Raw genomic sequence first — 479219 nt, 5'->3', positions numbered from 1 at the left:
ACTGATCTCATCAGATCAAGCTGATAAGAGCTAAGGGGTCCTGAACATCTCTAAATATGGAGGTTCTGCAACATCTTTGAGCAACCCAGTCCAGTGTTTGACCATCCTCATGGTGTATTTCTTCCCTTTTACCTAGAACATGTAATTTACTGCGCTGCAATTTGTGTCTGTTGGCTCTTGTGCCACCATGGTGCACCTATGAGAAGAGGCTGGTTCCATTTTCCAGTCCTGCCCTGCAGTCAGCTGGTTGTAAGCAGCAACAAGGTCTCCTTTTCTCCAAGGTGAAAATACCCAGCTCTATCAGCCTCTTCATGTGCATCATGTTCTCCAGTCCCTGACTGTTTTGGAGGCTTTTTGACTGACTCTGTTCCATGTGTCAGTATTGTTCTCCTACTGGAGGGAGACCCAAACCAGTGACAGTACTGAGATGAGGTGTTATGAAAGATTGTTCCCCTGGCCCTCTCGTTAATACAGCTCAAGACGCTGTTGGCCACCTTGGCTGCAAGGGCACAGTGCTGACACACCTTCAAACTGTCCTCTAGGACACCGAGGTCCTTTTCTGCTTCCAAACAGCTCCCTACTGTTGCATGGGGTTATTCCTTCCCAGATGCAAGACCTTGGAATTGCTCTGGTGAAGCTCTCTCTGAATAACAGCCCTGCCCTCCAGCTGAATTCAGCTTTTGAAATGCAACAAAAGAATGTAAAATCTAGAGAGCTATGGTGGGAAAGAAGCCCAGCACTCAGAAGCTTCTCAAGGGAAATGAAAGAACCAGATGGAGATAATAGTTTCAGTTACCTCTAGAAGTTACTCACAATGGGAAGGAAACATTACAGAAATGCTTAGATGGCTAAACATTCTGCTATCAACACTAAGGAGTTGGTTTGGTCTTCTGTCTTACCATATTGAAAAAAACAGTGTGCTGATTTCATAAGAGGTATTGGCAATTTGCTTTATGAGATTGGTATCATATGTTATTATGTTTGTGTTTGCTTCCCACAACATTTTAATTTTGTATCTGTTTAGATTTGATGACAGTTACAGTTCTAACTCACAAACTAAAATCAAGTCTTTCTTATAAATTTTTGCCCCAGAGGAGCTGCCTGGGAGCTCTCACAGACCAAAATATGCAGTACTCTGCAGCTGGTGTACGTAAATTCATTTTGTGCTGGAATCTTCTCAGAAGGAAGATTCTGAAAGCTGTAGTTACCATCTGGATTTATCTAATTCTTCAGATTGGTCTATTGCATGAAAACCATGTATTAAGACAAGTCTTCCAAACAGTTGCATTGGTAATCCTTGGGCTCTGTAGATTCTATAAACCTTTGAGTCTTTTAAAATGTATAACCTTTAATAGTTTATCATTGCTTCTGTCAGGATGGTGATGCTCCCTTTGCAAAATATATAAGCTAGGGTCCACAAAAACAATTTGTGGTCAGGGAATGTAGCTTTGGGATAAACTTCCAAGATAGATTAGGCAAATTTGGCCTCTGGCTGCTCTTAGGAATTCTGCTAGTTTTCACAGCCCATTTAGAAATCAACCCTTTCACAGATTCAGATACTCCTTTTTTTTTACATGCCGTTCAGAATAGTTAAATCAACTTCACAAAATACCTTGACAACAGAACATAACAGAGGAAGAAACCTCTGTCAGGTCTGTTATTGAATTACGTGTAGGATGTTCAGATGCTCCTCTTAATGCACGGCACCACTAAGCCATAAATTATTCAAGGAGTGATTTTTCCAGTGCACAACAAATACCACCAATGATTGGTGATCTTAGGAATGTGGTCTCTGTAGTACAGAAAGGATGTTATTGTAGTGATATAACTGCTTCACGTGACCTATGGCATGAACTTCTGTGTCTGGTGAATGGAAGACAAAGCAATGTATGTAAATTATTTTTTATTCACCTTCCATTATGTGTTGCAGGACATCTTGGTGGCTATTACATCTTACAAGACGACTTTTAAAAGATTCATCTGTGATACACTTCCTTGATTTTGCTTTCATTTGGGTCTCTTCCCATGTCATTAAAAGATTTCAAAAGGGGAAAAATATGAAATGTTCTAAAATTCTCATGTTTATCATTCCCTAATTATATGAAAAGCCACCTTCTAGTAGCTGTGGTACAAGTATGGGCCAAAAAATTAAAAATGTGCAACAAAATTTTGCTGTCTTTAGTCTGAGCATCCAAATCTATTCTGGAATCTTCTGTGATTTGGCAGAAGGGGTATGGATGGTGTGGGGTACGTGGTACTCAAGGAAGGAAAAGTAATGCTCTCCATGTTTCTTTGTCAACAGGCTATAATAGCCCTTGTACAAAGCTGTAAGCATAGATGTGGACATAGTTCAGTTTTCAGCATCTTAATAAGGAATAGTAATGTTAAATCAATTACTAAACATAATCTAAATACTTCTTCAAGCAACTCTGCAGATTGGGTAAGACTGGCTTCTGAAATGATTTTCCTGCCACTTTGGTGGGGCCAGCACTGGACATTCCTGGCTAGGAACCAGTATCTGTTTCATAGAGGTGTTTGGGAGAAGCGAAGAACAATTTCTTCCTAAGGTTTTACAGTGCAACCACTGGAAATCTCTCCCATCACACACAGTGCGTGTTCAAAAAGCTGGGGGAAGAGGGCTAAAGATGCAATGGCTTGGGACCTCATAGCCAAGCTTTCCCACATCTAGAGCTGAATTCACATTCGCGTCTGGAGCGCTATGACACCAGCTTATCCTTTGACACCAGATTATCCGTTCTGTTAACAACTGCAATAAAAAAAAAAAACAAAAACACCAAGGACTTTTGTTTGGGTTTTTCCCAGAAATTCTGCCTTAATGTCTACTTTGCGAGGGAAAAAAAGCTCAAAAAAGTGAAATATTCGTAGCCAGCTCGCAGAGAAGGGCGGAGGTGGAACAGAGAGGGAATTCAGGGGCTGGCTCCCGGGGACTCGGTCTGGGGCCGTGAGCCCCACGCAATCCGGCCGGGAGGGCGCGGCTCGGGGCGGGAGCGGAGGGGCCCCGCCGCCGCCGCCGCCGCCGCCGCCGCCGCCGCCGCCGCCGCCGCCGCCGCCGCCGCCGCCGCCGCCGCCGCCGCCGCCGCCGCCGCCGCCGCCGCCGCCGCCGCCGCCGCCGCCGCCGCCGCCGCCGCCGCCGCCGCCGCCGCCGCCGCCGCCGCCCGGGGCTCCGCGGCGCCTGGGGCCGGCCGCGCGGGGCGGAGGGGGCGGCAGGAAGCGCGGCGGCCCCGCCGCGCCCCCGGAAGCGGTTGGGCGGCCGCGGGGGACGGCGGGCTGGCGGGCGCGCAGCGCTCAGATGTGGCCCAGCGCGGCCGCCCTGCAGCCCGCGATGCCCTGGGACCGCCGGGCGCGCCGGCCACGCCGCGGGGCATGGTGAGCCCGGGGCGGCTGCTCCCCGCGGGGACCCGGCGGGCGGCCTCGCTGCTCCGCCCCAGCCTCCTCCTCTTGCTGCTGCTGCGGGGCACCGAGGCGCAGAAAGGTGGGTGCGAGAGCGGTGGCAGGCGAACCCCGCAGCCCCGGCGGCCGGGGGTGGGAACTAACCCTCCGGGGCTCTGCTGCTGGGACGGGGCGCCCCTCGACATGTGCCCCTTGACGCCGAACCTGTCCCTTGCCTGGCCCACAAAGAGCGAGAGAAGCGCCCCTTTTGAAAAAAACAAAAAACAAAAAACAAAAAACAAAAAAAACAAAAAAAAAAAACAAAAACAAAAACAAAAAAAAAACCAAAAACAAAACAAAAAAAAAAACCAAAAGAAACAAACAAACAAAAAAAAACTAAACAAGAAACATTTTTTTCCTGCCCGCTGCCGCACTCCCACGGAGAGCTGGCGGCGGGAGGCTTCACCCGGGCGGGGCGGGACCGCGGCTCGGCAGGAGCCGGGGCTGTGGAGGGGCACGGGGCAGGGCAGGGGCTGTGTGAGTTTGAGTGCCCGGCCCGCGGGTGACCCCCGGCTGCAGGCTGTGAAGTGTTCGGTGTGAGCCAGGAGGCGGATAAAGGGGAGCTGCTGCTGCTTGCTGTGAAAATAAACTTACACTCGTCCGAGAGTATGCAGAAGTGAATATAGGGGTGAGAGTCCGGAACGTGTGACAGACAGGGTGGTAGGTTGTTTTGTTTTGGTGGTTTGTTTGTTTTGTTTTGTTTTGTTTTTGTTTTGTTTGTTTGGTTTTTTTTTTGTTTTGTTTTGTTTTTTTTTTTTTTTTTCTGGTTTGGGTTTTTTGGTGGGTTTTTTGTTTTTTTTTTTGTTTGTTTGTTTGTTTTTTTTTTTGTGTAGAGAGATCGACGAGAATTAATGAGCAGGCTTTAGCACTGTGAAAATTACGAGGCACAATTTGGTCACTTCATGGCAGAAGATCAGAGGATGCCACTGTGACTGTCGCTTTGATCATGTGCTTGGGACAAAGTGGTGGGAGTGAGTGTTTTGACAGCATCTTGAAACTCACTTCTGGGTTTGGGAAGATTAATTTTGTAGTTTTCAATTCCACTTGCTTCTTGCACTGGTCTTGCATCGTTTCAGAAACTGATCTCCTCAGAAATTGTTTTAAGTTGTCACATAACTTTCTCTTTCCATCTCAGAGATGGAAATATGGTTGAATTTCAGAAATGCTGTATTTAAATGCACAAAAGGAATAGGAACTATATGCACTCTACTGGTTTTGTATCTAAATTAAACATTTAATTAATTAAAGTTAATTAATTGAATGGGAGGAGCTCAGTGTTGCATCCGTAGAGCAAGGTAGCTGTGTGGACCTTTTCCTCTTATTTCCAGCTAATTGCATTTATGTTCCTGTACACGTACAAAACTAATGCTAATAAGCATTTGACACAGCTGGGCTTGTTTTCTTGTAATTTATTATGGAGCTGGAAAAGACCCATTTGCTTTCAATCTAAGAGGAAATAGGGCTATTTTAACATTTAGTCTTTTGAAGGCTGATGCTAGATGAGGCAGGCAGCAGCAAGGTGTTAGTTCATGCTGTAGGAGCTTCATGCTTCTGCTGACCTGACACTTGTCTGACCTTTTGGTGAGCAGACTGAGTTTGTTATTCTAGGAGAAGACTGAAATAACTGTGGGGGTAGGGAAGAGTCATAATTTACCTGCAGATGATTGAGTTGAACTGGCTCACTGAGTAGTCAGGGGTATGTTAAAGGGGGTGGGACCATGCAGCAAGAAGTGACGCTTGCGAGGACAGCAGGCTTTTAGGTATGTGTGAAACTTCATCTTTCTGTACTTTGGGAAACTGCTAAAGAACTTCTACCCAGATTTCAATTTGCAGTATTTCTCTAGTTAATGATTAAAGTTAGCTCAGAAGTTTCACTTTTGAGCAGGAGGGGAACCTTTTTATTGGCAAGCTTCATTTTATTTGCTAACAAAAAGCAGAGCTTGTTTTAAGGTGGGGGGCTCTGGTATTGTCAAACACAATGCTTCAATATGAGAAACTGCTGGAGATTCTAAGAAGAGTTCTGCTAGTGAATGATTGTTTCCTTGCCAAAATATTTTCATTTATCTTATTCCAGAGAAGGTTGGGGAGCCCATGTCCTGTATCTCTAAATGCTGGCATAATTCTAATTTGTCTAAGGAATCCCATATAGAAATGAAGCTGCTATCTAGGTCTTGAAGGTCTGCACAAAGTTACTACTCAATTAGGGCATTAAATATGTGCTCAGGCTTTTAAGAGAATATCTTGATTGACAATGGAATTAACCAAGACTTGGGGAATTTCACAATTAAAGTTGCTTTTAAGCTCTTTTATAAAAGTAGAGTGAGTGATACTATGTAGGAACTGAGCCTCATTCATTACGTTAGAGAGGCTGATCCTCTGTTACTAAGTAATTGTTCATTTTCTTTTCTACTGTTCAGCAGCTCTAAGGATCACATACAACATGGTATTTAAATCTTTTTCTGAAGATAGTGTTTTCATTTCTCACATGCTTTCCTGTACAACACCTTACTGGTATGAACTGATTTAAAAAATAATGTTATTTTGGTCAATGTGAAGTTCGTTTTTAGTATTGGCTCAAATTGCCTCTTCTTCCAGACAGCAGCAAACTGAGAAATGAAAAAGTGCAGCTATTGCTGTGGTGAATGTTTTTCATAGTAGCCCACTGTATTGTCTTGTAGGATTCAAGTGGAATTTTTTTTTCAGTCTATCATATTTAAAATCATTCAGTGTATGTAAATCAGACTTCCTTGGTCAGGGACTTGAACTTGAGTGTGTTGCTGTCTTCAAAAACTGAGCATTTTCTATTAGCTCTAACACCTTCAGAAGTGCCTTGTGCTGCATTTCATAATATCGTGCCTTGGGGACTGTCTAGTTAATGGCTGTGCAAGTTAGCTCTTCTGATTTTTGAAACAGTCCTGTAGTGATTCTAGATCCTGGTTGCAAGGAAATTGATATTTGAAAAATACTTAGAGTATTTTTTTGGTTTTTCATGTAATTAGGCAGGTGTGAATGAAAGCAAGCCAGCAGCTAAGCTTGCTGCTCTTTGTGAATTGAATTTGGAGAAACAGCGTTCTTAGCAGATATTTAGGTATTGACATAAATTTGGTATGGTCTGTTCATTAGCTAAATTTAACCTATTTTTTTTTTTAATTTAAGAAAACACAGCTAGAGGAGGAATGGTCGCTTAGCTTTCATCAAAGTAGAAGTTGAATAATGTGTCAGTAATTCTGAAGGTGTGAAGCTTGTAAGGTCTGTAGAGTAAGAACTTTGTTACCACACAGACTGGTTTGGTAGCCATCTGTTGGGATTCCTAGTGGATACCAATGTACCCGTAAAACTGAGGAAAAGTGCCTAAAGTTAAAAAGAACCTTTTATTCTGAAGCTGATTCCCCAATGGCTTGAAGCAGATTTATTAGCAGTTTTTTTAAAAAAAAAATAATGTTGGATTCTTGTTTTTGAATGAGATTCCCACATTTTGTTCTAATCAGATAGCAGCCCATCAGGATGTTGTTGAAGAAAGTGCAAAGAAGTGATTCATCACAGTGGTTTAAAAATGTTTGCTGCGGTGTAGCAGAGAAAAATAATTTCTGAATGTCTGGTGCTGAGTTACCGTCATCTGAAAAATGAAGTGAAAGAACTCATGTCCCTGTGCACACTGAGCCTCATGAAATGTTTTCCATGCCTTGTGTTCGGGATCTCAACCACAGTATTTGTGGATCATTTGTGTTTTCCTTGTTCCTCATCAGTTCCTCGGTGCGCTCTCCTCTCCGCAGCGCTCCTGGTCTCACCTCTGCTTGTCCCTCCTGCAGGGAGTAGGCAGTGGTGGCTCTGGCTGCGGCCAGTCCAGAACTGGGCAGGTGCTGATCTGTCAGCTGTAGTTTGGGGAGAAGGAATAAGGCAAAGAGAAGATGGCTCTAGCTGCATATCCAGCGGCTGAGCAAGATGGAGGGAGACTGCAGCTTCTCCCTCAGGCTCCTGGAAGGGATGATCTCCTGCTATGCCAGGGGCTGACAAGGGTTCCAGCTGCCGGGGTAGCCCATTGCAGGTGTGTCTTTTTCTGCTGCAGAGAGTTCCGGGCATGTGAGTACAAAGCACTGCCACAAAGCAGTCTGTCACATGAGCGATTGCCATGTGCTGCCTTGCGCACAAGTGCCAGTTCCTATTCTTGCTAAATTAGATTGGGTGGGCAGTGTCTCACTGCCCTTTGTATCCGTTGTCCTTGGCTGGGCTGATCTGGAAGAAAGGGAGTCACAGCCAAATCCAAAAGGAATTATTTTGATTAAAAAGACCCTCAGATCTTTTTAATCTTAATAAATGAGAGATTTATTGTCCCTCAAATTAACATCAGATTAAGTGTTTTATGAGGAGGAGGGCAGTGTTCTAATGAACTGTTCTGCTTTTTTAATGGGACAGTTTTACTTAAGAGTGCAGAGTGTTTTGAAGATACAGTTGTGCAGTTTGAGGATTCAGGGATTGGTACCATTTAGGCAGGACTGCTGAGGCAAATCCGTATCATCTGTGTTGAGAAGTATGGAAGAATTTTTCAAGGGCAGGGCTGAAAGTTAGGGTAGGCTTTTTCAGGTTTTCTAATGCTCTTTTCAACTTCTCAGCATTGCACCTTGAAGATAGATTTAGAGAGGAGGAACAGTGCTGTTAAGAATTTTGTGGAGGAATGCAGTTCCTGAAGGGAAGTGAGCTGCTATTGGAAGTATAGACCTAACAAGAGTGGATATGCTTTGCTTTTGAAAACAAGAATCTCAGTAAGGTTATTTTTCCTCCTCTAGTTAATGAGCATTATTTGAAGTGGGTGTCTGAATCTGGTGGCAAAAGGTACATCCGTGTGTTCTGCTTTGGGAAAAGCTGGAATTTGTTTTGTAGTCAAAGTATTTCCTTTCCCTCCTGCATTTCCTGATTGAGTTGCTTTTAGATTAACTTCACTAAATCAAATATTATGGAAAATTCAGCATCCTTTTATTTAAAACAGTGTAGTTGAAACCACTGTCCAAGCATAGAGTGTGGATTTATTACTACACTGAAGTTCGGGGAGGCGGAGAGGGAGAGTGGGAGTAATACTGATGTAGAAGGCCCTGTGGTAACTTGTATTAAGATAGAATTTTCAGTCCTGGAGTATTTTTAATACAGAATGGTGGGTTGTTATCTGTGAAGCTTGTTCATTAATGCAGTAATGAAATATCAAATTTTGCTAAACTGCATTCTTTGCCATCCATTACTGGAGACAAACCGTTTGAGCTGTGCTATTTATAGTCTATTTGAGCTTGTTTCTTTATAACCAAACACTTTGTTATTTGAAACAAAAATTATACTTGAAAATTTGATAGTAACTTGACCTTTGGACCTCAGAATAACAGTGATTTTTGGAAATGTCTTCTGGTTTGTGCATTTTTGTTTAGTGCCTGAAAAAAAAACCCAAAAACCCAAACACCAGCTCTTGAATAGGTAAGAAGCATTTAACCTGTGCTTTCTTTGCAAGTGTGTAACTTCTTTGTTTCCCTGCATGACCACTTAGTTTCCCTTGGTGAAGAGTTTTAAAAGGATAACATTTCTCTGTGTTTGCTAAACTCTTAAAAAATGAAATTAAAGCAGATAGTTCATGCTTGTTTAGCTATCTCACTATTTCAATCAATTGGATCATGGACTTGTAGCACATCACTTGGTACTGCTTATGGTATTTGCTTGCTTCCTGTTGGCATTTCTTCAAAATCTCTGTGTTTGGAGTTGTCACTTCTGTTTGGATTGTATTCTTTTTTCTCTGCAAATATCAAAATAAAAATAATTTTCAATGAGTTAGCAGTCTGTAAGGTTTGAACCAGCACAGCTGGTGGATACTGAAACTCAGTGATTAGTTGTCTCTTTGATTTTGGTCAGTTTAGTTGCATCCTGAAAATCAAGCATATATGTGTTCGTCTTTGCAGTAAGTGACAATCATACCTCTATGTATTTTGTTGCAAGTTTGCAGTGAGACTGTGATTTGATGTGACCTCCCTATCTATAAAACAACTGGAATATATTTGCAGTAGCAATGTGAAATGCAAGTCCACGAACCATTAGAAATGCAAGGATTCTTAGCAGCTATTGGCAGTTGCTTCTAAAAAAGTACATTCTTTAGAAGAAAAAGGATTGCTGGAAGCAGAATATGTGTAAATGGGGGCTGAGTCTGTACGTGTCGGGCATGCTTGTTTTTAGTGTTTGCTGACGTGAGGAGGCTGTGTTAGCCTGGTCACTGATCTCTGTACAAGAGGTGTTGTGCATTGTGACTCAGGGAATCATTATTTCCTGACAGTTATTTGACTGCTTATCTTAAGAACCTCTGTTCTGAGTATCTTACTGAAAATGCTAACTTCTGTCCTGTGAGTAGAAATCCCACACCTCTTGTTGTTGAGTGGTGTCACTGTTAGGAGGTCCCAGTTCTGCACCATGGCTGTGATGGTTGCTTTAGTAAATGTCATGGAAGCTGAACCAAGTTTGTGAACTCAGTTGTGTCATTCCTGGCAATACCAGGAATGTAGGTGTGTTTTTAAGAATGTCTTAGAAACAGATGGGATGGGGGGGTTGTTTTTTTATTTTGTTTTCTTCTCCAGGTGTTTAAAGCATGCTAGCTTTAGAAATAGTTTAAAAGTCTCTTTTTCAAGATGCCTTTGCTCAAGTCTGAAAACTTTCTGGAAAGAAATTTAATGCAACTTCTTGAATTCCCCTTAGTTAGAATAGTGACTAGCCAACTCTAAGTAGTCAAGGTGTACAGGAAATCATACTTTAAAGGGCCTTTTTGCTCTTCAGTACACTATGAAACCATCATTGTGTAAAATGACTCATAAATTAGGATCACACAGGTTCAAACGTGGTGCTTTTTTCCTTTTTGAGAGTGTCTAGAGGTTTTTTATTTGTGTAGATTTTCAATATTTCTTTTCTTTTTTTTTTTTTTTTGGAAATATTTCTCTGGCATTTTCTTTATGCCAGAGTTTGTCTTTCACTGGCAAAACTGTATTAGAGTGGTTTTGTTAATTGTAGTATTAAAGAAAAAAAAACAAAGATTTTTTTTTCTATGTGGGAATCTTTGATTTTGTTAGCATTTTTCATTTTTTAGTAAAAGTTTTAAATTAATGTATAATGTTTTAACATTTTTCATGATGTGACAACTCAATTCAGCTAATCACAGGAGACTGCCTTATTAACCATATTCCATAGATCATGCATCATTTATGAACTGAAAAGTGGAAATAAAATCAATGGTCAGATCATCTATTTGCTTTAATAAACACTCCCCTTCCCACTTCATATCTTCACTAGTTAATCCCTCCTCTAAATCCTCCTCCCAGATTTTCAAGTTTTCCAAATATACTTTTAGCTCAAGGAAGAGGTTTTGTTATCGAGGATTGGAATATTACCCATTAGAATGACAATCCTTGCCAGCTACTCATCTCTGGATTGTCAGTCTTGCTGGAATTTGATGGATTGTGCATGAGGTCACATGGATTCTCTTTTAAAGTTTTTTCCCCCAAAATGGTTTTTCTGATAGAACCACTTCTTAAAAGCAACCCCTCTGATTTTCTTGTTTCTTTACTTTAATTGCTGTCAGAGGTAGTAATTTGATTTGTGTGAATACTGTTAATGGTGGAAAAGGGAACTTGAAAAGCTTGACATGCTTCTGAAAATGGTTGTGAACAGATAATTCTTCTGTCCTGGTTTCTAAACAGGTGTAAATTTTTCCCAGAGTGATGCTGTCAGTCATCACACTAATACTGTTTATTGTGACCTGGCATTTAATCAAGATTTGTGTATAAATGTTCTATAAATTTGCAAATTCCAGATTTGCAAAAGGATAGTTATTTTTAATCCCTAAGTACCTTTCTCTCCTCCTATTCAGTGATCCATTTGTGATTTTCCTAAACTTAGATCAGGCCATCATAAGACCTCAAATGTTGCTTAACTGTGAAGAGGAAATCTTTTCAGGTCTCTTAATTGCAAATTCTTGGAGTAGGAGTAGCTGTTTCAGTGCCCAGTTGCAGCTTTCAATGTTGAAGGATAACACTGAACTGTTTCAGCAGTTGTGCCACATTTCTCTTTAGTTTTGCCCCAATATAAAATTAAAAATGCAAAAATAGGATGAATAAAGTGTTTTAATTAGACTTGGCAAGACAAGCCACTTGTATATCTACTTGCATGTAAACATGGAGGTTTTTCTGGAGAGAAATCTCACAGGAATGAGGCAGGTGGAAGATCCTGTGTCTTGAGTGGAAAGACGAATTACAGTGGTGCAATTTTGTGTGGTTACTGCTCAAAGTTCAGAGCTTTAGGGTCTGAAAGGATAGTGCACCACAGAGATACAGCACGTGTGCTGAGTCTGTTGTGCATGTATGATTGCCTGCAGGACCACACAGGGTTTCACAGCTGGCAGCTCCTGCATCTTCAGCAGGACTGTAGCCAGCTAAAGCCCATATCTGGTTATTTTAACTTGGCTCCGGAATGGTTAAGATGCAAAGAAAAACATCTTGCATTGCTCAGTGTGGTGGAAAGAAGCCACTAGTGCTTAATTTTTCTTCTGCAAATCTGTGAGTTTTGTGATAAACCAAGAAGCCCTAAACCACATTATCTGTTAAATTCTATTTTTATGCAGTTGTGTACAGGTATCAAAGTACATCTCAGTATCACAAGGGTGGAAAAAGGAATGCATTAAATTAAATGCTTTTGAACACTAGTGTATTAAGTCTAGTGATGATCATTTTTTGTCTTTCTCCTAAGTATATTTGAAAATTTCAAATAAAGGATTTCTATTACTTTATATTTTCATTTTTAAAGATATTATTTCAAGTTCTCCACAAGGCATCATTTGCTACACAAAGCATCATTTCCTTCTTGCTATGAAGAAGGTACAGCAAATCTTATTGACTAGCTTAAAGTCACAGGTAGTTTTTACTGAAGCTTCACACACTGAATTCCTACATGCTCTTGCTATACTTCTTATGATAAATTTGGCACTTAAAAAAATGAAGACTCAAACATTTAAATTTACTCTCATCTTCCTAGTTCATCATCTTATTATTCAGGAATACATAAGGCTTGTTTTATTGGTTGTATCATAGAGGGTCAAAAGTGTGGCAACATCTTTGTTTTAAGGGAATATCTACAGGGTAAAATTAGGAATGAAGTGCCTTTTATAACAGATAGTATATTAAATTTTATGATGCTAGAATGAAGCCAAGTCATTCAAAATGGGGAACGTCCAAATAGTCCCTGTTGTAATTTTGAAAATATATTAGAAAATTAATGTTAGAAATCAAGATGATACTGTATGCCACCTACACCAGGAGAAGGAACTGCTGGTGCACAGATATGGAGTAGGACTGTTTCATCAGTTGGATGACAACCTTTAAAGAGGGTTAGAAATAAATGTAAAGTCTCTGTTCTTGGTACAGCTGTGGGGTGCAAATAATGACAACTGTGTTCTGAGGTTTTCAGTGACAGCTGGTTTTTTTTTGGTTTTTTTTTTTTTTTGGTTTTTTTTTTTGTTTTTTGTTTTTTTGTTTTTTTTTTTTTTGTTTTGTTTTGTTTTGTTTGGTTTGGTTTTTTTTTTTTTTTGGTCAGGAGCTGCCAGCTTCTGTTGGTTCCATGGTACCAAAAACTATTTTTACCTGTGGCTGCTGCTGTCTCCTCCCTGTCCCTGCATTGCATCCTCTGCGTTGCTCAGGCTCCAGTGGCTGGTGAGCCATGCCCATCCCTCGCCCAGCAAAGGGCAGCTGGGATGGGAGCCTGGGCTGGGAACTGGGCTGCAGTCCAACAGGGGTAGTACAGTGAGCACTGGCAGTGGGTGGGGCAAGGAAGGGGCAGCTGCTCCTGAGAGGCAAGATGGTGCTGCCACCATGGATCTGCAGGTTAGGCTGTGCAGTCTCATTTATGAACTGGAAAAGGAAGGGGGAACTGTTGAGTGTAGTGTTAATTTAGCATGTGGATTATTGGTATGATTGGAGAACGTTTTTGCCTCTTAGTTGACTTATGTGAGGCTTGTGAAATTTCACAGGGTCCTAGTGTGGTGAGGAGTTTGAAGAACTTCCTGTAGGTTTGAAGCCTATTCTGACCATGACCATTGCTTAATTTCATAGTGCTTTGCATGACCGTCTGTGTGTTATTTTTCCTTTATTCATCATCTGTGTTTCTGTTGTGTAGCACTTAAAGCACTGAAGCACAATAGTGTTTATTTTTAAGAACATGTTGGTGCCGATTGCAAAGTAAATGCTGTGTCTTGGGAAGTGGGCAAGCTGCATGTGCCAGCCAAACAAAGACACAGAGCATGAGCTGTCACTGTGAGTCAGCTGGGCAGCAGATCAGAGGGGCTTCTGCATTATGTACCACTGAGCACACAATCCTCTCACAGACTCCTCATGTGAATCACTTTTCACCATGCCTAGCCTGTCCTTGTAGCCTCCTTTTGCCAGCATACTATTTAAGCAAGTCATAGCTGTCCCTGGGGACTTACTCACATTGTTTCCCTGGCATCGGTGAGTGAAAGCCTTGCGGCACAGTCTTACACAGCTGATGTCTCTTCTGTTCTTTTAGTAGTAGTCAGTTCAGTTAGTACATCACAGCACAGGAAGCACATGTCTTACCTGCTCTGACAACTTAATAATTTTAGATAATTTATTTTAAAATGTTACCATATTTGGATGCTAAATTTAGAATTCCTAAGTGGTACTCTTTTGTGTAAAATTCAGTGGCTAAAAGCTGAGACTAGAGTTCCAGAGAGGATGATTGTAAAGCTGTGTGTATAGATTAAAATAATGAAGTGCTAATTATCACTAGCTCAGCACGTGGCCCGTATTGTAAATGAAAGCAGTAAAATTTTGTTGTAATGGCATATTAAATTTTGTACTTTTGCTGTAAGAACAAGAATCAGCCTCTGTCTCCTGTCACCCTCTCCTGTCACCCCACTGAGCTGCTAACATTTTGAAAAGCAAAATGCTTATTGTGCTTCTGTCCTGTACCTGTCTTTGTTAAACTTCATCCCATAATTTCATTAACTGTCTAAGAGTGCCCCACAGCAGGTAAATAAATCCATGCTGAGGGAGCCATAATCCCACGTGCCCTCCACTCTTTGCCCTGCCACTGGCAGTGGCACCAAGAGCTGCCGCAGAGAGTTGGGTTGATGACACCCAGTACTGTGTGGTGGCAGTGGGTTGGCTGCAGCCAGCTTGTTCCTCGAGCCAGTGCACCACTCTTGTGTGACTGCTCTTCTCAGGGTTGGGATGGTTTCTGCCTCTCTGCTTGGCATTAAAGGTTGTTTAAAATGCAAACATGGGTTGGCAGTGCTGGTGAAAGAAGCAGTTGATGGTGTTCCCCTACTCTCACACTGTCTTATCCCTCTGTCAAGGAAGGCACTGCTGCATATGCATACTCAAATAAAGTAGGAGGTTGCTCTAGTTTAAAACTAACAGCTGTTTTTATGCTAAGTCCCTGCTCTGGTTGGCCATGTGGCTGCATAAATGTTTGCCTCCAGTACCAGGAAGGGTGTGAGAACATGTGGCCAAAAGTGAGAGGCAGACAAGGCTTGCTTTTGTCCGTGGCTGTGCTAATTTAAAGTGCCTTCAAGTGTTTATTGAGCTGTGGCCTTGTTTGTGGCAGTGTGGGGTATTTTATGTTGTGAAACATCTGTAGTGGGATGAAATGCCCAAACCAGTGTCTTACTGAGGCAAGTAAATGGCATTAAGATCAAAGTGGACTGTGTGCTTGCTGGCTTGTTAAGAAAATTAATTCTGACAGTGGAACAGATTCCTTCCTGAAGAACATCACTCTATGGAATTTGGTGAAAACAGCAGTGAGTTTGGAGGACACAAATAAGGGCATTTGAAAATACTTGAAAAAGCTATTTAGAATTTGATGTCTCTGTGATTTAATTCCTCAGTGTTTCTTATTTGTGGAACTCTTTTGGTCTTTGTGTAAATTTTGTTGCCCACGCTGAGAAAAGCAAAAAGCAGATGCAGCATCTTTTAGTGGTATGCTGAGAAAAAGTAGGGAAATGCATAGCACAGAAGCTAAACAGAAGAGGAGAAATTATAGTAATGCATTGAATCAGAAAGAGTTGTGTATTTGAAGTTAAAATGAATGTTTTAAAACATCTTTTTTGTGCTTACATGACTCTTATAGTTTTGGTTCTATCTGTGCTTAGTTAAAAAAGTTTCACTTACATCCAACATTTAGTCACAAACATACATAAAATAATAGCTTATATATGTAAAATCTTCTCAGGAAACCCACTGGTTAAATTGAGTCTGTTCGAAAGGTGGTGCCACATGTTGAAATTGAGATTGGTGTTTTGATATGTATCAGCTATGCTTTATAGGTTATAATATTGAACTGTCTAATGTCTTTATCATTCACTCTTCTCCAAGTAAGGAATGGGAAAGTATTCACTGATCTAAAAAATTATTTTAAACATGTTTTGATAGTGAGAACAAATTTAGCAGTCACTAACAGCAGCTGTTCTCCTGGGGGAAAAGTTCTGATTAATTGACTTCCACAATTATAAAGCATAGTTGTTTTTTTTTTTTTTGTGGGTATTAATAACTTAGCACCCACTCCTGCGTGTTCAGTATTTTTTCATTTTGTTAAATTCCACATTTTCTTCATGTATCAAAATCCTGTGGATTTGGTATGTTTATGTTGGTCCGAGACCTGTATTTTGTTGATGTAAAGAACTTGGCTCTGAGAAATTGTTTTTAACCATCTGCATGATTGCATCAGACATCAGTATGCCATGGCCCAGGGGTCATATGAACTCTCTCAGGAGGGTGCATCCAGGCTGCATTCAGAGCTGCCTGCAGAGGAGGTGGATCCTCCTCCTGATGGCAGCAGTCTGCCTTTCCCTGGCAACTGCTTAAGAGGTGCCCCTGTTTCTAACAGCTTTTGGTGAAGAGCTGAACTTTTCCTCTTTGCTGTGAACTTGGTCCCCAGCACATGTGAGATAGGATGGACATCTGCAGCCCCTCCTCATGTCAGGTGTGATATGTGCCCACCAGTGATATGGTGCCTTCTACAAAGGGCCTTATCTATCCTGCAAGTGTAGGAGGCCTGTGGTGTGAGAAGGAAGTCTGAAAGAAAGCAGACTTGTTCATCTGTGTACTGACAAGAGAGGAATAATTGGTTAGGGAATTGATGTCTGTCTTCTATGTGTTCTTAGATATTCCACTCTCAGAGGTTAACAGAAGCAAAAGGTTCTCTGCCACTTAATGGCTTGAGGATGAACAAAGTGACTGCTGTCCTATATATGCTGCTGTAGTGAAAAGAATTGTACTTTTTCTTGGAGAAATTACTGAGTATTGCAGATTGCTCCCTTGATGCTGGATGTGTGTATGTGTCTCTGGAGTTCATCAGTGATGTTTAAAAAAGTGTGACAGAAATAATGAAGCACCATGTTACATGGAGAGGTTCAAGAACTGCCCTTTTATAGTACCAATACAGCAACATGTGGGTTCCTAGTTGTGCAAGTTTCACTGGAAGTGTGATTTTTAAAATTTTCCAAATAGCTCACGAGTGATGCTGCTGCCCTTGGCAGTCTGTATATGCCATGTAATCTTCAGATTCTTCAGGCATGAAGTGTCTGGCATTTCTGTTATCACTAAGTGAAATACAATAAAAAGATCTAAAATGTCCATTCAGAATAAGCTACTTTTAAAAATCAACTTCATACTAAGATGCTGCAGTTCAGCACAATTGTTTTTCCTTTCCTTTCTAGTATGATTTGATGGCAGGTTCTTTAATATGGATAGAGGAATATTTTTCCTCTCATGTTTTTAAGAAAGCCTACAACAAAAAGGGAGGTTTGAGATTGACGTTTCCATTAAATTGTGTGAACCAAATTAGAAAGTTTTTCTCTCTAGCCATGGGAAACAAGACATTGTTCCAAACTACAAGAGGTAATATTGTCATTTTTTAGTGATGTGTCTTTAGAAGAAAAGTCCCAATTTTTAAAACTTAAAATATTTTATTTGCATTTTCTCACCTAAATGTGTTTAGTTGTTTTGGAGTTCTTTTGCTTTTCTCATCAGAAAGCTGTGCGCTGTTCATCATGCACAGTGCAGGTATTGTTTCATGCTTGAGACAGCTGAACAGGAAGCTAGCAGAGAGAAGTGTTTAAATGAATGATAGGCATGATCTTTTCTAGTTTTAACTGGAGAAGTTTACAGCTTAAATACATTTTGGGTCAAAGAGGAGACACAGGCTTTCCTTTGTCTTTGATTTCCAGCAGCACAGGCTTAAGATGCAAGAAGGTGGGGAAGAATCAAAGATACAGGCTCATGTGCATTATTGGTATTCCTGGTTTTAAGAAATAGTATTTGTGTGGTGACTGCATTGCAATAACAGGCCGATTGAAATGAGAACTAATTAACTTCTGAGCATTATAGTTCATGCAAGGATTTTTATTTTCCTTAAAATGCACTCAGAACAGTGTATCTGCCCATACAAGAGAATGCTACTATGATTTCATAGTCAAAAGGCCACTGTGTCAGTGTATTTGCAGAGTATTTTCAATCTGTGAATGAATAAGCAGTTGCTTACCCCATCACGGGACAGGAAAAACACAGAACTGGTTAATGGCTCATTGCTTTTGTTTAGGACATAACCTAGAACTGACTGCTGCTTGTGTTGATAATTATTTTTATATCTGCAATATAAAGAGTTTTGAAATGCTAACCCCATGTATCACCATGAATATATTTGTTGTTTTTGTTGTTGTTAATCTAATAAATTCCATGCATTTTGTAATGTGTGTGAGTATTTGCTTGTGAAAAGCAATTTTACTAGAAAAAGAATCCTTTATTGTTAAGTGTGTTAGCATATTAAGACTGATCAAAAATCTGACATTTGAATGCTTAGTAGCTAATAAACCAAGACCATACAGGCTCTGCATAATAAAGCTTTCACTTTTCTTAGGTTTATAACATGCCTTTTGAAAGAAACCAGGATTATAGTGATATATAGAACATGCAGTTTAGGTTACCTTTTTGTGATGTTGAACAATGGTGTCTTGTGTTAGAAAAACTCTAACTTAGAATAATTGATCAGCTGTCATCCAAATGGAAATATTTACCATGGGATAGAACAAAGTGTTTTAAAGCAAATTGCATTAATGAAAACATGGCTGAAGAACAGCTTCACAAATACAAGTTTTGATTTTACTAAGCAGATATTCCAGTTATTTTTTCCAAGGATGTATCATTTTCATTCCAGACTGCTAGCAAGATAAACAGCTCCACTTTGCATCTGCATCCATTTATGATTCTGTTTATACTAGCAGTACTTTAGCTTTTATAACATGCAGCTATCTTTCAATGTGCTCAGATTATAAGGACAGTAGTTTTTGTTAGCAAAAATTAGTTGTGTTTGCAAACAAATTAATCAGACCTAGTTAACTTAATCACAGGGGTTTGTTTTTTCCACATCACTTCAGTGCATTGGACTTACTTTTCCACTCAGTCTCACATGTAATGCATTTAAGAATTTTGAAATTTAGTTAAATTTCTTAAATATGTGTACAGTTTTTGTATCTAAAGCTCAGCTTACCTTTTTGTATTTAGTAGAGGAACTGCACATATTATTGTGTAATATGAAACACTCTTAGCTGCCAAAACAAATTTTTGTCAATAAGAATCATGGTGATCATTGTGAATGTTACTCTAAGAACATTCACATTTCTAAACCACAGAAATTTCTAAAGCACAGAAATTCTTACACTTTTTGTGCTACATACTGGGTGAAATGCATGTCTAGCTGTTGAATAATTGAATTTATTAGTTTGCTCTTTATAATTTAATATTGACAATACACAATTTCTGCTATTGTTTTCCATTTGTTAAATGAATTAGTTTTAGTACTGTTATTACTGTTTAAAATTAATACTCAAAAGTTAGGTAGAAGGCTTCAGGTTGGAGTCATGGCAAATTCCGAAAAATTAAATATGTTCTCTAAATAAGAGTGAATTGAAGGATTACAATAGTGGTACAGTAGAAAACAAAGTATTTGCAGTTTGGTAGTGGTCAGAGCTGTATTTAATATGCTGTATTTTATTTGCTGTCCAATGGCTTTGTACTTGTTTTTCATTGTGTTGTGAGTACAGTAGCTCAGTAAAGCAATGTGCTTTGGTTTTATTATCAGGTTTCTCTGTCCTTTTCAGCACCTGTTTCCTTCTGTACTGAAGTGTTCAGGAAATATGAAATAGCAGGGACACTTCCTGTACTGTCCATGCTGGTTTTTAAGTGATTATGGATCACTTTCCATCTCACTGAGGAAGTTGTAGCAGCTTTCTGGTCACCTGTGATGCTAAGCTAAGCAAAAGCAGTTTGGTAGTTGAGTGGTATTTGTCACTGTTGCTGTTATCTGCATGTGAGTTACCTTGGAGTTTTCTTGAGGTGTGGTTGGTTGTGATGTGGGGGGTGTGATGTGAGGCTTTGGGGATGAATGTGGGAGCTGATTTCTCTCTGTTCTTTCCTAGGTGATGGGTGTGGACACACTGTGCTGGGCCCTGAGAGTGGGACCCTGACCTCCATAAACTACCCCCAGACCTCTCCCAACAGCACCGTGTGTGAGTGGGAGATCCGTGTGAAGCCTGGGCAGCGAGTTCAGCTCAAGTTTGGTGATTTTGATATTGATGACTCTGATTCCTGTCATTCCAGTTACCTGAGAGTTCATAATGGCATTGGCCCCAACAGGACAGAGATAGGTAGGAGCTTTAATTGTCACTATTTGACAACTGCTGTCTTGTGTAGAACTCAGGTTTACTGTTCGTACTTTTTAACGGCAGCTGCATCATAAATGCAACACAGATCCTGTAATAATATTTGATTCTTGAGATTCTCAAAGGAAGCTCCACTGCAATGTGGTTTTTTTGCCTCTGACATTTCCTAGTAGCTTGCAAAGTTCTTGTAAGCCGTGAAGAGGGAACTGTAAAACTAGAAGCATCTTCATTAAAAAAAAAGGTGCAAATAAATACATATATATATATATATATATATGTATTGCTGTTCATCTTGGTGGTGTTAAAGGATGACAGGTTTCAAAATATATCTTCCATCCTCTGACAATGTTCTTAGTTTTTGTTCTCTTCAGGAGAATTTCACGACCAGAAGTCAGTGAGTTTTTTTCAAATAGCAGTGTGATGTTGTCATCTACATCAAGGTATATGTAGGGTATTTAGACTCTTATGGTTACTTTGCATAAAATTCAAAATGAATTGTCATTCTTCTTTTTCTAAAATTAGCTCTTATTATGCAGATGAACTTTATTTTCTTTCCTAAAGCTTTAATTTGGAGAGGGAGAAAAAGATTTACTTCACTGAGACTGTTTTTGTGCAATTCAAATGCTGATCCCACTACATTGACTCTTTTTCTAAAGAGGCTAGTGGAGTGTTAGGTTTATTAACTCTCTTTTCCAACTGTTACCTAGGTAAGTGTGTGTGAAAATAAGTATGTGCTTGGAACTGTTGAGCCAGACTTGGTCTAAAATAGGAAACATTGAATACCTTAAATGGCAAGGAACGTCAAGTTCTGATAAGTCTATTACTCACTTTTACAAGGGACTTAATGGGTTCGAGTAAATTCCTGCTTCATTTGTTTCCCTGGCTTTTCAGCTGTGGCCTGCTGGTGTAGCAGCACAGTATGTTGGGGAAATGTGTGTGTTGTTCTGCTCTTAATAAATTAAATCACAGGACAAACAGAGATGTTAACAGTGGCAAATACAGATGAGGCAGGGTTTGGGTTTTTTTTTTGTGTTTGAAGCAACAGACACTGGAGAGATTAAACAGTGACTTGAATTTTTGGGGGAGAAATCTGGACTTGTCATGATTTTCCATTCAAGACTACTGACATGGTTTAACATTAAAATACTTGTTTTACATAAAATGTGAAATTCAGTCATACCTTTTTTAACCCAAAATGACTTAAAAGCTGGCTGATTAGATTAAAAAATAAATTGTTAGTGGGTTCATTGATAAACAGAGGGTTTCTAATGAAGTGTTTAAGGGCTAGTGTTTATTCCAAACCTGTTGAGTATGAAGAAATCAAAAGAAGATTCAAATGCTCAGTGTTAGGTTTGTCTCTAGTGTAAGTAAGATCTAGAGGAGTTTATAAGATTTCAATACAGTCAAATCACTGTGCATCTGCAGTTAGATGTACTTATTTAAGACATGGGAGTTCCCTCTCCTGGTGTATTGTAGCTGTACAAAAGCACTTGAGATCCTTCAATGCAAAAGTACGACAAAATAGCAATATTACATCTTCTGCACACACAGCTGACAGAGGTCTTACTGCAGTCATGCTTTTTCACTTCCTAGTGCTTGCTCTTTAAAAGATTGACAAAAATCAGGGAAGAGTTAGAAAAATTATTTATAATTATTTAGTCTCAAAAGTATGCCTTGCCGTGAACCATAAAGTGCAGCACTGGAGAGTTTATCCAAGCTGGATTTAAATGGCTTGCACTGTGTATTTGCCTAAAGAAGGGGATAAATGCTGTTTTGAGAGGAGTCTCATGGTGGTCACTCACATAACAAGATCCAATGGCTGAAAAAAACCTTAAAAAATAAAAGCTGTTCTGGTTTTTTATTACAAGATACCCTTGCTTTGTTAAAAAAAAAAACTGAATAAGCAACATCTAGAAAGGTCTGAATAATTATAGGAATTTGTATTTTAACTTCTATAATTTTTTAAATTATTTTGATAGTGTTTGGGAGTGAAGTTCACTTTTTAAAGGAAATAGACATACATATTATATTTATTTTGTATTATATTTGTTAAGAACTATTCCTGCAGGACCATGTTACTCCACTTCCTCTACATTAGTATGGTAATTTGCCTTTATTTGAGAAAGGAGTCTTGCCTCTTTTTCTGCTATATGATAACATACTCATTATGAGGAAAGCAAGTGGAATGATGAGCTGAAACAGAGGCAGTGTCATTTCCTGCTGATGATTAGTCACTTTGATTATCCACTGCAGAATCTTAAATAGGGTTATAGATGGTTTCTACAAGATTGAATGATCATGGTAGCCTGTAGAACAGATTATTTTTTTCTAAACAAGTTAATTAACTGGTCAGTATCTTTACTAAAGCTTCTAGTTAGTAGGACTGGAGAATTCCATATTGACTGGGGCCTGTTTAACAGCCATTTATCCATTAATGTGACTTGGTATCAATTCTAGAACTTCATAGGGCAAATACTTTCAATATCTGTGGACTCTAGCAGTTGATATTGTGTTATTTTTGTTCATTTTGTATAGCAAGAGAAGCACCCAGCTACAGAAACTTCGTTGTATTTTTTAGGTGTGACAAAACAGGAAGTGAACTAACTGGTAATGTATCTTAGTAGTGCTTACCTATGGCATGACATGATGTGATATGATATATGTATGATACTGCTGAAATGCAGTGAGCTGTGCCTGTTGATGTCCAGAATTAGGGAAAGTATGTGACAGAAACCATAGAAGAGTCTATGAGGAAGAAGTGCTCCAGCAACTTTGGGAAAAGGAGGGCTTTTTTCTCATTTGCTTCTGTAGATGCTTCTCATTGTCCTAACTTGATCCTTTTCCTTGTGAGATTCCTCACATTCTTTGAACCTCTGAAGGAGGTTATGCATGGCTAGAGGTGAATGGGATAAGGTCACATTTATCTGCAGGTATTGGGGTATGCAAGACCTTTGACAGTGACAAAACAAATGTGGAACTCACAGTCTGCCATTTGCTTTAAATGGTCACTAAGCACATTATTTAGTGTCATTCTCATGTATTTGCTTTTGAGTATGCACCAGAACTAATGTGAGCCTACACTGCAGATGAAATAAGAGGCTGGAAATTGAATAAGATGCTTATTGTTGGGTCAATATTTGTTCTCCTCCTTCTCTCCACAGGAAAATACTGTGGGTTTGGCTTTCAAATGGGTGGTTTAATTACTTCAAAAAGTAATGAAGCCACAGTACAGTTCATGAGTGGAATTCACACTTCTGGACGTGGATTTCTTGCAGCTTATTCGACCACAGACAAATCAGGTATTTATAATTATTTGGTAATTTTTCTCTGCTGGCAGAATTAGAGCTGTCGAGTAAAAAACACTGAACCAATTCATTTACTCCCACATTCTTACAAATTAACTTCTAAAAATTTAGTACATTTTTCATGATACTTCCATGTAGGAAATTTGACTGCCTACCTGAAAGTTGCTGTACTTCTAAAGAAATGGTATCAATGCTTACCTTGAACAGCAGAGTAAAAATGTCAGTTGTCTGTTATAAATGAAAGAATTGCTTCAGATTCAGGACAAAATGCATTTTTTCAGGCAGTAGTTAAGGTGGCAGATAGCTAACGAGTTTTCTTATCAAACTGTATATATTTTACACAGACTAACCTTGTGGAACTTTTTATTTCAGTAGCAGCCTCCTGTACTCCCTGTACTCCTGTACTTAGCTCTTTAATGACATATTCTGCTGACTAGTTTTTTGTCTTTTTCTTGTTTTTTTCACCCAGTTTTGGTTCTTTTAAGCCTCTGAAAGAGGTTGCTGTATTTGTTTTGCATCTCCTCCCACTCATTGTAAAGGTGAGTGGTATATGTGGTCTTCAAGGAAATGAAGGAGCAGCAGCAACTGCCTCAGAAGGCAAAAGCCCTATCTGGAAGTTATTCTAAAAAGAGCAGATAAAGAGTTTCAGTTCTTAATTTTGTAGGATTTTCCATGCTTTCCTCTCTGTATTTTGGATGTATGTGTTGATGCACAGCAAACACAAGCACGAAATTTGTGATATCAGTCATGGATGATAACACATGCTGAACACAGCATTCAATACATTTGTTCTCTGTGGTGCTTGTGTTCAGCACTGCAGAACCATTAAATGATGAAAACACAGGCCTCTTTAGCTTATTAATTTAATTTTGTGAAAAGAGCATATGTTTCTGTCTCTGATTTATCTCTGAAATATAGCTATAAATTAAAATTAAGCTGCACAGAAAATGAAATTTTGTAGTATTGTGTCATATTCTCAGTAGATTTCCCAGTTACTTAAACAAATTAGCAAGGTTCTACTGTAATACAAAATCTGCTGCAAGAAAATGTAGTAGGAATGTGGTTTTTTCATTCTGAGACTTTTTGTTAAGTCTCAGAGGCTCAAATGTGTGTATTTGTACACTTTAAAAAGCATATTCAAGCTTGTTGTCTTGATCATCCTTTTGACTTACATTTTTTCTTTCCAGACTTAATTACCTGTTTAGACAATGCAAGTCACTTTTCGGAACCAGAATTCAAGTAAGACTGATTTTTACCTGTTTCCCTCCCAGTCTCTTTAATGAAGTAATTTTAATGTTTCTACTTTGCTTTGTTACATATTCTGATGCAGCTTGAAAATTGGCCACCCAGAGAACTTAAGACACAAACTAATTAGGGTTAGAGCTGAAGAATTTTGACATTTGCACTCCTCCTTCCTCCTCCTGTCTCTCCCATTTGTGTTATTTATATGCAGTATACAGTAGAACCTCGTTAATTTGCACTAACATATAGGAGTTAATATCGCATTTTCATAGAATATTGCTTTTATAAATATATTATAGCAGGCACACAACTTAATTACTGAAATTTGTATTACAGTTACCTAAGGAGCACTAAATGATGACATGTGTTAGAAATTGCAAACCCATTTCACAGTTTGGTGCTCATTAATGAGGTTCTGTGGAGACACAGAATGCTGTACATTCTGAAGGGGAAAATGTGTCATTTCCCTGTTGTCTCCTTCCCCATTTCCATCTAAAGCAAGGCCAATGTTTAAAGCTGCAGAGTATTGTGAAGTATCTAAGCTTGCTTTTTGGAGAACTTAAGCCGTGGCAACCTGAAACATTTCAAAGCACAACCTTTGCATTTCTCCTTCATTTTCCCAGGTTCCAAAATATGGCTCTAGTTGTAGGTTCTGGCCTTAGTCAACATGTGACAAAGTCTCTGAATCCCCGTTTTCGTGGAACCTACATCATTGCTTCAGCTGTTGCTGAGCTGTGGTGAAAATGTTGATGAGTTTACTCCACTTTACTTTTAGCTCTTGAAGATATAATAATTTTCATGTGTGCAGTATGAAATGGCCCTAGAACATGAACACAGGCTTGCTTCGGTGGTGCTGGTGTCTTGCCTCTTGCTTTTTATGAGCTAGTGGTAATTTGGCCAGTTTTTTATGATCATAGCATTGCCAAAAGCTGTTAAAAATAGCAATACTTTTCAGATGCTTTATTTAAGGGTGCAAAACAAATAGATATGCAGGTCTCTAGTTCATAAATAAAATTCATTAATATTGTTACTTATCTGACTTTGGATTTACAGGAGCCACGTAGTATTCATATTATAAAATGCTGGCATTATTAGCTCATCATATTGAGACTGAAAGTGTACTTTCAGTTGAGATATATTTTAAAACATTTTCAAATGTCTGTTCTCCTGTTGTGCACTTTTGTATTTTTGGTCTGGTTTGATAGGTCTTCAGTTAGGAGATATCATTACATAGTGATACCTAAAGAGCAGAGTGTTGTAAATCAAAACCATAACTTTTTTATAACAGTTAAGAGTTGTAGGTGCATGCAAATCCTGACTTGATATTTTGTTCTCTTTCAGTAAGTATTGTCCAGCTGGATGTGTGATTCCTTTTGCTGATATTTCAGGCACTATTCCTCATGGATACAGAGATGTAAGTAAAAATACCACGTACCTCTTAAAAGTGAATAACAGGGTACTCATTTTTTAGCACTGGTGCTGAATGACAGGTGCTTCAGATGTTGCCATCTCCAAGTGGAGTAGTGTAGTGGAGTCTCAAATACTTCCATAAGTCCTGTAGAGAAGGGTGGATCAATCAAAAGAGTAAGGTTTTTTCCTACCTCCTGTTTTCTTTCAGTTGGTTTTCTCAGGCTGGGAATTTGAGATAAATAAAGAAAGAACCAGTTTATTTTAATGATGTCCTCTTGTTTTTGACAACATAATGCCTCTTTCAGCAGTGTCTTAGTGGCTATCTTAATTTTTGTTACAATTGAGAGATGAAATACTGTTTATGCTCAGCAGCTATAAAATAATTTGCAGAACAAATTTAATACTGTAACAGTAGTTCTATAAATTGGTAGTGAGCATCTTTAATAATGTACTTTACTTAAGGCACTGCAAAATCCTATACAGTATTTTTCCAGTGTAAGCCTTTGCAGGCCAACTAATGAATTGCCATAGGATGGGAGGATGTTCACTTTGTTTATTTTTAGGTGATTATAATTTTGCTAGCAGTCTACTAAAAATTACATTAAGTCCCTGGTTTTTATCTAAAAATACTCATTTAATAAGCCCTTAGATCTAGCACAGAGGTAAGACAATGTAAAAATGTTAGTAACCAAAGATTTTAGTATTAAATACTAAAATACTTAAAATGTCCCTGTCTGGGTTTTTTTTCCGCAAATATTTGTAAATCCCAGGCTACTTGCTTAAATAATCACACCCATGTAAAAATGTCACCACAGAGTAATTGTGTTACATGTTGTGGTCCCCAGTAAGTCCTCACTAAGTGGCTGCAAGGTAATATTTTTAGCTAGTAACAAGATGAAATTGATTCTCTGCCTCACAAATTCGTAGCATCTGTAGGAGTTCTGCTTTGTTGGCAGTTTTTTTGCCAAAATCTGGAATAATTGTTTTCTATGGAGAAAAATGAAACTTTTTCCTAAGGAAACTTAAGGAAATAAATGCCCTGTGACTTTCTTTTTGTATACTTTATCACTCAAAAAAGGGAGAGAATTTCCCAGAAGTGGAAAAAAATGAAATTGTCCAGCACTTTAAACCAAATTTAAGGTTGAGGTTTCTCATGCATCTCTTTCAGATGTACAGGAACTGTTTGCTTCTTTAAAAAATACCCAAAATCTTGATTCTTTTCTGTGTGACCCTAATGTTCAAAGTCTTTGAGGGCTTGGAGCTCTTACTGCTGACATCTGGTGAGCAGGGAGCTGCATCTCCTACAGAATCCCATGCTCTTACTTTAATGGAGAGGGGAGCTGTGTTGATCCCAGACCTGTTGGATGTGAGCTTACTCTGTGCAAGCCTGATGGAATTGGTGCAGTGAGTGCTGCTCACTGTGGCACCTGTAGCCTGCAAGCCAGGGAAGTGTCACTGTGACATTTGTTAGTAGATTCTGTCATCCAAGGAGAAAAGGCAAGAACGTGATCCCCTGCAAAATCAGTTTTTATTACTGATCTCCACTGACTTGTACAACATAGGTAATTGACTTATTTAGGATAAGTTGTATGCATGTATTACTGTGGCTTTACGTGGATCAGAGTGCTGGATGGTTAAACCATGTTTAACCACAAGTTATGATAAAAAATACAACCCCTTGGCTAAAAGCTACAAAATCTGCGGTGCCTCACCCCTTTCTATTAAAAGGTTTTCTATGTATTTACGTATTTTGTTGTCTAATATAATTTATTATAGGCTGAGCCTGGTTGGCTTTTTCAGACTGATTCACCTTGGTGTTGGTTTGAGGTTATTTAATTACAACAGTTACATTCTTAATACATCTGGGTGAGGACACAGTGAAATGTAGGGCCCTCTTCTTGTGTTTTTATAAATTCAATAATAAATAAAAATGAATGGTTTCTAAATAACCAAGATAACAGTTAACTAAGAATAGTATTTTAATGTAATAATAACAAAGACAGTGTAGCATTTACAATATATGATGTGGTGTTTAATTTATTCACTTAGTAGTATGAAATTTTTTTCTTTCCCTCCCTTCTTCAAGTCATCATCACTTTGTATGGCTGGTGTTCACGCAGGCGTCGTGTCGAATACTCTGGGTGGTCAAATTAATGTTGTAATCAGCAAGGGCATTCCATACTATGAAGGGTCCCTGGCTAACAATGTCACCTCAAAAGTGTAAGTGTATGTCCGATAATTTCCTTATCTTTAGCACCTTAGGTCTTGGTAGTCTCTCATTCTGGAATTAATTGCAGCTCATGTTCCCTGGACAGGTTCTCTTCTCTAAGTTTCTCACACTTTTGTTGCACTGTAATTGTTTTACCAAATATCTTTCATCTCTAGACCAGAAATTTTCATTTTCCAAATTCTGCAAGGAGTTTTTACCTTCTTGGCTATAAATTCCTACTGGTCTGTGGAAAAACAGTAATTTAATGGCAGCTTTTCAGTTTCAGGGAAAGAGTGTAGCTTGTCATTGTATCTCAAGTCCCACAAATGAAAGCAATCACAGGAGATTGGTTTGTGTGACTATAATTAGCTTAATTTGAAAAGAAAGCATTTCAATGAAGACTTGTATTTTGCTGGGTAAATGTTTGTTTGAAAGTCTAACCCAGTATCTCTGGACTTGATTTCATTTGAGAAGGTGTTTCTACTGCAAGCACTGCAACTTGCTGGCAGGATGTGTTAATCATTAAGTGCTTGTTCAGGCGCATATGCACAGGTTTCAGTGGCAGACAAGAATAATAAATCGAAGACAGTTTGTTTCAATTTTTCTTGCTGGGTACTGCAAAACATCATCTTTTGTTCTCTGCAGGGGACCCTTGTCTACAAGTCTCTTCACCTTTAAGACAAGTGGTAAGTGTTACCACATGTATTACATGTTACTACTTTCATATAAACTTTGTGAATAGAAGTAGGTGTGCAGGTATTTGATTTTTTAATTTTGGTTCTTATTTGTGAGACCTTTTTTTGCTGCATTCTTCAATAATGTATATTTTTGAATGGTTTTACTATCTCAACTTGATGATTAATCATCACTAATTTATAGGTACAGTGATGTTTCAAGTAAGCTTTGCTTATCTGCAGAAAGAGATTCTTCCTGGCTAATTAAGTAAATTAGCTGTAGTTTTCTAAGTGGAAGCTAGTGTTTCTGTAAGTCACTTTAAATGCCATCTTTGAGTGGAAATAATGTGAAGACAGTGGCCTTTCCTTAGTTTCTTTAACTGTTTTAATAACAATGTAAAAACCATAAAACCATCATGTCTGTTTTTCATAAAGATAAAGTTAAAAAAAAGAAAGGGGGGGAAATCATGCACATACTTCTCAAAAGTAAATAAATGCTTTTCCTAATACATAAATAAAAGGCACAGTGAATGGGGATATAAAGACAAAAATCTCATGGGCAGGAGTGTTTGGTGATGGAAATGTATAAATAAGCAAAAATTAGAAAATGTAGTGCACATAGTATTAAAATTATTTCTCAGGCATCTGCAAGAGCTGAGAGAAGAAATTACATATCTAGTGTCCTTATGGATAAAGAATATTAAACACAGTGATCCAGGCAGGGTTTGCTGGGCTTTTTTGTCATTCACAATGTGATCTGATAGTGTGTATGAAAGTAATTAAATGGCCTGGAAATTGGAAGAGATAGAACAAAATGCTGATCTAGACTTCGTGGACTTCAGTGACATGTGAGAAATTACTGAATAAGCTAGAGATAAGATGCAAGTCTAGATTAAAATGTCTGTAGTTGGGTTGCCTAGGAGTTAGGTGAGGGGAAAAAAAAACTGTGGTATGGTCAAATGAGGTTTATCAGACTGTGGTGAAGCTCCTAGTGTATTCCTGCTGTTGCAGTTGATTTTATGACTTGGTATGAAGTAGAAGAGTGAGTTATTGATGCTAGAAGCATGGTCAGTGCAGAGGAAAATGAGACCACTTATACAGGAAGAATTGCCTGACTTTGAGACTTGGTAGAAATTGCCTGAAGCATCACAGATCAAAGAGTGGAATGTAGCAGGTACTTAGAGACCAAGGCATTTCTGCTTCCAAGTGGCAGCATGTTAGCTGGAAAATGGCAGATGAGGGAAAGGATTCCCTTAGTGAAGTGATCCTGTGCTGTGGCAAGTGACATACATCCGGCAGAGACAGTAAACTACTAATGCCATCTCACAGGACATGGGCAAGACTTTCTCTGGGATCCAGTCACACGTGAGCTTTGCCACCTGTGCCTTCCTTGAGGGATGAGTGCTCACCTTGGTGCAGAGGGGGGCTGCAGGGAGAGGGGGAGTTCACAGGAGAAGGGAAACTAGGCTATGTTCAGCCTGCCTGACTGAAGGCAAAGATTGCTCTCTGCTGATACTTCTGGGGACTGTGCATGTGAGAGGGGAAAACCATTGGTATTACAGAACAAGAAATTTAGCCCTGAATTTAGGAGATGTTTTTCAGCCACCAGCAGAAGACAGCATGGGAAGAAACATTTAATAAGAATGGTGACCAGAAATATGTAACTGATTTCAAGGATGTGTTTGAGCTCAAGGCCAGGATTATGACATGACTTCCTACATGCTTTGGTTTTGTTCAAATTAACATTGTGATGCTGGGGTTGGTTTAAAAACCCAAGAAGTTATACAGAAACAAGAAAGGAACTAATGAACCAGTAGCCTGTTTCCCATTCCTGCATCAACCAGAGATACTCTTTAGACCATGAAGGTTCCCCAGTGCTTCTCATTGAGTGCTCTGTGTGAGTGGTGACTGAGAGAATATCCACATTACTCTTGGAACAGGCACAAATCATGGCATTCTTGTGACTAGTTTGGTTCTAGCATCCCTGTTAGAAAGCAAAAGACAGTGTGTTTTGTCGGTATTGTTATTAAGAAATAAATTTAGATGGCAATTTAATATTTGCACGTAAAGGCTTAAAATTCAAGCAGCATAATTTCAGTTCTCATTTGCAATCCTCGCCTTTTCTGGTTTTCAGGTTGCTATGGGACACTGGGGATGGAGTCTGGGGTAATTCCTGATTCCCACATCACATCATCATCTGTTCTTGAGTGGCCTAACCAAACAGGACAAGTAAACATTTGGAAGCCTGAAAATGCCAGACTAAAAAGGATTGGACCTCCTTGGGCTGCTTTTATCAGTGATGAACATCAGTGGTTGCAGATTGACTTGAATAAAGAAAAGAAAATAACAGGTAAGTGAATCTGATGTGGCTTCTCAGCAGCATTCAAAATTTTTGGTTTCTGATATCCTTTTTTCCAGTGCTGGGCCTTAGATAAAGCTCAGGTGGCACTTAATTATCATTACACTTAATTTGCTTCCATGTCCTCATAATACACTGAGGAGCCTGGAGCTGAAGAGGTGTAGTTTCATAGTAGAAGACATCTCTTCCATCAGAATTTGTTGAACTGTTTCCTGTGGTTTTATTGGATCCTTGATTCTTCCTTTTTCCTGCTCATTGTCTCCTTGGAGATGCAGATCAAAATCCAGTCAGCTTAGCCCACTGGTACCTCTGGTGCAGGTGTACTGACTTGTGTTCCTGGATTTTCCCTAGTGCCTGTCAAGGCCGCAGCGAATCCAACAGCAGGGGAAGGAGCATTTCCAGTGCAGTGTGAGGAAGCAGCAGACACAGGAGAACAGCTGGCAGCCTCCTCTTCACCTCCTCACCTCAAGTGCGGGTGGGGCCCACAGCTGGGGACTGCAGCCCCCCACCCAGCAGTCTCTGCTGGGCTTACTTCAGCAAACAGGCCAGGCTCTGGGTTTGGCCCTGCTCCTTCACACAGGTGGTGATTTTAGCAGCTGTGTTGATTTGGAGACACAGCTGGAGGTGCTGTTTCCCAGGCTGCTCTGGATGGTTTGTTTTCAGTTCTGAGATGAGCAGCGAGCTCATGCTCACCAATTCCCGTTGACCGCAGCATTGCCCGTTCCAAGTAGGGAAACACTGAGGTGTTGTCATTTTGGGTTTAATCCTCGTGAGGCATCAACATTTTGGGTTTAATCTCCAGGGTAGCTGTGCAGCTGTTGTACCTTCAGTGCCAGTGTTTTCTGGTTTAATCCTTCAGAGGTGATTGGCTGTTGTTAATGGCATGTTTGTCATCCGATGTAAATCAAAATTAAATTGGGTTTAGGTGGAGTGCTTCATAGAGCCCGGGGCTTTAAGGCTATTGTGAAACATGTTCCACTGATCAGTTTGCATTTGTCTCTTTCCAAAATGCCTGAGCTGGTCTCTGTAACCTCAGCTGCACACCCTGCTATCAACAACATGGCTTGCTGTCATTAAGCAACTTGGATTTACCAGCCTTTGTTGTTACCTCCCTGGGGACTCCTTGGATTTTGCATTACTCCTCTAATTCCTGTGCTAACCAGCTTTTCCAAAACAGCTTTGCTGTGTGAGTTTGCTGCAGCATCAGCTGTAGGAAGCTGCAGTTCATTCAATGGTGCCTTGAGGTTGGCAGTACAAGAGCAGGGAAGAGCTGTGTCAGCAGCTGAAGACAGGAGTGAGCTGTGGTCAAATGAAGGGGCTGTTTCCATCAAGAAATGGGATGGAGAGGAAGGGCTTAGCAAGGTTATACCATGAAAATTAAAATACAAAGTAAGTAAAATGAGTTTACTAAGTTTCAGTCACTGTTGAAGCTTCAGACCCTGGCACTCTGGATAAACTTAAGTTAAGACTCTCCACTATACAACTCTGGATTCAAAAACTGATCTGTTAATTTTTACAAAGTGGTACCAGTTTTTTGTCCTAACTGGGTGCCTCAATTTTCACAGGTATTATAACTACTGGATCAACTTTAGCAGAACACTACTATTATGTCTCAGCCTACAGAATTTTATACAGTGATGATGCACAGAAGTGGACAGTGTACAGAGAACCTGGCATGGGTAAAGATAAGGTAAAAATACCACATGCTTTCTGGGTATGTTCTAAGGAGATTGCACAGTTGTAAATACAAGTCATTTTGGTATGGTGAGAAATCATTAAATAACTTTCATTTTCAATGTTATTTTGAATTGTAAACAGCAGATAAGCAGAATAAAATATGAAAATATGCAAATATGTAAGGATTTGAACAGTTCTAAAATTCAGATGTTATTTTTGTTATTTATTATTTATCTGGGAGAGAATATTCTGTACAAGAAACATCTGTTGACAGTGGTAGGTTTTCTGGTACTACGTCTCTTCAAGAATGATTCTACTTCTTTTAAACTAAGTTATATGTTTTAAAATTAAGCTTTGCTTTCTTATCCTCTTGAGGTTACAGAATAAATAAATGTTATGGGTTGTATAATTTTTTATGTTTTCTAATGTTTCTGTCAATCTTAGTTTTTAACCAAATACTGTTAATTTTCTTATATAAGAGAACCCTCCTTGCAGAGGGAGGGGTATGTTCAGATTGCAAATGTTTTGCTATACAGAAAAACTCCCTAATGTTAGCAGCAAGATAATCTTATTTTCCCATGTTTACAGCTCTGCAATATTTAATAGACAGTAAAAATAAGAAAATTCATGTCTTTCCAGTGGTTCAGATCAGATTTTATTAAAGAAATGACAAGATTTTTAGTAATGTGACTAGAACTAGATTTTCCTTCTTTTTCTTAAAATCCTTGGATGTAATTTATCTTAGGCCTGTGGTATTAAGCACATGTAACTGTAACTACTAGTCTGGTAGTTTTTTAGAAACAGGTTTTAAGGATGGTGACTTTGGCTGTCCTTGGTCTTGTCTTTACTCTGGGTTAAGAATATTTCAAGGTAGGATATATCATCCTCTTGAAGTAAAAGGCTGAAATTTGTTAAATTAAGAGATTTTTGAACACTGAACATAATTGCAGTAGGAAACTCTTGGAAGAGAGGAGGAGAATTTAGTGTTGGGTCTGAGCCTACATGTGAACTAAAGTGACTGTTGGTGTGAAGTATTCAAGAAAAAAATGGAAAAACCAGCATATTTTGCTCGATTTGAGTGCCCTCTTCTGGCCATAAAATAAGATCTCAGCAAGCTGCCTCGATTTAGGCTTCAGTGTTGGTTTGACAATTTTCTTTAAAAACTTTGGAGTTATTGCCTTGAATTTGAGCGCATTGTTCCTCTTGCATGCTCATGAAATGAAACAAATTGTTGAGCCTGAAATTACAGGCAACAGATCTTTCTTTGTGTTCTCTGTGTCATTAAGGGACAGGGCATGAAGAATCATATGTACCCAGGAGCTGGCAGCTGTAGTTAAATGACAGAAAAAAAATGGTTCCCTTTTTCTACATCAAAATAGCAGATTTTCTCTCTGTCTGCCGTCGCCTCACTTGATAGAGATTTGCTTTTGGATGCATCTGCTTGCAGGCTTTTCCCTTTTAACATACCAGACCAGCTGGGAGGTGCTAGTCCCTGTTTTTTTGAAACATGTTTAGAATTCCTAATTTTTTTCAGGAGACTAGAGGCTTTTCCAAGATTTTCCTGTAGTGTTTTTGCAAATACCTTTTAGAGATTTGGTAGTACTCAAGAAAAACTTTTCTTAGCTTATAATGGATTAAAAAAAGAGTAAATGCTTGAATTGGGGAAAAAGGACAAATGGGGGTTGCAGTGTTGGAAAAGCTTTGTTTAACAGCACAGAGGGAAATGGATAGAGTTTGATAATAAAAAGAATGAGAGTGATTTCTTATTAAAAAGTTAGTGCTGTATTGAGCTCAGAAGCAAATTATTTTTTAATGCAAAATTTATGGTAACAAAAAATACAGAGTTGCAGGTAAAGTTAAGTTACTTCTGTAACACTGGACATCAAAAGCTTGACTGATAAAAGCCTGGAGTAAAAATCTTTACTGTTAATATTTCTTGAAGGTAGGAGTTGGTGTTGATTCTTTTTGTCCTTGCTGTTACAAAAACCTGACATGAGATTCAATTTTCAGAGTTGGCATCTGTGTCCCTGCTCTGTAACATCTGCATGTGTTGCTTGGGCAGCCAGATGTGCCTTCTTTTGGTGCTGGGCTCTGGCAGGCACAGCATGAGCAAGTATACAGTACAGCAATTCAGGCTGGGTGCATCCTCTCAGGAAGTCACCTCTCTATTTTGCTTCGCACTTGCATCCTTACCAAAACAAAAAATTCATTGATGAGATCTGTAGCTACAAGCCTGTCATTAAAAAAAAAAAAAGTAGTAAGGGAAAAGTGGTTGTAAATTGGAACCCAGTCTGCTGTGGGCACATGAACTTCAACTACTTGGTGTTATTAATTTATTTCCAAAATAACATCATAGGCTTGCCCCCACATTTACTGTGTCTTCATTTGTTGCTGCTGAATATATTTAAGAACAACAAGCTTAAATTCAGAGCAAAACAACTATCCATTGTTTTGAATGGATAGTTCCTAGAATAATTATTTCAGGCCTCTAGGGATATTCTAGACATTTTGTTCAAAAACTCAGCAGTGCAATACAGAAATCTCTTCTCTTGTGTATCAGAATTGAAACAGCAGCCATTTGTATTGATCAGAGATGTGCTAAAAGCTCTTAACTGCTCCATGTTATGCAGACACGTTCAGCTGTTGCACAATGCAGTGCTTGTCTTTAAGAATGTGCTTTATTGCTTATTAAGTGGTGTGAGTGAGGAGAAAACTCCTTGTAATACTGACTTTTTCAGGCAAGTGCCATAATTCTGTTTTGCATTGTGTCCACCATGATTTGCAGTGCCTGTATCAGTGCTTCAAAAGAAAGAACTCATTTGCTGTCATCCCAGTAGTGACCTGTGTTGCAGCAGCACCACAGAGTTGCATGTATAGGCCCAAAGCCCCACTGCTGTGCACTTAACATGGAGAGGCAGCTCACTTCCTACCAAAAGACATGGTGCCAAACCAGTCTTCCTGAAGGAGGGGGAAGATGGGAGTACTGTGCCAAGCTGCTGTATTGTTTTAAGCAGCTTGGGGGTGAAAAACCCATGTTTGGCTGTAAATCTGTCAGTGTGCTTACATTGAATCTCACAGGGACTCTGCTCACTGTTTTTAAACTTGAGCCAGACTTCTTGTGTGTTGTGAAATTTTGATGAGTTCTTTGTGTGCAAGGATGGCAGTGAAGGACCAGCTTGAGCTCATCCCTCACACAAAGTCTGCACCCTTCTCTTGCAGAACCTCATGGCTCAGTGTGAGACTGAGGAGAGCTTTCACACTCTGAACCCAAATTCTTCTGTTTGTGTCTCAGCACTTGTAGGCAGCAGCCACGAGAGGACAGTGTGGTTACACACTTGAGGGTGCCTCCCAGTGCTTTCTAATGAATACCATCCTCAGACAGGCTGTGCTGAACTGCTGGGCTGTGTGAAAGCACCACTTAATTCCAGCTTGCACAGTGTCACAGCTCCTTGCTATCCATGTCTATTTGAAGAGTAAGTGTAAAATACCAAGAAGGAGTGGGAATGACTCAGTGCCATAAACATGTGAGATGTGTGTAACAGCAGGCTGTGCCTGGGGAGCATCAGTAGGATATTCCATAGTACCTTTACTCTGAACTGTGTAGCTGTGCGCATACCTGTGCATACACCTTTTTTTGTTTTATTTAGTTGTAAATGTAATGGGGCCAAGGGAGTGGACAAGTCCAGGCAGCAGCACTGTTCTGAATTGAATTCCTCACTGTTTATTCTTCCTAAGTAAAACATCAAAATTGGTAGTACTTACTCAATTGCTGTTGTATTTGTAGAACATAATGTTTCTCTCTTTTTTTTTCCTCTTCTTTTCTAGATATTTCAAGGGAATACTGAATTGTACCAGGAAGTTCGCAATAATTTCATTCCACCTATTATTGCACGTTTTTTTAGGATTAACCCCTTAAAATGGCACCAGAAAATTGCAATGAAAGTAGAATTGCTAGGATGTCAGTTTAGTATAGGTAAGACAACTGAAAACTTTCAACTGTGCAAGACAAGAAGTGAAACTATTAAGGTTGTAAGTGAAATTACTAATGTTAAAAGTTATATCATGGGTATATTGCAGTGAGTCTGAAGTACTTCTTGGCTGCATAACCCTTCTTTAGCTGGTATTTCTGAGTTTATCCAGAAGTTATTACACTTAACCAGGAAAATACTGAATTTACAAAATAAGTGTGTCAAAAGATGCCAATCACTTCTTTCCATGTCATTGATTCCTGGGGGAGGGTCCTCATTATATAACATGAACAAAAGCTTTATTGCAAACTGTTCCAGCTGTCTTCTCCTGAAAAGGAGATACAGAAAACTAGCACTTCAAAGAACTTACCTTATAAATTCTTTTATTCTTAAGGTCGTGCTCCTAAAATCACCTTGCCAGCACCCCCTCAGAACAAGAATGATGAGAAGAATGCTGACTTTGTGGATGACTTCATTCATTCAGTGAAGACTTCTCTGCAGACAGATAAAACAACTTTCACACCTGAAATAAAAAACACTACAGTGACTCCAAGTGTAACCAAAGGTATCCACCATTAAAGAGTAGAAATGTTTGGAACTCCTTATAGTGCTTTGTCATATATTAAATATGCTTTCTGCGTTGAAATTTTCTCAAAACTTAACAAATTACAGCAGATGATCAGTATTTTATTTCTAATATTTACCAGTTATTAAATACATATATGACAAAAGATGTGCAGTTGCATGCTGCATGAAGAAACAAAACCAATCTGCCAAGTAATGTATGTAATACAATGGTATATACAGTATATATTTTATAGATAGATAATAGTTCCATCTTCCAGAACTTGTTCAAACAGCGTTCAGCTTTTAATCACTGAATAAACTTTGTCAGAAGGAGAAATTGTAACTTGGATTTCCCTTCTGAATTAATCAGGTGTAACTGCTTTATTTAATACTTTCTTAGAACAAAACACCTTTGATACAGCAAATCTTTTCTGGAGCAGTTTTTTTTGACATGAAATTTGAAAAATGTCACCTGGTATAATAATTTTGTTTATCAAAGAAAATGGTCAGAAAAGGGAGCAAAGTCACTGCAGATGTGGGCACTGCTGAAGTGTCCTTTGGATGGCAGGGGACGGGATCACACAGACCCAGGACAGACTGATTGGGATTAACTGTTAAGGTACTGTGGAATTTACTTCTTAAAGGAGGTTTGAACTTACATGGTGGCACTAAGGGATTTTTTGCAGAAATAATAGAATACATTGTATTGTATTGTATTGTAACAGAAAAACCATATATTAAAACAAACTGGTCAATTTTGGTGAAAACCCCTGCAAAAACCACCAGCTCTGCATGCATGTAGAAGAGCCAGATGTTAATTGAAGTTCGTGCTGTGGGAGCATCCAGCAATGTAGCTTAGCTGGGGGATCTGGTGTGATAGACACTAAATGTGAAAACTGTGTGCTCTACCCAAGTAATTTTCAAATCAAAAACTGATTTATGAGAAACTCTTTCTGTCTGACACCACTTAATTTAATGGCTTTCAGATGTGGCATTGGCAGCAGTTCTGGTTCCAGTGCTGGTGATGGTCTTCACTACTCTGATTCTTACCTTAGTTTGTGTGTGGCATTGGAGAAACCGGTAAATGAATAGATGGATGAAAGTGCTTTAAATGAATGTTAGCCTGGTGTGTGGGAATGAAATGCTGCATGTATTGCTGTGGGAACTCTGTGGTCTGCACTTGTGGGAAGAATTGCATTCTTTCTGAGAAAAAATTCACTTGACTTGCGAGGACAAAACAGCATTTTGTAACTTTTCATTGGAAGTGCTTTGATGGAAAACTGGCTTCTCTGGTAGCAGTAGACTGGTGATAGCAAGCCAGGTTACTGGTGCTTATACGTTAAATTTGATCACCAGTTACAGCCAAGGTGATAGTTGCTGAGCATTAATTAATGCATCTTTTGATAAGCAGACTAGTTAAAATAACCCTTCTTTTCTCTTTTTTTTTTTTTTTTTACAGCAAGAAAAAAACTGAGGGCACATACGATCTACCTTACTGGGATCGTGCAGGTAACAAAATGGTTCTATGAAACCATTTGCACAGTGTTTTTTTGTTCAATGTGTATTTCAGATTGCAGGTACAGTTTCCACTAGCAGAAGCTTCTCCAGTGCTAACTGAGGGAGGCGTAGCAAACTGAATTTCTTTTTTGGACCAACTTATATTAAGTACTGCTTCTTTCTCTGATTTCTTTTTTTCAGAAATAGTAAATGTCATGTCTCCTAATAGATCTGACCACTTCAGGGCTTTTTGTGAACAAAATAGAAAACCTTTTAATTATATTATGAGGGGGAAAATTAATTTGTAAAGAATGTCTCTATACGTTTGATAGCCATTTATTTGGTACTTTTTTGTCCTGGAAGAAAATCTTTCATCTTAGTATATAAGTTGGCTCAAAAATGTTGTTTTCATTGCACTAGTAAGCATGTGGGATTTAGGTATATCTTCTATCCAACTGTCTTGTGCCTCATAAACTTAAGATCAGACAATTGCACCATGCAACTCTTTGCAATGGTCCTGAAACCAACCACCTGTGCCCCAGATGCAAAGGGCAGCTGTAGCAGTTGGGTTGGTACTGCTGTGTGACTGTGCTTCGCTTCTCTGGCCTCTGTTGAAAACTTGCACACCCAGTGTCTGCTCACTGGTAGTCTTAAATATGTCTTACCCTTTAGAAAAGGAACCTTTTAATCACTTTCATTTGCTACATGTCTGTGATAGCTCACAGCTCTGACGTTTTAGGGTATTACTCAAAATAGTGATAATTGAGTTCTTTTACCTGCTTCAACAAAATACAAGCTGTGCTGAAAAATATTTTAGTAGCTTAAAACACAGTATATATGCAATCTTGGGTGGTTTTTTTTTGCTTTTTTTTTAATCCATGTGAAGGATGGTGGAAAGGGATGAAGCAGTTTTTCCCAACCAAATCAGCAGAACATGAAGAAACTCCTGTACGCTACAGCAGCAGTGAAATCAGTCACCTAAGACCAAGAGAAGTCCCAACAATGTTGCAAACAGAGTCTGCAGGTACTTTGTGGGCCATGTTTTATATATATGTATATGAATGACATGCCAAAAAATGTAAGGAATCTGGCTACATTTAGTTATTTCCTGGTTTTGGAGGGGAACAGAATAGAAATGCGTAGTTCTGTGGATAGGAATATCTCTTAAAATGCAGGCTTTTTTGTGTATGTTCTCTCATTTCATGTGCTATAGATAGACACTTGCCCAAGTTAATGCAGTTACTGAAAGGTTCTTTACTTGTTTTTAAACCTCATAAAGGGTGAAAATTCTTCTGGTTATATTTTCATGCACTTGAAATAATTTCATCACAATATTTTTATGCACAAATCAGAAATGTGGCACTTGATTCCCTACCCTCACTTATATGGATTAAATCATACTTGGGATCTGGAAAAGGAGGGTTTATGGATAGTGGCACATGCCCTTTCCCTGGTGAGCCAGGCATGGGAGGATGATAACTGACTGTGCCTTTGGTTCTGCACTTACCTGGTGATGGGAGAGTTGGGCAGATGTGCAGGAATTACGGCTTCTCTGCAGGCAGAATTAGATTTCTTGTTTGGCTGCTTGTCTGTTTTTACCCAGCTAGGCAGACTTTTCACCTCCAGCTTTTGTAACTCAGATTATCTGTTGAGCTAAAACATCTCAGACTACATGCAGGCTTCCCCCGTCAAAGGACAAACCCTCTACCCCAAGGACCACTTTTCATTCAGATCCAGGCAGAATAATTTTATATAAATCTAATGTAAAGAGAAGAACATTTCAATCAGCTTCGTTTTCGGGCAGATTTGCAGCATGGGAAGTTGCAGCCCATCTGGGAAGAAGTATAAAGCTGAGAAATGGGATGTTTTGGTTTTGGCTATCTCAATGGCTTCACCACCTATTGGGTGGAAAGGAATCCTTTCCCAAAGCAATTGGCAGTGGTGGACAGCAACGGATCACTGGTTTGATGTAGGATAGTGATCTGTGGGAGACTATTGACAGGCTGTATTTAATGTGATGCCTCTGTAAAACAACCCAGTAAGTGTGTTTATGTTTTGTTGGTGCTTGTAACAGAATATGCTCAGCCCCTGGTAGGGGGAATAGTGGGCATGCTTCACCAGAGATCAACCTTCAAACCAGAGGAAGGAAAAGAAGCCAGTTATGCTGACTTGGACCCTTACAATTCCCCCATCCAAGGAGTTTGCCACGCCTATGCTGAGCCACTGCCCATAACCAGACCCGAGTACGCGACTCCGATAATCATGGACATGTCCAGCCATCCCAGCACACCTCTTGGTGCTCCTTACATTTCCACCTTCAAAGCTGCAGGAAATCAAGCTCCTCCACTGGTTGGAACGTGCAATAAACTGTTAGCCAGGACAGACAGTGCATCCTCAGCACAGGCACTGTACGATATACCAAAGGGGCAGCCGGGGCCGGGCAGTGCTGACCAACTTGTGTACCAGGTGCCACAGAGCGTGGCCCATCCCACTGTGAGTAAGGATGAACAAAGTTAGCTCTTGAGTAAGGTAGAATGATGGCTTGTTTCTAAAAGCCAGTTCCATAAAGCTTGCAGTTTCACTTTTTTAATTCCATTGTTTTGGTATTGTTAGTCTTAAATAATACAACATTGAACCAAAAGATGTGGTATGGGAGATCTGGGAAAACAGTAATTCTACTTTTCCTTAATCTGTATGACAATTAACAGCTTGTCTCCTGCAAAACCGTGGACTTCTTTATTACTACTGTACAATTGTCTGTCAGACATGAGAGAAGAACTCTTCATGATTAGCTCCAGTAATTCATAGATGTGAGTGATAAATTGGGAGAAACAGTTTAAGTAGAAGAGCCAGTTATTTCTTCCTAATGGTACTATTTTTGGGGGGGGAAAACCCATCTCAATACCTAAAGCTCTTAATTTCTGTGCAAGCACTACAGCTTCTAAAATTCTTCTTTTATTGTAAAATGTCTGCACAACTTTGGACTTAACAAGCTGCTATCAGGACTGATGGCAAAAATCCCTTTAGCTTCATGGCATAAAATAGTTTTGATTCTGAATTACATTATTTCAGCTTTTGTTAACAGAATTGGCAATTTTCAGCTGTGTGTTCCTCAGAAGGTTTCTGCCTTTTTGGTTAGGTTAGCCTTCCAAAACTAGAAGCTGCTGTCTTGTATAATCTTTTTTCTGCCTCCTTTCCTTAAGCCACTCAGTCATATTCCTTGCTAGGGATCCAGGAGGCACAGACTGACACAAGTAAACTACCTGGCCACTGCTTTCACATTATTCCCTATGCCTCTGAGGGCCACTTGAATATCATCTGCCTCCAGGTCAGACTTCCCTGATGCTCAGTGCAAGAAGCATTCAGGTCTTGGAGGTGACTTGAATTGAGAAAGGCCCTGCCCTGCCCTCCCCCAGAGTGTCCATTATTCTGTGTTCAGGTGTGAGCTTACAAAAACAGATTTGTACATACTTTTGTGAGTGCTTAAGGAAGCACACAGATATTCTAATGGTGCACAGTTTGTGTTAGACATGCATTTAGCACCTATGGTACATTTTAGCACAACTGCCAAATTTAGCCTTAGGGCTTTTTTATGATTGTTCTTATTAGAAGCGTGAAAGATTCCAAAACCTTTGCAAAAGAACCAGTACTATTCCAAAGAGTGTCCATTTCAGACTTATTTATTGAAATTTCCATCCTTTGAATGTTCCAGTGTTCTATACTATGAAAACATTGCAGCCAGTCATTTACTGGGGTAATGTTGACTCATTTTTGCTAGGTAATCACAAAATGAAAACAGTCTGAATGGCATAATTGCCATTTTTTATCTTGTTAGAAAAAAAAGCACAGCTTTCTTACCTAAGTAGGAGAAAACCCCTCTACAAAAATGCTGTATTTTTATTCTAACAGCACTATTGGAATTTGTACATGTGGACTCCCTCCCTACACAGTAGCCCATTTTATGGGCTTCAGGGGTTACTGTTTGTGATGCAATTCAAAGCCTCGTTTACTGCCCAGGTCCTTAAATGCCATGGACAACATCTGAATGGAAGCTGCAGTGCTGTTCAAGGGGCTGCCACCATGCCTTAACACCAGTACATCATCCTCACTTACCCCTGAAAATCTGTTTGCACAGGGGCTGTATATAAATTTGAGTCAAAAATCACTTGTGGCCTGTTCAGCATCTAAAATATGGTATTACATAGAATCATAGAATGGCTGGAGTTGGAAGGGACCTTAAAGATCATCTCCTGCCATGGGCAGGGACATCTTCTATTAGAGCTCCATTGAACCTGGCCTTGAATACTTCCAGGGATGGGGTATCTATAATTTCTTTGAGCAACCAGTGTCTCACCATCCTCACAGTAAAGAATTTCTTCCTTTTATCTAACCTATACTTCCCCTCTTTCACTCTCTACTCATTTCCCCATGTTGCGTCAGTGCAGTTCCTGACAAGGAGTCCCTCTCCAGCTTCCCTATGGGTCCCTTCAGACACTGGAAGGTTGTAATGAGGTTTCCACACAACCTCTTCTTCTCCAGGCTGAACATCCCCAGCCTTCCCAGCCTGTCTCCACAGGGGAGGTGCTCCCACCCTCTTACCAGCCTCGTGGCCTTCTCTGCACTTGCTCCAGCAGTTCCATGTCCTTCTTATACTGGGGGCACCAGAGCTGGATGCAGCACTGCAGGTACGGTTTCACCTGAGCAGAGGAGAATCCCTCACCCTTCTGGCCATGCTCCTTTTGATGCAGCCCAGGATCCCATTGGCTTTCTGGGCTGTGAGAGCACATTGCTGGCTCATGTTGAATTTTTCATCAACCATCACCCCTCAGTCCTTCTCTGCAGGGCTCCTCTCAGTCACTTCTCTGCCCAACCTGTCTGTGAGCCTGGGATTGCCCTGATCCAGGTGACAATGCCTTGTTCAACTCCAGGAGGTGCCAGCTCTCAGGGCTGTCCAGTCCCTCTGGATGGCATCCCTTCCCTCCAGCATGTTGACTGCACCTCACAGCTTGGTGCTGTGGGCAAACTCACTGAGGATGTGCTCATTCCCACTGTCCCTGTCACCAAGAAAGATGCTGAATATTCTCTGTGCTACCTTAAAGCCCAGTTATGTAATTTCTGATCATTCATTCTCATTCATTGAGAATGACATTTTTTAATTATTTGTTTAAGAGTTTGGTGTCTTAAGCCTAAATGTGAATGTAAGGATGGTAAATAAGACGCATTTGTGAACAGCAAATTCCTGCCTATGATTGTACTTTTATGTTACTGCAACTTTTTCTGACTGACAGAACTGTCTGCAATCTTCATAGTTTTGCTTAAACAGGTAAGTGACTGTTCCTAGCTATCAGCAACTGTGACTGAAATTATCTGTATCTGAGCTGGTTTTATTGCAAGGGGTAGGAAGTTGTTAGTTTCCACTAAGATGTGACAATACAGCTATAGCCAAGTTAAGAATCCTCTCCATTCTCAACCTGTACCAGTTTAGGCTTAAAAAAAATAATCTACCATAAAAATTAAGTGATGTCAGTATAAATAACATACCAGGAATTAATTTTTACTGCAGACCCCAGGAATGGTAGAACTGTGGATAGCTGAAGGCTAAGGTGGTGTAAGAATTAAGCTATTTCCCACTGTAATACCCACTGTATTTCTCTACAGTGGGTTCTTTTTTAGCAAACTTCATTTGGGCAACTTCATAGGGCAACTTCATTATTTGAGGAGCATGTTAAAGAAATTGGTGTTTTTTAAATTTAAGCCCCTTTTTGGAAGGAATTTGGTCCCAGGCTTTGCTCTTGCTTCAGACTTTGGACATGTTTTCTGCTAGGGCTAAGATACATTTGAACATGTAACAGTTGGGTTTAAATTGCATGACACTAAGACTAGAATTTCCCTGTACAATAAAGCAAAGGTACATTTCATGGGTCTCTCTTATATGTGAAGACATGTATATAAAATGTATTTCAATCTTGTTTGGCTTGAGTATTCTCCCAGAATGTATGTTCTTACCTCAGCATGTATTGTAGTTGCTCAGTATTTGTATATGTTGCTAGGACTTAGACTGTATAAATAGTGAGGTGGGTTTATATGTTAAAAAGTATTTTAAATAAATTGTACATACCTATTACTCAGTATGTTTGCAGTTAACACCTACCTTGTATCTAATTCATCTGCAGTATGGAAATTCCAGGGTTATTTGTGAGTTACACGGGGTCATGCCCAGTCTCCAAGAGTTTCCTGGCAGCAGGTAGGCTGGTTCTGTCCCCAGTTAGCACAAGCCCTCTGCACTGCTGGAGCGGCTGCTAGTTCAGTCTTCAACCAGACCATGGCTATTGCCAGTTACTGAGTAAAGCTGATGCTGCTTATGCTTTTTCCTCCTCTTCATATGAATTCCAGCACTGCAGTGCCTCATACAAAGAACTCAGTCATAATTAATTACTCTTTTATGAGTCAGTGTAGTGGGAGTTGAACAATGTCTCGTTGCAAGCTGGAAGAAACTCCTGTTGCTCTACCAGGCACTTCAAATGTCTCTTAAAACATCAAAGAAATGCACACAATTAAAACAGGTGGGAAGATAAGCACTGAGGAATTCTACTGCACGTGCTAGTCCAGTGTCAGTCGGCTTTATGAGTTGTCTGTTCCTTAGGTAAGAATTAAAACAATTGTTGATAATGTAATCAAATGTAGTGTGGCTCAACTTGGAGAGATGCACAGCTGTCACTTTTATGAAACCACATGATCAGTAACAAAATTCTGGTCTAAAAAGGGATATAAAACTTGAGACTAGTGTTAGAAACTTCTGCATAGCCAGAAGTTCATACCGAGGCTGTCTCTGGTGCCTTGGAAAAGGAAAGGAAACAATTTTTTTGCACATGTAATGACAGTATTGCACATGAACTGGATGAAGGACTCCTACTTATATTCATGTTTAAATATCAGAAGATTAGAACAGCTTTTAAGTGTCCTGTCTGCAAGCTGACCTGAGCTAGAGCAACCACACCCACAACTGTATTATCAAATTACAGCACAATCAGAGTCTCCCTAAAACCAAAATCAAATAATGTTATGATTTTTTAGCTTTTTTACCTTTGTATGTGCTTGATTCAAGACAGAGTCCAAGCTGGTCAGGATGCAGCTGAAGGACAAGGTGGATGGCTGCAGGCCACAATACATAAAAATTATTTATAGACTGTGAAATCTTAAATAATTTTCTAAGTGCCTGCAGATCACTTGCCTTGCTCCTGAACATGCTGCAACTTCATGAGATTTTAGCTCTCCAAAAACAGCTTTTGGCAACAACAGACTGAGTGCCAAAATCTGCTCAGGAAGGCTCCTTCATTCTGGACTATGCTAGTACATGAGGCTTTATGAAACAAGGCAAAAATACTGAGTTTTATTAGTTCAAAAAAAAAAAAAGCTGTATGTATATGGATCCCTATCTAAACCAGATGATGGAAAAGCATGGATTAAAATACTCTTTCAGAAGTCACAGACATAGGTCTGTCTCAAGCCCTTTTACGTCTTCCCTTTATAACCTCTCAAAAATAGATTCAAAGATAGGGTCTGTACTGCTGTACCTTCAGTAATAGTGATTTTTTCTTTTTCCCTCCATCAAAAACCACACAATCACCCAGCTGTGAATGTGGGATGAGAAGGCACTGGATCATCCAGTAAAGTCACCTGCAGTTGAGGTGAGCAGCTATCTCTCTGCTGAAAGAATATCCAAGATTAGAATCTTGTTTCTCATAAGGAGGCACTTCCAAGTATGATAAGTTCCTCATGTCTTGCTCATCTTCTGGGTGGGGCAAGATTTGTGGTATTCCTCATCCTTCAGCATAATGAATACACTTGCCTAAAATACCTAAGCTGATTCTGGGAGTGATTTTTCATGTGTTGAAGAAATTCTGAATCCTCTCTTGTGCATGTAAAACCTCTTTGTACTCTTCCTATACTTGCTTCACTTAAGCCTGCTCACAAAGAAATACATGCCTTTTTTTTCCAACTTTCTGATGACCAAGATATTAAATGCTTGCAGAGGCGAGGAAAAATAATTAACTGAAACACATCCCCCTCTGAGAAGAGCTCAGCTGGCTCCACTGCAGCCAGTTAATCTACAGGAAGAGAAATATAAGCTTTTGTCTTTCACATTTTTCCAAAATACCTGACCAGCTAGAGCAGAATGGAAGGTTCCTAGAGGAATCCTCTCTGCTGCTCTGCAGTGGGAAGCACTCTGCTGGGTTTCCTTCACCTGGCCATCTGCTTTTGGGCTTTTTTGATAAAAAAACCACCTGAAGACTGTGCTTTTTTAGTTTTGGCTCATAGACAATACAGAAAGCATCAATTCCTTCATGATAGGATAATAAAAAGGATTTATCAAAACTTAATTGCCATCAGTGTCATCAAAGCACTGAAGTGCAGCCTCTGCCAAGGCTTCTCGTGAATCTGCTAAGGGAAGGAAGGCAGGTGGAGGCAGGTAGGAGAGAAGTGCAGTGGAACAACTGTCCCAACACATATGTCCCTGTTAATGGTTTTAGAAGCTGGTTGCACTCCCTGACCTGCCAAGTGACTACAAAATTTTGCAGTCCTGTTTTCAGTGGAGGCTAGTATCTTGGAGGGAACAGTTTAAAAGGTAAACCTTGTGCCAATAATTAAGTAACATTTCTTAGCTGCCAAAGTCATTAAAAGCTATCTGCTTTGCATTTTGTGAACTAAAGAGACAAGAAGAAATTTCCATAGCAATTATTAGGAGCAAGTGAGGAATGGCTACAAAGAAGACAGAGCAGAGGGTATGTTAAATTTGTGTTTTGTAGTGTAGGATCAAAACGCAGACAAATTCTGCACATTACCTCTAAGAGGCAATAAAGAAAGTAATTAAGAACTTGATGCAAATAAAAATAAGCAAAAATATTTTGTACTCCTTCATAATTCAAAGGGACTGAAACCAACCTTACTTTAAAAGTCAGCTCCACTCTATTGCAGTAAACTCAATTTAATGGAAAGATGAAAAATGGACAGACATCACTGGAAAACTTGGTACCTGTAAAAGAGTTTGAAACCAGTGTGGAGTGTTACTCAAAATACACTAAAAGGAAACTGACCAGAAAAAAAATAAGAACAGAGGGCTTTTACAATTACCTACAGGTCAAATTCTACCATTTGGTCTAGGACAGAGCTGACACCAACACCACAGGAACATGTGGGGTTTAGCATGTCTTTCTTTGTTTTGCCTTAACTGCGATTCTCTCCTCTTTATGTTGTTCCCGTTTCTTTTGGAAATTGAAAAATCTTTCTCTTTAGGGGCTCACTGTAAGTTGAGGTCCAGGGAAATCCATCTCAAAGCTTCACCCCACAGAAGTTCCCCTGACAAAGCTAAGAGTTTGCATGGGAACTGAATCAGGAATGTATATTTTACATTCACTGTAGTCTAGTAGGTAGCAGTACCTTGAACAGGAGCTTATCCAGACGTGGAAACAGCACCTGTCCTGAGCTGGTTTGTGATGTTCAGTCTTCTGACACAGCAGTGAAAACTGATTCCCAGGAATCTTGTCGAGATCCAGAATTTGTTTTTAGCTCCTTTTGTGAACGCAAAACAATATTCGGTATCAGAAATAACATCACTGTAAAATACAGACAAATGTGTGAACTCACTTGTGTATGTAAAACACCCATGATGGAATATATTTGGAATTTATTCAGGATTGCATTTGCAGAACAAAAATTAGAATATTCTCCAGACACTGAGACAAAATACTTCAAAGAAGCCTCTGCTTTTGTCTTCAGGTTTTACCATCACAATTTTAGAACAAAATATCCAAACATAGAAAAAAAAATCCCAAAATTTCTAAGCCATCTCTATTAAAGGCAACTTTGTGCAATGTTACTTCAACAGTTATCCTTGTTTCTCAAAATTAAATGGGATCAAAATTTAACTCCAACTTTAATTTCAACTTCGATGTGAAGGAAAAAGACCCAACAAAATTCCAGTTCCTAACAGCATTTTTCCCAACACAGGACAGGAAGATGAAACCGTAATCACAAAGTACTGGTCTCTGCATAAAGCAAACAAACAGAAATGAATGCTGTTTATTAAACCAAATGTCTCTCATGAAACCAGGACCTTCACTGGCAGCATTCTCACTCCAAACAGTGGCAGATGCTACATTTGTCAGCATCAAAAGACTAAAATCATTACTGAGTATTTCAAAAGTTTTCATTTCTTTGCATCTGTATCAGATTTTAAACTCACATGATAATGAGACAGTCACATGATATCCAGAACTAATACAGCTGCCTGCAAGAATGAGTCCCAAGATGATCCTCTGCATCCCAGCTGACAACTCCTTCATAAATGGGACAGTTTAAAAATTCTCTGTAGTGATGAAGTGCTTTGTTGGTACAAGCAGAGAGAGGTACACAGAAGCTGTTTTCCCACAAAAACACTGTTATACTTCAGGGTTTGATGGTTTTTTACATAACTAGCTATAAAACTTCACGTTTTTTCAGGATCTTGGATGCAGAACATCTCAGAGCCAGCAGACTGACACTGAACTGTTCTGAGGAGCTGTATATACAATTTTACACTGTTTCAACAAGTTTTTTTCCCCTTTCATTTTGCATGGTAAGATATATCTGACAAAGTCACTATTTTCAAGTTCTTCAGTTCAAACACAAATATTGTCATATCTTCATTCATACAGTTAAAAAAAATATTTACCTGGAATTCTTTTTGGTGTGTCTTCAGACTTAACCTCAGATGCCTTCCATGTCTCCTAATCATGAAGCTGCATCTAGAGCCAAACAGAAATTTAAAATTAAAAAAACTGAGCCCTTATCTGCAGAAACATGCACAAATAATGTATATTCAGTACTTGTTTAGAAGTACACGGTAAATATGATTACATACAATTAGTTACATGTAGTTAGATGACATATGTAGATCCAATTCAAGGTAGTATTACTAAGTTTTGCAAAACGAAACCAAACTCTTATTCTCACATAATTTGAGGAAAAACAGCATGTGAAGTCCTATTTTTCTATACAACCAATTATATAAAATTAGCACTGTTTTAATCAGCTTTTCTCTAGTACACCTGCACTGAAGTTTATTTCCTCACAGCATTTACAGTTCCATGAAGCAAGTGGATTTTTTTACCAGCTACTTGGAGGTTAATTAGTAAAGTAAAAGTGTGACTGTATAAACTGTAAAAGTATCCAATGGCAAATACTTAAAAAAACCCCACTGAGTCAAAAATTGCCTGAATTCTGAATGTGGGTTATTGCCGCTTAAAAATAAAAATAGAATTTTTGCTTTTCATATTGAATAGGTTCAGCTCAGAACATAATTATTTATACAAAAAAGCACTTTATACTATGTATTATGATGAGAAATTATTGTACATTTGTTCAGTAATATAACTATATTCAAATAAAAACTGTCTTCAAAAGGCCTCAAAAATAAGCACAGCACAGAGTTCGTATTCTTCCTACTACAGAAGGAAAGTGCTAATGCCTGGAAAATGTCAGATCAATCCAGTGTTTTCTTCACAGGCCCTTAACTCATCAGTGAGGATCACACATGTTACATAGGGACAACTCACCTCTGGTATGAGCCTGAAACTTTAAAATTATACCACTCCCCCAGAGGAAAAGAATATATTTTGCCCAAGAGCTCAGCATTATCCAATTAATTATGGAAAATAATCTTTCAACAGCTGAGAACACTTAAAATTACACCTGACACATTCACACTTCATTTACTTCTATGACAGGATCACTGTCACCTGTTAGGTTGGTGTGGAAATGCTGACAGAAAAAGTAAGTTTCAGGGCAAGTCCCAAATTACAAAATTTACTCTATTTACTTACATCGTGTGAGACACTCCATTCCAATCAAACCCCCAAAAAGCAAAGAAATATGAAAATGCCCAATAGGCTTGTGCTCTGCCTTCTCATTTTCTTACCACCTTTTGAAAAGAAACGCTTGACCTTGTTAGTTAAGACTTGGCTTTCCACAGGTTGCCTGAGGTGAAGTTACAAACTTAGAAATCTGAAGGATAAATGCCTCAAGCTACAGCTTAAAACCCATTGGCACAATTTATACACGTTAAGCAGTTCTTGTATTGAATTCATTTTATCAGTAACAAGAATATGCAGAGATAAAATCTTATCCATAGCTTTTCTTCTTAGCTCATCAGCTTCATTCAGGATCAATTTTTATTAACTGCACAGCCAGAAATGGCAGTGCATGAGGAAAGCCTGCTCAAAGGCTTTCCATGATCAAAGGCCTCATGTCAACAAGCTTAAAGGACAGAAATCTGACTGGTACACCTCACTGGTGTGAGGTGTAGATGGTGTCTCACTGATTACTCTTTTATTAGTTTTAGTGATTCTAATTTCAATTTCTGGATGCCCCACACTGGGATGGCACCACACAGGCCAGCAAAAGCCAGCCCATGCATTTGACTGTCATTGAATTACACAACTTGGAAGCACACTCTGCCACCCAGCAGGATGAAGCGTGTGGCAGTGCATTTCCTTGGAGAGTGTCCTTGGCACCCAGCACTGAATCCCTCCTTCCGCCCCGCGCTGGAGACACAGCCCCGCTGTCCCCTGCCTCTGTGACAGATGCCCCAGCACAGCCTCTGTGGGGAGGAGGGTTATTAACTGCAGATGTTACAATTGTCCTGAGCTGGTGTGAAGCCTCTCTCTGAACTGTTAAATAAGTGCCACATTTCACCTCAGAGGCAGCACAGTGGCTCCACACTCTCCCCACTAATTAACTGGTAATGACAACCAGCACTGTGGGCAGGTACTACTTCCTCATTTTTTCTCTTAACTATTCTGGTTTCTTGGACACATTTTATTTTCCAGTGTTTTCAGGTTCATTGTCACTAATTATAGTGACATAAAGCCCAGAGACAGCCCAGGGATTCATATAAATTATCTGAGAAATCTCAAGACCTTTTGGCCTAATCTTAAACCCTGAATCTTCCAGTATTATAACTGGTAACACCAGAGTCTTCATTACTGACAGGAACTGCCATAGGGAAAAAAGCAAAGAACTTTGGGTAGCTAGCTTTGACACAGTAGAAAACTTCATTTTCTTCACAGGCCTTGTTTTGGTTTGAGAGAGATCATTTTAGGCACTTTACTGCAAAGTGACAATAGCTGCAATTGCATAGGAGTATAACCAAAGGGCCTCTTTTCATCTTGTTTCATGCTGTGTGTTTTTGTTCACAGAGTACATAGTATATACTAGATATTTTGGTTAGAGCTCTCTGAAATACAAGCTTTCCAGGATATGAGCTATTTTCACAGAATGACAGAATGATCTAGGTTGGAAAAGACCTTTGAGATCATCAAGTACAACCTATGACCTAACGCCTCCTCATCAACTAAACCATAGCACTGAGTGCCACATCCAGTCTTTTTTAAAAAACACCTCCAGGACAGTGACTCCACCACCTCCCTGGGCAGAATATTCCAGTGCCCACTCTTTCAGTCAAGAATTTTTTCCTGATGTCTAACCTAAACTTCCCTTAACGCAGCTTAAGACTGTGTTCTCTCCCTCTGTCTGTTGTTGCCTGGAGAAAGAGACCAACCCCCACCTGACTACAACCACCTTTCAGGAAGTTGCAGAGAGTGATAAGGTCCCCCATGAGTCTCCTTTTCTCCAGGCTAAACAACCCCAGCTCCCTCAGTCATTCCTCACAGGGCTTGTGTTCCAAGTCCCTCACCAGCCTTGTTGCCCTCCTCTGGATGTGCTCCAGCATCTCAACGTCCTTCCCAAACTGAGGGGCCCAGAACTGGACACAGCACTCAAGGCGTGGCCTCACCAGTGCCAAGTACAGGGGGAGAATGACCTCCCTGCTCCTGCTGGCCACACTATTCCTGATACAGGCCAGGATGCCGTTGGCCTTCTTGGCCACCAGGGCACACTGCTGGCTCATGTTCAGTCAGCTGTACCCCCAGGTCCCTTTCTGCTTGGGCACTGTCCAACCACACTGTCTCCAGCATGTAACATTGCAGGGGGTTATTGTGGCCAAAATGCAGGACTCGGCACTTGGACTTATTGAACTTCATCCTATTGGACTCTGCCCATCCATCCAGCCTGTCCAGGTCCCTTTGCAGAGCCCTCCTATCTTCCATCAGATCAACACATGCTCCCAGCTTAGTGTCATCTGCAAATTTACTGATGGAGGACTCAATCCCCTCAACCAGATCATCAGTCAAGACACTGAACAGAACTGGCCCCAGTATGGACCCCTGGGGGACACTACCACCACTCTCTGGGCCCAGCCATCCAGCCAGTTCCTAACCCAGCAAAGAGTGCTCCCATCCAAGCCAAGGGCTGCCAGCTTTTCCAGGAGAGTGCTGTGGGAGACAGTGTCAAATGTCTTGCTGAAGTCCAGGTACACAATGTCCACAGCCTTCTCCACATCTACCAGGCAGGTGACATGGTCATAAGGGGAGACCAGGTTGGTCAGGTAGGACCTCCCCCTCCTAAACCCATGCTGACTGGGTCTGATACGCTGGCCATCCAGTAAGTGCTGTGTGATGACACTCAGTATAAATTGTTCCATAACCTTACCAGGTACTGAGGTCAGGCTGACTGGTCTAAAATGACCAGGATCCTCCTTCCCACCCTTTTTGTGAATGGACATCAGACGGGCCAGCTTCCAGTCCTCTGGAACCTCACCAGTGAGCCAGGACTGTTGGTAATTAATGGAGAGCAGCTTCACAAGCTCATCTGCCAGCTCCCTCATCATCCTGGGATGGATCCCATCTGGTCCCAAGTGTCTCAGCAGGTCTCTGACTGCCTCCTCCTGGATAACAGGGGGACCATTCTGCTCCCTGACACCATCTACCAACCCAAGAGGACAGCTGTCCTGAGGATAACTCGACTTAATGTTGAAAACTGAGGGAAAGAAGGTGCTAAGTACCTCTGCCTTTTCCTCATTTTTAGTTACTAAATTCCCTTCCACATCTTATAGAGATTGGAGGTTGTCTGTGCCTTCCTTTTCCCATTAATGTATTTATAAAAATAATTTTATTGTCCTTCACAGAAGTGGTCAGACTGAGTTCTAATTGGAGTTTTGCCTAATTTTTTTCCTACATGACCTAGCAACTCCCTTAAGCATTTCCTGAGACACACAACCCTCCTTCCAATGGTGGTACACCCTCTTTTTCTTGCCCAGCCAGGCCAGAAGTTTTTTTTGTTTGTTTTTTTGGGTTTTTTTTTTTGGTTTTTTTTTTTTTGGTTTTTTTTTTTTTTTTTTTTTTGTTTTTTTTTTTTTGTTTGTTTTTTTTGGTTTTTTTTGTTGGTTTTCGTGGATGGTTTTGGTGTGGTTTTGGTTTATTTGGGGTTTTTTTGTTTTTGGTTTTTTTTTTGTTTTTGTTTTTTTTTTTTTTCCCTCATTGGCTCATCTTTTGATATACAGGGACAGTCTGTTCCTGTGCCTTCAAAATTTCTGTTTTCAAGCACATCCATCCTCCCTGGACTCCTTTCTTTTTAAGGGCTGCTTTCCAAGGAACTCTCCAAATAAGTTTCTTGAATAGGCCAAAGTCTGCCCTTCAGAAGTCCAATGTGGAAATTTTGTTGATGCCCCTCCTTGTTTTACCAAATAACAAGAACTCAATAATTTCATGATCCCTGTGCCCCAGAAGGCCTCTAACCACCACATCTCCCACCAGCCCATCTCTGTTTGCAAAGAGCACGTCTAGCATAGTCCCTCCCCTGGCAGGCTCGCTCACCAGCTGTCACACGAAATTGTCCTCCACACACTCTAAAAACCTCCTGGACTGCCTCTTCTCTGCTGTGTTGTGTTCCCAGGAGATATCTGGCAGGTTAAAGTCACCTACAAGAACAAGGCTGGTGATCCTAAAACACTCTCCAGCTGCTTACGGAACAAGTTGTCCACCTCTTCTTCCTGGTTGTGTGGATGATAACAGACTCCCAGTAGGATGTCAGCCTTGTTGGCCTTCCCCCTGATTCTTACCTATTCAACTTTATCATCATTAATCTCAATTTCCACAGTATTGAGAGCCTCCCTGACACAAAGAGCCACTCCTGCACCTCTTATCCCTTTCCTGTCTCTCCTGAAGAACTTGTAGCCATCCAGTGCAGTGCTCCAGCCACGTGAGTCATCCCACTACATTTCTGTGATGGCAAGTACATCACATCTCGGCTGTTGCACCACGGCCTCCAGCTCCTCTTGTTACTTACCCACACTGCATGCATCAGTGTACGTGCACCTCAGCTGGGCTGTTCATTTCTCCCCTATCTCAGGCTTACCACCCTTGGGCCTGCTTCCAGACAGCCCAGCTGCATCCCCTTCCCCCTTCAAACCTACTTCAAAGCCCTCTCAATCAGCCCCACTTATTCATGGGCTAGAATCCTTTTGCCCATGACAGACAGATGGAGCCAATCTGGCTCTATCAGGCCAGGTGCTGTGAAAGTTGCCCCATGATCAAAGAACCCAAACTTCTGCTGATGACACCAACCCTTGAGCCACTTGTTGATAAGGTGAGTTCTCTTCCTTTCATCATTTATCCCTGCCACTGAAGGAACTGAAGCAGAACTTTGCTCCTGCCCTATCAACCACTTGATCCAGTGCCCTAAAGTTCCTTTTAATTGCCCTGACACTTGACACTCCTCTTTTCAATCTCATCACTGCCAGACTGGAGTATCAGCAGTGGGTAATACTCAGAGGTCTGAATCAGCCCAGGGAGTCTCCTGGTGATATCCCATACCCAGGCCCCAGGGAGGCAGCAGACCTCTCTGGGATGGGTCTGGTCCACATGTGGGGCCCTCTGTTCCCTCAGAAGGGAGTCACCACTATGACTGCCCTGCTTTCCTGTTTAGTGTCAGAGGTGCTGATCCTTCTGCAAGATGAAGCGTGATTGGGAGGCTCACTGGGCAGATCATTTTCTTCTGCATCATCTGGCTGACTCTCTGGATCCAGGGCCTCACACCTATCCTGAAGTGGCACCTGCGTAGGTGATGGGGGTTGGGAAGAATTTTTACTACCTCCCCGAGTAGGGACCCATTTCCACTCCCCTTCATCTACCAGGTCTCCTCCTTCTGCCTGATGGTAAGCGACAGGGGAGTCCTGACTCCTGGTGGGCTTCTCTCAGGGATGGAAGGGTGAAACTCCACCAGCTTAATTCCCTTTCACTATCCCTAATATGCCTTGGTCTTTCTACTTCCTCCTTAAGCTTTTTCATTCATTCATGAACATGAGCAAAAACCCTGCCTGGTTTCCATAATCCGAGGAAAAATCAGGACCCAGAGAGAACAAAAAATGCTCCACAATCCCTCTTTTGGAAACAAGAGACCACCAAATTGAAGGCAGCTGCCCAAGCCACTCCCAACTCATAACCAAATTATTCTTGGAATTGTAGGGAATAATGCAATTACAGAGAACCCAGTCAAAACACCTTAGCTCAAAAACTATGCCCTGTAGTTCAGACTGCACTGAAAACCAAGAGACTTTTACTTAACTTGGCTGCTGCTCAAAATCATATGGGCTTTCCAGATCATGTGTCTGGATATCCCATCATCTTGAGCAGCTCAGCCAAATTTCTTTGCCTCCACACCCAAGAGCAGCAACAGAACTTCTTCCCCTTCCACTGTTCCCCTCATTTTGTGGTTAGAGGTTTTTCTCAAATCAGCTGTTTCAAGCTACTGCTCCCAGTGAGGATTGACAGCACCTTCTTATGTGACAAAAGCAAATGCTCTCTCCTCTTTTAGATCTAACTCAACTCCAAATTGCTCTGCAACCTCTCTTTGTATTATCAAAGCTTACAAAGCCCTCCCTTCCCTGAGCTGCCGTCTTTAGCGTTACTCTTAGAGTTTCATTTCTCAGAGAAAGGAGAGGAAATTTTTACATTGCAGTGCATCACTACAACAACACCATCCAAACACTAATATTAATAATCTTCATGTAACACAGCTGTTAATATAAAAATAGATGCAGCATGTAACTAACTTTTCCAGATTCTAGAGGTCTGTGATCAAGCCAATCTGTTTCACATGAAGGACTCATCCCTTTATTATTAGATGAAAGCTAATGTCTGTGATAAGAAACAAAAAAAAAAACATCTTAGGCAGACAAATACTGGACACGAAGGCTTGGAAAGGTGTGGAAAAGGCTTGGAAAAATTCTCTAACTGAAGTGCTACTGAAATATTCTGTAACACCTGATTAATTTTTATGTCTCTCTTTCTAGATACAGAGTTACATCCATTAATGAAGTTCAATCCTAAAAGGAGATGGCAACCAAAACCACCACAACAGTTTTGACATTAAAATATAAATGTCCCTATAATTTAGAAATGAGATTTAAATTGCAGGTAAGTTTTTCATAATTATGGGATCTTGTCCCCTCCAGATATTTTTGCCATTGTTAAAAACTGAACTAAAGAACCCCAGAAGATGCTTCCACATGTCATCTTCTAAATCATAAACAAACTCCAGAAATCTATACCCCATTTGACTTATCTATTTTAGACTATTTTTACCATATAAATTTAGATTACATCTGTTAACAGAAATCCTTTGTCCAGTTTTCCATTTACTAAATATCCACTTATCCACTTAGCCCCCCCCTTGAAAAAAAGAAAAAAAAAAAAAAAAATCCTCCTTTATTTATCTGTTTTAGGTTAAGAAAATGGGGAAAACAACAAAAAAATGCACTTTCTAGTACTGTCAGCATCTATGACATTAATTTCAGTTCACTAAACCTTAACCTCATCTCTAACATGCATCTTTCTTTTGTTGAGAGTGGAGGAAGTTTCAAAATCTCACTTAGATGAAAGGGACTGAAAATACAGCAATGATGCAAGATGAGGCTTTAGGTAGCTGTAACAAAGGAACCAACAATTTAATAATTTTGCTATGTGAAGATATTACAAATAATGACAGTTAATCTTTTATGACTTAGTGTTGTAGCCCCCATGGTGGTGCTATTGGCTTAAGACTTTTCAGGTACAGCTCAGTGTAATTCAGCAATTGTAAACCCAGACACCTTTGCACTGAGATGTCAAATCTATATAAGTCAGTCTCTCTGAGAAAAGAGCCCACTTACTATTGGTGAAAGTATGTTTAATAGATAAGCTAATTAAAATTCTATTTTGGAAAGCTTTACCAAGGCTTTTTTTTTTTTTTCCTCTTTACTCAAGACACATAATCTTAATTCATAAAATCAAATGCCCAAGGCCAGAGCAGCACTGTACCAAAGACACACTACTGATCATAACACTCCAGGTATTCTGAAAGCAATTTGTACCTCAGGAAAAGTGCAAAATCTCTGGTTTCTTCAAAACTCTGCCCTCCAAACCTTAGTGTTGCTTTCTCTTATCCAACTGACCTAATGATCTCCTAATAGCCAGGAAAAATTAATTCAAAATCCCACTGGATATTTGCCTGGACTGGTGCTTCCTGCTGCTATGAGCAGTTGAGAAAAGGGGACAATCCCCTGGGACCTGGCACAATGAGGAGCAGTTAATGGTGGCTTTTACCATCTTACTGTTAGCTTAGGCCCAGCCTAACCTTCAGCCCAGCCTCTCACTTCTGTTCCAGCCCCTGCACAAAGGGGAATAAGGCATCAGCAGCATAAACAAATTCAACAAACATTTCATGGAGATAGAGAAGTATTCCCAGTGTGGGCACTGAGGAGCATACCTGCAAAGCTTTCTTGAGAAGGTAAAATTGTGCCAGCTCTGGCATGGGGCAGACCCATAGCGTGCCTGCAGTGCTAGCACAACAGGCAGTGTAAGGAGGTGTCTAGCACTTATTTTCCACCCTTTGAGCAAGGCAGATTCTGTCTGCTGGGAGGAATTAATCAGACTTGCCATTCCCATTGCTCTGGTCTGGGCAGCACCATCCTGAACCAGACAGTCACTGCAGAGCTTCTCAGAGCTAACAACAGAAACAGTCGGAGCTGAAGCAGCAGCTTCCAAGGACACTGTTCAGAGGGTACCAGAAAGATGTAAGGCATGTTTAAAGCTGTGGTAAGATGAAAAATGGGATTTTGGGTTTATAAACAAAGACAACTTCTGGAAAAACAGAAAGTCTTGTTTGAAGATAGGACTTCCCTGTGGAGGGGTTTGAAGACAGGTCTTCCCTGTGGAGGGGTTTGAAGACAATCTACATTTCAAGAGAAGAGGTATCCTGCAAAAAACCTCTGGGATGTAATGGGCAAACACTACTTGCTGGGCTGTGTTTTCTAGGTGTTTTTTCCTGGTAGACACTGACTCATTGAAATACATTATTCAGTCTCCTTTTACTAACTTTTTTACCAGATACTTCATAAAAAAATTAAATCAGTGACAATTGCATCATGATTCAACCACCCCTATCATTTCTTGAAAGTCAGTTTCTCAGAAAATGAAAAAGAAAACCCATAAAAAATAAAGAGAAAAGTAAAGGAGTTCCCATAGTCTGTTAGGAGCCAGAAAATATAAGTTCCTCTTTGTCAGGAAATCCCATCAGGGCTTTCCAGAGAGCTGCATGGGATTACATTTTCAAAAGGACTGGAAAGATTTAGGAGCATGTCCCTCTGTTAAAAGTGATTTAGACGAACGACTTCAAGCATTGTTGTGTGCCCTGCTTCATGCTCTGCCTTGTCCAGCCCATTGAGGGGTGGGGCTCTTCCACAGCTCCTGACAGATCCAGGTGCAAGGGCTGAAATCCAGGAAACCTGTTTCTACAGCTTCAGGATGAAGGTGACTGGCCCTGGGCAGGAAGAGCAGAGGGGACAGGCACCTTTCCTGATCAGCAAAAAGCACTGGTGGGGCAGGACTGTCCTCCCAGCCTGGGCTGGGAACTAGAGCAGCTCCCCTTCTGCTGCTCATGGCTTAGCTACAAAGCAGAACTCCGAGGAAACTGCACCTTCTGTGCTGCAAACCCCTTCTGCAGGGGCCATCTGTCACAGGTCACCAGATGGCCAGCCACAGACACCCCCAAAAGCAGGTGCCTTGACAGTGGCTTGCAGCCTCCCTGTGCCACATCCCCTTCTCCTGCTCCAGTCTGTGATTTTTTTCTTGTTCTAGTGAGAAGGCTTTTTAGGAGAGAGGCAAGGCACACAAAATACTTATGAAAGTAATTGAAAGTGTTTTATTCCACTTGCACTTTTACAACAGAAAAACAATTTTAAAAAATTCCCACCTACCATGGTATGCTTGACCTAAATTCTACAGTGCTGTTCCTTCTTTTTGTGAGACTAGAAATAAGTCCTAAATATGTAAAATTCTGGACATGAAACATAAAAATTGATGACCCTATTCATGAGCTGCAGTGTTCACTTTAAATTGATGGATTTTCTGGTGCTTTGTTTTTTATTGACAATAAATTACCATTCTGTGTCATGTAAGACCTTGTGAACTTTCACATGGGGTAGGTAGGAGTATAATTTTGGCTTGATAGTTAAATTAGGTAGATGGTTCTACTAAAATATTTTTCATTAAAGGAGCTTTTTCATTTAATTCTATTGAACCATAATTTTAAACAATGCAAATAAGTGATTGGATGCCCTCCAGCTCTCAGCTGCCAGATAAATCCAATAAATTTGGTCTAAACAAACTCTGAACTCCTAATAAATGCCCTGTATTCAACCACAAACCAGGTGTCACACTGGAGTGAATGCACTGGCTGCTTTTTCAGCATAGCTGAAAAAGGCATATAGAACCCAAGCCAAGCCATTAAGCTCATGTACATGGCCCACAAGCAGATTTTACCAATAAGTTCTATCTACTCAAGCTTTTTGTTGGATCAAGATCTCACTTTTTTACCCATCCAAAGCTTCGTTCCAGTTAAGAGAAATGTTGTCTGAATTATGGGCTGAGTAAGAAATGAATATGGACCCTGACTTCTGGCCAGACTTTGGTACCACATAATTTCTTTGCCATTTCAATTCTAATCTGCTGTGCTATCTGCTGTTTGAAGCTCATCTCACTACAACTTTCTGTTTTGGTTTGAAAGCAAAACCAGTGAGAGACTCTAAGTCAGAAATACAATTTAATGGGAAAAGAAAAAAAAAGAAGACAAAAATACATGCAATGATAAAAAAGGAAGACCACTGACAAAGTCAGAATACAACCTGACACCCCTTTGGCCAGCGTGCTGGCAGCAGTCCAAACTGGAGTGGCAGATGTGGTTGCTGTGTCTTCTCGGAAACCTGTGGAAAGGCTGCTTTTCAGTCTAGAAATCCCTGGATTTATCCAGGTGGGAATGCCTAGCTTCTCTCCCTGGGCGGAGCATCTCACAATGGGCTGATGTTATTTTGAGTCACAAGGTGTGTTCTTAATCACCTGTTAAACAGAACTGGCTCCTGAAGAGTGTTATGTCTGAGTCATGTGGCAAGACATTGATGGGCCCATTAACAGGAGATAAGGAAAACTGTCTAGATGCAACTGCTACTTGGATGGTAATAGGAAACATCTTGGTGCTCAGTCTTGGACATTATCCACCCCTTTTCTTATTTCTATCTGCATCATGATGAAACCTTACACATAGTCCTCACTTAAGACTAAGTTTCCTTGTGGTACACAAGAGGTTTCCCCATTTTTCTGCATTACCTACTAAGTATAACTGGGTCCTTGAGCAAAAGCAATCCCACGGATGGGTTTGTCTTTGCCTGGGGTGGGATTAATCCAAATAGTCTTTCCTAAAATACCTTTCATATGTACCACAGGGACTTTATCTCCATCTACTGTGTGCAAGGGTTCAGATTGGGCAGGACCAGCTCGATTGATGGACCCTCGGGTGTTGACTATCCAGGTAGCTTTTGCTAAGTTTAATTCTCAATTCTTGAAGTTTCCCCCACCGAGTGCCTTTAGGGTGATCTTAAGCAGTTTATTGCATCGTTCAACTTTCCTGGCAGCTGGTGCATGATAGGGATATGATATATCCACTCAATGCCATGTTCTTTGGCCCAGGTGTTGATAAGGCTGTTCTTGAAATGGGTCCCATTGTCCGACTCAATTCTCTCAGGGGTGCTGTGTCTCCACAAGACCTGCTTTTCTAGGCTTAAGATGGTGTTCCGGGCAGTGGCATGAGGCACAGGGTAGGTTTCTAACCATCTTGTGGTTGCTTCCACCATGGTCAGTACATAGCGCTTGCCTTGGTGGGTTTGGGGAAGCATGATATAGTTAATTTGCTAGGCTTCCCCATACCTGTATTTTAGCCTTCGCCCACCGTACCACAGAGGCTTCATCCGCTTGGCCTGTTTGATTGCAGCACAGGTCTCGCAGTCGTGTATGACCTGTGAGATGTTGTTTATAGTAAGGTCCACCCCTCGCTCTCAAGCCTATTGGTATGTTGCGTCTCTCCCCTGATGACCAGAAGCATCATGGGCCCAACGAGCTAGGAATAATTCTCCCTTATGCTGCCAATCTAGGTCTACTTGTGATATTTTCACCTTGGCAGCTCGGTCTACCTGTTCGTTGTTGTGATGCTCTTCAGTAGCCTGACTCTTGGGTATGTGTGCATCCATGTGTCGAATCTTCACGGTCAGCTTCTCTACTCGGGTGGCAATGTCCTGCCAGATCTCGGCGGCCCAGATGGGTTTCCCTCTGCGCTGCCAGTTGGCCTTTTTCCAGCGACTCAGCCATCCCCACAGAGCATTAGCTACCATCCATGAGTCGGTGTAGAGATAGAGCCTCGGCCACTTCTCTCGCTCAGCAATATCCAAAGCCAGCTGGACAGCTTTAAGCTCTGCAAGCTGACTTGATCCACCTTGTCCCTCAGTAGTTTGTGCTACTTGTCGGGTGGGGCTCTACACTGCAGCTTTCTATTTCTGACTAGTGCCTATGATTCGGCAGGAACCATGTGTAGAAAGGGCATATTGTCTTTCAGTTTCTGATAGCTCATTATATGGTGGGGCCTCCTCGGCACGTGCCACTTGCTCTTCTTCTTCAGAAGACAATCCAAAAGTCTCCCCCTCAGGCCAGTTTGTTATAATTTCTAGAATCCCAGGGCGATTCGGATTTCTAATACGGGCGTGCTGAGTGATGAGGGCAATCCATTTACTCTATGTGGTGTCTGTGGCATGATGTGTGGAAGGAACCTTTCCTTTAAACATCCACCCCAGTACTGGTAGCCAGGGTGCTAGAAGCAGCTGCGTTTCGGTGCCAGTTACTTCTGAGGCAGCTTGAACTCTTTCATAAGCAGCCAAGATTTCTCTTTTTGTGGGAGTGTAGTTTGCTTCAGAGCCTTTGTAGCTCTGGCTCCAGAATCCTAGTGGTCGACCCCGAGTCTCCCTAGGCACTTTCTGCCAAAGGCTCTAGGACAAACTATTGTTCCCGGCTGCAGAGTAGAGCACGTTCTTTACTTCTGGTCCTGTCCTGACTGGGCCAAGGGCTACTGCATGAGCGATTTCCTTCTTGATCTGGGTGAAAGCTTGTTGCTGCTCAGGGCCCCAGTGGAAATCATTCTTCTTACGGGTGACCAGGTAGAGAGGGCTTACAATCTGGCTATACTCGGGAATGTGCATCCTCCAAAAGCCTATGGCACCTAGGAAAGCTTGTGTCTCCTTCTTGTTGGTAGGTGGAGACATAGTGGTGATCTTGTCGATTACTTCTGTCGGGATCTGACGACGCCCATCTTGCCACTTGACTCCTAGAAACTGAATTTCTTGAGCTGGTCCCTTAACCTTGCTTCGCTTAATGGCAAAGCCAGCTTTCAGCAGAATCTGGATAGTTTTTTCTCTTTTTTCGAAGACTTCCCCTGCTGTGCTCCCCTACACAATGATGTCATTAATATCTTGTAGATGTTCGGGAACCTCATTCTTTTCTAGTGCAGCCTGGATCAGTCCATGGCAGATGGTGGGACTGTGCTTCCACCCCTGGGGCAGTCGGTTCCAGGTGTACTTCACTGCCTTCCAGGTGAAGGCAAACTGAGGTCTGCATTCTGCTGCCAAAGGAATGGAGAAGAAGGCGTTCGCAATATCGATGGTCGCATACCACTTTGTTGCCTTGGACTCCAGCTCGTACTGAAGCTCCAACATGTCTGGCACGGCAGCGCTCAGTGGTGGTGTGACCTCATTCAGGCCACGGTAATCCACCGTCAGTCTCCATTCCCCACTGGACTTGCGCACTGGCCATATAGGGCTGTTGAAAGGTGAATGGGCCTTGCTGACCACCCCTTGGTTCTCGAGTTTATGAATCATCTCATGGATGGGGATCACAGAGTCTCTGCTGGTACGATATTGCCGACGGTGTACTGTTGCTGTGGCAATTGGCACATGTTGTTCTTCAACTTTCAGCAGTCCCACAGCAGAGGGGTTGTCTGAGAGACCGGGTAAAGTATTCAGCTTCCTGATGTCTTCTGCCTCTACAGCAGCTATTCTGAAAGCCCAGCGATGTCCTTTTGGGTCTTTGAAATATCCATTTCTGAGATAGCCTATGCCAAGGATGCATGGGGCCTCTGGGCCAGTCACAATGGGGTGTTTCTGCCACCCATTCCCAGTTAAACTCACTTCAGCCTCCAATACAGTAAGCTGCTGGGATCCTCCTGTTACCCCAGAAATAGAAATGGATTTTGCTCCTACATATCTTGATGGCATCAGGGTACATTGGGCACTGGTGTCAACTAAAGCTGTATATTTTTGTGGTTCAGACGTGCCAGGCCATCGAATCCACACAGTCCAATAGATCCGATTGTCCCTGTCCTCTACCTGGCTAGAGGCAGGGCCCCTCTATTCCTGGTTATGGTATACGTTGCTCTCTTCCTGTAAATAGGTTCTTGAGGTTCTTTCTTGATATTCTTTCAGTTATATCATCATTCCTATATTGTCTGGAATTCTGTGTGTGAGAGACTGGAGCAGCATTGACTCTAGATGAGCTTTTTGTGTTAGGTGTTCTTTTTAGTTCACGTACTCAGGCTGCTAAAGAAGAGGTGGGTTTTCTATCCCACTTCTTCATGTCTTCTCCATGCTCCTGAAGAAAAAACTAGAGGTTTCCTCGTGGAGTGTATCCTTTCTCCTTGGTTTGGGAACGCCAGCTCCTAATGGCAGAGACTCTTGTTGGTTCTGGTGAAATACGGTAGACTTCTTCCTTAAGTTCCTTTTTTAGTTTTTGATGACTCTCTTCAATCAAGTCCCGGACTTGCTCAGCCAACCTTGTTTCCACAGACGAGACATGGGTACGAAATGGGGCGGTGACAGTATCCTCGTAAATTCTTAATTTATTAGCTAAGATACCCACCCTGTCTTCGCCTTCCCTCCACTGCTGTGTTGCCAGGTAACGGGAGTACATCTCTGGTCCGAGCCGTGCAAATCTCAACCACATTTGCGATGTGCACTGGACACAGTCTGGACTCTTAGGAAATCTCTCGTCTTCTGAGAAAATTATTTTCCAACACAGCCAATTCCCTCAGGCATCGGATACCTTTTTCCATGGTGTTCCATTTTCCTTGGTGCACCTGGAGGTCTTCTTTACAAAGGTATCTGTCCCTCACACTTGCAAGCAGTCGCCGCTAGAGGCTGAGAGTTTCTTGGGTTCTCCCGATCCCCTGGTCAATGACCACATCCCGGGACAGTGATCCCAGTTGCCTGGACTCACTTCCATCCAGAATGGTGTCATTGGCTGCAGCATCCCAGATGCGGAGCAGCCAGGTCAGGATGGACTAGTTTGTCTGGCGGGTGAATTCCCTCCGCAGGTCACGCAGCTCACCCAGGGATAGAGAGCGAGTGATGATCTCTGGTTCTGTCTCTTCCGCTGGGTGCGAAGGTCCTGCAGCGTCCTCATCAGTCACTATGCGGATTGATTTGCTCTTTGATTTCTTCTTCTGAACAGGGGCAACTACTATTGGTTCAGGCTGCTCTGGTTTGGTGATGGTTTGTGTGGAGATGCTGATGGCGCTTTCGGTCCCTTCCTCCTCTGTGTCGGTCTCTGTAGACATAGACACCCTTGCTTTGCTTTTGGTTTCCTCCTCCGTGACAGTCTGCGTAGACACGGACACTGTTGTTTTGCTTTTGCTTCCTTCCTCCTCTGTGACAGTCTGCGTCGACATGGATGCTGTTGTGGCATTTTGTACGGACACGGACACTGCTGCTTTGCTCCTTGTTTCTTCTTCCTCAAGAAGACGCTGCATCATGTTTTGCTGCACCATACTATGTAGTGTTTTGTTTCTAAGCATGTTGCAGACTGTGCAGAGGAGACAAAGCAGAACTAACAACAACATTATGCTGTCCTTGGCATCCAGAGGGAACTTAACATTTTCAAAAACTGCTGTGTCAAGCCTGAAAGGTTGGAAAAAATCAATCTTTACCCCTCCCCTCAGGGGCTGGGTGTGGTTGCCGAGGCCCCAGACGTAGCAGCCTAGATTAGGACAAGCAAACAGAATTGAGTACATATTCCAAATCATGTTCATTGCCTCGGAGGTTATAATGCAATAGACATAATAGATCAATAAAGCAATTCTCATACCATACCCTGGTTTACACATGAGCATTACAACTGCCAGATAATTCCCCACATTCGGGAAAATATAGAGAGCTAGGTATAAGACCCAAAAAAGCATGTTAAGCATCATAATGAATAGGTCCCTCTACAATACAAAATTGTAATTCTGACTTCTCTCAGTACCTTCTTGCTCCACGTTGGGTGCCAAAAATATGTTCTGGTTTGAAAGCAAAACCAGTGAGAGACTCTAAGTCAGAAATACAATTTATTGGGAAAAGAAAAAAAAGAAGACAAAAATACATGCAATTATACAAAAGAAAGACCACTGACAAAGTCAGAATACAACCTGACACCCCTTTGGCCAGCGTGCTGGCAGCAGTCCAAACTGGAGTGGCTGCAGTCCTCTTGGAGTGGCAGATGTGGTTGCTGTGTCTTCTCGGAAACCTGTGGAAAGGCTGCTTTTCAGTCTAGAAATCCCTGGATTTATCCAGGTGGGAATGCTTAGCTTCTCTCCCTGGGCGGAGCATCTCACAATGGGCTGATGTTATTTTGAGTCACAAGGTGTGTCCTTAATCACCTGTTAAACAGAACTGGCTCCTGGAGAGTGTTATGTCTGAGTCATGTGGCAAGACATTGATGGGCCCATTAACAGGAGATAAGGAAAACTGTCTAGATGCAACTGCTACTTGGATGGTAATAGGAAACATCTTGGTGCTCAGTCTTGGACACTTTCCTAGGAAACAAATTTAGGCTCACACATACATTAATGAGAATGGCTCCTTAGATAAGTTTGGTTTCAGATGATGGAATAGCCCTGCCCCTCAGTTTGCTTACATTCACCAAACCTGACACTGAAAATGGTTCAGAGCTCAGGGGAAAGAGTGAAAGGTCTGTGCTGCACCTTCTTTGTTGACTGCACACTTCCAGCTTTGTTCAGAAAGTCAGGTGAACCTTATTGCTTCTGAAAGCATGTTTTCTTTTATCTGAGCTTTAGGTGGATGCCAATTATGACAAAACTTGTCAGGGTTGCTGCTGTGCCACAAACCAGGTAGGCAATTCCCAGGAATGGGTTACTTCCACCGCTCCACACCACAGTTGAAAGAATCACATGCTTCCTCCCCTTGAATCTGGTAACAGGGAAATCTGAGAGAAGGATGTTAAGACTTCACTAACAAAGTGTACATTATTTCCAGGAGAAGAGAAAGTAGTGGTTAAATGCTCAAAAAGCTTTCCAAGGCATAAAGAGTTTTGAGGTCTGCATTTGCTGCCAAAACTCCTTTAACTGGTGATGTTTCTGCTATTCTGGATCGAAAAACCCAGCTGGTTTTTGGAAGGTAGTAGGGAGCTGGTGGTAAGAAACCCAGTTATTTTAGATACAGGCTTCCTGTGCATGTGGAAATACTTCCTTTTTAAAAAAAAATGTAAATTTCAGATTCATAATTTATAGGACTGCTACTGCATTAATTTTCTATGAAAGCTCAGTTGAAAATGAGCCTTTTTGGGAAGCTTATCATGATACTCCACATAGTCTCCGTGAGGGTAAGTGCTCAGCTCTACCTAATATATTGTAGCCAGAATGTTATATGAGTTTACCTTTCATCTCTCCCATGGAAGCTTTCAGAATAGAACCATGACAGAACATTTGTAACCACATTTCTATCAGCTGAGAAAGAAAAGAATTTTATGGTCATGTTGACATAACTCCTGCTGACAAAAGGAGTGCTTTAGTCAGCAGAGTTCCCACTGTTGGCTGTGAGGGGGCAGTTGCACCAGCACAAAAGCTCTTGTCAGTCAGGACGTGGCCCAAATCTCTCGAGGGCTCTGATGACACAGGGGTGCTCTGCGCAGCTTCTTTGCCAGTTGACCACACAAATCCTATTCACTTCCATGTCACTGTAACTCGCTAGGAGCCTTAGGGAATCGGAAAGGATACTGTAGGAAATATGGAAGGTGTAATTCCCTGCTGGCAGGCCCTCTGTGAAGTGCCGAACCCGTCTGACACGCCGGTAGAGGTTCCTGAAGGTCGCAAAGGCCGACACTTGCATCCAGATAATGAAGTCATTGTTCAAGTAACCATTGTTCCTCTCATCTTCCTTGTCTAACAGATACACTGGTTTCTGCCAGTAAGGAGGTCTGGCTGTCCCTGGTCACAAAGAGACAAAGCAGGAAAGACACTGGCAGTAAAAGCAGTGGTTGCTGAGATTCTGGGCCTCACACAACCAACACGGAATATGAGCTGTGGAAGAGACATAAGACACTGTCCAAAATTATATATATGCCAGATAACAGCATCTCCAAGCATGGCCACTCACCTCAAACATGAATTAACAGTTTAACAGTACTTAGGGGCTGCTACACATTAGAACCTTCAAGCACAGGAAAAACAAAGTGACTTGCACAAGTGAAAATACTGTTTATTCTGGATTCTTGTCTCTTTAGCAAGCAATATGTTCTCTATAATGAGGAGCTTGCTGTCATTTTTACACAAAGGCACCGTTTTGCAGTCTAATGGCACAGCCTATTTAGAATCTGTCCCATGAAAACAACTTAGATGATTAACTCTTGCATATTGCACCCAACTCAGCACTGCCCTGATCCACAACAGGCAGCTTTTAGCCCCAGTTCAATAGAGATCAAGCATAACAAGGAAATAGCCCTAGGAAACAAGTCTGAAAGAACTAGTGACAAAGACAACCTCTCATGTCTCACAACTGCCCAAGAATCTGCAAAGGCATGACGGAAAGATGGGACATGCAATTGTCTTTCACAGAGGTTTTCAACAGGGAAAAAAAAAAAAAAGCAACTGCTTCCTTGCTTTCTCTGGACAGATTAAGCATTACAAGAAACTATAAAGAAGGGTGTTGATGTGGACTAACTTCAGTTTTCCAAAACCATTTTCTCTCAATTTCTGTGGTCACTGATTAGAAAAGTAAAAAGGTGATATTTTGGCTAAATGTGCCTTCTGCTCTCAGTCACCCTCTAAACCCTGCTTCTTCAACATGCTTTGGGAGATATTTCTCTCAAAGCTGATTTTTCTCAGAATGGGAGACACATGAAGGGGGAGACAGGGAAGCCATTGAAAAATAAGGACCACCAGCAGAACCATTCTTACCTGCAAATGCAGAAGAGCGATTGTATGACTCAGGATTGCGAAATTTCACATTTTTATCTGTCCACCAACTGTTTCCAGTCTTCAGCAGTGGCACTTGAATCACAGATGAGTTATGATTGTAAAAGAGATCAATAGTATCTGCAGGGAATACAATAAGCAACATTTGTGAGTCAAAGACAGTCATTCTAATTGCCAGCATGGCTAACAAAAAAATGGCACGTTGAAGCATCTTTCAAGTGGATAGAAAACCTGAACATCCTGGATGTGTATGGAGCACTGCACATTTCATAAGAAGAACTAAGGTACCGGAGTTTTAGAACTTCTGAAGTTTTAAAGACTGAACATTTCCTACCAATCTCTGTGTCTGTTGTGCATGTTTCTCATGTCCATCAACTCCTGTGGGACTACCTTATTTGCAAATCACTTTCTGAGCTCTCTAGCTAGTTACAGAAGTTACTGTCCTAGCTAGTTTCCCCTAGAATTTCTTTGACAGTTGTCCCAAAACTTTGCTATACATGATGTGTTTTCAGGGACTAGGGTAGAGGTAAAAGCACACTCAAGGGAATCCAGTCCTTTGGAAAAAAATTTCCTTTAGTTCTATGCCAATTAGAGCTTGCTTACCAACTTTTACACAAACACTTTCGTCAATCAAAAACCATTTAGTTAAAACTGTGCCTAACCATGCCACCCAGTTTCAGTGGGTGAACAACACTTGTTTTTATCCATTACTATTTTCCTACATAGGTTAGCTTAAAATAAGACAAAAACATGATAGGTCTCATTAACAGCTGTGTAAACCCCTAGGCAGCCAATGGGATGATGGGCAGGGACAACCAGATGATACAGATGGGGAGGGGTTGCCTTTTAGGAGACATGAAAAGCACAACTCAGCTGCATAAGCTGTGTTCACACAGCTCCTTAAAGCTCAGACACACTCTTCTGGGAAATGATCATTCTGTGGCCCACCACACCCTCAGATGTTTGTCACCACTTCATTAACAGGAGCTGCAATGCTCTGAGCTCTGTTGCTTGTCTTGACTCTCCCTCACATGCTCTAGAATAGCGTGGGCTCCCCACAGCTCGGCTATGCTGGCCTAGTCTGAGCCCAGCTCAGTAAACCCCACTTCCAGGGCAGCAGGTGGGTAAGCAGGCAGACAAAAATCAAGTGGATCTAGAAGTTACTGAATGAACTGGCTTCACAAGTCCCCTGGTGTGGATGGCACAGCTGCTTGGAAAGAGCTGCTGCCTTCTCAAAACCTGCTGTGTGGAGCAGGTTAAAAAAAGGGTGAGAGTAGGGAGTGGTAGAAATTGGAAGACAAAAAATATTGGGTAGTGGAGAAAAGTCTGTACAGTTTTTTGGTTCCTTTTCCTTCCAAAGATACAAAGATACAAAGATACTCCCAAGTGTATTCATAAGCATATTATGCTCACTAGATTACTACAAAAATCAAATCCAGGTTCAAATTAAGACTATGTATGCTTCCAGCATTCTAAGAACAAAAATTAAACCATGTAGATCCAAAGATCCAAAGTAATGTGGAGAATGTGCAGAGTCCCTCCTAAGCACATGATTGTGGGAAGGCAGAATCTGGGCTCTCCCATCACTGCACAAGAACGTGCTTTTTAGCAGGGAAGTACATGAAATCTATTGTATCCTTGTTACTTATTTCAAGAGGGCCTAAATTCCTCACTCCTGCTGTCCACTCACATGGAAGAGGGCCTTAGAAAATGGGAAATAAGGCAGGGCCGGGTGGACTGGGCCAAGATTCTACCACCCCTGAGATTCACTCACAACCACAGGGCAGGGGAGAGGAGAAGCCATCAGCCCCACCCTGTTCCCACCGCCGGGGTCAGGTGACCATCTGCAGGCCTCGGGTGAGATATTAACTCTGTCAGTGATTCAATCCTCCCTCCAGTGAGATAAGGAACAAAAATGCAGGCAATGTAGAAGAGCAACACGAAGACACCGAGGTCAGTGAAGAAGAAGTCAAGTCTCAGATGGGAGGGATGAGGAGATGCCTTTCATTTTAGGCTGAAATCCTCTTGTAAAGCTATGGAGAAATAACCTCTTTTTCCCTATAACACATGAAAGTATGGGGAGATTAAAGTGTTCAAATTGTAGATCTCAAGCAAAGGCCTCCATGCTAAAGTAAGCAGATGTTAAAGTAGCTGAGATCCCATGAGAAGTTTGAACAGAGAAGGAGAAGAGAATTATGAAGATCCTGTGCTCCTAGGAAGATTATTTCAGATATAGATAATGAGAATCTTTGCCTTTAAACAGCTCATCTTTAAAACAGTACCCCATAAGTGGACATGGCCCATAAACACAGCTGTGGGGAAAGCTTGGAAAAATGGGAGGGATTTCACGATTGCAGATTTCCTCAGGCGGCTGCTATTTGTGAGAGAGCCACAAGAGAACTGTTTTCTTCTAGACAAGTCTCCATAACATTAACAAGAGAGACTTCTCTCCCTAAGTGAACTGAAGAAAGATTATTCTAGCTGAGAAATCTCAAATTAGCAAACCAAAACCACGACACCCTTCTTCTAAGCACATTATTGTGGGAAGGCAGAATCTAGGCTCTCCCATCACTGTACAAGGACGTGCTTTTTAGCAAGGAAGTACATGAAATCTGTTGTATCCTTGTTCCTTATTTCAAGAGGGCCTAAATTCCTCACTCCTGCTGTATGCTCACATGGAAGAGGGCCTTAGAAAATGAGATATCTCCCTCAGTTTCTAAACAAGGGCCAAGTTACTAAATAGTAGGAAGCAGAGTCTGACATTCACCAGAGCAACACCACCAAACAAAGCCTTTTGTGGGAGAAAGTAGAGGTCTTGCAATACCAGGTCTGTCCTGGCCTGGGTAAGGGAATAGTTTCAAGAGGGAAAGGGGCAGAGAAGGTCCCACGTACCATTGAACATGCTGTTGGCAATGGCCCCGCACGGCGCCATCAGGGTCCCGTTCCTGTAGGTGCTGAAGGGCACACAGTTGCTCCTCTGGATCTGCATTCAAGGTCACACAACAATCAGGCACAGACACAGGGTTTGGTTTTAATTGGTGTCCTCCCATGCCTTCTTCTGAAAAGTCACTGAACAATTAAGTCTCCAGTACCTTTTGGTCACATTAGAGAGACATCAAATGAATGGGTCTGTAGTTCAGGAACACCTTCCATATCTAGCCACAGAAACTTAAGGTCTTCACCAAATTCTGCTGCTGACTTGCAAGCTCCAGACTACAAAAAACAGGTTTAGGGATATGCCATGGTAAAATGGCTACAACTGAAAATGTTCCAGTGAAGCCTTGGCTTGCCCTAGAACATCTTATTTTACCGTCTTTTTAATTCTGACCATCTTTTTTAATTCTGGGCTGAATTAGTGCTGGAGAACAGCAGATGTAGTTGGTCACATTACTGCAGGTCAAAAAGGTCAAATCTTATTGTGTGAAGATACAGAATGAAAAACAGAAGTCCACCCTCAGCTTTATCACATCTTTCCTACCCCATTTTATAAGAAACTATAAATCTTCAGGTTTCAACACAGAAACATTTTCAAGTAACTCTAATGCGTTGTGTATCTGATCAACACAAAAGCCAAAAGCAGCTGCATCTGGATGCAAACAAACAAGCTGACAGGACACCTGGAGAGTTTTAAGAAGCATTTTATAGAAATGAGGAACATGTCTTGAGAATTGTAAGGAGCATTTTATAGAAACAACAGATTACCATGGTACAACCATCATATATACTGAAAGGACATGTGGACTATGTGTATATTAAGAAATGCTACTTTTATGCCAAAGAAAATATGCTTTAGATTTGTAAGTAAAAGAACCTGAATGCCATGTTTGCCTTCTCCAGTTTCCTTATGCAGGTCTGCTGCAGGTGATGCTCTCTACTCCCTCTTTAGACCTCTAAATTGCATACTTAGAATGCTACATGACCACTTATTTCAGAACTAACCTTTTCCTGCTCCTTGCCCACTTCCAAAGCCAGATGGCAAAACTAAAGACTTAGAATAACTTAATTCCCTATACCTATAACAGAAGCACAGCTTAAAACACTTCTGGCGAAGAAGACTGACAACACAAGAAGGAAAAGCTTTCTGTATATTTATTTGAAAAAAACAATGTATTTTTAATCAGCACTACAAGGTGCAGGTTTGAGAACCGCAACACAGGACTGACATCCTTTATTTACCACCCTTGCCCCCTTCAACCTTCCTCTCTTACTTATTAGGCATTGTGGCCCCAACAAGCATAAAAGCCGGGACCAAACACTGAAAATCTGTACTTTATTATTCCATAGAGCCACCTAAACACACTTATGGCTCTGCCTAGTTGGCTCTCCATATGGTCAAAGGCACACCTGCTGGAAGTGCTGCTGATCTCACAACAGAAAAAGAAAATTTACATTTACATTTCAGCCCAACAGCTGTGCGTCACTTCTTGATATCATGTATCGATGGTGGTTCTGATAGAAGTTTTGCAGACCATAGTACATAAAAACATCACCCTAGAATCCAAGGATAAATCCCTTCAATAAGGAGAGTTCATGAAGGCAATGAGAAATCCTATTACTTGCTAAAAAAGAGGGGAAGAGAGTACTCATTAAAATGTCTGTAACTACACCCTAAGCAATATAGCAGTCACGGGCTAGAATCTAATCTTTACCCGAACTGCAAGTTTTTATGTTTTGGCACAAAATTAAACATAATTTAAATCACCAAACAAAACCTGAAATAAAAATTATTGATTTTTATGTAAAATACTATACATACATACATATATACATACATACATACATACACACACACACATACATATATATATATATTTATATAAAAAATAATGATAATTATTTTACACAAGATGGCAGAGCTGGCCATGAACTTGCAATGACTATGAATCACACTGTATATTGTCATTTTCCATAAAAGAAGGTGCACAAAAATCTTCACATTAAAAGGAAAATGCTAGGCAGGCCAATCATGCATGAAAGGTAATTATGCAACTACAAAAAACCCATTACTCAGTTAAATTAACATCTCGTCTCAAACATCACTGTAATCTGAAGAATTACAAAGTATTTTAACAGCCTCCTCATTACTGAAGAATCCTAAAGTGACTTTAAATTGCACTATCATTTCAAGGGATCATTTATTCAGAGTATAAGATCTCTTTGGCAGAACATGAAGCATTTTAACAGTCTTAGTAACAGGACCTAGTAGTTTAAGGAAGGAAATGAAGGATACTTTTTCCAAATGAAACTTCAGAATCACATTGCTAGACTTGAATTGTTTCAAGGACCTTGGGGATTAGCAGCACAACCCTTGTCAAAATGACTACAGGGGTCTACTTATGTAAAGTGGTCAGAGCTTTAGATTTCCTTCTCACTTGAGAGCTTAGCTGGGCAGCACCAACCAATCCCAGGCCAAGGGCAAGGCTTTGCCTCTGACTCAGAGAGAGACAGAGAGTGGTCATCTCCAAAATCAAACACCATTTCCTCCATCCCTTCTTCTCCTTGGACATCTCCCAACCAAGGAGCCTGGTCTTGGTTATAAATACCAAAATGAACAACAAAGTCAAAAGTGTAAAATTTTGAGCATTACATGTTCTGAAAAAGTACAAAGCAAATTTAGTCGGGAGCTCTACAGGACAGCATTACTGTCTTTTATCACTTAGGGATATAAGTAAGAGGTGGTACACAGTGACCTGAGTTGGTTTTTTGCACCCACTTACCAATATATCTTCCTTTAGCATGAAATTGACAGAACAGTGGCATTCCTTATTCCAGTTAGAGGAATTTTCACGGAGCTTTGAACAATCTGAGCATTTATCTGAATAATCTATATGTCAGAGAAGTGAACAAGCAAATACATTGTCATAAAGGACATGCTCATAGGAAAAGGTTAGTGTTTTAGGTCCAAGGCTTCTCAGAGCTGTTCTCTTCTAAGTGACCCTGGACTGCCAAAAACATTGTTGAAAATGAAGAGGCAGAGTGAGGACTTGGCCTCAATGAACAACCACAAAATTTATCCCTAGTTTAAAGCTGGTTTAAAGTCTTTTGAAGACTGTTGCAGAACTTTCACAACTGCTCCTTGGCAAAGGAATGCTGAGTGCAGAACACTCCTGCACCTTGGGCTGGCTGACCAAGTAATGCTTGACAAATCCCCACATGCATCACAGCCCACCCCCACTGAACAGCCTGGGTGTAGTGCTGAGTGCTGGCTCCATACAGGAGTCTATTCACAACACCACAGGTCTGAATAACATTTTCTGCAGGAGGGATTTAAATATTAGGGCATTTCAAGATTTTGCCCCAGCAAACATGTATGTTCTTATAGTACTAAACACTCTCTGAGGGATTTGCTTATTTCCCTTCAAAATCCCAGAAGATAATGACAACATTTTGGTATTAGCAGCCAGTGGCAGTAATTATCACCCATATTTCAGATATTACCACCCAGTTAATCACCGAGTGCTCTGATTTTAGTGATGACTGACTGCCTCTGAAGATTTTCACAGGAATACCAGCTGCTGGACACATGTCCAAGGCATGAAGCCATTGCTATAATCTTTATTCAGAAGCAAAAACTCAAAGCCTTTTCTCTCCAAACCTGGCCTGGTTTCTACTTTACAGAATATCAAAGAACACCACTCCCAAACCAACCTGTATTTCTCTGACGCTGTTTGACTCCCAGAGTGAGGAAGAATGCCCCTGTCAGAAAGAAGCTGGGGAGCACAGATGTAATGGTGAGCTGGGGCTTCCAAGCTGGCAGCCTCTGCTGTTTGAATGCACTGTTATCTGGACACCTGGAAGGCTGGGCTTCTCCTTCTCTGGGAAGAACACTTGTCTTGTTTTTCATTTTCTTCTCAGTGAGAGAAAGGAGTAATATCCTTGTGCTGGAGAGTGTTTCAGTTGAGATGCTGTCTTTATTGTTGGGAGACTGTATTCATTGTTCAAACTTGCATTATGGTGAGGAATTACTTATTAACTAGATCTCTCTCTTCCTTGTTTTCTGTATTTGTGCCTGGATCCCCATGATCAGCTTGTACCAATCAAGTGATTGTGTACTTTGATCAGGGTGTCCAGTTCATTCCTCCTGGAAAAGCTTAGGTATATTTTTCCTGCCTCACAGCTCATTAGGATTCATTATGACTTACTAATTTGCAGGGATACTGTCAACTATACTGGAATTTCTGTGTAATTTCAGATGCATTATTTCATCTCCATTCACTTCCATAGCTGCCCAGCTAACAGGCATGGCATACAAGGAAAGGAGTTCTACTCCAGTTGCACTGGATTCCACTGGGGAGGACTGCAGGTGCTGAGACAGCACTGGACAGAGAACATGGCTTTGGAAGACCAAACCAATTTTCTTAACCTATTACATTCATTGCTATGGACTGAGATGCAATTAAAGGTTTTAAAAAGGTTGTGTGTTCTTTATCATAGAAGGACAACTCATTTTTAAAATATCCAATTTGGATCAATGGCTTTCCAAGATACTGATGATTTCCTCATCTCTATTCATCTTGTTCTCTGAAAAAAAAAATCCATCCATTCCCTGCTATCCACAATGACAAAAGAATCACCCAGAGATCACCTAATTTTAATTTAAATGGACAAACATAAGAATACTTTTTGCACAGTTCAACAGTTTAACCAAAATAAAATCTCAGTATAATATACAGATAATTTATCATATAAGAGCAAAAAGCAGCATTTGGCCAGCTCTAGAACAGATAGGTGAAAAATACTTCTTTAACATGTTACTGAAATTCATACTTTTTCAAAGACCCCCAAGGGCAAGTAGATTACCACTCATGAGAGAAATATATGTCTAATTTGAGACAGCACAAGGAGGGAACAGAAAACTGAGCTGTGCAAAGACTTTCACACCCATATTTGCTCATCTTCAAGGTCTTACTAGTGACACGTAGTAGTACATCTAGCAGGTGAAAGCGGTGTAACTCTGATTTCAGTATGACATTGTTCCTGCAATAAAAATAATACTAGAACTACAAACACAACTTCTGGGTTTTTATTAAAAGAAAGCTGAGAAAATGTTCCAATGTGCCTGCTGTATTGAGACCTCTGAAAAGTCAAAATTCAGTTGCAGGCAGGATAATAGCAAAAGGCAGCTGCAAATTACTTCCTTGTTGGTAAACTCATTAAAAGAGTCCCAGCTTCACAGATCCATCTCTGCACAGCTTTATAATACTCTTCTCAAGTAGGTCAATTGTTTCTTTCTTTATCTGAAGAAAAAAATCAAAGAAAGCATAAGAAGTTACTGATAATGATATCATTATTTATTTACTCAGGCACCTTACTATAGGACTAGAAATTAAAGAAGAGATTCCTATACAAGCTCCTCTAAAACATTTCCAGTTTTTAAAACATCCATCCTTTGCCCTGCAGCCCTGAAGTCCCATTTCACATGGCTACAGAAAGGTTGTTATTGGCAGAGTTGATAAAGTACACCACAGCAAAAGGCCCATCCTGGGCTGCAGAATCCCTACAGGACTTTCCAGAGTAAGAACTGGTATAAAGCAGATCAAGGGCAGTGCAACAGGCACAGCCCTGTCTGTGACTGGGACACCTGAATGAAAGTGAGCAGGAAGGTCAGGTTTGCCTGTGCTGTGTACAAAGTTCTTTGGTTTATGACACTGATATTGTTGTAGCTTATGGCTTATCTAAAGATAAAACAAATATATTACAGAGTAAATACTGACTACATATTTCAGAGGGAACACAAGATCTTTATCATCATGGTTAGTCCAGAGTTTCCTTACAGCTCCCTCTTACCACTTACAAATCACTTGTTTGCAGGTTTTCTCTCAGGATTATATTCTTTCGTGCCTCCACTTTGCAGAGAAATAAATGATGCAAGAAAGCCCAGTCAGCCTCAATTTCAGACTGGATGTGCTACACAAAGGTGAACACAGTTATCTTTCTATCACTAGTCCATTTCTCACAAATCTTCTATTTTCATGATGTCTGAAACTTAAACTTAGCGTATTTTCAAATTTACTGAAGGCTTAGTGTGTGTATTGTTTGCAGACAATACAATATTGGGTTTTGTTGAAAAAAACTTCACTTGAATCTTAGGAACAAGTAACTTGAGTTGAGACACCTCTGTATTGCCATCAACCTCTGTACAAAAAGCTTTCAAAGCAGGAAGCTTGTCCTTTGGTCAGACCAAAAATTATAGAATCCATTTTTATTTACACCTTTATGATTTACTTCAATTCCAGTGTGCCAAGATAAAGTCTGATAAACTCATTTACTCCTCCTGTGGTTTCTTTGGGAGCTTTCTATTCATTGTTTGGGATGAATGAAGTGGGAGACACAGAAACAGAGAATGAAAATTCCAGCAGCATTAACTAATGAGATGCTGAGGGAGCTGACAGAGCAGTGGATCAGGGCAGCATCCCTTGTGTGGATATGATGGCATGCAGAACTGCCATGTGGAAAGATCCACGTGTTTTAAAATTAATATATTTATTATAATAAAAATATATTATTATAATAATTATATTCTAATATATTATTAGAATATAAATATAATTCTGTGTATAGAATTCTTCACTGAACATCAGGTGACTACAAAAACAGCAAGTACAATGGACATGTGCTTCCAACTGTTCTTGCTTTCTGGTTTAAACACAAGGAAATTTAGCAATGTTGCACCTTAAATATGCAAAGAAATTATTAATAATTGAGGTTTGCACTGAAAATAGGCCAGCATGCTGAGTTATTCATTTTAAGTGTACAATTTTGCCTCCATAACTAACACAGGTGAAAGAAATGTACATCGAACAGACAATTCTCTGTCTTTGGTACTGTATTTCCTCTCTCTGAGAAAACTTATAACAATTTATAGCATGTATTTTACATTTTCTAGACAATTAGAAAAGCTGACTAAGACTGTATTCAATATTTGAAGTCCACCAGTTGCTAGAACATCCCATTGGTTTATATGTGGTGTTAAGATGCCTTATCACCAAAACATTATTTGGGTGTCTTTTGCTGTGGACATTCCTTATACATAACTTTAAGGAATCTGCCTGATGTCTGCAGTGGGATAAATACCTGCAAAATACTCCACTTATAAAGCCCAAGATGTCAAAAACCTTCCTTTATGATGTGTTACCTGAGTCAAGAGCAGTTTGAAGACTTTTCTGTAATTACATATTCACTATTATGTAATCACACATAAATATCTATTGCTTATCCTAACACAATATATGATGGTCCAGTGCTCTTACTTACCTGGATTTAACTTGAACTAAGCTTTAACTTTTTATGCTAAAATAGTTTAGGATTTTGCCTTAATAAAATAGACTTGGAGTCACAACTTTTGCCCTGTATTTCTAGAGAGATACACAGAACTGCCATGATCCTAACTACAGTGAGCTGAAAGGTATACTTGAGGTTTGCAATAGCCCAAAATGAAATAGTGGCAACATAATCTTCATTTTTTGGACGTGGAGCACCTGTGGTCTACTTTATTGATATGGACTTCAGATGACTTAAAAAATCCATCCCACTGCCATCTGCCCACTACATCCCACAGTACACCTTTTGTACTGCCTGTGATTTTGTATTGGACTGTCTGTGATCTCATGTCTTCTGTTCTTTAAAACCATACAAAAAAGCCTTATGTATTAACCACAAGAGGGAGCCTCCTTGCCACCAAAAAAGCAAAGGCAGGGTTTTTTTTTTGCTACTTCATTTCTTAAGCGTATTTTTTGTTTGTTTGTTTTGTGTGTGGGGGACTGTAAAATGTAGCACATTCAAATACTTGGACAAGTACATAGATGGATTAATGACTGATAATTTGTTTCACTTGTGAAACAGCTTAATGTCTATATGCAAAAGAAGTCCTTTTCCCTGGAGATTCCTTCCATGTATGGGCCTGCTCTAAATGCACAAAACCTCAAGACACTGTGCAGGAAATTGGGAGCTTTCTAACAAGCACGAATGGAGGAAACTGCCTCTTCATCTGGCTAGAAATAGGTGATGCTCCACAACATACTGTAAACACAGCTTGTAACAGCAAGAAATAAAAGCTGGATTACAGAACTGGAAAGAACTGGGAATTATCTTAGAAGGAGTGTAGAAATGATGGATGGGTTTAAGTTATTTGCACCCTACCTCTTGTCAAAAGAAACAGAAAAAAAAAAGACAATAAAGAAAAGAAAAAACCAAGACAACTGTCTGCAGATTTACTCATATGATGTTATCTTGCTCTCAGATGGAGAAACATGTATGTTTGGCCATAGTTTTGTTTAGTTTTTGAGGAAAGTTTTCACTGAATTACAGAATATGCTGAGTTGGAAGGGACCCTCAAGGATCAAGTCCAAATCCTGGCCCTGCACAGGGCACCCCAAGAGTCACACCCTGTGCCTAAGAGCATTGTCCAAACACTTCTTGAACTCTGTCAAGCTTGGTGCTGTGACCACTTCCCTGGGGAGCCTGTCCCAGTGTCCAATCACCCTCTGGGGAAGATGGTATTCCTGATATCCAACTTAAACCTCCCCTGACCCAGCTTCAGGCCATTCCCTCAGGTCCTGTCACTGGTCTGCACAGAGAAGAGTTCAGTGCCTGCCCCACCTCTCACCCTCACAAGGAAGCTGTAGCTGCAGTGAGGTCTGTCCTCAGTCTCCTCCAGGCTGAACAGCCCAAGTGACTTCAGCCATTCCTCATACGGCTTCCCCCCAAGGCCCTTCTCCACCCTCATTGCCCTACTTTGGATGCTCTCTAACAGCTTTATACCCTTCTTATGTTGTGACCAGAACTATACACAGTATTCCAGGTGAGGCCGCCCCAGCTCAGAGCAGAGTGGGACAATCCCCTCCCCTGCCCGGCTGTGATGCTGGGCCTGATGGCCCGAGGACAGGGTTGGCCCTCCTGGCTCAGATTCAACTTTCCATTGACCAGGACCCCCAGGTCCCTTTCCAATGTCTCATTCCCCAGTCTGTCTGTACACCCAGGGTTGCCCCATTCCAGGTGCAGAATCTGGCACTTCCCTTTGTTAAATTTCACACAGTCGGTGATGCCCATCTCTCTCATTTGTCGAGGTCTAGGACTCTGTACAAAGTCCTCCTACTGAGGGAACTTCCTGGGGACGGGTAGAATATCTGGGACAGGTAGAATATCCATCGAGCATAAACAGGGGAAACTCACAGCACAAACACAGAAGTCACAGCTGTGACTTGCAACAATAAAGGAAAAATTCTTTTTCAGGAGATAATTTTGAGACCCGAGAGTACAGACTTCTCAGTCAATGAGAACTTCTTTGTGTTCCTTTACCACTGAAGACAGCTTTACAGAAAGAAAACTTTACTGACTCAGACCTGAGAACTACCAACAAAAGTACTTTTAATACACAGAATATAACATATAGAGGTGCTTATGCAATACCTCAGGGATGTCCATCATTCTCCTTAGTTTCTGATCTCTCCAGTTCCAATCCAGAATTACATATTTTGTGGAGTTTAAGTACAGGGCATCTAAAAAGGCAACATAAATTTCACTACCAAGATAATATGACATGTGCTTATCAAAATGATTTTTGGCTGTTAACATCTTTTGTTGTCTGTTTCCAAGGAAACTAATCTTTGAACACTTAAGTACTACATTTGCTGGCTGGAAAATGCACTGACACTACAAACTCCCTTAGCCACATAATCTCATGCCTTTTTGGAAGATAAACACAAAAGAAGAGGAACTCCTGTTGCCGGATTTGTCAAGAGCTTAACATCCTGCCAGAAAGTAATTCCTCAAGCTTCCTCTTGATGAAACCAGAGGAGTTGAATTTCCACAGCTAATGTCACTGGTAAGTTACAAGGACCCTAACCTGAAAATTGATGTTGACAGGAACAGACAGTGTTCAGCAATTTACAGGACAGGGTGCTATGTGAACATGAGTCAGGTCAGTGGTGCTGCTGAAAAATTCCTTTATCCTTCAAATAAATGGTGGTGAAAAAAAAGGTCCTTTCTGAACTTGCTTTTCAGCCATTCTCCTATATTTTTTCCCTGGTCTTCTACATGATGCTCACCATTTTTTCCCATCAGTTTTGATTCCTCTCCCTTCTCTAAGTGACCTTGCACTGCAACATTAAACTGTCAAAAAAGAACTAGAGTTTGGGATAAAATGTAACACTTCCAGGGATGGGGCATCCACAGCTTCTCTGGGCAACCTGTTCCAGTGCCTCACTACACTCATGGCAATGTGCTGATGTGCTGAGCACTAACATTTAATGCTGGTGGAAGCAACAAAATGATGTTAACTCCTGCACTCTTTTGGAAGTATCAGTAGAGTCCCAAACCACTGCCAGTCCCTGACCAAGAGACCACAGTCAGAGCAAGACAGTGTCTTGCATAAGAGGAATGGAAAGAATTGTCTTATCATCTTGTCATTTTGTTGTTTCGTTTTCTTTGTGTACATACTGTATATTGAGTAAGTAAAAATACTCAAAATTTGGGAAATAATTAATTTTATTATAGGCAAATGAGAAATAAGATCAAATCAGCAAGCAGATAGTTCATCCACCCCTCAAAAAAGTTTACACTAAGCTCACAGTAACATATGATACAGTGACTTCTATCACTATTTCCTTTTGATCCACTTGCAGTGTTTGGTTTCCTGGAGTTTTAAATCTCACATTATGGTTCTGCAATCACTTTCAAGTCAGCATAAATCAGTATTCCTGCCAAAAGAGGAAGTCCCCCACCTCTGCCTGCTCATTACATGATTTTGTGTGCACACTGATTTTGGTTTAATTGGGGTCATTTCACTGAGCTGCCAAACAGACTCTTGGGCTTGCACAGGGAGCAGGAAGAGGGAATAAGCAATGACTGGCAGGTGAGAGGAAGCATTACTCTGCTTTTCTCTGTTAATACTGGCTTATGCCAGCTTAAAGTGATCATAAAACAAGGTACCAGAACCTTGACCTTGTTTTGATTGACACAGAACAAGTGAAGAAACAGAATCATACAGTTTAGTACCCAAATCTACACGTTCATGTCAACCTAAAAAAAAAAAAAATAAAAAATTCAAATTTCACTTCTCATGAGACCAAATATAAAATACCTAGGGAGGAAACCCTCCTTGTTCTCCTACCTTGCTCCACTAGTGCCTTTACTCTTGCAGGAGTTCCAATCCCAATGTGGAACATACCTTTCTCTAACATATTCATCTGTTCCTTTATCTAATTTGGAGAGAAATAAAAATCAACAGTAAAGCCATAATTGTTCTAAAATTTCTTCTCAAGGAGTTGGAAATAAATTCAAGATCTCATTGTATTTCTTTCTAGAAGACCATCAAGTAACAAATGATATTTGACTTTCAAACTGTCAGACGATTACATGTGGAAGAATGTTTAGGAACTATAACAAGCCAGCTGGGCATCACACTTCTCTAGAAATTCAATCTTTTTTAACTTTAAAAATCTGCTATTGCACCAACTATTTTTGGAGGTGAGAACAGCAAGATTCTTTCAGCATTTAAACAAATGCTCTGGAATATTGAAAAACTTGAATTAACTCTGAAGTCCTTCAAGATGAAGATACTGGAAAAAGGTGAAATAAAGCAAATGACATTTGCGTGTTTGACAGCATTTATATCAACAGCCAAGTGTCTACTCATTATTCCCAATGCCCCCATAATTTGTTCTTTTTAACAGGTATGGATACTGGGGACCCAGGCATTCAATTTTCAGAATCCAAATGTGGGTGCTGGTACAGTTTGCTTCCACAGACCTGCAAGGATGAGCCTTCTGGCACTGAACGAGCACTTGATGGGAATGTGGAACAGTGAAACTCAGCAGATGCACAAGCATCTCCATTCTGCACAGGGCTGCACCAGAGCTACTGGAGATGGTGCTTACTGAAATTCTTCACACTGCAGCAATGGGTTACCAAAGGAAGCACTACCTAAAGGAAGCAACTTCATATGAACACTGTATGAAAGGCACTACTGCCAAAGGATTTAAAAAGAAAATCGTATCACACTACTTAGCTGTTTACTTGCTCTATTAAAATTCCCTACCTTTATGTGCTTTGCAAACAACTTGATGACTCTGCAATCTCCTTTAAAGGCTGTCATTGACCTAATAATAAAAAAAAAAAAAATTAGCAATGAAAGAAGCAGGGTTGGGCTTAAGACCACACATGAGGAAAGAAAAACCAACTGGCATTTCTCAATATGTTTGAGACGCACACAGTCCCCCAGTGAACTCTGTTTGTACTCTGAACACTGTGTACATTCTTGTTTGCTACTCATCAACAGAGACCAACAACTGGACAGACACAGTGGAAGGTATCAGTAGGGGGCAATATTGTTTAGATAGCTTTTCAGATAACATTTAATATTATGGCCTGTGCTTTCACAGCTAGCTTAGTTCAAAACTGGTTAATCACCAAATCCTAATTTAAAAATAATTCAGTTATGAGATAACTAAGGCATTTTGTACTGACAGATAATCACAGGAAGCAGGGTCAATACACAGAAGACAACCATGAAATTTGTGAGGTATCCATCAATTCATCAGAGTCATCAAAACTTCTGGCATGAGAAGTAGGAAGATAGAGAAGGGGAAAATACGGGGACAGGGCACACTGAAAATTGTCATCTCTGCCCAGCAGTTTTACCAGCCTGAGCCAGCTGAGAACACTGACACAGACCTGGAGGCACTCAGGCCAGACACACCTTAGCACCTGAGGCCCTGAAATGCCATGTCCTCCCTGCCTTTGGCGCAAAGCCATGACTTCTAGTGGTGGATTACGATGCTTTATGGGCTTACTCTGTTCCCAAGTAAAACAAGTTTCCCCTAAAAGTTACACTTCATTTTTGGTTTTTAACAAAAGTAACCCTTCCCAGGCAACTGAAGTACTGAGCATTACTTCAGTCCAAAACTGAACACCACGTTCCCAGAGTTTAAAGAAGAAAGGGATAGTGCATCAGTTTGAGTCACTGAATTTGCTGGCTAGCAGAGGAGGACAATGTCCCAGTTTTGCCTTTTGCCTGTGGTTCCAAGACAAAACTCCTGACCAACTGCCAACCTCAACAGAGTCTTTGCTGTTGACATACTTGATGAGTTCCAAGGAGCGAAGGGCAGAGCTGCACAGAACCAGCATTACCACCGACTTCTTCTCCTTGTGGTTCCTCCGGAGTTTCGCCCACTTAGGACAGACTGCAATGGAAAAGCCCTTGTACACACACCAAGTACTACATACCACAATTTTAAATTACTGGAGTACATGATGAATGGTAGCCAGCAGCAAGAACACACATGCTGACTCTTTTGAGGTCTGGAACTTTGGCATCACTTTTGCATTTAGTCATGGCTGAGAAGCCGGAATATGGAATGCCCAAAATAAATAAAATACAAAAATATTACAAAACTGAACAAACTAGATAAGCATTAACAATCAACAGTTTTTAAGGTGATGAGCCTATTGTCTTCATTTGCCACATATGGCAATTTGTATCAGAGAAAATCATCCGCAAAGAAACATTTACCAGACTATAACTTCTATATAAATATACAAGAGAATAAAAATTTACTTGGTTCATGTCAGCAGACAGCTGCAGAACTTTCATTCTAAGATAATACATATACCTACTCATGAAGCCACAATAAATTACTGACACAAAATCCCTCGCAATCATAAGAAAGCCTAGAACATTTTTAATTAAAAAAAAAAAGTTATAAATAAGAGCCAGAAAAACAAGACCTGTCATTAAAAAAAATTAAAAGCCTTAAAGTGATTAATATTTCATAATAAATAATATTTGGAGCTACATATAAAAATGCAGTAATACTGTCTTAATAATATTTTTCATACAACTTTCATCTCACCCAGACCAACATTTAAACTCACTTTCCTTCAGGTATGAAGAAAAACTGTGGGTAAGATCATTGGCTGGCAAAAAGCAGGAATCTGAAAACATAAAGGAAAAAGTATTTTTGTTGATGTATTTTAACAGCAAAGGGAGAACATATGTTTGCAGCATAACCACTAGTTATGTTGATGAAATCCCAACTTCATAAATCCATCATCAATAAATTACCATTTCTGAAACAAAAACTTAACGTAGAAGAAACTTTGTATGGGTTAAATCAATGAAGGTAACATCTCTGAATTTTTTTTCTCCCAGACTGAAACCTTGAATACTGGGCTGCTGTACAGGTGTGATCACATGCTTTAAAGAAAGTCTTTGTCACAATGAATCAAAGCCTCAGCCAAAAGCCTTACACTCCTAGACTGTTCCTCCAATGTACCTATGATGAAATATGTTTGTACATCCCCCAAATAATTCCTAATGTGTAAATGCAAGAATCTACTAATAAGTTACTTGTCGGTAAGTTTGTTCACCTTCTGGTCTTTCATATTGTGGTAACCTACCTAAATATATCAACCCTAACACCAACACCTCCACTGCATGAATTTCAGTGCCTTTCTCTTCCTCCATTTCCTGCTGACTTCCTTTTCTCTGGTCACTATGTTAACTGGGAAGTCTTTTACTAGCACTCTGTGGCAGACATGCCACTTAACTTCTTATAATGGCAATGAAGATGCCAACAGGTTCTTTGGAAGGTCCTTTCTCATGCCTATAGAGAAAATCAAAGTTCTTTAAAAGGTGATTAAAATTCCATGGTCGGAAAACTTGCCACTGCATTAAGGGCTCTTTGCATGATGAAACAATATGCTTCTGCAGAGCATTAACAATACTTCTGTCTTTAAAGATTTACATATTTGTCATCATCTTGCATGAAGCACGGCCCCTCAGGGTGTCCATGGATGTTTGCTGATACATTTTCTAAACTAAGCAGGTTTCTTCAAAGACATTATTCATGTTCACATGGATGGTGCACTGTGCTAATGCTGAGAGCACCAATGCAAGATCTTCATCAGAACAGATAGTGTGACAAACTTGGTTTGTAGCCAATGCCTGGCTGACGTCGTATCTTGCTAAAAACTTTTATTTTGCACTGATTCCTATTAAATCCTAAGACTGAGCTTCAAAGGAAATGAATATGTACAACTGAAGGATCAGCAGCTGATTTACTTTAAAAATCATGTTTAAAAGATGCACTTGATGCTGGTGTGGGCAGGCAGGGGCTGATTTTCTGAATACATGGTCTCATTAATGACTGACAGTTTAAGAGGTCCTTTCTGAAGCACACAGCTTCAGTCCCTGACTCCTCACCAACAGTCCAGTAACACTGCAGTATTTCCAACAGTTTTAAATAGAAATTTGAGAAAGGGAGGAAGAAACACACAGCTCCAGACTGCAGCAAGAGACCATGCTGACTGTCTGACCAACCCTGACCTTCTGCACTTTGTCAGTGAACAGGAACACACAACTCCGAAGTAGCTGCTTGCTATTTACTCAGTGCTTTGACGTGAACAACTTGACAGCTGGACAAGTTCTTAAACTCCTTGGCACTCTAAGCCTTCAACTACCAGCAAAAAAATTAAGGAAAAAATATCTCCATCCAACACATATGAAAATGGGTCACTTCAGTAGCCCAAAGGGCTCTTTTAGTAAGAAAGAAACCAAAACAATTTATTATTTCCTAAAAACCTTATATACAAAAAAATACTTAACACAAGGTTTTCAAAGAAATCTATATGGGACTTCTCCAGGTTTTCTTGATCCAGTAACAAAGCTGAGACTGCCCCACAGAAATAAAGAAGGGTCCACCTAGAATCATGGGGATTAAGGAAGAGCACATTTACCTAGAGAGACAGGCTTATTCATTAATAAAGAAAAAGCACTGCTGGACTAGAAGGCTTCTGCACTGGGCATAGGTCACTGACAGTCCAAGAAGTCCCAAAGGTGAGTGCAGGTTGGGTACCAGGCTGCTGCTCTTCATGAGCCCTACCAACAAATAATGGACAGTGTCTGTCTGCACAGGAGAGGCAGAGAGGTTCAACGTTGCCATCATCTCCAGTGCAACCTCCAATTGACAGAAGCCAGGCCTGCTCTGTCCTGCTTTTTGCCTTTTCTATCTGGCTTTTGACTGGAGGCAGGATACAGGGAACAAAAAGGGTCCCCATGGCTAAAACTTGGTCATTTCACACATGGATCAAAATTCTCACATCAATTCATGCCCCTCCCTGAAAAACCACTACATTCAAAATCTCATACCCATATGAGAATGAGGCCTCATTATTTCTTTGTCTATTTCTGTCACCCCCTTATTATGCATTGACTCAGATAATCCCAGGAACAAAATACATCTCTCATAGCAACTTGGGAGCTACTATTAGGAATCATAAAATTATTATCAGAAAAGTGAACTCCAGAAATTATTACTTTATAATAAAAAGAGATATTTAAACAATGTTTCATTTCCATTCCTCTAAGAAACCTCACATTTATTCCAAAGAAACTAACATTTCAACTTAAACAGCAAATTAATATACAGTAAAAAAGAAATATGAGAAGATATTTTCATTAAAAAGTACAACTCAATTATGTCCCAAAAATCTTCTTTTCTCTGCAGAAAAAGAAGTCAATAGTATCATGAAAAAAACATTATTTATATATTAAATACAGGATAAGTTACCTGACAGCTTTAATTCCTCTATTTCAATCACGGAACGGTTTTCACCAAAATGTTGAGTAAGCAGATTTTGTAGATCCGCAGGGACACCAGGTTTTGGAGCAGATTTTTGCAGAACATCAGAAATGTTCTTCTAAAAAATCCAAGTAAAATGGGTTAATATGGTATTTCTATATAGCTCTTTGGCTAGCTAACAACACTGTACATAAATGTTCCTCCATATCTTTATACAGTTATATCAGTTTAATTATGGCTTAACTCGGAAAACACCTTACAATGGGACAAGATTCCCTTTGTCTTTAGAGGGAATGCAGACTTCACATGCAAGCTGAGATACTTGGACAAGATGGTCTGTGAGCCTGAACATGAAAAATCTTGTGCACTCACCTGAACGGCTGCTGTAACAAAAACATAACTGAAAGCTGGTTTTTGAGTTCTGCTATTGCTACACTTTAGTATCAGTTTGAAAATTCAGGCTTTTTTTTTTTTTTTTTTCAAAATTTGTTTCAGCTTATTATTCTTAAGTCATAACAACAGGAACCAAGTGATATGTGATGTGGTTATATTTTGATTTAAACAGGGTAACTATCTATGTACATTTGGAAGGGAAGATGGTTAGCTATATTCACAGAATACCATGCCAGGGTGATGAAAATAAGTTAAAACAACAGAACCACAGGTCAAGCAGCAAGAATTCACAGCTGCTTTGTTCTCCCACACTGTAATTTTTCTTTAAAAACTACTAATTTTGAGAGACTGAATGTGAGTTCATAATGACTGTGTTTTACACCTTAGGAATGTTACTGAGTAACAGGTCTGAATTCCCACCGAAGTGAAGGGATTGCTGTATTTTTTGCCATAATTAAATGGAACATGCGGGTAGCATAGCCCAAAGTTCCCATTGACTGATCTGCCAGCATTTAAGAAAAACAAATGTTAAGTATTTAAGAAAACAGAACATTTGCAAGGATAGAGGCAATCTGGAGAGAATGACAAGAATGTTACGCCTCTCTAGTTTTTGCTGAGATGTGTTTAGTTTTTGAAAGGACAGCTCAAGGTTTCTCAGCTGTGTAAGCTAAACTGAACTCATCATCAAGGGGACACATGGTAGCATAAATCTAGAAGTGAAAAGGAGCAGAAGGGTGTGGTCAGGATGGAGCAAAAGGGTCCAAATTTTTGAGGGAAAGTGGGATTTCACAGAGATTAGGTGGATCTGGAAGAATTTTTGGCAGCTTTGGAGGGACAGTGGGTACCTTCAGTTTGGTAGGCTGAAGTTCAGGACAGCAAAGATCAATGGAAATTTTGAAGAGAGTTATGGCAGGAATTTTAATGTTGGGGACAGACCTTCTTCCATCCATTCTTTCCCTCATTCCATCTCAGTACCCATTCCCTCCTTTCTTCCATTCCCCACCACTCTGCCTGTCCCTCTTGTGCAATAAAGCCCAAATACTCCAATAACAATAACTCCAATAATGAGGGGCAGAATGGTGAACAGGGAAGAGCCATCTGGGAACTGCCAAAACAGCAAAGACAAGGCAAGTGCTGCCTCTCCCAGCCATTGCCACTTTGGCACTGCCTGTTTCACCCCTGCTAAAAGCCACCTGTGGATTTGCAAAACCCCAGCTGAACCCTTGACAGTGGGAGACATAGAGATGAAGTGTTTTTGCTTTCCTCTCAGTCTAGCTTTGGCCTGGTGCAAAGCCCGCTGCAGTCCCTGGAAGACTTTGTAGAGGACATCTGGCTGTTCCGCAGCTTTCTGTTTGAATCTGTACCATTCCTTCCCAACATTCCCTTTCACTTACCACTGCTGTATTTTCCTGCCATGGAACAAGTGTCTCCCCAGAGCATGACCAGGCATGTGGGAGCACAGCCAGCCTCTCTGTGAGACCCACAAGCAAACCTCTCCATTGTTCTTCCCAATAACCCCAGATGCTTTTCCCCAGCCCTCCCTCACAAGCTGCCTCTGAAATGACCCACATTTGGGAACCTCTGATTTAGCAGACAGCAACAGAACTATCAGGCTCATTTTACTTGGTAATTCAGCATAATTCACAGGACTGTTACATCATTGATTGTGCCACTTGGTTCCTTCAGAAAAATTATTGCCCTCTGGAGGGGAGAAGCCTGATACAACAAGAAATTCTTTAAGAGCAAGAGCAAGAACACCTGAGCAAACTCTCCTCCTGGAAGGAGAGCTGTGGGGAAATGTTCCTCATGCAGGAAGTTTTATTATTTTTCTTCAAATTCATTCCAGATGCTTAAAAACAAAAGGGCTTTACCCCCTTTTCCTTACATTTGGAGACAGCATTTTGTTTGGAAGCCACAGTTCAACATAATAAATGTTTCCTAATGGGATTTTTTGACAGGCTGTGTATGTCAGCTTAGTGGCCCATTGAAAGCAAAGGTGTAAGTAAGCAGCTGCTGTTGGCCTGAGAATAGGGTTTCTTGCTAGGTGGGTTCACCAGCCTTGCCATGGCATGCCTTCACTCTGGCTCCAGTGGATTGAGGACTGCACTTACTCTGCCAGAGCCACACGGAAAGCAAAATCCCACTCTTCCCATTCTCTGGATGATTAAGAGGGCTAACAAAACATAAAAAGGCCACCCCTCAGCCTTGTGATGGAGCCAACTATTTACAGTCTGTCCCCCTACAGAAAGACAATTAACTTGCCTGGTGCCAGATAATCTCCATTTAGACTGCAGGGTGTGTTTGTTGTTGTGGGTGAGGATGGAGCATGGCCAGAGGGACAATACAGAGTATTTATTTATATACTTATGCTATGAGGAGAAGAGTGAACAAGGACAGTCCTTGGCTCAAAAGATGTAACAGCAGCTGGTGCCTGACCACACTGTGCGAATGGGTCAGATTCTGCAGCAACTGAAGTTCCACCCTTCTTCCATACAGTCACCCTTTCCTGGTGGGCAACACTTGCACGTGGGTTGTAGAAATACACAACCCTTGAGTGGAACACAGACATAATGCCACAGGTCAGGTTGGGAATAGGCACCTTGAGTAAGGTTTAAAAATTAGGAATTTATCTTCTTCTCTAAAAGAGGCTGCAGTATTATGAGAATTTTACTTCTCACCATCATGACGTTGTCCCCATACTGCAGTAGCCTATAAACCCACTGCCCAGACCCCAAACACACTCTAGGACACTCATACCTTCTTCTTCCTCTTCTTTGCCTTTACAGTGCTCTCTTGCTTTTCTTCAGGCTGACTTAAAAAACACTCTGTAGGCTGCAAAACACATTACAAAAAAGAGGTAAGAAAAAAAAAGTCACCAAAGGAAGGCAAAGCAGATAAGAGGAGATACAGAAACTATAATGCTGGGCTAGGAAAAAACAATTAAAACTGAACTTCCCCACCTGTGGATGAAATCAAATCCTTACAGTTATATGTATATAAAGTAATTTTGGAATTGAGATTGCTGTTGCAACCAGGAGAGGGAATAAAAGAAGAGAAAATTGAAGCATTCAGGGTGTAGTCATAATTCCATAAAATGGTGAAAAGCAGGTTTTGACACATTAAAAAAAATCAGGAGGAAAATATGAACAAAATCTACCACTAAATTTATATATTTAATCTCTACTATTGTGAATGATAATTTTTCCAAACTTTGCCAGTAGTGCTTTAAAATAACTGGGTCTAAGGTGAGTATCCAGACAGTTAAAATAACATGGAACTGGGCAAGATTAATTAGAAACAATCATGTTCTGGAGTTCCTTCTACACTTGTAATGCAGAGTTTAGGAAAACATGTTTCAAATTTGTCCTACACCATTCTTGCTTTGACTTTTCATAGCAGGCAGGGTCAAATACACACAAGAAAAATACATGGTGCATTTCAGAATAATTCAACATGTGCTGCTATCATTAACCCTCTTTTGTGCCTGAGTGAACAGGCTGAATTGGTCCATTCGTACCAGAGTCCCTGTTCACATAATCCAGTAGGATTTGACTGTAGTCACCTAAAATTGTCCAAAACAGAGGAAGCAAGGCCCAGACTTCTCTTGTTTTGAGTGTAGCAATTCTCTTTTCTTTTGCCTTCTTAGGGCCTTCTACCTAATGGAAGCACATTTATCTGCATAGACAGGCTTTGGAACTTAATAAGTGACTTGATGAAGAGCAATGGGAAAATAGACTGAGCTGCAGGAAAATGCTCCACACCACTATGATGCATTTGGCTGCAAAAGTCTGCTCTTGTGAGAAAATGTGAAGAAGACTCGTCACACGGAGCATTAAAAAGCTCAGGAACAGCAAATCCAGCACTCCTCCCTGGGGAAAGCCTGAAAGAAAAGTATCAGCAGGAAAGGGAGCCTAGCTGAAAGTCAGAGAAGCTGCTCCTTTGTTGCCTTGGGAAGGCAGCTTCAGTCAGGCCAAGAGGGACAAAGGAAGGCTAACAGGAGTTCAGAGTATCTGGGCCTTTCTGAGCCCTCCTTGCATTGCCCCACCTTAGCAGGAGGACATTTCATGGCAACTGGTGTTAAATGACCCAACCCAGCACACTCCTACCTTTCCAAGCCCACTCTCACAGCCTTATCAGAAGCATTTTTTGAGGTTTAATTGTTCATATTATGTCTAAATTTCTCTCTTCCTCCCCACTCCCCTTGCTAAATTAGCTATTGAAGCAGGTAACCACCATGCTCAACACAAATAAATAACCTCTTACTTTCTGTGCTGTGATGTAGCCTCAGCCACTGCCCTTGCAAAGGCAGTAGTATTGTACAGCAGTGGCTCTGAAACTGGTTGAGGATTGAAATGAAACTTAGGAATTACCAGACAAGGTTGGGCTGGGGACTTGCTACAGCTAGCAAAACACTCTACAGCTACTGGAATGTAATGCAGCCTGCATAAAAACCCATGAGAAGTTGTGGGATTATATCTTGCCTCAACAACAGAAATCTGTCCCTGTGATTTTCTCAGGTATAAACAGAGATTATCTTCATTAGAAATGAAGGGAACGACTGCAAATGGAAACTCACTTTAATTAACAAAATTGTTCCAGAGTTAGTATAAGTTTTTTGCTTTATTTTTGGTTTGTTGCTATTTTAAAAATCTCTGTACTGACTCTGATTCAAGTGTTTTTAAAACACCACCATACGTTTCTTCATTCCTATCCTTACCATTAGCATTCCCAGACATTGAGACTGAAACAGAGCTACCCTCTGCTCTACTCTTACACATCCCAGCTGTCCATAGATACTTAAACGCCATTAGCCAGGTGTTTTAATCAGAAATTTTATGTTTAACATCATATTTTATGCAGAGAACAAGCCTTTGCATTGCTTCAGTGAAGGACTACCTACAAGCAATCAAAAAGCCAGACAAGGGCCAACCTGAAACTCTGTCCTCCAGTAGAGTATGATGGTTCCCTATCCCAGTGGTGCTTCCAGCATACTGAAAAATGTCACTTATTCACTTTGGGCCCATTTCTCCCTTGTTATACATCATGAACTGCTTTACATAACTCTGCAAACACTCCCAACTGGTATCTGCATGAAAAAAGAATGAAATATGCTACACAGCTGAAAAAAATGCTCTGATAGAAAAAAACTTCTCGCTGCTAAGCCTTCATTCAAATGTTTGAAAGCACCACCAAATGCCATGGCTTCTTTTTTGAAGGTAGTATGTATCCCTTTCTTTCAACAGCCACAGAAACATACAACAGGCAACACAAGCATACAGCAGGCTTGTAGTCAAAGTGTTGCTTCCTTAGAGAAGCATGTTAAAACTCAAAATTGCTTCCTTTACACTGCATATATATATTTAGGCATAGTATATTATTAGCCCAGCAATAGTAAATCCATGTTATTCAGACATTAAAAATAGTGACATAAAAAGAGAAATTTTCTGGTGGTGAATGGCTGTAAGCTTACACGTCTTTGATGATCTGCAGTCTAAAATATTTCAGCATCTGATCTATCCTGAACTTCTGACCCTTATCCAAGCATTAATTGCCTACCTACTCATGCAATAGCTCTTTGCATGCCACCCTTAAGAAAAGGTCATTTGCATGCTTTTCTTATGCAAGACACAAAACAGACAAACACTGTTTTTTTGACATGGCTCCCTCGTGCTCTGTGTTTTTATGCTATTTTTACATGGAAATTCTTAAAATGCAGAAAACAGGAAATTTGTGCTGAGACCAGTGATTTATGAACTAAAATGTCATAAATTCCTTGTTTGTTAATCATCCACAGAGCATAAAATATTTCCTGCATTATGCTTCTAACATGGTTTTTTCTTTACACGTTGCCAAAGTGACAGGAAATTCAAATATAGAGTGAAAACAGTCTTGCATGTGTGTGAAAGTTTACATTCCAGGTCAGCCACATACTCTGGCTTTTGGAGTTTGTGACAAAGTAAACACATCACTGCGTCACTCAGACTGGAGACAGATCACTCATTTCACGGTAAGCCCGAGGACAGCCTGCAGACCAGGAGCATGGATGCTCATAACTCTCTTGGTTGTCTCGTGACAGACTTTGAGGTACCAAGTCCATTGCAGAACAACTTCTGGCCTCTGAATAAGGCAGGCATGAGTAAAATGGGTTTTGTTACTTGCACCAGAACTACAAAACCACCAGCTTTCCATAAATAACTCTGATTTGGTTTGTCTAAAAGATAGGCAATAACCCATCCATGATTTTGAGCTCCCATAAAGCATTTCCCTATTGCAGTTTCACATCTAAACATCAAATTACGTGATTCCAACATGCAGGCTGATATTCTTTATATGACAGAAAGACCAGTGGCAGGTGTTCTACATGAGCTGAGCACTTCCAGGCTATCTTGGTAAGTAACTTGTGGAGGCTATCCTTTCTAATGTTCTCATAAAAAGGGTTAAGCAATCCTCCCAAACAAAGTGCCTTAACCTACTTCTAAATGCCTAAGTGAAAATGGTGATAAAAAGTGTCTCCATAAGAATTCTCACTCATCAGCATCTGACCCCCTGGCAGAACAAAGGCAATACAGCTTTCTCCTGTATTGTTTGGTTCTCTTTCCTAATCAAAACATTGATCTCATTCAGATATTTGGATCACTTCACCTTTGGTCTCTTTGGAAAGAGATCCAAAAACAGAGTAATTGCTACCATGCTGTTTACACTTCTCTGTCACAAAAAAAGAACATCCCTGCAAATGGCTTTCACTTGGGCAGTTGCCTAGGCATTACAGAGTGAATTTACTATTGACCTAGGGGTCAAAATTAATATCCATAACCTCAAGGAGAGATAGCTTCCAATGTAATTTTAGCTCTCTGACAGCCATTCAGTCAATCCTCCTGGGTGGTATGACGAAGGCAGAATAAATTTACCTTCAAACAAGAAACTTCATAAAATCAGCCAACCTCTAGATGACTTTTTCCCTCACACTGGGGTGATGCTGATGTTCCTTGGCATACTCCACATAATGCTGAACAACACAATTCCTCTTGGCATTAAATGAAGGTTTTAGCAGTGCAAGGGTAAGAAAACATCAATCCATGAAGACCTAAATTCTTTTTCATTTGGACCTTGAACTGGGGACATGCTTGGGTAGATAATCTGTATAACAAGTAAATATATCTTTCCAGACTTTGTGTGTGCAGGGAAAGGGGAAAAAATTGCAGGGGAGGATACTCAGTGACACCATCCAGGCTTGTACCACTGGACAGTCACTTTGTTGGACAGGCCTGGCAATCTCAACTCACACAAAACAAGTGTGAAGATATTGCTGAAATGTACTAGAACGTGATCACTTCCAAATAAGGCAACATAATTAAAAAAAAAAAAAACAAACAAAACAAAACAACCAAACCTGAACAGATCAGAGAGAGTGAAGAAAACTATCCCTTTACTGAAAAAAAGGACATTATGTTTCCCTATGCATAATCATTGTTGTGCTAAACAATTGTTTAATTTACAAACCTGTTTTCTCTTCTTTTTCACAGCAGGTTTGAAATCTGAATCTTGACATGTTGCTGTCCTGTTTTCATTTGCTTTTTCAATAGCTTCATCATCTGAGGGGTCTAATCAAAAACAAAGAAGAGCTCTTGTTACTGTTTTTCGAATCGATCTACCCATCTTTGCACTCAAAAACAGGCATAAAACCTCTAGCTGAAAATTGTCACTATAATACAATCTCATGATTGGCAATAAATACAGCTGGAAAAAAATACATTCTTCTTGCTAAGTTTGCTGATACTTCTTTCAAAATAAAGTTATTTCCTCCTACTAAAACAAGTCTTGCAGATGAAAGGAAAAAAATCCAAGCAAACACATACAAAAATGCATGAAATACATGCTCCTAAATGCCTTACTGACACACTAAAGAGGAAAATTTACAAGACAGGTATAATGTTCTATTGTATAAAAAATATGCACACTTCCTGCAAGTACATTAATTGTGTCTCTTACTTCAGCAATAATTAGACAAAGGCACCACTCCCAAAGCTTGATGAAAATGTCCACAAGACTAAAACACATTTATGTTTAAAAAGACAACTAATTAAATTCGGGTGTCTTTACCCATTCTCTTCTTCATCTCTTTTATCAACAGAGAGACTTTGGGGAAAAAATAAATGCACAGAAACAGCTCCCTCCAACAGTGTTATAATAGTGCTTTAGATGTATTCAAACACAGACATTTCTACTGGGGACTGAGTTACTTCCCTGATTATTGCCAGAAGCATTGTCAAACTGAATTAATTTAACTTCTGTAAGTGGAATATATCTGCCCAACAGGTATCCAGTCATTATTGCAATCTCTTCTATTCCAAAGTTGCACATTTACAGCTTCAAGACTAAGTTATTTATTTTGAAAAGAGAGGAATTTAAGGATTTCTTAACCATCACCGCAAGTATAGATGATATAACTGTATCTATGTAATCACTAGTTGTGAACAGAGTAAACTGGTAGCCAGAGAACACGAAAGAGAGAAAATCAGTTATAGCTGGTATTTACAAATTCCATGTTGAAATAGGTAAAGGGATAAAAGAGGGAAGGGAAGAATCTCTATTAATCCACAAATGCAGCATTATATACTATGTGGCAATAAGGCAGTGGCTTTAAAAATCCTAACGTGACAGAATGGGTAACAAAATGAGTATATCTTTATTCCTGGAAAGGTACAATCTCATAATCTTCACTCCTTTTTTCCACCTTGAAAAGCCTGTGTAACAGTTAACACTCTAAAGTTGGGGTCTGACACTGTTAGGAGGTCAAGAAAGTTTAGGAAGTTGAAAGATAACAAAGAAAATCAGCGAATGTTTTAGCAGGTTGGATGCTATTTATCATGAAATCTTACTTGATATAGACTAGATTCTTGGCAAACCACAAGAGCTTTAGAAAGAGAGCAGCAACTGAGAAGAGAATTTGTTTTCTGTTCAGTAAGAGACTAATAGACTCCCAAGTGAAGAGGGTAGATAAATATGTTAATGAACTTAATTAAGACCAAAATAAATGCCATGGAAGAAATGACAGCACTTGTTTGCATCTCAACATAGGATGAACACATTCTGAAATCTTAAAATAGGAATTCACCAAGAAAAGCCCTCGCTTTCCAGCTCTAGAGCAAATGCAGGAACATGTGCAGCAAGTGAATATCACAGCTCAGCTGACCTATCTGTTTCATTCTTCTTGCAGGCACAGCCTCAAATCAGAGCTGAATGGACTGTGGCCACACGAGTGCCAGAGCCCAGGCAGAAACGATGTGCCTAGTCCTGTACAGCCCAACATGTGGCAGCAGGTGAACAGGGCAAAAAGAAAGCTCAAAGTTCGTGGGACAAAGCTTTTCCTTACATTACAGAGCAAATATATTTCTCTTGAGGGTGTCCAAGTGCTCCTGTCCCTGCACAGCAGCAGATCTTTCCTGCCTATTCCTCTCTAAAGTCACTGAGCACTTATGTCCCCCAGCCACTTTGGAATCTCAGATACAACACTTCCTTAGAAGAAGCTGAAAAATCACATCATTCAGCATACTCCAGGAAGTTCAAAAGGTGTCTTGGTAATTCAGTGTTACCACTGGCCATTACCATGGCCTTGTTGCCCTGTGGATCACCCTTCCTCTGGCAAATTTATTGCGCTGTATTTTGGTAGGGCAACTTCTGTATTTAAGGACCCATCACTGACCTCTGTCTCATTTGCCCTGACTCCAGAGATACTGGAAGTGACCAACTTTAAAACACACCAGCTCCACAACCCTAGGGTCTTGGACACACTGCATTGAAGCAAGCTGTGGAGAGATTATATAAATGAAGTACATCAAAAAAATCAGAATTGCCTCTTCATCCCTCTTGCTCACTGTGCTTGAGCCCCAAACACCCACTCCAAAATGAATTTGTGCATGTTTCACTGAACTGAAGTGCTGTGTGAGCTCTTTCCAATGTTTCATATTGAAAATAAATGAGAATTGCATCAAATAGATTCAGGGGAAGCTGCCTGTGATCTGCAAGCATTTCTTCTGAAATCCCACTTGGCATGCTCTGAAAGGCAAACAGGAGTCGTGTAAGTCTTAAATAACCTCTTCTCTTTCTCACAACTGAAAGACATGCTGCTAGCAATAGCCATCTAAAACTGGACAAATGGTTTCCATGATCTGAAATAACCTGACAATGCACCACCTGTTCACTGCTCATTTGAGTTTTGGACAGCACTTCATGGTGCAACGTCCTCTGCTCTCAGCAAGAAGTGAGAGAAGAGGGCACAGACTCAGTCTCAACAAACCTAAGTTCGAATTTGAGCATCCTTCTGCAGTATCTGAGTACCTTTATTTCATACAACTGGAGAACTTTCTATCTATTCCAGAAACAATCACCCACGTCCCAGTCAGGACAGCAGCTCATCTCAAGCTGTAATTGTTTGTGACACTTTGTCAACTCCTGTGATGACAGGAGCATTTTGTTGCAGGCATCGAAGTACGAGAGGCCAGACTCTGCCAACCATGCTCACATTAAACTGTGTACCTTTCTCTGCAAATAGTTACCTTGATGTCAGTGGGGTTACTCACAAAATAAATCATAACTTGATGCAAATCAATGCAGAAGCTCAGAGATCACAAGCATGCCTGTAACAGACCAGCACTGCTTGCCCCACTTTGAGGTGTTGAGCTTCCCAGGAGACCTCTCTCTGCCAGAACAGGAGAATTCACAAATCCTTCCTTAATAATAAGCTGATGAAAATGCAGAACCTAATTGATTAATACAAAGTTGACTTTCATCTGGCTTGAGGTGCAAAGGAGCAGGCAAGCAGGCGCTGAGAGGACACACTGCTTGCAGGGTGATGCTGTTGAGCACAGCAATTCTCTGCCTCTGTTTTCCTGAGACTTATGGCATTGACGCAACCACAAGGTTGTCCAAGGCATCAGAACAGTCACAAAATGCTCTCAATATAGAAAAATAAATGGGAATTCCACAACTCTCCACGTGTTTTTGCTTTGGTATTACATTATTACATCAGCAGCATGGCATATACTAACAGGCTCCCCAGTCATGAAGTATTTATATTTGATCTTATTTTGAACCGTGCAAAAATGGAAAAAGCCATTTCTGCCTCACACATGCACACACACACACACACACACACACAAAGACTTTTTCATTTATATCAATCACTGTTTAAAGTCATCCAGTGCACTGGTTTCTAACTTCTTTCAAATTTAGTACCAACATATGCATGTAGTCTGAGTACATCAATATGTGTACTAATTATATACATGTAAACACTCGTATTAATACATACACATCTGCATGTTTATACACATTCACATAAAAAAGTACAGAGATATTTAAATAATTTAACAGGCTTCCTTTAATAATCACCTTTATTAACTAATATATTCACAACAAATTCATATTTTTTCATTATTTACTATGGTATTTTTAAAGGCAAACAAGATTTTAATTATATAGGATGTAATGTAAATGTGCTTTGATGTGAATGCAATTTTGTTCATACAAAATAGCTGGTACATAAAAATTTGCATTTGCTATGCTGATTCACCATTACTGAGACTTCTGACCTTCACATGCCACTTTTCTCCTCTGAAATTATTAACATAGGAGTTATAGTGACAACAGCATAAATAATTAATTCCTGTAAGAACCAAGGCTGACTGAAAAAGTGAAACTTTTCTAGGCCAGACACTTCCAAAGGCCCCAAAATAAATAAAAATTACAATTGAAAATAATCTTAAAATTATTTGGGAAATGCAGCTTGTGGTTCAAGCCAGGCTATAACTGAAATAAACATAAATGCAGCTCACAGAAATTTTGCCAGCCATGGGAAGCCTGTTACAAGATGGGAATATGAAGAAAAAAAAAGGAGAAAGGAGCTTTTTGAGAGAGGAAGGAGGCAAGGTTCTTAGAACTCGTCACAATGTAGGAACAACCAACGTGTAATTAAAAAGAAAACTTGGAAGAGAAATATGTTGTTTTGCATACATACCCAAAGATAAGTGAGAGAATAGTTTCTGTTAGGTGGTTTTTTTGTTTTGGTTTGGGTTTTTTTTTTTGTTCTGGGGCTAAGCAAGATCAGACTTGATCAGAGTCCAAAAGGCTCCCAGTGACAGAGGCCAGTACAGGACAAGTTCAACTCTTACCACTAAATTAATCTCTGTGACAAAATTTGGAGGGAACCTGTTTTACATGCCCACAAAGGAGAATCCCTCAACTTTTATTTGATGTATCTGCCTGCAATCAGACATACTCTGGGTCAGAAATCCCTCATTTTTTCCCTTATACTTTCATCAGGGCTATGTATCAGTACTAAATTAGAATTACATGAGAACAAAGTTTGTACAAAATTTATTATGCCCACCCAGCCCTTTACCCCTTTCTGATTTCCATTCTTCTCTGCCTGTTCTAAAACTGTCTCATATCTGAAATCAGATTTAAAATAAAGCCTCTGTTTCCTATTTTTTAACAAGAAGTTCAGTACACTGTGGAAACAGGTCTTGTATCTGTTATCTCTCTTTCTAGTTTCAGATATGTTACAGGAAATTATGTGCTTGTCATTATTCTGTAGGTGGGCATAGTTCAGTTTGGGTGTGCTATGATGGATTAATTTCAGGCTGATTTGTAACCGGTATTTTTATTTACTGGTTGATTAAATTGCACTGATCTGTGTTCATTAATCTAGGGCAAAATATTTAGAGTGCTCCCACCTTTAAATTCAGTAGATTGAAACATATTTGATGCCAATTAAAATGCCAAGTGTGTTGGGCACATCTTGAGACCTTTCTTAATTGCCATTTTTCTTTGGGACGAAGGGAGAAGAGGGGCAGAGAAAAAAAAAAAAATCTGAGACCTCCTTATTATTCTCAGTTTTGCTATTAAAAACTGGCCTCAATCTTCAGTGAATGAGATTAAGTAATCTCCAGGTCAATGCACTACTTGGAACTTTTCTCACTGCATCCCTCCTGCATGTCCCATCAGGTACACACAGTGCAAGGTCAATTAAATTTCTGCAAAATGTAACAGCTGTCAGCAAAATTGGCTACCAAGTCCCTGTTCATCCTTGCTCAGCTGAGAGGGCTCCTGTTGCCAGCAGAGTTGTGCTGACCACAGTAGCTGGGCTAAAAGTGGCAATGACAGTATTTTACACCTCACCCCTACAGTATCACTCCTCGAGGCAGCAGAGAACAAGGAGCTCAGGCAGGTCCTGCCCCGCTGCCCACCAGCACTAAACAACACGTGAGCTCTTTTCAATGCAGCAGGCCTGGCTGGTGGGCTGGTTTACTAAGAAAAAAGGATTAACATGCTTCCCTCACAAAAGGGAAAGGTTCTACATAGCAGTAGGAGAAGGAGGTACAGAATTCAGCATTTCTCACAGTTCCCAACCATCTCCTGGACAAATCCCAAATTACTCAGCTGTGTGTCACCAGCATAGATAACTCCAAAAGGAGGGTCTCTTTCATGTTCACCAGGTCAAACCTCCCTAAATTCCCTCTCAGTAGGCAGTGGACAGCTTTGATTTTTCCTGTTGAGAAGCCTAATAATAGCTCAGATACCCTGGAGCCCATGGTGTAAAGCCAACTGGCCAAGCAATAGCTATTCTGGGGGAAAATAACTCTTCTGGGGACTTCCAGACCACAGAATGGCTAAAAATGGAGATTTTATTATTAATATGGTTCTTCAGATCAATTGCTGGCTATTTATCATGGCAATACTTTAGAAATTTCTAGTAAATGAGATAAAAAATGTTAGACACAAAAGCAATCTGTCCTTGGGAAGATCACCATATAACCATTGCATTGAAACGACAGTGTCAGCACCCTTTTCTTTTCTCAGATTGCTCTGGCTAAATTAGAAAGGGTCCCCTGGCAACTCAAGAAAAATAAGTAATTCTCATCACAAGAATGCATCAAGTGCAGTGAGTGGCACAACTCAGAAATCTAGGCGACACATTACAGAAAAAAATCCCCGAACAACAAAACATCTCCTTACCTCTTTGACTAAGGATTAGCTAAATCATTTAAACCAGTAGAGTAAGACAAGATCTAGTCTTAGAAATCTATACAGGAACATATATTCACAGGAAATGAAAATATAGTATTTAATCGTAGCAAAAGACATAATATTACAGCTTAATGGAAAAACTTAGGCAATTTTTGCAGTTTAGCTTTTGCAAAATGGGCACATGAATCAAATGAAATGCCTTCATTCATAAGGCCTTAAAATATTTGGGTATTTTGACCATTTAGAACTAAAGAGGGAACACAGTATGCACTGGTACCTGTTATTGCCACTAGGATGCACAAAGCTGCACAGAAAGCTCTGCTGCAGGTTATTACCAGTTAGCAACCATTCCTCTGACTTTATCAGCCTGCTGCAACAGAGGACAGAGCTGCCTCTCTGCTCAGGCTGAGACACCCTCCATAGGAATGACACATGCTGCCAGTGCTCCAACATTCCAAACCACCCACAGTCCCCCTGGGCAGTTTTGCCTTCCAGTCCCTACAAACTAAGGAGCCCTTTCCCAAAACAGGCGCATTCCAGCACAGCAGTAAGTTTTGATGTCTGTCAGGATGCCTCAAACTGCAGACTTTACCTGCCAAGATATTTGAAAGAAGGTATTTCCAAGTGCGCTTGTGAGGCACACCTGAGGGGCAGACAGTGTGGGACTCAGCACAAACAGACACAGTCCTATCAAAGATACAAAAGAGCTGCAGTTTGTCCCCACAGGTAACATTCAGATAGCACAAACGTCTTCACACTCCAGCCAGGCTAAGCCTGTGCCAAGCCACTCTGCAGGAATTCCCTGTAATAGCTCCTAAGGACTGGCAAAAGCTTGTACTACAAAGTCAAAGACAGTATTCTTCTGGAAATGCAAACCCTTTCCTGGAGCAGTTCAAAAGGCTTATCTGGCACAAACAATTATTTTTGCCTGAGAAATCCTGTGACAGGATATTCAGTTTAGGTTACTCTTCTTTACTCTGATGCATAATTTAAATTAAAATCACTGTCCATTCAAGCAAAAAGGAATAGGTCTTAATGGAATAATATCAAGTTAATTTTCACTATACTCTGATATGATAAAAAATGGTTTTTTTTATCACAGACATAACTATCTGCAGTGCAAAGGATTTCCCACAATACATTTCTAACAATTACATCTCCCCTTTTTTAAACACTTTTCCTTTAATATTCAAAACAGGTACTTCCAAACTAATTTCTGACATGACTTGCTGACTGGGAGTGAATTAAGAGACAAAATACAGCGCAGATCAGAGAATAAGACCAGAGGAAATCCTCTGTTGTATATATGCAAGCACAGGAGAATAAATTTCATATGATTGAGGCTAGGTCCAGCTTGTAGCATAGCCACAACCTTGCCCTCATACTCATAATTTGACTTTTTCATTGCTATATTTTGCCTGTACGACAGAAAGATGGTAGGAAAGCCACAGAATATGACTGATCAGAGGTAAAAAGTAGTAGGCCACTCCCCTTCTAATAAGAATAACTTTTTCACCTGCTAGGTAAAGGTTGAATATCCCACTTATGCCTTGGACAATGGAAAACAGCATCACCAAGGTAAGCAGAGAGAACTCACTATTCATTTAGTCACTGGAGTTTTAAAACCCATGGTAAGCAAAGGACAAACATGAAGATTTGACATGACAGGAACATGACAGGTCCTTTTACTCTTTGCCATCCAATTTAATTTCTTCATTATGAGCTTGCCAAAAAAGAGCAACCAGAGACTTCAGCACAGGGTACAAATCACTTCTGTTCTTTGTACCCTTCACCAATGCTATCATAAGTGAAGGCTGAGATAATATCCACAAATCACTTCAGTCTACTCTTTTTCTTTTGTTCTCTTAAAAACTATCCTTCATGCTGAAACTTCCAATCATCTCCTTATAACTCCAAATTTAATTCAAAAACATATTTCTAGAGAGATGGGAAGTGGGAGACTGTTTTGTTTAAGTAGCATGGGGTTTTGGCTATTTTCAAATCTTACTGGATCAACATTATGAATATTAACCTTGTAAAAAGAGCTTCTCTTCCTGGTAGATGCCGCACACTGCACACCATACAGTCAGTTTAAAACCACTCAAAAGGGTGCCAGCAATCCTGTGCAAAAGTTTATGCTCATAAGACAATGCTATCCAACTCTGAAAAGCAGAGGAACAGGGCAAGCCAGGATACAGCTGACCACACTGGAAACTGTCTGAGCCATTATGGTTCACAATCTCACCTTGTTAATGGAATATTTAAACATGGGATACTTAAACAACTACAAATGTCTAGGAATTTGGGGTTAATCAAAAGAAAAATCAGCTCACACATAATAGTGACAGAATGTTTTACTGTGATGAGGGAGAATCCCACAAGCCTGGCTTGAAATAAGTCTTAACCCCAACACAGGAATCTGGGTGAGGAAACTGCCTGGGCTCTGGATAAGTCAGACCCAACTCATTCCATTGGAAATGCTACCAAAGAAAGCTGGGCAGTTAAAAACTGTCAACAAATATGCAGAAAACCCATTCAGAATCATAAGGAAAACACCGGTTAAGAGCTCAGGAAAAGCTAGGCACAAACTACGGCCAGACTCTCTATTGCATTTTCCTCTTCATGGTGCAGGCAGAAAAATTAAAGTCATCCTAAAGAAAACTTGAGTGTATACAGCTGTAAAACCAAACACTTTTCCATCCATCTTGATGAACACATACAACCACTTTTAAAGCCTTTTCCACCTTCTTCCAGGAAGTTTGCATCACTGGGGTTGGTCACGCAACATTTAAAGCCCTGTACACATGAACAACAGCACTCTATAAAATCCTCCCCAAAGATTAACTCCCTGCCCAAAGCCAACCAGTGTATTATTTGTATGAGCAAGAAATCACTCCTTCTCCACAATATTCCTATGGGAGAAGTGTATGGCCCAGTTCCTGCCAAAGTATGACTATGTCTGTGCTTTAACACCCACCAAGCACTGTGATTCCTTCTTTTTCTAAGACCCATCTATCATGTATGGAAGCTGCTGTTTGCCGCAGAGGGTGAAAAGCTGGTGAAAAGTATACTCCTCAGGCTGGGGAGGAGTATATACTCCCTCCTTTATCCTCATCACCTTCCTGGTCTGAAGGAAGGGATCTGTGGTGAATTCAATATCCTGGCAAATTACCCCATAGAGAGAGGGGTAGAATTGGCAGTGGCACTGTGGAGCTGGAACTGGTAGGATTGGGGTGGCTCTCATGAGGGTACCACCCTGGAGCACAGGCAGCACAATGCTATCCATGTTTAGTGATGTTGGTGACCTGTACATTCAGAGTTTCACTACTTACACAGTGCTATTCAATATACACCTATCTGTTCCTTTTTGAGGTCCTCTTCAAAATCAAACCCCAGCATTCTTCATTTGTTATAATATTAACTTCTGACAAACTTCTATTCGCATTAATGGGGAAGAAATAGGTAAACTGGGAGGAAAGATGAACGTGGATAAATCCATAAAACTAATTAATGGGTGGGGTCTAGCCTAGGTCTCACTATGAGCAAGTTTTAGCCAGGAATGTAGTGTGGCCCCAGATGTGATGTCTGCCTTAATACTGCCAGTAATTTATGCTGTTTTACTGTTCTCTGTATCGGGAAGCAGCTGTGGCTCACAGTTGCAGTTCTTGCTGTGAGGGTAACACAGAGAGTCTGGCTGATACTGTGCACTTCAAGTCTATAGATCATGATAAAATTACACAGTGGAACTTGCCAGAAATAGTAGGCTGCAATTAAAAGGATATATAGCACACTTCACAAAAACTTAACAGCATAAATTATTGTTCACAGAGACATATTGCTACTTTACTGACTACTGATACCATTCCCACCTTTTTGGCTCATGGATATTTTGCAGATGCACACATCTGTAGTATGCAGTTATCACAGTCCTGATTTTTCTCAGGTTTTCTCTGTACATGGAAAACTGCATGCATGCATACCATGTAGCATACACTCAGAAAGATGTCACCACCAAATAATATATGCCACTGAAGAACAGCACTACAGTCTTTTATCCCAGTTCTTCTACCCATCTTTACACACAAAATGAAAGTTGACATTTTGAGCTGCTCTGATTTCTGCAGCTTTTTTTTATTTAGAAGCCTTCATACGACATAGAAGTATCAGATCTCCATTTGACAGAGTATCACGTTGACTCATATCAAGTTAAAATCTCCTTCAGGCTAAGAACAAAATACCCTGACATGTTGCCACACAGAGTTAGAGTGGCAAATTCCCCAGATTATAAAACATCTGTTGAAAACCAGTTCCCTTGCACAAGGGTTATGTCTCTATTCCTCTTATTCTTTGCTCCTTCCTCCTCTGCATATACTTCACATTACTCTGAGTTTGACCTCTGATATTGCAGGTTCTCGTCCCCTTTTAAGCTATCCTAGCATCCCAAATGTATACGGTACTAGAATACACATTTGTGGATTTAACTCACTTTTCCAAATGGTCTTACTTATTATAAGAGCAAGTAAAAGGAGGGGTAATTTTTTATAGTGAGAAGCATTTATGGCAATACTGCACACTCTGATACATTAAGGTTTTTGAGAGAAGGAAAGGCATCAGGCTTGTCAGTGCTCTCTATTTAAGACTAACAATCACAATGCAATCTCTCATCTGCACAGGCCTTTTCTGAACAGACATGCAGCTCATTTGTTTAAATGATCAACTAAAGCACATTATAGTCAATCAGTTCTAACTACCAGGAAAATATGAGCCAATACCTAAATTCATTCGCTGCAAGCAGATGGTGGATTGCTTTTCTGTCCCTTTATGCTGCAGTCCTGTTCCCTCAGATCTTCTCTACTAAGAGGGGGACATACCAGGAGGTCAGTTTTCCGACAAGGTCATCTGCTTTCAGAGTGTGAAGAGAATTGCACAGAAAGTGGGTTGGGCTATATTTAGAGTTTGGTCCATATCCGTGCCAAGGTCCCCCCCGCTGTCTCTCTTGCAGCACCGTCTCAGGTTTATTCTTGCAGATTCTCAGCCCACAGAACACACAAGAATACGAAAGTTGCTCTGAGCTACTGCTGGATCGAGGTTTTTTGCAATTTGCTAAAAACAAGTGGATCAGCAGTTCAGATGACAACTCCTTAAATCACTCACTCTTCTAGTCCTTATCTTTCTTTATTTAAGTGGATTTTCCCTTTTCAATTTAATAAGGGGAGGAAACTGCCTGGGATAGAGCAAAAAGACTCTCCTGAGCTAAGGTAAGGTTGCTTCATTTTGTATTGTCATTGTAATTACAGCTCAATTAATGATTTGGATCAGATATGCTTCTTCTACTACACCAGTTTTGCATGTCAGCATTAAGGGTATTTTTGTATAATGAAATTCTCCATGTAAAATATAAATTCTCATTATCACTGTCTATAAGAAATGGGAAAATAAAAGAGTATAAGCATGTGTAATAGAATATAAACTATCTGATTTTTACCTGCTTAAATTACTGTAAAAAGCACACAGCCATGCCAGCAGACTGTATCATTCTAAAAATGAGAGAATCCTAAATGTGTGGCTATATGCACACAATTACATACACAGGCATGCATTTAGATATGCTGAGTGATGTTTCAGTCACATTATTTGCACAATATGAGCAAGCATGACAGCAAGTTTGCGATATAGGGCTTGCTGCAAGTGGCACAGATATAAGTTAAAAAAAAATTAATAAATTAACATGTGGATCCAACAATAGGAGAATGTTGTCATGTAAAGACTCTCTGGAGCCATGGATTTAGCACTGGCTAAATGCACTTCTAATGCAACATGACCACAGCAAGACCACAGGAATGGTGCCATGAAAAAATTGGGTAGGAAGGTCCACTTGATTCAAAGGTCCAAACACTAATGGGACAGCACCAAAACATTCTTCACAACATAATCACTACGTAAAAGCCTTAGCAGAAGCAGCTGAAGAAAGGCAGATGGATTCTGGATTAAAATTCAGCAAAGAGCAAGAGAAGTCACTGTGAGTTCAGCTAAGGTGACTGGGTGAATTCCTGTACTTATTTCAGGTTGTTTTTTTTTTTTTTAATCTAGCTGCTGGTTAAATGATGACATGCATCAGGCTGTACAACATTCTAAGCTGTCAAAAGTCTTATCTGCTGAAAAAAACTTCTCATTTTGCTTACTCTCAACTATGTATAAGATCTTCTCATACTTTGCGTCTGACTTTGCTTAGTAATTTATGCTTTGAGTCTTGAGTGTTATTTGACAGAAGTAATAAACAACATCCATTTCACACAAAATACCTTCCTAGGAGTTCTAAGACTCTTTAACAAATGAAAATTACGGTAGCATGCCATGGAACCAACTTGGGCTGTGTTGCATGTGGTAACTCAGATTCATCCAGAAGGTTTATATTGCAAGAATTTGAAGAAGAGGCTGTTAAAGGAGGGTTACTGAAGTACTGCAAATGCATTTATCTAATTTATCAGCAAGTAAAAGGCGTCATAGTATAAAATAATCTAGTGCAGACTAAGATTCGAACAGTCTTTTATAAACAGTAGTTATACACTGAAAGAAAAGGGGAAAAATACATCTTTATAAATTTTAAATGTTCAGGTTTTGCCTAAAGTTATTGCTTAATGAATCAACTTAGTTTTTGTGACACTTTGTGGTACTATTCTCCATTTGCATGTGGGAAAATAGTACTTACTCCCCCAACAATATTAAAGACATCAGGGATGTAGAGTTGGCTTAAAAAAAAGCAGTAGTGCTGTGACTGAGCTCAGTAATGCAGTGCTCCCAAACACCTCCCGGCAGATGGACAGGCTCTGCTGTGTCACAGTGGCAGACAGGCACTGCCTTGTTTTGAAGGAAGGGTCATCACACCCTCCCCACAGGAGCTGAGCCTAAAATGTGTCTGTCACCCAAACTGGTGGGAGGTTGTTGACACAGGGATGACAGGATGACAGCTTTGGAAAATGGCAGTATGGTGACAAATATGGGCATGGCATTACCAGAAGAAGCTAGAAAGAAGCACATCTGAGTGAAAAGGCCTCATATCTAAGGTAGACAAACCTCAATCTGCTTCTAACCTCTTTCTGGAGCCAATCCTACTTGGTGGGTTCTTCCTCTTCCTATTCTCTCCTCATAAAACTCCATTAAAAAATTCTAGTACTGTGAGCTAGCTTTGTCTTGCTAAGGTGTGGTCTCCAATGGGCACAATATGTCCATTCTAGAGGAGACCACCATACAAGTAAAAAAAAAAGTTAAAAGTAGTAAATTAAAAGGAGGAAATTTTTTTTTTTCTCCTCTTCTGTAAGAAAGAAAGAAAGAAAGAAAGAAAGACTGAAACCCTTCATTTCTATTAGAGGGGCTGATGGGGATGAAACCCACCTTCATCCCTTGTGGTGGGAGGGCATGGTCATACATATTGGATGACATGTCCAAGGCTGTGGAGGAGGAGGAGGTAGGAAAAGCTTGGCTAATGATGTAGGCTGCCAGCTGGCCAGGCAAAGCTCCAAGAGGACATTCACTCACGCCTTTCTTTGGAACTGTCCCTCTCAGCTGACAGGTGTAAGCAGGACTAGAGCCAGATGGGTAGATCCAAACAGTACCAGGGGAACAAGTCCCACCAGCAGTCAGATGCCCTGCTCCCCTCACCGTATGTACCTTCTGCCTTGGGGGCTTTCTTCTGGTGCAACCAAACAACAAACAACCCTGGGATTTTCTCCCTCCCTGCCAAGCTGAACACACAGAAACAAGCTGGGATTTTGGGGAGAGTCAAAGCATACCTCACACTGGCCACAGCACCAATGCTACACGGCTCTGCAGTCAACCTGCAGGACCCAAGACTCATCTCCATCCACCACCATCAATGCATAGCTGGTGCTGCAGCTGGCATCAAGGCAGGGACACCCAAAAGGGGCTTGGAAGAGCATGAGTAGGGTAAAGGGAGCACTTGGAGTCAGTCTGTGAGTACTTGGGTGCAGCTCTGTGTGTATACCTGCACAAGGGAGGAGCACAGAACTTGATATGAAGATAGGTGGCTACAACTGCTGAAGGAGCTTTGCCTTAAATCCTGCAGTGAAATTTTCTTTCAAAACCTTTAGTGACTATTGCCACAACTTCTGGATATACTTTCCAGGAAAGGATGGATGATGATATGCCAATATAGGCTGTATAGGAAAGAGAGATACTTACAGACACAGAAAAACCTCAAAGCTATAATTAAGCAAACAATTAAATAATTATAGTCATTCAGCTAAACAGTACTTTCCCCTGAGACTTACTTGTAATAAGGACAGGGAAAGAAATCAAAGTTCACACTCACAACCAGGCACATAACCCCAACCATTGTCTGACATGCTTTCACAAATCCATCTTTCAAAAATAGGAAGGAAAAAACCCCAACAACACAACTTTTCCATAGGGTGTCCTGCTGGTAGAGTGGTATCTCTTTGCAAAAAACAGTCTGCACTGAGGAGAGGAACAGACTCATCATCTACATTTTCTATCAGTCCAGTACAAGTGTTGGGACTGACAGAAAGATCTCCAGCACTGGTTTTCATGTTTTGCATTACAGAATATCAGTTTTAACTGTGGCAAATTGAGTGTTGTCTACTCAAAGCACAATAAATCTTCATGTTTACAACTAAGCACAGTAAGGCACAGGACAAGAAATGCACTGGAACAGTGAGGTACTCTTCAGGCCTACAGTACCACACTGCTTGGCAGCTGCAAATGCCAGCTCTAGACTAAGGAAAACTGCAGGCAGACCACAATTTGCTACACCCAGTGCCCTACTTCTTGCCCTGACAACTTTGTGGTCCTACTCAGTACAATTTTCTGGCTCTCAGTCCTTACTTTGGTTATTATTCAGGATGGGTATACAACCCATTAATGTGAGAAGATGAAGGTTGTCAACTTTAAAACAATTCCCAATGACAATCCCACTTATACAGTGTGGCATTAAGCTATGCAGGAAGAAACAGTTAAAATTTGGATTATATAAAACTGACACAAATTTCTTATCTTCCATTACATAAGCCTAAGTTCTTTCAATTGCAGCAAATTCACAGTGACCACTCCTAATGCCAAAATGAGAAGAAAATAATTCAACAACACTTGAGTTCTTCTGTGTCAAACACCAGAGAGTCAAAGTACATACAGACAGCTGCAAAACAGTAAATTACAATTTTACATAAAATGAAACATAGTCCTGTTAGAAGAAATCCTTGGACTGAACTTTCTCACTTTTCACTCATAACTATCTTTTTAGTATACCAATCTGATCTGCAGGCATTCACTTCAACAGGAGAACAGAGTCCAATCCCTAGCACAAATAACATTGCAAAAAAATAAAAATCAGTATTTACAACATAGTTGCATTTTAGCAGAGTCCTCATGCGCTTTTCTTAATCACAAATAATATTGTGGATGAATATAAGAATGAAGGCGGAAAAAAACCTCTAAATGGATGTCAAATAATTGAGACACTCTCCCTAAAGAAACAATTTAAAAATCATGTACAAAGTACAGTAAAAATAGGCATTTTACACCACCTTGTCTGTCTTTAAGAACACTCAATTTAAATAGTAAATGAGCAGCAGCCACTCTTCCTGTCACTGCGCTTTTCTCTAATAACACAACGCTTAGAGATGTCATCCAGTACAATTGATGTATGTCCGCTCTCACAACACCTGCCTGAAAGAGGGGGACAGCAAGGAAAGCCCACTTGGGAAGAAAGTGAGACTGTACAGGATGAGCTTGTCAGTATATGAGAAAAATGAAGGCTTGAGATGATGTGTCAGGGCTCGTGTGCTCGAGCACCTGCTGCTGCTGTGCAGTTCCTCTCACTCAGCCAAGCCAAGGAGCTGCACATTCCTTGCTGTACATTCACCCACTCACCAGCACCAACCCACTTAGAAGGAGAGACAACCAGGCTGAGATGAAGTTTCTCAACACAGACAAGTAGATACCAAGAGGTTGAAATTATATGAACTTCTTTGCAACTTGGGGCTCTTGAAGGGGGAAAAACAGAGCCTTTGTTCCCCCTTACACTAACTTGCATCTGACTTCCAGCTGTCTGAGGTGCAGACCATGAAGTCTAATTATAGGTTTATTGAGTCTTCCCAGAGATTGGCTCCTTACGTGGGCAAAGAATTTCACAAATCTCTGTGGGAACCTGGATATTCCTCCCTTTTAGATTTCCCTGTCATAAATGTACAAGGTGGGTTTCTCATCAAATTTGCTCCTTGACACTGAAACAAAAGGAAGAAATGCCAGGCTTTATCAAACAGTGCAGGGCATGGAGTGATCACTGCAGCAGGCACTGCTAGACTCTTCCCTACTGTCCTCTCCTGTGACATGTCACTTAAATAGAGCTGCTAACACTGAAGACATCTTTATCATTAAAAGTGCAAAGCTATGGTATGTACTAAGTGGTCAATATTCTATTTTACAATTGTTGATGAAGTACTACATAGACGAGCTGTGTTTCCTGTGTGTAAATGCCCAGTGCATGTGGTCAGAGGAGGGAGTTCCAGAGGATTTATTTGGATGGAAGTCAGGTGCATGTCTGTGCTTTGTTATACTAAAGAGATTGGGAATATGCATTGATGCACTGAGAGGGACTGCTTAGCCTTTAGCAAACCACTAGCACTTCTTCCACCTCAGTTTGTGTTACTGTAGTAAAAAAAAAAAAAAAAAAAGAAAGAAAAATATCCCTTAATGGGATTTGTTGGAGCCTAAATAACATATGTAAAGTTTTGTGGGATTCTGTAAGTGCTATAGGAGAATATAATAGTTGTTTGTTATATTCTGGCAGAAAAGACATGAAATCCCTTTCTTTGACACTTGAAAAAGCATGACTGTTTTTAAAAGTGATTTTGAGGATCCAAACTAGTTGCATTCAGATCATCAATATGAAGAACAAACTTGGAGCTCACTCTTTCAGAGCCACAACTCAGTCAGATGCATTTTGATTCTGAATTACAATCTCCAGGTTCCAGTACTGACAGCCACAATATCAAAAGCTTCTTTGTCATGTCTTTGCTATTCAGCAGCTTCTGGGAGAGTGCCCCTGACATGACACAAGAGAAAGATAAGGGTTAGCCTTAACCAGAGAGTTTCACTACAGCATCTAGCTCGAGGACAAACTGCTGACAGACTCTGCAAAGCTGGGGCCAGAATATACATGGGGTGGGAGAGACAGAAGCAGTGCTTTAGCTAGGGTCTGAAGCCTGAGCTCCAGATACAGCCTTGAAAGGCAGATGTCCTCTTTTATCCTGTACGAATTCACATGATGAGAGCTCTTCCTTTGAGACCCTGCTGGGAAATGCAGTCTCCACCTTGTTGATTTACTACAGGACTGCTGATAAGGAAACCCCTGTGTGGCAGAACACTACCCACAGCACAACAGGGAAGAGATAGGCAGCACATCTGCAGAGGGAGATCAGTGCCTTAGCCAAAGTTACAGAATACAGCAACTGTAAAATATTCCATGTCTTACAATATGGGAAACAGCATAACCCTCACATCAGAGATACTTTGTCTGTCACTGTTTGTCTTTAGGAGCAGAAAGAATGGCTATATACAATTAATGATAGCAAACAGAGCCCAAGTATAGCAATAAAAAAACCCAAACAATACATTAAGTACTGTCATGGGCATTTTATCCTTTTGTTTTTGTTTTAAACTGAACTAATTACTTAGCTCAGCAATGGTCAGGACTGGAAGGCTACACCAGGATTGTATTGAAGGTATAACCCTGGGGAACAATTTTGATTATAGTGAAGGTTTCAGCTGACTACATTTTAATTAATCTGAGTAGTACAGCACTCTGAATCCCCAGATATCCCAGATCAATTTGGGGACTAACATGACTCATTTTACAGCATACTTTAACATTGTGCTAATAAATTCTTCAACCATTCTTTTAAGTCTCAGAGGTAATCTAATTTCTCTTCTATTCTTATTATAGAGGCTTTCAAAAGACATTTCAACTATATATCACTAAAATCATGTGGCTGTGCAATGCCAAATATAACAGCAGAAACCAAATAACTCTTCAATACTTGCATTCATTAAAAAGCACAAAGACATTCCTAATTGAAGGGTTTTATTTGTATTGATAAAGCATTTTAAATTCAAAATAAGTCTCTATTATAATAAAGATGAGTGACAGCAGCATTTGGTTAAAAAGCTCAGCAGTGAACTAGCATAATAATATGAGATAACATGACAAGATAAAAGCAGGATGTTCAGGGTTCAACACATGATGCATTGTCATATACACCTTCTGTATAATCTAGGCTTAAGGGAGTCATGCTCAAAGTCTGACTAAACATGCATAGAAATACATGGCAAACAAAGAATCAGCTCTCAAATTAAGCAAGTTTGAGCTAATGCATCATAAGACCCATAAGATTATGTCATTTATATATTTAAATTCAGAAAATACATACATTTTCCTGTGCATTCTCCTCTGCATCATTAATTCACCAGTGTTTTGCTACTGTATGGAAATGAAAATGTTAAACTGCCCAGTACTCTCCCAGCTTCTAGTGAGACACTGCAGTCCCCAGTATCAGTTAAATGTCACCTGCAGAGGTGGCTGCACACTGTCCCCATCCAGCAGCAGTAGTAGATACCATATCTTCCTCCAAGAGGCATGTAAAAACCACAAAAAGATCCAGGCAGTGTGAAAGGAGCAGGAAAACTCCTGAAGACAGTATTCAAGCAGAAAGGGCTAAACCCAAGAGAAGGGCAGCCAGCACATACCACTGAAGTCAGTGGCAGTGGTAGCAGGAAAGCAAATGATGGCAAGAGATGTTGAGCTCTAATTCTGAGGCAGAACACTTCTTGTTGTCATGTAGAAAATGCTTTGTTTTCTCCCTCTCCCCTTCTCAACAGGGTGAGCAGCTGCACCCCCTGCTCACTGTCTGAACAGTTATGGTTCCTTGGTTCCTGCTAGAGGCACTGTCACACAGGGGTCGAAACACACTTGCTCCTGGCAGCTCCTACCAAGTCCCTCCCTGCTACACCACCAGGCCAAACGCAGGCCAACTCTGCCAGCTGTTCATTGTTGTTTCCTAAATCTTTTGAAAAGACAGGCACAGAAGAGGCTGGGGGAAAGAAAGAGAAGTTAATTCACATGTCCCTTAACCCCAGTGTATCCATAAAGTTGACAAAACCCAACCCAATTAAAATAAAGTATGAATTAGATTAGCTTTCCAGGATGAAACTGTTCTGTGCAGGACAAAAAAGCACATCTCACTTCTGTGTAGGAGCAATGAAGTAAATGTGATTCAAGAGAATGATAATGGATTTCCTTTGACAACAGGCAAGATACAGACCTATGCTCACATCTATAGCAAGTCACCTAGTTCATTATTTTCTGTTTGCTTCTGCTAACCCAACAGTACCACAGATATTCTATATTACAGTTGTCATTACCCCAACAGTTACAGTAATATTTTTTTACAGTAAGTAATCACAGAATTGGGTATAGGTAATGGCATTCCCTGGAGCATGTAAAGTCATTCCAAGTTGGAAACCAGCCATTCATGCATAGCAGTAATTGTGAAACCAATGCTTGAAGAGCTCAGACAGCAAACCTAAAAAAGGAAAAAGCATCAAATTATTACTGCAGAACAGGGCACAAAATGTGACTTTTTTATGTGGAGCAGCAGTCTCTGCACAGATTTGCAAGCCTCAGTCTTTTGTTTTTTTCTTTTTTGTTTTGTTTTGGGTTTTTTTGGGGTTTTTGTTTTTGTTTCTTGTTTTTTATTTCACACTGGGCAACCAGCTAAGTATTTAGTTCAGGTTTCAGAAGAGCTTGAGTGATGTATTTGTTTTATCACTCCATGGCTCTGAACAATACTCTGGCTGACCAAAAAAGAGATAGGTCAAAAGCCTTCAACCTCCATACAAAACAGAAAATATTCAAGAGATCAAACAATTCTCAACTTCCAAATTGAAAATGGGAAGCAGAAGTGACTGCAGAGGATTTTAATTCAAAAAAACTGCTGCTGTTCTGGTTTGTTGGTCAACACTTGTGTTAGCATGTATTTCACTAAGCACACTTGTAGTCTACTATACAAGGGTGAAAAAAAGTTCCTTCTGCTGTATTCTTGTGTTCAGTTGTGGGGTCATTTTTCTAAGAGAGTTCTGAAGTGTACAGAGCCAGGAATTGGACATGATCACACATGCATAGATCTGTGCTGCATTCAACACAGTCTGCTACAAGGTGCGAGCAAGTCACCTGCAGAAGAAACAGGAGTCAATCCCAATCTGTCTTGGATGATTCCTCTTGCTCCTCTCAGGAGGCCCAAAGCAGGCAGCTGCTCCTCCTCACTAGGAGTGCTTGCTGTGGCATCCCAGCAGATTAGGCTCCATTCCCCATGAATCTATACTTTTTTAATCTTATCTGAAGCAGACAGTGCTGACACCCAGCTTCCTCGGTGTCTGGAGGAATAGCAGCTGTCTCCAGCTCAGCACAAGAAAATGGAATCTCTGCATGTATCAAGAAGAAATATTTCTAAAAGATTCAGAATCATTCCGCTCTCCTTTTCCCTATGCAGTATCAAAGCAACTGCCTGGGATTCATATGCCACTCCATGGCTCTGCATGTCCAGGAGCAACACGCTCTTTTCTTTATCCTCTGCTTTACAAAATGACTGTGCCACTTTCTCTCACACAAGGACCTGGCCCCAACAGCCCATCCATTTGAGGTTTTTTTGGATGGGTTACACAAGGACTGTCTTTATCAGACCAACAGAAGGAGATGCCCAGATTTTGCAGCCAGTGGAAGACAGGGCAGCACACCTCTCAGAGCACAGGAATGAACACTAAAGAAAACTACTGTACTCAACAATTCCTTAAAATGTACCTCTAAGAAGTCCTTCATGTTCTTTGTTCTAAGGTTCAACAATTTCTGTGGTTCTTTTAATCAGCTGTGGAGCATTACAGACAAGAGATACCTCACAGTTCCTAATGTTGTAAATAAAATAGCTCATTGCTACTGAAAGACAACCGAATTGAGAAACAACATCTAATCTTGAACTTAAGAACATGTTTATAAGGGGTAGCAGATAAGATTTATATTCATCAGCCCTTCTTAGAAGTGACCTTAAAGAAACTGATGGCAAATTACACAAAAAAAGGGAAGAAATGGATTTTTATTGACTTACAGAGCTTTTGAAACTTCTAACCATTTCAGAGATGTTCTCATGGTTGTGTAGACAAGGCACAGACTGATGCATTACAAAAACATGGTTTGACAGGTAGATTAACTCCTTAAAATCCAAAGAGCACAAACTACTGTAGCTAATTTTGCATCAGAAACTTGTTTCTTTGACCAGTTTTGCATTTCAGGCTGCAGTCCAGCAGTAAGTTGGTTTATGAACAGTCACATTAAGACACACATATCTTGCATATCTTATCCTCTCAAGGAGCTCAGGGGTCTCTACAGTGTCAACATTACATGTGAAGAAGCACTATTTTAAAATAAAAACATTTCACTCTGGGGTAAAAAGTTATTTCCAAACAGTTTTTGATCCCCTGAATTAGGAACTGAAGACTTTGCTAGCAAGTGGAAGCGTTTTCTACAATTCAAAAGGTTACAATCAAGTGATGAAAGCAACCTGAAATGGCTCACAAGCAATCATTTTTACCATAGAAAGTGACACACCATGTTCAGGTCTAATAAAAGCACATCAGTTGTTGTTATGAAAAAGACACTAATTTGAGCCACTGTTTTCCACAGGTTTACAGCACTAATAAATCCAGGTTTGTGTCATTAATCTATAAAACTAATGACCAGTAAGAGTGCAGTAAGTGGCAATTAAAGCAATAGAAATGCCCCATTATACAGACATTATTGCTGTTGTGTGTGGAGCCACTGTGTGGTAATGGAGTGTTAACTTCAAAAATTGTGCTCATTTTACACAGTTGGGCTCTCCAATGAAAGCTGGATTTGGATCATGTTAGTCTAATAACATGTTCTCAAGTGTTATTTTATTTTTTAAATTGGTAATTATAATGAAACACTCTGGCTGAATAGTATTACCTTCACCCACTTACACCATCAAAACAAGATGTCAAATTTACTTTTCCTGAAGCTTGATTTTGGCAAAGCAAGTAATCTGTACTCTCAGGTACTGTTTAGAAAGCAAGATTAGCAGATTAAGCCATTTACCTCCTCAAATATTGCACTTTTTACATTGCCATACTTGCCACATAACTTCAGCCATGGCAAATAAAATCTGTCATAAATCTGTGTTTGACAGGGCTCTTTATGCCTCTTGGAGCAGGCCGATAAGTTTTGTATGCCCTGGTATGAAGTACTTGAAAAAAATAAAGATTTCCAAGTAGAAAATTGAAATGTATTATACCTCCATATTCAAATTCCACAAAGCAAATTCCTACAATTCCTACCCACATATTTTGACCTGGCAAATATGTATGAAGGTGCTTTGATTGTTTAGCATTGCAACAAAGGAAGGCTGGATAAGCACCTATATCTCAACAAATTAGCTTTAGCCTACAGGCTTCCCCACACTCCTATCTGGGTTTGACCCTTACAGTCACCTGTGTATTTCTATTAAGATACTGTCACTAAGCCTTCATCACAAGGCAATGACAATTAGTTCCCATTAACTGATTTCCAAATAACCAGAGGTCTTAAGAATCTGATGTCTCGCATACTAATGTAGAGTTGGAGCCAAGACCTGCCTGTTTATACAGGACAAAGCAATTTAAATATACACTAGTAAGAGAGTTAGATTTTAATCATGTAAGACACAGTATTTGTCCAAGCAAAAAGCACAAGGCGAATACACAAAAAACCAAAAGAAAATCCCCCCAAAATGTGGCTGTTGAAAGAAAATTACAGTTGCATCTCATGTTAGAAATGTTGATATATGAGCTCAGAGTTGCTGCCAAGGTTATAGTCATTCTGAATACATATTGGTTGTTCAGCTTCTACCCACCAAATCTAAAGAATAAAACAACATATAGGTTTGCATAGAACTGATACTTCACCTAAAACTAAACAAGTTGTTTGCTTTTTTTGTTGTCTTGTTTTGTTAAAACCAACTACCATTCTGCATGTGTTTGGAAAATGTCACATTTTTCAGGAGTCTTTTAATCAACTGTAGCAATTTATAAAGCCATTTCAAAAACAAATATTTAGAGGTCATGTAAGCAATGAACTCAGAGAATGGCTGAGATCCAAGCATTGTGTAGACTGAATGACATGATTCTCCAGACATTTTTCTGCCCATGTGGTGCCATCAAAGAATTCTGGTGGTTTGTTGTTGTTGTTGTTTTGTTTTTGTGTTGTTTTTTTAAACATCATGACAGAAATTAGGAAGGAAATAGAAAGACATATGAGAACTGTGAAGTGAGACAGGAATAATGCAAGAGGGGTCATATCCCATCACTCAAACATGGGCCAGCAGAAGGGAAGGAATGAGATAAGAAAAATCAGAGCAGCAATGGCAGCCAGGGCTTTTCTTGGAAAGAGCTTAAGAAAAAAATTAAAACCAAAAACAATCATCACATTTCTCTTCAGACATCAGCTACTCTTTGTACTCTCCTCTTCTGTCTACCACTGTAGACATGACTTTTACCAGGAAACCATCTTCAATTGCCCATTTGGACTGTGAGGTGCTTGAAGAAAGCACTGAGGACTTGGCTGTCATGCCAACATTAAATGTCGTTGGCAAAATACTCTGCTCTACTAATTACCTTTCTTAAATTAAAAAGCTTCCTGGGGGTGACCAAGGAAAAGGGGAAGGAGAAACAACACTTCATTGTTGATAAATTATCTGCCATTTCAGACCACTGGAAAACTCTAGAAAAGTGCTGCATCTCCTTCAGTTTAAATATGAGCACAAGAGATTGAGGCACCTTGATTTTGACAGTCACACAAAAGATTCTTCTCTGGCCTGGCCACCAATCATGCCAGGTCTCTGTAGCAATTTGCAGCAATATCCTTCCTTGGATTATGCTGCTAAATTAGCTGCAGATGCTTCTGTAGTCAATCTTTCCTTAGCTGTGTGCTTCAGAAAATCTGAACTGGAAAAGTCTGCTTCATCAGCTCGGTATCAGCCACAAAAAACTGCATGAAACCATGAAGTCAAGCTCAGACACCCCTGGAGAATTCTGGAGCATCACTGTCACATCCCAATTTTACAATTTCATCCACTCAGCTGAAAGAATGTTTAAAACCAACATTTCTGGGGATAAAGAAAATCCCATTTCATTCTTCTTTCATTACTGTAGTGTGGCTGAAATCTTCTATTCTCAGAAAAGCCAAAAATAAATAAATGCTGGTATATGCAGGGAAGTTTTAGCCTCAGAAGTGGAATTTCTCACAAGAACTGTTGAGCAGCTGAAGATATAGGAAAGAACAGTATTACTTCTCTCAGCTAAAGCAATTGCTAGTATGATTATATTGTCTCTCTTTAAGGTTCATTTGCACAAAGAGAGGTGAGCCTGTCAGTACATAACAGAATAAATTATCACACGTCCATAAACCTCTCATTCTAGAACTGCTATACACCAGAGTATCATCATGAAAGCAGATTTCATACTCAAGCTGAAAGCCATCTAAGGCCTTCCAGTAAACCTGAGCTTCATTTCAGACCCTGAGATGCTGTTTCTTAACAGCATGACATTGTGCTGACAGCGAGGTTGTTTCTGAGAAACACCATTGCACTTCCACACCTGACTCTTCTCCTGCTTCCTCAGGTTTACCTCCATATCTGAAAAGCTTGTTTGGTGCCCCATCTCATCCTATACCATGAGCTAAAACCCTAAATGTTAAACCCTTAGTTTTTCATTCTGAGTTTAAGTCTGAGACTGAGAATCTAATAAAACTCAAACTATGTCCTGAAACTACAAAATCAGTCCTTTTCCCAGCACCTTCTGTATATATCCTTGAAAAAATGCTAAAATGCTTATCAGAAGAAAAAGCCAACTTCTCTACAAGTAGAGGAGAGATTTCAGAGGGCAGCCATAGTCTCTAGTGAAAACAGATATGCCAGAGCACGGGAAGATGATTTTCCCCAAATCACACGCCAAGTTAAATCACAACGCCAAGAAGAGTATGCAAATCTCACTGATGTGGTAAAACATCTGCAAGCCCATGTGTGGCTTTTCTGCTTATTTATGTGCCTCTGCATCTCATTATTTTTCACATGCTGAATAGGCAAAAGTGAACTATGTTTCTCCCACACTTGGGAAGTGTTACATGTAACTGCTCGTTATTTTAAGGGAGTGAATTACCACCAGAGTAGGAACAGCCTTCATTCATCTAAAATCCTGTGTCTTTATGCTTGCAGTTACCCTATTTCCCTTAGGGTCACTAGAAATAGCACCATATTTCTCTTATTTCTGAAAACTCTTTGTAGTTAAATAGGGCAAATCCTCCCTGTCTCTTACTACTTGTAAGGCTGTTTCTCCAAGTGCCCACTGTGCTGAACTTGGGTTACAAGTTACATCACAAAAGAAAACAAAAGCCACCAAGCATCCCCTATAGTGTTGGTGGCACAAAAAGAGGGAAGCTGAAGCAGGCAGGGAAAGAGAAGATGCTGTACTCCTCCCACCCTCTGCTTTGTATGTGCAATATCCCTGTGTATGTGTAATATCCCCATTTCTCAGGACACTCTTCTTGGTGACTCCTTGTCCCACAATATGGTTCCCACTGCTCGCCCCTTTTCTTTGCTTCTTAGGGAATCAAGATTTATATATGACAACCACAATATGTCTGTGTGTATGTCTATGTCTGTGTGTTGATTCCAGCGTTTTTGTCTTGGCCCACAGCCACTGAGCCAAGGTTTGACAAAAAGCTGGAGAAAGCAAATTCCTGCAAGTTCTTACAAGTTTTGTGAAAACAGGCAGGAAGGCATTTCTATAATTATCTTTGTAAAAGGCGAGGCTGGCAATCCCAAAGAGAGGGTAGCATCCCAGCAAATTCCTCAACCATGGGAAAAGTATCCACTGAGACTCACAGTCAACCACTGGACACAAATTTATAGGCAAGTAAGCATGTTCAACTTCAGTACTCAGAAAACTACTCATCTGGCTAGGCAGGCACTGCAGAACATAGTCATTTGAATGATTTATTCCATTCTTTCTTCTAAATCTTTCCCAGCATTGGATTAGGAGGGAGCAAACTGGTGGGTGACACACATTTGCTAGCACAGCAAGGATCTTTATAAAAGCAGATTTTGTATTTTCCAAATTAAACAGAAAAAAGCCAATGACGGGGTGTGGTAAGAGATCCTGCTTGTTTCTAAGCCTCTTTTCAAAAACTTTGCATGCATGTACCTTCAAATACAGAACAGCATCCATTCTGAAATAAGCACCAGGGTAGAGCCAATGCATGTGTCTTGGGGTAGCTAAGTTTACTTTTTCAAGGTCTGTATTTCAGAGCACAGATACCTATTATGAATGTTTTCATCACACATCCCTGGACAACACTGGCTGTGACTGCTTAAATAAGAGGGGAAAGGGGAAGACTGAGCCCATCATCACCCTTACTCAAGCGGTGCCCCTTTCGTTGCCCACACACAGTTCAGCTGCACAAACCAGCCTGGCAATGGTCCTTTATTCAGGCTGTTTACTGCTCACCCTGCTCGTGATGATCCAGGGCAGTCACAGAGCAAAAGCAAGCCACTCACCTGGTGTCGGAGAAGTGCCGCGGGAGACAAGACTCATGATATCATGATCATCAAGTCTCAGTTTATTGCAACAAATTACAAAGTTTATATATACTTGTTAATTAGTTCATGCATATTACAAAAGCCAAGCTCATGATTGGTTGCTGTGTGATTTGCGCATCTACCTTGTTCGGTTGCTCTTGCTGTTCTTGTGACTGATACTTTTTGGTTCTTCTCTATCTATTCCTACATACCAAGCAGTTTTCATCATTCTGATTCTTGCAAACTCTGATTTCTACATATCCTGATTTCTATACCCAGGGTCATGCTGACCGTTGCAGCAGTCACGTAGCCCCTCATATTTTGACTAATTTTACAGTTTCATGTCCCTTGCTGTTTAACCATTCTTCTGCCAAGCTCTCTACAACCTGGGAGATCTGCAGGCGACTGGAGGAAGCCGGCTGGGAAAAAAACAGCCAGCAAAAACTACAGCAGGAAGACGGTGCTTGTACAAACCTTATCATGCCACATAATACTTCCCCGCTGCTGTAATAATGAAGGGGAAACGATTTCCAACCGCAGCTTACTGTGTGAGGATGTAGCCTCAGTACAAAAGGACAAGTGAATTTCCAGGCTAAAACAGTTGTGCCAGGCCAGATATGCACACCCTTAAGGAGTTCAGACCTGGGCATGCACATATCACACACATTGCCCACAAGAGCAGCAGTGATAACACCACAGGCAGCACAGAATGGAGACTCAGACACAGGAGACTCAGACATGTGACTGTACTGCCCAGAGGGTCTCACCAGTGAGTGAGAACTGAGCTTTGGCACATCTTCTTTTGAACTTTCGTCATCCCAGAAACTGAACAGTGTGGCAGGAGAGCTGTGCACTCCCTACAGCTCTGTCCACCTACCCCAACTGCATCAAATCTTGCTACCTAATACCACCATCTTCTCTCCACCCCACAGATAGCTTACTTTCTTCCCCCCATGAAACTTTGAATGCTATTTTCACAAGTCAAAATTACTAACAGTGATAGAATTCTTACACCTCTGTTTTAAAAATTATTTTTAAAAAGCTTTATGATTGCACTAAATATATCTCTATCTACTCCAACCCTCTCCACCCAGTCCCTATCTATAGATCCTTTAATGGGATCTATTCCATTTATTTTCTAGTTTCCCAGGTGATGACATGACAGACCTTCAACCTGGTCTTGCACAATCAGCAAAGGAGAGGTCAGTGAATTGGCAATAACAAAGTATTTGAGAGCCAGCAACAGGGAGGGGGAGTTCAGATATTCAAACAATAATGTGCTAGCACAATTGCATCCTTCCCTCCATGAAGACTCCAGCATAAGTAAAAGCTTCAGGAGCAGATTCTTCACCATAATCTCCTAGATTGTTTTGATGTGGTTACTTAAGCAAAGTTTGATTTGCTTGCCTTCACCTGCGGCTGCAACAGAGACAAAGATCTAGTGCCTGAGGTCTAGAGAAAGGATCAGAATACAACAGGTCCTACACATCTGTGAAACTTATAATAGGCAAGCAGACAAGGATCTTAGTTTAATCTCTTGTCCCTGGTTTTCTGTTGCTTTCACATTCCCCAAGTCAATAGCCACTTCTTTTAGGAATTTGGGATGAACATGCATTTCTTGCCAGTTCTCACAGATGAGCTCAGTTGGTCAAAGCATGGTGCTAAGAATAGGCAGGTTGTGGGTTCAATCCCCATATGGGCCATTCACATTAGAGTTGGACTTGATCCTTGTGGGTCCCTTCCAACTCAGAGTATTCTGTGATGCAGGAATTCAGGCATGTCTGCCACCACCAACATGGGCACAGTGCCTCTTCCACAACATACAGTGGGAAAACCATTTCAGCAAAATTGCTCTGCCAGGGCTGGGTCATACTGTCAGTGAACATGGGCTACAGGGAACCCCTGAGCAAGTCAGATCCCTGATGCGAGAAAAAGTGGGCCAGAAAGACATGCATGGGAGGCAAGGGAATGGGAGAACACATCTCCCCAGTAATATGAGATTTTGAAAAGGCTGATGTTTGACATTAGAGAAATGCAAGGCTGAAACATCTCTTTCTAAAAAAAACCCTCCATGCATGGACTGCTGCATAGCAACATGAAACTCCTGAGTAGGAAGTTCAACAAAATACACTTTCTTAGCACAGGAGAGCCTTGATAGTTCACCAGTACATGGGAATCTATATGAAAGAGAAAAGCAGCAAAGTATTTTTAGAACATAAATTTAAATCCAGACTAGCTCTCTCTCCTCAGTAAGGCTTCAGTGCAGCTGCTTCTGTTAGTGAGGGACTGGAAGTGGTGATATTTCAGGCTTATTCTTCAGCAGTGCTCTAAAACCCCTGGCTCTGAAGCCAGCCTGACACTCAGCCACCTTGCTCTCTTTGCACATAAACCCAAGTCGAGTAACCTGAGGAGACATTAGCAACTCAACATTCACCACGGCTTCATGCTGTGGTCTGACCAAGTGGCACAGGCTTTTAACCACAGCATGCTGTGCACACTAATCCCTCCTTGATACTTCATGTCAGCTCCCACTGTGAATCAGCAAAGAGAGCAATGGATTTTGGCCTAACAAGTGGAGTCAATTGCACTTGCACTTTTTGGTCTGAGACATTATCATTCCTACCTACATTACACAATGATCCCCACTGCAGTCCATCAACATCCTCCAAATGGTGTCCTGGCAGAGCTAATGTGAAGCTAGGGTGTCCCAGCTGAGACTGCCTGAACAGCTCAGCCATTCCCTTCAGGGGAAAACACCAAAGGAGCTGACGTCATTTACACTTTACCTGACTGTGTTGAGCAAACTTGCTGGCAGCCAACTACAACACAACAGTGACACTTTAAAATAAGTGTTCAGGACATGCTTTTCATTACCACAGTCAATCCAAACATGGCATTGCCGCCTCCACCTTATCCTCCTGTGCAAGACTTTAAAAAGCAATAGCTACATGTGGATGATGAAAACATTCCATTGGGAACTGGAATATGCTGAACACTGTACAAGAACATGAAGTTGGACATTTTCTGTATCCAGAAGTGTTTTTTCATGAAATATTAGACTTCCTAATTTTTACACTTCTTCTTTGAAGTTCAGGTCCAGAGCGAGGTGAGGCCCCAGTGCAGTGTGGCACAGAAACACGTGCAGCCAATATGGTACAGGGTAACAGTTCCTTTGACTTGCCCATTGAGAAAGGCCAGATACTTTGAGAGGTACCCACGGCATTTGCAGCTGCCTGATTGGAGGAAGCTGTGGATACAAATCTGTTCCAAGCAAGGCTGCTTCTCACTCATCAAGACTGGGAGCAGCTCTTTCAAACACTCGATAAAGAGCAAAGCTTTTGGAGGCATGACTGCTCTTAATGGATGTGCCAAGAAACCAAGAGCCCTGCTGTTATGGAGGGAGTCACTTATCTGCAGACAAGATACTGTGCAGGATCACTTCTAAAACAAAGTCAGTTACTTCCTTCCAGCTGGTATCTGAAATCTGCCAACAGCCATAAGGAAAGTACTCAAGAGAAAAAATAGGGGAGCACAAACATGGGGATTAGCTGAAAATTGACAGTCTTTTTTTAATTACCATTAGTATTTTTAATTGCAAATGGAATCAGACTACATTCTCCTAGTGATAATATAATTTAAGCAGTCTGTTATTCAGCATTGTGTTGAATCAATATTCTGCAAAATGTTAACTTCCATGCCAAGTTCATCCCCCTATCCCATCCCCAATATACTTGTTCCAAAAAACCCACTATATTTAATCCCAAAGTTTATGAAGCAGATAACAAAAGCTATTGCAGTCAACCCTAGAGAATTACTTGCCCAGTTCTCTTGAAATCTCTACAGAAACTCCTGCTGGTGTAATATTTAAGACTTTAGTCCGTTTTCCATATGACCTCAGGCTTAAAGCTACCTATGTTGTGTCAAAACTGCTCAGACATGTTGATGCTGGCATCAGCTCAAGTTCTTTTAAAATATAGTTAAGATGTGCAATAAATAGAGAACAATGAAGTCACCACATGAGAAAAAATTTCAAAAGTTACCAATCAGAAAAATAGATCTTGCACAGAAACATGAGTAATCATTTCAAAAAGTGGCTGAGTGCCCTCCTCTCTCAAAGCTTGCTCAGCCATTATGCTCTTCAAAGTACTCATGTCACCCTTCAGCTCTGTCAGTATGCTATAGATCAAGGATGAAGATATGGGTTAATATAGAACCCGAGAGAGGTGAATATATTTGAAATTCCATCTGATCCTCATAAAAGGAAAAATTCTTTACCCTTACTTCAGAGCGCAAGAAGTTACCAAATGCCCCTGAGGATGATGGCTGCCCTTCTGAAATAAGGCCTTCCCCCCACAGCAACACCACCAGCTCCAGGTGGACTATATGGGTTCTCCATGGGATCTTCACCATTTAATAGTGGCTCAGAACCAAGAATGTTACTATTGAAGAACAAGGGTGGAAGTGCTGAATCCCAAGATAAGTAAGCAGCAGAGCTGACCTCATCCGCTGTTTCCTAGGGATCATCCCTAAATGATTCCATTTAGGATCGCATGAAGTTCCTGAAACAGTATATGAAAAACAGACATTGAGGTTTTACTATTCATAGGCAGGAAGTAAACAACATTTAGCAGGAATTAAAACCACTTATTCAGAGAAATTTAAAACACAAACCCCACATACAAATCATGCTGGGATTAAAGCAGTATTTTAATCCATTGAGGGAGCACAGGAGAAACAGGCCACAAGAAAATCCACAGTTGTAGTGCATGCGCACACATACACCTGTGAAGCTATAGAGAGAACTAGAGACGCAGGTAACCAATGTTCTTCAAGAAACATGGTTTCATCACTACATTAGAGTACTTAGAATTAGCTTGCTCTAGATCCATTCCCAGAGAAGTCAGTAGAAGATAAACAGCAACAAAAACCTCCAGAACAAGCAACACATTTCAGTGGGCAGAAAATCAAGCTCCTGATGAGCACTTTTGAAAATCCCCATCCTATGTGCATGCTCTGCTGAGAGAAACCCGTCTGAGCTGTCAAAACATTTCAGCTTTTGTCCACTTTGGGATCTGTCCCATGCAGGTGAGTCTCATATGAGTTTCCCCCTTAGTACGTGAAAGAAATCTACTCTATAAAGTATGCATTTAAATCTTCTCTAATACTGAAGATTATCTTTCTAACATGCTGCAGACATTCAGAGGAAACTAACCAGGAAATAAAAGGTTTGAGAAACATCAACCGTACAGAAAAAAAGCAGAAGATACATATGAGGGGCCCAGAATTTCACACCTATCACTGCAGCAAGCCACATTCTTTTATTCAAATCTTTTCACTTTTTTCCTACTGTGATGACCTTGAAGACAAGTATCTGTAGGCCTTAAATCACAGGCACCTCAGCTGCCTGAGCTGCAGAATTAGGATCCATAGATGAAGGCAGCTGGAATTGTTCTCCATTCATATAGTCTGTGACAAGCTCATGTGGACTGCACTGCAAACAATACGAGCCCTGTATTGGTCTATTGGTCCCCTGCCACCAAACTGGCTTTGAGATTAAGTTAAACTAGAACAACCATATCAGGAGAACATCACAGAGCAACTATTCCAAGGAAAAGGCTTTTGCTTGGGTTAAACAGATTTACAGTGATTGTCCATAAATATTTCTCCCCCCCACCACTCCCCAGCCCAGTATGCTGCAATTTGTTCTAAGCAGTTGAAGACTAGCGAATACTCAGTACTCTGAGATCAACATTTTTGTGTTTTCTTCCCTTAGAGGCAAATGAACAACTAAGGAAGAAAAAATTTTAAAAGTACAATACTCGGTGCTTATATAATGTCAACAACTCAAAGAGGTGCACATACTTTTAAACGTACTTATCAATCACAATTCTAGAAAACTAGACGTGCCTCTGCTCAGCCTTTCACAATAGACATCAGTTTTTGGCAAAAAAAAAAGTTTTTTCCAGTACCAAAAAAAAAAAAAAAAAATCATACCTTTTAGGACCTTAGAAAGATGAAGAAAAACAGCTTTTGGTGAATTGCATCTAATGCAGCCGAAGTCTCACACCCAGCTAATAAAAAATCTTTCTCTTGATGTAGCCAAGCTGTACTACACTGATATCTAGGTATTATCCTGGGGCTGGAAGCACCTAATTCATAAAAATCTGGAATTCTATTCAAAAGCTGATAGGACACATGAATCTCAAGTGACAGGTACACCGCAGACAGAACACAGAGAATGTCTTGGTTTTGAGTCCACATATTAAAAACCACAAATATTTACAGTAGGTTCTGCAAGAGAATAGACATACTTCAGGGCATCCCAAGGCCAACTCGCTGCTCTGGCCCCCTGGCTTTATAATTCTACATATAATTGAAACAAACCCAGCTCAAAGCACCATTGTGAAAACCCAATGTACTCAAAACCTGCTCCATTTCCATGTTCTCATGTCCTAAGAGAGGGGCAGAGAACACAACAAAACTATTACAAATTGGGTTTTAGGAACTGTGATCTCACAGATGAGAACAGAACAATTTCAACTGAAGTCATTGTACCCACAGATGTGAGATCACAACGTGACACTCAAAAAATACCTTCAATCATAAAATCCCCAGATGCAATGCCTGTGGTCAACATTTATATTAGCCACACATGCATTATCCTGAAAGAAGGTTTTAATTATTTTTATAGTGAGATAATGGTCCCCTCATGATCCTAAAGTCTAGTAGGATGTAGCAATTAAATTTCATTATTGAGAAGACATTAGCAAGCATCTGCTACTTTGAATTTATACAAGAATTAGCAATTTTTCCATTTCTTCACAATAATAGTGACTTTTCCACAATACCATAAAAGCTACATACAGAACAAGCTACATACAGAAACTTGAGGAGAAAGCAGGGGAAAGTCTTCTCTGGAGCCAAGTGCAAACGGGAAGTTTTACACTTTGCCAGTTGCAAGAAAAATGGGAAAGAAAACACTTAATTCTGTAATAAAGTATCAGCTAACACACTTAGCAGAAGGAAACACATTCTTCACCAGCCAAATCTGACTTTCATTCAGTGAGCTAAAAATATATCTAGAGAGGTTTGTTAATATGGTTGACCTCAAAATTTGGAACTTCCTTCCTTCCAGATGCAAAATAGCTCAAAATAATGCATTTTCAGGTAAGGATCCAAGGGCCCCTCTACTGTCTATTCCCCACAGAAGTTAATCACCAACTAATGAACACAGTCAGCGCTTGAAACTACAGAAACACTGTTATCCCCACGTATGGATAGAATATTGAGCACTTAGTCCCTTCTGTGTTTTCTAGGATACACTTTCCAGGGAATATGCTTTTTCCCTACCAAACATAGTTCAGAGTTGCAGTTGTTTGACTTACCAAATTAAAAAGATTAGCCAGCCTATTAGGACAAATTCCTGTCATGACCTGATTTTACATGGCCAATGATGTACTGATCTTACACTGTCAGGATTCTCCATGCACAGGGACACCAAGGGATAGAACTCCAGCAGCTTTCCTTCTTGGGTGACCCTTAACATTAATCCAACATAATGTGCTTACACCACTCCAAGTACCCATGTATAATAATCTGGCAGATTATTCTCTGTTTTGTTGTTTTCCTCCAAATAATTTACGGTTTGGATTTTTTAAAATAACTTCAGGATAGACAGTGAGTGGCTCAATAGCTCCCTTCAGTTTTTGGCTATGTTTGTACAGTCCAGTAATAGGAACTGCTCTAAAGTGGGCACACATTTTTAAATTAAAAGGAAATTAATGAGATCCTACCCTTGATTGTCTAAAGAATTCCTTCAGCTGTTTTGATATATGTGGGGTCTATATAAAACCATTTGGAAGAAACAGTTTCATCCCAAAGAAATGACACTTCTTTTATTGGTATGGTGGTGAGGAATGTGGAGTTACAAATCATGCAATCATTAGGAATAGCAGACATCTCAAAGACAAAATCTAAATAAATGGACTCAGCTTTTCTATAGCCACTGGCAAAGAAAGTGAGTATAATTATGTAGAAACAAAGCAACAGTATAGCTATTATTCAGTGCATAAGCCCTGAGCAACTCTGTTTCATTATGCAACATTTAATTCAGAGGAGTAAGACAGCACCTCCATCTGAAAAAACCAAATTAAAATCCTAGGAAATGTAGCAAGCAGTTTAAAACACATTCTAAATAAAAACACAGAAAAATGTATGCCAGTCTTAAAAGAGACAAGGATGTGTAATTCCATGCGTTTTGTTTAACTGCTTAATTTTGAGGCCAAGGTTCATTTGAATATTTACTTCATTCAAACTACAAATGGGGGAAAATATATTTACACAGTCTATAACAATCTTGTGTATAGCTAACATTTACTTGTAACAAGGTTGCTTCACTCTACTTCTAACTTGCCCTTGAACTTCATCTTAAGGAGTAAGATGCCTTAAGATGCCTTTGCAGTAAAAAACGATGGTGAAGTTTGCAGACTGACTTGACTCACGGAAAGAGAAGCCTTCACAGCTGGCTCACAGTAACACCCTCTGATCACTTCTTGGCAGCTGTAGAGATCCACCACCTCTGTAAGCCATGAAGAAACAAGAGGTGGGGGGAAAAAGCCTACAGGTTAATGTGGTGGGTTTTTCCTAATCTTTCATTCAGACGTGACAGAGAGACACAGCTCATTATGTCCAAGACAATACACAGCTGTGACCCGCTTGTCACATAAAACCAATAAATTGCCTTTCTAAGGAAGTAGCACTAACCTAAATAAATTGTAGGCTGGAAACATCTTGTATCAGCATGTCAGGACTTTTAGGTCATGCAGGCAGGCAAGTGCATTCAGAGCCAGGTAGGCACATGTCTCATTTATGTTTCTAAAACTCAAATTATGTGGTATTTCACAAATCTTTTTCTACTGAAATATCTTAGTTGGTTCACCCAGTTAAAAGGCTGGAGGATGAAACTGTGATACTGTGAAGGAAGTAAATTGCAATCCATTTTGTTAGGAAGGAAGATGAAGACATGGGAGAACCTCCACAAAAGCAGTTAAGGAAGGTCTACTATATGTAACTGTACTGCTCTGCATTGCTGTGTAATCTAGTATAAAACTGGTTCTTGTTTTCTCCTTAGTCTCTCATCCTGCATCAGGCAACTCTTCCCATCCTTTGTGAATGATCCCAATCATTCTCAACTCACTCACACCTCAACCTTATTAGCTCAGTTAGCCTACAGGGGGTCTTTACTATGCCTTTGACTTAAATAGGAATTTTTCTGTTGGTGCAAAGAAATCCTGACCAAAGTCTTCAAATAGTGCCAATACATATGCTTATGGCTAAATAGAACAATTGTGAAAAATGAGGCAATACAGCAGTTAGATCCATTACATCTTCTTGCAGTGACTAATAATTTCTTTTGTGTTTCAGAAGATTTTTAGGAGTCAATTGAAGCATGTGAAAATATTTAATGTTATTTTCCAAAGCACTGTATTTCTGAAGCTCTGACAGTCATGTAGTAAATGGAACACAGCATTACGAAGTATTCTCACACGTAACCACAGTGACTCTATGACACAGGTCATTTAAAGCCTTGTGAGATTCATTTACAATTCTAGGTAAAGCACATTTCTGAAAGTATTTCACTGGCAACTCTCTGAAGCTGTGTTTCAAAAGTCAGAGTGCAAATCTCACAGCCTCTAGCCCCGACAATTTACATCCTATAAAACATTCAGAATTTTTATCTTTTGCAGAATAGCTGGAATCCCATGCTCTTGCAAGACAATTTTTATTTTTTTTCCTTAAACAAAAATAACAAGAACTGTTAGCAGGTTGGAAGAGGGTCAACAAAACTAGTGTCATGGGCTTTTTATTTTCTTTCTTTCAAACTCCACAGGGAGTCTAATGATCAAAACTTAACAAAGTGCGTAAGTATGTTGTGTAACAGGATTGTTAGAGCTCTTGGCTTCAAACTAAAAAGGCTATAAACCAAAATTCCTATTATAGATATTTCTTGATGTTTGGTGGTCTGTTATGCATTCCCAGTATGGATAGTAATTTTCATCCTCTTGCCATTAAGATTTCTGATTAAAAAGCATTGCTGCAATATTTCCATAAAATTACTGTAATTTGGGAATTTTTCTTTTGGAAAGAATGTAACAGAATAATTAATGTGTCTATCAATTCCATTCTCTTCATTAACACCAAAAGTGGAAGGGACAAATTATAACCACTTGCTTGCTTGGCCACCACATTGACAAAATGTCATAGAATCACAGAATCACTTAGGCTGGAAACAGCCTTTATGTTGGACCCACTTGGAGCATTTCCACAACGGCAGAAGCTCCATCTACTTCTGCCCACAGAGACCTGTCTGAATGGAGAGCACAGGCTCACAATAAACATCTGAAATAAAGCTGGGTCTTCCTAGAAACATCTGAACTAACAGTTCACTGTTGATCCACAAGAAAAGGGAAAGCAGACAAATTTGAAGCATATTTTGTACTTATGCTTCCTGGTTGAAGCTTAAAATGTTGGTTTTGATCAATGAAGTTGTCTGTTTCTCTGTGCTACATTAAGGAATGCCTCACCTTTCTTCATCTGATGAGGTGGCCGGAGACTTACCCCCAGGAGAGCCAATCTTTCCAAAGCTTTCCTTATTAAATGCTTCATCTATTTGGAGGGGTTTTCTGTACAGTAACCCACTGCTGTGGATTACAACCAGTGAGCAGCAAACGGTTTTGAGCTTCACCAGTATGATTAAGAAAGGAATCCAGCCTGAGTGCCATAAACACCATAAGCCAAATCTTAGTCAAACAGAATTCAATGGCAAACTTCCTACTGATTTTGTGGAATTCAGAACTTTCTAGTCACAGAACTTATCTATTAGAAAACACAGAAGGAATCTGACATTAGACTTCCTCAATATATGTACTAATGTAAAGCTTTTTGCTACACTTTCACAAGCACCTAATGTTGAAACTTTTCTTCCAAAATTAAAATTTCACATCCTTTGGTATTTCTTACACAGTACTCTACCTTCCCACTCTCTTGGTATTTTACAAGCAGATCTTAGCATCATAAAACAACACACCACATATATAAATACACACCATATCAGATATAGGAGACTTCTCTCAAAGAAAGAGAATTCAGAAATTCTGTGATCAGTTGAGCTTTTTTTCCTCTAAATAGCTAAGTCAGTCACCAAATAAATGTAAACTAGCATTTTAGATCTTCATGTATTACTGGAACATTATTTCTTAACTCCTGAGAGAAAATATGGATACTTAACAAGCTTTTTTTAAAAAAACAGACCCAAATGCCCCTGAAATCAAAATGACCAAAACAAGAAGCTCAGTCAGGAAATTAAATAAGTTCCTAAATTTCTGCACATGGCTGGACTTGCCTCAACAGGCCTTATATGCACTTGCAAAATATAAATGAAATTTAGTTAGAAAATCTTGTAACCATAACTGTACATTTTATTACATATTTTGAATAGTTATTTGCTTCCAAAAGATGCTAATATTTAATTCAGCTGTCTCATTTAGATGTTTCTACTGCTTTTCCAGAAGAAAACAGAATTGCTTGATTTTGGTTATTGGCCCTGAAAACTGGGGTAATTTGTTTCAAAGTCAGTCAAGCTGTGTCTGTTTTGTGGAGAGACAGCTAACATCAATTGTACACCACAAAGAAACCATCTGACCACTACTGGGTTTATAATTTCTCACATTTTAACACACTGAAGGCAAAACACTTCAGGTAGAATATTAAAAAAGCAAAAGTCAACTTGCCCCAGTCAGATGTACTACATGGTTTAATTTTGGTACAAGTCAGTGGTAACTGAAGTGCAGAAGTGTTTCAAGTAAATTTTTAATTATGCAGGCAAACTGGGAAAAGATGACCAGAAAAGACTAAAACATAAATCAAGCTAACCATGTATAAAATTAAGATAAAGCACACACATGCCATATTATCCTTTGAAAAAACCCAAGTGGCAGATTTCTGTAAGAAGCAGTGCTGGTTTTAAGGAGCAGTGGGCACTGTCATTTGATGAGTCCTTACTCTGTACTTACACCTTCCACAACCATTTGATGCACCAGAAGGTGTTGGGAACAGCTGTGGTTTTGCTAATCCAAAACCCACACAATCATCAGAGTTAAATGAGAGCTGACTAACATAACAAAGAGTTAACCCTTTAAATAAGATGTTGTAGGGCTCCTCCTCAAGGGATTTCTTAATTGCAATAAAAACAATGTTCTAAATTCAGCTTCCATTGCTAGAATAAAGACAAATGCTGCTTCAGTTACCAGATTTAATGGTTTCAGTATCAATGTAAAAATAGGCTTCAAAATAACACTTTTCCAGAGGTCATGGCTCACAGATTCCAGGCAATCCATCATCAAAATCTTTCAAAAGTAGGAGCCAAATTTAACTTCAGCACCTGATAGGACAGTATTAAACAGACAGACTGGCATTAAAGGATTCTTACATAGGAGCTTACACAAAGCCATCAAAAACGTGTGTTATCATAAAACATACTCAGGCCATCTCATGTGATCTCAGCAAGCAAGCATGGGTGAGTTCACCTCATATGGCACTAAAATCTATGCTGCAGATTTACTGCTTCCTTCTTCTAAAGTAATGATGAAAGCCATTCTTCTTCCATATTACCTCCTCCATTGAGCTCTTCAGGCTGTTGTGTTCTGCTAAAGACATAAAACTTCAGCCTTGGCTCTTTATTTGCACTAAAATACAGAAACTGATCCATCTTCTGTAGCTGTTAGCTAGTTCAAACCCTAATTTAGATTGTATCTGCCTCATCAGATTTCCCCTTTGGTGATACCTGAGTAATTAGTTTTATTTTCTCCACACAAGCCTGTTTTTAACATCTTTTTCCTAATTGAACTGCCACAAGTTTTTCAAATGGAAGAAGAGTAAAGCTATAAACTTGTTTTGAGGCAAGGGAACTGCTTTTAATTCTAACATTTAAAAATGCATGATATATGGGTCATCCAAACAAGCAAAATTTTAAAATTCAAAGAAAAGTAACTGTGATTAACAGATGGTTTTACAAGAGCAGTGGTGAATAAAACCTAGCCACTAGGTAAATTCTAACAAGCCAAACTGACCAATGTAAAGGAAAGAGGTGATGGCATCCAGCTGCAAAATAAGCACTACTTTTTAAAAGTTGTTGTTTTTTTTTTTTTTTTAACAATCTTTGGAATTTATTGTCAGATTGTACTTGCATATTTTCCACTGAATTTTATGATAATGTCGATCAAGAGATAGAAGTTGTCATGTTGCGTTACCGTTCCTCTTATCTGAGTATTTTGGACACTGATTATGACACAGCATTACGAGGAACATCCAAAACTCTAAGGCACAGGGGCATGACAAGGTTATTAAAGGCCATCCTTTCATAGCAGAGTGAAAAGGCTTCAAGGAAGCACAGCTGGATGTCACTGCTTGTCAATGCTCAAAAAAGTCAGTTTGGCCATATAATTTCCTTCACTGCCTATCCATACCACCAGCTCAAGCTCCTGCTTCTCACCTGGTACCGTACAAAAACACATATGGTTACCAGTCTCTAGAAAATTTCAGTTTTCATCTTCCTCATCTGCTTGATTTTAGGTGGCTAACAGTAGGACAATAAGTGGAATAGGCCTGATCTGACAAAGCTGTCAGAAGAACTGAGGCTGCAAAACCCCATGCTCCCAGGTGCACCAGCAGCAAGGCTGAAAATGTGTTCTCAGCAGAGAACACACAGCCCTTCCTCAGCTGAACAGGAAGGGGTCTCCTAATCTCCTAGTCATATTTATACACACACATGCATATCCATGCACATAAGCAATACAGATTCCTTCAGCTGCTGGGCCCACGGAGTCTGCCCAGTAGCCACTTCCGGATCCCAGTGCTCCCAGCTGCTGGCACCTGGACAAACAAGCCCACTCCAGCTGCTACCCAGATATCTCCGAAAAGTGCTCTGGCATTGACTCATCTTGATGAGTTTCAGATCTGGACTCTGGGGCTGAGGCAACCCTGGAAAGGACTCCAGACCTGATGTCCCTTCCTTTGTGTCTTTAGTTAGTTTTCTGCCTGTCATTGTGTCCCCTGTGCTCCTCTGGGCCTGGTGAGGTAGGACTTTGGTGGGCTGATGGCTCCAGTGATGGCCTGGGAGGAGTCCAGGGCAGGGTACCAGTTGGGATCCTCTGTCTGCCTTTGCCTGTGCTCACAAAATGTAGCAGATTGTCCCATACTAGAGTGACCTGGAAATTGAAATGCCCTGCCCCACCTCCAGATTTATTTTCTTTTTCAATTAATTTATTTTTCTGTAATTGCTGAACATCTGCTCTTCCTGCTGAGCATTTGGTATAATTTAGAGGAAGAATGAAAGGCATCCATATTGGAAGAACAAACAGAGGCACTTCATTTCAGACAAAACAATCCTCACAGAGAGCATGAAAATAAATTCCAAACAAATGCAAATGTGAATTTTCCAAATGCCAGTCCCCCTTGCTCTAGGAGATGCATTGAGCAATTGTCTGTGACTTTTAAAAAACGTTTAGTTTACTATCAGGCAAAGAACTCCATAAACCTCATTCAACATTCACTCTAACTGTGGGTATCTTCAGGCTGGCCCCACCCAGAGCTCCCAAGCTGTCTTTGCCACACAGGATGCTTTCAGCTGGTCCAGCACATCCCCTTGGGAAGAGAAGAGGAGTGGTGGCCAGCAGAGCAGACAGGCCTCCCTGGCCCATGCAGGCAGAGCTGGGCTGGCTGACCACAGTCCTGCCAAAAGGTATTTTAGCTTTCTCACCAAGCACTGCAGGCAGCAGCCTGCTGCACTTGTGGGGAGTTGTTAAGCATTTTCACCAATTCTTTCCAAGCATGGGGAAAATTACTGCTGCTTATGTAATCTGTCTTTTGCCAAACGGGAATCTGGGAGCTCAGCTGAGCTGACGTTAGCATTTAAGTTAAGGAGCCAAAATATTTTTCACTCTGATGTTCTTTTGGTTTCCACCATTGACTACAGATTCTGTTAAAAAGTTACATCACAGTCCTAAATGCCACCTATAGCATTAGGATCAAGCAAGGTGTTTTGTTTGAGGTACAGCTTGGAAGGCAAGTTTTGCGAACACAGAGACATCAGGTCGTACATAGCAAAAGCAGCAGCAGCAGAACTGCATAAGCCCCAGAGGGCCCAGGTACTGTGTGCCACCTGGTTATCCTATGTGACATGGGTACCCTGCTGACCTGTTCCTGGAACAGTGGTTCCTGGAAAGACACTGCTCTAGGTGTCTTCAGACAACCTTCCCACCTTATTTCTTAAATTGAAAACTTATTTAACCTCTTAATTGCCAGCACATAATTGCATGATTTACACTCACAGTCTGTTTGTAACATATCCCTTTAAGAAGCTGAGTTCATAGTTTTTATACCACTTTATATAAATATGTGTCATGGAAAGAAGATGCATATGCCAAGAAAATAAAACAGAGACAATTAAGAAGGATCTCTCTTAACCCAGCATACTGATTAATTGAAAGCCCATTTCATAATTTGTCAGAAAAAGGCAGTGATGAGTATCAGTTTCAAAATAATAAACATAAAATAAATACAGAAAACCAACTGAAGGAAGTCTGTTATGGAAGTCTTTTACAGCAGTAATAAACTCCAAATCCTGGAAAACTTTAAATGGTACAAGACCACATGTTCTTATCAGGTACAAAAGCTGGCTTATAAACTGCATATGAATTAAGAACAAAGCAATGGTAATACATTTCAGATTACATCTGTGATGAGAAATGGCTCATCCAAAAAGAGGATGCCAACCCACCTGCTCCTCCTGTAATTTGAATTTGGGTCAATTCCTACTCTCAGTCAAGTATCTGCTAGCTTGAATGAGAATTGATCATATTGATGCTCAGAAAACCAATGCCTCAAGTCTAGAAAATTAACTCTTGTATATGTATACAGGAAAAATAGTCTCTTCTGTTCATCTCATGGAACTTTAAAGAAAACAAGCCACGAGGGCATACTGGTACAAACAGGTGTGACAGAAATCACGAGCTCCCTCTTCTGTAAATATCTTTGGTTGGCAAAGCAACTCTTTGCCCTTTTATCTACTAAGGGATGACTTCAGCAAGGTTAAAGAAACAGCTGAAAGCAGCAACACAGTTTTTAACTGTTTTTAATTCAAAAGCTCCTAAACACTATCCAACAAGAAGCAAATTCAACTAAACAGATAGGTGGATGTTTTGTGTATCCCTTTTCACTAATTAGATTTTAGATATCTTGTGGAAAGGATATACAAGTGGTGCAACCCCCAAACTGGCCTCTGGCTGTGTCACTGCTGTAATTGAAAGGGTTGAATTTTTGTTATTCTCAAACCCAGCATCCTGTAACAGCAGAAAATGCTTTTACATTTTTCTTACATGCACTGCTAATAAACGTGATGAACAGGTCTACTCTCTCATGACTCAGCATAAGTCAAGTTTGTTTTGGTAGCTATGGGCTTTTTTCCTTTCACTATTTCCTCCAAAGCTGATCCATATTTTCAGCTATTTTAAAAAACAAACAAAAAAACCTAAAGAAAACCCCTACAACAAACCAAGAAGGCAAGGCCAAAGAGATGCAAAGACAAAACAGGTTTGCTTTACTTGATCTGGATGACTACAACACAGCAACATAAAAATTCTGTCTTTCTTCAGTACTATATTCCAGCTGAATGCCACGTGTAGGGGTAAGAGGAAGAGAACTTTGTGACACTTGCAGGCACCTCACTGCAGTTTCCTGTGTGATAAACAGAGCCATGTCAGCCAGTACAGCTGATTCTCAGTGAACCAACGACAGGTGTCATCAAAGTAACAGGAACTTGCAGCAGGGAAAAACCGCGGCTCAACGCCAGTGTCAGTGTCTTGGGCTTGACTCCCCTTGTTGTTATGCCAACAACATACTTCAGATTGTCAAATTTACTTTGAAAATCTTACAGACTCCCCTAAAATTATTTCTGTAATAGCAATAAGTAAAAGCTGGAGTACTGTGAGATTTGATTCCAAACAGTGTGATGAAAATCTCACTAAAAAAAAGAGAAAACCTGAGGAAAACAGAGGAGAGATGGTGGATCTTGGCTATGGCTGCTGCTGCTGTTGTTGCTTTGCTGCACTTTATTTTAAATAAAGCTACATTTTTAAACACTGACAGAGCTCAGTAAAATTTAGTAGCTATAACTTACAGTTAATCTTGGTTAGATTCTCCATCACCTGAAGTCCTTAAATCAATACTGGATACCTCCTCAGAAGATAAGCTGTAGCTCAGCCAAGTTCATTAAGCTGTATAAAAAAACTACTAGATTAGGCTCTCTGGTTTGTGTTTATGTAAGATTGCAACCATGACATAATGTCTCTAACCTTAAGTATCCACTAGGCTATAGAATTCCCAAAATTCAGAGGCTGTATGTGGGAGCTATTGACTCTAGTGTACCAAAGATGGCCATGTAAAACATTGTATGACAAACAAGAAAAAAACAGTGCAGTAACTCCAACATGGGCAACTTGGGTGAAGTATGGAAAATCACTGCACATGCTATTATGCTGCAAATACAGTGCTGAAAATAAAATTCACATCTTATAACAAGACAAACAACTACAGAACATATCTGTCTTACCAGTGCCATGGCAACTGTAAAATAAAACACACACACTGACCTGAAATAGTAGCAACTTCTTCCTGTTAAGAATATTGCTTATAAGGGAACAAGCAAGAGCCGACTGACCACATATCCATAAAAGCTGGGAATGTTTTCTGTTTCCAGAAAGTGTTTCCATGCCTTTACTATTTTTACCAAAATAAAAAGAGACCAAAACAAAACAAAACAAACAAACAAAAAAAACCAAATCAAAAAAACCAAAAAACCCAAAAAAACAAACAAAAAAAAACAAACCCAAAAAAACCCCAAACAAAAAACCCAACCCCCCCCCAAAAAAAACCAACCAAACAAAAAAATGCAAACAAACAAAAAAACCCCACAACAAACCCAAAAAAACCCCAAACAACTGATTTTACAGTCCCCAAATACATGAGGCTAACAAGCTGAACATATGCACATTTCAGGGACTTTCCATAATCCAAATCATCCAGTTTCCACTTGCCTCAGAATGTGCTGATAAAAACAAACTCCCTCTTAACCAGACCCTGATCCCACAGGCTGACCTAACCCAAGCATCCTGCTTTTTGTCTCACCAAAGAGACAATGACCTGCTCACACATGTAGGCTGACAAAGTAAAAAAGGAACAGCTGCATCTGCCCAGCCAGGGATTAACTGGCATTTCAGCCCTGTCTGTCCACTGATCAGCTTTCACATTACTAAGATGCTCTACTTTTATGCCATTAACTCCAGTGAATTTTTAAGAAATGTTATACATAATTGGATAGACCTGTAAGAAAGGTTGTACTCCTTCCTAAAGAAAATCTTGTACAGGATGTTTTAAAATTGTGTATCAGATATTGTCCCTTATCACTGATGGCAGATTTCTAAAGAGAGAGAAGTCCTGAAAATAGCAAACTCCTAAAAATCTGGTAAAAAAATCAATGTGGAGAAAGGAGATTATAATCAAGAGTGTGTAGGGAAAGAGGCCCCAAATGTGAACTGTGCCATTATCTGTCTTATTTGGTGGTACAACACCAAAACAGCTTCTGAGAGGATTTGGCAGACAATGGCTATTGCCCAGTGTAGTAGTATTCAGTAAGGAGAACAGTGTGGAGTTAGATATATCCAAGCAGCAAAGGATACACATCTAGTCATTATCCTATTTTCAAGCCACAAACAGTTTGCATTTGCTTGTTTAACCATAATATATTTTTATATTAGCAAATGACTATGTATGTTCACAAGTTCTCCACATCTGAGCAAAAACTCAGAATCAAGTATCAAGGCCTTAGAATCAAGTATCATTTCCTACAATAAATTTAACTGTAACAGAAACAATCTTACATATTGCTCTGGACACTTAAATATTGTCTAGCAAGCAAAAATAAGAGCTAATACATATACTCACATATACCTCTTCATGTCTTTACTCTGACTAACACAAAAGACAGATTTACAAGTACTTCATAAATTTGTGAAAACTAACATGGAAACTGTTCTGCAGCTCAGGGACCTCTTGGAACCAAGTCAACACAAGTGCTGTGCACAGAGTCATTCCACACAAGCTTGTGAGCCACCAAATGGGAAGGGAAAACAGCAAAACAACAGGCATGTATTTGCATTTAATAACCAGAAACAGTTTGCACTGCTATTCTCTACCCTGTTCACTGAATTTCTAAGAGGTCCCATTTAAACATCTAGAATAACTTACGTCTCATGACTACTTAATCCAGTTCCCCAACCCGAAAGTCCTAACAGCTGCTGCTGTTTGAAGCATCCAGAACATTACTTGCATATACTTTGTAAAAATGGCATTTGCTAGTAAAAGCAAAGCTTTTAAAGCTTAGGGGAAATAGCCTTGGGGTTTTCCCCTTCTGAGAGCTTGAAGTTTTATGAGTGAACCTAAAGGACTGCCAGACTACTAAAGTGACAACACATTACAAAAAAATTTCCTATGTGTTTTGCAAATTTGAAGTCAGCCACATTTCACTACTGACATCACTGTTTTTAATATCAGCTCTAATGAAATATAATTCTCCAATGACATAACTGTGAACTACAGCATTTTCATTTCACTAGCTGGCAGAGAGGTTTTGGCCTTATTATTATTATTTCTTACATAGAGCCAAGAGCGTTCTAGGCCCTGCACAGACATGCTTGAAGACAAAACCTTTTCCTTGTATCTGCTGTAAACACAGAGACTGCAGCGTATTCAGCTTTACAGAACAGGTCATGCATTTTCACACGATTGCTATGTCCAAGTCATATGGTAGGACACAGGAATAAGACAAAAATGTAAGAAATAGTTTGCCTTCATCTCCTCTACAGCTTCACTTTCACTAAATTTCTTTGGGTAGGATTGGGAGAATGTCACTGTTAATTGGAAAAAATCTACAGTCAATGAAGAAAATGCAGCCATCATCACAAAAGCCTGAGGGGAGGGGGGCACAAGCTGAGGATTAAAGTGATAGCCTTATTTTTAAATCTGGTTCTTCCTGAGGTCACAATTCCTCTGCTGGATGAGAGAGGTGTTTATTTTAGAATTGATATGTGCACAGCTCCCAACAGTTTAACCATACACCAATAACAATTAAAAGCTCCCATTTGCAAATGACTGAACTAAGGATTTAACTGAGAAGAGCTCTGCCTTCCCTAGACCCTGAACACTCAAGAAACAGGGATGACAAAAAAAGCTACATTTCTCCCATCAGGGCCTACACCCTCTGATGAATGAGATGAAATCTAAGCACGGAACACAGCAAGTCAGAGAGAGAGACTTGTCTACTCCAAAGCCCCCGAGTAGTTGGTAGGAGCATCTGACATGACCACTTTGTTCTGAATTTGTCGTGGGAGCAAGCAGCAATAACAATGTTGTACTCACCCCTCCACCTACACATCCTGCTCAATGCACATCTCTTCAGGTCTCCAATAGTGTCACTTGGGAAAGAAATTATCTCAGTTTGGCTGTTGTCTGCATGTTGTGCTTTGGGACCGAGCAGTGACCCTGGTATCACCAAGTGCTAGAGGATACTGACACTCCAGGGACACCTCCACACACAGATCCAGCTCCAGCTTAAGAAGGAATTTGAAAGGGGTATCTCATGGCATAGTGCACAGTAACAAGTCTAGGCCTTACCTGCTAAAACATACACAAAAGGGGTAAGCCATACTGACAGGTACAAAGGGGATGGATCTGCTGTGACATCTCCTAGTGGCTATCATAAGTGGAAGGTAACAGGACACAGTCTCTTTGCCACAGCGCTGATCCACTCTCAGCTTGAAAAAGAATAAGAATTCAGTACATTAAATTGAAAGGTGGAGAGGAAAGCCTCCAAAAACATAAAGAGCAGATACCTGGTGAGAGTTAACAAAAGGGTTCATTTGTGGGGTTCATTTGCCAGCTTCTTGTATAAGCCTTGAGATAACACCTTGTTGGATTCATAAAACACAAATGCACTAGATCAGCAGCAATTTTCCCTTTAGACTGGACTCTAATCAGGGTATCTTGGTACCCTTACCTTCCTTTTGTATCTTTCTGAAATCCCAAAGCACATTTTAATGGGTGTTTGCAGATCCTGAACTGCAGCCTGAACATGGTTTGAACTCTCAGCGAACCACTGATAGCTGCACATAACTTCTGTTTGGGGCTACAGCAGAAGCTGAAAAGAAATCATGTTTGATTTTTCTACTTTGAGGGGCAGGTGAGGAGAACATAATGCATTATGGTGCAGCTTGTGGTGGTGGTGGTGGCTGTCTGTTTTGGTGCCACAGCTCATTTCTGTAAAGACAGCTATGCGGGATGAAGTAATTGTTATCCTTCAGTTTCTCTAGACTGCTGACAAACATTACACTGCTCTCCAACGCTGATGGAACACAGAAGAGAAAACACAGAGCATGACTTCCCAAAAACGGGCGAAAACTTTGGTCCTCTCTGGAGGACTCTCTGGGAAGAGGCAGAGGATAAATGGGGTCAGAACAGCCTTTCCCAGCTCCATGCAACCAAGCACAAACCAACAGGAACAGAGATGTTACCTCCAAGGGGCTGTGTGAAGTTTGCAGCAGACAACAGCACAGTAGGGGAAAAACTGCAATGCGTATCTGCTCTCCACAGCCAAGAGATCAGAGTCAGGACTAACACACTTGCTGGAAGCTTTGTCTCAGAAGGGAGAAAATCAAAACCATGGAAGGATGGCAGGGTTTGTCCCACTGTAAATGCTGGCATTTGTAATGGAGAACAAAGTGTCACCAGATGCCTGTTGCAGACACACATGGTTTGCTTTTCACAATGTCATGTAACGATGCTTTGTACTAAGATTTCATACAGTAATAGTTCTTCAATTTAAGTAATTGCATTTTCTGCTTGTAGGAAATGGTCTCCTTTGACCATACCAAAAAAGCTATTGTCACACCAATCATACTGCCATAATCAGCTACCAACATTTGCTTTAAGGCACTGACATTTCTTAAGAGCTCTCACCTCCTTATTAAAGGACAATGAAAACCTAAACCCAACAGAATACTCTTCCCCAAAGACAACATCCCTTTTATCAGGCACTGAAGCAATAAATGGCATAGGAAGGAGAAAAAAAAAATCATTAAATAGTTACAAAAACTATCTAAAGCCTCTGTCTATGAACTCAAAAAATATTATTTTTCACACAGTTCTAGAGTCCTAATATTTAAAGTTATACTAAAGCAGTATTCAATCCTCTACATCTTCCACCCACACAAATGAAGCAGTGCCCTCCTACCCCTACACAGCTTCCAGCCTCAAATATCCTGGCGTAAAATGATCAGACAAAATAGGTGACTTATGTTTTTATTGGTTCCTCCAGACTATGACGACATTTCCTAAAACACTAAGCCAGGAAACTATTAATATCTCTGAAAAAGTGGAAAGGGTCAGGCTATTTTAAAGGATGTGTTTGCTAAGAGGTCTTTGCTATAGATGTATATGCAACTTAATATTTGATTAATAATAACAAAAGTATTTTGCATTCCTGTAACATTTCTAGATCCAAGATATATTGTGAACATATTTGTTACATTGTGTTACAAATCTGCTCTTGTTTTTCTTGTGTTATAAAAGCATTACCGCTTTTTACCTTTCCGAGAATTAAAATAAGGAGGTTAATAAGCTTGCCTAAGATTTTGTAAAGTATTATATCCATTCCAAGATCAGAATTATCCACAGATCTGTATGTGCTCCTCATCTCAGGCTTTTATTGGAGAGAAAAATGAAAATGGTCTCAGCTTATCACCATAATAAAAATGAAAGACCTGGAAATTTTCTAGATTTATCTCAGCTGTGTTGGCCTGCATTTGGCAGCACAAGTCAGGTCAGGCACTTGCAGGTGGGGTCAGAGATCCCTAAAAAAGCTCTATGTGTGTTATGTACAAGCACTAAACCAGAGCAGCCAGTACTCTAACAGGAACATAGCACAATGCATGCAGGACAGAGGGATCCCACAGAGACTCCTCAAAACCTTCTAGTTTTCTAGCACATACTACATGTATATAGCTCTTAATTTTGGCTGCTTTGTCAGTAGGTCTGGGAAATATCAGGGGGGACACAAAGCACTTGCACAAAAGCCTCGGAAATAAAGGTGCTGCAAAGACATCACCACTTCTTTTGTGGCCAGAACAGTCTCACCCACAAACCCAGTTCTGATCCTGGCTGCGTAGGTGTGAAGATCAGTTTCCTAATGCAGGAGTGCAAAGCAGATAGCACCACGTGTTTCACACAGGAGAGCACTGAGGCATCCTAAAAGAAGTACAAGTCACCCTGTTTTTACTGACTAAGGAACTTCACTCTTCTGTCAGGTCTCAAACAATCACAGTCGGGTGAGATGACAAACGCTGCAGGTAAAAATCACACTATTTCGCAGTGCCACCTCCTGGGCAAGCAGGACTGGAAAAACACCCTCGCATCCCTTCTCTACTGCAGCATCCAACGTTTCAGTGTTGCCTCCCAAGCTCTGGCAGGCCAGGCATTACCTCTGTTCTCAGAAGGCAGGCCATGAATACATGAAAGAATAGCAGATTGTTTGCAGCTCTCCCCATGAAACGTGAGCTGCAGTAATCCCTCTTGAGTGAGGCTGTATCTGCATAGGCAAGCACCACACAAACCCACAGGATTAAGTTCACTCTGGGTTGCTGGCTAATCACAAATGAGCAATCAGGGCTTCCTTTCAACATCCGAAAAGGAAATGGGAGTGGAGGAAGTGAAAGCTTAATAATTTCTTGCATGTTAACAAGCTACATGAGCCACTCCAATAAAAAAGTGTTGCTAAGTGAACTTAAACCTAGCACACAGTCTGTCCCAAAATGGCAAGCATTTATCTTTAAAATCAAGCTGTGCATTTTGGAAAGACAACGGATGCAGACATTTAAATCAGCATAATTTAATTTCCAGGATAAGAGGACATCAAGCAGTGATCTGAAGTTGAGGATCCTACTTTATTGTAATGACTACTGTTGAGACTACAACCCCCAAACCAAACCCAAGGTGATAATCCCGCCATCTCTCTTCAAATTTAGTGAAAAAACAGGATTAGAAAGGCAACATTTTACTTATCACAAAACGTTAAGTCTATAGTGGCCTCTGACAAAGGAGCAAGAAAATCAGGCCTAATGTTACCTCAATTTCTTTCCACAGTCTTTTTGGGGCACTGTACTCTTTGGCTGTGCACACCCTGTAATATTTACCTGGCCACACACAGTTAAGTGTCAGGAAAGCTGGGAAATAAATTCCCTGTAAGACACTGAGAACCCTAAAATGCCTAAAGGAGCATAGGACTTTGAGGCTTCCATGTCAAGCACAGCAAGGAATATCTCTCCATCTTCAGGTTAAGAGATCACAGCCCCTGGCAACTGGGAAAAGCCTGGCCCATAACACACTCCTAATTTGGTACTATCTTCACAGCAGGAGGAGGAAAAACAATTTTGTGCAACTGTTGAGCAATTCTTAAGAGTTCAAGACATATGAAAGGCCAGTTTCTTGGTTGCCTGAAGATATTAAAATAGATTAGGGACAAAAGTGAGATGACTTAAATGGGTGGATTTGGACTGATGTTTTGAAGGAACAAAACTGCAAGGTAGAGTTCCTTGTTTTTTTATGGATGTACCCAATGAAAAAGAAAAATCTTTTGGAAGAGCTCTGCAGTATAGAAAGAGATTATTTCAGTGGGCTGCACGAAGAACAGAACAGAAGAAAAGGAATTTGGAAAAGAAACCCTGCTGTCAGTATAACCACTACACAAGCTCATTATCTCCCAGGGACGCAAGCAAGAACAGACATGTAACATAGATAGTTACCATGGCCCACAATAAACTGGCTACAATAAATAAGGAGCTAAAACTGCGTGGGTGCATGCTCTGCATTATGGAGTGTGAAAGTGAGTTTTTTCCCTACTTTCAGCAGTAGAGACATGGGCACTCCTAGTTCCAAGGCAGCATTTACCATGAAGTGTTGCCAGCCATAAGCTGCCTCAATGTATTTGCTACGCTGTGCACATAGCTGGAAATGCAGACCTTGCTGTGGACTCTCGTATTGTTCTGAGCAACAAAAAAGGGGGAAAAGTCTGTTGTACATGAACATCTGAATTTGCATCCTGGATGCTTCAGACTGTTTTCACAGTAGGCATTCCCTGTTTCCAAGGTGACAGGAGGCAGAACAGATATTTAATCAGCCTTGGTTTTAGACCACCCATTTGCAAAAACTCTCCAGAAAAGTTTTAAAAGCTGAAAAGCAAGGAGTCTGTAAAACTGCTGGGTTTGGTGTTGGGGTTTTTGTTTTGCAAGACATAATCATTGGCAGGTATTACATCTGTCACTGTCAACACCAATAACTTCTTCTACAGTACTCATATTGTGACCTTGCACTCCAATACTCGTGGTATCACCTGTGTCCAGAATTTATTTCTGTGGAGTCACTAACTAACCACTTATTTTTCAGGATGTTTGCATCCAGGGCAGCAATGCCACTTCCTACTACGTGATAAAGACCATGAGGACTTCGCAGGACTGTCACCTGCGCCACTGCCAAAATGGCATCTGCTGGAACATTCAGGTTTCCAGCCTGTGATGCTCCAGCAGGTTAGCTGATCTTCACTTAACTTTGTAGTACCAAATGGTTTTCCTTAAGCCATAGACTTCCAATTTTCCTTCCCTCCACTTCCAGTGAGAGAGGTAAGAGTTTCCAGACAAGGTTTCTTTGGAAAGGGGTGCTGATGAGCTTGTACCTGTTTAGGAGCTGTCATTCGATCAACCATCCACTGTCAAAAAATGGAGGAGGAATGTGCTTGACCATGTGAGAGACAAATTACGATCTGGGTCTTCCTTGCCCTACATTCATGTAACATCCAAGGCTCACATGTGCCACTGACTTAAGTATCTACAGAAAGGTGTAGTTGTGACCAGTTTCCCTGGATCAGACACCAGGTAGCTGTTAAATAATATTAAGAATGATTTCACCATGAGATGCTTATACTGGATCTCACCCAAAACCTTTTTATATTGCATATATTACTGGTTTGCTGCAAATGTGGTCTCAAAGCAAAGTAAGAACTTGATGAATATATGCATGAGATCATCCAGACGAGGAGACTGCATGTTTACAGAGGTGTGGAAACACTTGACAAAACAGATTATCTTTTTCAGTCTGTATTCAAAAAAAAAAAAGGTTTTCTTGGACGATGAACTCAGGAGTTTCCTGAGTTTTGTTCATGGAGGGCAACCTAATGGTTGGGACATCAGGCTAGGGGCTGCGTGACTGAAAAAAAAAAAAAAAGGAATCAGCAGGACAGTGCAGAAAAGCCACAATTCGAAAATTTTCCTGAGGGTCACATACTTCGCATCTTTCAGGTTAGTCTCTGGCAACCCCTGACTCAGATGTTAATTCTTGTAAGGAATATGATTGATCCTTGTGTGGAGTCTTCCTCCTCAAAGACATATTTCTGAAGATTTTCTTTTTTTGTGATGACTACTGGGCTCTGTTACAAAAACAAAAGAATGACAAGGCAAGAGCAGACATGCCAACATTTCAATTTATATGGTAGCTATAAATGCTTGTATAAGCTCAAAACAAGTGGTAGTCTTACTGAGGAGGCCTCCAGCTCTAGAAGCAGCTCATGTATTTAGGTGGCGGTGGAGGGGAAGGGGCTCTTAGTGCTTAAATCTTCAGCAGATTTTAAAGTTTATTTTCATAGTGTAAAGGCTTGGGAAGGTAATGATAATTTGTGATATTCTCTAGAATACCACTGTCATTGTGGTCTTTTTATTTGCATGATTTTGTTCCCCTGTACCACAAACATACAAAAATAGGAAATGCCTTGCATCCCCCTCTGCAAGTGAGAGATTGCCTACAGAGGGAAGAGGAACAGCTGTGGAGATGACAGCTATAAAGAATATCAGCCTCCATTTACACCCCTTCAAGTGCAAGTGACAACTGTAAACTGTACCTAAGATTGGAGCACACAACTGTGCCAGTTAATAATTCACTCATGGAAAAAGATAAGGAAGATTTTTGGTTCACAGGTGCTCTCCCACACTTAAACTTTCTGTGCATATTTTCAAAGGCCTCTCATTCCCAGTTGCACACAGATTTACAAAGTAAGAGATGTTAGCAACTTGTTCTCCAGTTTGCAGGGATGGCTGAAGTTTACTTAACTTCTGGCAAATTAATGCAGAACATCTACCTTACTCCTTTGGTACAAGCAGTGTAATGGAGAATTTCCTTCTGCCAAAAGAAACTGAGGAACAAACTAGGAGTCTTTCTCAGCAAACTTTCTGACTTTCAATTTAGATGTTATGAGGAGAAAAGCTACCAGTGAAATGGAGAAGGAAACAGATAAAAATCTCTGGAATGTCCTCTCCGCTCAGAGCTCAGGAAAACTCAATTATGCAGGGAGACCTGGCGTGAGCCCCAAACTCCTCCCCCAAGACGCAAGGGACTCCTTGAGGGTGTGAGAGCTGCAGTCCCAACCAAAAATCTTCTTTTGTCTCTATTAATCTGGCAGACCTGATAATGAACTTCTCAACTTCTGGGCAGGGAAAGCATGTGTTGGGTCACGCACTCCTATCACACTGGATCACGGGGTACTGCCTGTGGCTGAACAACTGTGTGACAACAAGAAAAGTGTTCTGGCATGGCTGAAGCACCCTTATTAAAAGGCCTCCTGTCAGTAGCAGGCATGAGTGACTGGCAGAGATCTGGCTTAACTAAATAAACTCCATTTTGCTCCTCATCCCACAAAACAGGCGTGGCTGGTTGAGAAATCAAGGCTCACGCTTCCCCAAGGCCCTGCCTGCCTCCTCACAGGGAGGAGGAAAGGCAGCTGCCTCTGTTGCAAACTGGGCATGGTCCAGGTTAAGCTGTGGGGTAACGTGAGGTCAAAGCCTGGTGTGATGATGGTCTGATGTTCACTGCATGCTGCACTGTGCCAGGAATGGTCAGCTCTCAGGAAGGTGCCTGGTGAATGTGAAATAGAGAGACACAAGAAACACCACTTGCTTTTAGGTGAAGATCAGACAGCAAGGACAATATGGCAAAGTCACACAGCTGCTGTGGAGACGAAGGGTATACCAGGCAGCAGGTTTTCTAGGAGACAGCCAGCCAAGGAGGCTGCATCTGACCTGTGGTCTGTTTAAGAAATACAGCCTCGCTGTCTTCGGTGTTTTATCTCATTCTGGGTTAAGTGAGGCACTCAGCCTATTGTTCTTGCCACTTGGTAAGTAACTAGCTACATGTAAACAAAGCAATTAAGCTCCATAAGGAAATGTTTGCCCTTCAAAGCTGAACTAAACATTGCATTTTGTTTTGGGAATCCAAATATGGTAAGTTACTGACAGTTAACTATGACCATGGGATTGTTCCTGCACAGACAGGGCTCCTGGAACATGCAGCACATACTGGAAAATCACCTTTCCTTCTCTTTACCCTGACATTAACCGTCTAAAGACCCTTCTGCTCTCACTGCTAGCTGCCTTTTGCTGAGTATCACCTTAGCATAACTAATTTATGATAATTTATGATAATTCTTATCACAATTTATGATAAGAATGGAGAGAGAAGCTTCTTAGGCTGGCACAGCTTGTTCTAAACCCCTGCTCTTTAGCTGTAAAACCACCAGGCTCCATCAGCACCCCTCCAGGAGAACACCTATGTTGTTAACTCCTTAATATATTTGGTAGTCAGACAATTCAGTAGGGAGCAGCACAGCACAGAAATACACACCAACTCATTGTTTTCTTATTAGCTGTACTCCTGTTGTACCTAAAACCTTAATCAGTATCAGACTGTCGACTTGCTGAACAGAACGTGCACAGAGGAAGAAAGAATCCCATCCCAAATGTCTTCAAGACCAGAAGACTGGACACTTTAAACCTAACACGCACATCCAACTCCAAAAACCCTAACTCTTCCACTGCTAATATGTGTATATGTTCAGCTTTGTAGGCTAAATTTATATATTCATCGAATTTAGTAATGTAGCATAGACAAGGTAAAAAAAGAACCACCAAAATAAAAAGAGAAAGGAAACATTACTAAATCCATTTGGGGCTATTAAAAGCAAAAGTAAAAATGCATTCTGGCATAGCACCCATTATAATGCTCACTTTTATATTTTAAATGTGCAGTTTGTTCCTTTGCAAAGATTTAACAGATATCTCCAGTTACACACCTGCACTGCAGCTCTCTGCTGTGTCTGTCACTGTGGGACAGAAGCACCTGAGCTAAAGCAGGCACACGGCTGAGGGAGGAAAACCAGGAGCTGGCTGGAAGAGGACATAGTGGGGTGTGTGCTGAGCTCTGTGTCAAGAGAGGACCCAGCACACCAAGGGGAAGGACATAGCCTGGAAGGTGATGGCAGCTTTCTGTTCACTAAGTTCCCACTGGAAATCTGGGAGTTAAAACCTCAGTCATGGTGCATCTTCTTATATCCATAGTTACACTCTCCCAACAAACTCTGCTAAGTGGTATCTCTACTTACGCTGCCTTAGAAACATCCCAGCCTCCTGATGAAGTTACTAGATAAATTGTGAGTTTTGAAATACAGATAGACAAAGGTTAAGAAAACAAACTCTCTTACTATTTACTGCAGTGCTGCAACACGCAGGTCTCCACCTCTGATGAAGGGCAAAAAACACCATTTTGTACAACAGAATGGCAAGGACAACTGTTGGGAGGCTGAAATGGCCTGTTATGGTGGTATTATCCAACTGACATATAGCATAGCTGTGGGAGACTGGGACACAGGCTGTGCTGGTGCTCTTTCCAGGACATTAACAGCAGAAGCACAACTTACATTAAAAAAACAAAAACAAAAACAAAAACAAAACCCCAACCAAAACAAAAAGCCACCAACCAAACAGAAAAAAAACAAAAACAAAAACAAAAAAACCCCAAAACAAAACAGAAACAAACAAACAAACAAAAAAAAAAACCACCAAACCCCCCCCCCCCCCAAAAAAAAAAAACCAAAAAAACCAAAACCAACCAAACAAAAAAAACCCCACCTTTAATTTGATTCATTTTATACATTCTGGGTACCAAAATGGGAGGCGAGACCAGGGTGAAAAAGATAAAAATAGCCTTAAATTTCTTCCTGATTTTCACCCACCCTCATCAGTATTACTGGCCATCAGATTTTTACAACTTACCTTCTCTATTCCTTGCTAATGCTTACAGGCACACCTTCAAAGTTGCCCATGTACAATGGAGGATCTTTGAACATCCTATGTAGGAGGCAAGAGTGCCAGGAACACCCAGAAAAACATTCAACTGTTTCTAAATCAAAAGTCCACATCAAGTGCTGTCCCTCAGGTTTCTACTTTTTTGACTACTAAAGGGAATCTTTCATTCAGCAGACGAAAAAGGCCTAAAGCTGCTTTTTGGGATATACCTTAGGGTGGGATAAGTTGGGAAGAGATGCGGGTCTAGGGTACAGCTTCTTTGGAGGCACATAGGGACCTGGAGAGTTTGGGACTTATCCCATGGGAAGATCAAGTTAACCCATAAGAGGCAGAAAAGAAGGCTGTGAAGGGCTGGACTCCAAAGCCAGGGCTGAGGGGGGCTAGACCTGGGACAGACTGTAGGACAGTAGTTGGTTCCTAGTCTCAGTGAAACCGGTGTCTAGGGAAAGGTCCAAGTCTTACAGCCAACATAGAAACAAGATACGAGGTCTGCAACTTTCTTATAACAGTGCAAGTGCAGTATAGGAATTCTGATTGTGAAGGACTTGAAACTGGGAAGAAAAAGGAAAGCTGCTTCTAGATCCCTGCACTGACCAGGCATGCCAAAGCTCAAGCCTTCATCAAATGGGCACAACTACTTTCAGCAGGTTCTACTTGTCCTTTGGACAGTTCAGCATCTATCCTTTCCAATACAACATTTCAGAGGAAAATATTGCAGGAGTGCAGGTCAAGATGCACTCTTCAAAATCTACAGAGTAGTAACAAGCATTAGGTTTACCCTTATTCCTTACTTAAACATGGTGTTTCTCTGCCTCCTCTAATCTCTGTGCCTTATTTTATTCTTGGCTCCATTAACTATATGCTTGGCTCTTTCTGTTCTGCCTTCATTCTCTCTGGTTTTCTTCCTCTTCACTATAATAGCCTTTCCTTCCTGCATGCTATTTCCCCATAACAAAAATCATAACATTAATCTGATTTCACATGTTGCTTTTACTTTTGTATTCCCCACATTTTTCCTTCTACTGATACTGTCCATAAGCCCTCTGGAACAAGGCTTGTTCAAATTTGAACTGTGTTTAGCAAAGCAGCTCCCAGAAGATCTTGACTGGCCCCTCAGTATGCCCTGGTCAAAGGCACTTAACAACACTGGTTGGTGAACTTTCTTTTTACACAGCTGCCACCCTATTCCACCTTAAGATTTGAAATTTAGGCCAACACATTAATACAGTGTCATCCCCCAGTATAGTACCTGAGGAAATTTTCTTCAAGGTCACTTTGCCAACAACTTTTAAGGTGGTTTAAGAACTCCACCTCAGAACCCAAGCAACAAAAAAATCCTACTGTATCAGGGAAAACTTCCATGGTACAGAGCAAAAGGCCTCTACCTTCTATCCCTAAGAAAAATAAGGTGCAGTGCTTACCCTGCCCTTGCCTCTGCAGGTCAGAGGGCTTGGGAAGTACTTGCATCCCATGGTGTGGAGCATGGCAGTAAAACCTAGAAAGATTGTTCAAACAAGGTAGGACCTGGGCATCCTGTTTCTCATGGCACCATCCTCAAAATATACAAGTGCTACCAAACATTACACTATAAATTTCCCACTGAGCCCAAAACGCACTTGACAAATATCCAAAAGAAAAAGAATAAAAATATTTATACCTTTAAACATGCTGACTGGGTAAACATGATTGTAGCTGGGCTGCTGTTATGTCCTGTGCAGGCTGAAGCAGACATAAATGTTTACAGCAGACACTGCTGTACTGCACTCATGGCCCATGGGCTGCCCCTCCCACCCCTCTGCCTGGCAGGAGTAGAGCAAGGCCTGAACAAAAGGATGTGCCTGCTTATGCTTAGCAGGTGATGACCCAGGAGCACTCTGCAGATGCTGAGTTTCTCAGCCAGCTGAAATAAATCATTCCCACACTACATGTGAGCACCACGCATGGCTACAGGTACAACTGTCAACTTTTCTTCAGGTCCTGAGTGCCTGATGGACCCTGTTTGTAGCTACAGAATAATGCCTTTCTCCATCCTCCATAAGTTATGATCCTTCATAATTTTTTGTGGTGTCAATTTACTCTGAGATAATTATCTACAATCTAAATAAAAAAAAAAAAAGAAAATCATGACCAAAAATGGTCCTCTCCAGCTCTCACTGCAAGCATTTCAAAGTCCATCTGTCCATTCCATTGCCACCAGTCACCTTCCCCTTTAGAATGCCTCTATGCTAGAATTCATTGTGTCATTAATGTGACAAATTTAATCATCCATTACATTAATACTTATTACGTTATGTTGCATTTGGCCAAAACTATCATTCATACAGAGAGGCATGTGCCTTTTATAACTCAACATCTTTGGAATATATTCGTTTTTCAGTGTACTTTTTATACTGAATCTTTATGACAAAAGATCTCTAAACCTACATATATCCTACCTACCTGTATGTGTTAATAATAGTCTTCAAAACTCTTCAAGATGACAACTGAAAATCTGTAACCTGTAACTCCTATGCTTTAACAGAAGCAAACACAGGAAATAACCATCCAAATAAAGATACTTGAGGGACTTTTTCTTTCTCAGCACCATTAAAAAAGACAATGTTTTAATGTAAGGAGAATTCAAATAGTTAAGAATAATTTTATGACAGAAGTTGAGTACAGGAGCTCCATATCAGGTAAGCACGTAAATTCCTGACTTACCTTAGACTGAAGGATAAACCACACCATTAATAGGAGACAACTTGTAATCTACTGAACTGTCAGTAAGAGAACCAACAATAAAAACCAGTTAAGTGCTACTGTCTACCCAGTTGTTCTAGTTAATTCTTGTGGTTTTATCATCACTGTGTTTTCTCCCCTTCCTCAGTGCCTGAGAGAACAAACACATAGAGTGTTTGCCTATTTAGCCATGCAAACACAGCAATGGCAGAGAATGTGCTTGAAAATCGTCTGAACTATTACAGAGAGGAACAAATAGGTTCTTTTTCTCTTGAGTAGTCACAGCCATTACTTGTAACAGGGATATGCAAAAACCATTAAAATGGATGTATGAACTCTTACTTGATGATATGCTGTAGTCCATTTCATCTGAGGAAGTGTTGTTACAGGGAACACTAGTGAGAGCATTTTGATATGGGCCACAGGACTGGCTAACACCAGTTTCATTGCTCGGTGTAGCATATTTTTCCTATTATGTAATGCTTATTGGAGGTATTATAATGATACATAGCTGAAAGCCATCAGTAAAAGCTTTCACAAGGGATTGTGCAAAGAAAACTGATACAATGATAAAGAGACGGCACTTGATTGTTTTTCCTTATATTCTTTTGTACCCTTTGGTGGCTGTTAAATCAGTATGTTCTGATCAGATCTCTTAACCTCACCTGCCACCTTTATGATCCCATTTGTCAGACCAAATTCAGAAAACAGCTGCTGGGAGAAGGCTGCTGTCTCATCACTTGTGGAAGGTCACTAAATAAGGAGGCAGCAGGAGGCAGGTCTCTGTCAGGTCACTTCACATCGTTACAAGCTGTACAAGCTCCATCTTTTCCTAGATGATTTTTTTCAGCACATGCAGATGCCAAAATGGTTAGAAAACAGACTAACTAGCTGGGGCAATTACAGAGAAACCTCTCAAAATATGAAACCATATTAGGTGGCCTTTTATTGACTATGCCTAATTTAAAGTTTATATGTCATCAGGGCAGACTTGCAGAAATCCTCATGAATGCAGTGTAATCAAGCTTTTATTAAAACTAGACAGATGTTTTCACCACCAAAGCCAGGATTTCATTAGGAACCTTTCTCTGGTTACTCTGCTGAACTTTCTACACTTACAGAACCCTGTCAAAATTACCTCTTAAAGATTTAAGACTGAATTAACTGATACTTTCCAGGGCGTTTTTTATCACCAAGAAAAAGTACACTAATTTGGATAGTTTAGGATATTCAGATCTTATGTCTTTTCTTTTGAGAAACTTCAACTGTGCTGGTGAGAAGCAGACAAAAAAGAAGCGCTTCCAGTCTCAACCTCAGATATTAAACAACCATTTAATTATTAAAAGGAATAAAGTGCAAAGCACATGAAAGTTCAGAAAGTAAACAGTTTCATGTCTCAAAATCCTTCTGTCACCAACAGACCACAGGGGTCCAAGAATCCACACCAAGTGGAATTTAATGCAATAAATAAGGTGGAATCCTTATTAAGAATTCATGTGAAATTAAATGACTGAGCACTACTTCAAAGCAGCTGGCTATACAGTTACTCCACCAGTTTATTCATAATCCCATTTCTTGACCAAATACTCTAAATTCAGTACAATATAATTATGAAATGTTGAATTGCATATAGAAGTCTGCCTATCAGTTCTTTAAAATACCACAGTGAAAGGATGCATATTCTAACCTCACTGTGTAAAATATAATTTTGGAACCCCCCAATAATTCCAGGATGAAATCACCACAATTGGTCTAAAAATGCAGTATTTTAAGATCTAATACCTCCTTTTTTTGGGGAAAAAATACTTGCATCTTGCAAAGGAAGAGTGAAAGGCATCTCAAGTACGTTTATCCTTGAAAACAAGATTGTAACCTAATGGAGGAAAAAAAATCCACCAGCCGCTTAAAGCAAAGAAAATATTTAGTTACAAGTCCCAGTCCATTTTGGCATCTGGTCTCTCTTGACAGTGCAGATGCAGACAGAGAGTACAAGGTGTAGGATGAAATAATGCCACGCTGTCCCATACAGTGGAACTGGGATAAGACCTAGAACTATTTGCTGATAACAAGTCAATGAACTCATTGGTTCCAGATGAATCCTCTCCTTCATTTGCTTCTTTGGTGCCTTCTGGGCCACTAGAAAGGCAAGTTCCTTCAAGCAGAGATCTCAGTATGGTCATGCCAAACATCAAAGGCACCAACAAAGATGACACACAAACAAATATGTGAAGGACATAAAAGGAGGCGAGTCTGGAGCAGCTGTCAGAATAAAGGAAGCAAGACTGAGGCTGGGCAGACAAGAGATCAGAGGAAGAAATGCTGGCAGATTAGCATCAAGCTGAGCAGTGAAAGCAAAAAAGGAAAATTGGTTATTGCTCTCCCCTGGAACAGAAAAGCAGTCAAGCTAATAGGAAGAACTTGGTGAAAGAACACAACTGTCGCTATAATATTAGCCTTGCCAAATCTTAAAGTCCTTTAAAACAGTCAAAATCAATGTCTAAGACAACAAATGAACAGGAAGCACGCACTGTTTATCTGGCAGCCAATACTGAGAAAGCATGCAGGAGGAAATGACAGAATTTTGTCCTCGTATGAATGCAACCAGAGAAGCTGGAAAAGAGGAAAAAGCTGAAGATGTTGCAAGCATAAGGGAAGAGAATGCAGAGCTCCTATTGCATGTAGTCAAGTAACACAGATCCAAAGACATGTCTAGACACACTGCAATAGCTTTGTCAGGGTCAGGTATGGAAGGAGCCCAGCTGCGACTACAGAACATAAAGCAGTTTATTAGCTCATATACCAACCTTCTTAGTAATTCACCTGGTGAGAGCGACTCTCTCAAAGTAGCAAAAATGTGGTGTAAGAGTATGGAGAACTTATGCTGTGGGGGATAAATGAGACCCTCCATTCCTATGTGAGTTTTTTGGAAAGAAAAAAACAGCTTCCAATTGGAAAGAATTTGAAAACCACATCTCTTGGATTCAGTCCTTGAAGTTTGACAACAGCAGTTTTGGCTGCAAAGGATTCTGGAGTTGCTGAAAACAAGCAACTCTGAGCTACAAAATCATTCACTAATTTTCTAATTTGTCAGTCAGTCAAATTTGTCAGAAAAAAATTAGAACCCAGGTCTCCAACCTAAAATCTTTCTCGTAGTTACTGCAACCCCTATTTTTAGTAGGGTAAAATTTATATCCACCCAGACAATACAACAGGATTGTGATTTGAAGTCAGATTAGTACCATAACAAATTCTGGATCAAAGAACTTGAGTCCTGAAATCATCTCTTCTTTCTGTTCACTCAATCCTCCAAGCAGCTAGATGATGTCTAACACTGTGGGTTTGGGCCCATGGAAAGCCACTCACTGGAGCATGTCCAGCTTCAGCTCAAGTACAAGACCAAATCTTTTCACAACAGTAACTACTTCAACAAATTCAGGATGGACATTAACTCCAGCAAAACCATGAAATAGCCATATTTATATGAAGGCCCTGATTAATGTCTTACCATGTCCAAGAACTTTAATAAAGTCAGGAATTTAGTATGTGGACCTTCACATTTGGGTGAATGATGACTGTGTATAAAATGGAGTTTGCATCCCATCTGCCTTACAAACTAAAACAATGTGGTCAGCCAGTACTGATTTTTGCTGTGCTTGTAGTTCATGTATCAAGACTGAGAAGAGATCAAATCCAACTGAGGATTTTTAAGAGTATTAGATGTAGACAGGAGAACTAAAGATCCTCACACAATGGAGATATAATTTGTGCCATGGAAGACCAGAGAGAACTGATCAGTCAGGCTGCCTAAGGCTTTTGGGCATGAGAAACATTTTAATGAACACTTCACCCATGCTCTAAGCTATTACAAAGACATTCTCAGAGCTATTGGAAGACAAAACTGATGGAAGGATGAATCATGACTCCGTATGGGCAGTGTCACAGAGCTGGTAGAAGGCTGAACCATGACCTCAATTTCACTCTCAACTCCTGTCCAACGTATGCGCCTTAACAAAAAGGCAAAAACCTATATTAGAAGTGCAAGCAATACTTCAATAGATGCTCAGACCACAGACTGAGATACATCTGTTCTGTGAGGAAAAAAGGGAGGGAATGAAATAATCAGCCTTAGGGTAAACTGCAGTATTTCTTCCATGACTTTTGTACATGAAGTCTTGAAACTTTCCATTGTCTCAGGACTCCAGGCAGTTTCCATAATCTAAAAAGGAAAAAAATCAGCAGTCCATGATGAGAATTATTTTGGCCTGTAGCTATTTGTGTTTTAACATATAATTAAAATGTTGAACCGAAGTGAATTAAAAAAACATTCTGTGAATACTGTGGTGTATAGGCAAATAATAAATATATTGGTGAGTCTTATTTCCCAATGTAAAAGCTTGGTCTGCACAGAATTCAGTCTCCAAACTTGAATATTTTAGAAATCTATTCAATTATGTAAGTCAGACATTCTATTCTTTTCTGTTATGGGGTCTAAAAAAGTGTCAGTCAACTTTTGTGCTGTTCTACCTTGTGACAACTACACACTGTGGAATGTTAGAAAAGAGGCAACTGAGGTCAGGAGCATTCCTTGTAGTTTAACTCTATAGTCATTTAGACTGAAAGAATATTAATTTTCAGCTCCTACATGGGCATTCATAGAAGTTTTCAGAGGGATCAAAATGTCCCATTAGCATTCCCCTGAGCTGCTACAATACAATTCAAGCCTAAAGTCATTAAAATTTGGTGTCAAGAAGTAGACTTTTTGTAATTTTGTTTCCTAATTAGAGAAAAGACTATAGGGCATGTGTGGTTTATAATATTACATAACAAAAATAGCATTCATTTTAATAATTTTCTAAATGCAGATTTAAACAATTAGCCAAAATACTGCCTCAAATACTATCAAAAGCTTTTAAAAGCACTCAAATGCAGTTTTAGTAGGAAAGCCATAAAATCCTATTTTAGTGATGTAACAAGTCTCATCTGAACCAGGTGCATGAAACATCAATCCTAGAATGTCTTTATTCGGTAGGGTTATATAAAAAAGAGATGAGACCAAATCTGCACCTAAATTCAACAAAATAATTTTTTTAGAGAAATACAAGAGCTGAATTCATGGAAGACCATGTGGACAGGTCAACTGATTTTGTCTCAATATATTGCTCAAATCATCAAATTCAGCTTCTCAGAAGCCTGTCCCCCAAATACACTGTTCTCTTTGTCCCTCCCAATTTTTGCCAAACACTGATGTGTGAGAGCAAGACAGGGCAAGTGAGATAAAGATCCTTGAGATGGGTGGTTCCAATCACATGCCATTCTGTTTTCTACAACTGCCTAACAGACTTCAATTTTTAAAATTTTATTTAATATATCACCTATTATTTGGTCTGTATATATATATATATATATATATATATATATATATATATATATATGTGTGTGTGTGTGTGTGTATATATATAAAATATGCATTACTAGTAAGCATTATATCCTCACATACATTTTCCCAGCTTGCCTCGAAATCTCTCAACCTACATTTCCTCATGCTTTCTGTGCTTCCATGCCAAGTTCCACTGAGTATATATTGTAAGCCAGAAATTTTCTTTCTGGTGCTGAAAGACTTCTGTGCTTCTCCCCTGTGTTCCTGCACCTTTACCAATTTTTCTTTAACAATAAAAAAATTACAATAGACTTTTCTCCTCTTATTCTACCCACATAGTAAAGAGGTTCCTTCATTTATTATGTGCCAGAGCAAATGACACAAAATTAAAGGACTAGGTATTCTGCTTCTGGCATAAACGACAGCCCAACTACTGGGACCTTTGCTTCTTCTCTAGAAGGAAATTGTATAGGCCTTAGTTATTTTTTAGGCTTTGTTTTTTTTTTTTATTTTTTTTTTTGTTTTTTTGTTTTGTTTTGTTTTGTTTTGTTTTTGTTTTTGTTTGTTTGTTTGTTGTTGTTGTTTTTTGTTTTGTTTTGTTTTGTTTTTTCAGAGTGAGACAAAGAAAAATCTATAGTTCTGTAGCCCACCAGCAGTGTCAGGGTAGTCAGCTTGCTTCTAGGGATGAGAAGAGCGATAGGAGAAGTGACAGGTAGTGACAACTCATCACCAAGCATTGAAAGTAGAAATAAAAGTAAAGACTGGCAAAGTTTAGAGCTTAGAACAGTAAAAAAAGCAAAACAGGAAACATAAATGTGGGATGGAGGACCCCAGCTGAAGGGAGACAGAGACAAGTGACAATATGAAGCTATACACCCCATGGGAGATCACCAAGTCTGGGATTAAATCCCACAAAAGCTTCCAGAACACACTCAGGATTGTTCTGAAAAACTGATGTGTATATAGGAATTATGAATATCAATAAAAATCTTATTGAAGCAGCTGCTTATTTGGTTCAAGGATCAGGAAGTATAGGAATCAAATGCTTGCCAACAGAAATGTCACACTTCTCCAGCCCAAAGAACATCGCAACTCTAAAAAACCCCACATTGGGTTGAAGTGCCTGAGTTTGTTCTAAATATCTGAAAAAGGGAAAAAAAAAAAAAAAACAAAAAAATCAGGGCCAGTGCAGCAGTTGGAGTTGGAAAGCAAAGCAGAGCAGTGATAGTTTTCTTCTAGTTTTAGATGTGCAGTACACAGAATCAGCTGAAAATAGCCAGGCAATGATGCCTGTTGCATTCTGGAGATTAGGATCAGGCAAAGGCTTTATGCTGGTTGCCAGCATTTGAATAGTTTTTAAACACTTCAGAAGACTACGTGATTCCAGAAGACCTTTTTTGTTTTTAAACTAGAGGGTGCTTTTAATAGATGTCGAGTACAGTCAGGCCTTGTTTGAGAAAAGCTCTGCTTATCTCAAAATAAGCAGGATCCAGACAAAACGCTGCATCGGGTCACTGCCTGCTAAGGAGATCTTTACTTAGGAGCTCTTCCCATTGTGTTGAATAAATGCAACTTGCAGTGAAGGCAGAACAACCTAACTGGTAGCAAAAGGTGCAAGCTGAATGGTCAGGGCAAGGGGCAGTACTGGATGGACAGTAGTATCTCCATGACAAAAGCAGTGCCTGAAAAGCTTGTTCCTGGATTTCAAGCTGTGAATATCATGTGCCCTCAGTAACTACGGCTTTGAGCAAAGGTCATGAGGGAATTCCTGTTAGCTCTCATTCATCTAAGCAGGCTCCTCACCACATATAAGAGAACAGTCACAAGCACTAAGGGAAATGTGCTCATGTTTTGGCCAACAGGGCACGAGATTAGCAAGAGATTATAATTGGTGTGATTAAAAAAAATCTGCGCAACTCCTCCATTCTTTCTGTGAGCAGTGACAACTGGATGGCTACTGAATTCCAACCTGAATCAAATCAAAGCATCTGGAAAACTAATACACAACAAAACACAACACTTACTCCACTTCTGACACGCAGTAGTCAACAGCTATAGAAATCCTTTCCCCCCTCCCCTTTTTTTTCCCCAAGAATTGGAAATAGTGACTCACTAGCTCTGCATCTTACAAATTCTACCCCCTGCAAGGAAGTTTAATCGTTCACAGCCACTCCCATCACACTGCAGTCAGTTGAAAAAACTTTAGTTTTTAAAGGAAACTTGTGATTTTCAGAGTATTTTCTCCTTATACTGAAGGAAGCAGTTTAAATCTCTCTCCTTTATTACATGCTCCAGTACACCAAGCAGTCTGAAGACAGGGAAATGGATTAGATAAATAGAAATATTTTTGTTATGACCTAATTTAAGGATCTTAAAAATACAGTAACTTCAAAAACTGAAAGGCATCAAAGGCTTAATATTGCAGAGACATGAGAGTGCAAGATATCTGGCAAGTATTGATAGAGTAACATTTAACTTGAATGAGAAACAGGAGGCATTCAGAGACACATGGTTACCATTCACATAAATTTATTACCAGGGCATTTCTGTTACTGTAATATTCTTTATACCAGAAGCCATATGCAATGGCTCAGCCTTTTATGTGCAATGTCCATTTATGTCATATTGGTGAAAATTAAAGAAAGGTTTGAATTTGGAATTTGCTGCCCGCCAGTACAATGTAAAAAATCAGGGTAGTACAGCTTCTGCTCTTTGTAAAAGAAATCAACAGCCCTAGGAGAAAGCAATCTTGCGGCTTTTACAAAATTCACAGTTAACAATAGAGATGGCTATGACACAAAATTATACTTGCCCCATAATACATGCAATTAACATCAGTCTAGTACACTTCAAATTACCTCTTTAATAAAACTGCTTAATGTTTCTATCAAACTAATGAATGCACTGCCTCCTTGATTATCTTAAAAATTCATTTGTGCATTTGCACTAGCACTGAAACTTCATTAGCATTACTGCTTATTCTACAGAATACCTTTAGTAAACCACTTGCTACCTCACCATCAATGGTTTTCAAAGCAGATGAACATTGTCATATCTATTCCAATTCCCTCATTAATTAATTTTACAGTTGATATTATTTTCCATATTGCACTCCTTTACAGAAGCACTTAAGACATGACAGCAGCCCGAGTAAAAAACTCCAAATTATAAATAGTTAGAACTTCTCCTTATCAGGCAGTAAGTATCTAGGACCCAAATAAAGTGAAGTAATTTGTAAACTGGAGAAATAATGAGTTGTAAGAAAATTTATTCCAAATCTTATCACAAACTGCTTTTCCAATGGGTGTCTGCCTCCACCTGTACACTAAATTCATATCATTAAGATATGATGGAAAGAACTCCCCAGCCACAAGCTGCTCACTACCAAGTTCTTTGATTCTCATGTATGATGCCTGACCTCCTCAAATTGCTCTTTGGTTTGTTGCATTTATGGCTTCTCTTAAAGTAGTTTACTTTAAGAGAAGAAAAATACTATGCCTAAATCCACAGGAAACACCACTGCCCCAAATCTAACCTGCATTTGTTTTACCTTTTACTGCTCCTTTAAGTTCCACTGCATGTGTCTATATCTTACTGTCATGTCCTGTACACCTTGTCATCTTTCTGAGCTTATTTGCACAGCAAATAAGCACTGTAAAGCCCTGAACTTACACTTAGTTGGCTGCTGAGAGAAATGCCTTCCCTTTTTGTATGATACAACATGCCAGTGTGGTTCTTTACAATAAAGCAGGGACAGAGGAGTTGCAACCAAGTAGAGAACCACAGGATGCCTGACACACTGGACAGAGCCAGGACCTCTGAGGACTCCAGCCTGACACAGTCACAGGAAAACTACATCTTATAATGGCTCATTCCCTTTTTTTTTTTTTACCACCATGCAGCCAGAGACAAAAGCAGCAAGGCTACAGCTGAGGTTAAATCTAAACAAATTTCTTCCCATAGGTAAAGGGAGATGGGCTTATTAAGAAATATTTTATCCTGTGAATTCATGAAACCTCAAAAGCAAAAGAACATCGTTGCTCTAAAGAAAATCAATGTGTCTACATGCAATACACTTCCTCCCCTAGTTTCCCTGACAATTGCTTCGTCAAGATGTCCGTTTTCCAGCATCTTTCTACTAAAAAGTTTTCTTTGGAGAATAATAGTGCATTGTACAGATGGAACAGCTTGTTTTGCATCTTTGTTGGCTACAAAATAAACCAAACACAAAAATAAATGCAAAAGCCACCCCAAAGCAACAAAAAAAGAAATATTTTTACTCAGAAAAAGCATTCCTAACATAAGAAAAAAAAAATTCCCCCCCACACACAGCAGAAAGATTAGTGATTGTCTCACTCTGCTGGAATGTTTTACAAAATCCCTTATATCCCCATATGGAATAAGAAGTCCCAGCTCTTCTAGACATTTCACCTGTATTTTACAAATAACTGAGTTGAGAGGTCATGTAAATTTTGCTCTCAGTTCTTCAGCATGCTTAGGTATCTCTACAGTATTTTTAAGGCAAATTTCAAAACAATGCCTCTCACAATGTGCATAAAGTGTAAGGGGACACAGCATTATCTACGTCAGTGGGTGTTACACACATCACAAATGCACATAATGGTTTATCTTACCTGTTAACTTGGAGGTTTTCACAGCTACAGTTCAATTCCTGTTCAAGGCCGCAAAACAGGAAACAAACTTTTTTGCAAGTCAAGGCAGTTGGAGAATTTTAAGGGCCTATTCTCTCAATGAATACAATCACCTGAAACTGTTAAGTGAAATATTAAAAAGAAATGTTCTGTCCAGCTTTCTACATTCATGGAGATGGCTGCTGTCTTCCTCATCAGCATCTGACAGCTGATAAGTGAGAACTTCAGGAAGCTACAAAGCTGCCATGTAAGACATTGGTACCTCAAACCTTTAACAACAGCTGAAACACAATGTAGGCTGACTGCAGCACAGTAAAATTGCACAAGATATTAAGGAAGCATCATTTGAGTAGGGTGATACAACAATTTCACACCACTTGTAACCAAAATCTTGCTGTTCCTCTTAGGCAATTAATGCCATTCACACATTAACAAAGGAAAAAAAGAAAAATCCTCAAGGCTTCACTGCTTTTCCTAAAATGAGTACCCTGTTGCTCTGTTATTATAGAGACATTTCTATTGGTATGGATGACAGACTGAGAGTTTATAAATTACTAATTCCCAAAAGCTGCTTTAAAGCTTCCATTTCACAGATTTTTAAACTCAAGTTCCATATTAGAAGAAGGGATTAGTGTCACTGTTATAGAGATTACTCCACATTAGTATAAAGGCTTACAGAATTGTGAGTCAGTGCCATCAAAGCAGAGCACTGTGCTGTATGGGAAACTGTTACTGCACTTACAATAGGTCATAATATTCAGAATGTTCATAATGTTCAGAAATGCAACAAATCTGAAAAAAAAAGTCTCAGCTCTAATTCATTATGTTCATATACTTAAAATAATGCATGCAGTGCTTTACAATCCTCTGCTCTTCCATAAACATGGTGTAATTTTGACATTTAAGCAAAAAGACTGCTCTGATTTATTTGCAGATTAAGTCATATTTTTGTGCTAAATGCTCGGCTGCTCTGCCCAACAGACCAAATCATGACATTTGTTCATATATGGTTATTCTCAGTTAAAAGCTCTCTCCATCTGCCTGGAGGTTTATTAATAACTCATCACCATGGTATCATAGCATCTTAAGGAAAATAAAACACAGAGATAGTTGCTAGGCTCTCCAGCCTCTAGGGCTAAAAGGGAATATTTTTTGAGGAAGACTGGGAGAAACTCTTTTGGTGCATTTACTTATCACCCTTGAAGGTAAGGCTAAGCCAAGAGATGGCCCCCAAACTGTGTTCTGAAAGTTGCAAGTGTTGTAGCCAACACTCAAACATGTCACCCATGATCCAATTCTCTGCAATAACGCATTAAAAACAAATATCCAGAAATCCAAACTGTGAAGGAAACCCAAGGAAAAAGAGATTGGGGTGAAGGAATGCATCCATTTCTGCAGCACTCCCATTTAACCCTCAAAAGGACTCTGCAGCCACATCATTGTTGCTCCCAGTCATATTAGGCACACTAAGCCGTTTGCTAACATGCACTGAACCCTACACTGCTGTGCTGCAAACACAGCTGACATTAGTGGGGAGAAACAGAGAACAGTCAATGACACATCCTGTACCCAGAAGAGCTTCAGCTGTTTCTCACAAATATTTTCAAATGCACTGAATGTGAGAAGTGCTACCCTTTACCTGTAACACCCTACCCATCAATACTGAGAGGAGATGTCCCTGTGGTTCTGACAGGTTTAAGTTCCAGAAGAAACAGGCAGTCTGCACTCTTGTAAATTATCTGCTTCAACAAGTGAAATCAGCTCTAAATATGCTAACATCTTAACAGTAATATAGGGAAGCAACAAAATTAAATGCAGTGAAACATATAGCAGACAGGGCTGGCTTGCAGATCACATCCCTTTTCAAAAAACATGTACTGTCAAGGTTGCCACACTATTATTCCAGGAAACAATGTGACTGCAAAGGAAAATCTGTAAAAACAACATGTATAATGCAGGGTACAAGAGTGTGCTTCCTACTTACAAATAACTACAGTATTGACTAAATGTCTTCTAAGGCCAAAAAGCAATGAAGTCAGAAGTCGCACTTTCAGTTGGTATGCTACTCTGATGAAGTGTCTCGTGAGCAGGAAAGCTTTACAGAATCATTACGTCTTCTGTTGGGGAGAAACATCCAGATATGCTAACTATCCAGTCTACCCTCTGAGAGAGGGACTGTGAGTGGTTACACCATTTCATTCCCTCTTCCCTGTTCAGACCAGAAAGCCAACATGGCTGCAGAAAGGACCATAGGTTGTGGCAGATTCATCTCCAGGGTCATCTCATTCAACTCACAGTACTCATTTGTTTCTTCACATGTAAGGTTAACCCAGCAGAAAGATCATGTGGCTTAAGGGACAGGGAAGACCAGTAACACCAGAGTCTTTTCCACTGAAGGGTTGGCATGACACAAAAAGCCACAAACAGCAAGCCTGCCACACTTCCCCAGAGATGCTGCCATAGTTCAACATATTTCCTCTCAGAAGGGTTTTCACTCTTGTGTGCTATTTATTCAAGTATTTTAGAAGAGGGAAAACTGCTTTTTTTCACATTTTTTTTTCACACTGATATTACTGCATACTGAAGCAGAAGTCTGACACTTCCATTAAGTATAAGAGGCTGTATTTTGATCTCTCAGGTGGCCTCATGTTAAGTTTCAAGAGCACAGGAGGAGACTATTCCTCTTGTCCTTTGGATGCTTAGCTAATTAGTGCAAGCAACAAGAAACCAGAAAATCTTTTTCTTTTTGCTGGATAGTTGTAGTTCTGAGAGGCAATGATTCCAGCAATGTGAAGCTATGTGCTACTTAGGGTCCTCCTTTAGGGTGAAAAAGAAACATCGAGTCAAGGTAAAACTGTCTGGAAACAAACAAATCACCCTAATCTAACCCTGCCTGTCAGGGTGCATTTTGTCCATCTCTGTACCCAAAACATATATAAATAATTCTATTTTCTAGAACAGCAATTGTTGATTGATGAGTCATCTTTCCTGTAAATTTATTTTTAAAAGTGATTTTGGCATTGTTCCTTGAAATTCCTCTCTGGCTATGTAATGGAAATTTTGACCTCACACTCTGGTTTCTTTAGCATCACAGATATAGAGATTATGAGTTTAGGAAGACCAAACAGTTGAATAAAGGATGCAATGTAGAAATCTGTAGCTTGAAAAGAAAGCAAGATGTACTAAATAAACTCGCAGGTAAATATTTAACTGTGTAGCCATTAGGTTATGTTCCTAATAATACAGCAAGTCATTTACTGAAATTAAGAATTAATGGGGGAGGGGTTTGATTCCCTCTTTACTCTCCCAAAATTTGTTATGTGATTAAAGTTGCTGGCAAGTGAAACTCACCAAAATTTATCAAAGTTTAGGTTTTTTTCCTACTAATTAGCAACTCCCCATATTACAGTTTCTAAAGCATACTGCAATTAGTAGTCAGAAAACACAAAGTAGAAAAATGAGCCAGAAGAGATTAGAAAGAAAACAAAAGCACCAAAGAGTACATTCATGAGACATAATTGTTGCAGAGGGTAGCATAACACTCTTCAGACTACAACCACCAAGAGTAAGGGCTTTTCTTCCCTACTCTCCCTCCATTTGGGGGCAATGGAGAAAGTACATGGTAGCTCAAAGTCCTCAGCTATGCTGAGTTCGAAACATATGACAAAGAACTCAGAATTTTGAATTGCCTCAGTCCCACAATAATTAGATGGCTCTTGATAGCAAGAATAAAAACAAACACATCTGACAACTACTCCGATTTATCTAAAATATCATTTAATAAATAGAAGAGAATCTCCTCCTTCCACTCAGCCTGGATTCAGCTGGCAGGAAAACTCCACAGCGCTCAGAAACAGACAGTGCTGTAAGCACCTGGAGCCAGCATTTGCAATCAGTCAATTGCAAATCATCACAGTAAACTAAATCTATGAAGTGGCACATTCATGGCTCATGAAGACCACACCTATTGAAAATAAATTTACATGCCTATCTTCCAGTTGTTAAGTGGGATGGCCAAGGGATATGATAACATGAGCTTCAAATTATGCATTCTTGGAAAAACTCTAAACAAGATTTCTCAGATGACAACATTGTTATGGTCTCTGGTAATTCTTCATGGTCATGCCAGAGGGCATCCCACTCCATCCCACCCATGTTTGCCTTGCTCCACCAACCAGTTTTCACTCAGGCTGAGCAAAAGGGATCAGATATTTGGGAATGAGCTCTACTAGCTTCTCTAACCACAGGGGAGCCCACACCAGTCTCTTCACAGGTTTCATTAGACACTGAACAACTTAAATGGCCAATTTAAGCCAGAAAGATCACAGCAAATTTGAAGCTTTGAAGACAGGCAGTGCTCTTGCCCATCAACATGGAACTCTGAATGGAAACTGTGCACCCAACAGTAAATTAGCTCTGCCTAGGTAGGCTGGGACATGTGACTGTGCTGCTGGGACTCCAGACAGCTTTGCAGTTGCTTTGAAACTCATAGGAACATCTGTTCTCAGTCTGTTGATTTGAGGGAATGAGTTAATGTGACTTGTACAAGTGTGATGGCTGACTGACAAGGTTTCAGAAAACACTTGTGATAAAACGCTACTGAAAAAAAAATCAATGTTTTGTAACATTCCTGGCTCTTATCATAACTTTAATGAGGCTGAGTTCTCAAAAGAAGACAGTAAAATTATTTAATTTTTACCTTTTCAGTCTCAGCAATCAACCTAATAATAGCTGGTAAAACTCATTGTTATTTGAAAAAAAAAAAAACCCCAAAAAAACCAACCAAACCAACCTTCAGATTTTCATGTAGAGAACATCTTTAAAAAAACAGTTCTAAGTTTCTGAGAACAGGTAACAGCAAAATTGAAACTGTTGAAACTGTTTCTACATACATTAATTGATCAGAGATGACTGTAGATTAGTAAGCCAAAGCTTCAGGTGAAATACAGTTATAATACAAGCTAGTACAGATTCCCTTACATACAGTGACCAGTGGGTGCAGGAGAGAAATGGCCAATAGCTTTCTTATTACATTGATGCAATTTTAAGTAAAGCATTTTCAAATTCTCCATATGATTCTCTTCAGCTTCATAGGCAAACTTTCAGTGATAGAAATAGAAGTCAATACTGGGGGAGATGGGCGTCCTTTCGAGTCACAACATGCAAACATCATAAGAATAGTTGGGCAGAACATGGCGAAAAAATATTTAGCATCTGTGTAATTCCTTCAGCTGCTAGGGAAAAATCCACCAGATGTTCCTAGATGTTACCTCAGCTGCCTCCCAAACCACTATCACATCTGCTCTCTTCCTTACTGAATACCAGTGGTAACTGAACTAATGTTTCACTTCATTCATCTTTGTGAAATATTCTCAACACCCTTGAGGAACTCCTTTCTAAGGAGTTACACTACCCACGAAAAGCAATATGAAAATCCCCTGTGATTACATAATTGAATTTCCTGAAATTTTCAAGTTTAATATATAGGGAATACATCATCTATACAAAAGTATTATTGGAAGTGATGATATCTTTTCATAAATACAAGTATTGAAACAGCAACAGAAATAATAGCCCACAGAAATGACCAGAACTAAAGAGGAAAAAAGGAAGGAAGAAACCCTATCAATTATTAAATGCTCCTCCTTATTAGGGACACCAAAATTCTTCTCCAAGACATTCCTTATATACCTAGAGCTGAAACTATTTCCTGTGTTCAGCTACTGAAAATTCCCTAAGCCTATCACCTTTGTGGTATGCAAGATTTGCTTACACTTAGCAGCAGCGGAAGTATTGCAATTGTATCCAGTAGGGAAGAGGAAGGAACATAAAAAAAACCCCCAAACCACCAATAAAGCCATGCACAAAAAAAATCCCCCAGACCACCAAACACAAAGACTACGCAGATCAAAATGTCTAATCTTACATTTTCTATTCTGGAATTTTAAAAACTCAAGTTTACACATAAGCAATATAGAGCATTTGTGTATGAGCTAAAATAATCCAAAAGGAAGTATCCTCCTAAGACTGTTAGTCCAGTTTATCTATTATTTTCAATGATCATAATTTTTAAAATATGTACGGAAGTAATGATTGCTTATTCCAAACTCTCTCAAGTTATTCTCCAAACTTTGTATTTTCAGCCCAAAACATTTTTTTAGTTATTTTTCTGGGTATGCTGCACTATACTACGTAATGCAGAGAAAAATACAATAAAGACATCAGAAAAGTAAAAAATGTACAAATCCATGTGACCACTATGCTCTAGCTGATAACCTGCATGACCCCGAAAAAATCACTTAGCTGAATTCCCACCAAAAATGGAGAGGGCTCCAGACTCTGAAAAATTACTGTCAGACCAAAAAATCTTTACAGAGCATCTTGCAATCATCTAACAGAGGGCTCTGCAAATGGAAAGTATTACAACATATGGGATGTTCTAGCCATGCGTTTTAAAAAAACCCAGAAGAGCAGAAAAAAGAACCTTCACAATCATGACTAGGCACATGTTCCAAACAGAAATTAAACTCCTGCTTCTCTGGTATAGCTCTTTGATTTTTCATTACTAATACTTAATAAATACTATATATATAAACAAGAAAAATAAATCCGAAGCTCATCCATACAGGATGAAATAAAAGCTGCTGAAATACTTTGCAAACTGCAGGCACAACAAGGTTCTTGGAAAGGGGCAGTATTTAGTACCAGATTTCATTCCTATAGCTAAAAGTTAAATTTCCAGGTACCAAGGTCTTTTCTGCATGTTTCAGTCACCTTTATAAATTACGGGATAAAAGGAAAATAAAAACAATGTGTGTCAGGTCAGGATTCAACAATGCACATACTAGCCATTGATCTGACAGATGGAATGAGAAGCTCTTGCTTTTTATTTGCACATGAGAAATGAAGATGACTCAATGTTTATTTGCAGATGAGAAATCAGGATCCATTTATTTGCAGGAAGAGAGGGTATCACTATTTGAAAGGAACCCAGAAAGGTTCTTTTTCTTCTCCTCCTTGGTAAAATTTGGATGAAGGAGCAACAAAACCAAATGCCACTGTTTCCTAGTGAAATACTTGTTCAAGCAAATAAAGAAATACATTCATGATTACAAAGGGATGCATAAAACCAATTCTACCTTGTTTCCAAATGCATAGCATAAGCAAAGCAAAAGCTTGCTATTTTCTCCATAGTTATTTTTTCTTACGAAAAAATCAGCTATACCGTTCATTCAACATGTAAATCTAAACAGATAACATAAATAACCATTTTCTCTCCATGTGTGAAATTAACGATTAACCTCAATAATTGAAAGGATCAGAGTGCCGAACACCCATTGGTTTCTCCAAGCATTCATCCATACTGCACATCTGACAGTGGTTTCAAAGAAAATCTGGATTGAATAATATGATTCAGATGTGAAGAGACTGACAATGAGCAGCATTTTAGTACTGCTCAGTCACAAACCAGCAAGCTTTAGTACTGCATGTCCACATTAGGAAAAATTAAACGGCTTCTTCCGAGAACAACGTGTTGGGTCTTTGACCCATGTGCCTGCATTTTTCCCCTGAAAACCAGGGGAAATTTGTTATCCTCACTTCCCTTGCTCCTTACAGCTATACAGAACCCAGTGTAACTACTAAAAAAAAAAATCAAAACTTTGTTTTTAAAATCTTAGAAAAAAATTAATTAATTACCCACTTTTGTAGCTTTTAATAAAATGATTTTATGATGATGTTGTTTTAAAAGAAAAATGTTCACACAAGAATTAAAAACAAAGCCATAAAAGACTTCTTTCAAAGATTACTAAGTGGACTGGATGGCCTATGAGAATGCAAAAGCCACTCAGTGCAAGCATGTCCTGATGCTAGCATAAATGATTGGTCTACCCATGGCAAGGAGGCAGCTACAGAGCTCTGGAAAGAAAACACAAAACACAGTGACTTCTTCCACATTTTATAAGGGCCTTCCTTATCTCCCTTCAAATTCCTTCAGGAAAGGTCTTTTGGCAGTTCCAATAACCACTAATTCTTCTATACAATGAATGAAAGAATGAACACTGTAACTAGACTCATCACATTTCTCCAGTCTTCCAGGCTATGGTGGACAGACAAATTTATCCTGCTTTAAAAGCAGCTTCGCAAATGCAAGTGTATATCACAACACACCATTAGCAGATGGTGATTACAGAACATGTTTGAGGGAGGCTCGGGTGTGCTTATTCATACAATTCACAAGAAAATACAGATGACTATGGATATGTTACCACAATGAGGCACAATTTCCAAAATTCAAAGCTGAAAATAGATTTCAGAATAGAATTTGAGCAGATTTGTCAAAACCAGCAAGACGTGACAAAAAAAAAGCATGACCGTAGACTTGTCTTGTCCCTGTAACCTTTCTCTGGCTGTTACTGATGACATACAGGACTAGATGGCCAATGGCCTGACAATCTGCTTCTCGATGCTCAGTAGAAGCCAGATATAAGGAAGTGATACCCTTTCTTAGCCAGTCTATCCATGCAACTGATGGTATAATCTTTTTATTACTCCATTTTTAATAGCAGTCCTTTTATTGCTAATGGATGTGGTTTATTAAAATCTTATCCACCACAGATACAGATTTATAAATTACTCTAAATTACAGTGCTGTAATGGGACAGTGTTAACATGAAACTCAAGTAGTGTAGGATTTTCCAGAGGCATGATGCCTAGAGCCAAAGTTTAATTTCAGCTCTGAAGCAGATTCCCTTTGCGCCTTTAGGTTACTCATCTCCATTTCCTCCTCTCTAAACTCTCTCTAAACCTGCCTCCCCGGATGGTGCTGGAAGTTTACTTAATGAATGTGAATCATCTTAGCACTGCCTCCTGAAATCCAGATATAATCAATAACAAGATAAAGCTTTACTTGGGCAAAAGCTGCATTTGAGGGAAAGCACGCCTTCCATTATGCCTGCCAGAAGTGGTCTCACAAAAAAGCAAAGCTGTGCTATTTTTATGTCTGCCAACAAGTGCAGCAGTCTGCCTTTAAGTGTACAGCCACGAAGGCTGCTTAGCTTTCCTAGAGCCACACTCTGAACCTGGGGCAACACAGCTTCTCTGCCAAGCAGCTCAAGCTTGCAATGCGTGACCCAGCAGTCAGGTGATAATCTGTGTGCACCTGCCTTCGCAGCCCCCAGATGCAGAGCAGAGACATCCCTGGCTATGAGCATGCATCCTCTGCCAGGAGCCACCTCTCCTCACAGGAGATGTCTCCCATTTCCTACACACATCCAAAGGGCAGGTCAATGCTCCTCAAACTCGCCTAGCTGCTTGCATGATCATTCTCTAGTCATATCCACCCAAGACACATTAGCACAAATGAGCTCCCTCAACTTATTTGGTTGTTCTGAGCCTGCTTGTTCTGACCAAAACAGCTGAGAAAGTGGGTATGAGAGGGCAGAATTTTGCAAGAGATGTGGGAAGTGCTTGTATGTGACCAGGACACCATTAATCAATGTCCAAGAACTTGTTCAAATTATGCAGCTGCCAGATGCACTCTTCCCTGTCATTCACAAGACTCCACAATCATGAGAGTCTTTGTGTACCAGATTTGATCACCTATTCAAGTACTTCTGTATGCTGTGATCCCAGTTGGTTTTGGCATTGGTATCAAGAAAATAATTTCAGGCACATATTCTTGAAGAGACTGTTTGTTTTTTTTTTTTTGTGTAACACTAAACAGCTTTACATTATACAGCAAAAGGAAGGAGGAGCTACTTGAAGTATTCTAACTGCTAAGTGTCATTAACTTTCCATCTGGTCAGCTCCTGGCAATTCCAGAGGTATCACAGCAGGCATGTTCATGTCCCACCTCCCTGTTCGTTTCTCATGGCAGTCATCATCATGCCCTTAACTTTTTGGCCATAAGGATCACTTCAGTATATATTGCAAGCTAAAGATCCTCACAGAGTATTTTCAGTCCTTAACTACAGAGCTGTGAGACAGCTTGTGGATGAACATCCAGTTTTAATGACAAGACAAAATGATGGAGAAGCTGTTATTACTCTCAGAGGCAAGCTGTTCCTCTAAGTTCCAAGACCAGTTTCTGCAAGTAAGTGTCAGGAGAAGAGCTGCCAAAAAAAAAAAAAATTAAACCTGCATCAGTCATTTAATACACAGAAAAAAATTAAACTGCTGTTAGTTTTAAGTTCCTCCAGGTCTGACTATTTCTGTACCAAGTATATTGCCAGATCCACTCAAGAAAGTGAGGACAAAACTAATGCATGTACCCAAACACACACACTGTATGACAGCCACCCCACCCATATCTCTGGGCAGGACTGATCTTAACTTTGCTGATTTACCACCCTGGAAAAGAGATTATCGATTTGTAACTGATAATAAAAAAACCCCAAACATATATTAACACAAGACAAAACATGACCATTGGAATTATCTGAAACCTACCACTATTTAATTTCATTTCAGCAAACAAGAGAGGTGGTCTGCTCATAAGCAAACGTTGGCTGTTTACTGATATTATGTTACAATCAAGACATTACAGGCCCCCATAACTGACACCAAACCAGAGATCTAAATGTTCAAAGAATTAATACTTTCACCTTATTCTAGATGGTTACATTTAGTTTCAGTTGGCAATTTTGCCAGATCAAAAAAAAGAGCTCATGAACTCAGACATGCAATCTTTCCACTGTACATGTAATTAATTAGCAAACTCGTGCACACTTTCCAGCCATTTACATTCACTGGCACCAAAGCAGCGACTGGGTAGGAACTTCTTTCCCCTTTTCCCCTGAAGCAACACTGTCTCCAAGCCTCATTACCTAAACTGAATATACTTACAGGACAACTACTAGCAGTCACACATCTAAAATCAATATATTAGTCAACAATGATTATATTAAAAATGTGATACTCATTTGAGAATATCCTTATAAAAAACCCTAAGAAATCCCATGACTTTTTATGAGTCTTTTAAGCTGTAATCAATTTATAGCATAAAAACTGAGTCAGCTGCTATATAATCAAGGCTCCTTATGAGAAGTACAGCTTTGCAATGACTCAACGTGCATTGTTCTCAACCTGCATGAGCCTGAAACGCTGCAATCACCACTAAGAGCAGCTCACAGAATCTTCCCACTAAAATCCACAGGAAGGTATTTTCACTTTCGCCTCCCAGTAAGAAATTGCTTTGTTAGAAAACGGAGTCTGCCTTCCTTTGCCACACTACTGCCTTCCAAACACAATTCCCACCTTTTGATATCACTAGGTAATTAAGTGCCTCCAGTATAACTGTGACACCTCCATGACTTTATTCTTGTTCCCTCCGCAGTATGCTGTCAGGCTACGGGGGCCTTGCCTGAAGCAGTCTTGACACCTCGACAGGAAGACTCCCAGGACCCTGAAATGCTGTTCTCTTCTTAACATGCTCAATGAGCTTGGCAGGAGAAGTCATAGTCAGATAGAACTTTCAGTTCTCCCTCCACATTCTGGTGTGTGTTGGCCCTTTGCCCACAAGTCCAGATCAGGAATGCTCGTAGGAAGGGATGTTGCTCATCGCTGCAGAAGACCCCCTCTGTAGGGAAATACAGAAATCCTCCTGTGCAAAGCTTCCTTTAGCATTTCAAACAGACCCTGGTTTAAGGAAAGGCAAATTTTCCTATTCAAATGGGAAACAAGCAGAAAATGCAACACATATGAGTAAAAACTCATATGCGTGAGAGCTCTCATTCCTAGTAAATAATTATTACCTGCAGTAACAGGCAGTGCAGATCCCACCTCTCTCCTTTCTTTGTGTGTATGTGTGGTTGTGTTTTTTCCCTGCTTTCCCTCCCCCCTCTTTTTCTTTTTCTTCAATTATAGCATCAAAAGAAAACAAAGAACTTTTGGAGACATAAATTAAGCATCCCTGCTCTGGAATGGCACCAGCATCTGGACACCTGGCAAAACATAGTTCAATTCCTACTGTGTCTTTTTCTCAACCCCCCTGGCAGCAAGCATGAAGAGTCTTGCCTTTCTTCTTATTTACCAACAAGAACTAAAGCCGAGAGTGTTCAGAAGTCCATTTCAATAGGTTTTATTCTGGTTACATTACAACAGATTGCTTTGATCTTGGGGGGAGGAAGGAGGAGAGGAGCAGAGCACCTCTTAAGTTCACAAAGCTAAAAGCCAAGATGCACAAAACTGAAGCATTCCAAAGTTAAAAATAATCGTCTTGAAACTGCAAGAGCAGAGCTGTAATTTTGAGCAATACAGTGTGACATCATGGTTTATGTGGGGCCAGCTCCATAAATCAAACTGTGCCTAATTAGAGATCATACTGCAAGTCTACATTATTTGGACGAATAATTAAAACAGGACAGTCCATAACACAAGCCAGATATGTTTACTAAAATATGTTTTTTCAAACTTTTATGTTCACTACTGCTCACAAAGCTTTCACATTTAGTAAATTATAGACCTCAAAGCTTTTATTTTAGGCTGACTTCACTTTCAAGGAATTCTTCAATTAACTTTACATTGCTTCAAGTTCTTCATCCAATGAGAAAACAATCTGTGGTTTCTTACTTCTCCAGTGCCAATGGCTGCCCTCCATGTTTGACTTGCAGACTTACTATCTTTTTAGAGCCAGGATCTGTCTAAAATCAGCCTAGTTGTCATAGTATTTTGACAAGTCCTCTATAAAAGGAGAACAAGCCTTTGTGGTGGGTTAACTGCGAAGAATAATGAAGGTTGTTCTCAACAGATAAGTGCCAAAATTAAGGAACATTGAGCAATAGACCCAGAGGTGAAATCTCTACCTCAGTTGCCCTTCTTTCCCATCTAGTCCAATTTTTCCAATTTCTACTTTTTTGAGTTGTTTTTCTAAAATGTGTGCTTTTTCTCAAATCTAAAAGCTATGACATACTCAAACATTTGTAGCATAAAAAAGCCCCCAGTGCTATCAACCATTATTATCTGTAGATGGTCAGGATGCCTCTGGAATTGTTGGAAATGCTGTGGAGACTTTGATTATCAGTTACTGGGTAGATAACGTCAAATCAAGAGCCAAAGAGCTTAATGAAAAGCATGAGCTGAACAAAAGGGATAGGATTCATTCCTAAACTGCACATTTTTCCTCCTAGAGCTTGTGAAATTTGTGTGAAACTTTTTAATCTCAGAAATAAAAAAAAAACCAGGGGAGAGTTGGCAGCTCTCCTTCCTTTTCCCTCCTGATATTTGGCTTGGTAAATGGACCAACATACAGATGACTAAAGGTACTCTGAAGATAATGACTGAGAAGCAATATGTTTGACAGTATCAACAAAAAAGAACTATACAAAAATAGGAGTTATGTCTATTAGTGCAGTATTATGTTATGCAAGTAATTATTTTCTGTAAAATGTTAACGAAGCACAGATATGGAGAAAGTATCATTCACTTCTTAATACACAGAGTTTTAGATTAAAAAATCCAAGAGGTTTTAAAGGCATCAAAACACATTAAACATTAAATGCACAGCACAGCAATATTTATAAAGACATGACAAATGAGTCTCCCTCAACCACAGCCACCACGATCAGCATACCCTCAAACAGGAATGTACCTTTCAGACCTCCATTTCAATTCTTTGTTACAATAAATAGGCATCAAACTTGTAATTTCTTTTTTTAAATTTAAGACTGTGGCCAGAAATATTATGATTGACCTCTATTAACTGCAAGAATTCAGAGCCATAGCCATTTCAATTCCCTAACATCCTCAGTGTGCAGCAACAGTTCTCTCAAAAAAAAAAAACCAAAAAAAACACCAACAACCCTGTAACTATTTGGACGTACTTCTGAAAGCGACAGTGAAAATTAAGAAAGCAGCCTTCCTGAAGAAGTATCTATTTTTGAAATGTGTGCTTTTAAAACACAATGCTTATGGAATGAACTACTTCAGTTCTCTTGTGTAAACTTGTACAGATTGTTTGCTATTGATCTTTTGAGTCATATTTTGGCAGCAAACTGGTATCCTTGCAGAAAATATAAGTACTGCAGAACAAGTGATGAAATCTACATCTATACTTACTTTTTTTTTTCCTTTTTTTTTTAAGTTAAATTTATATTTTAAAATATTCTGAACTTCATACTTCATTTCTTCTCCAGATTAGGAGCTTTATGAAAGGGAAGACCTTTAGAGAAGACAGTTTGACTGTAGGAATGTGGCTCCTTTAAGTCATAGGACAGAACTCAGATCAAAGAAAGCAGTGTTTTTATCTGTACTCAAATGGAGGTCTGTTAACTGTTTTCTTAACTGAATGATATCAAGTGACTCTATAAAACCAGTGCAAACCCTGATCTCAAGGAATTGAAACCCAGGGTTTTTTCACAGTGTATTGTTCTTTCCTCCCTGCGCCCAAGCTACTGTCCATTCAGAAAACAATGCACAGAAGAGAAAAAAGAAATCTGCACTGTAGCAAGGCAGTGCAGGCAGTATTCACATGGCCCAGGCTTGTGCTGTGTGTGCAGTATACATACATGCGCTGCATGCTGATGTGGCCCAAAGCAGGGACACAATGTCCAGGCTTCTGGTCCTTTGTGGAGTACGTAACACTGCATGACAGTTGGACACAAGCAGGGTGAGAGACCATATGGAGGTGAGCAGCTGACAGAGTGAAACTAATGCAATACTCCAGACAGGTAATTAAAGCTGTGCTCAGCCTCAAACTCTCAAAGATGGTAATTCTTTAACCAATAAAAGAGATGCCAGGAAAGGACAACAGTGAGTGAAAGTACGTAAGCAAGAGTGTGTGCAGGACATGGAGCACAAGTGTTTTCCCCTTTCCTCCTCTCAGGTTTCTCCCACTGAGAACCACTACCTAATGGCCTGAATTTCTTTTAAGTCTGGTCACTCTAAAAATAAGAACACAGTCAAGGCCAGCATATAGAGAACAAGTATAGGAATCCTACCTTTTAAATCCTAGATCAATGTTTTCTTACCTCTCTGAAGCAGTGATTGATGCCAGCTTTCTCACACCTTTTCCTCACTCTATTACCATCAAGTGTCACTACTTCTCTACCCTACTGTCCTTGTCATACTGCTTCCCACCTCTTCCTCAGTGCTACCTGAGATCCAGTTTCATGGGGAGCCATAAAGATAAGGACAAACACCATACACCCACCTCTGGGTAACTACAAGCTGTGTCTCTAGAAGCAGCATCTCAAACTTTTCCTTTGAGAGAATCTCTTATGGCCTTTCAGATAGCATGGCAAAGAAGAAGCACATGTTCGACTTAAGAAAAATTAAAATTAACACAGCTTGCAGTGACTTTATCAGAGGCTGAAGCCCACGTAAAATCTGTTTAAATAATAAGCAAGAGATGTTTGCGTTACATTACGCAAAGGATCAGACTAGATGACTCCAGAGGGTCCTTCTGACTAAGTTGTGACAATACATATGCTAGAGAATTTTAAAGATCAGGGTTATTTCCCAGTATGAATTACATTATTTCTTGTTTTAGTTTTGATCTTCTTAAACTAGACAAACCCCAAGGGAATATTATACACACAGCAGCCCAGAGCCTGCCTTTAGATACTGTCCAAATAACATATGTTCTGACCAAGAAGACAGAAATACCTCTGTTTTCATTAATTCTCTATTAAGAATCATAGGATTCAAATTGTTGATTTCCAGCATTACCTCATGCTGGGCCTCTCACTGATTAATTAAAACTGTATATGTATAGGAAAAAGAACAAAAAAGCAGAACTGCTTTAGTTTGAACCAAGAGCATCCCTGATAAAAGAAACGGGCTGCTGTTCTCAACTCCTTTTCCATAGGTTGATTGTGAATTGTAATCAAACAAGATCTCCTTTTTCAAGCTTCCAGAATCTGGCAAACATGTCTACTGCACAGGAAGTCATATTTATAGTTGCATTACAACTTTCCACAATAAACCAATTCTCCTATAATCAGAAGTTGTCTCTAGGCTTGCTAAATGAAAGATATTTTCCCTTGAGATTGCAGCCTCTTAACAGAAAGCTTCAAAATCTACAGTTAGTAATGGCTGGGGAGAGAAATGCACAGTTCAGTACAGCCCCCACATCATTATTACACCGTAAAGACATACCAGGCTTTTTTTATTTCAAAACAGAATAAACAACTCTGAAATCCTGGTATTGCAATGTGTGTTAATTACTCTGTTGAGTTACCATTTAATTTTCAGTGTGTGTGTGTTCAGCTGACCTACTTTTTACTATCTAGCTTTAAATTCTTCTTGGATATAGACAAAGAGCTTCTACTATATAAGCGTTACTACAAACTTGGGCAGGGCCTTTGAGCATGCAGGTAAGAAATCTGAAGCAATACATTGCCTCATTTAAGGGAAATATATTTCAAACTTCTCCAAATTACTACAGGTGACAGTTAAAAACTTGCTTGTACATATTTACTATCATCCTTCATATAGAAAATTATTAAGAAAAACCCAAACACCTATTTGAAATTTTCAAATTCTCTTCCAGCAACTGTATCAGAGTATTTAAAAAGGCACAGCACTAGCTTTGGCCAAGAATTCCCCCTCCTCCCTTAAATACAGAGAAAAAGAATACAATTTTTTAAGGAATATAGAGAGATTAATACTTTACCCAAGCAGAAATTCTTCAAAACCAAGAAGTCAATGCAAAACTCATTCTTACCTAAAATTAGAAGAAAAGAGAGAGGAAAAGTATCATCCCTTGGAACATTACATCTTCAAAATAGAAAGAATTCCTGAACATATCTAAAATAAGTTACACGAGAACAGGAAATTGCAATTTCTTTAAAACAGTAATTAACCTTGTGAGGGAAGCCACTACAAATATAAACAAATAAGTAATAAAGGAAACCATATTAGCAGAGGGAAACCTGTCTTGAAGCAGCATGACAAGGGAATATAAAAACACCTTGCCTGAATTGCCTCTGACTTCCCCTGCCACTATCTACCTGCAAGAGCTCAGACTAAGGCTCCCACAGTGAGCCAGGAGCGAGGCAGCAACAACCCTGAAAGGGTTCTGAACTACAGGCAGGCCACCAATAAACCAGGAACAAAGGCTTTGCTTCTGAGAAACACCTGACTGACAAAGAGTCTCAAACAAAATGCAAGAAATCCCATCACAGAGGCGCTGCCCAGGCCCTTCTCAAAAGCCAGAGGAGCCAAAGAAAGGCTCCAGGCACAGACCTCTGAACTGCTGATCCACTGCAGCACAAGCATGGACCACCTCTCTTTGACAAGCAATGCCTTCATGGCACAACCTTGAAGCATCATGCTTACCCCCTGAGGTCATAGTTCTCTTCAATTCCACTTGTACCACTCAAGGATGGTGTTTTTGTTTGTTTTGTTTACTTGGGCTTTTTTTTTTTTTTTTTTTTTAAAGTTTTTGTTTTGTTGTGAGTTTGTTTGTGTTTTTAAAATTTATCTTATTTTTCAACCCTGAGATTCCCCATATTCTTCGGGATCCTGTAACGTTAGATTGTTGAACTGATTAATGGATACCAGGAACACCCAAAACCTGAGAGCAGATTGGAAAATGCATTTCTATGCACTCTCCCTGGAAGATAAGATACCAACACCCAAGTGAAATAATTTGCTGCAGGCTTCCTATAATGCTGGTACTAGCAAAGGCCACCGGAAGAAAGGCATACACAACAAAAATAAAATACTAAATCTTCATTGTTTTGGAGACTTCAAAGAACTTTTTCTGAACATGTAAGACTCTGATGTTGTCCTTTTGCATCACCCTATGCATGGTGATCTTTGGCCAAACAGAAAATAATAACTACTGAAATACCTGGATGATCCTAGCAAGCTTTTGAGAAAGGTACCTAACTGCACACAGAAACACGTGGTGGGTGACCTAGGTGTTATCAGATAAGGTCTCTGAAGCTTGACAACACACCACAAATGCCAAACAAAGAGCACGTGCAAAAGGCACAGTACTCCTTAGGTAAACCTAGACTTAAGTAGCCCAGTAAAAAAGACTGAGCTACAGTTATAGCTGTTTAACCCACTTAGTTATTTTGGCTTGGTACATTTGTTATCTGGCTACCTGAGCCAGGACACTGCTGCCAACATCTGTTTCCTGCCTCTCAGGTCCTTCCTCAATCACAGCTTCCTCTGATTTGTGGGCTTGCTTGAGCCAAGGAGCCAGACAGAGCTTGCTCTCTCTCACTCTACAGGGCGGTTTGCTGCTTTGTGCAGCAAGAGGCAACCACAACCTGATGAACTGGAGGGTGGTGATGTCCTGCCTCATAAACCTGCACAAGTGAAGGCGCAAGTTTTACGGAACAGTTACTTTTTACACTCTTACTTCATTCAGCGCCTTTCAATTAAAAAAAAAAAAAAAACACAACATTTTAAACCCTTTTTTGATTATTTTTCTAGTTGCAAGCATGAAAGAAGAGGGGTTTGGACAAAAAGCAAAAAAATCAGTTCTACAGCCAAGGCACTGGCTATTTCACCAGAAGAAAACAAAAGCCAGAAATACCATTTCACTGCTCAAACTGAAAGACAGATTCTAGAAACACAGCTTACATAAAGGCACGTGTCAAACTATATGCTTATTTTTTGCCTAAACACTGACTCACTGAATAAAATCTATGTTACTCTTTTATGTAAAAAGTTCCTTTAAAAGCAGGAAAATTAAATACAGACAACATTAAGCTGAACATGAACTTTTGCCATCCCCATTTAGGTAATTATAATCGGTAACTCCATTAGCATATGCTGCAATGTAGGTAAAAAGCAGGCACATTGCATTGGAGAACTTTTAGATATTTTAATGACATGTTTACAATCAGAATTTACTCATCTGATGCATCCTTTCAGATTAACAGATCATAGGATGTTTGTTTTCCTTTAAGATGTGTTTGCAAAATGTTATCAGAGTGCACATAAAGTTTTATCTCAAGCATCATTATAGCCTTTATTAGAAGTAGTTGAGCCTTTTATAACTAAGCTTGTTAGGGTTGTTTTGGGGTTTTTTCTAGCTAATTATTCACTTTAACCATTCTTTTCTCTTCAGGCAATATTATTTCCAAGAAATGCCACTTTTCCACTTATCAAGGTTGCTTACATTCTACACAAATGTTATGCTCTCGAGCTTTCCTTTTTGAAAATTTCAAAAAGTACAAGGGATGATGCTGTGCTTGTAAAAACATTCTTTAGTAACAGAATGAGTCTCAAGGCATTTTAGTTTTCCCACAAGACATTTTTCTGTCTATCATTTTAGAATTTTTTCCCATACATTTTGTTCCTGATATAGGCTTTGGCAGGTTGCGAGATACGAGCTGGCTGGAAAATGATAGCCTGCTTTCAGCATATTCTTGTGAAGTTAAACATTAAGCTCTTTTTGCACAAGATAATTCAGACAGCAGCTCACACAGGGAAAAAGCGACAGTTTCAGCTGAGGAAAGCTGAAGTCCTGAAGGATGCCAAAGACTTTGTGACAGTTTTACAGAGAAAACAAAGGTATCTTGAAAAAATAATCAGCATTACTTGAAAATTCCACATGGACTTAATTCTGGTCTTTTAAAAGAGACTTGAGAATATGTGACAGTTAAAGGACACACATACACAAACAGCAAAACACATATTGTCTGCACATACATTGAGCCTCACTAAGGGAATGATCAAGGTTTCAAAGTCTATCAGAGAACATGCTTGTGTTTCCATATCAGTAAGATGAATTTCCCAAATGCTTCATTAAGAAATCAATAGGTGAACTAAATTTGATGGGAACTCTTGCACCTGCAGCCCAAGGAAGTTTCAAAAGCCAGAGAGAGCAGCACAAAACTTGGTGCTTGTATTTTGTAAGCTTTTATCCATACAAATACACAAGAAGAAACAGGAGACAGACGGCAGCTGACTCACGGTCCTATTGCAAAGCTCACTTATGTCAAAACACTATCACTGTTAAACCCGTGAACGTGAAAAATACTTCAGTTGATAAAAATCAGAATTCATGTAAGGACAGAGAAAGTTTCTAAAGCTGTCTGGATCACAGATATGTAATGGCACTTTTCATTTAGCCTTATGGTCAGCTATCTGCAAGAAGTGTATTGAATGTTTCATAAACAGTTTAAAACAAGAGTGCTTCTAATCAGATCTGGCAGGAAAGGGAGAAATGCATACATAGAATGAGGTAAGTGTGATCTTGCCCAGCTGAAGAACAGGGAATGGCAGAGCTTCAGGCCATGACTCACACAGACACTAAACAGTAGAGAGCTACAGATAATTCTCAGGTAAACTTTGCATGAGCCACTATGTCATCCTTCTCTACCCTTCCTGCATTAATCATGTCATTAGTAACCTGACGCAGCCCAAGAAGAATGTCTGATTTACAGGGAGCAGAGCAATGCTAACAGAACAAACCCTTTGGCAGGTCAAAAAAAGGAAAGACCAACCTAAATTTCATTTTAATTTGAACCACACCCTAAAAGAACATGGAAACTAGGAAAAAGGAAAAACAAAAAAAGGTATCTTCCCACCATGAGATTACATACTTCATTAAAAGTTCCTGATGAACCAGTTTACAGTATGAACATGAAGGATTTGCAAGAGTGCACGGATAAAAATACAGTCCAAACATGTACCTAAACAAAGCAAAGGGGGCAGGGGGGAAACCCCCAAGCTTTCTTTTGAAGTTTTCACCACAGTTACATAATTTCCATATTAGTCTAGATGTTTTAAACATCTTTTATAGTGTACAGTTGAGAACTAATTGTACGATGAGTACAAAGTGTACTGTTAGACAAGATTCATGTCTCAGCCAGGTATCTTGGTTACTCCACAAAATATAAAAAGGATAAGGGGAATAACCAGGGCAAGTGATAAATAGAAAAATTCAGAATTTCTTTTAAAAATTATTGCTCAGTCTGAATTGATAACAGTCATTTTGATAAATGTAGCTATAATCTACATTACTGTATATGGCTATTTCACCTTAAATATCCGGTAAAAGTAATGGTCTCTTGAAGGAAGGGCAGATCACTACCATTCACTCTGAAGCAAATACAAAACCCTGCAGATTACCTTAAAAGCAGAATGGAATTATCCTTAGTTTCTTGAAACAAACAAAACTGTTACCCAAAGCAAGGTGTGCAGATAGTAGCAGCCGCTGTGTTGAAACTCAAGTCCACAAAAGCCATTTAATAGTAGCAATTTCCAGAAGAGCCCCACAGAAAATGTGTGCTTAACTCTAAGTGTATAGCAAACCCACTTCTTACAACAGTATTTTGTTCAGTTTCTCATGGCTTCATCTGTTTCTATGTCTTCCTAAGCAGACTGTCTATTTTCCTGATGCTTCCTTCCCATTGAACACTCCTTTTTCCCTCACTTTCCTCTCATTTTATCATAGCAACAATTCTGTGAACTGCCAAATTAATTTCTTACCTTTGTGACTTTGAAGCACAGGGCTGCAGGTCTACTTTCCATCTTAAAGCAAAGCTCTAGAAATTGAAATCTCCTTTTTCTTTGACCCTCTACAAGAGCTGAACTGAAATAGCTGAAATGTGTCACCTCAGTTAAAACCAGCTAACCATTTTGTTCCTGCTCATTATTAATGGCATCCTTTTTGCAATATTAAAAGTAGTGTACAAAATATGACCAACTGTACAGCTAAAATGTTAGCACAATAATCACAATATTAGTGGAATGCAAAATAACAAAGAAAATCCAGTTTAGAAAGCTTCTCCATCATGCCATGACACTAGCCCTAAATCTCTTAATGAAAATTTTAAAAGAGATGTTTTGAAAGTTTTCTAAACTTATGTAAATAGTATGTCCCTTTCCTGGCTTCTTACTTTAAAGCTAACAGTAACTTGAGAGAAGCAAAAAATTATTCTGTCCCTGGTAGTTGTTCAATGTCATGTGCTGCAAAACACAGATAACGTCAAATCTTAAATAGGTAGAAATCTGCCTTACAACTGTTTCCTTTGTCATCACTCTTTCTGAAGGTCAGGTAAAGACTATGTGGACACTGTGAAACAACTCTCAGAAAAGTGTCTACATTGATAAACAGAGATTGCCAGAAAACAGTAGGTGTTTGTGCTTCATTCAGCAGAAGTGCTAAGGACAGTTTCACAACTTAGGTTTACTTTGGGAGGAGTGGGGATATCTGGCTTGTCTTTTTTTAATTTAAGACTTGAAATCAAAGAAAAGAATTAGAGATACAATGCCAACAGCTTAATGAATATTCTGTAGTGTATATAAGCACCCTGGGGAAAACCTGCACTCAGATGAACAAGAGATTCCATCTTCCCCTGCCCTGAGGAATATAAACCAGGCTCACAGTTTACACCTAATTAATAATGGCTTTCAAAACAAACATATTTCAGACATATCTAGCAAATACTCCTCTTCTCACTCTGCATCCAAAACTTTCTCTTGGAAACAAAAGGCCTCTTCCTTGACAAAGATTTCACGGGTCTCTTCCAAATCTGCCAACAGCTTGCATTACATAGTGCACCTAAAAATTTTAAACTGACCTTTGTCCCCTCTGAGAAAGCTGTCTGTTCTAAATGGCCCACACACACTCAGCAGAAAGCCAAAGTTCACAGAGACTCTTTCAAACACGTTAGGTATCTGTTCCATGGAGAGAGCCTGTGCATGCCTCCACACACACACAAAAGGGTGAGAAGAGCTTTCTGCAGTGCTGAATATCCCACAGCACATATCTGTGTCCTTAGAGGCTTCTCCTTCTATACCTTCCTCTGTGGCACTGCTTCCTTTGCCAGTTCAGGCTGCAGAATGGCAAGGAGGAGGAGCACTTACAGCCCACTAAGGCTGCACACCTACTGACGTGAGACTGAAAGCTGCACTTTGCCAAAGGGAACTTGCAGTGGAGCTTACATGGCTATTATATACCCCTTGCAAACACACAGATTTTTCTGGTGGTGGGAAATGAATTTTACACCTTCTTCCAACTTAAAAATCTATTCCTAGTGAAAAAAAAAAAACAAAACCAAAGTAACAAAGCAGACAATGGCTACAGAGACTCCAGAGGAATGTAATGACTGCAACAAAAGGCAACAGCAGTAGTGTGACAAAGGTTTATTAATGGTCAAAAAAAAAGCTCAAATGACTCAGACACAGAATCAAATCCAAGCAGGATTTCCTTAAATCTCCTTCAGACACTGCAAGCCTTCATGCAGTTCGTATTCAAGCTCTCTTGGGATCGGTAAAAAGAAGGCTCTATCGGGTCTTTCACCTCTTGATCAGAAGGATGCCATACCAAAACAGGGCAGCATCACTACCCCCTTTACCAGAGCAGAAACAGGCTCAGAAGAATCAAATGGTACCCCTCTGAAAGCAGGGCAGAGAGTAAAAGCAGAGTAGACACAACTACCAGAGGTGCAATGCAAATAGTTTTCTTGAAGCGATTGTAAGAATTCTGTAAGAAAATGCTCAAGAGGGTTTGTGCAACTACTACTCAAAAAGCACATTAATGGGCTGTAAGTGTGGAGAGGCGACAACACTGGAGAGATTTAGGTATTTTATCCCATTCATTAAGGAAGGCATGTCTAACCACCCTAAACTACAACCTTGCTCTTAGGAAACACTACCTACCCTTGCCACTATCAGGAGTTTCATGCACCCTATGAATTATTTAATATTTCCTTTTGGTTATTAATTCACACGTAGGTGTCATTCTAAGTACGCAAGAGAGAGCAGGGTGTTATGATTTTGATAATTTCTACGTTTCACAGGTAACTACTCACAAAATTGACACCTTTAACTCATCTATGCCAGGCCTTATCTCAATCATCCAATTTAAAAAGCTCAAGAAGGTGAGCATGAAGGTAAAAACATTAATATAACAAAAAATCTCAAGTGCTTGGATTTTTAAAAAACCCCACCAAATCAATTCAGAAATCCTACCCTTTTCATCAACAAATTTGCAGATTTTTAAACAAAGCTTTCTAAGCAGTAAGCCAATATATTACTTGATGTTCTGTGTGCACGATGAAGAGCCTTTTATGAGGACAATCACAACAGCCTGGTTTTAATTTCTTTCAGAATACCAAGACAAGTGCCAAATTCTTCTATACATTTGATGAGGAGGTAAATGCTTCAGATGCATGTCAAAAGATGCAGGAGAAAGATTAGAATATACTGAGATCAAAAAGGGAGAGTCACAGAACTGGCTTGAATTATGGACTGAACAGAAACAAAATCCACTTTTATTGGTCAAAACCAACCCGGTACACTTTGAAGAAAAAAAAAAAAAAAACAAAACTTAAATAACATATTTTTTACATCACCGTTACAAGAAAACACATTATTTAAGTCGCTTGTGGTAGATCTCCTTGAAAAGCCAAGGAGACAGACTGATGGATTGACATAATTTATCATACCTTGCACTGCTACATAATTTTGTAAGGTGAATATTTACAATGCATCTCAAAAAGTTTTTTGTTTTAACCAACAATTAGTAAAACAGGATTATAGTTTTATCTCCCTCCTGTGTCTGAATCAGAAACTCTTTGGTAATTACAAAAACTTTCTCCCTTTTGACTTTGAGAATGAATTCCCTGCTTCACTGTCAAAAATTCAGAATTTAAACAAGAAAGCCACTACAGATCCAAAATTTTGTGCCTCTAGCATTTAAAAGCAAAGATAAATAAAATGTAAGTGACAACACAGGTTCATCTGTAATTTTAAAAACTCAAACAATGTTTCTTTTGTTAAAAGGTGTTATTGCAGACTTTCTGGTATTTGTTATCTTATTAAAATAGCCAATAAAAAGTGATCAAAACGTATATTACCTGAAAAAGTTTGAGGCAGACAATCATGGGAATACTTGAGATTACCTGACATTGACATGGAGACAATTCATCACATCCAGAAAGCAGTGGGAAATCAGCATAACCTGGTAGAACTTTAGAAATCTAAGTGTTCAAGAAAGAGTTATCCAGAGCACATGAGCTAACCCAGACTAACTGGTGCCTTCTCCCTCTGCTCTGTCATTACCCATCAGTAATAGATGGTTCAATACCAGAAATGTATTATGCGGTTTTCCACTCTTGGCAATAACTTCCAGGAACAGCAGACAAATATAAACTATAATTCAGTTTGAAACAACTGTGTGTGTATATCAAATGAGTTGATACCAGCAAACAACAAAAAATATACAGGTCTTCCTGTATCTAAATAATCCCATTTTCCTTCCCTTTCTTTTCTGTTATATCCTTGGATCATCTTCTAAAAACACAGATCATACTTATTTTATTCCTCAGCATGTAGCAGGGCTGAGTTCAGTTGTACTCAGGTCATCCATCCAGCCCGCCTTTATCTCCTCATGCGCCTCACCTGAGGTCCTATGTCACATCTCTATAAAAAAGCCCAACCTCTGCTAAAAGGCCGAGCCATTCAGCATCTCCATGATCCCTGGCCATGAGCTGCACTTGTCAAAAGGCCCTTCAAGGTCAGTGATCCAGCTTCACAAACAGGCATATTTCCAAGGAGGAAATTACTACATGAGTTCCAGCAGCTAGAATTTGTTCACTCCCTACCAACATAAATTAATATTTTTTTAAACTATAGAAGAATATGGGGGAAAAAGTACAGAATAATCAAATTTTTAAATGAAACAAAGAGCAGAGGCTAAATAGCAGTGTTTTATTTTAATATTTCTACAGGCTAGACTTCATTTCAGTTAATCATATTATTCATGTGCAACATTTTAAATGGTAGAATCTTTACTGGATCGAGTCTAACTCTTAATAAATTATTTCATAAAAATTTATCAAGCTAATGCTGAAATAAGAACCTCTGCAATCTAAAGAAAAAATCTCTCAAGCAATATTTATTTATGCTTATTTAAAAAATAATCATTTATGTTTGATTTTTACTGCAGATTTATACTGTAAGAGGCACAATTCTGGAGACAACTAAGAGGAAATTTAGGGGAAATATCCCTAATCATCAGTAGAAGAGCTCTGAACTGGTAGGAATTATTTTTATTTGCATGCTTTTAGTGGGTACTTCTGAAAAATATAAATAAAATATAAGCTTTCTAATGTTTGACCTTTTCAGTACAATAAAAATAATAAGAACCTGTATATACAGGACACTGCAGATAACTTGGTAGATTGACTAGTGAAAAATGTTAAATCTTTCAAAAGCAAATTCTTTTGAACTGTAAGTCAGAGAACGCATTAGGGGAAAAATGAGATTTTGTTCTGCTTACTAAGGAACTCAATTGATTAAATTAGTGAAAAGCACATTAGATATCAAATCAGTCTTTGAGCATAAAGTAAATGGGAAAATATATGTAGATTTGTATTCCTCCTTTACCACTTTTTCAAGTCAAAGATACCCCTTAAAATAGTAAACAAAACTATCAAAAATTATGTGAAGCCCCCACATGTTTAGCAAGTAGGTTCATACAGCCAGCAATATCATTATATTAAATACATACAGGGGTTACCAGAACTGCTTTTGCCATTTGTACATTAGAGCAACAAGCAATATTTCTTCTGGACTGAAATTATGTTTCTGTAAACACATCTTGTGTCCTGGTTTAGGACAAATTAGGGGAAAACATCTCCAAAGGAGCCCCTTATAGGAAACAAAATCCTCCGCAACTTCCCCCCACCGCCGGGTTCGGGAGGAATTTCTTCAGAGGGGAAGTGGAAAAAACTTGTTTATTAAGGAACAACAAAAAACACTCCCCAGCACAAGAGAAATAGCCCGAGATGACCACAGATGTTTTCACCAGTCCAAGGGGGTTGAGCTGTATCTCTCTTCGCCGCAGAGGGTACGAAGCTTCTTTCGCAGACCCTGGGGGAGCTCCTGCCCGGAGTAGGTCCGATATCTTCGGAGGGGGGGGGGGAAGGGAACAACGGAAACCGGGAAAAAGGAAAAAAAATGGCGAAAAAAACAAGCAAGCGAAAAGCAAAGAAAAAAGAAAGGAAAACAGAGCTAGCAAAGCAGGCAGCCAGCAGCGAGCAAAAGCAGCAAGCAAAAGCCAAGCAGCAAGCCAGCAGCGAGCTGGGGTGGGGGGGAAGACAAAACAAACTGAGAACAGGGAACAGAAACCACGATTGGGATAATAAGCATGAAAATGTCCTGTCCCCACGACATCTTGGAATTTCACTGTTTCGTTTAAATTAATATGGATCTTATGGTAAGTGGCCCTGGGAGAAAGCACATTTCTGATGTCTTTTCATGGAACACACACCTTCCTGAAACACTTCCTGTCTTGCACCCATTTTTGGATATTATCACTGTTGTCTGACAAGAATGAGGTCAGCTAGGATTTGTAGCAATACTTTATAGCAGCTGTCCGGCATTTCTTTGAAACTCCACAAGCCCTTAACTCCTTCACTGCCTCACCAATATAGGCATTGAAGTCTTGCAGGAACTCTGGAAGAATAATGACTTTTCAAGGTGCTGAATAGTCTCAAAGGGTTTAACAGAGGAAAGTAAAAGATTGAGCTTTTCAGGTGAGCAAAAATGAGCAAGATCATGAAGAGGGATGAGAACTTAAGAAGTGTTACCACCTCTGTGGCAGCCAGGGATGGGGAGCCAAGACAACATGATATATACAGAATGAAGAGACATACTGTGTTTGAAAAACAGCAGAGAGACACCCAGGTTTAAAATAGTCAGGTTTATCAGCATTCTCCCACAGAGAGCCACTTGGCTGACTCTCCACAAATAAAACAGTCCATTTGCTCAGTAGCACCAATAAAGCTGCACTAAAATTGTATAATCAGCAAAGAATACTCTGAATTTGCACAGAACTTAGTTATAGAGTTACACAACAAACTTCCATGCCCAATACTCTATCAAAACTTCCTGATGTTTTAAAACTAGCTGTCTCAGGTCAGGCTGACTGTCAGAAACCTTTTAAATTCATATAGGAAGCAGCATTCACACAATCACTAGCATGAGCTCAATGCGTGAATGAATCCCTCAGTAGTAAAAATTGATTTGATCTGTACCAATCATGCCCATATTTCCACTAAACAAGCCAAAATCTGCACCCATGTTACACTGGCTGTGGGAGGGCAGACAGAGCCACAAATATACAGTATGGTATCTGGCATACAAACTTTACTTCTATAAAAGTGAATTATTTTTAAGTTTCACTCCTCCTCCACTCAAGTAAATTTATTCGCTATCAGTTTCCTGAACTGCACTGGCCAGGGCTTCCCTTGGAGCAGCTTTAAGATGATACAAACTTACCATGTCACCAAACCCAAGTTTCTCTGTTGGTTTTCCACACCTTGTGTATGAGCTGTGGAGGAGATGAGAACAGTTCTATGCTACCCCACAATCTCTCCAATTCAGGCCTTAGAAAAGGTTCTGAGAGAACAGCAACTAGGAGTGCAGAGTACATGTTAAAAATGCTCAGCTATAAGACTGGTGAGAGACTGTTACCATGCAGCACAAATATCCTGATAAAAGAGATAGCCACAGCTTCTTACTTTCCTTTTTCTCTGTGTTTACAGGTGTTGCACACATCTGCCCCCTTTATGTACAGTGACCCTAGTTTGCAGCTTCTTCCAAGAATACTGTGATGACTTCATGATTTAAATCATAATTTAATTACAATATTAAGGTTGGCATAGTTTTAAAAGACCAGCATTCCTCCCTAGGCTCCATACAGCTCACACTTTGCAGGGTTTTGGCAGCAAGTGACTTAGCTCATCTGTTATCAGACTGTGAAACACTTCAGAATGTACAACAGACCTAAGAAAGCGTTTACAAACTCGACTTCGGGGGAGAAAAAGATTTAGAAACAAATCTTTCACAAAACTGAATCAGTGTTACAAAAGTCTCTGTATGCCTCTGGCAGCTTCTGTTCCCACCTGAGGCAGGGCGTACCCACATGTAATGTGTGTTACATGTGTGCGTGCAGGTCTGCAGGAAAGCCTCCATGCTGCCTTCCAAATGGCAACTTTTCAAGAAGCAGCTGCCACTGTGCACCTTCTTGTGTACAGCAGCTCAAGTTAAAAGCTGAGAAGCAAGTCAACACATAAGAAATTAGCTCAGCAAAATCAAGAAAAACACAAAGAATGAAAAAGTAAGCGATTTCCAATCGCTTCTACTGGCCCATGAATTAAATGAACAAATGCTTAGGAAGCAAATAACATTCAAATGAATGTTCCTTGTCCTATCATGACAGTTTCTGATGAATTCAGTTACAATAATTAGACTAAATATGTATTTAATTTTATTATACATAATTGAAAGACAAAATAGAGGGAACCAATTAAATTATAATAGACCAGAAATATTTTGGGGCTTGAAACAATTGCAAAAGCTCACATGTTCCTGAAGACTCATACAACAATTCAAATTAGTTTGTCTTGGGTATCTAACAGTCCAAATATAAGCAAATATATTATTTGGGGACAAATTATCTTTGATGATATGGGGAAAAACTTACAGGCAATCTTACAAGCAGGTTACATGATTAATTTTAGCTTTTGCTTACTGATGAATCATTGACTTCATCTTAGTCTAGCTTTAAGTGCCTATAATTGGCCATTTCATAAGCCTATTGTGAGGCTTATGCACAAGTACCCTAGTGTTAAAGGGGAGAGGGGTGGGAGACAGGACAACATGGGAAACCAGTTAGGAAGGCTTTGTGTGAAAACCCAGTCTGAGAGACACAAAAGAAAATGCAATAAAAGAAACTCTAAGATCTCCAGCTGCTTTACCTGATACATGCAGGTTGATTTAAAACGTTCACAGCAGCCCCCAGCAAAGTATCACCTATCCTAAAAGACTTGTAGTTTGAGGCATGTGAATGTTCACTGGTTCATTCAGTTGAACAAAAGCAGACAGAAGCAAGAAGGAAGCTTGAATGATTTTGCCAAAACTAACAGGAAAGCAACCCCTGACAGTTTTGGTGTGGATTCTGCTCTGGAAATATAAGAACCAGGAAATATAAATAAGGGGAAAAAATTCACAAAGTCTTATGAGGACTGCAAAATAATTTCCACAGGAATGCAGAGGAAGTCTCATCCCTTGTAATACCTTAAACTAGATGGAACAAAATAGTGGAAACTAACCCAAGGAAAAAGCTAGTACTGGCAAGTAAACAGGCTGTATGGAATACTTTTTTTTATTCTTGCATCTCTGACTTCTGCTAACATTTTTGTGGCTCTTGAAGTAGCAAGGTAGGAGCTCTGGTTTTTACTCATTAAACACAAGCCAAAAGCCTCCCACAGTTCCATTTGGTAACTTCAGCTTAACATGCTCAAATATACACAGACTTCTGACAATGATTCAGTTTCCCACTCAAACATAAACTATGCCAAAAAACACCCAAGATTATTTCAACTAATAAACACTTGGTTAAAAAACATGGCAAATCAACTTGGTCTTTATATCAATTTAAAAGCCTCTTACCACAATCATTGCCTGAACCATAGTGTGCTGCAGGAAGCACCAGAAGAAAACAGTGATTGATAACATTCTCACAGTGTTCCTGTGACAGTCATCACTTCTGTGGTTGCACAAAACTTAGGACCCTGCACTTGGAAGAGTGATTCTCTTGCACTTGACTTGCACAGTAAAATCATTTAAGGATGTCAATGTCTTGACTCCTAAACACTAGGATTTGGGACAAATACTGTGCTAAAATTCAGTTCTTAAAACCAAATAGATCAAAGTCCTGTATCCTGTCATGGTGCATAGTTTCAAAGCCCTCTCAAAAAGCTGACCTCTGATTTAACCTTCTTAGGCATCTCTTCACAAGAAATACAATACTTGAAAATATGTGCACTGTTACTCCAACTTAATACAGTTGCTGTTCAGTAGCATATTTTTTTTCTTTGTAAAAAAGTGGCATTTGAATTTCAGATTTTTCCAAATTCCATCCAACTCCCCTACTAAGTTTGTATGTTGAGTATTAAAAAGACAGCCAAAGCAAAAAATAAAAACAAAAATTTCAATACAGGGACACAAATGAAGTGCAAGGTAACTTGTAATACGCTGGATTTATAGATCCTGAAATTGTTTTCTCCAGATGGTTATTCTTTCCAAATTTTCACAGTAGTGCAGAAGGCATATCTAGTATGATTAGCTCTTACCCAAGAGGATTTTCCAATGTAAGTAACATCTCTAATAGACCATTCTGATGAGCAATAAAAGAAAAATAAGGCAAATTTCCAACAGACAGATGAAAGGAATACAGCAGAAATGTATGTCAGGTAAAACACTGATTGGAAAACCATCCACAGTAGCTGTTAGAGCAGCTAAAAGCTGTTTTTTTCTAATCAGGACTGAGGCAAATTTGAGAGGCTATACTGCCCATGAGAGTAAGTCTTCTCCTCCACAACTACCATTCTGAAGCTAATAATGGACAAATAAATACTAAATTTGCTCAAAACACTTGAGACAAAAGTTCTTAGACAACCCAGTTCAACAGAAAACACATGTATCCAAACACAATGTCCTGTTCCCACATGTATTTTCTCCTACAGAATGGTGACATGACCTAAAATTTCATTCCCACTGAGAGAACGGTTGAGTACTCATGGAAAGATGAATCACTCTTCTCAATGGAAATAACGACTCGTGACAGCAGTTAACTCCTAATGTATAAAGTATTGCATGGGCAAAGTTAGCCTAGACTCCCTACTGCAAATAATTAGTGGATTGCTACAAAATATATTTCACTACCTAGCTTTAAAAGGTACTGGAGAACTATTTAGTCTGGAGTCTCACCTGTGCTATAGGAAAAATGCATCAGGAAAGCCAGAGGCTGATCTAGTTCAAAAACTTTCTGACATTGGCCAAAAGCAGATGTTTGCAGAAAGATAGCAATGGGAGTGATCCCTCTCCTAGCATGCTCTCAGCTGTCACTTCAAAATTTCAGCTGCCTTCAGAACATCCTTCTGAACTACCACAACTAAACTGTTCCTCTGTGAATCTCCTCACTGAAAGCACTGATACCTCTGGCCTCAGCTGTATCCTGTGGCACTCACCTCAGGGTTTTAGCTACATGCTGTATGTCAAAATACTTCACTTTGTTTCAATTCTGGGGCAAATTGATCCACTGAGTGTCCCCCACCATCATGCTATGAGCAAATAACCATTTCCTTTTACTTAATGTATACTGCTCAGCATATCTGAGTCCTAAATCACATGTCTCTTACACATTTTCTTTCCTATTTGAGCAGTCATGGTCTGCTTGTCCCAGGAGACAAGAGCATAGGTAGTCTGGTGCTACTTTACATTTTATGAAGATAGGGAATCAACTGCATCCTATACCCAAAATATGTTTGCACAAAGGCATAATGATGCCTTCTGGTTTAGCTTATCTGCTGGGCTAAAGCTCTCTGGTTTCTGAGCATTGCTAGAGACTAAGTTGAAGTACTCCCAGAACAATGACAAGCAATCCCCCACAAGCCCTCTTTGCTGAGTATTAGTTGCTAATAACTGCCTCAGGACTTTTTCTTAGAGACAGAAGTACCTAATGAAATAAGCTGATAAGCCATCTATTTTTCACAATTTTGCTGCTACCATTCTGACAATTAATCCTTAAGCAAGGAAAAACTCTGGTATGTTGCACTGAACAAGAAGCAACACTGATTCCTTTGAGAAGAAAGAGTGCACAACAGGGAAAGAAAGGCTTTCATACTTCAGAGTTTAGGAACTTAACCAACCAATCTGCTGCTACACCTCATGGAGAAATCAAGGCTTCTCCCAAGTGGGAATCGACCTTTGGAATTGTGGAAGCGCCCTCTGAACACCTACTCCATCCCTCTTCACTGCCTATAGCCACATAGGCTAGGTACATATACAAAGCTAGTGTGAAAACCTTCCTGCACAAGCATTTATATTAAGAGATCCGATTGTGGACACAGAGTCATCCTTTTTTTACAACCTATCACGGTCTCAGCCCTTACAATTCTTCCTCACAGTGGAGTGAGTTTGCATATGTGTATGCCTAGATAGTTTTAGAGACAGGTAATTTTACATATGTAAATACTTACGAGCTTTATTTGTGTCCCACAACAGGACACAGAGTTATTCACAGCCTTCCAGATGCTCTGTCCAGTTCACCCTGCATGCACGGCTTCCCTGAGACAATGACGACACTCCAACATTGGTGACATGGCCGCTCCCCCAAACTGTCACATGTGTTTTGTCAAGAGCTTCTTTCCTCCCTCTCTTCTGTCCCTTCATCCTCCGAGGCCACCCTGCTGTCCCTAGTGCCAAGGTCAGCAGGTGCAGAGGAGCTCTGTGGGCACAGCAGCAAACCTGGAGGCAGCTGGGGCGGGGAACACAGCAGGGACCCGTGGGACCCCTTGGAGCAGCACTGGCAAACACTGCTGCTCCCACAGCTGTACAGTGGCCAAACCCTGCCTTTGCTGGACCTGCCAGGCTGGAGAGCAGATGACCAGGGTCTGTGACTAACCATGCAGCTGCAAATTTAACAAAGCTACGCCTTACAAGTGTTGTACAGGTCTTTTGGGAAGGCAGCCTTAAATATTTTTTTCAAAGCTTGCTCACTACATTTATTACTGTAGTAGCAACTAAGCTTCCAACCTATTTTTACAGGCCCTGAGCAATAGTAATCATTTAGGATCAAGTTCTGCTTGCTAAACTGAATTTTATCTTAAAGCCCCACATCTCTGACAAACTCTGTCGATCACAGAACATAAAGGATATCAGTTAGGATAACACTGGCTTAACAGACATTTGAAGAAAACCACAAGAACAAGAATTTGCAATAAGGCTTCTTCACTGCTCAGATCCCAAAGAAATGCAGTGCATTACAATATCTCCTTAGCAACAACTTCATTTTGAAAGGCACAATGAAGATGCAGTAAGGTAAAGATGATCAGGTTTCTGAGTGATCACTCTTGCCAATTTTTTCAGTGGCATTTAGGAACCCTATCTAGGACCTAGCAGGACATTAAGAAGCTGTATATATCATGTTCAAACAACGCACAACTAAATCTAGAATGTACATTTGCAAAAAGCTACTTTCATTTTATCCCAAAAAGACTGGATTTTACTTTACTCATAGGAGAGGAATTTATTCCAATTTAATTCTATTCCCAGAAACAAGAAGCACTAATATTTACTGTTGAAGCCTTTGTCTGTCACCACATACATTTTAAACAAATCACTAATGTTTAAGAGACAGGTCAGTTTCAGCAGCTCTAATTTGCACAAAGCTGAAACTATGACCTAAACAATCTCACTATGTCAGTGCTCTGAGGATAAACCTATGTAATTTGTCTTAAGCTCATGCAAAAACAGAAAATGATGATGAACATTATTCCTGACATTATTAAGGCTGGTGTTAAAAGCCACAATCTATGCCATATTTATCATACATAGGCATTCCTTCTGCATTTTTTTCTTCAATTCTATCCCTAAAAACCAAACCAGACAGTTTTACTTCTCAATGATGAATATACCTTCCCCTCTCTTATTCTAGTAAATTCTATGTTTTGCTGGTTGTTAAGGGTTTGGTTTTTTTGGGTTGTTTTTTTGTGGTGCTGGTGGTGGTTCTTTGGTAGGTTTTTTCTTTCGTTCATGTAGGGTGTGTATGTGTGTGTGTGTGTTTTGGGTTTTGGTTTTTTTTTTTTTTCTAGTTTTCTTCTTTTTTTAAGGCTCTATGACAAGAAAGTGACCAAAACTTAAATCAAACATCTTACTGTTTCTCCACTTGTTTCTTTAATTAATAAATATGTGTTAACAAGAGACCTTTAAAATGCTACATTTTGAGACTGTCCAGACTATACTTAAAGGAAAATATATTCACTAAGAGTTATACAAGCAGTAAGAGTCACAAAATACATTCCCTAACCCTGTAATCCAATCTTGCACATGCAACCCCACAGACTTTATTGGGCCTATCAGCACAAAAAAAGCTTGCAGAATCCCACCATGTGCACTCTGATGTTTACTGGGTATTTGGTATTAAATGATACAGGACAGATTCTCTGGCCTTTCATTTAAAAGCCTTACCTTTATTCTTCCTCTGGAAAATTTAACTTAAATTTTGATGTCAGAGAAGTATAAGGATCTGTGATTGTTCCTCAAATGGAACCGCTTGCACATACAGGAACATCTAGCTATTCAGGTCTGTGTGTCATCTTAATTAAGGTAAATCCACTCTACTGTTAACACTTTCTAAATACTTATTCACTCAAACAGAACTGATTTGAGCAGAGCACTAAGAAAAATTATCGTCTTAGAGAAAGAACATAAATACTATTAATGCATAGGAACATACAATCACAAATACACACACGTCCTGTGCATTAAAATGACTCCTTTACAACCACCCAGTAATCAAAAGGGGGAAGAGGTGTCCACTTCAGAACTGATCTTTTTTCATGCTAAGCAAATGTTGACAAAAAAAAACTTACAAGTCAGAAGTTTTTTAAAAGTCAATATCTTTTCCATATATGTATATGTACTATATCTATAGGAGAGACATCTGTATGTTCAGATGGTGAGGTGCACAGGCACTGTCAGAAGTGGCATTATCCCACTGGTTTAATGCACAACAAATTAGCATTATTTATGTGCAGAAGAGGCACAGTGCTCTCAGGAGCTAAATATTAGCTTCTGATAAAATAATTTTGGTGAAGTTTTACTAAGCAGCAAGTTAAGGATCTGTGCCTACAGGATATGACTCATTGCTTCATTAGGAAGGACTTGCATGTTAAATGCAAACATTTGGAGTCACTTGTTCATGCCCTCCTCAACACACCTAAAAAAACTGTAGCTGCCAGGAAAACACCCACAGAAATGTACTATAATTGCCACCAAGACCAAAAAAGCAATTTCAACAGGGCTCTCCTGGCAGATCACCCCACTCATGATAACTGCTGCTCAGGGAGCAGTTCCTTCCCCAGATTTCCCATTATAATTGCAGGGTTGAACACAGGCAGCATGAGGGTCCCTACTGTGTCCCCCAGGTTCCACCTTGCTCCTGCCTAGTTCCACTGTTTGTCACTGGGCATCAGGGGCTGGTGGACAAGCTTTCTGCACATCTCCAGCACCAACACACACGTAACAAACCCACACTAAAATGTAGGATAACAGGTGCCAAGCAGTTAAGCTGAGCTATACAAAGATTCTGCTTTCACTTTAAGTACCATTCTTCCACAAGGATAAACAGGTGTTTGAAGTGGGCTTTCCAGAGAGGCCTTTAGAGGGGTGGGGATGAGGAAGAAGGCATCCAGACCCTGGTGTTCCTTTCAGACCTCTCTGAACATCAGACTTTTGCAAAACAGTCTTAGATGCTCTCATTTAGATCTGCAAGATCTGTTTCCTCCACTCTCACTAACCACTGGGCTAGCAGGTGACCAGAGACACATTTTATTTGAGCAAGTGGAAAAACAAAGAGAGGAACAAACAACAGTAGGTGCTCTATACCCTATGCCTTGCCCTTCCCCAAGGACTCACCTACAGTATCATCAAAACCAGAATAAAGTCACAGCTGCAGCTACAATTCAACAACTTTTCCCTTTTCATGTGAAACTCATGTGGCAAAAGTGTGGGGTCCTTATGCAGCAGTGAAAGGAGGAAAAGGGTTTTCTCCACCTGCCCTACGTTAAAACATAGGTGATGGCCTAAAGACAAATTTTCCAATATGGGGGAAAAAGAAGAAAGCACAGCTAGTGATAGAGAAGTGTTCTGGTTTGAAAGCAAAACCAGTGAAAGACTCCAAGTCAGAAATACAATTTATTGGGAAAAGGGAAAAAAAGACAAAAATACATGCAATGATACAAAAGGAAGACCACTGACAAAGTCAGAATACAACCTGACACCCGCTTTGGCCAGCGTGCTGGCAGCAGTCCAAATTGGAGTGGCTGCAGTCCTCTTGGAGTGGCAGATGTGGTTGCTGTGTCTTCTCGGAAACCTGTGGAAAGGCTGCCTTTCTGTCTAGAAATTCCTGGATTTATCCAGGTGGGAATGCCTAGCTTCTCCCCCTGGGCAGAGCATCTCACAATGGGCTGATGTTATTTTGAGTCACAAGGTGTGTCCTTAATCACCTGTTAAACAGAACTGGCTCCTGGAGAGTGTTATCTCTGAGTCATGTGGCAAGACATTGATGGGCCCATTAACAGGAGATAAGGAAAACTGTCCAGATGCCACTGCTACTCTGATGGTAATAGGAAACATCTTGGTGCTCAGTCTTGGACATTATCCACCCCTTTTCCTATTTCCATGTGCATCATGATAAAACCTTACACATAGTCCTCACTTAAGACTAAGTTTCCTTGTGGTACACAACGGGTTTCCCCATCCTTCTGCATTACCCACCAAGTATAACCGGGTCCTTGAGCAAAAACAATCCCACGGATGGGTTTGTCTTTGCCTGGGGTGGGATTAATCCAAACAGTCTTTCCTAAAATACCTTTCATATGTACCACAGGGACTTTATCTCCATCCACTGTGTGCAAGGGTTCAGATTGGGCAGGACCAGCTCGATTGATGGACCCTCAGGTGTTGACCATCCAGGTAGCTTTTGCCAAGTTCACTTCCCAATTCCTGAAATTTCCCCCACTGAATGCCTTCAGGGTGGTCTTAAGCAGTCCATTGCATCGTTCAACTTTCCTGGCAGCTGGTGCATGATAGGGGATATGATATATCCACTCAATGCCATGTTCTCTGGCCCAGGTGTTGATAAGGCTGTTCTTGAAATGGGTCCCATTGTCCGACTCAATTCTCTCAGGGGTGCCGTGTCTCCACAAGACCTGCTTTTCTAGGCCTAAGATGGTGTTCCGGGCAGTGGCATGAGGCACAGGGTAGGTTTCCAACCATCCTGTGGTTGCTTCCACCACGGTCAGTACATAGCGCTTGCCTTGGCGGGTTTGGGGAAGCATGATATAGTCAATTTGCCAGGCTTCCCCATACCTGTATTTTAGCCATCGCCCACCGTACCACAGAGGCTTCATCCGCTTGGCCTGTTTGATTGCAGCACAGGTCTCGCACTTGTGTATGACCTGTGAAATGTTGTTTATAGTAAGGTCCACCCCTCGCTCACGAGCCTATTGGTATGTTGCGTCTCTCCCTTGATGATCAGAAGCATCATGGGCCCAACAAGCTAGGAATAATTCTCCCTTATGCTGCCAATCTAGGTCTACTTGTGATATTTTCACCTTGGCAGCTCGGTCTACCTGTTCGTTGTTGTGATGCTCTTCAGTAGCCCAACTCTTGGGTATGTGTGCATCCACGTGTCGAATCTTCACGGTCAGCTTCTCTACTCGGGTGGCAATGTCCTGCCAGATCTCGGCGGCCCAGATGGGTTTCCCTCTGCGCTGCCAGTTGGCCTTTTTCCAGCGACTCAGCCATCCCCACAGAGCATTAGCTACCATCCATGAGTTGGTGTAGAGATAGAGCCTCGGCCACTTCTCTCGCTCAGCAATATCCAAAGCCAGCTGGACAGCTTTAAGCTCTGCAAGCTGACTCGATCCACCTTGTCCCTCAGTAGTTTGTGCTACTTGTCGTGTGGGGCTCCACACTGCAGCTTCCACTTCTGACTAGTGCCTATGATTCGGCAGGAACCATGTGTAGAAAGGGCATATTGTCTTTCAGTTTCTGGTAGCTCATTACATGGTGGGGACTCCTCAGCACATACCACTTGCTCTTCTTCTTCTTCAGAAGACAATCCAAAAGTCTCCCCCTCAGGCCAGTTTGTTATAATTTCCAGAATCCCAGGGCGATTCGGATTCCTAATACGGGCGTGCTGAGTGATGAGGGCAATCCATTTACTCCATGTGGTGTCTGTGGCATGATGTGTGGAAGGAACCTTTCCTTTAAACATCCACCCCAGCACTGCTAGCCAGGGTGCCAGAAGCAGCTGCATTTAAGTGCCAATTACTTCTGAGGCAGCTTGAATTCCTTCATAGGCAGCCAAGATTTCCTTCTCTGTGGGACTGTAGTTTGCTTCAGAGCCTTTGTAGCTCCGGCTCCAGAATCCCAGTGGTCGACCCTGAGTCTCCCCAGGCACCTGCTGCCAAAGGCTCTAGGACAGACCATGGTTCCCGGCTACAGAGTAGAGCACGTTCTTTACTTCTGGTCCTGTCCTGACTGGGCCAAGGGCTACTGCATGAGCGATTTCCTGCTTGATCTGGGTGAAAGCTTGTTGCTGCTCAGGGCCCCAGTAGAAATCATTCTTCTTGCGGGTGACCAGGTAGAGAGGGCTCACAATCTGGCTATACTCGGGAATGTGCATCCTCCAAAAGCCTATGGCACCTAGGAAAGCTTGTGTCTCCTTCTTGTTGGTAGGTGGAGACATAGCGGTGATCTTATAGATTACTTCTGTTGGGATCTGACGACGCCCATCTTGCCACTTGACTCCTAGAAACTGAATTTCTTGAGCTGGTCCCTTAACCTTGCTTCGCTTAATGGCAAAACCAGCTTTCAGCAGAATCTGGATAATTTTTTCTCCTTTTTCGAAGACTTCCCCTGCTGTGCTCCCCTACACAATGATGTCATCAATATACTGTAGATGTTCGGGAGCCTCATTCTTTCCCAGTGCAGCCTGGATCAGTCCATGGCAGATGGTGGGACTGTGCTTCCACCTCTGGGGCAGTCGGTTCCAGGTGTACTTCACTGCCTTCCAGGTGAAGGCAAACTGAGGTCTGCATTCTGCTGCCAAAGGAATGGAGAAGAAGGCGTTCGCAATATCGATGGTCGCATACCACTTTGCTGCCTTGGACTCCAGCTCGTACTGAAGCTCCAACATGTCTGGCACGGCAGCGCTCAGTGGTGGTGTGACCTCATTCAGGCCACGGTAATCCACCGTCAGTCTCCATTCCCCACTGGACTTGCGCACTGGCCATATAGGGCTGTTGAAAGGTGAATGGGCCTTGCTGACCACCCCTTGGTTCTCGAGTTTACGAATCATCTCATGGATGGGGATCACAGAGTCTCTGCTGGTACGATATTGCCAATGGTGTACTGTTGCTGTGGCAATTGGTACATGTTGTTCTTCAACTTTCAGCAGTCCCACAGCAGAGGGGTCATCTGAGAGACCGGGTAAAGTATTCAGCTTCCTGATGTCTTCTGCCTCTACAGCAGCTATTCTGAAAGCCCAGCGATGTCCTTTTGGGTCTTTGAAATATCCATTTCTGAGATAGCCTATGCCAAGGATGCATGGGGCCTCTGGGCCAGTTCACGATGGGGTGTTTCTGCCACCCATTCCCAGTTAAACTCACTTCAGCCTCCAATACAGTAAGCTGCTGGGATCCTCCTGTTACCCCAGAAATAGAAATGGATTCTGCTCCTACATATCTTGATGGCATCAGGGTACATTGGGCACCGGTGTCAACCAAAGCTGTATATTTTTGTGGTTCAGACGTGCCAGGCCATCGAATCCACATAGTCCAATAGATCCGATTGTCCCTGTCCTCTACTTGGCTAGAGGCAGGGCCCCTCTATTCCTGGTCATGGTACACGTTGCTCTCTTCCTGTAAATAGGTTCTTGAGGTTCTTTCAAGAGGATCAGTTATATCATCATTCCTATATTGTCTGGAATTCTGTGTGTGAGAGACTGAAGCAGCATTGACTGTAGATGAACTTTTTGTGTTAGGTGTTCTTTTTAGTTGACGTAATTGGGCTGCTAAGGAAGAGGTGGGTTTTCCATCCCACTTCCTCATGTCTTCTCCATGCTCCTGAAGAAAAAAACAGAGGTTTCCTCGTGGAGTGTATCCTTTCACTTGGCTTGGGAACGCCGGCTCCTAATGGCAGAGACTCTTGTTGGTTCTGGTGAAATATGGTAGACTTCTTCCTTAAGGTCCTTTTTTAGTTTCTGATGACTCTCTTCAATGAAGTCCCAGACTTGCTCAGCCAACCTTGTTTCCACAGACGAGACATGGGTACGAAATGGGGCAGTGACAGTATCCTCGTAAATTCTTAATTTATTAGCTAAGACGCCCACCCTGTCCTCGCCTTCCCTCCACTGCTGTGTTGCCAGGTAACGGGAGTACATCTCTGGTCCAAGCCGTGCAAATCTCAACCACATTTGAGATGTGCACTGGACACAGTCTGGACTCTTAGGAAATCTCTCGTCTTCTGAGAAAATTATCTCCAACACAGCCAATTCCCTCAGGCATCGGATACCTTGTTCCATGGTGTTCCATTTTCCTTGGTGCACCTGGAGGTCTTCTTTACAAAGGTATCTGTCCCTCACACTTGCAAGCAGTCGCTGCCAGAGGCGGAGAGTTTCTTGGGTTCTCCCGATCCCCTGGTCAATGACCACATCCCGGGACAGTGATCCCAGTTGCCTGGCCTCACTTCCATCCAGAATGGTGTCATTGGCTGCAGCATCCCAGATGCGGAGCAGCCAGGTCAGGATGGACTAGTTTGTCTGGCGGGTGAATTCCCTCCGCAGGTCACGCAGCTCACCCAGGGATAGAGAGCGAGTGATGATCTCTGGTTCTGTCTCTTCCGCTGGGTGCGAAGGTCCTGCAGCGTCCTCATCAGTCACTATGCGGATTGATTTGCTCTTTGATTTCTTCTTCTGAACAGGGGCAACTACTATTGGTTCAGGCTGCTCTGGTTTGGTGATGGTTTGTGTGGAGATGCTGATGGCGCTTTCGGTCCCTTCCTCCTCTGTGTCGGTCTCTGTAGACATAGACACCCTTGCTTTGCTTTTGGTTTCCTCCTCCGTGACAGTCTGCGTAGACACGGACACTGTTGTTTTGCTTTTGCTTCCTTCCTCCTCTGTGACAGTCTGCGTCGACATGGATGCTGTTGTGGCATTTTGTACAGACACGGACACTGCTGCTTTGCTCCTTGTTTCTTCTTCCTCAAGAAGACGCTGCATCACACTATGTATGTTTTGCTGCACCATACTATGTAGTGTTTTGTTTCTAAGCATGTTGCAGACTGTGCAGAGAAGACAAAGCAGAACTAACAACAACATTATGCTGTCCTTGGCATCCAGAGGGAACTTAACATTTTCAAAAACTGCTGTGTCAAGCCTGAAAGGTTGGAAAAAATCAATCTTTACCCCTCTCCCCAGGGGCTGGATGTGGTTGCCGAGGCCCCAGACGTAGCAGCCTAGATTAGGACAAGCAAACAGAATTGAGTACATATTCCAAATCATGTTCATTGCCTCGGAGGTTATAATGCAATAGACATAATAGATCAATAAAGCAATTCTCATACCATACCCTGGTTTACACATGAGCATTACAACTGCCAGATAATTCCCCACGTTCGGGAAAATAGAGAGCTAGGTATAAGACCCAAAAAAGCATGTTAAGCATCATAATGAATAGGTACCCTCTACAATACAAAATTGTAATTCTGACTTCTCTCAGTACCTTCTTGCTCCACATTGGGCGCCAAAAATATGTTCTGGTTTGAAAGCAAAACCAGTGAGAGACTCCAAGTCAGAAATACAATTTATTGGGAAAAGAAAAAAAAAGAAGACAAAAATACATGCAATTATACAAAAGAAAGACCACTGACAGTCAGAATACAACCTTACACCCCTTTGGCCAGTGTGCTGGCAGCAGTCCAAATTGGAGTGGCTGCAGTCCTCTTGGAGTGGCAGATGTGGTTGCTGTGTCTTCTCGGAAACCTGTGGAAAGGCTGCCTTTCTGTCTAGAAATTCCTGGATTTATCCAGGTGGGAATGCCTAGCTTCTCCCCCTGGGCAGAGCATCTCACAATGGGCTGATGTTATTTTGAGTCACAAGGTGTGTCCTTAATCACCTGTTAAACAGAACTGGCTCCTGGAGAGTGTTATCTCTGAGTCATGTGGCAAGACATTGATGGGCCCATTAACAGGAGATAAGGAAAACTGTCCAGATGCAACTGCTACTCTGATGGTAATAGGAAACATCTTGGTGCTCAGTCTTGGACAAGAAGAGGGACATTTACCTGGCTCACTGACCTCTGTCCTACTTCCTTTTTATTGGGAGGGGGCATTTTAACTTCACTGCTTACAAGAAACTTCCTATTAGAAAGCTGAGGTTTCCAGTGTATTTTTATTGCATTTTTCAAAGTTGCGTCATCAGAGCAGGGCATATTCCTATGGAATACTGTAATGCATTATAATAAATAATGAGTGTCACGGCTAGTAAAACATGTAATGTGAACACGTACAAAAATTAATTTCACTGTGTACAGTTTCTTTTCAAATTCTGTGCTTTTCACATTTTCCTGGCAGACACATATAGGCACAGTCACTAATCAATATCAACAGTATAGAAAAATATAAGCCATCACTGTAATTTTACTTTCACTTACTTAAGGCAATAATCAATTTTAATGAAAAAAAAATCTTTAAAAACTAACTAGAAAGCTGACCTGAGAATCTACAAGAAAGTTCACATTTCCTACATGTTCATTTATGTGGAGGTGAACATGCAGTAGAAAATTTGAAATATCCTGCTACCGTAAGATAACAGGCAGAACTAGAGGTTAATATGAACAAAAAGAAATAATAAAATAAGACAGAAAAATACTCCAAAACAATAAAAAGCAGAAATACACATTCCTGTCACAAAAAGGAGTTTTGATTCGAAAGACCAACACAAGACTTCCTTCCACGACCACCAAAGCCTAGGCATTAATGTTTTCAAAATTTCTTAGGATCACCTTATGACCCCAGGGTACTCTTACCAAAATCATGCAATTTGTCCACAGGCATCATCACAAGAGTCCTATGGCAGCGTATGTGGAGCTGCATAAGCAGGATACAAGCAGTGCCAGTCAGCACTCCCAGCTCAGAGGTGAGGAGGGAACTCCTGCCATTCATCCCTTCCCCTCACCAAAGCCCCAAACCTAAACCCACTATGTTCCATAGACAATAAGGTGTAATCTGCATAGAAAAGTGAGATGACTGGAGATCTGAGAGATAATACTTTCATTAGACTCCTGGGAAAAATATTTTGGATATTTATCCAAATTTTCCTCTTGAATATTAAACATGGAGGATGTGAGCATGCGGAAGGAGTTAGGAATCTTCCATGGCCATGCATGTGTTGTTATTTTGTAGCTGCAGCCCAAAGAGGAAAATGCCAGAGCCAATTTTTTGCACAGCTAAGGATTATCCCTGTCAGACAAGATGATGTTAGCCTGCTGTTACATACTGAGGTATTGTCATGAATGAGAAAAGCAAACAAGGAGAAAATAAAACAATATCACACTGGTTTTGTGGTACAGACTACAAAGAAAACCTTGGTATTGTTTCAAAGTACCAAATCACAGAATGTAATGAAGATCAAAACTTTAGGATATACAAGAAAAATCCACTCCACAGCTAAAAGAAAATCCTAACATCTACAAAAACGAAAATTAAATTATTTCATTTATGATCAGACAAACCAACAAAATATTATTATCCAATTCCTAGGCAGCAGTAGAACACAGTCACTGGTGGAGAGGGTATTAAAAATGTTTGGCTTAAACCAACAACTAACAAAAAAAACCCTTATCCACCAGCTTTGAAACCCTAGGTCTAGATACAAGCCTGAAGTCCTACCTAGCACCCACAGATGCTTTGTGGCAGCATGACAAAACCAGTAAAATGCCTCAAAAGAGAAACACTATTCTCAACAGCTTCTAAGAGTCAAGAGCTCTCTACTGTCAGAGAGCCTATAAAAAGATAGGTTTGAAAGATAAAAATGCAGTTCACAAAGCAAACAGACATAAGAAATAGATAAGAAAGAAAATTCATGCCTTAAAGGATAAAAATTAATTTATTTTCCTGAATGCTATCTAAAGGTGAGGAATTCCAGCTTAGGGAGAAGTTCACAAACTTTTAAAGCTTAGCTCATATGTGTTCTGTGTTGTTTTGATGTAAAGGAAGATAGAAAGAGATTTTTGGACAAATCAAACCAAAACCAAGAAGCAAAAAACCAAACCCCAAAACAAACAAACAGCAAACATAAATAAAACAAAAACAAAGAAACAAGCAAACAAAGATATAAAGTTTCTGTGATGTGAAAGTCATACTTGGACATTCCACTGAACGCAACAGCCACAAAAGCAGATAAACTTGATTAAAAAATGTCAATTGACTCATTCTTACACAAAACTCTTGTACATGCACTGTTTAAGGCAACTGTTTGAAGCAGAGCAACCCACAGAGCGTAGTGGGGGAAAACCCAACAGAGTTGGTTTTAAAAAGTTATTTTATTCATTACTTTCTTGGTAAAATTAGGAGCATCTGTGGATTCCCCCACCTCCTCCCTTCTCCAAACATGACATCTCCTCTCAGAGCAGGCTGCAAATGATCAAATCAATGGAATCATGATCTTGAGTGTCTTAACCAGCTCTCCATAGACATGAGTTCACAAGAGAGGCAGCTTCCTCAGACATTAGTAAAGACCTTTGATCTGTCTTTGAAGAAATTTTTCTCAGGATATTTAAAAGTCTGTGGTTTATTTTCACGTGTGGAGAAAAGCAACACTGAGGTGAACACTCCCACACAAATGTCTCAACAAATCTATGCTTGTCAAAAATACCCTTGAGGAAATGAACATATATGCACTTTGAAGGTGTACAGTTTTATTCTGCAGTTCTCACTGTAGCCTCTGCTGCTTATTTCACAACTCATGGATGTAGGGCACGCCATACAAACACCAAGCAGACAAAAAAACCCCATGAGTAAATTGGAAATGGAGATGGCTGCAAGGGTTAAGAAGTTTCGGTCTCAGAGACCCGGACCAATTAGCATGGGGAAACAAATTAACTTACATTAGATAACATATCCTAGATAATCCTTGCTTACTAACCATACATTTTCACTGGAAACAAAAGCAAGATACTTCAAAACTTTGTGGACTTTTACTGCGCTTTTGACAAAAGTATCTTATAAAAGCTACTTATTTTGTACTTGCTGTGAGCACCAAGCACAAGAACATGACACAGATACACACTCGGTACATGATTTAAAATGTCATATGTATGTATATGAAGACACACACATGCACACTGAAATGCAAGAATTACCACTGGTTTCTTCCTTTTCTTTTGCTCATAGCTGTTACAGCTAATAACATCGGAATGTTGTATTTCTTGAGTTAGATTACTTTGAAGAATTGTGATTGTAGGCTGCTTTTCAAAGTGGCCTTGTACCACATTACCAGCATGTTGAAGGGCACAGAAAATGACTATCACAAGCACTTTGACAGAGAAGATTTACCTTCCATCAGAAAGGCAGTACCTTATTACAGTAAACACCACTGAAATGGTGCTGGTATGTGCAACTGTGTATGTGTAGGGAAAATTAATCACTGAAGTCAGAGGTGTAAAAATGGCACTGGGCTGAGTAAACTTCCTTTGCCTTTTTTTTTACAAGCTTCTCTTAGTTATATTCAGGTTTTGCATTGGAATTATTTTGATAAATATTTATAAAATGAGGAGATCATGTCATGCTGCTAAAAACATGGGAAGAAAAATATTCCATTTATAGTGATTAAATCCTGCTTCGATGATTAAAATAGAACATTAAATATTCCCATTTTGGCAGTGATAGGATGTTTTGGGAAGTGAGAGAGAATACTATGAAAATGGGATTTTTAGGTTTTTTTAAACCTGCCATCACAAAACTCACCTTGAAATATTTATAGATTTACCACACAACTATGGTATTTTGGCTGCATCAAGCCTGCTGAGGGCAGCAAAAGAAGTATGGGCTATAACCTAACCTATATTGTCAGGAAGACAAAAATAGTTGCTTTCGTAGGTTCCCATTTACCAAAATTATGTTGAACCCAGGGAAGAAAGGGCCCATCTGTGCCTAAGCAAACACATGGAAATATTAGGAGTTCTATTTAGGAGAGACTTGTGCAGTAAGAAGCTTTCCCTGGTTTTTATATTCTGCCAAAACATGTCCTTACACAAAATTAATGCCATTGCTGAGACAATACCTTCACATAGGTTCACACCATGAACCTCTGAATTCATTTACTAAGTTTCAGTAGAGAGAGGGAAAGCAAAAGCCAGAAGCTTTTGTATTAGGTATTCTAATATATAGGTATATGGGTATTATACTATATATAGGTATTATAGTATATAGGTATTGACCCGGGAGGCACACAGATCTCACGTGAAAGAGTGAGAAACAAGATATGAATGTATGAACTAGATCAGATTGATAACCTGTGAAACATAAAAGCCAGGAAAAACCCTCAATAATTTTGAAAAAAAACCACCCTCAAACAAAGTACCTCAAAACAGAACAAAAAGCCTTCATCATTCATTAGACAGAAGGTGTGTGACTTTCCACACAGAAAATTCTAGCTTATCCTGAAACCCTGAACTTAGAAAATTTTGGTTTGGGTTTTTTCCTTGTGTAAAATAACAAGATGCAAGACTGAAACCAAACATATGGAGACCCCTTCTTGCATCCTAAAATACCTCACTTGAGCTATTGCCTGTGGGATTTACAGCAACATGTCACACTTGCAAAAACCTATTTATTTCACAAGTCTGAATATCCTACCCTTAAGTTTCATTAATGTCTCCCTGACAGATGAATCTGGGAAGGGCTCCCAGTGTGTTCTTCCTAAGGATAGCCTGAGCTTCTTTATTTGCAGGAAGGAGGCTGCACACTTCGTCCAATGTCTAACCAGGGGTCCCAGCCTGAATCAAGGCCAGTTCCAAACAAGGCAGAGAGAGAGGAAAAAGTACTGACAATCTCTACAAATTTCAGGGAAACTGATGCCTGCAGAGAGTTCAGCGATAGCCACAGTGAGGAAAAACTGAAATTATCAACTGAAACACTGAGTCATCCAGCTACGTAAATGTCTATAGTCCAGGTAGTTTCCAGATATTCAGGGAAAAGGACAACTTTAGACACACAGTTTCTAAGATAGGAACATTTTTGTTTCATGTAGCACTATATCATGGTTTTGCTTCAGGGAATGATGTAATTACCGAGTAATTATACATTGGAGCCAAAATTACAGCAGCTGAATAATAAATATTAAACCATGTTTATAATAGTAATAAATATTAAATTCAATAGTAAATTGAATATTAATAAACATTAAACTACAAACATTATATTAAATAATGTTAACTATTTATGCTCATAAAAAGAAAAAAATCTATACTTGGAAAGTAAATTTATATAATTGCAATTGGAGCAGCTGAATCTTCTTTCTGTTTACTAATAAAAATCTGTCATACAGATAGTGCAAGAGTCACATTTTTTTGTTTAGCAAGAGAAGCAGATTGAATGGCATTGCAGAGTTTACTTTTTCTAACACTTAGATCTACCTGATGTTATAGCGACATTTCTTCACGAAAAATCTCTTGCACTAATCCTTATAAATAATCCACTATTAGTTTCTAATTACAAAATAAGTATGAAACATTTTACTTCAAGACGAAAGACAGAACAAACCTAAAAACCCAAGTGAGCATACAGAACACCCAAACCCTATTAATCTCAGAGGCAATTCAGCTAATTGTGTAAAATTCCCCTCAACCCTCTATTACCAGCAGTAGAAAGCTAAAGACGTTCTACATATTTTACGTTGGATTCCTCCTCAACCTTCTGAACCCATGAAAATACGGGTTGAGGAGGAACCAAATATATTTGGTTTGTGCATCTGCAACTTCAGAGTCCTCCCACTGCAATGAAACTCTTGGCTTCACACTGTGGCCTCCTGGCAGAAGACACTGTGAAGACACCTCAAGGAGAAGACAAATCACCTCAAGCATGTCCACTGTGTCTCAACTACTTGCTACAGGAACTGTACACTTGTAATGTGATAAATATACTGTCATCTTTCAAGACTACCATCAACTTGGCAAAATGCTGGACCACAAACTAGGAGAGCTGAATTCCTGTGGAAGAGAGAAAAGAAGGGTGTAGCAGAGGTTGTTTAAAATTATTACCAGAGAGAAGGAAAAAAAAATAATCAGTCCATGCCTCAAAGTACTGATTTCTGAGCTGGAAGCTTTGTGGAATCCAGGCCTTCATTTCAAATTTCAAAAGAGATACCCTGTTTTGCCAAAGAAATGTGCATCAGGGAGCTCAAACTCTTGATTTTCTCATGGATCATCTCAAAGAAGTCTATTACTCAACCATCTGAAGAATCCTATTTAAAACAAAATTTGACATCTCTGGACTGGAGTATATATTCCTAACCATATATTCCTAATGTGAAAATTTCAAATTTGTTCAAGGTGAGCATCTTATGCTTTCATGCTGTGCACCGTGAATGTGTGTGCTTTAAGCTGCTAAATATGTGGGCAAACACCACCTAAGATTTAGCAGGAGAGGGGCTGAGATCAGTTATTCTACAGAACGGGCTTAACTTCAGCTCAAGGCCACAAAACCAAGATCTAGTCACATGGCACAGGTTCTTTTCTCTACTTTTCTCCTGGCACAAAATCCAGCTGGGGGGGGGGGAATGTGCGTGTGTTTATCTATATCTACGTATCTGTAGTTTGAGACATTACAAGAATGAAGACCAGATCACAAATTCACACACCAATAATGAAATGACAGACAAATGATACAGATATATCCTTCAAAAGAACCTGGTCAAAACCTCCCACACAGACTCAGCCTTCTAAAGATTTCTGTAAGCCTGCACATATGCAAAATGGACCTGGGAAGATTTTAGCTACCACACTCACAACATATCCTGCAAATCACTACAGGATTAGAAGGAGGAGGAGGAGGCAACAGATGGTGGAAATTTCACAGTACCTTTACCACAAGCAGAGTACCATGACAACTCTAACATGGTTCAAAAGGCATCTTACTGTCTCAAAAGATGCTCCCTGTAGCCAAGGGATGAGGAATTTGGCTTGTGGTCAGATGAACATAAACCACAACCAGCATAAAAATGAAGTCCAGTTCTCACACATGCACTTGTCCTCTCTGGGAGTGTTCACATCTTTGGCTGAACCCAGACTTTCTTCCCATTTGAGTTACTGCTGCTCTTGCAGGATCCCCAAGGGCTTCAAAGACCAAAATTTGACAAGATGCTGTGAGTGAGGAAACAGGCGGCTAATTTATTTACTTGATGCTGCTTGACTTCCTGCAACTCTGCATGCCAACAAAGGCACCAGGAAACACAGATAAGCACTTTTGCATCAGTCTTCGCAGAAAAATGGCTTATCTTGCCATTTCTGTGTCAGGATCAAAACACTTCTATATCCCAGATTCCCTGAGTGAAGAATGTGTTAAAGGAGTCTCTTTTCACTAAATGACCATCCTAGGCACCAAAACAGCACAAACTCTACTGAGAATGAGAGCACAGCTCAAATGAGATATCTGGTCATGACACAGACCATTCCTCTGAACAGAACATCCCTCTGGATAGAAGCCACTTCAAACGTGTTAGTGTTTTCAGGAAAACACTAACGCAGTCTACCCAAAAGGAAGGGCCAGTTTCTTTGAAGTGGGGCAAATCTACCACAAAGCAATGAATTTCACTTCGGGGAAGAATAGAAGTCCTAAGCACATTCTGTCAGAAGGCACCAGTTCTCAGTGATGCTGTGAAATGCCCATATCCTGGGATTCTAATTATTAAAAAGCCTTTTTCACATGTTCTACCCCAGTTCAGTAGGTGCATTTGCTGGCCTAAAGGTCACACTAGTACTGCAAAAGATGAACAAGACAAACCTTCATGGGACCCCTTTTCTTCTTGCCCCAGTCCACACTTATAGTGACGGGCAGAGGATTGCAGACCTCTTTCCAAAAGACATCATATGCTTTGCACTCTCCCATTACATTGGTATGCCAAGCAATCAAATCTCAACTCCTTTTAAAAGTAAGTCTGTTGGTAGGAGTCCTATCCATTTCAGCAAATTAAAAGCACTGCCCTTTAAGGGATGCTAAAAACCAGAGCAACGTAAATCCTTGGTAAATAATGGATTTTTGCAAGAAGCAGCAAGTTCTTAACAATTCAGGGTCCTTACCCTGGGATTAATGGAATATGTAATCCTGTGAGGGATTTTGCTAGCTCCTAAATCAATCACTGACTAAAAAGGAAAACACCAAAGGTGAAAATAAATGCCAAAATATCTCTTAAAACTCTTAAGATGAAGCCATCTCTGAAGGATATTTCAGTCCTTCCCACAAAAGTGCAGGGATTTTGGAACCAATTGCTAATTCGCTGCTGCCAAAGACACATATGCAGTTTCATCTCCTTCAGAATATGACTGAGGGAGTGGAGACCAAGTTAATATCATAGAAACATTTGGTTCTCTATTCACCTGGCTCTTAAGGAATGTATATTTTGACACTTCAGATTGCTTGTTCATCACCAAGAAAAGAAAATGTCTCCTTTATATGCAGAAGGACAGCATTCAGTTCAGATATGAGCAAGATCTTTAAAAAACAGAACAGAAAATCAACTGTAAAAAGAACATGAACAACTTAGAATAGATGCAAACTTTGCTGAGTGTCTAACTTGGAATTATTTGATTTACTAGAATATTTCAGGGTAACCCAATGCCATTCCTCTTAGAATCTGGACCCAGCCTACCAAGCTGCATGAATCTGATGAGCTTGGGAACCATCACATTGTCACTTCAAGCAAGATACCAGTGCAAAATCTTTTGTAAAACAGGCACCTCATAACATGAAGGAAAGCACAACAATGCAGAACACAGGTCTTGTGCTATTCCATTAGCACAATTACAGAAAACTAATCTCTTTTAAGTACCCACAGCACAGTGGTCTGTGATTTCAGAGATGTAACTTCAGGATCTAGATGCTTCCTTTCAATCTTCTTTTAATTTTGATGCAAGCAATGGTACATAATGCTTCATATGAGAATGCTGGCAAGTATCCTTGCTGCTTCTGTTTACATAGCTACAATCCCTGTTGTTTAGTAATTGAGCGAAAACAGATGAAAGATCACAAATGCAAGGCACACACAATCTATTTTTAGCAATTGTTGTTTACTGCATCTTATATTGTCATCCGTCCTGGTGGTACAGAGAAAAAGGACTAAAATTAACTTCTATACAAAGGTTTGCCACAAGACACAAGAGTCAACTGTCCAGGAAAAATCACAGAGCCTCTGAAAATGACAAACTGTTACAAGAAGAAACACTTTTTTCTTACCTCTTTCTTGCAAGACAGCTTTCTTGCACACAGATGCCATCATTATAGAATGTAAGTGTTGGTTGAGACAGATATGCAAAAAGGCAAATTTTACACTCATTAGTCTAATCTTGAGAACCTGGACACAACTGCCATGAACAATATTTATGATACTCATAAATTTAATGGGTCAATTAACATTTTTACCTTGTGGAAAGAAAGCAAATGAAATAAAATGTTGCTCTTTATTAACCCCTCAAGAACATGGAAAGAGTTGCTCAAAAGAGAAAATAACCCAATGTACCAAAGCACATTGGTGAATAATTTCAAATGATGCTACTTCTGTTTTAATGTCTCATTACTGTCATTCCAGGGTCTAAAAGCTTTGCAGAAAACCAGAACCCTCTGGAATAGAATGGGTGTTTTTTCTGGTTTGTGCCATGGTGCAAGGGCATGAGAAGCTGATGTTCTGTCCCAAATGTCAGGTCTGTTTGAAGGTAACTCCCTTAGGTGGTGGCACATCTAGGGAGTCTGACAGTTTGAAAGTGATGAGGAGTTTCAGGGTAGGTGAATGGGATGTTTGGTTTTGTCCATTTCTGAGGTCTCACTTTGCTTGCTACATCAGCAGTTACTGTGCATTTGAAGTTCTGTTACTTCTGTTATCATACCTACTTCCTCTGACAACCACATGAGCACTAACAGCCTTCTGTAGACAGACAATGCTATAAATAATAATGCCTATCAGTGTACAAGTAGTAAGAAAGTTTAAATAAATGAACTGAGGAAGAATATGTTAATAAAGCAGGCTGCTAATACCAGAGTGCTTGTGCCTCTTGTCAGCTACATTCAAGTACCATTAAAAAAGTGCTTGAAGTATACCTTTAGTATTTCACTTCAACCTCTAATAATTCACATTAATTGCTTAATTGGACAAATATTTGCTTTAGCAGATTCAATAGTAGGCACTGGCATTCAGGAATGTCAGAACATAATACAGGTAAAGTGTACATAAGTGCTCTCAACAAGAAAAGGCAAAACTCCATCCTGGGAGACTGAAAAGATGCCATTCTCCATAGGAGCACAGCGTGTCTGGCAAGTCAGCTGGCCTCCCCAAGGACCAAGTGCCTTTTGCTAGTGCAATAAGGACTGATCTACCTTATTAGGAAGTAGGCATGGCAAAGCTAAAAGGGAGACACAGTTAACTCTGCAGCTGTGAAAACTGGGTGGCAAGTGGACTTGAAGCCAACAACATACATACACTGCAAGAATAAAGGCAGGGGAGGATGTCCTTCTTGGAGTGTTTTTCCAGGTTCAGGATTTCCAGGTGCACCCAGTTCCAAAGCTTGAAAAGATATGAGACTCTTCCTCATATGCTGGTTTCCCTTTCCTTCCACAAGAAATGTCATATTGACATTTGGTGTCAGCAAGTTTGATAGTAGCTTGCTGTCCAGTTTATACCACTGCTGCAACTTGCATGCATGAAGGGGATATCCTGGGACTATTTATGCATTTCATAGTGTCCTGTGCTTGTGGTGTCAAAGCCCACAGAAAAGCTCAGAGTACATTCAGGTTACCTGATTTAGCTCACAACTCCTGCATTTGAACTTAAAAGCATAAGCCTTTAACTGCACACAAAAGCCAAGTAGGCATCCAGCATCTTACACTCAAAGGAAACCAAAAGTCTTCTTCCTAAGTAATAATAATCTGTAAGCAATGGGCAAAAGGTGAGTATTCTAACAAACAAACCACAGTGAATAAAGAGAATCTGCATTTGACTGAAAAACCAGAATGAACACCAACTAAAACTAATCATCACCAGCTAACACCACTGCCAGCCTGCTATGAACAATTCTTGGTTTCCTCCTTGCACTATAGTAAGCTCCCATCCTAACCTGACATTGTTGATGCTTCACAAAACAGCTTCCAGTGCACACTGCCATGCAAATCTGACACGTCTTAGTTTTCTGAGACCTAGGGAAATAAGTTTTTCCTATTAATGAGTGCTTCAAATCAGACTAGAAGAGACTTCAACATTATAGAAAATGTCACGTTGGTAACATTTCTGATCAACTTACCCCAACTCTCAGATGTCATTCATTATAAACCAAGAGCTACTTCCACCTCCTCTGTTCTTGCAGAAAAACAACAAAAGGAATAATTCTTAGCATTCAGTAGAAAGTTACTACAGTTAACGAGTGCAGTCACAGAGTTTAAGATTTAGAGTCAGAATATGGTGGGAGTAGGGGAGGAGGCCCTCAAAGAATTTTATCAGCCACAGAATTGAGGCAAAAAAGCAGCCAAGAAATCATCTAGTGCCTATCATAGACCATAATGATCTTCTGGACTTTTTAGCAATTAGCTTGGCAGTTTAATAAGAAAAATTGTACTTATCTGTATTTGGAACATGCTGAATTTCACCTTTGAATCACACCATCAGGCTATTGTTACCTAGATGGTATCCATGACCACAGTTTTCCAGTAGAGGTGGACTATAATCCATTCATTCCTTAATCTGAGTGGTGATAACCAAAACATGAGTTTCTGAGGCTAATCAATATTTACACAGTGTTAGTAATTTATCTGCAAAGGCATTAGAGTATGTTTCCTTAACAGCTGCACTTCAAAGGGGCCTAGTTAGGATAAGTCTCCCTTTCACCAGGTACTAATATCTCTAGAGTGCCGGACTCAAGCACTAAAGAAGTAGCAAGGCTTTATACTGCATGGTTTTAAGAGCGGACAAGTCATAATCTGCAACGTAGTTTGGTTGTGGTGGTGGTGGTGTTGGGGAGGGAGCATTTACAGTGCTGCTCACTTCTTACAGTCTCGATATGTTTGTTAGTCTCTGCATTTTGCCAAACATGGATAATGCAGCTTGAGTAGCTCTTAGTAGTGGAGTACTGCTTTTGTGCTCTGCTTTGGGTGGACAGAGGAAAACAGAACACAGGCTGGGACACTATTAAAGTGGAACAGAAAGCTCTTCCTAGTGAAACGTTTCTGAACCTAAATCTGCCTCCATAATAAGTATCTACCTGAAAGGTGAATTAGGTCTTGTTGCAAAATAGGAAACACTGGTTTGCAGTGATGCATCCAGCTCTGCTGCTAAAGATGATACCCTTGAAGTATCAAGGAGGGAAATGTTACAATGGCATAAGACCAGTAAACACTAACTTCACTACAGACATCCAGTAAGGATCACAGCCCAGTCCTGTTGGTTTGCATAAGATTGTCAGCTTTTGTCAAATGACAAACAGCCTTGTGCAGAAGGAGAATTACCATTCCAGAGGGAATAACACCCACCATCAATTATAGTAATAGTCTCTGTTAACTAAAACAATTACTTTTCTCCCCAATTTCCTTCAGCTTCAGAGATATAAACCATGCATTCCAGAAGTAACAGCACCGAAAGCCCAACCAGACTAAAGCCAAGGCAGCCAAGGGTGAAAGACCACCACAAAGAAGAGGTTGGTTACAGTGGGAAAGGAAATGCACAAACACGGCAGAAAGAGAAGGATGATGTAGCCCAAGCCAGCACCATCCCGAGAAGTCCAAAGGCAGAGAAAAAACAAAAAAGCTCTGCCAAGAAAAGAGAGGATCTCTCTCGTGATGACTTGCTATTTCTTCTCAGTGTCCTTGAGGGTGAATTACAGGTAATGTATTGTCCTACTTTATATTCCAAATTAAAAGACACTATGCCCTCCACCCCCATTCCCTCCTCCACCACAAACATATGCTGCTTTTATGTTAAGAAAACACCTTATACAGTCTGATACAGGACAAATATGAACTGCAGCATACAAAACCACCCCAAAATTATAGCTATTATAGCTATCAGACAGGAAACATCATCTTTATATGACAAGTAACTCTCATCAGACAGGAAACATCATCTTTATATGACAAGTAACTCTCAAAGCAGACAACTCATAAAACTTTCTAGTTGTGCTGCCCCATTCTAAGTATCTTGAATACAAAGTATTTGTCATTGTATGGTTGATATGGAGAACATATTACAGACCTTTAAGATATTTTACTTAATTATGTCTTATCCTCCCACTCCTATGAAGCCATGAGCTTTACTCTCTATGAAACAGTATGTGCCACTTCACAAGAAGTAACTCATTTAACAGTATTCTAACACTTTTGGCTAGCAAAATCAAAATAGCCATTTTATTTCCCATAAAACAAAGCAAAAGTGTTACATGCCACTTAGCCCACAAGTTACTAGATTTTAAGAGTGAGCATTTTTCTACCTAGAAACGGAACCCATCTGTCAAGTAGTAAATGATGCCTAACCTGGTCAAATATAACTTCAGGAAGTGGGAACCAGATTTCCAGTGAGCAGGGAAAATATTTCTGTGGCAGGATTATTTCACAGAAGCAGTGACTCTAAAACTACTCACAGGCAGAGAAAAAAGCAAACTGGCCAAAGTGGCCTAAATGGGTGTAGCACATGGTGTCAGAGTTTATAACCTAGACAGTACTGGGGTAGTTCTATTCCTAACGTGTGTGTATGTTTATATAATAATACAGACATGCTGAATAGAACACACATGTGATATGAATATTTAATAGCTACACCAATCTTTGAGGGTAGATCCAAGGCAAACTTCTACACATTGTTTCATTATCCAAACAGAACAATTTCCATGTTTGCAAAACATTTCTCTCCTGCCCACTTGGTCTTTCTTAATTTACGTTAAAATTCAGATGTCACACATATTTATATATTTATTTATATTATACACACACTCTTCATTATATGTGCATCATATAAATAAATATATATATACACACTCTTCAATTATTAAAGTTTAAAGTTGGAATAGGGAAATGAGAAACTGGAAAACAATAAGCCTGACATGAACATTTAAAATCACATCTGAAATTTAAAAGGAAGCAGCACTATGAATGAAAAAGAGAGGAAGTCATCTTTATCCCTTATTTTCCATCTCCTGTAATGCCAAGTCAAATTGCTGAAGATCAGCTGTCAATCCAATCATAACTAAGTTTCTAATTTAGATGTCATCCCTTTCCAAATTCCAGAACATTCAAGGTATACAAAGACCACTCTTCTATTTTTTTCTGCTAAGGATTATAAATAGACTATTTTATATTTTACATTTGTTTAAACAGTCATAAATTGGGATACAGAAGTCTTCCACCCAAAAGGAGTCAGACTAAAAGTGTTACCATCCGCTGGTATATCCTTCTCTCTGATTTCCTTCCTTCCTACTTTATCCTTCTAGGATTAGCACATACTTGTTTTTAACTGAGATGATTGCAAAGCAGGAATGTTTGAGACAGTTCATGTAGTTTGTATCACTGCAATGGAGGCAGAGGGCAACCTTCATCACCAGAGGATACAGAGGCAGGAAAAAACCCAACTTGTAGTGGGTTTAAACTATAGAAGTCATCTACATCCAAAACATACAGAATGTACAACACTTTCAAGTTTCAAGAAACATCCCACCATCCTGCACCAACAAGTAAATTTCTAATACCACAAGCCAAACTTTGCCCTGAAACTTTGTCTTGTGAATGCTAAACATTCGTCCAGAAACAGCAAAACAATCTAATCATTAAAGACACAAAGGGTCTGAAGATTTTGGAGCTTATGTTAAACTAATAAAATACAAAGACCAATACTTCCCTCATGCTTTTCAACTATCTTCACATTACTTACTGTTTTGGAGTACTTTACATACACAGTGTTATTTCAGAAGTTCTTCAGTTTTCTTAAAATCAAAAGCAGAGAGCTAACCTGTAAATACATATATACAGTTTAACAAGATAAAGTCTTAATTTTTGTTTCTGCAGGCTCAAGATGAAGTTATAGGAGTACTTAAGGCTGAAAAAATTGACTTAGCTTTGCTTGAAGCACAATATGGCTTTGTTACTCCCAAGAAGGTGTTAGAGGCACTCCAGCGAGATGCTATTCAAACAAAGGCTGAGCAATGGCAAGAAGATGTCTATGAAAAGCCTATGGGAGAGGTAAGAATGAGTAATTGATATTTAACCATAGTTCCCACCAAATTCAACAGAAAATCTCACCCACTGCTGGGGAAGGAGGCAAGTGAGCTCTAAATCTGGAGTGGAACATGAGTGTAAGTGAGGGCAGAACAAAGTCCAGAGTCCAGCTGGGACCTGAATCTAATGATCCTCACTTATACTGCAGACTGGGGGGGCTTTACACATCAACAGACACGACTTTGTCTAATTCAAACCATCTTCTTTTTCTTTCCTTTTCCCTTTCTGTTATCCACATTCCAAGCCCATACAATCAGAAGCCTTGCCAGTCTCAACTCGTCTCATGGAGGCCTATTTAACCAGTGGATGCAGGGGCCCATCCAGTAGCAACGACACAGCTGTGCACCACTGCATATCCCTGCTCCCATTAATTCGGGAGCAGTCATGGGGATACCTGCTTGGTCTAAGAGTTACTACAATGAGCTGGCATTAGAAACTTCACCCAGGCAGAAATCTAATATTCTCATGTCATACCTAAGTAACATTTAGTTTAATTACATTGCAGCAGCAGCTGCCATACTTTCTGAACAATGTTATCTGATTAATTTCTGCCCTGCAATGCAAATCACTGGATATTAAAACACCTTCATATAAATCAGATTGTGGTTTTTTATCCCAGGTAGATGTCTCCAATTCAGATAAACACTTTTTAACATACTGCTCAGTATAGATAAAACATCACAAAACAAAAGCAGAAATTATAAATAAAATTCTCCTGTCAAGTGTTTTCCAACTTTTTTCAATAGAAATGTACCTAAGGACACAGAGATCATTCCAGACAAAATTATGTCAGGCAAAAGGTCAACTCTTATTTCAGAAGCTCAAAGGTTAAAATCTCTGGATATAATCCCAAACAGATAAAGTTCGTCTGCAAAGCTTAATTTATTTTAGAACATTGTGGGATTAAGTCACAGAAACTTTGAGCACAAATGGAAATGATTTGAGAAGTCCAAAACAGTTTGAAAACATAAACCCAGTCTGTTACTCCACGTAAGTTTATACACTTTCTTTCTTACATTTAATGGCAGAGAAATAATTTCTAGCACCGCTGGATTTGGCAATTTCAAAAGGCAAAGGTAAACATCCTGAGAGCAACTGAAAGGGTAGAAGGACCACTGCCACTTCTTGGTCTTGGTAAACCAAAGAGTGCTATAATAGGCAGGCATTCCACAATTTCAGTTCCAAAATCCCCTTGAATTATGTCAGAATCCATTCTGTTGTTTTTCTGAGTTTTTTTTCTTTTTTCTTTTTGTATTTTTAAAACACATATAAAGACCAGAGGAGAGGTGGAACCAGCCACCAAGTCCAGGAACCATTTAAATTTCCCCCTTTGCTACGAGGACAACGTACCTTTGTATCTGCATGTGCATCTCACCCCTAAGAGTTTTGCCTGGTAGCTCTGAACACAGAGAATCTTCCCAAAACTCAAGTGAAATTACAATTAATTTCAGAAGGCAACTGTAAGATTTCCATTCCTTTACCATTCTCTCACAATTCTCTTACCTATTCTAAACATAAAGTTTCTTGGCAAATTTGATTAAGAATGTAATGGGAAAATTTGATGACTGGACAACTTCACACATTGGGAACAAGATTCATAAGTGAAAAAATGTAGAAAGCAGCATTAATACATCTTCCTCTGCAAAACATGAGAAGTGTGACATACCAAAACCATTTCTTCTTTGGCCATGAGGAGATAGTAAAAATTTTTTGTTTTTTTTTTTTTGAAAACAGGTTTTTTCAATCAAACTTGCTCTACAGCTATTTCTTTCTGCAACATAAAAAATGTCACATAAGATGACTCTTAGCACTCACATTTGAGAGCCACAAAAGAAATTAGACTTTGATTTTGGTTTTGTTTCTGACTCAAAGGCCTGAAAAGGTTTTCCATTTCTGCATGGTTTATAAATTTAGAAGTAGTCAGTTTTTGTGAAAAAAATCTGTCTTCAGATCAATCACCACTTCTCTTGAATAGACAATGAAGAGTATTCAACATTTCAATAAATGCAGAATAACAATATAAGAATAATTTTCTCCGATTCTAAATAAACAATGGTTTTTTAAAGGAATAAAAATATCAGAGATGGTAATAAGATAAGAGAGATAAAGATGAAGACACTGCAGAATTTGTAGTGTCTTTTTCTCTTCTCTTCATGGTGTCAGAAAGCAGATTCTGGTTTCTAATTTTCCCAATAATATAGGCAAAGATAAAAAAAAATCATGTGCCTCACTGTTCGAAATAGAATGGACCTCCTACCACTTTGAGAGCTCCTCTTAAAAGAAGTAAATGAGAGGAAAGCCTGTATTTTGCATCCATCAAGGATAATTAAAAATTGAATCAATTTTTGGAATCCCTTTGCGGATCACCTTGGGGAAAAATGCACCCTCATCAGTATTTTAACCAAGTCTATCTGATTGTGTCCTCACAACATCTGGTAAGTGTTGGTCAAAACTTTCCAAGGACCACAGCTGTAGGGCACCAATAAGTCAGTCAAAGGAAGAGGCTGAAACAACAGTGCTGACAAGGTGGCATTCAGGAGAAGACCACCAACGTATCTGCATAGAAATTTGGCTCAGCTAGAGTTGAAAACGCCAAGGGAAGAAGTGCTCCTAAAATCTCTGGTAATCCTAAACTCAGTATTATACATTTATAAACAATGACTATGAGGATATTATTAACAGGAATAATGTTACATTGAATTTAGGATAAAAAATGTAACTACCCTGTATTTTCTTCTGGCACATCACCAAACACAAAACAGTCCAAAAAGAGAAAGATGAACAGTTCAGTTCTGATGTAATGGGTATGAAATATACCATCCTAGTTTGACTTCAGTCAAGAGTTAGTGGCAAAATGTAGTTAAACTATTATATTAATGTGAATTTTTAGCTTGCTCAACTATTCACAGTTACGTAAGGCTATGCCTTTGATTTTCCATTGTATTGTACAGCGTGTTCAAGTATTAATTCTAGCAAAAAGCCCATATGGTTAGCAAGAACAAAACAACAAATCACTTAATTAAAATTTTATCACTTTAATTTTCAACAGAAGACATTTATACTGCTGCTTATTAGTCCTCTGTGGTTTTTAGCTAAGAACTGTGCAGGCTGAGTAAACTTGTGTGCATGCATATAAATGGGTATTTCTACATGGGCAGATCTAGCATTTGGCCAGAGCAATCTGAGGAACCTGGGGCTGCTGGAGACACTTCTGTGCGAGGATCTCACATCAGCAGGGGTTCACATGACTTCTCTCTCTTCTCTGCTGGAGACATAGGAGTCAGCCACAAGATCGCACAGGGAAAATGCAAGAGTCAAATTTGCTCCCAAGGGAGGTGCCCTTATCTTGCAGAGGGCCACATCATTTTCTCAACAATCCACACGGAAGTGCAGCAACCCAGTCCCAGGCTCTGCTCTGTGTGGTTGGGCAGGGAGGGAAAGGTGTGCTGCACAGGGACACACAAGTGTCACAAGGCCAAATACTCATTCCCATTACATATCAACCATGCAGACCTCAAGTGTGTGCATTAATTGTGATGCAGGATTGCTGTCTCTCCAACCCCCTCCTTTATGACCCACCTGTGCCAGGAGACAGGCCCAGCACTTCTTTCCTTCCCTCCCAAGCTCACACTCTCCACCTTGTTCCCAGCCACAAATGCTCACAGCAGAAATGATTTGACAGCATGCTTAAAAGAAACAGAAATGCATCTTCTAGTCCCAGCAACAGGAGAAAACTGCAACATGCAAACTGCTTTAATACAGCAGCTTATACTTTTCTCTTACTCTTTCATGTGAGCAGGTCTCCCCAAGACACTACTCTCCTTTTTCCCATTTAAAATTCTTTGTTCCAACTCCCTGCCTTGAATACACACCTCACCCATCCCAAACACCAGTTTGTAATCCAAACTGTTGTAATCTCAACAGTGGCAAATGTACTACTGTGAAGTGTAAAGTACAGAGAGCTGCAAAACAAAACCCTGGAATTAATAACTTTTATTTTTGCATACATGCTACTTAGATTTCTGCTTGAATTAACCTCTTGTAGCCATTCAACAAGTACTCTACAGCAAACAAAATATACAGAACATATAAAACCCTCCTGGCAGATCCCACATCCTTTACACCAACCAGGAGGACTATTTTATACTTGGTTAATGTTGCTTGGCTGATGACGAGCCCTCAACTCATTCAAGCATTTACGTGTTCAGAACCAGGATCATCTCATTCATCTCATCATCTCATTAGCTTGTAGCCAGAAATGTCAGTGATTTCTTATGACAGCAATTTACATATCCCCTCCGATTTTTACATATACTTTCAAAGTGGTGGTCCAATCCACATAAATGCCTTTACTTTCTTAACCCCACCCATGCAGCCTGCCTGACCTCACACTGAGGATGAGACCAGCAGGCACTCCTGCAAAGCTGATGTCCAGTTCATATCAATTTATCAAAACAGAGCCATAGTTGCAAGCAGCACTGCATCAGAACTTAGTAAAAAATGAGGAGCCAGATTGCTTTCTGACAACAGTGTATATTCACCTGACAGCATCATCTTTAAAAAGACAAGGATTAGAAACTTAGGTGATGGCACTTCATGCATCTGTAATACCTGTTCCAAAAACCCCTCTGAAATCTTGGGTGGGGGGGAAGGTTGATAAAACATCTTTCTGGTAAGTTAGAAGCTAAACAAAGATTTCAATCTTTAAAATTTCCACTTCTGGTAAAATAAGGGAGAGTGTGAAGAAATTAAAATGGACAGTTTTCCTCAACCTGACCTTTTAAGGCAATCCAGTTTTCAACTGCTTTAAAAAATATAGAAATCACAGCCAAAAGATTCCTGTATAAGGCAACTCTTGCTTACTAAAAGAGATTGTATATGCAAGGGTTTAGGTAAGAAATGTTTTTCCAGGGAAGGTCCTGCTTCAGGATCATGATTCCAGAAAGCAGTCACCTTGCTAGGGTAAAGCATGCAAATGACCAGTGAACAAGATAAAAAATCCTTAATGATCTGCTGTAGGAGCACCACAAAATAGCACAAAAACAAATAATCACTGGTCTCTTCGTATTTCTTGATCATGCATGAAACAAGCTCAGCTATGTTACAACAGAAAATGCCATAAGTAGAAAGTGCAGGAAGTTTTAAAAAATGGTTCACATTTTTGTTGGAATATTTTGGACTCAAACCATCTTCAAAGCCTTATCAATAACTCCTTTTTCTTCATTCACAGCAGTGTCAACAAAAGGTTAACAATTATTTAAGAGGAACATAAGAGAATATATACAGCTTTAAAAGAAGCTGAGAAAAGCAGGGGAAGACTTGGAAACCTAAGCATAAATTGATAATATCCTCACTCATTCAAGAAAGTCATGTTTAGGCATTCCAGCTCTCCGTCATCATTTCTACTGGCCAAACTGTGAATAAACATGAGGAAAAGATAATTAATCATACTCCCTGGAATTAAATTGTCCAAAACAAGCAGTGGCCCTAAAAATCTGAAACCCCAGTGTTTCTTGTGGCACAGAGAATTCCTTGTGGGGGAAACATCAGAGAACCAGAACCAGATTTGTTTCCCACACTGCCCATTTGTGAATTCTTTCCTATTAACAGAGTGAAGCACTACAATCAGATTGACCTACTAGAATAGACTGTGGTTAGAAGGAGGCACTGGGCTGTGAGTTCAAAATTTCTCTTTTCCAAAAAGGACGCAAGGATTCCTGTGTTGACCTGATGAGGGAAGCAGTCTCCAAAGGGGAACAAGCAGGGAACAAAGTTGCTCACAAATACAGACTCGTCCCAGATCTTTTGACGGCCTCCAGTGATCCTCCCTGAAACTTCAGCTTGATCAGTAATGCCCAAGGAGAAAAACCACTCATGGTTACACACTTGTACAACTCAGTCACATACTGAATTCAAAACTGTAACAGAATCTTGAGAATTACAGTTTTCTCTAAGTTTGTAGAGTTATTTTAACAGCATAAGTCTAGTGAACAGTAATGCCAATATCTCTGTGGTTTAGAAAAATTAAAAATTATTGCCAAAAGCTAAAATAGATTATTTATATTCAAATATCACTATATAGTAATATCTAGAAAAATTGAAAATTTTTCACTGAAAGGGTGGTCAGGCATTGGAATGGGCTGCTCAGGGAGGTGGTGGAGTCACCATCCCTGAAAGTGTTCAAGAAATTACGGGGCATGGCACTTAGTGCTATGGTTATTTGGCATGATGGTGTTTGGTCAAAATTTTGACTTGATGCTCTTGGAGGCCTTTTCCAACCTTAATGATTTTCTGATCAGGTGTAAAGTAGAAATCCTTGAAGAAGGGAGGGGAATTTTATGCTAAAACTGTGCTATAAAGGTGCCATCGGAAAGATAAAGACCTCAACAAGACGTGCAGTCTGAGGAACATAATAGGAAATACCACCATAAAAAGAAATACTTCTAACTATTAAAAAATTACTGCAGAAACCCAGAGCCATGCTCAGAGTAAGCATAAGAAACGGGATTGTTTTACATTCTTGTCACAACCATGCACTTAAAGTAAAACCAGAAAACTGCTTTTTGATCTACTTCTACCTTACAAAAGCAATTTAATGCTCTTATTTCCTAGGCAGTTATAAGTGAGGCAGCTATTTCTACTCAACCAAAAGTCAGTCATCCACTGTGTGACCACTGGACGATGCTTCTTCTGCCAAGACATCTGGTTCTCTACTACAGAGATCAATGAGAAAAGCACAACCCAGGGAACAGTAACTGTTAATTAGTTAAGAAAAGTTGAGGATCACTCATGGTGGGAGGAGGAAAAGATGGTTACTGAGGGTCCTGAAAAACAGTACCTTATTTTTTCTAATTTTTTGGGATTAGACTGACAGAATTAAACTGATGCGAAATGACCTCGCTACCAGGCTTATTATTATATTATTAAGCTGCTCTTAAAATTCTTTTAGTAATAAAAGCCCAAGAAAGCAAAAGTTTCAAAATACTTCAGGAGAAAGCAAAAGTTTCAAAATACTTCAGGAGTTTTTCCCTTTCTTTTGCAGCTTGATAAAGTTGTAGAGAAACAGAAAGAAGTTCACAGAAGAATGCTGGAACAACTTCTAATGGTGGAAAAAGCACACAGACAGACACTGCATGTACTTGAGGAAGAGAAGACGAAGCACAGCAAATACATGGAAAAAAGTGATGAGTTTACAAACTTGCTGGAACAAGAATGTGAAAGGTAAGGTTCTTTCTTACCATAGTACTAAGAATATGTAGAATTTAACATTGCATCTAAGAATCTCCCTGCTTTATTTTGCATCCACTAAAAATCAGACATATTCGCGGAGTTGTGTTTTGAGAGTTCCACTGGGAAAACATAACTAATGACTTCCAACAAACAATTATGTCTACATATCCATCAGCCAGCAAGGTAGGTCAAACAGCTGGCAGATTCTTCAGCACTGTTGCAGGATGCTAAGGATGTTACACTGCAAAGAGTACAGGGACACATGCAGATGTATGACATTATAACCAACAGGAAGCAGGTGAACCTTTCAGTGTGTTTTAGAAGCTCAGTACACTCTACAGTATGTAAGGAACAGAAGACACCATCAGACACGCAGCCTTTCATAGCAGAAGAAAAAGACATGAGGAAAAGTAAATATTTGGACAAAACACAGAAATACATAGAGAGGAAGCAAAGGCAGAGGATAATTTCCAGAAAGCTTTGAAAGTAAGAATGACAAAGGTCTCATACCAGAGTTGGCATAAAACCCATAAGAACAGCTTTATTTCTTGAGAGTAACCTAGAAGTCCCACAGCTTGTTTAAGCACAGTGTTACAGTGTTACAGTTTCAATACCAATTCTCAGAAGAATTAAAAATTTAATGTAATTTACTGTCTTTAAAAGAAGTCACTTTATATTGTGCCTTCTTTGAATCTGCAATAAAACTGAACACATTGTAAGGAAAAAAAAATCAAAGAACATTTCCTATTCCCTGTATAGCTATCCCAGAAGATGGAAGAATATTGTCTCAGTTTCCTTTCGCTTAAGAACAGATGGAAATGTTTGGGTGTACGTCAAGCTTATTCTAAACTCACATGATGCATAGACAATTCTTCCTTTGCTTGGCCTATGTAACATCATGTCCTACGTATTCTGGCAGCGTTCACCCCATGTGCTGCACCTTTCTCCTGCACGTCGATCAAAGGCAGCACACAACAAGCTCACAGCCAGATTTACAGTTCGCAGCTCCAGAGACCAGGGAAGAAAATGCTTTGCTCCTCAGGAAAATGTGTACAGATGCAGGCAAGCACAGGCACACAGAGAAAAGCTAGGAACTGTTCTTGGGAATCATCATCAATCAGGAATCAAACTCAGATATCAAGGGAAGTTTTCATCTCTGCTAGAGATGTAGACAACTCCACTTGCTAAGAGTGGTAAAATGTTACATCAAACAATGTGCTCACACTGTGAAAAGCTGCACAGATGGAAAGACTAAGCATTGGAGTAACTAATTTTCTTTTAAACAGGACAGACACTGGATTAAAACTCTCTTCCCTGTCCCTCTCTATATCCCTCTATCACTTCCCCTCTGCCCCACCTCTGGTTCCCATTCCCAAAAAGACTGTAAAGCATTTACCACTGTTGTTTGCTACTTTTAGTCAAGCTGCCTGGAAAATGGTGGGAAGAGGGGGAATGCTGAGGTGCTTAAAGAGCCCTTAGAGGATATAATAATAGCTTTCAGATTAAGTCTTTTTTTTTTTTTTTTTTTTTTTCTGAGGATGTATTTTATGTGGAAAACCTTAAGGGGATGTGATGTCACTTACTGAGCTGATTCCAAATTGTTTGCCAAGTAATGTCACCACCAAGATCTCCACACAGTTGCCTGCCATAACAGAAAAAAAAAAAGAAAAGAAAAACCCAACAACAAAAAAACCACAACCAAAAAAACCTCACCAAGTTAAGACACAACTCGTCCTACATGAGCCGACCTGACATGGCAAAGTGACCTTTTCTTCCACTTGAAAATTCTTACTCCAATTTACATTTTCTCAAATGCAAACTTTGCATTTGGATTAAGAACAAATAGAACTCTATAAAAAGTTTCATACAAAAATCAATGACATGAATTTTTCCTTACCCCCAATACAAGTAAAAAAAAAAAAAAAAAACCAAAAACAGGAAGGATTCACAAATGAACTTCCTCTTCTTTTTTAGCCAGAAGCAATATCCTCTTCTATATGACGGATATATAGCATTCCAAACAGTATTTCAGGTTCAAAGCAAAATCCCTGACTTTCAATTAGCCAAAGACGTGCCTTGCTTTTATCAAAGAGCAAGACTACAGTTTATGCTAAAGATATCCTTGGAGGGTATACAATGTATACAAGCCAAAGAAGGTACATGAATAATATGTGACTGTGATCAAAAGGAAAAAAACTTAGATGTTATGAGACAGTGATGCTGAGATTCTGAAAACTACTTCTTATGGCAAGATTAAAGAAATCATTAGTTTAGACTTAGATCCAAGTCTACAAACTGTTCTGGATATATCTTTAAATAAGGCAGAAAGAAAGCACTTCCTCTCTCTTGCCTGTGTGCTCAGAAAAACAGAACTGAAGAATTTTTAAATTAAAATTTTAGTCATGAATTTATCAGATGATCATATTTTACATAAACCAGAGAACCCTTCATCTCTACAGCCTTTGTATTGCCTTATGCCCTTTATGGATGGTATCTCCCATGGAAAGTTAGTGTTTGGATTGTGCAAAATATAAGAGTCTTTGATGACTCAGTAAAAGCTCTTCACCTTAACCATTCAAGAATTGGACTTCACAGGAAGGCAACAAGACTGTCCTCAGCAACTGTACATTGTCAGATTTGGGAGGTTAAGCTCATGACAGGATGAGTGAAAACTTTCTGGATATGAGAACCAGATTAGCATTTAGTGTTAACCCTTTAGGCAATTTAAGTATTTTTCTTGTTGCCAGCGAAAAATTAATCCTCCTTATTGTAGTTCAGAGTCTTCTTGTAGTTCAGAGACAAAGACTGATCTTCAAAGTGAACAGTCTCATCCTTTACAACAGACATTTACCAGCAAACAAAGAATAAAACTATGCTACTGTCATTGTAGTAATTAATCTTCAGTCACACTTTTAAAGCATGGAGCCACAAACGAGCCACAAGCCTGACAAGCTCCTAGCATATGAGGAAAAGTTCTGTGGAGAAAAAGAGGCCAATGGACAATTGGATAGGTCTTTCCTGCACTTCAGCATCAATGATTCTCTGGGTGTGTGTGTGTGTGTAGACCAGACAGGAACACCAAGACAACCTGTACACAGTGGTATAGCAGACCAAGTCAACTAGAGTCCAGAAGGGAAAAATTGGTTGTGTTGATGGAGCTTAAAGAAACAGCAGCACCAAAGTTCAGAGAAACATAAAAAATAATAAATCCAAAAGCTGGATACACAGACAACTAGGTGCACCTGAAGAATCATACCATAAAATCTACTGGCCTTGTTTAGAAGCGCTTGCATTTCACAGGGTTGGAAGGTGGAGAGAAGGATTAGGGACTATGAAGAATACTTACTTCAGATTCTAATTCAGAGTCCACTGTATCTTCCCTGAGGATGTATGCCTTTGTCCAAAATCACTTATCCACATTCCATATTTTTGCAGCAGCGTTAAATAATAAAAGCTGCTGGTTTAGAAAACATTTTACAAGGGTAAAATATGAAACTAAAAGGTTTTCCAGATATGCATGTTCCCAGTTTGAAAACACATGCCATATGTATACAACTATTTATGCTTATACATAGTACTCTCCACCCCACACAAAAAAAAGAAACAAAAGAGCAAAATAGTAGAATGTTTAGCGCTCACACAGTCCTTTTCCACTGCATGTCTCAAGAAGCTTTAAATATTATTTAAGGACAGCTATTCCCCATTTTCCATTTACTGAAAGGAAAGGAAGGTATCAGGAAAATAAATCAATCACAGGTACCTGAGAGTTAAACTGTATGAAAGGAAGAAATGTCCCAATCTATAGGTGTGTTCCACCTTCAAACTTTCTATAGTCTATACAGACTCTCAACTATACAAAAGGGCAAAGCTTTATTACGAAGATACACCTGTTAAGAGGTCAATGTTATTCAAAAGGACAGGGAAAAAAAAGGAGTTCACTAACAGGCAATGTAAATACATTTTAAAGGTAGTTATAATAAATTTTGCTCACAGAATTCAAATATTAGCACAAAACTCTGCAGTTTAGTATAGAAGGAATTAATAAGATCTTAAGGATCATCTACTAATAGGAGGGTCTTTTTCCATGAAACCTAATCTGCAGAAGTCTCACACCTGTGGTCTTTCTCATCTAACAAAACTGTACAAAACACTGCTTTTTGCTCCAGCTGCTGCCACCCTCAATGCCAGTCAATTAATGGAACAAACTATCGAGTGACACAAGTTTCAAGTGGTCTCTGGAAGTCTCCAGCACAACCTGTTGAGTGCAGGGCTAACTTCACAGTCAAAGCAGGTTGCTCAGATCCTTGTCCAGCTGACTACTAAAGATTCCCAAGGTCAGTGACTGTGCTGGCTGCCTGGACTCCTGATGCAAGCTCAGGCATCAAGACCTGTTCCCTCACTTTCCTTGTAGGCATCATTCTGGTCTGGCTTCTGCATCATGTTCAACCAAAAGCTTAATAATATCTCTTTCTTCTGGCAAAGCTCTGAACTTAATCCATCTTCACTTTCTCTGATAATCTGGCTGCCTTGGGCACAAATGAGCTTTCAGCTCTTACCCACACAGTTTCTGTGACTCCACCTTGGGCTCATTTCTCTGAGTGTTCCACAGTGTACTCTGAGTTGGAAACTTACCACTGTCCACCTCTGCTCTGTTCATAGCACTCCATAGGTCTTATTCTTTATGTCTTTTCTTCATCCATTCACGCTCTGTGCTTCTCCTCACAGAAACTCAAAGTCAGGCAACATCTCTATGATGACGACTCAAGCGTACTCCAGCCATCACCAAAACAACAAATCTCACCATATGAGCAACCTGTCATCATTCCCAACTTCATGAAAACAGAAGGGAATCAGTCTTTTATCCCTCAGCACTTGGCTTCATCCTTACAATTCTCTAATACCTCCATTCTTAAAACCAGGGTAACTGCTTGCCACAGCCTGTTGTACCTAGACACATTTTTACCTGAGCCTTCCTACATTTAAAGTCTCACAAATTCTTTTTCATAGCACCTCCAAGAAAAATAAATATTGAAAAACAAAGGAACAAACAAGCCAAACACACACACCCAAATAAGCCAAACATATCCTTCTGTACTTCCAAATAATTAAATAATTTTCCAGTCCCTCACTTTAAAAATACTTTTTTATCATTTCCACATTAGCTATTTCAGCCTTCTCTGTATCTTCCTTGGATGCACACTCAATAGTGAATTAAGGCTACAGATTCTCTCTTATGCACCTTCTTCCACGTTAATGCAATGCTATTATATGGACGAAACATCACACTAGAACTGTACCAAAATTAAATGAGATTAGAAGACTGCTCAGGGTTTGAGTTGGTAAGAAAGGTAATTTCATGAAACTGACAGCTCTAGGCGAAGTGGTTTGGGTTTATTTTAAAGTGTCAGATGAAAGTAATTGCTACCCACAATAGATCAAGTAAACAGTGCTTGAAATTCAGGACAGGGTATCAAGGAAAGAAGGAACCGTTTTAACTAAAAGGTGAAACGTATTAGTTGCTAGTATAATGTTGCTGTGCTTTAATTCAAACACATTTACACATTGGATTAGTGATATTTTCCATGTCTAGCTCTGGAAAATTCAATATTCTGGAAGAATGAGTATAATTAATATTTGCTCTTTTTCTTAATGAAGCCAATTAAATATTATAAGAAGCAGGATTTTATCTCTGCAGAGAGCTGCAGTAAAAATAAACACTGTCAACTTATTTATTCTACACGTGTTACCAGCGGTTTTTAATTTCATGCACACTGAACTATTGTTGTAGATTGCATTGTACTCAAATGCAATCATTTCCTTTTAGCTTTCTGGCAATGAGTTATATGTATTACATATGCTGGAGACTATGTCTTGCAAGTTGTGAAATGGATGCCAGATCTGTGTACATTTGACCTTTTCCATGGGTATCTTATGTTCTGTAGGTGAATAAGAAAGACCCACCACAAGCACAACATTAGCATTCTTATTCTACATTACACTCCAATGGGACAGTCCCACTAACAACACCACTGAGGCACGAAGAGAGACTCGAGGAAGTGATGTACACAGATTAATGACCTCATGCTCATATGCGGAAAACTATGTACTGTTGCACTACATAACTTTCAACAGATGTTGTGAAATCAAATCTTTGTCACAATTCATGCTTACAACAGCCTTTGTGCATGATGAAAGATAAAAATACTTTATCTTAGAGCAAATAAATAGAATTTAGGGTTAAGATCCCAAAACTGTCAAACAAGGTCACATTATGTTTTTTCAATGCAAAATTCCAAGAATAAATACAAACAGAAAGAGGGCTCAGTGTTAATGTAACTGAGAAATTCTCTCTAGATCAGTGGTGCCATTCAAAATTATTTCACCTACTGTCATTAGCAAGGAGATGTGAGATCTAGATGACAAACATTTCTCATGCGACTCCACTGACATTGGTGGAATGACACAGACAAATAGACTCATATTTAGATATTTTTAAAATTCTGGGCATGTAACATGCCTATTCACTGTTTCAGGCACACTATACTATTAGCAACCAATACTATCATTGCACATTTTGGGAGGATGGAGACATTCTCCTATACTGCTACCCTCTCTTCCCTCATGTGTGGGAAAAGAGATTCTCATTGCCTTCCTTGCAAAAGGACATAAATTTTGAAAAGGACAACTGTGGAAAGCCACCCTTTACCACCATGGCGGTGGGCCTGGTCAGCACTTTTAACCCTCGTGTCAGAACTGAAAGGGAAGGATGACCTTTCTAAGCTGGCAAGTCTCAGCATATTTATGGCTCTTGTAAATCAACACCTAAGCAGTGACCAGCACAGGGCGATGAAGCACAGGCCAAATATGCTCATGGGGAGGCACTGCCCTCAGTAATGGGACACTCGCTCCAGTCACCAATTTGTATTTCCAAATAAGACTGAGGGCACCACTCCATGTGTGGTACAGCACAACAAGTCTAATCATAAGCAACAATAGAGGCAGATGACTGTACCAAGACCTGTGACAAAAAAAAAAAGACAGGGTGCACTTCTGATTCATTGCAGGATGGGGCTGTGAGAGAGGGATAAACTGGCACAGGATTTTGTAACTGTAACTTTGAAAAGCAAACAGACAAAATCAGACAGAAAAATCCCTAAATTGTTCTCCAAGATAGTCTCATAATTTTCCAAAAAAAGCCATTGATATGGAAAAAGATGTACTCTGGTTTGAATGTGGAGGAGGAGAAATCTCAATGAAGTTAAGATCTTTCTCGTGGCAGAAAAATTTAAGTGACTTATATGTGCTATAATTAGTTTCATATCTTAAAAACAGGCAGGACAAAATGGCCATGAGAACTCAGAATGCAGGTCACACATCAGTTACCAAGACTTGTGATCTAAACTCAACGAAGTTTCCCAAGGCATGCTGTGAGCTTCAATGCATTTATGCCCAGCTAAAAAACCTTTCAGTATTATATACACATATATGAGAGAACCATGCATGGGACACTGCAGCAATTTAAGAAAAATGTCTCAGTCTCTGTGCTGAGACAACAATTTTAAACAGAGAATAAATAAAAATATTAGAAGTACTAAGTCTGTTAAGAACAGAGATTACTTGGAAAAAATGCTAAAAATAAACACCAAAATCTTCACCCATGGCAATTTTGATTTTCATGTACATATATTATTTTGTTGCTTGAGCCTGAAATGCACATTTTAGAGCCTTTCAGAAAAACACCACACATTGGGACAAGGTAATAACCTATTTAGAGTCTGAAGATCAAGAGCATGAACACATTGAAAAACTATGTTCAATATTTGTATCTTTCTACTAAGAAGATTGGAAAAAAGCCACAGAAATTCTCTAAAAGTCTGGGAAGGACATACTGAACTCTGGTCTTTAAAATTTGTGATTCAGACTCGTGTATGTTTCAGTGTGTGTAATGATGAGGCACAGGTCAGGTGGATGGCTCAGAGTAGCAAACAGGAGTAGATACAAGAAAACCTACTGGACCATGGAGTCTCTTCCTTGCAACAGAGAGCTGTTCTCCAAAAGAAGTGTCAACAATTTTACTTCTCATTGCAGATCTCCAAAATACAGAAAAGTCCTCATCTCCCTAGAAATGGTCTATAGAAGTTGCATTGTCATGAACAAAATTAGACTTTCTATTCATTCAGTAATTCGTTCTCTTTACAGCTCAATGCAGTACTTCCTCTACTGAAAGATGCTAGATACTTGGCTGAGACTGAAGAAGAACCCTAAGGCACCCATTTTGGTAACAGAGAGATCCATAGCAGATAAAACCCTAGGAGGAGAGTCGGAGTGGGCTGCAGTAAGCTCTGCTGTTTCAGAATGATTCCAAATGGAGAACTGCCCACTCTCCTTCTGTGGTAGGTCTCAGCTGCACAACCCTTGGAATAAAATCTCACAGTGCTTGTGAGGCACAACTTGAAGGAACTCCAAAGACTGAGTAGGCAGAGAATTAACCAGTTCCTTCATGATCCCACAGAAAAGTTTATGATGGGAAACATGGCTGGTAAAAGCTGAAGCTTGTACAGGCATTCTGACAAGGGAAGGCTCCAGCACTAGACTCTTGAACCATAACCGGATCATCAACAACAGCAACAAGCAGATAAAAAACACAAACCCAATAGTTTGGGTTTAGACTATAGACTACTGAGAGATGTTAGGGGAAGTATTCTGCCATAGAAAACTTTTATTCCTCTCCCCTCCCCTAAATAGGAGATTAAAATTCCAATAGGGACAATAACACCGAGATTACTCAGTTAACTGATTTATGTCTGCCAGATTTGGCCTAGCAGCAGTTACCTTCTCCCATACTCTGCCTTTGTGTTGTAGAAGGGAAACTCATTGAATCCAGAAATGTGGTTTTGAAATGTGTACATGAGCTTGATGAGATATATCTTGCACAGGTCTGCTCTCATTCTCTGACCAAGATCCACTGAGCACCTTCAGCAGAGATAGCATCCAACGTAAAGCACTGCAAAAGCACATCACTAAAGCTGCTCTTTGCCTTATTTACTTCCTTGCCAATACCTTCCAAGTCACATGTTTTGCTTGAAATAACATGAGCTGATTAAAAACCTGAAACTTAAAATAGAGCTCTTCACTTTTAAAAGCAGTCAAGGTCTTTGGCTTTTATATGCTACAGGGAAATTCCTTAGCCTCAGCACTTTGATTCACAGCATCTTCAAGTCACTGGGGAAAGGCACATGCCACACAAACGTTACCAGGTAAACCCTTGTTTTTCTTTAACTACCCTTCCATTTCAGTAAACTGTAATGTTTACAATCTCACTTGCACTTCCTTACACATGATGCTAGCCTCCTTCCTCCTTATAGTCTGAACAAAACCAGAGAACCTTGTGGAAAAAGAAATAAAACCTAGCAGAAATGGAGACCATGTACCCTCCTCTCCCTTCACTCTGATTTGTCTGCTAAAAATGTCAGAATTATCAGGAAATTCTGAGCACTGTAAACCTTATTCTGATGTATAAATTTACTACTAATAAAAAGACTTTTAGGAATGTTCAGATCCTACAATTTGCATTTAAGTCATCAGGAAATTGGGACATCATTTATTAAATGTTTAGACAAGATTTCACATGTTTCTCATTCAAAATTTCATCTTGCATCCAACTGAGGAACTGAGAAGCAAGACCCACTCCCTGAAATCCTGAAATTTTCCCTTTTTTTCAACAGTCTTGCCAGCTAAACTCTGGATGTCTTTGTGTTCTGTCAGACAGGAGAATGAGTCAGTCTGTCCCTAACTGGCTTTCTAAAAGGGAAATCGAGAAGTTTGATGACATATTTGGATAAACACACTTACTGGATAAAGTTACTTAACTTTTTATATCTCTGAGTTTTCTATAAACCTCCAAAATCCTTATAGGCTAGATTTAAGTACAGCTAATAAAAACTATAGGTTATAAATAAAGTTAATGAAAACCACTCTATTAAAACTCCAAGGACCTTGTAAACATGCTTATCAAAGCTTATCAAAGCTTTACCACTGTAATACAGCACCACACCCATAAATCCATGTTATTAATTGCTAGTCATCCCCATCTCTTATTGAAATATCAACTCAATATCCAGTTTTCTCATGATCTCTGAACACAATGTAGCAGCCAACACTACTCTGAATGAAGAAGCAGTGAGTAAACTCTGAGTTTACACAGTTCAATTCTCCTGAAAAGACAATGAAAACTGCTGCGATCATCTGCATGCTCTTAGGTCTTCCTGAGTGCAGCATTTGGCCTAGAAATAAAGGATGATTGAAATATACAGAACTGAACCTACAGAGGGGCACAAATGCTGAGCTGATTTAGCTTCCTAAGCCCTGTTTACCAGAGGCTAAGGAGGTTTTGTAACATCACTTTGGAATGCATCATTTCTTGCAAATATCCAACAGCATGGTGTGTAACTCAATAGTTTTATCAAAGGAATATCTCTTACAGATTCAAGATCCTGATCTCTGTGAATCCCCATCTTCTTTAGCTCTGTATTAACTTCAGATGCAAAGTAAGAAAAGCAGGCATTCCAATACAAAGAAAGAAAAGAAGGCATTCCAAAGAGAGCTTTCACTAGTTGCACAACATAAAACATTATTTTACATGAATCAGCCTGTTTTCCACATATGCTTGTAAGGTTTATCAAATGTTAAGATTAGTTTGGTATAAATTTCTTGTCTGCAACCAATCTTAAAATTCAGCTAATTCCATATAATATGAAATTTCACTGCCAGCATTTCATTAAAGTCTGTTGTTTAATGGTCACATATGCAAAGATCTGAGTCTCAAAACAGTAAACACAACCTTGACCTTGGGTATCCTAAATGCTAAGACAGGTGGTTTTATGATACACAGCAGACATCCAGAGAATTTCTTAGAGAAAACAGAGAAGGAGCTGTTCATGATAAAAATAACAATATATAAAAGAATTTTCAAAGTGCCTGGAGGAAAAAAATTAGCCTTTTAGCCACCTGACAAAAGACAGTCTCCATGACTACAGCTTTGAAACAGCTCTAGTACCAAAGCACAGGTTCTGGCACTACAGTCATATTTCATAAAGTAGCTGAGAAAATTATGCAGAAAGAAAGAATTCAGTTTTATTAGACTGTGGAAGACATTTGCAATAGGATGCACAACTTCACAAAAAAAAAAAAAAAACCCCCCCCCAAAAAAAAAAAACCCCAAAAAAACCCAAAAAAAAACAGGCTACCGGTATTTAAGCTTAAAATTGAGATGAAGACTATTTAAACTTAACAGAAAATTGGCAGATGCACCAATTAGAGATGCAATCATTAAAACTCTATTCTTGGAAATAAAGCATTTAAGTAGCTAAAGAGCATTTCAAACAAGCAGAATTAAAAAAAAAAAAAACCTACAAACCAAAGAGTCAAAGAACAAAGGTGCAAGAGCTCCTATGCAATTTCAAGAATCCAACACAAAAATTAATCTGTCCAGTTGTAAATGTGGCCATGGATAAGATGCAATTTTATACTTCTATTCTATGAGAGAAGAATATCCAGAGAAATATGATTATACTATTGATAAGTATTTAAATCAAAATTAGAGAACAGATTATGCTAATGTAGGAGTTGTACAGCTGCAACAAAAAAAGGAAAGCAGAAAAGTGGAGCCGAACAAGAGAAATGTATTTAACTGTGTAAAAGCATATCCAGACCTTCTGTGAGTTGAAGTACATACATAAACAGATAATCATATCAATCCAAAATAATGACAAGGGCTGAAATCAGAATCTGGAGACCTTTCTCCTGTGAACAATGAAGTATAAAATTAATTTGGTTCATTTGTCACAATCTCTTTTATATTTGTATTGACTGACTAACAGTGTTGGATTCCAATGTTTTGGAAGTCAAGGAGGTTTCCACATTAGACTGTTTATGGAGAAAAAGTCTGTGAAGCCATCTGAATCCAAATTGGTAGAAAAAGCTTTAGTAGAAAAAGCTTTAAATCAAATTTGTACAACACAAAGCAACAAGTCTACTAGCACTTTACCTGGACTAAACGGTATTTAAGTATTCTGAAAGAACTTGCATGAAAAACTGATGAACTATTAGGCGGTGGGTTCTTAAAGCTGACAGGGAAATGGGCAGCACTAGTTTTTAACAAGAGAAGAAGCTATAGTAAAGAAGAGAACTGGCATGCATCTGATGAACACAAAAATCTCCAGCCATGTGAGGGAAAAGCAGAATAATGTGGCAAGTCTGCTCTCCTTCCCCATCTGTCCTCAAGTAATGCTTTGCTGTTCTATCCTGTTAATCCTGGTATCTGAAGTGAAGCAAGACTAACTGGGCTTAGAGCAGTTCACTTACCCCTCTCCCAGTATGGATATATATCTCTTTAATGTGCACAAAAAAAGCTCTTGAGGGTTTGACTATTTACATACAATTGTTTGAAACATATTTACAGAGGCCAATTTTAATTTAATTTCTCAGCCTGTGCACCTATCCATCATAATCCCATTTTTTCATCCATAAACTAACTTCAACTAAAATGCAAGAAAGAATCTTCTGAATTACTAAATGTCTACTCTTGGCTCTTGGAAACAGGTTATCTTTTAGTGTCCAGGATATTAAGCAAGAGTGCAGTTTGACCTTGATAAGAGTACGTTGCAGAAAACCTTTGTGTTCCTCCCAAGAGTGTGGAAAACCTGGTAGCTTGCAAATTATTGGACAAGAAAACAAGTCCAGTCATGAAACAAACTTCCATAATTAATTTAGTTTCACTATACAAAAAGCCAGCTTTTTTCCACAACAAATAATGCTGTTTTTACAAACAGCTACCTATCCTTATTGCACCCAAATGTAGGAGTGATATCAGAAGTTTGATTTGCCATTGCAAAAGCTGAATATTTGGATAGCTGTAGAATATCACAACCTTCACTTACTCCTTCTTTTCTTTCTAAAAATCAAAGAATGAGATCATGGGAACTCATGCACAAGTCTCTTGAAAATATCTATACTGAAATATTTAGTCAAAATTTTAAGAAATAAGTACTAGCATGTGGTGTCATAGTTTGAAAAGAGTTTAGCCATGCAACCTTCATCCTCCTAGAGAGCCGCAGCCAGACTTCCCAATGAAATAAGGCATGCATCAGTTCATAAAAATAATGGGGAGAGGAATAAAGATGCTAAGCTCAAGGGAACAGTTAGGCTTTTAAAAATCATTCCAAATAAAGCAGAGCTCTCCTACCTCTAAAAGGAAAGGGAGAGGCTGTTTGTTTTTAAAAGAAAAATACTAATAATATCTTCAATTACATTAATCTCAAAAAATGCTGAAGAGAACATATCATAAATCCTCTTCAAATGAATGCATACAAATAAAAGAGCAATTAGACAAAACATATATGATGAATATTTAAGTCACTGAAATATCCTCAATAATTAGGACAGAGGAATAATTGGATCCCAACACAAGATGACACTAAGACCAGGAATGCAGAAAAAAATCTACCCTGAAACATTTGAACACCATTCCACTTCCCTGTAGCGTCCACACATCTACCTTAATTATTTATGAAACTTCTCATATTATTTTGTTTGTTCAGCTATTATAATTGCAGTGGGAAAGAAAAAGCTGATGATTTGCTGTGTAACACTCAAAAAGTCCTTCTTAGTTTCACACAAACTCCTCACTTTCCTGCATAAAATGGAATATGACACTGTAAGTCATTACAGGTGCCAAGCCTTACTCACTGTCATTACATTCAGAACAAATACATAAATGAGAGTACAAACAATTACATGCTAGAGGAGTTTGTAAATACTTCATAAGGTATATACTAAGCAGACATTCATGTGCAAGTTTTGTGCATTGGTTTCTTTTTTTAATATATATTTTTTTAATATATATTTTTGTTCTATTTGATCCATCTGTTCTCAGATATTTCAGTTCTTAGTATTAAAATCATTCAATTCAATTTCCTTTTCTGTTCTTGTCATCAGCTCTATAAAGAGTACATATTTTTGACATCATTATGGCAAAACATGTAGTTTTGGTTGCAGCTCAAAAAAAATCCTAACCTTCTCTTCCTATTCAGATTATCTTACTGTTTCTCCATTCTTACATGAGATGATCTTATGACAGGTATATCATTGCACCTTCTAGTAAGCCTAACATGGAGCAAGTTCTGTCCTCCTACTGCTCATGTCCCACCTCTGCTCTTGAGTGTAGCTGTAAATTATGTTCAGAACAAAAAATGAACTCTGTTCCCTGTTTGACATTAAAGGCAAGATTCAACCTATAGATCTAAAGTGGAGAACTTAGTTCAGATGCCTCCACTTAGGGGCTGGTGCCCAAGATCCCAGCGTTGTCTATGGAAATAGAGCTCCACTCAAGTGACTAAAGACAAGCATCTTTACCCACACTAAAATCCCACTCCAGAAGTGATGACTTGTAGATAACATAGCTAGGTCACTACTCCTTTCCATAACCTCTCTTTGATCAAGCAATTTGCAGAATAAATCTATACTGGGCTCTTTATTTACACCACAATAATTTGCAGCACAGTTTCTTGTACGTCCCCCTCGTGTGCAAGTATTAACCAATGGCTCTGATCCAGCTTATCTGTTTCACATCTACATCACCTGCTCATTGAGATTTCTTACCATTCTACTTCTGCCTACACATTTAGACTTCACCTTTCAGTTTTAAGGAAACACCCTCTTGAAAGAAAATGAATTCATCAAACTGGGGAAAAAAAGGCAAACAGCAAAATCACAGAAATATCTGAAAATCATACATTTCATAGAAGTCCACTAAATTGCATTTTGCATTCTGAGTTTGGACCAAGAAGAATGTGGTAAGCAGATATACCATGTATGTTGGAATTTGTGTCAGTCCTCACAAGGATACACTTAGTAGTAAAAAATAAAACAGTTAGGAAATTGGTGCCAACGCCACATGGTTAAAAAAAAAAGAAATGTGATAAAGAAAAAAGTTCTTTGATTACTGTTGTCTTTTCTCATTACTCATGTAGAGATATCCCTATTTATCAGCAAAGGAAGGAAAAAATATATAATGACATTTTCATGGGAAGGGGAAAAAATACAACCCCTATTTGATTCTTAACTGTTTGGCCAAGTTTAGAGTTACAAAATATGTTTACATTAAGAACCTGAGGTTTATTTGAATGTTTACTTTATAGAAGTTCTGAGTTGAGAAGCTCACAGAGGGAATTGCATGATACTGTCAGTGTAAATTACAGGTTTTGTTTGCCACAGCCCGGTGCAATGAGCAGCTGGCCAAGAGCCAAACAAAAGGGCATAATTTAAAACACTCAATCAGTTATATTCTGAGACATTTTGTTTAGCTTTTAATAAGCCCTCCAGGGATGGAGAAATTACTAAAGCACATTGTCCTGACAAGAGCTAGAACAGTCCTCTCTTGTCACCACATTTCTGGGAATTTGACACTAATGCAGTAGATGAACGTAAGTGCATATATATACACACATACACATACATATGCTCATATTTTTGCACATATGTATATTGAGATACATTTTATTTTACAGATTTGCACATCTGATGTTCTTTGTGGCTTTCCACCTTTCCAATGAAACATCCACAGCCAGTGGAATTTCTATACCCACTTATATATTCACTCATCTACTCTCTCTGCACGATTTCTTGTTTTATATGTTAAGAGTCAACCAAATGCATCAAACACAAAGCATCATGAATACAGAGTGAGGGCTGTTCAGGAACTGTTCTTTAGTTTACTTTGCATTATGGAAAAAGAAAGCCTCTATTAATATAAAAACAGGGTAACTCCAAAACTAAAAGTACATCAAAAAGCTTGTTTCTTTTATTGATAAAGAGATTATGACACTTCAACCAGAAATTTCTAAGCCCAAAAGTTTAGGAAATTCTGCTGAACCTTCAGATGCAAAATAAAGGCACTGAAATGTTTGACTCTTGTTTCTGAGGATTCGGCAGCATGCATGAAAAAGAAGGGGAAAATATTATTTTGAAATCAAATGTATTTCTGATTAGAAATCAAAATGAGACATTATTATAGAACAAATTATTCTGTCCATGCTTACCCTACAGTTTGCTTCCTACACTTCTGTTAAGCATCCTACGCCAAGAGTCCTGATATTATGCTAGAACAAGTGTACTAACATGCTTTACAAGTCTTTTTATTCTCTGCTTCCGAGTCACTATGAAAGAGCAATGGCTGTTGTTGGTGCCCTTAATAAACATAAACCAATATGAAAAAATTAAGATGTTTTGAATTCTTGGAAGGAAGCAAAGAGAAAGGAGTTTGTAATGCCTATTCCCAGGCAGGGAGGAATCAATCGGAAATCTAAAATTCCTGTCCTAGTGACCACAATCTCAAGTGCATTTAGGTTTCAATTACTGTCATCTATTTACATTGTTGAAATATTTATTTCATTAGTATACAGGTAAGATATTTTTGCACATTTTAATTTCTCCACACTAATAAGCTAACTTCCTAGGAGTTTACATCTTTTTAAAACATACAAACATTCTGTTTAAAAGGAAATGGTATAAAATATCAGAAGACATTCTAGACTTAAAAGCCTAAATATTTACATAGGATGTCTACTCTACTCATGTTGTATCCTCCTCTTAGAATATTTACAAACTTCAAATTATAATTTGCAATAAACCCCAAAGCATTAGATTTGTTGTCTCTTTAGTTTATTCAGAGAGCTCTACAGAGTATGCAATTCCTAATCATCTCTAGGCAAAATTTCAACACAGAAAACAATCTAGAACAGCATCAGCACTCCAGACTGGATGGGGAAGTAAACAAGAATACTGATCCCCAAGACCCATAGAAGAAACTCATTCCAGTACAGTAAACCAACACAGCTTATATTTGAGACTGAAAAAGCAACTCCAATGACACTGGATAAAAGGATTTAAAGAATTTTGAAGAAGCTGAAATCTACTTCTATTAGGAATTGCAGCTAAGAGAACATCTCATCTTCTCAGCATTAAAAAAAGCAGACTGACCCCTACCATGATATCCAAATCCAACTGATTTTGCAACTATACTCAAAACACTTCATACCCACTGCTGTGCACCAGCACAGGTCAGACACACAGAAGTCAGAGCTACACATCTGCACAACCTTTTCTCAAATATCCAAAGCTATACTTTAAGAAGCTAATAGTTCAGTAATAACAAGGCAACTTTTTACAGGGCAACTAATTGCCAATACTCCTGGTAAGAACAGGATCCTAAAGCTCAACTGATCTAGAGAAAGATTTATCATTTTATTAGGAAAAGACAAGATATTGGTGGATCTTATCTAAAGATAGGTGGCACAAAAGCATAGATTTCAACCTTCAGTCAGGGAGGGATGGCAGCAGTGGCTGTCTCTCCTCCAGCATTTGCTATATGGTGATTGAAGTAAAATGGAGCAGTAGAACTCCTGTTCAACTCAAGAAAAGGAAAGGGGAAAAGGATGAATTCACTGCATTTCACAAGAAATAACTATGTGTGTACATGTGTTTCATACCCAGCAAGCAGCCCACATGTCCCTTTGAAATCTGCCCTTCTACTGGCTGCCACTCATGGCACACAGACAGGCAACAACCCTGTTGCTTTAAAAAGCTGTACAAACCTTTTGGGATTTCCTACACCATAAAGATGTCACACCTTGAGACTAGAGTTACATGGTGGTGGAGTACAAGGACATAAGAGCCATGCACTGATTCCCTTCTGACACCTGACCGTGAGTCACAGTTTGTATGTTTTAGCCAACGCACTGAAGCAAAAAGCTCTTCCTCAAACATGACAAATCCTCACAGCATTTTATGCTGGTGTGATGGCCAATTCAAGGAAAAACTCACATTAGCTGAAGTGTTTTATGATATAAAATGTAGTTCTCTCCTTAACCATTAGTTGCTCAGAAACCAAAACACTATGAGAGCAGCAGAAGGACCAAACCTCTTTAAATGCATTCTTCAAATTGATGCATGATTAGGAGGCAGGGCCTCATAGAAAGTATATATGTCCTTGTCCCTTCTGATCTGCATCACTGTAGTACACACATTTGCAGGATTCTGCTTCCATGGAAGTGATTCTACCATAGTCAATTTACTAAACTAAAAAGCCAACAATCAAACAAAATAACCCAAACAAATTATAGGGCAATTGAATGCATTTGCATATAAGTAAAGTAAGACATACAGAAGCTACCAAATTAAAAATATTTAATAATTTTCCTAAAACTTCTTTAAAAATGTCTCCTCTTTCTTCCCAAACAAGAAGTACAGGTTCCTCTCTTCACATAGATAGAAATTCTTTTTTTTTCCTTTTTAATTCCAAAGATTTCTGTGAATTTCAGATTCATTTTCCTGTTTTTTTGGTAACACAGGTGACAACCAGAATAGCATAAATAGGTTTCCTTTCAAAATATTTGTTTTAATTCATTTTGCTGACAGTATTTCTGATGTAATTTACTCTGGTAGAGATACTGGCTCAGGTTTCTCAAGTTTTCAAAGTGCTACTTGTTAACACAATACTAAATATGAAGGGTGTTTTCATTGTTTTGGTTTTGTTTCTTTAAAAAGCTAGAGCTGGCTTTTTATCTATTTTTAGAAGTTTAGAAGCATACTTTCTGAATTTAAATAAGATTGGTAGGGCATCTGCCCTTCACTCCCCAGAATAAGCTACAATTGCTAGCATAATGCAATCAATTTACTAGGATTTATAATCTCCCATAAAACTTAGCATCTCAGAATTAAACCACTAGACCATAAAATCCCAGAGCCAGAAGAGGTCAGAAAGGAGAATGAACAAAATTAAAATGTCATCTACTCAATTTTCTTTTTCCATGCAAGGACTAAGATCCCCATGGAGTAAGGGCCATAACAAGACCAATCAGTGGCCAAGTTACAGTTCTCCAAGGGCCTCACCACTCTTCAGAAAAGAGGCCACATTTATGAAGGCAAATGTGGTAGGAGACATTCTCCCAGGGTTTTGATAAATCATTTTTCAATAGAAAGAAAACAGACTGATTTCCTCCTAAGCATTTTTAAGAATATATTATTTGGATTGCAGAGTTTTCAGCTTCAGGCCAAAAAAGCATTCCTAAACACACATTTTACATGTCATCAGAAGCTCCGTAAGACTAGGTTTGACCTTGACCTTCCCAACAACACTCTCCCTTGAAATGAATTATTCAACTCAGGGCACAAAAGTAACTGAGGAAATAGAAAGAACAACCCACATTCTCTCCACATCACGTACAGTTTGAGATTCTGCATTTTGCTTACATTTGTGTATGGGTAGAAATCCTTCTTAGAGTAAAGCCAGTAGGTTACCTGAGCACGTACTGCACACTGGAAACACTATTTTGGATGATGCCTGTGACCAGGACAGCTATTCTATTCATTAAGCAGTACCTCTTATGTTACATTAAGCCATAAACATTCTAGCTAACTCAATATGGTAAATATAAAAAAAAAACCTCACAAAACTGAATATTAAAAGAAAGGAGGTTTTCAATTCTTCCTCTTATTAAAATGAGAAGATGGATGAAGGTTGGTTTGCCTATTTGCATCCAGATTCCCCCTCTATTCCTTGGCTGAGGCTCTGAACTTCTATCACCTTCCACTCCCTCAGAGAGCAGAGAAACTATGAAGGCACTGTAAGATGAAGACCACATACAGAAATCCTGAATAAATGGAACATAAATTTTTGTCTTTAAATGAATCAGTCCCTCAGAAGTTAAGTGTACCAATTATGTGGCTAACGCTAGGGCAACAAATTTTTCCTTGCCCTCCTATTGCCATATGCCTGTCATTTTTCCCCTACATTTTCCACTCACTGTTTCAAACAGATGTTGCCACTTATATGCCAAGAAAGGAATCTCTGAATTACCCCCTTCAAGTATGATGGAATGGCAGACTGAATGGAGCCAGAGAAAGCACCATTAGCAGTTGTTCACACTTCTGTTTTCTCTTAACTTCCTCTTCTCCAAAGTTTATTCTTCCTATGCAAGGAGACATAGAACTATAAAGCCATCTATGACTCATGCAGCAAAATATATAGCTGCAGCCATGTACAGGAGAAGTAATGTTTTACCTTTTTTTTTATTTTTAAGGCCACCTTTAAGAAACATTCTCTCCTTTCAGTTTCCAGATGCAAGGTTCCTTTGTGACTCACTTACCCAAGCATCAACACTGGTGATCTTGTAAACTCACTGCTCAGTTTACCAGCGGCTTGCAGTCTCTCTCCCTGCAACTCCTACTTCCCAGGCACACACTTGTCAGCTTGGGCACACACTTCACAATTCCAGAGTAGTGCGCCTCAAATAACATCTCTAGCACTACACATGCCCTTGTTTTTGTTGTCAAGACCATGAAAAGCTAAAAATCACACAGATAATTCTTCAGAAAGGTGGGCAGAAGAATAAAAGATGAATGGAGGGGGGGAAAAAATGGATGTATCCACAAGAGAAGTGAGCAGTTACCTTGGTACCATGAAACAGAAGTAATTAGCCCATCTAGAAATAAATTTTTTAAACAGGTTTAAAATAACCAAGAGTTTCCAAAAGGAGTCACTCGATGACAAACAGCACAAAAGCAGATATGCTGGCCAGCTTCAAGAGACATTTCATGGAATAAAAAGTGTAACTAAACTAAGTAGAATTAAAGTAAAACTTCGTTATTTTCCTTTCATCGGTGCTCTTGCACTGATTATCAGCATCACAATCACTACCTGACAATATTTGATCTTTTTCGGGTTTTGATTTTCATTTCTTTGGTTGGCTGATTTCAGGTTTTTGGGTTGTTTTTTTCTCTTGTTTGGTTAGGGTTTTTTGATTGTTCATTTGTTTTTAATGTGAGGAGATGCAGACAGAGGTTTGCAAATGAAAAAAAAGGGAATCATACATTCAATGTCAGAAAATTACCTAAATTGCATAATCAGAGACTACAGAATTACCTTTTTCCTCCATTTCAAGTCTCAAGAGCATAATGAAACCAACAGAGATGCACAGCTGAAACCTGGTATTTTCTTAAGTTTGCAAAGCCGCTGTTAATTACTTAAAGACATGAGTTTATGCTAAGAATGGGAAGTATCCAGCACGTCTTACTTTTATTTACAGTTTTGTTATTGAGTGACTCTTCTTGGACATGCTAGGTTATTTTTACCTGGTTTTTAAGCCTAATTTTCATCCCAGAGTATGATGTTTGTTACTTCCAAGGTGTCCTATGAAACTGACTGCAATTCATGTAGAATTATGCTTTTCCTTACATTTCTGAGTAGTATTCAGGACTAATTCAGAGAGGCCAAAAAGCAGAAAGGCCATGTGGCAAGCTCCACTGTCAAAAAGAGAAATCCTACAGGCTGATGCTTCCCTACCAAAACCTGGAGGGTGTTTGTGGTCGTGTTTTCCTTAACACATCAGTCACATGTATATTTAGCTCTCCAAATTAACTAGTAATCCTTTGTCCCAATGTCTGCTCCACCACTGGTATAAATATCAGTGGGAGACTGAAACAGAAAGATGCCTACATGAATAACTATCAGGGAGAAAATGTCACACAGGCTCATCTCCCCACCCAACCCTCTCCTCTCCACTTTTCTAAACAGAACTGCTAATAAGTAAAAAGAAAGCAAGTTGGTAGGATGTTAAACATCACCTATTGCCCATCCAATGGATAACAGCTGAAACTTGCATTCATCAAAAATTTGCACATTAGCATTATTAAGTCTACTGAGGGCTCATCCACACTCTGTCCTGGGTATGCATTTCCAAAAAAAACCATAAAGAATGACACTGTCTGCTTGACTGGACAAAAATACAAGGAAGTTTTAAATTCTGCTGTATATGCCTTGCTTTTCACTTGAGGATCTTCAGTACAACACACAATTCTGTCCCAGTGGTCCTTGAAGGATCAAGGAGAGTATTTTGAGACCCACACTTCTAAAATCAGTATCTTGTTTCAAGATTTTTATGGGAGCACTGTCCATCACAAACTGATGTGGTGAAGAACTGGAAGGATTCTGTGAAATTACGAAAACCAATTTTTTTATTTCTAAGGATATGTTGGGATAGGCACAATAACAGAAAGAACTTGCCAACAAGTTCCCACTCTTCAAGACATATACCTCAAAAGCAAAGTCAATATTGATAGATTACTCATACTGGAGCCTAATTTAGTCTGGGAGCAGCACAAGAGGGAAGAGAGGAACAAAACCCATGGCCTTGGGTTCAGTCAGCATTTTCCCTGAAAAACACCTTCCAGCCTCTACCCAGAGGCTGACTAGCAGTTTTAATTTTAAAGTTCAGTACAATTTTACCCCAAAGCCACATATAAAAACTGCATTAAGACAACACAGGAAATCACATGTAGATCATCATAACATAAAGCTCAGATTTTTTAATGTAGGGGTTTTGTTTGGTTTTTGTTTTTGTTTTTTTAATGTGGTCTCATTTCCCACAGAGTAAGAACTTACCTGTTTATTTAATTTGGTTTATGAAATCCAGGTTCATTAAAACTAGACTGAGATCATAAAAAATACCATGACAATCAATAAAAGACCAAACTTTGGTATCACTTTCATGTAGCTTGAGAATTATAAGCTGTGTATTATACCTTTCACAAAAAAAGTTCTTATTAAAAACCAGATCAGTTCTGAACTAGACCAATTAAAATCACCAGACACATATTTTGCACATATGGTCCTTAACAAGAATAACTCTAAAATGTACGTAAATTAGCTTAGAAAGACAAATTTAATATTCCATAAACAAAAAAATTTATCTCCAGTATTTTTAAGTGGCTCATTTTCCAATAAATTAAAACCACAGACTGGGTGGAAATTGTTCTACCTCCTTTGAATTCATTAACAACAGGAATTACACCACATGAAATTTCAGCAAATCAGTCTATAAATAGATACATAAAACTCTTCTGGTCCTTTCTGTTTGTTTCAATACATTTAAGTGCATTTACAGAAAGATGATGAACTCATTAAACCAATATAAAATCTTATTCTCTTTAGTTACACCCTTCCCAAGTGAATCCTATCCCCAGGCTATTATTTCACTTCATAGTTGTTGATAGGATGGTTAGGAAATGATTAATTCTGCAAGATTATCTCTTCCATATGCAACTACCATTCAGCATTCCACCCTAAGGGTACAATCAACCAATAAAGGCTTTGTTCTGATTATGTAATGCATGTATTTGATATCCCACTTGAGAACTCTGTTGGATGTAAAGAGAGCTATAGCCTAGTGACTTTGCAAATAAGATGATGTAATATTTCTTTGGAAGTAACAAAACATCTGAGCACGTTCACTGTGAACCACAGAATTCAGAAGCCCAAGCACTTTTCAGTCTGACCCACTCAGCCACTTGAGAGCTGTGTCCCCCTTCATGGTTTGCTTGCTCTGTAGCACTTACAAACTTTCTGACACCAAGAACAGAATCACAATTTTCTTCCCAACTAGTCACACAAAAAACCACACAGAACAACCCAACTTCATTTGAATTTAGAGGTTCTCAAAAAATGGAATAAAATTATCCCCCAAATTGCATCTAAAAACAAGAAAGAAAAAATGTTTTCTTTAAACAACTTTTAAAAATGTATGTGCCCAAAAGACAGCAGCCAAAAGAACACCTAAGAGATCTGTGCAATTCCTAAGAGAGAAATAACATGTGGAATTCCAGCTTGTACCAGTACACTCATAGCTTAAGAGTTGTGAAAGTGTTTAACTTAGGATTTGTATTCAAATGTTGCACATGAACACATTCCTGGTACATTCATTGTTCATCAAAGCGGAAAAAGTAATAACCGGCAAATGTCATAAAACCATGCACACAAATATACACTTAAAAAGGACTGTCACCTGATGGGGTTTTAGATATAGCAGCTTTCATAGTTCAAGTCAATGAAGAAGTGACTTTTAAAAGAGAAGTTTAGTGAAAGTAAAATATTCAAATATTCACCAGAAAAAATGACACAACAAAACAATAAGGTTCTACTATAAAATCACTGTCACTTAAGAAATTACTATGAGAGAGACAGAACTATGTCAGGGTCAGAAGAATGAAGACATAGGAAAAAATCAAATCCAGAGCTCTACTAGAAAACATAGTGAACATTTTTCTACATTATGAAAGATGTGACCATTTTCTCTGTCCTCAATACCAGGCAATTGACAGTAACAAGTTGGCCCCATTTGAAACGCAATATTTCTAAGCTAATTCCCTGCAGAAATGCAATATCCAGGCATTTCCTTTCTTAAACTGATATTAATGTCAAAGTGAAAAGCACACATTTGCGATTCTGTGCAGATTACTTCCCAATTCTGGACCGCTTCCCTTTCCCACTGACCTCCCTCAGGGAACAAAAGTGCAATCAATGAGCTTCCCTGCGTTCCAGTACAAATACTAAAAATACCTATAACCATTCCTTCCCAGTCACTCCATTGGACATTAGTATCTTCATATGGCCCTCCCTCCACCTTCCAATAATCCACTAATGGATTTTCTTCTTCCAATATGACAAAGGCAAACTGGAACCTCACCTGACCAATGTTAGCCTCTCTTATTGGTTTTGGCTCCTAGATGCACATAAAAAACAGACGGAGGAACAGAATAGCACAAGAAGAGAACAGAAGAGAAAAAAAACTTGTTAATAGCTGGTGCAATAGTTAAAGAAAAAAATCCCAAACGAGGGATTTGGTGATTTGGTCTCTCTATTATACTGCAGTCAGGAAAAGAAACAAATTATTGTACTTGCAAAAAGATTCACAAACATGATTCCCCATTTCTTTTTATATTACCTTTGTTAATGCTATTCCCTGAAGTCTGTAGGAATTCACTACCAAAAAAGGGCAGCTTTGCTGCTTTTGGTAAGTACCTAAAATAGAGAAAATGCTTCCAAGATAGCCCAATATCGAAGCAAAAATAATGAGTTTGAGTAAATGACCCAAATTCTATGACATCAATACACGTGGAACACAGACCATGACATTTAAAGCTAAGGTATCACAAACAGCCTTCATTCATTCTAAATATTAATTAGCTGAAAGAAATCAAAATCCACTGGAACCATCATTCACTGAAACTCAGACACACCCAGAACTCCTTTGTGTAAAAGTGCATAAGCTTTTCAGAGTGATTCCCAACAGATCTGGATGAACTTCAGAATTCCCTCCAACTCAGACCCTGCTCTTCACAAGCAAAGCCACAATGAGGGTTTCCACAAGCCCCTGAGCTATGCGTGTTTCTGCTCCAGGGATTACCCATACCTACCACAACCACTCCAAGAACTGTAACCATCCATCACACTGACTGCTGAGAAAAATATACTTAGCAACATTTCTGGGCATGACCTGCTTTGATTTACATACACACAGATAGCTAAAAGTTAAGGCTCCACTTAGGTTCCCAAGCCCCAAGGTCAAAGCAATTTTATAGCTCTCAAAGTGTTTATTCTTGTCAAGCTCTGTATAACCTTATGTCACTCTGGACACATCTTAGGCTTCTAGCAAAATAACTCCTATTTTGGTATTGTTGGATTCATGTATGCTCCTCTTTACTCAGCAGCAATAGCAAGAACTGATTTTTTTAATGTGGAAATCGCCTCTGCCCATCTACTATGGAAATATGAAATAAAAACAATTAAAATCAGAAAAATAGAGTAAAACAGAAAAAAACCTAACAAACTTCATGTGTCCCAAACTTGAATCAAACCAGAAGGTCATGCACAACTGGTTCTGGATTTAACCAGTACAACATATATTAGGAATTCAAAAATATACTTGCTCTTTTACAGCTTTCTAGTTCTAGGCCTCTGTCTATTGTAAATGGAATCAAGACATTTCTGCATCATTTTAAAAGTTAAACACAAAAAGGCTGCATAAGTACTATCATAAGTACTGCATTACAATAACTAGAACCACTTTTCTCCTCTGTCCTTGCTACTGGCTAGAGTTATGCACAAATATTTACCTATATATATAGTTCTGTATTTACTGGAGAGGGGGTAGGGGGGAAAATATAACCTGAAGATCTACAAATTTACAGTGCTTAAATCTTTGTTCTGTAGAGTCACCTAAAAGTACTAAAGTCTATGTTCTTTTGTTGAATCCATTTAAGAAATTTGCCTATTTTTTTCTTAACTAATAGTACAGCCTGCTTATAAGATAAATTACAAGCAATTATCAAGTGTACTATGCCATTTCATAGCAGAATATGCCACTACAGATTTCACTTACATGAAACTGTATCACTACAAGAAAGAACCCAATACATTGCTCTCTTTAATCAATTCTATGCAGTTCATCCTGACCACACTTTTTGTAGGTACAATTTGTATGTACTGTAAGTATTTTTCATCTAATTAATATTAATCTTCATATTAGAAGCTCCTGAGTTCACTGGCCAGAGCAAATAGAAGGCAGAAATTATGCTCCGTCAAAATGCTTTCAATCAAATTACCCAGGGGAAACAATGTTAAAAGGTACAGAAGCTTCATCTTTACAACTAAAAATAGGTAGCTGAACAAAACAGGTTAAAAATAAAGTACTCAACAACTAAAAAAGTCTACAAAATAAAGCAGACTATAAAGCAGTGGGAAAGGTTGCCGGGAAGACTGTTTAAAGAGCATAGGATTTTAGGGACTAAAAGAAAATGTTGCCGTTTCTTCAGGTGCTGGAAGAGAATTTCCTTATACCACTTTTTTTTTGTGCTTTAGTTCAGTTTTCAAGCATGAAGCAAGCTGTAGGCTATTCAAACATTTAGTTCATCTCCTAGAAGACTTTCTTAGTAATAGTCCATCCTGTTGACATAACACCCGGAGACATGAGATCAATAAAAGTGTTCCCAGATAATGACACAACTTCAATATTGCTGAGTTGAAAGTAATGGTTCTTAAGGCCAATACATCTCATGCCAGCTGCTGTAAAAAAGCCAAATTAATACCCTTTTGTATTTGTTCTCCTTCCTCACTCCAGGGTTTTGTAAAATTTTTGTTGCAGACTCTGAAGCTGTGGAGTGTCTGAGTCTGTTAAATCCATTTCCCCAAGCCCAAGAGACTCCTTGAACAGTACCTGCTGTGGGCAAGACTAACACAAAGAGCTACATGTGACTACACCCTAGGAGGTCAAGAAATTCTGTAAATACTTTTCCAGACCAGAGAACTGAACTGCACAACTAAGTCACATTTCTAAACTATGAATCCATCAGATAGCTCAGCAATCCCAAAGGGATCAAAGTTTTACGAGCTACATTACATCCCTAGGAATCCACAATCTAAAACAGCCTGTATAGGATGCATTTGCCTCTGTGTTATTCCAACACATATTCCTTGAAAAGGTACCAAAATCACCCATAACTTGAAGCATTGTGCTTTAAACAGGAATTAATGTATAGCTACTGAAATTACAGAGAATAAGAAAAGCCTTTTTGAGTGTATTTCTTACCAGGAATGGTTGGGGGGGGGTGGTTATCAAGGCAGAAAACATGTCTGTTATTACATAGATTTTGCAACATAGATGCAGCATCTTAAGACCCAAAGAAGGGCCTCTGGGCCCAAGAGCACGCTTGTGTTTTACTCTGCTAATGCAAGCAGCCCAACAAAAAAATACTTTCTCTCCTTGCAAATTTTGCCTTCCTTACCATCCATACTCATTCTTCTACAGCCTTACTTTCTTTCAAAAAAGCTCTCTAACAGCTCTGTTTTCACTGGGTTCATCAGTAGGAGGCAAGAGAAGCCTGTTCAACAGAATTATAACAATGACATGTAGGCTTTGTGATACATTTTAATTCTGGATTCTCTCTACTTAACCACCAAAAAAGAAAATAAAGCATGACAGCTTTGTACTCCACTTTGCATAAAATCAATGGCACCAATGAGCCTTCTTCCAGTTCTGATGCTGCATTCAAGCCCACATTCACCTGTGTCCCTGACAGGCTTGTGCTCCGAAAGTAGCCAATGGCCTCAGGAAGCTCCTGTAAACCTGCAACTCCCAAGAAATTCACTGAATGCCAAACCCCTTCTACCTGTGTGCTAGGCTTTGCTCTCCAAGCTATCAGTGGAATGCATCACCCAGCAACAAGTGCAGGAACAACAGATGTGAAGGGAAAGGCATATGGGAAGACATGGTGCATGATATGGAGGAGCTGAAAGAGGCTGCAATAACTTGATTTACTTTTCCACCTCATATCATCAAAGCTTTGAAAGAAACATCCTCCACTGGCACCATGTTCAATTCATGGCAGTGTGAAAAGTTGAGTCAACAAACCTGCACAGTTTTTATTCAAATAAGAATTATACTGCTTTGAAAAGGAGTTGATCACTTTGAATAAAATGACTGAATTCATAGCTGAGATTAATACATAAAAAAAAGAGACAGGGATTCATGTGGAGTCAGATAGAAGCTCAAAATGTTTCAGCCATACCACTTCCCTGAAGTTCTACAAAAAGAATCTTGCTTTGACTGAATTCAAAGGAAATGGATGAAGTAGTACAGTGTCATTTTTTTCTGCAGTCTAATGACCAAAGACATTTAAAATATGTTCTACTTTCAAGCATGCTTACAGACATGAAACTGAGCACCTTCCAAGGTCCTAAGTCTTCACATGATGACAACTCACTTTTGCTACTGCATTAATACTGAAATGGCTGTCGTGTCTCCAGAAATAGCCCAACTAGACAGGCACACTTGTGGGTGGGAGTGGGCTGATAAAAAAATCTCACTGCAGAACCCATCACAAACAAAATAAACCTCCAATCCCAAACTTCTTAAAATACAGTCTTATACTTTCATGCACTAAAGAACATCATCTCATTTTATCACAGAGAAAAAACTACTTGACTATATATGGTTTATATAGAGTAGGGGAAGGCATACAAATTAAATTCTATCCATCCGTGTTCATGATAAAATCTGCTATGCAAAAAGTTGTCTTTTTCATAAAAAATTACCTTGGTCCCATATACAAAATCAAACCATCTCACAAGCAGATATGAAGCACTTGCAAGTTCTCCTTAGAAGCCATTAATAGTTGAGAGGTGCAGTCATCAACCTCCCAATACAGCACCCAACATAAACGGATCTAATTATCCTTAATATTTGGCTAGGAATTTTATTTGTATCTGAAAAAAGAAAAAAGGGAGAATAAATGGAATCTGTAAACAACAGGAGAGTTTGAAAAAATATTTCTCCCTGCTTCCAAAAAAAAATTTAAACCACAGAGTAATGGAGATATGAATCTCTTTCCACCCATGGTCCATAGTAAAAGACACACGAATCTGAAGAATGTTATCTTTAGAACTTTTCCCTGCTTCTGCCCCTTGCCTTCCACATGCATTTATCAGTTGTCAGTACATTTCAGACTGTAAATAAGCCATAATAACATCCATATTTCTCTTTGCAATATTCAGAAATTAATCTGTACATTAGTATATGAAACTCTAAAACACTTTACGGATGAAATCTAAGAGATCATCAAACACAATGCTAGGAGAAATAAAAAATCAGAAAATTTTTGAAGGATGCTAATAATCTAAGAAATAATTAGAGTGAATCTTCTTCCACTGAGTAATGTCCAAACTCCCACAGATTTCAGAGACAAGGCTGAGCACACAGTGGAGAAAAATCCTTGAAGTTATGAGTTATTAAAACATTAAATATCAGCTCCCATTTATGCAAGGCAATAAAATTCAACTTGTCAATTCTGCACGTTTCAGTTCTCCAGGTATCACATGCAAAACTTAAGCAGACCACCTCCAAAAAAGCAAACAGTTCTAAGTAATGTAAAATATTAATAAAAGCTTTGACAGTATTTGTACTTTAGTCGACGTTTATTTTTGGAATATGAAAGTAACCTAAAGATTTAGACCCCAGGGAGAATTTCAGAAGCCCAAGCTTCACAATATCTACATTAAATAAATGTGATCAAGAGCCTGATGCAGCCAAACATTTCAATATATCATTAAAGTCAGACTTCTGCTGAAGTCCTTTCCTTTTTCAACAAAAATACATAGGGCTATGTTTTAAGTGCTTTGTTGAACTGAGGCCCAAGTTCTAATTTCCTTTATTTATCTTAGATACAAAATGGCCAAAGGAAGGGGTCAAATGCTGCAATAGATAGGTTATGGGTTTAAGGACACTGGAACTGCTGCTATGAAACGCCATAGGAAGAAAAAGGAAAGAGGAGTTTAATGATGGAAGTAATGGGAGGAATTCAGATAGTTTAAGATAAAATCTAAACAACTGCCTCAAAGTCTTCTAGCTTATTTGTCCTATCTTCTCCTTGTCTCATATAATCTTCCATCTTCCCAGCTTCTATTTTTCTAAAGTAAAATCCTGAAAGAATGTGGGCACAAATAAGAATACCAAATGATAAGCAGGGACCAGAAAAAAAGTCACTGCAAGCAGCTGCAGAGAGCAGCCCTGCATTGACAGGAGATGCACCAATGATTTAATACAATTTTCTTTTGGTCTCCAATTTCACAAATCAACAGTTCTTTTTGCGTCACAATACTTGCAAATGCACCAATTTTGTGCAAAACTATGTGTAGCAATTAAGGAAACAGAATTCATTTTCAAGGAGCAATAGAGAATGAGACAGGAATAGCTGCCTGCCTAAAGGCTTTTTTTTTTCCTCTTCAGTGTAGCTCACCAGTGCCAGGATTCCACCTACAGATACTGAAAGGAACTGTAAAAATGCAGTAAAGGAAGGGTTCTTTGCAACTCAATTCATTGCCTCAGATAAAAATAAGTTTTTCATGTTATAATAGTCCAGAACTTGGAATTTTTAATAAAATATCCAAGCCCTTAACAGGGCTTGGGTAGCACTGTACAATGTCCTTTAAGTCATAACAATATGAAAGAAGGAAGTCAGGTCATTATACACTCAGCTGATGCTCTTTGATAAAGCTGGTTTGCAGAAGGTCACAGATGTGCACTTTTGTATTGCAGAGAGGAATTAACTAAGAAATGAAGAGTTTGTATTTTGGCCATCCCCAGATGTAAACACAGACTTATAAACAGAAGGACTTGCATTCTCTATTCCCTGTTCCCAGACTACCAATAAACTTATCACCAGCACTATCTGAGCCGTGTTCCTTGGAACTCCAGAATAGAATTAGATTGCGAGGATGAATTTTTGATTACCAGCTTTTGAGAAGTCCTCTTCTTCAAAGCTGCTTATGGCCTAAAACAACTGTTTCATGCGGTGGAACAAAAATGCAGACAATTTTCATACAGACTACAGAAACAGGGTGTGTGCAGGTGAAGGGAAAGTTGCAAAAAAACAATGCAATTGCAAAGGGAAAGCAAAAAAAGAAAACAAACCCAGGACAGAAACAGTAGTTTTCACCTCTAAGGATTTATTTATGCTTACATACATACATGTAAAAAAGGATGCATTCACATTTAACTCCTACCTACCTTGCACTGAATAACTTCTCTGACTCCTCCTGCAAATCAGAACTGGATACAGCAGTACATTTACAGCCTGCTCTTAGACAGTACCTTGCACCTTCAGTTGTCCTGCCATGCTAAACAGAGTCCCAGCAGAAAGGCTGAGTTTGTAGCTGAACATATTTCCTATAACAAGGTCACCTAGATGAGCTTGTATTTCAAATTAGCCATATTGGCATAATACTTTTGAGAAAAACTAGACAAACTGTTAGCCTCCAAAAACATTACCCAAGGTACTGAATAGGCCAATATCAGCTAAAGGACAGGTTATTTTGCTTCTGTTTGGATTTCATTTTTAACTCTCACTAGAACAGCCAATGAAATATTATCCTGGTCTGTCCATTGGTATATTCAAGTAAGATGTTTTCTATCTCCAGAACCATTTGGGAAGGGTTAGTATTAAATAAATTGAAAATTTTCTGACGAGGTACCCAAATCTGAACTTTCTCAGAAACTTACAAAGAGGACACAGCAGGATCACCCATGCAAATAAGCAGCAGAGTTCTGAGGAAGTCTTTACTCAGTAACCATGCAAGGGGTTGCCTGGAATTTTTCAACTAAAGTACCTTTTTCAGGCTACGCTCAGGGTAAATGTATGCAAGATAGCTAGAAGATGTCTTGTTAATGAAATGCAAACATCTTCATCACCATTTGTCTTCATACCTACAGACAACACCCCCAAATAAGTAACTTGCCTTATTGTTAGCATTATGTTCAGTATGACAAAACACACTAAAGGCAGGCAGAGAACGGCTTAAGCTACAGAGATGAAGACTAAAATTCAAATGCTGCAAATAAATTAATTGTGGATGCACCTACTACTTCAGTAGTGTAGAATGCCTTTCGATGGTCTAATTTACCCACCAACATAAAAGGAGTTTGTTTCACTGACTCCCGTTAACCCTTAGTGGATTTTCAGTAACAAATTTTGTACCTATTTCCAGTATTTCCTCCTTCTGTCATCAGTGTTTATTCACAGTGTACACTAAAGGACGGGGAATACAAGCAATACATTTTGAGTTCTTCAATCTAAATCCTGTTTTTTGGCTTTCTGCCTCTTTCCTAAATATTAAAACAAACTACTCATTTCTTCAAGACCTTCTTACTAAAAATAGTTGGTTGGACTGCTTAATTGTGTTAGCTGAAACACAAACATACAAAAAAGGAAAGGGGTTTGTAGAAAAAACATTGAAGAGTAAAAGAAATCAGATTTCATCTGGCCTTCCCATCATCACTTAAGAGAATTGTTTTGTAGTTACATCATCAGGAAATAAAATACTATCCTCCAAGGACCCCAACTCTTTACAGAAGGAAAAAAAAGGAAGGCTCAAAGTTCATATCCCCCCACAGAGGAGTTCAGCTAAAGTTGCATTTTTTTGTCATAATAAAATTAAAAGGGAAAAAAAACAAAACAGAAAAAGCTCCCTTAGAACAACTAATTAAACAAGATGACTTGGAATTCAGATTTTCTGTTTTCGAACTCTAAGCTGCGGGACTAAGTGGAAAACATTGTACCTAATCAGTAACAACTCCTAACGACTTCATTATCAGTGCTAGAGAGGAACTGCCCTAACCCAAACCTTCCGCACATTCTTCTTGGCCCTGAGCTGGAGGACAAACGCAGCGTTTCACACAGTGCTGGGCTTGGCCGGAGCCAGCACCCGCTGCCGAGCTGCCAAGGGCGAGCCCAGCTGCCCAGGGCCGAGGTGTCCAGAGGGAGCCGAGCTGCCCAAAGGCAGCTGAGCTGCCCAGGGCCGAGCCCGGCTGCCCAGAGGCGGCCGGGCCGAGTTGCCCAGAGGCAGCCATGGCCGAGCCCAGCTGCCCGGGTGGGTGGTCGAGTTTGCCCAGAGGTGGCCGGGCCGGGCTGCCCGGGCAGCGGCCGCACCGGAGCGCACCGGGGCTGCACCGTGCCTTATAAGGCAAGGCGCTGACGTAATGGTGCATAGGCTCGGGCCGCCCGCGCGCCCATCCCTCATTGTTCCGCGGGAGCGCTGGAATGCTCGCAGCAGCCCCGATGCCACCGCGCAGCGCCCGCGCCCCGCAGCACCGGCTCACCCGGGATTGCTATAGCCCGCCAGCGCAAGGTAAGGCAGAGGGTGGGAAGCGAGCTTCTTCTGGCAAGCCCTGGCGCTTCTGGCTTTTTCCTGTTGAGATGCCTTTTTTTTAAAAAAGTCACTTTCAAAAAAAAACCACAAAAAAAAAAAAAAAAAAAACCAAAACCAAAAACAGGGCTGAGGAACAATGAAATACCCCAAAACAGCCCCAGGAGATCTAGAAGATGTCTGATGAATCATATATAGGGTGACAATTTCAAGCGTTAAAAACTGCCTTTAAAATAATTCCTGCAGAGGCAAGAGACGAGGAATTAACGTAACATTAAAGAAGGAGAGAGTTACGAATTACACACACTTTCCAAATGGTCGGATAAAATCATGACTGCATTTAAAGCTATGGAAGGAGTCCAACAGTATTGTAATATATTAGGTAGAGCTACTGCCTCTCTTTCTGCTGCATTTACATGCATATGCTATATATTAGTAGACATGTACACACATATGTCTCTAAGCGTTTACTATACTTTTGAACAACTTCTACTGTAGTTTTCAGAGCAATGTACAAATTGCCACATACATTACTTTGCTATAAGACTATGCTATGTCTAAAAGAAAGAATTGCAACTAGTTTAATTACTAACAAACTTTCAAACTTTTCAACTTATACACACTGCTTCCACTTCTGTGTCTTACGTGCAAGTGTCAAATCACACGAGGGCAGAACTGTCAGATTTTTATGAAAAAAAATTTCAATCCTGGTCAAACACATGATGAGTGTGAGGATCAGAAAGCACACTGCTCTTTTCAAGGCTTATTCTGCAAGATGCTCAACAATATTGCAGCTATTAAGTCCAGAAAACAGGGAATGAAAAACAGCTCTGACGAGGCACAAAGCACCTTGAAAGATTAGACTTCAGTGTATTTATAATTCACACCTGCGCAGATTGCAAAATTACACTGTCCTCTCCATTAATTAAGGGCCAAACCCTGTCAAATCTTTGTTCATAGGAACAGCTGCAATTAAGTCAGTTGTACTGTCCTACTTGCAAATTGCAACTACTGAGCACGGCTCTTCAGAGTCCTGTGTGTAATTTAAAATGTTAGAAAAGTTAGACCTTAAGACTTTTAATTTTGAACTCTTCTTACAGGTAAAACATGTTTTTGGGGTATGTTCTCCTTTTCCTTAGTACAAAAATAAATGCAATTTTAGGACAGAAGTAAAGGTTCTTCTTCCCTTTATTTGATGTTACAAATCCTGCAAAAACCTTGTTCAGTTATATATTTAGGAAAAATCAAAGCTTGTACTAACAGATGCATTGTTGTAGTATCATGCATACACAGATTTAGAGGCTGAGCTAAAATATCTTGTGTGAACTTTTCCATAACTTTTTTTTTTGCTTTAAACATGGAGAAAATATGAAGCAGTTATTTTCAATATGCTTCTAAAAATGTAAATATAAAGAGACATTTAATTTCAAATATAATTCAGGTATTTGCGTATTATTAACCTGGCAACTAGTTAAAATTATATCCATGTTTCCAACATATTTTTTTGTAACAAGCAAAGTTTATACCTCTGTTGAGAGAATCAGGGAAGAGGGTACTGTATAGTGTATATATAGAATGAAAAGAATCCTAGCAACCAGAACAAATGTAATTTCACAGTACAAAAACAATATCCCATATCAGTATCCTGAGCCCCTTAAAAAGTCTTCTGCTCACTATTCTGTCATATCTGCAGAGTCCCCCCAGTTTAAAAATTATTACTTAGTTTTCTAAATATCCAGTGTCAAGTTATAAAGCAGAAAACTTTTCTATGTTGTGAACAGAGGTGTTAGGAACCAAAGTTAAGTGACAGTCTTGAAAAAGTGTATCAGAGTAGAAAGGATGAGCTGAAGAAGTTGAAAGACTACAATATGGCAAAGAAAAAATATTAACAGGAATGCTATGCATGCAATAAATTTGATAAAAGCACTAAGTAGAAAAAAGAAAAAAGTCTCCCCATAGGTAAGAGACAATTTAAATCCAAATCCAGCAAAGGGTAACTTCTATCAATGATTACTGCTTTAGCAGTATCTAAAGTAGCATCTGTACTATGAATACTGCTAGCCTAAAACAAATCATAACATCAAAAGCCAGAACTCTACTTCTCATAGTCTGTCTTCCTCAGATTAAAAAGAAAACATTATTTACTTCTGGTAAAACTCCAAAATAATTAGATGGAGGTATAATGATTAAACTGTCTCACTGCTGTTTCCACCTCCCACCCCCACCTCTCTAATACACTCCTTTATTAGATCAGATTTCTTAACATGTTTTGGGTATTAATTGATTGGTATGTCCAATTTTAAGTGATTAAAATGCTAGTTTAATTAAAAGTAAAAAGAGGCAGTGAAAGAAAAGAATCATCACATAACTCAGCCTTAAACAATTGTATTTCTTCATCTAATTTTTTTATACTAATTTTTCACAACATCCAATGTGAAAACATTTTAACAACAAATATATCCTCCAGAAATGGAAGTCAGCTTCCTATCAAACTGCATTGACCCTTTGCTCCTTTCCCATCACTTCCCCTTCCTCCACTGACAAACATCTGCTGACAACAGAATTTTTAGAGATTTGATCCAGAAGACAAGGGATAGTTTCTATTCCCCATCAGTAGTAGTAAGATCAAATTATTTCTTGATTTGTGCTGAGCAACATAATTTCATACTATTTACCTAACACTGTGATGAACTACCAATTTTGTACTTGTCATGGGATTTAAAAAAAAAAGTCTGGTTTTACTCCCGGTTAGCTTCCCCTCTGTGGCAGAACTTAAAAAACTGCTACTTTTCTTCAGGAGAAATTCTTTAGCACATGTACTCTGGCATGGGCAACTGAGCAACTACAGCTCCTCTGGACCATTCCTATGAGCAGGCTGTTCTCAAATCCTGGGTGTGGTACTACCTGAATAAAGTTCATTAAAAAGCAATTAAAATATCCAAGTCAGAGTATCCTAAGGAGTTTATAATGTAGGAAGGCGTATCTTTAAAAACCATTGTATAAAACTGTAGTTTTTTTTCATTAATAGTTTTCCTCAACACTTTATCTTGTCACCAAGATTTGAACTTAGAAACTGTGTCTTAGCAATAATTTTTAATTGCTTATGGTTTTCAATCTATACTGAACAGTTCTGCCGTGGCACCCTTAGATTTAGGTTGAGCTTCTTGATGTAGTTTAAAGCTTGTTTAGTTCAACCATTCACTAAACTGTATTACTCAGCTCCAAGAAGGTAAAAATCACTGCTGAAAAATTCTAAATATAGTTCCCAGTCTTGTGATTTAAGTGAAGTAATGGACACTTTGACTCTTAACACCTCTCAGTACATTATGCTGTTTATGTGGTTTGCTGTGTTTTCTGTCAGCAAGACAAAAATCACTTCAACTGCATGTCCAGTGCACCATGAAGTTCTTGAAGTTCAGTAGCTGCACTCACTCAAAGCACCAATGGAGCACTCTCAGGCAGTTACAGCTCACTTCTCCAGAGTGTTCACAATTTCTAGCAGAATGTATTTGAAGATTTTTCTGAGGCAGTCTGTAGCCACCAGTTAAAAACAGTACAAAAAAGGAGTTCCTCACCAGGGCTGATGTGACTGTGAAGAGGTGAATATTCATGCAAACAATAAATGCTGGCTGAACACCCAGCAACATAATCATAGAACCCTCCTTTAATAGCAATATGGAAATATTGGGGGTGAAAGTTCAACCCGAACTTGCTACACAACATTTCCACACAACTCAGCACCTTAACCTTGGTCATTCAAGCTGCTAAATGCATAGACTTTTTGCCTGTTGCTGCAGCTCATCTTGCACATGATGATGACATAACACAGCTGCTTGACTTTAGCCTCAGGCTGGGCAGATGACCACCAGAATGGCTGCTGAGGTAAAGCAGGAGAACTTGAGCCATCCTGCTTCATGCTGCATGCTCAAAGAAGCTGAGAAACCAGAGCCCACAGCTACCACTGCTCATGCCCAAACTTCCCAAAGCTTTATGGATGTACGTCAGCTTTATCGATGTACGTAGGGTACACAAAGCTCTAGTGAACATGACTGTAATTGTGGATGGGAAAAAATCTACTTGACAAGAAAAACACTTATCTTGCATACACGTCAGGGATGTGAAACAATACAGACTTCATTGTCCTTTAGAGATTTCCAAAGGCCTGGGAAGCAACACAACAATTGCACTTAAATGATGGATAGAGTTCTTATAATCTGCCTTAGACCTAATATTAAAAGCATTTTCTTTCCAATTCATTGCAGTCAGCTTAAAACTGACTTAAAACAGACTTAAAACTTTGTCTTTTTCATGAGAGACACAAAGCTTATCTAGTGTTTGCATAGCAACTATCACAATGACAGAGTGAGGGAATGAAGAAAAGTTTTAAGAACTGAAATGAAGCAGCATGATGCTACTGCCATAAAAAACCCACATAAAACTGGCTGCTTAAAAATAGGAAGTAATGCATTCATAAAACTCACATTTTAATTATACATTGAATTTTAGCACATGAACAAAACTATCTAAGAGTTAAGTTTAAGCTGACTGAATTCTGACAGCTTTCAATGGATTTAATCTTTTTTTGGTACAATTTATACAGCTTTCAGTCATTAAGTGTAATTATGAAGAAAATCAGTTTTGAAATTTTATCACATGTAAGTTTGGCCTACCTGAAACTAACATCACACATCACATTCCAAACATGATTCTATTCTGCTTAGCCACAAAGAGGTTTCTCAGAAGAAACCTAATAAATGCCACAACTGTTTTTGTTTTCAACTTCAAAATGCTACCCCCTAGTCAAGCACATTCTACACCTCAGAAAAGCCATTCTGTTACCAAAAACATACCAAAAAAAAAAAAGGAAAGTGATTTATATTGGTCACTTGAACCTGAGGGTGTAACAATGCCACACTGGGGGCAGTCAATCCCTAATCTAAATATCTGAAACCCAGAATGGAACACATGAACCTGGATGTAGGAAGGTGTGGGAAAAAACCGCAATGCTTAAGTGTTAATGCTTAAATCTGAAACATTTTTCTTAACTTGTAAAATAGTATTATATACTCTTTCATGTAAAGGGAAAAGTTTTTTAATTAGCAGCCAAAAACTAAACTCCCAAACTAAACACTGAATTGTCTTCAATGAAAAGGCCACCAGGAACCTTGGCAGCCTTAAAACCTCTAAAATCTGCGTTTCTAAAGACAGATCTGATACATAAATGAGCACGTTCATTTGTATGCATATGAATAAGCAAAGCAGGGGGATGAAAGCCTCTGCAGCGAAGTCAGCAAGTACAGCTTCACTAGAGGCCAATTCCAGATGACAAATAGCTGCCTAGGAGGGTGGTGCGGGGACGACACCAACCGGTGGAGAATGCTTATTAGGCTTCTGCCGGGAGATTCACACGTTGGTTCCCTTTTGCAAAGCAGCAAACAGCTGACAGGAATAGTCAAGCTTACATATGTTGCTAACCCATACAAAGGAGGAGGGAGGAAAATGTACTGTGGTATACAAAGGAGTAGCCACTTTGGAAAGGATCTTCTTGCCCCTGCTTAGGTCCCACCTGCCACCTAGAGCCCTCTAGAATTACTGTCATCTCTGTAAACAGCAAAATTTCCCTATTTCAGTCAGGATTAACTGGGTAGGAGGAGTCAGAAATTGACATTGGTAACATTTTATAACTTGAAAATTACCCTCTCATATATCTAGATTAAAGCAGTTAACTAAACAATTTGCAAGTTCTGCTAGAGAGAACTCCTTCATTTTCAGCATTTGAAACCACATTACATATTAATGATAAAAGCTAAAATGCAGTACATCAGAAACATACTGTACATGAAAGCATGCTACAGCTCCTTCAGTGACATCTGAAACAAGAAACTATAACCTGAATACCACAGACCATCAGCCAAGAGGCAAGGAAAGAGATCAAGTAGGGCATGTAGCCAAATGTAGTCACATAACGATACTGAGTTATAAATCAGTTTGGGGTACACTAACAAGGCACAGAATGTTCAACTGAATTCACAGTTCCTTAAAGAACAAGGAACTCAAAGTCTTCATATGAAGGCACAAGGGAAGCATACATGCATGTGACCCTGCTCTTTCCTAAAAAAGCCTTTTCCTCTGAGTTTTTGAAAGGCAAAGAACACTAGAAAGCAACTAAAGATGGAAAAAGTAATTATCTCTTTTGGCTTTAGGAAGACTGCTCAGACCAATTTTAAAAGAGTTTGAGAAATCATTGATCACAGAAATGCTAGAACTAGTTAAATCCACTTTTTTCATCCCAACAATTTAGGGTTTTTTTCCCTAGGAAATAGAAAAACATTTATTTTACAAAGCAAGGAAGTTACTCCAGCTGCTGAACACACATGCAAGTTAGCTCAAAAACCCAAAACACCACAATCACCCTGAACATTGCTATTGGCACTCTGAGTAGACATATGACTAAAGGATCCAATTTCTTTTAACTTTTAAGCAGGTATTTGATCTTTAACACAGTGAACAATCAAGGCTGCACAAAAATGGAAAAATCTTACTTCAACACATCATAATCAACAGACTTGAGAGTAAAAGACATTCTTCAGTTCAACAGTTCATTACAGGTGAAGAAGCTACTTAAACTATCATTTGCTATTGAACTGTGAATTAAATCTGTGAAGTTAACCTTGGTTAGAACTATAACTCTTTAAAAAAATTCTCAAACTATCATCTTTAGGTCTCCAATGTAGCTTCCTGTCCTGTCATCTAAAACCATGTGTTAGTCCTCTTTCAAGAGGATCAGTTTGGAGAAACCATGTAAACTTAAATGCTGAACCACAGCATTTTTGCTCAGGATTAACATGTTTTAGACAAAACATTCATTCATGCTGCACCTTTAGATAATTCACCAAGTGCACCCAGGTCTATGTGGCCAGAGGCCTACTGGGAGAAGAGAAAATACAACTTCCAAACACTTAGCAGGTTTACAACAGATAGGAAGAAGATGAATTATCTGCCAGGTCACTAGGTCACCAGAGCTGTAGAGGCTCAGTACCTAGAAATGTATGCAGAAGCAATTTGTAGTGCATAAGGAAAAGTTCCAATACCATTTCCAAAGGTCACAGAGTGAAAACCAGGAAACTAGCAGGATTCTTCATCACTTGTAGCTTTGAAGTTCAGGTAGTAAACTCTGCCACAATGCATTGCTACCATCTCTCTCACCTGTGCCTCCAACATGAAGTGCTGGCAAAGCCCATCATAGAGAAAATGGACACCCTCACATTAGCAGGTCTATGGGAGAAGATGCATATTTAGCTTCAAAATGAACTCCTGTTTGATATTAACACTATTGCTGCTAATATTATTACTTACAGTCTTGGCTACCGGAAAAGTTGCAACTGTATTAGCAAACCTGATAAAAGCCTTAACTGCACTGCTTCATGCAACTTAGAATGAAGGAAAATTTAAATACCTCAGGCTAAATTTGCCGTAACAATTAAGATTTAAGTTTTCTGACAAAAAGGAAGAAATAGGGTGCCACTCAAATCCAGTTTAAAACACTCTGAGTTTATTAAACACATACACAGAGCTTTGTCAGGAAATAAGCACACCAGAAAAAGGGCTTACTTTTGTCTGAGGATGTATGTATGTAATCAAGATTTATGGGTATGAACAGAACAGAACCCTCAAGAAATAATGGAATTTGAATCCTCCTGCAAAGCAGTGACACCACCTATATAATTTTGGAGGAATGTTTGTCCAATTGTTTACAACCAGCCTTATTCCTCCAATTACTGGCAAACTCTCAGTCTTCCCTAACAGTGCCATTCAGTACTAAGGTATCTTTATTTAACTTACCATGTTTAATCTATGTCATTTAAATCACAATTTCAGCACATAAATTCTTGTACACTGAGCATGAAGAGTGCATATTAAAGTTTCCTAGGCAAGTTCCACCTGTCTAGAAGCAAGTACTTCACTGAGCAGCTTATCCAGAGCTGGCAGCATGAGTAGGATGCCTTCAGCTCAAAAGAATAAGTGAGCATAGCAGTATGTAACTGCTATGTAAACTTCTAAATTTTACTACTTCTGAAGACTGATAATGTAAGGCCATGGTTAGCATAAGAGATAGGCACAGTGCCTACTCTGCCCATCCATTTTCATTGATGAAAATGCAGCCCCAGACATTTATTTTTATATAAAATGTGTGTTAAAATTGTTTTAGAGGACATCCAGTTCCTGTAAATGTTATGGGAATATGACATTTACAACTAACTGGTCTCCTCTGAGTAACATGATGTGGCTGAGTGCCATTTTCTGTCATACCAAAATATTAACTAATTGAAGTTTTTAAAAGTTTGTATAAATTAGATCCTTGCACAATTATGCCCAATTCTGGTCAAGACAGCAGCACCAGCACTGCCTCAGGTGCATGAAAAACCAGAACAGCACCTATTTCCCCACCTGTGCCCCCCTTAAAAATGGTCCACCTTGAATCTACACACTATGATATGTTACATACAGAATTAAAAAAAATTCACAGGATTTATCTATAGAAATTGCTTAAAGAAAACTCAAACTGTTCTCTTAATATAAAACAGTATCATTAAATTGAAGTGTAAAAATATGACTTAAGGGTTACAAACTTACAGCGAGCTCAAGTAACTGACTGATTCAGAGAATCAGAACTTCTGCAAACTCCTCAATCAGCTGAAGGATGTAGAGTAAATAACCAAGACAAAAACTCACACCTACAAATATTACTCTTCCAGCAACAGTAAACACAGCATGGCAGTAATAGCAAAGTAGTATTTGCCTTACACAAACACACATGGCTGGGATCATCAGTCTAGTAGCAGCCTCACCAGAAGTATCCACAACTTGGGCAAGCTGCACTCTCTTGCCGCCTAATCTTTCCATGGGGAGTGGGAGTGAAGACAGGCAGGGCTCCGAAGGACAGTTTTCAGGCACTGAGTTAACTCCTGTAACAGTTTTTCACTTGGTAAATCCTAGCAGGAGGCTGCAACATTATGATTCCTAGTACTGACACTCTGAGTAGAAAATGCAAACCCATTCACCTGCCCACAGGGTAAGGGGTGGATTAGCCTGACCTGTTTATCTCTGCAGTATTCAGTGTTTTATCACACTGGTGATTTTAAAAACAGCTTAGTAACTGTGGTCAAGCAATAACATTCTAGCAGGAATAATGCATAAAGTATGCACTTAAAACAAATCTCAGGTTCATAAAGACACACAGTTTCTCCCATCAATTTAACTTGCTAGCATATAACATCAAATATCAAATGCAATCATTTCAATGACACTGTTGTTTAAAAATCACAAATTATAAAAAGCAGTAGTTGTCTTGGTTTATTTTGTGCAATTACTACACCTAAAACCTATTCAAATTAATATTAATTATCAAAATCTGTTATAGTAAGTTAACACCGATTATCCATTTTAATAAACCTGAGGATCAGGCACAACATTTCACTTGTTAAAGATGAAGACAAGACAGAAGCAGGACCTGGATAAGTAACTGAAAAGTTCTGCCTCAGTCTTGTTGCTTTGACCCCCTATACCAAATCTCTTGTGGTTCATCTTTCCATTTCCTTCAGAAAGCTTTCCATCTGCAAAACTATAATTTGCTGGCTGACGTAAATTTGAAGAGCTACAAATTCTGGTGTTGCATCTGAAATTGCTGGCTTTATTTCTGACTTTACAGGCAGTATGGTGGGAGACATTGAGAGAGATGGGGGAGGAAGGGGAAGGTGGTGAATATGCACTATGGTAATATAAAGGAAAAAATCCTGAATTACTAACTAACAAAACCTAAGTGCTGTTCCTGTGAGCTGGTTACCTTATTGAGCTACTTAGATTCAGAACAGAAGAAAATTAAGTCATGCTGCTGCAGAATCATATGGCATTGAAATGCCAAAAGTAATAGATAATGACTTCAAAGAATACCTGAAATAGCTGTTAAATCTAGAAAGAGGAAAGAAGAAAGCAGAGTGCATCTCAAAAGCAGTGACACATCAGAGTCCAGCTCACAATTAATTGTGCCATGTTTTCTAATAAGCTGAATGCTGGGACCCAGAGTTTTTAAAGGCTAACTTCAAGTAAAGCCCATTAATATTATGGTCTTCTCAGGTTAGTGTTCATTTAAAATGTTTTCAGGATAAGCAGTCAAGTCAAAAAACAAACCAAACCAAAAAACCTGCCAACAATTTAATAGGACAGCATCTTCTTCACTCTCACCTCCCTGTCATAATCTCAAACACTGTAGATGGTTGCCATTAAAAGATTAAAAATGAATATCAGAATTCATAATTTTCACACTGACATTCAAATCTTTACTGCGACAGAAAGCATTAATGCTTTCTACACAAGACTGATGTTTTGATAAGTGACTTCCAAGAACATCTAGATAAGAAAAGAATGTAATTCAAGATATATATTTTTTTTTCTTAAACTGAGGTTTCATAATAAAACAAAAATGAATTTTAGTGCTGAAGTAAAATTACTTGAACTGGAAGTTAATCTGGTCTTAAATCTTAAAATAACCAATATAAATTTGTTAAAAGTTTCTCACACCATGTACTGTCACCTATTTTACCCCAGATTTTGTAACATTTATGAGTGCAAATATTCCTGTATCACCAGTAAGAATATTCAGCAGCTCAGTAGCTGTGAAATCATGGTCACAAACAACATCAGTGTTCCAGAATAATTAATTTTTTAAGAATTATCTACATATGTTTACTCAGCATCACAGCTAGATACATCTGGTTATCCATGCAAAATTTTGCCCATTAACCCAGAACTGACAATACCATTCATCTTCTGTGACTTTTATTAAGACTTGTAAAGCAAGTCAGCATTTTAAGCATCAGATAAAATGATAATTACTTTGTGATAGTCTATAGAGTAATAAGAACTCACACCCCCCTCACTGAAAGTTCTCATTTCATAAAATAAATTTCCTTATTGGGAATTTTGCCTTACACAGTCTCTTGCAGCTGAGACACCCTTTTTGGAGGTTTGTATCCTAGCATAAACAAATTCTTTGAAATTTACAGATGAAAAGTAATGTAATGGAAAACAAATTTTAAAATAAGTATTCACATTCTGCTGGGAAGTGCTGACTGATTCAGATGAAGCCAGCAGATTACACAACAGCTATGGTATGTTGTTGCTGCTGTAATTTCAAAGGCTTTTGACTTTCTTTATGACAGGAGAAAAAGAAGCATTAACAAAGATAATAGAGAGCCATAAAAAAAGCTGTAACATGTCTTCATAAAAACTACACATCGATAAATAGAACTGTAGGCAAAGGAAAAGAAAAAAAAAATGCATAGCCATCCCAAGACCAGAAATATGTTAACAAACACAAATTTTGTTTCAATGGACTGTGGAAGGCACAGACTGGCTTTCTCACAAAAATAAGTATGTAACTGCATTGGTGTCAAAAAATTACAACAACTTGTAAGATTTACCAGAAATGATGAAGCATATTTCTTCTCTTATTAAAGGCCAGACCATGTCTTATTGCTAACTGGGAAGAGTGCCCCAAAGGAAGAGGCATGACTTCATCCACATTTAAAAGCTTTCAGCTTTAAGCTTTTACTTGCTTTGTACCAGGGGAAATTCAAGCATATGTCCAAAAACTTGAGAAGTTAAGTCTCCCTTTTGCAATAACCTGTAGAACCTCTCATAAACCACACCTTTGATCTGTGGAAGAGTAAAGAGCATGACCTAATAAAAAATACGTATCTTTATGATTAAAAAAAAAAAGAATCACAGAAATTAAAAATCACTATCATTTCTGAAGAATGGTCTGATACAGATATAGACAATATGTACATTAAAAACTCCACAACACTGGAGAGGAAAGTCAAAAGCTGAGGTTTACAAACCAGTATCTATTTCACTTGCATCCTTAGAAGACAGCCTTTTCTAAAGTTACCACTACAACATTGCTTAAACAAATTTTTAAAAACCATAATTTTTATTCTTATTATTCAAAGAATAATAACTCATTCCAGCATAAACTAAAAAAAATTCAAAAACAGAAGTGTTGCAGTCTCAGTCTCCCGTACTTTCTTTGTTTCTGTGAAACTCAAAGGAAAAGTCATCCCCTTAGAATACTGTAAAAACATAAATTAAACAATCTGCATGTAATACAGGTCACCCCAGGAAAATGGAAAGTCCCTCTTCAAGACAAAATGTTATGACATGACACCAGGACAGTGAACTGTTATGGGCGTCTCCACATCTTGTAGAGAATACAGTCATTATGTTGCCAAATATAATGTAGTGTAGCTGAAGCTATATGCACATGGAAAAAATGAAGGAAAACAAGACAACACAATTGTCTTGTTAACAGCATGGTGTTAACACCAAGAAGCTGTAGTCTTCGTACTGAGGGAAACAACTACAATGAACAGATGAGAGCTGAGAAATACAATTTCTTCCAGGAAATAAAGGAGCAGTTAACTGGTATTGCAAGTAAGTACAATATTAAGCCACAATAAAGCAATAATTTATAACAAAAGCTCTGAAATAATAAGACACTGACCTGACTCTCTTTAACTACCTATCAATCATGTTCATAAAAACAATTTTCAATGTCTGCTTTTGCTGGCCTCAATTCAGAAAGGGTTGTTGCAATCCTGTGCAGTCAGCTGCTTAGAGCTGTGTAAAAGCTTTGTCTAAATTATATACCTACCTTTGCCTAATACAAAATTACATGATCATGAAATGTAGCTGGCAAAGAAAATGATAAAAAAATTATTGGACAGGGGAGTGTCTGTTCTTTTTTAAAAAATTATTATTTATTTAAGCGAACTTTTTTGACCTTTGCATATTTTCAGTAAAATTGCTCTCTCAGATACTCTGGATACCATTCTTCAGGAAGACAGTATTTTGGATGAAGTTAACACAATGTATCTTTACCCTATCATCAAAGTCACTAAGTGCTATTATCAGTTAAAGCACTTCTTCAAGCACGTGACTTCTTAATTCAGATACTGTACATAACCAAGCACTGATCCACAGAACTCAGGTTCCAAAAAAAAAGCCCTGACCAAAATTAAGCAGTTAATTTAAGAACAAAAGCAAACAAATAAATAACAGCAAACCCCCCAAACATTTTAGGGTCCTCTTCCATTCCTAAGTGCATATGTGCAGACACAGTCACTGTGATCTACTGAACCATGACACAGGAACCCAGCAGCCAAGGAAAATTCTCTGCAAATATTAACAGACTCCCAGCTGACTTCTTAAAATATCAATCTCTGTCCAAGAAATCACTATCTATTCAGCAGTGTTGAGAGATTTTTTGTATAGGAATATATAACTAAGCATACAGTTATCAAAAGCAAGTGAAAGTGAAAAAACTTAATGACACAGTATCAAAAAATATACCATGCTTAATACATTCCTTTTTTCTTTCTAGAAACACATTAAAATCCTTTAACTCCTAGTTGCTGAGCTATACTCTTAACTTCAGTCAAGTGATTTTATAGAAGTATTTTTTTAAAAATTAAATAGATCTCAGTTATCATAAATATTTGCTTGTGAGTCTGTTTGAATGTTAAAACTGCACTTTGTCTTTTGAATAAAGGAATCATTTTTAAATACCCAAAGTATTTATGGCATGACCAAAGAAACAGACTCTCTTGAAAATCTTTGCACAACAATCCAGGTACCAGTAATAAAGGGACTTTTGTTCAAAAAGCCCATGCAACACAGACTTCATCATACTTGACTTGATAGTCAGCTTATTTTATTCATTATTTATGCACAATCATCTACTTGAATCATAAAAAATTTAGGCAGCATCTCTATGAAAATTACAATTGTTTGTTACTATTTGGCATAAGAGCTTCTTTCCAAAACAATGTAAGAGGCATGACTTCCTGGATCATTAAGACTTTCATTTGGCCAGAGAGATATCAACTAGTTAATATGGAAGTGTTGGGTAAAACCCTGATTTACCGAGATATTAATGACCACAGCTAAATCTGCCTTAAAAAAATAAATTACAGTGAAGCAAGCTAAAATAAATCAAGTGCTAGAAAGCCCAAGTAACCATATTAGTATGTCTTAACTTCATGCACACACAAAATCTGAGTTCATGCCAAATGAAATTGTTAGTTGCGCTTCTGTTATGGTTTTATAGCTATGGCAACAGTAAATCATTAATTGAACCTCACTACTAAAGCATTCAGAGAGAAGGGTGGGGAGGGAAAAAAGATTTTTACACTAAAAAGAATTAGAACTGAAAGTAGCACTGAAAAGGGGACATAAGTTTATATACCATGAACATGGTGAAAAGCTGCCTTTGAGATGGTGCAGTCCTCCCCCCATTTATTTGTTCTGTCAACCAGCAGCATTCCTTCAAACTCATTTCACAAACCTCTCCCTCTCCATTTATACATTTTCATATCTGTTTCGCCCATTATGTTAATTGACTGTTGTACAGAATTTGTGACTGCTTCAAGTCTTTGATGTTTATGGCTACTTGGCATTCTGTTAATTTTTCATACAAAGCATTTTATTACATTCAACACAGTGGAACTTAGGCACTAAAATAGAAACAGTAGGGACTATGAAGATGTTATAAGAAATTTTATTGTCATGGATTTCCATACAACACCACCATGGATTTCTATGCAACATCACCACCATCAGACAAGTCCAGTGGACAGTAGTACAATGGTGAGGGCTTCTTCTCTGTGCAGGAAAATTACACTGCTTCCAAAGGGGATGCTGCTGAGGCAGCCTGCTGCCCAAGAATAGATGCCTTCAGTCAGTCAACAGCTAATTAAAAACTGTGCAAAGGAGGCCCTTATCTAAGCTCTTCCTGAACTAAACAGGAGGCTGCAACAGGAACTTCAGTGGGAAGCTGTAAAGACTCATCACTTGGACGTGGACATCACAAGAGTGACCCCAGACAAATGTGGAACAGGAATTCTATGTCTCAGCAGCAACTTCTAGACAGCTGTCATCATATTTCAGAGGGGGAAAAATAAGGTTAAATGGGTGCTTAAAAAGTCATTTTGTGCAAGTACAGTTTTGAAAACAGACTTGAGTCTGTACCATTCTTATGAATGACATACAAATTCTAATTCTTTATTACTTCAACCTAGGCTTTTCAGATTCTTGTTTAATACCAGAATATATTTATCTTGACTGTAGGAAAAATGTAATTGGAAGGAGGCCAAACCTTATCATACTTTAGACGAACTCCACAAGCATCTCCTTGACAAAGAAAAGTCCACAAAAGAACCTAAGAAGTTGAGGTATTTGGAGGTTTCTTAGGATCTTACATAAACAAATACACAATGTTATCCCAGGTCTCTTGCTAATTAAGTATGTTGCATCCCAAAAAAGACTGAGTATTAACATAAACTTGTAAAACTAGTTTTGGAAAATCATCATGAAAACCTTCAGGAATCATGTAAAAGCAGGGATGCACTGAGGCATATCTGCAAATCCAGGTCTAACACACATTAAGACATTTGGACTTTGTTAAGTTCAAAAGGCACAACTGAATACCTGTTTATCTGCTGACTGCATTTGTGTGTGTGTGTTTGATATGAAGTCACAAGGCCTGCACTTTCGCTAAGGACAGACTTACCTCATTTTCCTCTGGTGAGTTGCTTAGGAATTCACATTGAGTAGCCTCACTAACTGCCCACTGTGGCTACATTTCCTTCACATACTCAAATGACCTTAAGGTTTGATTGTTAAATATCAGGATGGTTTATAAGTAACAAAGCTAGGAGTTTTATGATGCTGTAAATTATATCTGCCCTTGAGGGCTGCACTGACCTAATTTCTCAAGCATTATAATAATCACATTTCTTTTAAAAAAAGGCACAACACACACAAAAAACCAAACAAAGCTTGCACGCACATACCTAGCCTCAGCAAACAGCTGAGAGAAGTGCAGTTCCAGTGCAGAATAACAAAATAGTTTTGTTGCACTGATCCCTGTCAAAGTTGAAATGTAATTAAAGATGTACAATAACTGAAGTTGCTAAGTCTGAATGATCATACTAAAGGGTTCATTACAAAAGAACTTCTGAATTGGAAGTAAGGCCAGTGGGCACTTCCAAATAATGCTTCAAGGAGAGGTCTGCTTATAGTTACAAGTGGATGTTCATGGACATTTGGCAGAAATGTCGTAATATTTCAAGTGTGTTTTTAAATGCCCACTAAAATGGCTTCAAAATACAATATTATTTCCTCCCACAGACTGAAAAAGCTTCTTGAACAAGAGACAGTATATCAGACAAAAAAAGAAAAGGAAAACAACAAGAAAATATCTAACCTGAAAGAAGAATTGACTAAGCTGAAATCCTTTGCTTTAATGGTGGTGGATGAACAGCAAAGACTCACTGAGCAGTTGAATCAACAAAGTAAAAAAATTCAAGCATTATCCACTTCTGCAGAACAAGCACACGAAAAGCTGACTTTTGCTGAAGCAAAAATTCAAGAAGAGAAGCAGAAATCCAGCAGGCTGGAGGCTGAAATTCACTCCCAGAGCAGTAAGATTTCCCAAGACCAAGAAGCAATGATGGCCAAATTAACCAATGAAGACAGTCAGAATCGCCAGCTCCGGCTAAAATTAACGTCTCTGAGCCGGCAAATTGATGAGCTGGAAGAGACCAACAAATCTTTACGAAAAGCAGAAGAACTGCAAGACCTAAGGGATAAGATAAATAAGGGAGAGTGTGGGAACGCTGCACTTATGACTGAAGTAGAAGAACTACGGAAACGACTGCTGGAGATGGAAGGAAAGGATGAAGAGCTCACAAAAATGGAAGACCAGTGCAGAGAACTTAATAGAAAGTTAGAAAAAGAAGCATCACAGAGCAAGAACCTTAAAGGGGAAGTGGATAAACTTAATAAAAGAATTATGGAGCTGGAGAAACTAGAAGATGCTTTCAATAAGAGTAAACAGGAATGTTACTCCCTGAAATGCAACCTAGAAAGAGAAAAAATTTTAACAAAGCAGTTGTCCCAGGAGCTTGATGGTTTAAAAGCTAGAGTTGGCGAGCTTGAAGCAATTGAAAGCAAGTTAGAAAAAACTGAGTTTACACTTAAAGAAGATTTAACAAAGCTGAAGAGTTTAACAGTAATGCTCGTGGATGAAAGAAAAACTATGGGTGAAAAAATAAAGCAAACAGAAGAAAAGCTGCAAGCTGCAACTTCTCAGCTTCAGGTGGAACAAAATAAAGTGGTGTCGGTTACAGAAAAGCTGATGGAGGAAAGTAAAAAGGCACTGAAATCGAAATCTGATGCAGAGGAAAAAATGTCCAGTGTTACAAAAGAAAGAGATGAACTGAAAAACAAACTCAAAGCAGAAGAGGAGAAAGGAAGTGATCTTATTTCCAAAGTGAATATTCTAAGTAAAAGACTTCAGTCTCTGGAAGATGTTGAAAAAGAGTTTATTAAAAGTAAATGTAAGGAGACTACTAAATCTAGCACCTCCTTGCAGCAGGAAAACAACATAATCAAAGAGCTTTCTCAAGAAGTTGAGAGGCTTAAGCAGAAGCTCAATGAAATGAAGTCAGTAGAAGATGATCTTATGAAAACTGAAGATGAATTTGAGTCTCTAGAACAAAAATATGTCAATGAACAGGACAGAGCCAAACTCCTCTCAGAAGAGTTGGAGGCTGTGAAAATGGAATTGGCGAGGTATAAATTAACTGAAAAGGCAGAGTCCAATCAGGAGCGCCTTTTTAAGAAACTCAAAGAAGAGGAAGCTAAATCAAGTCACCTTTCCAGAGAAGTAGATGCACTGAAAGAGAAAGTTCATGAATACGTGGCAACAGAAGACCTAATCTGTCACCTGCGAGGTGATCACACAGTCTTACAGAAGAAACTCCTCCAGCAAGAAAACAAAAACAGGGAGTTAGCAAGAGAAATTGAAAGCCTCACAAAAGAACTGGAGAGGTACAGATCCTTCAGCAAGAACATCAGGACTGGTCTCAATGGAAAGAAAATTCCAGATGTGCAAGTTTTTTCTAAAGAAATCCAAACAGATCCAGCAGACAGTGAACCACCTGATTACAAAACCCTCATGCCTTTAGAGCGAACGGTCATAAATGGGCAGCTCTATGAAGACAGTGATAATCAGGAGGAACAAGCAGTGTCTTTCAAAAGCAACTCATCCACCACAAATGCCACAAACAAAAAATTATGGATCCCTTGGATGAAGTCCAAAGAGAGCCATCCTCAAAATGGAAAGATACACACAAAGCAAAATGGAAACTGTGCACAGACTGGAGATCTAGTGCTAAGCCATACACCTGGCCAACCCCTTCACATAAAAGTAACTCCAGACCATGGACAGAACACAGCAACCCTTGAAATAACCAGTCCTACCACTGAAAGCCCTCACTCCTATACAAGCACAGCAGTTATACCCAACTGTGGCACTCCAAAGCAAAGAATAACCATTATTCAAAATGCCTCCTTAACACCTGTAAAATCAAAAGCAGGCGAAGGTTACGTGACCCCAGAGCATGTAATTTCTCCTATTACTATGACTACTACTTTTGCAAGATCTCAAACTCCTGAATCTTGTGGTTCTTTAACTCCTGAAAGAACAATGTCCCCTTTGGCTTTACCTGGCTCAAGTTCTCAGGAACAAACGCTCTCCTCGGAGTCTTTGGAAATGGGAGCCAAGCATGCTGTTTTTAGAGTATCCCCAGAGAGGCAGTCATCATGGCAGTTTCAGAGATCTAACAGTACAGGATCAAGTGTAATAACTACTGAGGATAATAAAATCCACATTCATTTAGGAAGTCCTTATGTCCAAGCTCTCACCACTTGCAAGCCCATCAACCCTTGCAATGCAGTGCAAGACAACAGAACTCCAGCACTAACTAATGGCCTACCCACTAAGCCCACCAATAAAATCACCAGCAGTATTACTATCACACCAACAGCCACTCCTCTTCCACGGCAATCACAAATTACAGTAAGTAATGTCTATAACTGACCCCCATCCATGCTGACACCCTTACCAGCAACCCATCCTGTTTTTCATCCCAGCAAGAATTATTTGGAACAGCCTCTTTACTTTGGGAAAGATCTGTGCATGAACTATACAACAGTATATGGAACTAACGTTAAGTTTTGCCTGCTTAGTGTTATCAAGTGTGCACTTACTGTATATCTTCTCATTGAAATACAGTTATGTAAAATATTTAGTATTGCACTTGTATAAATGCATCTTTATGTATTGCCATTTTCAAAATAACTCACATTATTTTTGACTGCAACTTGCCTTGGTAAAATATTTTAACATTACAAAAAAACAGTAAATAATTGATTATTTTCATCATTGCTTGCTGAATATTTTTTGTTTGTGTGGTTTGTATTTTTTCTGCATGTATGGTACAATTTGAATTAAGTCATAATACTGCCTGCTAACTTCAGATAAGACTTGTTTCATTATCTTTCCTGCTATTTCCCAATTCCTTCTAGCCCTCTCATTTCAGGTAATTATCACTACATCACACACAGAATATTATGTATTTTATAACAATGTTTGGTTAAAACTCTTTAAATCTTCCTGCAAACTTTGCTTGTAAGTGAACCGAGTTCAGAAGCTTGTATCACAAAGTAATTCTCTCCAAACAAGGGGTTTTTCCAATATAATAGAAAAACTGCAATCATTTAGGTATGCTGTAAAACAAGAAACAGCAACATTTATATTTCTAAACAATAATTCAGGAGAATAAATTTACATACAATATTCAAATTTCATCTAAACTCCTAGCCACAAATCTGACAAACAGTGTACATCACACAAATACTGAAGAAGAAACAAGATTACCAAACTATGGCATACCTTCATGTTTTTCACTTCACAGACAGAGAAAGCTTGGTAGAAGCATTAAGAAGCAATACTAGATCAGGTCTCCAAACATGCAGGCCTCTGGGTCTGGGATAAATAGGAGTGCCATACAGAATGGACAAAGCAGGTTAAGGTATTTCAGTGACAATTACAGTATTTGTGCCTAGGAAAAGCACAGAAATGTAAAATGCCAAACAGTCAATTTTAATTTCCCATGAAATATTGCTGGTGGTGGAGCAGCTTCACATACAACATAAATCAGTCCAGAAGATCTGGAATGCACTTTCAAACTCCTCTTTTTCACAAAAGCTGTTCACTCCAAATCTACATTGTAACAACTGTTCCTATTCTAAAAAGTTAAATGCCCATAAATTTGATGCTTTCAGGAAGGTGGTGGTAGTATGTATTATTTTTTTAAAAATTAAAAACTGCAACCTCCTTATCAACAAGGAAGTTTGCAAGTAAGCAGAAAGTCCCTATTCACTAAACCCTTATCTTTATTCTGCCTGTATTCCCCAGAGTGAAAAAATATTTCTGCAATATAACTTAGCAACGGATTCAGCAAAGAACTTTGGCCCATGATCTCACATAACAAGGGGATTTCTATCATTTTAAGTCCTTTTGATTGACAGAAATTAAATGTTTATTACTGTAGATAATAACTGCTTTTAGAACAGTTTCAATTGATAAGCAAAGTCCACTGCCCATATACACTTTTTTCAGTAAACAGTGGGAAGAAAAAATATTTAATTATATAAGATATGTGACAGAAATTGATAATAACATATGTATTACAGTTGAACAATGGCAATTTCAAAAAGTCAAATTGTGTGTGGACCTGCACAACCCCAGCTTATATAATCTGAAGTTACTAGGCTTCATAAATGGTCCTTCTTCCTTGTTTTGTCTCACTATCTCCATGGCTGCACAAGTGAGCTCTGACCAAGACCTGGGTCAGAAGGAGTACATAGTCTTATTCTGCAAAGCAAACTTTGACTCACACGTACTGCAGCAAAAGTTGCTGATGAAGACAGCAGCCAGAACTCAGGCAAGGCAAAATCATAAAATTTTTAGAGCATGATAATTACACAAAAAAGTTACCTAATTACATTCAGGCTGCACATTCTTAACTGCAGGGCTCAGTTAAGAGCCCAAAAATCCGTACCTTCAAAATACATTCACTGCACTTCTGTTCTTTATCTTTCTGCTGATCCATACCTAAGATCTCTGCAGGAACACATTACAAGCATGGTATTGAATAACTGTGTCCAAAGTAGCCACTTGCCAGCATACTAACAGACACCAAATTCTCCAAAAATTAAAGGACTAATGCTTGTCCTCCAGAGACACTAAAATTTTCTGCAGTTAGACCTAAAAAACCTGGAGGAAAAAAAAAATTCAGATCTACCTTCAAAAATATACAGAAATGTGTTGATCATTAACCACCTGGCCATCTATTAGAATATCTTTTAAAAGGAAAGTACAAATAAGGGCATAGCAATAAGCACACTGAGTCCTTTGGACAATTACCAAGCTATTATGAAAAAGGAAGTTCAGTCTTTAAAGCTAAGATCTGAATACAAAACCTAGATGAAAGTTCACACCATTTATAAGTATAATCATTTAACAGGACAGTACTTTTTTCCCTGTCTTACAACATAATGATTGTCATAATGATTTATCAGTAACTGTCTAATTAAGAAAAGACAAAGGAAGCAGCCACTCATGACCATTAACTCCTATGTAAGAAGCATCAGCACTGCCTGGAAATTAAATTGCTACATTTCCTGAAAACACACCTTGATTAAGGGATGCTTACATTCCCCTACTGATGAAACAACCTCTGTGTAGATTTAACTGACTTCACAGCAAAATTTTTGTCAGTCATTCCAACAGATAAAAAAATCAAATAATTATTTTTGCCTGAAAATAAGGTTGGCACAATGAAACAGGTTTGTTCAGTTTGAATTGCCAAGATCAATTTCAAAGCAGAGAAAATAAGCACCTGAATGTATCCAGCTGAGAGCTGAAACTTAATTGTTCAAACAGAAAGAAGTTAGCTGTAATTTTATCATAAAATAGTAAACAGAAAGCATAGCTTAAGGAATCAAATTATTGATTTACAAATTAACCTTGAGTTGTTCAGATCATCACTCCATATTTCAGAGTATTTCCATTTTGCTGAGTGGGAATAGCCACCTGCTTCCTTGGCAGACAATAAGAAAATAGCAGAGAAAGGAGAAATTTGAATAAATTATCTGCACATTGATTCAAACACTCTGAACAAAAACATCAAGCATAATCATATTAAAATTCAACAAGTAAGGCAGCTTTTCTAGGATTTCAAATACTCTGTAAGTGGTAAGTATAGCTGTTAATTTGGAGGCTGAGACACTTTTGCTTTCAGCAATTGCTCAAAAGCCTGACAGGTATTTAATGGTTCATTGAAATGTTACAGGGAAATAAGGTCACATAATAAGCATATATCAGAGGGATTAAACTGTGAAAGAGAGCATAAAAACAGTTTTCAGCAGATCATAACATCAATCCTTCTCTTTCCCAAAACTCTTGGCAAGCATCTCTAAGGTCTAAAAATCTACCCTTTCTCCTTTATGTTTAGTTCCCAGCAAAAGAAAGGGAGAATTAACTGATTAAAAAATGACAGCAGTTACTAGCCCACTTTCCTTGAACCTTTTTGGGTTTATTTCAGTGAATGATAAACGGACACACGCAAAGGCAGCATCAACACTTCGGTGCTTAGCATTTTTATGCCATTCTTTTTATGTGATTAGATTTCTCAGAAGAAATACTTGCAATTTTTGTCCTTACAGGGAGGATGGATGAGGGGAGGGAGGGAGGGAAAAGGAGGAAAAGCAAAAAGAGGAGAATACCAAGCAATAAAGGTAATCTGAGACCAAAGCATCCATCCATCAACTATGAGGTAGTATTTCAAGTTAAAGACCTCCTTCCAGCCACTAATTAAGAAAAAGAATTGACAAAAATTACAGGAGAAGACTGCTAATCTTCCTGATCCAAAGCACCATAGCCAATACAGTGTCTGGGGACAGTATGTAAGGCTGTAATAAGAAAAAAGATCTGTATGTAAGCATTTCATGCAAGGATTAGGAAGGCATACTCCCCACACTAGGGAAAAATAATCAGAAACAGAATTGTACAGTTCTGTTTTCTGAATAGGAGTCAATGGATGCTGAAGGGTTAGATGATGGAAATGGAGTAACCATCTGCAGGATGACTTTGTCCCTAGGAAACAGATATTGAGACAGGCAAAACAAAAACTGACAACTGCCTAATCTCCAGGCTTAAGGAAAGACTACCAAAACATTATGTTACCAAGAAACAGAAGAGAAAAAGATCTTATGGTTCAAACACAACACAAGTGGGTGTATAAAAATGTTTTAAAATTAACACCAAGTACTTTAAGTGAGAAATTGCTCAAAAAAAGACAAACCATAAAAATTTAAGCAGCATGAAGTGTTTTCACAGATCTGCAGCCAGTGGCCCCAAGATGAAGCTGAATTCTCTCTGTGCTGTAGCTAGCACATAATCCAGTGACCCACCATACTGTGGGCACTCAGAAAGCCTCATATAGCAGAGTTGCCAACTGAATATTATTCTCTTCTGACTACAAAGCAAAGTATTCTTGAGAAACACTTTTTGAGCACAAGTGAAAATACTTTTAAGACACTTTTACATTTTTTGTACTTTTAAAATAATTCTTTTAATCAATGTCTCTTCATTTGCCATGCAGTGGTCTGACATCACAGGATCTTCAAACAGGAATGGGCCAAAGAAGCTCCCTCCCCTTTTCTGCCCCTACTACAACCCAAATTACAAAATACTGTCAGTTGTGCTGTCACCACTTCCAGACGGTAGCACTGTGAATCAGATCAAGAAACTAACCTGGATTTAAAAACACAAAAGCAAAACCACAAACAAAAAGCCATATGCCACAAATCCTCATTAAACAAAACAAACCTCAAACAACCTCAACTAAACAGGATCCATTTCACAGCGCAGCTTTATAAAAGAGCTACATCAGCATAACTGGACAAGCAAAAAGGAAAAAGGAGCATTTTGTAGTACAATTGCTGCCAAAATCCTGGACCCATCACCATTGTCTGCAGAGATACAATCTAGCACACAAATACATCACAAAGCACTTCAAATATACAACAAACATTCAGCAGTCCCATTAAAAATAATTCTGTATCTCTCTTGGGAGAGAAGTTAATTGACTTGTGCAAAATCCAAGCAAGGCAGCTTCAAATGTTATTAGTACCCACATTTTCTTATCTTTGATTGTCTCATACTCAAACCACATTATAGGTCATGTTTTGTCCTGAAGAAACATCAATCTTAGCTGGCTAAAAGGTAGAGAGTCTTTTATTTTAGTTAGCATTTTATATATATTAGGGAAAAAAATACATGTATATACTGAAAATAGGACTGATTAACACACCTTTTAGTGTGGCCTTCCAAGAGGAAAAACAGCCTACTCACAGACAGAAAAAAGCCATGATGGTAAAAGCAAGAGGTCTTTTTCCTTCTCCATGCAGAACCTCTGTAAACCTTTTCACCATAAAAATTTGCTAACATGGGGAAAACATACTCAAAGATTCTGAACAGACAATATTGATAATGAAGACATTTTCATGTAAAAAGGTGTGTGTGTGTGCAAGCACAGTTTGAAACACCTTTGAAAACTGCCTTAAAAATACCCAAACACAAATATCCCTACATGCCCCCAGTCTGTACTGAATGATCTCCACTGCCAAGGATCTTTCTCAACAAATGGCAGAGCAGCTTTAAACCAAGTGGACTGCTGGTCTCACCCAGGCTGCATTCTCTCCAACAGCACTGACACCTAAGCACCTGCAGGAACACGTTAAGTGCCAGCACACCCTTGTGTGGGACACAACTGCTATTGCAGCGTGTGTAGTATCCTAAAAAGGCCATACTTCTGCTCCTAGGGACCCCCAAGTGCCCTGTCAAGGTGCCTGAGACGCCTTGGACTTTCAAGGGGCAGAGGGAAGATTAACAACAAACAGTTGTTCATTCCAGCTGCAGGACAATGCTGATCACCCAGCCCCAGGTAACCTTGTCCTATTGGAGTTAACCCACAACATAACCTTAACCCTTCCCTGCATCTTGTCAGTTATCTACTATAAATGAGTCTTTAAGTTATCTAAAGTTTAAAATAATAAGTTATCTAAAGTTTAAAATAATATCATCATACTTCCCAGTGAAAAAAGAAAAAGCAAGGCACATAACAGAATTTTGGAAACTGTAAACACAACTTCTGCCTCCAACCATTCTTCTTTTCTGCACCACCAGAAAGTAGATTTAAACTCTGTTTTCAGTAAATAAGATCACAGCAACACATTCAAGTGCATTAGTGCAAATTGTGCCAGATATATGCAAATAATTTCTAATATTAATACCAATTTTTCTGTCAAATACACCATATTATTGAAATCAAGAGGGCTGTAATAAAGCAAATATCAGCAGAAGAGTAGAATATGCATAAAACAGAGCTTAAAAGGAATGTCAGGACATTTTTGAGCCTATTTCCTCACTATAACATGACTTAAAACCTTCCAAATAAAAACCTAGTTCATATAGTTCTAAACTTCTGCAATGCCAACTTTACGTTACCTGGGAATCTGGAACAGGGCTGAAATACCCTTGTCTTTAAGAATCTTGCTAATTTTTAAACTTCTAATTTCTAAATTTCTACATTGTTGAAATTGTACTCCGGTATTCTCTTTCCTGTCCCCCCACTGAACTTTGAAAATTATTTTCTCTGCAACACAAATTAGAAGACAATTATCACATCCCTTCTCAGTTTTGTTTTTTCCAGATTAAACAAACCCAATTGCTCTCCCACTTAATAGCTCAAGTACTGTGACTCTAGATTATTGAGGAGTCATTTTCCTTCTGCCAAGCTGTTTACAGTGGTGTGACAATGCAGCAAGCCAAGCCAGACACCAGCCAGGTTTAGGTCTTACCCTAAGTGAGTTAGTGAGAGTAAAGATTACACTGCTCCTGCTCACACATCTCAGTACAGTCACACATGCAGGTGTGCTGCATGAAAGGGAATTCAGAGCAACTGAGGTTTCTCACTTTGGATTCCTAGAAAACAAATGCCAGGATCTAGTGAAAGAAAAGTAAAGAAAAGGAAGTATTTAAATGCTCTGTGCAGTTGAGGATGCCTAACCAGAAATTTCAGCCAAAGCTGTCTGGCTTGGAGACCAAAGGGAACTTTCAAGTTTATCACTTAACTCATTCTCACTTGCAGACCTGGCTTTCATTCTGACTGCATTCAATCATCCAGGAATAAACTTAAGTCTGGCAAGAGGCACGCTTGTGCACATACACACATGGACTTCTGAGTAAAGGATCTTCAGAACCATTCCCTGGACACTTTCACTAAAACTGCAAATGATACTCTGTTACTCAAATTTCTTAAACTAAAAATTTAAGCAGTGAGAAAGAACTTTATTCTAAAGTTATTTCTCCTAGATCAAGTGCTACAACGACATAGAAAATTAAATAAGAAAACTTACAGTGTAAATACTACCCACTTAAATGAATAAAGTTCAAACAGGAAGCAAAGCACACGTCATACTTTCAGACAGACAAGGAAAGGCTTAGGACCAAAAGCAGGAGAACGACTTCAAGAGCACAGAAACAGAAACATTTTCTCTCCTTGACACTCCCACACACACTTGCCTTAGCCCACTCCCTAAAACAAACATTGCATTGTGTTAAAAGCTGGCCCATATAAATAAGCTGCCTCTGTTCCCAATGGGGGAGAAAAAAAGGTGGGTATGGAATATACATCCTGATATTTCAGAGCATGCTTTCTTCATCGTCTTCTTGAAATTAGAGGGGCCATTTTCACATTAATGTGTGAAAATTTCTCAGTTGTCACCTGTGCTGGTGTTTGTCCCATTCCCTGAAGCACCCACTGTCATTTGCAAAGAGACAACAAATATAGTCTCTGTGTAGAGTTCTCACTCTAGCTTTCTTTTGCCAATTCCTATTACAGGCAACTGATGTCTGCTTCAGGAGTTAATCTTAAAATGAAATTAAAATGCAGCTTTCTTGATTCTTAGATCATTACTTGCTGTGAAAATTAGCTTTAATTGTTCATTTCTCCAACTAAGGACTGCTATTTTCCAAGCCTAATGCCTTGAACCAATATGGTGCTATTATACTTACAGACAGACATACCACATAATCTAGTTTAAAAGTGGCCAGTTTAATGTTTTTGAGGTTGTCATTGTTGTTGCAGTAATTATTTGCTGATGCTTACGTAGAAACATTAAGTAAAGAAAAACTGCATAACTACTCAGACAGGTCACTCCTGGGCAACATTTTGTTTCTGGGGGTGTTTCAAGAGCATTAATGGGAACTCACAAGGGATCTCCAGACCATGAAAGGCACCTCAGCTTGTTTTCTGAAGAACAAACATACTGTCTTTTCTCTTCTTTGACTTAAAAAGATAGCAGATATAAAAAGTGGCCTACAGATGGGAACTCAAGAGACATAGCTAAACAGCATTGATGAACACAAAGCCAGCAAATTCAGAATACAAATGAGAGTTCAAAAAATTATGAGGAAAACAAAAAACATTCATCTTGAAGGAGAAAATGAGATGGTAGAAAGGATGCGTACATTTGAAGAGAACTGAAGTAATTCATGGTGTGCACACAGATTTCCCATACATAGTTAAAAATCAAATTGAAAAGGCCTACCAAAATCTATATAAGGGGTTTTCAGTCATTCAGGTCTGTCTGAAAACTAAACCAGACATCTGGAGATACAAGCCTGCTATGGCAAATGTATCTGCTTACATGCCTCTACACTAAGCAGTAGGGAAGGACCTAGAAACATTGCATAAAGATTTTCAGTACACATACAACTAAACCAATGCAGAATTTTATATGTGGTTATTTCCAAGTGTTTTCCCAACAATTCCCACATAGTACCATTCCCTCCTTATGTGTACATCTTACAGCAGCTTAAGCATGGATCTAGTCAACTGACCCAAAATGTTCTGTTTACAACTCTTATCTGAGATTTGTAATTTGTCAAGTACAAGTTTTAGAAAATAAGGTTTAGTCCTTGATCTAGGTACACGTGTAATTGAATTCAAAAAGTTAAGTGTCAATAAGTGTTTTCCTTAAATTTAAATTATTCATTCTTTCCTCTTTAGAATTTATACCACAAATGATGAAAAATAAACCAATTTTGAAGTGCAGTATAAGGAAGAAGAGAACTAGATGGGCAGTTTGTTAAATCCTTGCCTTCATCAGAAGTTAGATTGCTACAATCACTGAAGTGCGAGTTCACTTGTTTATTTGCACAGAAAAAAAAGCCCCATAATACAACAGTTATCCTCAAGTTTAAGCCCATGCCAGGAGTTAGAGCAAGTCAGTTATTGTGGCTACAATCAAACATGACACAAGCAAAAGAGATCAGTACAAACTCTGTAAGCAGATCAAACCATGACAAGTCCATCAGTTATAATGCAGCTCTAGGCACTAAATGATAATAATGTAGATGTATTCAATATTGTCATTCAGAACTGCAAAATACATTGTTTTGATTCACATAGAATAAATTTGTTTGAAATTAAATCTGATGGCTCAGAAGGCCATTTTGTCAATTGTGGTTTTAATGTGCTAGACACTGGTGCAAACTATAGGCTGGAGCACAGTGATATTTCAACACCTAACTTTTCATTGATTCAAGTAAAGCTTGCAGCCTGAATACCAGAGTCAGATGCACAAAACCCGTAAAAATCTGGGCCTACAAATACCTTCCTGAATTACTAACTTGGCTGGTCAATAAGTCCAGACAATACTCCAACCACTTTGTAACCTAAGGAATCTCTGAACTGGAACACTTCTCAAAAAGACCCTGAACCAAACAACCAAACAAAACTCTTAGAGATACAATCTCACTTTAGTATGCAAGACTTTACATAAATATTTTTATCTATTTACCTCAATATGCTTAGCAAACGATGGTTAACGTAATTCTTTTTATAGCTGGGAAACAGACACGTTTTCTATCACCTCTATAATTACATCAGGCAGTAGCACTGCCAGTAATAGCCCACCCAAACATTTTCTTCTCAATACTATGCCTCATCTACCAGGCTGTATCACATGGCTGCATCACATCAGAGGCAAACTCTTCCAACTCAGTGCTCATGGAAAGCCACATAGCAGGAACACAATTATCCCCTCCAACATCAGTTCCTTTCTTAACACATCACCTTTAGAAATTGAAGCAAAATGCTTTTTGGTTTGGAGGCAAAAGGGCAATTTTTTTTTTTTTTTTTTTTTTTTGCTTCCTTTCCTACTAACAATATTAATGCTAAAATTCCAGCCTACCATGAAAATGCATGTTGATTTTGTTTATTCAGCATTTAACGAAGAGTTTCAGTCGTGTTTAAGCCAAATACTGGGATGCAATACAAAAGGAAATCTTCGCTGCCACCTAGAGGTAAAATCTTGAAGGAACACAGGGAAAGAAAAATGCATCTCCTTTTTCCTTCCTCACTTTCAAAGCCAAACTCTTTCCTTTCTCAATGCATTAAAAAAATGTAAAAGTGCTACAAATTGAAACATGCTGATTTTAAAAATAAAAGCATGAAAGAGATTTTAGACATTCAGACTACATATCTCCTTTTTGGTGTTTAACCAGTGTTAAATGCCTGTGAATGTTAAGTACCAGGCACACAGAGTAGAAAATGCAGCCTTTGGCAGCCTGCAACTTACAGCTGGAATCTCCACACATCTTTGTGTTAGCAGTCCTTGATGGATGCCCCGAATCAATACAAATTCTCTCCAAACCAATTTATATAATCATCTCAAAAACTGTCTGTCCCAATCAGTTTCATTGCTCATTGACAAGGGAAAACACTTTTCACATACCTTTAATCCACCCCTAGTGGATGCCCCCTCAAGCATACTAGAATTGCCCTATGCATATGCTGCCCTATGCACCATAATGCTACATTTCTGCTGTTTCTTTTTCTCACCACCATCTATTTTCCCATCTTTAAAAGGTTTAGTGTATGTTTTTAATCTTCACTCAGAAGACATTTCATAATTGATAGCTTTTACCACCTTTTTTCATTTTGGCGTACCCTTTCTTGAGCTGTTTGGACGAAAACCAGCAAAACATTCACAATGTAGGATGGTTTGGATCCACACACTAAAAAAAGATAGTGTTTATTTTCTTCTATTCTTTTCCTAGTAATTCCCAACTTGTCTGTTACCTCTTTGACAACTGCCAGTTGCTGAGCCATGAGGATGATTTACAGGGATTCCAAGATCTGTGTTCTGACTGACAATAAATGTCACTACTGTACATGAACTAGTTTTCCCTCCATATATTATTTTTCAATTGTTGACATTGAACTGACACACATTCTTCACTCACTAACAGCAATTACTGTCAGCTCTTGCTTCTAATATTCTCCCTGTTATACCATATGCAAATATTATCATTCCAGTACTGTCTTCCTGTGCAGCTTATGAACATGTTGAGTATCAGAGGTGTCTGTGAGATTCAGATGCTATCTCCATTATACTATTAAAAACTAGGCCACTGCTCGGCTACCTATCCACTTGCCAGTTATCAACCTTGAGAATTTTCCTTGTTTTCCCACAGTTTGCACACAAAATCTGCTCTCACAAGATTCTTTTGTTAGAGACCACTATCACGAGTTTTTTTAAAACGTACCTAGGTCTTTCCCTCCCACATGGGTCTCATCATTAAACAATCAAATAGCATGTAGCTATATAACAGTATCCGATTAACAGACCTGAATATTATCCCTGACAAGAAATGTGGATGTCTTCACAAAATCAGTAACCATGTGGGCAAACTTATTACTTAATTGACATTTCTATACTTTGATCAATTCAGCAGTTACATTTTTGAATTTTCTGTGAAGCTTTACTCTAAAGTGGCATTGCACCCCTCTATCATCACCAAAAATTTTAGTGGTGGACTGCACTAAGAAGGATTCTGCAGTTTTAAAAATCATCTCCTTCAGAACTCCCAGAAATGTACCACACTGTTCTGGGAGATCGTTACTATTTTATCTCTTTGTTACTAAACTTCAATTAAGCCCAGGCTGATTTTTTTTCTCACTCATGATCCATTAAGCACATCTGTGATGTACAAACTTTCCCCAAATTCCTCCACACTAAACACATGCAATGCTCTGATGTTGCTTCAGCTCTGTTCTATTGAAAACCCCTGTCATACATAATTATCTAAAGATAAATGGCAAGCTTTTGATTTGTGATTATTTTTATTTTTTTAATCAGCCCAGACAGATCATTACAGCTACTAGGGTTTTGATCTAGCTCATTCTTACTCATAATTAAGTCACCAGAATTCCAATTTTCTATTGTCCTCATTTGAACACAGTTTCCATTTTGTTGTCTTAAAAAAAAAAAATAAGTGAAGTTCTTTTACCCTTAGCTTAACTGAGAAAGTTACATAAAAATGCTTGTGATGCAAAAAGGTTTTCTCATGAGTACAGTATGTTTAATAATCCTGGTTTCAGATAATGGTACTTTTCCAACAAACTTCTTGCCTTTATAGTTCTTCACCCCTTTTCCATGCACATAATAACTTTTTTTGGGTATATTTACATTTTTTTGCAATTAAATGTGACTACAATCATTCTGGAGGGAGAGCTGTCTCACAAATACATTAATTCTGTGACACTGGTCACTGTCAAAGAATGATCTCTCACAGTAAAGTATGACCGGGGTATTGCCCTCTACTCAGGACTGCATTGTTGCACTACAATACGAAGTAACTCGCGCACACACACTAAGATTGAAAGAGTAAAAGGAAGCTACTTTATTTCTGACTTCGTAACATATAGAATTTTAAAAGTGACAGTGAATTGGAGGACAAAATTGTTACTTCTCCAGCCACACTGGTTCAACTAACAGTCTATCAATTCTCTCCTCCCACAAAGAAGAATGCAAAACAATCATTATTTACATGAACAGTGTGTGAGAAACTCTAGTATAAATATGTAAACATCAGAAGGTATAGAAAACTTTTAGAAGAACTTTAAAACTTTTAAAAGAACGGGGCGACACTGAAACAAGATTTGCTTCTGCATGAGAAGGTCTCTCATCATGCACCCAGAGAACCCACACAGTTCAATACTTTGCACTGCATCACTCACTCAGCACCTAGGGCTGATAGTCAGCTGACAGACAAGAAACTCCTCTTATTTATACTCTGAGTTTCAATCCATTGAGATGCTTTGAGATTCCCCAATCAAGTAGATAAGTTAAATACAAAGCTCTCATTACCAACAAGATAAAGGAAGTTTAAACAAACAGTTCTAAAAGCAGTGCATTCAGGTTTACAAATTGGAAAAAGCACTACAGACCTAAGAACGCTTGTTTCTCCTCCCTAATGCAGGATTTATTTTCTCGGTTTATTTCCAGATTACCAATGCGTTCCGTCGTTCAATTCCAACTCGGATCCCCAAACCAAAGCCTGCAAGCACAACCAAAGCACCTGTCAAAATTCCTGCTGGGCATCTCAACAAACCACTCCAAGACAGTCCTTCTGGAAAGATATGCATTATAAGGACAGTGTCTAAAGCCTGCCTTCAAAGTGGAGGGAGAAGGTAAATAATTTTCTGTGATCTATGACATTAAAATGGATTTAAGCCATCTGAATCTCAGCAGCAGTTGTTTCAACTGGGGAAAAATCTGAAACCATCCATGTGGTCAGCACATCAACGCTCACCAATCACAGGACATCAAGACAGCCAAATTCTTAGGAGCCAAAGTTAACTGCATGTCTGCAGGGACCATGCTCTGCTCCATTTTTATGGTGCAATTCCAGATTTTGCCACTCACTGTACAGGAACACAAGACACAAATAAGTTTCTACTATGAATTCAGTTCTGACATATTCTACAAATAACAATAGTAAGGGTATCTCAGCAGATTTATAAAAACGTGGTCAAATTACATGAAGAGGGGTTGCAGAAGGTGTCATGTTTTCAAAGTTGGTCTAGCCAAGAAGCGTCTCAGTATAGATATCCTAAGTTCAACATTATGGGTGGAAAAATGGAAAAATCTGCTCTTGTATAACACACTGAATTTAGAGAAATGCAGAGCTCTTTGCTGTGCCAAGCATCACTCTAAAAGCATGATGTGAAGATAAGCAACTCCCTCCTCAAGGAGTTAACTAGTGTGATTATCTCCACTCCAATTCATGCAGATGTTGCATTAGGAAAATAGATGCGAGAATCATGATGGATATTGTTTGCATCAGCTATATAAATTTTCACCATTTAGACTACAGTATTTAGATTTCAGTTCACTTAAACAGTATCTTAGAAGTGATCAAAATTAGTATCAAACTTAACAGTAAGTTGTGGCTTACACAGAAGTGCAACTTTATTCTTGCATTTCTCCACAATTTTGTCCTTCCTTTCAACTCCTCACATTCACTTAAAATATGTAACTGGATTCATTGCTGCTAGTGAAGGTTTTTTTTTTTTTTTTTTTTTAACTGAACTCTTTGCACAAGAAATTCTAGTTCATCCATGAGAGAATTTGCCTTTTTGCTTTTCTTAAAACATAACTTCTTTGGAATACTTAAAATTCAAGGCTTCCCTTCAGCCAACACACACACACACAAAAACCTCAAACAAAAACCACAAACCAAAACATTAGAAGAGACTCCATGCTTGTTGCTTCCAATTTTCTGAAAAATAGCAATTGCTGCTCTGCAAGAAAATTTCTCACTGTTCTCTAGAATGTTAAGAAAGACTAAGAAAATACTACTACTACAGCAAAGAACCCCCACACAAGAATCCTGTAATACCAACTAACACTAGTTACTGCTTTAAAATATAAAAATTAATTTATTTCTCTGGTATTAATGTTTCCCTCATTCTTCTTCCCCTAACAGAGTGTATTCCAACAGCCTAAACGGCTCAACTGATAATACGTGGGAAAACTCCTTACACATAGGTGTTTCTTTAAGAACTGCCAAATCCTAATTCCTAAATAAAGCAAAAGTGGTGGTCATCACAGTGCCATAACCAGAACTGCAATCCTTTTGCTGAAGCAAGGAGAGATTCTGATGCATTCAGTTACCCACTTTTTCCCTTTCATTTCACACCTAAAAGTTTAACTTAACTACTGAGACAGTACAACACATAAGCACTGCTGTGTGACTGTTTTTGCAAACCCACAAGAAACCTATGCCTTCCTCAACAGCTTCACAAGAAATTCTCTAGAAGTACTTAAAAATAAGTTTAAGAAGACCAGTCTACTGAAAAATTATTTCAGCTGTTCCTACAAGACACACCTGTGTTAATATGCAGACATTAAAGAATGACTTTGCCACAGTAAAAAGGAAAGGCTTCCTGTTTTATTCACTAAATGTGCAGCTATCAAGTTCTGAGAGTCCATATCATGTGTGCTCAGATCCCAACACAGCCCACAGAAGTACACCATTGCAACCTGCAGAATGAATGTACATTGATGAGAAGAAACACAGATTTCAAAAAGCAACTTGGCATGCTTATCAGAAAGACCTTCTCATACTGACCAAGTTCTATTTCAAGGAACAGCAAGTCTCTGACAAACCAAAAAAAAAGGAGATACAAACCTCTTCATACAGAGTCCAGCAACAGACCTCGGTTCTAATCAAGCAACAGTGCTCCCACTGAATGCACTCCAATGAAAAATCTGCTTCTCAATAGCTGCAAATCACACATGACGAATTGATGTTAACTTGCACCCTTCACTACAAAGAAAGAAAAGAGAACCCCTGGCAAAAGAATTCCTGCAATAGCATCCTTTGCTTTAGAGCCCACACAGCACAAGCACCGCCAATCATCCTCTGTGGTCCCCTATTACACTTCTCACCTATTTTTGCTGCTGACATACAAGAGTTTTGCTCCTATCTCGCAATGACACAATTAATTTCTATATATGAGGGCCATGCCCCCCATAGGTAGATCCTCCTTAAGGCTCTAAAACTGACAAATGCGGATACTACACTACTACAGGATTAAGGGCAATACAGAAAGCATGGAGAATGAAAGGCAAGGAGTGGTAACTAACAAGGAGGAAATTGGAAGAATTTGTGAAAAATAGAAGTCCATTCCTCTCCCTCAAACTGACTGGGAGATGAGGCATGCTGGCTACAGGCAAGATCCAGACACTTATAGTGCTGTGAGAATTGCTCTTTTCTGTTCACGGAGGGAAGAGGAGAAAGTTGGTGTGCTTCACCAGTACAAAATAAACTCCTCCGAATTCCTTATCCTTTCTCCTTTAATTCTGAACGCAATACAAAAATCACATGAAAGACAAAGTTGCGACACAAACTGGAAAAAAGGAAGGTAAGGAAGTCCTGCAGTTGCATGACGCGGGACATGTGTAACACTAAACTACGCTGCTAAGTGGAGAATAATCCCTAAGACCTTGCTCCACAAATCTCACCTCAAAGGTTTGCTGAAGATGTTGTTAGGCAAGATTCTTTAGTTTTTGTCATGTGACAAAATACAAAGATGGGTATTTTTTAGCATTTTTTAGCATTTTTTAGCATTGGGTTTTGTGGGCTTTTTTTACACCTATAAATGACTTGCAACAAGGTAAACATTCACTTCTTAAGGTGAGAGTAATTACCTTTAATTTTTAATATGGACTCTAAAATAATGATTTGCAATGGTATGGCCAAAAGCAAATTTAGAATTACATATCCGTACACTAGGAAATATATTTATATATGTTTTGTATTTTCATACTCTTTAGGTGGAGTGTATGAATGATGTTCACGCTCATTTTAAAAGTAGACTTTTCTAACTACAAGTGGCTAAAATCTAAAACACTTTTGAGAGCTGAATTCTGATGAATATTCTGTAGGTCAGAGCTTATTCTAAGATTAACTTTAAAGGATCTGGCAAAAGACCATTATTTCAAAAGCGCGTTTGAATTCTGCTTTGCACCTGCAGTTATGGCAGAGATGTTATTTTTAAATAGCTCAGCAAATGAGGTTGGCAGTATTTTTTAACAAAACTTCATGTTTCACAGAAATGAAATTGACCAAGTCTTTCAAAGGTGCTCACTAATGTGCAATTATTTTCTTATATTGCTGCCTACATCATACATTGTGAACCCTGATTTCCTCTTTTATGCCAACTGATTTTAAAGCATTTTACAGTATTGATAAGATGCTGTACAAATTAACCCTTGACTTTACCTGTTTTATGTGAAAAATAGCTACACAAAATAAAAGTAACAGATGTTTTATGTTTACTGCTAGCTCGTGTCAACTTCATCCAACAACAGGCTCCATAAAAAGAGCCTGCCAACAAGTTTATAAAGGTGGGCTGCAGAGAGCAGAGTACCTGGTTTGCACAACACTCACCTGTAATCACTACTCATAACACACTCAAAGAATGTTCTTGGAATAAAGTATACAGGATTGGGTTAGGCACCTCCAGAGGTTATTTTCCACCTGAATTCTTTTAGTAACTCAAAAATGCTACTGTGAAAATCCCAAGGAGTTTTTCATAACTGGAAAAGTTATCATTGAGAGTCTCACCTCAAAGTTGGATGGTTCATCCCTCATGTCAAAAGTTTATAATCAAAGTCCTGCTCTGTATCCACTTTCTAAAGAAAAGCTGACAACACTATAACAGGCAGCTAACCACACACCCCAAATGAAAGCTGCGGTGGCAGAATGTGCAGGTAGGCTCTTAAGAAGCCTAATGAAGAGCATTTACCATGGGAACTGGGACTGCTTAAGGAACCTACATGAGACTAAAAATAAAAATTAAATGCTCAGAAACCTGATTAGGTCTTGTGAGCCCTCTATTACATACATACAACTTTTATAGAGCTTCCTTTCTTAACTGTTCTCCAATTACCTTTTCACAGGAAATAAGCACCAATTATCAAGACACTCAAAAAACTGGAGTTTTTGCAGAGGTGCAGATAACTTCCAGTAATGCCCAACTCTTACCAATATTGTATTAAAAAAGAAATTAAAAAAAACAATCAATAAAATAGGGCACTATAAAGTATAAAGTAATTTTAGTTGCCTAGATCTACCCAGATGTTCACACTAAATGTAAGCATTACAGAGAAAACATTTCACAGCTTGTGGTTTCAAGACACATTGAAAAAATACAAGTGTATGACCTAGGTATCATAACCATCAGGAAAGAAAAGACAAATCAGTCACAGCACCATACTCCAAGGAGCAGTGGCTGGAGAGAACTTTAACTCCTGCCCTTTTACAGTAACACATGGCAAAGGTGATGCGACACACCCCAGTGAGCAAGCACATGGGGGATGCTTTTCAAGTACCACAGATACTTTTCCCTCCAAAGGCTCTACTATGGATTTGCAGTTTCCTAGGCCTTACAGAACTGCAACTAAGTTCATGCCTGTAATGGCAAACACAATCACAGGATAGTCTGAGGTGGAAGGAACCCACAAGGATCACCCATTACGCAAAAGCCTTTCATCAAATAAACTCTTGGGAAGAAAATACAGTTTGGAGATTAAATGAATGCAAGGGAGAGCTGAGCTCTGAATTCAAAGCAAGAGGTTTTCCCATTCCCCTCGCCCCGCTTTTCAAACTTCGCGTACTGGTATTTTCGTTTGCCGCTCCATCGTCTATCCCAGGGCTCAGATCAGAGACTGGACATCACCTCGCTGCAGAGATTCTGCTTACAAGCAAACCCGCCCTCGGTAGCAAGCAGGGAAAAGCAGGCGCAGGGAAAAAAAGCGAGTGAAACTGGAAAACCTGGAGACTTAAATTAAAAGCAGGGAAAGGAAAGACGGAGGGGGGAAGTGGAAAAAATCCCCAAAATCCAACGAAAAGGAAGCAGGGCAGGAAAGGAGGGTGGCGGGCTGGGTCTCAGGCAAAATGCTTCAATCCCAGAGTGAGAAGGGAGCTCCGGCAGATGAGTACCTGGCGTGCCGCCCGCCCCAGGCTCGGTGTCCCACCACGGCTCCTCCAGCGCGTCGCCCATGCCGCCACCGCCGCCGCGCCTGCGCACTGCGCGGGGGGCCGGGCCGGGCGTGGCCCGCGCTACGCGGGGATGGCGATGCCCTGGGCACGGCTGGTGCCAGGGCTGACATTGCGTCTTACACAATAATCTTCTGAAACAGCAGAAGGCCTTTAAATGCAGGCTGGGGATTTTTTTTTATCTTTTTTTTTTTTTTTTAGCGGAAAAAAACAGAAGCGAGAGAAAGAGGAAAGTAATTAAAACTATTACCCCGTTCTTCACAACACTCGCTTAATTGCCTCAACCCAGTTTCATACTGTAAAATACCTACTTTCTTGGTTGAGGTAGTTCACGCAATCTTTTCTGAGGAACAGATAGGTGCCTGCAGAGGGTGCGCGTTACCTTGGAATGGGTGTTCCCCGCCCTTTGGCTGCGGAGCCTGCAGGGCAAGATTGCCTGCCCTGTATCTCTTCCCGCAGGAGCCATCCCGCTCTCAGCCTGGGCGTTACCTGCTGGAGCACATCCCGAGTCAAGCCGTGGAAGTGAAACAGACCAGTGTAAGGACTGGAATTTCTCGTAAGGCGGCACTCCTATTCCATGTATAACCCGCTCCAATGATTTTTCTCAACTTCCATTGAAGTATCCTATTTTTTTTCCCCTTTGAGGATGCAGATGGGCAAGGAACGTGCATGACAGAGAGCATTAGTGTTGTTCTGCCCAGGGCTGCTAATGGACGTCACCAAGTGATTTTCAGCCCTTGGAAACTGCGCGAAACTCGTGAATTTCCGTACTCGCGGAGTACGTCCAACCTGTGGCACATTAAACACTGTGGGGGAAGTCACTTAGTAATCAAACTCACATCTGGCAGAGCAGTGCAGCTTTATGAAAATCGAAAACATTCCAATCTCCGGCAGAGCGGCTCCACGGCGCTACTGCAAGAGGCACTGCGCGGCCGCTCCCTCAGTGGCTGCCCCTGCCAGGCTTCCGCGTTTTGCGGCCCGCGCCCTCAGCCCAGCGGCGCGGGAAGGCGGGGACAGCAGCCGGGAAGGGGACGGGCTCCGGGAGGAGCGGCCGCGGGGAGGAAACACCTCCCGAGCGCGCTTTACGGCCGGGCGAGCGGGCACGTCAACAGCTATGGCGGAAGAAGAGGCGCCGCCGCCGCCGGGCAGCTGGTGAGTTATGGAGGTGTGGGCGCCCTCCCTCCCGCTCGCCTCCCTCCCCTCCCCAGTAGGGACGAGCGGAGAGAGGCCGGAATGCCCTGCCCGCCGCCGCTCTCCCCCCGGGATCCGCAGCGCTCGGGGCGTGTGCGGGGTCGCGCTGGGAGCCCGCCAGGAGCCCCCCGCAAACGCCGCCGGCTCTCGGCGGCTCCGGGTCCCCAGAGAGGAAGGGGCCCGTCAAAACATAGGAGAGATACAAAACGAGGGCCGAGCCCAGCCTGGAGCCAGGCGGTCGCTCCAGTTTAAAATGACAGCTTTAATATGCGGTAGGAGTTGCTCCAGGAGTCTGCCTGGAGTGGAGTTGCTTTGTTCAGTTCAGCTTCCCCTTTCGCTGCATTCCTGCTCTCAGGAACAGGTGACAGCAGTGGGTCCTGCCTCGTTTTCTGAATGATTTTGCTCACCACCTTCCTTTAGCACAGCTATCACTTATAATGGATTTTACATTGAACCCCTAGGACAAGAATAGAGACTATTTCTGGAGCGTGTATAGGATCATTTTGATGGTAACAGTGATGTGATTTTAGTATTTGTTGCATGCGTATTCACTCAAGATTGCCGAGGCTTAAATAAACATTGTGTTTAAACACTGGAGCTATTCTTACTGCACCCAACATCTCCATTTGCGTCTTCACTTTGTTTTTGTCTTTGCGCTTCTGTGTTGCATGTGATTTCTTTCTGTGGCTCTGTGCCACACCATTGCTCTTTGTCCTTTCCACGTATATACTTTTCAAGCAATTACTTTACAGACCTGATTTTTATGATCATTTCCAATCTGAGTTCCAATCATTTCCATGCTGCTTTTGCTTTTAGGCTCTATTTGATGTGGCAGATCCAAAGTTTCCTGCAGACTGAGCCTAGCCTTATTTGTGCTTAGTTATCTCACTGTAAAGAAGCCAGAACACACAGGTGTAGGTAGAAATTCTTCTTTGTCTAATTTGGTTCTACAAACACAGCTCTTGGTTAAAACAACTTAGTATCATTAAGTTGAAAAAGTTAGTTGGTGTAATTTTTCATTCTTGTGTTTTTTCTTTTAGTTAGAGCCTCAAAATTTATGAAGCTCTTTCTATAAGCACAGTGTTGCATAAGCATTATTTCTAAATAAAGACCTGACTGTTGGGCCATTTAATTACAAAGTGAGGGATCGACTCCTTGACAGTGCACTCTTGACACTTTGAAGTATAACGCTGGACATTGAATAAGAACCATACCTCAAATACCTCTGAAAAAAATACTTCCATTACTAGTATTGGAATAATATTGCTGTCTCCCAGATCACAATCAACTTCTCTAGAAGTTCTGTTAAGGATGAGGACGAGTGTCTTTCCAGTCAGGTTTCAAGGCACAGCCTGCATTGTTGATATTCTGATGGGCAGCTTCAAAACTATAGTCAATTTTATATGCTGATGGTACTAGAAAATGCAAACTTGAAGGCATTTGTTAAAACAGATTAAAGTCTTTATGGGAACAATTAAAGAGTTTTATGCTTAAATGCTATATTAATATGTGACAGTGCATCCTGTTACTAGAGGTGTATGCTGTGAATGCCAAAATTGCATTCCTTATTGCTTGCTTAGAAACTTCACGTGGCTTTTGGGTTTGTTTTCCTGTTTTGGTTTTTGTTTAAAAAACAGTTTCAGTGGAATATTGGCTTTTTTATTTATGGATTTAAAGCATTGTCTTGTATTCATATTTCAATGCTGTGAACAGTTGCTGTTGAAAGAGCTTTTTGATGTAAATTACTACAGTATCACATTTTGAACTATATAAGATTTCATATTTTAAAAATACCCAAACATATAATGATACATATGTATGCCTGAGCTCTATTGGGAGCAAAACTGGCAGTGCTGATCCCGTGTCCTCTCTTCACTTCCTTAGGAGGATTAAAATGCAGGTGGAGTTTTGTGCTCAGAGGCTGTTGCAGCACCTTGAGTGTGTAGAATCCAGATGTGCTCACTAACATAAAATTCCCTGTTTGTTTTCTCTGTGTTGTTGTGTGGTGCTAGTATAAGTGATTTGGGTGGGGGGAAAGTGTCACAAACGAATTATGAATTAAACCCTTCAACATCTGTACTGATGCTTGGTGTTTTGCTCAACAAAAAACAGGGAACTTTGCCACTGCACAATAAAAACTAAAAAGAAAACCCAGCATCACCACCACCCCAAATGTATGTGTAGAGAAAAATAAGAGTGTAGGTTTTTTTTCTTCAGTAAATATAAGAAGTTGTTATCAACACTTTTGATTTAAAAATGAGCAGAATCAGGTAGACCTTGTTTGCTAAATATTTCTTTTGAGCTATTTGGCATATACTCAAAAGCTAATTTGAGAAATTGCCGGCACTATTTTGTTCTGGAAGACATATCTGTCCAAAGCTAAGAATGCTTTGAAACACAAAGGAGGCAGGCTGCTTTCAAACTGCTGTAAATTTTTTTTTGTCTGCTTGTTTGATTATTTTAAACATAATTTCTGTCAGTGCAATACATCTAGTCAGTAGACTGTATAGACACAAATAAGATGGCTTGTTATTAGTTAAAGTGTTTGTAATTGGAAGTTATAGATTTTTCTTGCCTCTTTTATCCAAGAAATCGATGGTTTGGACCTTATTTTTCTTGTTCAGATTTTCACACAGATTAATGGTTATGAATTCATTTCTAAAACCTTTTTGCAGATATTTGTTTAATACTCAAGCTTCAGGAAACTTGATCAATTAGTAATTTTTAAGATCTGTACTTGGGAAATCAGGACCTGAAGTAACTAAATATAACTGTAACCATGTATGGAATTGTTCCTGTACATTTAACTTTGCATTGGAATAACTCATTTTATGGGTCCCAAAATGCACTGCAACTGCCTAAGACAACAGGGTGACAAATGTAGTTTCCATATATCTTTCCCATTCTCACAATCTGGCTAATTAGTACTTGGAGCCATAATATTCTGAAAGTCCATGAACAGAAAAGTCCTTTCCAGTTGAGCATGAAATTGAAGAAAAAATGTCAGGGAATTGTTTTTCTCCAAAATTCTATTGGAGAATAAATGATGGTTCAGTGGTGTGCTGGATACAATGGATATTTTGAAGCAAATGTGAGGGATTGATTTTTGTTTGTTTGTTTTCAGTAGGGAACAAACACTCATTAATTTCAATTCAATATAGCTCTTGTTGAGGCTTTTTCCTTGGAGTCAGGAAAATCCTGAATTAAAAGTAGGAACCATAGTAATACCTTCTGTAAATGTATGTAATTGATTGTAGTATTCTTAACACTTTATGTAGTTTATTGATTACTTACTATTATCTTTTTCCTGCTGTTCACATTCCCACACTTTTAATCCCTTCTCTAGTATTTATGAGTGATTATTACCAAGTATCTCAGTCGTATGTAAATAATACTTAGAAAAAGTGGCTTAAGCTGAATTCCCAACAGTTGATCAGTTTTTCTTGCCACCAGCTTACATGTCTTAAGTTAAAAAAGGTCCTGATTAATGTCTGTGAAGACAGCTAATTACTGATTATAATATGTCACCAGACCGGCATGAATGTAAGAGATCCTTCTGTAAAGTATGGAAATTTACTGCAGGTGCACTAATAGGAGCATTTTGTATTATGACATTTTGAACAGTATATCATGTATCATTACCTTTCAGGCCATGGCTGGGGGGTAGGCTGGAATTCCATGCATCTAACCAAAATTTTGAGTAGCACCTAGAATCAGGCAGTGAAGCCATGGCAGAGCAGAAAGTACAGGTGTTCAGGTCTGGAGGAGTTTTCATACAGGAAGAAGTGCTGCTTTCTGTTCAAAATAAGTGTAATAATTGTCCATGTGAACAGAAGACTTCCTAGCTGCTCTTCACTCATGAAAGACAAGGATCCGGATTGCTAGCAGTTCAGTGGAATATTTATAGAACAACTGACAGAAATAAGGTAAAATACAGCAAGTGGACATGTGTTAAAGTATTGAAATCACTTTCATGTTTTATACTTTGCAAGTTAGCCTGAATAGAAAGTTTATTAGAAAATAATTTACTTATCTTTGAGAAGACGTTACAGCCTGTGAGTAATCTTGCAGTTGATGGAGGAAATGACCACCTAATTGAATCACAGCAGAGCAAAGCATTTGTCCCCCCTGCTGTTATTTCACTTAACTTCTTGTTGGTAATGCATCATGTCTCTTCATGTGGCAGATGGGCATGTCATTGTGAGGTGAAGTAGTAAAACTGGCATTTGCCTCTCATCTTTACAGTGTAGAAGGTGGGGGTGACAACACATGGAAGAAGTTTTTGCAAATAATAATAATACATTGTCAAGCAGCAGAAGCACACATTTGCAGATAACATGCTGAAGTTGGTGTTACATGCACAGCTTCTGAATGCTGGATACTAGTAACGGGTAGAATTTGTACTTGTGGATTTGTGAAACTTTCTTTGCCAGGTGATTCTGTAATTAGTGCAGATGTAGTTTTAAGTGTTGTTTCAAGTAAAAATTACTTTTTTATTCTCAAAAGAGTTTCTTTGGGTGACATAGGAACAAAGTTAAAATATTACAATTTAAGACCTTTCTACTTGAAATGGAACATGTACACACAGCTGTTGCATTCATTTCAACATACCTGTTTAATACTTAGATATAATTGTAGCAACTAGTTTTAGTTCAAGACCTGGCTGTTGTTCTCTAGTCTGTTTTTCATACACAGTGTTCAGAGAAACGTACAATGTGTCTAAGAGCACCTCATTCTCTCCAACTGATGCTTGATGTTGGCTTCTGTTGAAGCTAGATCATCCTAGAGTTCATGCAGTTCTGCTGAGAGCTAGGAGGACTCTTTGTGTAAATGTCCTGGAAATACTTGATTTTTATTCAAGGCTAACTGATCCATTCATTTAACTTTTCAGGCACTGAACATTATGTACACAACTGGGCAACAGGATAGGTGATTGAAGTGCAAGTGTGCATCCATATTCTGCCTCTGTTTCTGTCTCAGGAAACGGATTAGCAACCTGTGCAACCTGTAGCCCCATACAAAACAGACTTGGTTTTGTGGTGTTTTTTTGTTTTGTTTTGTTTTTGTTTTTTGTTTTTGTTTTTGTTTTTTGTTTGTTTGTTTGATTTTTTTCTTTTTCTATAATACTTAAAGTGTGAGAGAATAAGGCAAGTCATTCTCTTTGTAATCTATGCTTTCTTTCATCCATATTTGCAAAATTACTTGGAAAAAATAGAGTTGTGCCCTAGTGTATATTTAAAATATGATTTAAAATGCAGACCAAAATATAGTGACAAAGAAACTGGCTGATACAGTGCAAGGAAAATACTTAATCTTCAGACCTGTAAATACTTTGAGAACTCTTGAGTAAAGCTAGCTAAATATTTGCATACCTTCTTCCACGTCTGAGATTTTGATAATTTTATCCTAAAGGATATTATTTAGAAAATCAGAAATGTGTGTTTGAAGTTTTCAGGAGACCAAACTTGTGAACTTTTATATCAAGGAGTTAGTTGTGGATATATGGAAGTTAAAGTAGACAAGAGTTCAACAGATGACATTTTTTTCCTCTGGCTACTTGAATTGACTACATAGTAGTCATGGAGTAATTGACAATTATACTGATAACACTTTAACATCTGTTACTCCATGTGTATAAATAGATGTGTCATTCACCAGGAATGCATCTTCCCATATGAATATCTGTCCTGGAGAAACAATCCTGTTCTTTGTTTTGCTCTTGCTGTAAACCCCCTGGATGTGTGTTTAACTCACCAGGTATCTGAAGCAAAGCCTTTTTTAAGGCACATGTCAGAGCAAGTAAAGAAGAATTAAGAGGATATAGCAAGGGAGAAGTTTTGCCTACAGGACCTATGTGTCACTGCGATTGCTATTTTTCCAGTGAACCTGTTTTGCCACTGCTCTGCTACATGGTATTGAAATCCTGAAATCATCAGATGTGGTTCTCCCATTCCTGACAGCATGGAAACATTGAACCAGTCTGCAGAAGCTATCAGAGACATTGTAAAGTAATCATTCCTGAATGCTGAATTCCTTCTTATCTATAATGCTTGTAAACTTTTATTGTCTTACTACAGCAATCGTCATTAGTGTTTGTCTTGTCAATTTGTATTTTGCTACTCTCTATATTATTAACATTTTTGTGTATGTTAATTCAGATCTGTGCATATGTCCACACTTGAGATACTACAACTGTATAGTTAATAAATTTGAGTTGGACTAAAAGGTCTTTTCCCATTTCAGGGAAAGTGAGGTTAAAAGCTGACTGTTCTAAACCTTTGAAATAAGTGTTCTTTTTTCTAGGACATCTAATATTTTATTTAAAATAACTCTACCATCTAATTTAGGTGTAATATTGGCTTAGTATGTGTGTGAAAACTTGCTGAAATTGAAAGTTGCTGAAAGTTGTAAACTGCAACTGAATTTGCATTTTTATGATACATTTTGTAGCCTTGTCACTTAATGAAAACAAAAAAACAAACTTCTTTTTTCTTGTATGTAAGTTGAATGGAATTACAAATTGAACGAGCAGCTTTAAAGTAGAGGAATAAATAACATTTTGCAAGTATTTATTTTTAGTAATTTCCAAGCTGCCTTATACCTTTGCATATGTGTGGGATTTGCCTGACAGTAGCCTTCAGTCTACATAAACATTGAAAAATAGCATAATTGATTTTTTAAAATTACATTTCATTATTTTAGGATACAAGATCTTGCAGATGCTCTAGAAGAAGGAGGTTGTGATCTTGAAACTGTGAGAAACATCATTCAAGGAAGGCAGTTGCCTGCTGATCTAAGGGCCAAAGTCTGGAAGGTAAATATGAGCTTAAATCAAGAAGCAGGAAATACCGGAAGTTGTGTTTCATTTGAGGTAAAAGATTTAATTTCCAGGGATCTCTACAGAAGGGATGTAGTACTGGAATTTTAATATGCATCTATGTTGATTCAGTTTAAGAATAGTTCTTTTTCTTTTTTTTAATTACTGAGTTCAGTAATTGAACAACTGCAAAAAGACACTAAAATATTTAGAGGGCTTTTTATTTTTTTCAGATTGCACTTAATGTTGTAGGAAAGGGGGACAGCCTAGCATCGTGGGATGGCTCCTTAGACCTACCTGAGCAGAGTATAATTCATAAGGATTGCCAAGAGCTAATTGGTAAGTTCTGTTACATTTAGATCCTCAGTCTGAAAACTTCTGTATTCTCAGTTGTCTTAAGACTTTATTTCAATTAAATTATCTGAATGATGTTTACATTTTGGAGGAAGCTTTGAGAAGGAAGTTGAAAGAGCAGATAAAAATCAGTAAGAAATTGTAAGAAAACAATAGTATCTCACCTGTACACAGACTCTGGGAGGGTGACATCATGGGAGTTCAAAGTATTAGTTTGTAAATGATAGTTTGCATAGTCAGAAAGCTTTGTGAGATGAAAAAATGGTAATTGTTTTCCAAGCTCCATCTTTTAAAGGAGACATTCTTTATTTAGTGTCCTTCAAGTTTTTAATTGTGGAAGGTCTGGTTCTTAATCTGAAAACCCGTTGTAGCACGAAAATGCATATAGCATTTGAGAGAAGAAATATATTAAACATTTTAGACTTCAAAAACTATTTTAAAGAAAGATTATTTTTAATAGCATTTTCAGCGAAAATGAAAGGCTGTGTTTGAACAAGCAAGGAGCTGCCAGGACAAAGGAAATAATAATCTGGTATGTTTGCAAAGAGCTGCCACAGGTCTTGGCAGCTCATCACAGAACTGGTCAAACCCCTGATGTGATGCAACAGCACTGGTATCAGTGATCACTTGATGGAATCAATGCTGACTCATAAATCAGGATACATCTCATGACTTCAATAAGGGAATCTTCTATTTTATTACCTATCACCTTATTTATTCTTGTGCACTTGAAATTTGGAGGAGAGGATGGAGTTGGTGCATGCATACATACCTACCATTTGTCAAATGCAGTTCTATACTTTCTAGCCCTAAAATCTAGTAGGAGTTAGTTTCCTTCTCTCTGTCCTGTAAAGGAAAGAGATGGGGATGGAATTTCCACTCTCTTATTTAATCATAGTCTCTCTTCAGGAAGATGTAAAATGTCCTGATTATATCTATAACATACAAAATTAAGCGCTTCAGTGTCTGATAACTCTCTTTTTGTATTTATTGGTAAATATTTTGTGATATATAAGGATTTAAACTTATAAAGGGGACAAATGTAAAGTTACTTCAGAAAGAAGGTTATATGGAGACTTCAATTTTTCATTGGATTAAATGTCTCTATTTCAATGTTTTAGCAATTAGTCTGCAAATTTTAAGTATATCCTCAGTTGGCATATGAGTTTTATGTACTGTTTCATTTTTCTGAGAGGTAGAGAAAAGGAATGCCAAATATTGACTGGATTGTCAATATTCTTGATGGGAAAGTATTTGTGTAATAAAAATTTACTAGCAGTAGTGAGACTTATGGTCTTGTTACTGAGAGGGAAAGATGTGTCCTAAAAATTTAATGCCACTATGTTACTGTAGTGCGTACAGCTCTTTCCCCCATCCTGGACATAAAAAAATGTGATTTATAAGTTAATGCTAAAATTTAAGTCTGTAGGCCTAGCTGACCTCAAACTTCTGATTTGGATAAATTTACATGTGAGTCAGTTTTTGAGGAATTGAAGGTATGCATTGTGGGTTGATCTGTGTTAAAATTCAAATGAATTTGTTGTAGAGTTGAGCCTAAGTTGTGTGCTGAGCACATTAAATAGGAGTAGAAGAGGAGCATTCTGTGCATTGAAAGAATCTACCTCTTTCTTTTGTATAGATCCTGGAACCCACAAACTTCTTTCATCCTGTTATGTTATTTAAATTATATTTAAATGTCTTATCCTACTGGTTTTATAAAATCACTTGTATTCTGATACCTTTTTTAATGCCTTTCTGTAAGAATTTAATCCAAATAGCCAGATTTTTGTTTGTCTGGTTTTCTTGGGCTTTTCCCCAGTCAGTCCCTATTGGTGCAATTGTGCTATGAAATAATCTCATCCAATTTCTTTGAAAAGCCTTTAACACAGTTTATATTACTGTGCCTCTTTCAGACCAGCTGTCAGTGCCAGAAGAAGAGAAGTCAGTATTAACTTTGGATATTGAGTCTGTTATTACTTTTTATTGTAAATCACGCAATGTTAAATACAGTTCTTGCCTCGGCTGGATATATCTGCTCAAACCTCTGGTGCACCTTCATTTGCCCCGCAGTGATTTGTACAACTACTTCTATGCTATCATGAATAAATTCATTCCAAGGTAAATCTCTTTCTTTTCCATAGGTAATATTTTTATTGGCAGTAGAAGTGTTCTCTGAAAGATGCATGTTGGTTTTGGCTAGAGTAGCACTTTCCTAGCCATGTTGTCAGATTCTTTCATATGATCATAAATTTTAGTACCTGTTGATTTGAAATCCAGGAGATGATTGAGTTGGTTTAAGATACAAAGAGTTAGCTGACTGATGTGACTGATCTAGATTCAATATGCCTTTTAAAGAGCTATCCTTTCATGCAATATCAAAAACATTTTTTATGAACTAATTCACATACGTTGTGTGAAAGTGGTTTTTGTTCCCTTTCCTAGCATTTTTGATATCTAAAATACTTCTATCCCTTCAGAAACAGTAATTCATAAGCACTAATTAAGTCTCAAAATCTCTTTAGAAGTAGTTGATATTTTCCCTATGTTCTATTGAGTTGGGACTGAAATTATTTTTTTTAAGTTGCTAGATATTTTTAATGACAAATACTAAATTTGAGCTTTTCATGCTGTTATGTAGGTGTTCTTATTAAAGTAAGTTTTTATGTATGTTGGAGTACCATGATGCTTCAGAAAGGCTGGATAGTCTGTAATTAAAGATCTTAGTCTGATTGCCTGGAGAGAAGATTCCAACCTGGCTGATGGATATGTGCTCAAAATATGAAAAATGCATGTTTGCTGTAGTGGGAGAAAGCAAGCATTTATCCGTCCTGTAACTTGACTCAGCTCGTGTCCCTTTCTGCTCTGAAACACTCTTGGGCTCTGCGAGCTGTTCGGGGATAGTGGCAATATGGCCACATAACCCTGGTGCTTTCAGCTGTAGAAGGCTTGCAGAATATCTGCTATTTGAGCTTCTCTGTAGGAATATAGATGGTGTTTCAATGAGATGTAGACTGTTTCCTGATTTTTTTCTCTTCAGTTGGAGAATGAAAGACATAGAAAGGCAATTTACAGTGGATCAGTGAATCTCTGCTCCATTGGTACCATGCTAGACTTTCTTTGAGATTTAAATCTGCTTTAAATACTTCTGTATTATATAATATGTCAAGCAGTATTTCATTCTGCTGCCTTGATAATTTAGTGGGGGTTTCAGTGTTATGGGTTTTTTGTTGGTTTGCATTGATTTGGTTGGTTGGTTTTTTGACTCTTGAGGGAAGCTGACTTCATGATCAGTCCCTGTGAATTAAAAGAGCAATGTACAGGAACTTACATGATCACAGATACTAAAGAATTGCTACTGTAAGTCTTAAAGCTGCAATATTACAGGGGAGTTTATTGTTTTCATTGATACTTTTTAGGGACTGTTTTATGAAAGGAAGACCCTTTCATCTATTTAGACTGTTGCTTCAGTACCATGAGCCTGAACTCTGTTCCTTTCTTGATACCAAGAAGATGACTCCGGATTCATATGCACTCAACTGGGTAATAAAGTGAAAGTAGGGAAATATAATGAAAAAATAAATTTCTGTTAAAATTTAAGTACATGTTGCCAGTTTACGGAAGAGTAGTACATGCAATTAGAACTGCATATATTAAAATAAATTGCATGTTTTAATATAGTGTGGGCTTTTTGTCTTTAGTGTTTAGCATGAGGTATGAGGTCTTGTTAATGTCACACTTTTATTGTACTGGATGAGTCCTTATTGAGCCACTGATATTAGGAACTTCTTGGAGTAAGGAAGAATGAGAGCAGCTGACGTACTCAAATAGCAAGAAGCCCTGATTTTAGTTTTGATTGTGGGCAGCTGTATGTTGTAGATTTGGGTAAACATCAGGTCTTTTAAAGCTGAAGTATGAATTGTTTTAGAAACCTTCCTGCTAAGGCATATATGTATGTCTTTTAGAATTTAGGCACATGTATTTTACAACTTCTGAAGCATTAGTCATTTCCTCTTCAAAACTGCCTCAGATTATGGGTAGTTACAAAGATTCTTACCTCAATCATTTTTTATAAATTTTGTGTAGCAGGACTAAAACAAAATTTTTGTATCCAGTCTACTTAGTATATGTAATACAAAATCATGATACTGTGCTTGCACAGGCAAAGAATGTAATTTAATAGAGAAGGCTTTGACCCATGAACTTTTCTAGGTTTTTCTTTCGTACTCATTGACTATGTAAAATTTTCTTCAACACTGTGAATTTTCAGTTAAAGAAGTGAAAATGAATGAATTATTAAACTGTGAGGTCTGTCTTTGGGTTTTTTTTTTTTTTTTTGTTTGTTTGTTCTTTTTTAAGGCTGCTGTCAATTTTAATATAAAAGTGTGTCTGGGAAAAATTTTCTCATTCTCAAAATCTATCTTTTGCCAGTCTCATGAGCCTTCAAAAGAGAAATCAGGTCCTTTTTTGTCACTCAATTTTCATTTTTTAATAGAATTTTCCTTAGTACATACAAAATTCTTTGAAGTTGTTTATTCGAATTTTGGAACCTAATTAGAAAAAGAATCTTCTTTCTGAAAGATGGTAGTGAAGTAAGCTGGTGTAACTGCCAGTCCTCAACACCATGCTTCCTGGTGTACAATTTTAGGAAAAAAATCTTAAGTTTCATTTTATATAATGAAATTACGGTAAAATTCTGTTTCATCTGTGAAAAATCTGTCTGTTTAGGTATATCACTAATACTTAGAAATATATAAGCAACATACAGAGACCATTGTCATCTTGTTCATGGGTGTTTTGTCTTCAGTTGCTTTTGAGTCAGAATTGAATAGATCTTTTTTATCTTTTGCTATAAAACTATACTAGGAAGTGTTGAAATATTCCATGATAGTGTTTTAAAACAGCTACCAAGCTTTTGAAAGCTATAGCTGTGTTGGTACATTTGTGAATGTATGTGGAATTCGTGTGCATCAGCAAGTTCAGTAAGACCCCAGTGAAGTCAGGTGGTATGCATTTGAGTTAGGTGTGATTGTGAATCTGGCATGTGTGGTAAGAAGATCCTACCTTTTATCTGCTTTGAACTTTGTATATCAGAGAGGATGTATTTTCCAGTGGGAGCATGAGAACAGGCAAAGAGATTCTTAAATGGTAATGAAAAATTTCTGATGCTTGCAAATGTTTAATTACTAAGTCATAAAGCATCATAATGTAATGCTAAATAAGTGATGTTGTCAAACTAATGTGCAACTATGTTCAATTAGCCCAACTCTACTGTGGAAAATAAAAATAATTATGTTTGCAGGATCCTTTCAAAGCCCTAATTGCTATGCTATTTGAGTAAATATATTCTCTTATGATTGTCTTGTTGGTATAATTGGTATTTAGCAGTGGCTGTGAGCTAAACAGTACTCCAGCTTGATTGTGTTATCTGTGGTTGAATTTGCAAGGCTGGCAGTGTACAGCCAATTTTGCCTTCACAGTAGTCATATCAAACATAATCTGTAGTGTTGTGCACTGTTTCCATAAAAATTGGTTTAGAAGTTAGAACCATCATTCAGTACACTGTGCAGATGTAGGTTTTATCATAATTTTATTAGGTTTATTTTCTTTTAGATATCTTGTATCTCTGGTAAAAAATGTATTCATGACAAGATTGTTCCTGGTAATTGCTTTTTCTCACATTATTTTCCAAATGTTTAGCTTGGAAGCCTCTTCTCATACTACTGTTCAGCTGAAGTCACTCAAGCAATATGGGATGGATATCTACAACAAGCAGATCCATTCTTTATTTATTTCTTAATGTTGATCATCCTTGTCAATGCAAAGTAAGTGTATAGTTAATTCTTTGGGACATTCTTTGCTGATGCTGTTTTAATCCAGGTTTGTTTCATTTTGGTTTTACTGACTTAATCTATGCCTGTGACTTTACTGTTTTCAGAGACGTTATCTTAGCACAAGAGTCAGATAAAGAAGAAATGATAAGTAAGTACTTCTCTTACATAGCTGCTAGTGAAATACTGTAATTCCCATTTATTACTGTTTTTTGTTGCTAAAGAGCTAGATTGTTTAGTTCCATGTGATTTTTCTCTTAATGAGTCCCTTCACACACTAATTCTTTCTTACTGTTCTTTTTCTGCCCTATCCTTGACCTTCTTTCCTTATTCCTTTTAGTGCTCCCACACCTAGTTCTATACTTCAGTTTGAAGTACTGGAAACAATCACCAGAAACTGGTCTTTCTAAGCCCAAAGCAACAGCTGTCAAATCCTTTTTTAAATCCACTGCACTTGTTGCATTTTCTGGATTGTCTTCATGTGCACTTGATTTGAGCCTAGTTAATTGTTTTTATAGAAAATGCATTAAATTTCAGTGGAAAATTTAAATAACTCTCACCTTTGTATTTTTTTTTACATACATAATAAAGGGTAATTAATCATCTCCAGTAGCTCAAAATGAGAGTGCTTGGAATTTTGTGTCTTTGCTATGTACTGCAGAGCTACACTCTTGGGTTCTCCTAGACAGAGCAGTGCTACTGATTAAGAGCTCATTTTAAAGGATTCTCGTGGTCAGAGCTCTTTAGAGAAGTAGCTGACTTAGAATTAGAACTGAAAGCTAAAACTATACACAAGTAAGAATTTAGTAAAAAAAAAAAGTGCATAGAAGGTTCGAATACCTATCAAAAAACATAAGTTTTCTATGGATAAGGAGTATTTCCTGTATCTTGACTTTTCGTCTGGAGAGTGGATCAATATTCATGTTTAGTCAATACACTAGATTGTTATGCCTTATTAAAAATAAGTTCTTTTATGATCTGTGTTGCTTGATTTCTGTGTCTGAATTAGTGTTGCATTTATGATGTTTATCTGTCTCAGAATTCTTAGAAACATCACCAGCCAATCTTGATTTAGAGGATATAGAAGATCTCTTCTCTTTGGCACAATATTACTGTAGCAAAACTCCGGCTTCTTTCAGGAAGGTAATCACAGTAATTTTGAAATTCTCTTCTTTTTGGCAAGTGTTTAAGCTCCAGCTGACAGTAACTTTGAATAGTCCATTGCAATATTCTTTTTTAAAATATTTTTTCATGTTGTTACTTTGGTGGTATTTACTGTTAGGATCTTCAAAAGATAAGGTTAAGTGATAGATGAGAGAAGTTTTTGCAATATTCTCTGTAGTACACTGCACAGCAGTATTTGCTGTATATGCAATAGCAAAGAGGAAAAAGTCTCTTACTATAGATAAATCTATTATCACCAGCACTGTTTTTGCAGCTCTTCCTTACTCATGGTGTCTTAGTGAATGAATAAAACAGAAGTATTTGATAACCATTGTCCTCGGCTTGTATGTACTACCTCTGATTTGCATAGACAGGCATGGAAGGTTTTCTTGTGGGGAAAAAACAAAACAAATAATTAAAAACAAATGCCAGAGGCACTGCATTATGTTGGCATGGACGAAGTGGTGAACAAGCATGTTTGTATTGGAAGTGCAGACCTTGCCATGATTTTCAGAAAGAATTTCAGTTGATCAGAAGTTTCATTTCTATGTGTATGGGATATGCACGTGTGGAACTTGATGTTGCGATGGATATAGTTTTATTTTAAACTTTCACACATGAAGACAATGGCTTCACTTAATCTTTTCTTTTCCTTGCCTTATTAGGACAACCACAGTCTTTTTGGCAGCAGCTTGCTGGGCCTCAAAGATGATGACACAGACTTGAGCCAGGCTCTCTGTCTAGCAGTTTCTGTATCTGAGATTCTGCAAGCAAATCAGCAGCAAGGAGTCAGTATACTGAATTAACCTTCCCCCCAGTTTTATAGAAAAAAAAAATCAATCACTAACCACTAGTTTTAAATACTAACAGCACAAATGAGTATTTGCTATTTCAGGAAAAATATTTTTGTCTTTAGGTTTTCTCCCTTGTAAATGATCTGCTGTCTTCAATGCATTTGTGCTGTAGCAAGGAACGTAGGGGAGCTTAAGAAAGTTGATTTGAATTTGAGGAGTGTGAGCTGAAAGTAGTATCTCCCTAATTTGAATTCCCTTCCAAATGTAGCTACTGTAGAGGAAAATTTTAAACTCACTACTCAGTACCTTTGAGAAGAACGCAGTTAAAGAATATCTGTCTTTTGTCAATGAAAGGTTTAAATGAAAAAAAGAAAATTGATTGAACCTGTTTCAGTAAAAGTTAATTGGAGACATAGATACAGGAACTTCAATAGAAATATTTAAGACCTATGTATGGATCATAATGTAGTTAGATGACAGTGTTTCTTATTGACTACTGACTTCTTGTAGCAGTTTCCAGGCCCCAGTTTTGTCATGCATAGTTTGGTTTTCTTCCTCATCCAAATAAAGTTAAGCATCTGTTTATATCCTGTCCAAGCTGGTGGGGTATAAATCCATCCTTCCGTGCTGTGCTGATCAGTAGTGGATTCTTAGATTGTCTTATACCCACTATGTTTCCTCTCAGTAGAAATTATGTAATTGCACTTGGATGATCCTTTTCCATGCATAAGCTGATATATTAATGGAAAGCTCATACTAGAATACTACTGGTGGTCTGGTAACTGTGGAGAAAGCTCAGATTAATCAAATGAAGTAAGATACTTTTTTATTAGTTCTTAGCCCCTCTGAGCATTAGAATTAGAATGTAATTGAATTCTGTCAATAATTATGCAATTTTAAAAGTTAAAAATTTCTCTTTCAGGAAGGAGTGAGATTCTTTGTAGTGGATTGTCGTCCTGCAGAGCAATACAATGCTGGCCATTTATCAACAGCATTTCATTTAGACTCAGATTTGGTTTGTATGCTTTTTGTTTCTTTACTGGTATTTGAATCCTAACTGAGATAGAAGGGGAGAGAAATGCCTGCCTTTGAAAATAAAGTATCCTTAATTTAGGCTCCATTCTGTGGACTGCAGTGTCTACCTATGTAATAAGGTTTCAAAACTTAGCTTCTCTAAAGGAGATGGTAGAACTATCATTTTACTGAGAAGTTTAGTCCTTAATGACATTAGAATTTGGGATTCCAGACTTCCTGTTCTTTGGTTGGGAATGGAATTCCATACAGACTAAAGACTATACATTGCTTGGAGGAGAAATATCTTTTTAGCATCCTAATTTCCAGTGAAAGGTGTAATTAATTATACAAAAAGAGCACGTTTTTCTTTGTCTCTTTTTTTGCCTCAGCCAGTCTTACTACAGTCTGCTTTTACAGAGCATATATCTTGAGAAGGGTTTGGTTGCTTCTTTAAAATTTTTGCTGTACAATATGAAAAAGAAAGTGCATTAATTTTAGTACTGAGATATGCTATGAACTAATAAATTCAATAAAGATTTTGTACTTTCTATTTGATGATGAAATCCTAATTGAACGTTATTCAGTCGTAATTTTCTCTGTCCTTTTTTCCCCTCAAAATCACTTCCATTTCAGTAGTGTATTCATCACTTCTAGATTAGCCCTCAACTATTTTACTTCAAGCGGACTGTGGAAGCTGTATGGAATGATTTATTTGGATGTACATCATAAAAGACTTGTATACCTTAATTAAGTTCAATCCTGCATCTAATATCTTTACCTCTCTAATTAAAATGATTCATTATTCAGTATCATATGCAGATATGTAATTATAATATTAAATATAATTATAGGAGAAAAAAGGAGGCTGAAGGGTGACTTTAGTGCTTTCTGTGACTATCTGAAGGAGATTATGGCAAGATGGGTGTCAGTTTCTTCTCACAAGTAACAAGCTGTAGGACACGAGGAAGTTGCACCAGGGGAAGTTTAGGCTGGATATTAGGAAAAATTTCTTCCCCAAAAGGGTTGTCAAGCATTGGAATGGGCTGCCCAGGGAAGGGGTTGAGTCACCATCCCTGGAGGTATTTATTACTTGTGGATGTGGCACTTGGGGATGTGGCTTAGCAGTGAAGAGTTGGCAGTGTAAGGTTTGTGGTTGGACTCGATGACAAGGGTCTTTTCCAACCAAAACGGTTCTTTGATAGTGTGGTTTTTAACCTGGATCAAAAATAATTTAGGAAAACTTTCTCTGTCCTATGGGGGTGCTAGTCTTAATTGAATGTCATATTCAGTGTAGTAGGAATAAACATTTTAAGTTATTAAGTAGTACAAATAGCTGAAAGTATATGAAAAAGGAGTCCATAAAAACAAGTCTTAAATTAGATATGATCAGTTCATATGTATTTAAAACGTATATTGGAACTAATGGTCCTTCATGAACGATGGTGGATGAATGTCACCAGGTTCATCCTTGTTTTTAAAACTTCAATGCTAGGAAAATATTATAAGGAAAAACTTTTGTGATGAAAAGTCATTAATGGAATTTCAGTGCATTTCATATTGCTGTATGTGCAAAGCGTGCAAAAATTATTGTAAGGAGAGACGATGGGGAAAGAAAACACTTTGGAATCCATCTCATTTATAGTTAGAGGAAGTAGTGAGATGTAGGACCTGTGTAATAAAGCACCAGCCTTTATCTCTAGGAAAACCCCAGTTAAAATTCAGCCTTACTTACTGATGGCTAGGTTGTGTACGTTTGACTTTGTCCTTTGTCATTTGATCCACTGTGCAGACAAAATGATGAGAATCCCTTCTGGCCCCTCCCTTCCCCCCTCAGTCCAGTTACAGGTCAAAATTCTCTTATGAGTTTAAATAAGTACCTTCCCCACAAACACAGGTTAAAATTTTAGCTGTATTGAGAAAGTCCTTGTTTCTCCATCTCTCATATGAAACTCATGTTTTTGCATGCATAGTAACCCTTCATGTATCCCAGCCTTAACTTTTTGAGAGTACAAGGAATCACAGATACCTCCTTGTATTCTCAATTGTAATTTCTTCTCCCAAATCTTGATAAATAAACAAGAAAAAGCTTAGTGGGGAGGCAACAAGAGGAAGACTTCACTGGCATCTAGAAATTCTAGGTAGTTTAAAGGGTTTCAAATCTCCAAAGTTTGAATGTGTTGTACCCAAACATGTGTAAATATGGAAACCAGTCTCACTGCTGTATTATGAAATCGATGCAACATGAAAGTTACAAAGACTTGTTCCACTATTACTTGATGCCTTCAGAAATAAACTAACAAATGCTTTCCTGGGGAGAGCAAGTGGGGTGAGGAAGTAAAGGACCATTCACAGTGTTCTTTATGTAGCATGAGGTCTGGCAGGTTCCCTGCGTGTGACTTGCACAGTGCTGATGTTGCCTTGCTTGTGCTCAATGAGTTGTAACCATTCTCAAAGTTTGTCTCCTTTCACCACCTGTGTTACAATATCTTGGTGTCAAACAGTATTTTTTGTTTGTTCATTCCACAGATGCTTCAAAACCCATCAGAATTTGCACAGTCTGTAAAATCCCTGTTAGAAGCACAAAAACAATCTATTAAGTCTGGCTCCATAGCTGGTGGGGAACACCTCTGCTTCATGGGAAGTGGCAGGGAAGAAGAAGATATGTACATGAACATGGTGTTAGCACATTTCTTACAGGTACTATTAAATTGCCCTTGATTTAACAGCTGGAGTAAAGGGTGTCTGCATGTGTCATTGATGGTAAATGGCAAAACATTTTCTGCTTAAAATCTGAACTGGTTTTTACATTACTTGAGTTCACAATTTTTAGTAATCAAACCAACCTGTTTCATTACTATACTTGCCAAACTCATTCCAAAGGTTTTTGCTCTGATCAGAATTATCTTTTCTGTTGCAGAAAAATAAGGAGTATGTGAGCATTGCCAAAGGAGGCTTTATGGGTAAGCTTATTAATAATGAAATTTGACTTGAAAAATCTTGATATATTGACACTGTTGGTATTTTTGAGGCTTTCGCTAAAAACTATTTAAATGAATAGCAAGTAGGTCTCATTTGTCAGGTTTTTGTTTTGTGTAAGTAAACACTGTGCACTTAAACATTTTTGGTTAACTCTTATGGCTTACCCAGATTTCTGAGTGGTGAAAAATAATGCAGGAATTGGGGAAATTCCCTCTTCCAGCTTAGCATTCTAGATGTTTTAACCACTATAGATTGCAGATTCCAATGAAGATGCAACTTCATAATTACTATTAACTGCTGTTTTGATTGCTTAAATCAGGAGTTAATAATTCTGTAGTTGATGTTGCTGGAAATAATCAGTGGAGAGATATGTGCTACAATATGACATTATTAACAATACAATTGATCCATATGTTTGGTGTTGTAAGAGCTGTCTTCAAAATCAAAGCAGTGATTTATTTTTAATTGCTGCTTTATTCTAAATGTTTACTAAAATAATTAGTATATTACGTAGATAAATAGGCAATTAGAAAAATAGAAAATTAGATTGTCTTAATGCATTCGTACTACTGAAAGAAAAGCCGGGGATTATTATAGTGATCGCTGAATTTATCTATTTTATTGAATTGTGGGGAAAAATTTGTTCCTGATTATAGTCTTGGGTATATACAATATTTTTATCAACAGACTAAGTCCAGTGTAATTCTGAATGTTTTTAATGGCCCTTTAACAGCCCTCCAACAGCACTTAGCAGATATCAATGTGGAAGGACCAGATAATGGATATGGCCACTGGATTGCTAGTACCTCAGGCTCAAGAAATAGCATAAGCTCTGTTGATGTAAGTGAAATTTTAGTGTAAGTGTTACAGTGGGATGGGAACCCTAGGTGTCATGTGTTTTTTCTTCACATTCTTTATTCTATTCCATAAAATGCATTATTGCAAGTCATGACTGTTTTCACTTGCGTGTTTAAATTTCAAACTATGATCACAGTCTAGTCATATGTGACCTAAACATTTTTATCCTCTTGAGGGGAAGAGTTTGTAGGTAAGAACTTGCTGTAGTCATTCTCCAGCAGAATACATGTAATAGACAACTCTTTCCCTGGCTCTTACTCACTCTGGGAATAAGTTACTATAAAATGGCATACAATTTCATGGCAAAGCTCAAAATTGTATCTTTTCTACAGCTGATATATTATGTGTAGAATTTAGCTTTTAATTTAGATGTGGTGTATCACTAATAGGATTCCTTTGTCTAGATGTCCGTAGCAGAGTGCTCAGTAATATAGTTTGTCAAGCTTGCTTTATGGGATGATATTTTCCTCAGCCACATATCATTGCTGTTATTTGATAGAACTCTAAAGAAATACTCAGTTGTGTAATTAAGGTTCTACTGAATACCAAAAAGTAAATTGCTGTTTTGTAGTCTGTTTCCCTTTTAATATATTCATTGACATGAAATAACATACTTTTATATGATTAATCCTGAGAGGAGTTCCTTTTACAGGGTGATTCTCCTAACAGTTCAGGTGATGGGAAAGGAGTGAAATCCCTAGTGAATAAAATGACTGTTGCTTTGAAGACTAAATCTGTGAATGTGAAAGAGAAAGTTATCAGTTTTATTGAAAATACATCTACTCCAGTGGACAGGTGCGTCATTTATATCTCACTGTGCATTAGCTGGGAGAAGTGACTTCCTATTTCATGTGGCTGTTTTGTAAGTGTGAAAATTGGGCTAATTAGGAAAAAGTTGTCTTCCATATTCAGTTTTTTATTTTTCTACCCCTACCCTCCTCACAATTTTATCATGACCCAAGGAGCCTACTGTGCTCCTTAGTATTGGAAAGCTAATGTGGGTCCCTGCTGCCTTGAATGTTTATCTAGAATTTGTAATTTAATTTAACTTCTTATAATGTGTCAATTCTGTGTTCAGTCTGAAAGTGAACAATGATTTCACTTTTATTTCAGTTCCTCCCCATCCTGACTGTAATGAAATAGATGAATGACAGTGGGATTCTGGATAGGTTCTTCTGGTTGGTTGGTTTTGTTTTGGTTTTTTTCACTGCTGCATCTTGCCAAATTGAGTTTACCTCTTTTAAAGATCTTGAGTTTTTTCAAGTCCTTATGTAAAGCTGCGTTTTAAACTCAGAATTGACCTTTATTTGGTTTGTTTGTCTTGAGGTGCAGCAAGGAATGAGAATGTGCAAGTAGACTGAGGAACACTTTCGAATTTGGAAGTGATCATTCCAAATAATTATCTTAACTAAATACAAGAATAACAGCTTTAAATGAAATGCTTGTTGTAGTTCTTTAAATTCCAGCCTTTGAAGGTGTATGTTGAATACCAAGACACTGGTATTCAGAAATCTCAGAGACCTAGCATTTGTTTGATAGCAGGATTTAAAATGCATGCCAAATGAAGAGCAATTTTTAATAGTCCTTTACCTCAGATCATTCAGTCTTTGTGTGTTTGAGAATGTTTTTCTAAATTACTATTATTACTTTTATTTCACCATTAGAAGCAGAAAATTCTTATATAGTGTTTGGTAGCTTTTGCTGTGTGAAGAACTAAACTGAATGAATGTGAAGATTTAAACTGAAAGAGGGTAGATTTAGATTAGATATTAGGAAGAAATTCTTTACAGTGAGGGTGATGAGGTGCCGGCACAGGTTGCCAGGGAAGCTGTGGCTGCCCCATCCCTCGCAACGCTCAAGGCCAGGCTGGAAGGAGCTTTAAGCAATGTGGTTTGGTGTGAGGTGTCCCTATGCAGACCAGGGTGTGGAGCAAGATGGTCTTTAGAGTCTCTTCCAACCCAGGCCATTCTGTGAAATCAAATAATGTTTACACATATGCCATAGGTAGTATACTAAATACATCTTTTAGTAGATTTTTTTGCAAATACTTCTTTACCCTGTGTCCAGCTTTCATGAAGCCTTGTTTTTATTTACAAGCATCCTCCTTGAAGAAGATCCATTGCCAATATAGGGAATTTCAGCTATTTATCTAGGTTTTTCCTTTACATTTTTTTAATTCTTTTGTTCTGTCCTCTGCCCAATGTACTTTAGAATACCTTTCAATATTTCCTGGCCAGACAGAGCAAGCCTGGAGCGGTAAGCTTGATAATTAAGCAGTCTGACTCAAACCACCTTTCTTGTATTTAGCATGGCATCACAATGTTTGTAAGCATTGGTTACACTGACAAGATTGCTTTCATATTTTGATATTAATTTTTTTTTAATTTATTAAAACTACTGCTTTTTACAAGCACTTTTTACAAGTCAAGAGACTAAAGGAAGAAAAAAGAAAGTATTGGCAGTGCTTTCTTCTCTTAGTTTCTGCTTTGTTATTTCTGTTCTCTTCCTTACTATTGCTTTTTATGGATTTTTTTTTTGCCTGTCATTTCCTACATACATTTTGTTAGTAACCTGTACTGTTAGAAGACACCAGGAGCAACTACTGAACAAATTATGGCTTAAGGTTTTAACAAGAGAGACTATAATTATGAAAAGTAAACTTTTCACAAAATATCATCAGCACTTAGATGTGACAGGGAACCCATATGGAAATTCTGTCTGGAAGTCTCAAATTTTTATGCATCTTATCACTTGGTGATAGAAAAATCACTTTCATGCTGAAAGAAACAGACATGCTCATTACTGGGAAAAGAAAAATTATAAGTAAATATGCTTTGCAATTCTACCTCATCTTGTTTACATAACTATTACATTTCATGCAAATGTGGAAGTCCTTCACATTTGACTCACACACAGGGTCTTATAATTATTTCAGAAATAAAAATTGTGAATTGAGTTTTTATAAAATTACTTGTGATAACTGAAGAGCAGCTCATGCATAATCACTTTGGAATTTTGGTTTTACTTTAGCAGTTCTGTAGCTTTAGACCCACTTACACTGAAATGAATGAAGATTAGTGCTGAATGAATTACTGAAAATTTCAAAAGTGGGTTTTCAATGATTTTTGACTATTTTTTCTTTCAAGTAGTTTGTACATAATTTGAGCTAGGATTCACCCAAAAGCATCACAGAAAGGTGTTGTTCATGTGAGAAAAGTCAGTAGTAATGTTCTGTAGAAGAACAATGGGAATGGCCCAATAGCACATAGTAGGTTTTGTTAATTTAGAAATACTTAAGATCATGGGGATTGTACCCCACATTTTGTTGATCTGTTTCTAGAATATGCTAAGCAAGTGTTAAAATACCAAATTAAATATGGTGATTCTTTGATAGTTCAGAGATGCATGAATCTATATTTGTTACCAAGAAGTTTTGATATATTGAGATTTTACTTTGGTGACTTTGTTTATTCCTTTCACTTTTATTGCACATCTTCTTTCATTGGCTACATGCAAGAATAAATTAGCTCACGCTTTATATCCCTAGGGTATTTTCTTAAAATTACAATTCTTAAAAACCTAGAATGGCATTGTCTCTGTATCAATTCAATTAGATCTACTTTGTGTTTATCACCAGGATGTTTCATCTGGCAGGTTTGCCACCAAAGGACATTGCATTCAATTTGTAACCATGTAATGGTGCCCTTCTGTATAAACAGGTTAAAGGGAATTAATTTCTAGTTTAAGAAGTTACCAGGCTTTTATAAAGTAGCTTTTTACTCTCTTGTTTACTCTCTTGTCCTGACTAACTACAATTGATAAACACCAGTGAGATCTGTTCTTAGATCCTCTCTGTATAATTCAATTTAACATTATTTAAATGTGCTGCTTCTTACTCAATTGGTTATGTATAACTAAAGCATATTTACAAAAGCCTCCATATGGAAGCACTGCCCTCTTGAATTGTCAGTGTCATTGATGCTTATTGTATTAAACACTAATGAGCATGTTATTGTATGTTTATTTTTGTGCCATTGTAGATCACATTTCTGTTTGTTTGAGGTTTTTTAACTTTTCCTTATTTTGTTTAGATTAGTACATTTTACCCATACAAAGTGTTGTTTTCTTTTCTAACTTTCAATTCTACTTTCAGGTATACCTAAGTAATAGCATTAATTTACATGTTACTAAACCTGTTCTCTGTCCAGCTTGGTTCTACAGTAGCATTTAAAGTGGAGTTTGTGAACGTACTTAAAACAGGAACCAAGGCTTAGAGTTGGTAGGAAACATAAACACACAGTATGGGGAAGGAGGTTATTGAACTGGAAGAAAGGGACAGGCAAGTTTTTTGGCTTTGTATGGAGTTAAGACTGCTAAGTGTTGTCAGTTCTAAAGGCTAAAATTATGAACTGTTAGTTTTTTTCCAGAAATTGCCTTTATTGTTGCTTTCTGACCTTTCAGGTTTTTCTCATATTTTTCAGGTATTCTCAACAGTTGAGGGCAAGAGCTTTTAATTCAGCTGTGACCATGTAATCGCAACATTCTGAGCTGGAGCTTTGATATGCAATCTTAGTGTCACACATAAAGACTCAGTTGTGTGTGTTTGTGTCATTTGATATGATCTGTGGAAACAATTTAAATGTGATTTTTGACATCACATGAGTACCAATCTGGTGCTGGGATTATAGCAGTAGGAATTGTTCGAGCACATATTTCAAGATTTGACTCAAGCTGGAAGTAATGAACAGGAAGTCAGGGTTTAGACTACCACTGATGGTTTGTAATAACCCCACTGTGTAGTTGTTAAGGCAATTTGTTATCTTTTGAGGAATTAACCAGAAAAATTAATTGCCAGACATGTTAGTTAATAGCCTTTGTTTTTTGCTTCATCTAAATTTGGCATCCTTGTGAAGTCGCCCTGACTGTCCAGATATACTTTAGTTTCATGCTAGAAACTCAGCATGTTGTCAGTTTTCAGGTCTCTAACATATGTTGCCATTTGAGAAGGTTAGCAGTAGTTGGGGCTTTTTTAAAACAAAACAGCATTTCTTTCCACTTTCTTTGTTACAACAGTCAGCCTCACAAAGTGAGTGAATGTGCTTTCACTAACCAAGTTGTTCGATGGGTCACTCATGTCTTCCTTGCAGGCAGCTTCATGAGAGTCTCTTGTCCTTCTCTGTTGCACAGCTGTGTTTACATTTTGCTAATTTGTTACTGTGGGACTCAGACCATCAGTTTGAAAGTTACTTTTCTTCTTCTGTCCCATGCCGCCTCCTGCACTTTTCATTGCCAACAGACATGTCAGCAGCAGTGACAGAGTAGGAAAACCCTACCGTGGTGTGAAGCCAGTATTCAGCATCGGAGATGAAGAAGAATACGATACTGGTACAGTAGAAAATTTTTCTTTTACCTATATTAGCTTATTTAGACAAAACTATTAAATTGGACTAAATCAAACAGTGTATCTTACATATTTGTCTTGCAATATGATACTCGTCTATTATTGTTGTTCATGTATGTTATGGTAATGCCTAGGACTGATCCTCTTCAAATACACAGGAGCAGATTAAATAAAAAGTAATTTGTGGTAAGCACCAAAAAGCCAACAGGAAGAAATTGAAATAAGCAGATTTAGGGGATCTTTTGTCTTCATTTGTTATTTCTGAAGTAAAAATATTTTTCTACACTTGTAAGCTGGCAATTGTGCCTTTCTTGTTCACAACAGTAAACAAAATTTAAAAGACCTAGTTCAGCTGATGTATCTCAGTTTAAATGTCTAGTATTGTTAGTGAGTGTAATGATCTGAATTTCTGAAATATAGCTGGAGCCAGACTTTAAATGGCTAATGTGTGCACACCTCTCCAGTGTTTCAGACTTGTTTTTTTTAGCACTGAATCTATTAATAATTGATTCATCTCTTGATATGCATGCAGATTGCTGTAGAAAAAAATGCAATTTTTATTTAAAGTTTTTATCTAGTTGAAAAACTACAGGTAAAATTGGAACACCACACGTGTCATAAAGGTTTCTTTGGAGGTTTCTTTGAGAGCAGTTCTAACATTAGAATGGTTCCAACCTACTGTTGCCCTGGTTTTGCTGGGAGTTTTAGGCCACTCCCACTCATCATCTCACAGATAACTCTTCTATTGCTAAAAGGCATATTTGGCTTGTGTTAGAAACAAGAGAAACAAGTAACTAGTCTGAGAATCTTTGATATGCAAAAGAAGCAGTTCAGGAAGATTAATGAGAGTCACAGGTTTAAATAACATTAATGACAAACAGTTGATCATCATCTGCAATAAAAATTGTAAAAGAGCAAAGTGAAATTATCAGGCAAAAGCTTTAATACTAACAAGTTCTTTCTCCAAATGCCATGTAATTAAGTTTGCACAGTTCTTTGAGCATCCATAATAGTGTTTTGCAAAGTCTATGTAGTTTCAGAAAACCAGCTCCTCCAAGACAGATTGTCTAGAAGATGTTTTCAGTAGTGGTTGTTTGCTAAGTTCTATTTAATATTTTCTTTTAAAAGCACTATTACACTCAGTAAGCAAGCAGAATAAGAGCAATTTGAGTAAGGAAAGCCAACACACATGAAGTGAGATAGATATAATCTTGATGCAGAAGAATGCAAGAAGTGAATCTGTTTCTGAATTATTGGTTTTGTGAAGTTTTAGTGTTTAGGGCTTTTCTGTAGTAAGTAATTACAGAGCCAGCTGTAATTATTGCAGCCTGCTCTATATGGATCTGCTTGAGCAGGGGGGTTGAACCAGGTGACCTCCAGAGATCCCTTCTATCCTCAGCGATTCTGTGACATGAGAGTGGATTATTGTTCCATGTGCTTCAATTCCACAATGTATTTTTCAGTGAAAATGTTTCCCAAAGAGTGTTTCAAATTCTAAATTGCATTGAAGTAAATAGTTTAACGAAGTGTAGGAAACTGGCTTTGAAAAATGTCCTTTAAAGAGCTGTCCTGAGTTATTTCTGGGAGTAATTTGTATGGAGTTAATATAGTTGATTGTGTTAAATAACTAGGTTGCTTAAATTCTTCTAATGTAGCACCAAAATTGGTATGTAAACATAATCATCATCTTTAGACATAAAAGCAGTACTTTGCAACTAAGTAATAACAGGTGCAGGAGTTTTGGGTGTTTCACAGAGGTCTGTGCTGAAAATTTGGGGTTGGAATATGTTCTTAAATGGCCTTAAAAAAGGATGTGAGCCAAAGACAACAATTTTTGCTAATGATCCAAGGTTATATGAGATAGTAAGGATAGACTGAGTCTTTTGCTAATTGAAATGACTGGTAATAAAATGGCACGTGACATTCAGTATGAATTGAATGCAAGAAAAACGATAAAAAAACCCCAACCACTTCTAGTTTCTGATCCAGTGGTGGAAGAATGATTTGGCTGTGCCCAGCAGCAGTGGGTTTGTAATAAGCAGTCATTAGCAATCAGAAAAGTAAATCAAATGCTCGGAAATCTGATTCACCCACACATTAAATATTGTGTGTCTTCTGCCCTTGATGTCAGAAACAATATTTGAACAGGACAAGGTTCAGAGAGGAATAAGAAGGGTGAGGAAAGATGTGATATTAGTTTCACAAAAGGCACAGCTGAATATTACAAGTTTTGTTATGTGAAAGAGGCATTTTAAGGGAGGAAAACTGATCCACAAAAATAATGCCTGGCCTTGAAAGGTATTAAGAGGTGTTAATTTCTTCTTGTAAAATAAACTAGAAGCCACAAGGAGAGACTCTCCTGGACTGTAGTTGGCTTGGTTTTGGTACTCCTTGCCAAAAGATATTGGTGGTTTAAATGCAAAGAGTTTATATGGCTTCAAGGAAAGTCTGGACAAGTGACTTTCAATGTGAAAGAAATCCATGAAAATTTACTGTATGGATAAATTGGAGCGGCCTAAGATACCCCTTGATGTAAAAATACTTGTTTGTGGGGAGAAAATTAAGAGAGAAATATCAGATATGCCTTTTTCTTTCTTCCCTCTCAATAATTCTATATGGTTATGTACACTTGCTTTGAACAAGTGTGGCTGTAATGGGTTTAAGCAAATTGAGAAGCTGGCTGATGGTTGTGAAAGTACTTTATCTTTTTTTTTAACATTTTTACCCCCTCCAAACCAGATGAAATTGATAGCTCCTCAATGTCAGATGATGATCGAAAAGAGGTCATCAACATCCAAACATGGATAAATAAACCTGATGTGAAGTATAACTTCCCATGTAATGAAGTAAAAGAAAATGGACATATGTTTCCCAGGTACTGAAATTAATCCTGAGTTAAATGAAAACATCTGTCTTGATATACATGCTAAAAAACAGTGTTGGTCACTTAACTTATCCTTTATATTAAACTAGGAAATAAAAGTGTGAATGAACTAGAACAAAGTGTTACTGTATTTGCATTCTTGTATTTGCAGTGTTATAGAATGGTAAACATATGTTTCCCAGGTACTGAAATTAATCCTGAGTTAAATGAAAACATCTGTCTTGATATACATGCTAAAAAACAGTGTTGGTCACTTAACTTATCCTTTATATTAAACTAGGAAATAAAAGTGTGAATGAACTAGAACAAAGTGTTACTGTATTTGCATTCTTGTATTTGCAGTGTTATAGAACGGTAATTATGTATAAAACCTGGTGTAAAGTTTTGCTTTGAAGTACCAGGTAGTAAGAAAAATTGAAAGGGGAGAGAGGGGCTGGAAGTACTTGCCATGCTCTGTGCTCCAGTAATGCTGGGGGCAATGTCATGCTTGTTTTCAGAAATGGCTGTGCTGCAGCACTCAAGGAAATTCTGAAGTCTTTCCTAGAGCTTTCTTTATTAGATATTATTAAAGTATTAAAACTGTTTCTTAGATTTGGTAGCTGTATTGTCTAGCTCTCTCCATGTAGTTTAGTCATAGAATTTAACTTTCTAAATAGCTGATACTTAATTCATTAACAAAACTAATTTGTATTTTTCTTTTCCTTCAAGTCATCTCCTAGTAACAGCAACTCATATGTATTGTTTGAGGGAGATTCCATCACGAAAGGGACTGGCTTACATACAGTCTCGACAGGCACTCAACTCTGTAGTCAAAATCACATCCAAGAAGAAACACCCAGAACTGATCACCTTTAAGTATGGAAATAGCAATACTTCAGGCATAGAAATTCTGGCAGTTGAAAGGTAAGCCATCTCAGTAACAGAGGTATAAATGGTAATGATATCCAGGATGCTGTACACTGGAAATCAGGGGTATGCTGTTATTCCCAGAATTGAGTTCAAAAATAATAGTTTTTATTTAGGAATACATAAATCAGATGTGAAGTAGGGAAAAAGATTTGCCAGTAAAATTATGAGTGCTTATGAGACCCAGAAGAGAGGAACTGCAGCTACCATTGTTGGGGATGGGATGTGTGCAAGTGTTTTCTGTTTGTAAGAGGTCTTAAAAATGGACAGTTCTCTGCAGCAAAAGTATGGATTTGTGAAGAATGGGATTTAAGAGTATGGTCATTCTTCTGTGGAGTAATTGGTTTGGTTTGTTTTTTTTTTTTTTTTTTTTTGACATCTGACTCATATTCTCTGTGCATTGTGCAAGGAGTCCAGAAGCCTGAACTCAAAACTCTGATTCCCTGGAAGTTACATGTTGCCCTGCTCAGTATTTGCATGCTTAAGAGGGGGAAGGGGTCAGATGGAGTGGTGTATCAGGCTTTTTTCCACTGGTGTAGCCTGCTGTTCTTGGTTTTAAGATGGTTGCTAATACCAGCTGGATGTTTTCTCATCTTCCTTGGAGAGAACTATGTGCAGTGGATGGTCTCTTCTCACAAGAGAGAGGAGAGATGAGTTTCCTACCTAACTAGGGATGTTCTGTGCCTGTTGGCTCCTTAGGTTTGTAGTAGGTCAACAAAGATTAATTAAAATTTTGCAGGAAACTTTATTGCTTGTTGAATTACTTCATCACCACCTTGTAGACGGGAGCAGATTGATCTAGAGCTATCTATAGGAATTAAAAAACCAAAATATCACAAAACAAAATCTAAGCAAGGACTTCTATGCTTCACTCAGACAGTGCTAGCTGTAGAGATCTTGAATGGCCTGACCTATCCCATTGTCAATTTTTCTTTCCAAGATGGCCTGTAAAGTACTCCTCAACAATTCTAAGTTCACATAGAGAAAGTTTCATAGTATAATCAGGAATTAAATGTTATTTTCTTACTACATTTTTCATTTTAATATATTCCCCTCTTCCCTTCCTTCTAGACAGAGGAAGAATGAAAAGAATTATGGAATTTATACTCAGAAATTTTATAGTGAATTAATGATGGCTTTTTCTAATTTTTTTAAGGTATTTGATTCCAAATGCAGGTGATGCTACCAAAGCCATAAAACAACAGATCATGAAAGTATTGGATGCCTTGGAGAGTTAATTACTAAAGACTTTATAGAGACCAGTTTATAAAGAAGAAGCAACCAAGATTCTGTATGTGGACACAAGCTGACTGTTTCCCAACTGAATACTAACTTAAGAGAATTTTAATGTTTGCTGGTGGGAGTGCCTGAGTAGCAGGCTTAAGATAGGGTAAATTATTATCCACTTCTGGACAGGATTTTTGTTTGATTTTTTTTTTTTTACTTTAATTTTTTTTTTGTTTTGTTTTGGAGAAGTGTTTATTATAAAGGTCAGTTTGTTTCTTTTTAATGCAGCCTTAATGGGAGTGACCTGCATCTTTGCAAGAGCAGATGCAGTTGGGTTCACATTAAGTGTGTTAAAGGAATGAAGGACTGTGAGAGACAGAGAAGCAGTGGAAAACACAATGGTTTTTACATTATTATCCCTTGTAAATAAAATGTCTCCATTGCCTACAGTCTAGAAATTTGATTTTGCCTACCAGGTAGTATCAAAGACTAATTAAAAATTTAGATTTTTTTGAGCAGAGCAGATACAAATCTTAAAAAAAACTGTTTTCACATTAAAAACGGTTAATTTATCTGCAGTTTGGGCTGCAGATAAATAGAAAAAATACAAACTATTTATGAAATTAAAGGGTTTTTTAAGTCTTACCAGCTACTAGGCTAAATAACTGGAATTGGTGGTAAAGATTATTTTTAAATACTGAAATTAACTATAATTTTTACTATAAGGTTGTAATTTTTTTTTAATTATGCAAAATTTTGCATTTCATAGGTTGAGGCTGTTTCCCTTGTAAAGATGAGTGTGTGCATGGATATGCATGTTTCATGAGAGAATATGGCGATGCTGGTAGCATCACCAGCAAGTTGCCTTGTTCCTCACAAAATATCTAAGAACTTTAAATGTTTAAAACCCTTCAGTTCAGCACAAAAGTGAGTTCACGCTGACTAAAGATGTGTTCAGCAAGATGAATGCACACAAAACCAGGGAAGAAATTCCAGTGCTGCATGCCTGTGATAAATGTATTCTTAACCAGTTGTCTTCATTGATTCAAGCATTTGTTTATATTATTTTGAGTAACAATTTCTAAATTAGCAAAGATTTAGGCGATGGCAGCTATATGACTGTTCATCATAAGCTTTCCATTTGTTTAAGAATGATTCTCTTGTTCAAAGCTCAGTACAGGAATGTTCTTATGGACAAGGCAGAGCGTCTTTGTAGACTGATGGGAAATCACCGAAAACTGAGAAATAAAGATAATGGGGATTAGCTTTGCTGCATGAAATCTTCTGAGTACTTGAATCAAAACCTATGATTTGGTACTTCATCAAAAGGTAAAATAAGTTAAACTGACCTTTATAAAAAACATTTATTCTAAGTTATTTTACTAGGAATCAAGCTAGGGCACCTTAATTCTGGAACTAATTACTTTCTTTTTCCTTCTTAGTATCTGAGTAAACACCAATAGAACTTGAACTGTTGAAAATATTTGCATGAAATTGCAGCTGGGCCAATGCTCATGTATTTATAGTTTTGCCCAGCAACTGTTGTATTACATTTTCCTCTTCCTAATCCCTCCTGAAAATATCTTCAAGAGTCTCTGACTCTGTGCCTACTTCAGCAATGAGATTTTTTCATGTAAAGATGTTTGTGCTACTGTTTATAAACTACAGTTGTAAATAAACCAGTACAATTTGAACTTAACTTGCTCTGTCGGAAGGCATTTAGTTGCATACTGTAAATTTTCTGAATCAATTAAAAGTTTTTCCTAAAGGTGTTTTGTAAATGGAAGTGAATTTGATCTTTGGAGTGGAATATGCTGATTACGGATCATAGGGAGCTACTGCCAGGGACTTCTTAATGTAAGTATTTCAGAATTTAAGTTAATTTCATTAAGGACTTTTGGGTGAGCATTCACAGGTCAAAGTGAATTCGCAAATAATCAAGTTATAGAAAAGGTTTCTGCATAAATTCCAAACTTCTCAGCATCATATTTTTATTATGAAAATGTTGACAGAATGATACAACGTATTTCTCCTAGTCAGGAAGGGGAAAAGTGAAAATGACACATAGTTGTTAAACAGGTGTATATTAAATGTGGAATGTGGCTAATGTGTACGCTTTACTGTGAGGACAGCAAATACTCCAGATCTTTGAGATCTACAGCAAGTAAAGCAATAGAAAGTCAGTTCTTAAATCCCTTCTCTGTAGAAACAGACCTCTTATCTTAAAAAGCTCAGCCCAAACTATGAATAATTTCAATGGTGCTGGTGTATCTCTACCCACAGTTTAAGGGCCACTTTTGCCTTACAGTGTACATACCTGTAGTTACTATTTTTGTTGTAAAACTTGTATTACAAAGCATAAATTCTAATTATAGTACTGCAGTGATATTTTTTTAAAAGAAAAATCAAAAAAGTTAGTATGCTACTTCCTGTCACTTTTAGCTTCAAGGATTTCTTTTTAAATTGTGTTTGCTAGAGATGTGTTGGCTCTTGTTTTATTCTGCATGCACCACAGTCTATATTTTTGAGTATAAGGTGACAGTTGTTATGATGCAGGAGTGATAGAAATTAGGTCTGGAGTAGGAAAGAAAGTCTTGGATTAAACTTTCCTGCCAAATGAAAGCTCTTAACTTTGTGTCATAGTGAGAGTTGGTGCTTCTGTGCTCGCTGATGGCTCTTCACTTGTCTCACAAATTCTTTTAGATTCTGATCTGTATGAGCATTTGTAAAGAACTTTACATGTATTACCCCCCAAAAATACTGTTGATTGCAGAGTTGCAATTTTTAAAATTGCCTTTTCCTGTTAGCCCTAACACATGGGTCTCACCTGTGACTGGATCTTTTCCTTCCAACTACATGTCACCAACAACTACATGTAGTTCCAAACCTTCAGGTACTGCTTTTTCCGTATAGGTGTAGTCTACTGAATGTGTGAAAAGTTTCCCTTTAGGGAAGGAAAAGGGTGGTACTATGTAACTTGTTCTACTGGGTATACTTAGTGCTTTCAGATACTTTTGTTTGGAAACTTGAAAAATTTATTTTATCTCTCTGACTCATGGGAAAACTGGATTTTTGGCCTGTGCTTTGCACCTTGAAGGGATGATACTACTAGATTTTTTAAATTCTTTTTCTTATTTGGGAAGAAGTTGGGAGACAGCTGTTCTTTGCACCTGGAGCCCTGCAGAGTGTGATGTTTGGGGAAGAAAAAATGTTTAACAAACGTATATACTCTTTCTACCACCATGGGCATGTATAAAAAGGAGGAAGGCCTGCTAAGGGCTGTTGTACTGTCTGTTCTGCCATCCTTTGGCTTGGTCAGATTGGGATGAGTGGTTCCCTCTTCTGCTTCAAGGGGCAGGTTGAACAGTTCTCTGGTTGAAGAAAGTTTTGTAATTATTGCATGCAGTAGTGGTTGTGCATTTTACAGTGGTTATGCACTTCCCCTCCTTTATCTCTCTGCATGTTTCCTGAAGGGGAAGGTGTGTAAGAGATTGATCACCCTGGGTTGCCCATTTTATCTTTACCCATTCTGCTGTTATGTGCTTTCAGCTTACAGACATAATCTTGTGTAAGAAATATTGCTACACAACATAAATCTACAATTCTACAAACATGCTTCTAAAAAGCCCAAGGCTGGAAAATATGTACATGAGACAGCAATGTTTTGTGCTGAGTAAAGGGGAGCACTTGGTGATTAAAGCCAAGAAAGAGCAGCATGGTGCTTAGTGTGTTGGTTTTACAGAATTGGCAGTGTTGGACAGGACTTCTGGAGCTCATCTAGTCCAAGTTCCCTGCCAAGGCAGGGTCACCTAGAGCAGGTGACACAGGAACTTACCCAGGTGGGTTTGGAATGTCTCGAGAAAGGGAAACTTCACTGGGCAGCCTGTTCAGTGCTCTGCCACCCTCAATGTAAGGAAGTTCCTTCTCATGCTGAGGTGTTTTAGTTTATGGCCATTGCTCCTTGTCCTGTCACTGGGCACCACTGATATTAGTATGGCACCCCCCTCTTGACAAATGCCTTCAAGATGTCTATATGCGCTGATGACATCCCCTCTCAGCCTTCCCTTCTCTGAACTAAACAGGCCCAGCTCCTACAGTCTCTCCTCATAAGAGAGGTGCTCCAGAGCCCAACTCATCTTTGTGGCCTCCACTGCACCCTCTCTGTTAGCTCCTTGTCTTTCTGGTAGTGAGGAGCCCAGAACTGGACACCGTGGAGATATTTGTACTTCCTGTGAGGTATGCTATGAGGATGCTGTTCTTGTAAAGAAAGAGGGGGATGACCCAGGTGAATGAGTTACGTGTAAACTGGTACAGGTCCCTTGGGATGAGCCCATAGCAGACTTAGGGCTGCCAGGGTTTGTTGGGCCGGGCAGGGCAAAGAGGCTCTCGGCACAGCCGGAGCTTTGGGGCTCCGCTGTTTCTGCCGGCGCTGAACGGGCCCGGGGGAGCGCTGCCCGTTCGCTGCCTGGGCGGGGCGGGGCTGCCTCAGCCCCGCACTTCGCCGCTCAGAACGCGGTCCCGGCACCAGCCGGGCCACTTGAAGGGCGTGAGGGTGGCTGTGGCTGAGCCCCGGCCCGGGGCCGGCACTGCGAGTCCCGGCAGCCCCCGCGGGCCGCTCCCACCCGGGCGGTGCCGGGAATGCGGGCGGCCGGCGGAGCCATGGCATGTGAGTGGGAGCCTTTCCCGTCCCTCTCGTCCCGCGATCCCGGTCCCCGCCCCACCGTGAAAGGCTCCGCGGGCCACTGTCCTGGGTCTCTCGCGCCTCCCCGGAGCCCCCGGCCCCGGTGAGACCGGGAAAGGCCTCGGTCCTAGGCGCTGGCACAGCCTGTGGAGTAGTGCGGTGAGGAGCTGCGCTGGGCCCAGACCGGGATACAGTGCTCGCCCTGCAGGGGTCAGCTCCTCAAGAAACGCGAGCACACCGGACGTACTTCGCTTCCGGTGTTCTAAAACAAAATAGCAAGCATGTTTTGTAGTGGTACAAATGTGAACCATTATTTTACTCCGTTGTGCTTTTACCTGGTTTCGGCCTACATTGCTTTAGGCTTTTCCTGAGAATTGCTTTTAACGAAGGTTTTGCAGCAGCTGGTCAAGGCTGGGAGCAGAGGTCTCTCTACAGCCCTGCTGCACGTTTCTCTGCATTTCTGTTGCTCCCACATCTGGATGTGTTAACTGTGACACAAATACATGTGTTCTGTTGTGGCTGAGCTTCAGTTTTGCACCTTATCGAACTTCAAACCTGAGGCATGTAGTGTTATATATAGGAGGATAATATTAATTACCTTAATTAAATTTCCTGGTGTTTTAAACATTATGGGGTTTTTTTTCCTAGTGCCTGTTTTCTCTTTTTTTTTTTTTTTTCTTTTATTCTGAAATGCAAATCTTTTAAGTGGCCAACTTGTCTGAACTAAACACATTCCACAAATGCTGGCAAGTTTTTGACAGATCTCTGATACGATTATCTCAGTGGGTCTGGAACCTATGGTTACATCAGTTCAGAATACCAGATGAGCTTTGTTTGCTCAATAGAGCCAGCAGTAAAAGTCTCTCACACAAAGAATGGCAAAGGGAGGAGTTAATCATTTGCTTAACCTCTAGAAATTAGCTGCTTAGCTACAGAAGTAGGAAAAAGGATGTATCGCAGCTGCTTCTGACCCAGTCTCGTCTTAACTTGAACCAGCTTTTCCAGTTTCCCTGACCACTGGGACTATGTTGCTTCCAGCTTTGTCTTTTTCTTGTTGTGATCTTTGACTTTTGATGGGGGAGTTTTCCAGACAGATGAGGTACTATGAAACTGAGATACTTTTTTTTTATAAAGCCAGAGAGGATTGTTTGGTTGGTGTTTGTTTTAAAGAAAACAGTTCTACCTGCTCAGGGTGTGTTTCCTTACAACCTGGGGTACTCAGAGATTATTGGAAGGAAATCCAAGGGGTATGCACAAAACTTGGCTACCTGGAGAGCCTGCAGTTGTATATCCTTGCTTAGTGGAAGTAGAAGCTTGATAACACTTGCAACTTGGCCCGAAACCAGTTTGGTAAAAAATGATCAGGAAAGATGTTAACCTGCCTTGGTTTTCATAGCCATTTCCCAAGCTAGGTGTGAATTGAGGGATAAAAGCAAACAATTCCTTTATTTGGTGCTTTTGGGATTATCTGGTCCTTTGGTGTGCAACAAGAAGATGGGCTCCCACAGAGCCCAGCAGCCTGGGAAGGAGGGGCTGGGGGGACCTGTGCTCTTCCTTTCTGTAACATGGCTCCTTCCCCTGGAACATGGCCTGGGTTGCTGGCACGTGAGCTCTGTGATCTTTGCAGGATGGTGGCCATGCATGTCTCCCATTGGCAGTCCTGGGTTTCAGTGCTCTCCCTGTGTTAAGAGACTGTTTCCAGTGCCAGAGATAGGCTGCACAATGAGTTGGTAGTGGTTTATGCATATATTTATATATAAACTCATTTGTTTTCTTCAATGCTTGTTACTGAATTCAAATTTGGAAGAGTTTCCTGGGGGAATTCTGATGAATAATTTTTTTTCTTTTCTGCCATCAGCCTTCCGCCTCGCTCTTATCCAGCTTCATGTATCTGCTGTTAAATCGGATAATCTCCAACGAGCCTGTGGACTGGTGAGAGAAGCATCAGCTAAAGGAGCAAAACTTGTGGCGCTACCTGTGAGTAAAGATCATGGCCTGCTTAGCCCTTATGTTTCAAACCCTTCAGAACCTCTTTCTAGTGTTATTAATGCAACATATGTTCCTCCCTGGATAGCTTAGATGTTGTATGAGGCTTCAAAATAAAACTAAAAGCTAAAAAATCCCAGGGGCTGTATCTGGCAGTGCATTAGGAGGTGGGGAATGAAAAGGGAAACAAAAAACAGGTTGATCTTTTTTGTAGTATACGATTCTGGTAAAGTTTTTGCTGATTTAAATCCTAGGCAATCCATCTTTGATATATTCTGAATTCAGGTAAGTGACACTGTAGTTTGAATCTTTGCTGAAGAAGTGTAGAAAAAGGCAATTTTCAGCTAAAGAATGTTGACATGAAGGTGAAAGACCATACACAGTAGCTCTCTTTGCTGTAAGTATTCGAGATCCATGAGAAACAAAATAGACTTAAAATATACTTCCAGCAGGTCATTTGTGGCTGAATTGTGATTAAGACACATTTCTCTTATGACTTCCATGTGTGGAAATGGCCACTTAAAATGATCAATCACTTCTGACTTACTTTTTGAACTTTAGCCATAATTATTTTGCTGAATTTTCACACAGTGGGTGTGCTGGCAATAGGGTGGGCTTCTCAGTGCAGCTTTGAGCTTTTCTCCTCTCTTCATGGGGGTACTTGTGTTACTCCTGTACATCTGACACAGGAGTGCAAAGTTCATCTCTGGGTGAACTTTGGGTCTCTGTTGGGGAAGATGAAATAGCAAGGCCCTATAAATATGATGGCCTGGCAAAAGAATCAGAGAATACAGATATTGAGATGAAAACAAGGTTTGAAATACCAAACCTTCATTACTGAGCATCCCAAAAACAATAATACAACCAAGCTGAAAGCAATCCCCCCTTTCTGATAGATCCTAAGGTCAAATGGAATGTTCTGTATCACCCCCCAATGTGTGGTTCATCCCATACCTGTAACCCTCCCCTGAAGTATCAGGTATCTGCAACCCCATTGGCCCAAGTCCTGTCCCAGCCCACCTTGAAGCCCCCTGATAAGGTGTGGCCGAGGGACCGGATGCTCTCTCTCTCGCTCTCTCTTGGACCTTCCTGCTGGGATGCCCACCTGGCACCATCTCTCTCTCTCTCTCTCTCTCTCTCTCTCTCCCTGCTCTCCCTGGGCCTGCCACGAGTTGCGGCTAGCAACTCCAAGCAGGGCCCTTCATCCTTTACAATAAACCATATGCTCTAAAGACCGGGCTTCAGAGATCCTTCTTTACCACCCATCCAAACCGTCCTGGAGTCCAGCACTCCCCGCAAGTCTCAGTTTTACATACAGAATCTTTTCTCTCCTACTGTCATGGGGGAAGTATTGAGCAACCTTCCCAGCTCCTCTGTGCTAACATGGTTCTTGTGTTGCAAATGTGACCATTCAGTGTTCTGCCTCGGCCTCCTGTGTAGAGATTACTATTATTTACTGGCTTCATCATGTGTACAAACATTGAATTTTCCAGACTTATTTAGCTGAGATACTCACTTTGTCAACAAAGATTTATGCTTTTAGAATACAAGTTGTCAAACATGGGTAAGGCATTTCACAGACTTTTGGGAGATACATTTTGTATTGACATTAGTGCATGAGCATGAAATACTGTCCTCCCGTTGTTTTGTTTCTTTGGGGGTTTGTTTTTTGTTTTAATAACTTTATATAAAGGAAAGTAACTCATACTGAATATATGAAGATGGAGGCAGCTGGCTTTGCTTTCACTTCTTTGAAGTTCAGCCCAGATTTCAAAAGCCTAGGGAGCTCATTTTGACAGCCTCCTCCAGAGATTTCCCTTCCTGTTTCTTCCATCTACAGGTTGTGCTGTGGGTTAACTTATACCTGCTGGCCTAATGCCCTGTATAGGGAAAAAAAAAAAACCTTTCCAGCTTGGGTTAATTTATTCCACTTCAGTGGAACCTACCTGAGTTGTTAAGAAGTTTGCTTGAGCAGATAAAGCAGAAATGTTTATTGTGCTAGTCACAGCTTGATTTTTTTCCCTCCCTTTTTCTTTGTGGGGGTGGGGGTGTGTTTGTCACTTCTGATGAGCAAAGGGAACAATGGAGGTGTCTGGGCTGGGAGTCCTTTTCTCACAGACCAGAAGTTGCTGCCCCAGTTTGATAGCCTATCTGTGGCCTCCAGCTGTACTTCTTTAGGGTACAAGAAAGTGTTGAGTGTCTCACCTCCTCACAGAGCTGGCAAGTGTAATGCAGAGTGAAAGTGCCTCATCTCTTGGGCATCTCAAATACCACTAGCCCACCTATCTTAGGCATCTAAACTACTCTGTAAATCTGACTGTGTAAAGATTACATGTCTAGTTCTAAAGGGATGGCAAATATTTAACTAAGGCCAAAGGTGGAGGGCACTCTTCAGTTGTGAGGAAATAGTGTTTAAAGGATTGTTTTAATAAAACACTAAGTAATTTGAAGAAATGCATGCTTTTGCAAATGTCCTTTTAAAAATTAAGCAATCATGGGCTGTGATGAGCATGAGCATTTCACAATTTTGAGAGGATCTACTGAGCTTATAACTTGACAAATGAGCTGTGTTGAACTTGGCTCCTCATTCTGATGTGAACATCTCTTGTGTTCTTGTTAAGCCCAGAGCAGTGAATGTGCTGGCCTTACAGCTTGCATATAGTCTTAGCTCATGTTCTATTTGGCACGCACTCCACAAACACACCTCTTTTGGTGTGTTTGAACACATAAAACACAATTGTTCAAGTCCCTCTGGCCTTCCTGGCATTTTCTGGTTTGCTTACTGAGCTCCTATAAATGAAACTCCTTTAACCAAAGGTTGTTTGAGAACATGGTTAGAGAGGAGTTTGAAAAGTTAGGTACATCTCATTGTAGTGGTGTTACTGGATTTTAGCTTTTGGGTTTTTTTTCCCCATTTAATTCTAGGAATGCTTTAATTCTCCATATGGAACCCAATACTTTAAGGAGTATGCAGAGAAGATCCCTGGGGAATCCACACAAAAGCTGTCAGAAGTTGCAAAGGAGTGCAGCATATATCTCATTGGAGGTAGTTTACTCTTAGTGACCATCTCACTGGGGGAAAAATGGGCAATGTCTATTACTGCCATTAGATCAAAATTACATAAATAATATAATGGGGGAAATCTCTGTTCTTGCCTTTACAAAGGATCCATTCCAGAAGAGGATGGTGGAAAGCTCTATAATACATGTACTGTCTTTGGGCCTGATGGTGCTCTGCTGGCAAAGCATAGGAAGGTAAGATGGCAGAATATTGTTATGAAAAGTTTTCTCAGCAGTGTTGTACAAATTATTTCATCTTACAAAATAATCTTATACCACTTAAAGGTGGTATAAATCAGTAGAATCTTGCATTAATAATAAGTTGTGTACCATCACCCATGAAATTTCATGTAACTTTTATGTTGAGCATGTAAACACCACTTCAATAAGTGGTCATAAATTTGTTTTGGATAAGGATGAAAAAATGCTAGAAGGTGTAAATGGCTGTGCCCATATGCTGGGAAAACCATGACAAAGTGTAAAACCTAACCCAACTCATATATCTCTGTACCCTGGCCTAAGTCTAAAACACAGTGCCACTTGGATGGGATCAGGATTTTCCCTCAGCTTCCTGATGGATTTAGTCCTTCTGTTATAATAAATACTGTTCTTCACATACTTTGTGCTGCACATGTGATTAGTGCAGACGTGCAGAACCCAAGTTAAGCTGTCAGTGCTGTTTGTGGTAGATGTTTGCTTGCTGTCATCTTCCACTTCATCACTGCTTTGTGCCTTCTGGAAAACTGCCTCCCATTTGTAACCGCAGAGTCAGTTTTTCTTCATGGACTGTTCTGTTCATTCTTATCCCTATTTTCTGTTCATGGGACTGTGCACACAGGGATCACTCCATGAGTGAACAACAGCTTATTTCTTTTTTCTAAGGATAAGCCAAAAAGATAATGCAGGGTTACTTGGAACAAATAAGGTGGTGCAGGTATTAATTTATTCTGTTTGCTGATTCTACATTAGCATCACTTACTAGATCACCTTGTGCAGTTCTGTGTTGCCTTCCACCTGTCACAGCACAGCAGTCTGCAAGCCCAGGAGTTGCTTGTAGAGTGAGTGCAGGCTTGTGCTAAGGATGAACAAATAATAAAGCAAAACCAGCTCTGTTGTTAGGAAGCTCCAGTCAGGAGCAGTACCTTCCATTGCAAGGGAGGGATAAAGGCAGCTGAAGGCCCTCAGAGGCATCTGCATAGCTGAAGTCATGGGAACTTTATGCCTTGGTGAAGGTATTTTCTTGAGAAAATACAGGATTGGTACTCAAATGTTAGAGACAAATCATTAGGTCAAGACATCTAGTTGTTTTGCATGTATTTGCAACTTTAGACATGTATATTTCTGTATAGAAGAAAATACTTTAAATCTTCTTTGGGGGATCTAACAATCTTAAGCAGTGTTTACTTTGGATCCTGACAAAAGAGTAGTCTAGATAACAGTAGAAAACACATGCCTAAAGAGGCTCAAATACCAAGCAGAGAAATTGTTAGTAATTGTTATTAATCATAGTATAATTGCAGGTTCATTTGTTTGACATTAATGTTCCTGGGAAGATACAGTTCAAAGAGTCTGAAACACTGAGTCCAGGGAATAGTTTCTCCATGTTTGACACACGTGAGTATAAAATAAGCTCTCTCTTTAAGGAGCTCTACTACAATAACACTGCAGTCACTCTGGAGTTCTCTTCCCCCTCCTCCTTTCCAGCAGTGGACTTTTAGACTGTCAGACTGGGCATTTGATGACAAATACAGTTTAAGTTTGTTTCAAGTGTTTGGGTCACTTCTGAAACTTTTAAAAAGGTGGTGTGGTTGCAAAAGGACAGAGGAGTAGAAAGGGTTGAAACATATGCCACTCCCCTTGCCTTAATTAAAAAATGGTCCTATTGATTTGTTAGAAGTGATGGTATTTTCAATAGCAGTTACAGCTTGAAAATAGTTCTTCTAAAACATGGCCTAGAAAAGAAAGTATGTAACAGCTACAATGGTACATTGCTCCACGTGAGGATGATACAATAATGGAGACAATTAACTAAAACAAGGATCGCATTCCAGCCTTCTTGAATCCACCACCTCAGATAAAAAAGCAAAGTACCTACTCCTTCCCACCCCATATTGGTCAAAAACTGACAGAGTCTGTTAACTGAGCTCTCCAAAGTCTTGTCTGCCACAGTCACTTTCTCCTCCTTGCAATGTGCATGCTCTAAGAAAGTACATTACTGTTTTTAGTCCATGAAAAGCAGGGAGTGTTTCCTTTTATTGAAAAGAAAATAATTGAAAAAATTGCAGCTAAATGAGAGGGGAATATGTTGCACAAAGACCTGATACAACATGATTTTGTGGAAATTACTTTTCTTAAACGGTAGATAAGACTGCTTCTCACACTCTTTCTGTCCTATTGAAGCATGAATTCCCCCCCAACAATAGCCAGTGCTTGTTGGACACACATTTAAATATAGGTCCTCCTGTTGCCGTGAGCCATGTAAAATAACAGTTGCCAGGATGGCTACAGGGAGTCTTGTGCTTGTTTTGTGTTTTGCTAGTGATATGATTGCTGTCTCTTGTGTTTTGAGAACAGCATACTGCAAAGTGGGCCTGGGCATCTGCTATGATATGAGATTTGCTGAGATGGCTCAAATCTACGGCCAGAAAGGTGAGGCTGGGTCACCTAAGGGCACGTGAGCAGCCATAAGGCTGGGGCTAGCCAGGGCTGGTTCTGGGTGGTGCATGCTGGGTGATCCCTGTGACCAGGCATTCCTTGATCCATGGGATCAGGCATTCTTACCCCTGACCAGTAACACAAAATGCATCCTGTGGCCAAGACTCTTACTCAGATGAGTGACTTCTCTCATGGAGTAAAGTAACCATCACTTCCTGATCCACATGTGGTGGAGTGATGGAGTTGGGTATCCCCACCACACCTCTTGGCTGATGTAACCTGTTATGTATGGACAGGCTCTGTTTGGTTCCATTCTGGGCTGGGAAGTATGGAAAGAAACCTCACCTTGGGTTTCAGTGTGAAGTGCCACTCTTCCCCTTAATGACGCTTGGGTTCTAATTGTCTCTTAACGAAGGTTGCCAGCTGCTGATATATCCAGGGGCTTTTAACATGACAACAGGACCAGCTCATTGGGAACTCTTACAAAGGGGACGGTAAGATCACAGTAAAAATTCTAGAGGAGTTTTGGTGCATGAAACTCAACTTTCTTGTGTTCCAAATGACATTTGTGCTTCAGAAGTGGTGCTGCAGGGCCATTCCACTATTGGAGCTATACCATCCCTCAAGCCTAGTATGGGACACCAAAATGATTTTGCTGTCAAGGAGAAAAGCAGGAAGTTCTCGGCCTTTTCTCCCTCCTGCCCCTGCTGTGCCCCTTCAATGACCTTTTCCCATGGCTTTATAAGCACCCTTCACACACAGATTCTAGAGAGAAGAGCCAGTAACCATTTGGGAAGTGCTCTAATTACAGGTAGAAATAGACTCTGAGATTGCTGAATGCAGTATTATTTATTCATTTGGTCAGCTTCAATCAATTTTGCTACATACCGAATGAACCTGTGAATTATATGATGCACTAACTATGGAGGCAGGTGCTAGAGACTTCTCTTTCCAGTGTCTTCTTTCTCTGACCTTTGTATCATTCACAGTTTGGGCTAGTCATTTAGAGGATATATAGCTTGTCCTTCAGAGTGGATTCTTTCTCTTCTGCTTAATTAAATGGTATTATAAAAAACAATTCTTCTCACTTTTTCCCTCCCTGCATTTTTCTGTGAACACAGAGCTGTTGATAATCAATTCTACGTAGCTACTGTATCTCCTGCTAGAGATGAAAAAGCGTCCTATGTTGCCTGGGGACACAGCACTGTAGTAAATCCATGGTGAGTTCAATAATATAAAAAATAGCACCTTTTCTTCGGTAAAAAATATTTTAGTTGGCAGTCACACTTCAGTCCTACTTTTCCATCTACTGTTAAATGTGCAAATTCTTGGTAAAAAGCACATGAGACTTGAGCCTACATTCTCAAGATAATAATTTAAAACAGCCAAACTGAAAAAAAAAAAAAAAAGTAAACTAGAACTAGTTTGAGTATGTATTCATTTTGGTAATAAAGATGCTACTTAGTACTGGGATTAAGCATTAGTTGAACTGCTGACCTTGTCCCTGAAGTTCAGTCCATTATATGCTATGCATAGGGTAATTCTCTTAAACAGCTTGCACAGAACTATCTAATTTCTTCAAAGAACAACACTGCTTTGACATAAAAAAGAACAAGAAGAATGTCTTCAGCTAGAGAAGAGAGATTCTGGCTTGAGCAGAAGTGATGCAGGTGCACAGGAGGTAAAAGTGACCAAATCTTCAGGCAGATGTTTTTCTTTCAGATAAATCTACTGATAACTCACTTCCAGTTGTTTGCACAGTAAGAAAAGCTTTGTCTATGTCTTGAGCTTTTAACTTTATATGATGAAAGCAGTGACAAAACACTTGGGGGAAACATGATCATGTTCAGTAGCTCATGCAGAGTAAAAGTACACTATTAACAGCCATTAGGGTCTTCAAAGGAGAAAGTGTTCACCTTTGCCAGTGTGGTTGTTCCTTTCCCCTTGAGGTATGTTGCATGCTCACAGGCAGTGGTTCTCAGAGTAGCTTTTACCACAGTTCTTGATCTTTGAAAGACACTTATGTTAAGTATGTATATATCACATATACAAAGTGCCATATATAAACCCTGGAAGCCATTTCTGTCATACCAGAGTTATGGATTATGATGCTATTTTTAGGACAGCCCTGTAGTTACAGCTGTAGGCATCCAGGGTAGGAACTGCTTTTTGTACAAACAGCAGCAACTCCACTGATGCCTTGAAACCAATGTGTTAACTCTGTGAACAAATGTGCTTAATTTTGCAGGGGTGAAGTCATAGCCAAAGCTGGGGCTGAGGAAACAGTTGTATACACAGATATCGGTAAGGGAAAAATTGTTTTTGTTTTTTTGCCACTTTTTTTCTTGAGTACAGGTCATGACACTAAGGACAGGGAGTTTTTTTAAAGTCTGTGGCCTTACACATGCATGCAACTACAGATGATGCAGCATTCCTCTGCCTTGTCCACCTTTGCTAGGTTAAAGCAAGAACCAGGAGCACTATACTGTTCTACATACAATATTCTATAGCTGTACCCTTCTAGTTCACTTCCTTAGGAAGAAGGTGCCACCTTAGGAAAGAGCAAAGCTGAGGCTTCCTTCAGCCCTGGCTGCTCACTTGCATTCCATTCTCCACCAAAGTTTCTATTTCAAAGTTCACTACCACACCATTCTCCATCAAAGTTGATATTTTCCCTGTCCTACCTCAGAGCAAGTCAGGAGCTTTCTTTTTTGGCTGCTGTTGTCTTAAGTCTTTTCTTCTCTCCTGCAGATCTAAAGAAACTTGCAGAAATACGTCAGCAGATTCCTATTTTAAGCCAGAAGCGTTGTGATCTCTATGGTGTAGAGATGAAAAAGTGAAGCTGGGTGAAGAGGGAAGGTTCAGCTGTCACAATGGCTGTTGCCTTCGTCTTTGGAAGGATTTCCTTAGTAGTTGCTCCACAATTTACTACCTAATGTGCCAGTTAAGAAAACACCACATAACAAAAAAAAAATGGTGCAATTCTAGTATGATTGAAATATAACTTTTGTATCTCGTCTCATACTTAAGTATTTCATAGTATTTTACAGCTAGGATAAAGATGGGGGTGAAATCAGTTCAATACAGCAGTGATTAACATTGATTTTTAGTCATCATAATGTTTTAGTTACCTTCTGAGGGCTGTTTTGTAGAACACGGAAATCTTGTTCTCTGAAACTCTCTCTCAAGTCAGCTTTGGTATTATGAATTTTTTGGTGAATTGTCAGAAAATCTAGAAGCATGATTCTTCTCTGTCCTTTTTAGATGTATGTGACTTAACCAAGATCCTTGAATGCCCTAGTTTTAACTTGGGAAGCTTAAATTTTAACACACTGAGCAAAACAGGCCAAATTCTGCTCTGCACTACTCAGGACATTGCAAGACGCTGCCAGACAGAGCTGCTCCTATAGAAGAATCTGTAACACTTTTTGGTTCATGTGTTTTTTCTGGATCTGTGTATTAAATTCTCCTTACGGCAAATCCCGTTCATTGCTGAAGTGACACGGGTTAGTTACTGTGTTGTTACAGTAATTCATACGTTGCCACACCTTTGCTCTCCATACTGCTTCCTTAATAGAATGTCTGAGTGGGTTTTAATTCTGCTGCCTGGAAAAGGCTGAGCAGTCAGGTTGGAAACCCTCTTGCACTAAGTCCTTCTGTCCACAGTCTCCCAGAAGACTGCGCAATGCTTGAATGCATTATTGCTACCATGGGCAGCTCCCATCCACTGCAGAGAAAACATTCCTTACTGTGCTGCTTTTGCTGGAGACAAACTGATTGAGAAAGATGGCTTTAAAATACAGCAAACCAGCCAAGCATGTTGCACTTTTGGTTTTGGGTTTCTTTTTTGAAGGAAGACATCTTTTAATGTAAAAAGAATGTACAAATTATGCTTTTTATTCCTTGGAATGAAAAAAAAGAAGCAACTTACCAGACTTCACTGATAAGCTTTTGGTTTTCCAGCAGCACAGAACAGCTGTAAGGCTAAAAGATTTCAAAATACAAGAATGGGAGGGAGAGAAGGTTTTGTCTTGCTCTATCTAACCACATTTCCCCCAAAACCATCTTACATTTCATTCATGTTCACCAATCCTCCTCTCCCCACAGTTTTTTGGGTTTGTGGGGGTTTTTGTTTTGGCTTTTATTTTTTAACATTTTGACTTCTCTGCAATGAGCTTGGTGTGTTTTCTAAACAAGAACAAACATTCAGCCAAGCCCTGACACATCCTTCCCCTCAAAAGCCAGATCCCACCATTCCACTCGGTGGCATTCTATATCAGCAGGTATTTTTGGTCTGTACTTTTCACTGCATTTTCGTGTACACACTGCATTGGAACTTTTAAGAAACAAGCCACATAGCACAAGGTGAAATGAAGGTTTATTTGTTGAAAAATAAATATTAAAAAATTAACAATTTACCATTTGAGCCAAGTCTCCTGCATTAGATTAGTGCTTCCCACATACTCAACAACCCCTATCCATGATGGCCATTGCTGGGCTCCAACTTCTAAGTCATAATAACTATTTTATCTCTTTCCCTCCTGTCTCTCTACTAGTTCAACACACAGGAGTAAATAAATTCTACCTTTGGAGGATTAAAGTAGTGCAGGACTGTCATGGGCTGACCACTTAAATCTGAGAAATGTAAAGTGCAGTTTGCAACAGGTAACAGAATCTGTGGTCTGAACTCTCCTCCCCTGGAATCCCAAATGGAGACGATGGATGAAAATGTATTACAAGCTACTTTGGTGAACTCGGCTGAAGAGCTGACATGAGCTCGGTTCTTTTCAGTCTATCAGGACAACTTCTAAGCACCTTGTTTTAGTAGGGTCTCCAGTGCACTGCACTCAGAAGTGATGCAAATGGGACTGAATTTCTGAGGCTTTCACTGAAAAAAAGTACAGTCAGTTCTTAGCCACAGTACTTGAAGCAGCCAATACTCAACCTTTGTGTTGGTAGAAAACAGGCACTTTTAAGTATCCATACAACACATATGCACCAGTATTCTGTAAATACATGAAACTAATCAGTAACAACCCTGAAACAGTTCCAGAATTTCAGTCTGCAAAAATTTAAGTTATTTTTGAAGAAATGGCAGAAAATTGAGCAGTGTTAGGATTGCTGGGCTGGGTAAACCTGCATCTAAGCTGCTCTTGGTAGTTCCAGAGTAAGTTGCAGTTCAGCTTTCCAGTGTATGCTAGTTCCCTCTTCCCTTTCCATTTGCAGTTAGATCCTTGTAATTCAAGTCACAGCTTAGAATCATGGAATATGCTGAGTTGGAAGGGGCCCATCAGGATCAGAGCCCAACTCTTGGCCCTGTGCAGCATATCCCAAAAATCACACCGTGTGCCCGACAGCATTGTCTCCGTGAATAACAGAGACCATACATGATGAGAATTAAGTTGCTAGACAGTTGTATGTAGAAGCAACTTCACAGAGTATCCCTCTAGGATACATGGGCTTTATCCAAGTCTTCAGTACTAGTTTCCTACATAATGTCAACTTTTTTTTTTTTAAATAGCAGTAATACTTGTCTCACTTCAAAGTTCACATGCATACCTGGCTTAAAATAAAACCTCAGCTGTAGCAGCCATTCAGAAAAAGTCCCTTTCATCACAGGGATGCATACACACATTAATACGGTCACAGCTACTCAGATTCCCAGCCCTCCTGGCTCGATTTCCTTTCCCCCGTAATCTTCAGCTCTCAAGATCATACCTCTGTGGGTGATGGAAGCAAGCAGAGATTGGATTTGTAGATTCCATGTCTCCTCATCCTTTCTTAAAGGTTGAAGTGAGTGAAGATGACAAGGAGTCAGTCAATTATCAGTTCTTCCTAGACTTAGAACATAAGCACAGAGCTCACCACTGCAGAGAACACCTTCATCAAAACCTGTTCTTATACATGTAAGAGAGAGATACTTGAAGGTAGTATTTATTTTTTCAGTTTACAGGTGATATGTCATTTACAAAAAAATTACAGTCAATGCATCCTTTCAGTGCAGTATGAAACTAGCTGAAGAACAGGCAAAAGTCTGTGATGATTTGGAATGCTAGTAATTGACAGCACATGCTTTTTTCCCTTAATTGATTGGGTGGGGTAAGGAATGGGGTACAGATGGGGTGATGAGAAGAAAATGCCAATGTAAATAAGGCCATGCTAATAAAACCTCCTCGAGAACAGGACTCATCAGCCTGGCATATTTTTGTTCTCAGGTAATTGATGCAGAGATTGGAAGTTGGAGAAGATATTTGACACTTGTTACGTTCAGTGCCCCTAGAAGCTGTCAGTACCTTCCCATATCTTCAATTCTACACCAGTGCTATGATTTCAGATCACCTAATGAGCTACTAAAATAATGATTAAATCTTTATCTCTGCTCTCTACCATTTGCATACTCAACTGTAGTTGCTGGGAGAAAGGAAGGTCAAGTTGAAAATGCAAGCTGCTGCTGTATGGTGGCACAACTACAGACCAAGACAGTTTGACTACAGCATCATTCATTTCTTTAAAAGGTTAAATACATTAGACAATTCGCCACGAACAAATCTTATGATTTCAGGATGGAAAGAAGCCCAAACTAGTGTGTCATAAATTAAGCTACATCATTTGCATGAAGTTTATCCAGCCACATCAGTCCAGGGAAAGGTAAGATGGACTGACTTCCACACCAGAAAGATCAACCGAAAGCAAGAGGGCCCTCTGTGAAGTTCCTAATGAGAGGGAAAACTCTTTCATAATTTGCCCATCTACTGTTTGCAGCACAATTGCTTCCTTTCTACAGTATTTGAAATCTTGGACAAGACAGGGTCTACAGAACAAGAAAATGAGTGCAGTTTGCAAATCCATTATTGGAAGTTTGAGCCTACGCTTTGTTCCTTACCTCACTTAATCCTGCCAAGGGGCTCCTAAAAGGAGATCTTAACCCAGCAGTCTCTAGAGACTGAAGAAAATTTAGATAGTCTGTCAGCTGCTACCCTTATGCAAAAGCATCAGAGATTACAAAGATTATATGCAAGCATGACCTTACCTTTTGGAGCTTGACTCCCAGCAGTGCTTTCTGTTCTTGAAAGTCCTTCTGAACCCTCCAGAACAATTTCCTGTGACATTCAAGTAAGGACTGCTGCACAGGAATACATTCTTTCTTCCAGTAAAATCTACACTGAAGCAGTGTTACCTGACCTCCTTCCCCAGCCAACCTTTTTCCTAGCTCTCCTATGCAGTACTCTAGGGCTTTCTGGGGTGAGAATCAGGACTATCAAATTAATTCCCTAATAGCTGCCACAGGACTATTTCTAAGGAAGTTATGCAGAGGGTGGAAGGGGATTTAAGGGAAGATTGTGCATGCTTGCATATATGTACATGTATCCTCTCCACATCTACTGACTTAAAAAAACCCTCTATTATTAAAGTTTGAAAATTAATTTTTGCAGAATTAAAATCAGCCCTCAAGGATTAACTGGATATAAAACCTATTTTACAGCACTGACTAGTATTACCTTTAAAATCAACAAGAAAAAAACCCACATGCTGTAATATTATTTGATAAAGCAAAAATCGCCCACAACATAATCACCCAAAATGAACCAGTGTGAAGTTTTTATTTGCATGGCCAAAATATGTTCCTTTGGTTCCCCTGCAACTTTATTTCCCTTAACACACTCTAAGGTTTCTGCTGCAGAAGGAACAAGATGCAGCACTGCATACTTCCTTGAACAACCACTCCCACAACACCTAAACATTTAACAGATGTAGCAAATGACAACACCACTAACGGGAAAAAAATAAGTTCCACCATTCAGCATGGTCTGCAACAGTTTCTTTAGGGCTGGCTGAAGTGGGCAACTTCACTTTGGAAGATCATTTCCTCCTTGTTTCTTTACAGTGTTGGTGGTTTCAATCCATACTTCTTTGCAACTTCTGTCTGAGCATAGGCAGCATCACAGAGTGAGTAGAGGTGGGCCATCTCCATTTCCGATTTGGCCAGGTTGATAGCTTTGTTGAACATTTCAATGGCTTTATCCAGATTACCTCTGAAATAAACAAAAGTTTAGCCCATTTAAGACTGCCACAGCTATCTTGTCATCTCTAAAACATCTTTTTTCTTTCAGGACTTACACTCTCCACTGTTAATAACTGAAAAGAATTTCAGGAGGAACCACCACAAGAACTTGTGGTGATGCTGAGTAAACTCAGAGAAGTTGTTACCAAGCCTAAGCAACTAGGACAGCTGTTAAACAGCTTTCCTCTTGAGAGTCCTCACAGGTGATGGTGCAGGATAAAATGTTCTCTACAGGACACCAAGTTCACTACAAAGATAATGCCGGCCAACTGAATGAAGTCTCATCTCCCCTAAAAGGACTTAGTATACAAAGGAGGAAAACTTGCACAGACAGAGGCACATTATTTAAATAGGAAATGCTTGCAAAATTTCTCATGGCAATAGTTTAATTGTCTGTCCTTTAGAGGACTAGACATATTAAAAAGAGACTACTGTACTGTCAGCGACACCCCAAACCTTTGTACAGTTGCAATACAATGTTACAGAGCAGGGCATTCCTCTTTCCCTCAAGAACTGTGAATTGGAGTCCTGTTGGCTGCAGGAGAAACCAGGACAGGATTCTCAAGACAGACAGTCCAATGTCCAAGGACAACATCAGATATACACAAAGCCAGATAATGATTAAAGAAGTCACTCTAAATGCAGAAGGGATGTATTTAAACATACACAGACTCCTCTGCACATTGTCTATTAAGTATGAAATTGGTGAAAAGAAGTTGCCAGACCATAAATCACAATTATGCCACAGAGAATGCCTATGATTTACCTAAGAGTTACAGAACAGAAATCAGGACTTTGGGTAAGAGCTAGCCTTACAGGACACCAGGGAGAAGATCTCAAGACCTGGGATCCATGAGGAAATTTAAAGAACCACTGTAACTTCTGAAGTAACTAAGAATTCTTAACACTGCAATTCAGCATTACCTTTGCACTTCAATCGTTCCCATGGTCTCATATGCAAAATCACATTTGTTATCAATTTCAATGGCCTTGCTTATGAGTTCTAATCCTTTGTCTAAATCTTGCTTCCATTGGAGCTGAAGTAAACTACAAGAGAGAGAAAATTTCAAACTGGCTTCATATACTCCTCTCAAAACCCTCATCATGGTAAGCAAAACCATCCCAAATGTATAATGTATTTAACTTCTAATGCAGGTACACAGTAACTTAGTAACTTCATGATTTTTAAAAACACCTATTGTAGAAGTCACTTTCAATAAGCCACTTTACTGCTTTAGTGACTCTAAAGAAAGGCAAATTTTTCCCAAGAGGACTTGGTACATGTTATTTTATGAAAGAAAAAGCTTCAACACAAAGCTGAAACTAATAGGGCTAAAGGAAAAGTCAGATGTACTTCAAGCAGATACTCAATTAGCAATGAACACTGATGAAACTTTCCTGAAACTTATTTGCAGCTTAGTCAAGACAAAATACAGAAATACATTTAAGAGCATAAAGATGCTTTCAAGTTATTTTTCCTGGCTAAATTTCTAAACATAAACATTCAATTCAGGTTTGTTATGCCAACTGCTCTCGACCAAAAGGACTGCAAATTCAATACATACCCTTTATGAACATATGTAGTGGCATTGTCCGGCTCAAGGTCAATGCATTTATCATACATTTCATCAGCCTTGCCAAACTGCTGTTGATCAGTTAGTGCCTGAATCAAAAGAGAAACCTGTTTGTCAATAAGCAACCAAAGGATGTACTCTGCGTTCAGCTAATTCTAATTAAAACTGTATTGACAATGTGAGATTGGATGTAGTTCATTTATGGTAGAGCAGGCCAGACACATTGGTTATCAGAGTTAAGTTTCAAAATTGAGGATTTTTGGAAAGCTTCTGTGCTTTAAATGCACAAATTACTGACCACACTGCCATCTGTAATGGGAGATCCACAAGCAACATGCTGTTTGCTGTAAATAAAAATAATTCTAAAAGTCTGTACCTGCAAACTTCAACTCTTCCTTTTTCAGATATACTTGTTTCAGAAGGAAATGCATATATATTGCCAACCTACTTAAAATAGAATGTCTCGTGCTTCCTACTAAAACCAGCAGTGCAATCTTAAGAGAAGAAATTACAGTCTCTATTAGAAGTGTACTCCCAACAGCTGTTCTACACCACTACATGCCAATGGTAGCAGAACAAAAATGTCACCCTAGTTCCACACATCTGACTCTCAAATTACCCAGAGAATCCCTGACATTCATCAACTGAGATGCCACATACATGCAGGAAGGAGGGAACCATGCAGGAATAACCTCTGTCTCCTAATAACCATCCTCAACTCTCATTATTTACATCCTACTCCACCAGTTCCCTGGTACCTCTTCTGCCCCAGAACACCCATAACCACAAATGCTAGTACTTAACTCCAGGCAGCATGTCTTATCTCAGAATTTAGTGTCACAAATCTTCATCTTTTATTTGAAGAAATGTTACATCCAAGATAAAAAGTACAAGAGAATGCAGCATTTTCTTTAAGAGAGAGAAAAACATACCTGAGCATAGAGTGCATAGCCCTCAGCACACTTTGGGAATTTTTTTATGACATCTTCAAAGCCTTTCATGGCTGCTTGCACAGTCAAAGCATTACTTCCTGTATAAGCTTGACGATACTATTCCAAAGGGAAAAAAAAAAAAAAAAAGAAAAAAATTATGCCATTACCAGACTGAAAAAGGGCTCTACCCACCTCCCCAAGAGTTGCCTGCATCAAAGTAATTCAGTTACTTTACATAAGCTGAGCGAATTGGGATTGTTCAGCCTGGAGAAGAGAAGGCTTTGGGGTGGTCTAATTGTGGTCTTCACATATCTGAAGGGAGCCATGAGACAGATGGAGAGGGATTTTTTACAAGAGTAAAAGAGTAAAAATTATTTTTTACAAGAACATGTAAACAGGACAAGAGGGAATGGATTCAAATTGAAAGACAGTAGATTTAGCTTGGATATTAGGAAAAAAAATCTTGTCAAGGTGGTGAGACACTGGAACAGTGCCCAGAGAAGTTGTGGAGGCCTCAACCATGGCAGTGTTCAAGGTCAGGCTGGATGGAGCCCCAAGCAACCTGGTCTAGTGGAAGGTGTCCCTGTTCATGACAGGGGAGTTGGAATGACATGACTTTTGAGATCTCTTCCAACCCAGACCATTGTATGATTTCATGCTAAGCTCCAGCAAGTGACATGCCTGTACATCCTACCAAATCTGGTTTTGGGAACCTGTCCAAGTGTCTGGACTTGGAGAGGAATACAGATGAAAGAAGGGAAGTCGTAAGGCCTGATAATTGTGATAGCCTCCCTCTATTTCAAATGCTTAGAAATTCCAAACTTGGTATTCCTCCTTGTTCACACCATGCAAAAGTGCCCTGACAAGATTCTTGCACACTGAGTCATTGTACTAGCTTGAAATAGTTTGTTTCAAATTTCTTGATGATGACCGTTTTCCACAATAGTAAAGCTTTATTGAAATCCATTTTATGTGCTCCAATTAGAATCAAGATTTTTGTTCCTCTCTCACAGAACAGAATAAAATGTTCTACTGTTTGAACTATGAGTGCTGCAAAAGAAAAGCAGCAAATCCATACTCCTACTGAAGAAATTGTTTTATTATTCCTTTATTATTAAAAGACAGAGATGTATGTTGCCCTATTTTCCTGTTAAATTGGAACAAATCAGAGAAACAGAGTGTTTTACAGAGCTCTTTAAAGCAAAAGCACCCAGAGAAACCCCAGCACGTTACCTACCAGAGCAAAACATTTCTGTGCTTGCGCCAAGGCAGAATTGGGTCGCAATCGGATACATTCATCAAAGTCTTCCACAGCCTCCTCAATTTGGTCAAGCAGGATTTTCAGCTAGCCAGAATGAAAGAAAATCCTATTTCTCTATTTCATCTGTGCTTCAGACACTTACATGATAATTCAATTACTTATATCATCTCCAGTTCAGTTGCAGAACTGTCTAGAAACCTACAAAACCCGTAACTAAAAATCACTGCTATAATTGTATTATCAAAGCCACCAGTGAAACTTTGGCTACCTACACAAGCAGGCAATGACCCTGAGTAGGGATTGGGAATGCTTGCATTTTAGACTGTTGTCATCATTGTGTCAGCATTATGACCAGTCTCCAAAATTATGCCATATTTTCTCAAGTTGTTTTGCCTCTCTGTAGCCAGTACCTGTGGACTATTTGGATATTGAAACACTTCAGCTTTTCCAGCTTCTATTTCAACTTAATTTGTTGGGTTGGTTTTTTTTTGGTTTTGACATTCTTTTCCTCCACAAGAGCAGAGTCCACTTCATCATTCTCTTACTTTACTGTGAAGCTACTGTAAAACACAAATTTTCAACCTGCAGAACACTTTCATTCCCTTCAGTCAACACACAGCACCATCTTCATTTCTGAGCACTAAAGAGGTCTAACAAATTCATGGAGAAAAACCCTTGATCCACGGAAGTCTTCCTTACAAATATTACTTAGCCTATCTGCATATGCTAGTGTTCCTTTTTTACTTCCAGCACCATTCATCTTAAAGGTCTGTGTCAGCAGGCTTCTCTAGGGCTAGAAATTAGTCAAGGACACAGCAGTCTCACAAGGCAGGGAGGGATGAACTGAAGAGATCCAAGTCCAGGGCCCAGGGCTGCAGATGTTATCAGGGACATGTTACCTCTGCTGTAACAAAGCTTCCTGATGTGCAGATGCTGCTCTGCCATCCAGGCCCCTTCACAGACAGCTTTTATCTGCTGTAAATGTAGACAAGCCCCAGTACTTTTAAGTCTCAGTTCATACCATAGAGGGCTCTCCTACAGCTATAGAAATAAACTGCTTCTGCCTGACCTGAACCTCCAAAACAGACTGTGTGTTTATCCCACAAAAGCTTCCAATTAGGAGTTCATGTTTTTCTGCTACAAACAGTATAAAGTGTCTCAAATGACACCGTTTCTCCTTTTAGTATATACTGAAATAGCCAAGTGTTGGGATCAAATCTCTCAGGATGCTTACTTGTCCTCGATGGTGGTAAACATCAGCATTCTGAGGATCAATGTCAGCTGCCATGTTGAAGTCCTGTGTGGACAGCACAGGCTGCTGCTGCTGCATGTACATGCTGCCCCGTTTGATCAGAGCGTTGGCTCGCAGCTGCAAAACACAGCCAGGGAAACATCAGCCATCCCAGTGCTTCTCCACATTTCAGATTTCATTACAATCCCCGTAAAGTTTTTGTTTGACTAGTTTCTCCCACTGACAGGTGTGAATTACTCTAAGCAGGAATAAGTTTCATATTGACCCTAAATAAATGAGCTCCCTTACTTAATTTCAAAAATGTCAGCCTGTGCTTCCATCTCAGTGGATTTCCAAGCCTCCCCAAAATCCTCCTCAATTCCTATGTTTACAAATACATAAATGTTTTTTGCAGCAGCTGAATATACAAGTGCAATTAAGGTTTTTCACTTATCCAGACTGGATAAGCCTCCAATTCATTCAGCTTCCATCTTCTTTAGTTTGGAGTACTTATCACCTTCAGTTTGCACTACTCAGTATAGCTGTCTCAAAAATTAACAAGCCCTTGAGAAAAACAATCTGTCAGTAACAAAACAGTAAATAAACCAGAATACTCCCATTAATACATCTGAAAATTTGGACAAAAAACTTCTTGAAGTATATTGCAAGTTTATGATCTAACTTCTCAATCCCAACTACAATCCAGCTGTGACAGATTCTTACCTTCACATTTGCATCTTCCATGCTGATGACCTGATCTAGGTCTGGTTTGGCAGCACTTGCATTGCCAATAAGTAAGTAGAAAGTAGCTCGCAGAAGCAAAGCTTCTGCCATGTATTTTCCCTTTGCTTCAATTTCTTTTGTGCTTTCACTGATAATTTTGTCATAGTTCTCTTCTTCCATATATTGTTTTGCTCTCAAATAGCCAGAGCTGTAAATGATGTAAGAACAGTTATATATATATATATATATATATATATATATATATATATGCATTCACTGAACACTACAATTTCCATTCAGATGTTTCATCAAATTATTACAAATACCAACTTGTGCAATACTTCTACAACACCAGCAGAGCCCCATTGGAACATCCATTCCTGGAGCCATAATAAATGGAAAACAATTTACACAAAAACTGGCCAAATTACATTGGAAATAAAGAAGAAAAATGTTTTAAAGGTTTTTGAATGTGAGCTTCACTTGTCCCTTGAGGTTTTTTTTTTCACATGAAGAACAACAATAATCTCTGGTTTAAAACAAGAGGCTGGAATTCATGGACAGGAAAGTGAAATATTAAACCTAGAAATGTGCAGCTTGTATGTGGAAGAAATTATTTAATAGCAAAAAATTACAGCACTGCCTTATTCTCAGCGGTATCCTGGATTCAGTGAATCTGCCTGTAGATCAGGACATTCTCTTTTACTTCAAAAAAAAAAAAAAATCATAATGCTGTTTGCAATGGTTTCCAAACTGACAGCACTGCTATCTTCCAAAAATAATCTGGAAAGTAGCATAGTAAATTAAAGAACCATTTATGTGGTGCTCAGGCTCCACTAAAAAACCACAAAAAAACCCCTGCAAAACCAAGTTTTTCTATGCTGAACAAACTTTTCATTTATGGGCAATTTGATTTCAGAAAGATAAAACACCATTTCAGCCTCAGTTGCTGTAAATGCATTCATTTAAAAAACGTCCCCTTTTCCTAGCTCATCTTCTCCCTGCCAGTCCAAAGGCTAACTTGCTCTCTTCCTTGAAAATGCTCCTTCAGTATAAAATATTCCTTACCCCCAAAGCATCATTCAGCCCTGTCCATCTCTAAGATCCTTCTCCCATCTCTTAAGATTTACTGTGATACTGTAGTAAATATTCAGCATATTTTCCCAGTCTCATTGTCCTTCCTCTGCTTAGTGCAAGTTTGGAACTAGCCAGTCAGCTTTCAGTAAGGTTTCACTTGCAATATCAAAGGAATCTCCATGCCAAGTACTACACAAACAGCAGCACATTACACTGAGCAGAATGTCCAAATACTGAAAACTTAATTCCAGTACCAAACAATTCCCAACTGTACTGTACACTCACTTTTCTTTTACTTCAGAAGCCTCTCCCTCTTTGTCCTTATCTTCATCTGATTTCTCACCCTTAAGCAAAGGTTGGGAAATTATATCATCTGTGAAAGAACTGAAGTAGGATTTAATGAACTGTGGTGAGGGCATCAGAGGCTCCCGATTCTGAAACAGAGAAAGATAATTCCAAGTCATTAGGTGGTAAGATCAGATGGTAAAGATGGAAATGGATAGCAAACACAATTATAAAAAAAAAAAAAAAGTCACTGTATGACTCACTCTCTCATCTGATAGCCTGATGTTTTGGATTTGCCATTCTGATGTTTAGGAATTTTTTAAGCTTTAGATCACAATGCAACACCTATCACCAGTGAAAATAAAGTGATAATATTTGGGGGGGAGGGAGATTGTGTCTTTCCACATATGTGGCTAGAAATAAGGGCTCTTAGGATATCACAAGGCATTGAGTAGATGTGCTAAAGCATTGGATGTGCACATAAATTGGGTGAAAAATGCAAGCTGGTGATTTAAGCATGACTCTAAATTCAAGCAGTTTCTGAATGGCAGTTTCCTCTTTTCTCCCGCTTGTCCAAGAGAAGATGCTGTCATTGTTACAATGGAGAGTAACAAGGCAATACCCTAGTTCTGTGTGGAACTTGGCCCAGTAACATATTTTACATAAAGTCCCAGAAGTAACACCTCTCGGGTAATCAATCTTTTCTACAGCCAAAAAATATTTCTTGTTTAAAATAAACTGCACACAAGAATTACAATTCAGTCTCTCCTGCAGGAAAACACTGAATGCACTCTTCTGAAGCACACCTATCTATATCCACCACACTCATACCACTATTTGTTGTTACCTCCACAATACACATTTACGTCAATTTCTATAGGAAAGAAATTCAGCATCTCAAAACCAACACAGGATTTCAGTACTTCAACCACTATCAAAACACAAACAAGAATGCTTTTACAACAACCAAGAACATGTTAATACCTATCCCAACCTTTTTGTAAACCTACAGTCACTTAAAATGACTGCCCCTGGTTACCCCTATGCTTCCACAGTTCTCTCTTCTGCAGTTTCCAAACATTCATGCATAGATGTCTGTCTGTTCCAACACACCCAGTTTCCATGAAGTTTTAAGTTCAGAAAAGCCCTACATAGGGCAGCACACCAACTTAGGGTATCTCCTGAATGTCATAACAAATTTCATTGTTAAAGCGAAAAACTGCTAGAAGTAGATCTCTCTTCCCTGCTGAGGTTCCAAAAATTTTGGACAGGTCCCACAGGAAAATACCATTGGTACAATGGCAGCTTTGTAGAAACCAGTTTGTGTCGCTTCTTATGCTTGAGCAGATGAAGACAGTGACTTGTTTACAACAACTGACAGAATGCCAACAACCGACTTTTCAACAACTGGTCAGGTGAAATAACAATTAGTCAGCACTATCATAAGTCCTACCTTGTACTTCTCTTTGGCCTTTTCTTTTCCAAGGAGTTTAAGAACTTTATCAGCTAATAACATACTTTGCTGGTTTTGGAAGGCTTCTAAAATGCAGACTGCAGTGACATCTAGGAAGCAACATACAAAACTGAGATTAAAGGAATTCTTGAAGTACACTATAAAATGTGCTACTGACTACAATGAGGCACTGCCAAAATAATACATGTCCTGTTCTCAGGCCAAAGCCTGTTTCCAGTTTGCTGTATTTACTGTATTCTTCAAGACACAAATTTGTATCCAAAATTATCTTCCTGGGATAAAAGGACTTCATGACAGTGAATGAAAAGAAATTACATTTATTTTTCTGTTCATGTTTTTATATAGAGACAAACACACTTAAATCAACAGTGAAAATATATACCTCTATCAGGGGCTTTCACCATTTTGAAACTTTGAGGGAAGTAATTATGTTCATATGATTTTTGCATTAGAAGTGCTAACACGGCTTTTCTTCTGGGACTGGTCTTTATTTTCTACTTCTAAAATTCACATTCAGTCCCATCACATCTCACTTACTCCTCAGTTTAAGAAATCTGCCTAACTTCTATCTCAAATTTTTCTGCTTACCTCTGTGACTTTGGAATGGAGCAAGGAGAAATACCTTGCTGGCCTATTTGAAGTGCCAGCCCCTATCACATGGCTTTCATTCACACTGAGAAACCTCTGCCAGTGTTAACCCACTGCTGCCCAAGTGAAACTTCCCAGTGTGAAATGCACTCTTACAGAAATACACTCTTACAGTGAAATGCACAGTTTCTCTGGACCCTCCACTTAATGCAGTGCTAACACAGGTTTTCCCTGTTTTGTTTTCATTTAAACATTACTTAAGATGACCAGAGCCTGGACTTGAAATTCAAGTAGTGTATTGTCTGAATATGCTTGAAAAGTAAATGTCTTGCCCTGGAGTTTTAGTATATTTCTCTATTTCTGCTGCTAGAGGGACTATTAAGTTATCACTTATATAGAAACTCCCTGCACCTCTGGCATGGTCAGGAAGCGTATCAGAGTTCCTGGGAAAATACAGTACCCCCAGAAAGAATGTGTTATACAAACCCAGCAGACATGCTCTGCCCAAAGACTGCTGCACTCCAGGCTTGGCTGCAGCAGCAACATCTTCCCAAATAATACTGCCAGGGATCACCGGAGGAGTTTTCTGCTGGTAGTGGCTGGGGTTTGAAGTTTGTTTGGTTTTGCTTTCCTCCACTACATGGACATACCCTACTTCCTGAAATTTTACTGGCCATATGTGGTTGGCAGGCAAAAGCAGGGTTATAGAAAAACAGTGCAGTTCAAAAAAAAAAAAGCAAGAAAGCTTCAGATCTGAAAAAACTGCAAGTAAAAAATCGAATAGAAAAAAAAGGCTGAAAATAATTGTCACTAACATTACTGCTATTAACAGTAAAAAGAAGTTATATTTAAAACTGTCACAGGGACACTTGATCTTTCTTGGGGCTTTTATCACCTGGCAGCTACATAAGGCTTAGATTTTATTACAGCACTCTAGAAGTGCAGCTTATACACAGTGGTTGCAAAGGAGTGCACTAAATGGACCAAGTTGTCCTTTTCTAGTTACTATGGTCTTAAAGGGCATAAAGGCATTCTGCCAGCAGATAAACAGATAGATAAAATTTCCACATCTAATTTACCTTCTAATTTGGCGGACCTAATTATTGGCTGTTATACATAATGAAACTAATTTAACAGTTAGATTTCCCAGCCAAAGCACTGCCTTATTTTCTGTCCTTCTTTGATAATGAGCACAGCTGAAAATTTCATTTGTCTTTTCACCTAACATCAGCAGGAACGATTTCACTTGATGAAATTTATATGGGTAATTTCAAGCAGTGTACTGTAGCTCAAAAATGCCATGAGGCAACACATCTGACCTGTAGTTCTTAATTTCCATGGCTTCTCAGTGACATCTTCCCGACAGTTAAAAATGTATTCTGTTTACAAATAGCATCTGAAGGATTTGACATAGCAATTTCTTCTGAATACAAAGTATTAATATTAAAAAAAAAAAAAAAATCAATCTGTTCTGTTTTTCATAAACTATGCACCAGAAAAAAATGCTGCTGAGGCTGTTTTCCCTCTAATACCAGTCCAACGCATTTAAATTACTGCAATACTTTTATTTCTGACCATGTATCTCTACCTGCAAAAATACCCCCATTTCTGTAGTAGTATAATTTCTCTAAAACAAACAGAGAAGACGAAAGTCTCTTTACTGCATGGAAATAGAACAACTGGTTATCCACTCATCATGTTAGATGAATTCTATCCTAAAGTGAAGGAGTTTCCTGGAAAAATAGTACCTTGAGTTGCTACAGTAACATCAATTTCTCAGCAGTCATTACAGATGTGAGCAGATGAGAGTTTGAGAAATGTGAAAAGGTTTCTTCTGACAAGAATATGTATTTGCAGAAGATATGAATGGTTTTAAATACATAATTCTGTATTATTGTAGCTACAGAAGTAAAAACAAAACATTTCCAGAAGTTGCCATCTTCAAAGCAGCAGAACTAATTCCACTTTTAAGTACACACATCTTGAGCCACTCACCTTCTAAACATTCCTTCTTGTTGTCTAGCTTCTCATGGGCCTTTGCACGTCTGAAGAGAGCTTTGACATATTTAGGGTTAAGCTCAACAGCCTTTGTACAATCTTGTGCCACTTCTTTCCATTTTTGCTGTGGGCAGAAAAAGAGCACAGTGAGAGGGGCCCCACTCAGCTCCCTGTGCTGGCTTCCCACAGCCAGCTCCGGGGTCACACGTGCCCAGCAGTGGCTGCGGCTCCCAGCACTCCGCTACTCCCTGCTCGCCTCTGCTTCTGCAAGTCCCACAGGGAGAAACTGCCTGGGCACCACTGCAAACCACCTGCACCAAAAATACTACACCAGACAGTGTACAAATCCCATGGGAGAACATAATGAGGTGATACAAAGATGCTTGCAGGAGGTAACACTGGGACTGAAAGACTGGGGTAAAACTACTAGAAGAAAGAAGATGGAAATAAAATGGAACAAACAAGTTTACCAAAGCGCTAAAACTTTTTTTTTTTAAATGTTATTTCAATTTATCAAAACAGGCTTTTCTAAAAGAGGAACCACATACATTTGGGATTCATTATGGCATGTATTTGTGTTAGACAAAAACTAAATCTAATACCAGATTTATGTAAGCACAGTCTCTCACCTGATACTTCAGACTGAACAAAGCTAACTTTTCCACTCCTTTATACAGCTCACCAACTCAACCTCATAAGCAAATCCATCATACCATAATAAGCAACACTGGCTGACTTCTAAAATAACAGCCAGTATACTCAGCTGTCGAGTAAATATTACTTCTCCATGTGCAAAATTTAGGTCTTGGCCTTTACTAGGATTTCAATGACTTTTTTTTTTTTTTTTTTAATTTTGAAGTAGCGTCCTTCCAAAATATTTGGCCTTTCACCTTTCTTTCATGGTTAAATGCTCAAATAGAGAGAAGTAAAATTAACTTATATACAAGAAAATTGTTCCAGAGAATAAGAAATTAAAACTTTGTCTTGGAAGAACAGGATGCATAAGAATTACATAAGATAGACTGAATGTAGTAGTTAAGAGAAAATAATTTTATTTTTATGTAGAAAAGTATGATGAACTGAAAAAAGCTGCAACAGCATCTTCTTGTGAAAGCAGCGGATGCTATCACTTGGGACCTTTCAGTGGATGAAAGTGACAAAATACAAAATTGATAATAGTACTTTTTACAATAAACACATAATCATCTTTCATTTCTTACCAGTTGTTCATAGGCAGCAGCTCTGTTTTGGTAGAAGGTAGAAAGATCAAGGTTTTTCTCAGGAGGACACAGGCTGATAGCCTCAGTATAACACTGAATAGCTAGCTCATATTTTCCTGCTTTGAAGTATTTGTTTCCTTTGTTCTTGGCTGCTTGGGCTCTACCAAGAGGACTCTGAAAAAAAAAAGTGAGAGGTCAATTCAAATTAAAAAGGCATCACAGCACACAAGCTATGCACTTCAGGGCTCATCTTCAAAGATATCACTATGGACCTAACCCAGACTTCTGAAAAATCTCACTGATTTCTGGATTCCTGGAAACACACAAGAATTTTCTTTTGCAAGTGTATCAGAGAGGAGATAACCTTTTCACAAGATTCACTACAATGGTAATAAACAAGGCAGTGATTTCTGTTTGGAAAGCTAAACAGATTGTAATCTTTTACATGGCTGGTGATCAGAAGAACCAATGAGGTAAGTTGTTTCTCCAAAGGCTAAATGTGTAAAGACAACAAAGCCCTCAAAGCAATTCAAACAGAAGAGCTTCCTTCTGAAATACATACAGCCTCTAAGACCGGAGGTGATTCATCAGACTATGAATTAAATATGGAAAACACTTTATGGAAAGACCTACTGAGCAAGACAAAACCTGTAAGGAAAATAAAGCTGGTTTGCCTTTCATATACTAGGCAAATCAACTTTATAGTTGACTCCTCTACAGCTTCATACACTCTGCTTCATGCAATGAGAAGTGTTGGACCATCACCATCTTAGCAGGGGATAGGAAACTGCTGACTGGCCTGAGATCCTGCTAAATGCATCTTTATGTTCTGCACCATATGCTGATGATCTGTATCTCTGCAGAAACTAACACTGCTACCTACCTGAAACCCCTGGATTTACAAATTAGTTATCAAATCTTGTGGTTTGTAAGGGATTAGATGTAAAAATGCTCTATCAAAGAGCATTCAAGAAATAAGAGCTGCATTGATCTTCTAGATTTCTGCTCTTCTGTCACAGCTGTACTTCATGGACAACATTTTGGGGCAGTTCTCCCATACCAAAATGAACAGAAGTATGGGCACACATGCCATTCTACCAACCTTTCCGAAGAAGGAAAGGCTACAGACTGGGGGCAGAAGTGCCTTTAACAACATCTGCAGGATTCACTACATATCACCTGCACTTCAGATCATGGATTTGTTGGGAATTGTCCCTGCTACTCTTTGAGCATACTTCTGCCTCCTCTACCTACTTATCCACTGCCAGGGCCAAACTGAACAGATACAGACAACCAGAAGGCTGTAACACAAATTTGAAAGCAACTTTGCATTTCTTTTGCCCATTCCCCTTCATGTCTGCTCATTTCATTCCAACCTGATCATTTCTTGCATCTAAGTGATTTACTTTAAAACTGAAAACCTGAGGGGAAGACAGGACTTGCTCTATAATATGTGTTTTAAGACCTGGATCCTTATCCTGGCAGGAGAGAATCAGATAATGGGTGCTAGCCTCAGTTCCTACATAAAAGTAGGCATCCAAATAGAACAAAAGTATCCTAGAGGCATTCTCCTGAGGGGAGACTTACAAATGAAACCATACAAGGGAGAGAATTTCTTAAATTCTACTGCCAGCAAAGCTCTTCTCTCACAAGTTATTAATCACTGGGTCCACAAGAAATCAATCTGCACCATCTTTATTGTTCACAGAACAAGGCAATCTGTAAGTTTTCTATTGTAAAGCTTCACATTTAATTTGATAAAAGATTATTAACTTCACCCCATACACTGTGTGTAACTCCATGCTACTCTATGCCAAAATTAGACTGCAACTATTTTTACTGAGAGACAAGTAACTGTGTATCTGATAAGTTGTTTCTTTAAAACTTAACCAAAGTCTCAAAAGGTTAAATTTATTTCGAGTAGGTCTTAAATTTATCTCCAAATAGAAAAATGCTTTTCTTTCAACAAAGGGAAGGGTTATGCATATGCTGCAAACTTAAATGCATGCAAGTCAGCTTGATTTTTTCTGTGTACATTTCTAGAGCAATCCACATTAAAAATGCCTTTGTGTAAAAATCTTACAAAATTCAGTGCTGTTCCTATTAACTTGGGTCGAAAAAGAAAAACACATTACATGGGCCATGTTGTAATATTCACACATGTTCCCAGTGTGAAAATTATTTAAGACTGCAGAGATGAACCCTAACTGCACCTAGGTTACTACTTCATGATCACTGCCAATTGCTCCATCCTAGGGATGTCCTATCCCAGTGTGTGCCCCAGGCTGAGCAGTCCATGTGCTCCATCCTAGGCACTCTGAGAGAGTAAAGACACCAGCTATAGATGAGGACTGCTGGATAACACCCAAGTGCTGCTCTGGTGTCAGGTGTGGGAATTGTAACTGCAAACAAGACACGTGTAGGTCTGGGGCTCTCACTGCTGCTCTGCTGGTTTCTGGGAAGCATCAAGCCTTCCCAAAAGCCTACAAGTGCACACAACAATGATCAAAAAATTCAAAGAGTACAGACATGATGCTGAAGTTATTAAAATCAGTAACTCTGTTATGTGAGTAAACTTTTAGTAACAGTTGCATGATCACAGACCACACACCCAATCAAACAGAAATGAATCATGGAACATTTGCTGACTCCTTGGTTACCCATTGCATGAGGGAGGAAATGTGGGGGAAGGAGTTAGAACTTCGAGCACATCATGCTCTCATGCAATAAAGTCAGCAGTAGCACCCCAGGCAAGGAAGAAATCAACTTATTTGTTTATGCTGCCTTAAACTAGACTGCTTGCCCTGAGACGTTTTATCTCTGCACCCTTACTCAAACTACTCTGCTGTAGCCCTCAGTATGCACCCAAAATACCACCAAATCCAATGTATGTTTTTGTTTGGTTTGGTGGGCTTTTTTGCTGTTGATGGTTTGGAAGTTTTCTGGTAGCTGTTTATTTAAAATAAAAGAAAAAAAGATATTAAAGAACTCATGTCACATTATATGCTGCAATACCTTTTAGTGATAGCACAAATAAGGATATGAAAATTAATTCCTCACATAAAGCCAGTTTTTGAAGGTTTGTCAAGCCTTAAATTTAACCCTTACAAAAATTTTAAGCATATTTTATAAAATTCCTTCTCAATTGCTACACTAGACATACACAAGATAGCACGTAAGAAACTGATTATGCAAACAAACTTCATGCACAATTAATAAAAAACCTCATTCTTCCATTTTCTTGTCAAAGTAATAATTCTAGACATTATTTTCTAATTTCACTGCCTCTCCTCACCCGACCCATGAACCTGACTTGAACCATGCTATGTGGCACACTAGACACTTTTTATCCCCAAGGTGAAGGTTCATATAGAGAAAGAAAAACTCTCCAGTTTGTCATCTTCTGGTCAAAGAATCTGTGCAACAACCAAATCAGCTCAATAAAATGAATGTAAGTTCACAACAGAGCAACAAAACAAATACCTCAGAACTTATTTGCAGCTACACAAAAAATAACATCTCAGTACTTAGGACTGCTTTCAGCAACTGTTCATTAACAAGTCTTACAACAGAGCTTAAGCCAAAGTTGAAATTGAGTTATCAGTTACCCAGGTACCTGAAAAAGCAGATTGCTAACTGACTACAGAATAGACAACACTTGCAAAATTTTATGAACTTCTACTTTAGCTTCAGCAAATGTGCTTTCCTCACAAAATGTTCAGAAACTGTGTACAAACAGCAGCTTAGCAGGCACAGACTGCCAGCTGCAAGAATAATAATGCTTACTAACTCCCTGCAATGGCAATATTGTTAAACTAGCAGTTCAGAACCTTATATATTTGAGGGAGACTGTTATTCAAAGGAAAACAAGAAATTTCCTGCCAGCCAATGATGACAGTGATTCACAACAGAAGCATGAGCAGAGAGTTTCAGTGTTTTCTTTTGGCTGAAAAGGATTTGCATGAGCCCTTATCTGACAGATGACACAGAGGGTGACTACTATTTCAGCCATCTTAATTCAACTTGCAAAAAAAGAAAGCCTTGGTCTAGGCCTCTCTTTTGTCCTTTGCAAGTGAGAGAACCCTCTTAATGAGATGAGGTACCAGGAAATAAAATCCTGTCCTTTTCTGAATACCTATCTTTCCACTACTTTTTTTTTTTTTTCACTAAGGTTCATCTTTTTTCAAATAAAGGCACTAACTGAATATAAATGGTTTGAAAAGTCTCTTTAGCACTAAAACCATTATGAGAAAAAGTATGTTTACATGAGCTTTAGAAGTAAATTCAAAGCACAAGCAAGGATGTATTACACTCAGAAAAAACATAATGTAGTTTACGAGACAAATTCACAATGTTCTTAGTCAGTCACCTTCCTGTTAAATGAATTTACCATCCTCGACTTCCATGAATAAGCCAAGAGTCTAACAGTTTTACTGCTACTGTACACACATTTAGGAGTTTTCTACACCTGTCCACTATTGCTAGCAAGAAACAGAAGACTTACAGTAGGTTGATAGTGAGATTTACTAAGCAACAGGTGCACAGTACAGCAGAAATGACTTTTTAATCACTTTGCTTAGATCAATTTAGAGTAAGTACCAAGGTGAGTGTATCTAGACTAAGGGGTTCAATTTGTTCATATCCTAATCTAATGTCACAGCAGTGAGAGAGGCAGCATTCAGCAGTTGCTACTAAAACAGACACTGGAAAGAAGCCATGCTAGTTGGCTGCTGATCCCAGTATGTGGCACCACAAAGGCCGAGGAGTTTGTCACGTTCACCCACCACTGCACTCAAGGACAGTACCCAGCTCACAGGAAAGTGTGAGGAGACAGGGAACTGCTGTGACCCCAATGGCTTTGTCTGCAATACACAAGGCCACCCAGCTGACCTCCTCTCACACCAAACACAGGGTTACCCTGTCAGCTTGCTGAAAGGGTTAAGGGGTCAGATCTGGACTATCACAGAGCTGCAAAAGGAATTGATTCCAACTTCAGGGGAAAAAAATACTGAAGCAACCAACACATTACCTCACTGACTAACCACTGCTCACTCCTGTAAGACAAAGAGGGTATAAAACCTGCTAAGAATTTATCATTAAATAAGTTTAAAAAAATGAATCAATTGGGCACCAACTAAAGCAATATATGCAAAGCACTCCATATTTTAAGTACACAATACTCCCTACCAACCAGGAGAGCATGTAGAAAGCAACTGCTACTGAGTGACTAAAGCACATTCCATCTAAATTATAAGAAACAATGACACCTGTCATTAACAGATGCAATTTGGCTTTACGACCTTTGAACCATCCATAGATGCAGTTTTATCGTCATCACTCAAGTGGTCCAATAATACCAGTTTACTGTACCGTTAAGGAGCTGTGCTTACAGGAGAAGGAATCTCAAAAGTAGTTCAGCTTTTCCCAATATAGCACCTGTGCTAAGGGCTTCTGCCAACACAATGTCAGCCATAGATCACACACTTGGCCAGTGCATCGATGTCAGGAGAATCCTCTGGTACAGACACAGTCTGGGAAAAAAATGTGAGGCCTGTGCAGCAGGTAAAAAAAAAGCTGGAACTGCATGCAAAATAGTAACAAGTCAGAATAAAGAATAGGAAAGATTTAGGACATTACATATTTTTAAAGAACAAAGAAAAAAAATTCAAGGTCATGTCTTCAGAAACAGTGACCAGAACATAAAATGGATACAGGGGCTGATTTAATGAAAAGCACAAAACAGTATGAGTCCTAAGTTACATTTATGAGTAAAAGAATAGTTAGCTGACACAGCTCTTGGCAGCAGATTAATTACTGACCTATGTGTTTTCCAAAAGATTTTCCTCTTGTATTTCAACTGTGAAATGAATTACTGGCTCTTATTCACTGTGCAGACTTGTACGTGTGAGTTTCAAAAAATACCTCATCACATTAGAAAGGCAGATTAATACAATACAGGCAATTTCACAAATGAAGCATCTGCAGTGGTTTTATTTTCAATCATGGGTCTTATCACTAATATCCATAACTAATAAAATATGAAAGGAAACATGAAATCTACATGGCATCACTGCTTTGGATATGAGTAACAGGAAGACAATCCTCCACACACACATAAAGCAGTCCTGGGAACTTGCAGCCACATTTATTTTCCTGATACAGCCATATTTTGACCAGCTAGACAATTATCTCATATAATCAGTCAAATCTGATAACTTCTGCAACTTTCTAAGCAAGATCTCTCATTTCTTTACAGTGTAAGCAATGACATTCTTCAAGAAACTTTGCATCAGGTCATACCACTCAACTTATCCCTAAATGCACACAGACTTCTAGTAATTGAATTTGTGGAGCAACACACAATATTTTAAATCAAATGCTACGAAAGTGTTTTAAATGTTTTAAGTACTTCCTTCCTACAACTGCAGAATGACTACAAACCCCTGGATATTGCTGGAATTCAGAAACACAATTAAGAAACCCAGAGTGAACACACGAACAGGGAAGTCACTGCAGGAAGACAAAGGTCAGGAGCAGCCTGCAAACCTGCAGAGCTCACATGCAGCAAGCACACTCCCATAAATATGCCAGATGCTGCTTGCAGCCACAAGCCAAAGCTACCACAGTACACAGTCTGAATTTGTCCTCTGTACACAATTTCTTCAGTATTGTTTGGTGCCCAGGAAGAGCAAATCACTGCACTCAAGTAACTGCCTCAAGGTCCAGCATAGGTTTTACAGCTTGCTGTGCTGTCAGGAATGCCTGAGTGCAGCTATGATTCACTAGCTGAGGAAGTTGGCACTTTCCTCACCACTCCCATGTGTGCCTGCCACTGCCCGCCCAAGCGCATCAATCTGCATCACTCAAATCACCAGGGTTAAAACAGACTTTTTCCAGGCTCTGAGAGGTGATTCTTTTTCTCTCCTGATCATTTCAGATGGGAAGCTTAAACTGTCTGACAGTTCAAAGCACTTTGGGTGATACACAAGAACGGGAGAAGAAAATGCAGTACAGGATATTCTTATCAAAGCAAATCAGTTTGTCAAATCCATTACTTTAAACAGGCTTGTCAACTGCAACCTCACCTCAGTAAAGCTGCATGACTGGCAAGGTACATCTGAGACTGCAGATGTGCAGAAAGTGCATCTTAGAGGCATTTTTTCAAATATAGATATCCAAGAGAACAGAGAACCATAGATCCGATCTGGACTCCAATCTTACATGGTGTCCTGGAGTTCTTGCACAGCCGATTTTATCTCAAAGTTCTCAGAATGGTAATTTACAACAGGATAAATGTATCTTTTGAGAGCACGCCTGTTAGGCAAATTCTGCACTTTAAAGTCCCTGCTGCATAAACTGTGTGGCTTCTATATTTTCAAGAAACATACTATTCCATTTTAAAACAATCTTGATTGTGTTTTCTTTCCACTCTGCTGCATCCAGCATCTCACACACAAGAGATCCCAGATTTCCTTTTCAAAACACTGTTTCTGGAGGAAACTTACAGCTACTCTAGACCTCAGAGGCAGAGGTATGCTCCCCCCTCAGCAGCACAGATCCATGCTCAGCCAGTTGATGAGAAGATGCATTTGGCAATGCCTGATCTTGGAACAAACTACTCCTGACCCCTGTGCAGCAAGGGCAGAACTGCAACCACGAATGCCTGGCTAAGAGCTCTGTGGGTCACACAGGCTGACCACAGAAAGACACGGAGGTCTGGGGAGCATGTCCAACCAAGGGTGACAAACGTGATTTAAGGCACTGAAGCATCTCTAACCTAAAGGAGAATGGCCTGGTCAGCCTTGAGAAGAGATGGCTGAGAGGGGACCTCATCAATATCTACCAGCATCTGGAGGAAATGTGTCAGGAGGATGGGTTTAGGCTCTGCTCAGTGGTGCCAAGTAATGGGACAAGACACAATGGGCAGAAACTGATGCACAGAAGTTCCACATGAACGTGAGAAATAATTTCTTTACTGTATAGCGAACGAGCACTGGAACAGGTTGCTCAGAGACGGTGTAGAGTTTCCCTCACTGGAAGTATTCCTGACCGTCCAGACACAATTCTGTGCAATGTGCTCTGGGATGACCCTGCTCGACCCCGGACCAGATGACCCATTGTGGGCCCTTCCGACCTGCCCAGTCTGTGAGTCTATGACCTGTCGGACGTGTCACGTAGAGCACGACCAGGATGTCCCCCGAGCTCCATCCCATCACACGCCTGCTCCTCGGTGGGGACCAGCACCTTGACAGCCGCTTTCCGGACGGGGCCAGCGGCCCGTCGGGCCCTGCCGCCCGCAGGTCGCAGCCCGGGCATACCCACGCTGCTCCGGGCAGCCCGGCCGGCGGCGGGACCCCGGCGGCAGGACCCCGACCCCAGCACCCCGCGCGGCGAGCCCCGCCCCTGCCGCCGCTACGGGTGGCGCCGCTCCCCGCTCACCATCTCCTCGTATCCGGTCCCGTCGGGCTGCCCGGAGCCGCCTTCGCCGCCGGGCCCGGGGCTCGCCCGCCCCTCGGGGGTCTTCCGTTCGCTAGCGCCCTTCCCGCGCCGCGCCGCCCGCCGCCCCCACATATAGATCGCGCCGGCGCCCAGCAGGATGGGCGCGCCCAGCACCAGCGCCAGCTGCCACCGGGACAGGCCGGCGGTGCCGCCGCCGGTGCCCGGCGCCTCCACGGGCTTCGAGGCGGCCATGACGCCCAGGAGGAGGAGGAGGAGGAGGAGGAGGAGGAGGAGGAGGGAGGGTCAGCGGACACGCGGGGCGCGCCGGGAGGGCGCGGGCGCGCCGCCGCTTCCGCCCGCCCGCAGCGCCCCCTGCCGGCGCGGAGGGGCACCCGCAGCCCCTGTGGGGGAGCCCGGGCGGGGCTGGGCCGGGCCGGGCCGGGGGAGCGCCCGGCCAAACAACGCTGGAGTGACCTCAGGGCCGGAGCGATCCGTGCCGAGGGAGTTCTGAGCCGCTCGCACGAGAACTGCGCTCCACATCTGGATTGCTGTGTCCAGTTCTGGGCTCCTCAGTACCAGGGAGACGTGGAGCTCCTGGGGCGGGTCCAGGAGAGGGCAACGAAAGTGATTAAGGGACTCTTAAGAGGAAAGGCTGAGGGAGCTGGGCCTGTTCGGCATTGAGAAGAGACGGCTGAGAGGAGCCCCATCAATGTCTATAAGTACCTTATGAGGGGATACCAAGAAGATGCATCCAGGCTCTCCTCGGTAGTGACAAGCAATGGGACAAGAGGCAACGGGCAGAAACTGATGCACGGAAGTTCCATCTGAACATGGGGAAGGATTTCCTAACTGTGAGGGTGACTGAGCACTGGAACAGGTTGTCCAGAGAGGTTGTGGAGTCTCCCTCACTGGAAATATTCCAGACCTGTCTGGATACAGCCCTGTGCTCTGGGACGATCCTGCTTGAGTAGGGAGGTTGGACCAGATGATCCACTGTGGCTTCTTCCAACCTTACCTGCTTGATTCTCTAATTCTGTGAAGTTTCAGCTAATATGGCTGATTAAAACTTTCTAGGACTTTGTACTTAAGCGTTTTGGAGCAATCCTTGTTATAAATGAAATATTTCTGTTTTCTTCCCAGTTATTAATTGAATCTGTTATAAAAATAATTTAATATGTCATACTGGAATTTCGTTTGTTTGTGTCTATGCCTAGTTAAAATCCTTACCTGTAGGCAGAGGAAGTTTATGTTCCTGTCCCCACTTCTTAACATGGAGCACTCAGCTGAAGAGGAATTATTTTTGATACGTTTTTACAATCAACTCCTGTCATCTCATGCCTGGAAATGTCATTGTAGGTAGGAGGGAAATGTGAGAAGACACATATTGCACAGAAGAAAAAAGGGCTGCTATTAAAAACACTTAAGATTACAAAGCAAATACCTCAGGAATCCAGCTAAAATTTGCCCTGCTGCACTCTGAGTCAGTGTATCTATGTGCCTGGTAGTAAACAACTTGAGAAATGTCCTTTAATTGAGGGATTATTACTATTTTTGTAGGCATATTTTGACAAAGCTGTGGGACAGCCCCTCTCCCTGTTCTCCCTGTCACCTCACAACAGAAAATATATATCCAACAGGTCAATAGCTTCCTGCTATTGGCAGCCTCAATTCCACCCACATCATGCTTCCTGTAGGCCTTCAGATGTGCCTTGCCTGTACAGATGGGTGGCCTCCAGGATGTAAGTCAAATTCAGGCTGTTTGAATATGGCCAGGAGTGTCTTTCTCCACCTAGAAAATCAGCCTACACATCCTTTTCATTACTTCAGGTGTTTTCTGTTTTGCAGGTATTCTTCTTGCTCCTGTCCAGGCTGCTGCAGGCGTGGTTGCGTCCCCTAGCTCTCATACAGAACATCTGAGGAGATGCCATCTGCACATCCTAATACTCAGGTCCTTCCGCTAACCACACTCTTTCCTGCCCTGGTCAAGGTAAAATTGGGCACATAGACATCCATGACCAACCATTCCCCTCACCTGTATTGTTGAGAATGAACAGTCCCACACTGTACTTACACTTCACACCTACACCCCCATGAATGAAACTGGAGTTTTGTAGCTACATCTCATTTGTAGGGGAAAAGGTTTGTGCTGGGGAAAAGGTTTAGTGCTGGACCACTGATTCTTTGTAATGTCAAATTACCAGCAAGTCTTTTGGCATATTTCTGGCCAAGACCAACCAGCATCTCCACATCAATGCCTGGGCACCAGAAGAACACCAGCACACTCCAAGGTTTGCTTCCAGTAAGAAGATTAGGGTTAGATTTGGGTCCTTCCTCCCATGCAGTCTTCCAACCCCATCCCAACAGGCTCTACAGCCTTAGAGCCCTCATTGTCCTCCTGCCAGGCCCCAAAGCACATTAACACATCTTCCAGTTTCATACCATGCAGACAACAGTTTCATGGGCCACAGCAGTTTTTGTGCTATATGAGAGATTTTGAAATAAAGGAGACACAAAAATGACAACCAAGTATTACAGCCACAATGCAGTAATTAGAGTACAGAGCCTCAAGGAGACCCTCAGCACAACCACCACATAGGGTACATGTGGTCAGTTTAGACACTCAGTCTGAGGGCCAGAAGTCATTCCCTGGCCCTGTTTTGTTCTGTGGTATAGGTGAGGCCTGTATGGCTTACACACCTGTATGGCTGGTGAGGAAGAGCCAGCACATTTTTACCCTGAGTACGTTCAAGTGAGGCAGGGCCTCCCATACTCCTGATGTGACAGATGAAATTACTCAGGTGAAAAGCAGCACCTGCAAGATTGCACTGTCTGTCATAACCCAGAAATGAATGAGCAGTTGCTTCAGGAAGGGTTTCCACCTAGGCAGATGACATTTCTGAAATACTGAAGGAAGAGCAGATGCAACAGAAGTCAGGAGAGAGAGAGCAGCAGGGGAAGAGTGGGCCATTTGTGCTCCCTCCCACAGAGCCAGCTAGGTCTCTGCAAGCAGTTGTGCCAGTTTCTGACCAACATCAATATGTCAATTCTGCTTCTCAAACATCGCAAGCCTACTTTGGGTCTGCCCCCCGCAGGCATGTAACTGTGGGCAATTCTGCATTGGTATTGACAGCTGGGGCACTCAGCGGCAACACAGGGAGCAGCCGCAGCCCTGCCACCCACCCCCTGCAGCAGTGTCATATTGGACATCACTGCAATGGAAAGGTTAAAGGAAACCTTGTTGAAAAGAGATGAGAAAGGGCTGACTTTATGTTTAGACAGTGCCTGGGGCTGCAGTGGGACAGGTTTTGGGGAGGGATTGCAGAAAGAGTGGTTGAAATTCTGTGTCTGCTTCCTCTTGTTGTCAGAACAGTGTGAAGCTACTGGCTTGGTGGTGGAATTTGACCTTGCTTTGTCTTGTCTGGCTGGGAGACCCCCCCAAGTCTGGAGCAACTGTACATGGAATATGATGAGGATGACGATATTTTCTTTGCAAAATGGATGAGCAGCTTCTGGGGCCACAACTTGATTGATGAGGAGAAAGAAGACAGAGGCCACAAGAAACGTCAGCCACAGCTCTGTAGTGAAAGGAGAGCATCCCTACCGGTAAGAGCTGTGTGCAGCTTTCTCTGTGTGCACGTGGTGTATGTATAAATATAAGCTCCATCCCCAGAGGCACAGCCCCAGGGATGTATGAGGAGTATGGGACACCTTGCCAAGTAAATTCAGTTCCTGCTGGCAGCTGCTAGTTGCTTTTTGAGCTTAGCTGTCTGACAGGGTCTAGCCTCTGGGGTCTTGGAATACAGAAAACTGGCAAATGCCAAGAAGAGTGATGATAGGACCAGAAATGTAAGGAGAAGTGTGTAATAGCTGCCTAACTATGTATTACAGTGTTGTTCTGGCTGCTCAGCACAACCTGGCAGACATCAAAACATTTTGCACCTGCCTGTAACAAGTCTGTTCTCACATGGAAAACTGTATAATTCCATATGTATTAAAAGGATTTGGACCTAATTATGCAACTATATTGTCTCCAAGAAGTTTTACCCTTTACCCTTTGGGACTTACCTGTTTTCAGGTAAGTGTAACTTCTATTTTAACCTAGAGGATGCAGTCCTTCCTGTTTTAAAACATCTGACTCTGAAAACAATGATACAACACATAACAAAGCTTACTAAATGGCGAAGTAAGATTTTACCATAGAAGTACATTCTTTATTCTTAAAACAGTCGGGAAAGGGGCAGGTTCATGTGCAGAAGGCAGCTCACAACTGTCTAAGTGATTATCAAAATTAGGTTAAACTGAAAACTGTTCATAGTCTTCACTTTATTCAAAGATTGTTGCTTTAATTTCAGCTTTTAAAAGAACGTTTAGGTGGTCCAAACCTGTCTCCTTTTTTTCCAACTACATCAGTTGTCTTAACAAAGATACTATGTTTTGTTACAAACTATTTTTTACTTATATCCTTAGATCATTATGGCTGCAATGAAGCAAATGCTAATATACTGGGGAGGAGCAGCTAATCTTTTCCAAACTTTTTTTTTTTGTGCCATTCTATGTTTCCACTCTGCAAGTTCTTCTCCTCTGTAGCTGTCAGGTTCTAAGCTGTGGGATTTTTCATTTCCAAAAAAAAAATTGGCTAAGAAAAACCAACGAGTCCAAAACCACTTCCTCCCTCTTTGAATTCATGTGCTGGAGAGATAACCTTCATCCATAACTTCTGGTCTGATCAGCCATATTTGTTATTTACTCTTATATTTCACCTCATCCACAGATTGCAAGACAGGCTCTGAGTTAGAGCTTTGCTGCTGTATTCCATCAAAATGCTGAATACATAACATTTATTAATGGGAGGGGAAGGAGGTTAATTAATTTTACTGTATTTTACTTTTTTTCACTTAAGATACATGCATATGTGATTTCTTTTGGCCTCAAGAGAAACTGGAGTGTAAGAATGTACTTTAAATCTCTTTCCATTCAGCAAGGTACTGAACACATTTTGTATATTTGTGTCCATATTAGCATGTCCTTATATTCAGTTTGTTCAAAAGCTATTTAAATAGTTAGCTAATAGCTATTCAAATAGCTGATGCTATTTGCATCCCTGAATCCATACCTAGAATTTAGATTAAATTAGCTGACAGAAAGACTATGACTTTTTGATGTTACTGTTTAACAAGCTAAAGCTATTGTGTATACTTAATTATGTCTGACCTTTACATTAATGCTTCACACAAATTTGTCTTGCTCCACTGGTTTCATATAGAGAATGTAAATTTTAACTGCTTTATTTCTCAGTGCCAGATGTTGACTGGAGGAATGAGACAGGAAGATTTGTCTGGGGATTTTATAATTTGAGGATATATTTTGAAATGAACTCTTGATTTGGAAGTTGAGTAGTTGGTAGTAAAGAGCAGTAGTATGTGTTTCCTAGCCAAAGCCAGAAGTTAAACAAATGGGTTCTACTGATGCCTTGGAAATACCTCCAGAAAGTATCTCCTTGTTGAGAGCAGTAACTTGAGAGCTATTGCACCTGGATGTGTGGTTTTTGCACAGTTACTCCAAATTATAACTACTGTGAGATTAATTATTGCAAATTATAACTGTTGTAAGATTCAAAACACTGGTACTGTTATTTAAATATTGTCTTCATTTTATCAGAACAGTGCTAATTATTAGGAGGAATAATGACTGAGATCAGAATGCATCTCTTCTGAAAGCTAATACCTCCACAGCAGGCCACAGTGTACCCTTCCTTCTGTCTCAACATTGAAAATTGAGATAACTCCACTGTCTAGATGAAAATCAAGTCAGCAAGTTCTGACACAGCTGTTGGAAAAAGCTCCTTGTGCAGGTACAATGATACTGCCAAAAGAGCACTGCCAGCGCATTTGGTCTCATATCCAAGGCTGGTATTCAGGGCATCAGCAGCAGAGCAGTCCTGCCCATGGGAACTGCTTCAGCACCATGAGCCTTTTGGTGCTACAAAGCAAAGTGCTCTCAGGATAGCACAAAAGGTGGCTCTGCTGGAAAAATCACTTTCAGCTCCAAACTGCTGTGTTGGTCTTTGTAGTTTTTCCTGTGCTGTAGTGAGACATTCAAGCCACTGCTCCCACCTTTAAGACAAAAATAAACTCCTGTGGTATCCTATTGTGGTACAGCCCTCATCCTAAATATGGACAAAGATTTGAAGAATAACTCCCAAACTAACAACAGTTTTCATTCCCCACCCCCCCCCAATATCTTGGTATACCTCACAAACACTACTGAAATGAGCTTTGCAAAATGCTTTTGCTATTGTCATTCACACTTTGCAGAGGGGAACACAAAATAATATTCATCCTTCACTGGATCATTTGCAAGTCAGGCTAAAACAAGTAACTCCAATCTGTCAGGCTAAAACAACGTGTAACCCACTGTCCTGGAAAGCTTGGAGCTCTGTATGTTGCTGTGGGCCAACACTGAATGTAAAAACTGACCAGGGATAATTAAGTCAGCTGTTTCCATCTCCTTTATTTAACTTGTTCCCCTGGGAAACTTTAGACAAATTAACTGTGATACCCTTTTTGCAGCCTCCAGCTATGACTTTCCTTGACACATTCTAGTTATCCTACATCATTTAGATTCAGAACACATCTTACCTCCCAGACATTTTGTTGTAAGGAAAATATTTGAGACAAAGGAGAACTGATAAGAAGCTTACAACCCTGTACATGTATCCACCTTCAAATAGACATTAATGCTCACAGGAGAAAATTGCTAAGAGTGACTGAGAGTAGGAGCAGAACAAATGACTGCTGTGGAAGTTACTGACATTTAATTTAAACTGAATTTAAACTGAACATCTACCACAATATTGTTACTATAGACCAATTGAAGACCAGACCAAAACATTTTTAAGAAATATATGCTTGTCTGTAAGCTTCTCAGAAGGAAATGAAGCCATGGGAGAGCACCTGAACGTCAGATGTTCCAAAATATCCCTAAAATACTCGGGTCATTGTGTAAACTTCAGCAAACAATGAACACTTGTGCTGACACACTGAAGATTAATGTTCTTACTGACAGCTGTGCAAGCTCTCAGATCAAGCCCAAAAGATGTAAACAATTAACTTGTCTAGAACAGAAACTGAGAAAGAGATAAGGCAAATTATACTGACAGCAATTTTTGTTGTGTGACGTATTTTTGTTTGTTTCAGATGGGCTATTAGCAGAAGATTATCTGCTTTGTAAATAGACACACTGAACATGAATGGCCTTTAACCAACACAGAAAAAAGGAGTAATAATGGGAATAAGTAACAATCCCTGAGATCCCTTGGTGCTTTTGGCTTTCTCAGCACTGGCAAAAAATCCCCATTTTGATAGTGGAGAATTTAATGTATCATGCAAAGGCACTGTGAGAGAAAGCACAGTCACAGTAATATATTTGCATAGACCTGTCTGTGTAGCTTTACCCTTGGCCCACTGAGGCAGATGGGCATTTCAGAGGAAAGCTTGTCCCTTTTCTGGACCATTGCTGCCATATCAGTAGGTAAACTGCAGTCCTTTTGTTAAGACCTTAACTGTAATTCTATCTGTGAAGGGAAATTAAAGAGAAATGTCTTAGTAAAAGAAAACACAGTCTTTGCAAAACAAGACTGATGGAATCCAGTCCCCCATTTTAGCTGTTGTCCTTTGGTTTGTTTTTTTTTTCCCAAACCCTCTAGGAACAGATACCAGTTATTTTTGAGACAATTTTTATTTCCAGGAAAGAATATATGTTGATGCTATTAAAATGACAGGGAAGACATTTAGCTTGTTGAGCCTGGCATGGCATGTGTGCTCCTGTCCCTCAAGCACAATGCAATTGCTTTGATGCTTTCTAAAGTAACAATACAATACAAGACTTTACAGAACTTACAGCTGTATTGACTGGTTTGAAACCAAAGTAAAAATAATATGGCAAAAATCATTAACACTACTCTCAGAGGCAGTCCATAATACTGGACATAGTAAGCTTATGCCTGGAGAAAAAAAATTGAACCAGTACCAGGTATTTTGCAAACACTCTTCAAATATTAGGTACTTCTGTCAGGTGTGAGATTTATTATTTTCAGCATCTCTCATCAAGCCTGTCTAATGCGACGTACCTGCAGCCATATGAATGCACAGCCTCTCTATTCAGAGAAAGGCTGCATTGGTCCCTGTTGTGCCAATACACTTATAGTAGCATCCAGAGCGAATGAAGTTGTGCGCAGGATGTATTTCAGGTCCCTTGCAGTCCAAGGTTTGTGGATTCATGTGAACACTATACCCAGTTGGTTTAATTTTACCGTTTGTTAAAATAACAAAACAACCAACACACACACCACAAACCCTGCGCTGAGTGTAGGGTTTTCTACTGGATTTTCTTAGAAAGTGTTATAAATGAAAAATGATCCAGCCAAATTTAAAAAAAAAAAAAAAAAAAAAAAATTATTTTAGCAATAGAGATCTAACTTAGCCAGCCACAAGGAAAAGGACAGTGCCGAGCTCGGGATCGGCGCTGGGTGCAAGACACAGAGATCAGCCTCAGCAGAGGTTTCACTCTATGCTCCCACACCACCATCCTGGTACAAGCGATTTTTATAGGGAAAATTTTGCCTGAACCCAGGATTTTGGCATTCAGTCCTTTGTTTCATTCAAAGTCCCATAAGTTGATGAGATTTCCTTCTCGGCAACAAGGCAGAACAATTCGAAGTCCGGTGTCCTTTAAACTCTTGATGAAATTTACGGGAACACAGTATTCACATGTATTGGCCCGGGGGGGATGTTCTTGATGTCCATCTCGGGTCGTTCACGCGATGATCAGCACCTGGGTGTCTCCATATCGCCTCAGATAAGGCCCATCTCCTGGCGAGCCACATCCCTTTGCTTGTAAATCAGGTTTCAACACACACCTGGTTTTGCCTGAGAAGGGGGGCTTCTAATGCCAAAGGGTACATTCTAACAACTATTCAATATTATATATATATATATCATGCAAAAAAATGGCGCGAATTATACCTGTTACATATAACAATCCCCCACCTTTTATATTCACCTTTTATATTAACCCTTTAATTTGTGCCCTACTTATTATTTCTACTACTCTCTATAGTTTTTATTTTAGCTTACAGTTACAGAGCCTATAACGAGTTTGATATATATATTCTTTCCTTACTTCCCCATGTTCAAGTCCTCTCCTGGAATTTCGTGGTAGTGAAATGAACAGGGCTAATGCCTTTATTAATGTTCAGCTCTTTATTAAAAAGATCAGCTGGGCAGGGGGCTCGACGCAGAGCTCGCCCCCACAGTCGTAGCTTTCCCAGGCAGCTGAAAGGAAGGAGGCGTGCAGAGTCTGTCACTGGAGTCCCGAGTAGCAGCTGTCCTTTCTCCTTTCCTTGTGGCACACCAGTGGCCCGAGGATGAGGAGGCGTGGTGCGCAGAGTCTGTTGCTGAAGTCCAGAACAACAGCTGTCTCCGCTCCTTCCATGGTGGCAGCACCAGGGCTCTTTGTCTCTCTATCGCCCTGCTTCTCAGAGCCTAATATAGTCTGTTCCTTCTTAGGTGATGGCGACAGTTAAAAGTCAATCAGGGGATGTGTTTCCCTCTTCCTCAGCTAGGGCATTTGCCTAGACTCCTCTACTGTGTTCAGGTTTTGATTTATATTCTTTTTTCCTCCTAAAAATACTCCCATGATCCTAAGGGGTTTCTATTTGCATGTTAGTCTCAGAGTGGCAGCGTGGAGGGGTGGGAGGCCGGTTGTCCCCAGGTAGTTTAGAGAAAACAAACAGAGCAATTAGCTAATTAGCATTTCAATATCGGTACTTAGCTAGAGTTAGTAGTTTTCTTTTAGTGTTGCCATGGGAACTAGGGAAGCCCTGCCCGCGTCTCTGGGGAACACCTGGAAACTGTTCATAACAAATCCCTCCTCTATTTCTTTGATCGGGCTTAAGCCCGCATCAACTTACAGTCTTTGGCTTTTGAGGGCTAACTTCTTTTGGCATTTGTATGCTTTTACTCAGGCCTGAGGGTAATTCTAGTGTTCTTTAGAAACCAAGTTTTTTTTAGGTAACTCCTTTGGCTAAAGGACACTTAGTCTTATTAAACAATTACCAAGTACTTAAACCTTTTCTATGGTACTTTAACTCAGAAACAGTTATTAACACCTTACTGTATATCAGCCTCTAGCAAGTCTTCTTTAAAGTTAATTTTAAGTCCTCTGGTTTCTTAATTACTGTCCATGCACAAGAGGAGGCGGGTGACACTGTTGGGTCTGGTCTGGCGTCTGGGGTGGCACTGGTCCTTTAACTCTGGTGACGTGGGTCTAGCCTTTTTCTTGGGTCCATACCGCAGTGTGTGTGGTGAGTAGTACCTGGAAAGGTCATTCAAATTTGGGGGTTAATGGAGTGGTAGTGTACCAGGACTTTATCAACACCCAATCCCCAGGACTGATGTGGGCATTGGCATCCAGAGGGGAAGTTTGGGAGAGATACCCCTTCTTTCGGAGGCCTTCTAGGGATTTTCCTATGACCTCTAAATATTTCTGAGTTGCTGCCTCCCCTTCCAGATAATCTGCTGTACTGAAAGGGGTGATTAAAAAAAAAAAGGGAGTCCAAACATTATTTCATAGGGAGTGACCCCTGTGTCACACCAAGGTCTGGTTCTGATGCGCAAGAGAGCGAGAGGTAAACACCTGAGCCAATTCATCTTTGTTTCTTCAATTAATTTAGTTAACACATTTTTAAGAGTTCTATTCATCCTTTCCACCCTTCTAGAGCTTTGAGGATGCCATGGGGTGTGCAACCTCCATCTTATCCCCAGGGCTTTTGTTACTTGATGTAAAGTTTGAGCGACAAAATGTGGACCTTGGTCCAAGTCAATGTTATTGACTAGCCCATATCGTGGTATGATGTTTTCTAAGATATTCTTGCAACTTCCTGCAGTTTCCTTTTTGGTTGGGAAAGCCTCCACCCAGTGAGTGAGGTGATCTACGATCACTAGTATATGTTTGTACTTTAATTTTCCCTTGCAGGATCAATTTTTGGGCTTCTTTTATCAGGATAGCTGCTGCTGCTGCGATTACTTTCCCACTTAAATACATTCTTAGGGCTTCTTTGAGCAACTCATTGATGTTCTTTGCTTGCCAGTCCTCTATCTTTTCTGGTTTTTGTCTAATATCGGGTCAGGATTTGGTGGCAAACTAGACCTTTAAGAGGACTTGACCCTCTGGGCTATCTGGGTCTATATTTGAATATAACTGGAAATTTCGTTTTAGTTGGTTAAGCCAAATTGCCGGGGTCTCATCCTTCTCCTGAGTACCATCAAAGGCCAATTTCGTGTTGCTTCCCCTAGGGATACTCTTTGATCCCTCTTATCATGAGGGACCTATAGTCTCTCATGTTTTGCCTACCTTCTTGTTGGCTGGGACTCCAGTTGGGGTCCACCAAGGGCATCCCCTGGCTCCCTGGGGGCCCCAATCCACCCTCTCTTTCCCATATCTTCACCCCTGCTGCTCAGATCATCTGGACCTTTCTTAGAAAGAACAGAATGCTTAGAATAGCTCAGGTCTCCCCAGGTACAAATACTCAGCCCTAGAAATTGGTCCAACTGGCTAGATATTCCAACGGGGTCTTCCACTAAATTTCTTAGCTTTTTCCCAAATCCCCGGACTTCGGAAGCTGCCAAAGGTGCATCCACAAACCTAACTCCCCCAGCTGCTCTACCCATAGGAACCCCTCTAAAGGTAAAGAGCCCCTCCACCCTTGGTGCTTTGGATCGGGTGCTACAATACGGCCCTTTTTCTAAGAAACCAGGCAGGGAAATAGTAGTGGAGACAGACACTGGAGGCCAGGGGGCATGCCAGGTGATGAACCAACCCTGGGCAAGGGTGGCTTCAGCTCCCAAGTGGGAGGAGGCAAGGAAACTCCAGCTGGAGAAGGGGAAGAGGGAGTTGGGCAGATGGTTGAGGAAACTAAGGGAAGGGACGATGAAACAGAGGTGGGAAAATGGGGGAAAGGAATCACGGACTCAATAGGAGGGGCTGAAGGACCAACTGGGGAAACTGTTGGGGAAGTAACAGGAGCAGAAGGGGACAGGCAATCGAGGGGGTCCCATTCCTTTATTTTTCTAGTCTCCCCCTCTCTATTCCCTTTGTCTTCCTCTCTATTTCTTTGTAACTTGCATATTCTCACAGTCTCATTATTTATAGAATTCTCCAGCCAGCAAGCTGCATGAGATAGTTGTTCTCTATCAAGGCCCTCTCAGTTTTTGGGTTTTTTTGGGGTTTTTTTGGTTTTTTTTGGGTTTTTTTGGGTTGTTTTTTTTTGTTTTTTTTTTTTTTTTTTGTTTGTTTGTTTGTTTGTTTTTTTCTTTTGTTTTTTTGTGGTTTTTTTGGTGTTGGTTTAACTGATTACACATCCACTGATCTTGGGTTCCATACCACGGCCACTCTCCCTGTAATTCTAACTTCAGCCATACTTCCTATACTGTAATGTATCATCTTACTCTTGTTTAGACCCTTCATGGCTTCCAGAGAATCCCATTGGTCTAACAATTGCCCTAAGGGGCTGTTAGGGGGAATCCTCTTGGCTTTCTCTTTGGAAGGATCTGCTCCTTTACTATAACCTCTTCCCATTATCAGGCCTCAGAAAGAAAGGGAAAGAAAATACTTTAAATGGTGTATCTATGTAAAATGGAATATAGTAACAGGCAACTAAAGCTCCATTCCCACAACTTAGTATTTTGAATCACTGGACTAAACTTAATCTCTTTTAACTAAATTCCCACTCTTGGTCCTACCCTCTTGGCACTTTACATGGTCTCTTGGCCAGGACAATCACTAGTCACACTCTCATCTATTATCTTCTGTTCTTTTTCTCTTTGGCCTAAGTTTTGAACTTCTTGATGGACTTTCTAGGCTTGTACCCCTGCTAAGTCCTGCCCAAACTCTTACTTGTCCTTTTGCCTAACCTTCTTACTAGGCTTGGGAAGCTTGGTCTCCCTACCGAGGTAAGGTCGAACGTCCTGCCGAGCCTTACACTCGAACTCCGGCCAAGCCCCCTTGCCTGACCCTACTAGGCTTGGGAAGCTTGGTCTCCCTGCCGAGGTAAGGTCGAACGTCCTGCCGAGCCTTACACTCGAACTCCGGCCAAGCCCCCTTGCCTGACCCTACTAGGCTTGGGAAGCTTGGTCTCCCTGCCGAGGTAAGGTCGAACGTCCTGCCGAGCCTTACACTCGAACTCCGGCCAAGCCCCCTTGCCTGACTCTCCTACTAGGCTTGGGAAGCTTGGTCTCCCTGCCGAGGTAAGGTCGAACATCCTGCCGAGCCTTACACTCGAACTCCGGCCAAGCCCCCTTGCCTGACTCTCCTACTAGGCTTGGGAAGCTTGGTCTCCCTGCCGAGGTAAGGTCAAACGTCCTGCCGAGCCTTACACTCGAACTCCGCCCAAGCCCCCTTGCCTGACTCTCCTACTAGGCTTGGGAAGCTTGGTCTCCCTGCCGAGGTAAGGTCGAACGTCCTGCCGAGCCTTACACTCGAACTCCGCCCAAGCCCCCTTGCCTGACTCTCCTACTAGGCTTGGGAAGCTTGGTCTCCCTGCCGAGGTAAGGTCGAACGTCCTGCCGAGCCTTACACTTGAACTCCGGCCAAGCCCCCTTGCCTGACCCTACTAGGCTTGGGAAGCTTGGTCTCTCTGCCGAGGTAAGGTCGAACATCCTGCCGAGCCTTACACTCGAACTCCGGCCAAGCCCCCTTGCCTGACTCTACTAGGCTTGGGAAGCTTGGTCTCCCTGCCGAGGTAAGGTCGAACGTCCTGCCGAGCCTTACACTCGAACTCTGGCCAAGCCCCCTTGCCTCACCCTACTAGGCTTGGGAAGCTTGGTCTCCCTGCCGAGGTAAGGTCGAACGTCCTGCCGAGCCTTACACTCGAACTCCGGCCAAGCCCCCTTGCCTGACCCTACTAGGCTTGGGAAGCTTGGTCTCCCTGCCGAGGTAAGGTCGAACGTCCTGCCGAGCCTTACACTCGAACTCCGGCCAAGCCCCCTTGCCTGACCCTACTAGGCTTGGGAAGCTTGGTCTCCCTGCCGAGGTAAGGTCGAACGTCCTGCCGAGCCTTACACTCGAACTCCGGCCAAGCCCCCTTGCCTGACTCTCCTACTAGGCTTGGGAAGCTTGGTCTCCCTGCCGAGGTAAGGTCGAACGTCCTGCTGAGCCTTACACTCGAACTCCGACCAAGCACCCTTGCCTGATTCTCCTACTATGCTTAGCTTGCTTGCCTTCCTGCCTTTCTGCTTACTCGGGTTAGTGCCTGCTCTGACGGGGACATCCTGCCCTGCCTTCCAGGGACATTCCCCCATCTGCTCTGACGGGGACCTCCATCCATGCCTGCCATGGACATCCTACCTGCCTTGTTATCCTGTCCTGCCTGCTGGGGACATGCCCTCTGCCTGGCGGGACTTGCTGCTCCTGCTTGCTAGGACATCCCGCCCTACATGCCCTGTTATCCTCTCCTGCCTGGCGGGGACATGCCCTCTGCCCGGTGGGGACATGACGCTCCTGCCTGCTTGGACATCCCACCTGCCCTGTTGTCCTGTCCTGCCTGGCGGGGACATGCCTTTTGCCTGTCGGGGACATGCTCTCTGTCTGCCAGGTACATGCCCTCTACCTGCCAGGTACATGCCACTCCTGCCTGCTAGGACACCCCGCCCTACCTGCCAGGGACATCCCACCTGCCGTCCTATGCCATCCTGCCGGCGCCGGGGACATGTCCTCTAGGACCTCCACATCCCACCTGCCCTGCTGGGGATATTCCCCTTGCCCTGATTGCCAGGGACTTACTTTGCCCATAGGGCACCTCCACATGCTCGGAGGAGGGCCTGCTTTACTTCTAAGGAGACGCCTCAGTCGCTCCTCTATTCCACTCGCTTCCCCCTGTTCCCGGCCGGCCCCTTCGCAGGAGTCCAGAAACGCGGTACTAGCGGGTCCCTCTCACTTCGGGGGTCCGAGCTGCCAGCCCCCGTCTCACTCACTCACTCATTCGCTCGTCTCCCGGTTTTTCTTACCAGTCCGACTCTCCTCTGCATTGCTTGTCTCACGCTGATCCTAGGGTCCGAAGGTAGCCAGCGACTCCCGAGGGTCCCTCAAAGCAGGTGGTCGAGCTGTCCAGCTGTCCGGGGGTCCTCTTTGGGCGTGGCTATCCTGGACGAGCCCCCATATTGAAATGAACAGGGCTAATACCTTTATTAATGTTCAGCTCTTTATTAAAAAGATCAGCTGGGCAGGGGGCTCGACACAGAGCTCGCCCCCGCGGTCGTAGCTTTCCCAGGCAGCCGAAAGGAAGGAGACGTGCAGAGTCTGTCACTGGAGTCCCGAGCAGCAGCTGTCCTTTCTCCTTTCATTGTGGCACACTGGTGGCCCAAGGATGAGGAGGCGTGGTGTGCAGAGTCTGTTGCTGAAGTCCAGAACAACAGCTGTCCCCGTTCCTTCCGTGGTGGCAGCACCAGGGCTCTTTGTCTCTCTATCGCCCTGCTTCTCAGAGCCTAATATAGTCTGTTCCTTCTTAGGTGATGGCGACAGTTAAAAGTCAATCAGGGGATGTGTTTCCCTCTTCCTCAGCTAGGGCATTTGCCTAGACTCCTCTACTGTGTTCAGGTTTTGATTTATATTCTTTTTTCCTCCTAAAAATACTCCCATGATCCTAAGGGGTTTCTATTTGCATGTTAGTCTCAGAGTGGCAGCGTGGAGGGGTGGGAGGCCGGTTGTCCCCAGGTAGTTTAGAGAAAACAAACAGAGCAATTAGCTAATTAGCATTTCAATATCGGTACTTAGCTAGAGTTAGTAGTTTTCTTTTAGTGTTGCCATGGGAACTAGGGAAGCCCTGCCCGCGTCTCTGGGGAACAGCTGGAAACTGTTCATAACAGTATTTGTGTATCTGTTCTCTTCCCTTTATTTGTTTTTTGAATCTGGCTAGGGCTTCAGCTGCCCTGCTATGTGGTGTCTCCTCTTCTAGTGTCATCAGTTTTGATACCTGGTTCGTTTTTCTTAGAGCGGATTCTGGATCTGTGGGTAATGCTGCCATCTGCATCCCCTGTACTACTGATTGTATGAGCCTTATGAAACGGGATGAGACAAGGTAGGAATATGACCCGTGCCACCGAGCATGAAATGAAGAAAATTACCTTTTTCCACCAGGCCCCATCAAACAAATGGTCCCACCACGATGACTGGAGCAGGGAGTTCCACTTTTGTACTGGGACGTGGGCTACTCGTTTAATCTCTGTGGCCAGGTCTCTAATAGTCTCCCCGTAATCATCTATCTCCACACAACACTGAGATTCGTTAAATTTCCCACAGACACCACTTTCCTCGGCTAGTAAGTAATCGAGGGCTATCCTGTTTTGGTATACAAAGGCCCTCATCTGAGAGTGTTGCTTGGGTAATAATTCGAGGGCATCTGAGGTGTGATTGGATACGATCTCTACCACAGCCTGCAGTCTTATTAAGCAGTTCAGCAAATAGATGGGGGTCCTATATCCCCATGACCCATCCTGTGCCCACGTTGCTGGACCATAGTATTCAATAATTCTTTCAGTGGGCCATTCGTCTTCCCCCCAAGTTTGTCCCCCACCAATGAGAGGGAATTTTTCCTTTAAGCTTCTCCTCTCCCGATTTAGGGATTCATACAAGGGGGCCCCCAGTGAGTTGCTTTCTGACCTGGGTAAAGTGAAGAAAACAGGTCTGATTAGTCCTACCGTGCAGGATCCCTTCTAGCGTTGAGGTAACTTGCTGTAGGCCTTTTTCCCACAGATCCAGTACAACCCATTTGGTGCTTTCCATCTATTCCTTATGTTCTCTGGTTCATCCCAGTACTTACTTAACTCGCTGATTGACTGGTATGGGTTGGCTCCAGGGCTTTTGTTCCAGCAAAGCCCGATTTTATCACTCCATTCACACTTATCCTTTTTCTCCTGGCTCCATTACCCAGTAGGGTTTTCGGGCTGCCAGGTCTTAATTTTGCTGGTAGAGTTAATGGTTAAAGTGGATATGCACGGAGTGTAGCCTACAACTTCTGAGTATTCTCTACCTTCTCTGCTGAGACAGAAAGTTCCAATTACCCGTTTATCCAACACCCACCCCTCTGGTCTTTGAATTATTTTGGGGGTCAAGTCAGCCTTCCACTTCAGTAGTTGTTCAGGAGTCAAACCCTCGCCCTTCCAAGGCCATTTCTCAGCAGATTTTAGCCCCCCACAGATCCAGCAATTCGACAACCCTATTTCCGTGGCAATTTCCTGCATCAGATCCACAAATAGATTCTGATCTGAAGCAGGTAATCCCCATTTTGTGTATTGTTTTTCCAATTGGTCATATTGCTCACTTATAGTTTTCAATCTTTCCTGTTCCACCCTCTTTTTTCTCATTTCAGCCTCCTGTCTTTTTACCTCTTGCATTACCTGTTTCATCCTATTTTCTTGGTCCATTCCCTCTTTGTCCTTTGTGAAGCAGAATATCTTGTCATACTGTAAACAAACCCTGTTGTCCTGGTCCTCTAAAAGGTCCAGGATAATTGGCTCAGTTTTTAGTATTTTCATACTTCAGGTTATTTCCCACCCAGTAAGTTTTTCCCCCATCATACACATACCTAGTTCATCAGGGTTATAACACAGTGAATTACCTTGAAAATAAGCAACAAAAACTGACTCTTGCTTCCCACCAATCCATACAGTACGATTACATTTGCTACAGGCTGGGATGGAAATTTCCCCTGGGCTCCTTTGGTGCAGTTTATGTGCTGACTGTCCATTTTTGAGGTATTTTAATTTTTCCTTGAATTTATATGCCCCCTGTTGAGTGTTAATTTTAGAACAAGGTTTATTAGGCTTACCCTTACTGCAGTTCCATGGGGTCAGGGGCACTGGACCTCCTGGGTACCTGCCACCGGATTCCCCTGTTTCAGGGTTAGGAAGGTTACTGAGGCATGTGGCTAGACTCAGGCTCATCAGGATTACTCCCACTGCTAGGATTCCTCTGCCGTTCCCTGCGCCCACTGGGGTGCCTCCAGCGGCAGGGTAGACCATCTTCTTGGCAGCAGGAATCTTCGTCAGTGGTTTCGTACCAAGACCGAGCTGCATACCTTCGCTTAAAGGTGCCCCACCAGCGTAATTCAACAGGATCTGCACTGCAGGGTACCTTGTTCAACCTACGGCACTCAACAGTAATGATTTTAGCTTTTGTTTGTAATTTCCCCCTCAAGCCGTTCTGATATAGACGAAACCAAATTATTGAATCCAATTGAATTAGTCTCAGCCTGGTGGCCAATACCAGAAAATGGCTAGTCAGGTTTTGTTCTTGTTTAAAGCACTTTGCACACAGCCCACTACGTCTTATTCCTCTCCGACAGTGAACAACCCACTTCTTATAACAGTATTCGCAAATGAAACATGCAAAGGGGTAACAGTTACAATCTGGTACAGAACATCTGACCAAGTTACTCTCGGTCATTTACTAGGCCGGCGCAAAGTTATCTTCAAATCTCCAGGGGAGGAGGTGACTTTCCACTCCAGGGCTCAGTCCTGAAGGTCAATTTTCTTCACCCTTGATGCGTGTGTCCACCCCTTCTCTGCAGTGCGTATAGCAGTGTCTGTAGTTAAAAGGACGATATAGGGTCCCTCCCAATGAGAGGATAGTGGAACTTCCTTCCATGTTTTTATGAGAACCCTGTCTCCAGGCTGTATCTTATGTATCGAGAAGCCAAGGGGGCTGTGCTGCATGATTACACCCTGCTTTCACAATTCCTCGAGATTCTTATTTAATGTTATCAGGTATGGTTGCATTTGCCCATCCTCTAATTTCAGATGCCCTACAGGCATACCATGAGTATAAGGCATCCCATATAACATTTCAAAAGGTGAAAGCCCCGTTTCGGAATGAGGCATAGTTCTTATGTTTAATAAGGCAAATGGGAGATATTTTATCCATGACATTTTTGTTTCTAACATTAGTTTGGCTAGTTGGGCCTTTAATATTTGATTCATCCTTTCCACTTGCCCAGAACTCTGAGGGTGCCATGGGGTGTGATAATCCCATCTGATACCTAAGGTATCTGCCAATTGCTTAATAATTTTTGAAGTAAAATGTGTTCCTTGGTCCGAATCAATGTAGCTTGCTAACCTGTATCGAGGTATAATTTCCTCCAATAAGAACTTTGATACTGTCTAGGCTGTAGCCCTGGAGCTTGGAAAAGCCTCCACCCAGTGGGTTAGTTTGTCTACTATGACTAGTAAAAATTTGTATCTCCCGACCTTAGGTAGATCAGTGAAATCTACCTGGATTCTTTCAAAAGGTTGGTAAGCTGCTGGGCGACTCCCCAGTGTTAGTTTCCGGGAGTTTGTCCTATTTATTTTTTTGCAGATTATGCACCCCTGTACCTCTTGCTTAGCCAGTTCATATATCCCTTTACAGCCAAAGAATCTCAGGAATTGCTCAGCTAGTGCTTGGGCCCCCCCAGTGTGTTTGTTGGTGTAATCTCCTTAGAATCTTCCTAGTGTATTCTTTCGATAATAATTCCCTCCCGTCTGGCAACTTCCACTTACCTCCTTCCAGACGCCCCCCAATCTTCTGATAATCTTCTATCTCCTTTTTGGAGGGTTGAGGGGGCGGTTCCTGGGTTTCCTCCCTTTCAACTTCCGGGATACTTACCTTTAACAAAGCTGCACTTTTTGCCTCTTTGTTGGTTAAGTTGTTCCCCCGAGTTTGGAAGTGCATCCCGGCTTGGTGTCCTTTTACATGGACTACAGTAACTGCCTTTGGCCCTCTGATAGCTTTTAATATTTGTTTAATTATTTCTTCATGAATTAGCCCCTTTCCCCAGGTATTTAGCAGTCCCCTTTCTTCCCAAATTTTCCCAAAGGTATGTACTACCCCAAATGCGTATTTGGAATCAGTGAAAATCGTCCCCTTTTTCCCTTCAAGTCCCAACAATGCCCTGTATATGGCATATAGCTCACAGGCTTGAGCCAACCATCCTGCATTCAGGGGCCCGGACTCTATCACTTTTCCCATTTGCCCATCAATGACCGCATATCCCGACTTTCTTTTGCCTTCTATTACCCTTGCAGAACCGTCCACAAACCATTTTTCCCCTTCCTCGAGCTCTTCTTTCTCTAAATCCGGTCTTATTTTGGTTTGTAGCTCCACCATCTCAACACAATCATGAGACAGGTCACCTGGAGCATCCCCAAATAGGAATTGGGCCGGGTTTTGTGCCAGGGTGGTTTTTAGCTCCAAGTCGTGGGAATGAATTAAAATGGCTTCGTATTTCAGAAGCCTAGCGTCTGTCAGCCACTTGTCAGCTTTTTGCTGTAAAATGCTCCTTACATTGTGGGGGGAGTAGATGGTCAATGAAGCCCCGAATGTTACCTTTTTGGCTTCTTCTACCAATATTGCCACGGCCACAATTGCTTGTAAGCAAGTGGGCCACCCCCTGCTGACAGGATCCAGGAGCTTGGATAGGTATCCGACTGGTTTCTTGGCCCCTGCGCAGTCCTGAGTTAGAACTCCATGGGCAGTATGATTGCTAACATCTACAAAAAGCTGAAAGGGCCTTTTTATATCAGGGAGACTCAATACAGGGGCTGCCATAAGGGTCTCCTTTAATTCCCTGAAGCCTTCTTCATCTTGTTCGGTCCATTTGAGCCTATCCGTGGTAAGTTTGTCATAGAGAAACATTACCTTTTCACTGTATCCTTCAATCCATTGCCTACAATAACCCAAAAGTCCCAGCAACTGCCTAACCTCCCTTTTTGTTTTCGGGGGAGGCAGTGCAATTATTCCAGCCACCCGCTCTGGATCTAATTTCTTTTTCCCTTTTGTTAACCAGTGCCCTAAGTATTTCACTTCGGGCTCCGTGAATTGTAATTTGGACTTTGATACCTTCAACCCCCGTTTTCCCAGAAAATTCAATAAAGCTATAGTTCCCATTCGTACCTCCTCTTCATTAGAACCAGCTACCAATAAATCATCTACATATTGTAACAGTTTGGTCCCAGGAATTGGCACAAATTCACTAAGCAGTTTTTCAAGGGCTTGACCAAAAAGATTAGGTGAATCCACAAACCCTTGAGGGAGGGAAGTCCACCTCAATTGCTGTTTTCTTTGTGTGTCTGGGTCCTCCCATTGGAAGGCAAAGAAATCCCGGCTCCCCTCGGCTAGGGGCAAGTCCAGAAGGCGTCTTTCAAGCCGATCACACTGTACCATATATCTTCCGGGGAGATATTATTCAATAAAGTATATGGATTAGAGACCGTGGGAAATAAGGTTTTTGTTCTTAGATTTACTGCTCTTAAATCTTGTACCAATCGGTAACTACCATCCGGTTTCTGAACTGCCAGGATTGGTGTATTATGTCTTGACATGCAAGGTTCTAATGTGCCTCTCTTGATTAAATCCTCAATTATTGGTTTCAATCCCTTTCTTCCCTCTAAAGGGATGGGATATTGTTTGATCCTTATGGGATCTTCTGGTCTCTCAATTTTGATATGGATTGGTTCCATGTTTAATTTTCCAGCTTCCCCCGGAGTGTGCCAAACCCTGGGATCAATCTTTTCCTCATCCTCGGTGGTCAGCTTATATAAACTTACCATGAGTCTTGAGTCCTTCGTAATTATGCTTATTCCTAGCATTACAATCAGGTCTCTTCCCAGTAAATTGTATTCTGTTTCTTCTACTAATAAGATGTCCCCCACACAGATTTTATTCTCAGATTCTATTTCTACATCCCTCAAGACAGGGACTTGAAAGGGTTCCCCTTTTGCCCCAGTTACAGTCATAGAATCCTTACCTTTTGTGCACCCAGGAGGTAGTTGCCGGACTGTGGTTCTTTCTGCTCCTGAATCAACCAAAAAAATCAACTCCTGCTTTTGGGGTCCAACCTTTAATTTTATCAAGGGCTTTCCAGATGTTCGCGACCCCAAATTATAGAGCCCCTGATACCTCTAATCCTCCTGAAAAATCATTTCATCTTTCATCCCTCATCCCTTTCATCTTTACAGTCCCTCTTGAGGTGTCCTCTTTTCTTACAGTAAAAGCATTCAGGGGCATTTACCTGTTTGTCCTTCCTTTGTGTAGCTCCCGGCTTTCCCTGGGGCTTTCGAGCCTGTGCCAGCTTTCCCATTGTCTGGACTTGCTCTTGTTTGTTTGCTTCCCTGACTGCTGCTACCAACACCTTGGCTTGTATCTTTTGTTTCTCCTCATCCCTCCTCATATATACCTTTTGCACTTCTTTTAACAATTCTTGCAGGCTTTTCTCTTGCCAATTATCTATTTTCTCCAATTTTCTCCGAATGTCCTCACATGATTTTGCAACGAATTGTGTTTTTAAAAGGATTCCCCCTACAGGGGATTCGGGATCAGTACCTGAGTACATTTGAAGGCTCTTCCTGAGCCTTTCCAACCATTCTGTGGGAGTTTCATCCTTCCCTTGACACTCCCCTAGTGCTTTACTAATATTTTGTCCTTTGGGGACTGCTCCCCAGATACCTTGTATTACCATGTTTCTTAGTCCGATCATTTTGGCCCGATCCTCCTCCGCCTAAGCGTTCCATGATGGTCTTTGTTCTGGCCACTTCTCCACCCCGCTCCCTCCCTGGGGGTTTCTGAATTCCCAATCCTTGATGGCAGCCTGCCTTATCATATCTCGTTCCTCTGCATTAAACAAGGATCTTAATATGGCTGAGGTATCATCGTATGAGTATATACTATTTCCCAAGAATTCATCCAACCTCTCCGCCATCCCCAATGGGTCATCCATTAGTTTCCCCATCTCCTTTTTAAAAGCCCTTACATCCCCCATATTGATGGGAACGTTTACAAATCCGATGACTCCGGGGGCGGTTGGGACTTCCCTTAAAGGGTATAGATTAGGTCTGTCCCTTTCATCATCACTATCATCCGTATTTCCTCTCCTTGCTTTACACCGAGTTCTACTGGCGGGAGAAGATGAGTTTTCCCCAGTGTGAAGCGGCTGTGTGTGTGTGTCCCCATGTTGTGTGGGGAGGGGGTGTTGAGAAGGTCCCAGTGCGTCTGCAGCCAGTATTTGGGCATTAGGTGGCGATGCAGACTGAGCTGGAGGTGCTGTTGGTGGGGCAGCCGGGACCTGTGCTTGTGATGGAGGAACTTGGTATGGGGGTGGTAGGTTTTCCAGGGGTTCCCAAGTTTTACCTGAACTTACCTTGCTGCCGGAGGTCTTAATAGGGAACAGCCGCACGCTAGCATATTCCCACAGCTTGGCATACCCCAGCTCCTCATCATCCCACTCCTCTTCTTCATATAAGTGTTCAGAGAGTGCTTGGCAAAACTTACTTTCAAAGGTACCAAAAATGGGCCAGTATAGGAATTTTCCAATTTCCCTGTTTCCCCATACCTCTACACAGTAGTGTATCATTTTTTCTTTGGACTTCCTCCGCCTCAAGGTGCAGTCTTCCCAGTGTTCTAACATCCAGCCCAGGGGACTTTCCCTCGGAATTTCGGGCAACCCGTCCTTTTTCCCTCCTCCCTATTTATTTTTCCCTGATTATAAGTTCTTACCTTTTTTGGATTTAGAACTCTTCTCTTGAGTTCTCCCCTGGACTTTACTGTTCCTTTGTCCCATGTTTAAAGTTTTTCCTTACCGTGTTTCCAAGTCGGTGTCCGCAAGCCGTTCCAAGAAGTCAGTTACTTGCGTGCTAAATGTATACTCTAGTCCTGTCTCGGACCGAGTCTTACCAAATGTTTAAACCGGTCTGTCCCCGACTGAGCCTTGCCAGCTTAGTAGCCGCACAGTGAACCGCTCTGTGGGTTTTCAGTTGGAAGAAGGGTGAGCTCTCTTTTACCTGTTTCCCTGGACTCCCCGAGTCCAGAAGTTGGTGAGGTTTACCAATTTCTCGAACCCACAAGAACGTACCTTCCCTCCCCTGACTTGTCTGTGAGTGGATCCCCGTAACTCCCCCGAGTTTCAGGTCGTATGCGTGTTGTGAGTGTACCCGAGTTCTTTTGCTTCCCCTGTAGCTGACCACTTCCCTCGCGGGATAGTGAAACTGCGGTTTATTGGAGCCCTCTCTCGCCCCGTGACGAAGTCACATCTCACACACACACCCACTCATACCTCACTCAACCACGCGATACTTATGGCTCCTTTTCCCACGTGGATTCTTCGTGCACATTGATTTTATGAGTGAAAAAAATTTCTGCTGCAGCCTCTGAGACTTAGGCTCCAAATTCTGAGAGCTCTGGGCCCACCTTTTTTTTTCCTTACCGTGGCTTTTGTGGCTTTTCGTAATCTGGTTGGTTCCGTGGGATTCCTCCTTCCCGTCCGGCCGCTGAACTCAGCGAGGCGCCACCCAGATCGAGGATAGGGAACCCCCTGGATACACCAAACCGGATCACATCAGGGTCACCAAGATTGTTATAAATGAAAAATGATCCAGCCAAATTAAAAAAAATAAAAAAATTTATTTTAGCAATAGAGATCTAACTTAGCCAGCCACAAGGAAAAGGACAGTGCCGAGCTCGGGATCGGCGCTGGGTGCAAGACACAGAGATCAGCCTCAGCAGAGGTTTCACTCTATGCTCCCACACCACCATCCTGGTACAAGCGATTTTTATAGGGAAAATTTTGCCTGAACCCAGGATTTTGGCATTCAGTCCTTTGTTTCATTCAAAGTCCCATAAGTTGATGAGATTTCCTTCTCGGCAACAAGGCAGAACAATTCGAAGTCCGGTGTCCTTTAAACTCTTGATGAAATTTACGGGAACACAGTATTCACATGTATTGGCCCGGGGGGGATGTTCCTGATGTCCATCTCGGGTCATTCACGCGATGATCAGCACCTGGGTGTCTCCATATCGCCTCAGATAAGGCCCATCTCCTGGCGAGCCACATCCCTTTGCTTGTAAATCAGGTTTCAACACACACCTGGTTTTGCCTGAGAAGGGGGGCTTCTAATGCCAAAGGGTACATTCTAACAACTATTTAATATTATATATATATCATGCAAAAAAATGGCGCGAATTATACCTGTTACATATAACAGAAAGCATTGTAGAACTGGTGGGATAAACCTTCCTTTGTTATAACTAATCACAGCTCCCTCAAAGCCAGGTGAACTTCTCAGGGTTACTTTAGTAGCTGAAGGCTTAGCACCAGGCTTATACAAAACAGAGAGTCACAGAATCAATTAGGTTGGAAAAGACCCCAGAGATCATTGACTCTAACCTTTAACCAATCCACCACCGTGTCAACTAGACCATGGCACCAAGTGCCATGTCCTATCTTTCCTTAAACACCTTTAGGGACAGTGACTTCACCACCTCCCTGGACAGTCCATTCCAATGTCTAGTCATCCTTTCTGTGAATAAATTTCTCATAATGTCCAAAACATATATGCATTCAAAAATGTATGCCAGCAGCTGGGTGCCTGGAGTGCTTTAATCTGACACCTACAGGAGTGTAATTTTCAGTACCTCCCATTTCTCACACTTTTCACCATCTCCATCTTATCTGTGTTCAGCTACTCATCCTGAAAATCATCAACAGCTGGCAGGGTTTGGGGTATCGCCAGCTCTGTGTGGTGTCCTTCTCATGCCTCTCTTCTACAGGTCTGTCCCTTTCTAAAACCACCAATTCATGACTCCACAGGACACAGCAGTTCTGTATCAGTTTAATCTCCTTTGCAGACATTCAATTAAACACAGATGATGCAGATCAATAGCTTTTATCAGCATTCCAGGCCTCAGAAAACTGAATCACATAGAAACTAAACAACTATCTACTCTCTCTCCACTTCAGCCCTGCAAATATAATTGTAGAAGTCTGTTTCCTACTACTTCTTTAGTAGGGATATGTCTCTCAATACCCTGAAAGTGCTTCTTCATTAGTTCAAGACAAATGTGCCCAAGGAACCAGCAGAAAATTCAAATCTGGGCAATAAAGCATCTTGTCTGCATGTAGACCGCGCTGAAAACTTGACAGAACTGGGTGAGAAATGGTTGCTGTCTCACTCTAAACTCAAATAGCTGATAAGACCTGGAGCACTGTGGGTCAAACCTCTTACCTGACTCATCTGGCCACAAAAGGCTGGTAATGCTTTTTGAGAGTCCTGCCTAGAAACTGCAGCCAGGTGCAAGGCCTGAATTTTTGAGGTTACAAGGAGTCCCAGTTCCTTTTAGTATCAGTGAACTCTAATAGTGAAGCGATACGCGGAATAAATAGATAGACTCCATAACCTGGGGTAGTTATGAAATGAGTATGTATGTCAGTGCCCGGCACAAGCAAGATAGCTCTCCAAAACTTGTGCCCCGAGCCTCAGTCTGACCCACTCCTTTATTCCCAAAGATGTTCCATATGTAATACATTGCACAACTTTTTCATGCATATTCAACCCCTGGCCCCACCTGTCCTCGCCTCTCATGCTAAATAAGTCCACGCCCTTCTGGGCACAAGTGGTTTGCTGTGGTGGTTGTACGGGGGTCTCTCGGTGGTCCTGAGGCTGAAGACTGTGGTCTTCCTCATGGCTGAACTTTTGAACTTTTCCTCTCTGCGCATGCGCTTTTGGTGCTTATCTGAGTACGTCTGTCAGTCTTGATAGGCTTGGAGACAGAGGAGCTTCTTTATCTGGGTTCTTTGCCTCTTCTGGTATTGTTCTTTATGCAGGAAGCTTCAGAAATTTGCATTTTCTTATGCCCTTTGTACCAGGCAGAGGTTTCTTAAGTAAAAGGTTAAAATTCAATACATAACTCTACAAGCTAAATTATAAATGCTTAATTCATTTTGTTAACTTAACTCCAAAAATCTCTGTTTCAATAGGACCCACCACACTTTACATTTGAAATGTTCATTGTGTGCCAAAACTTATATCCTCAAACCCAGGAATAATAGGAAATTCTGCTGCTGCTGCCTCTAGAAAGCAAGTTATTGGCAGTGTGATTCTCCTACACTTAAAAAAGAAAGATACAGAATTCTGGGGAAGGTCCTTCACTTTGCACCACTGTTTGGGAGAGTGTCTGTGGCAGAAAAAAATCTGCCTTGTGTGTTCTGCTTTACTATTCAATAGTCAACAAAGACCTTTTATTTTTCAGGCCAAGCTTTCCTCCCTCCATACATCACGACTTCATGCTTCTGCCAAAGGCTCATCTTCAGGCCACCTCAGGGGCTCCAAGGAATTTCAAGAAGACCAAGATGTCAAATGCCACTGCCACAGGAAGGCAAGCCAAACACCTTCAGCAGACAGCTCATGTCCAGAGACAAGATCAAACTCCTTTCAGGAATTTGCAGAGTCCTTTGGAAAGCAATTGCATCTCAAAAGCAAGCGCTCAGCTTCTTTGGTAGGTAATAAGATCACTATGGAAGAAAAAAAGCCCAACCAACCAAGTCAGCTTCATCCCTTGCGTAATTGCTGTGACTTTGCTGGGGGAAGTGCAGAAATAAACTCCAATTGCAATTTCTCACATTATGTGGTCTCAAATTACTACAAGTAGCACAAACCAGGTTAAAGTTGTATCATCAGTGTGAGGATTTTTGATATGGTGTTACTGTCTAGGCTTATTCAGGAATGTTTATCCTCAAAATGAGACACCACACTGGCTCATGTGGCAATGTTTTCAGAGTTTTCTATGGCTGTGGCCAGAAAACATGACAATACAAACCCAGGTTTGCTTCACTTCTGCTGCAAGACCCAGCTCATTTTTTCACTGCTGCTGACCTGACTTAACCTATGTGGAGTTATCTGTAATACTGCCAGACACTGCAGTGTTTGGGAGGCTTCTCATTTCCCCCTCAGGACTCCATCCATCTGGTTTCTGCAGTGTCACCACACAGATGCAGCAGCAGCTATTGCTGTAAGTAGCAGAACATATTTTCATCGAAAGGGCATGCAGGCAGCAGGGGATTCTCTGCCCATTTCATCCTTCTCCCCATCATTCTGTCCAGAGCCATGAGCATTTTGTCTGGTGTGCGTTGATGAAATAGCCAATAACAACTTTTTGTCTTGACTTTATTATATTTTTATTATGATACATAGTATCTGCTGTATCATGCAATGGAAGAAAGGGTAATAAATCCTAACTCACTTTTAAGTATCGGGAAGACCATATCAAGTTGTCACTCCATTCAAAAAGCTGTGCTTGAATAACACCTGACATTAGCATCAAATAACCATAGAAGGAAGACTCCTTTTGTTCCAGGTTCTTGGCACTGACAATTTGGATGAAAAAGTAATTTTCAACTCTCTTTGCACAGCAAAAGAGGGGGAAAAATTTCTTTTCAATAGGCAGCATAATTACATGATCAGTCCCTTACTTATAGTCCTTGCATGACCAATCGTCTAAGAATATGCAGAATTATGATGATGATAGCACTGTTACACCATGGTCAAAATTTCAAGTGCATTCCCTAATCTTCTTTTTCCTCTTCAGGAACTATTCAATTGTTTTCATTTGGAAATTTACATTGCCTCATGTGCCAGCATTCACCAGTGGTTCTCTGGTTTATCATTTATAATTTCTCAAAAATGCCTGTGGCTAGAAAGTCTGTGAGTGTGTAGTTGATGTATGATTAGGTATAATGAGCACAATGTGTTAATTATGGCTTTAATTATTTTAATCTGTTTTTCAAGCAGACCAAGTTGTTGCCATTCCCTCAGTCAAAATTGTAGTTTGGAAGATGTGAAGGAGTTGTGAATCTCAAAGAAGTGAGGAATAGGTCAGAGATCTGAAAGGAAATGTGGGCTTAAACCTGTGTCTTCAAATGGAGCATTTTATTTGCATTCAGAGCTCGGTGGGTGCAATTCAAACCACCATGATCAGACAGGTGAACAGCATGGGAAAGGTAATTCATCTGCTTCCCTGCATATTGCTTTTCTCATATAAATGTGTTCAGACCTTGTTTTCAGCAAAGTCTTTGTAGCAAGCACTGAGCAGCCTTCAGGGATGTAAAGATGGATCACATGAAACAAACATGGAGTCTGGGCTGAAATCTCAGAGCCCCTCCTCACTCTTTCTCCCTCTTGTCTGCTCTCTTCTTCAAGTCCAGTGAGGCTGTGACCCTCCTATCATATACAGAGTAAAATCAAAGTATTTGAGTGTGTTGCTTTTTGCTGAGCTTTAGGGTGACTGGCTTGGGCCTCGAATTTGAGCCCATCATGGTAAAGCTGATCTTGGTGAGGCAGGTTAATGGGACATTTTCTTACTTAGTGAAATAAAATAATGAGGTTTTTTTAATTCTTGTAGGAGTCTCTTTTAATCCCCTGCTATTTCTTCCCCTGCCTTTTAGCAACCTGAAGGTGCAAAAGAGAGACAAGAAAGAGAAAAATTGCATTTGAGAAAAAGCAAGTCTCATAAGAAAATGGAAGAGAAATCAGAGGCAAGGAGAGAGCGAGACGAAGCTGAAAGTTCAGAAGCACCTGCAAAACACAGTGAACAGTTTCCATCACAAGCAAGCATTCAGAAAGGTTATGTATCTACAGGCAGCTAGAATGCATTGAGATAATCAATCTTAACACTCCCCCTGAAGAACAGAGGGAACATTCTTGTTGTTTTGACTAGAAGAGGCCTATTAGCTAGAATAACCCCTGAGTTGTAAAATGAAAGTAAATTTCAACTGCATCACTGTCACCATGTTACTACCTTCCTTTCTTTACTTTTGTCATTAGAAGTATGATCTTTGTCTTAGGAGTGTATCAGTAGCAAGATCCAAGTTAGAAATTAACCACCATAAGAGAATTTCAGGTACATTTAGCATTGCAGCAGAACAGTGTTCGATGTGTTCCTTTAAGAGGAGGCCACTACCTATGTATTACAGAGCTATGCAAAGCCGTATGTTTCTTTTTTTAATTGAAAACAGGCTTTTTGGTAGGTTTGGGAAGAAAAAAGTACACATAAACAGCCAGCTGCTTCCTGGCCCTGACATTCACTTAGATTTGTCTTGAAAACAGGTATCTTTTTGCTCTGACAATCTTTCAGCTCCAAATTTATGTAAGTAAGAGAAGAGAAGCCCATATGCTCTTCTACACCTCCCTGATGTCTCACTTCTCTCTGCTTTTCCTATCACTGTGCAGTGTGACTCTTTTCACTGGCATCTCCCAGCCCTCTCCCAGGTCCTCAGTCTCATTTTCACAGTCACACAACTCTTTCTCCCAGCTTTACCCTCATTACCTTGCATCTTTTGTGGCCTTTCCTCTCTCCATTTGCTACTTTACTGCCTTGTAGCTACCAACCTCTTTTGCTACATCTCTACTTTTGCTTCATCAACATCTGAGCCTTGCTGAAAATTCTCCAGTAAAACCAAAGATGTTCTGTCTCTCATATTTCCATATAATCTCTTCAAGGGGTTGATGAGGCATTGCAACCCTTTTTTCTTTCCCAGAATTTGGGCCAAACTGGCTGTCTATGGTGAGCAGGACCTAGGAAAATGCTGATCCTCTGGCTGAGGATCTCCTGAACACAGGTGTAAATCTCATCTCCACATGCTCACAAACACATACACACTCCCACAATCCCCCTATGCTCCCCTTTCTTCAAAGTGCCAGTGTTCTCTGCAGATACAACCCTTCTCTCTTTGGGAATAATCTTCCCAGGCCTAGTATGGAGAAAGCCTGATTTGGATAATACAGGAAGAAAAGAGCGAAGAGTAATGAAGTCATGAGCAAAAGTCAAGGTCTGATGGATATTCTTCCTGTGATTTTTCTGTAATTAACAAAAATCTTACTAATTTACCTTAGAGCCTTACTTTTGAATATTCAGCCCTTTAAAAGCTTAGGGCATCCTTAAAACTTTGTAACACTTATATCCATTAAGGGATTGAGTTTGTGTTTTTGTTGTTTTTTTTTTGTTTTTTTTTTTTTTTTTTTGTTTTTTTTTTTTGTTTTTGTTTTTTTTTTGTTTTGTTTTGTTTTGTTTAGGGCTTAGGGGGATATATAAGAAAGCAATTGATCCCTTACTGATGCTTGTAAACTGCTTCTTGCCTGGTAACATATATTATAAACTAATAAATCTAATAATGGAAAAATGTTGTTCCTGTGCATTGTTCCTGTCCTTCCCAATCCAGATTGAATTTTTATGAAGTTCTTCTGTCAGCCAAAACTTAAATACAGATGACTTTTCCTTTACAACCTTAATCTGAAGACTGCATTACAAAAGGTCTGGATAGAAATGAACATGGCCAGCAGTGTCTGGGATCCTCAGATAACACCTCTCACATCCTTTCAGGTAGCAACCTCTCACATCTTGAGAGAGCTGAATGCCATGGCTGCATCAGCTTTGCCTGGATTTCAGGCCATCAGCTGCCTCCTCCTGTTTTACAGGCAGGTTAACTCAACAGGCCTAGCAGAATTTGCTTGTGTTCATTAAACTAACATGCTGGTTGTACACCACTCCTGATGGAAAGAAAACACCAAACAGAGCTGAAATAGGACAGCCCTGTGTGGCTGCCTCTGACTTACTGGTTGCCATCTCCCTGAAGGCATGGAGAAACCTCACTGCCATCAGAGCAGCTGGGCAGCTGCGCCCACAAACAGCTCCTCTGTGCTCCACCAAATCCCATCTCTCTGATGGGAGACTCTGTAAGTGTTTATGTGCTCTTGAACCAGCCCATCTGCCCCATGGTGTGACTCTGCAAACAGAAGCTTTCACATAATGCCCTCTATTTAATCAAAAGTGTTCCCTCTTGCTCTGTATCATGGCTGATTAGACCACAGCCCTTTCCAGCTCAGTCCCTTCTAGTCTGAGGCAATGGTATTACTTGGATGGACTGAATCTTGCATGATAGACTGAAATCATTCTCCACAGACATTAACAAGTATTCCATAACAAATTGGGCATTTGGGAGGGCAGGTAACCATCCAAAGAGGAATCTGATTGCAATGGCACATCTGATATTTCTATCAGAAAGACTCCAGAGGGTTTCTGTCCTCACAGTAGGTCGCTGGTTCTGTGGCAACTGACATAAAAAATAATCACTGCCTTGATTCCATCCTGAATTCCCAGAGCAACAGGGCTGGCTGCAGGCAGCTTCTGCACAAACACCCATTCCTGGGGAAACACTGTTTGCTTTTTCTGCCCTTTCTAAGAGTGGGACGGCTGCAAGTTATATCAGAGTCCAAAGCCTGGACATGAAGGAAGCCAGGCTTCAGTGGGAAGCGAAGACAAAGGGATGAAGAAATCCATATGCTCACTAATAAGAAATATTGAAAACATAAAACAGAAAGGCAAATGAGCAGGAAAATTGGTGTGATTCAAGGGGCCCATGCAGGAAATATTAAACTTGCTGTGTCTCACAAGACCATTGTCTGATAGAACACTCATCCCTGTGAATTCTTCCAGCACTTCAGACTAGCTGGAAAGTGCTCCTGTGGGAAGAGAGGATGTAGGTACATACAAATCTTTCAAGAGCAAGAGAGACTTACACCCCAGTGCTTTCTGAGAGAGCTAAGAAGACATCAGTTGTGGTTACCTCATCTGTCAGGTGGGCATTCCCAAATATTTATGCTTGCTTCTCAGGTATTGTTTAATTGCAGCAGGATTTGGAGGATGAATTAAATTTTGAGTTCTGCTTAACTTATTGGTATATGAAATGCCATACCCCACACAGGTAAAATGATGTAACAGCTGTATTTATGTGCATGCTCACAAGAACCCTTTCTGGGGAAAAAAAAATAGGAAACATTTAAATGCATGAATAAAATAAAAATGAAACAACCACAATGTATAACTGAAGAAGAATATAATACCTATTAAAAAAAAAAAAACCAAAATATTAAATACAAAAAATATTAAAATATTTATCAGCAGGTTTTTGTTCTTTAGCACAAAAATGGTATTTGGGTAAGCACAGCTCTGGCTCTGAATGCACTCAGTGTACATGTGAATAGTGTAAAACCCTGTAGAGAAATAATCAAGCTTGATAAGTGAAATTATTCACATAGCAATGAATCATAATCACAGGACTTTGAGTTTATTGCAGCTTTCTGCCAAAACTGTTGTAAGCAAATAGGTTTTGAAATATTTCCAGAGAGATATTACAGCCAAAATCTAGTCATTCAATGAGAGAATTGAACACTGAAATACAACAATCTTCATAAAGAATGCCCTGCCTGCAGTTGTTGTGCCAGGGCTTTAGGTAATTTTGTGAGAACAAATGTGAAAATAAACCCATTCATCATAGAAAACATTGCTCACACCACATTGATTTTCATTTTCACAGTTGTTTTAGATTGGCTTGATAGATGCTATTGCTCCTGTTAGGAGGATCCTTCTGAATCCCAGGTCAGTATCTACATTTCTTTGGAAAAAGATAATTTTTCTCAGCTATGTCTTGTCCCTGAGGTCAGATAGAAAAAAAGAGAAAGAAGTGATACAAAGAGCATCAATATTCTGTCATACTAGTTGTATTCTTGTGTATTAAAATACAAGTCCTCCGGGCTTCACCCAGGTGCCCAGCCTGTCCGGGGGAAAACCCTCAGAGGACTAGTCCGCGGGGAGGATGTGGCGGGACCCGGATAGCTCCACCGTAAGGACGAGAGGGCTCCGAAGTGGCTTTATTCCTAGAGGCTTTATTTCAGGAGTGTCGCAGGAACAGGAGGGTGAAACGAGGGACACAAACTCTCCAGAAGGGAGTGAACTCCGGAAGCCCCGAGGAAAGGCGGGGCTGGGTATTAAGGGCAAAGAAGTGGGTGTGGTTAGGGTACAAAACAGCCAACGGCAACGGGTAAAAGGGGGGGGACAGAGTGGGGTGACATACAGAGAACTAATCAGGGTACAGAGGAGGAGTGGTATTCTAACAGGAGCCAATGGGGGTAACAGAATAACTGAACTTTCTGGAACTGGGGAGTATGCTAAACATTGATGGACAGCTCTTCTGGGGTGGAGAGCAGCAGCTGGTTGGCAACCTTTTTCTACACTGTTGCTGCCTCCCAAGGGAGAGCAGGAACCCCTCCCACAACTCCCCCTTTCTGATTTATTGAAAAAAACATTCCCCAAGTTCCTCGTTAACATTTTCTTAAAGATAGTTAAGGCTACAGAAATTAAGAAAATAATAATCAAAATCCAAATTAAACCTTTAACGATTGGCACGGCACACCCAGGAACACCCCACTGGGAGAAGGTCTTGTTCACCGCATCCACAGCCCTGGTTTCAGTCTTTAAGTCTTTGACTAATGCCTGGATCCGCTGGATGTTGGCTTGGATGGATGTGCTCTTCGATGTCAGATTGAAGCAGCACATCCCTTCAAAGTCCTCGCGGCTATGGCCATGGGCGAGCAGCAGAAAATCGATGGCCGCTCTGTTCTGTAAGGTGGCATGCCTGGTGGTCTCTTCCTCTGCCAAGAGGTCTGATAATGCGGCAGATGTAGCGTTGGCCTGCTTACTCATCCAACACCCCAGGTGAGAGATCTCACCGAGGGCTTTCGCTGCCGCGTACCATGGTAAAAAAATAGAAGCGGCAACCCTCTTTCCCTCGCTCCAATCATAAATTTCGGAATCGCAATTTGGGTCAAATTCACCATACAATCACTTTTTGCGTGCCAATTGACTTTTCTTCTTCCACTCCAGAATTTGGGTTTTATTGGGGGTTAGCGTCGTGAGCTTGCCAAGGCTACAGGGGCCCCCTTTGATATTGGAGGGGATCCCAGCCCACGCCCTGTCCCCACAGATGAGAAACACACCCCGAGGGAGCTCCTTAGGGAATGGGTAGGACTCGGACAACACAGGGCTTGTGTAATTGCACCACTCATTGATATATTTTCTATTTGCTGGTGTTACGTCTTTGATGTTTTGCCCTGGTTTTGTTTGTGGGGCCTTAGTATAAAAACAAATACAAAAGTGGACCCTTGTGGACCCCAGTAGGTCCAATTCCTGGGGTTCCTGTGGTGCCTGTGGTAGTGTCCTCATCCAACTCATCCAGGAGTCCGCCGGGTTGAGTTTCATCCCTGTGAACGGAAAATCATTTTTGGACAGGGGGACTCCCACCAGGCACATAGACAATGGATTGTCTACACTGCCCATGGCCATGCAAAGCTGTTCTTGTCCTATAGACTTTGCCAGCGTGACCCAGACGTTTTCCTTGGGCTGTGGCACGAGCCAGCTTCCTGCCAGGTGGAGCCATAAGATGGTGACGAAGGCAGCTGCAGGAAGCCGGTCGCTGCGGGGTGTTCTGACTGATGTAATTGCCATCTGGGTGGTCGGTAATCTAGTAACTCAGACATACAAAAAGAAGTAAGACCAAGGGTCCCCTCAAATCCCCATCCTCCCCCGTTTAAATTAACATTGAAACAGAAAAATGTGGGGTCAGGTGTGAGGGTAAGGGGGGTGAGGAAAGTGGTAGGACGGGAAAGGGTAAGGAATGGTTGGGGATGGGGTCAGGGGGTAAACTGTTCAAGCCGGTGGGAAGTATCGATTAGTTATCAGAGTCCTTGTGGCGGCGTCGATGGATCTGCTTCCCTTCCTTTTCCTCCGACTCCAGGCGACGGTGGTATCCGCTGGAGCTGTCGTCTCGGGGGAGTGGTCCAGGGGGTGGCTTTCCTTCACGATGTCTTCCCGGTATGGTTTTATAAACTTGCCTGGGATCCACCTGGGGCCCTGTTCTGTGGAGACACAGCCATACCCTCTCCCCCACGTTATCAGTGGGTATGGACCTTTGATGTTCCTGGACTCAGGGTCTTTAACGAGCACTGGTGGTCTTTCTTTCAACTGCGACCTGGTGTTATTGTGAAAGTGGCGTAGTATCGGGGGGTTTGGCTCGCGGTCCGAACAGTTCATGAAATTGAGAACATATAGGGCTTTGCACAACCTCTCTACAGGGCTTGTGGTAAGGGCCGAATCGTTTTGCTGCTCTAGTAGTTTTTTAATTTCTTGATGTTTTCTCTCCACAATTGATTGTCCTGTAGGGTTGTGTGGGATACCTGTAATATGGTCAATGCCCCATTGTTGCACGAATTCCATGAATTGTTTGGACACAAACCCTGGTCCATTGTCTGTTTTGATCGTTTTAGGGACACCCAAGGTGGAGAAAGCCATGTATAAGTGTTTGATGATATCCTTTGTTTTTTCCCCCGTGTGGGTGGAGGCAAACACTGCCCCCGAGAACATGTCTACAGACACATGGATGTACTTCAGCCGCCCAAAGGAGGGAAAGTGTGTTATGTCTCTTTGCCAGGTTTCCAATGCCCCCAATCCCCAGGGGTTAACCCCCGTCGCTAAGGATGGTAAGGCGTGGGATTGGCAATTGGGGCAGGTGGCTAAGATGGCCCGCGCCTGCTCCTTGGAGATTTTAAACTGACGGCAAAGTGCCGGAGCATTCTGGTGGAAAAAGGCGTGGCTCATCTTAGCCTGCATGTGGACATCTGGCAAGGTAGGTCTTAGAACTGTAGGGTTTACAGAGGTGGAGGTGGCCAGCATCGCCAGGGCGTCTGCTCTCCGGTTTCCCTCAGTGATGTCACCTGGCAGGTCTGTGTGTGACCTAACATGCAGAATGTGATACGGTTGCTTCTGGTGTGAGATGAGCCAAATGAGTTTTGAGAGCAAGCTGTACAATGTTTTGTTGTGAATTTCTTTGAGCAGGGCATGTTCAGCCCTTTCTGCTATCCCGGCCACATATGCCGAATCAGTGACGAGATTGAAAGGTTGTTGAAATTTTTTGAAGGCTCTCACGACCGCTGCAAGCTCAGCGATCTGGGGGGAACCCTGAACTATTTGGACGTCAGACTCCCACTTCTGACTGTCCGGGTCCTTCCAGGTGATCACCGACTTGTGGGATCTACCTGACCCATCGGTGAACACCGTGAGAGCACCTTTCAATGGAATCTTACTTTTGAAAGATTTTGGGGCCAAATACAAGGTGTCTTTAAAAAGTTTGTGTTTGGGATAATGTATTAAAATTTGACCAGGATAGCTGTCTACCGAAATCTGTAAATTTTCATTTGTTTGTGAGAGGAAATCCAATTGGTCCAAATTTAATGGTAAGTAGATGCATGCTGGGTCACACCCTGCGAGGGTCCGGAGGCGCTGGCGGGCCTTGATAATAAGTTTTGCCATTAATTCCGGAAAAGGTGTAACCGTTTTTGCAGGCTGATGTGGGAGGAACAACCACTCTATGATTAAGAGTGAGTCCCTCTGGCTGTCGTCCCACTGGAATAAGAGGGCATGTAAGTTCGGGGACTTACATGCACATGGCACAGTTGATGGGGAGGGACCGCACGACCCAATGTGCCTGGCGGGACTTGATGGCAGCCGCGACTCTCTCCAGGGCCTCACGGGCATCCGGGGTGAGATGGCGTGGGGATGCCAGGTTGCCGTTGCCTTTCAGCAGTTGGAACAGCGGTGACAGCTCCTCTGTGGTGAGTCCTAGGAGTGGTCGGATCCACGTGATGGTGCCGCAGAGCTGCTGCAAGTCCCGCAGGGTTTGAGGGTTGTCCTTGATGGTGAGGGACTGGGGCGCGACGGTTCTTCCCGTGATTAGGAAGCCCAAATATTTCCAGGGGGATGACAGCTGGATCTTTTCCTCCGCAATTTGGAATCCTGAGTCCTTGATGGTCTTTATTGTCTTTTCCAAGGCCGCTTTCAAGTAGGTCGCGTCAGCGGCGCAAATTAAAATGTCGTCCATATAGTGCAAAAAGATTGCCTCGGGAAAGAGGCGACGGACCGGGGAAAGGACCTGAGCCACAAAAGTTTGGCAGAGCACAGGGGAATTTTTCAATCCCTGGGGCAGAGTGGTCCACTGATAGCGTTTATATGGCTCTCCTCGGTTGATGGAGGGAACCGAGAAGGCGAATCTGGGAGCATCTCCGGGATACAAAGGGATGTTAAAGAAGCAATCCTTGATATCAAGGATTGCAAGCTGCCAATCCCAGGGCAGCATGGAGGGAGAGGGAAGGCCTGGTTGCAAGGGGCCCATATCTTCAAGAACATCATTAACCCTGCATAGGTCTTGGAGCAGGCGCCACCTGTCTTTGCCGGGTTTCTTAATCACAAAGACGGGTGTGTTCCAGGGGCTGGTGGAAGGTATTAAATGCCCCAGGCGCACCTGCTCCTCCACAAGTTCATTGAGCGCCTTTAATTTTTCAGGTGGTAAGGGCCACTGGTCCACCCACACCGGTGTGTCTGTTTTCCAATTGAGCAGTGGGGAGGTGCGCTCCGCAGTGGCCCAGACTAAAAATCCCACGCAGGACTAGGGATGTCAAGTCGGGTACCCCATTGGGACAAAAAGTCCCTACCTAACAATTTGATGTTGGAAGCTACCACAAAAGGCCTAATCGTGGCAACTTGACCCTCCGGCCCCTCCACACATACCAGATGTTTGCTCCGGCGGGAGTTGACAGCACCTCCCACGCCGGAGATTGTGCCACAAGGGGACACCAGTTCCCAGTCGCGAGGCCACTCTGCCTGGGGAATGACGGTAACATTCGCGCCGGTGTCTGCCATCAGGTCTAGTGAGATGGACTTTCCCTGTAAAACAAAGGAAGTCTTAATAATAGGTCTCTGTCTGCTTACGTTTTGTACAAGAAAGGCCGAAGAGTCCAAATCCGAAGGAAGGTCCGTTAAAAGGTCCATGCCGGTGTCTTCTGTGTGGACATGCAAGATGTAGCAAAGGGCTAAAGGAGACCCCTTCGGCAATGAGAACGGAGGCTGGTAACATACCACGGAGACGGTGAGCTCTGTCCCTGGCTCGAAGTAGACAACCTCTGGGATGATGGTGAGGTCATCCGGCGTGTTGGCGGTGTCTCCTAACAGCAAGACAGTGGTGGGGTAGTCACAGGAGGGCGGTGGCAGGAATCCCGCCGGGACACGAACCAAGTCCTCATCTGGAAACATGACGTGAAGGCTGGTCCGGAGGACTTGGTGACGGGCGCAGTTCAGTTGCCTGGTTCTTCTGAGGAGCCAGAGCCCGTCCTCCTGGCTGCGGACGTCCGGAGAAGTGTACCGCTGGGGCCGTGGTTCTCCGGGAGAGATGGCAGCCCTGGGCGCTGGGACGGGCCATTTGGTGTCATGGCGCGGCCCATCATCGCGCTCTGCCTTCCGTTTCCCGGCCGATGGAAGCGGGGATTCCTGTATGTTAGTCTTGGGGAGGGGTTGTAAGGGTGGTAAGACCTATCTGGCGGCCAGTGTGGGCAGTTCGCTTGGATGTGGCCCAACTGGCCACAGCCGAAACAGCGAGTGTTCATCAGGTCTACCATCGCCTCCCCCACCCCTTTGCTCACCGCAAATGCCACCGTCTGCTCCATCGAAGTTGCCTTGGTGCACGCCTCTACCATCTTAGCGATGGTAGGCTCTGGATCCTGGGGAAGAGCTCTCAGGATCTTCTTGGTCTCCGGGTTGGCATTGGTCAGGGCCATCTTTTGCAGAAGTTCTTCTCGGGCCTCGACGTTCTCAATCTGCCTGTCGATGGCCTCCTTTAACCTGTCCACAAACTTGATAAAAGTTTCATCAGGGCCTTGAAGAATTGATGAAAAGTTTTGGAGGGGGGTGGTACCATCGGGGATTTTCAGCAGTGCCTCCTTCCCAGCGTCCCTTATGTCACTTAACAAATTCTCGGGAAGGAGGATTTGGTTCTCAGGTCTGCTAAATTCCCCCTCCCCTGCCAAAGCTTCAAGTCCCTCCGCGCCGTCTCCTAACACCTCCCTGAGATCATACTTTGTTAGGAGAGGCTTAATCAATTTTTTCCAATGTATCTCCCACAGAAGGAATTCTGTGGGGGACAGCAGGGCCTTCGCTATATAGCGAAGGTCATGTTGTACAAGGCAACGTTCCGAAAAGGTAAGGTCTAAAACATTTTTAAAGAAGGGAGAATTTCTCCCATAATCCTTTGCGGCTCTCGTCAACTCCTTCACTTCAGCGTATGGTAACTGTTCCCACCTCGGCTCTTTTCCCCTCTTATGCACAACTGGTGTCGCAAATGGACCTAGATCCCTTGCGAGATCTAGGTCCCCATCCTTAATGGCCTCGGCCTAGATCCAGGCCCAGCCCTCCCCTGGCTTGATTGTTTGCCGGGGGTTGTCACTGTCCTCATCCTCTTCCGAGGATGAGGCAGGACGGGCTAGGGCACGGAGCCTCTCCCTTGCCGGTGGGTCCCGGTGCCGGGAGACCCTGCAGGCCAAGATGGCCTGCTTCTGGCTAGGCCTACTTTCGGTTCCGGTAGCGTGGGAACCAGGAGCGGCATGAGGGGGGTCGTGGCCTGACCCACCCACCGGGTTGTGGCCTTCCAGCAGGCCTGTCCCACCCACCAGGGGCCCACCCAGGGGCGTGGTCAAGGAGGCAGGATGGGAGGGTCCCGACGTCACCGAAATCGACGCGTGATGGGGGGCGGGACCCGACGCGATGGCGGCAACCAACGGAGGGGGCGGAGATGTTACAGTGGCGGGAACCCGAGGGGGTGAGGAGGAGGCGCCCTTTTGGGCTGTGTGGCGACCGGCCACGAGGCCGTCGCCATTTTGAGGTATTAAAACAGCATTGGAACAACCATGACAACTGGGGATACAACTGGGGTCAGGGACTCGTGGAACGAGGGAGTGGGTAGGGCTCGTGCTGGGGTGGCCAGTCCCAACACAAGGAGAGGACAGGGTGGGACGGGAGGCAGCAGGGAGACGGCAGCAACCCTGTGCCTCATTCTGGCACGATCTGTCTCCCGATCCATCCTTAGGGGAAGTGGGGTTAGGAGAGGGGGGGGCGGAATGAGGGGTAGGAGAACTGGGACCCAAACTTTCCCCTTTTGATTTAACTAAATTAAAAATAGAATCATAAATTGAAAAAAATCTCCCCACTTTAAAATTCCCCGTAACCTGAACATCATAAATGTAACGCTCAACTTTCCCCCAAAACGAAACAGAAAAGACGTCGTCCATGGAGACGTCGGGAAAATGTTCAAAAATAAATTTAACAAAAGATTTTAAAACCCCTTTTTTAAATGAAACATTCCCCAACACAAGGGCGGACTTAACTTGGATATAAAACTCCCGTCGTGCAGGGGAAAGGCGGTTGCCCATTTTTCCCACTGCAAGAGAGGCCCCCGGCCAAAGCAAAAGGAGAAAATAAAAGAAAAGCCTGCATCAGCTGCTCGCCTCGAGCAGCAAAACTCACCAACACCGGGACGCGGCGAAAAGAAGAAAGCTGTGGTGGGGTGGTGGAGTGCTGCCGATCTCGTGAAATCCGGCGCTTCCCCCGAAGCTGCAGGGTCGGATCTCCACAAGTTGTCAGCAGCGCCAGGAGGCAGGAGCCTTCTAACAATCGAAGTACAGCTGCCCCTGGAAGTGGCGGCAAACGGCGCTTGAAATCCCGGAGCGCGGGGTCACGGATCCGGACGCTCACGGGAGACGCTCCTCGGTGACCAGGGCAGTGGTCGCTGTGTTCGGGACGCCACTTGTATTAAAATACAAGTCCTCTGGGCTTCACCCAGGTGCCCAGCCTGTCTGGGGGAAAACCCTCAGAGGACTGGTCCGCGGGGAGGATGTGGCGGGACCCGGATAGCTCCACCGTAAGGATGAGAGGGCTCCGAAGTGGCTTTATTCCTAGAGGCTTTATTTCAGGAGTGTCGCAGGAACAGGAGGGTGAAACGAGGGACACGAACTCTCCAGAAGGGAGTGAACTCCGGAAGCCCCGAGGAAAGGCGGGGCTGGGTATTAAGGGCAAAGAAGTGGGTGTGGTTAGGGTACAAAACAGCCAACGGCAACGGGTAAAAGGGGGGGGACAGAGTGGGGTGACATACAGAGAACTAATCAGGGTACAGAGGAGGAGTGGTATTCTAACAGGAGCCAATGGGGGTAACAGAATAACTGAACTTTCTGGAACTGGGGAGTATGCTAAACATTGATGGACAGCTCTTCTGGGGTGGAGAGCAGCAGCTGGTTGGCAGCCTTTTTCTACACTGTTGCTGTCTCCCAAGGGAGAGCAGGAACCCCTCCCACATTCTTGTCCTTCTTATATGTTTGTCAAAGTGCTTCAGTTCATAGAATTTCTAAACTGACAGAAGTTTTGGTGAATTGATTAGACCAACCAACGTGTGACAGTTGTACATGAATTTTCATCAAAAAGCCATCGAGGCCCCTACAGAGAGTCCTTAGACTGGAGAATTAGTACTGTTCCTGATAATGAAGTATCAAAAAAGAACTATATTTTTTGCTCTAAAGCTTGAGTGGAAGGATTCATGGACATGGTTGCCTGCAGCCATATCCCATGGTATGAGGTGAATGCTAAGATTTGGTCCTTTGAAAAGCAGCCCTTCCTGGACCATTGTGCAATGGCTCTCATTTGATATACTGCTCTTCCTGTGTACACAAAATACATATTCAGTGTTTCTCATAAGCTTTTTAAATATAGTGGGTCTACTCCCTGAGGACTCCTATACAGAGAAAGCTGTCTGTCAGAAAGCAGCTACAGTGATTTCAGATTAGCACGAGTTTATGCCTGGCAGAGAGGAATGATTAGGGCATTTCTTTGCTCTAGTGGTCCCAGCAGCAATAAAAGATCTTCAGGAAGAACAAAGTGACTTTAGGCTGCTCTCAGCTGTGCCAGACTGGCAACTGCAGTTTAACCCAGGATTTGGGATATATACAATATATATTCATGAATTCCTTTTCCATTGTGCCAAATTCTACATGCCCACAGCTGCAGGTGAAGCTACTTCAACTTCTTTAATGCCTTTTGCAGGGAACAAAAGGACTCTCACATTAATTCAGGTCTCAACTGCTCAATGGGCATCAACCATAATGTCCATCACTCACTCAGGGTACTCACTGCAATGTGGTTTCCTAATCCAAAGCAATTCTGAGCTGAGAATACTTAAGACTGATTAAAATTTCTTTTCAGTCTAAGCAAGAAGATTTGGATCCATGTGCAATCTCTCATGGTGTCTTGGGACTACACAGGAGCACAGAACTTCACTGCATGCACAGCATTAAAAAAGAGGGCTTATGGCAAACACTCAGGGCCTTATTTTCTGTTACTTGCAATATAGAGAGTAGAGGATCTTGACTAAACCCTGAATGCTGGTGACTGAGAGGTGATACATCTGTGTGTTGAAGCTGCTGCAGTAATCCTATATTACCAGATGCTACTTAGGAGGTGGGAGAACCCTCAGTATTATCTTTAATGGCTTTTAACAATGTTTTGCACTGATGGAAAGACCAAAGGTGAATATGGTGGGCCACACTGAAGCTGCTGTAACCAGAGTGTGTCATTCTTTAAATAGCTGTATTAGTGGAAAAGTGGAACACAGTGCTCCAAAAGAGCTGCAAGCAGCTGGGTGTTTCAATGTCTGCAGTTCAGAGCTGGCACTGCAGAGAGGGAGCAATCAGTTCTCCTAATTCCCAGCTAGTTGATATAGTGTCCAGCTCTGGGGCCTCCAACACGAGAAAGTTGGAATGAGCCACTAAACTGATCATGGGCCTGGAGCACCTCTCCTGTGATGACAAGCTGAAGAGTTTTTTGGGACTGTTCAGCCTGGAGAAGAGAAGGCTCCAGGGAGACCTCAGAGCCCCTGCCAGTACCTAAAGGAGACTTACAAGAAATCTGGATAGGAACTTTTCACAAGTGCATGGAGGCTGTGGACTCCCCATCACTGGAAGTGTTCAAGGCCAGGCTGGATGAGGCCCTGAGTAACCAGGTCTGTTGAAATGTTCCTTGCCCATGGCACAGTGCTTGGAACCAAACAATCTTTTAACTCAAATCATTCTGTGATTCTATGATAATAGAGATAGATTTTATGGTATAGTTGTTGCCTATATTGATAACCTCAGGAAAGGCACCAAGCACCAAGTCCTCCTCTCTTTGGAGACTCTTTCTGTAGGTGGCATCCGAGACACATTGGTGGGGTGGAGTGGAGTGAGAGAAGCAGGCATAACTGCTGTGCTACAGTGGTACTTTAAAACACAGATCTTATCTCAATACTCTTCTGTCTGGTATCAAATAAGCAAAAATAGAAAGCACTGGATAACACATTCTTCTAGGAAAAAAAATAAAGCAGTGTACTACCTGGATCCTGCTGAAGTTATTCTGATGATAAAAGGACTTAATCTAACAATAGTAACCTTCCTTCCCTTAAGACCAATGATCCAGTAAATAATTTGGACCAGGGATCTTAATTTCTGAAGGGAATATATCAGCTCCACTGTGGTAAGCACACTCCACCTCTTAAAATTCCTGAGAAATAACAGGAATTCTTTCATTAAAATCCTGTTTGCAAGTGCTCTTTTCCACTTGCTTTTAACAGTGTATTCAAAAGTTGCTGCTAAAGAAACCAACCTGTCCCACATGTCATGTTCTGGTGTGTCTGTAAAGTCAGTGGCAAGTTCTTGTCCTCTGTGATGAAGAGAGGGTCCTTTAGGATTACAGAGGGGAACTATTCAAGGCTTGATTCTAAATACAGAAGAAAAGAGAAATCAAAACTTTATTCAGTACATCAGTGCATTATAAGGTTAGTGTAAGTGGTGTGAATTTTTACAAAGTTCAGATATAAACTTTGAAGATAAAACCTCCTAGCTCCTTCCCAGTGATTAGGGAAGAAGTAAAAATATTTTTACAATTTCTTGGACAGTGTAAATCAAAATTGCACATTTGCTACAGAAGACACTGTTTGCAACTTCTTTCACTTACAATCATTAATCAACTAGATAACCTCTCCTAGTCCTTACAATAGGAAAAATAAGAATAGGTTTATTCTGACAGAAGTTTCTGAGTGAGAAACTTCTTATTTTTTATTCTTATAAGCAGTACAAGTACTTTTCACAGGCAACATCACTGAAACTAAGCCATATTTTAAAATACATTTCAAAACATCTCTGTTAATCAAATGCAACTTCTCCTCTACAACCGCTAAGGGACATGGGTGGCATGTCCACCCCAATTTTGGCTGGTCTGGTTCAGAGTCTGGAATGTGGGGAGGTTTGTGCTGCTTTGCTGGGCTGAGAACTCCTGTGGCAAAGGGCAGGGACACGCTCCTGTTGGGTGGCTTTGCTGTGAGGGTACAGCTGGCAGCAGGACAGAGATAAGCATCTGGGGAGCAGCAGGAGTCTTAAACCACTCAGCTTCCTTGCACAGGTAAGGTGAGTTACAGTCCTTGGCCTCTCACTGTTATTGCAGAGGCAGTATGGACTCATAAAGCCATATTGAGCTTCATTCTCCAAGCACATACAAATATGCTAATTGCAGGGGGATTATTCGTGGCTGTGAAGTGAAGCATAAATGGATACATTGGCAGGATCAGTTCATATGTCCTATCAAGTAAATGTGTGTATTTGCTCAGAAACAAAAAACAGGTAAAACAACTGTATTTCATAAAAGAAACAAAGTCACAGGGAAGTCAAAACAAAGCTGATAGCAACTGAAAAATGATGCTTTGGCTGGGAACTTCAGCAGGAGACACGGAATCAGAATTGAGCTTCTTTCCCTTTTACACTTATCATTGGCTTACTAAATCAGTTGGTCATTTCATTTTTATTGTGCCTGTTCACCAAGGTACAAAATAGCATTTAATGTATATTTATATAACATATGCACTATACATATATACATGCATATATACCCCCCCCCCAGACATGTGCTGACAATTAAACATTTGTATATCTGCATCTCCCAGAAATGTCCTGTACTGTGGGTTTCTCTCCTTCTGCCTGGCCACAAACTATTACTTTTCAAGCTGCCTCTGGGTTTCTCTGCTTTCTGTCAACTTTCTTGCTCAGAAACAGCCTTTTCCCTGTCAATCCCCAGCTTCCCTACAACAGCCTTTTCCTACAGAGATGCTCAGATGATTGCCTGTGACCCCATTTGTATCCAACTTCATCTTGCAAGCTCAAACCCATGTTCAAGTGTGCCTGTGCTGATATTGTGTCTATGTCAATATATTCTAACCCATGGGCAGATGGACATTTCCATGCTGTGGGAAATCTTGTGAAAAGGCAGGAACGAGTGGGAGTCTGCACCGTGGAAGTGGCAGTGCCTGCTGGACTTCGGGATTAAAGTGAAGAGGAGGAGAACCCTGGTGAATTACTGCTGAAGCACCTCTGCAGCTGTGACTTTGTGCCTGGCTTGGGACCAGAGTTGGTGACACCAGAAGTGAGAAGCTCAGGCTGAACTTTTTCCTGTGGTGGTCTGGTTGTGACTCCACTGATCCCTGGGGAGGAGTGTGGTGGAGAGAGCCCAGAACTGCCTTTGGGAGCAAGCTGGTTTGTAAGAGGTGTTTTGGGCTCATAGGGGCTCTGTAAATTCAGATATTTTAGGAGGTCAAAGTTTCCCTAAGTGACAGCCAGCCAGGAGACCAAAGGATCCATTTCCCAGTGATCCCAAAGGATCACCTTCCCAGTGAGACAGGACACATGGGCATGTCTGTAAGAAACTGGTTGGGAGGGCAGTGACTGAGGGGAAAGTATTTGTCTCCTGGGAATATTGCACCTGGTCACAGAGACTTTTGTGACTTGGATGGACTCCCTCCTTATTATGGCTCTTTCTTTTCCCTGTAAGTGATAAATGTGTGTGTTGGGGGAGCTTTTGTGCATGAGAGATTTTTTGACCCTGGTGTCCCGTGGGATGAAGACTGGTACAACAACCACACATGGCAAACAGGAGGACATTTTCCTGCTGTGCTGCAGAAGAGCCAAGGGAGAAGGGTCACAGGAGGCAATGCCTATGCAGTGACACCAGATTTCCAACCTCCTCATCACTCCATGCTCACCTTCCACAGTTGTGCTCCTGCTCTCACTTTTCCTCTTCTGCTGAAAAAGCATTTTTCCCTCTTTCTCCCTAGGCTGGGCTACCGCTGGTGTTTTTCATATCATTGCTTAACTGGCTGGTTTCCCCATCCTGTTCTTTCTGTCCCGTGTCTCTGTCGAGAGGGTTGTTCACCCCGCTGGTTTTCCCCAGCTAACTATCCTGACTCACCCGAGGTATGTGCAGAACGTCAGCAAGTGAGCCAAAGAGACTGAGAGAACAAAAATTAACAAAACAATGAGGAAGATAAAACTGCAACTTTTAACAAATATGAAAAGAACCATTAGGTTTACAAAGTTAAACTCTCAAATGCTGCACAAATCCAGACCTGAGGCTGCCTTTGGAGGGATAGTTCGGCCCCCTTTTCCCTTCCCCCACACAATGTGTATTATGTGACATGATTTAATTGTTTGGCTGCATACTATTTTTCCCACACGACTAGTGCCTCATTTAGTGTAAACGCAGGACAGCGTCTGGGAATGAAGCTGGTCTCTGCATTTCCTGGATCAAGTGTGTGACTAAGAGCCCCATTTATCACCACCTAACCCAGACACTGCACTGAATTCGGCGCTGACAGCTTCTTCATGAGGTTTTCTGGGGTGGCTTCCCTGCAGCCTCTGACTATTTATCACCACAGTGTGCCTAAAGGTGAGAAGCTGCTATTTCCAGGGAACTGGGAACTTTTTATTATGATTTGATGACTTTTTTTGAATACTCCATTTGCTCTGGCATTTGTTCAAATACTTTATGATTTAACTATGTGATGTAGCAGACTTCATTTGCTGTTCTGAGTGCTGGGTACTTCTATCAGTCTATAACCTAAATGTCTCCTACCAGGTGTCTAAAAACAAGAAACCATAAGCCAGACATGCAGATATCTCACCTAGATGTGACTAAGGAACTTGATAGAAGCAGGGAGAGTTTCTAGTTCTTTCAGCTGCCATTTATTTCCTTTGCTAGTTGATTATTCCATTTCCCCACAGTCCTCTGCCTTAGGTTTCCATGTCCCAGATAAGCTAGGACTTGGCTTGATATTTGACTCTGAGTGAGCACACCAGATGAGCTCTCCACTGCCTGATGCTATTTAGAAGTTACATCTTGTAAACTTGTTTGACTATTCTGTTGCTGACTGTCCTTCATCAAAATATGCCAGGTCATTTTCATCAGCATGAATAATCTCTCGTTTTCTAACACGAAATTTGCATCATGAGCTGGAGCATAGTAAAAAGAAATGCCATTCCACATTCTCAGAGATGATTTTCAGAGCTTTATGTTGATATTTGCAGCTTTAAAAAAATATTTTCTCTCATTTAGCTGATACCCAATGAGACAAGGAAAAGCAAAGATTCCTGCTCAGCACTGTGGGGACAGGGTTCAATCTTTTTTTTATGCATTTGTGTAATGGTTTAACATATACACAAATGCAGCACAGTGCTGCAGACAAGCTCACCTGCACAGCTCTCAGGGTTGAGACATTTGCTTCAAGAACTGAAACTCTGAGAAGAAAAGCTTTTGGAACCTGGAAACTACTTTCTGCTTTTCCCAGATTTCTCCATTCTCCATCATAATAAAGGGATAGGAATGTCTGGGGAGAAAGTTCTTACTGTTACTACTCCTGGCATTTCTGGCTTTATTACACTAGATTCTCCGTGCCAAATTGCTAGACTAGTTCAAAGGACTCTGATCAACTTGAACCATAGCCAATGACCTGTGAATTATAGATTCTTTCAGGAAATGCTCCTGCAGTTCCTCTGTTCATGCAGATAATGTTGAGCTCTGCTGACTTTTTTTATCACCATGACTTTTTTTGCATGTTGTTCTAGATGAAAGACTTTCATAAGGCGGGGTGCATTTTTTATATGCTAGAAATCAGCTTGAGAAATTGCATGGACAGGGTACAAACTTGGAAAAAATCTTCCTTTTGAAAGTTTCTTACAAAGGTCTTATAGGCTACTCATAAAAAAACCCAAAAAGCAGACAACATAAATATAGCTAATAACTATTAACATTTAAAACATTTAAAATTTAATATATGATGTAACTACTTTTCTTACACACACACACCCCCCCCCCAGATGATAGGATTAGGCCTGGAAGCATTTTTAAACTTTACAGATTTAAACTTTTACCTTCAAAATCAATGCAAGAGCAAATATCCCTAATAGCACTCCAAAGGATAGACTTTAATAATATGGGTCTTTGTATTCAAATTCACTTTTTATTTATTTTGGTGTTACAAATTGTATTAAAACCAGAATGTCAATGTTTGTGTTTTTTTCTGAAGTCATAGCAAGTGCATGTATTTCTCTCTATTCAACTGTTGCATGAACTTTGGAAAGCCAGAATTATTTGTTTAGCTTTCTGGGCACTCTATCCAGAGAGCTGTTATTTTATCAGCCACACTTCTATGGTACATTTCATAAAATCATAGAATGGTTTAGGTTGGAAGGAACCTTATAAACAATCAAGTTCCAACCCCCCTGCCATGGGCAGGGACACCTTCTGCTAGACCAGGGCCCCATCCAGCCTGGCTTTGAACACTATCAGGGATGGGGCATCCACAGTTTCTCTGGGCAACCTGTGCCAGTGCCTCAGCACCCTCACAGTAAAGAATTCTGAGTAAAGAATTCCTCATATCTTCCTTTCTCCCCTTTTTGAAAATGGGAGCAATGTTTCCCTTTTTTTCCAATCACTGGGGACTTTGCCTGACCACTGTGACTTTTCAAATATGAAGGAAAGTGGCTTGGCAACAACATCAGCCAGTCCTCTCAGGACACCTCTCACCAGGTCCCAGACACTCATGGCTATTCACCTTCATCAGATGGTCCTGAACCTGCTTTTAACTTATATGGTGGGAGGGCCTTCACTCCCTCACCTATAAATTATGTGTGATGCTACAAAGATACCTACAAACAGCAAACACAAACCTTGGGCTCCAAGTGTTCAGGGAAGTAGATCAACATTTCACTTCAGTTTTCACCCAGAAACAAGTCTGGATTTGTAAAGTAGTGTTCCCTCAAGTGCCCAGGCTGAAGCCATCTCACCTGCCCCTAGGTACTGTCTTGTCTTCTGGGCCAAAATGCAGATGTTACAATAATCCTAAAACATCTACAGCTCTAATTTGTCTGTAATGTGCTCATGAATTATTTGCATCAAGGCATAGATGTGTGACTTCATGGCTGATGTTAATGCCTGGTATTTTTGATAACTCTGATGAAAGTGAAAGCACTGGACACTATACTAAATGCAATGTAATAGACCTGTGGGTCTTGGATCCACAGGCATTTGACCATGTGATGTTTCATTAAGCTAACTCCTGTGGAAAGCACTACTTGCAAATTAATCTCACATCATTTAGGCTTTGCTTTGAAATAATATTTTAGTTCCTTGCTTCCAATGCAATGCTCAATATCAGCAGAGAACAACCATTCCTCCAGTAAGAGAAGAGTTCAATTGCCTGCTTGTGTGTCAAACATGGATCCTAAATTTGTGACAGGAGTGTTGAATTAATTTCCTAACTAACTTTGGAATAAGGCAAAAAGAGTAAGGTCAAAATGAAGGAAGGTCTGAACTTGACTGAATGTGGCAGCACTGTCAGCCTTTTGTTTACCTTAGGTAAAAACATCACAAAAAATGTTCTGTTATTTCCATAGTCTCCAACAGTTTTGTGCAATATTTTATGCATGCATCTCTCTGTGGTTACTGACTTGCAAAATGCAGGATCCCTGCAGGGCCCTGGGAATGCTAGTTGGAGTCTTTTACATTGGCAACATTGGTTGTCACTTAGAATGACTTTTAAGTCATTTTAAGTGTGGATGGAAATGAGGAATCCCAAGAAGCGATTGTTGCTCCACTGCCAAGACAAGCATCAAACCAGTGGTAAATAGAAGAGGTAATTACAATGATCACTATTATTGACTGATTTAGCTCAGTCTAACTGAAAACTCTTCTGCAAGAGAAGGATATCCATTAGGTAGGGATTAATGTGATGTAAAATGCGTTCTGCAATCTGAAAAAAAAAAAAGCAGAAAAAGTCACTCAGACCAGGAAGCAGCTTTCTTAGAGGCTGCATTTCTGAAGCACTGTTTACAAAGAGGTGGTCCTTCTGGGAAATATTGCCCTTTTCTCTGTACTCATTACATCATCCAATCTGCAAAGGCATCTGCTTGCCAGATGCTGAGGGGTATTTGCTGGAGTACTATTTATCTGAGAGTGAAAGTGTCACTTTGTGCTAAAGAGCAGGCATGGATGCAGCTGCCTGAGAAGATAAGTGAGCATGAAAAAGTTTTAATCCTTACATGGAGTTGATTTCTTCCACAAATTTCCACAAAAAAGCTTCTGGATCATGAAAAGCAGAAATCTTAAATTATGGGACTTGAAGGGAGGTGTCTCAGAATTCAGTCCAAGTCGTGACTTACTGGTAGGGAGAGTTGCACCTCGGCTTGTTTATTCCTACAGCCACAGGGGAATTTGGCAACACAAGATCTTGATGCTGACAGGAATGGAAAAGGGTCAAGGGAGTCTTCTGGCATAGTTTAAACAGAGCTTCAAAAGCTGATTATCACAACTTCCTGGCAAATACTTCAAAGGAGGATTTTTCCACAATGAAAAATTTGTGGCTTTCACTGGTGTTCTCTGTTGGTAGTTGTAACAGAGGTGGTGCAGTGTGAGATGCCCTTCGTTACACTGTGAATGATTCTGTAATGTCACTTATGTGATTTACTACAGGATGACGTGCAAATAAAGCCATGGTTTTGTTCTTTAAATTTTATTTTTAGACATTCTTCTTTTGGATTCAGGGCTGTACCATAAATTCCTGCTAAATTACAGGAATGACAGTCACGGGGTGCTGATTTTCGTGGAGAAAACCACTGCTGTTGGTGTGTGTGTGTAAATTAAAAAAGGCCTCTGTTATATGCAGCGATCAAAGGAAGGTTTGTATGTCTGAAAGACTCTCTACTTTTTCTATTTTTCCTCGTCAGCCGGGCTACTGCGAGCCGCTGTCTCCGGCCGCCAGCCCCGCGCCCGCCCTGCCCGGTCCCGGCCGCTTTTCCTGGAGAAAGCGGGGCAGGAGAGGGGGCGGGCAGCGTCGCATCCCGCTGAAGCCTCGCTTTCCCCGAGCCCCTTTCCTTTGGCTCTTCTCTGGGTCCTTCCCGGCCAAGCGGGGAGGAGAACACCCGCCCCCCGCGGGGCCGCCAGGGGAACATCTGGGCGTCCGCGTCGCAAACATCTGGAGCGGCCCCGGCGTATCTCCCGGGGGCCGCAGCTGGAGGGTCCTGCCCCCAGCGCTGCCCGGACCGGCAGCGAGACCCCCGGTGGAGGGGGAGGAAGGCGGAGAAGGGGCTGCGAGGGAGGGCGCGGCACAGGTAAGGGCAGCCCGGCGCCCCCGATCCCCGCTGCGGGAAGGGCCGGGGTGAAGGCAGGACGGGCGGCGGCGGGACAGGGTGGGGGGATGTCGGATATTGCCGGGTGGAAGGACAACTACTTCATGTTTGCCTCGGCTCGCTCCACGGAGGGCACTTCTGAGGTGGAAAGCGCGGACGGGACATTTAAATCAGCAATCGCTTTCGCCAAGGTTGCCGGTGTTGAAATGCGAGCGTGGCCCTTGCAGGCGTCCAGAGAGTTCCGCCCCATGTGCAAGGAGGTTTGCAGCCGAGGTTCTGGATCGTTCAACAAAGGGGAGATTAAGTGTTCGGCTTAGTTCTAAGTTTACTACGTGATTTTTTCCTCTCCCTCCCTCTTGGATTTGTCAAATGGAGGTGTAAATCCAAACTTGAATTTCCAGGCAAAATTAAAAGAATTTAAATGTACTTCATGACTTCCTACTATATGAGAGAAACCCTAAAATTATCTTAGCCTCTTTATTTTATTTCAAAACAGAATAACCCTCAGAAAAAACACTTTCCATCCCTGGATATGTGCCATTTTGTTTCAATTTTTCCATCAATAAATCATATTTTACTCTCCTAATAACACTTAATACTTGACATGGTATAAAAGAAATTATTATCTTTTTGATAAAGGGCTTTCTGAAGAGTTTGGGAACTGAAGTACATAAGACCAAAGTATTTCTGCTTTTTACTTTTTAAACCAAATGTTTGATTATTACCATGCATTTGCATACTTAGGACTTGTGTTTTCTCCACTATGTATAACTTTGTTTGCATCACCTTATATTGCTGCTTCTGTGGAACTCTTTAAATTATGGCACAAGTTGTACTCCAAGTAATTGCAAGTACTTTGCAAAATCAATGTTTTCAATATCCATTTTAAATGCAAATTCATCATTGACTCTGAGGTTACCTTTCAGAAGTTTACTCAGATGTCTTTTGCTGCTTTTCAGGGTTGCTTGTGTGGCTTTTTCTGTATTTTTCTCTTTACAAATGAAGCTGGGCAAACCAAACAGATTTCTTTCAGTTGTGGAGACTGTGGGTAGAAATAACTGCTGGAGAAGAAAACGCAAATGAACCTTGAGGAGTGGCTGGAATAATTATGCCTGTGTTTAGGCAAACTGCTGTTTACTCTCTTCTTGCTTACAAATCTGCCTGTAAAGATCATTTGAGTCAGTGCTGCAGATGGCCAGTGCAGCAGTACAAAAATGGGCTTCTTGTTTCCAGTTTGAAAAGGTACATGAACCAAGACTTCTTAGTATTGAAACTCTTGTCAACTGGCTCCTTTTCTTCACATGTGACCAAACAGACTCATGCTCACTTGCAGTTGGCAGTAGTAGTAATTTTGACTGCCTCTTCCAAGCTACGAGCAAGACAAGCTCCTAAACCCAGGAATTACAAATAATTTGACATTGGTTTTGAAATACCTTAGTTTTCAGTAGAGTGACTCTCTACAGGGGCAGTTCTATCCCATCATGCAGCATGAGCCAGACCTAGGGTCCTGGCACTGCTTTTGGCTCCAGAAGGTAAAAAGGAGACTTAAGTCCCTTTTATCAATTTATGCCTAAATCAGGGCCTGCTATAACACTTTATTGCTATCCGAGCAACACTCCTAAAACTCTTGCTCCAAATCACCTTGCACTTGAGACATTTCTAAGACAAATTGTGTAGCATCTGTAATGCCAGTGGTTTTGGAAGAGGATCTTGCTGGGTCTGCTCCCTCTGTTGTGTTGTTGGAGGGGTTGCAGGAACTGAAGCTGCTGTTGCTGTATCATGGAGGCCTCTTCAATTTCTGCTAATGTTGTATTAGAGCAAACTGATTCCAATGTAATGAGTATGAAGTGGTCCTGTAAAATGGAGCTACACCTCTCAAGCATTTTGTCTCTTCGAGCTGGGCAAAGTCAGCCAGCCATTTCTCCCAGATAGCATCAATGTTACAGACTGCCTTGCCAACACTCTCATTCATTCATTAGTGTTCCTCTTTTTGATTTTGATCCACACAGCTTTCTGCTGTTGATAGTGTGTTCTCCCCAGGCTACAGTTGATAGAGGCAGTGCATGTGGCTCCCCTTGGAGAAGCAGTATTATCAGCTAGCCTGAGATTGACAGACCAGACTGCAGAGAAAACATCAAGGTACAAAGGCAGGTTAGTCAAGGCAAAGCTCTAGGTGCAAACCCCACCTGCTCTGTTGCACAGCTTTGTGGAAATTACTGATAAGAAAATTTTTATATATTTTTTTCTTATCACAGCAGAGTGCTGTAAGCCCCAAGCACTCATAGAATTAGTTATAGTCTTCAAATCCATAAAATTTAAACATTTATTTTTAATCACTTTGTTTGCAATGAGGGCTCACACTACCTAACTGTACTGCAAAGACAAATGGGGTGGCTGAAGATGGGGACAGTCTTTTTAGTAGAGCTTGTGGATGGACCAAGGTGTAATGGTTTTAAACTAAAAGAGGGTCTATTTAGATTAAAGAAATAATTTATTTTTTTTTTTAGGAAAATGGTGAGACACTGGCACTGGTTGCCCATACAGGTCGAAAGGTTCCTTCCAACTCAAACTATTATCTAACTCTATCAGAAAGTTATGAACGCTTAATGGAATAACTTCAGAAAGCAGAGATTCATGAACAAGTGGCTGGCTCTCTACGGGATAAGACAGCAAAATGAAGCACAGTGTCACAGCAGAAGCCAATATTCTGGACACATGTCCCATGTTTCCAGCCTTCTCCCTTGCAGGGGACAGGAGAAGTTCAGCTCTTACAAGTGTCACCTTCTTGTTGCTAAAGTATGAGCTGTTATGAGCATTACATTAGGAAGCTGAGTCTCTTTGTAGTTTTTCAGTAAGAAAAACAAGTCCTTCCTATGAAAACCATCAAGGACTTTATAATGACCTCACATTTGTTGATATGAGCTCCCTTCCCATTTTTGTTGACTCGAGACTGTCCTTAAGGTGAAAGCTTACTAATGCGCACAGCACAGATGACAATTCTGCTTCCCAGATTTTGTTAGTGTTTGGTGATTCCTTAAAACAGGGTCTTCTTTGTAATCCAGTTTCTCATTCAAAGGCTTCAGTCACCCCAATATCTGGTCCTGTACATGATGAAGAGAAATTCCAATGCCTTTTCTGCACAGTCACCAGTAGTTATTGTAAGGGAGAAACCCTTGCAACCAAAGTATTATAACTCATCTTGAGGTCAGCAGGCCCTGTACTTCACACCTTCATGCCTTCACACCTCCTCTATAGCTACCTGAAAGGAGGTTGTAGCTAAGCATGGGTCTGCCTCTTCTCCCAAGCAAGTAGGGACAGGATGAAAGGGCATAGTCTTAAGCTGTGCCTGGAGAGGTTTCAGTTGGACATTAGGAATTATTTCTATAAAGAAAGGGTGATTGGATTGGACGATGCAGGGAGGTGGTGGAGTCACTGTCCCTGGAGGGGACTGGCCGTGCCAGTCAGTGCCCCGTGGTGAAGCTGACAGGATGGTGATCAAAGGCTGGACTCAATGATCCAGGTGCTTTCCAAGCTAATTAATTCTGTGATTCTGTGACCTGTCCTCCTCTAAGCACAGAGCTCTCTTTCAGGTATGGCTTCTTTGATGGTGGAAAATATTCATTGAAGACCACTCAAACATTAAGTTTTCTCAGTAGACTCTGCCCTTTTTTTGGGTTGTGTCTTCTTGCCTTCAAGAAGTGTTTGGAGATATAAATGACAATTACAGTAACTTCTAAGAGTGTAAAGAGCTTTGTAAGTGCCAAATGCAAGATCACAGCCCAAGTGGTCATTAGTATTTATTAGAAATATTTTCCATAATCTAGTAGTCCTGTCGGGTTTGCTGTTTTATGAGACCATTCCACTGAAACGCCAACTGTACTGTCAAGATGCTGTAGGAGGAGGTCTATGAAAAGGATGCCAACAGAAACTAATCCATATTTTATTTAATTTCCTCTCCAGAGCAGGGCTCTGATCTCTAAATCATCAGTTGATACATAAAACTTTGCTCTCTTGACATTTTCCTAGCCTAGGAAGCCTTTTCTCTCCTAGGAAGCAGAGAACATATAAGTGAACATAACTTGAAAGACAAAGAGGAGCCAGGGATTATACCCTACAGAACTGTTTTTTGTGGCAAAGCCATGGAGCAATCTTCCTAGTGGCAGTGTAACCTCTGCTGGACCATGGAATTCCAGGAATAACTAGAGTCCTGCAGAGCTTGTTCATTGAAGTGACTCAGACTGTTTTAAAGATCATAGGTAATCCTCCCCCATCAGTCTGTTCTGGTGAGGCCCCGTCTGGGGTCCTGTGTCCAGTTCTGGGCTCCTGATTTCAAGGAAGACAAGGAATTACTGAAAAGGGTCCAGCAGAGGGCTGCAAGGAAGATTAGAAGACTGGAGCATCTCTCTTCAGAGGAAGAGCAGAGGGAGCTGGGCCTGTTTAGCCTGGAGCTGAGAGGGGACCTCATCAATGCATACAGGGCTTAAGGGCTGCTGTCAAGAGGATGGTGCCAGAATCTTTTCAGTGGTGCCCTGTGACAGGACAAGGAGCAATGGGCACAAAGTTCCACCTGAACATGATGAAAATCTTCATTCCTTTGCAGGTGGCTGAGCACTGGAACAGGTTGTCCAGAGAGGGTGTGGATTCTCCCTCACTGGAGATATTCAAGAAATGTCTGTATGCAATCCTGGGCAACCTGCTCTAGATAAACTTGTTTTAGCAGGGGGGTTGGACGAGATGACCTGCAGAACCCCCTTCCAGCAGTAACCATTCTGTGATTTCATGAGTTTGTGATTTTATGATAAAAGGAATTGACTTCAAAAGGAGAGTGACTGCATATAGGACTTTCACTAGCCAGTACAACTTGGGTTAAAATAGGGAAGCACTAAGAGCTCCAGCTAAGTCCAGCTCTGGGTGGACTGGACAGGGGAGATGGTCTCAGATGTTAGTGAAGAACTCCCACAGCACAGCAGCAGGATGTCACAGCATGTCCCTCCTTATGCCCTCTCTCTGGTAGCACTCTGCCTCTGCCACACACAGTCAAAAACTGCCATGCTGGGAGGAGCCCTGCAGCACCTCAGCTGGAGGGCAGCAGTCTGCTGTGACCCTCTGTGGAGAAGGAAACTGCTACCCTGCATGGGGACAGATGGAGGGTCACCCCACAGGAGGCACCCCACAGTGGGCACAGAAGTGGCTGTGGTGACTAGAGCCAACCTGGTCCCACTGGAGACCAGCACTGCTATACCTGCAACAGTTTACTGACATACCCGTGCTATTTTACCCTTTATTTCAGGCAGTGCTAGGAAATACCAGGGTTTATGACCAATACAGGAACTATTATTCTTTCCTAGGAAAAAATTACGCTCATGTGTCCCATGCGCTTACCAGGTTTCCTTTTGTGTGTGTAAGTTTTTTGAACTTGTGGTGCTCTAAGAAAAGCTCCAATTTGGCAGTCCTGAGGACCAAAAATTTCATATCCCCAGATGAGCAGCTGCTCAGATATCAAGAGCCAAAGGTAAGATTGTTATGTAGCACTTGTTGTCCCTGGATTACCCCTGGAGATAGCCTGCTCATCTGTGGGAGCAAAAGTAGTCAGCACATGCACAGAGAACAGGGAAAGAGCCAGAAAATGGAGGGTCATGAGAGATAACAAAGACAGTGAGGAGCACTCAGAGGGCTGACATGTATCTAGGAAGGAAGAGTCTCTGACAGATGCAAGGCACTGAAAAAGAATAGAGCAGTACAAGTTGTGGGCTCAAACTCATCACTGTGGGAGATTGTGTCACAGAGTCCCTCCTTTCTAGGGCCAGCAGATAGATTTCTGGTCATTACCTCTGGGATTTTTGGTTTTCATCCCTGTCTTTTAGGCTTGAAGATTCTCTCAAGGCTTGAATTCTTTTCCTACAGACTTTGGAGATGCGTGTTTATGGCATTTCTTTTTTTTTTTCTTTACTTGAAAATCTTTATCTCCCACACCCCTAAGCCAAAAATACCAAGGCTATCCTGTCACTTTTCAGCATTTCAAATATTCTTTGTCCTGCTTTCATTCATACCCACAGTACTTAGTCCCAGTCTAATTCTAAAGCAGCTATTGGTGTCAGCTGAGTATTTCCCTAACACCAGAGCATGATTCATCTGGGAACATGGAGCTGTAATTGCTGAAAGGCTTTCAGTCATGACATGTAACCAGGACTGCGTTCAGTGAACAATGTACTTGGAGCAGACAGATTTTCAATCAGCCTGGCTGTCTCTGGTGCTTACAGTATAATGGCTGCAGGACAAAAGGCACTTGCCTCGTGAATAGATCTTTAGCTGCGAGTAAGAAACTTTGCTACTGAATCAGTTGTCTGTGATTTTCTTTGTCTTACATGCATTTCAGCTTTGCTGGTTTCCATTTTTTTTTGTAAAAGCTGTATGATCACAGCTTGTGCACCGATTAGAAAATGCCTACAATTGTTATTTCCTCCTCTTATCTGGGTACATCATTCTCACCGATATCACAATCCATTCCTGCAGCTGTTATGGATAAATAAACATTTCCCATCAAATATTATAAACTCCACATCACTATTTTCTAATCTAGCATATGGAAGAAAAAATTGGTGATGTTTAATCTTTGGGCTTAACCTTTGTTGCCATATGGTTGTATAGCAGAAAGGGAAGCATTGCAGCAGAGTGAGTTTGTGGCTTTATAAGTTGTGTCATTTCTGGAAAAGAAATCCACATTTCTGGTCGACAGTCCTCTGTAGCATCCCTCAGGGCTTGACAAACACAGGAAATTGCAGAGCATACTGCTGTGGCAGGAGAATGTGCAGGGAGGGGAAGCTGCCTGCTGCAGGGCAGGCTCTGGCTCAGCTACTGCTCATGTCCCTGTCCCAGGTAGGTTGCACTGCCTAAACCTCTGAGTGTCCTTTAAAGGGAAAGGGGATAAAAGGGAAACTAACGTAAGAAGCAATTGAGAAGCCTTCTGAGTAACCAGGTGGCATGTAGGGTTTCTCCACAGCACTTGCAAGTCTTGCCCCATGAAAATGGAGATCAGAAATCAAACTGATAAATGTTATGAAACATCTCTCCCAAAAAAAATTGGAAGATATTTAAATCAACCATCTGAGTCTATTTCCTGCCTGCCTTTCATGCTTCTGATGGTGTGAGAAAATTTTCAGGCTAAAAAGGCAGCTCTTAATAGCCACAAAACCACACACCTTTTCTTGAGTGCTCACCTGGAAGCCTCCTTTTTCAGTGGAATCCCATGTTCCCTTCTGACCCCAAGGAGTAAGATGCAGCCTGAACAGAGGGATGAACAACCCAAGCACACAAAGCCTTATGGCTACATGGGGAATTTGTTGGCAACCATGAACAGCCTATATTGGTTTGGCAAAGTGTGGATGTAAAACACTTTTGTAATACCATGCAGCTTTCTAATTGCTGGGAAAACCTTAATCATGCAGTGCTTTCTGTAGTTATTGCAAGAGAAAAACTATGCTTGGAATTCTCACATTAAAAAAAAACCATCTCACATTCACAGGTAGCTGTAAATTATTCTTGTTCTTCATTCCAATCAGCTGCAGAAACATTGACTGGTACTTAAAACTTATAAAGTACCTCAACAATTGAGTTTATTGCCATAATTATGCCTAATTACCTTTCTCTCCAGTTCCACCAGGACCATAGACCTCTGAGCAGGGGTGACAGGATGGGGGTCCTTGGCTGAGTCTCACTGAGGTAGTTGAAACCTATGGCTGTCCTGGAACCCTGACAGCAGGTGTGGGCTGTGTCCTGTGCTGGTGTGCTCCACACTCTCCTGAGAGCAGCATTTCAAGGGGCACTTTGTGTGAAAAGCCTGGATCTGAGCTGGAATGTATGCTTTGTCCAGTTCCTGGGCATGCTCCTCAGGGCAGCAGCCCTGCTGGTTGGCACTGGGGGATCTTCCCTCATCTTGACTCCAAAATTTGCTTTGCTAGAGCTCAAAATTTACTGTTGTCCTGGCTTCTGTGGCTCCATGGCTGCTTGCCATGGGTGGTGGAAGGGTCCTGAGTGGTGAAACTTCAGGGCGGAGACATGAGGAGTGAGTGATCCTGCAGGAATTCTGGGAGTGCACACAGCAGGTGATAGCAGCCATTCGATCTGCAATAGGCAAGGATGTACATGTGCTGGAAAGCCAGCCCTGTCACCCATGGGGACAACAAGAAATTCAACAGCATTCTGGCCTGTATCAGGAATAGTGTGGCCAGCAGGACCAGGGAGGTCATTCTTCCCCTGTACTTGGCACTGGTGAGGCCACACCTTGAGTGCTGTGTCCAGCTCTGGGCCCCTCAGTTTGGGAAGGACGTTGAGATGCTGGAGCACATCCAGAGGAGGGCAACAAGGCTGGTGAGGGGCTTGGAACACAAGCCCTGTGAGGAATGACTGAGGGAGCTGGGGTTGTTTAGCCTGGAGAAAAGGAGACTCAGGGGTGACCTTATCACTCTCTGCAACTTCCTGAAAGGTGGTTTTAGTCAGGTGGGGTTGGTCTCTTTCTCCAGGCAACAACTGATAGAACCAGAGGACAGAGTCTTAAGCTGTACCAAGAGAAGTTTAGGTTGGATATTGGGAAAAAGTTTTTTACAGGAAGAGTGATAAAGTACTGGAAAGGTCTACCCGGGGAGGTGGTGGAGTCACCATCCCTGTATGGGTTCAAAAAAAGGTTGAATGTGGCACTCGGTGACATGGTTTAGTCGAGGTATTAGGGCATGGGTTGGACTCAATGATCATGAAGGTATCTTCCAACCTATTGATTCTGTGATTCTGTGTGATTCTGTGATGCCAGCTGTCTGTGTGCCTTTTGTAGGCATCAGAACCACAGCCTTTGCGGGGCAGGGTTAGAAGGATTTGTACAGAGTTGAAGTTGTGAAGCAGGTCACCAGCTAAAGGAATGTATGTGGCATGTGGTGGGACTGGGTGGTTTTGTGGCCAGGTCTCATGGCCCCCATCTGTGCGGCAACTCTGCTTACACCTCTGACAGACCATAGAATCACATAATTTTTTGGGTAGGAAAAGACCTTTCAGATTATTGAGTCTAGCTGTTAACACAGCACTGCCAAGTCCTCCACTAAACAATGTCCCAGGAGCCACATTTCCATACCTTTTAAATACCTCCAGGAAAGATGACCCCACCACTTCCCTGGGTAGTGTCTTGACAGTTCTTTCAGTGAAGAAATTTCTCCTCATATCCAATCTAATGATGAACTCTAGGGAGGGCTGTGGGCAGCAAGGAATATTTGCTGCTGAGAACATGGCTGTGGCTCTGCCAACAACCCTGGCCTGAAATCACTGAGAGTAAAAAAGAGGGTCTTGGATTTGCACATCCTGCAACATCAGTCTGACATTGCAGATATAGACTGTTAAGGCTCTGTAAAAATAAGCCCTCAAATTTATCAAGTATTGTCATAACATGCTGATGCCATCTTTATCCAATAAATAGCACCTGCTGTACCAAAACTGCCCAGCTCTCAAGCTGTGCAGAAGAGCTGGCAGGAGATGTTTTGTCCCAGGCTGCACAGGGGGATGCCAAAGTGCCACATGGAAAGGCAGTAGCCTGACATATTGTTCTCCTCTCCTTTCACCTCCCATTACACCTCTGCCTTCGACCTCCCACATCCATCTCCTGACCCCACAGTGACTTTCTTACTGAGGAGTCTGTGCTTAGCCTCACCATATCCTCAGTTTCATACTAAGCCCCCAATTGTGCAATATTCCCCAGTTTATTTGCAGACAAACTTTTCAGTCACATCAAAACTGTGGGTGTTGGCAGGAAATTTCTAGACTCACCAAAAGGTACTCTCAGGCCTGAAAAGAAAAAAATCATGAATTGGGAAATTGAATCAGTTTAAGGCAAGCTCTGTCATGATGTTTTTAAGTTCACAAAAACTTTAAAGGGTAAGTTGTATAACTCCTTTCTGAAACCAGCTGTGTTGAGTTGCAGCATTCCAAAGGTCTGCCACACAGCTGGCCAGCAGAACTGATGTGTCTTTCCAGAGAAATCCTACAAATAATCCCTAACACTTTTGGATGAAGTCAATCTGAAGTTTACACTCTCTAAAGCTAATAATATGTGATTGTATTTCTTTTAGCAAAAAAAAAAAAAATTTCTTGTTCTATTTTGTTTATATTGTATCTGAACATCAGCTGCTGTATCAGTCTTTTCTTCTTTTTGCTTGTGTTGAAAGGCAAAAAATAGTTCAAAACAAAGTTTCTTGATGGTTTGCCCAGATTAGTGCAGAAAAATCCTCCAGTGTTTAAAGATCTAGGTAACCCAGGTGTGAATTTACAGATTAAGAATTACTTTTGAAGTTTTGTATACTGTGCACTACAAATGACATCAACACAATTCTTCATTTCACTCCTACTGCAGTTGTACTCTCCTAAGGGAGGGTTATTCAGAGGTTTCATTTACCTTTCTAATCCATTGTTTTGCTTTGATGTGCAGTACAGGGTAAATTGTTCCTTTTGAACTGCTTTGTACCTGTGGTGAATAGTAATGAATATTGAATAAAGTCTTTCCAATGAACGGTGTTCAGTGAGATCAGACATGGTGAGGAAAAGCCACTCCCCTCTCCTCCCCTCTTTCTTTTAGTCAAAGAAGGGAAAAGACCAATGTGTCTGAAAAGACAGCAATGCCTTCCAGGCCAGCATGTTTAAAAACCCTCAGAAATTAAGGTTGGAAAAGCAAAAGAAGTATTTTAAAGGTTAAAGCAAAGTTTATACGACTGTCTAAAGCTGTTAGTACTGCCCTTTATTGAGGCAAACACTGGTGCGGGGAATACTGGCAGGGATGTACAGGCAGGTCAGACTCTTTGAACTAAGGTGTCCCAAAATGAAGAAAGAACCTCTTGGCTGAGGTAGCAGGGGCTGGGTCCCGCCTATGGGGCTGAGCTCCCCAAACCTCACCAGTGAGAGCCCCATTGTGCTGTGGGCTGCTGCAGAGTGAGCCATGCTTTCCCCACCTGCAAATAAAACACACAGGCATCAACTCAGCGGAACTTTAAAGGGTGATGGGGGAGGCAGAGGAGGCAGACAAAGGCTCTCCCAGCCCTTGGACCTTCAGCTGCAGGAGGCCTTCCCCACACAGCAGAAATCCCAAGTGGGAGTCCTTTATGTTTTGTTCATAAACATGTCCCTCGTGCCCGCTTTGGCTGCCCCATGACTGGCAGGTGCTGCTTCCCTGAGCTCGATGCACCCATCTCTACACGCTCTCCTTCCCAGCTTCCACATGCAGATGCCAGACCCTGCAACACCTGCAGGGACACATCCAGAAATGGGCTTGCTTGGGCAACCAGCATCACATTTCTCTGCTCTTGTACTTCCCCAGTGCTTCCCTAGAAATTAGGTAAGCAGGGTGTTATCCAGGGAAAGCTTTTAAAGCTCACCTCTCCCACTCAGCAGCCCTTACAGTGGGAGAGATCAGCTCTGGAAGATGAGGGGACAGGCAGGGGCTGCAGGACCCTCTTCATCCTGTTTAAATCAGGCCAGACTCATGCTATGCATGAACAGTCGTAATTTCTTTTCTTCTCCTTTGTGATTATAGAGCTCACCTCTCTTCATGCAGTTGGGATAGTCTTAGGAGAACTCCAGGACCTGTGCATGTGGAGAAGTTTCTCTTCTTAAAAAAAAAAAAAAAAAAAAAAAAAAAAAAAAAAAAAAAAAAAGGTAAAGCTTTCAGTGGAGTTTAGCCTCCAGAAATAGGAGAGGGCTCACAATACATGACTAGACAGCCTTAACGTGAACCAGCTGCAAGTACTCCATGGCCCAGAAGCTGCAGTTTAAAACTTCTTATGCAGAGCTGACCATAGGATATACTCATGGAAAAGAAAAATATACCAGAGCTTCCATGTTCAATTCATAGCCAGATAGTTCCAGTAAAGTATGGCAATTGAACTTTTAAGTCAGCAACAATAATAAGTAACAAGAAAGTACAGACTGCCAATCCTTCTAAAGTGGTTATTCTTGATTGCGGCCTGTGCAAAGACTCAGTATGCCTTTGGAACATGGGGCACAATAACTCAATTTATAATATCTTAAAGAAAAATTGCAATTTAATGTTAGAACCATCATTTTAATGAAGAAGCCACTGGCTCAACTATACCAAATGTTGGGATGATGACCAGAATTACTAGGATTATGAATGGCACTGTTTTTAAATGACTGTATAATCCTGACCAAGTAATAACCTTGTCACACAGTGCACTTGATGTACTTGATAATATATATCTAGTCGTGGGTACATAATTCACCCATAAAATAATGAAAATTACTTCATGTTTGCAAATCATAACAAGATATCTGGATTGAAATAAAAAATACAATTTACTAGTGAATGTTTACCCATTTGATGGGTATGCAATTCATTTTTCCTTCAGTCAGGTATTGACTTGGTTTTCTTTCATAAAGGAAAAAAATATAAAACTCTGTCTATAAAACTCTCTCTCTCACCAAATAGTGAGCATTCAGGTTCTCTCATTTGCTGGCACAACTTCTACAGCAAGACATAGTGTGCTATGGCTTTTCCTTCTCCTACCCTGCTGACTGACAGCTCTGCATTTCAAGTCAGCAGCTCTGCTGCTTCTGCAAAACTATGAAACAGGGGAGACTGGCTGGGAAGATAAGTGCCCAAACTTATTTTTAAATTAACTGTGAATACTCAATTCAGTGACACCCATTTGATCTATGCAAGGATATACTTTAAAATTATAACCCATAGAATTCTCCTGCTATTCCCATAATCAGTCTCTGTTTGTTTCTCCCTCAGGTATTGCCTAGCAGAAAACCATGGGTAATTTCAAAGGGCATGCCCTCCCTGGAAGCTTTTTCCTTCTTTTTGGCTTGTGGTGGTCAGTGAAGTACCCACTGAAGTACGCCTGTCGGAAAAACAAGAACGCTTGCTACCTTGGTTCCAGGGCAGGATTCCAGCGCCTGGAGTTTGTTGAGGGCATCATCAAAGCTGTCTTTGCCCTCACTGGTAAGTGAGGTGGACTAAGGGCAGGCTGTACCTTCTGACACTTTTTGCTTTAAATTTTGTTCTCTGATAAAATGAATCTCCTTATTGTTCTGCTCTTTTGCCCTTTAACCACTGAGTAGTGGTGGGGCTGCTGCTGTTAATTAAACAGCTGTGGCCATAACATGGTTTCCATCCATAGTGCTCTTCTGGAGCTTCCATGAGGTCTCCTGACCACTCTTGACTGCTCCTGACCACATCTCACTGTTAGGCAAGGGGCTCTCATGTGCACACTGGGAGCATCAGACTGTGATTCTCTTTTGAATTCAACCATCTCAGATGTTGGATGCCTCCACTGATTTATTGGTAAAATATGTAAATGATGCAGATGAATTTTTATTAATCTCAGTCAAAAGTGAAAATATTCACACAAAGAGACTGAGCTCCAGATCTTATTGCTGCAGGACTGTTGTGATGGGGTGTGGGGGAGCTGTTTGTCCTTCTGTTGTGTCCAGGCCTGGTACAAACCCACTGGGGTGGTTTTGGGAACTGTGTAGCTAACTGGAAGTGTTTAGTTCTTGTTTACATCCTGGCAGGTTGTGTCGTAGTGATTTGGCTTTAGAGGATAACTAAACTAAATAACAAGGGATCTGAGGAGCTCAGCACCTGCGGCTCAAGTTGAAAAATCTCTAAATTTTAAGCTTTTTTGCACTTCTAGATTCTATTTGTCTGCTCTTCTTTAGATGCCCAGAGTTGACTCATTTCTAATCAAGGTGCAGGCTGTGACAAAGTCTTGTTCTTGCTTTTCCTTCCTCTCTGTTAAGATACATCAGCACTGAAGGGATGTTGTGTCTAAGTTTTATCATTAAAAAATGATTAAAATCTAAATAATAGCATTCATTTTGAGGCGTGACTGTGGACATCTTTCTTACAAATCTCCCAGTCTCTGGCTAGAGGTAGTTTGGCAGCTAAAACATCAATGTACTGTTTTTATATTCACTTTGAAACCACAAGCTATTATTTTAACATATGGAAATTCCGATTCAAATTGAAAGTATGGAAAAACCACTTGGCTAAGACAGACAGTAAAGGCAACAGGAGTAAAACCTGCTGTTTCCATGTTAGGAAAACTGGAAATAAAGGTGGAACAACACTGCATTTGCAGTACAGCATATGTACTTATACAGCAGGATGCTGGCCTATGCTTTATAAACAATATAATCAGCTTTAATGATTTAAAAACAGAACAACTTTTAAACTCTCCCCAGACTTCATTGATCATACAAAGAATTTAAAAGCAATTTTCCCTTGCTGGAGTACTTCAGCTAGTTAGCAAGACACTGAGGGGCCAAGGTAAGGGAGAGAGTGGAGCAGTGTACATATACTAACTCCATGTACATTCCCATGGGACTTTTAATAACTCTGCACAGTGGAATGGTTTCCTTTTATGGCTTTAGAGAAAAAATCCCCTTTGAATTATGAGTCTGAACTCTGTCACCCTGCATGTGGCAGGGTACTGAAATGGTAAATCTTTCTTTTGGAGACTTTAGTGTGTGTTATGCTCATGTTTGAACCATTAGAAAAGGCAGCTGGAAAACGTGGTCAGAGGACTACTACAATAGCAATTGTTTAAAAGAAGAAAAAGCAATACAGAATGGCTGTTTTCATTTTCACTGCTGGAAACTGCAAGATGCAAATAGTTCCACCTGGAGTGGAGCTGAAGCCTGATTTCCCCTGGCTCTCCACTCTCCAGATTACGTGATGCTAAAACCTCAAACTTATTGGCATTACGCTGCTTGGGGATGTATTGCTGCCTCTATTGTTTGTGTAAAAATTTGTCATCAGTTTATACCTTAAGTACCAGAACAAATGATTTTTCTTCTTGTTTCCTGCACAGGGATGGTGGCTGAGCAGTTTGTTCCTGATGGACCTCATCTGAAGCTGTACAACTATGAGAAGAAGCACTGGGATCACCTGATGAACTGGCAGCATGCCACCATGTACCTCTTCTATGGCATTTCGGGGCTGGTGGACATCGTGGCTCACGGGACCAATGCACTGCCAGCAGCCATGGACAGGATGATGCTTTCCTTAGCAGTCTTCATTGAAGGTCAGTTTGCCTCTCCCTGCAGGGATGTGCATGAATCCTGTGGATGGGTATTGATCATTGGTCTCAGAATCTCAAATCAGCCTTACAGAATGACCCTCTGGGAGCTGGGCATTTCACTCCCTGACACTTCAAAGAGATCACAAAAAGATCAGTCTTGGCCCTCCTTGCACTGCCCAGGTCATGATCCCACATTGCAGAGGTGTATCTTAGCTTTCCTACCTGCTCTGACAGCAAATGTTATGAAAATAGCAGCAAAGGCCTGTTTTGGGTAAGTGCTCAGTAGCTCAGGCATGTGTTTGATGTAGGTACTGACATGGTACACAACTGGTTAGCTAAAGCCAGTGTGAGGGAGGATGATACCGACATAAAGAGAAATGCCAGAAACATTTTCTAAAAGCAGATGTAGGGAAATTGCAAGGGAAGAAATTATCTGAAATTGATCACAATTTATTCCAGGTTTTCTCTTCTGCTACCATCTTCATGGGAGAGCCATGCTGGATGTTCATGTTCATCAGTTACTGCTATTTGCTATCTTTGGAGCTGCTGCCTGCATATTTTTGGAAGTTTTTTTCCGTGGCAGTATTGTGCTAGAGATGCTCCGTACAAGCCTCTGCATATTACAAGGCAGCTGGTTCTGGCAGGTAGGTCACTTTTCTGCCTTTGTAATTTCTTCCTCACCAAAATTACTCATTAACCCTTTGCAGATTTTTCACAGGTTATATATATGCCTTTTAAACACAGACCTCAAAAGACTTACAGAAAATAAATTCCTTTAAAGAGATACAGAAAAAAAAGTTTCTTTTAAGAGATAAAAGTATTTCTCATAGTCATTTTACAGAAGAAGAAGCAGCAACTGTTTTACTTCAAGTGCCTTTTATATGAGTCAATAAAGAAGCTAAAGTGTTTTTCTTGATTTCTCCATATTACAGAGCTCTCTGATCCCTGTAACATCCTGTTCCAAATTTGCCAGCCAAGTGGTATTGATTTTAGAACATGAAAATATATATTCTTTATAAAGAGAGTAGACACCCAGTGTAGTACTAGACAGGTGAGGCAAAGGCCTCATTGACATTGCCAAGTTCAAAAGTTACAGATTCTCATTAGGAGACAGGTTGATGTAAAGCCTCCTGCTTTTCTAGTGCTCTGGGAGCTGAGCAGAAAAAAAGAACAGCCAAAACTTTGATATTTCAGGGGTATGGCTCTTGAAATGACTCCTCAAAAGGTAGCTTCCATACCCTCACTTACTTGCGAGTTTATCCAGTAACAGATATTTGACAGCGACTCTTTCTCTGCTGTCAGAACAAGAGAGAGATTTCAGGAGCTGCTGGGAGTTTGTAACAGAAATAGGAGCACTGGTGCTGATGTGTGTTTCATCTTATAGTGGGGAATTGAGGTCACTCCAATGATTTTTCTTTCCGGCATGTCTAGACTGGCTTCCCTTTTTTCTTTGCTGGCCAGGCACGATGAATAAAAATGTTTGCTGTTTCTTAGGAGAACTGGACACTCAGCACCAAATCAAATATTTAAATGCTTGCTCTGGCATGAAGACAGACCTCAGAACTGGCTGTATTTTTCTATAAGTGAACTCATATAAGTGCAGCACTTGCTGGTTTATTTTCTTGTTTTATTTTCTTGTTTGCAAACTTCCAGCTGGTGATTTAAGAAGCTTTACATAGGAGGAATAGATGCAACCATTTATTCATTGTTTTCTGCCTAGTCTAATTTTAGAACAGATTATTTCTTTAGCTCTAGAGACAATGTGGGTTTTGTTTCAAAGTAAAAACTGAAGTACTAAAAATAGAAGAAATTTAAGTGTGGCTTTTTTCGCACCCGCATCAGACTTCAGCCATCTGTGTGACTGAAAACCACACACTGGCTGCAGCACAGGAAATTTGTAAAAGGTAAAGGGACTTTCTTTCTGCATCATCAACACCCTATTCATTGAATTCTCTGCATGGAAATGCAAAATTGACTCCCCTCCTTCTTCCTCTCTTCTTCCCAGTTTCTAAATTCTCAGCTAAACTGCTGAGTGATGACTTCGAATAATATTAAGCAGTACTAAGCTGAGGGTTGGTGTTTGTCATGCAAACCCTGCATAGCCACAGAATTAACTGTTTTTCCATTTTATGCACAAATATGAATTTGATCTTTCCAGTTCTGAAAAAACAAATCAGCTATGTATTTCACATGAACTTACAGTCTTGCATGGGGAAGCTCCATTTTTATGCCATTTCTGACCCTTCCCTTGGATGGCCCAGCAGAAATAGAATTGTGGCTCCCCTTTATTTGTTCATTGATCATTCATTTTCCCAGCCATGTAATCCATTCCCAGACACTACTGGGAAGAAGGGAGGCAGTGCAAATGGCCAGGCAGGTTTTCTGATCCGTGAGGTGATTTCAGTTCAGAGCACACAGGGCTGAGCACCAGCCCCTTTCCTTACAGTGCATAATTGTGATTGTTGCAGGGCTGGGCTGTTGGGCAGGCTCCTTAATTTTCTGGGCAAGAGCAGTGGGTCTCTGGGACTGGCACTTTATCTTCAAAGGCATTTCTGCACACAGCTGTTTAAAGTGATCCATCACACCTGAGATTGACTGCAAAATTGTTTTAATAGTAAACACAGAAATAAGCAACCCCACAAGCAAATTAAATGTCTGCCTTCTGATGGGTAGCAAAAACCAGGATATGGCACAGGATGCTCATCAAATGACATGTACTAAATCTCTTTTATTTTACTACAGATTGGCTTTGTGCTTTATCCTCCAAATGGAAGCCCAGAGTGGAATCAGACGGATCACACTAACATGATGTTCCTGACCATGTGCTATTGCTGGCATTTTGCTTTTGCTTTTCTTATACTTGCAGTGAATTACACAATTGTCAGCTGGTAAGTTACTTGAAGCACTAAAACTTTGGTGACTTGTTTGTGTATTCTAGTGGGAGGTTTATTTTAGAAAAGTTTCACTGACAAAAGTTTCTATGAAGTAAGTAATTGTCTTGCAAGGTAAAATAAAAATAGTTATTAGTAATCAATGAAAAGCACATGACATTGCTTCCGTAGAAAGAAGAAAAAACACATCCATAAATGCAGCTCTGATAGCACAGCATAATACTTCTCACATAAAATGAATGCCAATAGTCTTCCACATTTTTAAGTGCTTATAAAGTCAGAAGTAGGAGATTTTTTTACCTGTAGAATCTTGTTGCCCACTGCTCATTTCTGCTAATTTTAAGTGGCTTAGAGAGCACGCATCATGACTTTACTGTGAAGATTATTGCACAGAATTCCTTGCTAGAAATTTCCCGTAATCAAACCTGATTTCTTTTTCACTAGTCATTTTCACTCCCTAATGTCTAAAGTTAGCCCTTTTCCTTACCGCCCAGTGCTAATTCTGACAAAATTCCAACTTCAGTGTTAATTTGGCTGTAAAAATGCCTCTGCCATCAGATCACAGGACCTTACCAAGCCTTTTCCTGCAGTGTGCTAAACATGCTTCTCACCCTTTGCTTTATCCCTACCATCCTAATAGCACTATTTAATAATGTTAAATACATAGTTCTTCCAGTCTTGATTTGCACTGAGGTGCCAGTTCTTTTTGCATCTCAGTCTGAAAGGCACCAGCACTCAAGGCTGAGTAACTGGTTTGCTGTATAAAGAGGGGAAGCTCTTGAGAAAGTGGCAGCAGTGTCACGTCCCTTCTAATGCTGGGACCAGTGGCTGCTGCAGCATCAGATGAGGCCACAGAGGAGCAGAGTTCCACTCTGAGGGTAGTTTGGGCAGACTCTCTTTCTCACAGCTTTATGGTCCCTTCCCAAGTGAACAGAGTGCCTGCACAACACTGAACCTTCTGGAAGGTTCACTGAGGCTTCTTTGAAGTGCTCTGGGATATGTCCATAGGAACAAGTGCTTACAAGCTGTACAGTCAGGATGTATCAGTAAAGGCAGCACTTCCTAATCACAGAATCACAGAATGAGTCATCCTAACTCACTGATGAGTTAACACAAGAGTTAAACAGGATTTTACCATGTAAAAAATGGTCAGATGAGCCTTTGAGTTACCATTGACAACTTTTTTGTTGTTCTTTCCAGGGCAGTCCGTTCGAAGGTTAAGCAGTCCCAGCCCATGGAAATGGGTTTACTGAAAACATCTGAACAGGATCATGAGTCAGAAGAAGAAATTTAGAAGAAGTATGGCTTGACCAGTTTGCCCACTCCAACCATTAGGCTAATTGATACCTCATTTCTACATTTTTTTGCCATCTTATTCATTCTTTACTATAACTTGCTTTGCAAATATCAATCCTCTATGATGTCTACATCTACACAGGTTTCTTTTATTTTTTTTTTTTTGTGTGTGTTTTTTTTGTTTGTTTGTTTGTTTTTTGGTGGGTTTTTTTTGGTTTTTTTTGTGAAGGGTAAGCTTGATATTGGTTCATGTTGGCTGCACTAGTACCTTGGTTACCACATGCTTCACAGAAAATCAGACTAGTATTAGACTTGTCATGGATGAGGTGGCACAATGAAGCCTGTATGTTTGCCTTATTAAAAGCTAAGCAAAATGTCTTTCAGCTGCTGCTGGACATGAAGTTTCCATAATCAGGGTGCCTAAATATGTGTGTTGGTTGCCCTGCAAGTACCTGTGGATAAATAACTGTGCAGACCTGGATAACAATAGAACAAGATAAAGAAACCACAGTCTTGCAGCTGTCTTGTGTAACAACTTTGTGTCTCTGCTTGTGGCTTTATATTAAACAGAAAGAACTTCTCACTGTGAACCCACTGAGTGGTTCACTGAAGTAAAGGCAGTAGTAAAGGTGTGTAGTATGTTCACCCCCACAGAGACACCACCAAGCCTGGCAGGAAGACCAAAGATGTGTATGGTGATCAAAACCCAGTGTGGTTGTTTGTGCTTGTGCCTAGACAGTCTTGTCTCTTTGCTATCCTTGAACTTTTAAAGGCAGTGGAAGTGACTCTGCCTTCCCTTGATGCCTGGAACAATTTCTTTTCCAGAAAGGCTGAGGTGTGTCCAGTCAGGCAGCACCTAACTGCAAAACCAGTTTCTTTCCCAAAGCTGTTTCCTTTCCTTTAGGTAGAATTTGGTGGTTTTCTGCAGTATTCAGAGCAGACACGTGACCCACCACCTGAGTCAGGAGTGAATAATTCTTCTCTGTGGGCAGGATGAGATGGTTTTGCATCCCTTTCCCTGTATCACCCCTTCAGTCACCAGGCACCATGCACAGTGCTGCACAGTGAGCTGTGGAAGGGCAGATGTTGCCTTCTTAGTAGCTCCATACCCAGCTACCAACACCAGTGAGGGAATTAAATAATAACACCACTTTTAATTAATAACACCACATTTATTTTCTCCTTGCAAACTGATCTAGTGAAAAGCATAGCGTTCATGGCCAATGGCAGCAAACTGATTGCTTAAAAAAGCTACTTAATAAAATAGTTTGTTCCTCAAAGGGATCCCAAGACTCAAAAAATCCTTACAGGCTTTTTCTAAAAATACTTTACTTTCAATGCAACATAAATATTTATTTCACTTTTAAGATCTACCTTTTATCTCCCCTTTTTCAAGGAGCACCTTTCTTAGCTGCACATGCTGTTAATGCTGTATTTTAGTCTGCCAGTGCCTTTCCAAAATCAGTGGTGTTGTTTATTCTGAAGGAGATTGTCAGAAACTACTTTGCTTCTCACAGGCAGGAACAATGCAAATTTCTTCACTGCTTTTCTTGATAAATACATTTAATACCATGCAAATATTTGGGTGCTGTATCTCTAAACTAAAGAGACAACCTAAGCACGATGAAAAGCACATTAAAGTGCCTGAGCTTTTGTATGTCCTCTTAGAAGACTTCAGATGGCAATTTAAAGAAGTATTTTAGATGTTTGCAAAGTATTGTGAAGTAACACTTGTAACTAGGTGTCAGATTATCCAGATGAATCTTCTTTGGAAAGCAAGAGTAGTTGGCTCGCATACATTTCTACATTTACAAATGTCAAGGAGGAAATTGCACATTGCTAGCCAAAGATCACTGCTTTTCTTAGCTATTGTTGGCCCTTTTTCAATGTCTTTCTCTGAAGGCTCTTGGAGATTTTGGCAAACTTTAGTAAAGCCTGTGTCGGGACATTCTTGTAAGATAGATATTGATATGGTATATTGGTAGCTCTGTGTCTCAGCTTTACAGTGGTCTTACTGCAAACTCTGAAATAATTCTATTTACTCCACTCTGCAAATCTAAGACTTGAGTTTGATTACTGTGGTTCCATTAAAATCAGATTTTCTGGAGAAGGAAGATCCAGGGCTTCCCTGAGGAGCATGTCAGTTAATTGCAACAGGGATACATTTGCCAAATGTATCCCTGTTATGACCTTACCTTCATTGCACCACATCACTGTTGAATCTGAATTGTGGGGATTTCTTTTAAAGGGCAGATCCTTTTTCCTGTTAGAATGGTTGAGCTACAAAGCTTCTGTAGTTCTGGGCAGAGAAGACAATGGTTGTGCATCAAAGAGAACTTGGGGATTATTCCTAAAGTCTGTTACAATAAACTAAAATCAGTTGATGAAGTGAACCTCATAGGCGAGCTGTACACATGGAAGGTGCTTAGCAAAATCTCTTTTTGAAAACATTTCCCTGCTTTTACAGAAGCAAAAAGTGACAGTACTTGAACTCATTGGCCAGAGAGTGGCTGCCTGACACCATTCTTCCCATGGAGAGGAGCCTGGGGACTCTGGCTTTGTCCTTATCCAGCAGTGGCTGTAGAGCTGAGTCTGTTTGGGGAAAAGCTGAGCAGAATTTGGCCTGCTGAGAGGTATCACCTGCACATCCCTCTATGCCCTTTCTTGAATCTCCTGTAAATGATCACAGAACTGGATGAATAAGCCCAACACATGTCTGCTGGTTTCAGTGCAGCCATGCTTAGAAAAGACACCTCTAAAGAAGTCTAAACTGGAGGCTGATGCAGTCTGTGACACAGAAGTGTAGGGCAAGCTTTGTGCAAAAGGCTCTCTCTTCACATTAGAAAAGGTGGCATTGCATTATCAAGCTTGGAGAAATACAAGGAAAAGCAGATCCTGAAGTCTCAAAGAAATAGTAGTTTTTTTAATTTAATTTTAATACTTATAGTACATGCAAATTGAGTGTCATTGTGGGGCCTGACAAGTGTACGGTGCCACAAAGGAAAGGAACACCCTATTTCAGAGTGGGGTTTTGCTACGTGGAACACATGACCCATTCTCCTGTGTTCAAAAGAGATGCCCAGCAACAGTAGGGCACCTATTACAATGAAAAAAGGTACAACCTTCATCATTTCACAAGCAGCAGGTATTGCCTGAGTTGAATGAGGGGAGGGAAGTCCAACAAGTTTACAAACACCACTCAGAAAAAGGAAGCTGCTCTCAAGAAAATGTAAATTATTTTAATATATTGGTGTCTTTGAAAAACTGTATGTTAGTTTTTACTAGACAAAATACACCTGTGATTTTATTTAAATAAAATTGATTTATTCATGTAAGATGTCTGTCATATTTTCAGGGGAAAAAATATAACCATTTATGGGACAGGATGGGGTGGGATAAACAGGTTACTATCATAACACATCCAGACTTTTTGAACAACATTTGAACAAGTTGCACTTTAATTCAAGAAAGGTCAGTTCTACCTTGTCATTAGAAACTGTGATGTTTATTCTATTTAAATTATTTAAATGTATTATTTAAATTTATTATTTAAATTATTTTTCCCTTGTAACTAACATAGCATGAAGGAAGAGCAAATATGACAGCAAGGAATTTGAATCCTCCAGGTTCACTCATCCTTAAAACTTAGGCACTAAAAAACTTCAGTGGATCAGGTACCTTAATCAGGTACCCTTCCCCAAAATGTTTCACTTCCTCCAAACAGCAGCTGGAGTAGGGGTTGCTGGTACAGAAATCGGTGGAAGAAAACAGAACAGTTTTTCATCCAAAAAGACCTTCAGCATGTGCAGTAGTGGAAGGGAGTCTGACTCCCAAGGACTAAGTAACAAAGAGCACATCTGTTAAAAGGGAGAAAGACAACTGGAAAACTGCTGGAAAATTTGTCCTTAAAATCTATTCTAGGTACAATATGTGCTTGCTCAAAATATTTGTCAAATAAGGAATAACTTGTCCTCAGATGACTTTTTTTGAACACTAATTTCTATCTCTTTGCTAGGTAACTGTTGCAGTTCATGGATCTCTATATTTGATACAGTTCTTAGAATGAAAACACTTTTAGAAAAGTAGATGAAAACCATAATTATAAATACTACAGCAATATTAAGCAATTTAGTTTAGAAAGGAAGCTCTTACCTCCAGACTTCTGCCATTTACTGACAAAACACTCTGCTAGAGATGACAGCTAAGAGGTCAATGTAAGGGTAAAATAAAGGCATGAAATTGGAGCAGAAATGCTTTTGCCTGTATGCTGTGGTTATGAGCCACTGCCTTCCTGAGGAGGAGAAGGAAGAAATGGAAAACAGGCTGCAGATCCATACAGCTGAGTAGCAATTAAAAAATAAGAAATCACTCCCAGCACTCTGAAGAGCATGGGAGGGACAGCTGGGTTCATGGTATACAGCATTCCAGCCTCCTGCCTCCAGTGTTATTTACCAGGGGCAGGATTCTCAGACACATGGTGGGATTTTTATGACTCCTGTGCTGCAGGAAACAGCAATCCCAATCTTCCAGTGGGAATGAAAGTAGGAGTGAAAGCTTGCTCTGCTTTGCTGGAATTTTACTGGTTTGTGACTCTGACTCAGATGCAGTTGACACATAAAAAAAAGTCAAAGATGGTGTTTACTGCTAGCACCATGCTTTGTGCACACTTGAAAACAAAAAATAAAGGAAATAAGAAACATCTGGCTCTAATTAAAGCTTAAAAGAAATGGAGGAAAGCACAAGAAACATATCCAGTCACTCAACAGCGATTTTATCTCCCTGCAGCTGCATCACGGATACAAATTTGCAAGTGTTAAGGTTCCCTTTCAGTTTAATTATCCTATCATATAAACATGGTTTAATATTTTCATAAATAAAAGTATACCATCTTTTAAGAGGTGTTCATTCATTTGTGTTGGTTTTGCCATCTGGTGCCGTATGTAATTTTTTTTCCTCTGTATTTTATATAAAGTGTTCATGTGAAGTAAGAAATTCACAGTTTTGCTCACAATCCTACTGCAACTTTCCAGCTGACAAACTGTCTTCCATTGCAAAGCTGGGCTTGCAACCCAAAGGTTTGGACACTCTGTATTTCATATATCTAAACTCAACATTCTAGCCAAAGATATCCATGATGTTGTTAGCCATGTAAAGGAAAGAAGCAGGGATGCTCTTTCTATTGAATAGGAAGGGCAGTGTAAGTAACCATGAGAATGAATTACTATTTCTTTCCTATTTTGTCATTTAAAAATACCTGCAATCATCTAGCAGCATTTCTATTAGCAAAGGACTCAGACCTGTGATTCAGTAGCTGGGTATGTTTTCAATATACCACAAACCTCAGACTGAGTTTAGCAAAGCTGGATGGAGCTTAATGTCACAGAACTGTTCTGGGCCTCAGTTTCCCCATCTTCAAGAACCAAATTACACTTGGTTCTGTTTTGTCTGTAGGAGTTCTGCTCAGGAATCAGCATCTTCCCGTGTGTCTCTTAGATCCAGTTTTACATCCTTATCCCTTTAAACAGAAGAAAAGCAAACATTTAACTGCTTATGGCAAGAGGCTGTAATTAACACTTCATGGCTCCAAAGCATTCTCTGTGAGCAGGATGAGGAGGAGATATTTCTGTCCAGCTGATCATTTCTGCTGTTCACACTTTGACAGCAGTGGGAGATCTGAGCCATGCTGCCTTCAGGCTCCCCAGGGCTTGCCAGGCCAACCCCGCAAATACTTCCAAGCCCAGGGGATCCCCGGGCACTGGGTGCACCCTGGGGCCACTCGAGCTGTGCCACCCAGCCTCCACACATGGCTGTCCTGCCCCACAGAGCCCCGTGCCTGCCCCTCTCCGATGAAGGCTCCCATTCCCTGGCAATCCCTCTGGGGCAAACTGCATTTGTGCATCTTAGGAAGTGCAAGGGCTCCAGTGTTCCCGGGGCTGTTTGCTGCCACCCTGGACTCTCACCTGTCACCAGAGTGCCACGGTCCCTGCGCCCTTCTTGTGTCTCTGCATTGATCCAGCACTGAGGATTTTTTCCCTTTTCTGTTTCCCATGCTAATGAGAATAACACGGAGAGAGGAAAGATCTAGGACAAGAAACATGCTTGTAACAACAGGGCTACCACAGACAAGCAGGCAGACACCCCCCGACTGGACAGAGCTTGCAGCAGAGTGACAGCATGCAGCCCTGACCCTCCTAAAGGTTTGTACCAGCCTGTCACTGGGATGGTGGCACAGCCTGGCTTTAACAAAAACCTCTGTGAGGAGACTATTAAGACATTTGGCTATCTGAACAAGCACATTAACAGTTTTGATGCTCCCATTTGTAAAAGTAATCGTAATTATTTCCACATCTCCATAGTCTTTCCTATGTCCTGAGGAGTTTTCTTCAATACAGAGTGTCTTGGTCATCTGACATGAGATATTTTTTATTTTCAGTATGAATATTTTGAATATGATTATGAGTATCATTATGAGTGCCTTGAAGATTGCCACCAATTAAATTAAAATAATAAATACATATATTGCTAATTTTTATTCTTCATAAGAGGAAAACACATCATAACAATCTGTAAGGTGTTAAAGGAATTGTAGTCTGGAGTAGTAGCAGTGTCAGTAGTATCTAATGGCTAGACAATTGTGCCACATCCCAAGAGACCAGAACCCTTTTTTTGGACTGCATTTCTGTACATCCTCTGCACATCATATAACCTTGTTGTGTCCTGTTTTTTTTAAAATGAGATGGAATTGCTTTGGTAATTAAAAAAGCCAAACAAATCTCCTTTCCTCACTAGCGAAAAACACCATATAAAAGCAAGGTACTGTCCTTACTTACACAATGGGAATTAATCCACTGAATGCTAGTGACAAAAAAAGATGTGCTTATTCCAACTCATTCTTAAAATAGCTCTATTTTCTTCTTCACTTTGTCTGGGTTGACTTTTACCCTGTGCTAGCCAGCACCGCCTCCCCCAGGGTACGTGCAGATCTATATCGAGGACCAGAGTCAGTCCCCAAGAGGTAATAAACGCACAGGTGCCAAAACTCTTTTTTTAGAACAGAAAAGGTTAAAGTTTTAACATTAGTCAAGTAGTTAATGGTTCATGACAAGAATATGATTGTATAATAACCATTTTATAGCATTGCAGACAGCCTGCACTACAACATGCCTTCACCCCACTGGGACAGAATTTTGGTTGGTGTCACCTGTTGAGTAGTGACTGTGACCCTTTGGGTGCTGTGTGTTTGGCAGCTCCTCAGGTTCAAAGCAGGTAAAAAAATTATTCTACCCCATTTGAACTCTTTGGATCCTTTTTCCTTTCCTTAAATATTTAAGTATGACTGCTGACAAACATTATTACATCCATGTTGCATGCTTCTCAGGAGGAAATATTTTTCTTCTTACAACACTGTTTAAAGAAGTATCCCAAACTTTGTATGCTGCTGTAAAACAGAATAGGATGACAAGAAATCTCTGGAGTGTTTTCATTGGAACATGTGTACACTGCTCATGACTCCTTTGATATAACTTTAAGAAATGTCTTGACATTTTCTCACCCTTCTGGTAGAAATTTGATTTATTTTTCAAAAGAGAAAAATAAACATCTAACTAGTCTGGTAAATTGTATTTTAAAAAGAAAATATTTACTTTGCAGATGCTTGTATGTTTGCATGCATATAGCACCTGTTCATGTTTTCATTGCAACTTGCATTGCAGAAATATTTACTGAAAGTATATCAGAGATTTGCATTTTTATACAGCTGAAAATCAGGTCAATGTATTCTTGTAAAACATTTCTGTGTGCAAAATTGGAGCAGAAAGCTGGTCAGTGTTCCCTCTCAGCAAAATACTCACTATATGGAAGTGACCCAAAATTATGCACGGACCTATATTTAAAATTCTTTGAAAGAATCAAGTAATCCTGGCTGCTTGTCTAGTAGAGAGTCAGACATGATTTAAGTCCAAGAAGCCTGAAGAAAAGTTTATATGAGGATTCATTAGGTTACATTTCCTTCAAGAGATTTATCAGGTGTTTGTAGGGATTGAACATACCCGAGCCCAAGAAAGGACACAAAAGTAAACAGTGATTATTTATCATCACTGTCAAATTATTACTGTCAGCAATAATCTACCTTTGCTAATATCAGTATATGCTCAGACCTCTGTTTGACTTGATGCAGCCAAACCCAGATGAGATGGGAGTTAAGTCTCGGTGCAGCACAGGGATACCTCTGCTTGTGCCTAACACAGCTGAAGGCAAACGAGCTGCTAAGGAAGGCACTTAAACTGCAGCTACTTCAGGGATGGAAATACCTCCACGCCCATCTGGTGCATTGCTTGCTGTATATAGTGGTAGAGTTTCTTCTTTATTCAGACTTCAACACAAGTATTAGCATCAACAGTTCCCATGATGCTTGATTAAAACACCCTCAGCAGGTCATGGTGACCTGGTATTATGTAAAAATCAAATAGTTTTAGTTTAGAAATATATACAGTCAACAATCAGTGGGATTATTGAAATTATTAATGTCTGCAAAACTTAAAGACAAAGAAGATCTTCTCTGAATCTTAAAATAAAACCAGAAGAACCCCATGATTTTAAGCCTGTGGTGAGTTACTGCATGTGTAGTAGGTGTGACTGCATGTCAGCTCAGGAATTTGCATTTATGAAAGACATATTTCCCTCTGAAACAAAAAGCTTCATGAGACCTTGAACAGTAGGCTAAGAAAAATTACCAGGAAGCTCTAAATAGCGGCACAGTTTTGCCTGGCATTAACAGGTCCTGCGAGTGTCACGTTGTTACAGAGGAACTCTTTCCTCTTTCCTTACAGAGGAATGCAAAGGTAAGGCTGATGCCCGTTGCTGTCACCTCCCCTTTGCTGCATGGGCTTCACGGGAGCTCTGTCTGCACCTCCAGGGCTGAATGCTGAACTTTTTACCCCACAGCTGCCTGCTTTTCCGCATCGTTGCTTCAAAAGGAGTGTCAGCCCAGTCTTCCTTTTCACCTTTCTCTTTCCTGGCACTCCTTTGCCAGACCGTGACCAACCTTTCCCCAGCTGGCTGCAGCAGCAGCTCCAGCACTGCTCCCACCTGAGGCTGTCCCAGACACTGCTCCTCAGCAGGCAGCCCAGGGTCCAGGCATTTGCAGGGCAGCCCTGCTCCCTCCCTGGTTTTGGGATCCTTGGTGCCAGATGACCCAGGAGTCCTGCCTGGCCTGGCTGCCTCAGGTTCATGCTCACCAAGCACAGCAGAGGCTTGGAGCTGTGCTGCAGGTTCCCCAGTGTCCTGGGGGCTCCCAGGCTCCCAGTCCAGAGCAGGTGGTGGCTGAGCCCCAGGGTCACTCCTCTGCCCCATGAGCCAAACTGAGTGCCTGGCTGGTGAGACAGTGCTGCTGGGCAGTGGAGGAACAACAGTGTGATTGGACACCCAGCTCCCACAGATCCAGAGGTTCTCCACAGCTGCTCAGGGCTGCACAAATCTGGGCTGCACAAATCTCAATTGCTGGAGGATATTTCCTTTCCTTCCTGTAAGATTTCCAATGGAGAGATGATGTGTTTTGAAAAGATGATGGCTAGGACAGACATTACCTTGCTGCACTTAGATGCTATTCCACCATCATCAGAGACATCTGGCTGCAGTGGAGCTGAGACAGCCTGAAACACAACTGCTAAATAGCAATAACATGAGCAAAAGCTGAGCAAAGAGTGCCAAGAACACAATTACCCCTGCCACGTGGCACAGTCCTTATAGTTTGCAATAATCTTCCAGTTATATGAATCTCATTAAAAAGTAAGAAGTTAAGCAATCTCTTTAGTTCAGTGAGAACATTAGAAATATGCAATGACATGTATTCCTGGCAGTGCTGTTTACTTTTGAATGTTCTGGCTTTACTCTGTCAGTGTCTCAAAACACAGGCATTAAAATGTCAGATCAAATGGCAGTCCTCAAATCCAGTTTTCTGCATTATTTGAAACCATACATCCATAGGTGCACTCATAGGTGCACCTATACCACTATGCACTCATAGGTGTGCAATTTCCACTGTGACCCTTACTGGAAAGGATTCCAACTCTATTCTTCACTTAGGGACCTGGTGAGACTGTGAGGAAACCTTGCTCTGAGGAGATCCCCCAGCTTTTGGATCCTTCTTTCTAAAACTAAGGTCCACCCATCCCTTTCCTATTGCAATTTCTGCAGCAGAATATCCCTTTAGCCATTCAAGATTTGCCAGTTTCTTTTTAAAAAAACCTTAAGATCTTCAGAGCTTGCTCTGAAATATCATAATACACAGGAAATGCCATAATATATTCAGAAATTTCTAAGATCTGATATTTCTCTGCTATTGCTTAGACTGTGCCTTTTTGTTTCCTGAAGCTGTGGCAGCCAGTTCAATGACTATTTCAAAGAAAACCCACTATTTTTGCCCAAAGACAGAATAAAAATCATCACCTGACCCGAAGTGGGTATAGAGACTATGGTTGAGTTTGAGGCATGGAGTTTTCCTGTTTTATCCTATAATGCCTGTCTTGAATCATAGCATCCTTATCTGATTCTTCAATGTGTGACTATCCATGTCCTTATTATTGTTCCAGGCCCTTCAGCACTGGGAATCTGTGGCTTGTTTTGCCTTCTTGGTCCTGTGAATTCCTACAGAAGTAATTCGGGTGTTTCATGGACTTAACAGTCAGGCTTACCTCAAGTGCTAGAAGCATTTTGGAACATATCCTCTTGGAGTTTATTTCCATACATATGAGAGACTAGAAGATCATCAGGAACAGCATGGATTTACATGTAGGACCAATCTGACTGTCTGCCATATGAAATAACTGTGTGTGGACAACAGAAGAGTAACAAGATGTAATACACTTTGATTTAAAGATGCCCTCGACACCACGTTCCTCAGTGCTCTTGTTTGGTAGGTGAAGACACATGTTGGGTGGATGAACAACTTGCTGGGCTGAAAATTAACTCAACAGGCAAGCTCAAAGGGTAGCAATCAGTGCCTTGATCAGGATGTTGAAAAAGTACAGCCACTGGTCAATAATAGAGCAGAACTGTTCAGTGTGTCATCCACGACCTGGGCCATGACACAGCAGGTCCTCTCAGCAAGTACGCCCACAATACTGAAGCTGGGGTATGGCAGAGGAATTGCTGACACAGTTAAGGCAGAGCTTTGATGCAGAAGAACTTGAGAAACATGAAGATCATTCCAACTGAAATCCCACAGTGTCCAACAGGATTAAGTGCCGATCTCCATGCCAGGGACATTGGTACAGAGCAGGAACTCGCTGGCTGAGGAGCAGGCCTGCTGGAACTACCTGGGAATGACAGTAGATGCCAAGATCAATATGAGTCAACAGTGTGTGGTTCTCTGCAAACAAGGTGGAAAAGCAGCTGTGTTATGCGGAGGGAGACAGATTGATGGACACTATTAGCCCGCCCTTCCTGGTCCTGGTGAGGCACCACTGGGAAATGCAAGCTTAGTTTTGCCACCTACAAGCCAGGTTAAACAGACTTAGGGAAGCTGGAGAGGGTTCAGCAGGATGCAGTGAGGTCAGTGAGGAGCTTTGGACAGGTGGCCTGCAGAAAGCATGGGAAAGAGCTGAACTTGTTCACTGTGCTGAAGAGACTGAGGGCAGGGCTAACAGCAGCCTTCAGCTGAGAGGGAGTTGCAAAGATCATCAAACCCAAACCCTCTCAGTAACACCAGAGGGTAAAGCAAGACACAGCAGTCATAAACTGCAGTTTAAGACTCTGAGATTGAGCATGAAGAGAAATGCTTGGATTTAGAAAGGTATCACATCACTGCAGCACATATCCTAGTGAGGTTGTGGAGCCTCTGTTTGGCCTAGATGCCCTCCAGAGGTTCCTTCCACCAGATTTTTGAGACACCTTGTCCTGCACCTTCTGGCAAGAAAGGCTCAGGTGTGGTGCTGTAAGGCAGACCTCATCTTTGCAGCATCATGCGTCCTTATTAGTTCGTAATAACTTGTGTAGAAGGAAACTGTCATTGTATAATGTGAAACCGAGACCCTGTAGAAAACAAGATCCACAGAAAGTTAAGTAACTTGACATTAAATCCTGTGCCAGAACACAGACAACACTCCAGGTTTCCTAAGCCCCCTCAGAATCCTGACCATAAATATGCTTTGAGTGAGTCTTGCTGAAGGGGCATAGCTGAAATGTGGTCTGAATTAGCAAAAGTTAGCAAAAACAGGATGTTGCAAGTCTTAAGATGAAGCAAAATTTTTCTGCCTGTGTCCTGAAATATTTTTTCCAAGTGTTTGCAGCTTTGTGAGGTAAATTTGTGTTAAGTTATAGCAGTAAGATACATGAGAATATAGTAGGCTGCTCTTTTGGGTCAGGCCAGGGTTTACTGGTCTCACCATGCTGCCTTTAGATGTAGCCAGTGCCAGCTGTGGGGTCTGGGGTGCTCAGCCTGTCCCAGTCTAGCAGACAGAGGGACAGAAACTTCCTGCATCAAAAGCCAAATCCAACCCATCATTGTTTAGAGTCACCAAAGGATTGTTCCCCATTAATTGTTCAAAAGTGTGTATTTTTGCCCCCTGCTGTATTCTGCGACATTAGGTTACCAAGTCTGATTTCTGCCCGGATATTAAGATACCAAAGATGAGACTTTATAATATTTTACAATTTTTCTAGGACTAAAACAGTGAAAATAGAAGACATGGCAAAAGGTATGAGCTTTTAAGACTTCACTCACTTCAAAAATATCACTTGTGGCAGCTTAGAAGCTTGGGTTTAGATAAGATTTACCTAACTGCTTTTATTTCATTTAGGGCAAAAGATTCAATGAGCTTCTATTGTCTCAGTACTATTTCATTTCTGAAAACTGATCCTTATGCTAAAAATATTTCATCTGGAAATATATTATTTTTTTCTTTCTGTGCAGTTAATTTCTGTGAGTACCATACTGAGACAGTTAACATCTTTGAAAGCAATATAAAAAACTTACTTTTGAACAGATTATAGCGGGAAAATATGGCCACTCCAAAAAGGAATGTGCACCTGATACTGTGAATGGTATGTGTTTCTTTCCTTTTGCTCCCATTTCCCAAAAGTAAATGTAAGTTTTGTGAAAGATGTCAGATTATTAGACCAGATGAGAGGTCCGTGTTTGAAGCCAGAATTCTGTAGCTCAGGCAACAGGAGCACAAACTTTTCTGCAAAGCTTTCTACCCCAAATGCAGAGAATTTCAGGTACACATGCTGAGGTGGATCTGTGCCTGTCTGAGGCTGGGAGGAGAGTCAGGGTGCTGAACAGCCTTTTAATAGAAAAACGATCTGTTTATATCCTACTATTTAGCATTAGGATTCAGGATGTTTTCCATCAACTGTGGTTCCATGAACTGCCTCAGCTTTCAGAGACCCTGTAGAGGAATAAGTGCTGCACAGCTGCCCCACATGTCCTTTTCACCTCTTTCATGACATATAAACTCTGTTTTTCAGGACATGGTACAAAGTCTTTCTGACAGCTCAGAGCTGATACCAGTGCTTCCCAATTAAAAAATGTGTTTCTGCAGCTCTAACACAACTAAAGCCTGTCTGACTTTGACATAAAGAATGTCAGCCCCTCTGACAGGACTGTGTACATGAATGTAAACCACATGTTCTAAAAAGAACAATAAATGGTTAAATAATTGATGGTTGCTTGTCACAGTGAAAGACAAAATTTTACAAGCAAACAGAAAATAACAACACTGGATAGGATGTCACACCCACAGAACAGTTTTAACTCCCCGTGAGGTCATGTGAGTGTGTGAGAACTTCTATACTAAATGCATATCTTTCTGGTTTTAGAAAATTACAGGTAATGCATCAATAGAAATCCAGATGTGCTCCAGAGAAAGGAAAATTCCTACTTTAAAGCCTCCCCAAATTCTGAATTGTAATGGAAATCTGGACTCCTTAGCATCACAGGCAATCTTAAATTACTATTTAACAGTTCCTGAGATTCTTCATTGTCCTGGGGGGAAAAAAGGGGAGTGGAAATAGAAAATTGGAGTGGGAAATACATCAAAACTTTGCAGAAAGCAAAATAAATGAGCAAAGCCTTTTCCAGTGGCATTCTTCGCATATGTCTGCTTTGCAGATGGCCTGAATTTCCAACGGTGATCATTTTATTTTGCTTTGCTTTGCCTGAACACAGCATCCTGTTTCATATTTCTTAACTGGCCTGCAATTTCCTCAGCCAGGTTCCCAGTTCACAGCAAATGCCTCTGAGAGGACGCGATGCTGACCCAGGGTGCCAAATCAGTGAGAATGTGGAAGGGATCAGGAGAAGACTGGCATGAGGGTGATACTGACACCAACATATTCAGAAGTATTAAGAGTGAAGCCTTTCCATTCTGTCGACATTTCTGTCCATCAAGAATCCAAATTCAAACTCTCCTGTATGAATGCCATATATAAAATCCATAAAATCCATAACCCCCTAAGTCTAACTCTAAGGCTTAGCCCTGCTGTGTCTGCAAAACGTGGAGAGCTCACCAAGAGTAAGCACACTACAGTGACTGCTTCCCTTCTGCTGCTTCTGTGTTTTGTTTCCTTATCACTAGTCCCAGTTGGAAAACAAAATACACCAGGTACAGTCCCATTAAATAAGAGAAGTCCTTTCCTCATGCATTTTTGCTTGACTACTGTACCTTCAACCCAATGCTTCACCTGCTTGGATCCTTTCCTGAGAAATCCTTGAGCTCAATATTACATTTTTTCCAGTACATAACCTTCACTGAACGGTTCAAAGCAATATATAATAAGTAGCTATTTCTAGTGCCAGTAAGGTGTGACACATGGTTTTTCTGCTGCCATCAGTGATGTGTGGGTTTCTTGGAAGCTGTGATGTCGGGCTGCCATCTAGTGAGCTGAGGCCCACTTGCAGAGCTGGGGAATGGGAGCAGGAGGTGTTTATGCTAGTGATCCAGAGCCCAGGTTTAAAAGTATTTGATTACTTTCAAATAGAACTATTTATTTTGAATCCAAGGTCATGCTAGAAGTCAGAAGCAAGAACAGTGAACACAGGCGTTCATGATGTACTGTTGGTCCATCGTGCATATGCAGATGTTTTCAAGTCAAATAATATTATCTCCAGTAATTATAAATGCAAATTTCCTTCCTCCCTATGCAAGACATTCACTTTTCTTACCTACCATGACAAGTTTTATCAATGCTTCAAAGCTGCATGATAGAATTAATCTTGAATTTGGTAGCTTCCCAACATAAATAATTTGAGAACAATTCAGTTATTGAAGCAATTCAGTAGAGTTATTCATTGACAGGATTAAAAACCAAATGACTTGACCTGATGACTGGCAGATTTTCTGTCTCATTGTTATCTAGCTATACCTTCATATATTATATGAAGGTATAGCTAGATGCGTCAACTTAGTTTTGTGTTTAGACTTTTAAGATGCTACAGACATTTAATCTCTATTCATTCAGTCCTAACTAACTCAAACTGGATCCAATCAGTGCTTATAGCAGTTCTTATTGGTACCTCCAGCCGCAGAATATTTTATTAGTTTTTTTTTTTTTTCTTTTTACATTTATTCCAAGCTGACACTCTGTATAATGTACTGAAGTGAGGATAATGTCCTCAGTGCAGGTTATAAGCCCTGTGTTGAGAGGCATGATTGTTCCACAGGACATTTCTCAAGTTCCTTTGACAGCCTTTTAAAAAATCCTTTTGTGGTTATTTAAGGAACAACAAAAGGGACAGAGAACATTATAGACTCGGAACTCAGTGACCTCAAGGCAAAGGAGAGGTCCTGCTGCTACTTCATGGCAAGGTGGGGAGAGCAATGGGGCCAGGCTGTTCTTCAAGGTGTGCAGTTTTAGGATGAGTGTCCATAGAGTTAAGTGGCAATATGGGAAATTCCATTTAGATAAGAGAATATTTTTCCCCCTAACACTGTTAAAACATGAGCAGTTTCCCAAGGGAGGTTGTGGATATTCAGAGTGATTCCCTGAGCAGCCTGGTTTCAGCCCCTGTTGGGCATGGGGACCTCCAGGGCTCCCTTCCAACCCAAGATACTCCAAGAATTCATGAAAACAATCTCTAGGGAGAATTTGCAAACACCACATACTTGACATTAACATAAACATTTTAGACAGCCAATTACTTGTCTATTTTTATTTTTATTACTTGTATATTTTTCATTTTGTGTGAGAATGTTACAAAGTGATGACTCTTTTTCCTTTTCTCTTTTTGTTTCTGTTGAATGACATTTTCCTCACACGTTGGAACTGTGAGCTCCAGCAAGGTTTCAGTTTTTGCAAGTAACACTCAAATCCTCAGCTCCATGCCAGACCAACTGACCAGACAGAACATCACTGCTGCTGCAAACATCACAGGGCAGATTATGAAAAAGCCAAATGTTTCAGAAGACTTTCAGGTGAGTCTTATTAGGACTAAAATAAGACTTGTGGGGCTTAATATTTGGGATATCAATCCTGCTCCCTCCTCCACCAGCAGAAAAGACATTGTTTTTTCTCTTATCTGTACATAACACTACAAACAAATGCATTAATTTTGTAATTTAGCAGAGTTTTTTAAGCATCCTCAAGCACGTACTTGTGGAATCACCCTTGGATCTGTTCTCAGAGCTGACTGTGAAAACTTATCAGCTGTTTAGATGTATATCTGAAATTTTAATATGAGTATCATTTAATGTTTAAGTTAATAATTTAATCTTTACTAACTAAATTAATAAAAGTGTGGCTTTATGAACCCATTGGCACAAAGTTTGTGCTCTCTTGAATAGCTTCCTTTACTTTTTTACTCTGTTGTGTACTTTCAAGCAATGCTTGTCAAATCCTCTTTGCCCATTCAGTGTGAAGCACATAGGGTGATTTACTCAATTGCATTTGAATATTGCCTTTTCTTTTTGCTTGATTCAGGCATCTGTGGCAGTAATGGCTACAGTGAGTCAACTCTTGGATGCCAACAAACAGAATGGATCCACAATAGTCTTGTCAATGCTACAACCAGGAAACTTGAGCTTTTGCTATTTTCTTTAGATGTAAGTCAACATGTAAGCATTTCACCCTCTGGTTCAGGATGAAAGCAGTTAATTAACAAGTCAAAATATTTTTGGCATACAACTCCAATGTGTAATTCCGAACTTACACCAATATAAACATTGCTGGATTCTTCTGCTTTAGAGAAAAGATGGGGATAGGAAATGAGGAGCACTTCCCACTGGAGAACCAAATTGGAGAGGAAGCTCAGAAACTGAATCTGTAGCTGTATAATAACAAATAATGATAACTTGTATCCCACTCATTATTTTGATGCAGCCTCATGAAAGTAACGGAGGAATTTTCTTTTACTGGTAACATATCACAGCCCAATGTTGCAATCCAGTCTGCCCCACTGAAATTAAGCTCCTCTATGATTCTGTTTTTGGCACAGAGAAGTCCTGTGTGTTGTTGGATTTACCTAGACAGAATGAACACCTGTATGAACCATAAATCCTAACTCAAACCCTACTAATTGTTGCAGATACAGCACTGGGAAAGTATCAGTCAACAAAACTAGAAATACAGGAAAATGCTCCTGGGCTTATTGGTGACCTCAGTACTGAAGTTCAGATACTGTTCAACATTTTAAGTAAGCCCTTTCTTCTTTTGAAAACTGCAGCTGGGAAAATTTTTAATGAATATTCACTGAAAATCTCTTTTGGGGATAAAAAACCCTTTAGCTGGTTGGTTTTAATATGTGCTGATGCCTGGTACAAGAAATGCAAACTGGAGCTGAGCTCAAGAAATGAACTGGAGAATCTTACTTATAGAAGAATGCAAATATGTAATGGCCAGAATGCTTTTGGTGTTTGGGACTTTGTCACTTGTTTTGTTTTCTAAAACTGAGGGTGTATTGAATCTTTGACCATAGCTCTACAAACATTGAGATCAAGAACAAGTACATACTTACTTTACCTGAAATCTGAAGATATGAAACATTTCAACTAAAATTCCTATTACTGTCAGATGTCAGTCAGGACATCCACATCGTAACACCTGCAAATTGGATTACTCAGTTGGGATTTTTCTAGATGTCCATTACTTACATTCTGCAGTGCTTGGAGGATAAATGGGTATTGATCAGGAAAAAAAAAAATATAGTTCTTCTGCTTCAATTGCTTCAGAAACTGTTGGGTGTGGGAGAGCTGAGCTTCAAATATGAGCACTTCTCTGACATGACATGACTTTCACTCTGGGCACCTGAACCCAGCAGACTTGTCCTCAGTCTCTCAGTGTAGTGTCAGTAACACTGAGACATCACCACAGCATAACAAAGGTGAAGTTAGTAGAGCACTTAGGCATCATATTGGTGAATATCATTTGAATACAAGCCCACAGGGAAATTAATAATTTAGTTCTCTCATTGGGTTAGAAAAAGATGTGAAGAGATAAACCAAGCAACCTCACACACCCAGCACTGACAATAAAACTCACTGAATAACTCATTAACTGGTCACTGACATTTCTGTTCATTGTTTCAGAATACAATACTATGGAAAAACAGTGTGATCATGTAATTAAAGCCTTTATCATAATGCCAGTATAACATAACACTCCCCTCAAAACAGATAGATAACGAATGCACAGTTTGTCTTAAAAGAAGTCATCCCAACAGACTTCTTCAATATTAAGTGCACATTTGTGATATTTTGTGGATACACAGTTACATTATTCTCACCTGATGATTAGATCAGAGAGAGATCAAATCAGTCTCTCTTGATCTTTAGTCAAAAGCATAACACCAATAACAAAGCCTATTATATAATCCAGGATTTTGCTTCCTCACTTAAGCTACAATTCAGATGAGTGATTTAAATGACTCATCTATATGAACTCTAATTTGGTAGAAGTGTGAAAAAAACCCCAACCAGTCAAAAAGTGAGATCAGAAGGCAAAAAGCCAGACAGTCTCTTATCTTCTGACTTTGCACTAACAGTAAATGTCCCTGGTGTGACTATTTCTTATTTAGTGTTATTAAAAGTCTGGCCATTTAGACTGTGTGCATATATTGGGATTTAGGAGATTATTTTTCTCATTTACCAGTATTTTCCCCCAGAAATGATATTAAGAGAAGGGTAATAATTATTTTCACACTCCACCTCAGCAAAAATTGAAGATGTCTCTTAACATTCATAGGAAGAGCAGGTGTTCTTGACTGATATGGATTCTGAAAAAAAATATAAACAAAAATCTGTAAACGCTGAATGTATGCATAAGCATAGTGCAGGCTTCTCCAAAAGCACCAGCTTCTCTGATATCTGCTATCTATACCTACTTTTCTCTTTGCCTTGCAAAGGTTCATCAGACAGTGGCAGAGTTGGATTTGTCCTATACCAAAATGACAAATTCTTCCAGTCCAGGGTTTATCAGAGTCTCCACAGTTTGATGGAGACAAAAAAGTCATCTGTGGCAACAGATGCACACCCAAGTCCCAAGCACACCCTGCAAACTGACATCAGGAACTTGGGGTGGTGAGATTTGTTTCACAGGGAAAAGGGCCGGTGTTTGTGTCCAGGGGCCTGTAGCCCTGAGTGGGTGGTCGCCTCCAAAAAATCCGAACAGCGAAGAGTCTGGGACACATCCTTTGCCGTTCAGAATTTCAAGAGGCAACCACCCACTCAGGGCCACAGGCCCCTGGACTCGAATGCCTGCCTTTTTCTGCTCCTGGTGTCAGTTTGCTTCCCTTCCAGTGTGGATTCAGCTCTGGTCGGCAGTAACAATGCTACCAAAACCTGAAAGCCGTTGTTTGGCTGACATGTGATTCAACTGCCAGTTGTTTAATGCTTAGTCTGTGGGAGCCTGAATCCCAATCACTTGGATATTTCAGAGGAATTGGTAATTTCATTGGCAATCCTCAGTGAGAAAGGCACATAAAGTAAGTTCAAAATGCCAAATTTGCTGTTATTGATATCATTCAAAGGGTTTATGAAACCCAATATTGCTTAGTAGCTGTCAGCTCCCCTTTCAAAATCAAACCACTATCAGTTCACACTGTTTGCTGTCTCTATGTTTCTGTAAACACTTCTTCTCCTTGCAAACCCAATCCCTAGTATGACACATCTGAACTGCAGCTCTCTAGTCATGCCTGTGTCTTTTAGGATTACACTGTAAAGGATGCAGGTATAATCACACCACTAATTTTGCTGTTCTGATTGTAGGGCATTGTCCATTCTTGAATGGGTAGAGTCTGGTTTTCTTTAATTTTTTTGTTTGGTTGGTTGTTTCTAACTCTAAGATCAGCATGGCAATATAAGGGCATAGGTGCACTCAAGCTAGAATGCACAGGAGTTTAAAGTGTCCCCATGTACTTGTTTCTGCCCTGTGGCAGATCTGGCAAATTGGGCAAGTTGTGCCCAAGCTCCTGAACAGCCAAATGTGTTGGCAATTCCTGCCTTCCTCTGACAAGACCTGTGGCTGTCCCCACCTGCTTGTGCAGCTCCTTACTGGGAAGGGCTGGCCGAATTCATTCCCCTTGCTAAGCTGTTGGAGCTTCCAGCTCTGCACCTCCATTGCTGCAGCTGGTGGTTAGATGAGGGTTTGTCTAAAGGCTGAAGTGTCCCCAGATGAGTTTCCTGGAATCTGGGCTAGCTGTGGCACTGCCTTGTGCTGGGTAAATAACTCAGAGGATGTAGCACTAACTACTCCTTTTGCTTATATGTTTATAAAAGCACTTGCTTTGTAAATATAAAGCTTTCAACCATAAAGTTTTATACATTGCCCTCTTTTACTAACAAGACTCTTTAGGAATGACTGCATGGTTCTGATGTTTGTTATTCTTTCAGTATTTATTTCAGCTTCTCTAAACAAAACACACCCTGGATAAAATCACATATCTGTGGTCACTAACTTCAGCATGCCAGCATTTCAGAGTTCATTTATACTGTCTTCACAGAACAACATTTCCATATTTGTACTATTTACTTGTTTCTGTATTTCCCTTTATGTTATGCATGTCCTTTTTGCACAAAGTGTCTATGTTCTAAATAAGATTCCCATCTGTTTATGCAAATGCAACTGCATTTTCTGTTTCACTGAATACATTTATATTTACTTGCTGCTTTATTGTCACTCTACAAACATAGATTGGTTTCAATTTATAATTATTTATAATATCTTACCTTAGACCAAGAAGTCAAAATTCAGAATGCTTACCAGTATGAAAAGTTAAAAGCTGCTTTGTAAAGTCTGTGTCACCTTGCATTTTATTATTAATAATTTCATCTGCTATTTTGATGAATATTTGTTTGGTATTGTTAAAACTCTTTTTGGTGTTTTTCACAAGCTTCTCTAGTTTTGGGATCTAGAATAATTCTGTGGAACCTAAAAATTCTGGTAGTAGCTAGCAATAATCATAACTTTACTAAAACATTCTTGTTTCTATGTGCAACCGGAACCAGAAACTTTAAAAAGAAATTTATCTCTTCTCATCTCATCTAACTGATACAATTGGTTTTCTGGGCATTTCAGATAAAATATAAATATGCAAAGCCTTTGGATTATATTTCTTATATTGGTTTGGATTGTCCATGGCTGGTCTGGTTATTACCATTTTGTTTCAAATACTAGGTAAGAGGGACGACATTAAACTGCATGTATTTTACACTAAGTTACAATATTTTGTTCTGAATGCAGTTTAAGGAAAACAATTAAAAGCAGCCAATTTAGAACATAGTGCAATATTATTGACTAGCAAATACTATTTTCAAAAATAGCTAAATCACACAACATGGCTTGGGACTTGCTGACACCTCTGTTACTACCCTGGCCTGGCACTGGCAACACAGACCCAGAGTACACAGGTCTGTGATACACACTGAGCTTCTCAGTTCACTATCTCAATACTAGGCTTTAAAAATGTGTCACAGTGTTCCACCACCAGTGTGACCTCCACCATACCCGGGTATTACAATGTGTAAACAGTTATCTCTTTTCCTAGGCAGTAGCTGGCTTGCGCTACTGTTTTTTTGGGGGTCTTTTTGGTTTGTTTTTTTTTTGTTTGTTTGTTTTTGGTTTTTGGTTTTTGATTTTTTTGTTTTGTTTTGTTTTGGTTTGGTTTTTTTTTTGTGAATGACTTAATACAAACACAATTGCAGCAAATTTTCTTGATGGACGTGCCTGTGATTAATGGTGTCCTGTGAATCTCCTCTGAACAATGAGTGAAGTCATGCCAGCAGAACTGAAGTTATAATAGATTAATGCCTGTTTCTCATCTTGCTTGCACTAATGCAGATTTGGAGCTATGCCATCAAGGTTCATGTTTTTAAGACTGTAGGAGCTTCCAGCCTCTGCCTTTTAAATGCATTTATTTTATGCATTTTATATATATATATATATATATATATATAAAAATATTTATATGTATGCATACATATACAATATGGTGGTGTTCGGTCATAGGTTGGACTCAATGATGTTGGAAGCCTTTTCCAACCTAATTGATTCTGTGATTCTGTGATTCAGAGATAAGACGAAGTTTAGAAGTGGAGGTTTATTATTCTCTTGCACTTTGGAGAATGGTTAAAAATACTTGTTTTATGCTACCTCACTTCTTAACACTGAAGAAAAAGATTCCAAAAATAGCAGAGGTGGAAAAAAAAATACATCCCAAACTGCTGTCAGTCAAGGCCTAGTCCTAAAAGGTGCTGGATATTCTCTGTTCTAGACAAAGTGAGACAAAACCGATGGATTTGTTAAGCTGCCTGAGAGTAATGTTGCTGTAATTCTGCAAACAAGTTATTGTTTTTGTTTCTGTCTGTATTAAAGTTTCTCCTCTCTAGCTTGCTTTTAGTATAAATGAAAATGAGAAAATACTTGAGAATTTTTCTCATTTTTCTCTTCTTTTTTTTCTCCTAAACATATTTCTACCAATAGGAAAACTCAAAATGTATCTTTAAAGTGGATCTTAGTGAGACTCTGCTTTTCTATGCTCATTTTTAACATCATCTTCATCTCTGATATTGAAAACCAAACTTCCAGAAAGTGAAGCAACGATACCACCAGATGCTACCAGCAATGCCTTCCTTATTATGCCACCAGCCACCTTACCTCTGACACAGTGGATCCTCCCACAGACTCCTGGTGCACAGTTGTGGCTGTCCTGCTGCACTATTTCTTGTTGGCAACATTCCTGTGGTCAGCACTCAGTTCTGCACTGTTGTACTTATTGCTGCTCAGAGCCACGAAGCCAACTGCCTGGACATTTCCTCGTAACCATGTCAGTAATCGGATGGGATAAGATTTAAAGTTGTCCATATGGCAACTTTTACAGTACAGAGTACATTCAGGGAGAGTTGTAAAGATAGGAGATCAGCAGAGAGCAATTAGAATCAGTGTCTCTGGGTTAGTGCCACGTGATTTAATAATCTCCTGTTGCTGCTCACATTACTGGTATAACCTGAGCTTGTTTCTCATTGACCTGATAAAACACTGAAAGTGATAGCCTGGTCACTGGCACAGCAGCACAGGCCTGTTGGGTACAGGAGAAATTTTCACAGTAAAAAAGCATTCAATAATCTGCTTCTGCCAACTAAGTAAAAAACCTTTCCGTTATGGTGATCTCATATGTGGACTTAAATTCCTGTTTTAGAGATTCCCAGCCAGAGCTTTGATTACATCCAAAAGCAATGAGTGCCTGGTATTATTTTTTATATATTATTTATTAATAAGCAAAGAACACATTCTAAAGTCAGTAGAGCAGTTAGAAGCAACACTGCAAACTGAAAGGAAACTTTCAGAGAATCTTTCACTTTCAGAGAATGTTTCATTTTCTCTTTCAGAGGACTTACCCATTCAATGGAAAAATTCAGACAGATGCTGACATGGTAAAGTGAAAATCTCAGCCTGTTTCAAGAAACTCTTCTAATACAGTGTACAGGGGCACCAGTATTTTCCATGTTGTGCACCCAGCTTTTGTGTTGTATTTTTTCTGATAGCACCCACCAAGCAGTTTTCAACCCTTATTGTTCCATTATTATGTATTGCATTTGTAGAGGCAATTCCTTGGAAAGATTTAGAATTTGGACTGCACATGCAAGCCAGAAAAAGTTCAGCAAATGCTGCCTGGCTACGTGGCACTGTGCTCCCTTCACATGTATTTGAATAACAGCACAGCATTTTGTTCTTCTTGTGTCCTGTGGCAAGTTACACACTTTCCAAACCAGTATGATTCTGGCTCACTGCTTTTAGATCTCTCTTGAGAGCACAGTCAATGCATGGCAATCTGCAAGGTCTCTATTAGGGATGAAGAAGGAATAGACTTTAAAGGAGCATGTTTATTACCAGTATAAAAAGTTTTGCATGAGGTTCCTCCCCATGAGATGTGCTGCCAAGTGCGAACTGGTAGGCAGGAGATGCAGAAGACAAGAAATGAAGCAAAGGGATTGAGGAGGCAAACCTGACAGCCAGGCTTCTTGCAGGCCAAAAGTTACACTCTGCATCAATCTGGTATGAAATGTAATGGTGTTTGATACAAAATGTTCCTAAATTAATTTCTCACTGCTGACCAGAAGGTAGGGTTGCACAACTGTGATAAGGGAGCCCACTACAGCCCAGGAGGGAGGTTGCTCTTTCACCACAGATGTTGGCTCAGGAAGCTCTGTTGAAGCTCTTTGATGGCAAAAATCAGCAAGTCATAGACATGAGCTGTCCTCAGAAAAATACTGCTCGCAACCCTCAGTCCTGTCTTTTGTCTATGCTACAGAAAACCCCTTTAACTTAGTACAAGGCAGGTGAAACATAGATCTTAAAATCTATGGAATTTAGGACGCAAGAAGCTATTTGTGTGGAAGGGAGGTATGCCTGTGCAACCAAACAATAAATCGCTAATGTCTCTTTTATTAATTAGGAATTCATGCCATAGTAGTTGCAGTAACACTTGCAGCTACTGACAGAGAAGGAAAAGCTCTAAACTACCAACAGAAAGAATTTTAAGTCTCACTATTATTACAACTTGTTCTCCCCTGCCTTTTGTGATGGCTTATTATTAATACAATTCTAGATGTATTGTTGGTATACTATTTTGTACTTCTAAGTACTCAAAAGAAATAAAACTTTTCACTCAACCTAGATATTCAGTAGAAAGAAACACATTTTCTCCTTACTAAGGATTTAAGGTACTGGATCTACATCTGCCTTGAATCTTTCTGCAAGACTGTGCAGTCCTTGGTGAATTGAAATGCAAACTGCAGACACCCTCAGCCTAACTGATACTCCACCCATTCACTTAAGTGCATAATGACATTTCAGTACCTACATTTAATGTATTAAATTAATTAAATTAATGTACTGAAATATAAATACCTCACATGTATTTAAAATCTGGCTATAATAATTATATTCCTATTTGCCCTGTGTTTCTGGCATAGGTATTCATTGGAGTGTCCACATACCAAAGCAGGCTATCAGGCTTACAATGTACCTTGGCAATAGTGGATGATATGAAAGAAAGGCAGACTTGTTCAGGAAATGCAAACACAAACCCCCTTCCAGATGGTGGGCATGTTATGATACTCATTTAGAACTTCTAACTTGAGATTATTGGAAAATGAAAAGAGGTAAAGGTTGTTGCAGGATAACCCTATTCTTCTGAAGTTGTCCCAGTTTTTCTTCAACCTTTGTCCATTAGGTCTCCCCTACTACTCTTTACTGTAAAATATATCCTAAAGATAAATGTACATGTGGTGGCCAGATATCTACTTGGTTAGTTATACTGCACCTTATTATTTCTCTGTGTAGCTTGTTTGCTGTATCCTTTTGCATTCCCCAGAGAAAGAGAAGCATGATTGAAAGCCCTCATTTTACAAGGAATGGCTGCCTTTCAGAGCTAAGTTGACAAGACCTAGAAAGCACTGTAAGGTCTTTCAGGATGGAAAGGGGAATATGATATTGTTTTGTTTTGGTATTCTGAATAATGTGTCTAACATATCTTTAGAAACTACCTCTCTTTAATAATCAAAGTTGCTGGCTTGCAACATAGGACCAAAATCAGGACTTTAGTGTGTAAAAGCCCATGTTGTGGTCATTCCTCTTGCCAGTAGCACTCATACTCCTGTTTAACCTCTTGATCTTCATCAGGATCAATATCTCTGTGATATGGAAGAAGATGAATTTGATAAGGTGAGATGGCACAGGACTCCTCATATCTTTCAGCAAATTTATTCCTCAGTTTCTTCTCACCTTCTTGTCACAAACTTGGATTTTTGACAAAATCTTTTCTTTTAAAGAAATGTATACTTTAAGCAGGCAGAAAATGAATTCCACTTGTTACAATGGGTCAGACTTTGTTCAAGTGCATATTAATGAACACATTCAGACTTTCATCCCCCCTTTTGGATTGCATTGTCACTGCACTTCAATGACAGTTATTCCCAATTTAAATCCCTAAAAGTGAGAGAAGAACAGGTCCAGCTAACTGAGAATTATGAATTTCTCACAGCCAAACATCACACAAGTTATCGAGCAGCTTGAAGTAGATTTACTTGCTCAGTTTTACATCAACACTCCATGTATTGTCATAGGCTGTATGTCACAAGCCGTCACTGTACACTGTATTATTTAAAAAATTATTGCTTTCATGTTCATTAATTCCATGGGACTGATCCATTCAACAAAACTTTGTACCATTTCTTCATTTCTTTAAGTACAATTTTCATGGTTGGAGCAAACAAAATACCTTATCGTTGAGTCTGTTCAGGCTTGAGAGAAACTGGATATTCAAACTTCACAGGCAGCTACTTCTTTTGTTGAAAATTAAGTGCATTTGGATAAATTTATAAGCATTCTAAAAAACTTATAGTAACTAACATGCTAATTTTCAATTGCCTTGGTAAACCTCACTTTTTAAATTGAAAACAGATATATCCAAGCTGCATACTCCAAACACAGATTAGTCTGATAAATTTGGTTACATTTAATTTTTTTGATTTCTTCTCCGAATGATACATCAAACAAATGTAGGGAAGTGTATCTTCTCAACTCACCTTAATAATACCTTTTTGCAATATAGCCCTGAATAAACAGAAAATTTAAATCTCAGATATTAAATTGTATAGAGAAAGATTTAATAATGTTTTGTATGTGTGCTTCTAGGAATAAAAAGGATTCGTTAATGAAAAATATGATAATATGATTAGCACTATCTCTATAGTGGTAGTGCTCAGGATCACCTGGATGATTGGCTACTTCAAGTTAATAAGTAATGAAAAAACAAGTCTTGCTTTCAGCTTTCAGTTTTGTGTTTTGAATGCTACCCAGGTGTATATCTATATATATATATAGATATATATATATAAATATAAATTCTGAGACTAATAATTGAGATTTAAAAACAAAAATTTGACTTATTTGTTCTACAGCTTGATATAGGGTGGGAACTTGTTACAAAGCAGTCATAGGGATTCAGATTTCGTTTTCATAAATGTATGCTGGATTGTCACACATAAAACTCTTCCCCTTGTACAAATCAAGGTGGGATTTTATTTCAAGGTCAGCACTGAAAAGACTGTTCTGTCTGGGTGGCTTCTCTTACACCAAATCATATATAAAATTATTTTCAGAAAGAATAGCAGGAAAAAATTCTTCTGCAATAGTTGTTGGAAAGAGTCCCAGGGAACTAACATGAGCTCAATGACTTGAGGCCTTTCACAGTGATACTGAAAAAAAGCCTTCAGGAAAGTTTCTGCCTCTTCTTTCCCCCCACAGCCCTGCTGGATTCTCGGCCTTGTATTCCTATAAATGCATCCCTCCATATAAGGCATATGAAGTACTTGGAGTAATGGATTCTTCATTATTATGCCCCTGGCTATTTTCTATAAAACAGCTAATTGGAAATATGTGAAAATCCACCCATCCCCAAAAATTAAGTTTTATTTGATCTACTGAAAACTGAGTGCCTGTACACCAGTGACAATCAGATCTGCAAACTCTGTGCAAAAAGTCCTGAGGTGATCATACCACACTGATGGACAGATTATGCCCAGGATTAAAAACTGAAGCCATGAGCAGGAAACAGAGATCCATTTATTTAAACACACGAGCCTCCTTTTTTCTTTTTTCTTTTTTTTTTTCTTGACTCAAGATTCTCCTGTTTAATCCTTGAAATGAGAATTTAGAAAACTAGTATAGAAGTGTTAAAGTCTTTATTCCCTTTGAATCTGACTGAAGTGCTGATATGGCACACCACATTTAATGCTCAGCCAGGTCTTATCTTCATCCTATCCAGATGACAGTAATAATATGATCCTGAGACAGGCTCCTGACACATGCTAACTAATCCATTACAGTGTGCAAATGAGGCATCTATAGCTGGGAATCACCTACATGGATTAATATTCCTCTTGAAAGTACTTCATTTATTTCAAGTTATTGATGTAATTGTTAGCAGTTACCAAAAATAATTTTATGGTTTTCGAATCAAGTCACATTGACTAATCTTTTCTGGTTTTAACAGCAAAATAAGTCCACACTTTCATTTCCTCTACAGGAACTCCATATTTGTATTCTGTTCACTTTCAGAATACCGTTCTTCAAGAAAAAAGTTTCCAAAGTGTTCCTGTTTTCCAGGTACCACTGTACCTGCATTAAAAGACATAAAATGCTTCAAAATCACAGCCTGAAAAACATTCACTGGAAACTTTCAGATCAACCCAGACTTTTTCAGATAATATTTCCTTGTCTACCTTCCCTAACCGGAATGAGAAACCTGCAAATATGTGAAACACAATCCTGTGTTGTGCATGGTTTGTTTCATGCAGCTTTCACAGGTACCTCGAATGATGGACACACTTCTTCAGCTGCAGGTAGCTGGAAATAGATCATAAGCTGAGACCAGGAGGAGAGAGGAGCAGGACCATGTGCTGGCAGGACAATGTGACTGCAAAGAAGTCAGAAAGCACCAGAGCCTCTTGGTGCTGCTTGCATTCCAAGGTCTTCACAAGGACTGAGCTAATGACAGTTTTATACCCCAGTACAGACAGACAGAAGTTGCTCTCTTTATGCCCTTTGTATATTCCAGGCCCACTGGACGTGGCCAATGCACTGCAGCTCTCCTCTCCCTTTCATAAGTAAAAATTTGATTTAATTAGAAACCAAAGGGTATGTCAACAAGCAGCAGTTATACATACACTGTGCATTACACCTGAGACTTTCTGAGTGTCTTCATAGAAGTGTTTCATCAGTCCTGAAAAGTCCTCCATGTCTTAGAAATACATGCTGTCTTATGAGGCAGAAAATAAGTGTACTGGAGCATTGATACACCTCTAAAAAGAGCAGTCACACCAGAAACAAGGCTGAAGTTCATCACTACTGCTCTAGAAAAAAGCAGAGAAGGTCATTAAAAGTTATATAAGACAGTTAGGTTTGTTTTTTGTTTTTTTTTTTAATAGGAAGCTCATGTACCTGTGGGCATCCATTTTTTAATTGTAAATCCAATGTATAATGCTTGCTTTTCCTTCAGAACTTTTCCTTTAGAAAGTTATGTGTTTTAGGAAAGATGATACTTGATTGTGTTGTAAAACACTGCTAGGCAGTGTGAGCATGACTCCTTAAATGATCAATAATATTTTCTAATCATTGATATTTTTTCTCCACAAACAAGAGCATTCTCTAAAGAACATCCCATTTAATTTTGAATGGCTCTTTAAAAAAACTAATAAAAATACTGTTTCCATATTATCCCAAAAAAACAAGGCAAAAATCCAAGAATTTGAAGTATGGAATTGGAAGTGTTGACTTCTTTTACTAATTAAGCATCCTGTCTCTAAGTATTTCAGATCAGAAAAAAATGCTGTTATTGCCAACACTGAACATCTCTTGCTTAATATAAAACACTTTCAGCATAAAGCCCCCCTGCCCCTCCCAGTTATACATTTAATGGCTTTTTTTTTCTTTCATGGAGGGAATCCTAATTCCAGAAATGGAACAAATTAAAATGATGTTTTTCGGATAATATGTTAAATTGTTACAGGATTATAACAATAAATACAATAGTTCAGCTTTTATCTAAACGTGGAATATATTTATCTTCATAGTATAGTGAACTTTGGTATTGTTTGTGATATATGGGCTTTAGGGATCACAAAGTGTCTTGTTAACGCTTTGGAAACACTGCTTTGATAAAGAAATGGAGAAGGACTGAATCATCAGTGCAAAGGTATGCCATACAAGTGGCAGAAAGTATAATGAATGGAAATATCCACTTTTCCAGATCTGTCCCATATTTTTAAAGGAAAGATTTTTTTCATTGAAAATACCCAAATATTTTCTAAATACTTTGTAACATTTAGCAGAGAAACCTCCTGAACCATGCCTGTCCTCCTCCTTGAAATGTTTAGTGCTAAAAATGGGCCAGGAGACCAGCTCCTTTTTAAAGGCCTTTATTAATTGATCAGCTCTGGGTGGGGGGCCCGAGGGGTCGCGCACACCGCCGCTGCTCCCTTCGGCGACGCAGAGGAGGAGGTGATCAGTTTTGCTTTTCAGCAGAACTGGGACTCCCGTCCTCGTGGGCATGCCTAGCAAAACGTCTTCTGGTTCGTCGGCTAGGATCCTCATTCCAGTCCGGCTACCCTGAGGTGGTGGCAATCTCCAAAGCCTTGTTGATAGAATAGGGGGACTTTTCCCCAACAAGTCCAGTCACTTGATTTTCCAAATTTCCACGTTGGCTCGTTGTTTCCAGGGTCTTTTTTTTGGCTTTCCTTCTGCTTTGCTTAATTTGCATATTACCAGGACTGTTTCTGGCCGCCATTTTGGGAGCAGTGGAGGCAATACCCGAGGGATTCAATAAGGGTACAGGTAGAGGGATTTAACAGTGGGAAAAGTAACAGTCGGGGGTGATACAACAAGGGTATCTAATAACTAAGGATATATGTAAGAGGGTTGACTATGAGGGGTACAACCAGGGTGGGTGTGGGATGTTAACACGAGGGGGGTACAACAAGGGTGTCTAATAACATT

General features: G+C 40.1%; 11 protein-coding genes across 22 annotated transcripts; 8 read left to right on the top strand and 3 right to left on the bottom strand.

Annotated features, from left to right (window-relative positions):
- Nucleotides 1–3374: 3374 nt before the first annotated feature.
- Nucleotides 3375–57398, top strand: DCBLD2 (discoidin, CUB and LCCL domain containing 2). 3 transcript variants are annotated; one of them, XM_053971114.1, is made up of 16 exons: nt 3375–3493; nt 19949–20176; nt 23353–23490; nt 24684–24735; nt 26080–26152; nt 28235–28368; nt 29003–29043; nt 31166–31381; nt 32956–33080; nt 36893–37040; nt 37430–37600; nt 38589–38682; nt 39062–39111; nt 39986–40123; nt 41174–41592; nt 57326–57398. In XM_053971114.1, exons 1-16 carry the CDS (start codon nt 3385–3387, stop codon nt 57344–57346), a joined length of 2157 nt encoding a protein of 718 aa, XP_053827089.1. In that variant the 5' UTR covers nt 3375–3384; the 3' UTR covers nt 57347–57398. The 3 variants fall into 3 exon arrangements, with proteins under 3 accessions (XP_053827089.1, XP_053827088.1, XP_053827090.1); XM_053971113.1 differs by lacking the exon at nt 57326–57398 and having other exon boundaries at nt 41174–45223; XM_053971115.1 differs by lacking the exons at nt 19949–20176; nt 57326–57398 and having other exon boundaries at nt 41174–45223.
- A 10054-nt stretch (nt 57399–67452) lies between these two features.
- On the bottom strand, nt 67453–76564 carry LOC128803547 (cell cycle control protein 50C-like). The gene is given in 8 exon segments (XM_053970621.1): nt 67453–67643; nt 68434–68643; nt 69613–69750; nt 72523–72613; nt 74020–74121; nt 75348–75454; nt 76275–76300; nt 76302–76564. Coding segments are annotated over 8 exon segments (1038 nt in total). The 5' UTR covers nt 76475–76564.
- Nucleotides 76565–77355: 791 nt separating this feature from the next.
- Nucleotides 77356–305137, bottom strand: CMSS1 (cms1 ribosomal small subunit homolog). 6 transcript variants are annotated; one of them, XM_054002649.1, is made up of 11 exons: nt 305054–305137; nt 184046–184096; nt 97104–97204; nt 92361–92435; nt 89199–89328; nt 86503–86562; nt 85709–85811; nt 84668–84728; nt 83741–83828; nt 82039–82127; nt 77356–77867 (listed from the first exon to the last, which is right to left on the bottom strand). In XM_054002649.1, the coding sequence occupies exons 1-11, from the start codon at nt 305091–305093 to the stop codon at nt 77784–77786; spliced, it is 882 nt and encodes a 293-aa protein (XP_053858624.1). In that variant the 5' UTR covers nt 305094–305137; the 3' UTR covers nt 77356–77783. The 6 variants fall into 6 exon arrangements, with proteins under 6 accessions (XP_053858624.1, XP_053858657.1, XP_053858647.1 ...); XM_054002682.1 differs by lacking the exons at nt 184046–184096; nt 305054–305137 and adding exons at nt 141576–141672; nt 144872–145088; XM_054002672.1 differs by lacking the exon at nt 184046–184096 and having other exon boundaries at nt 305054–305135.
- Nucleotides 222792–235794, top strand: LOC128804338 (filamin A-interacting protein 1-like). Its single transcript, XM_053972007.1, has 4 exons — nt 222792–223061; nt 225232–225405; nt 232484–232662; nt 235590–235794. The coding sequence occupies exons 1-4, from the start codon at nt 222792–222794 to the stop codon at nt 235792–235794; spliced, it is 828 nt and encodes a 275-aa protein (XP_053827982.1).
- On the top strand, nt 266117–285605 carry FILIP1L (filamin A interacting protein 1 like). The gene is made up of 2 exons (XM_054002621.1): nt 266117–266242; nt 282509–285605. Exon 2 carries the CDS (start codon nt 282624–282626, stop codon nt 285261–285263), a length of 2640 nt encoding a protein of 879 aa, XP_053858596.1. The 5' UTR covers nt 266117–266242; nt 282509–282623; the 3' UTR covers nt 285264–285605.
- On the top strand, nt 305077–337330 carry TBC1D23 (TBC1 domain family member 23). Of its 3 annotated transcripts, none has more exons than XM_054002627.1 (19): nt 305077–305366; nt 312108–312219; nt 312456–312561; nt 314490–314694; nt 315993–316116; nt 318274–318398; nt 318512–318555; nt 319444–319547; nt 320234–320356; nt 321285–321377; nt 323903–324073; nt 324294–324336; nt 325089–325195; nt 325866–326008; nt 327425–327469; nt 330510–330598; nt 333354–333489; nt 334207–334401; nt 335561–337330. In XM_054002627.1, exons 1-19 carry the CDS (start codon nt 305077–305079, stop codon nt 335640–335642), a joined length of 2337 nt encoding a protein of 778 aa, XP_053858602.1. In that variant the 3' UTR covers nt 335643–337330. The 3 variants fall into 3 exon arrangements, with proteins under 3 accessions (XP_053858602.1, XP_053858609.1, XP_053858617.1); XM_054002642.1 differs by lacking the exon at nt 305077–305366 and adding an exon at nt 311367–311413; XM_054002634.1 differs by lacking the exon at nt 327425–327469.
- Nucleotides 337331–340168: 2838 nt separating this feature from the next.
- NIT2 (nitrilase family member 2) lies at nt 340169–352431 on the top strand. 3 transcript variants are annotated; one of them, XR_008435656.1, is made up of 11 exons: nt 340169–340297; nt 342171–342289; nt 345224–345344; nt 345465–345553; nt 346879–346972; nt 347933–348007; nt 348429–348507; nt 349135–349233; nt 349568–349694; nt 350262–350317; nt 350765–350793. XR_008435656.1 is itself a non-coding variant. In XM_053969901.1 (10 exons), exons 1-10 carry the CDS (start codon nt 340270–340272, stop codon nt 350851–350853), a joined length of 849 nt encoding a protein of 282 aa, XP_053825876.1. In that variant the 5' UTR covers nt 340175–340269; the 3' UTR covers nt 350854–352431. The 3 variants fall into 3 exon arrangements, 1 of the variants encoding a protein (XP_053825876.1); XR_008435657.1 differs by having other exon boundaries at nt 340170–340297; nt 349598–349694; XM_053969901.1 differs by lacking the exon at nt 349568–349694 and having other exon boundaries at nt 340175–340297; nt 350765–352431.
- A 1500-nt stretch (nt 352432–353931) lies between these two features.
- TOMM70 (translocase of outer mitochondrial membrane 70) lies at nt 353932–377162 on the bottom strand. The gene is made up of 12 exons (XM_053969900.1): nt 376878–377162; nt 368439–368612; nt 367216–367342; nt 364612–364721; nt 363159–363307; nt 361797–362004; nt 361077–361211; nt 359819–359926; nt 358582–358698; nt 357641–357738; nt 357000–357122; nt 353932–356046 (listed from the first exon to the last, which is right to left on the bottom strand). The coding sequence occupies exons 1-12, from the start codon at nt 377127–377129 to the stop codon at nt 355893–355895; spliced, it is 1755 nt and encodes a 584-aa protein (XP_053825875.1). The 5' UTR covers nt 377130–377162; the 3' UTR covers nt 353932–355892.
- A 3124-nt stretch (nt 377163–380286) lies between these two features.
- Nucleotides 380287–406377, top strand: LNP1 (leukemia NUP98 fusion partner 1). The gene is made up of 3 exons (XM_053970844.1): nt 380287–380480; nt 403986–404231; nt 406177–406377. Exons 1-3 carry the CDS (start codon nt 380334–380336, stop codon nt 406375–406377), a joined length of 594 nt encoding a protein of 197 aa, XP_053826819.1. The 5' UTR covers nt 380287–380333.
- Nucleotides 406378–428703: 22326 nt separating this feature from the next.
- TMEM45A (transmembrane protein 45A) lies at nt 428704–448382 on the top strand. The gene is made up of 6 exons (XM_053970838.1): nt 428704–428953; nt 441753–441962; nt 443836–444048; nt 444505–444689; nt 446788–446933; nt 448137–448382. Exons 2-6 carry the CDS (start codon nt 441773–441775, stop codon nt 448228–448230), a joined length of 828 nt encoding a protein of 275 aa, XP_053826813.1. The 5' UTR covers nt 428704–428953; nt 441753–441772; the 3' UTR covers nt 448231–448382.
- A 7010-nt stretch (nt 448383–455392) lies between these two features.
- ADGRG7 (adhesion G protein-coupled receptor G7) lies at nt 455393–476984 on the top strand. The gene is given in 21 exon segments (XM_053969796.1): nt 455393–455498; nt 461143–461199; nt 461202–461273; nt 462061–462194; nt 464513–464644; nt 465150–465195; nt 465198–465236; nt 465545–465667; nt 465754–465861; nt 467569–467743; nt 468393–468425; nt 469730–469785; nt 469788–469878; nt 471144–471459; nt 471461–471502; nt 473115–473197; nt 474228–474386; nt 475359–475389; nt 475392–475523; nt 476752–476815; nt 476818–476984. Coding segments are annotated over 21 exon segments (2166 nt in total).
- The last annotated feature ends 2235 nt before the right edge of the window (nt 476985–479219 follow it).

This window comes from Vidua macroura, chromosome 2, assembly GCF_024509145.1.
Source record: "Vidua macroura isolate BioBank_ID:100142 chromosome 2, ASM2450914v1, whole genome shotgun sequence".
Classification (NCBI taxonomy): Eukaryota; Metazoa; Chordata; class Aves; order Passeriformes; family Viduidae; genus Vidua; species Vidua macroura.
Note: the sequence above shows the minus strand (reverse complement) of the source record. Positions and strands in the feature narration are given on the sequence as shown.

Excerpts from the sequence above, each read along its gene's own strand:
- DCBLD2 (XM_053971113.1), top strand. The coding sequence starts at position 3,385 with ATGGTGAGCCCGGGGCGGCTGCTCCCCGCGGGGACCCGGCGGGCGGCC. Across the intron at positions 28,369-29,002 it reads AACAATGTCACCTCAAAAGT|GGGACCCTTGTCTACAAGTC; the intron begins GTAAGTGTATGT and ends TGTTCTCTGCAG. Across the intron at positions 31,382-32,955 it reads TAAAGAAAAGAAAATAACAG|GTATTATAACTACTGGATCA; the intron begins GTAAGTGAATCT and ends CAATTTTCACAG.
- LOC128804338 (XM_053972007.1), top strand. The coding sequence starts at position 222,792 with ATGCATTCCAGAAGTAACAGCACCGAAAGCCCAACCAGACTAAAGCCA. Across the intron at positions 223,062-225,231 it reads TCCTTGAGGGTGAATTACAG|GCTCAAGATGAAGTTATAGG; the intron begins GTAATGTATTGT and ends TTGTTTCTGCAG. Across the intron at positions 225,406-232,483 it reads ATGAAAAGCCTATGGGAGAG|CTTGATAAAGTTGTAGAGAA; the intron begins GTAAGAATGAGT and ends TTTCTTTTGCAG.
- FILIP1L (XM_054002621.1), top strand. The coding sequence starts at position 282,624 with ATGGTGGTGGATGAACAGCAAAGACTCACTGAGCAGTTGAATCAACAA.
- TBC1D23 (XM_054002627.1), top strand. The coding sequence starts at position 305,077 with ATGAAAATCGAAAACATTCCAATCTCCGGCAGAGCGGCTCCACGGCGC. Across the intron at positions 305,367-312,107 it reads CCGCCGCCGCCGGGCAGCTG|GATACAAGATCTTGCAGATG; the intron begins GTGAGTTATGGA and ends TCATTATTTTAG. Across the intron at positions 324,337-325,088 it reads TGCCAAAGGAGGCTTTATGG|CCCTCCAACAGCACTTAGCA; the intron begins GTAAGCTTATTA and ends GCCCTTTAACAG.
- CMSS1 (XM_054002649.1), bottom strand. The coding sequence starts at position 305,093 with ATGTTTTCGATTTTCATAAAGCTGCACTGCTCTGCCAGAT. Across the intron at positions 86,563-89,198 it reads AGAGGAATTAAAGCTGTCAG|ATTCCTGCTTTTTGCCAGCC; the intron begins GTAACTTATCCT and ends TTATGTTTTCAG. Across the intron at positions 82,128-83,740 it reads AAAGGCACTAGTGGAGCAAG|ATGCCCTGTACTTAAACTCC; the intron begins GTAGGAGAACAA and ends TTGCCTTTTTAG.
- NIT2 (XM_053969901.1), top strand. The coding sequence starts at position 340,270 with ATGCGGGCGGCCGGCGGAGCCATGGCAT. Across the intron at positions 342,290-345,223 it reads CAAAACTTGTGGCGCTACCT|GAATGCTTTAATTCTCCATA; the intron begins GTGAGTAAAGAT and ends ATTTAATTCTAG. Across the intron at positions 349,234-350,261 it reads AGCACTGTAGTAAATCCATG|GGGTGAAGTCATAGCCAAAG; the intron begins GTGAGTTCAATA and ends TTAATTTTGCAG.
- TOMM70 (XM_053969900.1), bottom strand. The coding sequence starts at position 377,129 with ATGGCCGCCTCGAAGCCCGTGGAGGCGCCGGGCACCGGCGGCGGCACC. Across the intron at positions 368,613-376,877 it reads GGACCGGATACGAGGAGATG|AGTCCTCTTGGTAGAGCCCA; the intron begins GTGAGCGGGGAG and ends TTTTTTTTTCAG. Across the intron at positions 359,927-361,076 it reads TTTACCACCATCGAGGACAA|CTGAAAATCCTGCTTGACCA; the intron begins GTAAGCATCCTG and ends CATTCTGGCTAG.
- LNP1 (XM_053970844.1), top strand. The coding sequence starts at position 380,334 with ATGGAATATGATGAGGATGACGATATTTTCTTTGCAAAATGGATGAGC. Across the intron at positions 380,481-403,985 it reads AAAGGAGAGCATCCCTACCG|GCCAAGCTTTCCTCCCTCCA; the intron begins GTAAGAGCTGTG and ends TTTATTTTTCAG. Across the intron at positions 404,232-406,176 it reads GCAAGCGCTCAGCTTCTTTG|CAACCTGAAGGTGCAAAAGA; the intron begins GTAGGTAATAAG and ends CCTGCCTTTTAG.
- TMEM45A (XM_053970838.1), top strand. The coding sequence starts at position 441,773 with ATGGGTAATTTCAAAGGGCATGCCCTCCCTGGAAGCTTTTTCCTTCTT. Across the intron at positions 441,963-443,835 it reads AGCTGTCTTTGCCCTCACTG|GGATGGTGGCTGAGCAGTTT; the intron begins GTAAGTGAGGTG and ends TTTCCTGCACAG. Across the intron at positions 444,690-446,787 it reads AAGGCAGCTGGTTCTGGCAG|ATTGGCTTTGTGCTTTATCC; the intron begins GTAGGTCACTTT and ends ATTTTACTACAG.